Raw genomic sequence first — 523,156 nt, forward strand, 5'->3', positions numbered from 1 at the left:
AAGGCAGGAGTCAATGATCAGGCTGCTGGAGGATCAAACTCATATGCTCCAGCGTATGGTTGAGCTGCAGGAAAGGCAGCAGGAGCACAGACCACCACTACAGCCCCTGTGTAACCAACCGCCCTCCTCCCCAAGTTCCATAGTCTCCTCACCCAGATGCCCAAGTACGCGATGGGGGGGCCTTATGGCTACCCAGCCACTCCACCCCGAAGGATTGCCCAAGCAACAGAAGGCGGTCATTCAATAAGTTTTAAAGTGCAGTGTGGCCTTGTCCTTCCCTCCTCCTCCACCTCTCACACCAGTGCAACACACTGCATGATCCAACTCCTTGCTAAAGCTTTCTCAGTATAACCAGTCAAGAAAATAATAATAATAATAAAATAGAGCTTTCCAGAACCCAGAAGAAATAATGTCCAGACTCCACAGACAGACAGCAGGCAGATCTAATTTAACTTGTTCAGCACAGAGATACTATGGTGAGGGCCACAATAGAAATATATGAGAAATGGATGGTCAGTCAGTCATGGGTGGCCATGCATCAGTTACACTGTCTACAGTGGCCCTCTGGGAACCATATCAGATGTATCTAACATTTACTGGAAGGGAAATAAACCATGTTTAAATTAGAAAGATTTGAATACCATTTCAAAAACTGCATCATGTGGATGCAAACTATGCTACTTACTTTTAAGTTGTGTTAACTGAGAGTGTGGACAGGACTAAATACATCCTCTTTTCTGGCCTCGGTAAATGTCATCTTGCCCCTGCCCCCACCCTGTTTCAAATACTGCTACTAAGATCGTCTTCATGGCTTGTCAAGCCAACTACATTACTCCTCTCTTTGCCTTTCTCAGCTTCTTCCCCTTTTCACTGCATCAGACACAAACTACTGTATTTGTCTTCACTTTTAAGGCCCTTCACTGCATACCTTCACCCTATCATCTTTTATTTGTTATCAAGCCATTGATCTCTGTCTGCACTTTGCCTATGATGCCAGCCTTCTATTCTGTATAGGTTCTTACGTATGTTCATCACAATAGTATCCAAGTACTTTCCAGTAGTGCATTAAGCAGCATGACTGATATCTGACACATGTTTGTTCTCTCATCCTCTCCCCATGTGCAGAAGTGCATGCAGTGGAATTTTTTTGTTATAATTTTTAAAAATTTATATATATTTGTTTCATAATATTTATACAGATGGTCTTCTATGTATGTTAGAGAAGGCAAGGTCAAAGACATATGCCTTGTACTGAGAGCAGAAAGTAGTGAGGTTTGTTATGGTCCTTAGTTCCTGGTGGAATTGAGTCTGCAATTGTGGGCCATCCCCCTGAAAAAGCTCTGCCTCCTGCACAAACAAGCTTTACCCTTGTTGTAGAAAGTTTCATGGTGCCAGAGGAGTAGAGTTGTCAATCACAGTCTTCATTCCAGAGCTTTAGCTGATATGTTAGAGACCCTGAGCCTCTAGGCCATTGAATGCATTGAAGGTAAGGACTGAGACCTTGAACTTCATTTGATATTCCATGGGAAGCCAGTGTAGGGAGCAGAGGACAAGTCTGATGTGTTTGCACTGATGGATTAACGCATGGGCCCCGCGCCAATTTGGGGGCCCCAACAGGAGCACTGGAACTTAGGTAGAAGTGGGGGACCAGAACTGGCACTGCCCCCTGTTTCTCCTCTTCCCCCCAGGGCCCAGCTCCACTGGCCAAGGCAGGCAGTGGTAAGGGCTGCCCAGAGTCCAGTCCGCAGTGGGAAGCTCTGGACCCTCCACCTGCCCTGGATGGGGGCCAGGGGGCCTGAGAGCAGCCCCATGCCCATGTCCCCACCCCACAAGGTGCACTGCCCAGGGCAAGTGGAAGGTCTGGGGCTCCCCACAGTGATCTGGGCTCCCTGGGTGGCTCTTACCACTGCCCAGCTCTGGCTTCTGGCCTGGCCAAGGGGCAGGGTCTTGGGGGGGAAGAGGAGGGGCTGGGTGATGACAGGGGCGAAGGCCCACCTCAGCCCCCCACCGGGAAAAGGCTGGTGGCACCACTAGCAGGGGCTGGGCCTTGTGGCAGGGGAGCTGATCACTTTATCAGCTCCGTTGCTGCAAAGCACAGCCCCTGCCACCACCACTCTGCACTCGCCCAAGGCTACTACACCCATGTTAAAAAGTGGGGGGGGGGCGTGGTCCTGGACCGCTCAGTTCTGGTGCTCCTGGGCCTCCAGGGTGTGGGGGACCCCACATGTTCTTTGTGCCAAGGGCCCCAATACATCTTAATCTGCCTCTGTGTGTTTGTGGTGGCCAGCGTTGCTGAAGAGACACGCTGCAGTGTTCTGCACCAGTTGGAGTTCCCTAAGCAACTGAAGGTTTCATGCCTAGGCATATCACATTGCTGGAGTCCAGCCAAAGGTGACAGAAGGCATGAATGAGGCCAGGTCATTGTTTGCCATGGTGGGACGGCATCTCCTAGACAACCAGAGATGGTACAAAGTGTTACTCACAGATGCTGCTTTGTGAGAGCTTAGCATCGGTGAGGAATGAAGGAATGCTCCTAAGCTACTGACTGACCTGACCAATTGTGGGTATGTATCTTCAACCAAAGGCCCCAAAAGAGATGTGACTGCTAACTCCTCAAACTATTTTTATCTCCCCACTAGTATCACCTCTGTTTTCCTTGGGCTCAGCTTCAATCAGCAGTTCTTCATCTATGAGCTGCTCTCATCCAAGCACAGGGCCACCTTGGTGGTAATGGTATAGTTGTATGCGGTGAAGGGTAGGTAGAGCAGCGTGTGAGCTACATATTGCTGTCACCTGAATCCATGTTGTCTGGCCAGTTTTCACCTAGTGACTTCATGTAGATGTTGAATAGGAACAGAGAATTGATCCTTGCAAGACTCTACAAGGGAGGGGTTTAGTGATGAAGGTGCAGTTTCCCATCACTGTTTGTTGGATTCATCTCTCCAGGAAGAACTCAAACCATTTTAGTGTATGGCCCTGGCTACCTCTCTCAGGCAAGACCCCAGTATCTTACAATCAACAGTGTTGAATGCTGCAGAAAGGCCTTCTTTGACCATCTGTCCAGTTTTCCTTCAACCACTTTCCTGCTTTCTCCTCTGCCACTCTGTATGCATGGAAGAAACTTCACATTAAAAATCCACAAAGCTGCTACCTTGTTCTCCTTCAGATCCCTCCTTAAAATTCCTCTCTGTCATGATGCCTACAAAACTCTTGGCAATGGCTTGTGTGCTGTGACTTCTGCTTATTACACTAATCATAATTACAATAGAACCTTGATTTTACAGACACCAATCTTACCAATGACCAGTTATACAAACCATTTTTCCCAATGGAAAAGAAAAAAAGTTTGCATTGCCAAGTGATGTTGATGAAGACCAAGTTGACATCCCTTCACATTCCGATGCCTTTAATGCATTGGAAATCACTTTGCAGTGGTCTGAAAGACAAGAAGAAAGCAATGCAGTGCACCATACAGCAACTTAAGGACCTATTGTAAGTTTGAGATGTTACGTTTTCTGAACTTTTCAATTTTATTAACTGCCTGATCCCCAGTTAGTTCATAAAGGAAGTGTTCTGCTGTATCTCACTGTTAACATGCTCCCCTGACTCTTGGTTATGTTTACCTGTTGTCCAGTACCATTTACTTAGATGTAAGCCATCTGGAGCAGGGACTGTCCTTGTTATATATGTGTACAGAGCCCAACACCTGACTGAGGGCTCTAGAGGCTACCACAATACAAATAATTAATGATGTCAGTTTTCTAATAATCTCACGAAAGGGAGTTTAGAGCTCCCCTTCTATTATTAAAGTGTTTTCTTTAAAATGAGATCATAAAGGAATGACCTGGTGCATGCCAAGAATCAATAGGCCAGATCCTTGAGACTTTGTATACTTTGTATAGCTAAGTGGTGGAGGATCCCTGATCCTGAGGTTTCTGGAAGGCTGGTCTGGTCCTGAGACTCAACTAGGAGCAGCGGCTCTAAGTTTAATTGGCTGCCAGAGGCTCCTAAGGAGCTGTTCTGGCAGCTAGGGAACACTGGGGTATAGGGATGCCATGACCATTCCTCTTTTCCCCTGACATGCCTCCTGCACCACAGAATGGAAAGGGGCATATAGGAACCACTACACTGGTACCACACCATTCAGGTATTCCCCTCACACAAGGGAAATCTTCAAGGTGCTGTTAAGGTAGCTTTACAGATGCTTTGCACCACTGGAGTGGAACAGAGTAGCTGTAACAGGGCTGAGAATCTGGCTTAATGTGTATGGAACAGACTTAAGAAAATGCACTCATGATGCAAAAGTGATCAGTGAGCTATATTATGAGAAAGTAATTGGTAATAATCTTTTTCCAATTCCAGCCATTTGTCATAATTTACTTTAGCAAAATAACTTTAAGAACTCTGCAGAAAAAATAAATGTAAAAAAACCCTAAGTATATTACAGAACATGAATCGCTACCAATCTTCATAGACCTCCTGTCAGGTACCCAATATGAGACATGATGTGGAAGAAAGAGATCTCAACTGAGAATCACAAGAAAATTATCAGTCCATCATATTTAAAGTTCTGCTGGATTAATTTCTATAATCTAAATAACATTTTCTGTTAGATCAGTTCCATGTCTTGCTGCATCTGAAATCTGGGCTGTCCTTTTTAATGACAAAAAGCTTTTTGTCTTTAAACAAGTGTCTCTTCAATTTTAATCTCTCTCTTTTCAAATTCCATGTCTCAGAGTTTTGATGTTTGTTTTCCTTTTCGCATGTTACTATTTCTGCTGTCATAGTTATTTTTCTTGTATTTGTTAAGGCCCAATTCCAGGGATTGAGTACCCAGTCCAGGACAAGCATCTGGATGTAGGGCATCCCTATTGAGGACCAAGGGGAAAATGCTCTTCCCAAAGTCACGAAGCTTTTAATATTATTCAAACCCTGAATGTAGGACACCACAAAATAAGAATAAAAACTTTCTTAATCATCTCAAATTATTTTTATTTTAATTTCAAATGAGGCTTTTAGTTACGTGGTGAATACAGATCCATTTATTGTAGTGGACAGAAACAAGAGGCTTCACTTCCAGGACTTTATTTCAGCAGATGAGTGTGGGCGGAAAGTGGGCCACGAGAGGATTCCTCAGTCTGGTTTCTCTCAGTTCCATCGAGGGAGTAGGTTTGAGTAAATGAGCTACCAGAGGCCCACTCTCTGCGCAGTAATAGGGAAGAACCAGAGTGTTGGAGGCTCTCTTTATTTCTTTTCCAGTGGGGATCATAATGCTAAGCACAGCCATGGACCCCAAAAATCTTCAGTATTATTTTTATGAATTATTACTTACATTCTGAAGTGCCCAGAGGCCCCAGTCAAGATCAGGGACACATCATTCTAGGCATGATACAGACACAAAAGTAGATATGGTTCCTCCCAGCCCCATCAACAGTTTTCTGATGGAAATCTGTTCTGCTGGAAAATTTCAACCATGCCCTAGAGTCAACTCAGATTTACGTGGGCTTCCCAGACACAGGCTCCAGGGACAGAAAATCGACTGATTCTTCGAGTGCTTGCTCATATCAATTCCAATTAGGTGTGTGCGTGCCGCGTGCACAATCATTGCAGAATTTTTACCCTAGCAACACCCGGTGGGTCAGCTGTGGAGCCCCCTGGAGTGGCGCCTTCATGGCGCTGGATATATACCCCTGCCGACCCAGCACCCCCTCAGTTCCTTCTTATTACCCGTGACAGTCCTTGGAACTGTGGATAGTTGTATAGTTGCAGTAAGAAAAGGAGACTCAACTTAGTGGCACCTTAGTACTCCTTTTCTTTTTGCGAATACAGACTAACATGGCTGCTACTCTGAAACCTATAGTTGCAGTAGTTTTAGAGATAGTGATAAGTTTAGACTCAATTTAGTGGGTTGGAAGGGGTCCTTCCCCTCCTCCCTGCCCGCCGCTTGGGCTCATGCCCAAGCCTCCGGGTTTCAAATCTTGCTGAGCCTGCTCAAAGCCTATGCCAACGGGAGATCCCCACGATTCCTGTTTGAAGTGCCTCGGGGAGTCTCACCCAGGCTGACAAGTGTAGGATCTGGAAGGAGTTCAGACCTGGGACCAAAAAGGAGCGGGACTTTAGACTCAAGCAGCTCCTTATGGAGGCGGTCCTTAGCCCGGACCCTCCATCAGCGTGCCCAGTTCCGGCACCGGGTGCTTCGGTTCGCAGCACCCCGGCAGCAGCATCAGGTACTGCACTGCGGTTGGACTCTGATAGAGGCCCGCGGCACCAGACCTCTCCGGCACCACAGCCAGTAGAAGTGACCCGGCGCCGTTCTCTATCACCGGGCCAGAAGAGACAGCGCAAGCCAGAGACAATTGTCCCACCTCAACAGTCACCAGCACCTCCTATACCATCCTCGGGGTCACGTCCAGCACCAGACCGACTGAGGGTACAAGCGCCAATATCGGCGCCATTGACTCCGGCACCGAGAGAGGAGCCGTTGAGTCCAGTGCACACAGGCTCCCCGACCCGGACTGTGGTTGAGCCCCGGCTTCCATCAACACCGGAGACGTTCTCAGCGGCGTGAGACCTCATCGCCCTCACAGAGCCAGCATCACTGCAGGCTGAGGCACCGCCTCCGACTCGTACAGTACCATCTAGGGGCAAGCCAACCATAATACGTCCATCATCTCTGCACCTGCAAACACAGCACCAGTCCCGAATCCGGTCCCAATCCCGATGCCATTCGCAGTCCCGATGCCACTCCCTCTCGCAGCATCAGTCATACTTGCACCGTCGGTCGTACTCACGGCACCGATCCGGCTCTCGCCAGGGCTCTGGACCACGGTACCGTTCACGCTCCCGATGTCGCTCCCGGCACGGATCAGAGCGCCAATCTCCTTCCCGGAGCCGATCCCAGCACCACTCCCACAGACTGTCATCGTCGCGGTCCAGATCTGGATCCCGGTACCGGCCCAGTCATCGGCACCAATCTCAATCCCAGTACCGCTCCCCAGCGCCTCTCCAGTGACCCGGTACCAATCTGCACCACGCCCCGGAGAGTCAACGCAGGCACGCTCCGCACCACCTTGGCCCTCACGCTCTGCCTCACAGTTGTCACAGTCCGAGGGCAGCTCACGCTCAGCCTACCCCGTTCCAAGCCAAGGCGAGGGTGATGTGGGTCACTGGCAGGAGGAAGGCCAGGACCCGAATCAGGAGCCTTCACAATGGTCTTTCTGGACCCCGTGGGCATACAACCAAGCCCATGGGGTTCCATCAGGGGCCTCCCGCTCAGCCCACACAGAACCCCGGGTATCAGAGGCCACCATAAATCATCCTCCTCCGGGAGGTATGGAAGCGACTGCACCTACCCCAGCGCAGGCCCCAGACCCCAGTGTAGAGGATCCTGGACAACAGGACCCTTCACAGCAGGTTCTGCCACAGGATCCCCTGGCCCCTGTGGCATCCTCCTAGTCCTCTCCAGATGAGGCAGTAGCAGGGACAACAATCTCGGGTCCTCCCCCGATAAACCTTTGTGCCCACCAAGACCTTCTACGTAGGGTGGCACATAATATGAACCTCCAAGCTGAGGAGGTAGTGGAGTTGGAGGGCCCAGTGGTGGACATCCTTTCAGCAGAGGCCCCGTCCCAAGTAGCTTTGCCCATCATCCGCACCATCCAGACCAACGCCAAGACAATCTGGCAAACCCTGCCCCCATCCCACCGACGGCCAGAGGAGTGGAGAGGAAATACTTCATGCCCTCCAAGGAGTACGAGTATCTTTATACTCACCCTCAGCCGTTTTCACTAGTGGTGGCCTCAGTGAACGAAAGGGAGCGGCATGGTCAACAGGCTCTGGCACCCAAATCGAAAGATGCCAGGCGTCTCGATTTGTTTGAGTGCAAGATTTACTCCTCAGGGTCGCGAACCAACAGGCCCTCCTGAGCCATTATGACTATAATTCGTGGAGCTCCATGTTGAAATGTAAGGAGTTAATTCCTCAGGAGTCCAGGGATGAGTTTGGGGCCTTAGTGGAAGAGGGCAAAAAGGTGGCTAGGACCTCCTTGCAGGCCTCCTTAGATGTGGCAGACTCTGCGGCTAGGACCCTTGCATTGGGCATAGCTATGTGATGCATCTTGTGGCTGCAGGTATCTGGCCTGCCGCCAGAGCTACAACAGACCCTGCAGGACCTTCCATTTGATGGGCAGGGCCTGGTTTTGGACAAAATGGACTCTAGACTACAGAGCCTGAAAGATTGCAGGGCTATCATGCGCTCCCTGGGAATGCACGCCCCAGTTACCCAGCACAGGCCCATCCTAGATCTGCGCGGACTCAACAGATTCATGGTAAAATTGAAGTTCCTCATGGTTTCACTGGGGACCATTATTCCTTCCCTGGATCCTGGAGACTAGTACGCCGCCCTCGACATGAAGGACGCGTACTTCCACCTAGCGATTCATCCAGTGCACAGATGTTTTCTTCGCTTTGTGGTCAATCATGAACACTACCATTTACCATCCTTCCCTTCGGCCTGTTCATGGCTCCCAGGGTGTTCCCCAAATGTATGGCCGTTGTGGCAGCCTCCCTTCATCGACAACGGATCCAAGTGTTTCTGTATCTCGATGACTGGCTTATTCGGGCCCGCACCAGGGACCAAGTACAATCCCACATTTGACTCACCATATACATGTTGCACCAGCTGGGCCTCCTGCTCAACACCAAAAAGTCGACTCTGGAACCAACCCAGAGAATGGAATTTATCGGGGCAGTCTTAGACTCCAGACTCGCCTGAGCTCTACTACCAGACGCCCGCTTTCAGTCGCTGGCGAACGTCGTCCGCAGCCTTTAAAACTCTTGCTCAGGCACGACTTTAATGGTAAAGACGTGCCTGAGCCTTCTGGGGCACATGGCTTCGTGCACGTACGTAACCAGGCACGCCAGACTTCGGCTTTGCCCGCTTCAGGCCTGGCTGTCAAGAGTATATCGGCCAGGTTGAGACAGCCTGAGCATGGTGGTCACTGTCCCAGAAGTGGTTTTAACCTCCCTCCGCTGGTGGTTGGACCCCACGTCAATTTGCGAAGGGGTACTATTTCACGCCCCACAACCCTCCTTGTCCCTAGTTACAGACGCATCATCTCTGGGATGGGGCACCCACCTTGAGGACCTCTGAACGTAGGGTCTTTGGACGGCATCCGAGCTATCTCTTCACATCAATGTGCGAGAGCTGATGGCAGTGCGCCTGGTGTGTCAGGTATTTTGCGGGCACCTACATGGCCGTTGTGTGGCGGTCCTCACTGACAACACCATGGCCATTTTCTACATCAACAGGCCAGGGGGAGCCCGGTCGTCCCCCCTCTGTCAGGAAGCCATTCGCCTGTGGGAGTTCTGCATGGCCCACTTGATCCATCTGGTGGAGTCTTTTCTCCCTGGGGTCCAGAACACGCTGGCGGATTGCCTCAGCAGGTCCTTCCAGTCTCATGAGTGGTTGATTTGCCCAGATGTCATCCACTCCATCTCCCTGAGGTAGGGGTTTCCTCAGGTCAACCTGTTCGCCTCACGCAACAATTGGAAGTGCCTAGTGTTCTGTTCTCTCCAGGGACGTTCCCCGGGTTCCCTACCAGATGCCTTCCTACTTCTGTGGAAAGATCAGCTGTTCTACACCTTCCCTCCGTTCCTGCTAGTCCACAGGGTCTTGGTCAAGTTACGCAGGGACAGAGCACGTCTGATTCTGGTCGCCCCGGCGTGGCCCAGGCAGCACTGGTATACTACGCTCCTGGAGTTATTGATAGATGCTCTGATCATACTCCTGCTGTAGCTGAACCTGATCTCACTAGACCACGGACACCTCTGTCACCCCGACCTGCAATCGCTCTACCTCACAGCATGGATGCTGAATGGCTAACTCGGTCAGAGCTGCTCTGCTCACACTTGGTGCAACAGGTATTGCTAGGTAGCAGGAAACCCTCCACCCGAGCCACATATTTGGCCAAATGAAAACGGTTTTCCTGCTGGTGTGCTCAGAACGGCACGCCCCCCCTCCCGCCCGCAGACTTTGGTGCCTTTCATCCTGGATTACCTCCTGTCGTTAAAACAACAAGGTTTGTCTGTATCGTCTATCACAGTGCATGGGGGCGGGGGGAGGGGAGCAATAGCTCAGTGGTTTGAGCATTGGCCTGCTAAACCCAGGGTTGTGACTTCAATCCTTGAGGGGGCAATTTAGGGATCTGAGGCAAAAATTGGGGATTGGTCCTGCTTTGAGCAGGGCGTTGGGCTAGATGACCTCCTGAGGTCCCTTCCAACCCTGATATTCTATGATTCTATGACAGCCATTTCTGCTTTCCACTCAGGGGAACATGGTCGCTCGGTCTTCTCCAACCCTATGGTCGGCAGATTCCTTAAGGGACTGGACCGACTATATCTGCAGATGCGACAACCGGTTCCCACGTGAGACCTTAACTTGGTCCTCTCCAGGCTTATGGGGGCCCCGTTCAAGTCGATGGCCACCGCTTACTCCTGTACCTCTCCTGGAAGAGGGCCTTCTTGTGGCTATCACCTCTGCGAGGCGTGTATCCGAGCTCAGAGCCCTCATGTCAGAACCACCATATACGATGTTCCATAAAGACAAGGTACAGCTGCGACCCCACCCTGCCTTCCTTCCTAAGATAGTGTCAGCCTTTCACGTCAACCAGGACATCTTCCTTCCGATCTTCTACCCAAAACTACACGATACTCGATGGGAGCAACAGCTGCACTCCTTCGATGTTCGTAGGGCTCTCGCCTTCTATATTGAGCGCATGAAGCCGTTTAGAAAAACGACCCAGCTCTTCGGTGCCGTGGCCAACCGGATGAAAGGCCTCCCAGTCTCCTCACAGCACATCTCTTCCTGGATCACGGCCTGCATCCGTGCTTGCTATGACTTGGCTGGTGTCCCGACCACGCACCTCACCGCCCACTCCACAAGGGCTCAAGCCTCATCGGCTGCTTTCCTGGGCCAGGTTCCAATACAGGAGATCTGTAGAGCTGCCACTTGGTCATCGGTACATACCTTTGCCGCTCACTATGTGATAATTCAGCAGTCCAGGGGCGATGCTGCATTTGGTTCAGCAGTTCTGCACTCCGCGGTATCTCACTCCGGCCCCACCGCCTAGATAAGGCTTGGGAGTCACCTAATTGGAATCAATCTGAGCAAGCACTCGAAGAAGAAAAGACAATTACTCCCTTTGTAACTGTTTTTCTTCAAGATGTGTTGCTCATGTCCATTCCAAACCCGCCCTCCTTCCCCTCTGTCGGAGTAGCCGGCAAGAAGGAACTGAGAGGGTGCTGGGTCGGCTGGGGTATATATCCAGCGCCATGAAGGCGCCACTCCAGGGGGCTCCACAGCCAACCCACCGGGTGTTGCTAGGGTAAAAATTCTCCGACGATCGTGCACGCAGTTCGCACACACCTAATTGGAATCAATATGAGCAAGCACTCGAAGAACAACAGTTACAAAGGTGAGTAACAGTCTTTTACATCAGGAGAGGGGTATAGTGGTAGTGGGAAAATAAAGCTTCTCTGGGAAGGGGACATAAGGAATGTTCTGAACCTGCTCTTCTAGTGATGCTTCTGCAGAACCCTAAGCATGAGCTAAAGCTGTCTGCATAAATTGGAAAAGGAGCAGCAGTAACACCACCTGCCATTCCTCAGTGTGAATCCCCCTGGGACATAGTAAACTAGGTTGATGAAGTGTAATTTACACATTTTTGCATCAGCTGCTATCAATTGGCTTGGTATTTTTTACTTATATAACTAATAATGTAAGCCCACAATTTGACATTATTGCAGTCCGCCATTTTGTGTGACCAGCCACCTGTAGCTGAAAACTAAATACCACATAGCTGGGGATAATTTTTAGGACCCTGAGAGGCAAGGCCAAACAGCCAAACAGTTTGCAGTTTTGCTAATCAGAATGGGAGGAGGCGAAAAGAGTTAAGTGGACAGTGACCTTGGATTTGGGTGCCTCTGTCATATAAGTTTATTATGTCTAGAAATACTAGGAATGTTTTGTTGATAAGAGATCAAGAGCAATTTGCTGAAGCTAGGAGAACTGGTGACCCACTAGGGGTTACTATGAGATATGTGTTTTGTGAGAGTTAGCTATACAAGATAAAGTAAAAGTAAACACCTTGGAGCAGTCTGAGGAAGCTTTTCTTCAGGCAAAGAGCTGACAACTAAGTTCCCCAGCAGCTGGACCGAAGGAGGACCCTTGGAAGCCTGACCTAGTTTTAGGTAAAAGCGCTCTGGTTAGTATCAATCATTTATCAGATGGAGCAGTTGTGTCCCCATTGATTTATTCCTGACGCTGCGTGGAGAGAAACAGGTTACCATTGCTTTGGGTTCAGAAAACCCTGGGTAACAATAACACCCCAGAGAATTAAAAGTGAAAAAAGATTAAAAGCCTAATGTAATTCTCATATGTATGCTATTTTATTACTTTTCAAAGTCTCATCTCTCCAAAGCCCTTGGCCAAATATTCTGAAACTTTAAAAAAAATCCTCTCAGAACACACCAAACATGAGAAATTTCAGGCAGAGATTTTTTTCCCCTAGGAAGGTAAAGAGATATGGAACAGATCTTCAAAGGTATTTAGGCAGCTAAGTCCCATTGAAATCAAGGGGAGTTAGGTGCCTGAGTACCTCTTTAGAATCTGAGCCTCAGATACCACAGTGATGGGATGTGGTTTAAGAACCTATGCAGAAAGATGAGATTAAGTAGAATCCTAACTATGGAGCCTATGGTGGCTTCATAATATACATTTTCTTCTCTTCACTCTGTTTCTTGATTTTAAAAAATTTTATTTGTGCTTTCTGATTTTCCTTACAACTTTTTTAGAATTACCGAGAATTGTGGCGAAATCCTGGCTCCAATAAAGTCAACAGCAAAACTCCTATTGACTTACAGGAAACTTAAGATCTGGCCATAATCATGGTGGGGCAGTCCTAAAGATGTTAGTGAAAAACATTTTTAGAAATGACAGATATAAAATTATGTCTGATTTGACAGACATAAAACAGAACCAGGTTATGACAAATCTCTCCGTGTTTCAAAATGAGAGCTGTCATACAAATAAATCTCATCTGGGCCACCCAACAACACTACATAAAGTGTGGGTGCAGTTTGACTTACTGCACTGTTGTGACTGCATCAGCCTTAAGCAAGGTTCTAACACAAGCTAACAGCATTATGTGGTGTGCTTTAAAGAACATGGTTCTAAACTCTGGATTTCTGTTACGAAACTAGAAAATCTGTCTGTAATACATAGAGACAGCTGTATCTTAAAGTACTCAAAATCCAAGTGTAGTCCTCTAGTGAATCAGAGAAATAATTTTCTGAACATGCAGCTCTCTATCTCCAGGAGGCTCCATTATGTCAGTAATGGATAAGAATTAAATAGCCATCCCTTGGTGTTGCACATCATGCATACCATCCACAACTGTGAAAGCTTCCTACTAGATCAGAAATTGTAATGTGGTGAGTCAAAAGACCCAAGATATACAGAGATACTAAACTGGCTAAAGGATCCATTAAAATAGCTGATATTAAATTAAACAGTTTTTGCCTAATAAAAGCGCTGTTCCTATTTCACTTTCAAAATATTTGTGACACAATGGCAAAAACTGTGAATTTAATTTAAACATTGCAAAGAGAATGTAATGAAAAAATAAATGTGATGGTCTAAACTTGGAACAATTGAAAAATTATTATCCTATAGTTATTATCTTGTGATTTCTCCTAGATCCCTAAATCAAAATTAAGATATAAAATACAATATTTCTGATCTATTTCAAAATTAATTTCAGGCTATTCCTTATTTTATAGAAAAAGTCATTTGTTCTTAGAAAGTGCAGAACAGGAGTCTGATAACCCAGTTGGGCTAGTATTTCTAGGCACCCAGCTTGCCAGGTATGGAAAATAAAAACTAATTTTTGGAGGTAAATTGCCACTCTCTCAGATTCAGCAAAAATAAGGAAATTCAGAGACTGCTCCAAACAACGTAAAATAATCTGTACCCTGTCTGTTCTGATTTTTGTATATTCTATCAAGTCAAGTTCACAGATAAAATTTTCAAAAACATCTAAGTGATTTAGACTCCTACATCCCACTTTCAAAAGTGACTCAGGCACTTAGGGCCAGATATTTAAAGGCATCTAAAGATACAAATAGGCATTTTTGAAAATCACACTAGGTGCCTATCTGCATCTTTAGGCACCTAAATACCTTTAAAGATCTGGCCCTATGAGCCTGTGATTATCTTAAATGGGACTTAGGCTCCTAAGTCACTTGGGTGTTTTTGAAAAAATTCCCGTGTCTTCCTAAAGGAAAATCATATAGAAAAGCAATAAGATCAGCTCCTTGTAAAAACTACAGAAATGCTGTACAGAAGGCCAATGCAAATTCTACCCAAAATAATAACTAAGAACCAAATTGGCTTTAACAAAGAGGAAAACGGCAGACACTACGAAGATAGCTTTGTGAATGTTTCACTAATTCCAGACATTCCAATGTACCTAGAACAGCAGATTGCTTACACTTGGCATTTTTCAATTTCAAATAAGGCTGAGGATTATGATTTAGAAAGAGGGTGAATGAATAAGCACAAGGATACAGAGATGAAGTTGTACCTAAAAAACCTATTTCTGCACTGATACCAAGCACAAAACTTGTAGACCAAGGAATAATTGTCTTGTAAAGTAGCAAGACACTGAATATAGGATCTTAAAATGAAGGTACTATCACAATCCTCCTCCTTATAGGAAGAGTAGCTGTAATTAAAAGAGGAACTGTAAGGATGGAACTATCTTCAACTTCTGAGTGTTTAAATATATGTGGTGAATTGCTGACATACAAACAGTGATTATTCCTTTAACTGGAGGACAGGCCTAGAAAGCCCACACAAAGGAATCACTAGAGAAAGGGAAAATTAAAGCTAATCCTCCCTAGAATATGAGGGGGGAAATAGTTGTGTTGAGTTTTACTGTATGAAGAGGAGAAGCAATTGAATAATTTGATCACTTTAGAAAACAAATTGTTGAATTTTAATATAGACAATACCAACAAATCTATTGCTATTCTAACAAATCCAAGCTCTCACAGTGACCTAGGTGGTCTAGAGCCATGGCAATATGCTGCCCCATGGAGGATCAGAGTTAAGGTCTTAGTAGCATTGCAGACACAGATATATAAACCCTCAGGAGGGAGTTTTTCATATAAAGAGTAGTACTGATGGTCTCTAGTGGAAACCTGAACCAACCTTTTCAGAGAAGGGAAGGTCACTGTTGCACAGGGCCTTTGATATAGGGAGGAAGAGCAGAGGAGGACACATGACATACACTGTCTCCTTTCCCTAGAAGGAGGCAAGGTATGAAATCTTTGAAAGTTTCTGTCCCTTGTTGAAGGTATATCTTCACTGCAGACTTAACTCAGACTCTTTCCTGGGTTTTAGCCCAAACTCTCCTACCATCCACACATAAAAAACTGTTACCCTAGTTTATACGTGCTTCGAGCTAGTGATTTATTCTAGCTGCTGACAATCTTATTCAAAGCTGGGATGACGAGCTTAGCAAGAATAAGTCCATATATATGTAATGAACTCTCTTTATAACTATGTTATATTGGTACCAGCGTAACCCTTCTGTCAGTCAGAACTGGCAGCAACAAGGGCCGGGTTCAGTATCTAATGTAGGATTCATACAGGGTTCATGCGCTTGGCAACATTCAGGGCACACCCGGAGTGTTGTGTAGGAGCTGTGCACACACAGCTCCTCTCAAGGGCATGAACCTTGGAATCTCACCCAGATGACATGAACCGTGGGAAGCCTCCCAGGACTGGGCTCAAGGCCCGAGAGCAAGGAATGCGGTAGACAGAAATTGGTAAATAAGAATGTTAAACAAAGCCAGTGTATTCCTTTTATCTGTTGGAGAATATAATGCGCGGGGGGAGAGAAAGAATAAAGGGGAAGGTGGAAAGCTGACAGGCAGAAGTCCGTTGGCAGACCAGCTCACTTGCTTGCTAAAAGCTATCTGCTGTCTTGTATTTGAACCGCCACAATCTAGGGGTTCCTTTTCAACAATACAACACAAAACCAGCTCGAGCACCCACCCAGTGAGCTGGGACAGTTACACACAACCCCCTGGGCACCTCTGAGAGGCAATAGTTCCCCTCTCACAAGCGCAGAGTCTGAGTGTAGCAAAAAAATTTTAATAAAAGTAGGGAAGTAACACTGCATTAATTTGGGAAAACACCGCAAACACAGTTCATAAACATAAGCCATGAGCAAAAGACCCACCCCCAAGTAAGCTGGGCAGTGTCCTTTTCCCCTCAGGCTCTTAAATCCAGCAACCCAAAGTCCCTTTAACGTGCCCATCCCTTCTCTGCACCCCACTCACAGTTGCTTTCCTTGGTCAGTGCAGACCCAGAGTTCAGAGGTGCATCTGCAGAGTTCACCTCTTATCCTGAGTGGAGGGGGAAAGGAAGGACCTTACTCACACCACTGCTCTAGCACTTGCTTGCCATCCCTCTCCATCAGCCACCCTGCTGGCCACTCACCCCACCTCTCCGCCAGCCGCCCACTCAGAGCTGTCTTCAGAGCCCACCCCTTAACACAGCTCTCAGTGATTTCAGCTATTAGTGGGGGGAGCCTAACCACAGATACACACTGAACAGTCTCTTGTATCAGAGACACAGACCCAAAGCAGTCTAATACTTAGACCTAGGTATCTGTGATTTCAGCTCTGCAGCACGTAACAAGACTCAGTTGAGTCTAAAGTAGCTATTATTACACAGTGGAAAGAAGGATCAAATGGTGTCTACAACCCTTTAGAAGAACAATACCACTAAACACAAATACCCATCCTCCCTCAATTCAGTAGCCTTTGGAACCCATGCCCCTGCCTAGAGAGTGCCATTTACTTGAGGGTGAGTCCCTCCATCAGGGTATGCCAGGTACAGTTCTGCTGCCCTCGATTAACACAACAAGGATAACAATGCTTTATTAGTCCTGTCCCCAAAACAAGGAGACTGGGGATCCAACACCAGTCAAAAGTGATCATTTGGGCAAGCAATCCCATCATGCTGAGCACCCTAGGCAGGGTGGATGTGCCCATGTAAACGAGATCAGCTCCTGAAGTCCTCTTCCACAGATCATCACTAGATGTCATTCAGACTCTGTTTACATCAGCATTAAAGCAGCATCCCAGATAGCCGGTGGGACTTATCATTCAGGCTGTATTAAGTAGAAAATCCCTTGGGGTGTTGGCAATGCTTTGCCTTCTGGTGCTTTTGGTTCATGTCCGGGCAAGGAGGTGGGGAGGTGCACAATGGAAGGATGAAGGAGCAGGAGCAACAGAAGCCGAGGGAGCTGTTTGAGGGGGTGCTCTCCTTAATGTCCAACACTGCAAAAGCACCAATGCCAGTGGATTCTCCTCAACGTTAGCCTGTCCTGCAGCCAGTGCAGCAACTGGGCAATTCTGAAATGGGGAGGGTGTGACCCTAACAATATCCCTATACCAGAGGTCAAGGGGCTCACTGGTTTCAGGTAGTGGGTTTCAGCTGGCCTGACCAGTTCAATATACCCCAATTCACTTACGTCATAATCTGTATCTGAGAGGTATTGTGTGAGGTATCACTGGAAAACCAATAACACAGTGATCATTAATATTCTTGTGGGGTGTCTGTATGGTAAATGCCCAAAGGACTATACAAATGTGAAGAAAATATGGGACTAAAATGTATTTGAACCAGACAAGTCTGAGGAGCGGGTAAACAGGTTTTTTCCAAAGAAAGGCTAACACCCGCATCCAGGTACAAGCACTTACAATTGGCAATCACAGTCAAGTGGCCATTCATTGGCATATCAGAAGCTGAAGGGACAGATCAGTGTGCATTGTAGAAAGCACCATCAAGGAAGAAACCAGCATGGAACCTTCTCCATCAGACTCTGCGGTGCCTTTCCCCACAACAGGGGCACTGAACATTAAGAAGGATACATTTCAAAAGTTCACTGAACTATAAAAGAGAGGAGCTAAAAACAAGAAGTTATCTTTCACATAAGAAGACAAAGGTAATGAACACTTCGGACTTTGTGGGAGTTCCTGACCAAGGGGATGATCAGCCATCTTGCAAGAAGGAAGTGTGGTAAGAATCTTACCTTGAATAAAGGATATAATTTTGTTAAGTCTTAGTCACTAGAAAGAGTTTTTCACTTTTATTTGCTTATAACCATTTCTGACTTTATCTCTTACATTTGAACTCGCTTAAAATCCTCTCTTTTTTGTCTGTTTAACTTTTAATTTCAACCAACCCAGTGCTGTGTTAAAATGGAAGCAATTGTGAACTCCAGTTAAAGCAACAAACTGCTGTGTTTTTTTGTATCTTTAAAGGAGCAACAGACCTTATGACTTCCCTAAATGTTCCAGAACAAGGCTGGACATTTCAGGGCAGACAGTTTTGGGAAAATTTGGGACTTGGGGTGTGTTAGGGTCACTTGGCTAGTCATAACCAAGCCTGGTGAAGATCAGAGTGTGGCTGTGGTGAAATATCAGGCTTCTGGAGTCACAGTTGCTGAAGCAAGGCTGCTTAACACACACACACTCAGGATATGTCTACATTACAAAGTTAAGTCGACTTAATTTAAGTCAACATCCAGCCTCTGCAGTAATTAAGTTGGTTGGGCGTGTCCACATCATGCTCATTGTGTCAGTGGAGTGTGTCCTCACTAGCAGTGCTTGCATGGATGCACAGAGCAGTGCACTGTGGGTAGCTATCCCACAATGCAACTAGCCGCAAGGGGTTTTGGGAAGGGCTTACAATGCCTCAGTGGACCGAAACATTGTCACAGGGGAATAGGAACATGGCTTTGACCTCCCATGATGCAGTTTCCTTCCTCTTTCCCTCCCCGATATCAACAGCAAACAACCCATACTTGTTCATGCCTTTTTTTTTGAAAGCCTGGCTTAGCCGTGAATACACCATAGCACGAGAAGCATGGACCCCACTTAGCTGTGCACTCTTGTTGTGAGCATTACAAACAACTCGCACCTTATCCTGCTGTATTTCCAGAGCCGAGACAGGAGCTTCCGCGTGGAACATTGCGATATCATTCAAGTAGCCCTGCTGCAAGCCACAGAACTAAACAATTCCTGGTTGCTGCTGGCAGTGGCGCAGCAGCTGAACGCAGTGGAGTGTTGTTTCTGGTTCCAGGAAACAAGCACTGACTGGTGGGATCGCATCGTTATGCAGGTATGGGATGATGAGCAGTGGCTGCAGAACTTTCGAATGTGGAAGGCTACTTTCCAGGAACTTTGTGTAGAGTTTTCCCCAGCCTTGAAGCGCAGCTACACTAAAATGAGACCTGTTCTGACTGTGGAGAAGCGAGTGATGATCACTGTGTAGAAGCTTGCAATGCCAGACTACTACCAGTCAGTGGGGAATCAATTCAGAGTTGGTAAATCCACTGTGGGAGCTGTTGTGATCCCAGTGTGCAGGGCCATTAATCGACTTCTGCTAAGAAGGGTAGTGACTCTGGGCAATGTGAAGGATATAGTGGATGGTTTTGCCATGATGGGGTTCACTAACTGCGGTGGGGCAATAGATGGCACGCATATCCCTATCTTGGCACCAGCCCACCTTGCCAAAGAGTACATAAACAGAAAGGGATACTTTTGAATGGTGTTGCAAGTGCTGGTGGATCACAGGGGGTGACATCAACATGGGGTGGTCAAGAAAAGTGCATGACATGTGTATCTTTAGGAACACAGGTCTGTTCAGAAAGCTGCAATCTGACTTTCTTTCAGATCGCAAAATAACCATTGATGATGTTGAAATGCCAATAGTGATCCTGGGAGACCCAGCCTAATCCTTGCTTCCATGGCTCATGAAGCAGTACACCGGCCCCCTGGACACCAGTAAGGATCGGTTAAACAATAGGCTGAGCAAGTGCAGAATGGTGGTGGAATGTGCCTTTGGATGTTTAAATTGGCACAATTTGGTTAGACCTCACTAGGTTAGACCTCAGTGAAAGCAATATCCCCATTGCTATCGCTGGTTGCTGTGCTGTCATAATATCTGGGAGGCAAAGGGAGAGAAGTTTCCGTAGGGGTGGGGTGTGGAGGCAGATAGGCTGGCAGCTAATTTTGAGCAAACAGATACCAGGCCAATAAGAAGAGCCCAGCAAGGAGCTCTGCGTCTCCGGGAGGCTTTGAAAACCCATTTCAGTAATGAGCCACAGTAATGTGTGCTGCTTATCTGCTTTGTGCCTTACCATGCCATACCCTCCAGTTTCCCTGCCCCCCCCCCCCCGAAACTCCCATGCTTGGAATACATAAAGAGTATTTCATACTTCCAACCTTAACTTTTATTGTACAAACATAAAGAAACTAGAAAAACAGGAAAATAATTTAACCTTGGGCAAACGGTGTGATAAAATGGTGAGGGGAGAAACGAACTTAGCTTGTCTGTGAAAGCACAGAAGTCTTGCCCATCAAATGTCTTTGAATGGCTGCCTTTTGTTCTTAGTACTCTCCCCTGGTGTTGAGTGGAAGGAATACTGAACGTCACACACACACACACCCTGCCTCCTGGAACATTTTGGAGAAGGGGATTGGGAACAGGACAATGTTTGCAGGCTGTTCTGCAGGGTCTGCAGAGGCAGTCTAGCCTCAAGCTGTTTTTCTTGAAGCTCAACCAGATGTCTCAACATGCCTGATTGGTCCTTCATGATCTGCAGCATCTCATCCTGCGTGGCATGCTCATGCACCTGGGCTACTCTCCTGCTTATGTCCATGTCCAGTTTTTCAGACAATGAAAGCCTCCAGGCTCTGAGCTTGGTGTCAGCTGTCCCAGAGGCATTCATAATCTCATTGAACATGTCATCACTCGTTCTCTTTTTCCATCTTCTACTCTGCAAAAGCCTCTCTGTCGGTGTGGAGGAGCTGCTGAAGGCCAAGATTTCCACAGTAAGATATTCAAAGCACAAGGCAACTATTGTCAGTGCATGCCCTGGGTCTAGTACAAGGTTGCTATTTAAAAATCACTCCCATTATTATACTCTAGTGCAAGCCAGAATATAATCAGAGTCCCTAGCTATTCAATTAACTGGTTTGCTGTTCCAGCCATGGTGAGTATGGCCCAGTGGCATAGGTAATGGGCCTTGTGCTGCGACTTGTGGGGAACCAGCATCGGGAGCCAGGGCCGCCTGGGGGGGGAGGGGGCGGGCAAGTGGGGCAATTTGCCCCGGGCCCCACAGACAGGGCGGTGGCAATTTCGGCGGCACTTCAGCGGCGGCTCTTCCTCGGTCCCTCTCTTCCTCAGCAGCGGCACTTCAGCAGCAGCTCAATCGCTCCGCTTCAGTATTCGGCGGCAATTCGGCAGCGGGTCCTCCTGTCCTCTTCTTTCTTCGGCGGCACGACTTGGGTTTTTCTTTTTTTTTTCTTCACTGCTTGGGGTGGGCAAAACTAACTTTTTTTTATGGAAGGGGCCCCCAAAATTGCTTTGTCCCAGGCCCCCTGAATCCTCTGGGCAGCACTGTCGGGAGCACATGTGGACAGGTAGACAATGCCTCCTCCCCTTAGCAACATGGATGATACTTTGAGACCAGGGACCAGTGTTAAGCCTCCCAAATTGCGGTCTTTGTCCAAGATGGGGCGGTGGGGGGAGAGGGCTTGCGGCCACAAGAGAACACAGGAAAACCACTCCCCCTTCACTTAATGCTGCTGGTAGTAGTCACCCTGGGCTTGCAGAATCTGAATTCAGTGCCAATCCCTGCCAACCAAACCACCGGCATGTTAGGGAAATTGTGGTTGAGGAACCCGGAAATCACCATGGGTGGAGGGTCACAAGCTCTACTGTTTGTGGTATAAGCACTTGAAATTAAAACTTCCACCATCTCCCCTAGATGACCTTAAGTGATAACTGTCTCCTGAGGGTAAAAGAGGTGGCAAGGGAGCAGATGCTGCAAATGTCTGGGTACAGACCTGGTCCTTATGTTGCTATGCTGTGTACTGCAATGATGCCAGCAGAGTTAATACTGGAATGATGTGGGAAAATGTCCTACTACGGTGGAAGAAATAAGGCAGCCCTCCCCAGAAACCTTCTGCAAGTATTGCAGAGTATCTACATGAAAATTTCCTGGAGATCTCCATGGAGGATTCCCAGGCCATCCCCATGCACATAAACAGACTTTTCCAGGGGCCACCCTCTGCATAACTGGAGAAGCCACTGGGAAGCAGATACTCACTGCACCTTACTTTTCCTTCAGATTAAACATAAAATATAAAGAGCATGTAACCCATACAATTTGATTGGAATTGCATACTCACCGGAGGTGCCTGCCCTGCATCACGCGCAGCCACCATGCTGTCCTGCAACTGGCTGGACTGCTCCAGAGTTAAAAATAGCTCGTGGCTCTCAGGGAGAACGGATCCCCCTCCTTGCCTGTCTCCTCCTCCTCTTCCTCATCCATGATGTCCTTCTCGTTGTTGCCTGAGGTGGCCTGGGACTCAGACTCCAGGGAGGTATCCACGCTGCGTTTGCGGGTAGTGGTGGGGTTGGCGCCGAGAATCGCATGCAGCTCACTGTAGAAGTGGCATGTCTGTGGGGCAGAACCAGAACAACTGTTCACCTTCCTTGTCTTATGGTACACCTGCTGAAGTTCTTTGATTTTCATGCAGCACTGCTGCATGTCCTGGTGCAGTCCTTCTCCCCCGTGCAAGGGGAGATGTCTACATTTCTTCAGCTGAATCACAGCTGTGCCTGCACAGACTCTCCTTCCCACAGACCAATAAGATCCACCACCTCCTGTGTACTCCAGGCTGGAGTGTGTTTGGGGCATTGAGTTGCCATGATCAGCTGGGCTGGTGAACTCTCCATGCTGATCAAAGACGAAATGGGAATTCAAAACTTCCAAGGGCTTTAACAGGGGAGGGGCTGTTTCCTGTGTACCTGGCTCCTGTGTAGCAGAGTTGAAAATGATCTCCAGAGCAGTCACAGCAGAGCATTGTGGGATATCTCCTGGAGGCCAATTCAGTCAACTTACACAATGCGGCATCTATACTGCCTCTCTGCGACATATCAACATCGAATTAAGCACTACACCTCTCGCAGAAGTGGAATAATTACGTTGATGTTGTGGGTGAGTTAGATTGGAGGAGGGGATCTGATAGTGTAGAGGCATACATTATTAGGTCAATGTAAGGCAGCTTCCATAGACCTAAGTTTGTAGTGTAGACCAGGCTCAAGTACATTCTTGTGTGCTGGCTGGGAGTGTCCAGAAAGGAGCTACAGCAGCAGAGCATTTTAAGGCACTCATTTACAGAACACACTTTTTCACTGATCTGGGTTGCACCCCAAAATGTGGCAGTGGGCCTCGAGTCAGTCAGTGCACTCCTGGAATGGAAGTGTGCATGAGCAGTTGTATCCTGTTCACTCAACCCCCATGTTACTTTAGGGAAGGGGTTCCCAAAGTTGGTTTGCGGCTTGTTCAGGGTAAGCCCTTGGCTGGCCACAAGACACTTTGTTTACCTGAGCGTACGCAGGTAAGGCTGCTTGCAGCTCCCAGTGGCTGCAGTTTGCTGTTCCTGGCCAATAGGAGATGCGGGAAGTGGAGATTACACTGATTGGCTTCACTGTTAGTCATCACTACCCATAACACTTTTCAATTTTGTGGTCGTTTACGCACTTTACTTATGTGCAGCTGAGCTGCCTATATAGGTTTTTACAGTATTTTTATTACTTTAATCATTTTTATTTTTAATAAAGTTTTTGATTTTGCATTATATTGGCCCATGAGTGCTTGGAAAACAAGGAAGAGGCAGGGAGTCTTATCCAAACTTCAATAGGTCACACAAAATCACATAAAAGCAATAACAACTTGATAAATTAGTATGTGTACTAAAACATTATACACCATCACAATTCCCTATGCATCTCCTCTTGCGACACAAGGATGTGGGCACACAAGGCATCCCTTGCTCTCCTGGATCCAGCCACAGTGATCAGAGGTGCACTTTCTGGTTGCCTGTGCTGGGCCTGTAAACCAGCAATACCTTGAGCCCATTTGTGGTGAAAGCTCTTATCCTGACAAATGTTGTGCAGCACACAGCACATTCCAATAATATGAATGACATTGGGCATATTGGCATCCAAATGGGTCTGTAGTCAGCACCATCTCACCTTCAGTTGGCTAAATACACATTCTACCACCATCCTGCAACTGATTGGGGTGTAATTACCCCTTATTCTTCCAGGTGCTCTGAAATCAGGGTATAGCTTCATGAGCCAGGGCAGTAGACGATTGCCTGGGTCCCCTAATATAGCAATGGGCACAGACATCCTGTTGATAACCATATTATCTGGAGGGAATAAGATCCCTTCTTGGTCAAATAGGTAAATGCCAGATCCCCTGAACACCCTGCCTTTATGTATCCTGCTGGTACATCCCACACTGGTGTTCATGAACCTGCCTTTATGGTTGACCAAGGCTTATATAATGATTTTGTAGTATTCTTTCCATTGACCTATTTATGTACTCCTTGTTATGGGTGTGGTGTAGTGAGGACTGTATTGGAATTGCAACCTATTGCTTTAAGAGCAGGGGTGGGAGGAAGGAGAGGAGAAGGAATTCTCTGGTTCTGCTTGCAGGCTAGGGGTCTCTGTAGCAAAGCATGTGAGCAGTTGGCTTTGGCTAATCCAGGTGCCTACACCTGGGTTCCTGGATCTGGGTAAACTCTGCAGTGAAGACATAGCTTCAATATTTACACTCTTAATACACAGTGTCAATATTAGGAGTTTTCAGTTATGAAGCCAAGAGTATGCACGTATTTCCTCACCTTCATTATCCTGCACCTTATATAGTCATCTACACAAGTACAAAGTAAAGCAAAGTGGATGTAAAGCTTTACTACATCAAAATGGAAGAATAAAACTCACTATATTATCTGTAAGAAACAACTGTACAAACACAAAATGGAATGATTCACTCCTCTGTGCTTCTGGACATGATTAAAATACAACTGACTATGTTTAAAATGTTTTCAGTGTTATTTGATGTTGTGGAACTTACAGTAGGTGGAAAGAGAATTTTAAATGCCTGGAGGTAGATAATTGATCTTTATGCAGTTCTGTGACATTGACTGAGTTCATAAGTGCTCTCTATAAAGGCCACAAAGAGTTGTTAATATTGGCTGGCTAACAAGCCAAACAGTTCTATTTGTACACTAAAAACTAGCTGTGAGGTCATATGACAATTGTTTGCTTCTATAAAAGTTCATTTTATTGCAAAATAATGATTTTATCTTTCATAGCTATAGTATACATAGAATTAAATTTGAATGGGTTCTCATGCATACTATAGGTAGGGCTGCTAGCACTGCTTGTTATTAAGGTTGCCCTACTCTTTCTGGAAATTTTCAGCCATTTCTGAAATGGCTAGAGCCAGGCTAGAGAAAAATATGTTGTTTTGAGCATGTTCAAAAATTATTGAGCTCCTTTTTAAAAGCACTCAAGTGCCCCTATGCTATAGTGTGGGGACTTGAAATTTGGCAGAGGGGTGGCCTTTGTGTCAGGGATGTGCCTTTTGCAGTCCCTGTGAAAATCTGCTGAAATGTGGCCAAATTATAAGCCTTTGAAAAATCACAATTCTCACATGCTTAGTAGACACATAAACGATAACATAAAATGTCCAAAGATGCCATCCTCATTGAGCATGCTCCATCTAGAACTGAGTAGATGGCATGCACCATCCCCACACAGCAACTGAGGATGCTCCAGCCCCGAGCTAGGGAGGTTCCCTGAAATTCCCTGTAATGGCTGCTCTGGGCCAGGGTGGCATTGAGTATCAGAGCTGAGAGCAGGAAGCCTGTCTCTCCTGTATCCTCATTGACCTTCCCCGGCTGGCACCCAGGCAGCCTGGAGGAGGAAGTGCTGATATGAACACAAAAAGCACAAAAGCCAGACTGAAGTGAGGGTTAGGAATAGATTGGGACAAGGAGGCTGGTTAAACTGGTATTGAAGGTGGGGGGACAGAAACTGGGACTGGTTGCACAAGGAAACTAATACCTGGGGTGGGAAGGAAGGCAGGGACTGCTTGGGAACCAAGTGAGAAGGAAAGTCTGGAATTGGGAGTTGGAAAGGAGTGCTTCACAAGTGTTAATTAATCTATCATCACAAAGCTCCTGTGAGGTGATGGGGTAGTACCCCCGGTTACAGGAACTGAGGTACAGAGATATTAAAGTCAAGAGTATCTGTTGATATTGGGTGCCCAGTCTGAGACACCAAGGACCTGATTATTCAGCATTATATTATATAGCACTCTATATATTCAAGGGCAGCTCCCAAAGACATCAGCTGCAGCTGTGAAAGCCCAGCACGTCTGCAAATCAGGCTCAATGGTCTCAGGTGGGGCGCCCAGAACATGAGAATACACAATTAGTGACCCCCTCTGAAAAAATTGGTTCAAATGATTTGATGAGCATTATATAGGAACTCTGTGATAGATGCAGGGATAGAATTCAATTCTCTAGGGCAGTATTCAACAGCCTTAAACATAACACCCTCCTTTCTCTTCCTGCATTCCGCTGACTCATTCACTTCACACCATCCAGCTTCTGAAACAAATAAAGCAGGATTTCGGCAGACAACATCCTTCTTTACTGCACAGCCCTGATTCATCCCCAGAGCAGGTCTGGCCTGTGCACTGAGTAAGGCAGGTGTCCCATGGGAAAAATCCAGCATGTGATCCTGTAATCAAAGACTGTATCATAATGCATATGCATGAAGGGGCTGAATTAAATTGCACAGGCAACCTTAATTCTGGCATTTCCTAAGTTTTGAGTGCTTGGCTTTAAAAGAACATTTTTAATGTTGCAATGTAGTTTTTTGTGTGTAATATACATAAAGTGTGCATGTATATGTATATAGTGCAATCATTCATTTACATTTGGTAAAAATACATATTATATGGCTTCTTCCTTTCTTTGGTATGTTCATGTAACTCCAGTTAATATTAACAAGAGTTATGTATGTTCATCAGCGGGAAACTAGATTATGTACAGCTCCAATCCTGCAAGTGGGAGATATCCCCAGAAGATACCACAGTGGGGAACAAGCCTATTGTTCCTTCCTGACTAAGCCAGAGGGACCCACTGCATGCATGCACCTGTGCACATACACACGTGCACACACACACAAACACGCACATGCAGCCTCCCTCAAACCCACAACTTCTTCATAAAATTAGTCTAGGATTTTTTTTTTTAATATTTTGTGCTTCCCATAGTTTGTTTCCATCAAAGTCAATGGCAAATCTTGCAGTGATACACTGATACTGAGTTCTGGGGAATTTATACTTCTGTTGAATAATCCATGTGTATGCAGAAGACACCAAAATCTTGAATCAGGCAGAAATTCTATCTGCCTGCCTGGTGCCATTATTTCCAGCTGTTTCTCTTCTGGACAGCCACTGCTGTTGACACAATTGAGGTAGAGATAGAGGCTGTCTGGAGAACAGGTGGAGGTAGTCAGAGACTTCCCATGTGCCATCTGGCTCATTTTAGATTGACACACCTTGGGCTAATCGAGTACAGAACACAGATAGTAATTGTTCAGTTGTTACTCTGGGCAGACACATGGGGCCAGATTTTGAAAGGGGCTTAGCTCCCACTCCTTCAGGTATCTAAATAAAGGTTAGATTTTCCAAACTGTTCAGCATCTATCAACACCCATTGTCACATTTATCGGCAGATTTTCAAAAGAACTCAGTATCCAATGTGCACAGATATTTTGAAAGTCTGGCTGATTAGCGCTTGTATACATTTAGGATTTTTGCACCAGTTTATCTAACACCAATGCAAATCCCTAATGTGGAAGTGCTGCAATGGTTTGACTAATCCTGATTTGAAGATGGGGTAAATCAGGCCAATGCAAGCCCTGTGTTACACCCGTGCAATGCATCTACACTCTGGGTTTGTACCAGTGAACTACAGCAATATAGCTACAATGGTGCATAGACAAGTCCTTATTTTGGTGCCTGAATGGGAGCTGAGCCCTTTTGAAATCTAATCCTAATGGTCTGAATCAACTTCAGTGATTTTTTATAACACGTGATCTTTTAATTTTGGGACATGTTTTTCAGGACCACTGACACCTTTTGCCCTGTCTTATTCACTTAGTAGCCTTTGTCCACAATGAAGGATGGATTCTAGCCTCACTGTATGGGGATTTATGCCTTAAACTCTGTACTTTGATCTACCTTTTGTGATATTTACTATTAGATACTTGCCTTCAGAGTCATTTAAAAAACTATTTCTATTTTTCTTTGTTTGTTTGTTTCCACTAATAATTTTCATACTATTTAGTACTCTGTAGGTCTTTCTCTGTCATTATTATTGCCATTTACATGGTGAGCTGCAATTTAAGAGCTCTTAACAAACATTAAGAATCCTCACAACATTCCTGTGGGTACATTTTGTTATCCTTACTTTACAGATAAAGAAAATGAGTCATAGGCTGACTAGTGTGTCCAGATAGCAAGTGTGAAAAATCGGGACGGGGTGGGGGGTAATAGGAGCCCATATAAAAAAAAGCCCCAAATATCAGGATTGTCCAGCCGTGGAGCATCCATAGAGTTGGCACCTATAAAATGAGTCACAGACAAGTCATGAAACTTGCATAAAGGCACACAGTAAGTCAGTGGTAGGACCAGGATTTGAACTAAGGAGTTCTGGCTTCCTGCTTTAGTTTATTGAGTTCTACCTAGCACTTCCTGCCACATTTTTCTCAACTCACAACACTGAAATGGCAAATTTCTGTTTCCAATTTGTAGTTTGAACATATGTGTGCATTGCTCCTATTAATGTTAATTGCAGTTACACACATGCATTGGAGCGCTTACAAATCCTTTAGTTTTGATTGCAAAGCTAAATAATCAGTTAATGTTGCTTAATACTTCCTATTTCCACATTTGTCATCTGTGTTGTTCAAAATCAAGCTGAGAATTGTCCTCTCTCTAGTGTGTTCACAGACTATACAAGCAAATAGGCTTGTAGCCGGAGAAAAGCATGTTAAGTGAAGAACAAGAAAATGATAGACTAGTTGTCAGCATGCAAACAGAAATATCATACTATTAAGACACAAGAGAAATGAAAGAAAAGGAGACAAACAACAGGGAGGAGGAGAGAGAGTTGGATTTGAATGTTAATGAGATCCCTACTTTATTTAGGAAACTCCCTTTCTCTGCATTGTCTCTTTCCTTCCACCACCCCTGTTTTCTTTCTTCCCTCTCCTGCTATGTTTCTTTCCTATTCTTGTTAGTTCCGTTCTATGCAATAGCAGCAGTGTGACAGTGACCTTGGCTAATATCCTGATCTCTCAGTGCTAGGTCTATTTGGTTCCCATGTACACGATAGATCCCCAAAGGGGCTCCAGCAAGTACACTAAAAGGATCTCCCCTTTCAGAGGGGAAGGACCAGGAAAAGCACAGGGATCAGTTGATTCCAGGAGACAACAAATGAAAGAACAGGAATGGGAGTGAGGGTCATAGGTTTATAACCAGGGTTCCAGAGGGGCACACTGAGCAGAGAGCCCTGGACAGTGCCCACTGGTCCTCAAATGAGGCTAGCAGACGCCGCCCAGAGGAACTGTGTTCGGAGGCGTGACTTCAGAAGGGAATGGAAATAGGCCCCACAGTCGCAGAGCACACCCCCATCCAGTTTCTTCCTCCTAGTATGGTCGATGGCCAGTGCCAAGAGGAAGCTGATGCGGAGATCCGATGACTTTGTGTGTGGTTCACAGACCAAGATGTCAGTTATTTCCGTAGACCATGCTACTGCACACTGAGAAAAACAGCACTGAAATTAATTGGTAAATAAAATAGAATTCTGGGGCAAAAGGCTTTTAACATCCCTTTGCTCAAGTATGGGTCTTGTAATATCCTCAGAATGGAAGTAGACAGACCACATTAACAAAACTACTGCTAGATTTGTTCCTTGCATAAAAAAATTATCCCAGTGTATATCCAAATAACTGAAACCTCCTGGTATAAATCAGATGTGTCAAGGTTAGATGAAAAGAAAACAACCCAGACATTATGGGTTCAGACTTCTTATCCAAACTGTACTATTGAGCATAAGAAACAGGTAAAAATGTACCTCACAACTTATGTCTATGTCCTCCCCACTCCCATATCCATACAAACTGACAAATAACTAGGGCCCCATGGCGTGTGTGTGTGTGTGTTTTTTTTTTAATAATTTTTTTGTTTTATTTTGGGGGAATTTAATTTTATTGCATTGTATTGCAGGAAGCCCTGGGGGTGTGGGGGGGGGGGGGAGGTCAGGTCCTGGCCCTTGGCAATGGGAGGATCTAGAGGGTCTTGGGTCCTGTCCCTGAGAAGGGGTCCAGGGTGGGGTGGGGTCAGGGAGAGGGGTTGCAAAGAGAGCCCAATCTACATTCATCATGTAGTGGTGGCTGTTGTCCTCCAGGGCTGGGCCTGGCTCCCCACTCCAGGTGTGCAACCAGGCATAGACAGTCACAGTGCTACTCACTCAAATTTGGCCTGGCCACCCCCTTGTTCTGATGGAGGAGCAGCTGGGCCAAACCTGAGTGATGCTGTGACCCCATGTGCCAGGTCACAATGTGTGTAATGGGTAGCAGGGCTGAGCCCTGGAGGACAGAAGTGGCAGGAGCTGCTGCTGCAGGGCAAGATTTTTTTTTTTGTTTTATTTCACATTTGCAAAATACATGGGTCTCTACAGATAACTGTTACTAACTGTTGTCCCTCCTAACTGGGTCGGTGTGCTCAGAGGCTAACTCCACAAAAAAAAGCCTAGGGGCAGGGGAGAGGACATTATAACATTTAGCCCAGTAGTTCGGGTACTCACCTGGGAGATGGGAGACTCTGCTTCAAGTTCTCTCTCTGCCTGAGGTGAAGGGATTTGAATAGAGCTCTGTCACCTCTCAGGTGAGTACACTAGGCTATGGGATATTCTGATGTGGGGCTCCTGCAAGATGTCCTATTGAAGTTGTTCCATTTTAATTGAATAATTGAATAATTAAATATTAATTGGGCAAGGAAAAGTGTTTGAATGATTCTATATTCCAGTGGTTAAAGCACAGGGGAAGTCCTCCTCCTTCCTCACTGTTTTTGTCCTTCTCCCTCCTGGCTGTTTTGTGTGAAGTAAGGCAGCTTCTGAGCATGCTTATGGGATTGGGCCTGGGCCTACATGAGATTTAGGCACCCAAACACCTATTTTCCCCAGTTCATGAATCTCTGCTAGGTGCCTCCCAGAAGCTTGAACTAAGGGGCCAAATTCTGAGAAAGCGGCAGGGCTTAGCACACACCCTTCTTACCAGCATATCCCATTGACTACTTTAGGTGGCTCCTCACCTAGCATGTTGGATGTGTGAGTTGCATTTTAAGTCACCTGTCTTTCCCCATTCATTGTAAAGGTGTCTAGGCTCCTAACTCAGGCGTTGTGGATTGCTGTGTTATTCTTTTCAGAGTAGCAGCCGTGTTAGTCTGTATCTGCAAAAAGAAAAGGAGTACTTGTGGCACCTTAGAGACTAACAAATTTATTTGAGCATAAGCTTTCATGACCTACAGCTCACTTTATCAGATGCATGTAGTGGAAAATACAGTGGGGAGATTTTATATACACAGAGAACATGAAACAATGGGTGTTACCATACACACTGTAACAAGAGTGATCAGGCAAGGTGAGCTATTACCAGCAGGAGATTGTGGGGGGGCAACCTTTTGTAGTGATAATCACGGTGGGCCATTTCCAGCAGTAGACAAGAACGTATGAGGAACAGTGGGATGGGGGGGGGGGAATAAACATGGGGAAATAGTTTTACTTTGTGTAATGACCCATCCACTCCCAGTCTCTGTTCAAGCTTAAGTTAATTGTATCCAGTTTGCAAATTAATTCCAGTTCAGCAGTCTCTCGTTGGAGTCTGTTTTTGAACTTTTTTTGTTGCAGAATTGCTACTTTTAGGTCTGTAATCGAGTGCCCAAAGAGACTGAAGTGTTCTCCAACTGGTTTTTGAATGTTATAATTCTTTGTCTGATTTATGTCCATTTATTCTTTTACATAAAGACTGTCCAGTTTGGCCAATGTACATGGCAGAGGGGCATTGCTGGCACATATCACATTGGTAGATGTGCCGGTGAACGAACCTCTGATAGTGTGGCTGATGTGATTAGGCCCTATGATGGTGTCCCCTGAATAGATATGTGGACACAGCTGGCAACGGGCTTTGTTGCAAGGATAGGTTCCTAGGTTAGTGTTTTTATTGTGTGGTGTGTCGTTGCTGGTGAGTATTTGCTTCAGGTTGGGGAGCTGTCTGTAAGCAAGGACTGGCCTGTCTCCCAAGATCTGTGAGAGTGATGGGTCAGATTGACAGAGCCAGAAGAGTACCCAGAAGTTACCTACTACAGGACAGGCCCAACAAAAAAAATAACAGAACGCCACTAGCCATCACCTTCAGCCTCCAACTAAAACCTCTCCAGTGCATCATCAAGGATCTACAGCCTATTCTGAAGGACAACCCATGCATCCGATGAAGTGAGCTGTAGCTCACGAAAGCTTATGCTCAAATAAATTGGTTAGTCTCTAGGGTGCCACAAGTACTCCTTTTTCTTTTTGTGTTATTCTTGTGATCTTCTAGGTGCTTAAAAGTTAAGTGTTGCGTTGTTGAGCATTGCAATGCCCAAGTCTCTTTGTGGATCTGGGCCATCATAATTTTACTCATGTGAGTGGTTTCTTTGACTTCAGGGGCACTTTGACTTCAGGGGAGTAAAGTTTTACACAAGCTTAAGTGTTTGCACTGAAGTCCATATGATTATCCTTCCATATTTGCCCACTATTACCATTAATTTACCTACTAATTTAGTTAAGTCCATGTTATACTCCTCTGTGCACATGCATACATTTCCAGTTCTCCCATTTATTTAGTAATATTTGTGTGTGAGTATATTATACCCATCCTTTGTGTTGATAAATTGTACAATTGTATAAACTGTATGACATACTCAAGAGACCAAATAACAAATGTCAATCAGGTTTCTTGCTATAAGCCAATAATAATATAATACAGGTAAAGGTTCTCTAGGATACCAGTCTCCAGGAAGCTGTCTCATGCAATGTTATTATATGCACCTTACACAGAAGGTTTACTGTTTACAAATAAAAGATATTGTATATATCATCTAAAAGTAGATTTAACCAATCAGCTTTCTACCTTGTTTTTCTGGTATAAAGGTGTACCCCTTGTCTTTTTGTTCTGAACATTTAATCAGGGTCTGAATGAGCTCTCCCCTGACATCTAGTGACACAGTGGGGGAAAGGACTTCAGGAGCAGACCTTGTTTGCATAGACACACCTACTCTGCTTAGGTCGCAGCATGATGGAGCTGCTTTGCCAAAATGGTCAATTCTGGCTGGTTTTGGGTTACAAATCACTTTGAATGCAGGGATAATTAAATGATGTTACCCTTATTGTATGAGTAAAGGGCAGCAAAGAACTATGCCCTGATAGTGAGGGTCACCATAACCTTAACCTCACTTGCTGAGCAGGGGGAAGGGATGCCAACTCCAATGGAAGATAAGGGTGGATAGGGGTAAATATTTCTGTGTGGTGGTATGTTATCTGCCCAAAGAGTCCTAGATACCATTTGGTTTGCTCTTCTTCAGCATAATGATAGAGTTGATTAGGCTCAGTTAAAAGTTCTTGTTTTTCAGTTAGTGATTCCTAGTGCTGTCCTCATTATTGAGTACATCTTGGGGGTAAGTTTTAGATGTGGTGTGGGAACAGTGAAAGGCAACACAGAAGTTGCATTGGCAGTGAGGTTCCCTGCTATCTGCTGAAATAATTTAGAGCTAGGGTAAATGATGGAACCTCAGAATGCAATGTTGCAGCAGCAGCCAGTGGCAGGGGCAGAGAGACAGTGGTAGTTGAGAGCAGTAGCAGCAAGATGGCAGCCAGTGGCAGAGACAGTGTGGCAGCAGAGGTGGCCAGCAGTGGTGGAGAGTCAGTGGCAGCTGTGAGCCAGTTGTAGGGGGGGGGGGAGGAGTTTACATTAATGAAAACAGGATCTCAACCAGACTTGGTTGAACTGCTGCAGAGGACATATCGGGTGAGATAAAATCCTTTAGATAGGAGGTTAGCCTGTTAAGTTTAGGCTTTAGAAAGTGTTCTATGATTTTGTTTTATCTGTAACACTTTTGTTTCCATTATACTTACTCACTAGCTCTTGAAATTTTGATAAACGTATTGTTGTTTTCACTATAAATATATCTCAGTTCTGTGGCATTAAGCAAAGAGCTTATCTTGAGTTAAGTCATACAATCTTCTGTATACATTGTTCCTTTGGGAACAGCTGACCTAGTATTTCTGTGTGTGTTCAGAGGAGAAGGGGCTGGACGCTACAGGGGAATGGTTCAAAGAAACTTGGGGACTGGGGTACACCGATTGTTAACCTGCAAGGCAAAGTAAGGCCTGGCATACCTCAGAGGAGAGTGCATGGATAGCTAACAGTCTGGTGCTGTCAGGGAGTTGACACCCAGTTGAGCACAAGTAAGTCTCCCTCATGGTGGAGGCAGGTGGCTAACAAAGTGACCCACAGTCTTGGGTACCCTGAAAACTGTCACACAAAGACGCAGTTGTCCCATCACTTCCACATGGTCAGCTCCCATTGAAGTAAATGGGAACAGCACATGAGCGGCTGAAAGGATGATGTGGGCCCCGACCTCATTTCTACCCTACAATTTACCAACCCCTGCATGGATTCCCTCTGACTTTTAGTTACAGTATTGTGAACCGCAAGCTTTAAAAAATGAGTCAGCCTCCCCAGAAAGAATATCTTTGTGGTCTTTTTTTATTTGCCCTCTTGCTTTGGAGCCTTTAGGGTTACCATTTTCAAACTTTTCTATTCAACCTTTTAAAAATGTACTTTTAAAAAGTTAAAGCTTAGACTCTAATGTACTCACATGAATCCAGAAGCTGAGTTTTAAGGAAAATACCAAATATCACAAGACTTACAATGAATTCACAGGAGTTGACAATGCTGTGTTATTTAGAGCTAACTATCACCAGGATACTGAAGATGCTGCAAGCCATACTTCCTCACTACTCCTCACAACCGTATGTATATTCAACAGGAAATATGGCAAGATGGAATCTTGTGTAACCTGGTATGATTGACACTTGGTGTGGATGAATAAGTGCCCAATGTCACTCTTCGGGACCTCTCCAGAAGAAAGGATGACTCGAGTGACCCCATTAAACTCTGTTGGCATTGGCAAATGTGTCAGCAACACTGCATGGTTAGTACTATTAAAGGAAGCTGATCTGAAAGAATCAGTGTAAACACCTGATCTTTCTCCATTGCTAGAAGATCATTGACCAATGCTACATAAGGTGTATATGGAATGAGGCAGAACTCTTAAAGGGCTTTGCTTCATTTAATATGATATATAAAAAAGAGTATTGGAGCACAGGGAACATTAAATCTAGCATTTCCTAGCTTTTGAATGTTTGAGTTTACAACCTTAATGACATTCTTTTAACGTAGTTTCTTATATGAAATTTCCTAGGTGTTTTTTTTAAAGTAAATTCTATTCTATATAGGTTTGAATACTGCACTTATCACCATAGTATATGAGGACCTTCAAGCAATGCATTAAGCAATGTGACTATACATATGTCATGTGGTATTTGTTCTCTCATCCACTCCCCAGAGGGAGAAGCATGTGAGGTGCAGTGTCTTGTTTTGGCAGTTTGTGTCTTTGTTTTTGTTAAATATACTAGTTGCTATGTGTTTATATTAGAGAAGGCAAGGTAAAAAAATGCCTTGCACTTGGACTGGAAAGTAGTGAGGTTTGTGATAGTCCTCAGTTCCTAGGGGAGTTCATTCTACACTCTCAGACCACCTGCAAAGGTTCTGCCTCCCACACAGATGGGTTTTACTCATATTGCTGAGAATTCCACTGTGCCACAGGAGAGAAGCTGGTGACCAGGGTCTTTGTCCAAGAACTGTTAAATGATCTTTTAGGTATCTTGGTACCAGACTTTGAAGATAAGGACAGAGATCTTGAACTTCATTCAAAATTCTGTGGGAAGTCAGTGGAGAACAGATGTCATGTGCTCACAGTAGCCTGTGTTTCTCAGGGGAGGTGCTGCAGTGTTTGTACTAATTGGAGTTTCTGAAATGCTGATGGTTTCATGCCAAGGTATAACACATTGCTGTAGTCCAGCTGAGAGGTGATATAAGGAGGCATGAACAACTGGAGCCAAGTCTTCATCTGCCAGGTGGGATAGAGTCTCCTAACCACCTGGAGATGATAGAAAGCATTACTTGTGTCTGTTGTGGTGTGAGAGCTCAAAGTTAGCGAGGAATCCAAGAGGACTCCTAAACTATGAACTGAATCAACCAAATGTGGATGTGAACCTTCAGTCAAAAGAGACTGCACCATGGCTGCAAAATCCTCAAAATATTATTCTCTGCCCACCAGCATCACTTCTATTTTGCTCAGGTTCACTTTCAGCCAGCTGTTCTTAATCTATGAGCTGATCTCATCCAAGCATTTGGCGATCTTGGTGATAGTGGTGTAGTTGTATGTGGTATCATATACATATTGCTAGAACTGCGTATCATCTGCATATTGCTGGCACTTGCACGCATTTCATCTAATCAGTTCAGCTAGTGGTTGATGTAGAAAAGGGTTGGAGAGCAAACTGACCCTTGTAGAACCCAAGTGAGGGGTCTAGTGGTGGAGGTCCAGTTTCCAATCAGTTCTGTTTGGGTGCTTCCCTCTAAGAAAGACTCAAACTATTTTAGCGCCTTACCCTGGTCTCCTGCCACCTGTCTCAGGCGAGACAGTGGTATCTCATGGTTAACAGTGTCAAACACTGCAGAGGTCCACTAGCATGAGAATGGATGTCTGTCTTGTATCCATTAATAGGAGTAGATCATCCATCTGTGCCATTAAAGCAGTTTCAGTTCTGTTTTTTTGGCTTAAATCCAGATTGTGCCACAACTGGAATGTTGGCTTTAGTTGGCCTTTGGCTAGCTTCTCTATGAGCTTGCTCAGGAATGACAGGTTTGACACTGGGTGATAGTCAGCTAGGACTGAAGCATCTGGAGGGGGTTTCTTCACTGTTTGTTGGACTAGTGTGTGTCGAAGGAGGAAGGGAAAATTCCTCCTCTGAATGAGGTGTTGGCTGTTTTGATCAGAAGCAGTACCAGTTGCTCATGACTCTCTTTCACAAGCCAGGAAGGGCATTAATTGGATTCACAGGTCTTGGGTTGGGACTCCTTTAGAGTGTTGTCACAGGGACAGGGCCGACTCTAGGCACCAGCTTTCCAAGCAGGTGCTTGGGGCGGCATTCAGAATGGGGCGGCAGTCTGTGTCCCACGGCGGCAATTCAGCGGCAGCACCGCCGCTCTTCCAGGCATGGCGGCAATTTGGCAGCGACTGCTTGGGGTGGCAAAATTGGTAGAGCCGCCCCTGCACAGGGAGGCTGGCTATGTGAATGAACTAGGTCCAGCACTCTCGTGGCAGATCAGGTGCTCCCATTTGTCCAGTTCAGAGGGTGGGGCACCACATGGGGGCTATAAAAGGTCAGGGAGAGACCCAGTGAGGGGGAGTCAGTCAAAAAAGTCAGGAACCTGGAGGAGGAGGTCACTGGGGAAAGCTATGGACAGCAGGAAGCTCTCGGCAGGCCCTCCCTGGAAAGAGGAAGGAATTGGTTAGGAGGCTGTATGTTTGGGAACTAGGAGAAGGCTGAAGGCAGAAGACCAGCAGGAGAGGTTTGCTGGCTGGTATCCCCAAGCCAGAGAGTCAGGGCCAGAGGGCTGGAGAAGGCTCAAGGCAGGAGGAGCAGTAGAGGGAGTTACCTGCTAGCTCTAAGCCAGAGCTGGAGAGGGCTGAAGGCAGCGGACCAGTGCAGGAGCTTACCAGCTGACATCTCCAGTGCTGGAGAGCTAGACCCAGAGAAGCCACAAGAGGCCCAGGGCATATGAGGGATGCTCCCCTGGCAAGGATGCTCCCAGCAGAGAGGATAGTAGAGGGGTCCTGCCAGGAAGAGTGGGGTTTCCCTCCAGTTGGAAGGTCTAGGATGGCTGTCCTGTTACAAGGACAGGAGAGGGCTGTGTTGGAGAACCAGGGTATGGTGAGAGATGCTGGGGCTATATTTTGCATGTACTGTTTAGATGATGCAGGGGAATTCTGGACTATGGTTTTGGGACTTTTGTTATGATTTATGTGCACTGGACTTTTGTAATAAATGACCTCCCCAAGGACTATACTTATACTTGGGAAGCTGGTTTGGATTATTTCTTGAGCGTCTGAAGAAATAAAACTGAAACAGGCACACCTGCCTTGCTTTTGCCTGCTGCAGGCGGGTGCTCCAGGAGGGGCTGCCCTGTGACAGTTTGTCATATTCTGGAATACAATCTAGACAAGTGAGGAGTTTGTCACTGCCTGTCCTGTAACCCTGAGTGCCCAAAATGCTCTGCTGCTATAACTCTCTTGTGTGGATGCTTCCAGACAGCATACAAGTATGCACTGAGGGTCTCTGTGTTAAGGAGCTCTGACTCAGGAGTTCTGATTCCAGTGGCCTGGTTGTTACGCCACTGCCACACACTCTGGCCTCCACCAGCCTTTGTTACACCTGGCAAGATGACCCCAACAATCCCCAGTCCCAAATTTTCCCCAAACCATGTACTGTGCAATGTTTATCCCTCTCCTGAACCATGCAGAAAGATATTAAGGTTTGTTTGTTCCTTTGAAGATACAATACTCACCAGCTTGCCAGTTAACTGGAGTTAACATTCACTTTAAATCAAACACAGCACTGGGTTTGTTTAGATTAACAGTAAAACAAATTTATTACCAAAAGAAGATAATATTTTAACTGAGTGTAAAGGATAAAGTTAGAAATGGTTACAAGCAAATAAAAGTGACAAATGCTTTCTAGAGGCTAAGACTTAACAAAACTAGGTACAGCCTTCATTCAAGGTAGTTTCCTTACCAATCTACCTTCCAGTTAGAGGGCTGACCACCCCTTTGCTCAGAATCTCCCACAAAGTCCAAAGTGTTCGGTTCCTTTGTCATCTTTAACAGATAACCTGAGGTTCTGTGCACCTTTGAAATGGATTCTTCCAAAGATTAACCCAAATCCAAAGTAAAGTTCATTCAAGCTTTGAGGAAGACAACATGGATTGTGGTGGTGAAGGAAGTTCCATGTTGGTTTATTCCCCTGCAGGTGTTTGCTAAAATGCAAATTGATCTGTTCCCTGAAAACTCAACCTCTGAGCATCACAGCAGAGGGAAATCTCCTCACCCTATCAGCTTGATGGTCCTGTTTACCTTCTATGTAAATTGCATACCATTGTCTGTTGATGTACCTTGGAAATACCTTCAAGGTGGCAGAACCACATTTCTTTGTCTAGAATGTGGTAACTTTAGCCCTTCCTGGCAGGCACAGTTTGATAACATAATTTTGCATGTTTGTAATTATCCTCCATACATATACCACACAATAATATTAATGATCAGTATTAGCTTGCTGTTGCATTGTGATGCTGTTAGGGTAACAGAGGTATCCAGAACTTCTTGATGAGTGGATGTATTAAACTCTGAGAATGCAGATGGGCTATTGGTGGGTGGGTGCATGCAGAGAGGACCTATCTCTGTTTGACAAGGCTTCCTGAATGTGCATGATCTTTTCAGCAAAGTAGGATGATAGTTCTTTGCAGTGCTTGGTGCTAAGCTCTGATGCAGACTGTAGGCACTCAGGACTAATGAAGCAATTTACCACCGTGGATAGCTCCTTGTGGCAGGATTTGGCAGCCTCAGTAGAGGCTAATAGGAAAATTCTCTTGGCCAGTAATACAGGCTTAGCATAGGCTTTGAAAAATTTGTTGTTTCATATTGTCTGAATCAGCCTTTGTTTTCAGCCACCAGTGCTTCAGTTTCTGCCCCTCTCTCTTCACCCACACAGAATATCTGAAAACCAAGGGGATCTGTGTGAACGATGGCAAAGAAGGGGCCATTTGTAGGGCCAGTGTGTCAATGGCTGAGAGCACTGTAGAATGGTAATGATTCACCAAGTCTTTGACTCATTGTCCTTTGGCAGGTTTTGGAATTTGTTGGAGTCCTTAAGGTTAAATCAGGATCGTTGGTCTTTCTTGTTGCTAGACGGTCTCTTCCCACTCCCTTAATGGGGTGATGGTGTGGCCAAGACACTGGCTGGGTTGTAATGTCTTCTATCATGATATCTAGGCTGGAGATCATGTCCAGGGTTTGACCAGCTGTGTGCGTTGGACTAGAGATGACCTGTGAAAGTCCTAATGGGACAAGTGAGATGAATGTTGAGGGTTTTGCATCTGCAACCTTGTCAGTGTGAGCACTGAAATCTCCCAGGATGACAAATGTGGGGTATTTCACCATCACTTGACAAGCTGTCAGTGAACTTTTTTATGGATCTTTTTGTCTGCGGTGGTCTGTAAATAAGCATAAAATCTATGTTGTCTTTGGCTCTGGTTTCTATTGTCAGATGAATGAATTAAAATTAAGTTGTTTTATGTCACCTGAAGCACCTCTCTTGCTTTTGATATTTGCAGAGATGATGAATGCAGTTCTCACCTGCTTTCTTATCCTATCTAGATCTGTGGTGTACTCAATATCCTGGGGGCGGGGGGTGAGGTGGGCTAGCACAAGGCCTGCAGCGTCATTAAGACAGGTCTCATTGATTAACATTATATCGGGTACTTCATCTCTGATTAAGTCATGTATTGTCGGCAGTGGCAGATCTTGTGTTGATCAGCATCAGCTTTAGTTATGCAGAGCTGTCCCCCATCACGTGTCAGCAGTGTCTGAATACTGTACCTTCAGTAGTACAGTACAGAGTTCCACCACTTGATCCACCGGCTAACTACATGGGAGTGTAACAGAGGAGTGGTAAACACCCATTTTTTCATGGTTTGTATGTATAAGAATATCTTCTGTATTTTCCACAGTATGCATCCGATGAAGTGAGCTGTAGCTCACAAAAGCTTATGCTCAAATAAATTGGTTAGTCTCTAAGGTGCCACAAGTACTCCTTTTCTTTTAACAGAGGAGACGTTTTCCTACATGAACCTGCCCCACTAGAGGAGGTTGAATAACACTTTGAAATAGTGGGTGACTTATGCATGAATAGAAGAGTTGTTTAACAAATGTTCTTCCCCCCCTCCCATGGAAAATTTTGACTTTTTGGCAAAAAATAGAAAACCAAAAGATTTAAATTCAGAAATGCCACCACACTGCCTTATGGGAATGTTAGTCCATGTACCTCATGTTCCCAGTCTCCTCTATAAGCTGTGCTGTTTCATCAGACTACAACTTCCATTATGCACCACAGTCTCCTCTTTTGGGGTTCTTGTCCAGTTCTTGGGATATCACATGAAGAAAGAAGGAAATGGGCAGGCTTTTTCTCTCCCTGTCTTACTACCACAGCTAAACTAGCATCAGCTGGGAGGACCCTCTGCTCCTAGGAGTTCCCAGTTCAATTTATGACTCATACCATAGGCACTGGAGCACCCATGGGGAAAAATTAGTGGGTGCTCTGCACCCACCGGCAAGCAAGCTCCCCACCTCGCCTCCCCTGAGTGCACCACGTCCCCGCTCCTCCACCAGCTCCCAGCTTGCTGCTGCCAAACAGCTGTAGCAAGCTCCTGGAGGGAGTGGGGAGGAGCGGGAACATAGCACACTCAGGGGAAGAGGTGGGGCCGGGGCAGGGATTTGGGGAAGGAGTCAGAATAGGGCAGAGAGGGGGCGGAGTTGGGGCGGGGACTTTGGGGAAGGGGTTGGAATGGGGGTGGGAGAGGTGGAGTCAGGGCAGGGCTGGGAGCAGAGGGTGGTGGAGCCCCCACCAGTGCCAATAGCAGTCGGCCCCTATGCCTCATGCAGTGTTTGAGCTGTGTATGTGTAATACTGAACTGAGGGCACTCACACTGCTCAGGGTTTGGGGCATACTACTCAATCAAGCCCTACTACACAAACCACCTCGAGAAAGAGGGTAATTTTCAACAGTTTATAACTAGGCCAACTTTGAATGGAATTTCATCTCACTAGCAAAAGTCACCTCTCTGACCTCAGGGCTGTTCCCCTGCCAAAATCCAAGTCCAGCTGTAAGCAATGAAGGTGTTAGAGGTTCTCAAAACAAAACAAAAAAGGTTGCAGGAATATATGTTGGAGGGTGCTGGAAACATGAATATGAGAGCACTGCTTAGAACCTCTTCTAATATGAAAGAGGGAGTGGTGAAGAGAGGGAAACACTGGGGTCCAGCAGCCAGAGTACCAGGCTCGCTGGTGGGAGAGCTGGGTTCTGTTCCTGGCTGTGAGCCCATGGGCCAGGTGGGGCGAGTAGCTTCCCCGCAACAGCCTGGGCTTCTTTCCTCTGCCTTGTTTGTAAGGTCCCTTGGGCAGGATCTGCCTCTTCCTACCGTGTGTACAGTGCCCAGCGCAGAGGGCCCCGGCCTCCGCTGGGGACGCGAGGCGTCGCTCCCGGGACCCTGGGCAAGGCTTGGCGGCACTAACGAAGCCAGCAGGGAAGGGAGGGCGCTGGAGACCCGTGGCCTGGGCGGCACCTGCCCGCCCTCTCACCGTCCCGCCCCTTCGGTCCTTCGCCGGCCCTGCCGGGGGGAGGCTGCGCCTGCGCGCTCGCTGGAGGGGCTGCTGCTGCTCCGTGCCCGGCGCTCGGACCCGGCTGGCTGCGGGTGAGGGGCCGGCGGCGGGGCAGAGCGATGAGCTCCCGGAAAGGTACCGTCCTGGCCGGCGGCGGGAGCCCGGCAGCGGCACCGGCTCCTCGGGGGTGGGGGCTGAGGAAAGTACCGCGCGCGTCCACTAACCTGTGCCCGTTTCTCCCCAGTGCTGGCCCTGCAGGCCCGGAGGCGGCGGCCCAAGCAGCCCGCGGCGGCCGGCAGGAGGGACAAGCACAAAAAGTGAGTGCGGAGCCTCGGCTCCCCCATAACCTGCCGGGCCCCCCGTTCCTCTAGGAGGCCCCTCTACATTCCGCCGGGACCCCCCGCGGGACTCGCTCTGTCCCACCAGGTTGGGACATCTGGACTCTATATATCCTTTGGGTACAGCCCCCTCAAGGAACCCCCCCATGCTTCTCTGGCACCGCCTCCCCCCGGGAATCCACATATTCCGCCAGCATGGGGCTCCCCCAGGACCCGCTGACATTCCTTTGGGACAGCCTGCCCCCCACGAGACCTCTCATATCCCACTGGCGTTGGGTCCCCCAGGAACCCTCGACATCCCTCTGGAACAGCCTGCCCCCCCGTGAGACCTCTTATATCCTGCTGTCATCGGGCCCCCCAGGAACCCTCGACATGCCTTTGGGACAGCCTTCCCCCCACAGGACCCCCATCCCGCTGGCATTGGATCCCCCAAGAACCCTCAACAACTCTCTGGGAAAGCCTCCTGCCCACAGGACTCTCCATATCCTGCTGGGATAGACCTCCCACGGGACCTCTCCAGGACAGCCCCCCTATCTTGCCAGGGCACCATTTGGACCCCCCCCTTATTGCACAGGGTGGTCCCCCCAGGCTCCCATTCCCACATATCCCTCCAGACAGCCACCTCCGAGCCACCCCATATCCCTCTAGGATAATCTCCCTTGTTCCCCCCATATCCTGCTGGGATAGCCGCTGCCCATGGGACCTTGGAACCCCCCATATCCTACTGGGGAAGGCTCTTCCATATCCTGCTGGGACAGACCTCTGTCTTTCTGGAACAGTCCCCCCAGGAGCCCCTAGTATCCTGTGAAAAGAGTTCTCCCAAGATTCCCCTTCCCCCACCCCCATATTTCTCCAGAACAGCCACTCTGGGACCCTCCAATATGCCGCCTGGGCACACTTCTCCCAGCCCGGGTGCCCTTCCCATGTCCCTTAGGGGGGGAATCCCTCCTAACTTGGGGACCACCCTTCCCACCAGAACAGACCCCTGCTGGCCCTCACATTACCCCTAATATCCTACCGAGAGAGATCCTCTCCTTTGCCCCATCCAGCTGGAACAGGGGGTACCCTGTATACATAGCCCATTGGGACATGTGCACCTTCCTGTGCACCTATCCCTCATTCTGCTGGAACAGGACACCCCTGGACAGTCTTTCATCTTTGCAGGACAGATCACTCCCATAACTCTGAGATCTGCTTGGATCTCCCCCTCTTCCCCAAATTCCTTCTAGGACACACAAGGAGAGATGGTCCCCTCCCAGCGCCAGCCATAATACTCCCACTGGGATACCAACCCGCTCCGCACTTCCCTATATCTTCCCAGAGGACCGGACCCACTGGGACACCTACTCTCCCTATAGCCCCTTTTACCCTTTGGACCCACTAGAATATATGCTCCTCCCATATATATATGGCATCCCCCATCCAGCTCTTCATATCACCCTTATATAACCCAGAGCCTCATGGGCTTCTCCTTAAAATCCCATCAGACTTCGCATGTATTTATTAGATTACTTTTTGCCATGTTCTTTATCTGCCCCCCACCCTCCTCCCAAAGGGCCATATTTCCATGGGTCTCCTCCCAGGACATCCCTCTCATCCCCATTTTTTCTTCTGGATTTATGCAGAAAGTTATAAAGAAACAGATTCAATCATTCTGGTGCAATCTTTTCCTGCCCTTTCAGGGATGGGTAAAAGCAGCAGAGGTTTACAACTTTTGCTGTGTTGTTCTTTAGATGTGGATAGTAGTTGTGCATCCTCATCCTGTTCTGCTTCTGCTGTATGTTTCCAATGCTGTGTGAAAAAAGCATTGTGCTTTCAGTCATATTAAACATTTTTTAATGTAAGAAACCAAGTTTTGTGGCATAGTTGTACTATGTGGTTGGGTCCATTATTTCCAAAAAAACATTTTGGAAGGAAAGTTTGTGATCATCTTACATAGAGTTTGTATGCTTTTGTTTGTCACTTCAGAAACACACATTTCTCGGAAATGATTTGACATTGTGTAGAAATGTTGTTACTTCTAGATTTTGTACTTTTCTTTTTATGATTTTCATGAGTCAATATCTGTTTAGATGTCAAAACTACAAAGTGGATAACTTTAACTGATGCTTCAGTAAAAAAATTGCAATGGTTAGTACGCTTTTGGTGAGTGCTGCCTTGTGACTTTGTTTTGGTGAATGAATTAATTAAATGACATTATATTAACACATACTTTTACTGAGCACAGAACTAGAATTTTTTTAATGTTAAACCACGGGGCAAACTGGGTGCTGGTAGGTATGAGTGTTCAGTCAGTTGATGACACAGTCTGTTCCTGGCCACTCGCCATACCGAGTTGGCATTTCCAGATGCAGTGCCCCAATCTATTCTGTTGCCTTGGGAAACAGTGGCTTTGCTACAGCAAACAGTTTTCATTTCTTTTCTACTGTGTATAATTTCTTGTCTCCTTAACCCCTTTTATATTACCTAGTCCTTTTTCTCTGGTTTACTCTTTTGGGTAACAATATAACATCTTAACATAAAATTCTGAAAGATATGTAGCTCTTTTGAACGCTATTGTATAGTTTTGTCCCAAAATTTTGTTAAAGCTAGTATTCAACTTGACTTCGGGAAATAATAATAATACATTGTGGGGATTTTCACATTCGCTTGGCTTGTTTTTAACCCAAACACTACAGTATTGGGATCTCAGAATAATGGGTGGATTTGGTATACACTATATACAAATTGCATTGATAAATCCCACTCTGTGAGGCAAGGGAGTCATCAAAGCCATTGATAAACTTTGTGTGAAACAGTTTTTGTTTAACTGCAGGTCTGCTTTGCAAAGGGACTGTGAAATGATGCCTTCAACAGATCTTCTGCCTGTCTGTTTTGTAGTAAATGTACTTGTTTAGTGTTCTTTATTTCTCAGCATTACAGAACCAGCACAATTGTGGAAGAGACAGCTGGGTTCTGTTTGGCTCTCACATTCAACTGAATTGTAAGGCCTTGTAGTCCTATTGTAGTCCTGCAGTATACTAAGGACAAAATTTTCAAACTTGGGTGTTTAAGTTTAGCACGTGGATACAAAAGTTGTTTGTGGAATCCATGCAATGTACAGTAAAAAGCAGCACACGGTCTGTTGCAGTGCATTGTTCTGTTTGCTGAGACTTTCAATGTCTCATCCTAGGAAATCATTCCAGGATGCAACCATTGGCTTTCTGAAATAGGAAATGCTCCAGAAGCTGTAACATTTCATATAAGGCCACTATCAGGTAGGTGTGTTGGAACTAAATATGGTGATTTAGGTATCAAGACATCAGTCTCTGAATTCCTTGATGAAGTCAGAATTTGCCAACATCCAGTGCTTCTGTGATGAACTGTGAGAACCTGCTCATCAAGCACTAAATAGTTAAATTAGTAAAGAGATATGCCATGCAGAAGGTTAAATCTGAAGTAATTGCATTACATTTATGTAAAACTGTCTGTTATCTTCAGTAGGACAGTTGCTTTTACAACTACAGGCTGGTTCAGCATAGGTCCACTAAAAATGCATTATTTCGATTTGCCTTTTCAGGCACAGGGAAGTACAATTTGTAATCCTTTTCACATGCAGTTGGACTGGAGGGTGAATCCATCATGGTGAAGGGCAGGAGACATTAGTGTGCTGCAGTGGTGTGTCCCATATTTTGTTCTGATTTCTCTATTTTATTTTCCTATGCTATTTTCTAAAAAAGTCTATTAGATAATGTAAACCACATGGCCAGGTTCTGACCATGGATTTTGAAAGGGGTTTTTCCTATCCCTCTGTAATCCCTTCTTCCGCCTTTCCCCTTCAGAAGAGGACAGCTGGAGTGGAAGCTATTGCCCTTCTCATTTATTTATTTTTTTCAGCTACAACAGAGTATCATGGAATGGGGGAGAGTCTCTCACAACCTCTGTTCAAACAAAATTAATCGGGTGGATAGCAATGGCAAGTTTTAACCACTGGACACTCGAGAACTACAAGCTGTGGAATGTGCAGTAGATAAAATAAGGTGGTTGCCAATGTATCTTTCATGAATTCTTAATTTTTCTAATAGATAAGGCCTTTATATCTGGCCACATGCCAGTTTGCTTATTACAATATGAAAATATATTTTTGATCACTTCAATAAAATTTGCCTTAGACTGTAGAGGAAGGGGGTTGGATGGGAAGCAGAACTGTCTGTGGCCTTACATAGATTATCAAGACAAAGTGTGAAAACTGGATTTTGAAAGAGCTCCCACTTTCAATGATAAATGTTCCATATTGTGCATGTTAGTTGTTCTTCTACATGATTAGGCTTGTCTCAGATAAAAGTTTCATTCCAAATTTCAGACATGTTGTGTCTGCTGATATTCTGGTGTGGTAGAGAGGCTGTTAATCACAAAGTTTAGGCTGTCTAGTTAAGTCACAGGCATAGCTAGAGAAGTGATTGTTTCACCATTCTGCTACTATCATGTTGAAGGAAAAGATCCACAATATCTTTTCATGCTACTGACTGTCTCCATTTTCTCCTCCAGTAGCAACCTGCTTCTTTAATTGAGGAGCAATAAACTTCAGACCATTGTTGTCTGGTCTGTTTGTAAACAGAGCTGACTTTTTGCATTGGTTTAAAAACCTATTTATCTTAGTTAAAAATATCCTTAACTTTTTGCATGAATACTATTTTGGGGTTTGGTCTACATTGGCTGAGGCACACAATGGTGCACAGGATGGATTGATTTCTTTTACCCTCAACTAATGTTCCCCATCACAGCCGTGGACGTTTCATGCCTCATGCAACAGATCCTGTACACTCAGCTGATCCACCCTGGAGAAACACGTAAAGTAAACAGATCAGCACAATGGAAGAACGGATAAGACCAAGTTTTCTGAAGCCGTATGCACTGAAAAATACCACATTGTACTGACCAATGTCAAATAAGGTTCCCCTACCTTCCCTTCAGCCAGAAGAGATGGTACTTACACCATGCTCCAAAGATGATCTTTCATGATCTGTTAGACCAAATAGAGAGGTTCTGGAGATAAGAGGTGTCCAATAAAAATTTTCCTACTTCCGCTATTATTTTCGTCTCCTGGACTGCCTTCTGCGTGGTAGGTACTATGCAAATATAAAAGAAGGGATATTTCTTGTTCTGAAGGGCTTGTCATCTAAAAAGATATAGACAATGGGTTCAGCATAAAGTAAGGTAGCCCTGGCCGTCAGAAGGAGTAGTTTATGTTTTAGTCTTACAGGAATTGGCTGAGGTGCTCTCTGGAAAGCTAATGTTAATTTTTAATGAATTGTGAAAAACTGGGGAGGAAGGAAGCCAATGTTATGTCAATATTTAAAAAGGACTTATGGGATGATCAGGGTAATTATAGGTTGGCCAGCCTAACACTGATCTCGTGCAAAAGAATGGGACAGCTGTTGTGGGACTTTGTTGTTAAAAGATGGAAACATAATACCAGCCAGCTTGGTTTCATGGAAAATAGAAATTAACTCCGTATTTGTTTCCTCTTTATATACTTCTCTATCATAATATTATTTCCCCTGAGAATATTAGTGGTTATAACACTTAAAAGTGTGCTAAGATCTTCAAAGACATAAAATAAGGCAGCACAGCTCAGAGGACCTCACAAAAATAACCAAATGTAAATGAAGGATTGGAGAAAAAGATGTATCACTTATTTTTGCATCCTTTTACCCCGGTTCTAATCCTGCCTAGCTCTCATCTTTTACTTTTTCCCCCATACTATCATTTCAATAATTATTTGTATTGTAGTAGTCTCTAGAGGCCACACTCAGGATTGGGGCACCACTGTGCTAAACAATTTGTATAAATGTATACATTTCTCTACCCTCTCCCCGCAACTTTAGTCTGTGTACTCAGTGTTCTATCCATTCCTAAATTTAATTCTTTATTTTACAATTGGTGTCAGCTTCTGTCCATTTCAACTGACTTACCCAACCTTCTGTTCTCCCCTGTTATTTTTCCATACAATCCCTAACTACACTCTGGTTCCTCCTCATGGCTCTGCGAACCATCATCCCTCTAAAAAGTTCAAAGAGGAGTGGCTTTGTTAACATTTCTGGAGCACTGGTGTTGTGAACAATTGCGCTTGCCACTGTCTAAACTGCGAGGTGCCCCTGGCATCTCAGCCACACCCTTGGGAGTTATTGTCCAGATGGTGTATGGAAGGTAAGGTAGAAGGGCAAGAATGGGCTAAAATATTAAATACCTTACTGTAACATAACAATCTATATGTACTGTAACATGGCAAAATTGCAATCTGAGAAATTTTTGTCTAGCACTGACAGGTTTCCGTGTGGTAGCCGTGTTAGTCTGTATCAGCAAAACCAACGAGGAGTACTTGTAGCACCTTAGAGACTAACAAATTTATTTGGGCATAAGCTTTCGTGGGCTAAAACCCACTTCCCAGATGCATGGAATGGAAAAAAACAGTAGGCAGGTATATATACATAGTACATGAAAAGATGGGGGTCAGTGCTAACGAGACAATTCAGTTAAAGTGGAAGCGGGCTAATGTCAACAGTAGAATATTGAGGGAGGAAAAATCACTTTTGAAGTGGTAATGAGGCCAATGTAAACAGGGTGACCCATTTCAAACAATTGACAAGAAAGTGTGAGTAACAGTAGGGGGAAATTAGTACAGGGAGATTAGTTTTTATAGTGACTCATCCACTCCCAGCCTTTATTCAGGCCTAATTTGATGGTGTCCAGTTTGCAAATTAATTCCAGTTCTGCAGTTTCTTGTTGGAGTCTGTTTTTGAATTTTTTTTGTTGAAGAATTGCCACTTTTAAGTCTGTTATTGAGTGTCCAGGGAGATTGAAGTGTTCTCCAACTGGTTTTTGAATATTATAATTCTTGATGTCTGATTTGTGTCCATTTATTCTTTTGTGTAGAGACTGTCCGGTTTGGCCAATGTACATGGCAGAGGGGCATTGCTGGCACATGATGGCATACATCACATTGGTAGATGTGCAGGTGAACGAGCCTCTTATGGTGTGGCTGATGTGATTAGGTCCTATGATGGTGTTCCTTGAATAGATATGTGGACAGAGTTCGCAGCGGGGTTTGTTGCAAGGATAGGTTCCTGGGTTAGTGTTTTTGTTGTGTGGTGTGTAGTTGCTGGTGAGTATTTGCTTCAGGTTGGGTGGCTGTCTGTAAGCGAGGACTGGCCTGTCTCCTAAGGTCTGTGAGAGTGAGGGATCGTCCTTCAGGATAGGTTGTAGGGTACGCCCAAATACATTTCTTAGTCTCTAAAGTGGCACAAGCACTCCTCGTTATTTTTGTCTAGCAGTGTTTGTTTGGGAAGACTGAGATTTTCAGACTAAATGTGTACTTAAGGTTAGTAAAAGGTACTCTATACAAATAGTATCTTGTTACTGCACTGCATATTTTTTAAATGTTTAATAGACTTTTAGCCAATAGCTGTACTTTATAATAGTGGGGAGTTAGGTTGCTGAAACTCAGTATGTTCATTAGAAATATACCCCTAGGTTTTGTCATGTCATGCTTGTCCCTTTTCAGGAAATAAATTGGCAACTTTTGATTTGGTATAGAAATTCTGGATAAAGGACAAATGTGTTTCACTAAAATGTCATGTTTAGTGTCACTTCTGAGATGATCTTATTTGGAGGGTGCCTGTAAAAAGGCAATCATGAAGAAATCTCTAACTCTTGAGAAATAAAACTGCTTATTGACTGTAGTTGTTTCACAGTTTTTCTCATCTAAAAAGCTATCAGTAAAAACACTAACTTTTCTAAGATACAGGAGACTGAGTTTTTCTTTGTCCTCAGGGATAGGAAAATAACATTGACTTTAAACTATGGTATTGAGTGTCTCGTTATCATTTTAGAATTCTGGCAAACCATGCATTGACTATAGCCCAGGGTTGTTGAAGTCCTTGGTTTTGTTTTTGTTTTTTGTAATCTTTCTGTTTAGTTGCTGCGGTGATAAAAGCCAGAATTTGTGCATTTACAAAATCTGCGTGTTAATTTGTAATATTAGAATCACTTATTTGAAAACTAGCAAACACAAAGCTTAGTACTGTAAAAATTGTACCATATTATAAGTATATTCTATTAATTGTTCAAAAGAGTTGCATCTCCCTTGTGCCATTTCTTGGAACAGTTGCTGTTTTCACTTTTCCCTTTCTCCCTTGACCTTGCCCTAACTAGTTTTAAAATGGAATTTGATTAATTTATAAATGGAATTATATGACTGGGTTGTCTGCGGTAGCAGCGGACAGGACTCGATTACCTGGGAGGTCCTTTCCAGTCCTATTTTCCTTTTCTGCCTTCTCGTCTCATGTTTGTTCATATATTTTCCCTCCAGTTTGTCATCTTTGCTTGTTCTTTGTTTCCCCTGTAACTCACCTGAAGGTGACGTGCTACATGGGGATGCTACTGGTGGCCCCTTGTGGGCTGTATGTTTTTGTGGCAAAGTGCAACAGGAGAAGAGAACTGAGCTGAACTTGTGGCCCTATATGCTTGAAGTGCGCCTGTTGTGTGCTGTGCCTCCGTTAAAGGTTGCTACAAGTGCTGGAAGCATATTACCAGAGGAGTTTATAGTCCAGCGTGATGTATTTTTCTGCATTCCTTCTTTTCTCTGCACTGTGGCTTTTCCTCTTCCAGACTGTTCAAGGAGGGGAAACAATGTCTTATTGTATGCATTTATATAATGGAGCAGAGTTAAAGTTGCTGTGGGATCCTTAATTCTGAATTTCCTGACTTTTCCTTCATTAAAATCTCAACCTAATTATTGCTTTAACGTAGTCTTTGTATATAACTTACTTTATTCCGGCACAAAAGAATTATATTTAATTTGGCTTAGGTGATTTAACCCTGACACATACATTACATAACTAACTAAAAATCTTTAAGATGAAGTATGAATATTCCACAGTTTATACATCAGTGAGTTAAAATACTGACGTAAAATTTAAGCTGGCACATTTCAAAAATAGGCTGACCTATGAGCCACACTACACACTTACTAATGCTTTCATTATCTCCATTACTAATTATGTACTTCATAATACAGGAGCAGACTGGTAAATTCTTAAAGGTAAAATCTGTAGAAAAATATTAATCCGGGAACAAATCTTACAGTATGAAGTCAACATCTTTGTAAAACTTCAGAACTGAGTAATCCTGTGAGAGTTTTGTTATGGAACTTTGAGCAGAATAAGGTGTTAATTTGTGCAGTTTCAGATCATAAATATAATAAGGTCCTATCCTCTTTCTTTAGACCAGTATATCAATGGCTAATTAGTATGCTTTTTGTCTACTTTGCATATTCAGAAATATTTTCACAGCTAATGTGTAATTTTCTGTTAAATGCTCCAGAAAAAGGTGAGAGAGAAGCTCACATTGACATAATTTAGTAGTGTTTTGCTTCAGCAAAGTTTAGGCTCGTGTATAAGGAAACATGAATGTGCGTACTGGAACTGTCCAAAGTAAGTGTTTTTTGGAAAATTTTGTACTTAGGCAGATTTCTTAGTTTTATGTGTGTTTTATTTCACAGCTAATATTTATTTTTGTTATTCATGACAGTGTCCCTCTGAATGGCCTCTTGTTTCTCTTTAGGTAAGATGTATTGAAGGCAGACCAAATTAGTCTGAATTACTTGCTTACCTTTAATTACAACAGCACTTACTATATAACACGCATGTAAGCTCTTTTTCTATTTCTTTTTCTTACAAAAGAATATACAACCCATAATAAGGTTGTATATATGGCAAATGCAGGAAACAGTATCAGATAAAGTAAAATTTTCATAGCATGTTTCATAGTGTGTTTAATACTCTCTAAATATGGTAGAGAAAATTTTATTCTCAAACCACAGATCTGATTGTCTTTAGGAGCTTTGATATTTTGCCAATTACCCAGACTTTCAAATAGGGTTTCTTCCAAAGTAGTTTGACCTCTCTGTGGCTCTTTGGGGTTATGGGTATGCACATCTAAGTTTCTCCTCCTCTGGGGCTCATGCTGTTAGTTAAGGGCCAAATTCAGCCTTCAACTAACAAACTATGCATTTCACCAGACCTTCACCACTATTCCACTCTATCACATGTATAGGGCCCTTCGTTTTCGGTTTCTATTTTATTTAATTTTTCCTGGGAATTTATCGGTGGTTTTTTTACTATAACAAAAACAGGTGAAAATTGGTGGAAAAAACTATTAATATTTTTCTGAGTAAATATTGGGGTTTATTTTGGTGAATGGAAGGATGGGGAAAAAGTATTCAGTAGATTATGCTTTGATGAATGGAATTCAATGTGGTTTGCTGTAGAGCTAAAACAGAACTCAAAATATAATGCCACTTCTGAGTTTAAGAAAACAATATATCTCTAATCCCCAAATAAAACTTCTCATTTGAATAAACAGTTTACTGTTGTAGACTTAGAACTGTTAGTCTATAAATATTTACATTTAATAATTGGGCTACACCATTTGCAGCGCATACACTCAACTTCATCCTTTTCTCCTTTTTTAAAAACTTTCAAATATTTCCTTGTATTCTGAAACATCTTCTGATACAGATTTTCATTTTCTTCCTATTTTAGTATGTCAGATCTTTAAACCGTAATCTGCTAACAGCTTGAAATGTATACGTGATGGGTCTGAGATTCATCAGTACGTTCAGATGCGCATGCACTTTGGAGCTTGCATGCGTGCCTGTCTGTTTGTATCTTCTAGACTAATACATAACCTTACTTCAGCAGGCGTCTTTGCATATACACACAGACTAATGTATTATCGTAATTCATCTATCTTCTTTGAATGATACAAAAGGTGAAAATTGGAAAAAAAAAGAATAATACTTTTCTGTAAAATCCGGGATTTTTTTGGTAAAAATTGGTTTAAACTGAAAATGAAGGGGCTTACACATATAGTTGCTTATTGAGTCAGAACTTTTTATAGTGATATGGGCTAACATTAAGAGGGCTTTGGTATTGTGTGTGACACAACAGGTGACTGGGGTAGCCCTCACTGGAAATGCCAAGGTCAGGGCAGGCTGCAAAAGGGAGAGCAGATACTCCCAAGACTGGTGGGTAACACTGAAGTTAAACTCCGAAGCCAGTCACAAACTGTGCTCCTGATCCCCCACACTGGTTATCAAGAAGCTTTAAATAAAAATAAAAATCACACAGCCCCCTTTATTGCATTCCAATTCTCTGGCTCTCAATCAGGTCCTACGTCCAGTACAGTGAGAAGTTGTTTAAAAACTGCCCACTATACCAAAATGTTCTTCTGACCCCAAAGGGTCAGTCATGTTGCCAGGTCAGTATTAGTTTGGATCTTACTCAAAATACCATGCTGCCAGCCAATCCTTTAAACTCAAGGTTTATTATAGAGAAAAAAGAAAGAACAGGAAGAGAGTTGTTTAATGGTAAAGCAATCAGATACATACAGACTTCAAAATCCATACATCAGGTTCTTAGCAGTATTGGTAAATTTGCTGGCTTGAAAGTCCTTCTGGAACACATCCACAGCTAGGATGGGTCATTCAGTCATTTGTTCAGAGCTTCATTTGTAGAAAAGTTGCTCCAGATGTAAGAAGCAGGAATGAAGACAAAATGGAGGGGATGCAGTTGCCCTTTATATTCCTTTTGCCATGTGGCTTGTACGTCCTGTGTCCCAAACACAAGCTTCACAGCATATGGCATTGAAAGGCCTTAGAGTTCTGTTCATAGGCATGCCCCTGTTTGGCTTGCTGACCCATAAGGTGTAGTCCTTGGCTCCTTTCAATGGGTTCATTGTACAGCTGATGTCCCTGGATGGGCCATCAAGCAGGCCTAATGCTGATGCCAATCTGAGGGTGTCACCCAGAAACACAGCACAAGTTTGGAAATACAGATATACCATACATATCTTTTAATTCATAATACAAAGGCGATACAAACATATAAACAAGATTATCATACTTGGCAAATTATAACATTTTCACAGATACCTCACACATCATATTGGGTCAGATTCCTTGCAATTTTATAATATTGGAATCAATAATATCATAAAGTGTCCCACATATTCCATACAGCGCGTTGTTTTAAAAATCCTCCATAAGTGAAGAAAGACAAAATTCTTTTAAATTTGAAATGAATTGAGTGCTCATGTTATATTCAGACTTAATACCCATGAAAGTAGACTCTGCTTTCCACAAGACTAGCATAGCACAGGCCATAATACTGTAAGATGCTGTGCATTGATCCAATGGTGTGATTTACTTCTGATGTGGAATGACCACCAATGTTAGGAGAGAGGAGTTGTCTCTTGCACATCCATTCACTCCTTTGCCTTTCCACTGAGACTGTCAACTACAAGAGTGCCAATTTTGATGGTGATAATTGTGATATGGACACCTGTCTACTAGGCACTAAGCTGAGAGCATCAGTTAGTTTAATCTAGTCTACCAAACATCTATTAAAGAATTACTTTTGGCCTGCCAGTCTGAATCAGTGACCCAGAAGTAAAATACTCCATTCCCATTCCCAGTCTCTTCAGCTATGCGGTCTTCAATAAGACCGTCATGAACTGGGGTGGCCAAACTTACTGACCCTCTGAGCCGCATACAACAATCTTCAGAAGTTCGAGAGCCAGGGCACATCTCCTGGGAATCGGGGCTTCAGCACCCTGGAAGGCGCCTGCAGGGGCTTGGAGTTTCAGCCCTGCTCCTGCTGAAGTCCTGAGCTCCCCGCGAGGCTGAAGCCTCTAGTCCCCCGTCCCCACTGGGCATAAGGTCCCAAGTTCCCCATATCCAGTCTGGTAGGTGGAGTGTGTGTGGGGGGGGCTCTGTGAGCCACACTTTAACTGTAAAAGAGCCGCATGTAGTTCACAAGCCAGTTCGGCCACCCCTGATCTAGAAAGTAGGTTAAAGTTATCTATTCGGGAGGGTCATCCACTTTTTTCCTGTTTTCTAATAATAAGGGTGCATATGTATTATTGAGAGGTGATTACAGTTGACTACAGTGCAGTAATTGAGAATGCTGAATTGGAGACTGAAGACCCTTGTGCATGTCCCAAGAACATGATGATGCAAAAAGTCAAATGATATCACTCAGTGTGCTAATATTGAAAAATAAAATAGTTAATGTATTTCCTTTTTGTGTTTTATTTTTTCAATATGTAGAAAAAAGAATACTCAATTTTCTTGTGTGATGAGGACAAATTTAAAATTTAGGTATAGGCTTTTTGCAAACTGGTCATTTAGATCCCATATTTGTCAGAATTGGCAGTAAAACTGTTTGGGTTATATTTTCCTCTAAATACAGAAAACTTAAAATTAACAGTATTTATGTGCATTATCAGAGGGAGAACATATTTTTAGACTCGTGAGATCTTAGTTCTACTCTCATCATAATCTCTTGTATATATCAATGCTTAATGTGCAAATTTTATATCTCCTAGACCACTGGTGGTAAAATGAGAACATTATTTTGAAAACTAGCTTTGGAAAAGGTCAGTGGGTCTGCATTTATTTTCTGGTAATATATTCAAGGAAATGCTCAACAGTGCATCACCCTATAAAGTAGAAACGCAAGCAGTTTGGTAAATGGTTTGAAAGGCATCACCGTAGCTTCATCTTTCTGTCATGTGCAACTTCGTACAGAAATGCACCTCTAGGTTCCACGACCAATACCTATAACAGTCTTGGAGATTCTGCTTTTCAGGGCTCCCATAAGATGGGTTTATAGACTGCCCTTCCTTCTTTTGGCCTCAGATAAAGCTCCAATCAGGATGAAGAATATTTTGTTGCCTCCCTCCCTTAGCAACATCCCTCCCTCTGGCTCACAAATCTGTTCTCTTCTACAGAACCAGAAAACACAGAGCTCTGGCTGACATGTAAAATTTAGCTAGATCTTGGTACATTGCTCAGGGGTATGAAAAATTCACACCTCTTAGCACCACAGTTAGGTAGACCTAACCCCTGGTGTAGATACGTCTAGGTCAACGGAAGAATTCAGCTTAGGGAGGTGGATCTACATTGATAGGAAAATCCCTTCCATTGAGATAGGAAGCATCTATACTATGGCATTACATTTGCATAGCTGCAGTGCTTCAATGCTGCCACCGCGGTGGGCATAGCGTATATATGCCCTAAGCAAGTTACTGCTGTCAAGATGGCAACTGTTCCTCATGTGGGGAATGTCCTATTCATGGAGCAGGAGTGATCTCAATTGGCTGTATGCTTCCACTCCTTCTGCTTCCTGAACTAGTGCCTGGGAAGCAAAGTCTGCAACATACCTCTTCACTGAGTGGTTACTGGGCAGGTGCTGCATGGAAACTTGTGGCTGAAACTACACACAGGCACCGTGTAATGGTAAAGAGGAGTCAGAATCCCTTTTCCTGAGCTGCTTCCTTGCTGTACCTTTTTCATTCAGCCTTCCTCCAGGCCTGCTACAAGAAAATAGTTCCTCCTCTCTCCCTTTTCCAAGTTGCTGCTGCTTCAAATAGCCACTTGATCTCATGGTCTCCTTCTCTCCTGTCCTCACAGTCTGCAATGTTTCAGAGTAACAGCCGTGTTAGTCTGTATTCGCAAAAAGAAGAGGAGTACTTGTGGCACCTTAGAGACTAACCAATTTATTTGAGCGTAAGCTTTCGTGAGCTACAGCTCACTTCATCGGATGCATCCGATGAAGTGAGCTGTAGCTCACGAAAGCTTACGCTCAAATAAATTGGTTAGTCTCTAAGGTGCCACAAGTACTCCTCTTCTTTTTACAGTCTGCAATGGTTCTGTTCCAGCCCCTCTGCCCATTCTGGTTCTGCTTCCACAATTGCATTATTTCCTCCAAAGATATCATGGCATGTCTTCCTTATTGCTATGCCCTTGCTCTCTCATTAGTCCTGAAGGATATGAGTGCAGAACTAGTCTTTTCTCCCCTGCTCTTCTGAAGAAGAATGCTCCTCAGAGGGATCTAGCTGTCAACTGGATGGCACTTGGATACCATGGTGAGAGATGTTTTTGCAATACTAAAACGATAAGTCGCAAGACAGTTCACATCAAAGGACTTCAAAGCCTTGACTGATGCATCTTCTCTGCCATCAGTCTCTTTAAAAACAAAGTTGAGTGGAGAAGTTGAGAGAGGCAGGCCAAAAAATAATTTAAAGAACCACTAGCAAAAGACACAAAAACTAACACCATTTTTTTAAAGTATATCAGAAGCAGGAAGCCTGCCAAACAATCAGTGGGGGCACTGGATGATCAAGGTGCTAAAGGAGCACTCTAGTAAGACAGGGCCAATGTGGAGAATCTAAATGAATTCTTTGCATCGGTCTTCACTGGAAATGGCCCACCTTGATTATCATACACATTGTAAGGAGAGTGATCACTTTAGATAAGCTATTACCAACAGGAGAGTGGGTTTGTGTGGAGGCGGGTGGGGAGAAAACCTGGATTTGTGCTGGAAATGGCCCAACTTGATTATCATACACATTGTAAGGAGAGTGATCACTTTACATAAGCTATTACCAGCAGGAGAGTGGGGTGGGGGGAGAGAAAACCTTTTGTAGTGATAAACACCCATTTTTTCATGGTTTGTGTGTATAAAAACATCTTCTGTATTTTCCACAGTATGCATCCGATGAAGTGAGCTGTAGCTCACGAAAGCTTATGCTCAAATAAATTGGTTAGTCTCTAAGGTGCCACAAGTACTCCTTTTCTTTTTGCGAATACAGACTAACACGGCTGTTACTCTGAAAACTGAAGAGGATGTGAGGGCAATTTCCACACCTGAGCCATTCCTTTTAGGAGACAAATCTGAGGAACTGTCCCAGATAGAGGTGTCAGTAGAGGAGGGTTTGGAACAAATTGATAAATTCAACAGTAATAAGTCCCTAAAAAAGCAACTCAAATATGAACTGCAGAAATACTAACTATGGTCTGTAACTTATCACTTAGATCAGCCTCTGTACCATGTAGTGCTGATCATTAAAAAAGGTTCCACAGGTGATCCTGACAATAACAGGTGGTAAGCCTGACTCCAGTACCAGGCAAATTGGTTGAAACTGTCGTAACGAACAGACTTATCAGACACATGAGGAATACAGTTTTTACAGTGGAGAGAGGTAAATAGTGCAGTCCCCCACAGATCTATGTTGGGACTGGTGCAGTTCAACATATTCATAAATGATCTTGAGAAGTGGGTAAACAGTGAGATGACAGTTTGCAAATGATTCAAAATTATTCAAGATAGATAGGTACAAAGCTGACTGTGAAGAGTTACAAAGGAATCTCACAAAGTTGGCTGACTGGGCAAGAAAATGGCAGATGAAATTCAATGTTTATAAATGCAAATAAACATAATCCCAACTATACATACAAAATGATGGGTTCTAAATTTGCTGTTCCCATTCAAGAAAGAGATCTTGGTGTTGTGGTGGATAGATCTCTGAAAACATTTGCTTAATGTGCAGATGCAGTCAAAAAAGGTAACAATGTTAGGAACCAATAGGAGAGGGATAAATAATAAGACACAAAATATCATAGTGCCACTATATAAATCCATGGTATGCCCATACCTTGACTACTGTGTGCAGTTCCTGTTGCCTTATCTCAAGAAAGATATATTAGAAATGGAAAAAGTACAGAGATACGCAACAAAAATGATTGGGTATATGAGGAGAGATTAAAAAGACTGGGACTGTTCAGCTTGGAAAAGAGATGACTAAGGGGGGATATGACAGAGGTCTATAAAATCATGACTGGCGCGGAGAAAATGAATAAGGAAGTGATATTTACTCCTTCACATAGCACAAGAACCAGGGTTGCTCAATTAAATTAATAGGCAATAGGTTTAAAACAAACCTAAGGAAGTACTGCTTCAAACAATGCACAGTCAACTTGTGGAACTCACTGCCAGCAGAAGTTGTGAAGGCTAAAACTGGGTTAATAAATTAGATACGCTCATGCAGGATAGGTCCATCAATGGCTATTAGCTAATATGGTCATGGATTCAACACCGCGCTGTGGGTGTCCCTAAATCTCTGACTGTCAGAAGCTGGGCCTTTATGACAAGGGATGGATCTCTTGATAAATTGTCCTATATGTTAATTCCCTCTGAAGCATCTGGTACTGGCCACTTTTGGAAGACAGGATACAGGGCTAGATGGATCATTGGTCTGATCCAGTATGGTTGGTCTTATGTTTTTATGAAGCTACCACCATGTAGTACTATCTCAAATCCAGAGATAAGCCAGGGCTCTCTTTCTGTCATTGTTGATATACTAGAGAGCATCATGGAATCCTGGGAAAAACTTGATACCTGACTGCCTCTCCCTAAGGACATTGTGTTGGCTCCTTAAATATTGCCATGAGACTTGGGTATTGCTCCCTTATATTGTGCAGGCGGTAAGTTTGTCACTCAAGAAATCCATCTCAAAGTGGAGAGTTCCATCTTTCTGAAGGGTTCATATGAGAGAAAATGAGAATCTTAGTTCAGGGGGAAAAAAGAATATCTTGGCTATAGTTCCCTTCAATAAAGCATTGGAATCCTAGCATCCTAGGTCTAGATTCGATTCCCTCCCCCCACCCACAATGTTCCAAAATGCCTATCAGAGTAGGGGGGCTTGGGAAATGATATTCCCGAAGTGGAGTTTTCCATACAACAGCTCTCTGTATTAAGTCACCCAAGGTACTTGAACTGACAATGGACAAAAGGAGACTGGTCCTAAACTCCGACATGAACTTTTCCCCTAGTATTGACACGTTAATGTATTTAACCTCAATGTAGCTGGTTGAGTTTGACCCTAGGGTGGACCTCAACTGCTAAATCTAGGTTAAAAAGTGTTAGGGAAAAGGTTGGGATGGGTTAGCAGTGCATTAGCTAACCCTGACCTAACCTCAGCTGCTTTTCCTAACCTAAACAAATTCTATTTGTGATGCTTAATTGCTAAAATTAAGTGAGGCTATATCCTTTCTGAAAATAAAAATCAAGGAAATTAAATAAACCTACACTAATGCAGTTTTTAGGTTGTGAATTTAAATGTGTGGTCAGGAAATGAACAAGTTGTTTTTCTCTAGTAAACCACTATTGTGATGATCTGTAAGAGAATTATTCATGTTACTATGAGAATCTTAACTTTATTTTCTGATACTATTCAAATTCCAAGTCAAGCTGCTATAAATCTAAAATGGCATGATTACAGATTATGTGGTTTTTGCAAAAATTTAATTTTAGCAATATTTGATTGTAATAACTTGCACTTCTATAGCAGCTATATCTGAGGTTCCTAAAACACCATAGAAAACTGAACATTTTAAAAATCTAATTTATTTTTCATCTTTATTGCTGACTATTTACTTTTTGCATTTCAGTCATTCTAGATTAAATTAAACTAATACTACCTTGTGTTTAGCCTTCATTGTGAGGATGTTGAAGTGGTTTAGAAATATTAATACATTAAGCCTCTCAACCTCTTTTGTGAGTTAGAGTAAGTATTATCATCCTCAGAGTACCAGTGAGGAAATTGAGGCACAGAGAGGTTAAGTAACTTGACTGAGGTCACACAGGAAGTATTTGGGAATGCTGGGATTACAGATGCCTTATGTCTTAACCAAAACCCATCTTCCTTGATGAAATTTCAAATATTTGCCTTAGCATCACCTTCTCACTCACATGCACATAAAAATGTTGCCATGCTTGGGTTGCAAACACAGCAAAATATTATTTAGGCACCCAGTCAACTTGAAAACCAAACTTTTGTATGAAAAAAATTATATCTGCTGATAACATCAGTAGCACCTAACGTGACTGACAAAAGTTAGCAAAAATTATCTTCCCTTTTTGTCAGTTTGTCTATGTACTTAAACATGTTGTATATAGTCAGTCAGTTTCTCCCTTAACATTAAGGTGGGAGGAAGAAAAACCTTGAACCTCTTTTCCAGAAGTTACTTTAAAAAAATAGGGCAAACTATCTTGCTTAATTAGGAAGTGGATTTTTAAAAAAATTAGTCCGTTCAAGTTTACAACGTCCTTTTGAATCTAAACAAACTCCATTAAAAATTACAGAATTATTACAGTTGTTATGGTTTTGAAAAATAACAAAACTAAATTTTTAGCATGCATGGTTTAGCCTGATGGTTTCTCTTTAACTGTGGGACACTTGTGGAACAAATAGAGATAAATTACTTATGTGCTGGTTTCTTCAGTTTTTCTTAGATACAATTACCTTCATAGCCAGATAGCTGATGTAATGATTTCTTTCACGCCTACCATGTATATTTTTTATGCTTGGATAATCAATGAGGTAATTAATGTTCTTGCTTAAATGGTGTAATTGAGTATTCCATTAAATTATGGTAGAAGTTCTTGCAGTACACATTTCAGCTCAAGCTTGAAATGTCAGTCACTAATATCTTATACACAGGAACATAGGCATTCCATTCCAGATCAAACCACTGGTCTATGTAGTCCAAGATCCTGTCTCTGATAATGACCAGTACCAGATGCTTTACTGGAAGATGCAAGAAATCCTGTAGTTAACAATTATGGAATAACCAATCCATGGGAAAGTTTTTTCCTACTTTCCATCAGTTATATCTATCTATACTTGTATGGTCTCTGTCACCGCAGTATCTCAGCACTTCCTAAATATTTTAAAATAGAAATAACAATACCAGTTTTTTTTCTCAGCCTGTAGGAAAAATAGCTTGAGTGAATTATAGGAATTTGCTTGCTTGCTTGTTTGTGGGTAGATGGATGTGTTTTGCATGAAGAAATCAGGTTAATGATTAATTCATGACCTAAAGAATATTAGTTTATATCCTTTACTAACATTTATTTTATTCTATCTACTGTAACTAATTCTCATTATCCATATAGATGTCTAATCCTTTTTGAATCCTGCTATGATCTTGAACTCAATGATATATTGTAGCAGAGTTTTCCACAGATTGTTGTATTTTTTTTTAAAAAATTCTTTAACTAGTGTTTATTTTTTCATTTACTGTTCTCATTGTTTTGTGGGATGAAGTGGGGAGGGAAGTGCCTGGGGCTGGGAATTGTGGAAGACTAGTATGCATTGGTCTCAAAGGACTGCAGGATATGACTGGGTTGGAGTAGGGGGAACATTGCACCAAAAAGTTCTTCAGCAGGACTGTCTGCTTCTCTGTCAATTCCAGAAACTTTTTCTGCATGTCCATATCTTTTCCCATGCTCTTTGTTGTCAATTCTCTGTCCTTTTCTCTTTTTGTAAGAAAACCTTTTCTCCAACCCTCGGTCTTCAAATCCATCTTTTGGGGTGCAGACATGAGCTCCCCAGACATTCCTTCTTCCCTGGAGATTTGTCAGGCATTCAGAGGATAACACACCTGTCCATGGGGGCTGTGGCACTTCAGGTGCAGAAGCTGAGAAGCAGCATGGGTAGTCGTTGTACTAATCATAGTCTCCCTGGCAGCAATGATGACATTTTGCTTCTTCCTGGGTTTCGAATATCATGCCCATAGTCTCTTTCGAATCTGGGGTGAGTGTGAAATTGAGACATTTTCCACCTTGGCTCCCCCTGTTACAGATAGAGCCCTCCAAATCCGTGGATATCTGCTTTATATCCGCAGACCATTTTTGCGGATTGGATGCGGATGCAGCTTTGTATCTGCACAGGGATAGGGCCCCTGTACTAATCCTGGGTTGGTGGTGCACTGGCGCATTTGAGGGGGGGTAGGAGAGGGCTGGTTAATAACTGAGTGTGCAGCTTTGTGGGTCACTGGTCCACTGGAGGGTTGGGAATCTGGGAGGGGGAGTGGTGGTGGTGCTGGTGGAGCCGAGTTAGTAATTGCATGTGCATCCTGTCTTCACTTTAAAGGATGTTCCCTTGAGGCATGTTACCAAGATTTAGAGAAGGGTGTCTTTCAAAAGACTAATGGGCAAACCAGCAAGACGTGTAATGAAGTTGTTCACCAGGGTGTAGTCCTACCCTCCCTCCTGGAACCGGTGCAGGAGTGGAAGGGGAACACTACCTATATAGGTGGCCCTGAGAGGGCTATATTGTCTTTCAATGTTTGTGCCAAAATAGAGCACTATTTTTAATGTAAATTCTATTCTATAATTTTTTGATCAGCCAAAAATGCACTGCAAAATACAGACTTTTGCGGTACTTGTTCTGAATCCAATGGGTTAACAATGATGAGAGTCTGATTAAAAATAGCTATGAATACCTTGTAATCTCTGTGTTGGGGAATATACCTCATAAAATGATACGGTAGATAAAGACTCAGGACATTGCTCAAACTGTGAAGCAAAGTACTTTTTTATATTACAGTAAAAGAAAAAGCATTTTCCATTTAAATAAACATGCCTGCATGCCAGTGTGTTTGATTTTTAACTGCTGTCGTGCTGCCAGTTGAATGAGAGGGAAAGAGTGGAGTGGCAGTAAAGCAGGAGGGAAAGGAACATGGGGTGGAGGAGGTGCCAGATTTGCCAATAGTTGGGGATTTGATATATCGGAGAAATAAACATGGTAGATATTACATTCTCCCTGGCATGGATGCCATTTTGAGCATGGATCGGGGGTGAGTGGAATAACAGCTCACATGCTTACAAGAATGAGGACCTGCAGCTGTGCCTGTCCAGTTGTCAGGCAGCCAATGAGCACAGCTGGAACACAGCAAAACCACCTGATTCGGTAAGGCAGTCAGGTGGCTTGCAGTTAAGCCCAGCAGCTGCAGTTGATAGCAGCTGCTCAATGCATATGCCTTTGGATTTTCTGCTTCCCTATGCTCACTTTACTCCAAGCCTTGCCCCCGGTCTTGCTCCAGCCTAGACCCTGCCCTGTACCCAGCCTTGCTTGTGCCTTGGGATTGGTCCTGCTTCTGCCTTCCCTGACTCTAGGTAATCTGGGTTTGACCCTAGGCTCTGACTCTGGGTCTGACCCTAGGCTCTGGTATCTGGACTGATTAAGCAGCTGATCCTTGGCCCTGGTTCAGAGTGTACCTTGACCCTTGGCTCTGGCATTTGAACTGTGACCACTAGGCATGACCACCCATGACCCAGTCTCCTGACACATCTGCCCAAAATGATAGTGGCTATCAAGTACTCAGAACAAAAGCTGCGTAACCCTCCTATACAGTTGTATTATAGCACATAATGTTTATTGGAAGAGATGCTGTCCCCCGCATTGTCCTGCTAAGTGTCTATGTGGGTTTTGGGAACCATATTTGATGTGGTCTCTGTCTTTGGGTCTACGTTGGGCTCTTGGTGAGGGGTGAGATCCTGGCTTTCCAAGGAAATTTCCTCCTCATTGAAGGTCGGGTTCCTCAGTCTCTTGGGTACCTTTGGTGCTGTCCACAAAATACCAGGGTTTAGGGTGGCCTCTTTTACAGAAATCCAGTCCTGCTTATGATAGTAGGGGCAGGCACTGGGAGCATTGCTGGAGGTCTTGTTGCTGGTTGTTTTTTTTTATTCTTCTTGCGCTCCTTTTGTTTGTTGCAGTACTGGAACTTATCCCACGTGTGACTCCTCTCTGTTGTTTATTTTTTGTTTGATATATGCTCTTATATATGCATTCTAGTGGCAACTTTTAAGGCAGAGCTGAATAGTCTTCTCTCACCAGGTCTTAAGGAAATCCATGATCACTGTGTGGATCCATGCAGAAACACAAGGCCTGGCTGCTATAATGCTGAGAAGGGCATGTGACTCCAGGAGTGTTTATTCACAAATGGTGTGCACCTGGCTTTGGATCAGCATTTAAATGGGGGAAATGACATCTGGTCAACATGACCCCAGAGTGGTAGAGGGTGCACAGATAAACAGACAGGTTGATCCATTATGAAGGTGGATGATGTGATGGAGAAATCGCCTTTTAAAAAATGTAAAGGTTGTTGGGAACTGTTCAGTCAGTATTTGAGGAAAAAACAACTTTCCTGTCCCACCACCCTGTTCTCTTCTGCTGCTTACAGGTATAATTTTTTGTAAATTTCAACATGTATTAGCAGCAAGGGGAGGTAGCACGGGCAGTTAGAAGACCAGAAAGACGGGTATATATGGGACTTTTTGCTTCCTATAAGAGGGATGTGTGTAGGGTAAACAAGCTTTCCTTCTAGCTCCACACACAAATGAATAAAAAAAAAAAAATAAGCTAGCCAGTCTGCTGCAGGGTTGGTAGGTGTGAACCAGACCCCCAGCACTTCCAAGAGAATCTGAGAGCTTATCTACACTACCGCTTAAATTGATGTAAGTTATGTCGCTCAGGAGTATGAACCCCCCCAAACAACATAAGTTACATTGACTTAAAGTGGTGTCTACACCATGCAATGTTGGTGGCAGACGTTCTCCTACCAACACAGCTTCCGCCTCTTGTTGCGGTGGAGTAATTATGCTGATGGGAGAGCGCTCTCCTGTCGGCGTAGTGCATCTTCACCAGACATACTACAGCAACTCATCTGCATCGGTGCAGCTGTGCTGATGTAGCATGGTAGTGTAGACTATCCCTGAGAAGCCTGCAGGAATTGGTGAGATGAAGAGAGCATTCTTATTAGTGCCTCCAGTCCTTATCTGCCAGCTCCTTTAATGCATCTTTTTCTGTTATGAAACACCAGCAAGCAGGGATGTAAGCACTTGGGAGCTTAAAACAGGCTGCTTTTCCCTTCCAGCCAACTGGATTGGATTCCCTTAAGTGGCGCAGAAGAGCTTGCTCCTGGCCCTGACGGCAGTCTAACTTTGTCTGGGGACCACAGGGAGCTGATTTCTAATTTCCAATAGGCTGACTGTAGCAGAGGTATCGATAACTTTTTTTTTAAATTTGGGGTGGGGGCTAGAGTTAAAAATAATATAATAGTTGATGAATATTGCTTTAATGAGTAGTTTTACCATGACTAAATTTGACCACTTTTAATAAAGTGAGATAAACAAGCTTCTATTCCAAACTCAATGTTTTCTTTATTAATGCAGTACCTATGCTTTTTTGGGGGGAAGGAGGGGGGACGAGGGAAGAGATTAAACACTCCCCTTCTCCTCCCGCAAGACTCCAACTATATAAGACTATGGCATCAGTATAATTGTGAATGGAACAGCTTTGCTGATCTAACTGCAGACAGAACTTTCCTCCATAATAAATGCTGTTTCTGCCTAGTGGATGACGGCATAATCAGAAATGATGCCAAGGGGAATGGAATTTCTTTCTGCAATTAGAAAGGAAAGAAGAAATTTCAGGAGGCCAACTTATGAGTTCATATGAAAATATAAAATTTTTTAAAAAATAAACAAAACTATTTGATCTTAACTTTGATATTCAGTGTTAAAAAATGAGGTCACAGATGGCACCTACAATGCTACAGAGTAGGAAAACACAAGACATTCAGTTATGACATAAATTTGTCTCATTAGGTCCATTATAGTTTCAAAGTCTTTGTTTAAGTGCTGATAGTCTGTGCAATGGCTTTGGGATTTATTTTCACATATAAAGTAGTTATATAGAACTCGATTAGAAAATTTGTGTTCATTCGCAAAAGAAAACATCCTTTGTTTGAATCTGTCTTAATATACAAAGCACGAGAGGCTTTTATATTCAGAGTGGACAAAGCTGTGTTGCATTGCATACTGAATAGTAATGTTTCTGTAGAAGAGAACTGAAATTGTATTTAAATAGCAAGTTCACTGTTTGGTTTAAAATACTTTATTTTCATTCTAGAAATAAATTCTGTAAAGTTGCTCAAAGAAGCAGCAGGAAATAGTATATACCTTTTATAACACTGTTTTCAGGCATTTTATACAAAGATTGCTTAAACTATAGACAGTATGATCCATATATCTGTTTACATAGCAGTGACAAATGTTTGTTTTTTAATTTTCCTTGTGATTGATTATTCATATCCATTTAGGTCTCAGTGTAGCATTCATTTTTAAAGATAACAAGCATGTGATGGATTATTTAGAATATTTTGATTTAAATATTTATATCAGTATTTCTTCTACCTTTGTGTATAACTTATTCAGTCACTCAACTGGTTTGTGGTATTACTAACTTGTACATTTTGCATAATGTATGTTGAATTGCCTAGAACACACTTACTAGATAAGAAATCTGCTATGACAATGCCAAAGAGATAAGAATAAATAATGCACAAATTACAAGATACTGTAAATCCCAAAATATTCAGAAATGATGAGAATTATATTTGAGCACTAGAAGAAACACTGTTTAATACCAGAACTACTGGATGAAAGATGCTGGCTGTGGGTTTGTTTACTGTGGATTTATTTGTGTCTGGTTTTCTACTTGCATGATTTTATTTAAGTGTGGTAGTGATGGAAACGTGAATTGTTTATTTCTTTGTGGAAACAAACATGGAAAACAGGATTTCTTATTTTTTGATGAACAAAATGTAACTAAAATATCTGTTCTGTCAACCAATCCCTACATAAAGGGACATTAAAAAAGGATAATGGTAATGGAGAGTGCCACCCAGTCTCTGCAATCAGCTGTGTACCTTTAAACACTACATAATTTTCTTGGTTCTCAAGAGATACCAAAAGCAGAGGTAACTTCAACTAGAGAGCAAACAGGAAGTCAACAGAAACAATATTTTTTAGTTACAATTGTGTGTGATGTGGATCAGAATGAAAAGGGCTGTTTGTAGGAGCAGCCACGTGGCAATTTTAAAACTTCATAAATATTAAGAAATCATTTTTGAATTTATTTTTACTCTTCAGTTATCTAACCAAAATTGCTAGCAAAACTATCTTTACATTTGTTCCTTTTTTGCACTGTATGAGACATATATCTCCATATTCTATCTTGTTTTTTGGAGAGGGGTGTAAGTTTTTCAGGGCAGGGACTGCCCAGGGTGGATTATCTGTGGATCTTGGCCTTAGGCTGCCAAGGAGTCCACTACAGAACCAGCCTTAGAAGGTTTGCTGTTGAGTAGAATTGTCTAATTGGTGGTTGTTTGGACAAACTGAAGACAAAAAGCAGACTCCTCAGATGCATACATGTCCTGCCTATACTACAAGAAAGGCTGTGCTAAGAAACCATTTTTAAAATCAAATTTTAATAACTTTTTCACCTAATACAATTTTTGCCCCCAGCCTGGTCAGAGGGTAAGGCAGTATTACCAACTTCAAGAGATCAAAAATGATGAGTCGGATCCCACAAAACCATGAGATTTAAAAAAAAAAAGATTATATTTTGTTTTTTAGGTCAGTCTCTTGATATTTGAACTCCCGTTGCCCATCCCCAAGGTATGTGCATGTGACAATAAGTGTTGCTTACCTTCCCATATGTACTATATAAGGTAATATTGGCCCTTGTTCCAGGAGCTCTCACCCCCACATCAGTCCATCTCCTGGCCAGCAATTAAGCCTGTCCTCCAGTCCCCCATCAGTTCTATCCCCACCCAACCCCCCTCAATTCAGCCCCTCCCCTCAGTTCAGTCCACCAGCCCTCATCATCACTACCCCATCAGTTCAGCCCCCCACTCCATCAACCCTCACTGCCTTCAGTTCATCCTCCCTGCACTTACCCCACCCACTTCAGCCCACCTGCAGCCTCCCCAGCTTTACCTCTGCTCCTCTTAGGATTCTTCGCTCTCCCCAGGCCTGCGGGTGGGGGCTGCAGTGGGGTCCCTCTCCCACTTCCTAGGCTGGTGGGAGAGCAGCTGGTTGGGGCTGTCAGTGAGAGCCCTGGGTGGCGGGGCTATGGCTGTCAGCCCCGAGCAGCGGGGACAGTGGGAGCCCCGGCCACGCGGGGCGGAAAGTGATTTCTAAGTAATATTAAAAGTAAAATTCTTGCAATAGAACTCTTAAATGTCAGAATTTATTTTTGAGTTCTAGCACTAGATCATGAGTGAGGCTTAATTTTACTTAGAAATCCCAACTCACGATAAATTTGTGAGAGTTGGTATGTCTGGTAATGTGTTGAACATACTGTAGTTCCGGAAACCCATTCAAGACTAGGTTACTGCCTAGCCATAATGATTTTTTTCAAAATCATTTTATCACATTATGCCCTTATTCTGCTTGCCCACAGGAAGAAGTTTTTTTACTTGGGAAGTGGAGAGTACTTCTTTAGGTTTAAATACTTCAGCATTTCCTGCTAAACTACCTTTGTTAGTTATAGCGGCAAAGAGTCCTGTGGCACCTTATAGACTTAACAGACGTATTGGAGCATAAGCTTTCGTGGGTGAATACCCACTTCGTCGGATGCATGTCATTCATGCATCCGACGAAGACATGCATCCGACGAAGTGGGTATTTACCCACGAAAGCTTATGCTCCAATACGTCTGTTAGTCTATAAGGTGCCACAGGACTCTTAGTCTGGATCTGTAAAAGCGGCAAACACAACTACCCCTTTGTTAGTTATGTTGTTCAGATTAGAAAAGAACATTACAAAAAATGTTTGCCTCCCTCCCTTAAGTTGCTCCTCTGTAAAGCCAATGATAGCATTTTTGGTTATTAGAAAATGCTTAATAATATTGAAATACACCACCAGGTGGCAACATATCAATTTTTATAAATTCTTTCAAAAGGAACTATAACTCTTGAATAAAATGTGACAGTAGAAGAAAATTTTGATGAAAACAGAAACAAACAGCTTGCATCCAGTTTTTTTTTTATTGTGATCGAGGAAGCTGGCACTCTGTAAAAGGTGGTGTAGGGGAAACTTCAAACTAGCTATATGTATTTCTACTTATTGAATGGACAAGAGCATTTCGGATTTATGCTCTGGAATATGTGTGCAAACATTTAATGGGTTTTAACATTGCTTTCTTGTATGATGGTATTTATTTTAACACTCCAATTAGGAAAGGGTTAAACAACACACAGGTAAGCAATGGCTTAAAGACAAACACTTTTTATAATAAAAATGTAAATGTTAATGAAAATGTAAACACTTCATAATCAGACGTTTGAAGAACCAGTTAATGTAAAAAACATTCTATTGAAATATCTTAAAGTAAGTACTTTTTCCATAACTATTTAGGAACATGTGCCTGATGCTACAAATACTTATTATGGAATGTAGTGCTTACTACCATATGTTCTGTCATTGAAGTCTGTGGGACTGCTCAAGTGGTAAGTGCTCCCCCATGGTGGTTGTGGCAGGACCAGGCCTTAACTATCACTGGCAGCTTACTTAATATACAGCACACCTGAGAAGCAAGATCAGCAAAGTCAGATTCTATGTTTGGTGACTGCAATGACAAGACGTTCCTTTGCGTGCTATATTTTTCTTAGACAAAGAACGGAGGGTAGAGTTTGGATGCAGGGAATTATGACTCATTTAGCTCATATTGAATATGAACAAGAGTAATTTTTTTTTCTGTACTGAACATTTCAGTTGCATGTGTTTTAGTTCAGACTTTTTTTTTAATAAGGACATTGCCAAATACTTTAGGCCAGTGGCTCTCAACCTGTCTAGACTATTCATTGTATAGTATACAGAGCAGTATAAATCAGTCGAGAAATTTTAGTTTGCATTGGCTTCGCTAGTGCTTTTTCTGTAGCTTGTTGTAAAACTAGACAAATATCTAGATGACTTGATGTACCCCTGGAAGACCTCTGTGTGTACCCCCAAGCATGTGTTGAGGACCACTGGTTTAGACCACAAATTAGGTTTCAATAAAAATAAATAAATACAAATCACAAAGCCTAATAAGTGTTTTCATTAAATACAACTGACAAAGTTTTAATATTAAATTTAAATATCCTCTTACGTTATTTACAACATAAATATTGCAGGACTTTGCTACTGTAGGAGAAAAAAAGTGAAATTAACTAAAAGGTGACTATACTGTTTTCATTGTTCAGTATGAGTGAAATTCACCAAGTGAGCAAGTTGTACAAATAATGGAAAACTAAATTATTAAAATTCAGTATTAGTGATCTAAAGTGGTGATAGCAGAACAAATATAAGAGCATTTTTAATGATTTGTAATCTTCCTGTGTGTGTAACTGCCACAAGGAACTTTGAAGATATCTGCCACTTTCCAAAATGCTACATAAATAGATTTTTGTAGAAGAAGGAAAATTCTCTGAATTTTTATAATCCTGGTGTCTGGTTATATTCTAGCTGTCAGTTTTCATTACATTTAAGACATGTCGCTAAGGAAAGTGCCTGAATTTTTCTCAAATTAGTTCTGTACATGTTAAAGCATTTCTTAATTTTTTTTTTTACTATGAATGTTGTGGAATAACAATAAAAACACTGGTTAAAGTAACAACTTCATATTTATATTTTTGTCCTGATTATGGAAGGCTGACACGTTTGAATAAATAGACTTGTAAATGCAAGCAGCAAGCTAATTGTCTGTGATATGATGAATAATATGAGTTTAGATAAAGACAAACTTAAATAATGATACAATGAAGACAATTCCACAAAAGAAATCTTAGAGCTTTGTACATTCATAACTATTGACCCAATTAGATGACTTAGTTACTAGTTAAAATTTTTGGATGGGCAGTTGGGAAGCTTTGTGAAGAGATCACTGCTCTTTAATTTGTTCTCTTTGAACTGCATGTTTGATTTGATAGACTTGTCTGTTTAACACAGATGTGTTGTAGCATACCTTGCAGAAAATTATGTAATGTTTGTGGTCTGCCTTTTGGAGAGGTATAAATAAAATGAATTCAGAGTACTCCCATGGTTAGCAAAAAGGTTCTCTTTCCCTCCTGTTTCCAGAATGTAAAGCTAAAACAACATCTTATCTTGTTCCTTGGAAAGAGAAAAAGTAATTGCAAAGTGCATGCTTTATTTAGGATTACGAAGGAGTCTCCAGCCCCTTCTATATGGCCAGGCAACCTTTCTTTTCCATAAACTGTGTTGTGTTTTGGATACACTCCTCCTTCTTGCCCCTGTATATTTCTCTTTTCTTTCTTTTTTTTGGTTGGGGTAGGAGCAGAGAGAGGATTCTTTAACGTACATAGCTCTTCTCTGTCACCTGAAATGGTGCTGTCAAGTTGGGAAGTTCTTACATCTTCAGGCCATGGCTTATTTAAAATTCGTTGCTAATTTGCTTCCAGATAGTTAGCAAAGGAAGAATGCACCTGCACTTTCACATGCTAAAGAAGAAGGGTTAACTCTTTGACCCTGGACTTTCCTGTCAATCTTGATAGTATCCAGATATGGGCCAAGGATGGTTTTTAACTACAGAATGTCTGCTACAGGTACATTTTGTAATTACTAGAGAGGAGTACTTGTCTCTTCAGAAGAGGGAGCAGTCTCTGTGGTTGCATAGTTAAGAGAGCTTGAAAAACTTCCACCTGATCAGCAGCCTTGCAGGCAATATTTTTCTTTCTGGATAGGGCCTTATTACAGACTTAGCTTTCAGATGGAAAGCAGATCTCTCCTGAGAAATCAGAAATGCAGATTGATATGCTGTCAACATGCTAACATTTTCTTTTAATTAAATCAATATAACGTAATGATCTGGTGTAATATGCAGTTTCAGTGTTAACTTCACCTTAAAGGTGATTGGCCAAAAAAAGGAGCGGGGCTTGGGCCCTCTTTTGCTTCTTTATTATATATAAAGTATCAGCAACGCCAAATTTCGTCTTCCTTTGTTTTGGTTTTGGATTTCTGGGGATGTTTATTGTGATCTCTAACCCCTTAATTGGAGGAATGAGGGTGTTAAATTGTTACCAAAGGTTTGTTTAAAAAATCTACAACTTCATTAAGCTAAACAGGTGTAAACAAAAAAAGTTTTAAATTGTTTGACTAAAAATTTCTTCTCAGTTGCTCAATTTTTACTGTCGTGGTACTTAAGATGTCATATTTTCACCATGTCTCTACTAATTAGTCTTCTAATGTAGACATGACCTGGATTTCTACTGTATAAAACAAGTAGTCAGGTCCCTTCCCAACTTCCTCCTTTTTCCCCACTTCAGAGAAAACTATTCAGGCCTTTGTTATGTATCATAAGGAAGCAAATAAGGACAAGCCCAATTTTTTCCTTTACAGATCACCTTTATTTATTTTTTAAAATCGGGTGCAAAATTGGAAGTCTGGAGGTGTTTTTTCAATTTCCTACTCTGCCATTTTATCACTGTGTGATCTTTAGTAAGTTATTCAACCTAGGTGAGTTGCTCAGGGTTGTGAAAAATTCACTCGTGAGTGCTATAGTTAAACCACCCTAATCTGGAAGAATTTGACCTGGCTGCTGCCACTCGGAGAGATGGATTAACTACAGTGACTGAACTACAGCGGCTGTAGTTGCTTTCTCTAGTGTCCGTACTGGGGTTAGGTCGAGTTAACTACAGCGCTCTGGGGTGTGAATTTTTCATGCATCTGAATGATGTAGCTAGGCAACTCTGATTTTTAATTATAGGCAAGGCCTTAATGCCCCTGTCTCTGTTTCCTCTTCATTTCCAATAATTGCTTTTGATTTTTTTTTGTTGTTTCTGCATTTGGCCCTAATGTGTGAAGTTGCAAGAGTAATTAAAAAGACAAGGAAAATGCTAGCATCTGATAAAATGTGTAGAATCGCTTATACATTCTTCTTACCTCATTACTGTTGAAACCAAGATGACAATAATTAGGAAAAAGTTTAATCCAGAATATAGAACATTAGAATCTCTCCATCTGTCTTCTAGAACAGATGATGCAAAACGGGTAGTCATCTTTTAGTGAGATTTTGAATAATGAATGAATGAATAATGTTGTATGAACAGTATTTTAACCCTCTTCATGCTATTTTGCTAGAATATTGCCCTTGTATATATAGTACCTACCACCTCCTGTTCCCATCCTAGTAATTTTCTATAAACTTCCTTCTGACCCCTCTTTATACAGACCTTTAAACATATAATATCTGAATCCATCATTTGTCCTCAATTAATACAGATGTTAAGTTTAAAATATCTGACCGCCTCATGCAGTTCATGTCGGAGCATAAGCTACAGTATTTGGGCCAATCTTCCTCACCCTGCAAGCATGCAGATTATATATACTTCCAGTACTCAACCTCTTCTTGCAGCCTTCTTAATAGAACAAAAGCTAAACTTATTTTATAAGGTACTTGGGTACTTTGATACCTAGATAAAGATATCTTCTACGGGCTATGATTGAGCAGAAATCGTAAACCTACTATATCTATGCCTTTTCACATTGCTAGTGAAACTGTGTAAACTGTGGCTTGAAAACCCAATTATAATAGATCAGGCATATGATTGTCATTAGGAAAATAAAAAATAAACCAGGAGTCTTTGGAAGACTCCTTATTTTAATTATAAATTGGCTATAGTGTGATAGGTATTTCAGGTGATGGAACATTAATTATTAAGCTAATTTGTTGCAAGTTTACATGACCTGTATATGCCATCATATGTGTACCTAAAATAAACTAGTCGTATACTTTATTGCCTCATTTTTTAAATTATATCTAAGAATGCTGTGCTGAAAAGGCTGATAGTTGAAAAGAAAATGTATGGTATTATATATTGCAAGACTATTAAAATAATAGAGCGAGCGTATTATATAAAATGTAAATAAAGATATGCAGGGCTCACAGGACAATGAAAATTAGCAGAAAAGAATGACAAGTTACAAAGTGCTCTAAAGTTGTCGAAAATTGTATTTGAGAAACAGTATGTGATCACCTAATTCAGGGGTGGCCAACCTGAGCCTGAGAAGGAGGCAGAATTTATCAATGTACATTGCCAAAGAGCCACAGTAATACATCAGCAGCCGCCCATCAGCTCCCCGCCCGCCAGCAGGCCCACCATTCAGCACCTCCCCCTCACTCCCCACGCCTCTCGCCCGCCACAATCAGCTGTTTTGTCCGCGTATGCTCGAGGGAAGGGGCAGTCGCCCTGGAGGAAGGGGTGGAGTGGGGGCAGAGCAGGGAATTGAGCAGTGAGCACTCCCTTGCACACTGGAAAGTTAGTGTCTCTAGATCCACCCCTGGAGTCAGTGCCTATGCAAGGAGCCGCATATTAACCTCTGAAGAGCCGCATGTGACTCCAGAGCCACAGGTTGGCCACCCCTGACCTAATTAAAGTCTGCATTATATTGTGTAAGCACAACAGGACAAAATTTAGGTTTATGTACCTTTTATAAATCTTAATTAAGTTAATATAATTGAGGATATATAATTATTGAACCAGCTCTTTCTGATGTTTTTGAAAAATTTTACTTCTTTGGGGCTTGTTTTTTTCTGAGTGTCGTTTTGCATAACGTGGCATCTTTAGATTTTAGCAGAATTATAGGGCACTTAGTTTATTTCCATGTGCTTAAACAGATTGTCTTGAAATGTATGCCTTATGGATTGTAGTAGAGTTAGTGATCCAAATGTGGGGGTTATTGAGTAACATGTTCCTGCGATATAGCCCTCCGAAACAAGAGCATTTCATGAAGTTGGCACATTCTGGCAACTTTGAAGTTTGAAACTTACTCTGGGCAAAAATTTGAGAGTAAACTGTGAACATTTGGGAAATATCTGACTTTGTCAGGGGTGTGTGTGTGTTAATTGGAGAAACAATCTGAGTACTGCAGAATATTCAGAAGGTGCTGAAATGGGTTTTTAAAAAGGCAATTACACATGTAAATGTTCCCTGGGAGGAGTAGAGTGATTGGGGGCAGGAGAAGGAGAGAAGCGTTTGAGTCTGCAGCAACAGATAGGGGTCTTATGGCAAGGGGGATACATGGGAATGTGTGGTAGCAGAGGGAAGAGGGTTTGGGGTTGAAGTAAGGGGGAGAGGCTGGGAGGAGTGAGAAGGAAGAGGTTGGAGAATGGGAGGGGTAGTAGAGGCAGTTGGGCATTTGGGGGTGGGGAGCCTTGTCAGCCTGGAATTCTCCCCTTGTGTGTGTACTGTGATCTGGGGGGGGCAGGTACTACCCTTCTGCAAGGGTCTCAATCCCACTTCCTGCCTGCTGTGTGTTTTGAGATCTGGGGAACCCTGCTCCTCTTAGAGTGTGTGAGCTCCTCTCTCTGCCCCTCCATGTGAGCTGGGATCTAGGGTCAAGGGGACTGAAGATAACAGATTTAAGCATCTGAAATTCAGAAAATGAATATTATGGGTACACGTCACCCTTGGGTGTGGGCTGGCCAGAGTGTGTGGGGGACTGGCCTGGGTTTGAGGAAGGATGGATTTGGGTATACCTGGGATATGTCTGGGGAAGGCTGACTGAAGCAGGGGTAGGAGTCCTAGCTGTGGGTTGGTAGTGGGAGTGAGGGCCCCAGCTCAGTGTGCACCTCGGGCCATATAGCTGTTGCTTCTGACCTGTATACAGCAGCATAGGAAAGGAGACATCAAGGAGCAATTCCTTACATGGTAATGGGTTATACAGTGCCAGCTAATGGCTCAACAGGATGGTGAGGCAGGGGAGACATACACCAGTCTTCTCTCACACACAAAGTTTCTGTAATCACCATGTAATAAAACTGTCAGCATTTTGGGACATTCTCTCACTGACCCTGTTAGCAGCTACACATTGCAAACATTTCAAAGGACAACCATGATCCTCTCTCGGCTCTAACAAAATGTGGAGGAGCACTTAGGAATCAATTGATGATTGTGTCCTAGTGGAAAGAACACTGACTGGGACTGTTCCTAGCTCTGCCTCTAGCCTGCTGGGTGACATTGGGCAAGTCACCTCACCTTTCTGTGCCTGAATTTCCCATCTGTACAATATGGATGATGTAAATTTCCATGAGATTTACTGGTGAAAAGCGCTATATAAAAACTAGGTCTCTTATTACCTAGCCACAGCAGCATATTTACTGCAAACCTAGGTGAGAATTACAACTGCCTAAATGACCACCACCTCCTACCAACAAATATTTCTTTTTCTGTTCAAAGAAACTAGGACATTAAATGTCACAAAACTTTGTTAACATAGGGTTAACATTGCCTGGTGATAGCTAGTGCCCTTCCAGAAGGTCGAGTTCAGCAACACTCAAACTTTTGAAAACCAGAAAATATAGAGTTAAAGTAAATGCCCATGCATCCTTACGGCTTCTCTGTTTGAGTGCTGCCCCAGTACATCCAGAACACACACGCTCCCACTCTACCTTTTCAGTGTAATAGACAAATGCTACTGACACATGCCCTGTGCTCAAACTGAATCTGCTCCCCCAACAGGATAACACATTTGGAAAATTTACCAACGACTTCACATCCTTTTACAGCCCTTTCACACTTGGACACAGGATACCATCTAAAACTATACTTTCCCCCACTTACAATCAAATCCATAGTCTGCTCTCATATCCCATGTCACCGCTAACAGTACCTATGTCAAGAATACCACAGTGCCCTGCTACAGACATAACCTACACGATTCTGTATTGAAATGATGCGCAGACTGGAACCTCAAAGTAAACATGCACTTCTTTCCTTTGGTAACACACATGGGGTGGAACTCAGACCCAGATCTACTTATATCATAATCACAGCTCTTCCAAGCTCCTCCAAATTATTTCTCCACTAATCAATACAGCTGCACCTAACACTAAATGCAGCTGGAGTGCATGCAGATAATTCTCAGTGGCTATTGCTAGCTCTGAGGGGCAGAGTTAAGGTTTTACCATAACTCTGTATTTCCTGGATTTTGTAAGTTTGAGTTTTGCTGAACTTGACATTCTGGAAGGACACAGCAGGTTATGTTAACTCTGTGTTAATGAAGCTTTTTGCCATTTGATTTCTTATACTGGGACCTAGGAAGAAGAGGTCATCTGAGATGTCGATGTGAGGGGGGGTAAATAGAACAGTTTATTAGACAATGCCACTAGCAACATGGGGTTTCTATAGAATCAAGTTTAGTCTGCGTCATTGTTAGTATCTAGTCTAGATCTAGTCTTCCAGTTGCATTTAATTCAAATGATTTGGAGGAAGGAGTCCCATCTCGTAATCTATATAAACTGATTAAAATCATAAGGTATGTCTACACTTGTTATGACATGGAGAGTATAGACACTGCACGCCCAGTTAGCATGGTTTAAATAGCAGCGGAGACGATGTGGTACTGCTTCGGTGAGTAGAGAACAGATATGCCAGACCCCTAGGTTATATACCCTATATGACACTCCACATGCCCAAACAGTGCCTTCATCTTTACGCTGCTAAAACATAAGCTGCAGACTTAAGATCCTGATCCTGCAAAGATTTGTGTATGTGCTTAATTTGAAGCATGAGAATAATCACATTGGCTTTGATGTGCATAATTTTTTGCAAGGTCAGGGACTAAGATGTTCCACTCTATTTAGGTTCTTACACCACACTCAGCACTATGGTATCTTGAACACCTGGATTTCTCAGAGATGAGAATTCATTCAGTTTGGAGCTACTTTTGCTTTAATCTTTCTTGTTAGATTACATACAGTCCTTGAAGACAGGAATTTGGTTGTTACTGAGTTTGGTGAGGTGTGTAACTGTTTGTGATCCAAGATTCCAAATGCATCAGAAGTGTTTTAGGACTACTCAGACTGAAAACCTCTTACCTTCCTATGTCAGTAGAAAGATTTGTGCATATTGATTACATGGCTCAAGTTTATATTTTGCAATTGGAATTCTGTTGCCAGTATTCCCCCCGCCACCCCTGTTTTTAGTGAACCAAATAACTATGTTCATTGTGCTTTAAATTGTTTTATTCCTTTGTCCTAATCTTCATTTATGTATATGTTTTGGTCACATTTGTGAAAGGCTGTTACTCTGTAATATTTTTAAAACTTAATTAAAAATACTGCATGATAATAGTTAATTCTACATATTTATGAGAAGTGATCTGATAAGGTGAAGGAAGATGAACACTTCAGCCCTTTGCTTGAATGGTGGGCATGATGAAATCAGAAGTAGATGGGGAGCCTAAAGCCAGGACTAGTAGTAGGCAAATAGAATGGTCTTCAAGGGAAATCTTCCCATGTAATATTTTGTCTGACTTTCGTGAAGGAAAGAAATGCAGCAATACTGTCCCTTGTTCACTACTCATATGAATAAATGCACCACCAAATAAGGTGAAAGCTGGACAAAAAGTACAAGTGATTAAAAAGCACTTTCACAGTTGAACAAAGAACACTTAACCCCCTATACTGTATAGAAACAGACTAAAAAAACCCATGGCTGAAGTTGTCATCATTTTTCATACTGAAAGTGCGCATTGTGCACTTATACTCCTGAGAAGATGATGAAAATATTGGAGTGGCCTTTTATCTCAGGAGTAAGTGCTTCCTTTTACTGTGTTTTCTTTTTATTCTTAAGTTTTCACATTTTATTGATGAAATTGGGAATCTAGTAAATTATGAAATGCTGCAATAGCTTCAGTACTACCTAAGTTTGCCTGAAATTGCTGTATATTCTAATGGGTTTCATTTTCTATGGAAAGAAAGGGACAGGATTGCATTGGGATTTTGTTTCTAAAGATTGTTTTTGCTTAATTATTTGAACAGTGGATATCAGGTGGAAAAATTCTCAGACTTTATTTTTGAGCCCCCAGTATGAAGAGAATTGAGGACTATATTTGGCTGTTTGACTTTTGCTGAGATAAGAGCAGATTTATCAGATGTCACCTGCAGATATGTGGGATAGCAGGAACATACTGGTTTCACCTTTATTATTTTACTGTATTGTTGAAAAAATCTTTTAGTAACATGGTTATCTTACTTAGTTTGTAGTTTTGTTAAATGGAATTTGATTTTGGCTTTTAATACAGTAACTGGAAAATTAGTTGCCTTTGATTAGTAAAGGTGGAGCTTTTGTAAAAACACATGTTCAGCAATTTATGACCTGGAGTTTGCTGTCTGGCTGCATCAGGGCTTTGACCGAACTCTTGCCTTACATTTGATTGTTGTGGAGATTACCCTAGGGCTATAGTTGAGATGTGCCGCCTGGGAAAATAAAAATTAAAAAAAAAATCTATAGAACTTTCACCACACTATCTTTGTATCTGGAACTTGTGTGTGAGAGGGAATGGCATTGCTATGGAGATCATTCCAGGGCTGTGGCTAGGAAAACAAAAAAAAAAAATCTATAGAAACTGTCGTTGCTCTATTTTTATATCTAGAACTTAAAGCAAGCTTTGGATATGATCATATAAACTGTTATTTGACTATTAATTTAATACTGAATAATTTTGGTTCTTGAGTTTTAGAGATTTGAGTTTTCTGTCTTGGGTATCTCGGTCGTGCTGGCTAGCCAGCATGGCTGGTCCTGGCTTTGTTGGATTGGTATTCCGGGGCTGAGTTTGTCATTTTTTGTTTACTGGGTTAATTTAACTCTTCAGTCAGGGGTTGCAGTAATTATTAATTTTCCATAGTTCTTTATTTTGAGTGGTATAACTATGTGATAGGGTTTATAGAAATGAATATTATGAAGTGGTGTTAGTATAGGGTTGGACATAGAAATTTGTCAGTTCATTATTCAAACTTTCACATTTTTTAATATAATTTTGAAAAAGCCATCCTCTGAAAGTGGACTCCATTCAACATAGAGGTAGGAAGTGCTAAATGAGGTAGGAATATTTCAAAGGATAATACTTGCAGCCTGTGTGATTTTCCCTGGTGTGTGTTAGAGCATTCAAAGTGACAGGTTTACAATATAGGATGACCGCTCCAAATGGTACAATGCAACACTGCTTAATTTTAATAACAGAAGAACAATGAGAGGAAACTAATTTTAATTGCAATAAATTAGATTACTGAAGAGGTTACTTGGGGATTATTTAAAATATTGTCTATCAAGTTAATGATAGAAAATGGCATATTAAATTTTTCTGGGTCAGATTAGGAAAGGAAGTTTTAAAACAGTGCATAATTTGAATGTGAGCTCTGATTTCTAACACCTATCACTTTTGGAAGTGGGGACATAAAATTAAAGGACTAAGAACTCCTAGTTTTTCACCATTGTGGCAATGATCAGAAAAAACAAAGTCCTGGGTTGTCTATATTTATAAAGAAAAACTCTTATTGGCAGTTTACAAGCAGGTAAAACATTGCATGTATGTCTAAAACGTGACATCACAATGGATTATTCCAGCACAAGTCTAGTTCTGGTTTAGCCTTTTCATTATTTGATTGTGGTATTGCTAAAATAGAACCAAAAATCAAGGCTTCTGATAACCTAGCAGATTCAGTTCATGATAACTGATATGATTAGATTGTGTTTTATAATCTGGATGTTATTGTACTAATTTTGAGGTACTATAGCTAGCAAACTTATTTGCCTTTGGGTTTGAATGGTTATACTTTTTTCCTTAAGATTTCAATTGAGACAGTGTTTAATTGTGTGACACCTACATTTAATTTTAATTCAGACACTTTAAATTGTTTTTTTGTTGCCTGTAATACGTAATGGATATTAATACCTAGAATTTATATAGTACCATTTGCATTTTATATAGCACTTGTTCATCTGTAGATCTCAAAATCCTTTACAAAGGTCAGTAAGTGTCATAATTTCCATTTAGCAGGTAGGAAACTAATGTGCAGAGTGGTTAAGTGACATGCCAAAGGTCACCAGCAGAAAACGAACTCTCAGGAACAAAATATATATTTCTGTATCAGTCTAACAGAAACATAAGCTAGTAGACTCTCATAGAAAAATAAAGTATTTTTTCTTACATTTACACATCCCATTTGTGAAGTTTGACAAAGGTGTAAAATGAATCCTAGGATGCCTTCTTGTGCAGTTGAAGTTGCTATACAGTATGATCCCTAGCAGAACAGGAATCTCATTTGTCAGGGGAAGACAAAAGGCTTGATGATTGTGATTTTTAAAAAATCTTTTAAAAACATTACAAATAACTTTTTGTAGATAAAAGCAAAACAACCTTCATAAAGAAGTGAAAAAGTCTTTCAGTTTTTGAGTCAGGAAACCCTGCACATGTGGGAGTGATCAGTGTCCTGCAGACATTCCTAGTTATCACTCATCAGGAAAGGAACACATGACTGGACAAGCCAAGCTGATATACAAAAGGTTCTTGTGAGGATGCCTTAGATTGGAAAATGGTGGGTCACATCTTTCTCAGACATGAGACAGATCTGTGTGCTGTTGCTCTGTAGTCAGTATTAATTTTCTGTGAGGCACTGTCATGGGGTTCACTACTCACTGCTGTGGTGCCTGTTTGTGGCCCATCTGGGGAATTAGCTCATGAACAGTTTGACACCTCCTCCCTTGGTTTCTCACTCCATGGTCTCACGCTGTCTCTCTGGAGTCAGGTTACTTCCTCTTCATCACTCATGATGTTGCGTCTTCATGGCTTGGCCTTCCGCCAGTAGTCCTCCCCTACTGGGGTATCAAAATTCTGCTGGACAAACTGTCACAGGCAGTCTTCTTCCCAGTCTGTGGCACTTCCCCAGTGGCTGGTAGGGGAACCCAGGCATGTCCACCACTCTGGGTTCCAGTCCAGGGACCCTATGCCCGGTAACCATGGTCTGCTCAAGCTCTGACCTGGTTGCTGTTTCCCTGGCTTCTTCCTACCTTTCCTTCCTATCTTCTGGCCCTACTCTGGGTTATCACTGGAGCATCCTCTACTCCCTGGGGCTATTTCACCCCCTCTCGGGTTTTTGCCAGAGTCTATATTCCAAGGCAGGATTTCAGAGCTTAATCCCCCCTAGAACTCCTCCTGGTCTGTTGCCAGTTCCCCTTCTCTCTAGGGAATGATGGCAGAGTTCCTCCCTGTAGCCTTTTCTTTTCCTGTCGTTCTGTGGCACAGCAGTCTAAGCATGTGAGGCTATGACCACCACCTACAGCAGTTTTCTGGAAAGCAAAAATCTATATTCTTTCATCCAGTCTTGTATCCTTAAAAAAGCAAAGTACTTTGCTACCCTCTTTCCTGGTACTCTCACCAATCCTTTCAGACTGTATTCTTTCAGTGAGGTGTTTCAGTTCTTCATAAATAATCTTTCTTTCTGTGTAATTCTCCCTGCATTGCCACAGAAGATGCTAAACTATTTTTTTGGACTTTGCGTTTTTGTTTAGTAAATATAAATTACTGTTCAGGTGTGTCAAGGTTCCTTCCCCACTCTGAACTCTAGGGAACAGCGTGGGGACCTGCATGAAAGACCCCCAAGCTTATTCTTACCAGCTTAGGTTAAACGCTGCCACCACCAAAGTGTTACACAAAGAACAGGGGACGTGCTCACTTGGAAACGTCTCCCCCCCTTCCCCCCCCCCCAAAAAAAAAATATCCCCCAAGCACTACACCCCCTTTCCTGGGGAAGGCTTGATAAAAATCCTTACCAATTTGCATAGGTGAACACAGACCCAAACCCTGGGATCTTAAGAACAATGAAAAAGCAATCAGGTTCTTAAAAGAAGAATTTTAATTAAAGTAAAAGAATCACCTCTGTAAAATCAGGATGGTAAATACCTTACAGGGTAATCAGATTCAAAACATAGAGAATCCCTCTAGGCAAAACCTTAAGTTACAAAAAGACACAAAAACAGGAATATACATTCCATTCAGCACAACTTATTTTATCAGCCATTTAAAACAGAATCTAACGCATATCTAACTAGATTGCTTATTAACTCTTTACAGGAGTTCTGACCTGCATTCCTGCTCTGGTCCCGGCAAAAGCATCACACAGACAGAGGGAACCCTTTGTTTCCCTCCCCTCCAGCTTTGAAAGTATCTTGTCTCCTCATTGGTCATTTTGGTCAGGTGCCAGCGTGGTTATCTTAGCTTCTTCACCCTTTACAGGTGAAAGGGTTTTTCCTCTGGCCAGGAGGGATTTAAAGGTGTTTACCCTTCCCTTTATATTTATGACAAAGTGTCAGGGCTGCTTCCTGATATTCAGGCATACTGATTGGAATGGAAGTTGAAGCCAGAGCTCTGTTCAGGACTAGGACAGGGATGGCACTGGAATTGAGATCCGGGGACAGGCCTGGTTCAGAACTGAGATCAGAGTCCTTAGTCAAGTCTGAATAAGTGCTGTAGCCAAAGTCCAAGTGGTCAGTCCAGGGACAAGCCAAATCCATACCATAGCTGCAGTCCAGGTGCAAGCCAGGGGTCAAAGCCAGGTGATCAAGAGTTCGGCAACAAGCTAAATCAGTATTGTATCCAGGGTCCAGATAAAGGCCAAAGGTCGAAGCTGGGTAGTCAGAGTCTGAGGATCCAGGGAAAGTCAGGAAGCAGGGGAAAGGCTGAAACACGTCAGTAACAGGGCTGGAGCAAGGTCAGGTTAGGGCAAAGACAAGACTGGAATAGGGTTCGGGTAAGGCTGAGGCAAGAACAAGATCAAGAGCAGGCTGATAGTCCGGAGAGTTTGATAAACTGTGAGGTGCTGCATTTGGGGCGGGGGGGGGGCATGGAGGTTCAGGGTCGAGGGGGGGCATGAGGGGTTGGGGAGGGAGAGTCACCCCCCGACCCGGACCCTGCTGCTGGGTACAAGGGCCGAGTGAACCAGAGTCCGGGCAGGGAGCAGGCTACTGCTGCTGCCTCCCAGCCAGGCGCTCTCAGGCAGAAGCAGCCACATCCTGCTCCCCACCCGGCTGCCAGGGAGAGTGGCTGAACATGCAGGGGGTAGGGAGATGCAGGGAGAGAAGGACAGAGGCCCCCCCAACCACCGGTAATGTGGGATGGGGAAAGCGAGGTGGCCCCGGGCTGGGCTGAGGGCAGGGGTGTCATTGGGCAGGGGAGGCGTGGGGTGGTCACATGTCCTCCCCTTCAGATTGTGCCCCCCCAGTATGGCAGTCATGGAAGTTATGCTGTCTGAGCTGCAGTTTGGGGGTGGGGGGAAGTTGGGGAAATACCTCAGCCTGATGGTCACCTGACCCAGGCTCTGCTAAGGGATAAGCTGCTGCCCTGTGCCTGAAGGCTGAGTCACTGCAGGCTCTGTGGGAAGGTAACTCAGTACAGCTATGGTGTTGGAAGGGCAGCTGAGCGAGCAGCACTGGGTTGGCTGCGGGTTTGTCTCACATCAGGTCACAGTGACCTTTTAGCACTCTGAATATACTGGCTTCACTTCTTTTGTCATAGCTATTAAGTATACCATTATCCTCAAGTTTAGGACACGTTTAATAGACTCTTTGTCCTTTTTTCTCTTACGTCCATAGTTCTTGCCATTCCTTCTTAAGTCCTCATAACCAAATGTGTGAAGTCCTGTTTCTTAAGAGGGACCTTTATGTTAATCTCCAAATTTTTAAGGCATTTTTCGCTGCTTTCTCTGCGTTTTCATTGCCCAGTATCCCAGCGTGTGCTGGAATCCACACTTATAACTATATGTATATTAATTGTATTATCTCTGTATTATTGTAGTTAAGAACAATATTTCATTGATTGAGTTATTGCTGCTTTCCAAGGCTCCCTTTCTAATCACCATTATATCCGATAGAGAGTCAGGTAGGATAGCAGTTGCTGTCAGATGTTGGCTGCAGGTGTGTTCTCTCCATGTGCTGCACTGGCTCTGGCCAGTTAGCCCATACGGCAGGCTCCGATCGAGCTGCCCAATAAGACCACAAAACTTGGTTCGGTAGTGAAGGCACCCAGCCAGGTTTATTGTTGACGAAGCACGGTCCTAATGCCCTGCCTCAGTGGTTACAGGTACACTAATATATGTATGCCCGTGATAGTGGACTCAGCTCAGTGAATGGTGGGACTTTCCATTCTCTGCTAGGCTGGCCAGAGAGACTCCCTCTGAGGCTCCTTCTTATACCCTGATACAAACAAGTTACATATTGCCCCTCCGCCCCCCCAAAAAACGTGATTTGTTACCATCCATTAGAATCCTAGAATATTAGGGTTGGAAGAGACCTCAGGAGGTCATTTAGTCCAACCCCTGCTGAAAGCAGGACCAACACCAACTAAACTGTTGCAGCCAGGACTTTGTCAAGCCGAGCCTTAAAACCCTCTAAGGCCGGAGATTCTATCACCTCCCTAGGTAACTCATTCAGTGCTTCACCACCCTCCTAGTGAAATAGTGTTTCCTAATATCCAACCTAGACTTCCCCCATTGCAACTTGAGATCATTGCTTCTTGTTCTGTCATCTGCCACCACTGAGAACAGCTTAGCTCCATCCTCTTTGGAACCCCACTTCAGGTAGTTGAAGGCTACTATCAAATCCCCCCTCACTCTTGTCTTCTGCAGGCTAAATAAACCCAGTTCCCTCAGCCTCTCCTCATAAGTCATGTGCCCCAGGCCCCTGTGAGGGTTCCCTCCCCACTCTGAACTCTAGGGTACAGATGTGGGGACCCGCATGAAAGAGCCCCTGAGCTTATTTCTACCAGCTTAGTTTAAAAACTTCCCCAAGGCACCAATCTCTATTTGTCCTTGGACTGAGGTATGCTGCCACCACCAAGTGATTTAGACAAAGAATCAGGGAAAGGACCACTTGGAGTTCCTATTCCCACAAAATATCCCCCCAAGCCTACACCCCCTTCCCTTTGGAGGCTTGAAAAATAAACAAGGTGAGCACAAACCAGACCCTTGGGTTTGTAGGACACTAAAAACCCAATCAGATTCTTAAAAAACAGAACTTTATTATAAGGAAAAAAAGTAAAAGAAGCACCTCTGTAAAATCAGGATGGAAGGTAATTTTACAGGACAACCAGATTCAAAACTTAAAAGTTACAAAAACCAGGGATATACCTCCCTCTAGCACAGGGAAAATTCACAAGCTAAAACAAAAGATAAACTAATGCATTTCCTTGCTTTACTTACAATTTTTGTAATCTAGATGCTTAGTTCAAGTAGGGCTTTGGGAGATGTATTTTCCCTGTCCTGATTCTTCGCTGACCCAGAGAGAACCGACAAAGAGAACAAAGCAAAAACCTTCCCCCACAGATTTGAAAGTATCTTCTCCCCTTAATGGTCCTTTTGGTCAGGTGCCTGAGCTTCTTAACCCTTTACAGGTAAGGAGGGATTTTATGATACCCTTAGCTGTATGTTTATGACAAGTATGCTTTTCCAGTTTATGGCTGCCTCTCCTGCTTAGCCAAGGGCATTAGCCTCAGAACAGGACCTCAGACTGTCAGTGAGAGAAGGCCCTTCCACAGATTCTCTCTCTTATACCTCTATAACAAGCTGAATGATAAACCTGTACCTAAATTCTTAAAGTATAGGCCTTTACAAACAGGCCTGAATATCTGTATCCTAACACCAACAAATAAACATGTAACCTGTTAGGAGGTATTTTAAGCAAAAAGAATCAGCTTTGTTTTCCAAGTATTATTTCTTCCCTAGTGTTCAGGATAATATCTTTTACTGTAAATTTTTTTCTTTTTCAGAGATACTGTTCTGGTGCTTTTTCTAATAGGAGAAATCTGATGTGATTGATATCTTACAGACGAGAAAATTGGCCTGTAATTGTTTCTCTCTGAAGATAGTACTTTACATCATAACAGCTCACCACTTGCTTACTTGTCTCCCCACAGAGTAGAAGATTCTGTAACATCTTCAATTACATACTTTCAGTAGCTTTTATATTCTATCATTTTCCTTTTCCTAGAAAGTAACTGATTATTGGAGGCACTACAGGGTCACTATGGTTTTTCTTCAGGACTGGCTTATGAAACCTCTCTTAAGGAACTGTGGTTCTGAACTTTGAGCTCTAGTTTTTCCCATCTGGGAACACACTTGAAGCAGAAACCCAAGGGTGCAGATTTTTTGTGAGGAATATCTTCAGCGAGTAAGAATTACAGATAATTCTGTGTTATCAACATATGTAAGATATAATAATTAAATGTCCAGCAGTCCTTTGGCATCTCTTCTTCTCCCTGCGTGGCCCATCTCCTCCCCCCCTCCACTCCAGACCTTAGCTGAGGGGCAGAGGGGCTTCCTCATGCCAGTGCTGAGAGGGACTTTCGCATATGCAGGACTTGGCTCCTCCTGGCCAGCGCCCGGAGGGTCTTGGGCTTTCCCGGGGTGCCAGCCCAGCCAGAGGCAGTGAGGGAAGGAAGGAGCCTGCCGCATGGGCTGGTTCTCTGTGCAGCACTGGGAGTGGGACGCGCATGGGCAGCGGGTGAACCCCACTTTGGGGAGGCTAGCCCACCAGTCCCAACCCTTCCGCCCAAGGCCCTGCCCGCCTGCCGAACCTCCCCCATCACCCTGTAAAAGGAGAAGCCCTGAGGGGCTCCCGTGACTGGAGAGGAGCCCCGGCCTACCTGCCCCAGCCACATCAGGCCAAGCAATTCAGGTATGGGGTCTGTAACATTGCACCCTAATTAAAACTCTTATTTAACTCTGATTATCATGGCAAAAGCTTTTGTGTCCTGTTCACAGCCTCTTTGCCTATGTTCAATCCAGGTGAAAATGTGTTTGGTCACTTGGCAATTATCCACTCAGTAAGTCACCTTAAAAACGTCTACAATAAACACAGCAATGTACTGTCTCTGGTAGTTTATCAGCCAAATGGAAAAATATCACCAATGGCCTGTTGCTCTAAAAAGGAGTATCAGTACATTTGTGGATACAATGTTTGAGGTAAGCACACCATGATATGGCCAAAAGGAAGGTACCAAAAGAATCCGTCGTCATTGTTGTCGGTAGCCTGCCAGGCTAACCACGCAGTAGGTTTGTATGCGGAGGGTGACATACAGTGTAGGTAGACAGTACTCTAATATTGTAATTTACATATCTCAAAATTACTTTTATGGTCAATTGAAGTGCAGGGTCAAACTTTTGAAAACCCCAAAGGCACATGTACTAATTAAACAAGTGGCAATTCCCATTTTTCTGTTATCTGGTGTGTTAAGGGTAAAGTCCTCATCTTATGTGATAGGGTTCATTAACAATCACCCTATCAAAGGGGGGCCTGTAGCCCAGTGGGCTAGCTTGCCTTTATTATATTTGCTGCTCTGGATTATATTCTGATTTGCATTATATTCAGCAGTAATGCAAAAAACCTACAGGCCCATATCCTGTAAGACGTTAGCTTCAACAAGTTAGCATAAGGCTTGAGACCTTTGAACAGATAAATGACCCAACAGAAAACCCCAAGTATTTGGGAAGCTGAAAATAGAGATTAAGGGGAAGTTACAACCTCAGGTAAATAATTCAGCCACAGAAGTGTCCTGGCAACGAACTGACATACATAACTGGTACATGAGATACATTTAAGGCTAGCCTGCTTGCATCTCTTTTCTTATATGTTTCTTATGGGTTTGATTAAAAAATAGAAATCAGAAAACAGGATAAGGGAAGAGAGAACTGGGATAGAAAAGCATAGTAAAGAAAGAGAATGAATGGAAATGTCACAAACCTGGCATGTGGGCAGTCAGGCCTAGTGGGCCATGCGGAGGCAGTGGCCATGAACAGCAGCAAAGGTTAGAGCCAGGGACCAGGAGCGAAGCAGGGCTGGAGCAGATAGGAGAGCACAGGAGCAAGGCAGGCACAGGAGAGATCACAGCTGCAGACGTGCTTTGAGCAGAGACCAATTGTTGCTGTTGTGTTTAAGAGCAGACTTGCTGACTTCCTTGGCCTATCAGGCGCAGCGGTCAATCAGCTCGCCCTGCTGTGGTTCAGCCACACTCAGGCTGTATGGAAACTAGGAAGTTGCAGCTGCAAGTCATCATTCTGGACAGGAAAAAGGGATGTGTCAGAACACAGCATGAGAGTAATTTAGGACCTGGGGAGTAAGATAGTGGTTTTCCTTGGTGTAGTATTGAAGGTTTTCATTGAAAAGCGAATACATAATAAAAAGAAAAGGAGTACTTGTGGTACTCCTTTTCTTTTTGCGAATACAGACTAACACGGCTGTTACTCTGAAACCTACATAATAAAAATATATCTGTCTAGACCAGAGCTGTCACATCAGCATTTCAGCATGACATCTTCCTACTCAGAGAACAAATCCAGATAGGAAAACTGAATGTGTTATGTCTAAGTTTACTGAAATTTCTTTATGCTGATACTTTCTGTCAAATCTTTAAGTTTGGAGGACACAGAACTGACCAATAGGATTCAGAGAAATAGATTTGAAGTGACAAGTGCTTTCAGCCAGTACCTTTCTTAATGAGTAAACATCGGTGTAGGTAGCTTTGCTTTTAAAAATGGGAATATGAATCTTTTTATATGTTTCTTTAGCTGTTCTAGCCCTTTAGTTTTTTCATTTATTTTTCAGTATCCAGCTGCGGGTCATCGTTGGTTTACAGTTGCATCTTTGTGCTTGCAAAGGCAACAAAGGTCATTGAGAAACAAGCCCACTCTGATAATATGAATCTTGGGCATAAAAAAATAAAGGCTTGTTTTGCCTACATCATAATTTTGGATTATCCCTGAAGATTGTCCTGTAATGGTACTGTGAATAGTCCTCAGCTTCATCTGTGGTTTTTTAATCTGGGATTTTGGCTGAGGCCATCTCTAATTTATACCACCTTTTATCAATGTATTACCAAAACAATGTATTTAATATGGAGACAGTAGTCTAAAACACATTTTATTCTGGGAACTGGCATTGTAATCTGAAGATCAGGATTTCATAAGAGGCTAATATATATCTTAAAACATTGTATGTAATTTAAATAGAATACAAAATACCTTAAATGGAGACGGGGGGTTGAGGGCCATATTTGATTTGCATTGTGACCTAGTGCACCGGGGTCCCAATACTGATCAAATTTGGCTCTCTGCCCCTCTGTCTCTATCTACGCAGGAGTGGATGTGCCAAACTGGAGTTACACTGTGGGCCAGGTCGCCGTGCCAATCAAATTTGGCCCATGACCCTCTGTCTCCATCTATGGAGGGAGAGATGCCTGAGTGGCCATGTGGGTTAGGTCACAAAACCCAGAGGGGGAAGGGGCTCTATTGTGGGGGTCATGGACTTTACTCAGATTCATGATTACCATGAACACTGTGACCTCTGTGCCAAAATCATAGCCCTAGGCATGAAGAAAAGGAGTACTTGTGGCACCTTAGTCTCTAAGGTGCCACAAGTACTCCTTTTCTTTTTGCGAATACAGACTAATACGGCTGCTACTCTGAAACCAGCCCTAGGCATGAGTAACTCTAGCAGACTCTGGTGGATTTCAGAGTATGTTCTTTATTTCCAACATTTGAACCTGATAAGGGTTCCTAAGTTGGGGTGTTTAGGAGTTGGTAACGTTCTGAGTCTGAGAGTGTATTTTAGATATTATTGGATCATCTTCTGTAATGAGGCCCGTTAATCCAGGAGCTGTATTTAACAGTCATTTGGGCCTGGGCCTTGCCATGACCTCTAAACATGTAGCCCTTTCAAAATGAAAAGATATTTAAAAGCTGGAGAGATGGATTCTAGGCGGAAAAATCAGTTTATCTGTTTACTTATTAATATGATCCAATTGCAAAAAAAAAAAAAAAAAGGCACAAAATTATATTGGAGAAGGGGCAGATATCCTAATATCTGTGGACTGGACGGATACCATGACACAGACTGTATGAGAGGACAGGTAGGTCTTGCAGACTCTATGCTTTTAATAATAAAAAAGTCAGAGTGGTAAATAGCATTTCAAGTATTATATTTATTAGCATGTAGAACTGTGTTTGCTTAGACTTCTATTTGTCACACTTGTGACGCTGTTTAATGATGCTTGCTGACTAGGAGTGAAAAACTTGATCTTTTTAACAAATTCAGCAAGCATAAATTTGGCCCAGATTTAAAAAACTTGTATGTTACATGTATTTTACATTATTTGCATATTTTACTTCATTATGAATGTTTATAGTGGTATACAAAAGAGAGAAATCAAAACTGAAGTAGTTTGGGGAAAAAAGTTTTTGTTTCAGCGCAACATACCAATCCATATTCACTGGGTTATTTCTCCTCCGCCTGTCATTTGGGCAGTCTCCAGAGGTAGATTCATTTAAAATGATCTCTTCTGTCAAACAATCACCTCCTGATTAAATTTGCTGTTTGCATCACAGGCTGTTCTATTGTTTACTCTTTGGCCCTCAATAAAAATAACTGTTCTGTTCTGTCATTTTCCTTATTATATCAGATTGCTGCCAAGATGAAGGACATAAGTGCCCTTACGGTAGTGGCATACTCCAGCCGTCTCAGGCTCCATTTCTTCATCCTGCTTTAGGGATGCAAAACCAAGATATTTTCTAGCATACCTTCCTTTTAGGTAGAATTAGTGTGTTTATATGACATGAGACAGTGGTCACAATTGCCTGCTCTGCATATAGCATTTGCTTCAAAATTCAAAACAAATAATTACAAAATAATGAATTAGGAACTGTTACTAATATTATTTGTATTGTGATAGTGCCCCGATCCGCCAGTCAAAATCAGAGTCCCACTGTGCTAGGTGCTGTGCAGAAATGTAGACACAGTACCTGCCCTGAAATGCTCATGATTTAAGAATAGCACAGCACAGTGACTGCATTTGACTCCTGTTATGTTGATTATAGCAACAGGATTATCCTGTTGAACCATGAACTAATGTTTTGCAAAGATCTTCAATGCATCTCAAATCTTGGAATAATTAGTGATTTGGATGTCCAGAAATTTCAGATGCTTGGAGCTTCAGAGCTGATGCGTGGCTGTCAGAGTTATACAGAGCTGAAGTCTGTGTAATCACAGGGGACATAACTGATGTATCATTAATTTGGAGTTTCTGTTTATTAGAGGTCAGTTAATCAGAGTTTTTCTCTCTCTCTCTCTCTGTGTGTATGTGCTTCCATATTTATTAAACAATCTCTTGGGCCAAACTTACCCTATGTAGTTTCACAGACTTTATTGAAGTTACACCAGTAGTGAATTTGTCCCATGCTGTTAAGCAAAATCAGCTATGTGTATTTTAGCGTATAATTTTTCCTTATATTTAAAATATTTTTTTAATAATTTACACTTGCATCCTTGTGCTTTTCCCCCTTTCCTTTTCTCTTCCTTCCATTCACTTTTCTTTACTTATATACATGTCTAATAATTTTTTTGAAAAATTTCCTGTTTTTCTTCTATTCAATTTTTCTATAGTAATTCTACTACTGTTTCTTTAGGGCCCTTATTTTTCTTTTTGCTTCTTTGGGGTATAAATAGGGCTTCTTTTTTTGGGGGGGGAGGTGGTTATAATAATTTTTGGGGGGTTATTTTTACAATTTTTGAGTTGTATGTAGATGTCCAAAAATCTGGGGGCTTGGGAGCTTTTTCTCTGTATGTACTGTAATGAGTAATGTATATTAGATACATTATTCATTAAAGTAATACATACTGTAATAAGCAATGTCTTTGTAATGTTCCCCAATATGCCATAATCTGCATTACTGCTCTGGATAGACAAGCCCTTAGTCCTGGTCTACACTACGAGTTTAGGTCGAATTTAGCAGTGTTAAATCGATTTAACCCTGCACCCGTCCACATGACAAAACCATTTTTTCGACTTAAAGGGCTTTTAAAATCGATTTCTGTACTCCTCCCCCAACGAGCGGATTAGCGCTGAAATCGACCTTGCTGGGTCGAATTTGGGGTAGTGTGGGTAGTGTGGTCGCAATTTGATGGTATTGGCTTCTGGGAGCTATCCCAGAGTGCTCCATTGTGACTGCTTTGGTCAGCGCTCTCAATTCAGATGCACTGGCCAGGTACACAGGAAAAGGCTCGCGAACTTTTGAATCTCATTTCCTGTTTGGCCAGTGTGGCAAGCTGCAGGTGAGTGCAGATCTCATCAGCAGGGGTGACCATGATGGAGTCCCAGAATCGGAAAAGAGCTCCAGCATGGACCGAATGGGAGGTACGGGATCTGATTGCTCTATGGGGAGACGAATCCGTGCTATCAGAACTCCGTTCCAAAAGACGAAATGCCCAAACATTTGAAAAAATCTCCAAAGGCATGAAGGATAGAGGCTATAACAGGGACCCGCAGCAGTGCCGCGTGAAACTTAAGGAGTTCAGGCAAGCCTACCAAAAAACCAGAGAGGCAAACGGCCGCTCGGGGTCAGAGCCCCAGACATGCCACTTCTATGATGAACTGCATGGCATTATAGGGGGTGCAGCCACTACTACCCCACCCCTGTGCTTTGATTCCGTCAATGAAATATCACACAACAGGGATGCGCATTTTGGGGACGAGGAAGATGATGATGAAGAGGACGAGGAGGTTGAAGTTAGCGCACAGCAAGCAAGCGGAGAAACCGTTTTCCCCGAGAGCCAGGAACTGTTTCTCACCCTGGACCTGGAGCCAGTACCCCCCGAACCCACCCAAGGCGGGCTCTTGGACTCACCAGGCAGAGAAGGGACCTCTGGTGAGTGTACCTTTGTAAATATAATACATGGTTTAAAAGCAAGCGTGTTTAATGATTAATTTGCCCTGAAGACTTGGAATGCATTCGCGGCCAGTACAGCTACTGGAAAAGTCTGTTAACGTGGAGGGAGCGGAAATCCTCCAGGGACATCTTCATAAAGCTCTCCTGGATGGTCACTCCTCGTGGTCACCTGGTTGAAATAGGGTAATTTTATTAAGGGGACATTCAGAGGTGGCCATTCCTGCTGGGCTGTGTGCCTGTGGCTGAAAAGAAATATTCCCTGCTGTTATCCATGCGGTGTGGGGAGGGGTGAAGCAATCATCCCAGAGAATTGGGTGTTTGGGGGGGCATGGCCGTTGCTGCTGGGCTGTGTGCCTGTGGCTGAACAGAAATCTTCCCTGCTGTTAGCCACGTGGTGTTTCGGAGGGGTGAAGTGATCACCCCAGAGAACTGGGGGTGTGTGGGAGGTTTAGTTGGGTTTGTGCTGAACGTTAACCTCAAAACCGCAGCCCCTCCTTTTAAATGGCCAACCCAATGGCTGCTTGGTATGGGAAATGAGGACTCTGATGTTTGAAACCATTCCCACGTGTTATGAAGGTTAAAGAATTCAAAAGACTGTGGCTTACCATGACTGCCTGCAAGCCGAATTCTGTTGCCCGGCCCTGTGTGTGTGATATCTCACACCAAACCGGTAGACCCTCAATATAAGAGGGAAAATGCAACCTTGTACTGAAAGCACAAGTGCTATGTAATGTTAACAGCAAGGTTCACTGTGAAAGAGTCTATCCATTGTTCTCTAAAATGTGTCTCTTTAACTACTACTCTCCCTTTTTTTCCCTCCCGCAGCTGCAAATGTTTCAGTGCTCACAGAATCATCTCCGTCCCAAAGGCTAGTGAAGATTAGAAGGCGAAAAAAACACACTCGCGATGAAATGTTCTCTGAGCTAATGCAGTCCTCCCACACTGAAACATCCCTGCAGAATGCGTGGAGGCAAGCAATGTCAGAGTCCAGGAAAAAAGAACAGGAGTACTTGTGGCACCTTAGAGACTAACAAATTTATTTGAGCATAAGCTTTCATGGGCTACAGCCCTCTTCATCGGATGCATAGAATGGAACATATAGTAAGAATATATATATACACACATACAGGAGAAGGTGGAAGTTGCCATACAAACTGTGAGAGGCTAATTAGTTAGGATGAGCTGTTATCAGCAGGAGAAAAAAAACTTTTATAGTGATAATCAAGATGGCCCATTTAGACAGTTGACAAGAAGGTGTGAGGATACTTAACATAGGGAAATATATTCAATATGTGTAATGACCCAGCCGCTCCCAGTATCTATTCAAACTCAAGTTAATGGTATCTAGTTTGCATATTAAGTCAAGCTCAGCAGTTTCTTGTTGGAGTCTGTTTTTGAAGCTTTTCTGTTGCAAAATTGCCACCCTTAAATCTTTTACTGAGTGGCCAGAGAGGATGAAGTGTTCTCCGACTGGTTTTTGAATGTTATGATTCCTGATGTCAGATTTGTGTCCATTTATTCTTTTACATAGAGACTGTCCAGTTTGTCTCCCAAGATCTGTGAGAGTGAGGGATCATTTTTCAGGATAGATTGTAAATCTTTGATGATGCGCTGGGAGAGGTTTTAGTTGCGGGCTTAAGGTGACAGCTAGTGGCGTTCCATTATTTTCTTTGTTGGGCCTGTCCTGTAGTAGGTGACTTCTGGGTACTCTAATGGCTCTGTCAATCTGTTTTTTCACTTCAGCAGGTGGGTATTGTAGTTTTAAGAATGCTTGATAGAGATCTTGTAGGTGTTTGTCTCTGTCTGAGGGATTGGAGGGGTTGTATCTTAGAGCTTGGCTGTAGACAATGGATCGTGTGGTGTGTCCTGGATGAAAGCTGGAGGCATGTAGGTAAGTATAGCGGTCAATAGGTTTCCGGTATAGGGTGGTGTTTATGTGACTATCGCTTATTAGCACTGTAGTGTCCAGGAAGTGGATCTCTTGCGTGGACTGGTCCAGGCTGAGGTTGATGGTGGGATGGAAATTGTTGAAATCATGGTGGAATTCCTCAAGGGCTGCTTTTCCATGGGTCCAGGAAAGCACAATATGAACGCGAGGGCAGGTGGCAGGTTGAAGATAATAGTGGCGGGTTGAAGATGATAGGTGGCGTCAGCTTGCTGACAGAAGGCAGGAGGCAATGCTGAGGCTACTGGAGGATCAAACTGATATGCTCCGGTGTATGGTTGAGCTGCAGGAAAAGCAGGAGCAGGGACCGCAGCTACAGCCCCTGTGTAACGCCCTCCTCCCGAAGTTCCATAGCCTCCTCACCCAGATGCCCAAGAACGTGGTGGTGGGGGGCTTCCGGGGACCCAAGCGCTCCACCCCAGAGGACTGCCCAAGCAACAGAAAGCTGGCATTCTTAAGTTTTAAAATGCAGTGTGGCCTTGTCCTTCCTTCCTCCCCCATCCCTCCCAGGCTACCTTGGCAGTTATCCACCTATTTGTGTGATGAATTAATAAAGAATGCATGACTTTGAAATAACAATGACTTTATTGCCTCTACAAGCGGTGATCAAAGGGGGAGGGGAGGGCGGTTGGCTTACAGGGAAGTAGAGTGAACCAAGGGGACGGGTTTTCATCAAGGAGAAACAAACAGAACTTTCACACCGTAGCCTGGCCAGTTATGAAACTGGTTTTCAAAACTTCTCTGATGCGCAGCATGACCTCCTGTACTCTTCTAACCGCCCTGGTGTCTGGCTGCGCGTAATCAGCGGCCAGGCAATTTGCCTCAACCTCCCACCCCGCCATAAACGTCTCCTATTGTGGAGCGCACAGCAAGCAGTAATAACAATGGGAATATTGCTTTTGCTGAGGTCTAACTGAGTCAGTAAACTACTCCAGTGTGCTTTTAAATGTCCAAATGCACATTCTACCACCATTCTGCACTTGCTCAACCTATCATTGAACAGTTCCTGACTACTGTCCAGGCTGCCTGTGTCATGAGCCATGGGAGCAAGGGGTACGCTGGGTCCCCAAGGATAACTATAGGCATTTCAACATCCCCAACGGTTATTTTCTGGTCTAGGAAGAAAGTCCCTTGCTGCAGCTGTTGAAACAGACCAGAGTGTCTGAAGATGTGAGCGTCATGTACCTTTCCCGGCCATCCCACGTTGATGTTGGTGAAACGTCCCTTGTGATCCACCAGTGCTTTTAGCACCATTGAAAAGTACCCCTTTCGGTTTATGTACTCACTGCCTTGGTGCTCCAGTGCCATGATAGGGATATGGGTTCCGTCTATCGCCCCACCACAGTTAGGGAATCCCATTGCAGCAAAGCCATCCACTATGATCTGCACATTTCCCAGAGTCTCTACCCTTGATAGCAGCAGCTCAGTGATTGCGTTGGCTACTTGGATCACAGCAGCCCCCACAGTAGATTTGCCCACTCCAAATTGATTCCCGACTGACTGGTAGCGGTCTAGCATTGCAAGCTTCCAGAGGGCTATCACCACTTGCTTGTGAACTGAGAGGACTGCTCTCATCTTGGTATTCTTGCGCTTCAGGGCAGGGGAAAGCAAGTCACAAAGTTCCATGAAAGTGCCCTTACACATGCGAAAGTTTCGCAGCCACTGGGAATGTCCCAGACCTGCAACACTATGCAGTCCCACCAGTCCGTGCTTGTTTCCTGGGCCCAGAATCAGCATTCCACAGCATGAACCTGCCCCATTACCACCATGATATCCAAATTGCCGGGGCCCATACTTTGACAGAAGTCTGTGTCCATGTCCTCATCACTCTCGTGACCGCGCTGCCGTTGCCTTCTCGCCTGCTTTTGCAGGTTCTGGTTCTGCATATACAGCTGGATAACGTGCATGGTGTTTACAACACTCATAACTGCCACGGTGAGTTGAGTGGGCTCCATGCTTGCTGAGGTATGGCGTCTGCAGGAGAGCAGAGTGGCAGCGGAAGCAGCAGGTGGATGACGATGCTGACAGCAATATGGCGCCTGCACGGAAAAAGGCTTGAAACTGTTGTTGGCCGTTGCTTTCACGGAGGGAGGGAGGAGGGAGCAAGGGGTAGGCTGGCAGCAGATGGTGCAGTACGACTGTAGCCGTCATCGTTTCCAGGGAGACTGAATCTCCATGAGACGAAACTTAAGAAGAGAATGACCTGGAGTCACTCCCATTTATGTCCAGGCACTCCTCACCGAGGTCTGCCAGGAGCACCCATGTCTGCCTAGGCGCCCCCGACCGACCTCACCGACTTTGGCCAAGAGCACCCAGGAGACGACGACAACAGTGACGGCTACCAGTCGTACTGCACTGTCTGGTGCCGCAAGGCAATGAACTGCTGCTGTGTAACAATGCAGTACCGCGTCTGCCAGCACCAAGGACATGTACAGTGACGGTGAGCTGAGCGGGCTCCATGCTTGCCGTGGTATGGCATGAAACGGTTGTCTGCCGTTGCTTTTACGGGGAGGGGGGCCTCAAGACATGTACCCAGAACCACCCGCGACAATGTTTTTGCCCCATCAGGCATTGGGATCTCAACCCAGAGTTCCACTGGGAGGTGGAGATTGCGGGGACTGTGGGATAGCTACCCACAGTGCAATGCTCTGGGAAGTCGACGCTAGCCTCGGTACTGTGGATGCACTCCGCCGACTTAATGGTCTTAAGTGGGGACACGCACAATCGACTGTATAAAATTGATTTCTAAAAAATTGACTTCTGTAAATTCGACCTAATTTCGTAGTGTAGACATACCCTTAGATACAAGTAACTATTTCTGATGTTTTTCCAGTGTTGGATAAACACCAACTTCATATTTTTTTGTATTGGGGATGTTTTATTGTGTTTATTAGGTACAACAGAAAATCAGAAGCCCTGGGTATAAAGGAAGCTTGAAGGTTTGTTCACCATCAGCCATTTCTCTGTTGCTTTTTCCCCCTTAGAAATATCAGGACTGCCAAGTCTTGTCTTCTTTTTCTTGTTGTTTTTGTTGGAGGGCTGGTTTGATGACTCAGATATGCATTGGGAGCTTTTCCAGCCCTTAATTGAAGGGGTGGAAGTGTTGAATCCTTAACAAACAAAGCAAGTTTTTCTCCCAAGTGTTATATTTAAATAGGTATTAGCAAAACAACAACTACCAATCAAGGTTTTAAACAGTCAGAATAAAAATCCCTCAGGTTTTGCTTGCTTGGTATTTATGATGTCATTCGATTGCTCCATTTGCTAGTCTTCTATAGAATTTTCCAGGGTAGACAAAAATCTAAATTTCAGATATAATAAAGTAATCAGATTTTTTTTTTTTTTTTTTGGCGGGGACACTTTAAAGCCTGTTTTATATTGTCAGGATGCACAAAAGAGCTCAAAGCTTGAATTCGCTTGTAGGCTTTTTTATAAGGCCTCTAGAACAGTGGTTCTTAACCAGGGGTACCCATACCCCTGGGGGTACGCAGAGGCCTTCCAGGGGGTATATCAGCTCATCTAGATATTTTACAACAGGCTGCATAAAAAAAGCGCTAGCTAAGTCAGTACAAACAAAAATTTCATACAATGACTTGTTGATACTGCTCTATATATTATACACTGAACTGAAAGTTACGATATTTATATTCCAGTTGATTTAGTTTATAATTATATGGTAAAATGAGAAAGTCAGCAGTTTTTCAGTAATGGAGTGCTGTGACACTTTTGTATTTTTATGTCTGATTGTGTCAGCAAGTAGTTTTTCAGTGAGGTGAAAGTTGTGGGTATGCAAGACAAATGAGACTCCTGAAAGGGGTGCAGTACTCTGTGAAGGTTGAGAGCTACTGCTCTAGAACATGAGGATTTGGGAGACATGATGAGAGCGTGTGGCCACCTTACACTTTCGAAAGACTTTTCAAAAGCCCCTTTCTTTCCTGCCCTCTTAACCCCACTTGCTTGCTGCTCTCTATTACCAGTCCTCAACAAACATTCCATGCTTTGCTTCTTCACTTGAAAGTTTCTATCTTTTATCTTCCTATCCTGGTCCCCCTTTCTCAATACCCCACACTCTCTACCTTTATTTCCTCTCTTTCTGTGTCCTTTGAAAAGATCTACTCACATTTCACCAATGCACCTTTTCTCCCGCAGAACGTCCCATCTACTCTTTCTCTCCACCCCAACAACAGCATCTTATTCTCTCTCCTCCCTCTCACTTTTCCTTTCTCCCTTAACCCCGCCTGCAAGTTCTCTCTTATCCCTCTGTGTATGGCATACAAAGTCCACTTCATTTTCCTGTCGTTCTCTGTTGCCTCCTCTTATCTTCTCTACCTTGATTCTTAAGCTAAATGTTAGGTGTAAGAGGAATCTGTTTTTATGAAGAAATTATTAGATTATTCTAATTATTATTAGAAATAGTAGATGGGTATATGGGTAATGTTTGTAATCCCAAATAATACAACCTTGTTATTCTTGTATGTATATAAATATTGGTTATTCCAATATTCTTGCTTCATTTCTTCTTTCCCTTTTTTGGTAACATATACATATAATCCATTACTGGTGCTAAATGCTGTATATAGTTAATTTTATCATAGAATATCAGGGTTGGAAGGGACCTCAGGAGGTCATCTAGTCCAACCCCCTGCTCAAAGCAGGACCAATCCCCAACTAAATCATCCCAGTCCGGGCTTTGTCAAGTCTGACCTTAAAAACCTCTAAGGAAGGAGATTCCATCACCTCCCTAGGTAACCCATTCCAGTGCTTCACCACCCTCCCAGTGAAAAAGTTTTTCCTAATATCCAACCTAAACCTCTCCCACTGCAACTTGAGACCATTACTCCTTGTTCTGTCATCTGGTACCACTGAGAACAGCCTAGATCCATCCTCTTTGGAACTTCCTTTCAGGTAGTTGAAAGCATCTGTCAAATCCCCCCTCATTCTTCTCTTCCGCAGACTAAATAAGCCCAGTTCCCTCAGTCTCTCCTTGTAAGTCATGTGGTCCAGCCCCGTAATCATTTTTGTTGCCCTCCGCTGAACTCTTTCCAACTTTTCCACATCCTTCTTGTAGTGTGGGGCCCAAAACTGGACACAGTACTCCAGATGAGGCTTCACCAATGCCGAATAGAGGGGAATGATCATGTCCCTCGATCTGCTGGCAATGCTCCTACTTATACAGCCCAAAATGCTGTTAGCCTTCTTGGCAACAAGGGCACACTGTTGACTCATATCCAGCTTCTCGTTCACTGTTATCTCCTAGGTCCTTTTCTGCAGAACTGCTGCCTAGCTACTCGGTCCCTAGTCTTTATCAGTGCATGGGATTCTTCCGTCCTAAGTGCAGGACTCTACACTTGTCCTTGTTGAACCTTATCAGATTTTTTTCGGCCCAATCCTCTAATTTGTCTAGGTCCCTCTGTATCCTATCCCTACCCTCCAGCGTATCTACCACTCCTCCCAGTTTAGTGTCATCTGCAAACTTGCTGAGGGTGCAATCCACGCCATCCTCCAGATTATTAATGAAGATATTGAACAAAACCGCGCTCAGGACCGACCCTTGGGGCACTCCGCCTGATACTGGCTGCCAACTAGACATGGAGCCATTGATCACTACCCGCTGAGCCTGATGATCTAGCCAGTTTTTTATCAATCTTGTAGTCCATTCATCCAGCCCATACTTCTTTAACTTGCTGGCAAGAATACTGTGGGGGACAGTGTCAAAAGCTTTGCTAAAGTCAAGGAATAACACGTCCACTGCTTTCCCCTCATCCACAGAGCCAGTTATCTTGTCATAGAAGGCAATTAGATTAGTCAGGCATGACTTGCCCTTGGTGAATCCATGCTGACTACATCTCTGATCACTTTCCTCTCCTCTGAGTGCTTCAGAATTGATTCCTTGAGGACATGCTCCATGATTTTTCCAGGGACTGAGGTGAGGCTGACTGGCCTGTAGTTCCCCGGTTCCTCCTCCTCCCCTTTTTTAAAGATGGGCACTACATTAGCCTTTTTGCAGTCATCCGGGACCTCCCCCGATCGCCATGAGTTTTCAGAGATAATGGCCAATGGCTCTGCAATCACATCCGCAAACTCCTTTAGCACCCTCAGATGCAGTGCATCTGGCCCCATGGACTTGTGCTCATCCAGCTTTTCTAAATAGTCCTGAACCACTTCTTTCTCCACAGAGGGCTGGTCACCTCCTCCCCATGCTGTGCTGCCCAGTGCAGTAGTCTGGGAGCTGACCTTGTTCGTGAAGATAGAGGCAAAAAAAGCATTGAGTATATTAGCTTTTTCCCCCATTCAGTAAGGGGCCTACACTTTCCTTGACCACCACCTTGTTGCTAACATACCTGTAGAAAACTCCAAGTGTAATTTGGCCTTCCTAATTTCACTCCTGCATGCCTGAGCAATATTTATGTCTACCCTACTTAGAGGAAACTGACTTAGTTAAAATAAAAGTAGTAGTATTAAAAAACCACATGTGAATACAGTTTTATGTGACTGCCTTTGGAGCATGCAACCTTCAGAGTAGCAGGAGCCAGGGGAACTACCCTTAGGCTTTGCCTAGACAAGACTTTCTGGTGCTGTCCTAACTTGAGATAACTGATTGCCAACACAGCATTTTTGACTGAAAATGGAGATACATGTTATGGGTTGAAGATAGTGGGACTAGCTGAGAATAGTTCAGAAGATGTCAATTTTTATCTGTTACAATGTGTTTGATTTTACTTAATTTTGTTTCTGTAAATGAAAGTCTGCTACACTTATAAAATGAAATACTGTAGATATAGCATGAAAGATCACTTATTGCACTGAGATCCTTGCAATACCAACATCATCAGATGGGGAAGCAGTTGTAATTTTGTATTTCCTTGCTTTTTATGTCTGTTGGGATATCTGTGTTTTAATATTAGACCAACCAGACCAAAAAAAAACCACTTAAGTTTTTTTTAATAATTCCTTCTTCAGTTGTGACTGTTGACAGTCTATGCGACCTTTTATATTGTTTTAAACAAATTTCTGAGAAAAACCCTTGATCTTGATAAATCTTAGCAGCTTCCAAAACCATGACTGCAACATTGTTAAAACCCTTTATTTTTTTTAAGAGACATCCTGTTAAAAAGAAATTCTAGATACTAAATATCCTTTGCTCTGTTTTTGCAAGCAGGAAGGCATTGAAATGTACAAGAATTTTGAACTTAGTAATATTTAGAGAAGAAGGGATATATGTGTACAGACATGCACATTTGGCATAATTTACTGACTCACTTCAGTTTAACAGTTAGTGTTATGAATTGAGGAAGATCACAAGGTGGAAATGGAGTAAAGCAGTGGGGGCTGGGTGAGCAGAGCAAAGGATATGTGTGTCTCAGTACTGTCACTCAGGCCATGTCTCACTACAGCTGGTACAGTGGCACAGCTATGCTGCTGCAGTTATGTAGCTGTAGCGATTGGATGCTTCCAGCATCAACCAAAGTGGTTTTTCTGTCTATACAGTTAATCCACCTCAGGCAGTAGTTAGGTCTGTGGAAGAATTCTTACATCAGCCTAGCCATGTCTACACTGGGGTTAGGTCGACATAACTACGGAGCTCAGAGTGTGAAATTTTTTATAGCCCTGAGCAACATAGCTAAGTCCATCTAACTTTTAAGTGTAGATGAAGCCTCAAGAAAATACTTGTAAAGTAGTAGAAGAAACGAGGTGAAGAGGAGGAGGAGTGGTTTACTACCTAAGTCACACTGCCGCCACTCCACAATACGATAAGGAGGGGTGATTACTCGCCTCTAATGTCACAATGTCTACACTGAACAAGGAGCTGTTTGTAGGCAACTGTTCAAACGGGCAATAAGAGGCTGCTCATACCGTTGCTGAACAGTGGGAAGATGGATGGAGAGGGGGAGAAAGAGAGAAGGAAGGAAGGATTGGGGAGAAGGAGATGCATGGACATGGACAAGAGACATGGGAGCAATCATGTATCTCAGAATGCAACACTCACAAGACAGCAAAGTACCGTGTGAAATGTACATAGGTAAAAGCTAGTTATATTATGTGTCAGCTAAGTCATAGAAATATATTATAAAAATTAGAGGTGTAGAAGTCCATCTCCTTGTTACTGCAAGCACAATCCTCACAGCATGTCTTCCCATGCTTTGTCCAGACTATTTATAAGTGTCCCAATTGTTATTTTTCTATCATGCCACTCCAGGAGTTTATTCCACAAACTGATATTTTATGGTCAGCAATTCTTTTCTGATACCCTATTTTCTTTATTTTCTTACGTCCATGCTATTTCTTCTGTCTAACCCTCCTGTAGTATCTTAAATAATTAACCTCAACCCTTGCAGCAGATATTTATAGATTGTTCTTAGATGCACCTCCACCCCATCTCTTAGCCAACCTATACATATCTTTCCTCAGAAGTCAATTTCCTGTTTATTCAAAAGAACAGAGTAGAGGTAACCGAGGTATGTTCTGACATGTGGTTGCCTGTTTGTATCACATGCTTGTGTATGCCTGCAATTCAGAATATAATCAATGGGTCTCATTGTAGACCTGAAAGTTTTACTGTATCCTCTTAACTAATTTGAAGCATTTCATTATATTTATATTTTCTATTTTCATTGACTCCAGTATAGTAGGTTCCTTTCACAATGTATTCCTTTTAATGATACTACACAATACTTTACTTTTCTATTTCCATGAGAAATAGAAATAACTTCACTTTTAAATATTCAGTTAAAATTAGAATGAAAGAAAAGAAATTCTGTGGACAAAGATTTTTGGCTAAATGCCATTTTTAATGTGAGGAAGGCATTTAGCCAAACTCTTTGATACAGTAAAGTATGAAAATCTCTCCTCCTTTTACACCATAACTTCCAGTGTCAATGTACAGATTCCATTATGCATTACTGTAAATTAGATTACATAATGCATGTACTCTATGCATTATTTAAAATTTGCCACTGGGCAATTAGTAGTTTTCACTTTTTAACTATCTTGCACTAATATACTTTTTACTATAAAATTCAGCTTCTTGTAGTTTAAAAATATTCTGTTTATTGATCAGTTATTTTTTTTTTAGGAAAGGAAATAAAACAATTCGGATCTAACAAACAGTAGCGTACCAGTTCTCAACTATTACAGTGATGAGCATGTTTGAGAATTTATATAGAATAGACAGCAGAATCTAGGGTTGGATGCAGCTGCCACAAAAAGTACATCTATAAAGCAAAAAAAAAAAAATCCGCGGCAGCGAGTCTCAGAGCCTTGGTCAGCTGACGCGGGCTCGCACCCTGGGGCAAAAAATAGCAGTGTAGGTGTTTAGGCTCCGGTTGGATACAAGGGGGCTTATTGAGATTTAGTTACCTCAGAGATGCTCTTAACCTCCTTCATGGCCTCCCAGCACAAATACATTTCACAAAGGATGATGCAGCTGGATAGACCCAGGTTCCTACTATTGGCACTGTGAACAAAGAATTTTCAGTGGTAACGCTTGCTGTGGAACTCCTTGCCAAAATATACAGACTGAATCAAAGTCTGGCTGTGTTCAGAATGAGCTATAAAATACCTTTTTGATAAAGCCTTTTCCCAGATTTGATCCTCTTCAAAACGAAACAAAAAATTGACAAATCTAGTCATGCTCCTGTGCCTTGGAGGAAGGAAGAATGAAAAACTCCTTTTTGTTCTGTGTTTTTATATCCCTTAATTTTGTGCAACATAAAAATATCATTGTGGTAGATGCAATGTGGAAGCCTAACATAGATTCATTTACCAAAGGCAGGCATATAGATACTATGGTGATGGGCACAATAAAAAAAATCTGAATGGGACAGCTTAGATAGCAGTCTTTGATGAATCTAAGGGGGAAAAAGTCTCTAAAATAAATTTTTTTACTATGAGAATTTTTAATCTCATGATTTTTTAAAAGAAATGATCTGTATTTTATTTGTGAAAAAATTGATTAAAGGGAAATTCTGATCTCTTCAATTTTGGAGTTATAACATCTATCTAAGAAACCTTGCCCCAGTTTAGACTTTTTGGGTTAATCACGTAGCATCATCTACTGGGAGAGACAGAGTCAGAGCATATAAAAGTTTTTTTTATAGCCAGTCTGTTAATCCTTGGAGTTAGCATGTGTCTGGCTGAGTTAGTTTGACTGAATCAAATCTACATTTTTTTCAAAAGCAGTGATTAAATTTGTCATTCTACAGTATATGATGATCTGAGTTTGTGCCTGAGTTTTGAGAAAATAACACAGTGCAGTCTTAGAAAATGAGGTGAAAAAACTTCATGGTATTTTTAAATGCTTAACTGTTGTTAGCATTTAGGTGCATTACAAAACTGAAGGGGAATGTGATAGGCACCAGAATCATACCACATGACAATAGTTGTATAAGTGATTATTTATCTCAGATATTCATCTTATGATCTTCTTTAGCTAATGGTTAAATCTATAGGCCCCAAAAATAAAGGCCATGTAAGATTACTTTTGTTAGTAATAAAGGCAACCAGTTACAGTCAGGACAATTTGGAGGACTGAGGGATAATCATACAAACTTTGTGAGGCAATTGTAATTTGTTTTAGCATAGTTAGCCATATCTCCTTCACTTTTTTTGAGAAGTAGAAACAGAAAGTAGAAATAAACTTTCACATATAGATTCGGTCACTTAGCAGTTACAAGACATTTAAAAAACAACAACTTTGCACTCTAATAGGACAACAACTTCTAGCAGGAACAAAAAACAGAACAGTGGTGATAATTGCAATATACAGTGCTTTTCCTCTTCTATGTGTTTTACAGACAGTTAATCTTCAAAATAAGGTACACAGAGAGTCCCAAGTTCATCCCTAAGGTGGTCTCGAAATTCCATCTAAACCAGTCAGTTGCCTTCTGAAGCCACATTCAATGCTGGGAGAAAAGAAACTGCATACTTTGGATATATCCAGAGCTTTGCTCTGCTACCTTAACAGGACCAAACCTTGCAGCATGACTTTCTGCCTTGTTGTGGCCATATCTGGCTCATTGAAAGACCAACACATCTCATCACAGAGAATCTCCAAGTGGATCACACAGTGCATTTCCACCTGCTATTGAATGGCTGGTGAGACTCTCCCTATCTGAGTGTCAAGGCACACTCCACCAGGGCACAAGCAGCCACTTCCATCTGTTTCAGGGCTCTGTCAATCTCTGAGATCTGCAAGTTGGCAACATAGAGCAATCCACTGAATGCTGTTAAACATTATGGACTTAATATGGCACTAGGTTGGACACCAAGTTCGGGAGAGCAGTACTTCAATGTTTTTTGACTGACTGATACAGCTGGAACTCCTTACTTCCACGGTCCAAGGAGGATACTGCTTGCCAGTTACCTGCAGTGGGATCCACCCTGACACATACTCAAAGAAGAAAGAACAGCTGCTTACCCTACAGTAACTATGATTCTTCTTCAGGTGCTTGCTCATATCCATTCAACTTAGGTGTGTGTGCTTGCCACCTGCACTGGTGCTGGAAGTTTTTTCCCTCAGCAGTATCTGTAGGGGACTGGCTCTGGCGCCCATTTGAATGGCGTGCACATGCCGCAATATATAGGGTGCCGCTGGCTCCCCCTATCCTCAGTTCCTTCTTGCCGCCGGTGACGGTGCTGAAACTGTTGCAGCTTCATAGCAGTGTTGCTTTCTCGTTCATACGAACTCATTAATTCTTGTATTATAGTGTATACAGCAAAGATTGGCAACGTTTGGCCCATGGCCTGCCAGGGCAAGCCCCCTGGCGGGCCGGGCCGGTTTGTTTACCTGCCGCGTCCGCAGTTTCGGCCGATCGCGGCTCCCACTGGCCGCGGTTCGCCGCTGCAGGCCAATGGGGGCTGCGGGAAGATGTGGCCAGCACATCCCTTGACCCATGCTGCTTCCTGCAGCCCCCATTGGCCTGGAGTGGCAAACTGCGGCCAGTGGGAGCCGTGATCGGCCGAACCTGCGGACGTGGCAGGTAAACAAACCGGCCCGGCCTGCCATGGAGCTTACCCTGGCAGACCATGTGTCAAATGTTGCCAATCCCTGGTATATAGTTTTCTGTATAGTGTTAGTAAATTCCTTAGCTGTAGTTAGAGACTTCGTAGGTCCCGAATGGGACTTTGCCTCGGGATGAGGCATGCCCTGATCCCCAGGCTTTAAGCCCTGTGATTGCTGCAAGATCACCATTAGTGATCCACACAGCAGCTGTCTGTGTTGCTTGGGTGAAGGGCACATTAGTGAAAAGTGCAAAATTTGGAAGTCCTTCAAGTCAAGGACTAAGGAGGAGCATGATATTTGTTTATGAGCGCTCCTTATGGAGTTGGCCTGTTACCCGGGGTTCTTTCAACCCAAAGCTCTTGTTAACTTTTACTCTGTGCGAGGTGGTGTCAGGAAATAAATTGGGGGAGACACGGCCATCCAACCGATAAATGGCTGGCACAAACAGGACAACACAAGAGTGCTTTCACTTAAAACTAAACTTTACTTAGTCTCAATCACTTACACATGTCCGCAACCGGTTAATAAAATACCCCCAACCTTTGATAATTACCAAAGCTGAGTGTGGCTCTTGAATGATACAGCGGCAGGCTTCCGGTGGCCAAATCTTCCGTGTGCCGGCGGGGACTGCAAGATGTATCCAGAGGGAGAGTCTAAAAAGAGTCCAACTACCTCAAACTTTCTCCCCTTATTTATACATTAGTAATAGAATGACGTGTTCCTTAAAGAAAACTTATAAGTAAGCAGTTTCAATGGTCAAGCAAAAGGTTCCTTCTGATTATTGATTAACCAGGTATGGGTTTTTCCAGAGTTTGCAGCCTTGAGGCCCCAATAGACATTCCTGGGGCACATCCTGCTCTTCTAAAATCCATGTATCAGCAACTTCAACACAATTCTTATCAGGAAGGACGCGCTGCCCTTTCTGTGGCACCCAAAACCCCCTCCCCTCCTGCCTTGGTCAAACTGAGAGTGCTGAATGGCCAATTTACAGCCTGCTGACTTGCCTGCTTTTAGCAATAATCCATAGTGGTTTCAGGCACTTTACTGGTTTGCCAAAGTCTCCCCGTACAGGCCTTCACCCCAGCACTGGAGCAATGCTCCGACTCAGCGCCGAGCACCGTGACCTTGGTACACAGGACCCCACCGGGACCGTCCACTGGCTGGCACCGGTCCCCATCCATGGCTCTGACCAAGAAGCCTAAGAAAATGGTGCAAGGTTGGTCTCCAACCTCCTGCAAGGGAAAGGATAAGACTGGGTGTGAGCAAGGTCCCAGGCCGGACAACTTTTCACCCCCATCGGGATCTCGGGCCCAAGAGGTGTAGGCCAGCCCACTCCCCGCCAGCCACCCCAGATAGTGGCTGAGGCCTCTGTCAGCTCCAGATACTGTCCACGCTGGAGGCCCTGCAGGCGGTGCAGGAGATCATGCCCCTCCTGGTGCCACCCACACGTGCTCCTGCGGTTCCCCGGTGATGGTGTAAACCTGCTTTCTGACTGCCCTGGTCCCCACCTCAGTGGCACCATTCCCTATCGCGGGGAATGTCTTGCCAGCACTTGCCCTCCTGTAGCCACCACGCCTCTGACCGTAAAAGGCAGACACAGTGCAGCCCCATTCAGTCCTCGGACCTTGGACACGGGCAGAGAGGCTTGAGGCACAGCTCACCGGCGACTGGGCACAGACCTCTGGAGGCACTCTTCCTCTCCCCCCCCCCGACCCCCCTGGGCAGGAGTACTGATCTCGGCACCCTGTATCTCAGAGACCATTACACTGCTCCAGAGACCCATCGCGGGATTGAAGCTACCATTCCTTGGGCCATCACTGATCCCCTAGGAAGGCATCACTGTGTGCAGCTGCTTCCCCGCACTGGGCCTGTTCTGACTCCCAGTCTCGCTCCTCATCCCAGTACCATTCATCTAGTGCGAGACGTAGATCGCCAGCTCCGGGACTTCGTGGACCAGTCGAGCGCCACCGGTCCCCAAGACCCCATTTCAGATTGGACTCCAGGCAGAGTGACCACATCAGTCGGGGCAGAACCACCAATCTGCTCTGTCCTGGTCGCCTGGGAGTGGTCGCTCAGGATCCAACCCTGGTTTGGAACGAGGTTCCCTGATGGCGGGACAAGCTCCGGTACCAGTGGTAGCAGCTACATTGTCGGCACTGAAACTGGCCCCGTGGTCTCAGGTACAGTGGCTGGGGCCATGGTTCCCATGGAACCTGTGGGGGATCATCCAGCTCTCCCAGGTCGCCCGCTCAGTGTCCGGAGCCTTGGAGAGACCACCTGCCTCTCTCTCCCGCCCTCCTCTGGTGCACGAAGCCTCGGGCACAAGGACCCCGCAGGTCCAAGAGGGAGTAGGGGAGCAAGTCACTAGGCCACCAATTGTTGTGGAGGACCTGTCGGTACCGGCATCTCCCTCGTCATCGCCAGACTATAACAGGGCCCTCTCCCCCGGTTCTGGATGATCAGGAACTACTGAAGAGGGTCGCCACCAACCTGGGCCTTCAGGAGGAGGAGTTAGAGGAGCCCTTGGACTCTCTCTTCGCTGTCCTCTGCTCCACAGCTCTGGCCAGGGTGGCTTTGGCCCTTCATGAAGTGGTCTCAAAGATCACCAAAGCCCTGTGGCAAACTCCTTCCTCCCTGCCCCCCATCTCCAAGAGGACTGAGCACAAGTACTTTGTGCCATCCAAAGGCCATGAGTACCTGTACACTCACCCTGCTCCCAACTCCCTAATGGTACAGGCGGTTAACCAAAGGGAGCTACTAGGTCAACCTGGAGCTACCCCTAAGAATAAAGACTCCAAGAGACTAGACTTGTTTGGGCGTAAGGTTTATTCGTCCTCTATTCTCCAGTTGAGGGTGGCCAACCATCAGGCCCTCCTGGGATGCTGTGACTTCAACATGTGGCAAGTTAGGGCCAAGTTTGTCTGGAACTCCTTCCTAGAAGCCTCAGGAAGGGAGCCCTCAATCATGAAGGAGGGCACAGGCCTAAACCATGACCTTGGCTGTCGTTATGCGCCGGGCATCCTGGCTGTACCTATCTGGCTTGTCCATGGAGGCTCAGCAGTTGATGCAAGACCTTCCCTTCAATGGGCAAGCCCTGTTTGCGGAACAGACGGACAATAAGCTCCATGGCCTCAAGAATTCTGCACGACCCTTAAAACATTGGGCCTGTATGTGCACAGCTCTGCCTGCAAGCGGTTCAAGCTACAGCAGCCTCAGGGACCAGGGGAGCCACCCTCGCCAGGAGACTCTCCATAAGAAATGCAGAAGCTGCAAGCGGCATCCTAAGCACCAGCCTTCACAGTCTTCTCAGTTAAGCTCGAACCGCAATAAGCAAGTGGCCAAGTGCCCATTTAGAGTGTATGGCCAAGGGCAACCTATCGGACTGTTCCCAGGATCCTTCCTCCCCTATTTTTGCCAACCGCCTTTCTCCTTCCCTCCCTGCATGGGCATCTATAACATCAGACTGATGGGTCTTCAGTACTGTGGTGCAGGGTTACACCCTTCAGTTGCTTTCTACCCCTCCTTCCTCCCTCCCTCCCCATCCCTCTTCATGGACCCTTCTCACAAGAGTCTCCTCATGCAGGAGGTAGAGGGGTTACTGCAGCTAGATGCGGTGGAGGTTGTTCCTCCAGAGTACAGGAATAAGGGTTTTTATTCCTGTTACTTTTTAATCCCAAAGGCCAAGGGCGGACTGTGACGTATCCTGGACCTGCAAGACTTGAACCACTCCTAGTGAAGCTGAAGTTCTGCATAGTCTCCCTGGCCTCCATCATCACCTCCCTGGATTTGGGAGACTGGTACGCCACTCTCATTCTGAAAGATGCGTACTTTCACATCGCCATATTTGAGGGCACAGACGCTTCTTCCGGTTTACAGTAGGTCCCAACCACTATCAGTTTGCGATCCTCCTGTCTGGCCTAGCAACAGCGTCGTAGGTATTTACCAAGTACATGTCAGTGGAGGCTGCTTATATCAGACGTTGGGGTGTCCAGATTTACCTGTACCTCTACGACAAGTTAGTCAGAGGCAGCTCCAGGTCTCAGGTCCAAAGGGATGTCACGATGCTGTTAGCTACTTGCTGTTGCCTCGGCCTATTAGTAAACTACAAAAAATCCAGGTTCATTCTGGTACAGAGAATAGAGTTCATCGGAGCGGTGCTTGACTCGACCTGCGCCAGGGCTTTCCTGCCACTGGAGAGATTCAGGGCATTGACGGACCGCATCAAGGAGGTCCTCATGTTTCCCCTGACCATGGCCAGGGTTTGCCTGCGCCTCCTAGGTTATATGGCAGCATGCACATATGTGGTACACCATGCCAGGCTCCGGGTGCGACCCCTGCAGCAATGGCTGGCAACGGTCTACTCCCAGTCCAGGGACCACCTGGAAAAGTTTGTTACCATCCCCGCAACAAAACTTCCATCGCTGCGATGGTGGACTGACCCTGGGCAAGTCCTGGAAGGAGTTCCCTTCGACAGTACCCCTCACTCAGTCAAGTTGGTTTTGGATGCCTCGGACCTCGGCTGGGGGGCTCACCTTGGCAATCTCCAGATCCTGGGTGTGTGGTCTCCAGAGGAAATGATGCTACACATAATCGTCAAAGAGCTCAGGGCATGCATGGTCTTCCTGCCTCACTTGTCAGGCAGAGTGATCAGAGTCTTGATGGACAACAGAGCCTTGATGTTCTACATCAAAAGACAAGGGGGAACGCGAGCCTCTGCCAAGAGGCACTCTGTCTCTGGGACTTCTGCATCGACCATGGAATCCACCTAGAAGCGTGTCACCTCCTGGGTGCCAAGAATATGCTAGCGGATCACATAAGCAGGGACTTCTCCTCTCACCACGAGTGGGTGCTTCACCTGAAGGTAGCAGGCATGATCGTCCAGAGGTGGGGAACTCCACAAGTGGATTTGTTCGCCACCAGGCAGAACAGGAGGTGCTACAGGTTCTGCTCCACACGGGGTCTGGGCAAGGGCTCCCTCTCCGATGCCTTCCTCCTGCCATGGACAGGAACCCCGATGTACGCATTCCGATTCCACTCATCAGGAAGGTCCTAGCGAAAATCAGGAGAGACAAGGCTCAGATGATCATGATCGCCCTGGTGTGGCCTCACCAGCACTGGTTCAGGATGCTGTTGAGGCTTGCAGAGAGCCCTCCGTCGTCCCTGCCGAACCGACCGGACCTGCTGTTACAGGATCACGGTCACCGTTGCATCCCAACCTCGTGTCCCACCACCTCACGGCATGGATGTTGCATGGCTGAACCCTGAGGAACTGGCCTGTTTGGAAGGGGTCCAGAAGGTCCTCTTCGAGAGTAGAAAGCCCTCGACTAGACAGACTTACCTGACAAATTGGACGAGGTTCTCCTGCTGGGCAGCCGAATGGGGCATCTCTTCTTCGCATTCTTCGGTTCAGTTGATTTTAGACTACCTGCTTCATTTGAGGAACCAGGGCCTGGCACACTCTTCTATCAGAGTGCATCTGGCAGCCATTTCTGCCTTTCATCTACTGATCCAGGGGCAGACGGTGTTCTCCCATCACATGACAGTCAGGTTCCTCAGAGGTCTTGAGAGACTTTTCCCACAAGTTTGGTCCCCGGTCCCTCAGTGGAATCTCAACTTGGTTTTGTCCAGGCTCATGGGCCCACCCTTTGAGCCTTTGGCCTCATGCTCCCTGTCTCTCGTATCATGGAAGGTAGTTTTTCTGGTGGCGGTGACATCGGCTGGGTGAGTCTCCAAGCTGCAAGTCTTTACCTCAGAACGGCCATACACGGTCTTCTATAAGAACAAGGTTCAGCTCCGACCCCATCTGGCTTTCTTTCCCAAGGTGATGTCTACTTTCCACATGAGCCAGGACATCTTCCTTCTGGTCTTCTGCCCCAAGGCGCATGAAACTGGTGCAGAGAGGCGCCTTCATGCTTTGGACGTAAGAAGGGCCCTGGCTTTCTACCTAGATCGGACAAAGCCTTTCCATAAGTCAACTCAGCTTTTCATCTCTACAGCTGATAGGATGAAGGGCCTCCCACTGTCCACTTAGAGGATTTCTAACTAGATCTAACAGGTCCTCTTCTGTTTGGACCTGCTATGAGCTGGTGAGAGTCCCTCCACTGCCGATTGTCAGAGCCCACTTGAGCAGAGCACAGGCATCTTCGGCGGCCTTCCTGGCACACTTCCTGATCCAGGACATCTCTCGAGCCATGACGTGGTTATTAGTGCACATGTTCACGTCCCACTATGCCATCACTCAGCAGGCCAGGGACGACGCTGGGTTCGACAGAGCTGTGTTGCAATCTACACATCTGTGAACTCCTACCCACCTCTGAGAGGTACTGCTTGGGAGTCACCTAAGTTGACTAGACATGAGCAAGCACTCGAAGAAGAAAAGACAGTTACCTTTTTCTGTAACTGGTTGTCTTCGATATGTGTTGCTCATATCCATTCCACAACCCACCCTCCTTCCCCACTGTTGGAGTTTCTGGCAAGAAGGAACTGAGGGTGGGGGGAGCCGGCGGCACCCTATATACTGTGGCATGTGTGCACCGCTCCAGGGGCTGCCAGAGCCGGTCCTCTACGGATACTGATGAGAGAAAAAACTTCCGGCGCATGTGGGGAGCGCACACACCTTAGTTGAATGGACATGAGCAACACATCTTGAACACCAGTGATGGAAAATGGTAACTGTCTTTTCTTCAAGATGTTTGTAGTCAATGTGGATCCCATGACCTGCCTTCTATCCCCACTTTTTGGAAGTGTTCAGCAACGTGGGCTTTGAACTGTGAGGATACTGAGGGAAGATCATGGCCACCCCATCCTTTATGTCCTTATACAAGAGTTTGAGGAGGCACAGTGCATGTGTACCCTGATGGATACCGTTATTCAGAAGAACTCCAGTCTTGTGAAAACAAGGTGCGTGTGCACATACAGTGAGATCCACACTGACTACAACATCTCGAAGAACCACAGTTACTCTGGGGAAAGTAACCATTAAAACTCACAGGTTAAACAGGGTCATGCTTGGTCAGTATTTGGATGGGAGGTCTCCAAAGAAATCTCAGCTGTGGTAGCACCTGATGTTGACGATTTCAGTAGCTGGAACTATTCCCTGATTCAGTATCATTGTTAATTATTATATCTCTGTTGTGCTACACTGTATCACAAGGACAGAGACCAAGAACAGGCTCTCACTGTCAATTCTAATTTCCATCCATAAATATAGAAGCCTTATTTTACATTGTAGTTGGCCAGATTATGTCCTGTAAGACAGAAGTAGACAGAAGGCTTGTTAAATGTAGACTGTCTTTGAAGGAGCATGAGTGACATCTGGTTACTTATTTATGTATTCTATCTAATCTGTCAATTGTTTTGTACTGCTGCTCATCCCCACAGCATCTGAGCACTGCTTCTTCAAGTGATGGTTCCAATGTGTATTCCACACGTGGGTATGCATGCACACCATATGTCCGAGTCCAGAAATTCTTCAAAGCAGTGCATTCTGTGCATTCGCAGGAGCTCTCCTTGTGTTTCTGACTGAGGGTATAAGAGGCAGTGAGGGTCAACACCTCTCCAGTTCCTTCTTACCACCACCTAGCCTGAGTTGAAATTGTGTCCTCCTTTACTATAACCTATAAAGAAAACATTTGTAAATAGTTATATTATTAGATTGTAGTTAGTAGTTAAAGTTTATAGTATAGCATAGAGTGTTTTCTTTCTCCTTGGTGGGGGAACCTCTTCCTGGCTCTGGGACTATCCCCAGAGACCCGGGATTCAAGAATCATATCTTCTGCCCTTGATTCTTCTCCATCAGTGATGAACATCAGCGCTGCCTATACTGTCTGGGTGAGGCGCATATCTCTGTAAAGTGCAGTATCTGTCATTCCTTCCCACCCAAAACTCAAGCGGCCCGGGAGCTTCACCTACAGAAACATGCGATGGAGAAGACTATGAGGTCTCTCTCTGATCTGGGCCAGGGAGACCTCCCTGTACATCGGCCTCAACTGACCAGCAGTGGCCCTCTAAGCACATGCCTTGTAGCAGAGCCCTCAGCACCTAAGCCCAAAGAGTCTTCTTCTAGAACACCACATAAGAGTAGAGGGCACTCTCATAGGCGCAAGGACAGATACCTGTTGAGGACTCTTCATAAGAAACATGCTTCCTCCTTGAGCCTGCGAAGGTCAGGTGAGACATCACGTAGGGAACCTAAAGATACAGCTGCAGTGAAGACTCCCAGATCAGAGGACAAGACACATAAAAAGTAAGATCCGTCGGTTCCATTGGTCACCTTGGTACTGAAGCGTAAGGATAGATGTTTGCTAGTTCTGTCTATGAGGGCAGGTCCGGACCCATTGTTGGTACCGCTTCATCAATCTAAAGACCATCCGGTTGCAGCAGATGCACTGGATCCATCAGACTTAACTGTGGGAAACCCTCAGACGCCAGGGCATACTGAGACATATAATACTGGAAGATATATTCCTCCCTTTTAAACAGTCTCTACTTCTTTCCAGCCTAGGCCTTCTGAGGGATGTCCTTACTCTGGAGCAGGAGCCTACATCACTGTCCCAGGAGCCATCTCACCTCCAACCATCTGGTAGAAGTGCCGTGGTAACAACAGCACTGCCGCTACTGATGGAGCAGTTCTCGGACTCAATTGAATCAGAGGAGAGGTGCACATCAGTATCCGCAGAGGCAGTTAAGCCCTGATAGACAGTCAAGGGGTTACGCTTGCCATTCCGCTGGATACAACCCTCCCCCTTCCAGGACTGATGGTACTGATTTCCTTGGAGACCCCTTCAACGAATTTATTCCTCTTTCTGTCCTTACTGTGGTCCGTGGGATCCTTATGATAGACTTCAGGACCCTCTTGAGACTCATACCGCTTCTCTTCCTCTCATCAGCTGGTTCCATTGGTGTATGAGAAGGAAGAGGTGGAACCAGAGCCTCGAGTATGAATGGATGCAGTTTCATCATTCCTGGATGAGTCAGTCACTCCTCCGTTGCCTTCTCCACCGGATGGCCACTGCCAACACCAGGAGCTGTTACAAAGAGTTTCCAGTGACCTACAGATCCCGTTAAAGGAGGTCCAGGACCCTCAATACCAGCTCCTGGACATCTTGTAGTCTTAGGGACGGAGTAAGGTGGCACTGCCCATCAATGAAACCATACTAGAACCAGCAAGAGCAGTATGGCACACGCTGGCATCCTCTGCCCCTGCACTGAAAAGGGCTGAGAGATGGTTTAGACACAACAAATCCTGTATCTTGTCAGGGAGTTAGACTAGATGACCCTTGCGGTCCCTTCTAACCCTATGATTCTATGGTATTTTGTTCCTGCTAAAGGGGCTGAGTTTTTATTCTTCTATCCTGCCCCAAACTTGCTGGTGGTTCAGGCGGCTGCTGAAAGGGCTTGGTCATACTATCTAAGGACCACCCCAGCAGATAAAGGCTTTAAGAGACTGGACCTCCTGGGGCAGGGAAGGTCTTCTCCACAGGTTTGCAATTTCATGTCAGTAACTACCAAGTGTTGGTAGCGAAATATAATTTTACCTATTCCAGGAATTTTACCTATTCCAGGCTTGCAAACTTCACAGATAAGGTTTCCACAGAGACAGGGCCCAATTTCAGTCTATTTTAGATGTGGGGAAGCCAGTGGCAAAAGTAGCCCTCCAGGCTGCAGAGGATGTGGTGGATACGGCTTCCAGAAGTTTGGCCACTGGTCTAGTCATGAGGAGGGATTCTTTCTGCAATCATCAGAGTTTGTAAGGAGGTGCAAAACAACATCCAGGACCTCCATTTTGATGAATCAAATCTCTTCAGTAAGAAAATACATGAGTCCCTGCATTCACTAAAAGACTTGAGATCGACTGCGTTTCCTGGGAATTTATACCAGAGGCAATCCTGTAGACCAAGGCCACCGCCTCCTCATGCATCTTATTAACAGGTCACAACGAGCCTCTGTACAAATACCAAAAGATTCAGAAGCCTTGCTTCTCAGCCTCCTCTACTGTCTCAGCCTCTACTCACACTTAACCAGTGTCCAAAAGCCATTTTTGACATGTGGGTTGAGAGCCACGGATGCTAACCACCTCATCTCCTATCTTCTTTGGGGGCCTTCTTACGTGCTTTGCCTACAACTGGAACAAGATCAATACAGACAGCTGGGTTCTGGAGATTATCCACCAGGGATACTCCATAGAGTTTCTCTCCTTCCCACCTTCCAAACCCTCTTCCCAGTCCCCTTTCGGGGACCACTATCATGAGGTAATTCTTCAATGAGAAGCAGAATCCCTTTTACACTGAGGGGCAATAGAGCACATCCTGCCTCATTACTATGTGAGAGATTTCTACTTCCCGTATTTCCTCATTCTCCAGAAAGATGGAGCATGGAGACCCATCTTGGACTTTCGGCAACTCAGCATTTTAATTCAAAAGTTAATGTTCTGGATGAATACACTGGTATCTATAATCCCCTCCCTTCGGGGAGGAATGTGGTTCATGGCTCTTGACATGAAGGACACGTATTTCCATGTGGACATTTGCTCATCGTATAGGAAGTTCCTGCATTTCATGGTATGTGAGGAACACTTCCCGTTTTTGAGTCTTCCCCTTTGGACTGGCTTCAGCACCCAGAGTATTTACAAAAGTTTTTCTCTGTGGTAGCAGCCCAGATGAGATGCCAGGGCTCTACAGTATTCTCATACCTGGAGGATTGGCTTCTGATAGACTGATCTCATCAGTATGTCAGGTTGGTGACAGGATTTCTCATACAACTTTTAACAGCCCTAGGTGTTTGCATAAATGAAGAAAAATCTGTTTTGTTACCCACATGGTCAATAAACTTTATAGGGGCAAAGCTGGATTCAGTTTCCAGAAGAGCGTTCCTCTCCTCAGAAAGGTATCATGCAATGAGCAACCAGATTTCACACATTACCCACAGACCATGAACCACATTGCACAAGTGCCTCTCACTGTTAGGCATGCATCTCCGTGACTCCTTTTGCCAGACTCCACTTGTGGTATTTGCAGGGTTGGCTCCACTTGATCTGTTAACCATGCAAGAACCACATCGTCTCCATCAGGTTATTGTGCCTGCCAGAGTTATCACCTCCTTAACTTGGTGGTTGAACCTGGAAAAGATCATGGTGGGAGTTTCCTTCAGCCTTTTTGGCCCCCGGGGCCACCATTATGATGGATGACTCCCTCCTTGGGCGTGGTGCTCACCTGGACAACCACGAAAGGCCAGGCTACATGTAAAACTGGAACTGAGGGCTGTCCGCCTTTTGTGCAAGGCCTTCCTTCTGCTTATACAATCACTCTATATATATAGACAATGTCGGAAAATATTATATGGTGGTCTATATAAACAAACATGGAGGAATGAAATCTTGTCCCCTCTGCCAGGAAGCTGTTAGATTTGGAATTGGTGCATCAGGAACTCCATTATGATACAGGCAGTGTATTTTCCCTGTATTCACAACTCTCTGGCAGAGAAATTAAGTAGAAGCTTCTTGATAGACCATGAGTGGGAAGTTCATGACACAGTTCTAAACAAGATATTTACACAGTGGGGTACTGTGCTATGGGACCTCTCTGCATCACAAATGAATGGAAAACTCCCCTATATTGCTCCAGGGAAGCCATGGGTTGCAATTCCCAAGGCGATGCTTTGCTGATATCTCGGACGAACAGACTCAGATATGCCTTTCCTCCTCAGGTCGTAGGGAAGATATGCTGCAAAAAAGCCAACAACATTCTTCTAGCACCCCTCTGGCCCAGGCAGTTCTGGTTCTGGTTCACGGAACTTCTAACAATGTCTGCCTGCCCACCAATCAGGATCCGCCCATTCCCAGATCTCCTAACCCAGAACAGAGGGAAGACTAAGTATCCCAATCCAGGTTCACTCCACCTTATGGCCTGGTTTTTGCACGGGTGTCGGAAATAGAACACTTGTGTTCGGCCCCATTCAGGTGGTCCTTAAGAAAAGTAGAAAATAGACTTCTAAAACCTGCTGTCAGGCCCAGTGGAGATGTTTTTGGCCAGGGCATGACTATATCCTGGGTTTTTTCCCAAGCTTGTTTCTAAGTTCAGCATCAATTAAACAGTACACTTGTATTTTTCCTGAAACCTCACACTTTCTCTGAAGACAGGATATGTCACTTGTTCGATGTCTGGCATGTCCTGGAATTCTACCTGCAAAGAATCAAGTCCATTAGGAAATCACTGAGACACTCTATTGCCATAACAGAGAAATCGTTTGGGCAAGCTATATCCTCCCAGAAGATCACTCAGTCTCGGGATGCATCTTACAATGATACAAGATAGCAAACATTCCTCCCCCTGGAGGTATCACAGCTCACTCTACAAGCTGCCTCCACAGAATCCCTAACAGACATTCCACTGCAGGACATCTGCAGAGCGGCCACCTGGAGTTCAATACACATGTTTGTGATGCACTATGCCGGAGGTGGCCAAACTTACTGACCCTCCCAGCTGTATACAGTACTCTTCAGAAGTTTGAGAGCCACAAGACATGTACTGCCTTTACACATGCATTTTAAAAAATATTAACATCCTATTTACTGTATTGTGGCTAATTACTCTTAGAGCTAGAGGCCTTGTGGGTCTCCATCCTGGTTGTAAGTCTTTGGAAATCTGGTTGATATGTTGTCAAGGAGGTATGGAGGAGCTCAATCAGATGTTGATTTGTAAGGACTGCACGATGTTTCGATTTTACAAGCTTTATCACTGAGTACAGTGATTCACAGAAGTATGTTGTGGCGAAAATTGAAATGAGTCACACACTAGTCCTCTTGAGTTGAGGATAATTTATTTCTGGTACTTGCTTCTGGAACTCAATTGTAGACAGTGATTTATGTAGCATCTTTAGAGCCTGGTCCTCCTGGAGTTCCAATAGTTCCATTTCTAGAGTAGATGTTTCCGTAACCATGATTTTGGGAATCGGACAGCTGTCGTTGATCATATCAACCATGAATAGTTTTAAAAGAAAGGCAAAGCAGGATCTCAACTTCTGCAAGTCTTCAAGCCTGGCCTGAAAATCATCAAGCAGTCCTTGTAATTTGCCTCTGTATTCCTTGAGTTTGTGATCTTCTTCTGCTTCAATTTCAGGGAATGTGTTTCCTTACTCTTGAGATGGGGAAAGTGGTTGAAGTCTCTTTACACTATGTCTCTTTGCAGAAACTTTAACTTGTTCTGGAAGCTGAAGACTGTCTGAGTAAGGTTAGAAATAATCTTATCCTTCCCTTGGAGTGCCAATTTGTGAGTTTGCAGATGCTGCAAAATATTTGTGAAAAACATCAGATCTTGCATCCATTGCTCAGCTTCCAGTTGTGGCTAGGACTTTTCTTTTTCTTCAAGGAAAGCATTGATAGGTTCCAACAGTTCCACAAACCTATTTAAGAAATTGCTGGTTGATAACCACCTCACAGTACAGCAGAAAGAGCCATTGTTAGGTTTGTCTTCAAGACCCAGCTCTTCGATGAAATTTTTGAACTGTTGATGAGTCTTCCCATTTGAGAGGGTAAAATTGACAATTTTTAGGACCGTCTCCATAATATTTTTATACTTGAAGTATCTGCTTGCAAGATGTTCACGATGGATGATGCAGTGAACAGGGAGAATCTCTGGAAATTTGGGATCACTTTTCAAGAATCCGATAAGGCTCCCCCGCGCCCCCACCATTACAGGTGCTCCATCCGTTGCAACGCTGACAAATTTATCCAGGGGTGCATTGGCATTTGTCAATCTTTGCCAAGTGCATTCTTTATGTCAGCATGATGGGTTGTTTCTTTCGCACCACTAAGTCCAACATTTCTTCTTTCACAATTACATCTGCGGAAACATAGCAAACAAATATCGCTAGTTGTGGTCTATCTTGTATATCAGTGGACTCGTTGACAACTAGGCTGAATGCTAGAGAATTCTTTAGATTGTTTTGCATCTTTTTTGCAACATCAGTGCTGATTTGGGAGATATGCCTCTCTGTAGTGTGGTGCAAAATTGAAATTCACTTGATTAGTTGTTTAAGTTTTGTGTTACTTGGATCTAAAATTGCAACCACTTCTGCAATATTCTTCTTAACAAGTTCTCCATCACAATGTGGCTATTTAGCATGAGCAATATTCGATTACATAAAACTAGCTCTCGTTATTGTGTTATCTTCCTTACTGAACACCAAAAGTAGTGTCTGTTGACTGCTTAGGTGTAATTTTAATGCAGTTAGCTTGTTTTTCCTTAATTCTGATTCAGGAGGCTATAGACAAAAAGTTATTGTGATTCGTTTCATAATGACGTTTCAAGTTGCTCGCTTTGTAGTGAGTGAGCGATGCATTGCAGATAAGGCATAGGGGTTTGCCACCTTTAACAGTGAATGCAAAATCTTCCTCCCATTCTGGTTTAAAACTTTGGTTTTCTTCTTCATACTTGCATTTCTTACATTTTAAAAATGTCATCGTCATCCATGAAATTAACGTAGGGTTAACACCTGTAACCCTTCTGCCAGGTGGAGTCAGCAGCAACAAGAGATGGGTTCAATATTCGGGGTCCATCTTTATAATACAATACGGAAGCAGACTGAGCTCCCACCCAGTAATCTGGGAAAATTACACGCCACCGCCCGGGTGCCTTTAAGAGACAATATTTCTCCTCTCACAAGCACGGCGTCTGAGTGTAGAAAAGAAACTTCTTAAATAGAAGGAAGGAAGTAACCTGGCATTAATTTGGGAAAACTTTGTAAGTAGGATTCATAAACATAAAACCATCAGCAAAACATTCATCCCGGAGTACGTTGCCTTAGGTTTTTGTGGGCATTGTGTGGGCAGCATATTCGTAACATAGAAGGTGCAGATACTCATTTATCAACAAAGTCTAAGCAGATTTGATATTAACCAGGCTGTCGGTCACTGAAATAATCTTCTCTGGATCCAGTTCATTGATTATATTTTTTTTAACTGTTCGGCAACATGTTGGGCTGTGTGGTGGTGCCCAGTTGTGCATTGGAATGAGAAAAACACTGTTTGCGGAGTAGTTCCCATGAAGTTGACGCTATGAGACAAAACCCGCAGCCAAACTAGGGCTGCTTGCTCAGCTGTCCTTCCAACAGAGATGTGGTGAGTCACCACTCAGGCATGCAGCAGCAGCCTATCCTGGAGAAGAACCACTCCTAGGCTCAGGTATTTCCCTAACCCCCAGAGCTGCAGATCAATCTGTGCAACAGTGTTACCCAACCAGGAACTCTTCTCTTGCCTTGCACTGCGTCAAACTCTCGAGTCTCTGAGCATGCTCTTGATCCTGTTCCTGCCCCAGCCTTGCCTGACCAAGAATATTAAAGGAACTGGCACATGAAATTGCAAGCCCATTAGCAAAAATGTTTAATGAATCTGTAAACTCAGGGGTTGTACTGTATGACTAGAGAATTGCTAACATAGTCCCTATTTTTAAGAAAGGGAAGAAAAGCGATCTGGGGAACTACAGGCCTGTTAGTTTGACATCTGTAGAATGCAAGGTCTTGGAAAAAAATTTGAAGGAGAAAGTAGTTAAGGACATTGAGGTCAATGGTAATTGGGACAAAATACAACATGGTTTTACAAAAGATAGATCATGTCAAACCAACCTGATCTCCTTCTTTGAGAAGGTAACAGATTTTTTAGATAAAGGAAACGCAGTGGATCTAATTTACCTCAATTTCAGTAAGGCATTTGATACGGTTCCACATGGGGAATTATTAGCTAAATTGGAAAAGATGGGGACCAATATGAAAATTGAAAGATGGATAAGGAACTGGTTAAAGGGGAGACTACAATGGGTCACACTGAAAGGTGAACTGTCAGGATGGAAGGAGGTTACTAGTGGAGTTCCTCAGGGATCGGTTTTGGGACTAATCTTATTTAATCTTTTTATTACTGACCTTGGCACAAAAAGCGGAAATGTGCTAATAAAATTTGCGGATGACACAAAGCTGGGAGGTATTGCCAATACAGAGAAGGACCGGGATATCATACAGGAAGATCTGGATGACCTTGTAAACTGGAGTAATAGCAATAGGATGAAATTTAATAGTGAAAAGTGCAAGGTCATGCATTTAGGGATTAATAAGAAGAATTTTTGTTGTGAACTGGGGACACATCACTTGGAAGTAACAGAGGAGGAGAAGGACCTTGGATTATTGGTTGATCACAAGATGACTATGAGCTGCCAATGTGATATGGCTGTGAAAAAAGCTTATGCAGTCTTGGGATGCATCAGGCGAGGTATTTCCAGTAGAGATAAGGAGGTGTTAGTACCATTATACAAGGCATTGGTGAGACCTCATCTGGAATATTGTGTGCAGTTCTGGTCTCCCATGTTTAAGAAGGATGAATTCAAACTGGAACAGGTACAGAGAAGGGCTACTAGGATGATCCGAGGAATGGAAAACCTGTCTTATGAAAGGAGACTCAAAGAGTTTGGCTTGTTTAGCCTAACCAAAAGAAGGCTGAGAGGAGCTATGATTGCTCTCTATAAATATATCAGAGAGATAAATACCACAGAGGGAGAAAAATTATTTAAGCTCAGTACCAATGTGGACACAAGAACAAATGGATATAAACTGGCCATCGGGAAGTTTAGACTTGAAATTAGATGAAGGTTTCTAACCATCAGAGGAGTGAAGTTCTGGAACAGCCTTCCAAGGGAAGCAGTGGAGGCAAAAGACATATCTGGCTTCAAGACAAAGCTTGATAAGTTTATGGAAGGGATGATATGATGGGATAGCCTAATTTTGGCAATTAATTGATCTTCAACTATTAGCGGTAGATATGCCCAATGGCCTGTGATGGGATGTTAGATGGGGTGGGATCTGAGGTACTACAGAGAATTCTTTCCGGGATGTCTGACTGGTGAGTCTTGCCCACATGCTCAGGGTTTAGCTGATCGCCATATTTGGGGTCGGGAAGGAATTTTCCTCCAGGGCAGAGTGGCAGAGGCCCTGCGGGTTTTTCGCCTTCCTCTGCAGCATGGAGCACGGGTCACTTGCTGGAGGATTCTCTGCACTTTGAAGTCTTTAAACCATGGTTTGAGGACTTCAATAGCTCAGATATAGGTTAGGGGTTTGTTACAGGAGTGGGTGGGTGAGATTCTGTGGCCTGTGTTGTGTAGGAGGTCAGACTAGATGATCATAATGGTCCCTTCTGACCTTAAAGTCTATGAGCCTGTTCTAGTCTTGTCCTTGCGCTACCCTGACCTCGTTCCAGCCCTGATACTGATCTGTTTCAGCCTTGCCTGCACTTCCTGACATCCCTGGTCATTCAGACTCTGATTACCCAGCTTTGACCTTTGTGCTGTATCTGGATCACAAATACAGTACTGACTAGGCTTGTCCCCTAGACCTAAACTACCCATCTTGGACCCCTACCTTGCACCTGCACTCTGGCTATGGTACTGATTTAGCTTGTCCTTGAACTCTGACCACCCGGCTTCGACCCCTGGCTTGCACCTGGGCTCTGGCTCCGGTACTGATGCTGGCTTGACTGTGGACTCTGATCTTGGTTCTGACCTTGGCCTGTCCCTGGATCTCAATTCCAGTGCGAGCCTTGGTTCTCTTCTGACGCTATGTCAGATTCAACCTCTGCTCCAATGACTAGACCTGACTACAAGGAGGCAGCACTGGCAATGCTGCCCTTATTATGAGTATTGCATCATCCATCAGCCACTTGAGACATGTGAAGAGCTTGTGCAATAAGAACACCAACTCTTTTTCAGATTGTCTGCTTCAGCATTCAGAAGACTCCCTGCAAGCCATTTCTTACTTGCTACTTTGTAAACTGGACGCAACTTATGAAAAAATTCTAGCATATAAGGAACTTTGATTATAGGAAATGGTGTATTGTTGGCATAAATGTCTCTAGCAAATGTATGTCAGGTGATGCATGGGGGGGGGTGCATGTGAGGTCACCCGATTTCTGCCAGGGTGGGAGTTGTGCTGAGCGGGGCTGAAGGCATGAGCCTGAGAAAGGCACCAGCAGCGAGCATTCTTGCTGAGCCCCACTAGGTGACGCACAGAGCAGGGACCTGAGACCAGGCTGGCAGCACAGCTCTCTGCCAGAGGGGATGCAAGGACGCCTGCTGAGTCGCATCCCTTCCTAGCTGGCTGGCCACCATGGTTACCAGCTCAAGTACATGTCTGGACTAGCCTGCTTGGAGCTAGAGGAGTCAGCTGGGGGGAAGGCAACGCAGGGCCGGGGGAGCCCAGGGAGGCAGTGGGGGCCAGGGGCGATGGGTGGGAGGCTGGAGAAGACATTGGGGGCTATGGGTGTGGGGGCTGGGGAAAGCCGTGGGGAGCAGGGCACTAAAATAAAAGTTTGCCCAGGGCGCCATTTTCCCTAAGGCCAACCCTGGCGAGACCAGCCTTATGGGTGGGTGACGTGGGCAACCGCCCAGCGTGCTGTGGTCGGGGAGGCACCGTGGTCAAGCGGGTGACTTGGCAGTCAGCAGGAAGTTGAGCGTGGCTGTAGTGGTGAGGGAGGGGGCCTGCCATTGTGCGCCTCCTCCCCACCCCCCATTAGCAGTTGTCAGTCACCTATTTGTTGTTCTGATCATGAGACATTCTATTCTCTAATTTGACGCACATCTGAAGGCTTTCCAGGAGTAGGAGTTTTCAATGCTGAAGCAGATGGAGTAGAAAAAAATCATGTTAGAAGATGAAGAAATGAAATTACCTTTCCTTTCACTGTCACTCATATCACTGTTCTCATCAAAAGATGATGATGCTGAATATGAAGTAGAAGGAGAATGCACAGAAGAAAACAAATCTTGGTGGAGACCAGTTTTCCCCTTCTTAGGGCTTGTCTACATTACCCACTGGATCGACGGTCAGTGATCAATCCAGCAGGGGTCAATTTATCACGTCTAGTCTAGACGCGATAAATCGACCGCCGAGCACTCTCCTATCGACTCCGGTACTCCACCAGGGCAAGAGGCGCAGGTGGAGTCAACAGGAGAGAGTCAGCCGTTGACTCACCACAGTGAAGACACCACGGTAAGTAGATCTAAGTACATCAACTTCAGCTACATTATTCACATAGCTGAAGTGGCATAACTTAGATCAATCTCCTCCCTCCCTCCCGTCCCCCCGGTGTACACCAGGCCTTACTGTTTGACTGCAATAATCTAAATTTGACAGCAGTGGACATACGTCACAAGAATTCAATGAGTGCTTCTCCATTCTTTCTAAGTGTGTTATGTATGTGGAAGAACAGAGCTTGTACTTGGCTTTAACAGTTTTTCCATGTTCATGTCTAGCAAAAAAAATTCATACAAATGATTTTTGTTTTCCCTGGCTCTACCTAATTTATTATGTCATTAATGTCTTTTTACTTTTGTAATGCACTCTAGATTATGAAGTATCTCTTGTATTTCAGCCAGTCAGTAGAAATTCAGTTCTGTTTCTAACTGCTGCTGTTCCAGAAGATTCCAGCCAGTCAAAATGTTTTTGGATATGCTGCCCTCTCCCTCCCAGTCATTACAGACTGTTAGCTCATGTGGAGGGATATGGGGCAGGAAGCAGATGCCCCCTCCTCTTTGCATGAAACATAAGCAGCTTCAGGAAGAGAGGGGCCTCACAAAGATTTTATGTCACACCCCCTCATACGCATAGAACTTTTTATATTCTCAGCCAGGTTTGGCTATGTGTGTATATTGTGTATGGGATTTTTGTTGAGAGGGGAGGAGTGGGGGGTTTATTTACATGGGTATTTAATGTGCGTTGTTTGCTTTGTGGAGAATTGGAGAGTTGTTGGAGTTTAATAGCTGTGAAACTTTTGTTTGTTAAGGGAAAGTCGTGGTGCCTGTACACCCCCTCCCCCTTCTGAGTTAATTTCTGTAAGTTTGTCTAGTGACAGTTTAGATTGTAAAATCTTCATGGCAGGAGCCAAGTCTTTTAACTTGTTTAATTTGTTTTGTAAACTGCCATTTACATTGATGGTCTAGCATACAAATAAAGATATATATACACATACATACATACACTTTGTTCTAGAATACTCTAGCCAGTCAAGATGCTCAGCTTTCAATTAGTTTGCCTCTTTTCCAACAGATGGTCGTAAAATGAGTGATCAAGACATTTAAGTAGGCTTGCTAACAGATAGCACCATGATACAATCATAAGGTAGGCTGCCATTTACATCAGGGCATTCTTGCTGGAATATCTGACAATATTTGACTGGTTAAAGAATAGGCGATCAGTTGATTGGTCATTTGACATTATTTGACAGCTTAGTAGACTGGGTTACCAGGCCTACCTGTTAGTACTGTATTTATGTTGGCTGCTGTGTTTAATTGTGTCTCAATTTTTTTGTCCTTTGACTTGCATTAGAAGTTTGTTCTCCCAAGGTTTATCTTAGAATGATGGCTAAGTAAGTGGTAGGAGAGTTCTGGTTTCAGAAGTTTTGATAGCATAGCCGATGTGCATAATGGCTGTTTAAAAATTGGTGGCTTCACTGTGGTCTAGAATCTAAGCTTTCATTTAAAAAGAAAATTCTTCTGCAGTGTTAATCTTCAGAATGTGAACCATATGTGAAATAACACAGTGATGTGTGCCTAAATCGTAGACAGCTTGAGACAATAGCTGTGAGAGAAGCATGAACTGCTTCCATTCATCCCAAAGAGAGTTGACTCTGAAATTCAATTATGTTAATTTAAGTTTTAACTTGGTTAAATAATTCATTATTGATTATGTTAGCAGGAACAAAATGCGATTTCTGCTTACCTGTCATTGCACACAATGGCAGATATTGAGATATTTATTTAGTTGTCAGAGGTTTGAGGGTGGTATATTAATTCTGCCTCCTCCTCCAGATTTGTCACTTTCACCTTTATCCAAAAGGGGCAGTTGTATGTCCTTCCCCAGTAAGGCTATATCTACACTTGAATCCCTACAGTGACATAGCTTCAGCATTGCATCTGAGTTGTCGTAGCGCTTCACTGTGGACACTTACTACAATGGTGGGAGGGATTCTCCCATCACTGTAGGTAATCCACTTTCCCAAGAAGTGGTAGGTAGGTTGATGGAAGAATTCTTCTGTCAATTTAGTGATGTCTAGACGGGGAGTTAAGTTGACTTAACTGTGTCGGGGTGTAGATTTTTCACACCCCTGAGAGATGTAGCTATGTTGATATAACTTTTCAGTGTAGACTAGCCCTAAGACTCCACTGTCTACTGCATACAAAAATCACCGCTCATTCTTACTTGCTGATAAAGCCCCAACTGTCTCCTACTCGGCTGTCAAAATCTCCAGCTTTCTTCTCCTCCCAATAATTTTTACAATACAGATAGCATAAAATAAATTTAATTTGATATCCAAATTAAACAAGGAAAATGTGTACTAGATGAAATTATTGTAAGGTTGAGGCACAATTGGTTGAAAAACCATGTTCAAAGAGTAGTTTTCAATGGTTTGCTGTGAAACTGTGAGGATGTATCTAGTGCGGTCCCACCTAAGGGGGTCTGTCCTGGGTCTGGTACTTTTAAATATTTTCATTAATCACTTGGATAATGGAGTGGAGCGTATATTTATGAAATTTGTGGATGACACCAACCTGGGAGGGGTAGCTAGCACTTTGGAGAATGGGAATAGAATTCAAAATGACCTTGATAAATAGGAGAATTGATCAAAATCAACAAGATGAAATTCAGTAAAGGCAACTGCAAAGCATGACCAGTTGGGGGAAAAAAAAATCAAATGTACAAATGCAAAATGGGGTATAACTGGCTAGTTTGTAGCACAGCAGAAAGGGATCCAGGGGGTATAGTCGATCACAAATTGAATGAGTCAACAACAGGGGTGAAAGTAAGTCTAGGGACTTACCGGTACGGGGCTGGGCTGGGGCCGGCTCTGTCCCCCGGAAGGGGTGGGGCTGTGGGAGTCAGAGCCAGCCCTGGCCCACCCTGTACTGGTAAGTGCCTCCCCCCGCCGCGGTAACAGCAGCAGCCGGGAGCTCTGGCAGCGGTTTAAAGGGCCCAGGGCGGTAGCGGTAGCCGGAACCCTGTGCCCTTTAAATCGTCCCCGGAGCCCCACCGCCGGTTCTCTAAGGCTCTGGCAGCAGGGCTCCGGGGACGAGGCTCCAGCCGCCGCTACCGCCCCGGGCCCTTTAAATTGCTGCCCCATCCCCGCTGCCGCTACCCCAGGGCTCTGGCAGCAATTTAAAGAGCCGGGGGCTCCAGCCACTGCTGGGAGCCGCAGGCCCTTTAAATTGTGCCTGTGGAAGCCGATCCACCCCGGTACGGCACACCGGCTCTTGCAGATATGCCGTACCAGGGCGTGTACTGGCTTACTTACACCTCTGGTCAACAATGTGGTGCAGTTATGAAAAAGGCTAATATAATTTTGGGGTGTATTACCAGGAGTGTGATATGCAAGACATGGAATGTAACTGTTCCAGTCTATCTGGCACTAGTGAGGCCAAAGCTGGAGTATGGTGTCCAAGTTAGGTGCCACAGTTTAAGAAAAATGTGAGCAAATTGGAGAGAATCCGGAGGAGAGCAACAAAAGTGATATAAGGTTTAGAAAACCTGGCCTATGAGGAAAGGTTAAAAAACTGGGAATATTTAGTCTTGAGAAAAGAAGTCAGACCAGATATCAGTCTTCAAATATGTTAAGGTCTGTCATAAAGAGTGTGATGGGTTGGACTTGTGGTCCGGGATGCCACCTGATATACTGGGGTCCCACTGAGCCCGCCCATTCCACCAGCCTGGGCTTCCTCACCCTGTCCTTGCTATGCCAGGCCCTCAAGACTTCTCTAGCAAACACACAGGTAAGGCCACACCCACCCGCGCAAACAAACTGAAATCAGTCTGCGTGGGAGGACTCAACTCGGGAATTTACCCAGCACTCATGTGCACACCTCCTTTCAGGTGTAAACCCCAAATTATATTGACTTGCAGTGTACAGTAACTCCTCACTTAATGTTGTAGTTATGTTCTGAAAAATGCTACTTTAAGTTAAATGATGTTAAGTGAATCCAATTTCTCCATAAGAATTAATGTAAATAGTGGAGGGGTTAGGTTCCAGGGAATTTTTTTTTGCCAGACAAAAGACACACATACACTCTCTCTCTCTCATATACACAGTATAAGTTTTAAACAAACAATTTAATACTGTACACAGCAATTATGATTGTGAAGCTTGGTTGAGGTGGTGGAGTCAGAGGGTGGGATATTTTCCAGGGAATGCATTACTGCTAAATGATGAACTAGCACTGGGCTGAGCCCTCAAGGGTTAACTCGTTGTTGTTAATGTAGCCTCACACTCTACAAGGCAACAGGAACGGAGGGAGGAGACACAGCATGGCAGAGAGAGACAGAGACACACATCGTGTGTGTGTGTGTGTGTGGCGGGGGGGAGGGAGAGACAGACACACTGTGTGTGTGAGAGAGAGAGAGATGCGCATTGCCTCTTTAAATACGCTGACCCCACTCTAAGTACACTGCCTTTTAAAGTAGATCAGCAAGTTGAGACAGCAGCTGCTGCGAGCAAGCTCCTTTGGTTCTGAGTTCCCCTCCCCACACCGCTCTGTGGAGAAGGGGTAAAGGAGTGGGGCACCCTGGCATTAGCACTCCTCTTCCCCTGCACAGCAAGCAGGAGTCTCCCGGGAGCAGCTCCAAGGAAGAGGGCAGGAACAGCACACGGCAGTGGGGAGAGGTTGCCCACAAGAAACTAAGGGGAGCTGATGGGGGGGCTGCTGGTCCACCCTGGTTCCAAGCCCCCACCAGCTAGCTCCAACAGGCTACTCTTTCTACAAGCAGTGGACAAAGCAGGTGGCTGCCAAACAACGTTATAAGGGAGCATTGCGCAACTTTAAACGAGCATGTTCCCTAATTGATCAGCAATGTAACAATGAAACAATGTTAACCAGGGCGACCTTAAGTGAGGAGTTACTGTATAGTCTTTAATTACTTGATCATGTACTATTTGTTCCCTTGCAGGACTCCTGCCTCATTCAGTGAATGGGTAGATATTCAATATTTTTGTCCTCCTCATTCAGTTTGTGGCCCTAGGTGTTACTTTTGATTGGGTGTTTTTATGGTGCTCTCACCCTCGTGTCTGAGTGGTTTAGAAAACACTAATGAATTTATCTTAACACCTCTGTAAGATTAAACAATAGTATTATCCCCATTTTACAGCTGGTGAACTGAGCCACAGAGATAGTAGGGGCAAAATTGACCCATGTCCACTAAATTTGGGTGTCCAACTTGAAATACTTATAGCCTTTTTTTTTCTTCAGAATACTTACCCCCCCCCTTTTTTAATAGAACTTTACATATTCAAAGCACAACTCCAGTTGACTTCAGTTGTAGTGATTGGCATTTCTGCAAATCTGGCCCCAGGTGTCTCATGTTGGGCACACACTTAATAGACAGCTGTGAACACTTTAGTTTAAGAGAATTATCCAGCATCACATAGGGACTGTGTGGCAGAGGCAGGGGTAGAATCTAATTATCCAGGGTGGCATTCAACTTCCTTAACCATAAGATCATCCTTTCTCTTCCTGCCGTCTCTACCTCAGTCTACCTCTAGCCTCAGTCACTACCTACCTTCCAACTTCTGCAACAAATGAGTCAGCCGTCCTATAGATAACAGCCTCCTTCATTACACCACCATGATTCATTCCCAGAGTACTATCCATTCGGGAGGGGGGAGAGAGCGGCAAAGTATGTGACATGAGTCTGTATCATAATGCACATGCATATAATGAATGGGGACCAAATTAAGACTGCACAGGCAACCTGAATTCTGGCATTTTCTAGCTTCAGCGCTTGAGTTTGTAATGTGATGTTCTTTTAACATAGATTTTTGGCTGTCATCTCCTAAGGTGTGTATTTTTGTTTTGTTTTGAAACGAAGCGGAAAAACAGAAATTCTGTCATATGGAACCACACTGATTCCGCACTTGAGTCGTTAGCACATTTTGGACCTTCAGATTCATAGTGCAGAGAGACCTTTACCACTTGAGCTAACAGAGTGGTCGAAGTAGTTGGCTGTTGTCCTCTATGTGGATCAGCTACTAGAGGGGATTGAGACACATGCTTTGGCAGTAGATTTCACTTTTGTTTGCTGACAGCAGAGGGGTGTAGAGACTTAGGACTCCTGGGTTCAATTCCAGGTTCTGTCAGGAAGGGTTTTCTAATGGTTCTAGTTCCTTCTGCCCTTGCTTTCCCTCTCCCCCTCCTCATCCTGTCTCTGCTCCAGTGTGCCCCATCCCAACACTCCTGTCCCTGTCCCCATTGGATCCTGTCCCTCCTCCCTCTGCTCCTATCCACACTCCCACACTTTGACTTCTGCCCTCCTCCATCTCTGCTCCTCTCTATCCCCTGCACAGGTCCCAGTTCTTGTCCTTCTCTTCTCCAGTGTATCCCAGCTTCTGCTTCCCTTCCCACACTGCCTGCTCCTATTCCCCCCATCCCCGCCATCACTTCTGTCCAACCTTATGCTTCATCTCCTCCCCCTCTTCTGTTGCATGTGGCTCCTGACCCTCTCAGTTCTTCTCTCCCTTCTGGTTTCTGCACCTCCCTCCCCTTTGCGGCTCACCCCTTTGCATTTGAATCAAGTTGCTTCCTCCTCCTTCCTGCCTGGAAACATCAGGGGCACATGCAAGTACATCTCATTTCTTATCCCTGCTAACGGCCCCTAATGGCTGGGAGAGGCAATAGCAGGGAAAATCATGCTCAGTCCCTGAATCCCCACGATGGAGTATGCTCAGTGCAGACAGGGTATTTTGGAAAATTTAGCTACCAAATTCTAATAATCCTCTACTGAGCATGTGGGAACTGAGACTTTTTGGGGTCTTATAACTTAGCCAAATTTGTGCAGTTTGGGGAAAGCAAAAGACGCACCCCAGGCAGCAAGGTGACCCCCACCCTACTGATTGCTAAATTTCAAGCCCTTGTTCCAAAGCATGGTAATGCTAGCTTCTTAATGAAATGGTTGTAAGATTTTATTTTAACATGGGAAAAACATACTTTTTCTTAATCTCCTGCTCAGAAATGGCTGAACTTTTTTTCAGCTGAAACATAAATGCAGTACCCTGAGGCAGATCCATGACATGGAAATGGTCAGCCTGAATAATTAAAGTTTTTCGAAAAGTTATAAGCAATTGAAAACAGGATCTTAAATTATAATCAGTCAACTTTATTTATGATAGTACCCTTTGGTTTTCATCTGAAACATTTAAATAACAGACCTTCTGGCTACGTGATGATCTTAATTTATTTTTAAAACCATCCATGTGTATTCGGTTTTGAGATCTCATGAAATAGAAATCACAAATGGTATGGGGATATTTCTTTCTTCTGGCCCCCCTCCCCCTCCAACAGTAGTCTGTTAGTAAAATTGATCTGGCTCTCAATATTTCTGTTCTAAATGGCATAGTCAGGCCATTTCTTTTAGGACAAGTATTATGTATCAGCCCCGCTCTGCCAATGGGTGTTGCTGTTCATTGGTTGTGAGCATTAGGAGGAGCAATTAAAGTATTAGGAATAAAAAATTGAAGGTACATTTAAATTTGGCCTTCAAAGTGTATTTGAAAGAGCACCTTGTAATCTTAATTTAAGAAACTCAGATATTAGTATATGCTGTTTATGATTTCTGATCCATATATTAAAGTAGTGATTAAATACTTCATTCTTTGTGACAAAAATAATTCAAAGAGCCATATTTTTCAGGCCTTTTGAAATGAATTTTCCAAAGGGTAGTAAATATGTTCAGGTAGCAAAGCTGCAGAATAATTTACTCCCCAAATGATTTGTTTCATTTTTCGTGGACACTGGAATTTATGCAGCGGTTTGTAATTTGTTATGATAAGAATCATCTAGTAAATATGTTAGCTCAACCTCAAAAGAGTAACCACCCCTCTGCTTAAAAGAAATGGTACTTCCTGCTTTCATAAACAGTCATGTGCATAGTTTAGCAAGGCCTGATGCCTCTGGAGCTTTTTCCTTTCGAGCACCATTGAATCAGTCCTTACAGAAGTACTGTGAATCTCGTGATCTCATTCTGAACAAAAGGGATTAAGAAAAAATCATTTGATAATAAGACTTTGGAAAGCAAGGACAGGCAATCTTGGTTGTGAATATTTTCTGATTTTTCCAGAAATCAAGCAGAAGATTGAGCTGCTGATGTCAGTTAACTCTGAGAAGTCGTCCTCTTCAGAAAGGTACAGCTACATCTCTTGCATGAACAATTAATGGTGTAGCATTGCAAAGAAGCAGCATAGGGCATTTTTTTCTTGTCAGTTTGCTAATTTTGTTAATGTATTGCATGCTGGTTATTGTAATGTATTGATTGAATCTGTGTTTTTGGTTAAGCTTTGTGTCTTTTTGCAAAGGGTTATTGATTTTTGTTTTTAATGAAGTCTAATCAGCAGCAGCATGCAAATCATAATACAGCAGACTACTGGTTTATATATACTGTTGTTCAGTCTGTGTTCTATTTTTTGTTTTCACCCAAAAAGCATCTTGATTTCTAAATTCAGTTTTAAAAATTAGATTTTTTTTTTTGCTTTGTATTAGAGGAAATCATTTTACAGTTACCAAGGTTGCTGTTCAATTTGGGTTAGTAGAAAATATAATTTGGTGAACCATTAAATATCCTGTTATGTTGAAAGGGAGTGTCCTTTGCAAATAGCTTAGGAATTGCAAACACACAAATTAGTCACATTCTGTAAGATAGATGTGATGCTGCTTCAAGTCTGTGCTAGGAAATGGAACAGTCACTGCATGCAGTAATAATGGTTCATGCCTGCAGGTAAGGACAAAATGACTCAAGTGTTTTTAAAGCAATTATTTTATCTGTCAGTCAGATTATTATAATTATAACTAGCTGTTTCATTTTACATAGATATTTTTAAATATATATATATTTTTGACATTCAGATCTTTGACATGCAGTGTCCTCTTAGTGACTATTTTGGTGCTTTTAATAACCAAACCTGTTCACTCCTGTTTTGCTTGAGATTTAATTTTAACAGAAACTTGTGTTAATAAAATTATTTCAACTGAGGACAACATAAGATCAATTCAAATCAAAATATTATTTGAATTAAATCATTTCATCTGTGTGCAACTGAGTATTATATATTTCGGAAATGAGTTGCCAGAATTGTAATTAGTAATTTAGTACACCTAAGCAGGCTTTTTTAGCTGAAATTATGTTATCTAAAATGTATTTGAATGAATGGTTAAACATAATAAAACATAATGGCAGTGCACTGGAAATCTAAGTTAAGGGAACACAGATAGGATAAAAGACAAATAATTAAAAATGAGAAAGTGCTGTGGGGCAACCATGGCTTTAAAACCATATGAGCAGTTTAATTGGATTTATGACACGAGCGAGGGTAGACGTGAACTAAACCATGATATTGCTTTTCACTAGCTCTAGCATGACAAAATATCAGAGCAATGAGAGATACAGAAAATGGTGGGGGGAGTGGGTTGTTAAGTCACCTTTCCAAAATGGAGAAATGTAAGAAAAGCTTTGGGTTATTTTTGCGAGTATAAATTGAAAGTCATTAAGAAAAAGCCTAAAATGTTTTGTTTATCCATCCCCCTGCACCTTGATATCATATAAACTGTAAAACGTTAGGCCAAATAAATGGTGGTGGTGATAGGAGAGAGGATGACAGGGTGAAAGTAGTACAAGAAACTGGTGTTAACTGTGATTTTTAGGGCTTCTGTGAAGGATACGGTGATGAAGTGGTGAATCCAATTAGAATATATTTTTAGCAGCTTGAATGCTATGACAAACTGGTGGCTGATCAAAATATATTGTTGCTCAAAATGTGTGTCAAAATACAGTATGAACTCTGGGAAGAAACTGATGGCTGACCAACATGAACCTATGTCTCTAAAGTATTGTTATACATAATTAGAAAAGGAGGAAAGGATTTTAAAGATGCATTTTATGCTCATGATCCATTAAAAATGCCCTTATTTTAAAAATTAAATTTGGCAAGTGCATAGTTCATAAGTTGCCTCATGGTTTTAAGTATTTTGAAGGAAAAAGGTAAATCTGAAAAGGTCAAGATAACTATTAAAAATTGGATATTGTGCATGCACAGTAAACTTTCTACAATATTCAGAGATTTTTGAGCATTGTGAGATACTACTATTTTAGTGACCTGAGTTGACGTTCATTAGTTACGCAGTTTATAGGGTCAGAAATCAGCAAATAAAGACTTTCACACAGTCTGTCAGATACAGTTTTTCATTATTACTGTAAAATATCCACCTTCTTTTCCCTGAACCTAAAATATACTGAATTTATTTGCTGCACAGTAGGAAACAATATTATCTACCCTATTAACTTTCAGATCCTTCTATGACCTTTAAAAATTACAATATAAAAAAGCTGTTTTGTAAAAGAAATCTATACTATCAAATAGGTGACATTAAACAATGAAAGTTAGCGCATTTAAAGTGTTTGCAAAACTCTATCCTTAACCTATTGTGCACAGGTATTGAGTCTGTATATGGTATATACATAATGTTTATATGTAAACTTACTGTTTGGGCACACATTCAGTCTTACGTTGTATTTGTTTCCATTTTAATTTATGAACATGGGACTCTTCTGGTACTTTGAGCTGCCCGGTGGAAGATCTAAAGTAGAGTCTCTGGTTTGGTCCCATGTTTTCCAGGCCAGGAGGGGTTAATAGAGGATGCTTGCACCTTCACGGGTGGGAGGGGAGAGGTTAGGATTTGTGCATTGACACAAACTGTACCCAGTGTGAGTGGAAGGGATGAGGGAGAGTTTGACCCTCTGCCTCTCTTCTCTTAGAAAAGGGTGCTTTGATGATTGCAGATTCTACCTGAGGAAAAGGCATGTTCTTTTTTTTAAGGTCAATATACTGTCTTGTCAGGCAGGAGTAATCCTTAGTAGGAAGAAGGTGGGAATAAAAATGAAAAAAAAAATGGCCGCGTTTTAAGAAGGCTCAAATTCTTAAAATCCTGCTTTATGATCCTGGGTTAGTTGCTATCTCTCAGGTTTCCCTATTTTTAAGAGGCCCTGATATGAAGTGAAACTAACAAGGAAGTGTGATGATGGAGGCTTTCGGACAGGGGTGGGCAAACAGCCTGCCCCCCCCATCTGTCCCCTCCCACTTCTGCCCCCTGACTGCCCCCACACATCCAACCCCCCCTGCTCCTTGTCCTCTGACCACCCCCTCCTCGGACCCCCACCAACCACCCCCTGAGACTCCACCCCCTATCTAACCCTCCCCTGCTCCCCGTCCCTTGACTGCCCCCCCAGAACCTCTGCCCTATCCAACCGCCCCCTCCTCCCTGTCCCCTGACTGCCCCCCGGTACACCCTGCCCCTTATCCAACCCCCCCGGCCCCCTTATCATGCCACTCAGAGCAGTATGTCTGGGAGCCGCACCACCCGGCCAGAGCCAGACACACTGCCGCGCTGCCCTGCACAAGCACGCAGCCCCACCGCCCAGAGCGCTGGTGGCGCGCTGAGGCTGCGGGGGAGGGGGAACAGCAGGGGAAGGGCCAGGGGCTAGCCTCCTGGGTCTGGAGCTCGGGGTCGGGCAGGACGGTCCCGCGGGCCGTAGTTTGCCCACCTCTGCTTAAGGACAAGGAGGCCTCAAGTTGATGAGAAGGGCAACAACCTCAAAAAGGAAAGTAATACAAATATGAGACACTTTTTCCCTATGAAATTCACTCAAAAATAATTGGAATTACTTAGTTGGGATTCGGGGGCTACTACATCAGCATTAAAATATTTTTTTCCTGTATGATCTTATTAAACATTTCATTTAGTAGACTCAATTAGATATAAATTTAGAAATGTAGGGTAGGGTGATAACTGCCCCAAATAAAGGGAAGTTTCAGCATATCCTCTATGTATGTTTTTTATTTTGCATGATTTTGAAGGACAGTTCTCCTTTGAGAAGATAACATTAATGAGAAAACATATTACAAAATCATGTAATATTGGGAATAAGCTCACTTACTGTACCTCTTGCTCTATCCCTCTCTGCAGGTAGCCTAAGCCTGCATGTTCTTTGGCTATTCAGTAGTGGATATGAAGTTGCCAGCAGAGTTCTTGCTGCAGCCATTAGAGAGCTGGGACCAGCAGTCATGGGGAGGGAGTCTGCTTTTCAAGAACCTGTAAAAGAAGGAAAAACATCATATTTACATTGCAAATGTCCTGTCCCCCTTTTGTATTTATTTGGTGCATTCAGCACTTTAAGCTACAGCTGCACTTTTAAAAGTGTGGACGTGCACATGCTTATGCGTGTGCCTTTATGTGAACCTATTTTGCAGAACTCCTTTCAGAGGATGTCTGTGGACTTTGCATTTTAAAGATAGAAAAGTCACTTCATCTGTCTGTGTCACTTTACAATCACTGAACATTCCCTAATAAATTTAACACACAGTATATTAATCTTTCTCATAGATTAGAACAAAGTGCTCAGTAAACTACATTTACCGCTGTGATTTCTGGATCCGGAATTTGTGATCTGTCTTCTCATTGGTGTAGTTCGATAAAAGGTATTATTGTATAGCTAAAGGTCCCTGACAAGGTTAATAATTCTAAAATATTTAACCTACTTTTTTCCTTATATCTTTTTGCAGACCCTATATGTGTATTTTACTTTAAAATGAACTCACACTTCAATGCTCTTTTATTTATTTATTTATTTTTTAAATCAATATTAGGCCTGCGCTTATGAGCAGTCTTACAATAGCAAACCAGTAAGTATATGTATGATGGAAAAAACAGTGTTCAGGTTCTAAGGTGTTTTATAAATAGCAGCGAGAGGAGAATGTTTTCAGATCATAAAATATCTTGACAATGTCTTTTTTAAAAAAAATCCAAATGTGCAGTATTATTGATGGGGATTGTGTAGGGACAGCAACTGGTTCTTTCTTGTATTTTATTTCCATTCATTTTGTAGCCTTGAGCCTTTTTCACTGCTCTCTCTTTTTGTAATTGATCTATTCAGAGCAAATGAAATGTTTGCTCTTGATGCATTTACATTCTCCCTAGATTGGTCCATCTCCAAGAATTCTGTCAGGAAGGAAGAGAATAGAGGACGAAATCTAAAATAATGAAAGAGAAAGTGCAGGCCTAGTACTGTCTCTATTCTCCTTACTTAAGAAAATAACTTCTGCTAGTTGTTGCAAGATTATGTTGTGAAAGGGAGTGAGGATATTGTAGCGTTCTTTCACGAATAGCAACCAAGGTTTTTAAGGGTCCATAAAGTGAGTTGTGTGTTCTATATATGTACACATTTCCTCCCTTATACAGTATTGATGTAGAGAATTGTCATTTGCTGATAACAAATAGTAGGGCTATGACATTCTCACAAGTGGATAAGTTAATTTCAAGCAATATTCAGCTTGCTATCTTTCGTATGACATGGCATCAGTGTTAATGAGATATAAACATGTTTTGGAATAAGTGCTAGATAATGGTGCATTTCATGATTATAACTATAGTGGGGTTTTGTGACATCATAATAGAATTGAAGCCAGAATGATATATCATGTTCCTGGAATTGTGTTTGCTTTATTTTGAGTTTCTCTAATTTTATTTAATGTGATATATACATATTAAAATGACAGAGCTCACTTTTCCTCTTGCCCCTTTTTATCCTTTTGTCTTTATACTTCTTCCATGGTGCTTGTTTCATTTTTTTAACTAGAGTAATAAAAATAAGTTTCTAATTGGTTTAGTTTCTAATTCAGAACAATTCCAATTTGTTTTAAGAGCACTTCGCTCTTTGCTGTTCTTCTTTTAACTTTCAGTTTTTACGAAAAATAACTTGGGGAGATGTCCTCTTCAATGCTTAGCCGAACGATTGGCTTTAGCAATTGTTCACCCTTTGGTCCATTCCTGCACAGCCACAAGGGCTTGATGGCCCGAGAGTCCAACATTGGAAAAGACTTGATGAACCCATGTAATAGAGCATCTGCCTCTGGGCCACCTCCCTCCCTTGGTTGGTGGAATTTTATCCCAGATATTACAAGCCACCAGGAGAATGGCGTTCGCTGGAATGTCTTGTGGCATTCTCCTGACATGTCTGAAAAGTGTAAGATGCCATCTGCGGACAATGGCCCCAGTAGTCTGTAGACCAGAGCGGCCATAAACATCTGCAGTGCAAATGAAGTCATTCCACTTTACGCCCAATATATGATGTTGGCATTTTGTGTCCACTGTGATTATACATTATATTTCACTTTTCCTTTTTAAAAATAGTGAACTGACATTGCTTTTAATAGCACTTCATGTAGGGTTGCTTGATGTTTAGTACAATTTTCACGTTAAAACAATCAGCCTGTGATACTGTTAATGTGCCAGTTTTTTAATTTTATTTTAAGCAAAATATGAAAGGGGTACAGGCATGAGCAGTTCTGTTATAATTCACAATTGTGCTGATGTGAAAAAGCAGTGGAAATTGCATGTTTGCATGATAAAAAATAGTAATTTATAGATAAAGTGTTCCACCCATGAATTAAAAACTTTCTGGACATCACATCTGTGATGGGTCTCCCCTTGATCCCCGGGGTGCCACGTGATGTACTGGGGTTCCACTGAGCCCACCTGTTCCACCAGCCTGGGCTCCCTCACTGTCCTGCTGCGCATGCACACACAGGTAGGGACACACCCAGCTGCAGAATGACACCGATACTGAAATCAGTACTGCATGGGAAGGCTTTCAGCTAGGGAATTGCCCAGCACGCGGGTGCACACACCCTGTGGAGTATAAACCCAAAATTATGTTGTCTTGCGCTGCACAGAGATCTATACAGCGTAAGCTAATGAAATCTGCCCCCTCCCTCAATGTGGAGGAAGATATACACAGCTTCCTCCCACCCCTGTTATGAATTGCACAAACTGTGTTTTAGAATAAACAAAAAAGTTTTAAAATCTATCTTTTGCAGTTAATGATTATAAAGGATAGCAAACAGGTGAAAGCAGATTACTGAGCAAATAAAACAAAACACGCAACCTAAGCTTAATACACTAAATGAACTGGCAATAGTAGCCCATTCTCACCCTAAATGTTGTTTTGTGCAGCTTGCAGAGTTTCTAGAAGGTAAACTGCACTGCTTGCAGTTTAAATCTCCAGGTATTCCTTTCACAGGCTAGACATTCTCGCATGGCTCAGCCCCTGCCCTCCCCCCACCCCAGCTTAGTTCCTTTGTCTCTTCAGGTGTTTTCAGCAGCCTTCCTTCTTGGGCAGGGAGGCTGTGGAGAATAATCTAGGTTAACTCACTCTCCAGCCTTCAATAGGATTTGCATATGGCGGGAATTCTTTGTTTCCAAATTTGACCCCCATCCCCTCCTAGTAGAAAAATACCAGCAGTCCAAGATGGTGTCCAGTACGAGGTGACATGATCACATGACTTTGCACTGTCAAAGCAGCATCCCAGGAAACTTCTCAGGAAGGAGGGAGATTAGTATCTTCAGAATCCTATTGTTCTCCCTAATGGCCCATTCCAAGCTGATTGCATACTGTCTGGTGGGCGTTCCCCAGGTGAAAACACAGTTTTAATTGTTACATAGTCTATATTCCTAACTTCAGGTACAGAAATGATACATGCATACAAATTAGATAATCTGATTCAGTAAATCATAACCTTTCCATTGATACCTCACATGACCCATCTTGCATAAAAAATATCTTAGTTATGCCATATTCGTATCATAAGTTTATCTCTATGAAGAATATGGGGCGTAGTGTCACAACATCCATTAGTTGTAAATTCTTAGCGCTGCCAATCACTTCAGGACATAGACCAAAATGCACTGTGTATCGTGTTTCGAAAGGTAAACATTTAGAGATTTTATTTTTTCCCCTAAGGACTTGTTTTCCTACATATTTTTGTCCTCAGTGACAGAATTTCACTTAATTCCTGGTCTTACTGGAACCTTTCAGCTATGACTTTAACATCAAAACTTATAACTTTAATATTTTTACTGTAACTATGTAAGTAATGTTTTCATTAACATCTTTGATATTGCAATGCTTGTTTGTGTACCACTTTGGTGGTGTTTTTTTCCTTTTGAATTGAACTTGTTTTCTTCTTGAAAGGGCCTTCAACATAAGCTTGTTTATGAAGTAGTTTTATTACAGGGGAGCACATTTTCTACTTTCTGAGAAATACAAAGCACAGATAGGATGTTTATTTGTATGTATAATTGGAGCCAAGATGACAAATTATCTTGGGGGAGATGTTGGGGGCTTGTACAAGACTATCCTTCATAAATATTATGCTTCACTAGGAGTTAATGCTGAGCAAAACGGTGATTGTGTGGAGGCAATTAATGATTGAAAGACATTTGTATAAATAGGTTGGATGGAATGATTTGAATGGTGCATCTTTCTCTTCCCAATTCAAGTTAGATTTGTATCTGATTTATTTTTGTTACACTAAGGGAAAAAAAATGTGATTGGTAATTGAGGACTCCAGCACATAAATATACTGTCTATTTAGCCTGCTTTCATGAATTTAAACTCTTAGCCTAATAAATGACTTAATCATGACTTCCCTAAACTTTGTTTGGAAGTTTATATTTAGAGATTTAAGTGAAGTACTGTCCTGTACATAGGGGTGCATTGTTGTGTGCCCTGTGAAATCGTTGCTTTTCCATGTGCATGCTGTATGCAGTTGCTAATACTACAGGATAAATAATGCTGAGCTCTTGTGTATCAGAGCACTATCAAACTATTTAAAAACAAATACACACAAGTATGTTTGCGTACACATATCTATATTATTATACAGACCCGAGTGAAGTAATGTGGTATAAAGCTTTTACTGGTGTGAGTTTGCAATACATTACTAATGAGTAGTGAAGCCACAAGTAAATCTTCCAAATAAGTGCTGATAAAACCCTTACAGTGCTGCATACCATCATGTATTCTCTTTATATTATATATTATGAAAGTACTGTACTGTCTTAGAAAATATACTGTGGTATCTCTCCACCTGTGAAGCCCAGGTGTCTTATTTGCCATGAATCTTATTGTAGGGTTCAGAAGAAGCCATAAAAACTTCTAAATCTGACTTAAAATAGCTTTTTTTGTAGGTAAAAATATTGTGACCTTAAAGTTTGTTATCTTGAGGTCTCTGGGAGTTTTACTAACCATCAGTCAGCTTCTCCCTTAAATACTTCTGTACTTTCTCCCATGTAATCCCTTATGCTTGGGAAAGCTCCCTGATAAAATCCAAATAGCCACTAGCTCCCCTTTTTTCAACTCCATAAGATTCACCTCAGTCCTGATGCCTACGTTATCCAGCGTGGTGATTATGGCTAGACAGGTCATCAGCTGCGACTATTTCGCTTCCTCTTTCCTAACTCCCAACCTTCCTCTTACTCCCAACAAAAAAACAACCTGGCCTAAACCAAACTGAAACCACACCTACAATACAGTAACAAAGTTGTGCCAATTCTTCACCATGTTCATTTACATTCCCAACCCTTCATCTAGTTGTGTCTTTAGAGAGTAAACTCTTTAGGATTGTGATTGTTTCTTTTCTGTGTTTGTACAGAGTCCAGCACAATGGGCTGCAAATCCTACTTAGAACTCTCACTGAGTGTGAATATTTTCGGCAGTATATTTAAAGGGCTGCTAAAAAGGACTTAAAATAACATTTCTATGCATATAAATGTCTATCTTAAAATCCTTTATCTTGCAGTCTCCCAAGGGTAAAAGTAAGCCATTGGAAAGTTGCGGATAGCCCCTTTCTAGTATTGCTCATTCTGAAAGCTGGTAAGATATCCAGACTGTGAAACCTGTAACTAGTTCAGGACTGAATATTGCCTAACCTAGGGCTTGGAATAGTCTAATTTTGAGAGGTAAGAAAAAACATTTTTTGCAGGTCCTCTCTTCCTAAATTTGTTCTGCCTCCTGTCAGCTGCATGGATGATATCTAGACTTCTTGCCACCTTAACCTTCAGAGCATTAAAAATAAAACCCAACAAAATATTGAAATATTTCTCTGGAACCTTTTTTATAACTAATTTTTTGTTAGCCTGTTTCAATAGTCACCATCCAATGACAGTCCTTCACAGTCTTCTTGGCCCTACCTCATCCATGATAGAGACTCAGCACAGGGAGCCCCCAGTTGCTGCCAACACTGCATACCAGTCAGAGGTAAGACAGTCTTCATTTATTCTAGGCCAGCACCCAGTTCCTCACAGGGATAAAATTCAGAAAAATTACTGGAAGTGTCTTTATTCTCAAATGCGGTCCTTCTACAAAAACACAATTTTTTCGCTCAGGACCCTTTATACAGAGTAAGTACTCTACCATCTTCCTTGTGATTAACCACAGCTGATCCATCTCTTGATTCCTACTTACCTATTCAGTTCCTTAGGTCACAAGCAATGAGGACTTTAATCACTCACGACTTCATTCATCCCCTGGTGCTTAAGGTAAACATTCCCTCCTCCCCTCACGCCCACCCCCCGTCCCCGCCTTCTGGGATTTTAGTACATTAAAATATTTCACATTCCAATATGAGAAACAGAGTCCAAACGCTGTCCCCATATGGTTAGTTTCAAATTTTATCTAACTGCTTTTCATGTAAGGATTATTACAGGGCCTTAGTGGTCTAAAAAAAACATGTCAAAGAAAAGGAATCTATCATTATTCTCAGTTTACTCTGGTTTCTTCCAGAAGTAAAAGAAATGAAAGTCCCATAGAAAGAAATCCTATATGCTCAAGAAGCAAATCCTTGTCTTTCTCTTTACCATTAGAATTCTAAAGTCGAGGAGAACATAGAAAAGATCCAGAAAAAACTCCTCTCCAAAGGAGTATGAAACTATACTGCACATGGTTGTAACAGACCTTGACATCGGGCCAAATTTGCTGAAGACAGACTCAAAGCAAGAGACTACCTTATGGTGTTCTGTACCATCACCAAAAAAGGCTTAGCACTCTTTTACATTCTGTCTCTGAAACCTGTCTTTGAGAATGTAATTCTGGTCTGGTGAGAGTGGTCCTGCAAACACAAACGGCTCAAAGAGGTACAGAAATTTTATGATGTATCCAAACAGAAAGCAGATTGACACTTCCAAAACGTGAGGTAGTGGACGTGAAGAATACAGTGAATCTGGGTAATTGTGTTTTTGTGTTTGGAAGGAAAATTCCTTCCTCAAGGGCCGATAGAGAAAAGAATGAAACAGCATCTACTGCTCTCAAGCATGGCCTTCTGCTTTGCCTGTGTTGTTAGAGAGACAAGGTGGGTGAGGTAATCTCTTTTATTGAACCACCTTTTGTTGGTAAGAGAGACAAGCTTTTGAGCCACAAAAGGAATGACTACACAGCAGAGAAAAACCCGTGACAGGCCTGTGCTAGCCAACTCGGGCTTCTGAAGCTCGGGCTGTGGGGCTATTTCACTGCTGTGTAGACTTCTGGACTCTGCTGGAGCCCGAGCTCTGAGATCCTACTATCCCGCAGGGTGCTAGAGCCTGAGCTCCAGCCCAAGCCCAGAAGTCTACACAGCAGTGAAACAGCCCCGCAGCCTGATCCTCATGAGCCCAAATCGGCTGGCATGGGCCAGCTGCGGGTTTTTCTTTGCTGTGTAGACATACCCACAGAGCTCTTCTTCGGGCCTGGGAAAGGAACTCACAGCATCACAGCAAAATGCAAGGTGGAAAAGATTGTTTGGCATAAGTTCTTAGTACATATTGTAAGGGACCATTCAAGGTTGAGTGGCCCGTTTAGCACCTCTGTAGTCATAGGATAAAAGGAGGGGGTTAATGGGTTACAGATTATTGTAATAAGCCATAAATTCAGTGTCTTTACTCAGTCTGTGATTTTTAGTGTCTAGCAGAATAATGAATTTATTGGGCTACTCTACCTTGCATGGTCCCTTACAGTATATGCGCAGTACTTATGCTAAAGAATCTGTTGCACCTTGCATTTTGCTGTGATGCTGGGAGCTCCTTTCCCAGACCTGAAGAAGAGCTTTGTGGCTTGAAAGCTTGTGACTCACCAATGGAAGTTGGTCCAATACAAGATATTACCTCACCCACCATGTCTCTCTGATAACCTGGGACCAACGTAACACAAGAAATGTATTTGTAGCTATGTTAGTACTGTTTAAAGCCCTCCCTCTGGTAGAAGTAAGTTACTAAAGACAGCCCTGGACAAAACTTAATTGACTGCAGGCTTTGTCAGACTCCTACCTAGCTCCCTCTGCTTTGCCTCCAGGCAAATAGCAACAAAAGTAGTGATTGGAAGATGTGTATCAGATCCTGGAAGTTTCTGACCAGAACAAATCTTTTCCTTTTTCCAAGACAATTATTAATACAGACATTTTTCTGTTTTTCTGCCTTGTCACATTCCCAGTGATCTTTGCCAATGTGTTAATGACAGCAGCAGCTGTCAGAAGAGGATTCACATCAGTTCCTTTCTTGACAATGTCCTGATTTGGACTTCTAAAGATCTACAATTAGCTCAGGATACAAAATCCATGAATCTCTAACTCCAAGTTTATGGTCTCCTTATAAACTCCCAGAAGAGCCAGTTTATTTTTAAGTGTTGTACAATTTGATTTAATCATTACCCCAACTCAGATTATAGAGAGATGTGCCTTTGGAAAGGAAGACTCAAGATTCTTTCACTAATCCACCCTATGCATACTCAGCCTTCCTCCACATTCCAGACACTCTCAAGCCTGTTGGGGATGTTCATCTCACATTTATATTTGCTGTCTTGGGCAAGGCCCAATACACAGAGACCATAGTCATTACTGCTATCTAGTTCTCCAAACACCTGCTTCTGTACTTGTCACAACATTTCTGTTTATCAAGAGGTGATCTTATTTCTAGAGTAGATTCTTCCAAGGTTTGATTCAAGCTAGAATACCTCATCCTGGAATCAGATGTCAAAGTAACAGATGTCACACACTTCTGATGCGGAACCCGTTCAACTCACCATACGGTACAGAGACATTGATATGTGTGGCAGGCTATCAGTTTAGTCCTTCAAGCCCCAGAGAGAAAAGTGGGGAAAAAACCAGGGTGTCTTGGTAATGACAGTCAATCGAATGGCTCTGGCCTATGTAAAGAAGCAACAGGATATCAAATATCCCTTCTTTGAAAGAAAGCAATGTCTTTGCTAAGCTAGACTGAAAGAGCCTGGCATCAGTCTGAAGCTTGATTGTCAAGGGAAAACACAGCTCCATGACAAAGTGGCTAAGCAGGCAAAAAGCAGATCAAAAGAATGCACCAGTCAGTGTTCAGCTACCTGACATTTATGTTTGGAGTTCCAGGCATGGATCTCTTAATTTCATAGGGGAACTATAGGATAGTTATGAAATTATAGAATTAAAGGTAGTTTAAGTGTGGTTATGAAAATAATATACTGTAAAAGCTTTCTTATCTGGCGTTTTGGGGGAATGGGGGGTGCTGGTAAGTCAAAAATTCCAGTTAACTAAGAGGCAGGAAGTTTCGGTGTGGGAGGGGGCTCAGGGCTGAGGGTTGGGGTGTGGGAGGAGTTTTGGGGTGCCAAATCTGGGCAGCGCTCACCTTGGGTAGCTCCCTGCAAGCGGCAACATGTCCCTGCTGCTCCTAGGCAGAAGTGCAGCTAGGCTGCTCTGCCTCTGCCCTCCGGCGCCACCCTCACAGCTACTATTGGCCGCAGTTCCTGGCTAATGGGAGCTGCGGAGTCTGTTCTCGGGGTTGGGTGGGGACAGCACACGGAGCCCCCAAGGCTGTTTCTCCGCGTAGAAGCAGCAGGGACATGTCACTGCTTCCGGGGAGCCATGCGGAGCCAGATAGGGAGCCTGCTGGCCCCACGCTACCCAGACTATAAACCGGAGTTTCAATGAAGATCAGAAATGCTGGTTTATAGAGCTTTCCAGTTGGTAAAGTGCTGGATAACACAGCTCTTACTGTATTTGCTTTATAGTTTGTGGCAGGTAAGTAGAAGAAAGCCCTAATCAGCAAGTAAAGGAAGGCCGTGAGAATAGTAAGTTGTGAGACCAGAATTTAATGGCAAGGATGTATGTATTAAAAAGTAACTAATAAAATAAAGGAAAGTTTTCTCTCAATGATAGGGGACTGCAGTAACAAGGCAAAGAAAAACTGTCTTATAAGAAACAAGCACAAACCTTCCCACATACCAGTGTTATTTTGAAAATGAGGCCCATGTGAAACCAATGGCAATGGAAATAAAAAAAAAGTGGGTAAAGAAAAGAGGGGAGAGGAGATCAGAAGAGAAGGTCTTGGAGGAAGGAAAGTAACAAGGGTAAACTGCCTCAGACTGAGATTTAGCTGAAGCTAGCAATTGGGTTTTAGTTGAAGGTAACAATTATGTATTTAAAATGTGTAAAGAGAGCCACAGATCTGAGGGTTTTTATCAGATTGGGTCCAATCATGCTGTGGCCATTATGAAATGACTCTTCTCTGGTCTGGTCCTTTTGTAAGTATGAAATTGATCAGATACTTATAAATATTTTATTATTGTATTGGATGTAGTAATGCTTATTATTTAGACTTTAGACGTGTAGAGCAATTGTGTAGGTATCATTTGGCTTTCGGATTAAATAAAGGAATTTCTGATTAAGTTAATATCTGGTGATGCCCTATGTTTTTAATATTCATAAATAATAATTCCAACAAAATGGTGATCATGAAGGGACCCCACAGATACTAATTTCAGTTGCTCTGAATTCTCGGAAACATACAGGATAGCTACCAAAGAGGTCTCTGGGGCCTCTGTAGGGTTTTCAACTTAAAGGGAAACACTGTAACATAAAGAGAAGTGGTAGGTGTGGTAAATACCTGTGTGGTGGAATTTTTAGCTCAGTGTGGTGGCAGTCCACTAAGTGCTGCTGAGATTTTAAAGAATAAGAATCCCCGGGTAGCCATGGAGAATATGGTATCTCTGGTACTTTCTAATCACAAGGCAAAGAAAGCCCAGATCAAGGCAACAGTTTTACAAGGACTGTATTTAGTCAGTACAGCCTTGCATGCAAAGTGTACTGAGTTGATGAATGAATGCAAAAAGCATATAAGATAAACTTAAAGGTTTTGAATTTTTCTCTAGACACCAGAAACAAGGAGCAGTTGCCCTGGATGCAGATTATCAACCCTAGCCAAGACTACTGTATTCATTTCTACCAATAATGCTCTTTTCTAGGGCTGTTAAAAGGTATTGTTGGGGCTTATGAAATCTAGCATCAGAATGTGGTGCTGCCTCAGTTTCCCCTTCTTGGAGTTCTGAAAAACTTCCCTGTGACACCTGTGTAAGTCAAGCGTCCCTTTCTGTGGTCTGGTTTGTAAAAAGAATGTTCCTTTTTTTTTGGCCCAGCTGGTTAGCAAATATTCAAGTCTTTTCCAGATTCTAATAGAAACAGAAACTAACTATATGAGTAGGAATTTCTTTGATGTAGTCCTGTTTATTTGGAAAGAACGTTCCCAAAGTCCTGTTTCTCTGAACACAGTATAAACAGCAGCAAAGTCCTGGCTCACAACTTCCAAGCCTGCCTTTTCAGCAAGGCCTCTGCTAAAAATAAGCTCTGTCTCTTGTCTTCTTCCCAGGGCCACACTCATGGCTGTCTCTCTTGCTTTCTTCAATTTTCTGCCTCTCACAGAGGTGCAATCAACTAGTCCCGTAGCTCCTGTGTTTCAGTCAGTTCTATTGGGATTTTTCTGCCTACACAAAGCAGTCTTGCCACATGGCCTGTTGCCTGGGGCAGTGGCTTCCTATTGGTTCAGCTATCACTATTGCATAGAGAGGCATTTAATTGTTCCTCCCATTTAGCCTGAAAAGAAGGGTGGATAGCATACCCATCAGCTATTGTCTATAGATCAAAAGACCCATTTGATGGAAGCCCTTAACACCTTCCAGCATAACAACAACAACAGTTCAAATATCTTAAAACAAATCTTACCCTAACTCCACAAAAAGAAAAGGAGTACTTGTGGCACCTTAGAGACTAACCAATTTATTTGAGCATAAGCTTTCGTGAGCTACAGCTCACTTCATCGGATGCATACTGTGGAAAGTGTAGAAGATCTTTTTATACACACAAAGCATGAAAAAATACCTCCTCCCACCCCACTCTCCTGCTGGTAATAGCTTATCTAAAGTGACCACTCTCCTTACAATGTGTATGATAATCAAGGTGGGCCATTTCCAGCACAAATCCAGGGTTTAACAAGAATGTCTGGGGGCGGGGGGGTAGGAAAAAACCAGGGGAAATAGGCTTGAATAGAGACTGGGAGTGGCTAAGTCATTATGCAAGGTAACCTAAGTTAATTGTATCCAATTTGCAAATGAATTCCAATTGAACAGTTTCTCGCTGGAGTCTGGATTTGAAGTTTTTTTGTTGTAATATAGCAACTTTCATGTCAATCGCGTGACCAGAGAGATTGAAGTGTTCTCCGACTGGTTTTTGAATGTTATAATTCTTGACATCTGATTTGTGTCCATTTATTCTTTTACGTAGAGACTGTCCAGTTTGACCAATGTACATGGCAGAGGGGCATTGCTGGCACATGATGGCATATATCACATTGGTGGATGTGCAGGTGAACGAGCCTCTGATAGTGTGGCTGATGTTATTAGGCCCTGTGATGGTGTCCCCTGAATAGATATGTGGGCACAGTTGGCAACGGGCTTTGTTGCAAGGATAGGTTCCTGGGTTAGTGGTTCTGTTGTGTGGTATGTGGTTGCTGGTGAGTATTTGCTTCAGGTTGGGGGGCTGTCTGTAGGCAAGGACTGGCCTGTCTCCCAAGATTTGTGAGAGTGTTGGGTCATCCTTCAGGATAGGTTGTAGATCTTTAATAATGCGTTGGAGGGGTTTTAGTTGAGGGCTGAAGGTGACGGCTAGTGGCGTTCTGTTATTTTCTTTGTTAGGCCTGTCCTGTAGTAGGTGACTTCTGGGAACTCTTCTGGCTCAATCAACCTGTTTCTTCGCTTCTGCAGGTGGGTATTGTAGTTGTAAGAATGCTTGATAGAGATCTTGTAGGTGTTTGTCTCTGTCTGAGGGGTTGGAGCAAATGCGGTTGTATCGCAGAGCTTGGCTGTAGACGATTGATCGTGTGGTGCGGTCAGGGTGAAAGCTGGAGGCATGTAGGTAGGAATAGCGGTCAGTAGGTTTCCGATATAGGGTGGTGTTTATGTGACCATCGTTTATTAGCACTGTAGTGTCCAGGAAGTGGATCTCTTGTGTGGACTGGACCAGGCTGAGGTTGATGGTGGGATGGAAATTGTTGAAATCATGGTGGAATTCCTCAAGGGCTTCTTTTCAATGGGTCCAGATGATGAAGATGTCATCAATATAGCGCAAGTAGAGTAGGGGCGTTAGGGGACGAGAGCTGAGGAAGCGTTGTTCTAAGTCAGCCATAAAAATGTTGGCATACTGTGGGGCCATGCGGGTACCCATAGCAGTGCCGCTGATCTGAAGGTATACATTGTCCCCAAATGTAAAATAGTTACGGGTAAGGACCAGGTGACTAACCTGGTGGCTGAACTTTGTGACTTTGTCCTTACCCATAACTAAGCTCACGAAAGCTTATGCTCAAATAAATTGGTTAGTCTCTAAGGTGCCACAAGTACTCCTTTTCTTTTTGCGAATACAGACTAACACGGCTGTTACTCTGAAACCTAACTCCACAGTTTCTTCATCTCCTTGCTGGGCTTAACATTTCTTTCCCAAAACCCAGGTCCTGCTGACTCTTGTTCCTAAGGCTTGTCCCCCTCACTATATGTAGCTTTACTTAGGCCTTTCCCTCTGACTGGTAGAGTTTCTACTCCCCTTTAGGTTTTAGGCCCCAGCTTGGGCAGGCCCACTCTGGGGTTCTTTAGAGAAATTTCCTCTAGGTCTTTCCTAGTCCATGGTCTTCCTCTCTCTGACAAAGGAGGCTCCCTCGTATAGGAGGACTTTCCCTGGGCTGCTATAATGTGATGCCTGGTCATCTATCCAACCACTAGCATAAATCCAAATCCATCACCTGGGACTAGGTAACTAGGTACATGGGCCACATCACCCTATTATTATTTTTTTGTATTACTCTAGTGCTTTGGAGCCCCAGTCATGGACCAGGACCCCATTGTGCTAGGTGCTGTACAGACACAGAACAAAAACAACGAGGAGTAGTTGTGGCATCTTAGAGACTAACAAATTTGGGCAAAGCTTTCGTGGCTTATGCCCAAATAAATTTGTTAGTCTCTAAGGTGCCACAAGTACTCCTTGTTCTTTTTGTTGATACAGACTAACATGGCTACCACTCTAGAAAAAAACAGTTCCTCCCCATGCATCTTACAATCTAAGTATAGACAAGATACAACAGATGGAGACAAACGGGAGTACAAGTAAACAATGGCAAAGAGTCCTGTTAGTCTCTAAGGTGCCACAGGACTCTTTGCCGCTTTTACAGATCCAGACTAACACGGCTATCCCTCTGATAAGTAAAGAATGAGACAGAATTAATCAACATAATAGGCAGCGGTGTCTGTACACTAACATTGTATAGTTTTTGTTTTTTGTTTTTTCCATCCTAGCAAAGGTGAGCTTTGAGGAGGGATTTGAAGCTGAGTAATCAGGTAGGTTTGTGGAGGTTCATGGGGAGCATCTCCCAAGTGTGAGGGACAGCATGGGAAAAAGCATGGAGGCGCGAGTTTGTAAATGTAACAAATGGGCACTGGAAGCTGGCATAACAGGCTTTTTCGAGGTGAGAGTCAATAGTGAATAAGAGATGATAGGGCGGGCATTGACCAGAAGAGCCTTGAAAATGAGCACAAGTGCCTTACATTTGATGTTCTAGAGGAGGAGGCAGTGGAGGGATGCAAAGAGAAGGTCAACATGGTCAAAGGAATGGGCTAAGAAAATTATCTTTGTAGCAGCATTCTGAATGGGTATGAATGGGGCAAGATTACATTTGTCTAAGTCAGAGAGAAGGATGTCGCAATAATTGAGATGATGAGAGCTTGGACAAAAATTTTAGCTTTATGAATGGATAAGAAAGGCTGTATTTTAGAGATATTATGCAGAAAGAATCTGCAATACTTAGACATAGTATGGATGTGAGGGACCCTAGGGAGAAGTCCAAGTTGAAGATAAAGCCCAGGTTGTGGGCCTGAGTGACAGGCAGGATGATGTTTTCCACAGTGATCGAGAAAGGAGGTAGTGGAGAGGACTTGGGGCAGACGATCGAGAGTTCTGTTTTAGCCATGTTGAGCTTGAGTTGACAATTAGACATCCATGAGGAGACATGCTGAGATTTTAGTTTGGACAGAAGGGGACAAGTCTGGAATAGAGAGGTAGATCTGTGACTTGTTACCATAGAGATGATAGTTATCTAACTATGCGTTTGTGGATGAGATTACCCAGAGATAAGGTGTAGAGGGAGAAGAGAGAGGGACCAGGGACAGAGCCCTGTGGAACCCCGACAGAAAATTGTATGAGGGATGAGGAGGGTCCTCCAAAGGACATGCTGAAGGAGTGATTAGGGAGGGAGGAGAAGAACCAGGAAAGGAAGCCAAGGGAGGACAAAATTTCAAGAGGAGGAGTATGATCAACTGTGTCAAAAGGTAGTAGCAGGTCAAGGAGAATGTGGGTGTAGTACTGTTTCTGAGCTTTGCTTCAAGACCTTTTTCACTCGTCTCATCCAGAACACCTTGTCCAGTTCTGGGAGAACACTTTATTCACTTCTCTGGAATCCAAGAAATCTCGTCAACTCCAGACTTGTCACTGAGGTTTCTTTACGGGCATAAAATGAAACTACACTTAAGTTGAGCAGGACATAATCATGAATCATCTTATATACACACTTACACTTAATACTATTGGTTGATAAATCATATCACACACTTAGATTGGTCTACTAATTTTTGTAACCAATCCCTACATATGTACATCCCGTACAGATGATGAACTGCCCGTAAATTGCAAGGTATGCTAGTAAGTAAAGTTGCATCTGCAAGTTTTTAATCACACGTTACTCTTTTTACTATTTCTTAACCTACTAACTACATATTATTTACAAAGCCTCTTCTGAGTTTATGCTTTGTCTATTGTGAACTTTGTTTCCTTCCTTCTCTTCCTTCCTTCTTCTTGCATTGCTCATGCAAGGGCTACAAGCTTAAGTAGGCTGAGGTCAATTGAGACTTTGACAAGAGCAGTTTCATGGAAATGCCGGGAGTGGAAGCTGGATTGGAGAGGATCTAGGATGGAATTGAAGGAGAGGAACTCCAGACAGTGATTGTCGAAAGTGTGTTCACTGAGTTTAGGGATGAAAGGGGGAGATGAAGTGATAGTTGCAGAGGCAAGTGGGGTTAAGATGGGAGAGACTACATCATGCATGTATTGTGAGGGGAAAGTGTCAGAGGCGAGTGAGGTTAAGAAGAGTAAGGTAGAGGACGAGAGTCTGTATTAGGGAAATCGGGATGGGATGGGGTTATTGGAACAAATGGAGGAATTAGAGGAGGAGAGCAGATGAGAAACTTTCGTGTCTGTGATGGGAAAAGGAGGTGATGGAGGAGAAGGGGGATGAGAAGGCTGAGAGGAGGGGGAATGTGAGGCAATTTGGGAATCTGTTTGTATGACGTAAGAATTCCATGTGAGATTTTGTACTCTCTGTATATAACTGTCAGACTGAAGATTCTATTTTAGATGTGAAAAGAACAAGGAGTACTTGTGGCACTTTAGAGACTAACACATTTATTTGAGCATAAGCTTTCGTGGGCTAAAACCCACTTCATCAGATGCATGCAGTGGACAATACAGTAGGAAGATATATATAGTGACTAAGCTCTGTCCTTGCCTCCGTGGGTCCCACGTTTCCTGGCAGATTTCACTAGCCTCAGTGGCTCACTGTGACCCTCCACGTAACCCATCTCTCTCTAGAGACAAGAGTCACAGTCTACTGAGCCATTTTCATCATAAGCCAGCGAGGGAGGTGAGGAGAAGTTATCCTTCCTTGCACAGTCTCTGTTGTCTCCCAGTCTCAGTGATTAATCAGGGGGCAAAGGTGGGGGGGAGCCCAGGCCCACCCTCTACTCCAGGCTCCAGCCCAGGGACCCTAATAGTATCAGCTATGGCAGCTGACCTTTTAGAAACATGACATGTACAATTCCCTGGGCTACTTCCCCCACAGCAGCCCTCACTTCCTCAAGCTCCACTTCACCCTTACCTCAGGGCCTCCTTCCTCATGCCTGATATGGTGTGTGCTACTCAGTCTCTCCAACAGCACAACTTCCTCCCACAGCTCCTGACATGCACACCCACCTGACTAACTGGGAGGCTTTTAACTAGTTTCAGCGAGCCCCTGATTGGCTTTAGGTGTCCCAATCAACCTAGCATTCTCCCTGCCTTCTGGAAAGTTCTTAATTGGCCCCAGGTGTCTTAATTGACCTGGAGCAGCTGCCATTTCCCTTATCCTGGTACCAGGGATTTGTTTAGCCCGGAGCTAATATATCTATCTCCCACTACTTTTCTATAGCCATCTGGCCTTGCCCTGTCACAATATATATACACACAGAGAACATGAAAAAATGGGTGTTGCCATACACACTATAACGAGAGTGATCAATTAAGGTGAGTTATTATCAGGAGGAGAAAAAAACCTTTTGTAGTGATAATCAGGATGGCCCATTTCCAACAGTTGACAAGAAGGTTTGAGTAAGAGTGCGGGGGGATGGGGGGGGAGAATAAGCATGGGGAAATAGTTTTATTTTGGGTAATGACCCATCCACTTCCAGTCTTTATTCAAGCCTAATTTAATGGTGTCCAGTTTGCAAATTAATTCCAATTCAGCAGTCTCTCGTTGGAGTCTGTTTTTGAAATTTTTTTGTTGTAATATTGCGACTTTTAGGTCTGTAATCGAGTGACTAGGGAGATCAAAGTGTTCTCCGACTGGTTTTTGAATGTTATAATTCATGACATCTGATTTGTGTCCATTTATTCTTTTACGTAGAGACTGTCTGGTTTGGCCAATGTACATAGCAGAGGGGCATTGCTGGCACATGATGGCATATATCACATTGGTAGATGTGCAGGTGAACGAGCCTCTGAGAGTGTGGCTGATGTGATTAGGTCCTATGATGGTGTCCCCTGAATAGATATGTGGACAGAGTTGGCAACGGGCTTTGTTGCAAGGATAGGTTCCTGGGTTAGTGTTTTTCTTGTGTTGTGTTGCTGGAGAGCATTTGCTTCAGGTTAGGGGGCTGTCTGTAAGCGAGGACTTATCTGTCTCCCAAAATCTGTGAGAGTGAGGGATCATTTTTCAGGATAGATTGTAAATCTTTGATGATGCTCTGGGAGAGGTTTTAGTTGGGGGCTGAAGGTAATGGCTAGTGGCGTTCTGTTACTTTCTTTGTTGGGCCTGTCCTGTAGTAGGTGACTTCTGGGTACTCTTCTGGCTCTGTCAGTCTGTTTCTTCACTTCAGCAGGTGGGTATTGTAGTTGTAAGAAAGCTTGATAGAGATCTTGTAGGTGTTTGTCTGAGGGATTGGAGGGGTTCTATCTTAGAGCTTGGCTATAGACACTGAATCGTGTGGTGTGGTCTGGATGAAAGCTGGAGGCATATAGGTAAGTATAGCGGTCATCAGGTTTCTGGTATAGGGTGGTGTTTATGTGACCATCGCTTATTAGCACTGTAGTGTCCAGGAAGTGGATCTCTTGTGTGGACTGGTCCAGGCTGAGGTTGATGGTGGGATGGAAATTGTTGAAATCATGGTGGAATTCCTCAAGGGCTTCTTTTCCATGGGTCCAGATGATGATGATGATGTCATCACTGTAGCGCAAGTAGAGTAGGGGCATTAGGGGATGAGAGCTGAGGAAGCGTTGTTCTAAGTCAGCCATAAAAATGTTGGCATACTGTGGGGCCATGCGGGTACCCATAGCAGTGCCGCTGACTTGAAGGTATACATTGTCCCCAAACGTGAAACAGTTGTGAGTGAGGACAAAGTCACAAAGTTCAGCCACCAGGTTTGCTGTGACATTATCGGGGATACTGTTCCTGACGGCTTGTACTCCATCTTTGTGTGGAATATTGGTGTAGAGGGTTTCTACATCCATAATGGCCAGGATGGTGTTTTCAGGAAGATCACCAGTGGATTGTAGTTTCCTCAGGAAGTCAGTAGTGTCTTGAAGATAGCTGGGAATGCTGGTAGCATAGGGCCTGAGAAGGGAGTCTACATAGCTAGACAATCCTGCTGTCAGGGTGCCAATGCCTGAGATGATGGGGCGTCCAGGATTTCCAGGTTTATGGATCTTGGGTAGCAGGTAGAATACCCCTGGTCGGGATGTGTCTGTGCAGATTTGTTCTTGTGCTTTTTCAGGGAGTTTCTTGAGCAGATGGTGTAGTTTCTTTTGGTAACCCTCAGTGGGATCAGAGGGTAATGGCCTGTAGAATGTGGTGTTAGAGAGCGGCCTAGCAGCCTCTTGTTCATATTCCGACCTATTCATGATGACGACAGCACCTCCTTTGTCAGCCTTTTTGATTATGATGTCAGAGTTGTTTTTGAGGCTGTGGATGGCATTGTGTTCTGCACGGCTGAGGTTATGGGGCAAGTGATGCTGCTTTTCCACAATTTCAGCCCGTGTGCGTCGGCGGAAGCACTCTATGTAGAAGTCCAGTCTGTTGTTTCGACCTTCAGGAGGAGTCCACCCAGAATCCTTCTTTTTGTAGTCTTGGTAGGAAGGTCTCTGTGCGTTAGTATGCTGTTCAGAGGTGTGTTGGAAATATTCCTTGAGTCGGAGACGTCGAAAATAGGATTCTAGGTCACCACAAAACTGTATCATGTTCGTGGGGGTGGAGGGGCAGGAGAGGCCCCGAGATAGGACAGATTCTTCTGTTGGGCTAAGAGTATAGCTGGATAGATAAACAATATTGCTGGGTGGGTTAAGGGAACCACTGTTGTGGCCCCTTGTGGCATGTAGTAGTTTAGATAGTTTAGTGTCCTTTTTCCTTTGTAGAGAAGCAAAGTGTGTGTTGTAAATGGCTTGTCTAATTTTTGTAAAGTCCAGCCACGAGGAAGTTGGTGTGGTTGGACTGAAATTCCAAGGAGTAGTGATACAGGGCTGGCAATAGAGGATCATTGACTTAAGTGCTCTTGCATTGAAATGTGATTTCTCTAAACTGTAGGCAGGCTCATCTCTCCTGATAAACAAGTTCTCCTGGGTAGGCTGCCTAACAACAAAGTCGGCTAGCAAGAGACTGATCCTGGAGTCATCAGACAGAGGGACTGGAAGGTTATAAAGGTCAGGAGTTGATCTATTCAGGATCAGCGCTGGTCTTTGAGGCCTAAAGCAAGTGGGCTGCAGGACTCAATTTCTGTGAAGGGGTAACAGACTGAGAGTCAATGCCCAGGAAATGTGCCTGAGATGCCAAGGGAGGGAACAGTGCTGCAACCTGAGACCCAGGGAACTTTAAAGCACATGGGGGATTCAGAGTCTGGATCCCCTCACAGCAATCTGGGAGCCTGACCAAATCTGTGACAGAATATCTTCTCTTGGAAGAAATTGGTGTGTTTCTGTGCAGGGAGAGAGGTGGAGACAGAAGGAGCGCAGAGGGTTTGAGGAGTGAGTAAACAATGGTGAAAAGGCAGCTCGGATTGTGGGCATGGGCTCCAGTTAAGTTGGAGAAGTAGAGTTGTTTATCAAGGAAAATGGCAGACCTGAAGAAGAGAATGAATTAGTAGTGAAGGAAGTTAGTCTAGTTACAGGGCTTCAGCAAGACTTTCTTCACAGCATGAGAGCAGGAGTGGAGGAAGCAGATGTTGTGGGGGAGCCAGGGCTGGAGATAGGTGGGGCAGATCCTGTGTCAAAAGGTTTTTGTGATCATGGGGGCTCTCTCCTACCTCCATAAACTTTAATTGTCAGACTTAGTAATTCTAGCCACACAACCACATCTTCATTTGCTTCTGCATTAATATCTTCTGACATAAGGACCACTGACTCATTCAGATCCAGGGAATCTCTGACTAGGAGCCAGGATGATAGAAGGAGACAGTTGGCAGAGAGAGATTATTCTGATGCAGAGACAGTATATTCATATACGAACGGGGAAAAAAAAAAATTAGTGGCTCAGAAGGTTGATGCCAATAATACATAGTCCTGCCTCAGTGCGGGGGACTGGACTAGATGACCTATTGAGGTTCCTTCCAGTACTAGATTTCTATTATTCTAATGTAGTAAAGACTGAGTAAATTAGGTGTTTGATGCACCCAGATCAGCTAAAATGCCATATATTTTAGATTTCCTGAAGGATTTTTGTGTCATGCTCAAAATAAGCATCTAATGTAAGAGTGTCTTGGCCACCTCCATTATTATAAAAGTAAACAAACACAAATTTCTTTTAACCTTCAAATAAAAAGTATTTTTTCTGCTAAATCTCAAAGAAGCTCATGAAACAGAACAGTGGAAGCTCAACCTTGTTTTAGATGTGTTAACAAAATCTCAGTTTGGGAACCCTTTCATCAGTATCCTCCTACTACCTTTTCATCAGGAATTCCGTTTTTAGTAGCAGTTAAACCCAAAAAATCTCCAAACTGGGAGCTCTGACAGTGGAATCCCAGTTTTGCACTTTCCATTTTGTGACGGTGGAAAGCCTTTATCCCCAACGTAAAAACTGTGTTCTTTCATTTGCAAGTAACAGTCCTTCCCTCCTCCTGTCTCAAGCTACTATATCTCAGGGAAGAGGAATGGTATTTATTCAGTGTGTGCAGGGTGATTAAAAAATACTTAATCATGAAAGAAACATTGGAAAGCTCTCTTTATTTGGTACTATCCAACACTAAGGGCAAATAAAGCATCAAAATCCTTGATCTCCAGGTGTCTGAATTGTACATTAAAGAAGCTTGCAAAGCCAACGGCTTTATGCTAAGTCAGTCACAGCTCATTAAACCAGTCATCTTCATTCTATGAGTACAAAAATCCTTTGCTTTCTTTGAAAAAAATTTGTAAAGTGGCCACGTGGTCATCCCTACACACAGTCTCCAGACACTGTGTTAGATATTCAGGCCTCAGTGGATGCAGTCAAAATAAATAAATCTAATTTTCTAAATATACTTGCAACCTTTGGGGTTTCTCTTTTTACTTAGTGATTTCTGTGCTCTGAATGGCCAGGTTTGCCATTCTGTTGCTCCGTTGGTGAGAATCAATTCATTTCTTAATCAGGCTTTTTGGGGCTTCTTATGCCCTGTAGAAATATATCTTGGGGATTGTGTTTTGGGAACCAATTTATAGAACATAGTAAGTTTTTGAAGTATTGTATATTTCAGCTCTGGAAGCAGTATCATGTGGGGGTTTTCCCAGCTGGGTAGAGCCAAGACAATTTGCTGTTACTGAGAGCTCTGGTCATATATCCTAAACTGTAGTAGGAAACCCAGCTTTTAGAACGGGCTTTGCTGCTCATGATTGAAATGGCCATCTCAAATATTTTCCTATAAAACCTTTATATCACAGTACATTTTGTTGTCTTGTTTTATATATATATGTTTTATATATATGTGTGCGTATATATGCATACATTCTAGTGCACCTTTCTATGCAGACATTTCAGTGTCCCATAAACATTAACGTGTTTATCTTTATAACACCCTGGTGACATAGGTAAGTAGTAGTATCGCCATTTTATGTATGGGAAAACAGATACAGAGGCGTGATTTATCTAAGATCACCTAGTACATGTATGGAAGAGCTGGGAATAGACCTTGGGCCTTCTGATTCTCAGGTCTGTGCTCTGCATATACTAATACCCTTCTTCTCAAATTTAAAAACACAGTAACTATGTAAGCTTATTAAAGTATGGTTTATATTCTAATTTCTTAGGCAATTGAAAGGATCTAGTGCTTTAGTTTTTCAGCTAACTTGAGCATTGCTGTCAGAACATTGGGAGATCTTTACCAGAAGCAAATCAATTTAAGAAAAGGGGCACTAGATCATTAATTATCATCTACCGTGGTATTTCAATGACATTCATCATGAATGTACCAAAAAGAACAATTAAGAAAAATAGAGATCTCCCTAGTGGTTTCTGTTCTTCATCTGTCGTAGATTCAGCAGCTTTGCTTACTGATTTTTAAAAATTTATTTTCTCCTTTCCTTCCTGTTGTAAATCCATGTCTTTAATTGTTACAGGAAGACTTTTTTTACAAAATTATAAAACTATTAGATTGTGGTGATGTGTAGCCTCTCCTAGCCCCATGATTCTATTACCTAGCATATGCCAGCCAACCTATACTGAATTTATGCCTCTAAGGTGCCACAAGGACTCGTTGTTTTTGCTGATACAGACTAACACGGCTACCCCTCTGAAACCTGTCAAAACTAAGTTTGGTATCTATTGTGTTATATTGAGCATATTGAAAATAAGACACACAACCATTACAAAAAATAGAGAACACTCAACTAATTTAATAGACTTGTAATCAGAGTAGAGACATGACAAGTTTTGGCATTTTAGCCATAATGGCTAAAGGATGGCTAAAGTTTTTGTGAAAAACATGAAATATCCATTTCACTTTAGTCAATGTGCTAACTTACTTATTTTCTTTAAGTAAAATTCTTGTTAAAGACCGCTCATTGTAATGCCATTGTTACTGTCATCTGAAATGACGGTGATACAGCTGGATGTGCCCTTAAACTTAAAGCATGTTGTAAATAAAAAAAATCCTTTTTTTTTTTTTTTGGCTCCCTGTTGGTGGTTTCATAAATCTGAATTTTTTGAACTTTGGCATCAATCTTCATACAGCAGTGTTTTGTGTCCTTGAAATTTCATCCAGATATTCCAATGTTTTAAAGTTATTTAGCAATAGTAAATATATTGTTATGGTAATCTAGTGGGTTGCCAATAGTTTTTAAGTTTACTTTTAAATTTCAGAGATCTACATAATTCATAGTGGGGAAAAATTGATACCAAAAATTAGACCACCATTGTTGTCTCCCTACTGCTTGTTCTCATCTGCATCTATCTTCTTTATTCTCCTGTTAATCCTCCTCCTCTGTTTTTCTTTAGTTCTGTCTTTCTATCTACTTGACAGCAGGTATTAAAGACTATTGTAGTGTTCAAGAGAAGATATTTCTGTACAAGTGTTGCTGGTTGTCCATTGCCTGACTTATATACTAAGGAAACATAACATAGCAAGTAGACGTCTACATAACAAGTAGCCAAGAATGACTATTACAAAGAATGTTACCATTAAGTGTGTGTGTGAGAGAGTGTGTGTATGTGTTAGGTTTTAAAAAGAAATAATAACAGTGATAAATATCTTTGTAACTGACTCTTTTCCCTTGGTGCCTATGAACTTTATGCCTATAAAGTTGATGCAAATGTAACTTTAAACAAGATTTTGGTTACTGCTGCTCTGATATATCTGGAAGATATAGTTAATTTTAACAAAAAAGCTAAATAGTGAAGTTTGTATTTAAAATTGTCATGCTTATCTGGGATGATTTTCCAGTCTGAAGATTGAGAAAGTGAAGTTTAAAAAAAAAGGACATTCTTATATTAATTTTACATAAAAAACGATGTTTAAAACAAAACTAAAAAGAAAAAAACAAAATGAAAAATGGCCTGAGGCTGACACAAACTCATAACCCCCCAAAAATAATATTTAAGGTTTAAACTCATAGACTTAGCTACTGGTGGGCCCAGAAAGGCAATGTAAAGATGGCACCTAGTTGTACTTTGTACTTCTTGAAGAAGCCTTTTAGTTCACATTTCAGACCTCAGTGTTGGATTCCCTTGTGCCATCCCATTAGGTTCCACGCATGCGTAGTACACTGCCTGCAAATAGCAAATTGTGGGATTGAGGCCTAAAACAGTAAGATCTGCATCCTTTACATGACTTTAGGAGAAACCAAATTTTCCCTTTTGTTTTTTGTTTTAAAACTTATTTGCTTTTTTCTTCTGTATGTATATGTCGAGATATACAATATGCTCATATAAATATTATGTAAATATTGGAAATTAATGTGAAATTTCTACTGCAATTTTTGTTGAGTGCATTTTTAAAATTGTACTCAACTGAGTATTGATATATTGTTACATTTAAGAACATAATGCACATGAATGTAATATTTTAAATGGAATTTGTAAATAAATAAGTTGTGTTGTTATGATGTAATTAGGTTCAGTAATAATGTAAACATGGAGAGGGTAATATACTACACACAAGAAATGCTAATGTTGTTTTGTTAAAAGATTTTCTAAAGATTTAGCTTTTCTTCAGGACAAGTTTTTGTAATGTTTTTTCCATGTGGAACATACAGTATACCTTGTGTTTTTTCATATAATTAGTGAAAAGATATATTGCATATGTACTTTTTAAAAAGAAGTGTCTTTTACATGTTCAGTCTTTCTGTATTTAAAAGAATAAGTTTGAAGAATAATAATATAAGTTTTGAGGAAAATGTACCCTTTTCCCTTGTTATAAAATGCAAATATAATGGATTGTGTGAGTGTAATGCATTAATTTCAAATTTAGCTGTTGAATGTTTCTTTTATTAAGATCTGGATAATAAGATGTGTAACATTCTGAATTAAACAAGGTGCATTAGTTTACTACCTTTGTTTGAAGCAGAAGTGCCAGATTAAGTTATGTATTTCCATGTTACTACCCTCCCCCTCAAGGTACTGGATCATGATGATGTAGCTCTCTCTAGAACTCATCAGTGCTTTATTTGAATTGTCCTGAGGGCATTCTGCAGAACAACACAAGACATCATCTTCCCTCAGGGCCTGATTGCGCTGTCTCTGAAGTGTTCATAGCCCCTGACAATCCCAAAACAAAGATGTCTAAAGTGTTACCTGTGTGACAGGTTCCCCATGGGCTGCCATCTGGAACTAGGGTACTACTGAGCCCTCTGGCTTACCAGCCTGGGCTCCCTCTCACACTGTGCTGCTGTAACAAGCTGCAGATCCACTCCTGGTCCTACACTTCCACCAGCATTCACACAGGTAGGGACACACCCAGCTGCAGTTACATGCAGGCTCTCTGACCAGCCACTGCATGAACCAGCAATAGAGTGGCTACAGCCAAGATAACCCCCAGCTCGCCAGGCACGCACCCCCACTGGAATATAAACCCAAAATTGTATGGTCTTGCACTGCACAGAGAACTATACAATGTAAGCTCATAGAGTTCGCCTCTCCCTCAATGTGGAGAGGAAATGCAACAGCCCCTGCCCCTGAGCTAAGATTCCCAAGCACTTCACTCCAAACTTACTGGTTTAGATTAAAACATAAAATAAGTTTCTTAATTACAGAAAGATAGACTTTTTAAATGATTATAAGTGATAGCAAACAGATCAAAGCAGATTACCTAGTAAATCAACAAAAACGTAAACTAAGCCTAAAATACTAGAAAGATAGGGTATGAATTAGCAAATTCTCACCCTGACTGATGATACAAGCAGGCTTGCAGACTTGCTTTGCAGCTTGGGTTCCATAGGTTCTTCTTCGAGTGCTTGCTCATGTCTATTCCAATAGGTGCGTGCGCCACATGCCCGATCGTCGGAAGGCTTTTCCCCTAGTGGTACCCATTGGGTTGGATGTGGAGCCTCCTGGAGTGACGCCCTCATGGTGGTGTATATAGGACCCTGCCGACCTGCCGCCTACTCAGTTCCCTCTTACTGCCAATGATGGTCGTTGGAGCTTCCTTCAGTCTCTTGCTTCGCAAGTGCCTACGTAGTGGCTACCCCCTGGACCCCTCCCGCCCTAGCTCCCCTGACCGGGTTATGTCTTGGTCTCAAGGGTTTAAATCTTGCGAACGCTGCTGGAAGCCTTTGTCCAAGGGCGATCCGCACGCATCGTGCCTTACGTGCCTGGGTGAGGGCCATCAAACAGGTAAGTGCTCCATTTGCAGGAGCTTTAGACCCAGGACGAAGAGAGAGCAGGACTATCGCCTCAAGCTCCTTTTTAATGGAGGCAGCACTTCGGCACTGGAAGCAGCACTGGTGACATTGGTGCGCGGCGCACCGGCTTCCGTGTGGAATGCCTCGGCACCAAAAAAAGACTCCTTCAGGGAGCATCGACACCGCTCCCTGGTTCACAAAGCGAGTTCGATCATGCGGCACCGCTCTCAGTCCCTGGTGCTGCATAAGAAGAAGAAGAAGGTGGAAAGGGGTCATCCGCTGTCAAGAAACAGCACGGGGATACCAGTGGGGTGCATCCTACGGCAGGGCATTCATGGCCTGGCCCTCAGATCCCGGCACTGTCAACTCCGGCCCTGCCAGGGGCTCCATCAAACCCAGTGCTTGTGGACTGCCCGACTCGGGAGGAGTTGGAGGACAAGACTGATCTCCCCTCCACTCTGGATACCTCTGAGGCCACATGGGATCTTCTTGCCATGATGGCACGGTCCCCGGCCCTGTGGCACGACCACCGGCACTGGTCCAGGCGGTGGCGCAAGGCCCAGCACCGGCGCAGGCTACAGCACCTTTTGTGGCACCGATGGTGGCATTGCCACGCATTCAACATCTGGGCAAGCCAACGATGCTACGGCGCTGCGCCCTGTCACTGCAATAGCATTCCCCGGCACTGTCGGGCTCCGCCCCTCCATGGTCTGGCTCAGACTATTCGGACTCCGATAATGAGTTGTCGATCTCCCGACATAGTCGTTACTGGTCCCGGTCCTGGCACCGGTCCCGGCACCACAGATTGCGGGATGTGCTGGCGCCGGTGGTATCCGGGTCCCCACAGTGGCAGGGGCCGGTACAGTGGCAGTTTTGGACTCCTTGGGCCTATCGTCAGGCTCACCCTTAGCCTAGAACATTAGTGGTGGATGTGGCGAACCACAAAGTGCAGCAAGGTCAACCAGGTCCTGCCCCAAAGTCACGGGATGCTAAGAAGCTGGACCTTTTCGGCCATAGTCTACTTGACCGGGGACTCCAGCTTCACGTTGCTAATCAGCAAGCAGTGGTCAGCCACTATGCCTTCAATTCCTGGAGAGCGTGAGCTAAGTTCCAGGATTTGCTCCCGTCAGACTCGTTTGCGGCGCTTCTTGAGGAGGGCAGGGTGGTACCAAGGACCTCCCTCCCTGCCCTAGACTCAGCTGACTCTATGGCTCGGACCAGGGCCACATCAATCACCATGAGACGGACCGCCTGGTTACAGGTTTCGGGCATGCCCCCGGAGGTCCAGCACACCATTCAGGACCTGCCTTTTGACTTGTTTGCCGAGAACATGGACTCCTGCTTGCACAGTCTGAAAGACTCGAGGGTGACATTGAAGTCCCTGGGGATCGACACTCCTGCACTCCAGAGGAAGTCCTTCAAACCCCAGCCCCTGTCCTGCTTCTACTCCGGACCACTGAGGCAGGACTCAGCCAGGAGAAGGGGCAGGAATAATAGGTGGCGCCAGTCACAGTCCTCCACAGGCCAAGGCCAGAGCTCATCCATACAGCCCCTGGAGCCGAAACCTAACTTTTGAAGGTGCGCCTGAGGACGGAGCACCAGGACTCACTCCAGATCCTTACCCTCCCTTTGTGAACTGCTATCTCACTTCTGCTGTACTCGGTCCCAGATCACAGCAGATCGCTGGGTTCTGAGCAAAATAGGGGTGGGATAGTCTATCCAGTTCTGTTCCCTCCTGCCTTCCCCCCCACTTTCCCCGTCATTCTTCATGGACCCTACTCACAAGCAACTCCTTCTCCAAGAAGTGCAATCACTCCTTGCTCTAGGGGTGGTTCCTCAGGAGTTCAGGTGCAAGGGATTTTACTCCTGATATTTCCTTTTCCCCAAGGTTAAGGGTGGACTGCGACCTATTCTGGATCTGTGAGACCTCAATGCATTCATCAAGAAAGCCAGGTTTTGCATGGTCTCCCGAGCCTCTATCGTTCCTTCCCTGGATCTGGGGGACTGGTACACCGCCCTCGATGTGCAGGATGCTTACTTCCATGTCTCCATTATCCCGGCCCACAGACGGTTTCTTCACTTTGTGGCCAGCGGCCAGCACTACCAGTTCACAGTGCTCCTGTTTGGGCTCTTGACAGCCCCCAGGTGTTCATGAAGTGCATGGCAGTCGTGGCAGCCTTCCTCTGCAAACATCAGGTACAAGTGTTCCCATACCTGGACGACTGGCTCATCAAGGCCAAGTCGCAAGCACAAGTGGAGGTGCATGTGGCCCTGGCCCAAACCACGTTCCTCAGGTTGGGCCTCATACTAAACGTGCCCAAATCCACGCTGGTACCTACACTGATAATAGAGTTCATGGGGCTCTCTTGGACTCTGTGCAAGCTAGGGCATCCCTGCCCAAGCCACGCTTCTAAGCCCTCAGGGACATTATCGAGAACCTCCACCAGTTCCTCCCTACAATGGTCAGAAACTGTATGAAGCTGCTGAGGCATATGGCAGCATGCCCATTTGTGGTCCAGCACACCAGACTACATCTCAGACCCCTCCATGCGTGGTTGGCTCAATTGTATAGACCCAGCCGAGACTCACTGGACAGGATAGTTACCCTTTCCCCTCCCGTTCTCGAATCTCTACGCTGGTGGCTACAGCCACAAGTGGTCTGTGCGGGAGTTCCCTTTGCCAAACTGCAACCTACCATGTCACTGGTCACGGAAGCCTCGGCGCTGGCGTGGGGAGTGCACCGAGGCAGTATCAGAACTCAAGGCCTATGGTCGCAGGGAGAACTATCACTGCACATCAACGTGCGGGAGTTGAGGACTGTCCGACTGGCATGCCAAGTGTTCCAGAACCACCTTTGAGGCAGATGTGTGTCAGTCCTCACAGACAACACCATGGCGACAATTTATGTAAACAAACAGGGTGGTGCTCACTTCTCTCCCCTGTACCAGGAAGCCCTAGCGCTCTGGGAATTTTGCATCGCCAACTCGATACACATACAAGTGTCGTATGTTCTGGGGGCGCAGAAAGAGCTATCTACCAACTCAGCCGCTTGTTCCTCAGTCACAAATGGTCCCTCGGGCCCAGACATCACCCTTTCAATTTTCCAGAAGTGAGGCTTTCCCCACATAAACCTGTTGCGACACGGAGCAATAGGAAGTGCCAGCAGTACAGCCCAGGCTCCATTGCAGATGCTTTTCACCTCACGTGGACGAGTCACATGCTCTATGCGTTCCTGCCCTTCCCTCTCATACACACAGTCCTCCTCAAGGTCTGCCAGGACAGGGCTTCATTGGTCCTCATAGTGCCAGCGTGGCACCGCTAACAGTGGTTCACCACGCTGTTAAGCCTATTGGTTAAGGGTTAAGACCAATAACCCTTCCCTTATGTTCGGACCTCATCACTCAGGATCACGGCAAGCTCCAGCACCCCAACCTGGAATCCCTCCACATCACGGTGTGAAACTCCATGGTTGAACCTCCTTCCATGGTGGAATCTCCTTTCTTAGATATTTTTAAGGTCAGGCTTGACAAAGCCTTGGCTGGGATGATTTAGTGGGGGATTGGTCCTGCTTTGAGCATGGGGTTGGACTAGATGACCTCCTGAGGTCCCTTCCAACCCTGATATTCTATGATTCTGTTGGAGTTCAAATGTTCAGACTCTGAGAGAGAAGTTCTCCTGGGACATAGGAAACCTTCCACCTGAGCCACATATCTGGCAAAGTGGAAGCAGTTTTCTGTTTGGTCCCTGCAGAAGGGTATTCCACCTCAGCAAGTGCCAATTACCCTAGTTTTGGACTATGGACTGGACCTGAAGCAACAAGGGCTGGCAGTATCATCTATCAAAGTGCACCTGGCAGCCATCACGGGCAGCGGGTAGATCAGTCTTCGGAAACCCCATGGTGGGCCGATTGCTCAAGGGCTTGGACAGGCTTTACCCCCACGTGCGGCAGCCTGTTCCCCAGTGGGACCTCAACCTAGTCTTGTCCAGGCTCATGGACCCTCCATTTGAGCCCATGGTCACCTGCCTTCTTTCTTACCTCTCTTGGAATATTGCCTTTCTGGTGTCTATAACATAGGCCAGAAGGGTCTCTGAGCTCAAAGCTCTTACCTCCTAGTCCCCCTATACCGTCTTTTACAAAGCCAAGATTCAGCTGTGTCCTCACCCTGCGTTTCTACCCGAGGTGGTCTCCCATGTGAATCAGGACATATTTTTACCGGTCGTCTTCCCTAAGCCTCATGCCACTGGCAGAGAGCGGATGCTCTGTTCCCTGGGCGTCCCTTAGCCGCCTTCTACATTGAACGCACAAAGCCATTTCGTAAGTCACCACAGCTCTTTATTGCAATTGCCGAAAGGATGAGAGGGCTTCCCATCTCATCGCTGCACATTTTGTTGTGGATCACGTCCTGCATTAGAATGTGCTACAACCTGGCCAAAGTTCCGCCCCCGCCATTGACGGCACACTCCACAACAGCTCTGACTTTGTCTGAAACTTTCCTCGCGCACGTCCCTATTCAAGACACATACAAGGCAGTAACATGGTCTTCTGTCCACACCGTCACGTCATACTACGCCATCACCCAATAAGCGAGGGATGATGGAGCATTCGGCAGGGCAGTCCTACAGTCAGGAATCAGGTGAACTACGACCCCTCCTCCAGAGAAACTGCTTGGGAGTCACCTATTGGAATGGACATGAGCAAGCACTCAAAAGAAGAAAAACCAGGTACCTACCTCTCGTAACTGTTTTTCGAGATGTGTTGCTCATGTCCATTCCAAGTCCCACCCGCCTCCCCTCTGTTGGAGTCTTCTGGCAAGAAGGAACTGAGCAGGCGGCAGGTCGGCAGTGTCCTATATACACCGCCATGAGGGTGCCATTCCAAGGGGTACTGCTGGGGGAAAAACCTTCTGACGATCATGAATGTGGTGCAGGCACACCTATTGGAGTGAACATGAGCAAAACATCTCGAAGAACAACAGTTACGAGAGGTAGGTAACAGGCTAGAGATCCCGTTAGCCTGGGTCCAGCACTTCCCCCAGTTATGTCTTTTGTTCCTTAGGTGTTTCCAGGAGTTTTCTTGTGTGGAGAGTGAAGAACCACTGATTATGTCAATCCCTGCTTTATATAGCTTTAACATATGGCGGGAACCCATTATCCCAATCTCAATTTGTGGAAAAACACTGGTATCCAAGATGAAGTTCCATGTCATGTGGCCTGGTCACATGCCCTTGCATACCTTGCTGGAGGTTCTCAGGAAGGCACTCCTGGTGGGGGATAAATTTCTCCTGAGGCCTATTGTTCTTCCTAATGGCCCATTACCATCAATAGGCCCTTCACAGCCAGCCATCTAGACTGGAAGCATTTTGCCTAGTGGGTGTCACCAAGGTGTGACTACATGTGAAATACAGATACATAGTCATAACTTCAGATACAAAAATGATGCATGCATACAAATAGGATAATCATATTCAGCAGATCATAACTTTTCCAATGATGCCTTACGTGACCCGTCTTATATAAAATGCATCATAATTATGCCATAATCATATCATAATATCACTATGAAGCATATGGGGTGTAGTGTCACAACCTATGTTAGAGTTAATTACTTAAAAGCACAGAAATTGACTAAAATGCACAAAACTAGGGAGGTTTTAGGAGTAAGGATTATATTCCGTACATATTTTGTCTTCTGTGTGTGTGGATTTAAAAACAGAATTCTGTTATAGTAGTGCCCAGAGGCCCCAGCCGAGACTGGACCCCATTATGCCAAGTCCTGAATAAAAACTTAGTAAAAGACCCCTGCCATGAAGGTGTGACAATTTAAATAGTCAAGACAAAAGGTGTGAGATAAAAAGTAAACAAGATTAAATGATTTGCTCAAAGTCATACTGGGAGTCTGTGGCAGAGCTAGGGACTGAACTCACGTTTCCTGAGTTCCAGCCCAGTGCCACAGCAACATCGTTCCTCTTATGTATGTTGTTTTTAAATTGGTAAATTTTTATAAGTGAATGTTGGTGCTGTTGAGAAGTGCTGAATGACTGCACTAGGTAGAAATTAAAATCACCTGAGTACAGGAGCAGTACATCCAGGGTAGTGGCATTGCAAGCTTATCTAAACCAATGGTTCTCAAACCAGCAGGTTTCAGGGGGTTTGCCAAGCAGGGCTGGTGTTAGACTCACTGGGGCCCAGGGCAGAAAGCCGAAGATGGAACCCCGTCCTGGCGGGGCTGAATCCTGAGCCCAAGCCCCCTGGGGCAAACTTAAGCTGGAGAAGTTTAGCTTTGTGGGGCCCCCTGTGGTGAGGGGCCGCAGGCAGTTGCCCTGCTTGCTACCCCGTAATACTGGACCTGGCTTTTATACGTAGAAAAACAGTTGTGGCACATGTGGGCCATGGAGGTTTTACAGCATGTTGGGGTTTCCTCAGAAAGAAAAAGGTTTAGAATCCCTGATTTAAACCACTCTATCCATGTGCCTCCCATCTAACATGAAGGGATAAACAAGTAGCTCAGTTTCCATGTCCATTCAGTTGCTTGTTCCTCTGTGTTACGGGTGCCAGTTATGTAGGTGCCTTTTCTGAGGAGGATGTGTTTCCTCTAGAAAATTGACCGAGACTACCAGTTTAGTTTGCGTAAGGGATCAACAGGGTCTCAGACGATAACATTAGGTCACTAGTCCATATTCTGTGAGTTATCCAGTTCCTTTTCTTTTTTTTATTGGCAATAACATGAGTGTTTGGATTTTTAAAAAAACTTAATTAAGAATTCCCTTGCATTTGTTTATCTCAATCTTAATACTTTATCATTGTTTCGTGGGCTTTTATTATTATACTCCCCCATTGTGTTATGATCACTGTTCGCAAACATTAAAACATTTTCTCTGAGTTAATCTTGTGAATCAAATTTTAGCACATAGCAGAAAATAATTGGCAAAAAAGGAATGTGTTAATTAGTATCTTTGATTAATGCTTGTTTAATTTTATATGCACTTCTAAATCCTGTCACTTATTGAACATATTTAATCATTGAATAATAAATAATGGGGCTGACAGAGACCTCCTTGGCAATTTAGTCCAAATTCTAGCATGGACCATAAATTTTCTTTGCTAGTAGTTCTTCAGTTATTTTCTCTTAAACACTTCCAGCAACAGGTCCTCAACTTTTTTCATAGAAAGATCATTCTATTGCCTTAAGGATAGTGAGGTTTTTGAATTGTTTAGGGGAGTTGAGTGATGAGTTTATTGTGTGTTTATCTGAAAAAAGGCTAGTGAGAAATACTGTGATTAGATCTCCTTGGATGTACAACTACAAGGCCTGAAAACAGTTACCAAGACATCTACTACTCGGAGGTAAATATGAAAGAGGAGGATGGAGGCAGGCCTTACCAATGAGTTACAGGGCAGTATCCTGGTGAGAAAACCAGCCTATCAGCTATATTCTATTCTAAGAATAGGTGAAGAGACTGGTGAGATTTGAGAGTTTCCATATTTACATAAAAAGAAAAGGAGTACTTGTGGCACCTTAGAGACTAACCAATTTATTTGAGCATAAGGTTTCATGAGCTACAGCTCACTTTATCGGATGCATTCAGTGGAGAATACAGTGAGGAGATTTATATACACACAGAACATGAAAAAATGGGTGTTATCATACACACTGTAAGGAGAGTGATCGCTTAAGATGAGCTAGTACCAGCAGGAGAGCGGGGTGGGGGGGGAACCTTGATTATCACTACAAAATTGGTTAGTCTCTAAGGTGCCACAAGTACTCCTTTTCTTTTTGTGAATACAGACTAACATGGCTGCTACTCTGAAACCTGTCATATTTACGTATTATTTTCTGGCCTGTAGGTGTCTAATACAGATGAAGCTCTATCCCAGGGGTGGCCAAATGTACCGACCCTCCAAGCTGCATACGATAATCTTCAGGAGTTTGAGAGCCATGCATGCCTGCCGGGGCTCAGGGCGTCTGCCCCATGCAGGAGGCGCCTGCCGGGGTTCAGGGCTTCTGTCGCACTCGGGAGGCACCTGCTGGGGTTCAGGGCTTCTGCCTCACTCCTGCTGAAGCCTCAAGCCCCAGCAGGCATGCCCCACCCCTGCTGAATCCCTGAGCCCCGGCAGGCACTCCCTGAGGAGCTGAAGCTCTGAGACCCCCCTCCATGCTGGGCCGAAGCCCCTAACCCTGTGAGCTGCACTTCAACTGTAAAAGACCTGCATGTGGCTCGCAAGCTGCAGTTTGGCCACCCCAGCTTACCCCTTCAGGAAGAGAGAAGGAATTTTGTGTCATGTCTCCCCATTTGTGATGTTGGAGGTGAAGGAAATGAATCTAAACTGACAAATCTGTTACTCTAGTCTTCCAGAGGTCCTTCTCTGCCATTAATAATTCCCGTGCCAGCCTCTTCTGCTCATAGAGCAGCAACGCTACTAAGAGCATCATTTGCTATAGGGCAATGGGGACAGTTGCCCAGATTTTTTATAGCTCTATGTTCTCCATTATGTCTTCCACTTCCCTCCACCCCAGCTTTGCAGGATATAATATAATCACATGGAACGTTGTATGTGCCGCAACAACTCCTCCCCACAAATTTTTCTGAAATGAAGCTGCTGAACACCACCTAATTGACATGGTTTGAGATTGTTTAGCTGCTTCCCACGGGGTTTTGTTTTCTGTTAATTTCACTGTGCTTCTGCTTGTCAAAGTTCTATTCTTGTTGGAGTAATGTTACTATGGGTGCTCCACTTCAGGTGTGCCTGCGCTTCTCAAGCCCTTGATTGGAGATTTTTCTCCTAGCAGAGCCAGTTCAGCCCACACATGCCTCCGATGCCTCTTTGTGCTGGACACTGAAACTGTATAGGGATGCGTGGACAAACCACCCTAAGTTCCTTCTCTACTGGCCTTGAGCATGCCTCGGCTATTTGGCATTCTTTTTATAGTTGTTTGTTAAGATTAGTTAGTATAGTTAGTTGTTAGTAGTTTTTCCTCCTCTCTTTATCCTTGGGGAGCCTTGTCTTCCTGGCAGGGGATGCCTGGCTCGCCAGCTTCAAACGCTGCTTCTCCTGCCGAGAGGCTATACCTGTGAACGACAGCCACTCCAAGTGTGTCTTTTGTTTGGTGGAGACTCACATCTCCCAGAAGTGCAATTTCTGCCAACCCCTCAAATCTAGGGCAAGGAAGAACAGGGAGATTAAGTTCAGACAGTGATGGAGTGCTAATTTCAATCAGAATCTGAGTCAGGTCAGGAGACACAGATCTTTGAGTCATTGTAGATAGTTCTCTGACAACATCCACTCAGTGTGCAGCAGCAGTCAAAAAAGCAAACAGAATGTTGGGAATCATTAAGAAAGTGATAGATAATAAGACACAAAATATCATATTGCCTCTCTCTATATATCCATCTTGAATACTGCATGCAGATGTGATCGTACCATCTCAAAAAAGATATATTGGAATTGGAAAAGGTTCAGAAAAAGGTGAAAATGATTAGGGGTATGGAATGGCTGCCGTATGAGGAGAGATTAATAAGACTGGGACTTTTCAGCTTGGAAAAGAGACAACTAAGGGGGGATATAATAGAGGTCTATAAAATCATGACGGGTGTGGAGAAAGTAAATAAGGCAGTGTTATTTACTCCTTCTCATAACACAAGAACTAGGGGGTCACCAAATGAAATTAATAGGCAGCAGATTTAAAACAAACAAATGGAAGTTTTTTTTTTTCCACACAACACACAGTCAACCTGTGGAACTCTTTGCCAGAGGATGTTGTGAAGGCCAAGACTATAAGAGGGTTGAAAAAAGAACTAGATAAGTTCATGGAGGATAGGTCCATCAATGGCTATTAGCCAGGATGGGCAGGGATGGTGTCCCTAGCCTCTGTTCGCCAGAAGCTGGGAATGGGTGACAGGGGATGGATCGCTTGATGATTATCTGTTCTCTTCATTCCCTCTGGGGCACCTGGCATTGGCCACTGTCGAAAGACAGGATACTGGGCTAGGGATACCTTTGGTCTGACCCAGTATGGCCATTCTTATGTTAAAGTAGTTTGGAATTCCACATAAATACCAGGCTATCCACTTACCTGTGTTCGTCCAGAAGCCCCAACCTTCCCGTATGGAGAAGAGATTTCATTTCTTGACATGAGATGAGCTTTGGCATTTTAGTTACAGAGCACAAAACAGATCAGAAAGTGTAGGCTGTGTGATGTCATAGCAGAATGAGTCCAAACTCAAGTTATTTCCTCCCACAGGATCTCTATATCCTACTTTATCATGTAGCAGGTTTTCCTCCTCTGCACTGGTTATGGGCTCACTGTATGAGAGCACAGACAGCCTCAATAGCACAATTTCAAGAAGTATCTCTGCTTGATACTTGTAAGGCAACAACATGGAGTTCCATCCATACATTCACAAGACATTACACTTTGGTCCAAGTTTCCTCCATTAACACATCCTTTGGGACAGAAGCTCTGCAAACAGCCATACTATACGTGCATTCTCAGACCTTCCTTTTTGAGAGCTGGTTGTTTGCTACCACCAGTGAATATACATAGGGACCAACATTTGAAGGAAAAAGCGGTGTTACTTTTATTCCATTACCTGCCGTCCTTCCTTTCTGCTTCAGATCATCTCTGATGCACAGTAAGAGAGGGAACGGGAGAGGGGTCAGTCTGCTCTACCCTTCAGCATAGGAGCATGAGGAGAGCAAAGGTGCAGGTGTGACCGGTGGGGACACTACTTACTAGAATTCTCTGGTCTTAAGTGCATGGAGTGCCTGCCAACAGTGGAATAACCACAGTGGAATACGGATAGGGGCCACATATCTCTGTGAACTCCAGTTACTTCCATTTTATTGTGTTACTAACTGCAAGCCTGTACTATTGTGTGGATGTATTTCATAAGGTCTTCTGAAGTGATAGTGATTGCTGGATGAAAATATTAGACAACAAACATAGAATATAAATGCAAAACAAAATTGTCAAATTGCACATGTGACAATTTTGACTCATATCACCTAACTCGAAAATGCCACCCCCCCCAGCTGTTTGTTAAATTACTTAGATATTTCTCTGTATTTTCACAGAATGTTGAACAATACATTTTATTAATGTTGAAAGCAAATAACCATTTTCATTTTGTGGCAAACATATGCTTGACTCCTTGAGTGTCTGACACCTCTGTTTTGAAATCAATGTGAAGCTTGGTTACTACCTAGCCACATTTCACCAGTCTTGTTATTGTCATTCTACCAATAACATACTTATTGCTAAGGTATGTTTCCACCATAATTTGTCTTTGGACTTTTTAATTGCTTTCTATTAGAACTGTCAAACGATCAAAAAAAATAATTGCGATTAATCGTGCAATTAAAAAAAAATCATGATTAATTGCACTGTTAATAATAGAATACCATTTATTTAAATATGTTTGGATGTTTTCAACATTTTCAAATATATTGATTTCAATTACAACACAGAATACAAAGTGTACAGTGCTCACTTTATATTTATTTTTGATTACAAGTATTTGCACTGTAAAAAGACAAAAGAAATTGTGTTTTTCAATTCACCTAATACAAGTATTATAGTGCAATCTCTTTATCATGCAAGTTGAACTTACAAATGCAGAATTATGTACAAAAAACCCTTGCATTTGAAAATAAAAAAATGTAAAATTGTAAAGCCTGCAAGTCCACTCAGTTCTACTTGTTCAGCCAATCGATCAGATAAACAAGTTTGTTTACATTTGCAGGAGATAATGCTGCCCACTTCTTGTTTACAGTGTCACCTGAAAGTGAGAGCAGGTGTACTCGTGACACTGTTGTAGTCGATGTCGCAAGATATTTATGTGGCAGATGCGCTAAAGATTCATATGTCCCTTCATGCTTCAACCACCATTCCAGAGGACATGCGTCCATGTTGATGACAGGTTCTGCTCGATAACAATCCAAAGCAGTGCGGACCGAAGCATGTTCATTTTCATTATGTGAGTCACATGCCACCAGCAGAAGGTTGATTTTCTTTTTTGGTGGTTCGATTTCTGTAGTTTCAGTATCGGAGTGTTGCTCTTTTAAGACTTCTGAAAGAATGCTCCACACCATATCCTTCAGATTTTGGAAGGCACTTCAGATTCTTAAACCTTGGGTCAAGTGCTGTAGTTATCTTTAGAAATCTCACATTGGTACCTTCTTTGTTTTGTCAAATCTGCAGTGAAAGTGTTCTTAAAATGGACAACATGTGCTGGGTCGTCATCTGAGACTGCTATAACACAAAATATATGGCAGAATGGAAGTAAAACAGAGCAGGAGACATACAATTCTCTCCCAAGGCATTTAGTCACAAATTAATTAACACCTTATTTTTTTAACAAGCGTCATCAGCATGGAAGCATGTCCTCTGGAATGGTGGCCGAAGCATGAAGGGACATATGAATGTTTAGCATATCTGGCACGTAAATACCTTGCAATGCTGGCTACAAAAGTGCCATGCAAATGCCTGTTCTCACTTTCTGGTGACATTGTAAATAAGAAGAGGGCAGCATTATATCCTGTAAATGTAAACAACTTGTTTGTCTTAGTGATTGGCTGAACAAGAAGTAGGACTAAGTGGACTTGTAGGCTCTGAAGTTTTACATTGTTTTGTTTTTGAGTGCAGTAATGTAACCAAAAAAGATCTACATTTGTAAGTTACACTTTCACAACAGAGATTGCACTAGAGTATTTGTATGAGATTAATTGAAAAATACTATTTCTTTTATCATTTTTATAGTGCAAATATTTGTAATCAAAAATAATATGCACTTTGATATCAGTTACAACACAAAATACAATATATGTGAAAATGTAGAAAAACATCCAAAATATTTAATAAATGTAATTGGTATTCTGTTGTTTAACAGTGTGATTAAAATTGCAATTAATTGCAATTTATTTTTTAATTGTGATTAATTTTTTTGAGTTAACTGCGGTTAATCAACAGTCCTACTTTCTATTCCTCTGCAAATGTGTGTATATGATAATTTCAGGTTGAAAAGTCAGCCTTTTAATGCACACAAAAATGCATGCCTCTCTCTCGCTCAGATGAAGACTTCACTTCCCCTCTCCTCACCCCCTAATATAGGGGAACTGCTGTCCATTTTTTTTTCTGTCTTGACCCAGGAGCAACACTCCCTTGCCTCCTGCTGCCTGGGATCGTCTTCTCTGCCCAAGTCCCAGCAGGACCATTTCCCCAACTTCTCCCTCTCCTGCCTTTTGCTGCCCTGGTACCCTCTCTCTCCTCTAGGGCCATACATAAAAGCACGGTTCAGTCATGGCAGGTCTTTGTCTTCAACCCCAGGTCTCTCACACAGAGCTCTGACTAATTTGAATGAATTCAAGTCAGCGGGCCCAGATGCTATTCATCCCAGGGTGCTGTAGGAATTAGAAATTTCCTGTAGGAAGAAATTTTGGAGCAAATGGCAATAATAATTGCAAACTCATGGATGACAGGAGAGGTCCTGGAAGACTGGAGAAGAGCTAACATAGATATCTTTATAAAGGGGGAAAAGGAGGAGCCGGCGAACTACAGACCAGTCAGCCTGACTTCCATACCAAGAAAGCTACTAGAGCACTGTATAAAACATTCAATTTGCAAATACCTGGAGGATGAAGGAGTGATCAATAGCATCCAGCATGTTTTTACTAAAAATGAACCATGCCAAACTAGCTTGATTTCCTTCATTGACAGGGTAACTGATTTGGTGGATAGGGGGAATGCAGTGGACAAGTGGGGTTCCACAGGGATCTGTTCTGGGTCTGGTGTTTAACATCTTCATTAATGACCTGGATGTAGGAGTAGAGAGCATCCTGATCAAATTTGCAGATGACACAAAGCCAAGGGGGGATTGCCAAAACTATGGAGGATAGAGCTAAAATTCAGAGATATCTTGATAAATTAGATAACTGGGCTATAGACAACAAAATGAAATGAAATTCAGCAAAGACAAATGTAAGGTGCTACATTTAAGGAAGAAAAGCCAAATGCACAAATACAGAATGGGAGATAACTGGCTTGGCAACAGCATGGCTGAGAAGGATCTGGGAGTTGTGGTGGATCACAACCTCAACATGAGTCAACAGTGCAATGCTGTTGCAAAAAAAGCAAATGCAATTTTGTGTTTCATTAACAGAGGGATAGCATGCAAGTCATGGGAGGTAATAGTACCGATCTACTCAGCAATGGTTACGCTTTAGCTGGAGCACTGTGTCCAGTTTTGGCCACCAAATATACAGAAAGGGTGTAGAGAAAGTGGAAAGGATCCAGAGGAAAGTGATAAGGATGAACAAAGGGATGGAATGCAAGCCATATGAGCAAAGGCTGAAGGAACTGGGTATTTTTAGTTAGAAAAGAGGAGCTAAAGGGGGGCACATGATAGTGGTCTTCAAACCCTTGAAAGGCTGCCCTAAAAAAGATGGAGAAAAGTCATTTTCTCTTGCCATGGAGGACAGGACAAGAGGCAGTGGGTTCAAACTAGAACGTAGCAGGTTTAGATTAAATCTCAGGAAAACCTTCTGAACAGTAAGAACAGCAGGACAATGGAACAGGCTGCCTAGAGATTTCGTGGAAGCTCCTTCACTGAGGTTTTTAAAAGGAGGCTAGACAGCCATCTGTCTTGGATGGTTTAGACACAACAAATCCTGCATCTTGGCAGGGGTTTAGACTAGATGACCCTTGTGGTCCCTTCTACCCCTATGGTTCTATGATTCTATCTCAAATTCATTTTGTTTGCTAAATCTGGGTTTATTCTGGGTCTGGGTTTATTCTGACAACCTTACTGTAAGAACTTTTGAAATTAGATTTTTAAGTGAGGCACAATTTTCTTGTTTTTGTATCAAGTTTTTGCACTATGCTTGTTTACAAATGTAAAACATCATATTAGGAAGGAAAAAGAAAGTAAGAAAAAGAAAAATACTTTGTGTTAGGGGGCTTATTCCTTCACCCACTTACTTCCCTGGTCCTTCTCGCGTGAACAGAGAGCAACAATACCCGAAGTCCAAAGGTGCAAACAATTCAATGTTTATTGGGGTGAACTTCCAGCAAGCATGATTCCAGTTTCCTTCCTTAGTGTCCCCCTTCCTAGCTCTGACACCACAGAGGCTTACCTGTGTATCTGTTCCCATTTCCCCCTTTAGCTAAACATGATTCCACTTTCCCCACCCCCATTCCCTGTTCCCATTGCCCCTCCCCACACCCACTCACTTCCTGATTGACTGCAGACTGTATAGTAAAACTTGAGTTCTGCTTAGCTATACCTTAACCAATCATTTTACTGAAATTTAACTAACCAATCCTAACATATTGTAACATGATTACGTAACCAATTATATCCCACCACCTTAATTAGTTTACAGCCAGCAAAATTAATTATACAGCAGACAGGAACAATCACAGAACCAGACAGAGATTATACAGACAAACAATAGCAAAGCGGGAACTATAATGACAAAACAATACAGAAGTGAGGATTTCACATCCCAGCTATTGATAAGTGAGTTCTTGCCAGACAGGATGCTATCAAACTAAGTTTCCTTTTACATTTTCTAGGCACTTCCCTTTCTCTGGAGGTGATAGGCACTATCAGGACAGGATTGTATTCCTAACAGCCCAATAGCACCTGATTTCAATGTGTCTGGTTTGGAATGTGAGGATGTGACCGGTCGCTTCCCAGCTTATGGCTGTTTCTGTTGCTTAGCCAAAGGCCTTAGCCTAAGAACAGGGCTTCAGACTGTCACAGTAAGAGAAGGCTCTTACACCGGCAGACAGTGATTTTGATTCTTTCTTATACCTCTATAACTAGCCAAGTGATAAGAATACACCTAAATTCTTAGAGTATAGGCCTTTACAGACAGGCATGAATATCTATATCCTAACACTTTGGATAAATAATGTTAGGAGTTTGTTTTTTTACTTTATAAAACCCCTCTGTCAGAGCCGAACAATCTTTTAAAATACTGAAAACAGTTATTTTTTTGGGTGGGTGTTATGCATCTCGCTTTTTCGGAGCAAGATTGAGAGTGTTGTGGTGAGGCACTTTGGCAATATCATGGGTGAAATCCTGGCCCCACTGATGTCAGTGGCAATCCAATTCCACACCCCATTAAAGATTTTGCAGTCCATTTCCACTCACCCTTTTACCCATTTAATGTAAACTTGCTACAAAACGGATTTGATACTGTAGAACTGAAGGCGATAGAAGAGGTTCCTTTTAAGTATAGAAGGAAGAGTTTCTACTTTTTTTTATTTCCTCATTCCAAAAAATATAGTAGGAATACCTCCCATTTGGGATCTGTGAAAGCTAAACCACTACATCAGGAGTTTCAGATTCCATAACTAAAATCGAATTCTTTGAACCCAGGATTTATTTGTGACTCTTGACTTAAAATATGTATATTTTCACATTTTAATCAAACCGATTCACAGAAAGTAATTTCTGGTCTATGTAGGAAACAAGCAGCAATGCAGAATTCTGCTGTTTGGCCTTCACATGACTCCTAGGATTCTACAAATACCTGCTTGTGATAACTGCACATGTTCATTAGATTGGATATTCACAGGTAGCCAAACTTGGATAACAGGCAAATAGAAAATCAGTCTGCCAAAGAGGTCTCAAATTCACTTCAGATATGTGCTTTCTAGTTTGGAAATTTTGGATTTTGAAAAAATGCACAAAAATCTAATCTTCTTTGAACCTAGAAATGAATATTAATTGTGGCAATCTTTGATTCATAATAGCTCTCTCTTCATGAGGGAGATTTCCAGACCGAAGAGTTGTTAGATGTCTACTTGATCAAAATCAGAGCAGATCATTTCTATTTTTCCTCAGTTCTTTGGGTTTTGTGGTGGTGTTCATATTTGTGATTCCTTTTACTCTGTTAAGAATTAGTCCTCTTCACCACTACCTAAGTGCAACATGCATTTCTTTTTGTAAGTCCATCTACTCAGAAGTATGAGTCTTGAAAAACATTCTAAGTCTCTTCTCTGGCAAGCTGTTTCAGAGAATATGCTAAAGAGGGTTCTGGTACTCAACTATCCCCATCTGGAGAGGTGGTGACAGATGACTTAAGTCTGGGTTTAGGGGCTCACATGAGTTATCTAACAATGCATGGATTGTGCTCACCCAAAGGGAAAAAATCTCCATACAAATAAACTATAATTCAGTGGTGTATCTGGTATTGAAATCCTTTCTGACCAAACTCAAGGATATTTTAGCTCCGATTTTTACAGACAGCGCCACAGCAATGTATTTTATGAATAGGTAAGGAGGAGCGCGCACCCCAAAATTTTTGCCAGGAATCCATTCGACTGTGCAAACGAGGCATGCTTTTTCCAACAGTTCTTGACATTGATGAGAAGTAGAACCTATTGGGCAGATAACTTGAGTTTCAGACTTCAGGATCAGCATGAGTGCTCTCTGATATATTCAGTGGCTCAATCCATACTCAGAAAATAGATCGACTTGTTTTCCACAAAAGAAAACAGTGTACAAGAAGAGATCTAGGCTCTTTATTGGACGCCTCCATGTTGAATTTGAGTCAATTTTCCAGATGCCTTCCAGGTGTAACTACTTTGCCCTCATATCATAAGCAAGTTAAGAAGGAAAAGAATCTATATATTTCAGAAAGTGCCATTTTAGTTTCATCAGCTTTTGTTCTCATATATTCCAGTTCTGATGTGGGAACTTCTATTTTATTTACTGGTAGAACGAGACTTTTTATTTTAGAATCATGGCTAGATACTCATTTTGAATTAGAATTTTTACATTTGTTTGAATGGACTACAGAATCTATTAGGACTTGACGAGGGTATGTTATGAAGTTCAAGAAGTTACTTTGCAGTAATGTCAGCCTTCAACAACAAAGACTTATGTACTAATAAGAAGAAGGCTTTTTATTTTGTCATTCAATAACAATAGCAGAAATTCCTTTACTTGGTCATCTTCTAGACAAATGTGTGTGCTGTTTCTTAGTCAAGATGGGCTTTACTAATTTTCACTGAAAGTGCATCTAATAGCCATATTGTGTATCATTCATTTATTGAACTATATACTATATATCTGTCATTAAAGACTGCATTTCTAGCTACCATAACATCTGCTGGGAGACTCAGCTACACATTTTGAGAGCAGGTCCTCCATTTACAATTTTTCATAAAGTGGTTCTTCCATCATCACCCAAAATTCCTACCTACCAGTGAGGTTGTCACGGAGTGTCATTTAAACCAATCAATTACCTGTCATATTTCAAAATTTTCATAAATTAGCTGGGAGTGTTCGGTTATATAGATAAGACGAGCCATCTGAGTTAAGAAAAAATCATTTTGAAAAATCTACTTTTCTCTGGCCTTTTGAAGTAAGTCAGTAGGGGAGTGGGCCTTGTCTGCACTACGAAATTAGGTCGAATTTATAGAAGTCGGTTTTGTAGAAAGCTTTTTTAGACAGTCGATTGTGTGTGTCCCCACACAAATGCTCTAAGTGCACGTGGTCAGCGGAGTGTGTCCACAGTACCGAGCCAGCCGTAGACTTCCGGAGCGTTGCACTGTGGGTAGCTATCCCACAGTTCCCGCAGTCTCCGCCGTCCATTTGAATTCTGGGTAGAAATCCCAATGCCTGATGGGGCTAAAACATTGTCGCGGGTGGTTCTGGGTACATATCATCAGGCCCCCCTTCCTTCCCTCCCTCTATGAAAGCAACAGCAGACAATCATTTCGCACCTTTTTTCCTGGGTTACCCGTGCAGACGCCATACCACAGCAAGCATGAAGCCCGCTCAGCTAACTGTCACCGTATGTCTCCTGGGTGCTGGCAGACGCGGTACTGCATTGCTACACAGCAGCAGCTTATTGCCTTTTCGCAGCAGACAGTGCAGTATGACTGGTAGCTGTCGTCGACGTAGTCCAGGGTGCTCTTTTAACCGACTTCGATGAGGTCAGGGGCGCCTGGGCAAACATGGGAGGGACTCAGCCAGGTCATTACCCTTTTAAGTTTCATCTCATGCCGATTCAGTCCTGCCGGCAGTCCTACTGCACCATCTTTTAATGAGCAGCCAGGAGACGATGATGGCCAGCAGTCATACTGCACCGTCTTCTGCCGAGCACCCAGGAGATGACGATGGCTAACGGTCGTACTGCACAGTCTGCTGCCAGCAAGATTTATAAGGATAGATGAAGTGGATCAAAACAAGAAATAGACCAGATTTGTTTTGTATTCATTTTCTCCTCCCTCCCTCCGTGAAATCAACGGCCTGCTAAACCCAGTTTTGAGTTCTATCCTTGAGGTTTTGAGTTCTATCCTTGAGGGGGCCATTCTGTTTCCTGCAAAGCCACCCCGTTTGTTGATTTTAATTGCCTGTAAGCCAACCCTGTAAGCCATGTTGTTGGTCGCCCCTCCCTCCATCAGAGCAACGTCAAACAATCGTTTTGTGCCCTTTTCCCTGGATTGCCCTAGCAGGAGCAGACACCATAGCACAGCAAGCATGGAGCCTGTTCAGCTCACCGCAGCAGTTTTATGACCATTGTAAACACCTCGCGCATTATCATGCAGTTTATGCAGAACCAGCACCTGAAAAACCAGGCGAGGAGGCGACGGAAGCACGGAGATGAGGACATGAACACAGAGTTCTCTAAAACCGCGGTCCCCGGCAATTTGGAGATCATGGTGTTATTGGGGCAGGCTCATGCTGTGGAATGCTGATTCTGGGCCCAGGAAACAAGCACAGAGTGGTGGGACCGCATAGTGTTGCAGGCCTGGGAGGATTCCCAGTGGCTGCGAAACTTTCGCATGCGTAAGGGCACTTTCATGGAACTTTGTGACTTGTTTTCCCCTGCCCTGAAGCGCAAGAATACCAAGATGAGAGCAGTCCTCACAGTTCACAAGTGAGTGGCAATAGCCCTGTGGAAGCTTGCAACGCCAGACAGCTACCGATCAGTCAGTTATCAGTTTTGAGTGGGCAAATCTACTGTGGGGGTTGCTGTGATGCAAGTAGCCAACGCAATCATTGAGCTGCTGCTATCAAAGTTAGTGACTCTGGGAAATGTGCAGGACATAGTGGATGGCTTTGCTGCAATGGGATTCCCTAACTGTGGTGGGGCGATAGACGGAACGCATATCCCTATCTTGGGACCGGACCACCAGGGCAGCCAGTACATAAACCGCAAGGGGTACTTTTCAATGGTGCTGCAAGCACTGGTGGATCACAAGGGACGTTTCACCAACATCAACGTGGGATGGCCGGGAAAGGTTCGTGACGCTCGCGTCTTCAGGAACTCTGGTCTATTTAAACGGCTGCAGGAAGGGATTTACTTCCCGGACCAGAAAATAACTGTTGGGAATGTTGAGACACCTATAGTTATCCTTGGGGACCCAGCCTACCCCTTAATGCCATGGCTCATGAAGCCAGACACAGGCACCCTGGACAGTTGTCAGGAGCTGTTCAACTATAGGCTGAGCAAGTGCAGAATGGTGGTAGAGTGTGCATTTGGATGTTTAAAGGGTTGCTGGCGCAGTTTACTGACTCGCTCAGAAACCTCAGCGAAACCAGTATTCCCATTGTTATTGCTGCTTGCTGTGTGCTCCACAATCTCTGTGAGAGTAAGGGGGAGACGTTTATGGCGGGGTGGGAGGTTGATGCAAATTGCCTGGCCGCTGAATACGCGCAGCCAGACACCAGGGCCGTTAGAAGAGTGTAGCAGGAAGCGCTGCGCATCAGAGAAGCTTTGAAAACCAGTTTCATGACTGACCAGGGTACTGTGAGACACTTCTGTTTGTTTCTCCTTGATGAAACCCCCCCCCCACACTTGGTTGCCTCTAAATTCCCTGTAAGCCACCAGCCCTCCCCCCTTCGATCACAGCTTGCTTGCAAAGGAAATAAAGTCACTATCGTTTAGAAAACATGTATTCTTTATGAATTGATTATAAAAATAGGGAGATAACTCGCAAGGTAGCCCGGGTGGGGTGTGGGAGGAGGGTAGGAGGAAAAGAAAAGGCCACTTTAAAACATCTTGAATGACAGCCTTCTGTTGCTTGTGCTGTCCATTGGGGTGGAGTGGTTGGGTGCCTGGAGCCTCCCCCCCCACTCCGTGTTCTTGGGCATCTGGGTGAGGAGGCTGTGGAACTTGGGGAGGAGGGAGGGCAGTTAAGCAGGGACTGCAGCGGCAGTCTGTGATCCTACTGCCGTTTATGAACCTCCACCAGACGCTGGAGCATGTCTGTTTGATCCCGCAGTAGCCTCAGCGTTGCCTCATGCCTCCTCTGATCTTCCTACCGCCACCTCTCCTCACGTTCATTGGCTACTTTCCTGTACTCTGCTATTGTGTCCCTCCACACAGCTCTGTCAGTGTCGGATGACTGCATGAGCTCAGAGAACATTTCATTGCACGTGGATTTTTTTTTTGCCGCCTTATCTGAGATAGCCTTTGGGACGGAGGAGGGAGGCTTGAAACATTTGCAGCTGGTGGAGGAAAAAAAGGGAGTGAAGTATTTAAAAAGATACATTTTACAGAACAATGGCTATACTCTTTCATGGTGAACAACACTATTCATATTACATACACATTACATGTGATTTTGGTACAAGGTCGCATTTTGCATCTTATATTGAGTGCCTGTGGCTTTGGTGTTAGAGATCACACACGCAGTGCCGGGCAACAGAATTCGGCTTGCAGGTGGCCATGGTAAGCCATAGTCTTTCGGCTTCTGGAACCTTCATAACAGCAGCGCCCTCCTTTCCCATACCAAGCAAAGCCTGTTGAGTTGGCCATATAATGCTGCAGTTTTCCTGTTTACGTGCAGCAGCAGAAACCAAACTAACCCCCTTCCCCCATCCAATTCTCTGGGAAGATCGCTTTACCCCTCCCCCCACTGCGTGGCTGATATCAGGGAAGATCCCTGCTAGCCAAATGCGAACAGCTCAGCGCCAATGCCCCTCCTCCCGCCCCCACACTGCGTGGCTAACTTCTGGGAGGATTTCTTTTCAGCCACAGGCAAACAGCCCAGTAGGAACGGGCACCTCTGAATGTCCCCTTAATTAAATTCCCCTATTTCAACCAGGTTACCATGAATTATATCACTCTCCTGAGGATAACACAGAGAGTTAAAGAACGGATGTTGCTTGAATGCCAGCAAACAGTGGGACCATACGCTGCCAGGCTTTGTCATGCAATGATACCAGATTACTTGCTACTAGCATGGCGTGGTAAAGTGTCCTACCATGGAGGATGGAATAAGGCTGCTCTCCCCAGAAACCTTCTGCAAAGGTTTTAGAGTACATCCAGGAGAGCTTCATGGAGATGTCCCTGGCGGATTTCTGCTCCATCCCCAGACACGTTAACAGACTTTTCCAGTAGCTGTACTGGCCACGAATGCATCCCAAGTCCTCAGGGCTACTTAATCATTAAAAAACACTTGCTTTTATAACATGTTTTATATTTAAAGAGGTACTCTCACCAGAGGTCCCTTCTCTGGCTTCGTTGGGTTGGGAGGGTATTTCAGTCAGGGTGATAAAAAGATCCTGGCTGTTGGGGAGAACGGTGTGCTGTGTGCTCTCCCGAAGCTCATCCTCCTCCTCCTCATCTTCCCCATCTGCAAAACCCTCAGGCATGGAGGAGAGTACCCCATCATCAGAGTCCATGGACAGGGGTGGGGTAGTGGTGGCGGCCCCCCCCCAGACTTGCATGCAGCTCAGCGTAGAAGCGGCATGTCTGGGACTCTGTCCCGGAGCGTCTGTTTGATTCTTTGGTTTTCTGGTACGCTTGTCTGAGCTCCTTAAGTTTCACGTGGCACTGTGTTGCATCCCTGCTGTAGCCTCTGTCCCTCATAGCCTCGGAGATTTTTTGAAATGTTTTGGCATTTCGTCTTTTGGAACGTAGTTCTGATAGCACGGATTCCTCTCCCCATACAGTGATCAGATCCAGTATCTCCCATTCGGTCAATGCTGGAGCTCTTTTTTCAATTCTTGGACTGCATGGTTACCTGTGCTGATGAGGTCTGCATGGTCACCGATCCTGATGAGCTCGCCTGGCCAAACAGGAAATGAGATTCAAAAGTTCCCAGGGCTTTTCCTGTATACCTGGTCAGTGCATCCGAGTTCAGAGTGCTGTCCAGAGTGGTCACAATGGTGCATTGTGGAATAGCTCCCAGAGGCCATACCTTCAAATTGCATCCACACTAACTCTAATTCGAAACGGTGATGTCGATTTCAGCGCTAATCCCCTCGTTGGGGAGGACTACAGAAATCGGTTTTAAGAGCCCTTTATGTCAAAACAATGGCTTCATTGTGTGGACGGGTGCAGGGTTAATTCTGATTTAACGCTGCTAAATCCAGCATAAACTCGTAGTGTAGACCAGGCCTAAGGCTAAGTGAACTAGACTGCATTCACATGTTATGATTTGACTACTGTCCTTATTCAGAAAGGATTGAGGACACATTCTACTTGATTGAAAGCAGACTTACAAATCTGTCACTAATGTTCTAATCATAAGTTCCTGCAGCAGTATTTTTTTTAATCTGGCATTCCATTTTAATGCTTGTTTTGGGAGAACCATTTTGCGAATTGTGTTCTTTTTGTGAGTTGGACAGCTGAGTAATTTGACAAAATGGGATCTGCAGGGGCAGTTCTTGTAAAAAGAAAGATTTGTCATACTCTGGTTTTTCAAGTATATCATCTCCATAGATCTACACTCTACTCCCCCAACTCCACCTTTCCCTACTTCTTAGGAGTCCTTATTAACATTTTAAATTGGAGGGAAAGGAATCAGAATTGTTTTGGTCAATGATACATTCTATATCTTTGACCCCAAACGTTCAGCTCCATAAGGGAGCACTCATCCACATCCCGTGGTCAGTTTTCCAGAAGGTTCCAGATCAGCAGTGGTTCAGTTTCAAGTGCAGATCTTCAAAGACACTACCCTCTCTAAAAACATAGTTTTAAATAACTGACTTTCCCTTTTCCATTGTGTTAATGTTGTGGATGAATCAGATGGAATTATTTGTTTAAATTAACCTCAGTGGAGCATGTATGAAATAAAGAGTGAAATAAATAAATAAATGATTTGCAATAAAATCTTTATGAAGCCTTCATAAACTTTTTTAGGTCTCCTTGAGTGATCTAGCTGTAACTCTGTCTTTAAGTTGGGATACTGGATGGTTTTGATACAAGAACATGAGCTCCTTTCTGTAACTTTATTTGCAACCTTAGTCTAGGATTAATGTTCTTCCTGCATGTGAGCTTTTTGAATAATATAGTTGGGAAATCACATTTGACCATTTTTAAAGATTTATGACAGCTTAGGTAGTATATCCATGTTTATAGAGCTGATCCTTTCCATGAGAGAAAACAGGAAGATTTTCCATCTCACAAGTTACTTTCAATCTTTTCCAGGATAATTAAACTAAAATAATTTATTGAGAGACTGACCAAGAAATTGTCTAGGTAGACAAACATCTGATTATTTCAGATTTTAAAATCTGTGCCCATAAAACTATTTTTTGGCAAATTTGAAAAAAGAAAGATCTTCAATCCATGCTTTCCGTCATGGAATCATAGGTTCAGTAATTCAGCCTTACAGAAGTGTCACAAGTTTTACCAGCCTTGGAAAAAAAATCTAGACACTCCTCTTGCATATACTGCTAATTTTTTTTTTTTTGGGGGGGGGGGCAGGGAGGAGAGGAGAAATGTGTGGCTGTTGCTTTGGGAAATTGGAAGGGCTTGCAACTTTCCATCCTGCCCTCTACATCCCTGATGATAGTGAAAGAGCAGAAGAAGGTCACCTCCTGTCCTCTAAAGAAAGAGAGCTGTCTGCAGTCGGAGGTGGTTCTATGTGACAGTCACAGTGTTGTCAGATCAAAGGGCCAATTTTCAGTCATCTCAGGTGAGTTGATGAGTGGTAGTTTGTAAAATTACAATAATTACAGCCTGAAAAGGGTCAAAATGGAATAACCATCTAAAGTCTCTAGACACAGGTTTACAGGGCTTGTAAGAGATCCATTTATATACAACCCAATGCACTGTAAGAACATTGTGTGTTAGTTTTAATGCATAATAATAATTGCATTAATGAGGTCAGGATGCATTTGCATCAGTGACAAACAGGTTGAAAAATTTGAAAGCTTTGTCTTACTTTGGCTTTCTTTTGGCTAATGTAACTTTTTTCAGGGGTGTGGGTGGGTGTGAGACAGAGAGAGAAAGATGGGGAACAAGGGCGGGGGGGAAATAAGCATGGGGAAATAGTTTTACTTTGTGTAATGACCCATCCACTCCCAGTCTTTATTCAAGCCTAATTTAATGGTGTCCAGTTTGCAAATTAATTCCAATTCAGCAGTCTCTCATTGGAGTCTGTTTTTGAAGTTTTTTTGTTGGAGTATTGTGACCTTTAGGTCTGTAATCGAGTGACCAGGGAGATTGAAGTGTTCTCCGACTGGTTTTTGAATGTTATAATTCTTGATGTCTGATTTGTGTCCATTTATTCTTTTACGTAGAGACTGGCTTTGGCTGGGTCTCTGGGACTGGATCCGCTATGGCTGTTGCAATCATTGGCAGGGGATCCAGTTCCATCACCTCCGTCTGGGTCTCTGGTAACACAGATAGGCACCTGGTGAAAGGCTCAGGAACAGAGCTAGGCGTGACAGCTTGCTTAGCCTTCCTGCGGGTGACCATTCCCATCCTCTTGGCTAGCTTCACATGGTTGGCCAAGTCTTCCCCCAGCGGAATGGGATAATCATCATAGACTGCAAAAGTCCACATTCCTGACCAGCCCGTGTACTGGATAGACAACTCGGCTGTAGGCAAGTTTAAAGATTTTGACATGAAGGGTTGAATTGTCACTTGGGCCTCTGGGTTGATGAATTTGGGGTCCACTAAGGATTGGTGGATAGCTGACACCTGTGCTCCAGTGTCCCTCCATGCTGTAACCACCTTCCCGCCCACACTCAGTTTCCCTTCGCTCTGAGGGTACCTGGGAGGCATCTGGGCCCGAGGACCTTTGGTGTGACTCCGGTTTAATGAACTGAAATCAGTTTGGGGTTCTTGGGGCAGTTGGCTTTCACGTGCCCCAGCTCATTACGTTTAAAACATCGCCCAGCTGAGCGGTCACTGGGGCAAGGTGGGTTGCTAGAGACTGGTGTGGGTGACGATAAGGTGTTTGGGTTTTTCCTTGGGATATAGGTGGGGCCTTGGGCTGCCCCCGGTGATAGGTTGTTGTCTTGCGTTGCTCCTTCTGATATCCGCTCCAACTGCTACTAGTTTTTTTCTTTTCTGCCACCTCCGCCCATTTGGTTCCAATCTCCCACGCCTCGATTACCGTTTTGGGCTTCCCATCAAGGATGTATCTTTCTGATTCCTCAGGAACACCCTCTAAGAACTGCTCCATTTGCATTAGGAAAGACAGATCTTCCAGAGATTTAACGCTTGATCCTGATATCCAGGCATCCCAATTTTTTACAATGTGGTAGGCGTGTCGGGAAAATGCCACGTCTGGTTTCCACTCTAGGGCTCTGAACCGCCGATGATCATGCTTGGGTGTTATCCCCTTTCTGATCCTGGCCTGTCTTTTAAAAAGTTCATAACTGTTCATGTGTTCCTTCAGCATTTCAGCTGCCACCTCTGCTAAGAGTCCACTGAACTGCGGCCTCAGCTCTACCATGTACTGGTCTGTAGAGATGCTATACCCAAGGCAGGCCCTTTTGAAATTTTCTAAGAAGGCCTCTGTATCCTGAAGCTTTCTGATTTCCTGAATCTAAAGTTTTCTAAGACCTGCTAATTCCACATTCCTAATAAAGATTTTGTGCTTCTAGTAGTCATAGCAAGGAAGGTGCAATCCATAAGGAAAGTTGACAACCAGTCATAAAGAGCGTGCTTGCCTGCTAGGCTGTTTCTCTCTATTAGGTATTGGCCAGAAGTAGAAGTATTTAGTAAATAACTGTTGTTTTGCATACCAGTGTTCTGCTTTTGAAAATCTTCTACCTCAAGTTTATTTTTCTGGGACCCACACACAATCTAGGGCACCCCACCTTTAACATACCATGGGCTCAAAGTGTAACCCAGTTAATTTGTCCTGGGCTTGGTGCAAAACCTGGTCAATTTAAGTGCCCATCCTTACCCATCCTGGGCTCAGGGCGTAACCTTGTGGGTTTGCGGGACTTTTTCCCAGTGAAAGAGCCTTAAACAGTAATATCCTTAACCTATATTTATTAACAATTGATCAACAGAATATACATGCTAAGCATACAATGCTCACCACTCCCAATAAGGCAGACAGACTTTTCTTGATGGCAAGTCAAAATTAGATCATCTGGGAACTCCAGCTTCTGCACACTATGGTTCGCAGGGTGTTGAGGTCTGGCAGCTCTGATCTTGGGCCGTGTCCTGGAGTCAGGTTCCAAAGAACTTCCTTTTGGACCCCAGTTTATATAGTTAAAACTTGTATTTTACTTAGTTAAAACTTAACCAATCATTTTAAACTAAAGCATTACACCAATTTTTCACCAATCTTTGCCGATTACGTAACAATTCTTTAAGCAATCATACCCCACCACCTTAGTTGAGTTAAATTTTGACAAAAATAAAGAATAGGCAGTGATAACTATAGGAAAACAAATGAAGTATTACAAATTAAAGAACAGACAAAAGCAATCAACGGTGTCTTTTCAACCAAAATTGCTGGTAAGTGGTTTTGCCAGACAGTGTTATCTTGCAAAGTTCGCTTTACATATCTCAAGATTTTTCTGTTTGATTGGTCACTGTTGGTGCTATTAGGGCAGAAATGCTTCTTAACTACCCAATATTGTATTCAGAGTAGCAGCCATGTTAGTCTGTATCTGCAAAAAGAAAAGGAGGACTTGTGGCACCTTAGAGACTAACAAATTTATCTGAGCATAAGCTTTCGTGAGCTACAGCTCATTTCAGACTTTCATGAGCTACAGCTCACTTCATCCAATGAAGTGAGCCATAGCTCACGAAAGCTTATGCTCAAATAAATTTGTTCGTCTCTAAGGTGCCACAAGTACTCCTTTTCTTTTTGCCAATATTGTATTGTGACTCCCTGCTTCTTAGCTCATGGCTGCTGCTGTCCTCCTATGGCTGCTGCGTCTTACTGCAGAAAGGCCTTAGCCTACACCATACCTTCCAGTGCTTAGTGTTCTCCATTGGCTTGATTTAGCTGCAGGCTTCATTTTAATGTGTGTTGCATTACCTCATACAGCTAGTTGTTTGCATGTATATTTTCATAATGTGCTTTATTCCAGCCTAATTATTTGCTAGGGATGCCAGGGTTTTGAAATTTCATGTTACTTTGCAGTTTGACCATCTATTTAATTCTTTAAAAAAATCTGTCTAGAGAATGAAACTTAACTGAGAAAAGCTCATAAATCATTAATAAAACAAACATTATATGCTTGATTATGTAGAAACTACCGATCTTATCTACAAAAGTTATTTTTTGTTTATAAATCAAAAGCAATTAATCAGATAGAATCACTTTAGTTATCTATTCAAAAACATGCATTAGTTTCATATACAAAGGTAATGATATTTGATTTCTTTTTTGTATTCTAGATTTTAAACTATGTTATGTTTTCTGAATAAAATCTATATAGAGTTTTTAAATGCTATATCTCAAAACCACAGTCTTGGTATTGAGACTTCTTTCTTCTCATAGCTTCTGCATTGGTTATTCCATTTATTGACAGGACTTAGGTGCTCAGGACAGAAGGCATAAATACTCAAATAGGGAGGGCCATGTGAAACCAGCCAGGAATATATGGAAGTATCCTTTCCAGTATCCTCCAGCTCTAGAAAACTAGGTAGGTTCTAAAGAGTTATGGTGCCTATAGCTTCCTGGCATTGGCTCATTTATGAATGTTATAGTTAATTTGACATTTCCAGGTCTCTAAGGGTATAAATGGGAAAACATGACTTAAATAACTTCACTTCTTTTCAAGTATATATTGCAAAACAAAAATTTCTAAAAACCATCAGGATATGCTTTTCCTCTGGGGCAACTTCATCATCATAGCATGGAATATTAGTTTTAAGGGCCATCTTTATATCAGTTTTCTTAGGTTGAAGGCATATGGATTGTCTTTTGAGTCTACATAAAAAAAAGTGAACAAAATTCTAAAGTAGTCCATTCTAATGTGCATGAAAATCACTTGTGTATTTCAGATTATTATTAAGAACAGGTAATCTTGATGTTTAGTACAAAATAGATTTATAAAGGCAATCCCTGCCTCAGAGATCTTAAACCTGAAAGAGAGACAGAGAAGGTGAGACACACTGAGGGAGTCTTGCAAGAGAAATGCATAGGGGGAAGGGGGAAGAAGGCATAAAGTTGGGAGGAAAAGGACATGAAGGGGCATCAATGCTTCCATTGTTGATAAAGTGAAAAGGAGAAGGGGGGACCAGTTACAAAATGAGATGTGAGATGTAGGCTGGGGGAGATTTGTGCAGGTATTTGAAGTCAAGGAGAAGAAGATGCATATAGCAGGCAAGGAAGAGTCAGAAAAGTGAATTGAAAAAAAATTAAATAAAAAGGAAATTAAAAAAATCACTGTATAAAGAGACTCTTAGTTATAACTCTCTCAGATATTCTTTTCTAACTTACCTTTTACTTTGCTGTATTTTTTAAAATATCTACTGTATCTGTTGTTAACAATTTGATACAAATAGAAGAATTTCATTAAAAATATTCAGTTATGTTCCCAATTACTTTATAGCTGAATAGTATCATCAAGAATTCTATGGCCACTCCCGCACTCTCCCCTGTTTTCCTTGGTCATCAGAGCAATACTAGTAATAGATATATAAAAAATACCAAGTGAAGGTTTTCTCAGAAGAGAAATATAAATAGTTTCAGTATTCATATTAGGAAGGAGAGAGAAAATTTAACACATAGTAGAACTAAATATCAACCACAGTTATCACATATAAAAAGATATTCTGTGTACTACAGGTATGAAAACAATATTTTAATAGTGAACAAAGGAAAAATACATAACACCTTATCCCACGGTCCCATAAAACATTAAAAATCTAAATAGTAGACACAACGGAAAACTATTCCATGAGATTTAATTGGGAATGGCATTGTACCCTTCCAAAATCATTAATCCCCAAATAATTAGTCATACATTTTCAAGAGCTTAATATTTTTGTACTTCCTAGTTAGAACACAATATGGGAATTTTATACCAAATGAATAAAACTTAATCAACCATCAGTGATCCAATAAACTTTCACAATATCCAGCTGACCTTTCCTTTTATCAAAAGGAAGACTTACAAAGTAGCTTCAGAAATCAACACAGTTTGACAGTGTTCCATAACAGCATCATATATCTTGAATATAGGTCTAAAATATCTAACTAAAGGATATTAAAAAGAGAAAAAATATCACTCAAGAATAGAATTATTCAGCACATAATTGACAGATGTTTTGAAGTCTGCTTCCACAGTTACTACATGTAAGTATGACAGGTTTCAGAGTAACAGCCGTGTTAGTCTGTATTCGCAAAAAGAAAAGGAGTACTTGTGGCACCTTAGAGACTAACCGATGAAGTGAGCTGTAGCTCACGAAAGTTTATGCTCAAATAAATTGGTTAGTCTCTAAGGTGCCGCAAGTACTCCTTTTCTTTTTACATGTAAGTAGCAGATTCTTCAGGTTTTTGTGACAAGTAACCTGCTGCCACATTCTTGATAAACTGCTAGGTGAAGTGTTGATTATTTGGGTCACAGGCCTTAAGTTTCTGAAACACAGCAAAAGTCTGTTGCTACTTGATGGATATGATCTGAGGGGCAAAAAGATGATCTGGGAATCAACAAGCTGAAGTTTGATTTATCTTGCCATGGGTTCAATGTAGCTGGATGACAGAGAGCAATGCTAAAATTGCTCTCAAGTCTAAAAGTTCTGCAAAGTCTATGTATTGCTTCTGTGGGTTGAGGGGAGGGAAAAAAGTATTAAAAATAACATACCCTTTGAAGCGTTAGTATTAGTATTTGTGTGTGTATTAGGGGGCTTATTCCTTCACCCACTTACTTCCCTGGTCCTTCTCGCATGAACAGAGAGCAACAATACCCGAAGTCCAAAGGTGCAAACAATTTTATGTTTATTGGGGTGAACTTCCAGCAAGCATGATTCCAGTTTCCTTCCTTAGTGTCCCCCTTCCCAGCTCTGACACCACAGAGCCTTACCTGTGTCCCTGTTCCCATTTCTGCCCTTAGCAAAACATGATTCCAATTTCCCCACCACCATTCCCTGTTCCCATTTCCCCCCTTAGCAAAACATGATTCCAATTTCCCCACCCCCATTCCTTGTTCCCATTCCCCCACACACACCCCACCCACCCACTTCCTGATTGACTGCAGACTATATAGTAAAACTTGAGTTCCGCTTAGCTATACCGTAACCAATCATTTTACTGAAATTTAACTAACCAATCCTAACATATTGTAACATGATTATGTAACCAATTATATCCCACCACCTTAATTAGTTTACAGCCAGCAAAATTAATTATACAGCAGACAGGAACAATCACAGAACCAGACAGAGATTATGCAGACAAACAATAGGGAATTGGGGACTACAGTGATAGAACAAACACAGAAATGAGGATTTCACATCCCAGCTATTGATAAGTGAGTTCTTGCCAGATAGGATGCCATCAAACTAAGTTTCCTTTTACATCTTCTAGGCACTTCCCTTTCTCTGGATGCGATAGGCATTATCAGGACAGGATTATATTCCTAACAGCCCAATAGCACCTGATTTCAATGTGACTGGTTTGGAATGTGAGGATGTGACCGGTCACTTCCCAGCTTATGGCTGCCTCTGTTGCTTAGCCAAAGGCCTTAACCTAAGAACAGGGCCTCAGAATGTCACAGTAAGAGAAGGCTCTTACACCGGCAGACAGTGATTTTGATTGTTTCTTTTATACCTCCATAAAAAGCTAAGTGATAAGAATACACCTAAATTCTTAGAGTATAGGCCTTTACAGACAGGCCTGAATATCTGTATCCTAACAGTGTGTATTTCACTATTTGTGTATGGTGGTATATTTTGGCATTTATTTTTTATTACGGTTGTACCCCATAACACTACTATAAATCTTTTACATACTCTTGATGATTATTTTTAAAAACCACATTTTTGCACTTCATTCTTACTGTAGACTATTGCTGTGTTCTTTTTAAATGTAACTGAGTGAATAAATTGACTTTGAGAGCATTCATGGTTCCCTGTGAACAGTGTTGTACTTGTTCAATTTTTTACTAAAGATACATAAGCAGGGGTTATTTTTTTAACTGCTGTTGACATGGATGTTGTAATACAAATGCACTAGGGTATCACTGATAATATATCTTCTAAACTCAGGATATGTCAGCCCCACCACACAAAGAAAAGTGACACTGTGGAACAGTGTACTATTTCTCAATTATTAAAACTTGTTGCCCCAAAGCAGAGAGACCTTTAGTAATCTTGGGAGAATTCAAAGATCCATCAACAGAATAAAGATATGTAGAGAGAACATGTGGCACTGTGGAACATTAAAGAAAAATTCCAACCTGTAATAGTAACCAAGGATGAGTCAGACTTTTTTCTTTTATTGACTGGGCACATTTTCTATAAAATAAAATGTCAGGCATTTTTGAGGAAAAGTAGTTAAAACAAGTTATCTTTCATAATTTGAATGTGCTGAACCTGGAAAAAAAAAAGTTTACCAAGCTGAATTTTGAATATTTCACCTTCTAAATTGGGAGTTCAAAATGTAAATAAAATTTGAAAAATTAGTAAATTTCTATGATTTTTATTCCACTGCAGACAGTTACTGTATGTTGTGCACATTGTTTATACAGGAATAATTTAACAGTTCCACATAGCAAACAGAATGTTGGGAATCATTAAGAAAGGGATGGATAGATAAGAAGAAAATACCATATTGCTTCTGTATAAATCCATGGTACGCCCACATTCTTGAGGAAGGCGACAGAGATGAAAACCAGCCTCATCAAATGTTTGCAGATTATGGATGGAAGGAACACTGTGTGACCATGATAGCAGTGGTTAATACAGTTAATACTGTGTGCAGATGTGATTGCCCCATCTCAAAAAAGATACAATGGAATTGAAAAAGGTTTAGAAAAGGGAAACAAAAATGATTAGGGGTATGGAATGGCTGCCTTATGAGGAGAGATACTTAGGACTTGGACTTTTCAGCTTGTAAAAGAGATGACTAAGGGGGGATATGATAGAGGTTTACAAAATCATGACTGGTGTGGAGAAAGTAAATAAGGAAGTGTTATTTACTCCTTCTCATAACACAAGATCTAGGGGCCACCAAATGAAATTAATAGGCAGCAAATTTAAAACAAACAAAAGGAAGTATTTTTTTCATACAATGCACAGTGAACCTGTGGAACTCCTTGTCAGAGGATGTTGTGAAGGCCAAGACTGTAACAGGGTTCAAAAAAGAACTTGATAAATTTATGGAGGATAGGTCCATCAATGGCTATTAGCCAGGATGGGCAGGGACGGTGTCCCTAGCCTCTGTTTGCCAAAAGCTGGGAATGGGTGACAGGGGATGAATCACCTGATGATTACCTGTTCTGTTCATTTCCTCTGGGGCTCCTGGCATTGGCCACTGTTGAAAAACAAAAAGAAAAGGGGTACTTGTGGCACCTCAGAGACTAACAAATTTATTTGAGCATAAGCTTTCGTGAAAGCTTATGCTCAAATAAATTTGTTAGTCTCTGAGGTGCCACAAGTACTCCTTTTCTTTTTGCGAATACAGACTAACACGGCTGCTGCTCTGAAACCTGTTGAAAGACAGGATACTGGGCTAGGGATACCTTTGGTCTGACCCAGTATGGCCGTTCTTATGTTTTTATGTGCCGACGCACCCCTTGCATTTACAGGCCCCAGTGCATGCTGCAGTGGCATTTCTGCAGCTACAGCATTGTGATATGCTCCCTTTGACATGTCCACGGGTAACACATTTCTGCACAGCTGCTGGGGATTGGCTCCAGTGACATTAGCTTGGGTACCAGTTTTCCATTGTGTTTGTTCCAACCCATATTCACTGGTGAGGGTAATGTGGGATTGTTGCAGTTTGCCTGCTTCCATACCAATTCTGGAAGGCGGGCTCTTTGGATGTGACAGAGAAAATCATTGCTTTTTGAGGACAGTGCTTCTGTTGATTGATACATGGTGAACAATATCACCTGTGCTTTCTCGCAGTTCTCATCATCATGAGTTTAACCGTAAACTCCAGTCTGCTCCCATTCGCAATCCAGACATGTATGTAATGGCAGAGACATTGAATTCTAGATGAGTGACCAGGACATGGTATATGGAGCAGTGAGTTAAATATTAATTCATATACTGCAAAAATAGTAACTTACATGCAATTTAAATTTTAGGTATTCCTACTAAAGTTCTTTAACATGGCTAACTTCTACATTGCTATTTGTGCAAGTATAACTAACACTGCCACAGAAAGTTTCCCAAGATTCTCAGTAGTACTAATTGTATGGACAAATATATAAAAACTTTGGGTGGGAAATGCAGGAAATAAGAAGTGGAGGAAAAAAGCCTAAAAAATTAAAATTTTTCCTATTGAACAAGTACTTAAAGGGGAGGAAAAAGTTTTCTAGACAGCTTTCATGTGTCTGAAGTAACTAATAACTGAGCCAAGCTCTTCTGATTCATTAACTCATTCTTTTTTGGTCCAAAAACTTGGGTGGAGATGATGAAAGCTATGATTGCCAATTATAATCCTAAACCCGGCAAGAAAAAAATGGGTTAAATTTAATTTCCAGTGCGTCTTTTTTTTTTTTTATTAACCTCCCTAAATACTTTTCTGTTTGTTAGCAGAGTCAGAAACTGTTCAGGACATGAAAGAACATGGTTTATTTTTAAAAGATATTCTACTTCTTTTGTGGTTCTTCAAAAATATTATTCCAGTGATTAACTGCTCAATAATACTACTGTATTTGTGCAGCTTCTAGCACTGTGGGCTCCCACTTTTATATGTGAACTTTGTGTGCAACCATAGTAAAAATAAATAGTCACATTAATGAGGGAAGTCCCTATTTTAAAAGTTAATAACTTTCACTGCAGACAATGAAAGCATGTTGTCATTGTATAATTATGCTTCCCTACACTGCCACATCAATATGCTTGTGCTCCAACCTAGAAAGATCACTGCCCGGCAGGAGTAGACAGTGAAATCATCAGAATAAACAAAGGCTTGAAATTGGACATCACTATCTTTCCTTCAGCCTTACCATCTTCTAACACAATTAGAGTTTGTTGTGATAAGATGGTACAGCTAGGGTTGTCAACTTTCTAATCGCACAAAACCGAACATCCTAGCCCTGCCCCTTCCCCAAGGCCCCGCCCCCGCTCACTACATTCCCCCTCCCTTGGTGGCTTGCTCTCCCCCACCCTCACTCACTTTCACTGGGCTGGAGTAGGGGGTTGAGGTGCGGGAAGGGGTGAAGGCTCCCTCGGGGGGTGTGGGCTCTGGGGTGGGACTGGGGATGAGGGGTTTGGGGTGCAGGAGAGGACTCCAGGCTGGGGGGTGGGGCCAAAGGATTGGGAATGTGGGAGGGGGCTGCAGGTTGAGGCAGGGGGTTGGGGTGTGGGCTCTGGGCTGGGGCCGGGGATGAGGGATTTGGGGTGCAGGAGGAGGGTTTGTGGGGGGCAGAGCCTGGGACAGGGAGTTGAGGCTCAGGCTTACCTCGGGCGGCTCCCAGTCAGTGGCACAGCAGGTCTAAGGCAGGCTCCCTGCCTGTCTTGGCTCCGCGCTGTGCCCTGGAAGCAGCCAACCAGTCCGGCTCCTAGGTGGGGAGGGCCACGAGGGTCCGTGCGCTGCTCTCGCCCGCAGGATCCGTCCCTCCAGCTCCCAATGGCTGGGGTTCTCAGCTAATGGGAGTGCGGAGTTGCTGCTCGGGGCAAGGGCAGCGCACGGAGCCCTGTGGCCCCTCCCCCTAGAAGCTGGACTTTCTGGCTGCTTCCAGGGTGCAGCACAGTGCCAGGACAGGTAGGGACTAGCCTGCCTGCCTTAGACCCTCAGCACTGCTGACCGGACTTTTAACAGCCCGGTTGGTGGTGCTGACCATAGCCGCCCTGGTCCCTTTTCGACCAGGCATTCCGGTTGAAAACCAGGTGCCTGGCAACCCTAGGTACAGTGCAACTCTGGGGAAACAGTACAATAGAAGAATGATTGCAAAGCAAAGTCAGCTCAAGTTATGCTTTCTAAACTTTGTAAGGAAATTTAAATGCAAACCAACCTTTTAAATTTGAGATTTAAACTCTCAAAAGCAACATTCAGTTTTCATTTAACATGCCATGACCTGTTCGAGTTGATATGTTGTGCGTAATGATTGCAGCAGTCTTGGTGCTTTACCAGAGGATCCTAAAATCTTCATTATGACTGGAAAAAATACATTTTGTCAGTCTATTATATAAAGATGCCATTTTGTGCATTTCTTTATGAATATTCCAATATCTTTCTAGAGAACTAGACAGAACAGTTAACATAGTCTGTAAAGCTCCCACTTCTTACTAAACTGATCTATTTTCAAAATTTGAATTATTTCTGGACACATTTTCCAGGCATCCACATTTCATCAAGATACATTATTTATTCCCCTAATTGAATTCATTTGTAAACTATATATTATTTTGAGAACAGTCTCTTCTCCATACAGAAACTTATAAAGGCATGTTTTTTATACTAGTGAATAGTTTCACCCTGCCACTGTTTTGCTGGAGTCCTTACTTGCATAAATCGTTACCAGCTGAAAAATAAAAAATACAAAAGTAAAAAATGAGAAAAGTCAAGTTTTCCACATAGTCATAAGAAATGAAACTGAAGCATGTTGGATTATGGAATTTAATAAATATATAAAAATATTTTACATTGACCTTGCAGTCACATTTTTAAATTCATATTCATTGTACACACCATGTAGCATAGAATGATTTCTGCTGGTTTAAAAGTAATTTGTTGAATCAGCAAATGTCAGTTTAAAGTTCTGAGCAACCTGTGCTATATTGGTTCAAGAGATTGAAGGCTGCTCCATATAGATAATTATATGCAGTCCATGTATTCACCGCAGAAATTACTTTTTGTTAATTCACCCTGGCAGTTTGTTAGGTGTGGCCATTTAAAGTACAATTCTATGCTGAATGGTATTACTTTTCTTATCATAACCTGTCATAACCTCACTTTCAGTCATGTGTTCAACCCACTTCCTTGATGATATATGAATACAAACATATAGTGATCATAGAACTTAAAGAAAGAAAAGTCTAATTAGTTTATTTTGTCCATACCCTGACAATGGAGAAAGCCAAATATGTTTGTTTATGATAAGTGGTTCTATGAGTGAAATTAGATGTCTACTATATTGAAGAGTAGTAGTTTAACTATTACATTTTGAAGATAAATTACTTGGTCTTCCTGAATCTTTTTCAACTAATGACCCATCTTGTGAATCATTTTTGTTCTCCAAGGCATTTCATGCCCTGCAGGGTGAGCACCATCAACTAACAGAGTTCTTGTTTAAAATGCAAACAAACAAACCACCACTACTTTCTTTCAGCACAGATGGAACTTTAAGGCTTCTGGACTGTACTGATGATTACTTTTGTCCTGTTTCAATCTTTTCTGTAGTCTCTATGCCTATTTTCAATTTGATGCTTTTTTAGAGTACCACTTTTGGCAGTGACACCCTATCATTTCTTATTTGATATATGAGAGTCTATGGAATTGACACCTATTGGGATACCACAGATTAATTTATTGCAGCATTTGAGAAATCTGTGTATATTACTTTCTTCTATAAAAAATCGAACTTGAAAAATATTTTCAAATGCTTGTTGTGGCGGAAATTTGAAAAATGTACTGAGCGAATAATTTCTATATAGGGTTGTTCCATCATTGATCTTTCTTGGGTTCTCAAACAACTCTTACTAGCACAGGGAAATACTGTTAAGAAATACTGTTAAGAATACTTTCTCCAAAAAAAAAAAAATTACGCTGGATTATGTGGCTTTTGGATCCAGCAACGACATGTTGTCTAAACACACAGTCAATTATTTTTTAAAATAACCCTTAAATTTTGTGAATAAAATCCATTTTCAGCATTGATTTGCTATGTTTTTGTCACTGTTCAATCCTGCTTCCTGTAACTGCCTTTAATACTGCTGTAGATAGATATATAAATAGATGAATTGTACTTTTGTGTTCTTCAAGAAATTAACACAACTTAGTTTTGGCTGTGGTGTTGCTCAAAAGACTTGCCAAATTTAAAGAACGATTTTGCAAAAGTAGATGATCTTTTACAGGATGCTTTACAGCTACGATAGCAATGTCTGCCAATACTGACTCAAAATGTTTTCACATTTTAATCTCTTTACAAATATATACTTAAGTTGTGGAGTTGGGTCCAATAATAGATAATTCTGTTTATATAAATGGCATTTCCTTTTAGAGTTATTGATTGATTTATTGATTCTCCATAGATAAATAGATTACAACAAAAGTACGCTCTTAGGTTAGAAAAGAATTAGAACTCTCAAGAGAGTCATAATCATACAGATAGAGCATCATAGCCTCCAGTGGTCAGCTCCTTCTTTTCCAAGGAGATGAGAAGAGCATGGTTATGCAGCTATATCTTCTGGTGGTATCTGTACTTAAATAAATTCAATCTGATATTTTCATATTTAGCATAGTCTTTACTAACCATAGGGCCAAATCCTTTTCACCACACTCACGTGCACTGAAGCTGGTGAGATTATTTATGTGAATACCCACCATAGTCTCCTTTCTCTACTGTACTGTTAGTAGAACTATCTGGAGTATGAGGATTCTTCTTTGAGTAATGGTCCCTATATGTATTACAAATGGGGTGTGCATGTGTGCCATGTGCCGGAGCTGGAAATTTTCAGCAGCAGTGACTGTTGACACGCATGAGCGTCTTACATTACTTCATGCTCCAGGTGAGGTTATAAGACGCCGGACGGGGCGATACACCCGTAGTCCCTTACCACTGCACGATCATAGTCAGAATCTTCTCTCTCTGTGCTCACAGCCTCCATGAGAACAATCATCCATTGTATATAGTTAGTTCAGTTGTTCCTCTTAGTTGTGTACATAACTTGTAATTAGTGTCCATAGTTGCCCCATTCAGGGCCCACCCTGACGTCGTCAGGTTACTATGCCCTCATGTCCTGGGATTTAAGAACCGCTGCCTCTATTGCCTGGAGGGAGCGCATCTCACAGCACCTTGAAACATCTGCAGGTCCTTTCTATTGCAGATCCGCAAGGCTTATCTCCTGCACCTCTGCAGATTTCTCATGGAGGAAGCACTCCAGCCCCATGTGGTGTCCAGTTCTGGACTGGTGGAACCAGTGGTGCACCCCACCCTCTTCATCCCTCCTGCCCAAAGCACGAGAAGGCCAAGGAGGAGAGCAGCAAGCGATCCCATGGACGTCACAGCAGGTCCCCATCGTGGACTGCTGTGATGCACAGCATTTCCTACCTGAGCCGTGCCCGGTTGGGTGAGATGTCGCATGCAGAGCCCACTATGTCTCTCCCTATGACTACACACATGGTGGGAAAGAAGGCGAAGAGGAAGAAGGAGGCACTGGTACAGTTGGCTCCCGTGCTGGCTGTGCAGCATGGCAGCCTTCCGAGGCATGCTTCTCCACCTCAACAGGAGTCCCCATGCTCCGCACTGTGCATCCCCTTTCCCCGCTTTGGCGGTCAGCGGGATGTGGACACCTGGATGGGTTGAACCGCTGCTCCCAACGGCACACCTCAACCTGCTGTATCCGTTCTCCCTGCTCCTCTTGGCTCCAAAGCCGCCTACACCAGCAGATGTGCCACTCCTCCTGGACTGGGATCCACACCCAACGGTCGTGGGACCATCCACATCGATGGCCCTGCTGCTGCCGCCGGAGGCCTCTTCAGACTCAGAGGGCTTTTCAGCGGAAGAACCGTCATTTTCCCCGGTATCCCGGTGCAGCTCAGACTCCTGGACGCATCCACCACACCAGATGGGCTTTTCCCCAGTCCCACCACAGTGGTATCCCTATTCTTGGGGCACAGTAGTACCCACTGGACCTGCATGGCAGCAATGGCCCAGATAGGATCTGTATCACTGCCCGTACCCGCCTTCACAGGCCTCACACCCTTCCATCGGGGCCCCTCTGCTGGAACCCTCCAACTTGGACCCAGAAGTAGACCCAGAGTGTGACCCGGTGGCACTGGTCCCGATGGCGGCATCCTCCTATTGGGACGAAGCCCTGATTCCCCCAACCCTCTTGCCTCCTGATTATTACTGCCTATTCCAGGGGCTGCTGCAGAGGTTGGCCCTTGATTTGGGTATCCCCTTGGAGGAAGTCCAGGGCCACCCCATCAGCTGCTGGATACCTTCAGCTTCAAGGACTGGCGCACATGGCTCTGACCATCAGTGAGGCCATCCTCCACCCCATTCGAGAGGTCTGGCACAACCCATTGTCCTGTACCCCAACAGCTAAGAGGGTAGAACATCGCTACTTTGTGACATCCAAAGGGGTTGATTTCCTTTTTTCTCACCCTGCCCCAGCTTTGCTGGTGGTGGACACGGCAACGGAATGGGCAGGTCAGCACTGCTCTACCTTCATCCCTTCAGATAGAGCAGCAAAGTGCCTGGATCTGCTCAGATACAAACTTTACTCATCGGTTACCCTGCAGTTTCGCATTTTGAACTACCAGGCTCTGCTGGCAAGGTATGATTTCAATAATTATGCAAAGCTGGGAGAGTTCTTGGAGGATATCTCGCAGGACGAATAACACAGGCTTCAAGCCCTGGTGGAGGAAGACGGCTTTATCGACAAGGTCAGTCTTGGTATACCCCAAGAGGCCTTCCTGGAATCTTCAGGCTTTCCCAGGGAAGTCCAGTCCAGGACCTCCCCTTAGACGAGGACAAAATGTTCTCTGGTAAGATGGATGAGGCCCTTCACTTCCTGAAGGACTCTAGGGCGACCCTCTGGTCTCTGGGAATTTACAACCTGGCCTCCCGCCACCAGCACAATAAGCCACCATTCTGTCCACATCCCTACCACCCATACCAGCCCACCTACACCTGGTATTAGGAGCCTGTCCGATGGTGCCCCAGATCCTAGCTTCTGTGCCCATCAGCCACCATCACCTCCTCCATCACGTCACGGCACCAACCAAGTTCTTTATGGTGATGCTTACATCGATCATTCCCTCCCTTCCCTAGGAGGTGTGGTTCACAGCCCTTGACAAGAAAGATACGTACTTCTATTTTGATATCCACCCAACCCAGTGCAAGTTCCTCCATATCTGTCTGGGCAACAACCACTTTCAGTTCAGAGTACTCCCCTTGAGCATTGTCATGGCCTCAAGGCTCTTCACAAAGGTCTTCGTGGTCGTCACAGCCCATCTTTGCTGCCTGGGGCTCTCTGTGTTCCCTTACCTGGATGATTGGCTCCTGGTGGCACCAACCCTTGCCAAAACGACATCAGCTGTCGCTGCTCTTCACTTGCTCCTCACCTCCCTCGGCATCTGTGTCAACAAGGAAAAATCCATGCTTCTCCCGATGCAGACCATCTATTTAATTGAGGTGTGCCTGGGCTCTGTAGCAGCTTGGGCCCTCCTCTCAATGGACTGCTTTGTGCCCTCACGGCCCTCATGGCGACCCTGTGCCACAAGCCATGCACAAGTACACTGCTGTCTCTTCCTCCTTGGCCACATGGTGCGCTGCACCCGTGTGACACTGCATGCCTGCTTCCACATGCGCTGTCTACAACTGTAGCTCCTCTTAGTCTGCAGTTCCCAAATCAACTACCGGGACTCGGCCCTGACTGTCCTGCTTTTGGTCTGCGCCTCCCTCGCCTGGTGGACCGATCACGCCAAGGTGCTATGCAGCCTCCCGTTCACCACTACTGTCCCTACAACCATCCTTGCCATGGATACCTCCCTAGCTGGATGGGGTGCATATCTACATGGCCATGACGCACAAGGGACATGGGTACCAATGAGATGCGCATGCACATCAACGACTTGGAACTGCACATGGTCTGCCTAGCTTGCCACGTGTCCCTGCCTCTTCTCCATGACCGGCACATCCAGATACTCTAGGACAATACCACTGCCTTGGCATACATAGACAGACAGGGAGGCACCATGTCCCCGTCACTCTGCACAGGGGCCATCTGCCCCTGGATCTGGTGTCTTCGCCACAATGTCATGCCCTATCCAGTGTACCTTCTGGGGATGCAGAACTCCTTGGGAGAAGCACTCAGCTGGACCTGTTACCTCTACCACGAGAGGGAGCTCCACAATCCCCCATCTCTGCTCCATCTGCCAGGTCTGGGGAACCTCTCGTTGGCACCTCTTTGCCACTTGCGAGAACTGCAAGTTCCCCCTTCACTGCTCCTGGGGTGCCAGAGGTCGCGATTCCCAGGGCAACACCCTTCTCCTTCTGTAGCGTGGGCAGTCTCCAATATGCCTTCCCCTCTTTCCCTCCTCCCCCAAGTTCTGTGCAAGATCCGCTGCGACTGGGCCATGGTCCTCCTGGTAGCCCCATGCTGGATTTGACAGTTCTGTTTTCCCTGTCAACACAGACTGTCTGCCCGCTCACCAATCAGTCTCTGCCCTGCCTTACCTCCTCACCCAGGAACACGGCAGGGTTCGACATCCAACTCAGGCCCACTTCAGCTGATGGACTGGTTTTTGGACTCGCATGTAGACAGTGCCGGCTCCACACCCATCCTCTGGATACTTACTTACAACAGATGGTACTCTACATGGGCGTTACATCGCAAAATGGAAGAGCTTCACCTTCTGGGCGCAATGTCACCGCTTTCCCCTCCAGGACATCTCTGTGCTTGTCATCCTAGACTACCTCTTGGAACTTAAGGACTCGGGCCTTGCACTTAGCTCTGTCTGTGTCCATCTTGTGGCCCTCAGCTCCTTCCTCTCCTCAGTGGATGGACACTCGGTGTTCACTCACCCTACCACTACTTGGTTTCTGAAGGGCCTGAAGAACTGCTTCTCACCAGTCCTTACACCTACACCACCCGTGCCCCGGACCTTAATCTTGTGCTGTCTGCCCTCACCAGACCTCCCTTTGAACCTCTGGGCACATGCTCCCTCTCGCACCTATCCATGAAGGTCCTCTCCCTTGTTGTCATCACTTCTGCTCGCAGGCCAGTGAATTTGTGGCCATGATGGCTGATCCTTCATATATGATCTTCCATAAGGACAAAGTCTCCCTGCACCTTCACCCTAAGTTCCTCCCAAAAGTCATCTCTGACTTCCACGTCAACCAGTTGATCCATCTCCTGGTTTTCCATCCTAACCCGCATGCCACTTCCATGGACAGGACGCTGCACTCCCTGGACATCTGACGTGCACTAGCATTCTACTTTGACATGCGCCTTCTGCATCTCCCCACACTTTTCTGTGGCTATTGTGGAACAGTTGATGGGGCAGGCCTTCTCCTCATAGCGCATATCCAAGTGGATCTTTTCATACATCATGAAATGCTATGCATATTCCAACGCTGCACCAGCCGGCAGAATTACGGCCCACTCCACAAGGGCGCATGTGACCACCTCCACCTCCCTGGCGGATGTCCCCATGCACGATATCTGCTGTGCGATGACCTGGCGCTCTGTCCATACCTTTAGCGCACTACGCCATTGACCAGTGGGCAGCCGAAGATGCGACCATGGGACGTGCTGTCCTGCAGCAGGCGATAACTCTCTTGTCCTTGCATCCACCTCCGAGCTGATCACTGTTTTGTACTCATCTGTATTTGGAATACGTACAGGGACCATCACTCGAAGAATAACAGGAGTTACTTTCCTGTAACTGGAGGTTCTTCAAGATGTGTGGTCCCTATCTGTATTCCAGTACCTGCTCACCATCCCTTCTGCTGCAGACAGTTTTTTCAGTGGTAAGATGGTGACTGAGCAGAAGGCAACAAAAGACGCATGTGCGGGTCAGCGGACACTGCTGCTGAAAACTTCCGGCTCCAGCTCATGGCGTGTATGCACACCCACTTTTGGAATATAAATAGGGACCACACATCTTGAAGAACCTCCAGTTACAGGTAAGTAATAGGGATGTAAATACCGTTTAAAAATTTAACCATTTAAACAATTAAAAATATTTCATTTAAACGGTTAACCGATTTAAAGGGCTGGCCAGCTGGCACGGCTGGGGCCAATCCAGCCAGTGCAGCTGGGGCTGCTCAGGCTGTTGTGGCTGGGGCCGCTGTGGGCCAGCCAGAGTGCCCAGGGGTTAACAGTTAAGGTGGGTTAACCAGTGAGACTAATACTTACCGGTTAAGTGGTTAACATTTTACATCCCTAGTAAGTAACCTCCTGTGCTGCTTCATAGCAACCTTCAAACATTTTCTATTTGGGTGGGTGGTTGAGAGGAAGAGACTGAGACTTTTGCACTCCATAGCCTGATAATTAGGGCACTGGCCTGGAACGCAGGAGATCCAGATTCCAGTCTCTTCTCACCTTGATTCAGAGTAGAATACTTCATCCCAGATCACTCTGAATCAGGCGGAGCAGGGACTTGAACCTGAGTCTCCCAGGGCATTGACCTTGGCACCAGGCTATCAGAATATGAGTCTTTCTCAACAAAACATCAAAATACAAATTTTTTTAATCCAGTATATGTCCATGAGATGTTTCAGCATTGACTAAAATGTTTTGACTAGATTTCACTAATGGCTAGATTTGATAGAGACAAGAGTCTATCTATCTATTTTATCTAATCTATCTAAAGTCTTTTACAACAGCATTCACTGTCCACAGATGCTTTAGACAGGGATGAAAAACATCATTCTAACCCTCCTTTTTTAGTTGTCCTTTAACTTAAATAGGTTTTTTGGAGTTGAAAATGTCTGTGCTAGGTCTTACCCCAGGGGTGAATTACTTTTTGGAAGTTTGAGTTAATTTTGCTTCTAGCCCTCAGTCCTGAGACTGAAGCCTAGGTGTGTTGATCCATTATTCACAGGATATTCAGAGAACAAGAATTACAGGTACATTTTTGTTTGTTTTAATTGCAGTGATTTCTGCAGTCAATTCATTTAAAAAAGAAAAAGAGAGAAAAAGAACAAAATAAGAAATAAGATGTCATCCAGTTAATTCCCTGAGATTCCAGATAAGGCAAGTGCTTTGTATTGGGGTGGGAGATTTTTCCTGTTCCAAGAATATCTTTAGCTTCTCATTGTGACTTTTATCTGAGATAAAGCTTACTGGTAGTCTCGCTCTCTAATGATAAAATAGTTCAGTTTTTCCCTCGTGGAGTGCAAGGCTTGTCCATCTCTGTGACTCAGAATAAAACAGACAAGATTATAATAAGGTCCACAAATATATATATTTCCAAAGCTATGGTTTTTGAGGTTAATAATGTTAAGCTAATTTCAGAGGTTTGACAGAAAGAAGCTGAAAAACCTTTGAGCAAGTTTAATGGGGCTTCAGGTCTCCAATAAATTTTAACTATCATAAGCTTGGTTAGTTTCTTCTATTACATATTATATAAATGTCCCTAGTCTCTGTTTTCCAGAAGCTGGGGATGGGCGACAGGGGATGGATCACTTGATGATTTACCTGTTCTGTTCATTCCCTCTGAAGCACCTGGCATTGGCTACTGTTGGAAGACAGGATACTGGGCTAGATGGACCCTTGGTCTGACCCAATATGGCTGTTCTTATGTTGTTATTTAAGTGATTTTTCTGCTTACATACTATGTATACTGGCAGCTGGTGATGGCAGTAGAAATCATAGCCAGTTGCCATGGCAACATTATAAAGTACTGCAATAAATGCAAATACTGTACTGTGATCAGTTGGTGTATTATTCCTGCTATCTTTCTTCATGGAAGAGATTCAGACCTACATTTTTAAACATAAAATGTATTTCTATTTCTAGTCCTTCTTTTGCAGCAGCCCCACATTTCATTCCTTAAAGATGTGTGTCTACAGAGATGCTGTCAAGAGACTAGTAGAATTATATACTTCAAGTAATCCCTGAACTTTCTTTTATTAAATGTATGGAGGAGTATTCCTGTCACTTTCTATTCAATGTTTTTCCTATCAACAGTTATATTGGCCAGGAGAGTCAATAAATTCAGGGGATTTATTCCTCTGGAATCCTTATATGCAGTTGTTCCCAGAAGTGGTGATTCTCAGGCCTGCACCAGAATTTTCTGTCCCCCAAAATTCTTTTTACTTCAGCCAACTCTGTTTTCATTCTGTGTGTACCAAGCCCTTCCACAACTAGGAGAATCAGATGTGTACTTTAGATGTGATCAGGTCGTTCAAATTTTGTTTTCATAAAACAAAAAAATTGGATGCAACTTCAGGATTAGTTGAGGGACATAAGAAGGGGTACAAAGGCATCCATGTCCACTGTTTTCAGATAGATACATTCAGTAACTTGTCAGATCTACAAATTGTTCATACAAGATTGCCCTCCCTCTGTGAGGGCTCACTCATTCAGATACATGGCCATTCCCCATGCAGAACAGTGTTTAGTTCAAATAACTTCGCTGTATGGCTACCTGGTGTTCAGCGCATTCTTATCCATCGCTTTAAAGTAGCTGTGTTGTCTTTGTCTGATAGACTTTTGGACAAAGAGTTCTGGCGTCTTTCTTGCTTTTCCTTTATTAAAACTCTTCATGTGGTGTGGGAAGAAAGAAGAAAAGCAAAAAGTTAGCAAACACAAAAATCATCTCAAACAAAAGCTGTTTATTCTTTTGGTTAAATTTTCCTGGTGTTTTAAATTTCTCTCTCATTTGTAAAGATTGATTTTCCTGCTGCCTACTTCCCAGTTGTAAAGGATCTTGGAGCACCAATTTCCCACAAGAGAGGACAGAAAAATTTACTTACCCATCCATAATTTTTCCTACTCTGAAGTGGGCACCTGGTGCTCCACGAGACCACACGCAGGCTATCACCAAATTTTGCATTACATTCAAGCTGCACGGGAAATACATCAATCCTTCCTTTTTCTCTTTTGGAGCATTTCTATAGAGAGAGAGATTGAGAGCTTGGGATCTGACTTTGCTGTAATTCTTCATTTCCATTTTTTGTGTAATAAACAAGTAAGATAAAAAAATGAAGAGTCCTTGTGGCACCTTAGAGACTAACAAATTTATTTGGGCATAAGCTTTCGTGGGCTAGAACCCACTTCATCAGATGCATGGGATGGAAAATACAGGAGCAGGTATAAATACATGAAAAGATGTGGCTTGCCTTACCAAGTGTGAAGTTAGTCTAACGAGACAATTCAATTGACAGCAGGATACCAAGAGAGGAAAAATAACTTTTGAAGTGGTAATGAGAGTGGCTCGTTTCAGACAGTTGACAAGAAGGTGGGAGTAACAGTAGGGGAAAATTAGGTTTAGGTTTTATAATGACCCAACCACTCCCAGTCTTTATTCAGGCCTGATCTGATGATGTCCAGTTTGCAAATTAATTCCAGTTCTGCAGTTTCATATTGGAGTCTGTTTTTGAAGTTTTTTTGTTGAAGAATTGCCACTTTTAGGTCTGTTGTTGAGTGACTAGGGAGATTGAAGTGTTCTACTGCTTTTTGGATGTTATGATTCCTGATGTCAGATTTGTGTCCATTTATTCTTTTGCGTAGAGATTGTCTGGTTTGGCCAATGTACATGGCAGTGTACATGGCAGAGGGACATTGCTGGCACATGATGGCATATATCACATTGGTAGATGTGCAGGTGAACGAGCCCCTGATGGTGTGGCTGATGTGGTTAGGTCCTATAATGGTGTCCCTTGAATAGATATGCAGACAGAGTTGGCATCGGGGTTTGTAGCAGGGTTTGATTCCTGGGTTGGTGTTTTTGTTGTGTGGTGTGTAGTTACTGGTGCATATTTGCTTCAGGTTGGGTGGCTGTCTGTAAGCGAGGACTGGCCTGTCCCCCAGGGTCTGTGAGAGTGAGGGATCGTCCTTCAGGATACGTTGTAGATCCTTGATGATGCTCTGGAGAGGTTTTAGTTGGGGGCTGTAGGTGATGACTAGTGGCGTTCTGTTACTTTCTTTGTTGGGCCTGTCTTGTGGTAGGTGACTTCTGGGTACCCTTCTGGCTCTGTCAATCTGTTTCTTCACTTCACTAGGTGGGTATTGTAGTTTTAAGAACTATTTTTCCTCCCTTGGTGTCCTGCTGTCAATTGAATTGTCTCGTTAGACTAACCTCACTCTTGGTAAGGCAATTCACATCTTTTCATGTATTTATACCTGCTCCTGTATTTTCCACTCCATGCATCCGATGAAGTGGGTTCTAGCCCACGAAAGCTTATGCCCCAATAAATTGGTTAGTCTCTAAGATGCCACAAGGACTGCTTGTTGTTTTTGCTGATACAGACTAACACGGCTACCACTCTGAAATAAGATAAGTATCCTGCCTGGAGATATCTAATCTGTTGTAATTATATTAATTAGAATTGATAGTTTATTATCTTAGCTTGGGCAGTTGACAGGGGAGTGAAACGGGGTCATTTCTCTGAAGAGCTCCACCTGCTGGCAGAACATACTAAAGATAGGCAGTTTTTTTGTTTTGTTTTTTAAAAAGAGGAGCCTCCAGGCTTTGAAAGTTGAGGAGGAATAATCCAGTTATAATGGATCACAGAGCGCAGGGTGCCCCATGTAGAAAGAAAAAATTAGAATGGGTGAATACATTTTAGCATGTGTGTGTTAGATTCATATTTGGGGTGTTATAAAAGTGCAATAATGTAAATAATCTTTAGTTAGAAATCTTACTGCATTTCCTAGAAAGTTTGATAATGCTGTTTTAAAAAATATTAATTGAAGTTGGTATATATGCTTTTTGCTATAATTTAAAACTTTAGCATTTTGACTCTTTAATGCCAAAGGTGTTTTAAAGTCCACTTAACAAATATAAATAAAACATTTTTAAAAATTAGCATTTCAGTATTTTTATAGTTATAAATAAAATCTCAACAATAACTATTTTTATATTTATTTCATACATCTCAAAGAAGGATACAAGAGTAGCTTTCATAGTATCTGATCATTCAATGAGAGGACATGTAAAGTAACCCTGTTAGTGCTCCTTCATAAACACTGGCACAGCTGAGTACTGTGAAATAATGTAGTAGAGAGAGGACAACATTTAACATTGGTAAAGTATCATAACTAGTTTTTATTGAACTATTTGACAGAAATTCAGGCAGCCAAATGAAGTGTTAGATATAGTCATCAGGTTTATGTGATCTATAGCATGTGTTCAGTTTAAAAAACCCCACAAAACTGGAGAAGTGCTTTCATAGCTAATCACCCAGGTGTTGTCCTTCCTCATCCCCTTCTCAGGCAGCAAATAAATTTAACCTTTCCAGAGATGCCAGTCTTACAGGCTCCATAGACAAAACAGAGCTCTCTAATTTTAAATCAACACTTTATACCTTGTAAGTAAAAGTCTAAATAGCCAGATAAGAAACTATTTCAAGACTTCTCCTTCTATTCTTCCTTGTTCCAACAATTGCTAATATGACATACACAAAGGCCAATAAGAACAACCTATCCCTGAATTCCCAGCTACCAAATATAACAAGGATTATAACAGAAAAAAAATCTCTTCTTAAAATAAATCAAATATATAGTAAGTTGGAAAAGTCTCAAATGAATCTTCATTTTGTTAGACTATTTCTCCAGAAATATCTGCTTTTTCAAATTCTAAAAGTATGGATTACTTTTGGGCCTTTGGAGGAACATTCTTGATATTCCTTGGTGTTTACTTCAAGATGAGTAATGAAAAGTTAGAGTCCTATTTCTGAGATAACTCACAGTTCTCTCTTAAGTACTATCAATATCTGGTGCAGAAATAGAACAGTAGCTCCTTGTTACTAAATCACTGTAGATTCATTGTAACTTTAGCATCTTGTACAGTTCTCTCCCTCAGAGAGAGGGTTTAATGAGTAATGTGTTGCTAAATTTTATAGTGCCAGAACCCTGCCCTCCACTCCTGACCTCACAGCTTCCCCTGATCCTTCTCTCCCCCACCCACCCTTTCCACTTTTCTGCCCACTTCATACATGCCCTGCCCCCCTTTCTCTCTTCCTCTTCTCTCCTATCACCTTCCCCAAACACACTTTCCCTTTGCACCCAACACTCTGCTCTATTTGCCACTTTGCGTAGGTGTCTGGTGAAAATATTCTATGGTGGTGGTGGGTGGGGGGAAAGGAGAATTGAATATATTCTACCTGGATATTATTGCCATACTCTCTGAAACATTATCCAATGGAGAATCTCATGGCTGAAGTTAGTTAGTATAGTTTCTAAAGTCATATCATCCAATATGATGATTCCAAACATTCAAAAATATGCCCTTGTTACCTGATTCGCTGTTTTCAGGTATGCCAACCAAATGCAAGTTCATGATTGTGCATTTGTTTTCTAGCTCATCAGTCTTAATGTTGAACTGTTTACAGTCCTTGACCACGGTATCCAAAATGGCCTCATGTCCAGAAGATGAAGTTTCAAGGTTTGTGACATGGAGCTTTACACTGTGAATTCTTTTTAAAAATGGATTAGAGCTTTTTGTCAACCTCCAGCTGGGCTTGAATGCTATCTGTTCATTTATGTAATAAATCCAGGCTTTTGGAGATGGTAGATTTCAGGTCCATTAGTTGACCTTGTAGTAAGATTGATGGTGATTGGGCTGAGAATGTTTTTGTGAGACCAAATTCAGTTTTCTTTCAATCAAAAATAGCAGTACAGAGATGAATGATGCTAACAAAAAAAAGGAATAAAAGGAATAAAAATTAATCCAATTCCTTGAGAGAAATATTTAGAAACACAATTGCTATATGTAGAGCCTTGCAAATCTGCAGATATCTGCTTTATGTCCGCAGACCATGTTTGAAGATCATGGATTGGATGCAGATACAAATTTTATATCCATGCAGGACTCTAGCTATATGACTTATGCATGCATTTTTCCTTCCCCTGTTTCTATTCTCTCCCATTCAAATCTTTATTTTTTTAAAATTGTTAATTCCTGCCGAAAGCTTAGCAAAAAAGATGCTGAAATGTATTCAAAATTGTCTTTCTAAATCTTAGAATTTACTCAGAATGTAATAACGCTTCTTCCGTTTGTTTCTGGAGGAGGTGTAGGGGGGGATAAATTTGATACTCATGCAAGTTTTAATATTGCTTAGAGCAAAGGCATAGCAGCTGCTGTGCAGGCTGCCCCATATTGTCAATTAAACTTATTTCTGACCAACTGTACCTTGCTATTCCAAATGCTGTATTTTTCCAAACAGACTGTATATTGTGCATAAAAGTGGAGGGGTATGTGTTGTGATATGGATATATGTAGTACTGAGATAAATCCACCTAAATAATTTTCTGTTATGATCACGCAGCAGTATTTGAATTTAGATTTCCAGAGTTGAAAAGTTAACATGTTACACCAATGTATTTTCCTGTCCTCAACTGTTGTGGTTTTAATGGAGAGACACTGATAATTTAAGTGAGATCTTTCAGAGAGGTGGGATTTGCAATATATGTGAAAATAAGTGTAGATAGTTATGGCTGGTGATGGAAGGCTCAGATCAACCTTACCTATAGCAATTCAATATATTACTGATCTCTTTTTCTGCAAATAAGATTTTCTGTATATTTGTAAGTATAAATACAACCGTCCCCCCACAACATCAAGCTATTTGAGAGAGAGAGTAAAAAAAGATTAACAGATAGGTACCTAAATGTCCTCTTTTTCTTACATAGATAGCTGGTGACAACCAAAATGTGAAAATCTGACAAAACTCTGAGCTTCAAAATACTAATTGTAATTATTCTAATTATCGTATATGAAATGTATTCTAAATAGCTAAACCAAGAAGACATCTCACTTGTAGGATACCTCTGATCTTCAGAAGCCAGAACAGTGATCAGAATACAAAATGTCTTTAACAATTCACTGTTTCAAAAACATATGTGGTAAAAATCTGTGTGTTTCCATTGATTGATTCCATTGCATATTTTGAGCAAAGGCTAGCTAAGAAGCTTAGTATTTTCTTCCTATTTACTACTACTTGCTCCTTCCATATGAGGTGATTTTCTACATTACTGATAGAAATTAGATATGAAAAAAGCCTGTGGAGTCATCTAGTTTATTGGATGGATTGCTCCCTGCAATATGTTCTTGAAACTTCTTTGTTGCTGTCACAGAGGTGACTTGGTATAACTTGTCCACATTGGTCATCTTTGAGGAATATTCTTTCTTGATTCCAAGTACTTCATACTCTAAAAGCATATGTACAGTTTTTCATATACTGGTTAGGAATTTGTAATATTTTTATATGGCAAATTATTCCTGATATTGTAAACCTTTTATGAGCCGTTTCAGTGTAATGGTCTACCTTCACATGAAAGCTATATCTCGTCTTGCCAGCTTTACCTACTTACATTTTTGGAAATACCTGGGGCATTACCAGATAATATAAAGAATAACTGTGGGAAAATAAATGAGATGTATTTCACTAAAATTCGAAAGATGGATTTTGTGGCGCAACCCTCAATTAGCATCCTGACCAAGCTTCTCAGTAAATGTACTTTCTTTTCATTTTCAGGCCAGAGCCTCAACAGAAAGCTCCATCTGCACCACCACCTCCACCTCCGCCCCCACCTCCACCTCTGCCAGAGCCAGCACCACCAGAACCAGAGGAGGAGATTCTGGGATCTGATGATGAGGAGCAAGAAGACCCTGCAGATTATTGCAAAGGTTTGTGTAATTAAGCACTATATAAAATGTTGAATGTTAAATAGTAAACATCTCTATAGCCCTTGACAACTTTGGTCCTCAGGAGCCACTTGAACAGTCTTCTTTTAAAGTGAAGTTTATGCTTTTGTGTGGTAGACAGAGTTTTCTTAGTGCTGGTCCTAGACTATGGAGTTCACTCCTGCGAGAATCAAGGGTATGTCTACACTAGAGAGACTATTCAGGCATTGCTATGTCGCTGTAGCTATGCTGGCATAACCCTGTAGTATAGATGCTGCCTATGTTGTCGGTGTAGGAACCAACCTGAATTACACCTCCCTGAATAATGGTAGCTGTAAGTCGATGGAAGCATTCTTCTGTTGACATAGCTTCATCTTACAGGGGGTTAGTTTGGCATAACTGTGTCGGGCAGGGAGTGCTTTTTTTCCCCACACACCTGACCAATGTAATTATGTTGATCTAATTTTTAAGTGTAGACCAAGCCTAAAAATGGCCAGAAAAGTCACCATTTTCTGTCTATGCAATGCTTATCACTTTTATTTACTTTACTTTTCCCTAGGCAAAGGAATGGAGAGAACATTTTTGGACCAACATTAGCCACATTATTTTTTAACTCTGCAAGGCTTTCAAGTACTTTGATGACTGGGATGATGTAATAACCTATACTTAGAATAGAATTTATTTATCTGATTCTTCCCTCTAACTTATCTGCACCATCCTGAGACTCTCGTTCACTCACTGGAAATCTTCTGATCCTGTCCTTGTACACTATATGGAAACTTTGCTCAGGCCGTTCTTATTCTGCTATTCTGCCTGATTTACGGTGAGCATGGGCTAATTAGATCCCATCAGCTAGTCTAATTGCCCCAACTTCTGCTGGGAGTCTTGGCACCATATCTTGGGGTCATTTTTGCTCTAAGTCCCTCGCCACATCACTGGGAATCTGGTAAAGTACAAAACATTATTTTAGTGGAGAATGCAGATAAACGTAAATAAGCCTTCATGAAACTCTTCAGCTATTCACTGTGGTAACCAAATTGATTGTATTGTGTACTCAAGACAAGTGAAAGAGAAGTAAATATTGAGCAAAAAACGTTAATGTGAACCAGGAGCAACCAAAAAAGTGCAGATCTATTGCCCCATGAGAACTCCTGTTCCTAGTGTTATGCATGTTACATCACATAGGCGCATAATTTTGTCAAAGCATTCCATACACCAAAAAATTTCTAAAAAATATTCTTTGAAGTTGGATAAGGCCAGAGTAAAATCTTGTAATTGTTGAAGATGTGTTTTGGTTGCTGTCAATCTTTCTCTAATTCTACCAGTTGTACAGTAAAATTATGAAGTTTTATTTAAAAAACCCAAACCAGTTTTTGTGTAGGTTACTAATTGCTACACCAATTACTCTTACAAAAATATTCCAAATACCAGGCTTTTCATGAGATGGGATGGAGGGGTTCTTTAAGCTTTTTCTTTTACCAATTTTATTTCACTTCAAACCTTAATGCTCTACATCTTGATGACCACCATTCCTGTTTAGAAGAACTGGATGCTATTCCCTATGAAACTGTCACTACTATCTCCAAATCAGCCAGAAGGACTACAGCAAAGCAACAGAATTCATACACCCTTCTCCTAAGGGCCGAGTGGAGTGACTTGCCAGTTTGTTCATCTGCTTCCAGTCAAGCAAAAGAGCACCAAGTTCAATCCTTGATCTGATCATACATCTGGTAACTTACTGTGCTGTCAGTAGACTGCCAGCCCATCCAGTTATAGGCTTAAAAAACATAAGAATGGCCATGCTGGGTCAGATGAATGGTCCATCTAGCCCAGAATCCTGTCTTCTGGTAGTAGCTGGTGCCAGATGCTTCAGAGGGAATGAACAGAACAGGGCAATAAATGAGTGATCCATCCCCTGTCTTCCAGTCCCAGCATCTGGTAGTCAGAGGTTTGGGGACACTTAGAACATGGGGTTGCATCCCTGTCCATTGTGGCTAATAGCCATTGATGGACCTATCCTCCATGAACTTATCTAATTATTTTTTGAAAACCAGTTTTAGCCTTCACAACAACCTGTGGCAACAAGTTCCATAGATAGAATGTGCGTTGTTTGAAGAAGTACTACCTTACGTTTGTTTTAAGCCTGCTGCCTATTAATTTCATTAGGTGATCCTTGATTCTTGTGTTGTGTAAAGGAGTAAATAACACTTCCTTATTCACTTTCTCCACATCATTCATGATTTTAAATACCTCTATCATATCCCCCCTTAATTGTCTGTCTTCTACACTGAACAGTCTCAGTCTTTTTTAATCTCTCCTCATATGGAAGATGTTCCATACTCCTAATAATTTTTGTTGCCCTTCTCTGTACTTTTTTCAATTCTAATATATATATTTTTAAGATGGGGCAACCAGAACTGCACACAGTCTCCAAGTTGTGGGTGTACCATGGATTTATATAGTGGCATTATGATATTTTGTGTCTTGTTATCTATCTTTCCTAATGGATCCTAACATTCTGTTAGCTGTTTTGACTGCTGCTGCACATTGAGCAGATGTTTTCAGAGAACTATCCACAATGATTACAAGATCTCTTTCTTTAATGGTAACAGCTAATTTAGTCCCCATCATTTTGTATATATAGTCGGGACTATGTTTTCCAGTGCACATTACTTTGTATTTGTCAGCATTGAATTTCATCTGCCATTTTGTTGCCAAGTCAGCCATTTTTGTGAGATCCCTTTGTAACTCTTTGCAGTCAGCTTTGGACTTAACTGTCTTGAGTAATTTTGTATTGTCTGCAAGCTTTGCTACCTCACTGTTTATCCTTTTTCCCATATCATTGATGAATATGTTGAGGAGCATTGGTTCCATAAAGATCCTTGGGGATCCTACTATTTACTTCTCTCCACTGTAAAATCTGACCATTTATTCCTACCTTCCCCCCTGTCTTTTAACCATTTACTAATCTGTGAGAGGACCCTTCCCTCTTAACCCATGACTACTTATTTTACTTAAGAGCCCTTGGTGATGGGACTTTGTCAAAGACCTTTTGAAAGTCCAGGTACACTATATGCACTGGATCACCCTTGTCCACGTGCTTGTTGACTCCGTCAAAGAAAGGTAATAGATTGGTGAGGCATGATTTCCCTTTACAAAAGCCATGTTGACTCTTCCCCAACATGTTGTGTTCATGTGCTTTATAATTTATTCTTTATTATAGTTTCAACCATTTGCCTGGCACTAAAGTTAGCCTTACTTTCCTGTAATTGCCAGGATTGTCTGTGAAGTTATTTTTAAAAAACAGTGTTATATTAGCTATCCTCTAGTCAGTTGGTACAGAAGCTGATTGAAGTGATAGGTTACATACCTCAGATAGGAGCACTGCAATTTCGTATTTGAGTTCCTTCAGAACTCTTGGATGAATTCCATCTGGTCCTGGTGACTTATAACTCTTTACTTTTTTCAGTTTGTTCCAAAACCTCCTCTACTGACATCTCAATCTGGGAAAGTTCCTCAGATTTGTCACCTAAAAAAAAATGGCTCAGGTTTGGGAATCTCCCTCACATCCTCTGCAGTGAAGACCAATGCAAAGACTTAATTTAGCTTCTTCACAACAGACTTGTCTTCCCTGAGTGCCCTTTTAGCACCTAGGTCATCCAGTTGAAATCCCCCATTATTATTAGGTTTTCTGTTTTTGTAGCCTCTCTAATCTTCCCGAGCATTTCATAATCACCATCACCATCCTGGTCAAGTGGTCAGTAGTATATGCCTACTGCTATCTTCATTATTCAAGCATGGAATTTCTATCCATAGAGATTCTGTGGTACAGTTTGATTCATTTAAGATTTTTACTATATTTGACTTTATGCTTTCTTTCACATGCTGTGCCACCCTCTCACCAGCATGACCTATTCTATCATTCCTATATAGTTTGTACCTTGGTATTACCATGCCCCATTGATTATTATTGTTCCACTGAGTTTCTGTGATCACTATTATATTCAATATCTTCACAGAATACTAGGAACTCCTGTTCACCCATCTCAGTATTTAGACTTCTAGCGTTTGTATTCAAGCACTTAATAGAATTTAAATGTACCTACATTAAATGTGCTGTACTTAAAATTCTTTTCAAGGATATTTGACTTCCACAATGTTTGCTTACTTCATGGTGGTATAGCCTGATAACTGTAAACCTATAGATGACCTACTTATTTGCCCCATTATCTATTCACAATGGCATATGAATGTGCAAATCTTCGCTTGCTATTTTAATTTCTGGCTACAAAATACATGTATCTTTTCACATGCTGTCTTAGATTGAGTTCTCATTTTTGATGTCTCCTTTCCATGTTATTAGCTTTCTTTTTCAGGTAACCTCATATTTTAGCTAGCATTTTATTGACTTTTGTTTTATAATAAGAAAAAGTATATTTTAACAGCATGTCATGACAATGCAGCCATGTCAATACATATACATCATACAATATTTGATCCTGTGCTAATACAGTTCCTAACCATTAAAAACCTACTCTAAGTTAAAGCAGTATTGCAAGATGTGGGAAATAATCTAAATTTAATCTAATAATGGTGTTATTCTGAGTTCACCGTGATGGAAATAAATTCTTCGTTAATGCCAAAAAAGGGAGAGGGAGAGTTAAATGGAAAAAATAATGTAATTAAACCAGTTTGGGCATAAATAAATTATATAAAAAGAAAAAGTTTGTTCTAAATATTAATCTGTATATCAAATCGTGTGGTTCCAAAACATATCTAATATCTTTAGGGCTTGATCCTACTCCTAGTGAAGTAATTGGGATCCTTTCCATTTTCTTGTTGGGAGTTTAGTTTTATCTATATCTGCTGGGAAAATAAATGTTTTCTTATCAGAATAACTGTACTTACAAAGAAAGTTTCCCTTGGTTGAATGATTTGATATAAATGTTAGTCCTGGAAAATGCTAATTTTACCTCTGTTGAGCTGCATTTGGCTTCCTTTGGGATCACGTTTTCGGTACATAGATTTTCACAAATAGGAAGGAAAAAGAATACCGGATTTCTTTCTAGATAGCATAAGTGAACTATCTTATTCCTAGAAGATGAGTGTATTTAACTCATTTCTTCAATTAACTGCTTCAGCATCCTGTTTTTCAAACAGTCTTATAGCTTAAATGTGTAAGAGATTTGATATCTCCATTTCTGAATATTCACTTAGACTCTAAATTTATCCAGTAAGAGAGTTGAGACTGCTCAAAAGTAGTAAAGGAACTTGACCTTTGAGAACAAATTGAAATACAAAAATTACACTGTATTTTTGGAGAAATAGCTAACAATCATCAGATGCCACAACAAAAAAGCATTATAAAAATTGACTATACCTGTGATTCCATATCCAAGAGTCACAGGCCTAGGCTAATATGTCATTGTGGTTCATAATTTTTCATGCAAGCGTGTACCTTAGTGGACTATAATTTTAAAGTTCCTATTTCCTAGCATGGAAAAAGTTTAAGATTTCTTAGCTATTGTACAAAACCAGTATTTGTAGGTGTCAAAAATTATACTAATCTATGGGATTCTGAACCTTCAGATGGCGTAAAATCTTGAGCCTATTTTAGATACTGTGGAAGCAGCCATTAAAATCAGGTCATATCTGAAGTGCAGGGAAAAGAAAATATGAGTAATCAAAACACTGTTTGTTATTGAAAACTTATCTTGCAAAACTATAATATCTGTCCCTGATGATGACTTTTCTGATAACTATAATATCAGACATAAGTGAGTGAGCTCCAGGTTTTGTAGTTTTAATTTTTTTTAACAGTATTTCATAGAAACAAAGTGATCTTGTGTCCTGGCCCAAAATTCCTTCCTGACATAGTAAGTCAGTTTAATCTGAAACATTGTATTAGTCTCTGTTTCCAGTTTTCTTTCCAAAATGTCATAATCTATCTGGGGAAGCTAGATCACATAAGCTCCTAAATATCTAGTTAAGACAAAAGTCTTCCAGTAGTCAGCTACCAGTCGATATTTTGTGACCTGTGGAAATAAATCAGTAGGGTTGTTTGTCTCAGCCACACATTTAAAATGGATTAGACATTGTATTAAGACTTCTTACAGGTGTTCCTGAAAGATTAAAGGCTCTTTCCACATCCTTAAGGCAGCTTCCATGGCCTACTTAGTTTTGGAACTCTGATTTTGTGGAATGACATTGAGGGTAGCAAGGGCTTTGGTCCCAAATGTTTGGTTCAGTGATGATGGTGCTTACCTGGCTCCAATAGATCCAGATTTCCCAAAAGTTTTGGACCAGCTGACTGAGTGCCAGCACCCCGACAATGTGGCTCAGTCACACCAATATCTTAGAAGTATTAGTTATAAGTAGGGCTCCGTGTTTGTCATGGGGAGGTCGCGGAAGTCACGGATTCTGTGACTTTCTGCGACCTTCCTGACTTCTGCAGCAGCCAGTGGGGCTGACCCCAGAACCTCCCAAGCAGCTGGCCCTGGGACCAGCTGCTCAGACAGCCCTGGAGACACCCACACCAGCCGCTGCTGGAACGGCTCTGCAGCCAACCACTTGGGCAGCCCTGCAGCCAGCCACACCAACCGCTGCTAGAGTGGCCCAGGGCCAGCCGTACCGGCTGCTGCTCTGGCGGCCCTGGGTAGCTGGCCCTGGGGATCGCCCAAGCAGCGGCTAGTGCGGCTGGCCCCGGAGACCACCTGAGCAGAAGTCCCGGAGACAGTGGGAGCAGCCGCAGCTTGGTGGCTTCTGGCAGCAGTCCCAGGGCAACTGGAGCAGCGGTGGGGCCTCTGGGGCTCCCTACCTTGCAGCTGGTGCCTTGGGCCCCAGGGCTCACTCCCCCACACAAGAGTCAGTCAGGGGTATTTATCGTGTAAACCATGGACAGGTCACGGGCCGTGATTTTTTGTTTCTTGACGGTGACCTGTCCATGACTTTTGCTAAAAATACCCGTGATTAAATCGTAGCCTTAGTTATAAGTAACTTTTATTTTAGTGTGTTGGGACTGAATTGCAGGGGACACCACCTTTATAACACCTTATGTAGAACCTAACTGAGTGGACTGGGTGTTGTGACATGGAGCCCTATAGAAATACATTTCTCTTTCGTTCTCCACTCAGTCTGTGTTTGGAGATTGAGGAGGCTATGTCTCTGCACAGGGAATCCAGCATGGAGAAAGTAATTTTGCTGAGGAACCTCAAAGTCTGCTGCTGCTTCGAGTGATTGCTCGTGTGTTCCACAATAGGTGTGCATGCTTGCCACATGCACCGGTGCTGGAAGTTTTTCCCCTAGCAGTACCCGTAGGTGGGGAGCGCCCCCCGTGACCCCTGGAGTGGCGTCTGCCTGGCACAGTATAAGGGGAGCTGCGTGCTCCCCCCACCCTCAGTTCCTTCTTGCCGCCAAAGAAGGTGTGTCGGAACTACTCTGCTTCAGCTTTGCTGTAGCTCGTTCCCAGAACTGTTCATTCGTTCAGTGTTAGTACCTGTAGTTAGTTTAGTTTAGTTAGTCAGTGAGCCCAGGCCGGTGCATGCCCCGCGCCCCGGGGTTTAAGTCGTCCGGCTCTTGTAGGCATTCTATGCCAAGAAGTGACCCGCATGCAGACTGTTTGCGCTGTTTGGGAGAAATCCACGTCAACGAAAGGTGCAAGATTTGCAAGTTGTTTACGCCTTGGAGGGACATTAGGCTCCGGGCCATCCTGATGGAGTCGGCGCTGACCCCAACTCCATCACGCCACTCTGAACCAGTACCTGGCACCACAGCATCGGTAGGCGAACCTCCGGTGCCATTGACCAGTGGGCACCGCTCCCCGTCCACGGGGCACACCAAGAGGGCCAGAAAGACTCCCTCTTTGCAGTGGCACCGAGGGAAGTCTGGGACAGAGGCTAGGCCCATGTCGGACAGTCCTCGATCCCCACCAGGCCCCAGGCCTCCGATTCACATTGAGCAGAGTAGCCCGGCTCCTTCAGAACAGGCCTCTCTGGATGTCTGGGTGCTGTCCACGGCTGAAGCCCTCTAGGCGGCCCAGAACGTTATGTCCATGGTGGTGCCTGGAGCGCAACTGATGTCGGCCCCACGCTCCAGAGGCAAGCAGTCGCTGGAATCTCCGCGGTTGCCTCCGGCCCAGTACCAGTCTCAGTCAAGGGAACGTTCCCGACGCCGGTCACTACCCAGCAACCATTTGGGGCAGAGTCCATGTGGATCACCCTCAATGCCGACCAGACTGTCTGGCTGGGTTCCGTCCATCCGGGACTCTTGGCACCTCTCGTCCTCAAGGAGTGAATATCGACGGGACCGCAGCAGGCGTCGCCAACGGTTCTCATCTCGGAGGGGGTACCGCAGTCGGTCACGGCACGGTCGTCGATGCCATTCCCGAGCGTCGTGGCCGGCCCAGTGGTACCGGTGGGCACCTTGGCCTCCGGCACAGCCCCTGGTGGGAGCTCGCTCGGTGGCCGGAGCTTCGGAAGCACCATCGGCCTCCCTCTCCAGACCCCCGAGAAAGGAGTCGGCGGGACGTACGTCCTCGGCACCTACCAGGTGGTAGACTCTCAGGTGCCGGACGATACCCAGAGTAGCGCACCGGCCTGCTCGCCCCCCCCCGGAGGAGGCGGTTGCTGCCCCACCCGCCTCTGCCCTGCAGAAGGACTTCAGGGCACATGAAGAACTCTTAAAAAGGGTGGCAGCAAGCCTCCACCTCCAGGCAGAGGAGATGGAGGAGCCCTCAGACTCCCTGTTTAACGTGCTGTCCCAGTTGGCACTGTGTAGAGTGGCCTTGCCCCTCCATGAAGGGGTGGCTAAGATTTCAAATGCCCCGTGTCAAACACCGGCCTCGTTGGTCCCCATCTCTAAGAACGTGGAACGCAAGTACTTTGTACCCACTAAGGGGCATGAGTATGTGTATACCCACCCGGCGCCCAACTCCCTGGTGGTCGAGTTGGTCAATCACAGGGAATGGCAGGGTCAGCCAGTCCCGACCCCAAAGAACAAAGACTCTCGGATACTGGACTCTTTTGGAAGGAAAATGTATTTATCTTCGAGCTTCCTGTTATGAGTGGCAAACCATCAGGCTCTCCTGGGCCGGTATGAATTCAATCTCTGGGGCTCCCTGCCCAAGTTTGAGGACTCTCTCCAGGAGCGCGATAGGAAGGAGTTCAAGGCGGTAATGGAGGAAGGGGCAGTGGCCGCTAGGACATCCCTTCAGGCAGCCTCAGATGCTGGGGACACGGCTGCACGATCCATGGCCTCTGCGGTGTCCGTGAGCCGGCCGTCATGGCTCCTGCTTTCTGGGCTGTCCAGTGAGGCGCAGTCTTCCATGCAGGATCTCCTGTTTGACGGGAAGGCCCTGTTTGCGGTGGAAACAGATACAGGGCTGCATGGCATGAAGGACTCCTGTACGACCCTACAGACTCTGGGCCTCTATGTCCCGGCTCCAGCAAAACCTAAGTTCAAGCCTCAGCAGACTCCTGCCCAGGCCATCCTCTCGAAGTATGAGGCCACCCATAAGAGGCAGCGGGACTATAAGAGACTCCCTCAGAGGTAGACTTGGCCTGCCCCTCAACCTGGGTCCTCCAAGGGCAAGCAGGCAGGGAAAAGGCGCTTTTGACGGGACGCTTGGGGGCACCCTGCCAGTCCTCATCAGGGATCCACCCCCAATAAAGCTCCCCTTCTCCAACCGGTTGTGTGCTTTCCTCCTGGAATGGTCGTGGCTAACCTTAGACCCATGGGTCCTCAACACCATCTCCCGGGGTTACACCCTCCGGTTTACTTCCTTCCTGCCCAACCACCCCTCTCCCCCGTCCCTCGGCTCGAGCAGGAGGTGGGGCGGCTCCTAGGACTAGGAGCAATAGAGGCAGTGCCCGAGGAGTTCATGGACAAGGGGTATTACTCCCGTTATTTCCTTATCCCAAAGGCCAAAGGGGGGCTCAGGCCCATCCTGGACCTGTGAGGTCTGAACCAGTACATGGTAAACTCAAGTTCCGCATGGTTTCCCTAGCCTCTATCATCCCTTCCCTGGGTCCCAGGGACTGGTACGCTGCCCTCGATCTACAGCATGCATACTTCCACGTCCACATATTCGAGGGGCACAGGCGCTTCCTCTGTTTCGTGGTGGGATGGAATCACTACCAATTCACGGGCCTCCCATTTGGTCTGTCCACTGCCCCCAGGGTGTTTACAAAATGCATGTCGGTGGTAGCGGCCTACCTCAGACGGCGGGGGGTCCAGATATTTCCCTAACTGGACGATTGGCTTGTCAAGGGCACCTCCCAGTCGCAGGTGAGGGATCACATCGTGCTCCTCCTGTCCACGAGCACTGCCTTGGGCCTATTGGTAAACAACACCAAGTCCATGTTAGTCCCGGCCCAATGCATAGAGTTTATTGGGGCGCTCCTGGATGCAGCGCCAGCCAGGGCCTCTCTCCCGCCAGACAGATTCGAGACCCTGAAAGGTTTCATCGACTCGGTCACAAGATTCCAGGTGACAACAGCCAGGGTTTGCCTGCAGCTCTTGGGTCACATGTCAGCGTGCATGTATGTGGTCCGTCACTCCAGACTCAGGATGAGGCCCCTCCAGCTCTGGTTGGCCATGAAGTTTTCCCAGGCCATGGACAGGATGGACAAGGTCCTCACCATGCCAGACTCTGTGATCACGTCCCTACGGTGGTGTTCCGCCCCAAACAACATGCTCCAAGGGGTCCCGTTCAGGGACAGGGCCCCGTCGTTGGAGCTCGTGTCCGATGCGTCGGACCTGGGTTGGGGGGCCCATGTGGGGAACTTTCAGACCCAAGGCCTGTGGTCAGCTCAAGACCTGGCCCTACATATAAACGTCAAGGAGCTCAGGGTGGTGCAGCTGGCGTGTATGGCCTTCCGCTCACACCTGGAGGGCAAGGTAGTCTGGGTCCTCAGGGACAACACAGCCTCGATGTTCTATATCAACAGGCAAGGCAGGGCCTGATCCTATGCCACAAAGCCCTCAGGCTGTGGGACTTCTGTATAGCCCATGACATACACCTGAAGGCCTTCCACCTACCGGACACCCGGAATGAGAGGGCAGATCGCTTGGGCAGGGACTTTTCCTCACAACATGACTGGTCCCTCCACCCCGAAGTGGCTCACCGGCTCTTCTGAAGGTGGGGAACTCCCCAGGTGGACCTATTCGCGACTCAGCAGAACCAGTGATGCCCCCGGCTCTGCTCCGGAGGGGCGCTATCTCCAATGCCTTTATCCTGTCCTGGTCAGGCCAGCTTCTCTATGCCTATGCCTTTCCCCTGGTCCCTCTAATCAGCAGGGTCTTGGAGAAGATAAAGACGGACATGGCCCGGCTCCTCCTGATTGCCCCGGCGTGGCCTAGGCAGCATTGGTACGGGACCCTCATGGGCCTGGCGGTAGCTCCGCTGTGGCCATGGCATTTGCCGCTCTGCCTGTACCTGCTCTCTCAGGACCAGGGCCGCCTCCTCCATCCCAACCTAGCGGCTCTTCACCTCACAGCGTGGCTGCTCAGTGGGTAGGTGGAGAGGAAAGGATGTGCTCAGAACAGGTTCAGCACATCCTCCTCGAAAGTAGAAGGCCCTTCACTCGCCACGCTTATTTGGCAAAGTGGTCCCGATTTTCTAGGTGGGCGGCAGACCAGAGTGTCTCCCCTTTGGCCACCCTGATGCAGCTTATCCTTGATTACCTCCTCCACCTAAGGGCCCAGGGCATGGCGCCCTCATCAGTCAAGGTGCACCTGGCAGCCATATCAGCCATCCATCCGCTGGTGCAAGGGCACATGGTATTTTCCCATGCTATGACTGGCCGGTTCCTTAAGGGTTTGGACCGTCTTTTTCTGTATTCTAGACCCCCAGTCCAGCAGTGGGACCTAAACCTGGTGTTGGCTCGTCTCACGGGGGCCCCGTTTGAACCACTGGCCAGGTGCTCCTCGTCTCACCTCTCATGGAAGGTGGCCTTCCTGGTTGCAGTCACGTCGGCCAGGCGAGTCTTGGAGCTCATGGCCCCGAGCTCCGAGCTGCCGTACACGGTCTTTTATAAGGACGAGGTCCAACTTTGCCCACACCCAACGTTCCTCCCAAAGGTGGTCTCCTCCTACCACATGGGTCAGGACATTTTTCTACTGGTCCTCTGCCCCAAGCCTCACGTGTCCAGTGAGGAGTGCCGTCTCCACACGCTCAATGTGCGGCAGGCTCTGGCTTTCTACCTCGAGCAGACCAGGCTGTTCAGAAAGTCCTCACAACAGTTCATCGCCTCGGCTGAGCACACGAGGGGCCAGCTGATTTCCACTCAGCGGCTTTCCAATCAGATCACTTCGTGCATCCGTTCCTGTTATGAGCTGGTGGGTGTCTCCCCGCCACCCATTGTGAGGGCACACTTGACTCGGGCGCAGGCCTCGTCGGCTGCCTTCATGGCCCACGTCCCCATCCAGGACATTTGTAGGGCCACCATGTGGTCTTGGTTCACATGTTCACCTCGCACTATGCAATCGTCCCCCAAACCAGGGATGACGCCGGGTTCGGCAGGGCTGTCCTCCGTCCTGGGAACTTGTGAACTCCTACCCACCTCCAATAGATGTAGTTTGGAATCACCTATTGTGGAATACACATGAGCAATCTCTCGAAGAAGAAAAGACATTTACCTTTTCCATAACTGGTGTTCTTTGAGATGTGTTGCTCATGCCTATTCCACATCCCACCCTCCTTCCCCTCTGTCACAGTTGTCCAGCAAGAAGGAACTGAGGATGGGGGGAGCATGAAGCTACCTTATACCGCGCCAGGCAGGCGCCACTCCAGGGACCGCAGGGAGCGCTCCTCCCCTGCGGCTACTGCTAGGGGAAAAACGTCCAGCACTGGTGCACGTGGCAATCACACACACCTGTTGTGGAATAGACATGAGCAACACATCTCGAAGAACACCAGTTCCGGAAAAGGTAACTGTCTGTTTTGCTTATATTGATTCCTAACTTGTTTGTAAGTAATTTTATTAGTGTGAGAGTATGTCTGGAGTGGCTCACAACTGTGAGTGCCTGCTTTAAGGCAGACTGTCAGAAAACAAGGGCAGACACCCCTAACTAGTGCTATATTTTATAATTAGATTTCATCACACCAGTAAAAAATGTGAACTCCTGGATCACTATATCAGTCTTACCATAGAGTCACAGAAAGTCCCCTTAGACTGTCTAGCCTGTCTTGCAATAATGGCCACGTAAAACAAAAATCACACCACATCAGGTTTCTCTCAATCCCAGGAGACCAGTCACTTACCCCAGATCAATTGGTACTCTGGATCTTACACCAAAGACAATGCTGGCAGCCAATTCTATAATAAACTAAGGGTTTATTAGTTAAGAAAAAAGAATGAGAGTTATTGAGAGATTAAAGTAGGTAAAATATGTGTACAGGTGAGTCACCGTTTGTAACTCCAGATGGTGGCCGTGATGTAATAAATTGCCAGTTCCCCAAAAGTCTTTCAAGGTACCCAGATTGTCTTTGGGATCTCCAGTTTGCATCTGGCACACTTCCCTGTAAAAATCCAAACAGTTCAGAGATAAAGGATCTTTCTTGGAATCCATTCTTATATCTTCTTCTGTCAGAAGACAAGCTGACAGTGTCTCTACCCACATGGGCTTTTCCTTTGATGACAATGGGTGAGGAATGCACTTTGAATCTCTGACCTCAGGTCATCACCACAGTGGCCATTTGCTTTGGAATTAGCACATTTTCTGATAAAGTCCTTCATTAACATTCCCCAAGACTTCTTTGATGTCTGATGAGTTATGTAGTTATGGGGTATACATAATGTAAATGTTTGCTATTACATTATAACAGGAACAGAAAAGTGAAAACAATGCATGTAACCTCCCATTAGTTTTATGAAGTTTAAACACCCAAAACAGTAATCGCTTTGATCTATAATAATACACAAGTGAATTGACCTGAATAGTCTCTGACATGACCTGGTCTGCCAGCATCACATATTCACCTTTTGCTACCTTTTCTGTTTCTGTTAACGTTCCCATACCTTATATTAAGGGGGAGGAATATACAAATTGAAACTTACCATGTTCCATTAGTGTGTCTCTTCTTCTCTTAACTCCATCCTCAAAACCATCTGAGGCTCCTCAGTAAGTTTTAAGTGAAATGTTACCATACTTTTCCAGTAAATCAACCTTGATCTGAAATCCCAAGGTGGGGCTGCTTTGGGGACTGAGGAGGTAATTCCACTTCCATAAACATTAAACACTTGAACCTCTGTTAGTTGTGCCAACAAATGTGCGTAGTCAGTGCCTAATTGATTTTATTGTTAATGCATCTACTAAGAACTTTAATTGGGTCTCTAGCTCATTTCACATTGGCCAGCAAACATTTCTCAGGTGGTAATGATTTTTTCAGTCTCTAGGCTAGGATTGATTTGAACTAGCAACCTAAAGTGAAACAGTGCAGTTATCAACCTGACAAGCCTTATTGTACTCCTAGGCAATCAGTATAGAATTGGGGCTGATTATCTTCTCTGATTAAATAACACAAGAGGCAGAAAAACATTTCTAAAAGTATCTACTGATGGAAATTAAAGAAGTAGACAAAGAAAATATGAAAGTATCTAAAAGTGCCCACATAATTCATAGAATACCATGACTAGTGTACTTTTTCCTAATATATATGTATAGTTAAGTTAGGCCTCTTACATTTTTCAGTGAGGTCATGGTCACTAGTTGATGTAATATCATTAAAGGGGGGAACTTCTTTTGTGTGCAAGAAATGGATTTAATTAGACCAGGCACTGTTCCCTGAAGACTTGATTCAAAGCCCAGTGAAATCAGTGGAAAGACTCCCCTTGACTTCAGTGGGTTTTAGATCAGGCCTGTTTTAAATGTCCACTTGTCTAGAAATGTAATTAAATCTCAAAATTCCAATTACCTGATTTGTGAAGGCATATGTGAACCACGATGCTGCTGTTCTCCTATTTCTGAAAAACCTTAAACATTTGGAGATTACTCTCAAGAGACTACAATCAGTTAGAATACTTTGTCTCTCTGATTTTCTAGTTTCTCCTCCAGAGATGTCTCCCATTCATTCGGTTTACAAAGGGGCTAATTCCCTACACAGCCGTGGAATTCATCAGCTACGATTACCAATACATTCAAGAGACATTGAGGAATAATGATCTCTCTGGTTTTCTCTCTCTCTCTCTCTTTCATATGCTTGCGTTCAGCAGTTTCATCAGAAACATCATTATTTTCTGTGGAGAACTGAAAAGCACAACAGAGCTTTTATTATGATCTGAGCAGTACTACTTATACACTGAATATTTACAAATCCTGGTGTTTTTTCCACCCAAAAGTACACAATTTCATTAAACCCCCACTGTGATGGAGTGCCCCACTCACTGCTATGCTGGCACCTCCTTCTGGCTGTTCTTGGGATTAGCTCAGGAGATTGACACCCCTTCCAGGGGTCGCACACTGTCACTCCGTCTCTCCATCTGGTCTGTAGCCCCTCTCTCGCTCCAGGGATTGCAGTATCCTTTTTGTGACTCGGCCCTTTGGCCTGGTAACTCAGCATTACCCCCTTCCAGAGTGTAGGCTTTCAGAGTCTCTGTCACTCCTGCAGTTACCCAGGCAGTTCACTGTCCCGCTGGTGCCACTTTCCCAGTGGCAGGAAGGAGAATCCGGGCCCACTCTCTATTCCAGGTTCCAGCCCAGGAACCCTACAACATGCAGCCAAGGTCTGTTCAGTTGCCAACCTTGCTGCTTGTACCCTTTTCTGCTTCCTATCCCCCAGGAAGTCAGCCTCTCTACTACCTCCCCCCTGGGAGCAAATGTGGGCTACTTGTCTCTGTAGCCCCCAAACACACCCCCTTCTCCCAGGAAGTGACTGCGGACTACCTTCCTGCTCTCAGCTCCCTGGCTTTATGGAAACCCCATCTGTACCTGCACAGATGAGCTTCCCCTAATTAGGGCTTTCCTCTCAGACTTCAGCCTAATAGGTTATTTGGCCATCTGACCTCCATTAACCCCTTCTGGGCGAGCGTGGGGTGAACACCCCTATCACGCCTCCTAATTCTGTATGTACGTTTATTTATAATTCTTTTACCTAGTGCTTTGTAAATAATCTTTTTTTGCGCTATGAAGCGTTGAAATACATCCCACTAATCACGGCAAAGGAGACACCAATATTCAAAATGCCTTTTTCCTAGTACTGGTGTTACCTGGTGCTTCAGAACTGCAAATTAGCACCCCAGTGCTTCAAACATGAACAGGAATAACTTTGCGTATGTGGGTGATGTCACTGACTACTCTCATGAGTAAAGTTACCCTTGTGCAAGTCTGCAGGACTGGGGCCCAGGGCAAGAGAAAAACGTGCTGTGGAAAATGCACACAGAGAAGCAGAGCATTTGGAATTCTATTACAGTAATAGTTTTGAGGGTGATGTAGTGGTAAAATAAATTTTGATATGAAACTGGCACTATTCTAATAATGTGATCCTTTACTAAAAGAGAACAGTCCTGACTTGAATGACACTCTGGCAGTTTATCTGTCCATGAGACACACCTATTGGTGCCTCAGAAGGGCCAAAATACTGTGTACCACATATCTTATTGTTATACCAATAAAATAAAAACCAGCAGGATCTTATTAAAGGGGAAAAGGCAAAATGCCACATTTATTGTGAATACAGAAAGAATCATAGTAAGCAGTTATAGCTATAACATTCCCTTCAATTTCATATTTATTCGCACATTCATTCATACACACACACACACACACACACACACACACAGGTTCTGCAAGGTCGTTATCATAGTTACCAGCCGTAGAGTTGCTCATGCCAAGCCATTGGCCAGGTGGCCTGGATATGAGGAGGGAGCAGGGCCTTGTCAGATGCTCATCTGATGCTCCTGGAAGTTGGTTTGCAGAATCAGACCCCAAAGTTCTCACTTTCTAGAGTCCATTTTTATAGGATTTTCTTCCTATGCCAGTCTATGGGAATTGCTTCATCATGCTGTTGCTGAATCAATCAGCAGATAGCACATTCCTGATGGCTCCGTGCTGCCAGATGTTATCTTGTTCTTTGGTTCTCCCATCCTTGAGGCTGTTCGATAACCCCCCTGCCCTCCAGGGGTCCTCTGGTTATTTCCACTTGACGCCTTCTTCAGCCGACGAACACTGGATTCTTAGGCTGGCACCTCCCTGATCATTCAGTTATTATCCACACCAAGCATCCATCCACATACATCCTGGATCTCTATTTTAATTACAATTGTTAACAAAGCGAGATGAATACAACAAAAGGGCTGGGAGTCTCTGGGTGCTGTTTCTGTTGTTACAGAGTATTGCTTTGAGTCTCTCTCTGTGTGAGTAGTTGTTGTTACAAAGAATTGCTTTGAGAACAGACTCTGTCTTAGAATGTACTAACACAATTAGCAGCTTGCAAGTTTCACACTGAGAGGGAGAGAAACAGTACCAAAAACCAAGAGACCTCTTAATTAGTAATACCCTGGAATTTAAACTATGGGGAATCAAACTCATTTGTGATTTTAATACAGAAATACTTTAATATGATCCAACATTATTTAGGGAGAAGAATTATTTTGTCATATAATCACAGTAGGACCCATTTATACCACTTCAGTAGTGTGAAGAAACATTAAAATGAGCACCCATTTGTGTTCCTTGGTATGTCTGATGACTATTAGGGAAGGTGTAAGATATTTCAGACATTTTTCATTTTGTCCTGTTTAATTACAGAGATTTGCTGTGTAACTTAAAGGTGCTAAAACTGAGTCTTAAATATTTTTAGCTTCTAAAACTTCAGTGAGGAAAATTGTATCTTTTGCCAAGAGAACGATTGCACAGGGAATAATGTTTCATACTTTTCATATTTTTAATGCAACAGATGGAGTGTTCATAAGAAAATAAATGATTTAGTAAGTTGTGTGTTAGTGATGTATGTAATCTTGACTGTCAGGTCAACAGATTTAATACTTCTCAGAACTGCAAATCTTTTCAGGAATAGGAAGTGGTATTGCTCTTTCCTCCCTTTCCCCCTATCCTGCATATGTCTCTTGAGATCTATCTTTATTTTATCTAACTAGTAGTTTAAACTTAGAGTTTATGGAGAATTGGTATGAATCCTTTGATGGCAATCCAGTTCTGTAGTTATTAGGAAGCAAGTTAATATTTATCCAGATCTTCAGTTTCTAGCCTTCAAGCTATGCAGTTAGGTCTGTTAGTTAAATGGTCAAACTAGTTTTTTGGTTTTGTTTGTAAGATGATTTCTTCATCGGTGTTTAGTCTTGCAGTGGATTCGTGTGTGTGTGTGTGTTGACCAAATGTTTATGATGAAATGAATAATATAGGTGACTGCTATAGACAAAACCTTTGAACTGTGCATAGACATGTGCAAGATCAGGGCTTCCCATCTTAAGAAGTCTAAGGTATCTGCTATCTTTGAATATGAAGTAGATAGCAAAGTTTCAGTATTTGCTTTGAGTAAATATGCTCTAGGTTTTCTCTTGAAGAAATCTGCTGTGATGCAGATTTGGAGTGCTACTGTAAAAATAAATAAATAAATCTGTTGTTGCTTGAGGGGTAAGAATCTAAGGTTTGGGAATGAGACACATCTTTTATCAGTTACCACAGTGCATTTTTAAAATCAAGACGTTGTGTTCCCAGTTATGGGGTGTCATGGACAACAGGGTGAGCTCTACCTTGTATCACTCTTCAGTGCATCCCTCCTAGTGATAGGCCCTGGGCCTCCACCTCACTTAAGGGGGACTCCCAAGACTCTGCCATTCTTAGGCTGAGCCACTAGGCTCCAGGACCCTTCTTTCTCACTGTGGCTACTTTTGCAGGGCCAATTTGAATTGAATCCCTTCAGGAATCTTCTATCTTGGGAGCTTTGTGATCAGAAAATGTATCAGTGACACACTGCAGCCTTTTAAAAACAAAGTATTGTTGAATAGTCAACAGGAATGAACTAGTCAAAGTCTTGTATTAAAATAATGAGTAAGGCCTACACACATGAATATTACCTAAACTTTATTCTTTCCTTACAAGTTTTGGGTATGTTCCACTCAGCCTAGACACCCCTAGTCTTGGCCTGGGAAAGAGAGCCAGCCACTGCAACATTCTCTCAGGCCTGGTCTACACTTACAAATTAGATTGACCTAGCTGTGTTGCTGAATGCCATAGTTAAGCCGACCTAACCCCGGTGTAGACACAACTAAGTCAATGGAAGAATTACCACCATTCAGGGAAGTGGATTGCCTGAATTGATGGGAAAACCCTTTCTGTCGATGTAGGAAGCACCTGCACTGCCGTGCTATAGTGGCATAGCTAGGCTGCACCCATGCTGCTGTATCACTTGTAGTATAGAGGTAGCCTCAGTGCCCCTCTGTCGGATACTCCCCTCCAGGCAGTGCTGCCTGCTCACCCTCCTTCCTCTCTAGGCTGGAGTCTTTAACGGTTTAGTTCCCTTTGATCTTAGGCATGGGGCTGGGAAAAATAAAACTGCAAGTCTTGCAGGAGGGCATTTTCCAATAATGATGCCCCCATAGTTCTCTTGAGTACCCTTGGTAATCTCTTGGGAGGTTTTGTCTCCTACTTGTTTTCCCCTAACAGCTTCCTCTGATTTAACTCTGGGCAGTCAAATACAATAATATCAAGCTGGTAAACTGAGGCATATAATTTTCATAGAAGTACAGAAATCTCCACGTTTTCCACAAGGGAGGGTGTAAAGAATGTGCTTAGAAGATGCAGAACATTTTTGAGGCAAAATGTTTTAATTGTAGAAAAAACTTACTGCAATTTCCTGATTTATAGTTTAGGACAACTTTAAAAGGTGTTTGGTATTAAAGGAATAAACAGGTAATTAGAAGTATCTGCTTATTTTCTGAATGTACTTCTTTATTTTTTTTGAAAGGTGGTTATCATCCAGTGAAAATTGGAGATCTTTTCAATGGCCGGTATCATGTAATTAGGAAGCTAGGATGGGGACACTTCTCTACAGTTTGGCTATGCTGGGATATGCAGTAAGAGATCTACATATATATATATATATTTGCCTTTAAACTTTCTCTTTTCCATTTCTAATCAAGTAAATGCTGATTTGTTATATGTGCAATAACTGCTGTTTTAGATACAGGCTGAAGCTATCCAGGTGTTTTGTTGTGTCTTTGTTGTTGTTTGGTAAACAACTGTATATAGAGATGTCCACAGTGTTTTTCTCCTTTTGGTTAAGGATGTATTTTATAGAACTTGTCAGAAGTTGAAGTCTAAGTTTTATTTTCTTAACAAATTATCAGTGCTTATTGAATTCACATGTTTTCTTGAGCTGGAGAACAAGTTAATGTTTTTATTCCTCCTGTATCCTTAATAGTAAACCTAATTGTATTTTGATTAAATGGTAAAATAGAATTGAAATTCTTCTTTTAAAGCCATTACCATTTAAAATATTAATAATTCTGTGATTTCAATATTGTAGAAACAATGCATAAAATACAGTTCTAAAGGTATTGTTATTCTCTGTCATAATGCACTAAATTACGTCAAATATTTTAATTACTGTATTATTGAGAATTTAGGAGTTTCCCCTTAATTTTAAGATAAAATTACCAAAACTTTCCAGATATAATCCTCTGAAGTATGCTTCATAACATCTTTTAGCTCTGGTCATTTGTTGAATACGTTTTTGTTATTTTCAAGGGGGAAGAGGTTTGTTGCAATGAAAGTTGTAAAAAGTGCCCAGCATTATACAGAGACAGCCTTGGATGAAATTAAGTTGCTCAGATGTGTGAGTATTATACTGAGTGCTCAGTACTGATAATGGTAAATTATGTATAGATACAATGGAAGTAAATGCTTTCGAACATCATTATTTTCCCTAAATTTGTTTTCTAAATATATGACATTACTTCATTGTCATTATTTGTAAGGCTCTATAATCTTGCTTAAATTTTTAGAAAAAATGTATTACCCTTCTAAGAAGATGAGTTATTTCCAGTATCTTCTTTCTTTGCTTAGGTTCGTGAAAGTGATCCTAACGATCCAAACAAAGACATGGTTGTACAGTTAATTGATGACTTCAAAATTTCAGGGATGAATGGAATACGTATCCTTTTTTGGCTATTCTTCCTATATTAAGATTAAAATGAAGAGGACAAATGAGTATTTAGTTTTTATACATTAATGTCTTAGTGTATGCAGGGTGGAGTAATTTTTCAAAATAATCTGCTTTCTTTAATTTTTTTTAAAAGTAAAATTTAAGACCATCTCAGAGACATTTAGTCATGCACTGTATTACAGTGTGTAATTCGCTTTCCCTAGTGAAAATAGCTTAATAGTTCTAAATATAATGAAGAATAAAAGATAAACATTTTAAATTTGTTCCTTGATGAACAGGCTTGCCCACTAAAACATCAGAAGACAGGATATTTTTAAAAAATTGAAATTTTATTTACGGTGACCAATGTTCATGGTTTCTCTAACCTTTCCAAATAACATAGTTAAGAAACATGTTGTGCATTAGTTAATGTACTGTGCTTCATTATTATTATTATTATTTTATTATTATAATAAATCCTGCAGTACATTCAATTAGTGTAAGCTGAAAAAGATTTTTTTCTAAAAATAAACAAGCAATTTATGTTGAAACATTATTAGATTAGATTCCAATGTGTGTTACTGTTGTAATATATAGAGAGAAACTTAAAAATGAAGGGTAATCACTCACTTTAGATAAGGAAGAATCATCAACTAATCAGTTATTTTGTTCCTATCCTTTAAATTGTTTATTAATATAAAATGTAGATATGTGATTGGCTGCAGTGTTCTTTAATTCCTGTAACTGGCTAGAGGAGGGATTCTGAGTGACAAATAAAAAACACTGGGTACCTGAATCTTTATGATGCTTTCTAGAATTACAGTCTGTAACGATTCTGATGAAAAGCCATATAGTAAAATATAGTAATGATAGGAAATAATAAACGTGGAAGACTGGATAGATTAGAGGATTGGTAATAGGGTCTGGAGCTTTTTACCTCTAAATCATTGGTTGAAATCCAGCCCAGAGCGTAGGGAGGTTATGTTCCTCCTGTCTGATGGGGGCCAGTGGGGAGATCCCGAGTTGGCTCCTGAAGAAGGTGGTATGCCTCTCCTTCCGAGAGGTAGAAGTACATGAAGTTTCTCTTGTTGCTTATGTGATCCTCTTAGTGAGTTACTGATTAGATGTTAACCTCTTTTTTTTTCTTTTTTTTTGTTTTTGTTTGAGAAATGTTATTGAGAAAATATCTGCCAGCACACCTGGACTTGATAGATTTTTTTTGACATATTTCAATGAGACACTAAAATGAAACAGTCCTCATTAATATGCTTGGTGATTCCCTGCTGCTGCTGAACTATCTTTGCTGATCATGTTTGTTCTTCTTCAAGTAGTGTCCCTATGGGTGCTCCACTGTGCCTGTGATTGGCGACCTTTGGTAGCAGTGCCTGTTGGGCTGCATATGCGCTTCTCGCTGTCTCACGCTGTGAGCAGTGTCTATATCAGCGTTTCCCAAATTGTGTTCTGCATGATGTGAACAGGTGTTCCATGAAAGAATCATCATTTAAAAAAAGGGTCTTTAAATTTTTTTTAATTTTAAATTTGGCAAATTTGAAGCGTAGTTTACAACTCTTTTTGAATGACTATAATTTAACATAAAACTCTTTTTCCGGTTATTGATATATCTCGTATTGACTATAATGGCTTAAAGAGAACGTGGCACGCAAGCATGTTGATGTCTACCCCTTTCTGGCACGTTTCAGTTAGTGACGTCGTACCCCTTCTGCTCGAGGCTGCGCGAACTGCAACAGTATGCACACACCATTCTCTTTACGCCATGTTGAATATAATATATTCATTCAACACTTTCAAACCGGTGGCTCTTTACCGTGTGTGCGATAAGCACAACTAAACTAGTTTCACTCGAAACAATATAAATATTTGTGACAAACAAAATTTGACAAAAATCAGTATTTCTAAATGTTGTTACTAAACCTAATCACCATGAATTTGTGGCTAAAAGAAGGAACTTTGAAACGAAAAGCAAGTTCTTCTGGTACTCCACCTGTGGCCGAAATAAACGAGCAAATATTGTGACACTTCAAAGTGAGGATGAACAATTGCAGTCTTTTGTTGTCGAAAAATCTGTTAGTACTGGTGAGTTATCCAAGGCAAAAGAATTTCCACCAAAGTATATCAAAAAACAAGAAGAAGCAGGTGTTAAAAAACCGAAATGAAAGTGTGATGAAAGTTATTTGTCTTTCGGTTTTACGTGTGTTGGAAATAAAGGTGTTCCTGATGCGCAGTGTGTCGTGTGCAACAAAATACTAGCAAACAGTTCATTGGCTCCTGTTAAACTTCGTAGGCATTTGGAAACCAAGCATGCTGAATACAAAGACAAAGATATAAGTTTTTTCAAGAGGCAGTGTGACTCACTTGGAAATTGTAAACTTTCGATGATTAAAATTGCTAAAACAGACAACAAAAGTGCAACAGTGGCATCTTATTGAGTAAGTTACCGTATAACGCTTGCCGGAGAAGTTCACAGTATTGGAGAAACGCTTATCAAGCCTTGTGCGAAAGATATTGTAACGTGCATGTTGAACGAGCAGTCTGGTAAAAAAAAAATTGATGCTGTACAGTTGTCAAATAATACTGTTGCATGCCGTATTAAAGATCTTGCTGATGACATAGAAAAAGAGCTAGTTTGCCGACTGAAAATTGCCATGAGTATTCATTGCAGCTAGATGAGTCCACTGATGTTTCAGGATTTGCTGTGTTACTAGTATTTGTCCGATATAGATTTAATAATATTATTGAAGAGGACCTGTTCTTATGTGAATCTCTGCAAAGCAACATGACTGGAGAAGAAATATTCAACTGCATCAACAATTTTATCAGAAAGCATGAAATTAGTTAGGGAAAATGTATTGATGTATGTACTGACAGTGCTCGGGCAATGATCGGGAAGATGAAGGGAGCTGTAATGTGAATCATAAGTGTGGCACCAGAAGGCACTAAGAACCATTGTGTTCTACACAGACAAGCACTTGCAAAAATTAAAAAATTGCAAAAATTAAAAAAAATACCAGCATATCTGAAAATTGTGCTCAATGAATCAGTACAAATTATCAATTTTGTCAAATCTCGACCACTTCAATCCAGGTTATTTAAAATTTTGTGCGAGGAAATGGGTAGTCAGCACAAAACACTTCTTTTACATATGGAAGTGAGGTGGCTATCCAGAGGAAAAGTGCTTGTGAGGCTTTTTGAGCTTCGTAGTGAACTACTGGTATTCTTCACTTCAGATAATTCAGGACAAAAATTTAATGACTGTCTGACAAATTCCTTGTGGCTAATGAGACTGCATATTTTTGCAAAATTAAATGAAATTAATCTGTCGCTGCAAGGAAAGAATGTGACCATTTTTACTACAATGGATAAAATTTCGTCGTTAAAAAAGAAACTGGAATTCTGGGCATCTTCTGTAGAACAGAATAACTTCAACTGCTTCCCTACACTACATGAATTTCTGACTGAAGTACATTCTACAGTCCATGAAGAAGTTTCCAGCACCATTTTACAGCACTTACGTGACTTGCAGGCCTCTTTATTAGAATATTTTCCTACAACTACTGATGATAATGTTTGGGTTCGAAATCTGTTTGTAATTACAGCCAAACCAGTCGGCTTTACTGCACATGATTATGAAAGCCTAATTGACTTAATTTCTGATTCTGATTTGAAAGAAAAGTTTAAGGATCTTCCACTGAATAATTTTTGGAGCAGCCTAATAGAAGAGTACCCTAATGTGGCTAAACGTGCAGGTCGAGTGCTCCTTCCTTTTGCCACAACTTATTTGTATGAGACCAGATTTTCGTATTATACTGCAACAAAAAACAAATATAGGAATAGACTTGATGCTGCGCCTGACATGAGGATTCAACTTTCCAGCATTATTCCTAATAGTAAGCTAATTTTGATAGAAAAACGCAGAAACACCAATCCCATTAAATCCAAATTTGTATTTCTGTTTATAAAAATAGATCTTCCTAGTAAAAATCTAATTTGTTTGGTGTTTGTGTAGATATAAAAACAGGTTTTTTTAAGTAGAACACTGTTTTTAATTTTGACTCTTGCACTTGATTTTTGTACTACTTTATACGCGCTTTCCAGTTAGAAATTGTTAGTTCAAGTTATTTTAAATTTGTATTTTTGCTTTGTTTTATAAAATAAAATATATTTGAGCATAAATAACGCAATTTTATATTTGAAAACCAAACAACTACAAAATAATATTATAAGTGTTCCGTAATAGGCTAAAAAGTGTTCCGTGGCCAAAAAAGTTTGGGAAATGCTGTTCTATATAGTGCTGTGCTCTCCAACCACCCTCAGTCCTTTCTCAACCTCTTTTGGTCTGGGACGGAATCCTGAGCAGAGCCCGCCATACATCTGTAGCCTTTAGTAATAGTAGTGTTTCTGTTATAATTTTCTAGATGTTAGAAATTTCCTTTATTTTTCTCTCTCCCCTGGAAAAAAAAATATTTTTTTCCATTTCTCTTCCCTCCCTGTTATTCTTTACCTGAGCATAGGTTTCCTTTTTTCCTGCACCTTTCCCAGTTGGGAAGTCCTCCCTTTCTCGGGGTTATACCCAGATCCCCTGGGTTCAAGAGGTGTCTCTCCTGCCATGAGGCCATCATCGGGAGCGATGGGTACTCACAGTGTGTACGCTGTCTCAGTGAGGAGCTCGTCATACAAAAGTGTACCCACTGCCTCAAATGTAAGGCTCAGTCCAGAAAAACTGAAGCTAAAACTTTTACTAATGGAGAGCTCTCTGTGACCAGTCTCAGACCCTGGCCCTGATACCTCGCCTATGTGTCAGCCACCATTGGCACAGTCATTGGCCATCCTCCTTCGCTGTGTACCATTAAGAGAAAATCTATTCTCTTCTGCTCAGATTAAAAAAGAAATGTGCCACTAGTTCACCCTTTAAGGAGCCGCCTTAGAGAAAGACTTCCCCTGTGAGGTCAGTAGCCTCAACATTTTCAGGAGTGAAACTTCGTGCCTGTGACCGTCCAGGCACTTCCAATACCAGCATTTAGGGGAGGTCTAAGGACCCTAAATGGGCAGGACTGCAGGCGCAAACACTGCCACTCAGAACTGAGAAGGACAGTGCAAGACTTTTGAAATAGGTACCGACCGTCTCAACTAAAATAACTCTGAGTGCTTCAGCACTGACCAAACCCTTGGTGCTAGCCAAGTCTTTCACACTGAGCAAGCCTTCGGCACCAAGCAAGCTCTTGGCACCAATGCAACCTTTGGTACCGCCTATTGGCCGCTTGAGAGACTACTGAGAAGTCATTCTCAGCACCAGCAATGCCCCCAACCTGTATACAGCCACCAGTGCTGATGATGCTCCTGCCAGTACCACAGGAGTTTCAGTACTCACAAGACTTGATCATCTCTGATGCTCCAAAAAAGAAAAGGAGTACTTGTGGCACCTCAGAGACTAACAGGTGCCACAAGTACTCCTTTTCTTTTTGTGGATACAGACTAACATGGCTGCTACTCTGAAATCTGATACTCCAGAGTCACCACTTTTCCGTAACAAGCTCCCTGCAGTTCATGCCTCTTCCCCGGAGACACACCACCACTCCCCTTCATCACTGAGGACCACACCACCCTTCTCTAATGAGGAAGAGGAGGAGGAGGAGGAGTACTCCATTGCACTGTGCACTCCACCCTCCTGTCAAGGGCAGCCACACACATCTTCTCATCCTCAATATCCAGAGACCAGAAGCGATCCAGGTCTCTGGTACTGACCCCCATGGATGCAACCCCACATGCCAGTTGCCCCACATTGGCCTTATTGGGACCTAGGGACTGTGTGCATATAGGGTGCACTTTCCCAAACCATCCGCGGAATAGAAACAGAGACAAATATGCTTTCCATCTTCATCAGTGTCTAGACCGCCTAATGCTGAACCAGAAGCGCTAGAGGAACAGGAGGAAGAAATGGAAGAAGAGATTCTCCCACTTCTCATCTTTCCCTGATGAAGCCATAATGCCACCACCTCCAACATCGGTGGATGATTTTAAACCGTTCCAAGAACTGTTCCGCAGGATTGCAGATTCTCTCCAGATCCGTCTGGAGGAAGTCAGAGAGCAACAGCACAAGTGGCTCGATATCTTACAGGCCTTTACATCAGCAAAGATAGCACTCTCAATCAGTGAGGCCTTGTTGGACCCCACCAAGGTGATCTGGTAGACCCCAGAGTCAATACCATCCACCTACAAATGAGCAGACAAGAAATACTATGTCCTTGGTATGGCTGGGGAATTTCTTTTTTTCCATCCTACTCTGAATTCCCTGGATTGTTAATGCAATACAAGAGAAGGGGCAAAAACACCACTTTAGGATAGCCCCCTACGACAGGGACTGAAAGAGGCAAGACATCTTTGGTCGTAAAGCATACTCTTCCGCTACACTCCAATTCCATATTGCTAAATATGAGGCACTTGTGGCCAAATATAATCACATAAACTATTCCAAATTCCAGGAATTCTGTCAACACCTACCAGATGAGAAGAAGGAACAGTTCCAGGCACTGGTGATGGAAGGACAACTTCTGGCCCGTACGGCGCTACAAGCCTCTCTGGACTCTGCAGACACTGCTGCACACTCTCTTGCAATGACAGTGGTGATGAGACAAGCGTCACGGCTTCACCTTTCCAGGTTCCCCAGAGAGGTGCAGACAGCTGTCGCAGATCTACCCTTTGAAGGTCTTCCTCCCAACTCACAGATTTTCAAATGTGGTGTAGCTGCAATTACTAGAAGAAGGGTGCACAACTAGTTGAAAAACCATATTCCAAGCATAGTTATTGATGGTTTGCGGTCAACTTGGGAGGACATATCTAGGGAGGTCCTGGATCCAGTACCATTCAAATATAATAACTTGGATGATGTAGTGGAGAGTTCACTTATAAAATTGCAAATGACGCCAAGCTGGGAGGACAAGAATAGAATTCAAAATGACCTTGATAAATTGGAGAATTGTCTGAAATCAGTTAGATGAAATTCAATAATGACAAGAGCGAAAACTACACATAGAAAGGAAAATCAAATGCACAACTAGAAAATGGAGAATAACTGGCTAGATGGTAGTACTGCAGACTAGTGTCTGTGGGCTTCACAAACTGAATATGAGCCAGCAATGTGACGCTGTTGCAAAAGACTGATATAATTCTGGGTTATATTAACAAGAATGTCATACGTAAGACATAGGAGGTAATTGTTCCACTCTACTGTGCACTGGTGAGGCCTCATCTGGAGAATTGTGTCCAGTTTTGAGGACCACACTTTAAGAAAGATGTGGACAAACTGGAGAGAGTCCAGAATGGAGCAATAAAAATAATAAAAGGTTTAGAAAACTTAATCTATGATTAAATGTTTTAAAAAATGGTCATGTTTGATCTTAAGAAAAGAAGTCTGAGCAGGACCCTGATAAGTCTTCAAATATGTTAAGGGCTGTTACAAAGAGGATGGTGATCAGTTGTTCCCCATGCCCATGAGGATAGGACAAGAAGTAATGGACTTAAACTGCAGCAAGGAAGATTTAGGTTAGATATTAGGAAAACTTTCTTTCTATAAGGATAGTTAAGTACTGGAATAGTTACCAAGAGAGGTTGTGGAATCCCTGTCACTGGTGTTTTTTAAGAACAAGTTAGACAAACACCTGTCAGAGATGATCTAAGTATGCATAACCCTTCCTCAGTTTGGGTGGATAGACTAGATGACCTTTCAAGGTCGCTGCCAGCCCTGCATTTCTATGAAGTTATGATTTTCATTCTGTTCATGAGGACTATTTTTTTAGAGGGACGATGGGCACTTTAGCTCAAGTGCAAAAAAGTATTATGGTTGAGCTAAATAAGAAGTTACTTTGAAAATTATCCTTATTTAAATCCCAGATGTCTGTATGGTCTTTGAAGTTCTTGGACATCATCTCTTAAAATGGATAATCAAATCCAACTATCAAGGCCTTCCTATCCATTGCGTAAAAAGTATAATTCGACAGGTAAGATTTGCTAATGTTTTAATTTTTTTCCACAGTGTTGCTTTACTTTGATGTTCATGTGTTGATATTTCAACTGCAGATCATGCCAGGAAATATACAGTAGGTACTAATTGCATAGGTGTTCCCATAGGTAGCTGTTGAGAGTATCCTTTCCTATAACATGCATTTGTGCACATTGCTTGCTTTGTGTGTGTTGATATTCCATTAGATACTGAGCTCTTCCACAAAACATATGCTTAAATTTTAAGTCAATCTGTTTCTTACAAATTTAAGAGTATTTGAAAATAAGGAAATCCGTTATCTTGATTAATAAATGGACCACAATTTCATCTTTCATACTGAGCCACCTTCAGAATATACAACAGAAGATCAATGGAAAATAATATAAACATAATATTTAAAAAATTAATACCAATTGCATCTCTGCCTGAAAACCAGATCCTCAGGAGATATACATTAAAAAACCGAGGATAGGATTTTCAGAAGTATCCAAATGATTTAAGAACACACATCTAAAGATGATTAGGCACTTTTGAAATTTCCACTTTTAGAGTTCTCTCTCATATGTACATTCCTACATTGCACCATACAAACCAAATGGCTGGGGAGATGAACTTACAGAAATAAAGTGCCAGAGAGGGAAAAGATCAGACATAGTATCTTACTGTTAGGGCCCTACTAAATTTATGATTCATTTTGGTAAATTTCACTGTAATAGGATTTAAAAAATAATAAATTTCATGATTTCAGCTATTTAAATCTGAAATTTCATGGTGGTGTAATTGTAGGGGTCCTGACCCAAAAAGGAGTTGTGGGTGGTCACAAGATTGTTGCAGGGGGAGTTGCGGTACTGCTACCCTTACTTCAGAGCTGGACAGCTGGAGAGCAGTGTCTCCTGGCCGGGATCCCAGCTCTGAAGGCAGAGCTGCTGCCAACAGCAGCACAGAAGTAAGGATGCCACCCTTACTTCTGCCCTGCTGCTGCTTGCAGAGCTGGGCCCTCAGTCAGCAGCCACCACGCTCCAGCCGCCCAGCTCTGAAGGCAGCAGAGCAGAAAAAGGATGGCATGGCATGGTATGGTATTGCCACCCTTACTTCTGCACTGCTGCTGGCAGGGCGCTGCCTTCAGATCTGGGTGCCTGGCCAACAGCTGCCGCTCTCCAACCGCCCAGCTCTGAAGGCAGCATAGAAGTAAGGGTGACAATACTGCAACCCCCCTAAAACAACCTTGCGACCCCCCTGCAACTCCCTTTTGGGACAGGACCCTCAATTCAAGAAATGCTGGTCTCCCCCATGAAATCTTTATAGTATAGGGTAAAAGTACATAAAAGACTAGATTTCACGGTCTGTGGTGCGTTTTCCATGGCCGTGATGAAGTGAGTTTTAGCCCACGAAAGCTTATGCCCAAATAAATTCATTAGTCTCTAAGGTGCTACAAGGACCCCTCGTTGTTTTTACAGACAGCAAAGTAGCTCCTTATCTGAGCTGTACCATGTCAGATGCCTCTGTATCCCATTGCAGTGTTGCAGTGCTTTAGGTAGCCTTTAAAGAGTGTCCTTGCCTTCCAGACATGGGTGATTGTTTATTTCAGACTAGTGGTTCAGGACTCTCTGTGTTCAGGAGCATGAGCCAGGCTCCCGCCTCTGGACTCACAAGTTCTGCTCTTCAGCTTCATCTTTTAACTTTGGAACTTTGGCTTGTGAGACCTTGATTTCTTCACAGTGCCTTGTGTCCTTTAAGCCTCAAAACGTTTCAGCTCTTTTTAGCTTCAGGAGGTCTCAGCAGAATTTCACTGCAAGGCTTGAAGGCTGTGTTCATGTGTTGATGACTGCTACTTAATTACAGAGCAGCCATCAGATTTCTTTGACACTACATGTGCCCACTAACAGGGACGGCAAGTTATATGGGCTCATGGTGCCTGGGCTCAGAGGTGAAAGTAAGCCGGAGCGCCGTACCGGGGTGGATCGGCTTCCCCAGGCGCAGTTTAAAGGTCCTGCAGCTCCCAGCAGTGGCGGGAGCCCCCGGCCCTTTAAATTGCTGCCAGAGCCCTGGGGTAGCGGCAGCAGGGCTGGGGTGGCGATTTAAAGGGCCCGGGGCGGTAGTGGCGGCTGGAGCCCTGTCCCCGGAGCCCTGCTGCCGGAGCCCTGGGGAAGCAATGGCGGGGCTCCGGGGACGATTTAAAGGGTCCAGGGCTCTGGCCGCCACTACCACCCAGGGCCCTTTAAATCACTGCCAGAGCCCCTGGCTGCCGCTGTTACCCCGGGGAGGGGGAAGGAGGCACTTGCCGGTACAGGGCGGGCCGGGGCTGGCTCTGACCTCCCCCAACCCCTCCCCTTCTGCCTGAGGCCCCACTCCTTCCGGGGGCCAGAGCTGGCCCCAGCCCAGCCCCTTACTGGTAAGTCCCTAGACTTACTTTCACCCCTGCCTGGGCTCCACCAATATTCAGGGCCCAGGGGCCCAGCTCCACCAATGTTTGGGGCCGGGTCTCTCCCCCGGCCCCGCCTGCCACCCCCATGCATCTCCCCCAAGTGTCCCCCAGCCCCCACTTGCTGCCCCCGCTCACTGCCTGGAGCCTGCAGCTCACGCTAACTCTGCTCTGCCGGCTTCTGGCATCAACTGCTGCCTCAGGGTCCTAGTGCCCCCCTGCACTGGGGCCAAGGCAGGTTGCCCTTCCACCCCAGCCCTGAACCCCTCCCACACCCCAAACCCCTCATCCCCAGCCCCAGACAGAACCCTCACATCCCCCGCACCCTAACCCTCTGCCCTCCACACCCCTCATCCTCACACAAAGCCCTCATCCCCCACACCCCACTCCTCTGCCCTAGCCCTGAGCCCCCTCACACACCCCAAACCCCTCATCCTCACCCCTGCACCCTATCCTATCCTATCCATCCTAGAGCCTGCAACCCTCACCGCCTCCTGCACATCCACCCCCTGCCCCATCCCGGAGCCTGTCCCCAAACTCCCTCCCAGAACCTGCACCCCAACCCTCTGCACTCCCTCCCAGAGCCTGCACCCCTCACCCCTTCCTGCACCCTTACCCCTTGCCCCAGCCCAGAGCCTGCACTCCACACCCCCTCCTGCACCCCCACCCACTGCCCCAGCCCAGAGCCTGCACCCAGCACCCAAACTCCAGCCCAGAGCCTGCACCCCAGACCCCCTCCCCCACCCAAACTCCAGCCCAGAGCCTGCACCCCTCCTGCATCCTAATCCCCAGCCCCAGTCCAGGGCCTGCATCCCAGACCCCCTCCCCCACCCACATTCCCCCCAGACCTCCTCCCCCAACCCAAACTCCCTCCCAGAGCCTTAGGCAGGTGGGGGGCGGAGTTTAGGTGGGGGCGGGTTCTGGGCACCACCAAAATTTCTACAAACCTGCCACGCCTGCCCACTAGTTAGTCACTCTAGAGACCTGAGCTTTGACACTTATGGTATGTCTACACTACAAATTTAGGTTGATTTTATGTACGTTGACATTGAGCCTCCAATTGAAGCAAGTCGATCTTGAATGTCCCCAGTATGCTCTTTGTGTCAGTGGAGTGCATCCTCACTAGCAGTGCTTGCATCGACCTATGGAGTGCTGCACTGTAGGTAGCTATTCCACAGTGCATGGAGCTGAGCGGAATGTTGGGTTGGGCTTGCAATGCCTCATAGGACCAAAACAGTTGTGTGGGTGGTTATGGGAACATGGCATTAGCATCCCATGATGCACTTACCTCACGTCCTCCGTCCCTCCCTGAAATCAATGGCAAAGAAACCAAGCCTTTTTTCCTAAGCCTGGGTTACCCGCGCAGACGCCACAGCACGGCAAGCATGGACCCCGCTCAGCTGTACACTGTTGTTGTGAGCATTACAAACACCTCACACCTTATCCTGCTGTATTTATTCAGCCGAAGCAGGAGACAACGTGTGGAACAATGTGATGCCATGCAAGCAGCACTGCTGGAAGCCTTGGAGTGGAGCAATTTGCAGATGCTGACAACAGTTGCGCATGACCTTGACATGGTGGGGCGCCGCTTCTGGGCCCGGGAAGCAAGCACTGACGGGTGGGACCACATAATTATGCGGCTAAGGGATGACAAGCAGTGGCTGCAGAACTTTCGAATGCATAAGGCCACTTTCATGGAACTGTGTGAAGAACTTTCCCCAGCCCTGAAGCGCAGCAATACTAAAATGAGAGCTGCTCTGACAGTTGAGAAATGGGTGGTGATAGCTCTGTGGAAGCTTGCAACGCCAGACTGCTGCCAGTCAGTGGGGAATCAATTCGGAGTGGGTAAATCTACCGTGGGGTCTGTTGTGATCAAAGTTGCCAGGGCAATAAATAGACTTCTGCTAAGAAGGGTAGTGACTTTGGGAAACGTGCAGGACATAGTGGATTGTTTTGCCATGATGGGTTTTCCTAACTGTGGTGGGGTGATAAACGGCATGCATAGCCCTATCTTGGTACCAGACCACCTTGCCAAAGAGTACATAAACCGAAAGGGGTACTTCTCAATGGTGTTGCAAGTGCTGGTGAATCACAGGGGCCATTTCACCAACATCAACGTGGGGTGGTTGGGAAAGGTGCATGATGCGTGCATCTTTAGGAACTCTGGTCTATTCAGAAAGCTGCAAGCAGGAACTTTCCTTCCAGACTGCAGAATAACTGTTGGTGATGTTGAAATGCCAATTGTGATCCTGGGAGACCCAGCCTACCCCTTTCTCATGAAGCCGTACACTGGCAGCCTCGATAGCAGTAAGGACCGGTTCAACCATAGGCTGAGCAAGTACAGAATGGTTGATGGAATGTGCCTTTAGATGTTTAAAAGCCCGCTGGCATTGTTTGGTTACTAGGTTAAACCTCAGTGAAAGCAATATCCCCATTGTTGTTGCTGCCTGCTGTGTACTCCATAATATCTGTGAAACAAAAGGAGAAAAGTTTCTGGTGGGGTGTGGGGTTGAGGCAGATCAGCTGGCAGCCAATTTTGAGCAGCCAGACACCAGGGCAATCAGAAGAGCACATCAACAGGCATTGCAAATTCGTGAGGCTTTGAAAACTCATTTCAGCAATGACCCACAGTAAAATGACACTTGTGTGTTGTTCCTTACCAAGCTGTCCCCTTCATTGCATGTACTCCCCTGTAAACTCCACCCCCACTAACCACTGTGCGATGAATGAATAAAGAGCCTTTTCTCCTCAATCCATTAAGTTTTATTATGCTCACAAACACTGAGAGACAGCAAAGAATAGTAAGATAACCTGGGGCAAAAGGGCTGATAGCACTGGTGGCGGGTGGACGGTTGGGGCGGGGAGAAACAAGGACAGCTTTCTTAAAATTGCACTGTAATAACAATCAAATGTTGGGAATGAGTGCCTTCTGGTCCTTGTACCCTCCCCTGGAGTTGAGTGCAAAGGATACCAGACTCCCCCCTCCCCCACCGCCGCATCCTAGGACTTCTGGGAGAGGAGGATGTGGAACTTGTGACGATGGCATCAGGTTCAGCATAGGCTGCAGAGGGACTTTAGTGTCCAGCTGCTTTTCTTGAACCTCAGCCAGATGCCTCAACATGTCTGTTTGCTCCCTCATAATGCACACCATCTCTTCCTGCATCTCACGCTCGTGTTCCCTGCATGTTCTGCTGTCTTTGTGCAGGCTGTCAGACAGTGCAATCCTCCACGCGCTGAGTTCCATCTTGTCAGTCTCGGAGACACACATTAACTCATTGAACATGTCCCCCCGAGTCTTCTTTTTCCGCCTTCTAATCTGGGAAAGTCTCTGTCCCAGTGTGGAGAAGGCACCCATGGGCGTTGACTCCGTGGGTGCTGTGGGGCTGGAGCACCCACAGGGAAAAATTAACGGATGCTCCGCCCCCACTGGCAGCCAAGCTCCCCCCACCCCCTCCTCGCCTCCTCTTCCCCCAAGCATGCCATGTCCCCACTCCTCCCCCTCCCAGCGCTTCCCACCTGCTGCCTAACAGCTGTTTGGCAGTGCTTAGGACTTTCCGGGAGGGAGGGGGAGGAGGCGGTAAAGAGGCGGGACAGGGGCAGGGACTTGGGGGAAGGGGGTGGAATTGAGGCGGGACAGGGGTGGGGCGGGGGGTCGAGCACCCACGGGGCAGTGGGGAAGTTGGTGCCTATGGATGCACCGACGGACAAATTTTCAGCTGCAAATAATCCAAAGCACAAGGGTAGCATTGACAGTGCATACATTGTTTCTGGTGCAAGGTTAATTCTTTTTATAAAAGAAACACCTCTCAATTCACTCCCCTGCAAGTCACAAAGTAATTACAAACGCTGGCTACTACAAGAGTCAGTTTGCTGCTCCAGCCATGGTGAGTAAGGCCACGAAGCATGGGCGAGAGGTCTTGTGCTGCGGCTTTTGTGAAGACATCCTTGGGATCAATGGTTCCAACCTCAGAAAAGCCCCCTGCCCCCTCATTTAAATGCTGGTTGCAATACGTGGTGATCCCGTCCAACCACTACCAGGGCACGCTCAGGAAAGCATGGTTGTGTGAGCCAGAATTCACTAAATGGGCAGATTACTTGTCAAATTGCTTGCGGTTTAAGGGCTAGCATTTAAAACTTCCCCCGTTTCCCCTAGGTGACCATATGCGATAACCCTCTCCTGAGGGTAACAGAGGCGGAAAGGGAGCAGATCCTGCAAGTGTCTGGGTATGCTCCAGGTCCTTATGCTGCAATGCTGTGTACCACAATGATGCCAGAAGAGTTAATACTGGAGTGGTGCAGGAAAGTGTCCTACCATGGTGGACGAAATAAGGCAGCTCTTCCCAGAAACTTTCTGCAAAGGATTTCAGAGTGCCTCCATGAAAGGTTCTTAGAGATCTCCATGGAGGATTCCAGGGCCAACCCTTTGCACATAAACAGTCTTTTTCGGAAAACACCCTCTGCATAGCTGGAGTGGCCATTGATAACCACTGTACCTATTTTTTTCTTCAGATTCAACATTAAAAATAATAGCATGTAACCCCTACAGTTTAATTGGAAATGTATACTCACCAGAGGTGCCTTCCACAATATCATGCTCCGCTGACAATTGGTCCTGTGAGGGGATAGGCTCCAGAGTTAAAAAATAGTTCTTGGCTGTCGGGGAGGATGGATCCTCCGCTTGCCTGCCTCGCATTCTCCTCCTCTTCCTCATCAGCAATGTCCTCCTCATTGTTGCTCGAGGTCATCCGGGCTCCTGGGAGGTATCCAAGGAGTGTTTTGGGGTAGTGGTGGGGTCGTCACCAAGAATCACATGCAGCTCCTCATAGAAGCAGCATGTCTGTGGCCCAGAACCAGAGCATCTGTTCACGTCCCTTGTCTTCTGGTACGTTTGCCGAAACTTCTTTATTTTCATGTGGCACTGCTGCATGTTCCTGGTGTAGCCCTTCTCCCCCAGGCCCTGCACGATTTTGGCGTAGATGTTAGCGTTTCTTCTGCTGGATTGGAGCTCTGCCTGCACAGACTCTTCTCCCCACACAGCAATAAGATCCATCACGTCCTGTGTACTCCATGCTGGAGCACGTTTGCGGCCTTGAGTATCATGACCAGCTGTGCTGACGAGCTCTCCACACTGATCAAACAGGAAATGAAAATTCAAAAGGTCTGGGGCTTTAACAGAGGGGCAGTTGTTTCCTGTGTACCTGGCTGAAGTGCAGTGGGGTTGAAAGTGCTCTCTAGAGTGGTCACAGCAGAGCACTGTGGGATACCTCCTGGAGGCCAATTCATTCGAATTACACAACTCAGTGTCTACGCTATCCACATGTCAATGCGTGGATGTCGACTCAAGCGCTATGCCTCTCTTGGAGGTAATGTACAAAAGTCAACTTTACAAGCCATTTAGGTCGGCGGAGGTGACTTGGTTGCGTAGACACATACTTTATTAACTCGACCTAACGCAGCTTATGTCGACCTATCTTTGTAGTGTAGACCAGGTCTGACTCTCATTCTGAAGATGGGTTACCAACCCATAGCTGTCATTTTCTACATAGAGAAAATCTTCCTGGAGTAGAATAGGTTTTCGAGTTTTATGGATGGAGTAGAGGAATTTGGAGACATAACCATAGGCCCGTGAAAGAGATGCAGGCAAAACAGAGGTATTTTTGACAGATCATTTAGTCCCTGTTGCCTTTAAGGCCAATTAGTCTGCAACAGCGATAGCATCCTTGGGGTAACTGTCTTTGGAATGAGAGCTAACATCAGAACTCAATGATCAGCTGAGACTTGATGCTTACCAAAATCCGCACCGAAGCCCCTGAGTTGTGGGGTCTTAGTGGAGTCCTTCACAAACTAATAAAGGCTATTTTTCTTACATGGTAAGTCACTTCTCAATAGTGGTGTAGATTCAAATGGAGTAGGATCATTCAATGAGTGTGTTTTATACAGCTGTAGCCTCCAAATTTTCAAGACTACAGTGGTGTTAAGGAAAACTTCTAAAATCCCTTTCCAAGGTCATGATAAGTACTTAGCTTAGTGGACATATTGTCATGCCAGCTCTCTTCCCATGTCTTACCCCATGAGCCTTCTCTTGACAAAGTCAGTGTGAAAAAGTTTGGAAGTGTTACTAGAGGCAGAGGCGGCATGTTTGTATAATTTTTGGTGATGCTCAGAACAGGTCCAAGCACCCCCTCCACACACACACCTGCCTAAGGCTCTGGGAGGGAGTTTGGGTGCAGGCTCTGGGCTGGGGCAGGGGGTTGGGGTGCGAGAGGGGGGGCGGGCTCTGGGTAGAAGTTTGGGTGCAGCCCTGCAGGGTCTGGGCTGGGGCAGGGGGTTGGGGTGCCCAGAACGGGTCCAAGTCCTGCCCCCCCCCCACCTGCCTAAGGCTCTGGGAGGGAGTTTGGGTGCGAGAGGGGGAGGGAGAGGGCTCTGGGAGGGAGTTTGGGTGCGGGCTCTGGGCTGGGGCAGGGGGCTCTCATATTGGTGGAGCATAGGCACCACATGCCCATACAACTCGACGCCCCTGACTAGAGGTGGCTTAAGTCCCTTCCTCGGCCTGCCCAGCTTTCTCATTTCATTTGGTATCCGTGCACTTGGCAGGTGGCTCTGTTGTTGCTAGGGGATCATGACCAGTTTTCAAAGCTAGGTGTCTAACATTTGATTTAAAAGCTGCAGGTGCTCAGGACCTCTAAAATTAAGGCACTTTTATTTGGAAGCCTAAATAGGGATTTAGGAGACTGATTCTGTAGGGGCTATTTATGACTGTTACATAAAGTCTTACTTTTTTTAAAAGTCTGACTTTTTCCTACTGAAAAGCCTAAATTAATTAATTAGCAGTTGATATAGCCCTTGACTGAGGACTCAGAACTCCACTCATGAAGCAAACTAAATTCTACTTAATTATTATGTATTAAGAGCAAGAATAAAATAAAATAGACAGGTCATATAACAGCACAATGCAATTCTGTAGTTCTACATTGTTCTGCAAAACCAACCAAGATGCATATTAAGATTATTTCAAATTTCAGTCACTTAGCAGCATTCATTGTCAGTTACAGAAACAAAGGCTCCAGTTATGAAAAAGTTTATTGTATTATTCAAGTGAGGCGTTTAAACTTGTAGGTTACTTGTCTTTTCTCATGCAGGCTTCAGGGGCTTTAAGATAAACAAATTGGTATCTGAAGGATTTTTATCTGGATATTTAAGTGGAAGGTCTTAGATGTTGTTTCAGCTAGGCTATTAATACTTAAGAGTGTGGGAGTAATTCTTAAGCTCTGTCCAGGTGTAGTCCCAGGTACAAAGTGAGGTAGCTGTGGAATTGCATTATGTTGTGATGTGACTTACCTGCGTTTTTGATTTCTTGCTTTTAATAATAAAATTAAAATTTGGTTTACTTGGTGGGTTGAGTCCCAAGTAATTTATCTTCAGCTATACAAAATGCAATTACTTGAGTCTTTTTCTGTTGGAAGTCAGCCTCTGATAAAACTTTTTAAGAGTTAAAGACTTTGTTTAACATGAGTTCCAAGTGATGAATATTCCCTACATACAGCTTAGGCACACAACTTTATAAATGTTGGCCCACACCTATATGGCTGTCTGCATTTTTTTATTTGTATTATCAGACAACCCTGAACCATGCCAGGCTTCTATAGCCCGTGGTGAGTCAGCCACTAGAGGCTGACAAAGAATTGTTCAATTATAGATATATATGTATATGTCTACATAGGCTGTAGGTGGTATGTTCACTGAATACTGATGTTTGTATTCAGTTTTTCAGGAGTGTTTTTGCTTCAGTATCACAGTTCTGTGGTTCTGCTCCATGGCTGGGGAGCCCAGACTCTTCTGTCTTCTACAGTTTTGTTTTCTCTGGATGTCTCTCCTTGGAATTGGTTGAATTTTGTTCTTTTGTTTGATGGAACACACCTTACCAGTCCTTGAGTAGTAGGCCTGATGTGGTAATTACCAGGGAGGTAATCTTTTTCTCCTTTTTTGTTGTTTGTTTAAAACAAAAACAGGAAAAACCTGTTCCTTGCTCTATGTTGCCTTTGTTCTGTCTGCTCTTGTTAGTTAAAATTGTCTTTTCCATTGGGATATCTTCCTCCAGCAGCTGCTGCTGCTTTTTTTTCTTATTGGTATTACAGTAGAGTTTAGGAGGCCCAATCACTGTTCAGGGCCCCATTGTACTACCAAATAACATGAAAACAATCGCTGTTCCTGAGAGCTCGGAATCTAGGTTTGTGACAAGATGTGACAAGCTTCTTATTGCCCAGATTCCTTCAAAGATGGTATTTTTAGAGAAGTGAAAATGACTTGTGTGTAATTCTTCTTCTCTGAAGATATCATCTTGCAGGATTCTTACACACACCCCCCTCTGCCCTGGGAGTTCAGAGGAGTTTTCTTTAACCAGTGGTGAAGTATTTACATTTAAGTGCCTTCGAAGAAAGATTTTTTTTTTTTCAATCGTTCTTTTTGGTGATCAGCTTGGCTTTATGGGGAACCTTAATTTCCTGCCGAATTAGTATCGGACTGAAATGTTAAAGTGAAATTGGTCGTAGTTGGTGGTTCAGGGAAGTGTGGGACCACCAAGATGGGAGGCAGTTGTCAGATGCACTTCACCACAGCTACTGTTCTTTGGGGCAAAAACTTCCAGAGTTTGTGGTTTTCCACCTATGTCTCACTAGGAAGCTGAGATCCAGGAGTGAAAAAATTTTAAGATTCAGAGAAACAGAATGAAGGCAAGTATCCTTCCCTTATTAACATTATAGGAATAATCTCCATAGGGAATTAAATATTTCTTCTTTACCATGTAAACTTTATTTTGTACTCTCATACAAAGTTGTTTCAGATAGTGATGTGATCTATCCTTTACATCTAGGTTTTGAGTCAGATCTGTACAGATGTGAATTACTTACTGTGATCCATTTTAGACATTCTTTTGTTGAGTTTTTCTTTTTATCCCTATTATGTAATAGATATAATTCAGGAATAACTGTCAGTGTATGACTAGTATTATGGTCAGTTTTCTCTAGCATATATTCCCAATGTCTTTTTCAGAGTAAGGCATTCCCAAAACAGCTGGCTTGCACGGAACATACTGGATTTAGCTAATTGTATTGTATCCATTTCAGTTAATTGACATGTTCTTGTTTTAGGATGTCCATCTATAATCTCAACCAGATGAGATCAATGTGTATTTTTTCCTGGGATAATTTCCCATTGGCCTTGTAAGGTGGTTGTTTGCATAAATTAATGAATCAACACATATTTTTGTGCATGATCGTTGTTAATCTTGATTTCTTTAATAGGTTATCTAGGGATGATTGAACTGGTTCTGGTAATACAGATTCAAGTAACTTTTGAGAAAGTTCTTTCAATAATAAATAGGTCTAAAGCTAGTTTAATCCAGATTTTGTCAAGAAAGAAGGCAAATCCCTAGACTTTGAAAATATGACTAAGTATGAGCAAAAAAGTCAAAAGCCAATATACTTTCAAAATGAAGTTACTAAAAATTAATTCAGAAATAATACAAATAAATTAAATGAACCGCTACTAAAAATATACAGTTTAAACCTATGCTCCGACAAAGAAGCTGAAACAATCCACATACACTTCATTTAAAAAAAAAAAAAAGGGTGGGTGAACAATCAGTTATGGAAGGCGGGGGAGAGTTACATATAGTGGAGATGGGATGAATGGAGTACGTGGAATTGTATGGATGGTACAACTAGTGAACCACAGTGCTGCCAGATGGTTTATCTCTTAAGATATGCAGCTTTTCATCCTCTCTTCTGTGGTTTGGCATAGATAAATAAAACTTGTGCAGTAGATATACTGAAAGTCACATTTTGTTGTGAAACAATCTAGCTGTTGCATTGTTTGCTGGACAATAAACATTTTTATTTAAAACAGATTATTTCACTATTTGATATAATACAGACATCTTGGGGGACAGTCTAAAAAAACCATGTAAATCTGTACTTTACAAAATGCGTTGTCAGATTTAGAACACTGGTTGAAAAATGGTTATAATCTTATTCAGCTGCATAATTCAGGCCTAGTTTTAATCAGTAATTGCTTTTTTAGTTGTTTAATAGGAAACTTAATTTCAGTGTTGAGCAGCGTTTGATCTGTTTTCTTCCCCCAGATCAGAACTGTATGAAATGTTATACTAGAGCCGATTCTGTGGAGCTGCAAAATGATCTGTTGTCAGAGGGAAAGTCCTGTTGTTCCAGTGGGAATGCTTGAAAGTGCAGATTTACTAATGTTGAAGGAGTCTTCCTTTGGGCAGTAAAACTTAAAGCACTAGCTTATCTGACAAGGAGCATGCTATGAAATTGAAATGATCCAAAATTAGCATCTTGTATTCTATCTGTGAACATTCTTGATTTTTGTGTAAATGAACCATGTGTAGTAAGTAATTGACTCTCAGAGGCATAATGGTCTGCAATCCTGGTTAACTATCAATGAGAGAGAATCTGATAAGTGGTGGCAAAGTATCTCTTGATGTGGAGCAGTCAAATTCTTATATATATGACCTTTCCAAGTGAGAAACTATACCACAGTTTGGATCCCCCTAAACTATATCTATAGGGATATTAACGGAATATTTCCTGTCTGCCTTTTTTGACACCCAGGAAAATGTAGCTTTTCTTATCCATTTCAATCTTCCCCTTGCCAGGTGATGTAAATAAAAATTAGGGATTATGCCCAGCCTTGGTCTCAGTCCCTCACAGATATGTATAGAATTTGATATTTTTCTCACACAGGTTTACTGCAGCATCATACCTTCTATTTTTAGATTAAGCTATCTGACTAAAGTTCAGGCTAAGAACATTCTTATCTATAAATCCTAACATTAGTATAATTCTTTGTCACAGATCATGAAACTCACTGTTATTTATATCATAAATAATAATTTGAAATTACATCACCATAATAGAAAGGATCACTGTGCCAGCAAGGCTCTTAAATACATTTGGTTTAATTAAAGCTTTTAGTACTCTTTTCTGGTGTGTAAGAACTATTTTCTGTGTAATGTATGTACCCTGCTAATGCAACAAAATAAAATGTTTGTGGTGTTCATTTTTTTTACCAACCAATATTCTATACTAATTTTCTATCACTTGAGACTTTCAAATTCGTCACCAAAAATGTTTCTTAGCTGGATTAGTGGAAAACAGGAACCAAATAAATAAATATAATAATAATAGTTTAATTATTATCAAAAGATGTGATTCAAAAGATGTATTTCTTTTAAAAGAAACCCCAACCAAAATTAAATCTTAACAATACAAAGGTCCAATAAAAATTTGAGCTTTTTGGTTTTATCCTCTAATTCCAAAACTGGGCAAAAATTTTTAACTTTATCTAGTGTGCAATTGTAAATTTTAGTCCTATGTCTGAGAATCAGTTACTTAAGCTTCACTGAATTCCTTGTCTTTCTACCATTAAAACAGAGAGCTTTTTGGGGGGAAAAAACTTAGGGCCTCTAATGTACTCTGAGAATCTTTGTCTTGGTCTCTGTGTTATATAGACATTGTTAAAATGAGGAGATGATGTAGCAGATGGAGTAGAGGAATCGTGAGTAAAGTTGGTCAGGAATTTTTCATTTAAATGTTTTTAACTGGAAAATGCTGATTGGTCAAAACCAAAACTTTTCACTGGGAAAGGGCTTGGCTGCACTTGCGAGTTACAGCGCAGTAAAGGAGCCCTGGGCGCACTAGCTCACTACCTGTCCACACTGGCAAGGCACGTAGAACGCTCTGACTCTGCGGCTACAGTGCTGCTGGTACTACACCTCAGCGAGTGGAATAATGTTTACTGTGCCCTTGCTGGGGTACCGCAGCGCCAGGGTGAACGAGGTGTTGCTTTACTGCGCTCTGATCAGCTTCCGGAAATGTCCCATAATCCCCTTAAGTCAGGTGGCCACTCTTGTCATTGTTTGGAATTGGCTGTAGGAATGCGGAAATGCCCTTTGAAAGCTCCGTTTCTGACAGCCTGCTGCTTATCTGCTCTGAGACAAAGCAAGTCATTCATGTGGAATGCTGTGTGTGAGAGAGAGAGGCGGGGCGGCGACGGGGGTCTGTTGCTGTCTGAACTTACAAGACAGCATGCTGACATGCTCTCATCTACCCAAAAACCCACTCTCTCTCCCCCCACATACACACAACACACTCCCTGTCACACTCCACCCCATCCCACCCATTTGAAAAGCACGTTGCAGCCACTTGCATGCTGGGATAGCTGCCCATAATGCACCACTCCCAATGCTGCTGCAAGTGCCACAAATGTGGCCACGCCAATGCACTTGAAGCTGTCAGTGTGGACAGACTGCAGCACTTTCCCTACTGCGCTCTACAAAGGCTGGTTTAACTCAAAGCACTCTACATCTGCAAGTGTAGCCATGCCCAAAGTTTGTCAGGTCAAGGATAGAATTTCTGGTGAAAACTAGAATGGTGGGGGAGAGAGAGAGGATTGATTCTCTAGCCAAGTGGTTAGGGCATACCTAGGGTATGGGATAGAGAGGTTCAAGTCCCTGCCCTGCTTGATGTGGAGCAGAGAGTCAAATCTGGGTCTCTCACATCCTCGGTGAGTGCCTGAACGACAAGGCTATTGTCAGTTCTGGAGTGGAGAATCTCTCTCCTGTTTTTTGTGAACATTTTTTGAAAGTTCTCAGTTTCGTTCCAGTGCAGAGCAGGAGAGTTTTTTAAATCTCAAAAATTTTTGCAAAATGGGAAAACCATTTCTCAACAAGCTCTAATCACGAGCACTTTCTTGATGTGGATATTACTTTAGTGTCCTTTTTCTAAAACTTGGATTGCTTGTCATCATATATCTTTTCAGGATAAACTGAGGTTTCTATCCTTTAAGAGAATAATCCCTGCTCTTTCAGTTGGTTTTTCAAATAAACAAGCAAATTTTGGAATTTAGTGGACCAGACTTGCACGCACGAATCCAGATTAGTGATTCCAGTATTAGGTTTTTGAACCCACACATTTAGCTTTTAAAATTCATCATATCTTGAATGATTCTGAGAAGGATTGGATTAAGAATGTGCTGTGTAATGTCTTGATAAAATGTTTAGAGGGGCACAGGGTTCTTGTGGATAAAGCACAGGGATTCTATTTTCCACACTGTCACAGGCTTCTTCAGCGACATCAGACACTTAACCTGTCTGTTCTTAATGGTGTTGTGAGGCCTAGTTCATTTGTGATTGTAAAGTGCTTTAAGATCTTCTGATGGACAGTGCTGTAAAAGTGCAGATTAATATTATGAGGGTGTCATTTTTTTCTTGTTACCAATTTTGCACCAGAATTTATGTAGATTTGTGTGATAACTTGCAGGGTGCTTCCTGTATATAATGTAAAAAATGTGCTCTGGGCTAAATAATCTGTGACAGCCAAGATTTTATAACAAATAAATTTGAAGTGCCAAAGGTGTAATAGATAAAAGTGATCAAATCATCATAACATCTTGGTCACATTGGAAGCTGAGGTAATACTGAATATCTAAGGAAAATTACCTTTTGTTGAACACAGTGTATAAAATATATCTGACTGTTTGAACATTCAGAATATTAACATCTTATAAAATACTTGTATACTACATTGAAGTCAAGTTTTCATATTTTATTGCATTTGAATTAGAATAATTATTTAAACAGTAAGACAATTTATGTATTTATGTTGGTCAAACTATCAAAATTTTTTTCAACTGATTTTGTTGTATGCAGGTCCTTCAGGGTTTAGATTATCTACACAGCAAATGCAAGATCATCCATACAGATATAAAACCAGAAAATATCTTGATGTGTGTGGATGATGCCTATGTGCGTAGAATGGCTGCTGAAGCTACAGAGTGGCAGAAAGCTGGTGCTCCTCCTCCGTCTGGCTCAGCAGGTACAGTAATAGAGTTAAACTTGCTGCAAGTAAAACTGCATTGGAAAACAGATCATCATAATCACATTTAACTTGTTCTAGTTCGTGAATATTATATATTTTAAATGACTGAATTAAATGTGTGAATGTTAATTACTTTAATGTATCCCTAGTTTAATGTAAGTATTAATTTAGACCACAGGAAAGCCATCTGAGGGATGTTTTCTGTTTCTCACGTTGGTATGCTCCCAGTATTCAGAGTACTGTAATATAGGGAAATGATGTGCCTAAACAATCTTTCATGTTTTTCAAGTTGGGAACTCAAATGACAGCTATTAGCTGCACTGAAGCCCTGCCGTACTGCAGCAGTCATAAGAGTTAGTGACTTTAAATTGTTTTCCAATTCTGTCCCAAGTTCATTACCTTAAATTTCAGATTGTCTGACTTCTAATCTAGGCATTATAGTTAGATCTAGTGATGTCACAAAAGTCATAGAATCATAGAATATCAAGGGCCTCGGGAGGTCATCTAGTCCAACCTCCTGCTCAAAGCAGGACCAGTCCTCAACTAAATCAAGTCTTGGAATCCCTGGTCTTTAAGCTTTGAAAAGTGAATGTATTGTACATACATCAGTGTCCTCTTTTAGGTATACTTCCCACTCACATATAAAATAGCTTGTGAAATTTGCCTAGGGTTCAAGTGGGACTGTACCTTCTTTTCCACCTTTGCACAGTGTGGATGGCTAGGAGAGTTCACTATGAAACAGTAAAGGGATACTTAGAGAAAATGTGGCTTTCTAATGGTCATCAGTCTTGTGGCTCCTTGTCATTTATCAGTCCACCATATCAGCCACAGGGATGGGGAAAAGATAGTAATTAAGAAAGTTATTATACAATACTATGGGAAAATGTGTAGGGAGCAATAGTTGAGTTGTATTTTAATAATGTCGTCTGTTACAGCAGGAGTCTAGCAACCTTTGCAGTTAAGGTTCCATAAATATTTCCACAATCTAGCACGTTGTTTTCAGATCTTCACAACTTTCCAAAACATTCACCATTTAGACTGAAACTTTTCAGGCTTAGTCTTTGCCTGAAGATGATTTTTTTAAAAGTTTGAGCAAGAGTGGTTCAGCCATCTGGAATATTATACGTATGATTTTAGACACGTGTAAAATTTTCAAAAAATAATGTGTTGGTTTTGAAATCATGTGTGATCATGTAACTAAAGACTGTATAGTAATTGCACTGAAGATTGTGCTTGCAACGTTGATGTTGTTTCCTGACTGTTACGTGACTCACTGTGCAACCTTAACATTCTCTTCAATGAAGATATTTGATGGAATTATTTATATAGTTTGTTCTTAGCCAGTGGTAATTATTACTTATAACACTTCCCCAGAACTAACTGAAGATGAGTGTAGTATTTAGCTCTTTGCATAGTTCCACTTCTGAGCTACATGGTATGATGGTGTTGAATTTTGAGAACCTGCTAAAAACCAGTACACTTTTTAGATCCAGAGGAGCACTCTAAGGCCATGGCTACACTACGAAAGTACTCCGATTTTACAGAAGTTGATTTTTGGGAACAGATTGTATAAAATCAAGTGCATGTGTCTACACTAAGCACATTAATTCAGTGGTGTGCGTCCACAGTACCGTGGCAAGCATCGACATTCTGAGCAGTGCACTGTGGGTAGCTATCCCGCAGTCTCCGCTGCCCATTGGAATTCTGGGCTGAGCTCCCAATGCCCCATGGGGCCAAAAATTTGTCACAGGTGGTTATGGGTAAATGTCATCAGTCAACCTTCCCTCCCTCCCTCTGTGAAAGCAACAGCAGACAATCATTTTGCGCCCTTTTCCCTGGATTGCCCGAGCAGACGCCATAGCACAGCAAGCATGGAGCCCGGCTGTTCAGCTCACTGCAGCAGTTATGACCACTGTAAACACCTCGCGCATTATCGTGCAGTTTATGCAGAACCAGCACCTGAAAAACCAGGCGAGGAGGCAACGGAAGCGCGGTGATAAGGACATGAACACAGAGTTCTCTAAAACCGCGGTCCCCAGCAATTTGGAGATCATGGTGTTACTGGGGCAGGCTCATGCCGTGGAACGCCGATTCTGGGTCCGGGAAACAGGCACAGACTGGTGGGATCGCATAGTGTTGCAGATCTGGGGTGATTCCCAGTGGCTCCGAAACGTTGGCTTGCGTAAGGGCACTTTCATGGAACTCTGTGACTTGCTTTCCCCTGCCCTGAAGCGCAAGAATACCAAGATGAGAGCAGTCCTCACAGTTCACAAGCAAGTGGCAATTGCCCTGTGGAAGCTTGCAATGCCAGACAGCTACCGGTCAGTCGGTAATCAATTTGGAGTGGGCAAATCTACTGTGGGGGTTGCTGTGATGCAAATAGCCAACGCAATCATTGAGCTGCTGCTATCAAGGGTAGAGACTCTGGGAAATGTGCAGGTCATAGTGGATGGCTTTGCTGCAATGGGATTCCCTAACTGTGGTGGGGCTATAGACGGAACGCATATCCCTATCTTGGGACCAAACCACAAGGGCAGCCAGTACATTAACTGCAAGGGGTACTTTTCAATGGTGCTGTAAGCACTGGTGGATCACAAGGGACGTTTCACCAACATCAATGTGGGATGGCCGGGAAAGGTTCATGACGCTCGCGTCTTCAGGAACTCTGGTCTGTTTAAATGGCTGCAGGAAGGGATTTACTTCCCAGACCAGAAAATAACTGTTGGGGATGTTGAAATGCCTATAGTTATCCTTGGGGACCCAGCTTACCCCTTAATGCCCTGGCTCATGAAGCCGTACACAGGCAGCCTGGACAGTAGTCAGGAGCTGTTCAACTACAGGCTGAGCAAGTGCAGAATGGTGGTAGAATGTGCATTTGGACGTTTAAAGGCGCGCTGGCGCAGTTTACTGACTCGCTCAGACCTCAGCGAAACCAATATTCCCATTGTTATTGCTGCTTGCTGTGTGCTCCACAATCTCTGTGAGAGTAAGGGGGAGACGTTTATGGCGGGGTGGGAGGTTGATGCAAATCGCCTGGCTGCTAAATACATGCAGCCAGACAGCAGTGCGGTTAGAAGAGCACAGCAGGAAGCGCTGCGCATCAGAGAAGCTTTGAAAACCAGTTTCATGACTGGCCAGGGTACAGTGTGACACTTCTGTTTGTTTCTCCTTGATGAAAACCCGCCCGCTTGGTTGCCTCTAAATTCCCTGTAAGCCACCCGCCCTCCCCCCTTCGATCACAGCTTGCTTGCAAAGGAAATAAAGTCACTATCGTTTAAAACACCTGTATTCTTTATTAATTGATTATAGAAATAGGGAGATAACTCACAAGGTAGCCCGGGTGGGGTGTGGGAGAAGGGTAGGAGGGAAGGAAAAGGCCACTTTAAAACTTCTTGAATGACAGCCTTCTGTTGCTTGGGCTGTCCACTGGGGTGGAGTGGTTGGGTGCCCGGAGCCTCCCAGCTGCTGGTTTCCAGCCTGGTGGAAAGGTCAGGAACTGGTCATGGGGAGTTGAGTTGCATAGGAGTAGCTGGGATCCCTGCAAGTTTCTGAAAGCAGGGAGGCTAGACAGGACTCGCTTAAGAGTCCTGACCTAACCCAGCTAGTGGAATAATTTTGTTTAAACTGTGTTATTCTGAATAAGAGACTTTTGCTTTATTCTCATAGTATATTGATCACTATATTTAGATGGACAAATTTTAAAACTAATTGTTTTTAAAGTAGGAAAATGAGCAGGCTGTTAACAGTAAGACAGTATGTGTCGATTCATGGATAAGACCAGAAAGAACCACTGTGTTCATCTTGTCTGACTGCCTGTATAGGCCGCAGGATTTCCATGAATTAATTCCTGTCTGAACTACAGCAGATCTTATAGAAAAACATCCAGTCTTGCTTTAAAAATTGCCTGTAATAGAGAATCCACCGCATATCACCTCTGTTCCAATGAAGACAACTAATTGTTTTAAGTTTGTGGATACTTTTAAGGAGACACAATACTAACGTACTGATAAATACAAAAAGGCACTGGTTTGCAATATATTATATTTTATATTTTATTTCAGAATCCTTTTCTAAAATGTGCTTACATGCTCCTGTGAGTTTGACTTTATTTTTTCTTTTTTAGTGAGTACTGCCCCACAACAAAAGCCTGTGAGTATATTTATATAACTCATATCTAAAGCATCTTGCTGTCCTTTAGTTATTATTGACTGTTAGACTACTGACATTTTACATTCTATACAGAAGCTCCTCTGACTATAGCTTTTGTCCTTAAATGAGAACTTTTTGTGCAGTTCTGCAGTCTTTGTTCATTTCTCATGATTTTGTAGCAAGTTATTATCAAGAGTGGTCTAGGAGTTCTTTTTTAAGGTACATTTTTTCTTTCACAGTAATGATAAATTTATTTTAAAAAAGAATTAAATATGAATTATAGGCAAAATACATAATTGCAGTTTTTAAGCACAATATTTACCCTATCGTGAGTGTTGAAGCATTTTTGAGCAGTCTCCAAAGCTGTAATAATAGCTTCATGTGGAATGAAGTTGAGGAATTGCCATTTTTCATCTTTCTTATGGCATAATCCTGATCCTGCATGCTTAATGTTATGCACTGTGAGCAGTCCCATTGACTTCAGTGATCTATTTCTGACTGTGCTGCACAGTTGCTTGAAGATTATGGGGTCTATTCATGAACCCTTCAGAGCAGAAATTTGCCCTTCATTTCCTACACTTAAATCAATTATTTTGAATGACCACAAGAAGAAAACTTCCATATATATTAGAAAACTCAAAATACAAAAGATGCCTAATTAAAATTAAAAATGGAGTCAAAATGTTACAGTAAAACTACACCAATCTGCTATCTCTAATCTGTTAATTTTTCTTCTGCTTGTTGTTACTGTACCTGGAAGTTCCTTTTCTCATTCCTTATGGCATAGAAAATTAGAGCTTTTATCACTTCCTTCTGCCATTAGTGATGCATATGTTTTTGACATGAAGTGGGTAATAAAACTGCTTTTCATTTTTACGGAGTTATAACTAAACAACATGTGAATGATCTAAAATAATTTCTTCACCTTTTTACAGCCATTTTCTGATTGTTAGCAGCTGTTTTTCCCCTGAATTGGAATACTGGAAGAATAATAAAACATTTTTACGTTGTTAGCAGAGTACGTTCCATATGCATGAACATGATCAATAGTAGTCTAAAGGTTAAGGAGGTTGCTGTTGAGTAAGATTAAATGAATCAAGTCAATTCTACTGTACCGTTTTCCATATAATTTGCTTTTTAGTTTAATTAGCAGAATACTCCTGGCCTGAGGTTATGTCCCACATAACTTTTTTTGCTTTATATAATCTGAAGTGCTTTTTGAGATGAAAATTAAATAGAGAACATAAATACTTCAATATCATACATAATATCGAGAATTTGCAAATATAAAGCTATCAAAAATTATTTAAACTTTGATGTGAGATGATTGGAAGAATAATCAATTGACATTATTTATGTTCGTTAAATGTAGGTTGGGAAAATATCTAAAAACAAAAAGAAAAAACTGAAAAAAAAACAGAAGAGGCAAGCTGAGCTACTAGAGAAACGCCTGCAGGAAATAGAAGAACTGGAGCGAGAAGCTGAAAGGAAAAAAATAGAAGAAAATGTAACCTCGGGTGTACCATCAAATGAGCAAGAAGATGAGTACCACCCAGAGGTCAAGCTAAAAACAGCTGATTTAGAGGAGGTAGCGGATGAAGAGCCTGGGAATGATGATGGTTAGTAACTTCTATTTTACCCTGATACTGAAACTAATTTGAGTTGGAACTGAGATGGAACTTTAATTGTACTTTCTGAGACTGGTTTATCTTAATTATGAATTAATCCCACAAAATCTCTAAAACGAATAGGTTTTATATTATACGCAGTGTAGTTGTAACCGTGTCAGTCCCAGGATATTAGAGGCACGAGGTGGGTGAGATAATATCTTTTACTGGACCAACTTCTGTTGGTGAGAGAGAGAAATTTAACATTTTTACTTTGCTGTTCTTCAGGTGCTTGTCCACATGTGTATTCAGCTGTAGGTGCACATCTGAGTTCCTTCTAAGCTGTGCAACTGCCTGGCCAGCCAGCCGTCTATCAAGTGTCATGCACTTCAGGTGCCCCTGCCCCCACTGCTGCTCTGCTCCTGCCCTCTGCCGTGGAGCCCCTGGCCAGCTGCTCCCAGGAGTCGCCTGCTTGCTGTGCAGAGCAGGGTGTGGGGGAGAGGGGTCACTGATGTCAGCATGTCCCCTACCCCACTCCTGTACCCCATCTCCACAGGCAGTGCGGGGGGGGTGGGGGGGGAGATGGAAGAGGGGAACATGTTAGGGCACAGGAGTGGGATGTGCTGGCGGTTACTGCTGTGTCTGAACAAGCAGGCTTCAGATTTGTGAGTGCTGATCTACTTAAAGGGGTCTTTCACATACGCTCACAGTGTGTGTGTCTCTCTCACACACACACACACGGTCTCTCTTTCTCTCTCACCTCCCAATACATACTTTTATTATTGTTGTTGTTACATCTTGATACTTCCTGCAAAGCACACGTATTCTTTGTAATTTTATTCTTTCAAAGTGCTGTTATTTGAGTTTTTTGACGGGTCTGTGCATTTCATAATTTTTATTGCTCTCTTATGCTTAAATTTAATTCTTTGAATAGTGAGTTCTAAAATGCCTAACATGTCCTGGCTGGAGTAATAAGCCCTATGGTAACTTATTAAAAATATATATTATATCTAGGTTTTTTGTTTCTACTGGTGGCGCACATCCACACATTACCTCGATATTGGTGCACATAAAATTCATTTCACACATGAACAGAAAAAATTAGAGGGAACATTGCTGCACATATGTCCATGCATGAGAGATTGCAGATGTATATTTTGTTAGGAGTATCCTCCTGATCTGTGCATGCACCCGGACTACTCTCGTCATTATTCTGGGGATATAGAAGACCCCAACTACTACTTTTGTTCCTTCTCATCCCAATTGGCCTGAGATGGAACACTTCTGTGTCTACACTCCTTAGCTTTGGCTTTCTCATTGATGTGGACACAGCGACAAAATGAGGACGGACACATGCATGGAATTAAGTGGCAGGCCACAACTTTTATTAAACTTTTAACACAAGGGAGGGGCACTACCCGCCCATCACCCATACTCTCCTATATCAGACATTTAATTGGTTCCATTGTGGGGATTACAGGGCTCCTCCCCATATAACCTGTAAGTGGTGTCAGGGTTACAGAGCTTATCATACAACCCCTAACGTGGAGTAGACTCTCCTCAGCCTATCCCCCAGGAGTCAGCTCTGTGTGTCCTAGCACCCTTCCCCCCAAGAGACCTCAGCTTGCAATGGCCACAAGGTCTGACCTTGGCCCACAAAGACCACAACGTCTCATCCTATCAGATGAGCCCAAGGCCCATCACCAAAATCCCAGGTCTTTTACCTCTGGGAAACATTCATTTTAGTCTCTTAACTGCACTGGAAACTGGCTGCGAGTTGCAACGAGTAAGCAACACCACCCCAGTACCTTAGTTAGGCACCAGGCACATTCCTACTTAACCCACTGTGGCTTGCAGGCACTGTGAGGAAGACAAAAAACTCCCTGGTTCTCTGCCAATTGGCCCATGGGAGAAAAAAATCCTTCCTCACCCCCTAAACAGGTGGTCAGCTTGACCCAGAACATCTGTCAGGCCGGGTTCCCATTCCTAGTTCAAAGGGGTAGGGTAGGCTGCTGGATTGGAGCAAAAAGAGGCTCCACATGGCCCCTGCACTGGGTTACATTCTTGGATCTGGGCCAATCAGCACCCTTCTCCTCCAGCTGGCCAAAGGGTGCCAGAGACTCCCATGAGGAGCTACTTATTGTTCCTTGGCAAGCGACTCCCTCCCTTGCTACTGGGACTGTCCCTCTTTCACTGCCAGCCCCATGTGTTTTCCCATTTGTTGATGTGATTGGCATGGCATTTTGTAAATGCATTTAGGTAGTGTTAGGATATTTTTCTTTGTATATAGTATAGTTAGGCTTGGAAGAATTGGACTTTTATCAGTAAATGTTGGTAAACATTGGTTTCACTGTACACACACTAACAAAAATGGATTAATTGATAATCACAATTTACAGATAGGCAAAGTAAGAAAAATGCTGCTTGAGAATTTGTCATGTGTTTGATTTAAGATATTTTGACATGTTGACAATTTGTGTTTTAATAGTTACAAAGCTTACCTGTATGAATCTCATGTCTTCTGTCATTATATAATTATTGTCTGACACCCCCCAACTGTGAAAATTTAAACTGATAAGAATAAAAAAGCTTAAAAATAAACACTGATATTATCTGTTGAAATTATATTGAAAAAATCAAATTCTGCCAAGCCTGAGGAAAGTTTAATGTAAGAGTTGGCTGCTTGGCTATATCTGTAAATAGTGTAGTTTTATTTAAAGGGTTTTACTCCTCCTTGATTTTTTCCCCCTCTTTCATTTATTCTTTTAGTGAGGGAAGTTTTCTTTAATGATGCCAAAATCCCCTGGCTTTAAATTTTGTGACTTTTGTGGGAGGCTTTTCCCCTCAATGACTATTGCATCAAATTACAAAGGATGAATATAACACAAGTATGTAGGGACAAAATTAGAAAAGCCAAGGCATAAAACAAGCTCAAACTAGCTAGGGACATAAAAGGAAACAAGAAAACATTCTACAAATATATTAGAAGAAAGAGAAAGACCAAGGACAGAGTTGGCCTGTTACTCAATGGGGGGGGAAAGACAATAACAGAAAATTGGAAATGGCAGAGGTGCTTAATGACTTCTTTATTTCGGTTTTCATCAAGAAGGTTGGTGACGATTGGTCTTCTAAAATAGTGAATGCCAGTGAAAATGAGGTAGGGTCAGAGTCTAAAATAGGGAAAGAACAAGTTAGATGTCTTCAAATCACCCGGGCCTGATGAAATGCATCCTAGAATACTCAAGGAGCTGACTGAGGAGATATCTGAGCCATTAGCAATTATCTTTGAAAAGTTATGGAAGACGGGAGACGTTTCAGAAAACTGGAAAAGGGCAAATATAGTGCACATCTATAAAAAGGGAAATAAGGACAACCCGGGGAATTACAGACCAGTCAGCTTAACTTCTGTACCTGGAAAGATAATGGAACAAATAATTAAGCAATCAATTTGCAAACACCCAGAAGATAATAAGGTGATAAATAATCGTCAGCATGGATTTGTCAAGAACAAATTGTGTCAAACCAACCTGATAGCTTTCTTTCACAGGGTAACAAGCCCTGTGGGTGGGGGGAAGCAGTGGATTTGGTATATCTTGACTTTAGTAAGGCTTTTGATACTGTCTCGCATGACCTTCTCATAAACGGAAATACGACCTAGATGGAGCTACCATAAGGTGGGTGCATAACTAGTTGGAAAATAATTCCCAGAGAGTAGCTATCAGTTGTTCACAGTCATGCTGGAAGGGCATAATAAGTGGGGTCCTGCAGGGATCGGTTCTGGGTCTGGTTCTGTTCTATATCTTCATCAATGATTTAGATAATGGCATAGAGAGTACACTTAGAAAGTTTGCGGACGATACCAAGCTGGGAGGGGTTGCAAGTGCTTTGGAAGATAGGATTAAAATTCAAAACGATCTGGACAAACTGGAGAAAGGGTCTGAAGTAAATAGGATGAAATTCAATAAGGCCAAATGCAAAGTACTCCACTTAGGAAAAAAACAATCAGTTGCACACATACAACATGGGAAAAGACTGCCTAGGAAGGAGTACTATGGAAAGGGATCTGGGGGGGTCCTAGTGGGTCACAAGCTAAATATGAGTCAACAGTGTAACACTAAAAAGAAAAGGAGTACTTGTGGCACCTTAGAGACTAACCAGTTTATTTGAGCATGAGCTTTCGTGAGCTACAGCTCACTTCATCGGATGTAACACTGTTGCAAAAAAAGCAAACATCATTCTAGGATGTATTAGCAGGAGTATTGTAAACAAGACACGAGGAGTAATTCTTCTGCTCTACTCCGCACTGATTAGGCCTCAACTGGAGTATTGTGTCCAGTTCTGGGCGCCACATTTCAGGAAGGATGTGGACAAATTGGAGAAAGTCCAGAGAAGAGCAAGAAAAAAGAGTAAAGGGCTAGAAAACATGACCTATGAAGATTGAAAAAATTGGGTTTGTTTAGTCTGGAGAAGAGAAGACCGAGAGGGGACACGATAACAGTTTCAAGTATGTAAAAGGTTGTTACAAGGAGGAGGGAGAAAAATTGTTGTTCTTAACCTCTGAGGGTAGGACAAGAAGCAATGGCCTTAAATTGCAGCAAGGGCGGTTTAGGTTGGACATTAGGAAAATCTTCCTAACTGTCAGAGTGGTTAAGCACTGGAATAAATTGCCTAGGGAGGTTGTGGAATCTCCATCATTGGGGATTTTTAAGAGCAGGTTGGACAAACACTTGTCAGGGATGGTCTAGATAATACTTAGTCCTCCCTTGAGTGCAGGGGGCTCGACTAGACGACCTCTCAAGGTCCCTTCCAGTTCTGTGATTCTATGATCACTGCTTTTTCTTGTTTAGGAGAGTCACAGATCCCTGCCAACTGCTATGTCTGCAAATCGTTCTCTAAGAGAACCAAAAAAGCTCAGGGAAGCAAGGTTAAAAATGTATTTATTAGCTTGCTCCACATGGACAGCCTCGGATCTGAATCCCTCTGATCTCCTGTACGATGGACACCAGGAAAGTTACAAGACTTTCACCACTACCAACTGACTCTCTGGTACTGATTGTAAGTCAGATTCTACTGCTTACCACTCCTGCTTCTTCTTCTCCTCCTTTTGAGTCTCAGATCTCATAGTCTTCATCAGATTGATATCAAGGTGATGTCGATTTGTCTAATTTCTCCCGTTGGGAGCCATCCCCTGATATTCAGTTTGAAAGAGGATCTAGGATGTAGCACCATTCTGTAGGTGGAGTTTTCTGGCTTACCAAGTGCAATGATGCCCACCTCCTTGGGCTCCTCCTCTTTTCATATAGTACCCCTCAGTCGCCTTTTTGGAATCCCTGGGCTACTTAGAGGAAGCATTACCTCATACATCCTCATGTTCTTGGTGGGGGGTGGGTGACTCAGAGATGTCAGCTCACTCAGTCTCAGGAACGTCCAGTGCAAACCCAACAATTAGAGGAGCAGTCAGCGGAGGAAGAACATCCTACAGAGGAAGACATGTAAGTTCCACAAGCCATTGCCACTGCCACCTTCTCTTGACATGAGACAATGATTCTTTCACCACTGTCATGTCCGGACAATTATAGGATTTTTCAGGACCTAATGAAATGAGTAGCTGAGACTTCCCAGATTCTGCTGAAGTATGTTCAGGAAGCACTTCATAAACATTTAGACATCTTACATACTACCATGCTAGGGTGAAGTGCCCTGCCTGTTAATGAGGAGCTATTAGAGCCTCCTACATCTGTCTGACAGACTCCAGTAATTATTTCTCCAATGTCTAAGAGGGACAGAAAGTAGTATTTGCCATCTTAAGGGGGTGGAATACCTCTTTTCTTACCTGGTCCAAGGTTTACTAGTTGTGGTGGCCACAAATGAATGGAGTAAGCAGCACCACTTTAAGGTCTTGTGTACATAGTGGGGGAACGTGCTCTATGGAGGGGTGTGATTTCTAAAGAATACTAACATGCGATGCATTAATTGGTCTGTGTAGACCTTGCTAATGTGCTTTAACATAGTGCTGTTTAAAACAGTACCATGTTAAAGCATACTAGGGAACACTTTTAACACACACCAGCTAGGTCAACATGGACCAATTAATGTGCAACACATTATTGTACTTTTCAAATCTGACCCCTGTGTAGCATGTTACCCCACTCTATAGGCAAGCCCTTAGATGACACTATATGAAAAAGAACTGAAATGCCTGGATGAAAAAATTACTCATCTGCAAACCTACAAACTCAGGATTTCAAACTGTCAGGTTCCCAAGGCCAAAAACGATTTTATTAATTATAATAAATTCACAGACTTTATTGATAAGTTGCCACAGGAATACAGAGAGCAGTTCCAGTTGTTAATCATTGGAGGTCAGCTGATAGAAAGGTCCTTGTAGCAGACAGTGTTGTATGCTGCTGATATAGCTTCCCACTGGATAGAAATATCAGTAGTTGTGCATCAAACTTTGTGGATTCAGTCATCTGGAGGATCTTCCATTTGATGGCCCAACCTCTTCAGTGAGAAAACTGATGAGTCCCTGCACATGCTCAAAGATTTCCTATTGACACTATGATCCCTTGGCATTTTTATCCCTACAATAATGAGGAGATACAATAGATCTCAGTACTTCCCTAGACAGAGGATTATTCCAGTTACTTAATAGTACTAGAGGCCTTCTGAGCCCCCAAGGAAGTGACAAAAATTTCAGAAGCCTCACCTACTTGTCATATCTGGCTACAACTAGTAAGTCTTCCTTTTGACAATCCAGTCAGGAGCTGCGAATTGATCATTCTACCAGATCTTCCTTCTCTCTTCTTGCCTACTATTTGGGAACTGTATTTTCCTATTTTGGGAGTATAGATAGGTAACTCACGGCCAGTGTGTCCCCTGGCAGCTGGGTGTGGCATAGCAGGGTCTTCTCCTCTGGTGTCCCTGCCTACAGCCACTGTGGCCCTGTAGTCATCTACTTCTTCTCATGACATGGCACTTCAGCCAGGTCACATATAGTCCCACCCCTTCCAGGGTAAATCAAGTCCAGCAAAACAGTAGTTTAGTCTCAGGCCTGGATCCTTGCTTTCAGGGATCTTCATATCACCATCCTCAGTGGGCTGATAGGGGAACCTAGGCCCACCCTCTATTTTTGGGTTCCAGCTGGGGATCCTGTAGTAAGCAGGTAAGTTCTGGCTATTAAATCCTCCCTCAACCTGTCTCTAGTCCCTTTCTTACAGGGCTCACTCCTCTACAGATCCCCAAAGGAAAGTAGATTAGTTATGATGAACAAAGCAAATATAAAGGTCCTGCACCAGATATACCTACCCCCCAGGAAGCTCTGGCATCTAACGGTCTCAGGATAGCCTCTGGCCTAGGCCAGCCTTCCTCCAGGCTGTCGGTATGTTTCCTGTGGTCCAAACCAGGCCCTCCCACTCCTTCTGCCAGTCAGCCACTATTGAGCTGGGCTTTTTCCTCTTTTAACGCCTCCTTCTAGGCTTGACACTTCTTGTAGTTGTAATGGGGTTCGGGTTTTTGAGCCCACAGAATCTTATTAACCCCTTCCTGGCCAATATGGGGTGTATCTACTCCATCGGCGGGCCTGATGGAACTGCCTAAAATTGGACAAATGGATCCTAGCATGATATCATTTGACTACAGGATTCATTTCCATACTTACACCTACCATTCACCCACCTTCCATCTCCCTTTTCAGAGACCCTCTCATAATAAGCTTTTTTTAGAATAGAATTCTCTCCCAGTTCTCAAAGCAATAGAGGAGGGTCCTGGTCCTTACAGAGGGTCAGGCTTCTGTTCTAAGTTTTTCCTTATACCAAAGAAGATCCTAGCCCTCAGAATGCTCAACACCTTCATTTCGCATTTGAAATTCAGGATGGTTACCCTAGCCTCAATAATACTGTCATTAGATCCACGGGATTGGTTTGCAGCTTTCAACCTCCAGGATGCTTGTTTTTACATTGCCATGCATTTGGCACACAATATCAGGAGCTGTGGATGTGACAAAGATTCAGTCCCCCGGAAGAAGGGCCCCAAGAGTGTTTAGATTTACCTCACTCGACCAGGGTTGGCTGGACAGTAAAGGTGGAATGGAAAACCTGTGATCCCCAATTTGGTCCAAAGATTACTGAGGTGGTCTGTCCTCTGGGAAATTATCAGCTTGAATTTCTACCTTAAAGGACTAGATAAACAAGGAAAAAGTGTGCTCCTCCCGAGGTCACCACCGCAACAACCAGATACTTCTTCTTTCCCTCCCAGAGAAAGTGGAGTCAAAGACATTGCAGACCAGCCAGTTGGTCAGCAGATAACACCAACTGCATGACGGTATCTGAGCCAGAAGAGCAGATCCTCCTTCTTTTCCTGAATAACTTCGCTTCTTTTTGTTTCCTTAACAGATACGGGGATGCCTGCCAGGAAAGACTTGTCTTAGCCATTTTGCAGGGTGTGGGTTGGGGGTGGGGAGTCTGTGTATGACTAAATAAGCCATTTAATCATTGGTACTATATTAGTTTTGTGAGTTGATTATTTATTGTGCTTCTGCAGTGATTTGATAAATTGTTGATCTCATTGTTTTCTTGTTAGTTAACCAATTTTGATTTGTATTATTGTTAACTCCTTGATTGGATTAATGCCGTCTACATTGTAACTCAATCTGATTTTCGTATTGTTTAGTACTTTAGGGAAGTATAATAAATTAGCCTTATAGTTGTTTCTGCTTTTAAATAAAAACCATAAAACACACTGAATTGCTTTTCTCTAGGGCTGTCGATTAATCGCAGTTAACTAACGCGATTAACTAAAAAAAAATTAATTGTGATTAATCGCAGTTTTAATCACACTGCTAAACAATAAAATACCAATTGAAACATATTAAATATTTTTGGATGTTTTTCTACATTTTCAAATATACTGATTTCGATTACAACACAGAATATAAAGTGTACAGTGCTCACTTTATATTATTTTTTATTCCAAACATTTGCACTGTGAAAATGATTAACAAAAGAAATAGTATTTTTCAGTTCACCTAATACAAGTACTGTAGTGCAGTCTCTTTATTGTGAAGGTGTACCTTTCAATTGTAGATTTTTTTTGTTACATAACTGCACTCAAAAACAAAACAATGTAAACCTTTAGAGCCTACATGTCCACTCAGTCCTACTTCTCGTTCAGCCAACTGCTAAGAGAAACAACTTTGTTTACATTTATGGAAAATAATGCTGCCTGCTTATTTACATCACCTGAAAGTGAGCACAGGCATTCTCATGTCACTTTTGTAGCAGGCATGCAAGGTATTTACATGCCAAATATGCTAAACATTCGTATGTCCCTTCCTGCTTCAACCACCCATTCCAGAGGACATGTTCCACGCTGATCACGCTCGTTAAAAAAATCATGCATTAATGAAATTTGTGACTGAACTCTTTGGGGGAGAATTGCATGTGTCCTGCTCTTTTTTTACCCACATTCTGCCATATATTTCATGTTATAGCAGTCTCAGATGATGACCCAGCACATGTTCGTTTCAAGAACACTTTCACTGCAGATTTGACAAAACACAAAGAAGGTACTAATGTGAGATTTCTAAAGATAGCTACAGCACTCGACCCAAGGTTTAAGAATCTGAAGTGCCTTCCAAAATCTGAGAGGGACGAGGCGTGGAGCATGCTTTCCGAAGTCTTAAAAGAGCAGTGCTCCGATGCAGAAACTACAGAACCTGAACCACCAAAAAAAATTAAATAAATCAACCTTCTGCTGGGGCATCTGACTCAGATGATGAAAATGAACATGCATTGGTCCATGCTGCTTTGGATTGTTATCGAGCAGCCCCCATCATCAGCATGCACGTATGTCCTCTGAAATGGTGATTGAAGCATGAAAGGACATATGAATCTGTAGCGCATCTGGCATGTAAGTATCTTACAACGCCAGCTATAACAATACCATGTGGACACCTGTTTTCACTTTCAGGTGGACATTGTAAACAAGAAGCGGGCAGCATTATCTTCTGCGAATGTAAACAAACTTGTTAGTCTGAGCGATTGGCTGGACAAGAAGTAGGACTGATTGGACTTGTAGGCTCTAAAGTTTTACATGGTTTTATTTTTGAATACAGTTATTTTCTGTACATAATTCTACATTTGTAAGTTCAATTTTCAGGACAAAGATACTGCACTACAGTACTTGTATTAGGTGAATTGAAAAATACTATTTTGTTTTTTACAGTGCAAATATTTGTAATAAAAAAAATATAAAGTGAGCACTGTACACTTTGTATTCTGTGTTGTAATTGAAATCAATATATTTGAAAATGTAGAAAACATCCAAAAATATTTAAATAAATGATTTTGTATTATTGTTTAACAGCATGATAAATCGCAATTAATTTTTTTAATCGCTTGACAGTCCTAGTTTTCTCTGATCAAATGGCGATGAGGTAAAAACAACCTTAATTAAAGAGACTTTAATTAAATATAAATCATTTTACTTAGGTCCTGAAAATCTATTATTACTACAAGTGCTGACATAACTAAGTATCCTGAGGAAGTAACAGAACAACAAGTTGCATCTTTATTACATAAAATTAATGTAGCTATAGAGTCATCTCTGATTCCACCTCTCCCTTTCTGTGCACATCTAAGTAATTTATTAATATTATAATTATCTGCAAATCCTGCGGCTTCTTCCATAACATTTCTAAGATATGCCTTTTGTCTTTCTTCCCATGTTGCTAAACACTCTCTTTCAGGCCCTCATTATGTCTTGATTACTTGATTGGTTAGTCTCTAAGGTGCCACAAGTACTCCTTTTCTTTTTGCGAATACAGACTAACACGGCTGTTACTCTGAAACCTGTAACCCAGTGGTTTTCAACCTGCTGTCTGTGGACCCATGGGGGTTCGCAGACTTTGTTTAAGATTTCTAAAAGGGTCCCCACCTACATTTGAAATTTCTTAGGGGTCCGCAAATGAAAAAAGGTTGAAAACCACTCCTGTAACCAACTTCTCTCTGGTCTCCCCAATCTTCACATTGCCCTTCTCCATTCCAGATAAAATGTTGCTTCTAGGATCACCTTTCTTGTCCCTTACTCTGGCAATATCTTGCATTTCTTTGAGTCCCTCTACTGGCTCCCTGTTTGCCACTGTATCAAATTCAGGGTTCTTGTTCTTACCTTCAAGGACCTTCATAACTGTGCCCTTCCCTGCTTATCCACTCTTAACTCATTGCCACCACTCCCTCCATTCTGACAGTGATGCTAGCCTTGAATGCCTATTTGGCCTCTTCTCCCTCAGCTTTATTAGTGCTTTCTCTTACCCTACCGCCATATAATGTTCCCCTTGAACTAATCAGTAAGGCCATTGCCCTCTTACTCAGATCCCTTCCTGAGACACATTTGTGCTGCTCTTTATATGATGCTTCATTTGTTTATATTAACAAATAGAGATTTGGAGCCACTAAGTTGTACACATAACTATGTAACTTTATGATCATATTTACGATTATCCTTGTCCTTCCTCTTTCATTCTCTCTTGCTGTTTGGTATGTCCACATGTGTTTTGTTTCAGTGTAGACTCTGATCCTGCAAGCTGTCCTGAGCATGCAGACCATTATGCCTAGGGTCCTATCAAATTCACAGCCATGAAAAATGCGTCACGGAGCATGAAATCTGGTCTCCCCCCGTGAAATCTGGTCTCCCCCCATGAAATCTGGTCTTTTGCGTGCTTTTACCCTCTACTATACAGATTTCACGGGGAGACCAGCGTTTGTCAAAATGGGGGTCCTGACTCAAAATTTATGATTTTTAAAATCCTATGACCATGAAATTGACCAACATGAACTGTGAATATGGTAGGGCTCTAATTATGCCCATGCAGAGCCCCGTTGAATTCACTGGGGCTCCACACAGGTACAGCTGTCCACACATAAGTAACAGCCTGCAGGATCAGGGCTGCAGACGGTGAGCTCTTTGGAGGTGGACCATCTCTCCTGAGTGTTAGTGCCGCATCTAGCATAATGTGACCTTTGGGCATTACCATAATACAAATTGTGAATAATAATCACTTGTTAGCTTTGCTGAAAAATATTTTTTTTAAAACATAAAGATGAAATTGGAAAATAATCAAAGTTGTAAAACACAAGCATTTCCAAATAAAAAGTGAAATGAGATGCCTAATAAATGAAATAAAGACTTCAAGTTAAAGTTGAAAATCTTTGTGTATTCAAGTGTTTCTTTACACTGAAGTCTAGTAGTTATTGAGGAGTTAAAGATCATGAAAATTTCAAAAAGGTATATTGATGTATTATCTAATACGTTGTTCATTACATTCTTAAGGTGAAGCAGAAGATCAGGAGGAAAAAGAAGACACAGAAAAAGAAAACACTGAGAAAGATGATGATGTTGAACAGGAACTTGTTAACACAGACCCTACGTGGATAGAATCCCCCAAAACAAATGGCCATATTGTAAATGGCCCATTCTTACTGGAACAACAGATTGAAGATGAAGATGAGGATGAGGAAGACTGCCCAAACCCTGAGGAGTATAACTTCAATGAGCCAAATGCAAAAAGTGATTATTCTTATAGTAGCTCCTATGAACAATTTAATGGTGAATTGCCAAATGGACGTCATAAAATTCCTGAGTCACAGTTCTCTGAATTTTCAGCTTCAATGTTCTCTGGAGCTTTAGAATCTGTAGCTTGTGGTTCAGCTGTTTCTGAGGGATCATCTGTAACGGAAAGAGATGAGAGCAGCCCATCTCAGGATAGGAGCAGAACAGTTTCAGCGTCTAGTACTGGAGACTTGCCAAAAAGTAAGTACTTGCCTCCTCTTGTAAATGCTTTTGTGTATCTCAGAATTGTAGATGAAATCGTACTTTGGAATGGATTGATGGATTTAAATGTTGTATGTGTGCCATAACTCTATTTAGTGACGTGTGCATTGAGAGCTTGCTTTTTATTTGGATACTGATGAAATTAGTTTAAACTAGAATATTTTGCTTATATTATTATGTATATTATGTTAATAGTAAATTAACCGTATATTATGTTAATAGTAAATCTCAATTATAATTATTTTAAATTTAATATTTCATCCATTTGGCTGGTTTAAGTTGTCAGTTATGTCTTAATTATTGCCAGAAACCAGAATAGGAAATTCTCTTCATTTTAACTCCAGCATATTTAATGTATTTTTAAGACTAAGTTAAATTGTTGTATAGGTGCTCAGACCTACAGGATGGGGAATCATATAAGTACCTAGATAGATGTGCCATGTAAATTAAGCAGACACATGCATAGATATTTCTGTATTTTGCAATGTTTACCTTATTGTAATGCATGTTACTAGAGTCAGTATAGTTTGTGCTGTGCACTGAGATGGAGGGAGCTTGTAGGATTTCCTTGTTAACTGAGCCAGCCTCTGGGTCCATGAAACACCTTTTATTTTTTAAAACAATAATAATAAAATTAATAATAAAGTAAGTTTCTGCTCCTTTTAATTGTGAAGATTACCCCCCAAAAGTAAACCACTCACTAGGGCTGAAAGGAGGTGGTGGCGGCGAAACCCTGTGGCCCTACTTCCACTTCATTAGACTTGAGGCACTCTCTGTTCCTCTCCCTCACCACAGTTAATAAAGATGGAGTTAATTAAATTTAGTCATCGTGTCGTTTATCCTTCCCAAGATCCTTGAGCCACAGGGATGCTGCAAGAGCCACCTAGTGTTTTATTTATGGGATTCTGAGGAACCATGGTTGGGACCATTACTGGGCTGGAATGGAAGTGGAAGAAGTTAGATTTTTGGGGGGAAGGATATAGAAATGATTATTTTGGGGGGAGGTCTATTGCTGAGGGATTGTCTCATGAATAGTCCCCTGTGATGGAACGTTTTTGTGGGAGAGCTCCTTATTAAAAGTTTGGTAGTACATCATAAAGTATAGGAGCTTTACAAGTGCTCATAGTTAGTAAGCCAATCTTTTAGAAGTGATTGTTAGCAGCTGTTCACTAAAGAACGGCTCTGTTGATTCCATGGTTTTGCCTTGTTATAATACAGGATATCATATCAGCTGTACATCTGGAGTGGGTTTGCGGTTATTCCACCCTGCATGCCCTCCCCTCTCTTTTTCACCACACTTGAAATTCCCTTGCGGAAGAATCACACTTGCACTGTGACTCCTGCACATGGCACTCAGCAATAGTAGTAAAACCTGAATGGAATAAGCCTCTGGTCACTTTCACTCTAGTTTTCCTGTGCCATAAAAAGTGTTATGTGCAGGAGCAACACAGACCTAGGGAAAGATTCTGTGCTTCATCTTCTGAACTGTCTGGGGGAACACCATCTTCACAGCTTTTAGATTCTGGACTGCTCATGTTCCTATTCTGGCTCCCCAGGGCTACCTCTGGGCTGTGCAACAGTCCAGGATCTCCTGTAGTGCTCAGTGCTATGGTACTCCCCCTGCCGTGCCCCCTGTGCAAGGGGTCAGAAGATATACTACGTGGCTGTTTGCGTCTCCTTCCTTACCAAGCACAGCAGCAGTGGAGAATTGCATCTGGGCTGCTCTTAGACAGAATAGCTTTTGTATGGTCCAACGGGTGCAGGGTGTGAACCAAACCAGAGAGGGTTATTTTTTGCTGCTTCATCCAGCTCTTTTTAGTAAGCAATACTAGCAGGAGCAATAACAAGGCATGATCCTGGAAGGCAAAACTAAAGTAGGGGAGAGGGAAGAGGAAATACCAAATGAGTGGTGTCTGGGAGGCCAGCTGAAGTGAAGGCAGCATCAAGAATGAGTCCTAATAAAATACATTTTGATCCGAGTTAGAGGCAGGAGCTAAGTGTGAGCACTGGTGAGTGACTAATAAACAGACAAATTAAGAACAATACAATAAAGGTCAGACAGTTAGCTTCGTTAGCATTGAGCAGAAGACCTCAGATGTGCTTGTGAGACTTTGGAAAAACAGGTGTAGGGTCTGTATTTTCTGTATGAGTGGCTGACACAAAAAGTGCTGGTTTGGTGAGTTTTTTTACAGCTAGTTTGTGATCTGTTTTAGCAGGCTTCATTTAAAAACTGTATGGAAGGTTAGAGAACACTGGGAGGTTTGTGAATGGTTACAAGTGTTGGTGTGGAACAGAGCCAGGCATAGCAGTCTTTGAGAATAGTGAATAGCAAATAAATGAGTTCCAGAGAATATTCTGCACTTGCTGAGTTAGAGGATGATGAAACTGGGAAGAAGCAGAGAATAGTAGTCTTAACTAGTGAAGGAAAAGTAAGCATTGAAAAATGATCACTCAAGGGGAAGGAGAGAGAAGTGGTTTTGATACGTGCTTTAATAATGAAATCATGGCTCAGAATCGATGCTTAGATACTACAGTGATGGGCACTATAAAAGAACCATAGATCATTTGATCTAGATAGAGAGAATGGGATGGTACGCTGCCTCCCAGGTGCCAGGACAAGAAAAGTATAAGGACAAAAGAGATGGCAAAGAGATGGACTAGATAACTTTTAAAAGGTCTTTTCCCTCTCTAGAATCTATGCTCCTAGAGAATGCTGGTGAATTTCCACTTAATACAAATATTTGGAAACTGACACAAGAAAAAGATTTGATAGGCTCAGATGACTTTAGGGAGCGGAGAAGAGAAAACTGCAGTCTATTGATGAAGGTTTCTTGTCAGTGGTCTATTGCCAAAGGAAAAAGACCACACTGACAAATGGATGAATGAGGTGATAATGTAGAAAAGAAAGCTTTGGTTTGACAGAGCTTTGTGTAATGCCTTCTGCTAAGAGGCACACTTAGATTATATGGTCTTTACTTAAGTAAAGGAGGTACCAGTTTTCTTCGTTCAAAACTGAAAGGGCTTTAAACTATAATTTGGAACAGAGTACAGGAGAACTTCTTGCAAAATTAAAAAAAAATCTGGCATATACTTCCAGTTTGAGTAATTTAAAAAAAAAAAGAGAAAAGAAAGAAAGTGAGATGTCTGTAACATAGATGAAATCAAGATTGCACTGGGAGACAATGCTGAGTTATGCTCTCTAGATCTTTTTCAGGGTCATTGATTTTTAGGATACAGTTACCTATTCGATAGGTATGGCCTGCATTCCTTGCTCTTAGATGTATAACTTTGCATTTGGCCATTTTAAAATCATTTTGTTTGAATGCGCGCAGCTTACCAAGTGATCCAGATCACTCTGTATGACTACCCTGTATGACAGTGGATGGTGCTAGATGTTTAAGAGAAAATGTAAGAACAGGGCAATTATCAAATGATCCATTCCCAGTTCTCAAGTCTTAGCTTCTGATGGTCAGAAGTTTAGGGACCCCTGGAGCGTGGGGTTGCATCCTTGAGTATTTTGGCTAATAGCCATTGATGGACCTGTCCTTCATGAATTTATCGAATTCTTTTTTGAACCCAGTTATCCTTTTGGCCTTCACAACAGTCCCTGGCAACGAGTTCCATAGGTTGAATTTTTACTGTGTGAAGTAGCACTTCCTTATGTTTGTTTTAAACCTGCTGCCTATTAATTTCATTGAGTGACCTTGGCTTTTTGTGTTATGTGAGGGGGTAAATAAACACTTCCTTATTCACTTTCTCCACATCATTCATGATTATATGTCCCCCCCACCCTGAGTCATCCCTTTTCTAAGCTGAACGGTCCCAGTCTTTTTAATCTCTCCTCGTATAGAAATTGTTCCACACTCTTGATCATTTTGTATCCCTTCTCTGTACCTTTTCCAATTCCAATATACCAGGCAAATTGGGTGAAACAATAGTAAAGAACAACATTATCAGGGCATATCAAGTGGGGTCCTGCAGGGTCCGGTTCTGTTCAGTATCTTCACCAATGATTTAGTTAATGGCATAGAGAGTACACTTATAAAGTTTGCAAAGGATGCCAAGCTGGGAGGGGTTGCAAGTGCTTTGGAGGATAAGATTAAAATTCAAAATGATCTGGACAAACTGGAGAAAGGGTCTGAAGTAAATAGGATGAAATTCAATGAGACCAAATGCAAAGTACTCCACTTAGGAAAGAGCAATCAGTTGCACACATACAAAATGGGAAATGATTGCCATGGGAGTACTGCAGAAAGGAATCTGGGGGTCACAAGATAAATAGGAGTCAACACTGTAACACTGTTGCAAAAAAACCAGACATCATTTTGGGATGTATTAGCAGGACTGTTGTAAGCAAGACATGAAAAGTAATTCTTCTGTTCTATTCTGTGCTGATTAGACCTCAACTGGAGTATTGTGGCCAGTTCTGGAGGCCACATTTCAGGAAGGATGTGGACAAATTGGAGAAAGTCCAGAGAAGAGGAGCAAAAATGATTAAAGGTCTAGAAAGCATGACCTGTGTGGGAAGATTGAAAAAACTGGGTTTGTTTAGTTTGGAGAAGAGAAGACTGAGAGGGGACATGATAAAAGCTTTGAAGTTCAAAAACGGTTGTTACAAGGAGGAGGGAGAAAGATTGTTCTCCTTAACTTTTGAGGATAGGACAAGAAGCAATGGGCTTAAATTGTAGCAAGGGCAGTTTAGGTTGGACATTAGGAAAAACTTCCTAACTGTCCGGGTGGTTAAGCACTGGAATAAATTGCCTAGGGAGATAGTGGAATCTCTATTATTGGAGATTTTTAAGAGCAGGCTAAACAAACACCTGTTAAGGATAGTCTAGATAATACTTAGTCCTGCCATGAGTGCAGAGGACTGGACTAAGGGGAATCTCAAGGTCCCTTCCAGATTCTATGATTCTGTTAGCTTTTTTGACTGCTGCAGCACACTGAGCAGATGTTTTCAGAGAACTATCAATGATGATTCCAAGATCTCTTTCTTGAGTGGTAGCAGCTAATTTAGACCCCCAGCATTTTGTATGTATAGTTGGGATTATTTTTTTTAATTGTGTATTTCTTTGCATTTATCAACATTGAATTTCATCTGCTAGTTTGTTGCCTAGTCACCCCGTTTTTTGAGATCCCTTTGTAATTCTTCACAGTCAGCTTTGGACCTTACTATCTTGAGTAATTAATATTGTTTGCAAATGTTGCCACCTTACTGTTTACACACCTTTTTCCCGGTCATTTATAAAAATGTTGAACAGCACTGGCTCCAGTATACCTCTCTGGGGAACCCCACTATTTACCTCTTTCCATTGTGAAAACTGACCATTTATTCTTACCTTTTGTTTCCTAACTTTTAACCAGTTATGAATCCATGAAAGCACCTTCCCTCTTATCCCATGACTGGTTAATTTGTGTAAGAGCCTTTGGTGTGGGACCTTGCCAAAGACTTTCTGAAACTCCAAGTACACTGTATTCACTGGATCATCTTTGTCCGCATGCTTGTTGACTCAAAGAATGGTAATAGATTGGCAAGGCATGATTTCCCTTTACAAAAGCCGTTTGACTCTTCCCCAACATATTGTGTTTATGTGATTGATAATTTGTTCTTTACTATAGGTTTTTTGCCTGGTACTGAAGGTGCACCTGTAATTGCCAGTATCACTTTTGAAACCTTTTTTATAGATATCAGCGTTACGTTAGGTATCCTCCAGTCATCTGGAACAGAGGTTGATGTAATTAATAGGTTACATACTGAAGTTAGTAGTTCTGCAATTTCATATTTGAGTTCCTTCAGAACTCTTGGTGAATACCATCTGATCCTGGTGAGTTATTTCTGTTTAATCTATCCGTTTGTTCTGAAACCTACTCTTAATGGGAGAGTTCTGGGGCAGTTCCTCAGATTTGTTACCTAAAAAGAATGGCTCAGGTTTGGGAATCTCCTTGACATCCTTTGCAGTGAAGAGGATGACAAAAATTTTTTACAAAAAGATGAGGCACAATTTTATAATTCAGTGACTATAACAGCAAAACATTTTAGATAAGGTTGCAGGAAAATTAAAAGCAAAGGAGAGACTTTTCTTGGCTTCTAATCCAGACCCAAAACCAGAAAGTCTCTGCAGACCCCTTATATAGCAGGTGCATAGGAGGAAGACTTCAGGTCAAATCCTTGCCCCATTCCATTCGTTGGAAGTTTTGCCACAGACTTCAAAGACTCCAGGATTTTACCTGTGGGTGTTTTGATCTATGTCAGTTACCTAATGGTAAATCTATTGGTAATTTCAATCGTAATAAAACAGTGGGAGAGATGGTAAGAGGAGAAATCTGTAACCAGATAGGGGGAAATATGAAAGTTCATTGGGCATGAGCGTTAGGTTTGCACGAGCATCATCCCAGGCATAGGTACTCAATTTTAAAATTAGTGGATTAAGAGACTACAGTACTGTAGATATATTAATTCAATATTTAAGTAAGGTAACTGACACAGAACCTCACTTTAATAAATTAATTCAAAGGTCTATGAGAAGCTTAAAAGAAAACTAAGCAAAACCTAGAAAAAAGTCCAGGGCCTTAATTAATAGGCACCCCCATCTTACCTAGTTTAACGTAAACTGCACCAGGGAACTAGTACCTTAACATGACACTAATACCTTAGCAGCCTCTTAACCTTAACATTCTTTTAATGTAGTGTTTTGTGTGTGTGTGTGTGTGTGTGTGTGTAATTTCTTATGTTTTAAAAAAAGTAAACTGGAAAAGCAGAAATTCTTTGAGTGCTGGTCCCTACATGTATTGCACTGTGCTCCACGTGCCTGAGAGAATTCTTGAAAGCAATGTCTGTTGGTCCGTGCATAAGCCCTCACTCTTCTTGTGGCTCCAACTGAGGTTATAAAGGGAAGAGAGGACTGACCGCCTCTCCAGTTTCTTCTTATTGCCATATGGCTTGATTCAGAACTCCCAGTGTCCAGAGCTTTGCCTTGTTTTATTCTTTGATCTGTAAGGGGGTGTGTGTGTCTATATATATAGTAAATAGTTTCAAATTTTACTCTGTAGTTTTAGCTAAGTTTTATAGTTAGATTCCCCATTCTGCGGAAAACCCTGCCCTCTCCTTTCCCCCTCTCCCCCCTCCCCAGGCACTTATCTTTTTATGAGTACTGGACTATGCCCAGGATTCCAGGCTCCAAAATCTTTGTTTCTTGTCCATTCTCCTTCACGGTCAGTGATGACCATCAGCCTTGTCTGTACTGCCTTGGGGAAGCTCACATCACAGCATGGTGCAGTATCTGCTGCTCTTTCTTCAGTTGTACCTGTGAGGGGCAGGAACTTCACCTCAAGGAGAACCTAACATAGAAAGCCATGAGTCTGCAGTCAGACCCAGGCTGGGAGATTCTTTCCCCCCTCCCCCCCCAAGTGCACTTTCTACCACAAGGTCCTACTTAGGAGCAAGGGATTGCATTGGGGTCTTGCCAGGAAGGCAGAGAGTGCTTTCATAAATACGTGCGCAAATTCTCCTCTAATTCCACTTCAAAGAAGTTGGATGCAACTCTGCCTATGTTGAACAAGTCTTCCTTCCCAGTCCATAAGGAGTTAGAATGTCCTAAGTCTGAGGGTCATGACAAGAATGCCCAAAAATCCAGGGCTCCATTGTGTTACCTCTGTTCCCCTAAAAACCAACCCAGGGTCACACTTGTATTAGTTTTATTATGATGCTGCTGTTAAGTCAGACAGAAAAGAGAAGGAGCTTATTTATACACCGCATTCATACCCCCATGTACTCACACACTTACACAGGCGGAGGGTTACCGGAGACAGCGTGGGAAACCAAGAAGCCGAAGCATGGTAGATCTGGTGTGTCCGCCTGTGGTCACGGATCTGGGCTGGTGAGCAGGTCAAGGAGCAGCTGCTTGTGTGTGTGGCTGCTTCCTTTTTATTTTGGAAGTGGGCGCTCCTGTCACGTACACTGAGTTTTTGCTCTGTGTCCGTCACCAAGAAACGTTCCCAGTCCCTGTTCCTTTCATGCATCTTTTCTTTACAGCACTCCGTGATTGCCTTCTCAGGGCAGATTATATCAGACACACCTGGCTCTGGGCTCTTTTCTCCTTGCAGTTCCTCTCTGCCTAGTCCCCCTCACGCTCCCTTATCTTCCACACACACACTCCCTTGTTCACACACTCTCTGATTGCGCGATGGGGTATTACAAAGCTTGGCAGTTCATACAAGTGGTAACTTGAAAAGGTTACAGAGTTTGCAAAGTTTACAAAGCTTAAAAGGCTGTGCTAACAGTAACTGAAGTTACAAAGTCTGCAACAAGGTTGCAGAACTTAATGATACAAGTTACAGATCTTACAATCGCATTTGAGCGGAGGCTTTACATAACACATCAGTATCAGACCATGTTCTTGTGGCAATGATACCTATGGTTCCAACTAAGCCTAAACATTGGGAACCGCAGCACTGACAAAAAGCACCCACAGGGACCCTCAACCACCTACAGTATAGGCTCTGCCTCTTCTGACTGTGGTGCAAACTATAACTGCTGTGGCTCTGTCAGATTGTGGGGAGAGGGGTACAGGACCAGGGAGAGCAGAGACTTAGGCTACACCTGATGATATTTTTATCTCCCTGATCCCCAATGTCTATCACTGTCAGGGCTTTTCCTCATGAAGGAAGGGCCTAACTCCACCAGATAGGGTTGCCAGGTGTCCATTTTTTGACCGGAACGCCCGGTCAATAAGGGACCTTGGTGGCAGGCCTCTAAAAGTCTGGTTGGCAGGACTTGCAGGCTCCCTACCTGGCTCTCTGTGGCTCCATGGAAGTGGCGACATGTCCCTTGGCTTCTAGGCGGAGGAACAGCCACGGGGGCTCTGTGCGCTGCCCTGACTCTGCAGCTCCCATTGGCTGGGAACCGCGGACAATGGGAGCTGAGAGGCTGGCGCCTGCATGCCAAGGCAGCACGCAGAAACGCCTGGCTGCGCCTCTGCCTAGGAGCCAAGGGACATGTTGCTGCTTGTGGCTGACCGCCTGAGGTGAGCACCGCTAAGAGCCCACACCCTTCACCCCCTCCTGCACCCCAACCCCCAGCCCTGAGCTCCCTCCTGCACCTGAACCTCCTTCTGCACCCCAGCCTCTACCCCAGCTTGAAACCCCCTCCCACACTCCAAACCCCTCCAAACTGCCCAGAGCCGCCTCCTCTACCTCAAAGCCCTCATCCCTGGCTGCAGCCCAGAGCCCCTCCCACACCCCAATCTCCTGCCTCAGACTGGAGTCCCCTCCTGCACGCTGAACCCCTTAGCCCTACTCCCCATCCCCCACCTGCATACCAAACCTCTCATCCCTGGCCCCAACCCAGAGCCCACACCCCCAGACAAAGCCCTCACCCTCTCCTGCACCCCAACCCACTACCCCAGCCCAGTGAAAATGAGCTATTGAGGGAGGGTGGTGGCGAGTGAGGGGATGGAGTGAGCGGGGGTGGGGCCTCAGAGAAGGGGTGGAGCAGGGGCGTGGCCTTTGGGAACGGGCAGGGCAAGGGTGTTCGGTTTTGTGCAGTTAGAATATGGGCAACCCGACTACCAGGAGATGCAACTTATGGCAAGTGTCTGTCCCCTATTCCATCATCCAGTCATGGTTTCCCTCCAGCGGAACCATCAATAGATCCATCCCTTGCAGAACAGCCTGAAATTTTAGTCATTATCTTCCTGATCACCATCACCAGTGGTTGTCGTACTGCCATCTCCCAAATCTCTTGCAGGCGAGGCTACAACTTTTATAATATGTTGCACTAACACCACTATGCATAATTCAGTAGGGATTTCTCCCCTTTTCCTTGTTTGTATTTCCTCACCCAATTAATGTTGGGGTGCCCTTCTCCCATAGAAAAGGAGTACTTGTGGCACCTTAGAGACTAACCAATTTATTTGAACATAAGCTTTCGTGCGCTACAGCTCACTTCATCGGATGTATACTGTGGAAAATGCAGAAGATGTTTTTATACACACAAACCATGAAAAAATGGGTGTTTATCACTACCAAAGGTTTTCTCTCCCCCCCCCCCCAACCCTACTCTCCTGCTGGTAATAGCTTATCTAAAGTGATCACTCTCCTTACAATGTGTATGATAATCAAGGTGGGCCATTTCCAACACAAATCCAGGTTTTCTCCCCCCGACCCCCGACCCCCACGAATCTTGGGAGACAGGCCAGTCCTTGCCTACAGACAGCCCCCCAACCTGAAGCGAATACTCACCAGCAACCACATACCACACAACAGAACCACTAACCCAGGAACCTATCCTTGCAACAAGAAAAGGAGTACTTGTGGCACCTTAGAGACTAACCAATTTATTTGAGCATAAGCTTTCGTGAGCTACAGCTCACTTCATCGGATGCATACTGTGGAAAGTGTAGAAGATCTTTTTATACACACAAAGCATGAAAAAATACCTCCCCCCACCCCACTCTCCTGCTGGTAATAGCTTATCTAAAGTGATCACTCTCCTTACAATGTGTATGATAATCAAGTTGGGCCATTTCCAGCACAATTCCAGGTTTTCTCTCCCCCCCGCACCCCCAAACCCACTCTCCTGTTGGTAATAGCTTATCTAAAGTGACCACTCTCCTTACAATGTGTATGATAATCAAGGTGGGCCACTTCCAGCACAAATCCAGGGTTTAACAAGAATGTCTGGGGGGGGGGTAGGAAAAAACAAGGGGAAATAGGTTACCTTGCATAATGACTTAGCCACTCCCAGTCTCTATTCAAGCCTAAGTTAATTGTATACAATTTGCAAATTAATTCCAATTCAGCAGTCTCTCGTTGGAGTCTGTTTTTGAACTTTTTTTGTTGAAGGATAGTCACTTTGAGATCAGAAATCGAGTGACCAGAGAGATTGAAGTGTTCTCCGACAGGTTTATGAATGTTATAATTCTTGACATCTTATTTGTGTCCATTTATTCTTTTACGTAGAGACTGTCCAGTTTGACCAATGTACATGGCAGAGGGTCATTGCTGGCACATGATGGCATATATCACATTGGTGGATGTGCAGGTGAACGAGCCTCTGATAGTGTGGCTGATGTTATTAGGCCCTGTGATGGTGTCCCCTGAATAGATATGTGGGCACAGTTGGCAACGGGCTTTGTTCCTTCTCTTTTTGCGAATACAGACTAACATGGCTATTACTCTGAAACCTATCCTTGCAACAAAGCCCGTTGCCAACTGTGCCCACATATCTATTCAGGGGACACCATCACAGGGCCTAATAACATCAGCCACACTATCAGAGGCTCGTTCACCTGCACATCCACCAATGTGATATATGCCATCATGTGCCAGCAATGCCCCTCTGCCATGTACATTGGTCAAACTGGACAGTCTCTACATAAAAGAATAAATGGACACAAATCAGATGTCAAGAATTATAACATTCATAAACCAGTCGGAGAACACTTCAATCTCTCTGGTCACTCGATTTCTGATCTCAAAGTGACTATCCTTCAACAAAAAAACTTCAAAAACAGACTCCAACGAGAGACTGCTGAATTGGAATTAATTTGCAAATTGGATACAATTAACTTAGGCTTGAATAGAGACTGGGAATGGTTGAGTCATTATAAAAAGTAAACTATTTCCCCTTGTTTATTATTCTCCCCCACCCCCCAGTGTTCCTCAGACGTTCTTGTTAAACCCTGGATTTGTGCTGGAAATGGCCCATCTTGATTATCATACATATTGTAAGGAGAGTGATCACTTTAGATAAGCTATTACCAACAGGAGAGTGGGTTTGTGTCTGGGGGGGAGGGGTGGGGGGAAAACCTGGATTTGTGCTGGAAATGGCCCACCTTGATTGTCATACACGTTGTAAGGAGAGTGATCACTTTAGATAAGCTATTACCAACAGGAGAGTAGGTTTGGGGGGAGGGGTGGGGAGAAAACCTGGATTTGTGCTGGAAATGGCCCACCTTGATTGTCATACACATTGTAAGGAGAGTGATCACTTTAGATAAGCTATTACCAGCAGGAGAGTAGGGTGGGGGGAGAGAAAACCTTTTGTAGTGATAAACACCCATTTTTTCATGGTTTGTGTGTATAAAAACACCTTCTGTATTTTCCACAGTATGCATCTGATGAAGTGAGCTGTAGCTCACAAAAGCTTATGCTCAAATAAATTGGTTAGTCTCTAAGGTGCCACAAGTACTCCTTTTCTTTTTGCGAATACAGACTAACACGGTTGTTACTCTGAAACTTCTCCCATAGGTTACCAGGCCTTTTATTTCAAGCTTATTAGAATATACATCAGTGAGTTACCATGGCACTCTTGTGGTCAGACATTTGCAGATGATCATAACTTAAAATATCCCAAGCTAGCATCTTTTGGTTACCTGTCATCAGTTTAGTGATTACAGTATTCTGTTTTATGATCTACGGCTACTTGTGGTTAGCTGCATATGCCAAGGCTTTTGGGTCTTCTGCCTTGTTTATTTAAACCATTGTATTACAGGCCTGAGGCCTATAGGCTCATTGCTGTACTGTTTTAACTAATACCTATGCCTTACCAAGCAAATACCTACAGTTAAATCCAAATCAAGATAGTTAAATCCAAAGCTGAATGCAAGGAGATCTCACAAAAATGGCTGACTGGGCAACAAAAGAAAACAATGACAGCATAGCTGCCTGCCTCAAATGTTTACAAGACCACAGGCAGCCCTCAGCTATCCACCCCAAACGCATCGTCAAACTCATCCATTTCATCCTCACCCATAACAATTTCACATTCAACAGCACTTTGTCCAAACCGTGGGAACAACCATAGCATGCCAATATGTCAGCCTCTCTTTGGGCTACATTGAAGAACAGTTTGTGGACACATGCACCACAAAACAAATCATATACCTGAGATCATATACCTCAATGATATTTACCTGGACAGACAGGTAAACTCCCTCATAGATTTCCACTACAATTTCAGCAACCACCATCCATCAATTAAACTCTCCCCCACACTAGCATCAATTTGCTGGAAACCACAATCAGTTTCAGCAACTGGAACCCTACAAACAACCATATACAAGAAACCCACGGATCACCACACCTAGCCTCATAGATCCAGTAACCATGCCAAACATACCAAGAAATCTGTTACCTACAGCCAGGCACTTAGATGCCACAATATGCTCCAAGGAGAAAAACTGAGATACACACCTTATCACTGCTTTCTCCAAACAAGGACACCGCATCAGAGCAGTAGATCACGTCATGGATCAGGCCACCCAAATACCCTGAGAGAATCTACTTCAATACAGAAATAAAACACCCATAGTTATCACCTACCCCCCCTCCCACACTGGAACCTATACGGGGTATCCTCAAACTTTTACAACTTATGCTCGATGGGGACCCCATCCTGAAAGAAATCTTTACTGCACTCCCACTTCAAAACACCCCCCTAGTCTCTCCAAGCTTATCATCATCAAAAGCAAGCTCTCTACAGACCAGAACACACCAACTCAAAGCATCACCAGACCCTGCCAGAACAACAGATTCAAAACCTGCAGACATTATCTCCACTACTACAATGTTCAACATCCCCCACAACACACAACACAAGCTCCATCGATTCTACACTACTATCACATGTGGAATACCTCATCCAGCACACTAAATGCCCCAGTAACAACTATGTAGGGTGAAGCCAGACAATTACTATGCTCCCAAATGAACTCTCACAGAAAAATAAGACAAAAACACCACATCACCCGTGAGTGAACACTTTTCACAAAACAATCACTCTATATCTGACCTCTCAGTCCTCAACTTCAAAGGAAACCTGCACAACACTTTCAAAAGATGAGCCTGGGGGGTTAAATTCATTACTCTGCTGGACACTAAAAATTGTGGACTGAACAGAGACACTGGATTTATGGCTTATTACAACAAACTGTAAGCCGCTAACATCCTCATTTTGTCCTGTGACTTCAGAGGTGTCTCTACCTTGAATGGTACAGTACAATATGTGTTAAGTACTTATGCTGCAGCTAAACAACCTGTTCCACCTTGAATTTTGTTGTGATGCTGGAAGTTCCTTTCCCAGACCTGAAGAAGAGCTCTGTGTGGCTCGAAAGCTTGTCTCTCTCACCAAAAGTTGTTGATCCAATAAAAGATATTACCTCACCCACCTTGCCTCTCTAATATCCTGCGACTGGCATGGCTACAACTACACTGCATGGGCAACAAAATGGCAGATGAAATTCAGTGTTGTATGCAAAGTATGCACATTGAGAAAAAGTAATCACAACTATACATACAAAATAAAGGCTTCTAAATTAGCTATTACCACTCAAGACTGTCTGTAAGCCTGTGATTGCCAGAAGCTGGAATTGGACAACCGGGGATGGATTGCTCAATATATTGCCCTGTTCTGTTAATTCCCTCTGAAGAATCTGGCACCAGCCACTGGCACTAGGCAGGATACTGGGCTAGATGGACCATTGATCTGACCCAGTAAGGCCCTTCTTATGTTCCTAGCCTTTAGTTCAGAATAGCTAATTACCAATCACTGTTGGCTAAATATAATTATTTGAACGATTCCAAATTCCTGGACTTCATTGACAAGTTTCTGCACTAAGAGAGATCACAATTCCAGGTTCTCACTGAGGATGGCAAGTTGATTGCCAGGACCACTTTTCAATCAGTGGTTGATGTAGCAGATACATCTTCAAGGTCAATGGCAGCAGCCGTTGTGATGTGCTGTGAATCATGGCTTCACGCTTTGGGGTTTCCCAGGGAGGTCCAGAACATCATGGAGGAGATGGATCACTTGAAATTGCCCTATTGTGTTTGTTCCGTCTGAAGCATCTGGCTCTGGCCATGGTGAGAGACATGATACTGGGCTATATAGACCTTTGGTCTGACTCAGTATGGCACTTCTTATGTTCTTATGACTCAGGAATCTTGGATTCTATTCCAGATTCTGGAGGGGAATGTTTTATGGTTGTCAGTGACCCTTCTACCCATCGCCTAGAGTCTGTCCTTCTGCCAGTCATGTCTCTCCCCCACCCCACCGTCCCAGTCTCCTTGCCCAGCCAGTCCTAATTCTCTCCTGAAGGCTACCCAGTGAATCCAGTCTCCATCCCCAGGGTCCTCATCCCACTTTCCTTCCCAGGCACCCTGCCTGGGAATTCCAGTCTCCTCCTTCGATCTCAGTCTCCCCATCCCACTGCCTCCAGTCCTTCCACCCAGGTTCCTTATTCCGCAATGCTTAGCCAGCCCAAATCTAATCCCTCTCCTCCCACCCCAGTTCCTCATCTGATCTGGCTCCTAGTCATTGTTCCCCCTTCTTCTCCCACTAGTTCACTCCCAGTCCCCCTGCCCTCCACTGCCTGTTTGTCCCAGTCATTTCTCTCTCCCGCCACCCACACATTGGATTCTTATCCCCTCTGCTTGGGAGTCAGGCTGCAGTTTTTTCTACGCTGTCCAGGAGCCGGGAGATGGAGGGCATGCATTAAGACACAGAAGATATAATCTCCCTGTCCTCAGCACCTAAGAGAAGCAATTTCATGATAAGCTTCTGCTCAGCTCCTGCATTCCTGGGAGGTATCATGCTTTAGTGCAAATGAAAAATTGTCAAAAAATTTAGCTACCAAAGTATACCCTATACTGCGGAGATGTGAACTAAGATTTTTCAGAAGGTTATGAGTTGGCCATGTTTGAGTGCTTTTTCACTGAGACAGCAAAAGGCACATTGCTCAAGTGTGGTTCAGCAATCAGTGCTCGAGCCTTAATTTATCAGAAAGTGCCTTAGAGTGAGGTTAATTGGAAGCTTCTTATGGTGTCCAAGCCCCAATTTGAAATATGAGGGTTTCTACCAAACTGAAAGATGGATAGAGGTTCTGTTGAATTTTTGGCCTTTATATTGGAAGTTTAAAATTAAATGCTTCTGCCAAGGATTTCTGAAGTAACTAGTGATTTTGGGGGCTTCATTATTTGGGGGCTTCTTGTCACAAAAGAGGCGTTCTCTGGACTTTTAAGTATCGTGCCACTTGATGGCATCACAAGTTTGGCACATAGATTAAGTAGTTTTGAAAACTGTGACCTGGATACTATGAGTGCCTATGAGTGTATCCTGATGTGGGCTTTTGAAGAATACTACCCTGATATCTATTAGAAAAGTGAAAGAAGATGGGTCCTTTGGGAGCACTTTATCTTTAGATATTTTGTGGACTTTTTAGCTTTCTTTTCTCTCTGTTTGAATACGTTCATTCTAGGGTTGTCAGTTAATCGCAGTTAACTCACTCAATTAACACAAAAAAATTAATCGCGATTAATCGCACTGTTAAACAATAGAATACCAATTGAAATATATTAAATATTTTTGGATGTTTGTCTACATTTTCAAATATATTGATTTCAATTAGAACACAGAATACAAAGTGTACAGTGCTCACTTAATATTATTTTTGATTACAAATATTTGAACTGTAAAAATGGTAAAAGAAATAGTACTTTTTCAGTTCACCTCATACAAGTACTGTAGTGCAATCTCTTTATTGTGAAAGTGCAACTTATAAATGTAGAACTTTTTTGGTATATAACTGCACTCAAAAACAAAACAATGTAAAACTTTAGAGCCTACGAGTCCACTCAGTCCTACTTCTTGTTCAGCCAATCGCTAAGACAAACAAGTTTGTTTACATTTACAGGAGATAATGCTGCCCTCTTCTTATTTACAGTATCACCTGAAAGTGAGAACAGGCATTCGCATGGCGCTTTCGTAGCCAGCATTGCAAGGTATTTATGTGCCAGATATGCTAAACATTTGTATGCCCATTCATGCTTCAGCCACCATTCCAGAGGACATGCTTCCATGCTGATGATTCTCCTTTAAAAAAATAATGCATTAATGAAATTTGTGACTGAACTCCTTGGGGGAGAATTACATGTCTCGTGCTCTGTTTTACCCACATTCTGCCATATATTTCATGTTATAGCAGTCTCGGATGATGACCCAGCACATGTTCATTTTAAGAACACTTACTGCAGATTTGACAAAACACAAAGAAGGTACCAATGTGAGATTTCTAAAAATAGTTATAGCACTTGACCCAAGGTTTAAGAATCTGAAGTGCCTTCCAAAATCGGAGGAGGAGGAGGTGTGGAATACGCTTTCAGAAGTCTTAAAAGAGCAACACTCTGATACAGAAACTACATAATCCAAACCATCAAAAAAGAAAATTAACCTTCTGCTGGTGGCATCTGACTCAGATAATGAAAATGAACATGCGTTGGTCTGCATCACTTTGGATTGTTATCGAGCAGAACCAGTCATCAGGATGAACGCATGTCCTCTGGAATGGTGTTTGAAGCATGAAGGGAAATATCAATTTTTAGTGCATCTGGCACGTAAATATCTTGCAACGCCGGCTACAATGGTGCCATGTGAAAGCCTGTTCTTACTTTCAAGTGACACTGTAAAGAAAGAAGCAGGCAGCATTATCTCCTGCAAATGTAAACAAACTTGTTTGAGCAATTGGCTGAACAAGCAGTAGGACTGAATGGATTTGTAGGCACTAAAGTTTTACATTTTTAAATTTTTTAGTGCAGTTATTTTTTGTACATAATTCTACATTTGTAAGTTCAACTTTCATGATAAAGATATTGCACTACAGTGCTTGTATTAGGTGAACTGAAAATACTATTTTTTGTTTTTTACAGTGCAAATATTTGTAATAAAAAATAAATATAAAGTGAGCACTGTACACTTTGTATTCTGTGTTGTAATTGAAATCAATATATTTGACAATGTGAAAAATATCCAAAAATATTTAAATAAATGATATTCTGTTATTAACGTGCAATTAATCGCAATTAATTTTTTAATCGCTTGACAGACTTAATTCATTCTGTATACTACAAAATGGATTCAGAATGAAAGGTGTAATAAACTGAACAGGTTAGTCAAACACCTGTTAGGAATTGTCTAGATAATCAGAGAAATGTAGAACTGCAGGAACCTTGATAGGTTATCTAGTCCAGACCTCTGTGCTGAGTCAGGACTAAGTATTAGCTAGACCATCTCTGATCGGTGTTTCTCTAACCTGTTCTTAAAATCCTCCAATGCCAGAGATTCCACAACCTCCCTAAGTAATTTGTTCCAGTGCTTAACCACCCTTACAGTTAGGAAGTTTTTCCTAATGTCTACTAATGTCTAACCTAAATCTCCCTTGCTGCAATTTAAGACCATTACTTCTTGTCCTGTCCTGTCCTCAGTGGTTAAGGAGAACAGTTTATCACCTGTATCATTATAAAAACCTTGTACATACTTGAAGACTGTTATCATGTGTGTCGTCCCCCCTCCCCCAGTCTTTTCTTCTCCAGACTTCACAAACCCAATTTTTTCAGTCTTTCTTCATAGGTCATGTTTTCTGACCTTTAATCATTTTAATTGCTGTCTTCTGGACTTTCACCAATTTGTCCACATATTTCGGAAATTGTGGTTCCCAGAACTGGACACAATACTCCAATTGAGGCCTTATCAGTGCTGAGTAGAGTGGAAGATTTACTTCTGATGTCTTGCTTACAAAACTCCTGTTAATATATTCCCAAATAATGTTTGCCTTTTTTGCAACAGTATTACATTGTTGACTCATATTTAATTTGTGATCAGCTATAATTTCCAGGTCCTTTATTGCAGTACTCCTTCCTATGCAGTCATTTCCCATTTTGTAATTATGCAGTTGATTATTCCTTCCTAAGTATAATAATTTGCATTTGTCCTTATTGAATTTCATCCTGTTTATTCCAGACCATTTCTCAAATTTGTCAAGATCATTCTGAATTCTAATTACATCCTCCAAAATGCTTCCAGCCCCTCCAAGTTGGGTATCATCCACAAACTTTATAAGTGTACTCTATGCATCATTTATGAAGATATTGAGTAGAACCTGACCCAGGATATATCCCTGCAGGACCCCCCTTGATATGCCCTTCCAGCTTGATTGCGAACCACTGATAACTAATCTCCTGGTATGCTTTTCCAGCCAGTTGTGCACCTAACTTATAGTAGCTTCTTCTAGGCTATATTTCTCTAGTTAGTTTATGAGGTCATGTGATACAGTGTCACAAACCTTACTAAAATTGAGATGCATCGTATCTACTGCTTACCCCCATCCACAAGGCTTGTTACCCTTTCAAAGAAGGATATTAGGTTCATTTGACATGATTTGTCCTTGACAAATCCATGTTGTTTGTTACTTATCTCCTTATTGTCTTTTAGGTGTTACAAATTGATTATTTTCTCCATTATCTTTCTGGGTATAGAAGTTAAGCTAAGTGGTCTAAAATTCCCTGGGTTGTCCCTATTCCCCTTTTTACAGCTAGGTACTGTGTTTGCCCTTTTCTAGTCCTCTGGGATCTGTCCCATCCTCTACAAGTTCTCAAAGATAATCGCTAATGGCTAGCTCACAGATCTCTTCAGTCAGTTCCTTAAATATTCTAGGATGTATTTCATCAGTCCCTACCGGCTTGAAGGCATCTAACATGTCTAAGTAATTCATAACTTGTTCTTTTCCTATTTTAGCCTCAGATCCTTCCCCATTTACACCGATTTTCACTATGTATATTTTCCAATCACAGCTAACCTTTTTTGGTGAAACAAAAAAGGCATATAACACTTCAGCCATTGCTGAGTTTTCTGTTGTTGTCGCTCTCTCCTGGTTGAGTAATGGGCCTACCCTGTCCTTAGTCTTTCTCTTGCTTCTAAAGTATTTGTAAATGTTTTGATGGTATCCTTTGTGTCCCTAGCTAGTTTAATTTCATTTTTTGTCTTCACCGTTCTCCTTTTGTCCCTACATGCTTGTGCTGTTTTTTTATATTCATCCTTCATAATTTGACCTAGGGTTTCCACTTTTTATAGGACTCTATTTTGAGTGTCAGGTCATTCAGGGTATCCTGGTTAAGCCAGGGGGTCTCTTCCTAGCTTTCCTATGCATTGTCTTTGTTTGCTTTTGTGCCCTTAATAATGTCTCTCTAAAATACTGCCAATTCTCCTGAACTCCTTTTTCCCTTAGGGATCTTACCTACCAATTCTCTTAGTTTGCTGAAGTCTGCCTTCTTGAAGTCCATTGTCTTTATTCTGATGTTTTCCATTTTACCATTCCTTAGGATTGTGAACTCTTATCATTTCACGATCACTTTCATATAAGTGGCCTTCTTCCTTCAAATACTCAACCAGTTCCTCCCTTTTTTGACAGCATCACATCTAGAATAGCCTCTTCCCTCATCGCTTTCTCTGTGTTCGGAAATAAAAAGTTGTCTGTATTATATTGTCTGTACCCAAGAACTTGTTGGGTAATCTGTACCCTGCTGTATTATATTCCCAACAGATATCTGGCTAGTTGAAGTCCACCCATCACCAACAAGTCCTGTGTTTTGGATTATTTTGTTAGTTGTTTTAAAAAAGCCCCATTCACCTCTTCTTGCTTATTAAGTGATCTATAATAGACACCTCTCATGACATCACCCTTGGTTTTTTATATCCCTTTTATCCTTACCCAAAGACTTTCAACGGGTCTGCCTTCCACTTCTGTTGCAACCTCAGTGCAACTGTATGCATCTTTCAAAAAAAGGAAACACCTCTCTTTTTTCTCTGCCTGACATTCCTGAACAAGCTCTACCCTTCTATGCCAATATTCCAGTAGTGAATTATCCCACCAAGTTCTGTGATGCCAATTATGTCATAACTGTGATTATTCACTAGTATTTCTAGTTCTTCCTGTTAATTCCCCATACTTGTAGCATTAGTATACAAACATATAACATGGTCAGTAGATTTCCCCTCTATATTCCTTCTTGTTTCTCCTTTGTCCTTGTTGTGATTGCCCATGTTCCTCCCAGCTTCCAACCCTTCCTCAAGGTCTCCATGTTTTGGATTTACCTGTGGGCTTTTGTCTCCTATTCCTGTCGAACCTAGTTTTAAGCCCACCTTAGAATCATAGAATATCAGGGTTGGAAGGGACCTCAGGAGGTCATCTAGTCCAACCCCCTGCTCAAAGCAAGACCAATCCCCAACTAAATCATCCCAGCCAGAGCTTTGTCAAGCTTGACCTTAAAAACCTCAAAGGAAGGAGATTCCACCACCTCCCTAGGTAACCTTACCAAGTTAGCCAGTCTGTATCCAAAGATACTCTTCTTCCTTGATAGGTGGACCCCATCTCTGCTCAGTGGTCTTTCTCGGAAGAGCATCCCATGGTCAAGGAAGCTGAAGCCCTCGTGGTGACACCATCTGTGCAGCCCTGCGTTTACTTCCTGGATGTGTGTGTCTGTGCCTGAGCCCATGCCCTTGACTGGAAGGATCAATGAGAACACCACCTGTGCCCCCAGTTCCTTCACCCTCACTCTCAGAACATTGTAGACACTTCTGATCTGCTCAGGGTCATATGTTGGTGTATCATTAGTGCCCACATGTATGAGCGGCATGGCATAACAATCAGGGTTGGATGATCCTCGGCCATCCTTCTGTAGTACTTAGTCCTGCCTCAGTGCAGGGGACTGGACTAGATGACATGTCCTACATTTCTTGCAGCCCTACATTTCTGTGATTCTATGATTATTTCATAGTCCAATTCAATGGACTAAAAAAAAAATTCTTATCAATCTGTTTAAAAACACAACCATATTAAATCTTCTATTATAAAGCTGTCTTTGGAAATTTAAAATGTGTAATAATTTTAACTAATTTGTACAGCATCGTAGAGTTTAAGGCCAGAAGGAACCACCAGACCATCTAGTCCAGTGGTTCCTAAACTTGGTTCGCGGCTTGTTCAGGGGAAGCCCCGGCGGGCCGCGAGACGCTTTGTTTACCAGAGCGTCAGAAGGTACGGCCGCTTGCAGCTCCCAGTGGCCCAGTTTGCCGATTCTGGACAATGGGAGCTGTGGGAAGTAGTGGCACGACCCCATATATGGAGATCAGTTAGACCCTGAGCATGTAAGCTTGATTTAGTTGGGGATTGGTTCTGCTTTGAGCAGGGGGTTGGACTATATGACCTCCTGAGGCCCCTTCCAACCCTGATATTCTATGATTCTAAGCAAGAACCAGCCAGCTAAGTACCTGAGAGAGAGAATGCTCAGAGCTCTGGCCCTCCCTGTCCAATATCCCATCTCCAGGTGTGGCCATCCCTGATGGTTCAGAGGAAAGAGATTAAAAAAAAACCAAAAAAACCCTCACCACCCTTATAGAATACATGGCGGGGAGGGGAGAGGACGCTTCCTGACCCTTGTAGGGTTGTAATTTGTTTGCAATAGATGAAAACAATATACACATTTTGATTGATGATTTTTTCCATAACAGTTACAAGTTATGATTGTCATTTTTCCCTCTCAAAGAAGATCCCTGTAATTATCTTTACCTTCTCAGCCTCAAAGGTCTGGGTGCTGACTGTATTCTCAGGAGAGGCTGCTGGCACCTGCTAGTGCTAATGATTTGAACAAATGATTGACTGCAGAGATGAGAGGCACTTTTTCCTCAGTTCCTTCCGAGGCTAAGCACAATTCCTTCATAGGAATCTCAGTTCTTGTTGGTCCAGAATACAACACCAAACATGAATTCCAAACTCCAGTCCCCACATACTAGTACATCTGAGTTACTGATAGACCACAGAGTTAATAATTTTGTTCTTAGCACATTTAACCTAGCAATTTACAATCTGTATGAGAATCTTTCTTGTAAATTTTACATCATCCAGTGCAAACTATTTATTTTCTTTAATCTGCAAATAGCAAAATTATTATTGTGGAAAGAGAGTTGTACTTATGAATGGATGCTTAAGTTAGCAGTATCTTAATAAAATATCTGTTACATATTAGATATCTTCGATCTTGAGTGAAATATTAGGGAAAGACTAAAATCATAAGTCAAATGTTTCACTGGTGATACAGGATGGGAATGGGTGAATTTTCAACTTCCAAAATTATGAGGCTGTAAGACATTTTAATAATCTAATTTGCAGTTATTAGAAACACAGGTAAGGAAACCTGAGTGTCACTTTAAATTCTCATAACTGTCAGCTAATGATTTTGATGTCTCCAAGTTTTTAAGAAACTGGATGAAGTGTCAAACCAATGTTGTTTATAGACAATAAAAAACATGCCATGGGTACTAATTGTTCTACTTCTACTTCTTGTTTGTACTAGCAAAAACCCGTGCTGCGGATTTATTGGTGAATCCCCTGGATCCAAGAAATGCAGATAAAATTAGAGTTAAAATTGCTGATCTGGGAAATGCTTGCTGGGTAGTAAGTATAAAAATCTTATTTTTAGTTTTTAGCCTTCATTATTGAGAACAAACCTTTTTATTGTTTGTTTTTTTTCCATTAATGCCATTCTTTCCATTTTAGCATAAACACTTCACTGAAGACATCCAGACAAGACAGTATAGATCCATAGAGGTTTTAATAGGAGCAGGTTACAGTACACCTGCAGATATCTGGAGTACAGCCTGTATGGTAAGAACAAGAATATGCTGTTATTTTATTGTGTCAGTCAAACTTTATTTTACTAAATAAAATTCATTGAGAACACTTGCTTATTTACAGTGTGGACCTGGCTATAAGGGTTCTTCTTATAAATTAAGTAATCAGGAGCAATGCTATAACTGAGATAATAAACATATTTTCACTATAAGTTTGATATTTTTTTCCCACCCCAACTTCTCCAACATTCTCAAAGTAGTAGCTTCCAGTAATTGTGCTTGCATGGTCTTTTGGCACAGAGGAATGTTTTGCGGAAAGTTTCATTCTTGTTCGAGTAGATGCAGCCATGTATTCTATGCTGGTGTGTGTGCCTTGCATACTGGAACCAGAGAACTTAGCCTAGCAGTATCCATTGGGGCGGCACTGATGTTCTGTGGCCGTAGCCCCTCCTCATGCCATATAAAGGTGGTGCTGCCCTGACGCCCTCCGTTTCTTGTCACTGCCCATGGCTAGAGTCGGAGCTCTGTGTGTTGACTTCACCTCACACTTTTGCTTTCAGTTTTCTGAGAACTTTTCTTGTATAGGTTTAGTTTAAGTGTTAGTTTTTGTTAGTAGATTAGTTGGCTAATGCCGTTTGATGTCCTAACGAGAGTTTAAGCATTGTCCATTGTGTAGGGGGGCCATCCCGAACAGTGCCCCTCCCACACATAGGGTGCTTGTTGTTTCTTGGTGATGAACACAGAGAGAGATGCTCCATCTGCAAGTCGTTCACAAAGCGGACTCAGGTGGCGAGAGACTTGAGGTTGAAGCAGCACCTTCTGAAGCAGGCCCCCTTTGGCACCAAGGCCGCCTTCTGATCAGCGGCCGCCTTCGGATGTGACAAGCGATGCCACCCCACGCTCGGGCTCAGGTGTTTTTCCCAAGAGGAAAAGGTTGTTTACCCTCCTCTGGTGCAGCAAGGAAGAGGTCCCATAAAATGAGTTGGGACCGTTCCAGGTCTCAGGGTAACTCCTGCTCCAATTCTAGGAGGAGTGCTGACCAGCGCTGTACTCACTCTGGAAGGTGGGATGGAGCAACTGTCCAACTGCTACCCGGTACCATGCTGAGAACAGTGAGGGCCTGTCCTGTCGACTCCGGTTCTGGCCACGGGGCATCTGTTGAGTCCACTATCAACAGCACTGGCAACATTACCGATCATCTCCATGCCAACAGCATACCAGGTGACATCAGACCTGCTTTGCCTCTTGATTCCAGACTCTCTGCTGGTTCAGGAGTTATCTGGTGCTATGGCATCTACCAGCTTGTCCTCTGTTCTGCCCTTGGTACCTTCTCGCCATGTCAAAGAGCTGCTGGGTCCCTCAAAACCGCAGCTCACACTGCCTCAGTAGCAGACTATAGAGCTGAAGTCAGGCCCTGGACCAAAAGCTCCCTCAATTCTGATGCATCCTTTGGCAACATCATTGTCTTGGTGGCAAATCCCATCAATGATGTCGTTACCAGCGCCTCTCCTGGTACTGCACGGAGTGTCTCTCATTCGGTGCATCTGGTGCTGTTTCCCCATTCACCTTTGGCACTGATGTTTCCTCCTTATTGGGCTTTAGATAATTTTGATTGGTGGTTTTCCCCTTCAGGGCTGGCTCCCACATTGTTACCACAACACCTCTGGGATTCCTAAAGATCCAGGTTGAGGTCATCCTCCCCATCCTCGTCAGATAGGTGCCAGAGATCACCCTCAGATCACTATTGGTATTGAGATTGGCATCTGTCCTGGAGTCGGGAGAAGGCTCTTGGCCCGGTGCCTTACCTGAATGCCGTGTGGCCTCCTGGGAATCAGGAACAGCAATACCGCTTGTAATGTTGCTGCAGCTGGTCTACTCTGGAAAGAGTCACAGATCCCAAGGAGAAGGCCTTCTGGTTGTTGGTTTAACCAGCCGCCCGCTCCCCCTCTGCAGCATCTAACAAGTGCCGTTTTGACTCGTGTCAAGCACAGTGACCCAGTGGTACCCTCTCCCTCTTTGTCCCGTTCCCCCCACCCCACATCCCACCCTCGATTCAGGGACAGGCTGGCCTGCTTTTTATAGTGTTTGGGACTCAGTTACAGTGGACAACCAGGTCCTAAACACCTTCAGGTCAGGTTGCCATACAGTTCCTCTCCATCCCTCTTCTCCACATCCCTACCCAATCCCTTTTCAGGGACCCCCTCTCATGAGTTACTGCTCTTTGAGCAGGTTCATTATTTACTGGTTTTGGGGGGCACAGAGGCGGTCCCCCTGCAACACTGAGGGCAGAGATTCTACTCCCAGTATTTCCTGGTCCCCAAGTCCAAGGAAGCAATGGGACCTATCCTCAACCTCCATGATCTCAACAAATACATCAGATATGTGAGATTCCATATGGTCACTCTATTAAACTATGCTCCTGGCCTTGAAACACAATGACTGGTTTTCAGCCCTGGACCTGCAGGACACTTATTTCCATATAGCAATCCTCCTGAGCCACAGGAAGTTTCTTAGATTCGTCATGGATAGCCACCCTATCAATACACCATGCTGCCTTTTGGCCTCTTTTCTGTTTCCCTGCTTTTCATCAAGTGTATGATTGTGGTAACCGCGTATCTCAGGAAGAAGGGAATTCATACCTTCCCATATCTGAATGATTGGTTATTGAGGGGCAAGTCCAGCAAGGAAGTCCTTTCTTATGTTCACTTCACGCTACGCCTACTCAAACATCTAGGTCTGATCCTAAACAGCAGGAAAGCAGTATTGCTTCCAACTCGAAGAATCAAGTTAATTGGGGCCCAGATAGATTCTACAAGGTCAGGAGCGTTTCTGCCGACTGAGCAATTCCAGGTGATCCATCACCTATGTCTTAAGCTGCAGTCTCAACTCTTAACTGCAGCCTGAGTATGCCTGAGGTTGCTATGCCATATGGCCACATTTATCCAGGTAGTCCAATATGCGAGGCTGCACCTGTGTCCTCTTTAGATGTAGCTGAAGTTGGTCTATTGTCCAAATCGCTATCCCTTGAGCACGATGATCGGACTCCTCCCACCAATCCTGGGTTTCTTACAGCGGTGGACAATTCTTGACAAAGTGTGCCGGGGTGTTCCTCTCACTCGGCCACCACTAACTAGGACCATAGTCACCGATGCCTCCTTAATAGGTTGGGGAGCACATCTGGACTCATTGAAAGTTCAAGGCCTGTGGTCAGAGTGAGAAGCTTCTCTGTATATCAGTGTTCTGGAGCTTCATGCTATCTATGATGCCTGTCAGACCTGTCAGGATCAAGGGTGCAGCATTTCTCATACTCTCTGGCAATACCACCATGATGTATTACGTGAACAGGTGAGGGGAGCACATTCCAAAATGCTTTGTCAGGAGGCAATCAGTCTCTGGCATTTTTTCATCCAGCAAAACATCCGCCTTGGCTGATCACTTGGGTTCCAGAATCAATTGATGAATAACCTCAGCAGGAATTTCTCATTGATTCAAGAGCTGTCTCTGAAGCCCAGGTTCCTGCAGTCTGTCTTTGATGCTTAGGGTATCCTGATGATCAACTTGTTTGGCATAAGAGAAAACAAGAAATGCCATCTGTTCTGTTCTTGAGGTCATCTCAGTCTAGACTCCTTGACCAATGCTTTTCACCTGAGCTGGAAATCGGCACTCCAATGTGCCTTTCCTCTAATTCCAGACATCCGACAGGTCATTTTCATGCTGAAATTGGACCATGTCAAGCTCATTCTTATTGCTCCAGCGTGGCGAAGACAATGTTGATTCTTCGACCTCACATTATCGTTTCAGCCTTCCATATTCCTTCCTCTTCATCCTGACCTCCTAACTCAGCATTGCGGTCAAGTTTTGCATCCAACACTCAGTTCCCTGCATCTCTTCGTGGGTGCTGCATGATTAGATGAGGAAAAGGAACGATGTTCAGTGGCTCTTGCTTAATAGTTGGAAGCCCTCAACCAAGGTGGACTATTCGGACAACTAGAAGCTGCTCTCAGTATGGTCATTAACCAGGGGAGTTCAGCCAATGCTGGCTTGTATCCAGGACATCTTGGAGTACCCATTACACCTTCAGTCTTCTGGTCTTGCACTTATTTCACTGCAAATCCACCTGGCAGAGATTTTGGCATTTCATCCACCTATCTATGCGAAGTCAGTGTTTTCAAACTCCATGGCAGTGAGGTTCTTGAAAGGAGTCCCTCAACTCCACCCACTGGTTAAAGAGCCGGTTCCTTTGTGGGTTTTTAATACTGTTTTAGCGGCTCGTATAGGAACTCCATTCAAGCCTCTGGCAATTTCTTTCTCCATTGTGTCAGAAAACTGCCTTCCTTGTGGTGATAACATCTGCAAAGAGTGTGTGTGAGTTGCAGGCTTTGATGGCAGAGCCTTCTTACATGCAGTTTTCCAAAGGCAAAGTAACCCTTCGGCTGCACCCTTTGTTTTTATCAAAGGTGATTTCGCAGTTTCACTTGAATCAAGTAATACGTCGACCGTGTTCTTCCCTAAGCCTCTTCCAACCCCAGAGGAGCAATGTCTTCAACATTACATGTCAGGCAATGTCTGACTTTTTATATGGATAGAAGTAAACCTCTCTGTCCCTCACCTCGTCTGTTTGTTTTACATGCAGACTGAATAAAGGGTCAAGCAGTCTCTTCACAGACTATGTCTGTGGATAACTGCCTGTATCATGACAGCATATGAAGTAACCCAGGCTATGCCTACTCAAGGAGTACCAGCTCATTCCACGAGAGCTCAGGTGATGTCAGTGGCATTTCTAAAGGAAGTTCCTATATTGGGCATCTGCAGAGTGGCCACTTAGTCCTCTATATACACTTCTTTGCAAATAACTATGCTGTTACAGCTGCATCCAGATCAGATGCAAACTTCAGGAAGGCAATCCTGCAGTCCTTTAAATAGACTCCAAGCCCCACCTCCTGCGAGTACTGCTTGCAAGTCACCCACTTGGAATATGCAACTACTTGAAGAATTAAAAACGGTTATCTACCTGTAACTGTTGTTCTTCGAGATGTGTTGCAGACATGTATTCCATGACCTGCCCTCCATTCCCTCTGCATCGGAGATTTGGTGTGAAGGAACTGAGGGGGTTGTGGCGGCACTGCTCCTATGCAGCTGGGAGAGCAATTACGACTGCAGGGTATATGCACTGCCCCTATAGGTACTGCCAGGAAAAGTTGTCTGGCTCCCATGCGTGGTGCACGCATACCCACATGGAACACCCATCTGCATCACAACTTGAAGAACAACAGTTACAGGTAGGTAACCATTTTTTTATTGGACAAGACATTTTTGAAATATGAGAGTTTATGGGAAAAAACTTTCATTTTTCAAAAAGTCACAAATTAACTGAATAAATCCAATAAGTCCAATAAACTAGGTTTAATTTCTCTCCTTTCTTTTTTTCTCTATAAAGTGGCAAAAATCACTAGAAGACTTTTTGACTTCTTGTTGACTTCATACTTATATTCATATAAGAATGTAAGAATGGCCATATTGGGTCAGACCAATGGTCAGTCTAGCCTAGTATCCTATCTTCCGGCAGTGGCCAGTGCCAGATGCTTCAGAGAGCGTGAACAGAACAAGGCACTTTATCAGATGATCTGTCATCCAGTCCCAGTTTCTTGCAGTCTGAGGTATAAGGACACCCAGAGCATGGGGTTGCATCCCTAACCATCTTGGCTAGTAACCAATGATGAACCTCTCCTCCATGAACTTATCTAATTCTTCAAGTTTGTAGGATCAGGGGCTTGGATTGTAAAATCTGATGCAAGTAACTTATTTTGCTTATAAATTAGGTAAACCTATTATACTGTAGAAGTGATTTTAAAAACAAATTAAAATAATTTTGCAGAGACCTCTTCAAGGAGCAAAGGGTAGGAAATAAATTCAAAATTAACTGCCCAACCTTTTGAAAGGTTTTGTGCACAAGATCTCTTTGAGAACAAATAAATAAATCAAATCTTTATTTTCTAATCTAGGCCATTTTTACACACTACATTTTAAAATAACCCCGTACATGACTATTTTTTCTCCAGACCCTAATATTTCAAAAATACTTTGTCCAAAAGTACTGGGTGCGTGTGAGGGAGAGGGTTGAATTTTACACTGAGTTTGTAAGCCTGAAAGACGAGAAGGATTGTGGAGCTGTCATGCAAAGAAGGAAAATATAAATATTAAAAATGTGTAGAGATTAGGATTTTAGTAAATCTAGTGTTTGAAGTAGTCATAGTAGTCCTAGCCAATTCATAGTTAAAATTGTAGCTCAGTTTCCACTATAAGCCTGATTTTGGCCTCTACTCTAAAAACCACAACAGAGTATGAACTCTCCATGCCCACCCTGAATTGGTATGTTGGTTTTGAGGAAAAAAGTAGATTTTTTTTCTGCTAAATTGGATGTGAATTGGACAAACAGATCCTGGAATTACAAGATCCTACAAATAGAAGTATTCACCAGTGTTCAAAATAAAAAATAGTAAAGGAGAGAGATCAAACTTAGCTGTTTCCTTGGCTCCTATCAGTTAGATCAACTGTAGAAGGTAGAGTTCAGTTAATTTAGAGATTAAATTCATAATTCCATCTTTTCAAATACCTAGGTTCTTGTAAGTTTAACCTTAACTCTGAATTCCTTGCTCTTTACTGTTTGTTTTCTTTACTAACTATAAAATTATTGTAGGAATTCTCTAGGTACTGATATGTCCACTCAACCCCACTTCACCTTAACATATTTTTTGTCTTTAAATAGTCTTTTTTCTTTACCTTAAGGAGTTAAGATTTGTAGGTGCAACCCATCTGGCTAACTTTGCGGTCAGCTTTGCAGGTGACTTTTCGGACTGCTATACAGCTTACAAGGTCCACAGGCTGTAAGGGCCATATTTGCTACTATGGACTCCTTGTACCTCATACATTGCAAGCTCTGTAGGAAACACCTTTTGATCCTGTAAGTTCTGTCAATTATTCTGTGATTCAAGGAATTTAAAAGCTTTGCCATATCTATCTGCATCTGAACACCTTGCAAGTTTTATGAGACAAACAATTCCTGTGTGAAGCATTTACAGTCTACTTGGTGCTTTAGACTGTTGGTGTAAGGGCCGTATCCTGAGAGGTGCTGCGCATGTACAACTTCCGTTGAATCTAGTGGGAACTATGGGTGCTCCGCTTGCAGGATCAAGCCATAGATAGCATACAGAGAGGAGAGAAGAGGAGATTATGGAAGTAGCATGAAAAATAAGCATTTCTGATTGTGTGGGTTAGGCATATGCTTTCTGTAAGTTCCAGAATTTTTTAAAAATAATTTTTACATAATATAATGAAAAGAAGATTTGTCTCATACTTTATATAATCAAGAGGTGTGGGAGGTTAGTTGTAGAAGGGAAACTGATAAAAATGAGTTTTAGAAAAGATTTAAAGGAAGAAAGTAAAGAAGCTTAGATAACAGGAGGAGGAAGGATAATTCAGGTTTAAGGGACTGGATGTGTGTTCTGGCGAACAGCAGAAGTGGTCAGGTGCTTTCCTGAAATGTTTATTTTCATCTGCTCCCCCCCAACCTACTGTACACTCTTAACAAGCTTCATTCACCTCACTATAAGAGTTTTAAATCAAATAAGTTGCCTTAGAATATATTATTAGGACTCATACAAATAGTTAGTAATTTGTCTTTCCTAGGATGTCTGTTCTAGTTAAAAGAAATCAGAATAAAATCATAATCCATGTCAATAATATCAGAGCACTATATTCCACAGTTGCATATTGTCATCAAGATCTGATTTTATTTGAGCGTGATGAAAAAAATAGATTTCACTGGTTTTGTTTCCCTCTACCTGTGCTTTCTTTTTTTTAATATTTACAGGATCCAGCATGTATTTTTGAGTCAGGATCCAGACTAGTGTGCTGTGTTGACATACAGCATTTTCACATAGTCATGCCAAGCAAATCCCATAATGTACACATTTTTTAACTTCAGTCTTATTTTTTATATAAAATACAAACACATAATGAAATAAAACATATACAATCACAAGATGGAAATACCATATAAATAATAAAATTAAATGTTCATAATTTGTAAAACATGGGAAAAAAACAAAATAAAAACAAACTAAATCGGAACCCATAGAGGTCATGCAGGGCATCAGTTATTAAAGTGACTAAATACATAAATAAATGAGAACATAGGAATATCAAGGTCTAATATATACTAACCTGCAAAAGTATGCAGTTTTTTCATATGTGACCAGACATCCCCATATTTTTTCCAATGTGTTTCTATTAGAAAGTCATTTTTTTCATTAATGCAGTAGTAGAGAGCTCGCTCACTAAGCCAGTCTGTGTATGAGGGAGGATTTGCCAATTTCCATTTTCTCTAAATAAGTATTTTGGACACTAAAATAGTTATTGCAATCCATTTCTTAATGTTAAGTGGTAATACAAACCAGCACCCCTAAAATAGACAGGCTTGGAGAAGGAAAGATAGCAACACTTAAAGTTATTGAGAGAGCACTGAATATGGTGTTCCAGAACACATGCATTTGTTGACAGATATGAAGGATGTATGAAAAGTTGTCACATGGCTGTTTGAATCTCCAACATTCACTGTGTGTTGCCAATCTGGCCTTAAACAAACATTCTGGAGTCCAGTAGTATTTGTTATCTTGTTCTAGAAGAATCACAAGGATAAAGAACTGGAAGTATCTGTCTCATTAAGCCAGATATCCTCCCAGGTTTCTCTTATGATAGTAAGGCTAAGTTCTTTTTTCAGATCTTCCCAAAAGTATGACTGAAAACTTTGTATCTTTTAGTAGCAGAGTGTTCAGCTTCCACCAAGAAGATTTTAATGTTGTGTAACCAGTGTCTATGGTAAATAGGATTGGGGTATGATTAGAAATTAATATATTACCAAAAGCTGCTTCTAGGCATGCTGGAATCAGTTCTGAAGATGCAAGAAAAAGGTCAGTTCTGGAGTAGGATGTATTTACTGTAGAGAAATATGTATAGTCATGCCCCTTGAGGTTTCTACCTCCATATTTCCTTTAGATCAAGTTCATTCATTAATAATGAAGGTTGGCCTATTGTGCTTTCAAGAGCTGAGTCTCATGTTATTTGATTTGTCTGGATGTCTGTCTAGTAGTATTCAAATTCCCTCACAGTATTACAGGAATGTCTTTTTTATTGGGAAGAATGTCTGCAATAGTCTTTGAAAAAATCAGAATTACTTCCACTTGGATTGCACATGCTTCCTAGAATTAACTTTTTTGAGTTGAAACATCCTTTAAGAAGAACATATCTTCCTTCAGGATCAGACCAAGTCTGTATACATTGAAAAGTTATACATTTATGAATTAAGATAGAAGTGCCTCTGCTCTTAGAATTCAATAATGAATGATACTCAACACCTCTCCACCTCTTCTTGATTCTGTTGGTATCTATTTCTTGTTGATGAGTTTCCTGCAATAAAGCTAGTTTGCACATTTTTGATCAGAGGTATCTCAGGATTTTAATTCTTTTGGAAGCTTGATTAAGTTCTTTCCCATTCCAGGAGCACATTCTAAGAAAATTCATGGCAAACTTTTAAAAGATATATTAAGATATATAATGTTCTTCTAAAGATACATATTTAATTGTTGATTGTGTAAAACCGTATCTCTAGGATATTAGATACTGGTTAGTTTTGAATGAATTTATGCCTTCTGTTGAGCCTCAGGTCAGGTATATAAAAAGATCTATAATTAAATATCCTGTGTCTTCCAAAGTATATTTGTAACAGAAGACCAAAAAAAAAAAAGAAAAAATGTACAGACTTAAAACAAGCCAGTGTGGGCACATTCAGACCCCTTGTGGCTTCGGTTCCATCTGCTCTTATCCTTCCTGTATTATCTAATAATAATTTAAACATCTCTAAATACAAATGTATTTTCAAGTCAAATATTACCCTGTAAATATGATTGGGTATTCTAGAATATGTATAATACATTCCTACAGAAGTGTTTATGTATTCATACGTACACACATTATATATATATATATATATATATGTATATATAGACTTATCACATGTACATTTACAATTTGGTAAATCAAATATAAATTAGTACAAAATCTAAATATGAAATGTACAAAATATAAAAAACAATAGTCATAGTATGCCAAATGCCCTGCACAAATTGAATAGCTAGTGTTATTCATGGTTTAGGTTATTGTCTACTTTACATGTCAGGAATGTTGACTGTTGCAAGAGAATTGTGATCACCATAGCACAATCCATCAAAGGCAGAGTTAGTGAAGAGATCCTGTCTAACAGTGCAGATTGTGCTGATTAGTGCAGATAATACTTCAGTCAGTAGATGGTTCAATAAACCCCAGCTTAGTGTTAAAATGTTACTCTATTCCAGGGATAGTCAATTATTTTTTGCCAAAGTCCAAATTTCTTGGTCAAGTATACTCAAGGTCCAAACTCCAGAGAAACATTTTTCACACCGCAGTAATAATAATAATAATGATAATAATAAGTAAATAAAAAGATTTCACGGTCCGTTCAAAAGCATTTGACAGTCTGGATTTGGCCTTTGGTCCGCCTGTTGACTGCCCCTGCTCTATGCATTGCAATGCTATATAGTTCATTATTGTTCAGTTCCAAAGGAGCTCAACAGAAGAGTTTCATCTAACTGGTTAGCTGCTAGGAGCTGAAGATGATGTAAGGGAGCAGCTTCTGAAGAAGGCAGATAATATCCTTCCCCTCTAGACCCTCCGTAATGCCCAAGAGACAAAGATTGTTTCTTCGAGATTTGTTTTCTGAGTCATCCTGTTTTTGTTCCAGTTTGTCCAGTCTGAGCTTTAAGGAGGCAGTTTCTTTAATTTTGCTGGTTTCAGTGGCAGTCTTTTGTAGCTTGTTTTCCAAGTGAGCCATCTGGGATTTTACATTACCTACATCTTTAGAGAGGCCACAAATATCTTTTGAGATTGAATCCAGTCGGTTTGTGAGGAATTCTTTCAGTGCCACAATATCCTGGGCTAGATTCTTCTGTAGCCTTGCAGTCTCTCTCTTTAGATGCTCTGTGATTCAAGCTTAGGTCTCTTGTTGCCTCATTTTTTCATTGGAATCCATATTCAACAGTTTGAAGTTTGTCCAGGGGATTAATTAAATTTTTATGACAGAAACTTATTGCCAATTAGCTAGGAAAGTAATGATTAGAAACAAATTGGTATGTGGGGAGTGAGAAGGTCTGGCACTAGGCAGCCATCTTCCTAATGAGTATTATGAGACCTCCCCCACCCCCACCCCATGCACACGTTTTTAAGAACTTGGGTTTGTTCAAATGAGGGTAGGATGCCATACAGCTCCCACCCCAGAGACAAAATGGAGAGTCTGTTCCCAACATGGTTCTGGGAGATCCTGCATTCCCTCAGAGTATGAAACCATATCTGATTATTCCCAGATGATGGAGCGTTCTTTTAATTGCTGTCCCAGCAAGAGCAGAATTATAGCTGGATGTGCCTTTGACGGGACCTACATTGTCATTGACAGCATTCATATTATTTCAGCAGCCAGAAATCCATAGGATACAGGGCTTCAATGTTGCCAATTACAAACAAACTAATGTGGTTGGGGCTAACCTCTGTCATTACTTTGCTTGTACAGCTGCTGGAAATGGGAATGAGAACTGTGATTGCACTGCTTGTCTTTGTTTATGCTCCTTGGATTGGAGCAAGGGCAAGTATCTGAAATGATAACACCCTCACCGTCTAACTCACGTTGTTGCACTTTTAATCCATTAATGTCTGGGCAGGTGGTTAAAGTGCAAGGCTACTCGGGGAGCACAGTCATAGAAGGATCTTTTTCTGTTATGTTTGTGTGGATCTGTTTTGGCCCTCAGTAAAATAGCTTTCAGGGAGAGTTGGATCACTCAAGGAAAACAGCACCATTGTATTTATAAACAACTTTTAAAAGTAAGCAAATAAAACATAACTATAGAATGGCAGGAGGAATTGGAGAGGAGGAAACTTGTACTTGGCTTTTTGCTTCCCCAAAGAGAACCTGGGTGGGGAGTGGGAGTGTTTTTGTGGAGTGGACACCCTTCTAAAATGAGGTCTATGAAATAAATAGTGGTATTACAGTCTAAGGTCCCAATTCTGCAAACACTTATACAGGTGATTAACTTTCTACTGCGAGCAGTCCCATTGAAATTAATGGGATTACTCACATTACTGAAGTTAAACATGAGTAAGTGTATGCAGGTTCGGAACCAAATATATTTACTCACATTCTTTCTTCTTAACAGATTGTAGTAGTAGCTCTCTCATTCTTCCTATTAAGCGTTTTAGAGAGAGTGAATGTGTCTCCAAAGGCACTGTATGAACACGATGATACCGTCGTACTGGTGCATATAAGAAGCACATACCAGGATGTATAACAAATCATCTGACTCTGCACAGGAATTAGCATCTTAAAAAACCTGGAGAATTACAAGTCTGGTTGGAAAACAAATGTGACCCTCATGGTTTCTCAGGTAGTGGTAGTAACATCGCTAAGGGGGAAAATATTTAACAAAAATATAAAAATGGCAGAGTTAATATTGTTCTGTAGGAAGAGGGCAGGTATAGAAGGATACTGGGATTAGAGAAGCTTGCCTTGCATTTTGAAATGGAGGAAAGATGCTGCAAGCTTAATGTCATGGAACCAAAGCACATTTAGGTAAACAGTTTAGAAAGCAGTTAAGTGAAGACACTATTTAGATTCCAGTAAGAGATGCTTTTCACAAAGAAAAATATCCAGGTGCATATTTTTCCATCAGGAGGGTTGGACAGTACTCGTTGCTTTTAATAACTACTAACTGCTGCTTTGCTTTGAAGAATGCTGTACACATGCTGAAATATACAAAAGAAAATTACGTTCCAACAGTGGTATAATGGTAGATACAGTATAAAAACCAAAATAGAGCAGAACAGAAAAAGATGCTTAATGAACAACCACTTGTGGCATTACCGTGGCTTTGAGAGTAGGCTGTAGGGAATAACAGAACCCTAATTCCCTCTGTGATTGCTTGTGTTTTGTGTATCAGGCCTTCCTTATCAAGCTGAGATAAGGCAAAATACCTTTTGTGTGTTTGTCCTTTTTATTACCTGACATTGTAGAGAGAGTTTTACAGGGAACAAACTGTCACAGTGCACTTCTGTCAGCCATTTTGCCCTTTCTTCCATGTCTCCCTTCACACATGGAATGCCTTCTCTGAGCAAATCCTGCTGCTAAAACTGCTATGATCTCCTTCAAACCCTTACATCTAGACCTACTTCTCTTGTGATACCTTTGGGAAATTGCCAACAGATAATTCCAGGTACAAGGTCAGTGAAGATCGCTAGCCTTTGGGAAGCCACTGAACTTTCCTGTGTCTCAGCTCACTTGTATAAAACGACATTAACTAGACATAAATCGACATTAACTTCTACTAAAGATTTTTTGATCCAAGAGATGAACATAAATCAAGGTAAACTCATGGTCAATATTTACTTCAAGGAACAATGTAATCTTAGGCTCTGTGATGGGGTGGGACTCGGCACGCTAGCACCCCCTGCTGATCATCCTGCAGATCAGCTCCACAGGTCACTGTGCTGACTCCCTGTGGTGTCTCGCCTGTTGTCACTTCTGCTCCAAGGACTGCAGCGTCCTCTTCAGGACATAGCACTCCAGCTGTGCCACACTCGATGCTCCCCCCTTCCATGGGAATTGCAGTCCACTGTCCAGCCACTTCCCTCAGTGGCAACTGCAGCCCAATGTCTGGCTACTTCCTCGTTGGCGAGCGTGTGTGTGAAATCCAAGCCTGCCCACTACTCCAGGTCCTGGCCCAGGGACCTTGTAGATGTGTAGATGGTCGCCACTTGCGTCCCCTCTGACTCCTCAGTAGATTTCCCTGGGCCACTTTCCCGCTGCCCCAGCACTCTCTTTGCCCTCGCCTCAGCCTGCAGATCCCTGCAGCCCACCAGGAACTGCCTTTAGCTCCCCGGGTCTCTGCCTGCAGCACTGCTCTCTCCAGGGTGCTTGCTACCTTCAGCCTGCAAGGCCGCCAGTCCTCATCCCTCCTCAAACTCCAAGAGGTGACTGAAGCTGCTCTGCTCTGCAGCCCTTCTTATATAGGCCAGCCTGGCCCTGATTGGCTACTCCTTGCAACCCCTCTCTTAACTGGCTGCCTCCTGCACAGCCTCCCGAAGGCTCTGTTAACCCCTCATGGGCCATTGTGGAGCAGAGGCCCTATCACAGGCTCTCTCTATGCTATGAGCTAGGGGTGTGATTCCCCGGCTTGTGTACACGTACTTGTGCTAACTCTCCTCACGCTAGCACACGTGTAAATAGCCGTGCAGCCACGGTAGCAGGTGTAGCAGCAGTGGAGGTGCAGCTTGGCTTTGCTGGCTGTCTGTCCACCAGTTTCAGGCTAATGTGTATGCAAGTAGGGGAATTACCCCCCTAGCTTGTCAGGTAGACATAGCCTTATTTTAAGTATTGATAGCACAGTTTGTCATACTTGGGAGCACATATTGTCTTGGCACTGAGCTATTGTGGCTCTGCACATGCTTTCTGGGACACCAACCATTTGGATGTGAAATTATATAAGGAGACGTAACTGTGACCCAACTCCAGAGCCTTTTAACTGCTACAGACCAAAAACTTTGACCCCTCCTTCTTTTTATGGCCACTTGTTTCCTTGCTAATAGAGTTAGTGAGTTTTTAATTGTTATTCTGGTTGTTTCTTGTTGGATGTTTAAAAAAGTATTTTAGTGTTAGCCTTAGCACCACAGTATGGCCTGGTCAATGCCATTCACTTTGTGTTATCCAGTCAGTATACTCTACAAACAAATAGAAACCTGCACGGTTCAAATCCTGGAGTCAAAGCTACACAGGAAGACAAAGGGAGAAGCTGAATCAGTTCTGAGGTGTCATCAAGTTTCTGCTCAGCACTGAAGTAGAACAGGTACCATGGATCTAATGAGACTTGAGGCTCACACTTGAGTATTCCCAGGTCCAAAACCTCTCTGCCTGACTCTTCAATATCTTAGGTCTCTGTCCCCACACTTCTGTTAATAGATTTTCTGCAAGTCAGTTTTTTAATCCCACCCAGGTTTATTCTGCTCCAAGAGATTAATTTTAGCAAACCACATAATCCCTACCTATATGGATTCTATCTGAGAATCAGTTTTTAAAAGATATTAATCTTTTGAAATCCGCAACGACCAGCTACCTTTCATGTACATTCTCTTAAGAAATCTGGCCCCAGCTACTGCATCAGTGAAGACATCTCCTCCTCAGGTCCAGGTGGCCATTGATGGCTTCTCACTCTCATCTGATTTGGATAATGATTTTCTGAAGGATCCTGGTAAGGAGGAGTCTCAACCCATTATATTTTCCCTATGATGCCAGTGTGGTATCCTCTGTGATTTCACCACCATATAACTTCTGGAGCTGCTGAGATTTCTTTGCATATATGATGGGAGCTCTAGATCTTGAACTTTCCAGGGTCTGTGTATAAATCCACAAATCTATGAATCACAGTTGTTTCACTTTTTAGATTTTCTTCAGCAGGGCTAGGTAGCAGTCCAGTTTAATAGATACTGGAACCATTTGAGACCATTTTCAGCCATTAGTGACTATGCCTTTGAAGATCACTATCTCACTGGCATGATGGACAAAAATGTCTGAAAGGGACATGTCTCAGTTTTCCTCAGCTGCCAGATATTATTGTGACAGATTATTCTGGTATGGGCTCATTTGGATCACTAGAGCCCTGTGCAGATACAAAATTTGTATCGCATCCGATCTGTGATCTGCAAAAACGGTCCGCAGATATAAAGTGGATATCCACGGATTTGCAGGGCTCTATGGATCACCATGCAATTCAAAGCCTGTGGAAGTCAAGGACCTATAAATAGGTTAGAGTTACAGGAAATTAATCTATATTCAAATCTTACATTCCATGAAGTATTTTGGGGAAGTTCTGAATGTATGGCATGTATTATACAGGAGGTGAGACTCAGTGATTACATTCTGGCCTTCGAATCTGTGAATTAGAGGCAGAACAGTATTTTGCAGACACCAACACAACCATGGAGTGTTGGATCATATTAAAGAAGTTCTGTATTAAAATCACAAATGAGTTCGATTCCCCATAGTTTAAATTCCAGGGTATTACTAATTAAGAGGTCTCTTGGTTTTTGGTACTGTTTCTCTCCCTCTCTGTGTGAAACTTGCAAGCTGCTAATTGTGTTAGTACATTCTAAGACAGAGTCTGTTCTCAAAGCAATTCACAGAGACTCAAAGCAATACTCTAACAACAGAAACAGCACCCAGAGACTCCCCGCCCTTTTGTTGTATTAACAGTTGTGATTAAAATAGAGATAGAGGATGTATGTGGATGGATGCTTGGTGTGGATAATAACTGAATGATCAGGGAGGTGCCAGCCTAAGAATCCAGTGTCCATCGGCTGAAGAAGGTGTCAAGTGGAAATAACCAGAGGACCCCCGGAAGGCAGACTGGAATCCACCCAACAGCCTCAAGAATGGGAGAACCAAAGAACAAGATAACATCTAGCAGCACGGAGCCGTCAGGAATGTGCTATCTGCTGATTGATTCAGCAACAGCATGATGAAGCAATTCCCATAGACTGGCATAGGAAGAAATTCCTATAAAAATAGACTCTAAAAAGTGAGAACTTTGGGGTCTGATTCTGCAAACCAACTTCCAGGAGCATCAGATGAGCATCTGACAAGGCCCTGCTCCCTCCTCTTGTCCAGGCCACCTGGCCAGTGGCTTGGCATGAGCAACTCTAAGGCTGGTAACTATGATAACAACCTTGCAGAACCTGTGTGTGTGTGTGTGTATGAATGTGTGAATAAATATGAGATTGAATGGAATGTTATAGCTGTAACTAACTGCTTACTATGATTCTTTCTGTATTCACAATAAATGTGGTATTTTGCCTTTTTCGCTTTAATAAGATCCTGCTGGTTTTTAATTTATTGGTACAACAGGAGTAAAGTGAACTGAAAGAGTGGATCAAAAAGTTGTCAGGCTCTCAATGTATCCCTCCTCTTACCCTTCATCTACCCAGAAAAAGCAACATCTTGGAAGATGACCTAAATTGGAGATACGGTGGTCAGCACAAGTGATCGTTCAAGTAATTTTAGTATTCAGAAGTTTGGGTTCTCTTTAAATAGACCTGCTTTCAATAAGGGAAAATATGACATATCCATAATTTCCCTCCCTCAGGATGAGGATTCAAGCTTTTGACTTCTTAGGCTGGAATCTGGAGTCAAGAATTCTTGTATGCCTTTTTATATCTGTTACGAAGAGTCTTCAGGACTATCAGGCATGACAGAGTTGAGGTGATATAGCTCTAACCTGAGCTTGCCATTTCTGGTTCTCAGAGTTCCTTCCTTGACTTTGGAACTTCCGGTTCATTTTACAGCTCTTCTGGATCTCCCTTCACAAGCTCAGGTCCAGATTATTTATCCAGACCTAAAGCCTCTGAATGTTGTGGCTTGGAATACAGCATGTTGCTGGACATGTGTGAATCACTGACCTACTGTGCAATTCAGTTTACTGATCTTGTGCAATTCAGTTTAATGTTTTTATTGCCTCAGTTTTGCCATCAGTAAAATGTGGCTGACAACATTTCCCTACCTAGAAGAAATTACATTTTTCTGTAAATCACATAGGTTACTTGTAGACTGTCAGGATAAATTCATGTGGGGGAGACCGTTTTTGCCCAGGGATTGTCTAAATGGATCCAACTTTGTATACAAACGTGTATGCCCTTGAAGGTGTTTCTGTGCCTTGAAAGTTTTAGAATACATTATATTATAGATTCATGGTATGAAATCTTGGTCTTGTAGATATTATGAGGAATTTTGCCACTGATTTCAAGAGAGGGTCCTTCATCCAGAGATTTTTAGGGCCTTGAGGGACTATTACGATCATCTAGTCCAGTAGTTCTCAAACTTTTGTATTGGTGACTCCTCTCACACAGCAAGCATCTGAGTGTGACCCCCCCTTATAAATTAAAAACACATTTTTTATATTTAACACTATTATAAATGCTGGAGGTTTTGGGGTGGAGGCTGACAGCTCTCATCCCCCAGGTGGTAATCTCGCGACCCCCTAAGGGGTCACGACCCCCAGTTTGAGAACCCCTGATTCAAGTCTGACCTTCATTCGGATCATAAGACATAGACTTTCACTCCGTGATTTCTGTATCTAGATGAACAACTTGTAACTGAACTAGAGTATATTTGTAGAAGCATATCCAACTGGATTTAGAGACCCCAAGTGATGATGATTTTATCACATCCCTGGATAATTTGTTCAAGTGGTGAATTACTGTCACTGTTAAAAACATGCATCTTATTTTCAGTTTGAACTTTAGTGAGTTCAGCTTTCAGCCACTGGATCTTGGAAAGCTAGAGTCCTCCAGATAAAACTTTGTGTCTCAGAAGTGATTCGCAAAAAGAAAAGGAGGACTTGTGGCACCTTAGAGACTAACCAATGTATTTGAGCATGAGTTTTCGTGAGCTACAGCTCAAACAGCAGACTGGACTTCTACATAGAGTGCTTCCGCCGACGTGCCCGGGCTGAAATTGTGGAAAAGCAGCATCACTTGCCCCATAACCTCAGCCGTGCGGAACACAATGCCATCCACAGCCTCAGAAACAACTCTGACATCATAATCAAAAAGGCTGACAAAGGAGGTGCTGTTGTCATCATGAATAGGTCGGAATATGAACAAGAGGCTGCTCGGCAGCTCTCCAACACCACTTTCTACAAGCCATTACCCTATGATCCCACTGAGAGTTACCAAAAGCAACTACAGCATTTGCTCAAGAAACTTCCTGAAAAAGCACAAGATCAAATCCGCACAGACACACCCCTGGAACCCCGACCTGGGATATTCTATCTACTATCCAAGATCCATAAACCTGGAAATCCTGGGCGCCCCATCATCTCAGGCATTGGCACCCTGACAGCAGGATTGTCTGGCTATGTAGACTCCCTCCTCAGGCCCTACGCTACCAGCACTCCCAGCTACCTTCGAGATACCACTGACTTCCTGAGGAAACTACAATCCATCGATGATCTTCCTGATAACACCATCCTGGCCACTATGGATATAGAAGCCCTCTACACCAACATTCCACACAAAGATGGACTACAAGCCGTCAAGAACGCTATCCCCGATAATGTCACGGCTAACCTGGTGGCTGAACTTTGTGACTTTGTCCTTACCCATAACTATTTTACATTTGGGGACAATGTATACCTTCAGATCAGCGGCACTGCTATGGGTACCCGCATGGCCCCACAGTATGCCAACATTTTTATGGCTGATTTAGAACAACGCTTCCTCAGCTCTCGTCCCCTAACGCCCCTACTCTACTTGCGCTATATTGATGACATCTTCATCATCTGGACCCATGGAAAAAAAGCCCTTGAGGAATTCCACCATGATTTCAACAATTTCCATCCCACCATCAACCTCAGCCTGGTCCAGTCCACACAAGAGATCCACTTCCTGGACACTACAGTGCTAATAAACAATGGTCACATAACCACCACCCTATACCGGAAACCTACTGACCGCTATTCCTACCTACATGCCTCCAGCTTTCACCCTGACCACACCACACGATCCATCGTCTACAGCCAAGCTCTGCGATACAACCGCATTTGCTCCAATCCCTCAGACAGAGACAAACACCTACAAGATCTCTATCAAGCATTCTTACAACTACAATACCCACCTGCGGAAGTGAAGAAACAGATTGATAGAGCCAGAAGAGTTCTCAGAAGTCACCTACTACAGGACAGGCCTAACAAAGAAAATAACAGAACGCCACTAGCTGTCACCTTCAGCCCCCAACTAAAACCCCTCCAACGCATTATTAAGGATCTACAACCTATCCTGAAGGATGACCCAACACTCTCACAAATCTTGGGAGACAGGCCAGTCCTTGCCTACAGACAACCCCCCAACCTGAAGCGAATACTCACCAACAACCACATACCACACAACAGAACCACTAACCCAGGAACCTATCCTTGCAACAAAGCCCGTTGCCAACTGTGCCCACATATCTATTCAGGGGACACCATCACAGGGCCTAATAACATCAGCCACACTATCAGAGGCTCGTTCACCTGCACATCCACCAATGTGATATATGCCATCATGTGCCAGCAATGCCCCTCTGCCATGTACATTGGTCAAACCGGACAGTCTCTACGTAAAAGAATAAATGGACACAAATCAGATGTCAAGAATTATAACATTCATAAACCAGTCGGAGAACACTTCAATCTCTCTGGTCACGCAATCAGAGACATGAAGGTCGCTATCTTACAACAAAAAAACTTCAAATCCAGACTCCAGCGAGAAACTGCTGAATTGGAATTCATTTGCAAATTGGATACTATTAATTTAGGCTTAAATAGAGACTGGGAGTGGCTAAGTCATTATGCAAGGTAGCCTATTTCCCCTTGTTTTTTCCTCCCCCCCCTCCCCCCAGACGTTCTGGTTAAACTTGGATTTATGCTGGAAGTGGCCCACCTTGATTGCCGTGCACAGTGTGGGGAGAGTGGTCAGTTTGGATGAGCTATTGCCAGCAGGAGAGTGAGTTTGTGGGGGGGGGGGGGGTGAGAAAACCTGGATTTGTGCTGGAAATGGCCCACCTTGATTATCATGCACATTGTAGGGGGAGTGGTCACTTCGGATGAGCTATTACCAGCAGGAGAGTGAGTTTGTGTGAGTATGCGGGTGGGGGAGTGAGAAAACCTGGATTTGTGCTGGAAATGGCCCACTTTGATTTTCATGCAGGTTGTAGGGAGAGTGGTCACTTTGGATAGGCTATTACCAGCAGGAGAGTGAGTTTGTGTGTGTGGTTTTTGAAGGGGGGTGAGGGGGTGAGAGAACCTGGATTTCTGCAAGAAATGACCCACATTGATTATCATATGCATTGTGAAGACAGTGGTCACTTTGGATGGGCTATTACCAGCAAGAGAGTGAGTTTGTTTGTGGGAGGGCGGAGGGTGAGAAAACCTGGATTTGTGCTGGAAATGGCCCAACTTGATGATCACTTTAGATAAGCTATTACCAGCAGGAGAGTGGGGTGGGAGGAGGCATTGTTTCATGGTGTCTGTGTATAAAATGTCTTGTGCGATTTCCACAGCATGCATCCGATGAAGTGAGCTGTAGCTCACGAAAGCTCATGCTCAAATAAATTGGTTAGTCTCTAAGGTGCCACAAGTCCTCCTTTTCTTTTTGCGAATACAGACTAACACGGCTGTTACTCTGAAACCTGTCAGAAGTGATTGTCTCTGAGAAGCATAAAACTGCTAACTGCAGTTTGATACACACTTTGACACAGCATTACTGTCTTGGTTTGGGTTCAGAATCTTGTGTCCAATGAAGGCGAGCACTCAGCAATCTTTATTTAACTGGTTTTCTTCAGAATCACCTCCTTTAAGGGTTGATGCTGTTAATTAACCTCCCAACAGCAGGGATCTGTGTTGATGATACACAAAGGTGACAGATTTCTTACCTAGTAAATTCAAACTCCAGGAATTACCAGGTAAATTGATAGCATAGATCCACACTCCCTATCTGTTTTCTCCAGTTCTTCAGTCAAAGGCATAGATTCTGATTAAGTACAAAGAAATGGACTAAGGCTTGCTGCTGCTTGTGAAGCCTTGGATATGAATCGTCAGTGTTGCAAGGGAGCATGCTCTCTAGAGCAGCGGTTCTCAACCGGGGGTTTGGGGCAGTGTTCCCTCTAATTTTTTACGTCCATGTGCGGAATTAATTTTGTTATATGCACCAGTATGGAGGTGGTGTGTAATTCTCTCTGTTTTAACATTTGAGATTTCATTGTCAAAATTCTAAGATTAAAATAATTATTTCTGAAATAGCTATAAATATGTCTGTTATTTCCTAGGCATTTGAGCTTGCAACTGGAGACTATTTGTTTGAACCACATTCTGGTGAAGACTATTCCAGGGATGAGGGTATGTATCTTCTGAGATGTTTGAACAGTTTACAGTAGTGTTTATCTGTGTACTTGAGTAAACTGTTGATAAACATTGTGTTTTGGTATCAGATTGTAAATTCAGATTTTTTAATTTTAAGTCCCATCTGTAGCATTAAGTGGGCAAGCCCCCTTCATCAGACACATTCATCTTGCTTAACAGCAGCCTGAAGGAGTTAGACTGCTTTCTTGTAAGATTTGCATATGTGTGAAAACCTGACTGAGAAATAACAAGACGTTTTAGCTACAAAAAGCAACACACTTGAGTTTTAATGTATCTTCTGTTTATTAGAGTGACAATGAACTAGGTGTTTACATTTGTGTATATATAGTTTTGAAGTAGCTGGTTACTAATTTAAAAAAAACCCACAGAATTAACTCCTGCTTCCATCTATATACCTGTCCATTTCCATGCTTGTGTGCTTGTAATGCCCCTTGCAGCGGTAACATGGGCATCATTCATTGTTCCTAAATGCGACTAAGGATGCCGGAGTTCTGCTGACCCTGGAAACCTGTGCATGGGTTTGCTGCAAACACTGTTGATTTGAAACTATTTCTGATTTTTTACTAATTCCGGTTTCTTTCCTCCTCTTTTTATCCCATCCTTTCCCTGCCCTTCCCACTCCTGTGTCCTTTTTTTCTCTCCTTCATAGACCACATAGCACACATCATAGAGCTGCTAGGCAATATCCCAAGGCACTTTGCTCTATCTGGAAAATATTCTCGGGAATTCTTCAATCGCAGAGGTAGTACCTCTTCTTTTTGAAAGGCGCCGTGATGCAGACAGAAGTGGAATAGCAGTTGCTGGTTGTAACGCATACCAATAAAGAGCATTTTCTCAAGTCATATAACAAAAATCTACCCCTGGTATATAAACATTAACAAATTAAAAACAAAAAGCTATGAAGAACTCCTTTTTTTAGTTGCACTAATTTAAAAGGAACAATTGCTGACATATTTTAAATCACTTTATTGGTAAAATCTTATCTTTAAAGGCTGCAGTTCAGTGATTTTGGATGAAGAAGTTTTGGTGGAAGTGCCCTTACATTTTTTTACCAGGATCAATCTATTTCTGTCTGTACCGGGCCAGTGTTAGTGTGTGCATGCAGTGTACTGATTAAACTGTTGTATGTTTCTGTTTTGCTGGCAATGTTCTCCAATGCAGATCACATAGCATTGATCATTGAACTGCTGGGAAAAATCCCTCGAAAATACGCTATGTTGGGGAAATATTCCAAGGAGTTTTTCACCAAAAAAGGTAACGGTATTTATGCAACACTAATTTAAAGCATAGTACTATCCAAAAGGAGAAATTGTACGTTCATTTATGATTACTGAAGAAATATATCAATTTAAGGGAGGACACCATGTTAAAGAAGAGTCCTGATAAATGTGAACTCACCATTCTTTGAAGAGCAGGAAGTTGCAGAATAAAAACCGTTTCCCTGTATCATTTATATTAAATGGTGTACTCAACAAAGTTGTGGATGTTAAGTAAAATGTCTATGAAACCCTATTTAACTGCTTAAATATGTGCAGTGTATCAAATACGACCTAATGTTCAATCCATTTCAGTTGATGTCTTATATGAAGGAACTGTCAGGGAATATACACTTTTTGGCACCATTGAAAGGAGTTAAAATACTTTCTGGAAAATATTAGTTATCTGGTTTTCATCTTATTTAGTGTTCAAGCAAACCCTCTTTATATAGGTCAAACTGAGGGATGGGATAAGTGAGCACTCAACACAGAGATCATGTATCCTGCCATTATCTTACCATTTGTGTTTAGACTGAGTGCAGAAAAGATAATTGTGTGACATAAGGGTGAGTACAGCTTCCATCCTCTGTCTGGATAGTGCTGTCTCATTTTAAGTATCACAGGACATTTAAAACAAATTTTTACCCTGTGTGTTGTGTGGCACAGGGCAAAAAATGTTTTTAATGTAATGTGTCATTCCCTTGATTCCATTAACTTTTTGTCTTTGATTAGGTTAGTAGAATTAACTAATGTAAGTTACTTTTTTAAATTTGTGGTAATGTGGGTGAATCATTCTGTTGTCAAGTTGCAGTATCTGCTGTGTCTCTTGATATTTTCTCTTCTCATTCAGTTCACCATATTCTTTTTATTATTTATGAAAAAAAAGGGTAATCATCTACTTGTCTAAAATTAAGTTAATACTAATAGATATTCTCAAATGCTCTCTTCAGCAGGCCATGGAAAACACCAGCTTAGAATAGCACTTATAATGGCAGAGCATTACTTCAGACTTCATAATTAAATTCATGGTGGAAAGTGGTGATGTTTGGTGGTTAAGCAGCAATAGGGACTGCTGGGTTCTATTCCCAAATCCAACACTGATTCACTGTGGTGGTGAGTTTAAATGCGCACATAAACTGCCATTTTAGTTATTGCTCTCTTCGTAAGGATTGTGATGAAGGTCATGTTGGCTGAAATACCAGTTTAGCACAGATTGACCAGCTTAATGACCAGAAGGCATTAAAACCTTAAAACTACCTAGAAATTGTCATTAATTGAAGTTGTCTGTGGTGTACAAAAGAGGAAACTTTACTATTGAGGACATTTTAATCCTTTGGGGCACTTTGTAAGCGTAATATAATGTGGAAAAAGGAATTCATTTACTTCTAATGATTGTCTCATTCTCCTTTGTTAGTCCCCCCTGCAGATTTCCACTTTGGCAGAGCTGTCTTCAGTGAGGCCATGCACAGTGCCCCCTGGTGGATCTGAACTTTTAGTGCAGTAGTAGATAAGGAGTCAACCATCACTTCCTTTCCCAGTCCAGGTTTCAAAGTGGTAGCCATGTTAGTCTGTATCAGCAAAAACAACGAGGAGTCCTTGTGGCACCTTAGAGACTAACAAATTTACTTGGGCATAAGCTTTCGTGGGCTAAACCCCACTTCATCAGGTGCATGGAGTGGAAATGAAGTGGGTTTTAGCCCATGAAAGCTTATGCCCAAATAAATTTGTTAGTCTCTAAGGTGCCACAAGGACTCCTCGTTGTTTCTCCCAGCACAGTCAGCTGTGTTAAAATTCTTTCTTACTCGTTCTCCTTTCAAATAGTTAATTGGCTTGTTACTTTTTTTTTTTTTTTAAATGTTGATGTTAAAACTAAAGTCCTATAGAGTCCTATAGCCCTTAGTCCTATAGAGAAGTGTTCTGGTGGCCTTTTTGTAGGAACCATTTATTTGTGATTTGTTCTTCTCTATTAAGTAAGTTGTTCATTACCAACCGATGATTCGGATTATATCAATTAGTATTGTTCATTGTCATGGCTGATCCTGGCAGGAAACTGGGTTTCAAACACTACTCCAGCTGTGTAAGGTGGATAAAAGTAATTATTTACTTTTATTTTTTAATTTAAATCATTATATTTTTAATTTAAATCTGTTTAAATTTAAATCAGAATTTTTATTTACATGTTAATTCTTTACATTATTCCCAGTGCTAAACTGGATGTATGCACTTGTTACTTTAATTAGTTTTCAAATAAGAATTTCAGATTTTACATAGTTTTTTTCTACTAAGTTTTCACACTTAAAATGTTCAGGCTGAAAAATATAAGTCCCAAGCTTCATGAACACCCTTACTGTGAGAATACATGAACCCATATAGAAGACTGATAAACAAATAGCCACACCATAGAAACTACAAACTATGATGTATGAGCAGTCAGTGGGGTTTGTGCACCTGAGTCACTTAGGTGCTTGTGAAAATTTCACACTTACCTAAATGTGGGCTTAGAAGTCCAATTTTAGCCTCCTGTTTTTAAAAATATCCTCTGTGTATCAAAAAACACAACTGTAGCCTCTGTTGCTGCAAACAATTATGCACAAATTTAACTTTAAGCACTGGAGTAGTCTCATTGAAGTCAATGGCACTGTTGACATGAATAAAGTTTATTAGTTTGTGTTTTCAGGCTCAAGGCCTTCATTTTCAATATTTCGATTTTTTACAGTTTTGTAAAATTCAGACAAGATACCTTTGCAATAGTATAATTAAAAAAAAAAGAAAAACAACAACCCCCAAAACCAGCATTTATAATTTGGTTCATTGTCAGTTTAAACTAAAGTCCCAATAGCCCAGATCAAATTTAGGTTTACAAAGCCTCAACCGGATTTAAATCAATTAAAAAAATCAAGTGATGTAAAGCAATGATTTAGATCGCTCTGCCCTGCAGCTGTGGCTCCAATCTGTATACTGACTTCCTCGAGTGTCATTTGTGTCCTTTACCACTCAAAAAAGGCCCAAGCTACTTGTTATGGAAGAGACATTGAAAGCCCAGAATGTCTGTTCCCTTCTCTATGTCAAATACTATGGTAGAACTGATCCCCCGAGACTGGGACTGCCGCACCTCTAAATGTTGTGAACAAGTCTAGCCAGTCAATTAGAGCAGAGGGCGCTGTTGAAGCACACACTGGTTGGAAAGTCATTCACAGCAGAAGGCTGTGAAGATGGTTGTGGGAGAAGAGCTGCATTTAAGGATTGAATTTAAAGGGGTCTTTTGTTTCAACTGTCAGCTAGACTGAAGAAAAGAAAACATGCTTACAAACTGTCTGTCATTGGCCAGAAAGCATCAGAGGAGCTAGGGTGTTGGAATTTTTAATGATATTTGAAATTATTAATATGGGAAACCACCAAACATTAATTAACCATAAATTATGTTATTAAAGCCAGAGGCCAAATGGTACTTATATAATTGCCATAAACATGCTTTAAAAGCCTACATAATAAGCAATTTACTACATCCAAAGAGCAACAAAACATTTTTAAGCATTTGATCAAGATACTTGCAACTGGGCTAAACCCAGGGGTTCTTAGACCCATATTGGTTGGCTCCAGTGTGGTCAGGTAGGTATTAGCAATGAACCCTTTAAAAAACAAATAATGTCATTGCCAATTATTGACTTCAACTAAAATCTAGTTTGAGACAGTTCACTCCTATTTTCAGTCTTAATCCAGATAAGATTTACAGCCTCCTTTCTTCCCAAGGCCTTTTCTTGTTGCTGACCAACGGCACCGTGGGAAGGTTTGCGTTTGTTTCTTTAAAGTCAGTTTTTAGAACATAAGAACAGCCATACCAGGACAGACCAATGGTCCATCTATCCCAGTATCTTGTATTTCAATAATGCCAGGTGCTTCAGAGGGAATGAACAGAACAGGTATCATCAGGAGATCCATCCCCTGTCACCCATTCCCAGCTTCTGGAAAACAGAGGCTAGGGACACTTCAGAGCATAGTTTTGAATCCCAGCAAATAGCCATTGATGGACCTATCCTCCATGAACTTATCTAGTTCTTTTTTTAATACTGTTATGGTCTTGGCCTTCACAACATCCTCTGGTAAAAAGTTCCACAGGTTGACTGTGCGTTGTGTGAAGAAATACTTCCTTTTGTTTGTTTTAAACCTGCTGCCTATTAATTTCATTTGGTACCCCTAGTTACTATGTTATGAGAAGGAGTAAACACTTCCTTATTTATTTTCTCCACACCAGTCATGATTTTATAGACCTCTATCATATCCCCCCTAGTCGTCTCTTTTCCTAGCTGCAAAGTCCCAGTCTTATTAATCTCTCCTCATATGGAAGCTGTTCCATACCCCAATCATCTTTGTTGTCCTTTTCTGAACCTTTTCCAGTTCCAATATATCTTTTTTGAGATGGGGGCGACCACATCTACACGCAGTATTCAAGATGTGGGCGCACTATAGATTTATATAGAGACAATATGATATTTTCTGTCTTATCTATCCCTTTCCTAATGATTCCCAACATTCTGTTAGCTTTTTTGACTGCCACTGTACATTGAGTGGATATTTTCAGAGAACTATCCACAATGACTCCAAGATCTCTTTCTTGAGTGGTAACAGCTAATTTAGACCCCATCATTTTATATGTGTAGTTGGGATTATGTTTTCCAATGTGCATTACTTTGTATTTATCAACATTGAACTTCATCTGCCATTTTGTTACCCAGTCACCTAGTTTTGCAAGGTCCCTTTGTAACTCTTTGCAGTATGCTTTGGACTTAACTGTCTTGAGTGGTTTTGTATCATCTGCAAATTTTGTCACCTCACTGTTTACCCCTTTTTGCAGATCATTTATGAATATGTTGAACAGTACTGATCTGAGTATACACCCCTGATGGGCACCACTATTTACCTCTCTCCATTCTGAAAACTGACCATTTATTATCATAGAATCCTAGAATATCAGGGTTGGAAGGGACCTCAGGAGGTCACCTAGTCCAAACCCCTGCTCAAAGCAGGACCAATCCCCAATTTTTGTCCCAGATCCCTAAATGGCCCCTTCAAGGATTGAACTCACAACCCTGGGTTTAGCAGGCCAATGCTCAAACCACTGAGTTATCCCTCCCTCTATTCCTACCCTTTGTTTCCTGTCTTTTAACCAGTTACTGATCCATGAGGGGACCTTCCCTCTTATCCCATGACAACTTATATTGCTTAAGAGCCTTTGGTGAGGGACCTTGTCAGAGGCTTTCTGAAAATCTAAGTACACTATATCCACTGGATCCCTCTTGTCCACATATTTGTTGACCCCCTCTAGTAGATTGGTGAGGCATGATTTCCCTTTACAAAAAACATGTTGACTCTTCCCCAACAAATCATGTTCATCTATGTGTCTGATAATTCTGTTCTTTACTATCGTTTCAACCAATTAGCCTGGTACTAAAGTTAGGCTTACCAGCCTGTAATTGCCAGGATCACCTCTGGAGCCTTTTTTAAAAATAGGTGTTACATTAGCTATCCTCCAGTCATGGTACAGAAGCTGATTTAAATGATAGATCGCATACCACAGTTAGTAGTTCTGCAATTTCACACTTTGAGTTCCTTCAGAACTCTTGGGTGAATACCATCTGGTCCTGGTGACTTATTACTGTTTAATTTATCAGTTTGTTCCAAAACCTACTCTAACGATACCTCAATCTGAGACACTTCCTCACATTTGTCACTTAACATGAATGACTCAGGTTTGGGAATCTCCCTCACATTCTCAGCTGTGAAGACTGGTGCAAAGAATTCATTTAGTTTCTCCACAATGGCCTTATCTTTCTTGAGTACTCCTTTAGCATCTCGATTCTCCAGTGGCCCCACTGTTTTTTTAGTAGGCTTCCTGCTTTTGATGTACTTAAAAAAAAAAAATTCTGTTACTTTTTGAGTCTTTGGCTAGCTGTTCTTCAAATTCTTTTTTGGCCTTCCTAATTATATTTTTACACTTCACTTGCCGGAGTTTATGCTCCTTTCTATTTTCCTCACTATGATTTAAATTTCCACGTTTTAAAGGATGCTTTTTTGCCTCTAACTGCTTCTTTTACTTTGTTTAGCTAAAGTGGCACTTTTTTGGTCCTCTTACTATGTTTTTTAATTTGGGGTATACACTTAAATTGAACCTCTACTGTGGTATCTTCAAAAAATTTCCATGCAGCTTACAGGGATTTTACTTTTGGTGCTGTACCTTTTAATTTCTGTTTAACTAACTTCCTCATTTTTGTGTAGTTCCGCTTTCTGAAATTAAATGCTACCAGGTTGGGCTGCTTTGGTGTTTCCCTCTGCGCCCCACAGGGAAGTAAAATTTTATTATTGGTCACTGTTACGAAGGGGCTCAGCCATATTCACCTCTTGGAAAAGATCCTGTACTCCACTTGAGAGGCAATTCTTGATTTACTCCCCTCTTGTGGATTCCAAGACTAGCTGCTCTAAGAAGCAGTCATTTAAGGCAGTGGTTCTCAAACTGTGGGTTGGGACCCCAAAGAGGGTCATCACCAGGGCTGGCTTAGACTTGGTGGTGTTTGAGGCCAAAGCATGAGACCCACCACCCAGTGCCAAAGGCCAAGGGCTTTAGCCTGGGATGGCGGGACTCAGGTTACAGGCTCCCTGTCTGGTGCTGAAGCCCTTGGACTTCTGCTTTGTTCCCCCTCCCCCGGGCAGTGGGACTCTGGCTTGGCTCCTCCAACCTCCCCAGGGTGGTGGAGCTTGGGCGGGCTCAGGCTTAGGCTTCAGTCCCCCTGCCTGGGATCATGTAGTAATTTTTGTTATCAGAAGGGAGGCGCGGTGCAATGAAGTTTGAGAACCCCTGATTTAAGGTGTCAAGAAAGTTTATCTTTGCATCCTGTCCTGAGGTGACATGTACCCAGTCAATATGGGGTTGAAATCCCTCTTTATTATTGATTTATTTTTTATTTTTATAGCCCCTCTAATCTCCCAGAGCATTTCACAGTCACTATCACCATCCTGGTCAGGTGGTCGGTAGTATATCCTACTGGTATATTCTTATTATTCAAGCATAGAATTATGTCCATAGAGATTCTGGGGTACAGTTTGGTTCATTTAACCTTTTTAATTCATTTGACTCTACGCTTTCCTTCACATATATTGCTACTTCCCCACCAGTACGACCTATTCTGGCCTTCCAGTATATTTTGTATCCTGGTATTATTGTGTCCCATTGATTATCCTCATTCCACCAAGTTTCTGTGATACCTATTATATCAATATCCTCATTTAATACGAGGCACTTAAGTTCACCCATCTTAGTATTTAGACTTCTAGCATTTGTATATAAGCACTTTAAAAAAATCGCTTTTTAGTTGTCTGCCATTATGTGATGTAATTGAATGGGTCTCTTTTTCATTTGACTGTCTCTTGTCAGATCCTACCCATATTTTATCATCTGCCATCCTCTCCTTCTCACTAGGATATAGAGAAAGTCCATGAATAGATACCCCCCTAAGGGATGTCTCTGTCAGAACCACATGCTATTCTGCACCGGTTGGTTTTCCCCCAGCCCTTAGCTTAAAAACTGCTCTATGACCTTTTTAACGTTATTTGCCCGCAATCCAGTTCCATTTTGGTTTAGGTGGAGCCCATCCTTCCTGTATAGCAGAGTTCCCCAAAGTGTATTGTGTGCCCTCTAGGGGAGCGTCCCCCAGGTCCTCTCTGCCCCCAGCCATGTTCCCGGATCCTGGCCACTCACCTGGCCCCATCCCCAGCCTCAGTGCAGTTTCACTCCTGGCCCCGTGCCAGGCCCCAGCCTCGGTTGCTGGCCATGGCTCCGTTCCCAAGGCTGGGAGAAATGCTGGGAGCAGAGCTGCACCTGGCCGTGGGCCCAGCTGCCAGCCTCCACAACGGCTTGGCCGTGGCTCTGCTCCTGCCCCCAGCTGTAGCCCCAGCCATTAGCCCCCTTTCTCCTGTCTGCAGCCCCACTCCACCCTGAGCCATGGCCTGCTCCTGGCCTGGGGGGGTGGGGGTGGGCCAAGTAGGGGGGGCATGACCCTCAAAAGTTTGGGGACCACTGCTTAGGCTCCACCTGTCTCAAAAGATTCCCCAGTTCCTAATAAATCTTAACCCCTCCTTTCTACACCATCATCTCATCCACGCATTGAGACCCTGCAGTTCTGCCTATCCAACTGGCCCTGCATGTGGAACTGGAAGCATTTCAGAGAACGCTACCATGGAGGTCCTTGACTTCAATCTCTTACCTAGCAGTCTAAATTTGGCCTCCAAGACCTCTCTCCCATCTTCCCTATGTCATTTGTACCTACATGTACCATGACTAGTAGCTCCTCCCCAGCACTACACATAAGTCTTTGTAGATGTCTCGAGAGATCCGCACCTTCGCACCTGGCAGGCAAGTCACCATGTGGTTCTCCTGGTCATTGCAAACCCAGCAATCTGTGTTTCTAATGATTGAATTCCCCATTGCTATTACTTGTTTTTTATTTTCTTTGTCTTGTTGCTGCAGCTCTAACCATACATCCTTCCCACACTGCAAGTAATAGTAATGCTGCTTATTATTCTCACAGTGTTCTTTTACTTGCTGATTGGGGCCTTTTCCTTACTAGCCACAAACCATAAAGCAGCCATTATTTTCTTAACCAAGCTTAAAATAATGTTAATTCTTTTAATTTCATAGCCATCTCTACATTCTCCACCTTAAAACCCTACATGCTATGTGGGTTTTACATTAAGCATTTCAAACATTCTTCTATGATTTTGCAACATCAAATACAAAATCAAAATTACAGTTACCACAATCACATAGAGAACTACCAAAGCTTTGAATCACAGTCCTCACCATGGGTGTAATCCCACGTCATGTGCTTCTGTCCACCAGGAGAAGTTAGTTAACTCCTGAATTCTCTGTTCTTGGCTACTAAGCTTTAAAATCCAGGCTCCAAGGAGGAATACAATGCCAAGACTTGGATACTGCTTTTAAAGCATACTCCTATAATCTGAATTCAGCCTGTAATTTAGTTATATTATGAAAAATGGGTTTGGGAAGTAAGGTCTTTCCATTTATCACTGCAGTGAATCTTGGCCAATGAAAATAAGTTTTTAGGTCCATATCAAAAATGGTTACTTTCAGCCACAACCCAACATTTATCTTTGGCAGCATGAGCAGTTTTGGCTTTACCAGTTCCCCAGTATCTGTACTGTGCTGTTTGGAGATTGCTTTAGGTGTCCCCCAAGTGCAAGCAATAGGAGAAGTCTGGAGCTTTCCATACTGTGTCATTATTTTGTAACAGTATCTGAGGAGGAGAAACAAACTCTTTTAAAATCTTATTTCTTCCAGTACTTCTACTGGTAATACTCTGACAATGGTTTCAATGACCTGGGATGGATAGCATAAGTGGCATAAGGACCCCTGTGTCTTTTCCACAATTAACATGATGGTATTGGACCTTTGTGAGGGTTTTGTTTTGTTTTACACCAATCAGTATGATCTCTGCCATACCAAGTTTTCAATTTCTCTGTGGTGATAAAAGTGGGAAATTTACCTTTCTCTATATCTGTGCGGTGCCTTGATTTTGTGTAGTGCATACTCTCCATACACAGAACATGTTATGGCCCCCTCTATTGCGCTGCTTTGATGATATTCATTGGTTTGGTTAACTATTTCATTTACTTTATGCTGTACTTCCTTAAGCAAATTAATTATATATGCATATTATATACATTCAAAAGTTCTTAATTAATGAGTTCTTTGCTTTGCTCATTCATTGGGCTCAATACAGCTGCAGCCAGCTTGTGCTGGAATGCTTAGTCGTGTTCCCACCAGGTCTCTGTGTCTGCCTGGTTTCAGATTGATGCTCTGACTTCAAACGATCCTGGTACATCACTGGCAGATAGGCCCCGCTGGCTTCACCTTTGAATTGATTCAGGTGCCTTTATCTCTGCATTTTTTTTAACAAGATCTTTCCCATAATCATTTGCCATAAAATTGGACAAACTGTTGCGGGCATATTCCTTTTGGCGAATGCAGTGAAATCAAATTAAACAGTTATATGTATAAACTGAACATCATGGTACAGCACTTCTTTAAGGAGCCTTAATATCAGTTCATCACTGGATCCTGCCTCCATCTTGGGGCATTCTCAGTTTGGTTTTTTTTCAATTTATGGTATTTGTTCCACCCTTAGTTCTACCTTCCCTGATTCTCAAAAGGGTATATATTAATAAGCCCTTGTTTGATTAAATTTTACAGGAAACACAAAACATGTACTATACCCCTTATACCTAGTATACACAAATGGAAAGTTCAAGGTACCATTCCCAAAATAGGGATTGATGCTGTGATTGTCAGTTCTTACACAATCACCTTGTTTTTACTTGTCCTCTGGTCACTTGCAGAATTGTATGTGATATCCAGTAGCATTGTTTATTTCACACCATAACTGAATTGGACTTTCAGCTGTCATTTCAATATATCCTGAGATTGGGATTGTTGTCTCTGCGTTTTATTGAGTCACGTTCTCCAGGCACAATCACACCTGCCTCTGTACACTACCAACAGCCTGCAAAACAAAACACAAGTTCTGATGCTCCCTTAGTGGGAACCCCTAAACAGTTTTAACTGAATAGCATGTAGCCATCAATCCTTGCTTTTAGGTCCTGATTCTGTCCATACTAGATACATTGCAGCACTGGCTATTTGTATTATATAGTAAGGGCCTCCCCACCTTGATGCTGGAAACAGAGTTTTATCTGGGATTAAATGCTTCATGATTGCTGTTTTTCTTGCTTGTTTCCTCATGTCTGGAATGAGCTTTTACTTTTACATATACCGCTGAATTACCCAGTTTAGTTGCTCATTTCCATACATAGCACAAAAGGGCTTGATAGCATAAAGGCTTGTGATCTGCACTGGAAAATAAATTCATACTCCACCAGGGGAGGAATGTTAAGGCATCACAGATCCTTTGAGAGTCTGAGCATATTACACCAGCCAGTACTTGTCCTTTTTTACAGAGTGATAATGCCTCCGCAGCAGCAGCCAATTCCACATACAGTGCTGAGTGTGTACTACATCTGCACTGCACAGGTTCAGCCTAAACCGAGGGAGCCCAAATTGCAAATTCTGTGACTGGGGTCCCTTTTTCGGATGACCCATCAACATGCATTGTCAGAACCTCGAGGTGCAGCCCTTCAGAATTTAAATATAGTACTGCATGTGATGTGTTGTCACCCCTGGGGTGCAGTCTGGGAGCTGTGGGAACTGCTGTGTCCCCTAACCTCCCCAGCTGGGCAGGCTTCTCTCCCCACACAAGGAAACACCTGAGGAACAAAGACTGAACCGGGGGAAGTGCTGGAGGGATTTCTAGCCTGTGTATGGAAACTTGGAGGACTGCTTGTATCATCAGTCAGGGTGAGAAATTGCTAATTCATGTCCAGTCAATCTAGTATGTTAGGTTTAGTTTGCGTTTTTGTTTATTTGCTAGATAATCTGCTTTGATTTGTTTGCTGTCTTAAAATCTAACTTTCGGTAGTTAATAAACTTGTTTGTGTTACCATTAACCAGTCACTGCGCCACACTACATGTTATAATAGGGGTGAGGGCCACTTTTCCAGGACACTCATGTGGAGTAACTCAATTAACAGTCCTGCAGGCAAAGGTGAGGGTTATTTCAGAGGACAGACTTCAATTTGGTGCTCTTCCACTGGCAAGGACCACTGTGTCAGTCTAGGACTAGACACTGTACCATCTTTGATTGACCCAGACAAAAAGATACTTTAAGGGAGTATGAGCAGTGAACAGTTTTGTGTTTGCTAACCCTATCAGATATCTAAAATGTGTCAAAACATGTTTTTCACAGGGGCTGTGCTGATTTTCAACTCAATTCAGTACCCTGTAAACATAAGCAATAGGTTCTTTTTTTTCCCCTGTGATGATAGTCCTGAGTTAACACAGCTGAAATGGCTGCGTCCCTGGTTGCTAAAAGCAATCCAAAAGGTTTTGTATAATCTGGTGTGAAGAACTGGAGTTTGTGTTAAAACCTCTTTAGACTGCTTGGGTATGCTGGGATGTGTCAATTCCCACCTATCTTTTCAGGAGCTAGTACAAGGGTGCAGCGATTGCTTCATAGTCAGAGATGAAGTCTTGACAAAATCCTGTCATGCCCAGCGGGGAATAGCAGTGCGGTTTCTGAGGTAGAGAAGGGCAGCTCCAAAATCACTTAACTTTTTATTTGTCAGGAGCTTGCTGGCCAGGTTGCAGGGTTAGTCCCAGGAAGGAAACCACCTGCAAACAAGGTTTACAGTGCTTTTAAATGGCTTTCCCTGTCAGCAGTATGCATCAGAATATCATCTACATATAGCACATCATTAATAGATTTAACCCAAAGCAATTAGTTGTATTTGTTTACAACCTAGGGCATTTCAATCTATTATACAATTACTTAGTTTTAATACAGTTATTTTTTTCCATTTACAAAACATCACCAAATAGATTTTCATTCCCTAATAACATTTACTTTACATCACAATTAATCATAACTTCTGGATAAGATTTTTAATGGTTCCATTTCTTATATTCACTGATCTTGGTGCTGGGTTGGTTTCTGCTTCCAAAACGCACAGCCATCTGAAGAAGAAAACACAAACTAACATTGCTCTTCTTCGTAGCCTTTATAGGATCTTAATTAATTAGCATGTTTTGCTTACATTACTTTTACCCCTTTTACAGCATAGGCTGCATATTCCATGGGGAAAATGCATGTTCTTTCCATAGTTTAACTTCCACTTTTATTTGCTATCACATTATATTAGCCGTGTCAGTTTTCACATGAAGTGTAACTCTTTGGTTTTGTGCTTCAGCATTCCCATGAATTTTTATCAAAGTGACTGTCTGCTTACTCAGGGCCACCTTAAGGCTCAGTGTTCCTAACATTTCTTCTCTTGTATACCTCACCCCTGCTATTGCTCCAAAGGTGCACTATCTTTTTAATTTTTCCATTCTTTTCACGCAACTCTTTTAGTTGCCGTTTGATTACTGAAAAAGGATCAGGGTCTCTTCCCACTATCCAGGTTCTGGCCACCACAGCCATGTCCTCTAGTCCTTATTTACATGATGTTAAACTTTATAAAACCATTGAGGTACCCCAAGGTAAAATAACGCTAAATAACAAAGCCAAATAACACTAGCTACCTGTGTTTCACAAAAAAGTCTGTCAGTTTTGCAACCTTGAATGAAAGATGCAAATAGATTTTTAGTGAAATCTTTTAAAAGCCAATTCATTTTAAAAAGACAAAATAGGGATTTACAGGAGTGTTTGTTTAGGTCCTTAAAACCTTATGTAATTACATAAATATATTTACATTTTTAAAAAAAACATTTTTCCTTAACATCCATTGCACTGCTTTAATTGTCTTTTACACAGCTCTACCCAGATTACATTCCCTTGTGCATTCAGAGGCAAATTCCAATGGAAACCCCTTATTTCCTTGTAGTGATTTTGACTAAATCGTCCGTAGTCAAATGATTTAAATCAGAGTGAGCTGTAGTTCACGAAAGCTTATGCTCAAATAAATTTGTTAGTCTCTAAGGTGCCACAAGTACTCCTTTTCTTAAATCAGAGTGTCTCTGTGCCTGGAACAGTCATTTATAATTGATTATTTACAGACCATTCCTTTGGGAAAAGGGCCCATTTTCCTTCAGAATAGCTGAAAAGGCTTCTGGGGCCAAAAACAGTGGTGGTAGTAGCCACCACCTGACCCCATTGTATAATTTGTTTGACTACCAGGGTTCCACCCAGCATGACTATACTAAGTTGTACTGCCATAACTGGGTTTTATCATCAAATCAAGCACTCACTTCTTATAACACTTTCACACTTTAAGGTTTCCACAACCCCTGACTGTTTAATTCCCTCCAAACTCTGCAGTGTTAATTTGTGCAAAAGCTCCTTTTAACCCTGCTCTCTCTTTCCTTAAATCACTTACTTATCTCCCAAAGTGACACATTTATCAGCCAATTTCTCTTGGCTGCACTGAGCTTATCTTTGTGCTTTTTTGCACTCATTCTTCAAGGTGGTGCACTTTGCCTGCAAAGAGTTAGCCTCCAAGTACAGTTTGCTGTACAGTTAGCCTCCAAGTTTGCCAAGTTTACAGTTTGCTGTACTTGCAAAAAGTTTGCTCCAAGTACAGATCTTTGCTGTGCTCTGCCAGGCATTCTTTTACATAGTGATCTAAAGTACCTCCCTCTAGTCCCCTTCTGTTACTGAATTTCTCTTTAGAAGAAACTTCTATACTTGCCCCAGAGGATCAGTCGTTACCCCTTCACTCTGGGGATTCAGAGCAACTGAAATTAAAGTCTGGCATCCCTTTGTGGTCTCCAAAATGCTAGAATTAATATTTGAAATTATTGATATTAATGTGGGACACCACCAAACACTAATTTAATCATAAAATCCTTTATTAAATCCAAAGGAGTTATACAGTTGCTCTAAACATTCCCCCAAAGCCTAAATAATAAGCAATTTACTACATCCAAACGGTAACCAAACATTTATAGGTATTTAATCAAGACACTTACAACCAAGATAAACCTAGGGTGCTTAGACCCATATTGGTTGGCTCCAGCGTGGTCAGGCCGGTATTAGCAACGAACCCTTTAAGAGTTTACTTTTTATACCCTTTAACAAACAGGTGATGTCATTGCCAATTACTGATTTCAGCTAGAAACCAATTTGAGACAACTCACCCTTATTCCAGTCCTAACCCAGATAAAATGTACAACCTCCTTTCTTTCCAAGGCCCTTCCTCTCTATCTCTTCCCCTCCTTCTTGCCAACCAACAGAATAGTGGGAAGGTTTGTTTTTGTTTATTTTAAGTCCATTTTTCTTTGTACCTGACACAGCTGGCGATTTTTCAAACATCCCCTCACCCCCCCAACCTCCTCTCACAGAATGAAGGACAAACTTTCCATCCCAGCCTGCGGATCCTCCAGCTCGAGGCTTGGCTCTTTTGTGGTTCCAGCACATAGAGAACTGCTGTTCCAAGGAGGTGCAGGAAGTGCTACTACACAGTAGAAAATCAGCTACCCAACACACTTACCTGCAAAGTGAATTAGGTTTCAGGTTTGGTGCAATTCCAGACAAATTACCCGGAGTCTTCCACCTTCCTTGTGGTATAGGACTATATGCTGGATCTCAAGACGTCAGGGCTATCCCTCAGTTCGGTCAAGGTACACCTTGCAATTATAATAGCTTTCCATCAGCAAATTGAGGGATTCTTGGTTTTCGCCCATCCAACTACAAAGAGATTCCTCAAGGGCATAGTGAACCTCTATCCCCAACTCGGACATCCCACTCCAACATGGGACCTAAATCTAGTTTTAAAAAGAGCCTGACTAGAATGCCCTTTGAACCTATGGTCACTTCTTCACTTACATACCTGTCAATGAAGATGGCAATTCTGGTGGCCATCACCTTGACGAGGAGAATAGGGGAGATAGCAGCACTAATGGCTCCCCCCCCTTCACAGTATTCTTTAAAGATGAGGCTACTCTTAGGCCACGTCTGAAGTTCATCCCCAAGGTGACCTTGTCTTTTCACATAAACAGCTGATTCATCTCCTAACCTTTTATCCAAAGCTTTATCATGATACCAGGGCAGCTATACTGCCTACACTAGACATTAGGAGAGTCTTAGCCTTTTATCTGGACAGGAAAAAGGCCTTTAGAAAATCTCCTAATCTTTTCCTCTTCATTGTGGAAAGGTCAAAAGGCGTAGCAATATCAGCGCAAAGATTCTCCAAATGGGTCTCAAACGTAAGAACAGCCATACTGAGTCTGACCAAAGGTCCATCTAGCCCAGTATCCTGTCTTCCGACAGTGGCCAATGCCAGGTGCCCCAGAGGGAACAAACAGAACAGGTAATCATCAAGTGATCCATCCCATCGCCCATTCCCAGCTTCTGGCAAACAGAGGCTAGGGACGCCATCCCTGTATGTCCTGGCTAATAGCCATTGATAGACCTATCCTCTATGAACTTATCTAGTTCTTTTTTGAACCCTGCTGTAGTCTTGGCCTTCGCAACATCCTCTGGCAGGGAGTTCCACAGGTTGACTGTGCGTTGTGTGAATAAATACTTCCTTTTGTTTGTTTTAAACCTGCTGCCTATTAATTTCATTTGATGATCCCTAGTTCTTGTGTTGAGTAAATACACTTCCTTATTTACTTTCTCCACACCAGTCATGATTTTATAGACCTCGATCCTATCTCCCCTTAGTTGTTTCTTTTCCAAGATGAAAAGTCCTAGTCTTATTAATCTCTACTCATACGAAAGCCGTTCCTTACCCCTAATCATTTTTGTTGCCCTTTTCGGAACCTTTTCCAATTCCAATATATCTTTTTTGAGATGGGGTGACCACATCTGCACGCAGTATTAATTGTATTAACCACTGTTGTCATGGTTGCACGGTGTTACTTCCATCCATAATCTGCACACATTTGATGAGGTTGGTTTCCACCTCTGTCGTTTTCCTCAAGACTGTTCCTATCTCAGAAATCTGTAGGGCAGCAACTTGGGAATCTGCTCGTACCTTCGCAGAACACTTGTGTGATTACTGGAGACTCTGCTTCCGATGCTATCTTCAGCTCCACAGTGTTCTCATCCATAACAGACTCGACTCCAAAGCCCCAATCTCCCACTGGGGATTCTGCTCGGGAGTCACCCACAGGGACATTACTCAAAGAAGAAGAGGAAGTTACTCGCTGTGTGCAGTAAGGATGGTTCTTCAGGATGTGTCCCCCTCTTGGTGCTCCCCAACCCACCCTCCTCCCCTCTACTTTGGAGTTCTCAACGGAGGCTTCGTGGTAGAGAAGGAATTGAGGGTGGTTTGCCTATGCAGCGCTAATTAGCCTGAAGGCACAACACAAGGGAGGGAAAGAGCATGTGCAGGCTGAACGGACACTGCTACCAAATATCTCTGATCAATAGTACAGGGATTAGGGAAACCTAATCTCTGATCAATAGACACCTACAGTGGAACACCCATAGGGACACACATCTTGAAGAACCATCGTTACTGCACAAGGTGAGTAACTTCCTCTTATTATTGTCACAGCTTTCTTTTAATTGCTGATTGGGGCCTTTTCCTTTCTAGCCACAAACCATAAAGCGGACATTATTTTCTTAACTAAACTAATTGTTTTAATTTCATAACCATTCCTACATATGGATCTTGAGTGACTTCAGTGCTAAGTTGCTGTTTATCTATAAGAAGTGGAAAAGTTCTGTCTCTGACTTAGAGTCCTCTGGGTCTGGAAGGAGATTTGTTCTTGGTTCTTCTGCTCACAGTACTGATGATAGACTGTTATCAAGCTCCTGTTTTGGTTTCAGCTGAGGTTCTGGAGAGTGTTGAGCTCTTAGGCTTTGCAGGTCATCATCTGTAGAATCTTCATGCCCCAGCAGTTACATTTCTCCTCTGTGACTCTTCCTACTTCAGTTGCAAGTGCATGGATCTGGGAACCTTCTTGGTCAGGCTTTGAATCAGTTGGGATGGATCCATTGACTTAGCCTGGGGTTGTTGCTTACGCTAGCCGTCTTTTGGTCCTGAGGAGGTCTATAAGTTAGATCTTCTTGTGCTGCAGTCATCAGATCTTCAGTCAAATCTGATGACATGTTTGAAGATCCCTGTTGATTGCCCCCTGTCCTTTAGGGTTCTACAAACACTTTAATTAAATTGATTTTATTCATCATGACCCATATTAAATGGTCTCAGTGTGGTCACCCCTCAGTGCCAGGCATCTCACTCATCCTCCTAAGAGGCCCTGACCCTCTCCATTAAAGAATCCTCCTTCATTCACAGTTTGGATAGATATTTTTTTCTTGAAGATGACAGGGTATTTGGGATAGAACCTGAAAAAAGTTTTGCGTTGTTCAAGATCGGAGTCTCCTCTCTCTTTTTTCTTCTCTTCAAACTGTGGATGAACTGGTATTTACTAAGGCTACATTTCCTCATGAGCTAAATCTGTTTCATAGGATGCTGGCTAGGCTAGCATAACTATTGAGTATGCCTTTGGAGGTTGTTAGTGGAAAAAAAATACTACTAGCTATTTGACGGAGTGGAGGGAAAGAAATAAGGCAAAAACAGGTGGACCCTTGCACCAGAACATCCTCCCTTGCTCCTATTGCAGAAAGCTCTTCAGACAATTGGGGGAGCCGAGGCTGTGCAAAAAACTTCTGTGTCGTGCATCCCTAACTGTACATAACTTTTCTTGCAAGTGTGTCTGCACATGTCCCTTCCAGAATTGGTCCTAAACCTTTTGAATGTCTGTTTTTAGGAATGTGTGTGTTTTCAAGAAAATGTGCATGATCAAAGAAATTTTCGTGAGATTGTTACATAAAACCCCTGCTTTATTGTTGTTGACTTGTCGTGCCTCTTACAGTTATGGATTGCTTTTCTAGGAATTCTTTTGAATTATTTTTTCAGCTTTAATTATGAATATACTTTTTGTAGGTTTAAATTGGACATTCAGCAGTACTTAAATGAAGGGAAAGGGGAAGAAGTTTCCATTAAATTATTGGAGGGGTGCTGGTCTGGGTGTAGTTAAAGTTGAATCCAGTCCTGTTACAAACCCAGTTTTCAACATCATTTTTTCTTCCCTAACTTCATCAAAACTAAAATAACCCTAGGCCACAGCTTATTTTAGGGCAGAATACTTCTGGAAAGTTTGGGGCCCATCACAAGGAATTTGAGGGATGCTTTAAAATGTCCTAATTATTCACTTTTCATAGATTTTCCTAATACTACTTTGACTTGTCATATCTCTGAAACATTCACATAATAACTTCAAATTTCAATCTACCGGGCATCCCTAATGAGTAGAAGAGCCTGCCCTAGGTTTTGCGAGAGAACATGTAGCTATTTGAAAGGTATTCTTGTGAGAATACAAAAGTGCATGCATCGATACCTGTGTTTGGAAGTGTATATAATACATACAAGTTTGATAATACATACCAGTTTGATGCATGCATAATACATGCACATCAGTTTGATACATGCTTTGAAAAGTGTGCATGGTGCATGTGCGAAAGGACGTGAGGCTGGGCACAGTTAGCAGGAAACCCCAGAGGGTGCAGGTAGGTTTGTTCTGGAAGGCGCACAGCAGGGAAAAGGAATTAGTATGGAGAATGGAAATGAAGCAAGACAGTTTAGGAAAAAATGGGGTCCATTCTAATTAGCTTGCAAGCTCTGCCAGTCATGTCAGAGCTTGGAAGGGCAGAAGGGATGGATACCTGTCACTGAGCAATTCTTAAAACATATAAAAAGTCCAAGCGGAATTTCTTGCAGAAAACTTTTACCTAGAGTTAGTGATCAAAGTATCTACCCCTCAGCCAAAGACCCCTAGAGAATGTTACAGTTTCCTCAGAAAGCACTAACCTGAGGCTTGTCATGTCAAATTCAGGCTCCATTTTACAAAAACATCCCAATGCTCGGAGTATGCAAACAGCCTTTGCTCAGCCTCCATAGTGACACCATGGGAACAATCAGAAACCTTATCATGCCATCACACAAATTTATTGAGAGAAATGTGTTTTTTGTCACTGGTGATGTATCTGAGTAATGGATAGATAAGAAGAAGCTGTATTGGGATAGTATGAGAAGTGACAAAGTTAAAGTTGTTTGCGTGACCACATCTGCAATTGCTAATGTTCCAGACAAAATGTGTGTGTGAAGTCAATTCTTAATTTGGGCTTTCTGATGGTTTTTCGTTTGCTTTGTTTTTTGATGATATATAATTGTCAGTTTGACAAAACAGAGTCAATGAAAAGATGAGGTATTCTCATTTTGTAAATAGTAATAATATTCATAGCAATACTCATGGAACTCACCAGTATAAACTGAAAAAGTGTTGCCTTACTTTGCTTCAGTCTCATGAATGGTAAATGACTTTCAGACAGTCTTTGCATACAGTGTTAGCAATAGGACATGCTGTACCTATGGATACCAAACTAAAGTGCATTTCATTGTATTTGATACTAGAAACGTCCACTGTTGCAGATGATTTTATTAGTATTCACTCTAATTTTATTTAGCTTTTCTTTGAGAGGTTGGTTTTTTTTAAAGCCAGTATCACTAAGTATATTGTAAATACATGCTTTCTTATCAAAAGAAGGCAGAAGGTAGGAACATAATAGAAGTATGTATGTTTACAGTGGTTTTCAGATCTAGTATAGTAATTTCAAAGGAAATAATGCCTTCAGAATGTGCTTTGAGAAAGGTTTTTCATTTTTTTCAACTGAATAAAACACAGGATGGGTTTATTTTCAGGGAGAACTGTAGTAACATACTACACTAGCCTGCCTAAATAGTTCAGGCATACAGTGGGAAGAGAGACTGAACAAGTAATAATCAAGGATAATGAGAACTTTCTAACAGAACATTTTTATATGCAGGAGAACTCCGGCACATTACCAAGCTAAAACCTTGGAGCCTCTTTGATGTGCTTGTGGAAAAATATGGTTGGCCTCATGAAGATGCCGCACAGTTCACAGATTTCCTGATTCCCATGCTAGAAATGGTTCCAGAAAAACGAGCTTCAGCTGGAGAATGCCTTAGGCATCCATGGTTGAATTCTTAGCAGAATCTTCAAATGTAAGATTGAACCAGCAACCACTTCCAGTGCATCGGACCTAAATGGTGACTGTCACAAATTCTTTAACAGGATCACAAGTGAGCTGGCTTCATCCTCAGACCTTTATTTTGCTTTGAGGTACTGTTTGACATTTTGCTTTTTGTGCACTGTATTCTTGGGGAAGGGTAGTCTTGTCTTCAGCTGGTAGTTTACTGACCCACTCTCTTCAGAAAACACTTAACGTGTCTTTAAGCATCATTTCTTGTGTTGTGTGGCATTCAAATGTCAAACTTTTGAACAAACTATTCCCCCCTATCCCTCTGTGTTTTGGCAGGTTTTGTAACTATTTATGATGAAATATTTTAGCTGAGTATTATATAATTTACAAGTTTGACATCAAGTCAGAACTGAGAAATGGCAAGGAATTGTACAATTTTATTTTCTGACAAAGGGACATCATTCTTGTATTATAGTGTATGTAAATGCACCCTGTAAATGTTTATTTCCATTTAAATATGGGATGGGGACTCAGATTTCAGAGTAAAGCTACTAAGTTTAAAGAGCTTTGTAGCATACAAATTGCATGTAGCGGACTTCAAGCTGCTTTAAGGATTTGTGTAAACTTTCCATTTTGTAGAAGTTCCTGTACATTAGATTATAAACAAAGTGGCTCTGGTTTACAAGACTTCATTCCACCAATGGCACTTTAAAGGAAGGCTAGACTTCTTTCTAATGATAAAGTATGCATTATCATTTAGCACTCCCTTTTAGAATTTTTGCCTATTTTAAGTGCTTTTAAGGAGAAAATAGCAATTTCCCTTACAATGTGATAGTGAAGACATGGTACCATATGGTGTTGCCTTTTTATAAGCACTGTAATTTGTACTATACCCAAAAGATTAAAAGTGAGCATGGGAAATATTCTGTCTAGGATTACTGATCTTTTACAATAATATATGCTTGAGGTACGAAAAGGATTGACCAAAAAGCAAATATAATTTAGAGGACAAAATAATTCAATGTTTGAGACAGTTCATGCTCATTCCATTCATAGCTTTACATGCTCTGAAAACGAATTGCACTAGCTTTTTCCCCCCATGAATTGACATATATAGCAATTAGTTTGCCCTTTGTAAGTTGCACGCAAAATTGTAAATGTTTCCAGGGGGTGAAAAAAGCTAAATAGACTCAAATTCATAGGCAATACAGATTTTAGAATGTAAAATATGGAGGTGTATTTTGCCCTCTTTTAGAAGTCAGTGGGGTGAATGTAAGTTTATTTCTGGTTTTACATAATTATGGTGCCACTTTTTTGACTGTCCATTTTAAATTTATTCACATGCCTTTGCAATAACTAGATAGCTCTGTGTTGTAACAATAACCAATTGTTTGAGGTGCTTGCAGTTGTCTAATTAAAGTGTTTTGTTTTTTCAGACATTGTGCTGGTCATTCAAATGCTTGATAATGGTAAATCCAACTGTTTGATAGTCACATTTCTCAGTAGGTTTTTTAACCTAGCATACTGGAAATGCCAGTTGACAATTCATTTGTAAAATATCTGTACATGCTTAAAATCTTTTACTTAATACATCAGAGCTAAAATAGCACCTGCAACAGTTAACTCACTGCTTGTTCAGACTCAGAAATGGCATTCCACAGAACTTGTTTAAGTTAAAGTAACCTTTGCTTGCTTTTTGCCCTTCTGTGTATAATTAAAAATGAAGATTATTTAAAACATCTTGGTAGAGTACAACACAATATGCTATTATTCAAGAGACTTTCAGCCACATTTGGCAATGCTAACATTTGGGTTTTAGAGCAGAGAGCAATGGCAGCCATCTACTTAAGGACTTCATACTGGAAAGCTGTTTTTTTTAAAAAGGCAGCAAGGATAATATTGATAGTGTGAAGACAAAATGCTGCAATGAAAGCAAGAGAAGACAGGAGGTAAAATTTTCTGTTTCACCGAGGAGTTGCCTTTAGGTTCATCCTGTTGCAACAAGTGATAAATTTTCAATACAGGAAGGAAAGAAAAACTTAAGAATTGAAGTATTAGTTTAAAACGTCACTTTCTAGGCACCAAACCAAATATTCCAATATTACAGCTCTTTGCACTACTGTAGCTATTTTTACAAAAGTTACTGGTATCCTAACATTCAGTTAATGGTGGTAACTTAAACAGTACCATTTCAGACACGTACTATGCTGTCTTTTACCCATTTCTTTCAAAAAGCTGTAGCTACTCAATTTAAACTGGCAAAATGTTTTTGACTTTGTCTCGTACAAAATATGAGTTCTTGCTTCCAAGCTAGCTAATGATCCACTCACTTATTTTATTAATACAATGGCTTTGACCACCACAGTAAAGTATTCAGAGTAACAGCCGTGTTAGTCTGTATTCGTAAAAAGAAAAGGAGTACTTGTGGCACCTTAGAGACTAACCAGTTTATTTGAGCATGAGCTTTCGTGAGCTACAGCTCACTTCATCCGATGAAGTGAGCTGTATAGCTCACGAAAGCTCATGCTCAAATAAACTGGTTAGTCTCTAAGGTGCCACAAGTACTCCTTTTCTTTTCACAGTAAAGTAATAAATTGTGGCTCTATAGGGTTGGGTTAAGGAGGTTACTTGTTCATAGCTCTGGTCGTTGGCATTGACTGTAAGCTATCTGATTGTTTAATTAGTTGATGGTCTTAGACAGTTCCTAGTAGACTTTGGTTGCTAGACTCAGGAGAAAAAAATACAAGGATGTGAATAGTAATGGAACTGAATTGCCTTTCCTGTAGTAGTAAGAAAATCGATTTCTAATGCTGTTCCCAGTCCAATGCCTTCTTTCACCAGTAGCAGTTGAACATAAAGACAAAGCAACAGTTCCTCTTTACTCAATCTGATATACTAGCTTTTTATAAACTGGTGGCTTTTCTTGATTCTTAAAAACCTGAAAAAAAATTAACATCCACAATAAGCTACAGTAGAAAAGTTACTTGACACCCCATGCCTTCAGCTAGTTTCACAGGACTAATTAAACTTTGACTGTTTCATTAAAATTATATACAGCCAACTGAATTAGTTTTAAGATCTGAAATAATTGGTCCTACTACCAGACTGGTATTTAATAAGATGATTAAAGGCTTGTCTTTATGTTCTATAGCATAAAAATTGGTGCACACATTTCTTCTGTGCACACATTCAAGCATAGTGGCAGCATCTTCGCTACCATACAGATATCTTATCCTAGATATAAAGTTAAAACACTGAACTTGCATTTTAACAATAAGCTTTCTGGCTGTATTTATTCATTTCTGTTAAGTCCATTACCCTCCATGTTACTCTTTAGCCACAAAAACATACCCATCTCCTCTCTTTTGGTAATAAAGTTCATAAATCTTTCATTTTTATGTTGAAATGTCTTCTCTTCACAATGTAGGTGGTCGTTTTTTGTAAGTACTGCACTATAACAATGTCTTAGTGCATTTCAGGAATTATTTTACAAAAAACCATACATGTTGAAATTCTATTTTGAACTTTTAGAATAGGAAACATACCTATAGGTACTAAAATATGGGCAAATGTTCCTGTGGTCTATCTTCAAGATCAGAATAACCAATATTTGAATGGTAACTGTACCAATGTATGAATATTTATCCTGTACAATGCATAAACTGTGTGGATTAGTTTTGTATAATGTAACATGTTTCAGTAAACTGACACTACACTGATATTTCAAGTAGTTTTTCCTCATCTCTAGTCACTAAGATTAGCAGGAAAAGGACACACTAACCTTTAATGCAGTGGTTTTCAAACTTATTTGATTGTTGCCCCCTCTTCTTCGTGGCTGTAGTAGTTTTACACCACACACCTTCAGAGTTGGGCAGCCGGAGAGCAGTAGTTGTGAAGGCAGCACAGAACTAAGAGTGGCATGTATTATCACCCTTACTTCTGCACTGCTGCTGGGTGCCCAGCCAGGAGCTGCTGCTCTCTGGCCACCCAGCTCTGAATGTGCACAGTAAGTTCCCCACCTGCCCCGTAAAGCTTCTCATGTCCCCCCAGTTTGAGAACCCCTGCTTTAATGGACAGCTTCACAGATGAAATTTGAGGTGGAATATGCAATTGGTCAGCTTTCCTCAGTCAGTTTTTCATGCAGGAAGAATAAAATATCCACGAAATGGGAATTCAGAGTATTTTTGAAGAGGAAATAAAGTACTGCCATCACTTCTAATTATAGCACTCACAATCCTGGCAGATTTTTAAATAGCTGGACATGCAGTCATTTATAACCTTATTTTTTCCTTAAATACACAACCCTCAGGACAGTGTTAAAACTGACATAATTGTGATTTATTAACATGAATTAAAATGCCCAACCAGTGCTGCAATGTGACAGTATATTAAAAAATTAAAGATCATATACTGTACTACTTCCACAAAGATCACACATTTTTGCAAAAGAGACTTGTCATTATGTACAGTACTATATCAAATGAAAGAAGCCTTAAGCAATTTTACACGCAGAAAGAAACAGTATTTACAGCAGTTGTCGGAGATATTAGAAACAATCTATACATTAAATTACATTTCTGTAAATAACTGATGAAACAAAAGTCATGTCCACGCCAAACTATAAAAATCTGTATTGCATTGTTTTCTAGCTATATGCACACAAAGAACTGTCGACAGAAGAAAATGAAAAACCTATTCGTGCCATCTCTTATCAGTGTACTTATTTAATTACATATGTATAAAAAGTAATATAGAAAACATTCACTAAATGAATTTAACTGCAACAATAAAATTTAAAGATTATGCAGCATCAAATCTACTGCCAGAAAAAACTGCTGGAATGTTCACTTACAAAATAAAAAGATATACCTAATACTGGCTGAACAGCACATTTTCAGGAATTTTAAAAAAGCAAAAAATGGAAAGAATACAATGAAAGAGCACTGGTGTTTGCTTTTATACAAAGTATCATGTACAAGCTTTAAAAAGTACCTTGAACAGGTACATATGAAATATACACAGTTTATCTTACAGGAACATTTTTAAAATGTTTAGGAGCAAGGGTCCCATTTTAATGCCACCCTGAACCATGGTAATTATTTTGAAAAGTTGGTGGCACCTGTGCTCTGTGAATAGGAATTTGTCCAGGCACTGGAGATGCCTGCTGAGGTCCTTGCACACCATGAGGAAGGGTTACAGAGCCAGGATGAGGACAGAACCCTGAAGCTGTAGGTGTTGGAATACTGTTTGGTCCTTGAGGTTGGATATGAGGACCTTGACCTGGTAGTGGACAGTGAGGTCCTGTTACAGCAGGCTGATGTTGAGGTCCAGGTCCCAAGGTTGTATGATGTGGGGCTTGTGATGAATAGGAAGATACACTTGAATGAGCACTTGAAGGAAAATGTGGGGGTCCTTGATGTGATGGATGGTGTATCCCTTGTGCTGATGCTGGGTGATGCCCAGAGCCTAAAACATTGGAAGGTGGAGGTGGCGGGGGTGGAGGAGCTGAATTTACTACATGCTGGTGTTGTGCTTGCAGACCTTGATGTCCTGTTGTGGAATGAGGAGGTTGATGGTGGGGCAGAGGACCTGGGGGTGGAGGTGGTGGTGGCAAATGGTGACTAGCAGCTTGAGAATGAATGTGTGATCCAGGGGCTACTGCCACGGCATGAACTGGACCTACTACGTGTGCTACAGAATGCTGCTGATGGGAACTTTGCTGCTGTACAAGATGAGGTCCTGGAGCAGGTGGTGGTGGAGGAGGAGGAGGTACAGCAGATGCTGAAGCCTGATGATGAATACTGGGGTTCTGAGATGGCAAAAAATGCCCTGCAGTTACATGGTGTCCTGGAACTGCTTGCTGGCCCGTAGTGCCAGGAAGTGCTTGATTTGGTCCAGAAGAGAAAACAGTTTGTTGGGGTATGCTACCCTTTAACTGACTATAACTCTGAAAGTTTCCAGAGGGCTGCTGGTTTTGATAGTAAGTAGAAGAAGAAGGGGGTGGGGGAGGTGGTGGGGGCGGTGCACTGCTGTTCAAATTTTGTTGGTTAAACTGACTATAAGTTGCTGAAGATTGTCCCGAAGGTGCCTGGGTGAACAACTGTCCACTAGCTTGCTGCTGACTACCAGGCTGAAGGTTCTGTGCTGCTGGATAAAAACTTCGGTGTGTTTCTCTCTGAGGTGTTCCAACTTGAGGTGACTGTGGATGATGAGGTCTGTACGGAGATCCTAACTGCTGTGAGTGAGGCTTTGGTGAAAGATAACCATGCTGTACAGGTGCGTGAGGAGTAGATGACTTTGGAGGATTTTCTACATGAGGTGAAGGGGGACAGTGCAGTTTCAAAGGTGCAGAAGGCAGCTTTTGTGAATGGGAAAGTTGCTCTGTTGAACTACGCAAATGCGACTGAGATGGGTGAGTTTTTGAAAGTACTTGGACATTATTTGTCAGTTGTTTTTGTTGCAGCTCAGATTTTGGATGATTCGCATTCTCAGCCTCTGGAGCATTAACTGCAGTTTCCCAGTGAGAATCTGGTTTTGTGGGTGTTCTCCCAATTGATTGCGCTGAAACTACAGGACCAGGTGAAGAAGGCTAGATAGATGAAGAGAAAGAACAAAGTCAGTGTAACTTTACCCCAAAATGTTTTAAAGTATATATATAAAAACCAGTTTCTTAAAAATAACTTTCACCCAGTAAGTGTTTTAGAAATCAAAAAGATTTTGTTTTCCTTTGGCAGGTGCACAGGATGTTCATTATTTGAAGAAAAAGAAAAACAAAACGATAGATACAGTTGGAAGGCTAAGCTTCCTTAATGGTAGCATTATCCTCATGATACAGTGTTACTAAAATGCACTGAAACTTCTTATTTATACAGCATACAAAGCATCCCAGGTTTTAAAAAAAACAACACTGGAGAAGACGTCACTACTTGAAATATCTTACAATCTATGTTATTTATAAAAGCCCTGGACTGCTGATACTAAGGGATTTATTTCAAGTTCTATACAAAATAATTTACAGGTTTCACATCAAACTTCAAATCTTAAAACTGGGATAATGTGAACAAACTGACTGAACATTACAACCTGAATTCCTCCATTTAATATTATGCCAGTAGCTACCACGCCATTTTCTTCCTATCAGTGTTAATTACCCTCTCTGTTAAAAAACTGACACTTTATTTCCATATGAATTTAAGCACATAGATTAGAGTTCAGATTCCTTGTAAAATTATATCTATTTGGTTTTTTAAATGAAAATGCAAAACCACTGAAACAATTTGTCTCCCCCAAAAAATCACTGCAATTGTGATTTTGGTCACTACCATTCAACACAACACATACCAAATTTTAATTGAACTGAGATAGCCAAAATATTCCATATTTGAATGAGCCTATGATCTATGAGGATTGAATAGATTTTATCTGTTCATATTCCAGAGAATTAGGATAAAAAACAGATGAATCAGTCTGGTTATTCTTTGGAATTATCAGAAAATCTTGATAAACAATACCACTTGTACTATGCTAAGGTATAATGATCTTAAATGTGCTTGTTGGTGTTGGCAAGTCCTTTGCAATTGAGAATTCCTATCATGAATGAAAGCAATGGTAACTTTTTACTTGGATTAGATGAAAAATTTCTTATGTGGCATATTACATGGTTGAGACTTGGCTAGAGTTATTGCTGCTCATATTCAACACAGATGCATAATAGGTAAAAGAAAAAAGTTCTTGACAACTACCTAAGTGAAAAGCACTTCAAACAATCAAGAAAGACATTCCCAAATGTACTACATATCTATACATACTAATCTAATCAAACTACACATTAGTGCTGTGTGCATCTTATCTACGCATGCGTGCGCGCACACACACACGCACACACACTATTACCTTGCTTGCTTTTGAAGGACTCTTGCAAGTCTTTTGAGAAGTATCTGGGGACGGACATTCAGTTGTGGATTCTGGATTTTCAGGATCAGGGTCTACAAACAAAATCACAGTAAAATGTAGATATTTGATAAATAAGACTTTCGTAAACACTACTGAACAGTTTACGTTCAACTCCAGAGAACTATTTTTCAAGTTCTAAGTGATATGATTCAACACTGCAAGCATGATACGAGGTCATCTGCTTACTGACCTTCCATTAGTTCAGGGAAATAAAGGACCTTAAGTTGCAACTGAGGAATGATATTTGAATGAGATGGTGAGTATGAACTACAAGGTGATCTCGTCCTACAGATGAAGCAGATCTAAACATAATATTAAAATGGCTAAGAGCTATTATGTGGATTAGTTCAATGAATCCATTTTCTGGACTGATAGTAAGCCAACTTACCACTGTCCTTGTCTTTCCTATGATCACTGAGAAGTAAAGCTCTTTGATAACTTCGCTCCCTCACTTGTTCCACTGAAGTTGAAGCAGTCCTTTAAAAAACAAACAAAATATTCTTTACATTAAAGAGATCTAATTCTACATTTCACATGTCAGGATGTATATAATTTAAACTCAAACATAGGGTGAGAGAGCAGCTGTTTGGGCAAGAATACTGTGTAGCATACTCACTCACTTGTTCTTGTATAGACAGTATACACAAAAGACAAAGAATGCTCCTATCGACAAACATGTAATCAGTTAATTAGGCTGTTCATTTTAATAGATTCTCACTTCAAATATGGAATAAGTTCAACAATTTCTGCAACATGTTATCTGAACAGAAAAGGAAGTTAGCACTAACAGAATTCCTGTTAATATGAAGAGATTAGAGATCAGGATCTTTTTTCTTACTGTAGAAACTACATGGATGAGAAAGGGAAGGATGCTCTGTCACTGACATAAATTGGGCACCCAACGTTGGTGGACATTTCTGAAAATTCAGGCCTAGTTCTCTGTCATTCAGTTTATCCATTGGTAAAATAGAGAAGATAATATCACACAGGGTGATGTAATGACTAGTTCATTGTCATTTGTAAAGCAGTTCTGGAAGGTGCTACATGAGCACAGATTTTTTTGGGCAGAGTCCAAGCCATATGAGCTAGAGTTGAGAGCAGTGCCAAGCATTGGTAGGGGAAATGGACAACACTGGAACTCTTCCTCTGCATTCTAAAATGTTTTGATTAGTTATCAGTGAATCTACAGGATTACTCTACAGTAGTCTTGTTGGCTTCTGAAAAACATTTGGTTTCTTAAGTCTTGTAAGGAGGTGAGTCAATCATTAAGTAACTTACCACATGAAAGGGCCTAAGTGTATTTAATGGATCATATATATAATCAATTTATATTGATTATGCATTTGCTCATATGTATTACTAACTAGTATGTGAGAGAGAGAGAGAGAGAGAGGGAGATCTCACATACTAGTTAGTAATACATATGAGCAAATGCATAATCAATATAAATTTATACATAGTTTAGTATGGTTCATCAAACTTTTGAATAATCATTTTCTGGGAAGGAGTGCAAAACAACATTTTTGGCTTACTAAGTATCCCTAATTTCTTTTCTTGAAACGTCCCTGATATTTGAGTGCAGAACAAGGATGAATTAACAATGAGGGGTCACAATGTCCCCACCAACTATAATCAGGATAAACCAAGAAAGTCCTTGTCAAATATTTAAGATTGATAGTATTGATTAAGTGTATTGTGGAATCTTACATTTGGTCATAAATATTGTTAATCATTATTATGTAATGAATCAAAGAGGGGTGTTGATAGACAGCAGGGTGTCATCTTGGGCATAGAAGGGTGTACGCAGACTTAAGACTATACACAAACAAAGGCAAAAACTTGTCTGTATATACTCAGCAAGATCATTGACCAAACATACCTCAACTGATCACTAGGGTGTGGCACTTTGTACCTATTCTGAAATAAACCTGATCTGAACTCTGGAGTCAGCCGTGTTTTTTCATCACCCAGCAGTATTTGTCTGCCTTGCTAGGTTTGTATGGTAACCTGTAGGCCTGGTTGGTAGTCCTGAAAATATCCTTAAAGGTCTCTAATAATGCTTAATGGGGAAAAAATTAAGCAGCATCCAGTGTTCAGACTAGTACTTCTTTCTATCCTGTTTTCTCTTCCCCCCCCGCATCACTCTTTATTTCTGCAGCCCAGCGTCTCCCACAGTTCTGGATTTCTGGGCTGCTCTTCTATCTCTGCAGCTCTTGGAGGTGGATTCGTGTTTTAGCACCACATGATCTGGTAACACTCCCCCTGTTCCTGCTTGCTGCCAGACTCTGCCTCAACAGCAGCAGACAATAGCACTTTCTTTTACTCCCACTCATTCTATTTTAACTTTTCTGTCCAGTTTTTTTAGGTAGTGTTCTCCCTCCTGGTCATTCTTCCTTCTGCTCCCTGGTGCAGTTAACCTTCCCTGAGCCTCCACTACAGTCTCAGCAGCCAAGAAAGCACTCTGTCAAATTTAAGTAGTGTTCTATATGTAAGGTAGGCTTCTCAGGTGGATGGTGAGTTGCACCCAGACTTCTGTCCGTAATTGCGTTAGGTCCCAGAGCTACAAGTTGGACAGGCAAGTGAGGTCCTTTACCAAGCAAGGCAGCTGCAACTCCAACAGGGAAACAATGGACCAGAAACCCCAGCGCAGAGCAGGAAGAAGCTCCAAAAGCAAAGAACTCTGCCCACTCAACTCAGGGGATCATGCAGAACACTCCTTCCCGAGCCAATTTTTTTGGAATCTGACAAAAAATTCCCCCTTCCAAGGAATGGGACCCAGTGGGGGAGGATTCTGAGACAGACCTCTCGCGCTCCAGGCCCTAAGGAAGGCAAGCTACAAAAGGCCTCACCAAAGCTGCAGCAGAAACTAAAAAGATTAAAAAATAAAAAAAGAGAAAGCACAAAAAATCCACAAGATAAAGTTCTTTGCCTCCTCCTCCTTCCCCTCTGAGGAAGGTGCACTGTCTGAATCTGAAACCTGAGCAGACTCCTGAGCACAAACCTCACCTCTCAAAATCCTCCCAAGGCTTCAACAGCCCTTCACTCCTCCTTCAAGGAAGTGATGAAGAATTAATGGAACAAGCATGTTAAAAAGAGTAACCTCAGGCTCTATAATGTTCAAGAACCAAAGGGCTCTACTGCTGAGTTACCAAAGGATGATGCACTATAGCATCCTCCCTAGTGGGGGAATTCTATCCTAAGGAATCCATGGATAGAAAGATGGGCTTTGAAGCCTTTTCTGTCACAGAGTGTCCCTGGCAGCTACCTAATTTGCAACATCATCTCCTTCCTGGCTGAAAGATCTCAAAGCCCTTAAGGACAGAGATCACCCTGAGTTTGGCTCCAATTTAAAGAGTCTCCCAAGCAAAAGCATTTATAGCTGATGCCTCAATGGATTCAATAAGGTTCTCAGCCTAAGCCATGGCTTCCAGCTCATTACCCAGGTGCCACCTATGGCTCTGACCAGGGTGGATAAAAATTAGTGATTTTTTTAAATTTATTTAAATAATACGTTTTTCTTTTTAAAAATAAACCTGTTTTAAATGAAATATGAATTTAAAACAAAATATGTTAAGGCCTAAACTTGTTATAATCTCTTAAAACATTTAAATAAAAATATACTGACTCCATGAGGCTATCAAAAACTTTGACTTAACTTTTTTCTATATAAAGAATGAATCTGGGGTGAAAAGTCTGACTTTTGAGGTCAAGCTTTATAAATATGGCATAAAAGGCCATGAGCTGCATTAAGGGCTTGACCCTTGGGGGGACCCAGAGGCTGTGCTACTAGGTACAAGAGACTAGCAAAGTCATCACAGGCGTTGGGACCCGACCTCTGACTCTCAGACACACCATCATGTATTTCATCAGAATCATCCACTGAGCTCACCTGAACGGTTTCATATTCCTATTTTATAGCTTCTTTACCTGAGCTCAGATAAGCTTAGTTCTCAGATTATGAATATTTAGGATTCCATACATTATGGAAACTTACTCTCCAGCTCATGGAAAAACAATGACGTTGATGTACCCAAACCATTTAAAGGTGTTTTGTTTAATAAAAATAAATTTGATATGTTGTTTTGTGTGTTTAATTAAATTCCAGTTACAATCCTAATACAGCTTGACACTAAGAGCAAAAAGTTAATTATCTAGTAAATAACCAATATCATTCACCATTTTCTAACATACTAAAATGTACAACTAATCAGAATCTGAAAATATTGTTCTACCACATCCATTCTTCAGCCACTCACCCAGTTCAATGACTACGTAAAACAATCTGATCCAGAACAAACTAACTATCTCATCTGCATATGGAAGCGACAGAAAGTGTTCCCACACAAGAAGGGTGCTCTTGGTTCTTACTCCATCTTTGTCATTATACAGAAGTGCAAGGGGGGTGGAATCAGAGCTATTCTCCATTTCAGAAGGCTCAAAACAAGTGGATAAGAAAATAAGTTTTGGATGGAGACCCTATCCCTGTCCTAGGGGGAATTCTTAACTTCAGTAGATCTAGCAGGAGCATATCCCCACATAAAGCGTCACTGCAGTCTTCTGAGGTTTGTCTGTGGCAGGAAACATCACTGGTACCAAACACTCCCATTGGGCCTGTTCTCGCACCCCAGGGTTTTTACAAAAATGGTGGTGGTGGTGATAGTGAGACTCAGGTTGACGGGCACTCCCCTTTTCCCCCTTCCGGGATGACATCCTGACCAGAACTCCAGTGCAGTAAGCAGTGCACAGGGCCACGTCCCAGACAATGAATCTCCTTAAGGCCCATAGCTTCATCATCAGGGACAAGAAAAGTTATCTGGTTCCATCCAGGAATTAATTTTCTTGCTCTAGAGTTGCAGATACTATATTTTCAACTCCTAGGACTCCTGGTGTCCTGGATAGGGATCACTCCATGGTCACAATCATGCATCAGAAGTCTTCATACTAAAGGTGTAGAACCACTCTACAGAACACGAGAGATCATGTACACGTTCTAACACAGGTGATCAACTCCTTACAATGGTGGTCAGCCCAAAGCAATGTCTGCAAAGGTGTGGCCATCTGCCTTCCAGATCCTTTAGTCCTTGCAGTTGAGATCACTCTGGAGGATTGGGGAGCTCACTTAGAGACCGAGACACCCCAGGGAACCTGAAGCAAGGAAGAAATGGCTCATAGCATAAACCTAGAGCTGAGAGCAGTCAAGCTAGCTCTGCTACGGTTCCTGCTCAACCTAAGGGTGAACCACATCCTGGTTCAATCAGACAACACTACTATAATCGCATATTTAAACAACCACAAGGGAACTATAAATGGAAGCAATGGAAATAATGAGACGGGTGGAACAGTTCCTCCTTTCTCTCAGAGCACTCCACATTAAAGGGGACCTGAACCAGCAGGCAGACTGGGTCAGCAGGTGCAGGGTCAACAACTCCGACTGGTGTCTGAATCAGGAGGTTTTCAATCTCATTGGTCAGATGTTCAGCCCCTCTTCAACCGAGTACCACTGTGCCTCAGGTGTCTGCTCTTAGTAGTGTGCTATTTGCAGAAGCCTCAGACTCCCTGGCAGATTGAGCAGTCTGGTTCGCCAAACGTGTGCTCAGGCCACTTTTTCCAAAATGGGACCTTTCGCAAGTTCTGACTCCCCTGACAAGCCATCTTTTTGAGCGTTTGAGGTTAGAGACGGCCTTTTATCTATCTATTGCAACTTGTTTCTTAGTAGTTGTCACAACCACCAGGAGAACGTCGGAGCTGCCAGCCTTATCTATACAGGAGCCTTACTGCATGGTACATGAGGACAAGGTGATGTTCAGGACACCAGAATCCCTTCTTCTCCTAAGTAAATTCCTCCTTCCGTGCTTCCCAAGAGGTTACACTTTCTTCGTTCTGCCCAAAACCACAAGATCCAAATGAAAAGATCCAAATGAAAAGACGTGGCACACCTTAGGTGTCAGAAGAGTGTCGAAAATCTCTCAAGCACACAGACTCAAGTTGCAATGGGGGAGGTTTAGATTGGATATTAGGAAAAACTTTTTCACTAAGAGGGTGGTGAAACACTGGAATGCGTTACCTAGGGAGGTGGTAGAATCTCCTTCCTTAGAGGTTTTTAAGGTCAGGCTTGACAAAGCCCTGGCTGGGATGATTTAACTGGGAATTGGTCCTGCTTCGAGCAGGGGGTTGGACTAGATGACCTTCTGGGGTCCCTTCCAACCCTGATATTCTATGATTCTATGACTCCACACGAAGATCAGGCTCCCTATTTGTGCCCTTCCACCCAAAATGCCAGGGACTCAGCGCTTCCAAGTCCTTCATCATGAGGTGGCTTAAACTATGTATTGTGGAAGCCTACAAATCATCACTGGTTCCTGTGTCAGAAGGAGTAAGGGCACGCTCCATGAGAGCCTTAGCAACCTCATGATTGCAACAAGTGAACATGTCCACTGGAAATCAGTGAAAGAGCCACATGGTCTATAGCTAGTACCTTCATTAAGCAAGCACTACAAGGTGGACCAACTATTTTCTGCAGAGGCCTTCTTTGGCAGGAAGGTGCTCCATGCAGTGGCTTGGAAATCAAGAGACTTTTGAGTGACCTCACAAAAAGGATGGTACTTCTTTCCTACCAAACTTTTTTTTTTTATAACCCTCCCCACTTCTGTTCATTGCTTGCTACTTCAGTGGGAGATGCTGGGCTACAGAATGGAAAATTTCTTACCAATAATTTCCTTTCTGCTATCAGCAGCTCCCATTATTTTACCCACCCTGGATGGTTCAGTAGTCAAGGGTCAGATATTAAGTGGAATGGTTACCATATGACCATCTTCCTTGGTCTAATGTATATATTTATTTCGTTATCTCTGGAATATTTATTAATGATGTTATGTAAGTTTTATAGTTTGGGAATAACTCATCTGGCAGCAAGCAGGAGCAGAGGGGGCAGGGCCAGACCAGAGGGTGCCAAAATATCGATCCGCCTCCCTGAGCTGTAGAGAGAGGAGGGCACCCCAGAATTGTGGGACTAGCAGAAAGGAAATTATTGGTAAGGAATTTTCCATTCCCCCTGTATCTTCTGGTTTGCTGGTTGATTGCTTTATCTTTGCTGTTCTTCAGGTGCCTCCCTTTACATCCTAATACACTAATTTCTGCATGATCCCCCATTGCAAAGTTAATTTTTTTTTAAGTACTCCATTAAAAACCTGCCTAAAGTTTTGTGAAGTCCAGCTGTGAGAATTCTGCTGCTCAACAGGGGCAGCTCTTCCTGCTCAGCTTCTCAGCCCAGGGTGAGCTGAAGCTTTGGGGGAACTTCTCTACAGTAGGGAAATGTGACGAAAATTCTCCATTGTTGCTAACACCAGATCACCTTTACCTGTGCTAGCAACATTGGGAACCCTAATGTAGATGGGATGCTGTTCTTTCCAAAAAGTGTAGTTAAAAAATACTCTATTTTATGTGGAAAGTTACAATCTTGACCTTTCCTCCTGCCATCCTATCTAGGCTTTTATAATCCACAGAAACAAGAAATATTGATTTGTTTCACCCTGGCTAAATAGGACTATTTACTAACACACCTCTTCACCATACAGCATTTTAAAACATTTAAGTGCTGAATAATCCACGTGAAAACTTTAAGTGACAGGACCGAGCGCGTATACATATTCCAATCACTTCCCTGAGGAATCTATTCTCTGTGATTGTAAGGAAAACGGAACTAAAATATTTGTTCAGTCACTTGAAAGAAAGGCTTCTGGCCAAAACTTATTTTTTATGAAGTAAATGTAGATTAGGTATTCTGTTCAAATGTATAATTTATGTATTTATAAATGGTATCCCATTGCCTTAGCTCTTAAGTCATCCCACCATAGCACACTGACAAAATAAAAAAAAAATCAAAATACAAGTTTGACAAAATTAGATTCTATAAAATACCCCCATATCTGTTAATAAAATAAACTGATGCTATGTAATATTTCCTAGACACTCTACAAATTTAGAGTGAAAATGTAGCAGATTGCTTCTCCAATTGTCTATTTGGCTACGCAAATACATTTTCTGAACTTGCAACCTGTGCTAAATGGCTTACCATTGAACTTCTGGTTCATTCTTCTCACTGGAAGAAGCTTCTTTAGTTGGACAGTTGTTGCCAGCTTCTTCTGGAGTTGTATTATAAACAGTAGCTGGCAATGGTAAAGGTAGGTTAGCAGTGTTATCAATTTGCTCCCCGTTTTCACCACTGTTATACCCATCATTAGCACCATTGTTACTGCTTATACTTCCTCCACCAGCAGCATGAGGAGATACGGTAACCAGAGAAAAGCTCTCGGTCTTGGAACCACTTTTTCTAGCTTCTCGTTGTCTCTTTCGGTATTCTAATAAAGACACCTATGGAAAAAATATAAGAGGAAAAGTTTACTCATTTTTCTTTACACAGAGTTAACTTCTGATTGCTGATAAAATTAAATTGAAATAAAAATCTACAGAGCAGTTCTCTTTAAATAACTTCAAATGGATATACCACTTAAATTGTCTCTAAAATGTAAGAGGTAAGTAAGTTAGTAGGGCTAATGATACTCTTTTTCTGGAGATTTACAAAATGATTTACTTTGGTATCTGGTGAATAGAAACAGGAGTACAGGCAGAAGAAGCATGTATTTCTTACCTAGGAAAAGGCAGAGAATGGATCTGGGGCAGCGAGTGTGAGAAGGTCCCACTATGCAGAAGCTGCGCTGTTGGGGACTGCATTGTAAATACTGGGACTTCAAGCTACCATATGATAGTGGTGGCCATTTTAAACTATTTTATTTTTCTGGTTTTACGCCGATGCATTTGCATTTAAAACAAAACAGAACAGCAGGCTGATGGTTTGTTCTGATATACGGAAAGATTTGTGACATCCGTATTTGATTTCCATAACTTTTTCTTTTAAATAATTACAATCTGAATTATTTCCAATTCATGCATTTTTGTTTTCAATTAACCCTTTATTATATAAATAGTATATAATAATAAAGGTAGAGATTCAGCATACACAACATTATTTGTCAAAACTGGTTTCATTTCATTACTGAAGAACATGATGTACATTATATATCTTAATGTTAAAGGTTTTATATATATTTGTAACTTTCGGAAGTCTCCTTAAAATATAAATTTTTAAACAGGCTGTGTTTTTTATGCTTCCTTCTCTCCAGGAGGAAAATCGGTGCAAAGCTGCTCTCAGCGTACACCTTTGGGTTTGAAACAAAAAGCTGAAATACTGATATTCAGGCCTGGACAGTATTTTTATTCATTAAGAAATCAGCCTTCTGTGCAAGTTAGATTTAACCCCTTTATGCTTTCATGTCTATTACTGGCAACCTGTGCTGAGCCTTATCTTCATAAACCCCAAACCCAGGGAACAGAAGTGCCACAACAGAAAATGCATGAGATACTGGGGCAAATTCTCAGCTGCTATAAATTGGCATAGTGCCCCTAAAAAAAAAAAAATTACTGAAGCTACACAGATTTACAACTGTTGAGATTCTGACCAACTGCATACACACACACACACACCCAATGACCAAGATTTTTTAAAAAATAGAGGCTTAAAATTAGTATCCTGAATCCATTTTTGGGCACAACTGATTTTAAAAAATGTTGAGTACCAACAGCTCCCACTTAAGTCATTATGAGAAAGGAGGAAGTGGTTGAACTATGAACATCTCCATTAAGTCTGACAAATAGAATTAGGGCTTGTCTACATATAGAGCACTGCAGTGGTGCAGCTCCACTGCGTCTGGTGAAGACGCTCTATGCCAATGGGAGAGCGTTCTCCCATCAGCATAATAAAACCACCTCCGCAAGTGGCAGCAGCTATGTTGGCAGCAGAAGCTCTTCCACTGACATACCTCTGTCCATACTGGTGCTTATGTTGGTGTAACTTATGTTGCTTGGTGAGCAACATACACTATAGGGTAGACATAGCCTAAGTGTTGCCTTATCCTTCATGTATTTACTGTTTTGTAAATTAAGAGAAATGGTGGGAAATTAGAAAAGACTGTGACCAGTGATATGATAAGGGACCCATCCAAGGGAATTCAGGTCACTTTATTTTGAAAAAGATGGATAGCCTCAGCATTTAGTTGACTTGCAAACTGTTCCAATGGTGAGGGCCTCAAACTTTTCCTATTAGAAAGGATATGAAGACTGAAGATGCATTCTACCTGGGGAAGGAGTGAGACAGGGCAAGATTAAATGCCTTGTCTTCCTCTGTCTCACTCCCTCCCCAACCCCCACACTCATAAAATAAGTAAATGGAATTCAGATACTCATTTTGCTTAAAGCAGTCCTTTAAACAGACATGGTTCAACTTTTGAAGAAGCTAATTATGCAGTAGAGGAGCTTGATATCAACAACGTTCTCTGCATGATAACAAAAGGAATGGTCTCTATCTAGGGTGACCAGTAGCAACAGTGAAAAAACGGGATGGGGGTGGAAGGGGGAGAGGTCCCTATATAAGTAAAAGTCCCAAAAAAATGGGACTGTCCCTTTAAAAACGGGACATCTGTTCACCCTCTCTCTATCCATAACTGAGCTTAGTATTTTCTCCCCATATGGCACAATTCCACCACAGCCAGAGGGTTCCTGTAGGTAGTGCGCCAGTGGTCTTCCCCAAAGTTGATTTGCTTTCCAAAGTAATTTTTCACCGTCTCTCATTTTCATACTTCATTTAACAATATTTGATTCTTCAGTCGAGATCCCAGTTCCTTGACGTAAGAGCAGTATAACTTGTGCCAGAACAAGAACAGTTCTTGAGGGTATACTCCATATTCTTCATCAGGAAGAAAAGGTCAGAAATGTATTATGTTCTAGAGCTGATGGAATCACAACATGTGTAAGAAAACTGCTTTTCTGGACAGAGACCCTATGCTTACCGTTTATTGTAATGTCGCAGCATCTCTATTACCATAGTATATGAGCGTCTCAGTCTTTACCATGCTTCTCCTCACAGCACTCCTGTGTGTTAGGGAAATCATATCCCCATTTATCAGATTGGGAACTGAAGCACAGACTACGTGAGTTGCCCACAGTCATACAGGAAGTCTGCGGTGGAGCATGGAATTGAAGTGTGGCCTTGTGAATCCCACTCTCGCACCCAAACTACTGAATCCGCCATATGTCTAACAAAAGTGTAATTTCATATATCAGTCCAGAATGTGGTAGCTGTTTCTTCAGGTTCACCTACGGTCACAAACGCTATCAATACACGGCCTCTTGGTCTTCTATCTGCATCCAGAGCTTTCACAAACATTCTCTTAATGATAGTAGCCAGTCTCAAGGGCCCCCGAGCATACACGTACTTTTGCCTAGGTAATATGTTAATCCAGACTTTCTTCAGCAAAGCAGTTCTCTACTCTGAAGATGCTCGTGAATTTAAAGATCTGAGAGCTTGTCTAAGCATGAAACTTATAGAATAAGATATGGTTTTAATTTAAAGCAGAATAGTTGTTCTGAAATAACTCCACATGTGGACACTTATTTTGGAATAAGTGTCTACATACGAAATTACTCCAGAATAACTCATATGTGGACAAACCCTGATCTGAGATGCACATATAACAACTTGGGAGGAGAGAGATATATACCAGTAAGGAAAGACTTATCAAGATCTCCTTCTATATATACACATCATTATTAGGCTCTGTTTCCATTATTTGGAACTGAGTGTTTTGTTTAGGTGTAGTCTCATCTACACATGAGGAAGATTCAGAGATTACTGCCTAAGGAATACAAGCATATCCCAATCTGTGAACAGTAAAGCGTGGATTCTGTAATCCCATCAGTTCTGATGTCAAAGATGCAGTCTGACCAGCCATCCTCTCTAGAGCGTCCTCAGAATTCATGCAAGTCTTCTGGTCTGAGAGTTCTCTTTCAACTGGTGTTGAAGTTGAAATTAAGCATACATTTTTCTAGATTTGAGGCCCTTTCTCTTGACCTTTCAAAAGGAAGCCTTGAACTCCCATGTTGTGATACAATTGACTAACATGACAGCAGTATTGTAGATAGATGAGAAGCTCCGTCATCCATGTAGAAGTCATTTCCTGGATTGGCCAGAATCTCACCTAACCTCTATACTCCATGTAAGCAATCAATAACTCAGGTAGGTATTAGAGAACCTGTACATTTGGAATAGTCATTTGCAGTTCAAAGGTATAGCTAAATATTGCATTTGGCAATGTGTTGAAGGCCAAAGCTTTCACAACAAAATGCACTGTATCCACAGAAACAATGGCCATTAAAGATGATACCAGATAAACATCTAAGGATTTTCATGTTCTAGACTGGTGCAATCTGTGGTCTGGAGGTCATTGTACTATATCATGAAGTACTCATGGATAAAACCACTGTAAACTGGCTGCTTTAAGACTTGAGATCTTGTCTTAGTTTCTTTAAATTTTCCTTTGGGAAGAAGTTCCCCTATGGAGGGGATAAACCATATCTTTTGCTGATGCCACCTCAGTATGTACTATCCTTGGGTTCCTGCATTTGGTAAAATTTTGGAGTCTGCACAATGAGCCTCTTGCCCATGTCTGGAAACTCTTAGGCTGCCACAATAATATTGAACAAGTACACACCTATAACTAATTTGATCTTAGAAGTAAGGGACTTAACTTGACCCCTATCAGTATGCTTCTATAAAATGGTCTTAGATGCCTCGATTCCAGTTTGGTAATTACTTTTCTCCTCATGGTTTCAAATTTATTGGACAGGAAAAGATTTTCCTGCAATTTTCTCTCAGGATGCTCTTCCTCAGTTTCTACTAATTCCTCTCTTTTTTGATACAGAAGGAAGAATAAAGAAATCTGATGTTTCTTTGATTTCTTGTTGTGCTCTTTGGACTTTTTAGCCCTCCTTTTATTTCTTAGCTTTGGTGGGAGAGAGAGGAGGTTTGCAATTTTGTCTGCTTTTCTTGGAAATTTCTCTTGTGTGAAACTACATTTTCTCTCTCATCAGGAGATGAGTAACTGGTATGGTAGACATAAACCCTACACTACAGTACTTTTGAGAACATTCCTCATCAGTGAGAGGAGGGGGTAGGAAATTATAACTTTTAAAGTATGCTGAACACGGATTTTAGGACTGTGGATGGAGTAGAGAAATCCCTTTGTTGCCTAGCTGGCTATGCCTGGATTTAAAGACAATGAGGCTCACTTAAGCATCAGATGAGGATGAATGGCAGAGTAGTTGCAGGAGTTTATAGCTGTTTGGCTTCAGCTGAGATCAGGTTCCTTTCCTCCTTCTTCAAGGTGCCTTGGAAGGAAAAAGGGCTGCAGTGACATGACTGGGAACAACCATGCCTATGAGTGTCAGAACAACACAGCTCGCCTTCAGTATCTAGCTGCAGATGTATCTCTCAATCTGAGCACAGCCTGGACTTGAATTTCCTTTTCCTGAGCTGATCTGCCATGTTGGAGGGGGTAAAAAAAGAGAAAAGGGGGGGAAAACCCTGTTCATTACTGTCACAAAAAGTCTGAAAAAAGGAAGAGGAAATCTAGAAGTGCTAATGACTATGGGGGCAGAACTTCTGGCAAATTGCCAGGTGAGAGACACCATCATCCCCAGTGTTCCTGTTCCCCATTCTGTAAGGAGAGAGAAGGGGTACCACTCAACATAGTAACATCTACTGAAGACATTATGCAGGAGATTTTAGTGCTGGTAATGGCTGACAGTTACAAATGGGCCTATAGCCATACATACCCTAAATGTACTGTAACTGTTTCATTTAAATATTCTTTATACTTCAATCTTTTTTAATAAACTAGTACTATGAGTTTCTTTGTTTGCAACATATGATTTTTAAGCTGACAGAATCTCTTCAACTATAGTATTGTGATATTTTGGGATAGAAGCAGGTATATTGATTTTCAGGTATGAAAATCAGAGGTTCCTTTTTAAAAAGGTAATCTGTTAATCATATAATGAATGTAATATCTGCATTGTAATACCTGTAAAAACTGATCAATAATAAATTTGTTTTTATTAATGTGGTTATTTATTCTCATAACAGTTATGCATGTACTGGACTATATAAAATAAATCATGAATGATGCTTAAAGTTGTAACCTTTTTCTTTTGTGGAGGATTCTGGGGTGTGCAATTTCCATCCATCAAGATGTCGTTATTGACAGTCCTTCCAAAGCCAGATGCAATTCCATCTTCTGACGTACAAAAAACAGATGCTTCCATAAACATGCCTCTTGCATCATCTTGAATCAGGCACTTTGACTCACTTATTCTGAATCCACCTCCTACTTCCAATTGATGTGAAGGTGTCAAGTCCCTCAAATTAGAATTCATTGAAAAATTTACACCTGTCCTGTCTGGGCTTTTTACCCATGTAGAATAAATTGTACCCCGACCACACTGAGCAGTTTCTAGTTGGCTGTTAGAATCAGTCCTATCATGTGAGGGGGCTTCCAAGTTTTTATGCAGTGTACTTTGCTCAATTACTTCGAGTCCCAACTGAAGGTCTGATACAGATTCCTTTTCTCCAGTGCACTGCCTGGTGACATCGGTCCTATTCCTTGGACTAGAATATCCAATAGTCTTTATTTCTTGCAGGCCCATTTCTGTCAGACTGGAATTTCTGAAAGAATTTAGTGCTAGAATTGTGGATGATCTGTCATATCCCTGCATGGAGAAGGGGAAAAAAAAAGGCATATAGAAGATATTATTTTTTCACAATATAACTTTTCTTCTTATACTACTACATGTAATATAATGGAGACTTCACTAGTGACTGCATCCTTAAAGCAGAATTAAATCCCTTTTAGTTATGGGAACAAAATTATTTTAATCAGAATTAGACCACTTACTCGCAGAGGGCACATTTAAGAGCCACGTTCAAAATGATGTTTTTGTTTGTTTTAATGCCTTCCTTACTGCCACCTTAACACATGAACATTTAAGGAGAGAAAAACAATCTCATGGACAGGCCAGTTTAAAAAAAATAAACATTTATCATGTTTCTACTTTTGCTACATATGTTGATAGATGTAACATTTTAATCAAATGAAGATTTTTGAATTTGTTTGCAATATCAAAATACTGGTGTTAAATTTTAGATGTCAGCTCTTATGATACAAAGAAATCTCAACAGAAGCAGGGTTCCTGGTCCTAAAGAGCTTAAATGACATATGGCAGGCTCCTTTCCAAATAGTGCTTCACCTAACAAGAGCCAGAGGGTTCCCTACTACTAGGCCTGCCGACAGAGAGGCAGGGGTCAATTGCGCAGGGGCCCGGTAATTTAAAGGGGCTCAAGCAGATGGGATAGATATGTATTTTTTTTAATAAAAATTAAGATAAAAAAAAGAAATCCAATTTCCTGCTGCTGCTACTCTGTACAGAACACCATCCCTCACTGTGACAGTAACAGTTTGCCAGAACGCTGCTGCACCTGCTCGTCTGGCAGAATTTCAGTAACAGCAGCCTGGGAACCACGGAGCTTGCTGCCTCCTCTGGCTGGTCGGGAACTGCTGTGCCTGCCGTGCTGGCTCTCTGGCTACAGGGCAACTCTGAAGAGGAACAAGGTCCCTCTGAGCTACCAGATTTCCTCCCCCAAGACTACAGGACTACAACTCCTTGCCAAACACAAGCCAGACAGTTCAGCCACCCAGTCGAGCCATCCTAAGTTTCCCCCTTCGCTGCCACTAGCACTGACTCATGAGCTGCTATCACGAGCACAGGATGAGGGGCCACCTCTACCGCTCAGCCAAGGAACGAGGTGCAGGTTTTCCCTCGGCCTTGCCTCCTCGGAGATCTCCTGGTAGATTTGGCACATCATGCCTGCTGTCTCCTCATTGCTCTGGGTGATGATGTCGCACAGCACCAGAAATGCAAGTACTGTATTGTATATTTTAACTTTGTTGGTCATATTCAGTTACATCTTGTATATCAGTTTTTTCCTTGTCTTTTACACATGAATCACATGAAAGCTTATGCTCAAATAAATTGGTTAGTCTCTAAGGTGCCACAAGTACTCTTGTTCTTTTTGCAGATACAGACTAACACAGCTGCTACTCTGAAACCTGTAATTAGGTGTTTAATTAGCCTACTTGATACTTTAGGTGTTTTCTTACTTTGTGCTTCTTTAAATGTTTTATATATTAATTAATATAATTCCATAATGTATTTATTTAACTGAAATATATAATTCAAAACAACAAATTCTACATCTTATATTTAGGCTCACAATTTGCTGTAACTGGAAAAAAAAAGTTCAAGCAACACTACAACTTACTTATAGAGGTTCTAATGTGTTACAAATAGGATAAAAAGTAGTGTCATAAACCTCAGCCATCCCTTTCTAGGGAGGCCACGGACTGTTCTGCTCCGGGGCCCAGAATTGCTATCGGCAGGCCTGCCTACTACCACTGACATTTTAAATGTTTTCAGGAGAGAAATGCCATTCTAGGCATCATAGAAGGCTAGTAATTTAAATCTTAAATCAGACACAATACCACCTTATGTAAAAACTAGCTACATAATTAAAATTATACAAGCCCTGTGTCTAAAAATAACCAGTTATAAATATGAAGTATTTGTTTAAATGAGCTTTACAGTTCATATATTCAACTGACATGAAAATTTGACAACCATGTTAATTCTAACCTACAAGATGTACTTAACAACATGTATCAGTGAATATTTTTTTCCACACATTCAGAGGTACATTTAAGTCATTTTTAAGACTCCCATTAGAATATACAAGGTAAATTTCTCAAGAACTGCCTTTAGCTGAATGTGTAAGACATAACAGTATTAGATGTATGTATAAATAACCTTTACTGATCATTTCTAGACATTTCAGTGCTTAGAGTTTTGGAATTTTTTTAATATTAACACTAATTAAGGATTGATTATTTCACCAACTTTAACTCTTAAATTTTGTTGCTGGTAATCTACAGAATAATGCACTGTTTATGATTGTCTTTTTCTGAAAGAAATTTCATTCATGTCTTCTCAAATGTATGGATCATGTTGCCCTCTAGTGCCTGTAGTTACAGAGGATCTAAGCTCTAAGTGGGACAAAGAAAGGAACAGCAAATGGAAGGGAAGTGGAAGGATGGGGAAGCAGATAACAAGGAAGGGATAAATAAAGAGAAAAATTGGGAATGTGCAGTGCAGAAGTCGACAACCTGAGCTTGAAGAAAAATTACTTGCCACATTTTCACCAATTGACTGATTTCTGGTTTGTTTACTATTAGTCTTGCAAAACAAGAGATTTTTCTGCTAATGAAGATGTACAAATGAATCAGCAGACTTTTGTACAGTTTCTCACAAAGATTCTTACCTCTTGACTGTAAGCTCGCCTCTTAATTTCTGGGGAACTGTCAGGTGAGGAAATATTCTGCACAAATAAGAAAATTAGTAAGATTCAAGTTCAATCTTAACATAGGGTGACAAAGAAATACGAGAAATAAGAATTAAACAACTTAAGTTTCCATTCTTCAAATTTGTGTAAGAAGTGGTTTTGTTTCAATTTAATGGCATAAAAGTAACTGTTCAGTAACTGTTGTTGACAATAATCACAACATACGAAAGTTACCAGGCTATTAATTATATATTAAAATGCAACATATAGAAAAGCACATCTCTGCTTCAATACTGTTGACCCTTCATTCTTTTCAGATTTTGAAAGGAAACTAATAATATCCAGATCTTGTTGATAACTGTACAATTTTTAGGCCCGGATTTTGCAATAAGATTTGTGCAAGTGGATGTGCCCAGAGAAGTAAATGGGGCTCAATACAAGCATAAGAATTCACCTAGATGGTTCCGATTGCTGAACCAGGGCCTTTAACAGTAACTTACAGTGTAGTCCTAATGAGCAATTTGGGGTTTAACTACATGGCACTGGTAAAACATGCCAGAGGGGTGTGATTTATAAAGGTCTTATAAAGATAATATGTTGCATTCTAACTGCCCCTTGTAGACCCTGCTGGCACACTCTAAAAATCCAAACTAGGTACCTTTTAGAGCATGCCAGCAGGAACTACATGGGGCAGTCAAAGCACAACATGTTAGAGCACTTTACAAAATCATACCCCTCTGGTGCTGTTCCATGTAAACAAGACCTTATGTTCCACGAACAGAAACCAAGTCTGATAATCTTGGTGCTTAAAGCAACTGGCTAAATGAGTTTTAAGTGCAAAACAAGACAGTAATATATCAATATATATATCAGAAAATGTCTTATTTAAAAGATGGGGGAGGGAGAAGAGGGGAAGTACATATTCATGTTCATCTGAAAATCTTACCTCAAAGTGCATGGCATTTCCATGTATACATGGAGTCACAGGGGTAACTGGTGAATATATGGGTTTGTAACCATTCCTACAAGTTTCATCTTCTGCTTTTATCCTAGGAGGAGTAGCAAACAATGATGGGTCTGTGGCAGTGGTATCAGCATGAGTTGGCGTGGCATATGGAGAAGGAGTAGGTGTGGAGGTTTCTGAATAAGCAGAATCCAATAACTGATAGAGTCTTCGTTTTTTTAGTGGTGTTGTTAGATCTATATGTTAAATAGAAAAAAGAGACTAGGAAACAATATTTTGCTGATCTGATAGTCATTCTTCCTCATTTTGTAAAGACTTGGGCATGAAATAAAGTTATAAATACAACACATTAAATCAGTCAGGCAGTCAAATTAAAGAAATGCCTCTCTCATGAAAAAAGTGTTAAACATGAAAAGTCAACTATAATCCTAACAAATTACTGAAGGCAGCAGACTTTAAGAACTGAAATTTTCAATATTAACTAAAATGATGGAAAAACATTATAAATTACCAAAGTTACAATAACGCATCAGTTACTACATCATGAAAATTAAAACTATCAACATGTTTGTAACTTTGGATAGGAGACATTGCACACAGACTTCATATCCCAAGGTTGCTTAGTTTCACCACATTCTCATTAAATAAATAATTTTAAGACTAGGTAATTTTTCTGGGGGTTTTTTTGTGCAAGCAACTCTCCCGTTGAAATTAATAGGCATTTTGGATATACAAGGACTGCAGGAATGGGTCTATAACCTGAAAAATAAGTCTAAGCAGATCAATATGAAATACTTCCTCTAAACCAGTGCTACTCAAAGTGGTGGTCCGCGGACCAGTGCCGGTCCGTGAGCCATCAGCTGCCGGTCTGCACGCACATTGGGAAAAAAAATTGCTGGTCCCCAACATCAGATAGCTTGAGAAGCACTGCTCTAAATCATATTTTCCCTCAGTGAAACCCTTAAAATTCTGAAGAATAAAAGGTATCCATATTTATGTGTAAATTTACACTAGCTGGAGTAATAAACTATAGTACACCACAAATTATTTTCATCCCATATTTCAAGTGTTCTAATATGACAAGAACAAAGAAAAGAGTGCATAATACCCAATATTAAGGAGGATTTTCCTATACTGTCCACTAGAATATTTGTTGTTTATATAGGGCGTTTATAGTTTGAAAACCATGTTCCTCAGTAATTTAAAAAATATTAAGCTACTTCAAAAGATTAAGATGTCTTATAATATTTAGGTGTTAAAAACTTCACCTGGTAAGGAACAGCTGTCATTCAATAATAATGGACTTTTATTTTCACCATTGATCACAGGACTTCTAGATCTTTCTTGAGATGGAGAATTAAATCTGTCTATCATTATTGAGTTTTCTTCTTCCAAAGCTTGCTTCAGCCAACGCTGCCATAAAAAGAAAGAACTTTCAAAAATTAGATGTAATTTAATGCTAATTGAAACAAGTTCTGAACATGCTACAGACAGTAGAGCAAGTTCCAAACACTGCACGTTCCAACACAGGATTCATGCTTACAAACAAGAATTGTGATTAAATAAGAGGGAGTTGGGAAAAAAAAGAAAAGCCACAGAAACAAGCAATTTGCCTTTCATTTTAAAGCCAAGTTAAGACAAAGGATTCATTACCTTCTTGCAAGAGCCAGTAATGTTTTCCATGGGTTCTTTTCTCCTCCTTTTTTCTGAAAGGAACGGTGAAGTAAAACGAATATAGTGCTTAGGAGTAGAATATACATGTGGACTGTAAGTGAGACCTGGTAAAGAATTCAGTTGTGTAGCTAGAACTTCAGGGTCTGTAGTTATACGCAGAGGCCTTTCTGAAAGGCTGTCTATAGGCTTTCCTGTCTTCTCAATCTTCTCACTTAACCATTCACTGACCAAGTGCTAGAGAAAAAGGGGAAAATGTCAATGCTTATAAAGTTATACATAAGAAATTGCTAAATGCTGCTTACAGAATGGTTTAGTATCTCAACCCTTCTGCATTTGGTAAATCATATAAGCTTTTTGGCTCATACAATATATTGATATCTAGTTTTCTGGACTGTAAACTTACAAATCTTTAACATCTAAAGTATAGATCAGCTTGCAATTTCTCACTGATAATTTTCTTCACACTCCCTAAAATTCTAGCTAGCTTGTATGTTTCTTACCATCCTTGACGTGGTTCTTTTTTAATCAGCCACATCATCAGTTTATGTTGGATTGTCTTTTTCATAGTGAGTATGAATGAAATGAGTTTTCATTTACAGAAGGCATTTTACATGTTAAAGTGTTGGTGCAGTTTGCTTTTTCAGCAGATTCTGTTAATAGTATATAAAGGTTCAGTAATTTATCATCCAGCAAATAGGTAGACTGGAATGAGACTAAATCACATTGTTATTTTAGCCTAACCATAAATCTGTCTTTCTACTGATGGTAACTTAAAATGTTCAATTTACATTTCATCAAAATTTGGAAATTGGTTCTTCATTTACTCTATTATCCTCCCATCCCATCTAATAACACTGAGTTTGTATTCAGTTACAACATCAGCGCAATTACATACATGTGCAAACTCATGAGGCAACCTAAAGGCCAAAGATTATCATAATAAAATGCATAGTTTTGATAACTGGTGAAATAATTCAATACAAAAAGATCTAGATGTTAAATACTGCTAAACTAACAAAGTGGAATTGTTTACATGATTTTGAACTAGGATCATGGTGCTGGTTCTTTCATTAATATTCTTGAAAATTTTATGCCGATACTTTGTTAAATTCCTACTGTACTCTTTTTTTCCTGTTTGTACAGCATCTGGCATAATGAGGTCATGGTCCATGACTGGGGCCCATAGGCACAACAATAATATAAATAATCGTATCTGCTGTGAAGTTGTATAGATTGAATGTTCTTAGGACCACACATATTTTGATTACAGAGTATATTTCAAGACTAACCTCTAAGCCACTAAGCATGGGAAAATGCTTAACATGTATAGGTCTTCATTGTCAGATTTCATTAGTGTCCTGTCTTCAGCTTAATTTATTTTCACTGTTCTAATTTGAATATATTCCCCTCCTCCCAAAAAACCCCCAAACAAAATGTACTCTAAAAGTTGAAATATACCACTAATGGCACTTTCTCCAAAGTGGCTTCTCCACATATATAGAATTGCAAAAAACCCTAAGTCCTACAAGGGGATTTAGCTCCAATCACAGGAAGCAAGAAGGCTGAATTCCAATATGTATATCACTCTTTTCAATAACTTCCAAAAGTGTTGCATTTTGTACTCCAACCTGTATCTCTAAGTCTGTAAAGTGGTAAACCATAGTAGAGAAAGCTACTCCCTCCAAAAAGATGGTAAAATCTCTTTACTTCAAAACATTGCTTGAGAGCAGTATTTGCAGAGGCTGTTATACCAAGCTTGAAATGAATTACAGAAAAAGCATTGATAGAGATGGTTGGGAAATTATCCCACCCCCAAAAAACTGACAAAACCAAACTTTCACTTTGCCAAAAAATTTTTGTCAGAAAGTCAATACTTGAAAAAACATGTTTAAACATGTCCATTTAATTGAAAGGTCATTTTTAATTTTAAAAAATCGACAAATTTTCCAACTCGCTTTAATAAATGGGTGGCCCAACAACTAATCAGAATGCTTAAGTATATGCTTGCAACAAAAACTGTTTTCAAAAAAGAACTAGATAAATTCATAGAGGATAGGTCCATCAATGGCTTTTAGCCAGGATGGGCAGGGATGGTGTCCCCAGCCTCTGTTTTCCAGAAGCTGGAAATGGATTTACCTGTTCTGTTCATTCCTTCTGGGGCACCTGGCATTCGCCACTGTCAGACGATATGATACTGGGCTAGATGGACCTTTGGTCTGATCTAGTATGGCCATTCTTATGTTCAGTCATGTAGGATTTTTGCTTCTCATTCCCCAGTATGGTATAATATGTCACTGTTACAGCCCTCAATGGGCTATGCCTAAACTACACTTTTTCACCTAAAATTTTCTACCGCTACTTATACACCAGAACGGTTGAAATGGGGAGAAATGCTAGTGTTGACCACCCACGAGCATTTTAGCTATCCTGTCATTTAGACTTACACCAAAATGCCTTTTTAAATCAAAATCAAAGTCTCTGATCCCCCAAGAATCAAGTCACCTATTTTAATCATTATTTAAATCAGCATGTATAAAACCTTAATTTAAAACACTGATTTTAATCTTGTTTTGCATTTGTATTTTATTTTGCTAAAGAAATGTTCCTTCTCATTGGATGGGATAACCACTAAAACATGCTGCTTTGCAAACAAATATAGACATTGCACTAATATGGTATTCCTTTTTGCTAACCAAGATACACTATATCTACACGTGTTTATATAAGCAATTACATAATTTAACATGCATTATTCAAATTCTTAATGTTTACACATTTTTATATTGGAACATGACAAATTGCACATTTCTTATTTACTAGATGATAATCTTTTTCTCGGGATTTATGTCAAACTGCATCTGGATAGAAACTGGAATTCAATTAAAAGTGTACAATACAGCATTTAAAAATTGTTCTTATTAGCTGAAAATTCCTTAAATGTATTGAATACATTAGAAAAAAGTTCTAATTACAAAACAAGTTTTGATAAACTAACTGATTTATGAAACAATGGGAGCATTGTCTCTGGTCGCCACTGGTGCTTGCTGGGGCACATTTGAAAATCCTACATGGCACCTATCTGTTGCATCTTTAGTCACCTAAGTAGCTTTGAAAATTTGGACCCATGTTCTTTAAATTTTAGAATTAGTAGATCTTATCTTCTCCCAGCTGTTTTTTATTCACTTATTGGAAAAGGAAAATAAGCTTTCCTGCTTTTTCAACTTCCAGTCTATTTTTCAACTTTGAATGAACTACTCCATCCACATGAAGAAAATATTCTTTCATCTGTTAGCTAAACTGAAACCGAAAGTAGTTAGGGCAAAAACTTCTTTGAACAACAGAAACTGGAAGTACTTACATTTTGAAAATTGTAAATATCCAATCTTATCTCCATTTTAAAGACTGAAAAGAGAGGTACTTAATGCAGTACAGGACACGGCAACATATTTATAAATGCTTGAATTGACCTCAAAAGTTAAAGATGTGTTTTCTCCCTAATTTATTTATTTATTTTATATATAGATATAGACATATAAAATTTAAAAAGAAGTACCCTTTAACTCACTAAAATTTGAGGAGGGTTTATTGTTGTGGCATATTTTTTATTTAAAGAATTTTAGCAAATTATACTACAATTAGGGTTTACCATAGGTTGTCAATTTTAAATTTATTTTAAACAGTTATTTTTTTAAAACAGGTAAGTCTATTGAATTTAAATAAAAACACAATTTAAGTAAGAAAAATCCAAAATTTGTATCCACGCTTCCCACAATGACACAATAAACGAATTTGAGAAAGGACATCTAGAATACTATGGAGTGGCAAATGGATTCTAGTTTCAGTCACTGATTTTTCTTCAGACTTCTCAGGTGTCTTTTACTCCTTTAAGCTTTGGGTCACAAACAGAGAAGATAAGAAATAGCTTCTAGCTTTCCTTCACAATAGGAGCTAAAAGATGATTTAAAAGGTAGGCATCTGCGGTAAGCAGAGCAAAAATATCCCTGGGGGTTTAGGATATACTGCTTCATTGCTATGCTTTGGTTTTGTGATGTGTGGAAGGGTAAAAAGATACCTTATTAAATAATGCAAGTTAACAATTTTTGGAGTTGTTTACTAATGGTGTCAAAATACTGAAACTGGTCTAGCACTATTTTCTTCCACATTTATATTATAAATAGGGTTCTTCGTTTTCAGTTTTTATTTTAATTTTTCCCAGGAATTTATCAGTGTTTGTTACCACAACAATAAAAACAGGTGAAAATCAGTACAAAAAACTAGTAATTTTTCTGGGTAAATACTGGGGTTTATTTTGGTGGACAGAAAGACATGGAGAAAAAAGTATTCAGTGGATGAATACTTTGAATTCCATTATTCATCGATATGGTCTGCTGCAAAACTAAAACAGAACTCAAAACATAATGCCACCTCCGAGTTTAAGAAAACAATTTCTCTCTAATCCCCAAATAAAGCTTTTCATTTGAATAAACAGTTTACTGTTGTAGACTTAGAACTATTAGCCTATAAATATTTACATTTAATAATTGGGCCACACCACTTGCAGCGCATACACTCAACTTCATCCTTTTCTCCTTTAAAAAAAAAATTTGAATGCTTCCTTGTGTTCTCAAATGTATTCTGATACAGATTTTCATTTTCCTCCCATTTTAGTGTGTCAAATTTTTAAACTGTTATCTGCTAACAGCTTGAAATGTATACATGGTGGGCATGAGATTCATCAGTATATTCAGATGCGCATGCACTTCAGAGTTCGAGTGCGTGCCCTGTGCTTATTGTGTGTATTTTCTACACTAATGCATAGCCTTATTTTAACGGGCAGCTTTGCATATATACACACAGACTAATGTATCGTATTTTCCTAATAAAACAAGTTATTTTTATATATTTGAATGATACAAAAGTGAAAATCAAAAAAAGCTGAATAATACTTTCTGTAAAACCTGGGAATTTTTCAGTAAAAATTGGTTTAAACTGAAAACGAAGAGGCTTAATTATAAAGAATACTTTCTTTAAATTTTGAACATGCTGCACAAGTTGTTTAGAGAATTATTATCTTTCACAGTGAAAGATATTTTGAAAGCTGTTTTAATTAGTGCTGTAGGATATCTTTACAGGTTATATGTAACATGTTACATAAAAAATGGAAGTTCCTTTGAACACTATTCCTAGTACTTTCAAGCGTTTAATTTTTCTTGAGATCTTTTAAATTTAGCCAACTTGAAAGCCAGCCTTCTCAGCAAAAGAAAAAAACAAATAAATTGAAACATCCTGGCACAAACAGTTAAAGTTAAAAACAAGTTAAATCTTATCACAAAGCAGAACATAAAATACGTCTCCTTTTTATTTATTAAACTTTGATTGCTTGACTTTGCAATCTAAGTAACTTTCTTTTAACAGATTTCATATACGTAATATTTGCATGGGCAAAGAAATTTGATTAGCAAACACGAACTCCAGAATTATTCTGCAAAATGTACTTCAAAAGTTTTGTAAATCCAAAGAAAAAATGGTTACCTACCTTTCATAACATGTGTTCTCATGATGTGTTGCTCACGTTCATTCCATTCAAGGTGTGCATGCGCCCACGTGCGCAGTAGTCAGAGACTTTTGCCTTAGCAGTGTCCGTAGGGTCAGTAGTGGCGCCCCCTTAAGTGCTGCGCTCATGCGTTGGTATATCAGGCACCGCTGACCCTATGCCCTCTTGGTTCCTTCTTACCAGTGACCAACAGAGGGGCGAAAGGGCGGGTAATGGAATGAACATGAGCAACACATCTCAAAGAACAGTTACGAAAGGTAGGTAACTGTTTTTTCTTCTTCCAATGCTTGCTCATGTCAATTCCATTCTAAGTGACTCACAAGCAGTGACAATGGAGGTGGGCTTGTAGTTCACGGTTTTGGAGCTTGCAGCACTGTTCTTCTGAAGCCAGCATCGTCCCGGGCCTGCTGGGTCAGCACATAATGGGATGTAAACATGTGGACAGACGACCAGGTAGCAGCTCTACAGATCTCTTGGATCTGCACGTGAACCAAGGCGGCCACTGATGATGCTTGCACTCTAGTCAAGGCGCACTTGACTAATCATCAGTGGAGGCACACTCAGGAGCTCGTAGTAGTATCAGATGCAGATTGTGATCCAGGACTAAATCCTCTGAGCAGACACTGGATGACCTTTCTTCCTGTCTGCCACAGCAAAGAACAGTTGCATTAACTTATGGAAAGGCCGTGTCCTGTAGATATAAAAGGCCAGAGCCCTGCAGACATCCAGGGCGTGTAACCTGCGCTCCTCTTTGGAACTATGGGGCTTTGGAAAGAACACCAATAAGAAAATGTCCTGGCTGATATGAAACTGGGAAACTATCTTATGCAGAAATGCTGGGTGCGGCTGCAACTGGATCTTATCCTTGTAGAACACTATATAGGGCGGCTCTGACATAAGCACCCTGAGCTCTGATACTCTGCAGGTGGATGTAATTGCCATCACGAATGCCACCTTTCAGGAGAGAAGGAGAAGAGAACAGGAAGCCAGAGGCTCAAATGGCGGTCCCATGAGCCTCGACAGCACAAGGTTCAAATCCCAGGGAGGGACCGGATCCCAGACGTGCGGGTAAAGACGCTCCAGACCTTTCAGGAATCAGGCCTTCAGGTCATGAGCGAAGATTGACCTGCCTTGGAATGGAGGGTGGAAACCTGAAATAGCAGCCAGGTGGACCCTGACTGACAACAGTGAATCCTTGGAGCTTGAGGTGCAGGAGATAGTCCAGGATCACCTGCAGGGAGGCCTGTTCGGCCCAGAAACACCGATCCAAGGCCCAGCACGTAAACCTTTTCCACTTTGCCCGACAGGTCACTCTGGTGGAGGGCTTTCTGCTACCCAGCAAGATCAGTTGCATTCAGGTCGAGCATGCCTGCTCATCCACAGTTAGCCACGCAGAAGCCACACTGTCAAGTACAGTGCCTTTAGGTTCTGGTGCAGGAGATTGCTGTGATTCTAAGACAGCAGGTCTGGCCAGAGAGGCAGTTGCAACGGCTAGGCTACTGAAAGGTCCAGCGGCATGCCGAACCACTGCTGGCAACACCACTCAGGAGCTATCAGGATAACCCTTGCCTTGTCCTGCTTGATTTTCACTAAGACTCTGTGGATCAACGACACTGGTGGGAAGGCGTACATCAGGGCCCCGACCACAGAAGTAGAAAAGCATCTGACAGGGAACCCGTCCACACCCTTGAGCGAACATAACACATGACGTTTTCTGTTCTGGTGGGATGCGAAGTTCCCCTGGGGAATTCCCCACTTTCAGAAGATCATGCTGGCCGCCTCCAGATGGAGCGACGACTCGTAGTAAGACGAGAAGGTTCTGCTGAGGCAATCTGTTAGCACATTCTTGGTGCCAGGCAGGTATGCGGCTACCAGATGAATGGCACGCTGCACACAGAAGTGCCAAAGGTTGAGAGCTTCTTGGCAGAGGGCTGACGACCTAGCTCTGCCCTGTCTGTTGATGTAACACATCGCGGCGGTACTGTCCATGAGGACTTGCACCACCTTGCCTCTCAGGTGGGGCAAGAAGGCCTGGCAGGCCAGGCGAACTGCTCTGAGCTCCCTGATGATGTGGAGGGCCAGATCATCCCACACCCATCGGCCCTGGGTGCTCAGCTCGCCCAGCTGGGCTCCCCAGCCCCAGTCTGAAGCATCGGAGACCAGGGTCACAGAGGGGACTCCCTGCAACACCGACCCAGTGTCCAACCACCAATCCAAGGACAACAGGATCTGATCTGGCACCCTGACCATCCAGTCTAGATCGTGTCAGTTGGGGGTGTAGACTGATGCCAGCCATGCTTGCAGAGAACGGAGGTGGAGCCGGGCGTGACTGACCACATAGATACCAGCGGCCATGTGGCCCAACAACCGCAGACCGGTGTGAGCTGTGGTGAGCGGGCAGCTTCTCACATGGGAGATCAGATCAGACATGGTCTGAAAACGCGCCTCCGGGAGGAAGGCTCTGGGCTTCCGTGGAGTCGAGAACCGCTCCAATTAACTCTATGCATTGGACCAGTCTTAAGGTGGATTTTTTTCTCATTTATCAACAGGCCCAGGTCATGGCAGGTGGAACACACCAGATCAAGGTGTCTCTGCACTTGGTTCTGGGACCTGCCTTTCATGAGCCAGTTGTCGATGTATGGGAAGACCTGGACCCCTCGGCGTCTGAGGTAAGCAGCCACCAGCCCCACACATTTGGTAAAAACCCTTGGGGCTGAGGAGAGGCCAAAGGGGAGCGCCGTAAATTGGAAATGGTGTTTGCCCACTATAAACCGGAGGAAATGCCTGTGACCTTGGAATATGCAAATGTGGAAATCAGTGTCCTTCAAAGCAAGGGGAGCATACCAGTCTCCCAGTTCCAGGGAGGGGATGGAGGAGGCCAGGGAGACTATGCAAAACTTCAACTTTTGAGAGCCTTGTTGATGTGTCGTACGGCCGGAAGGGGCCTGAGGCCCCCTTTTACCTTCGGGAATTGGAAGTAGCAGGAGTAGAATCCCTTTCCCCTCATGTACTGAGGGACCTCCTCCACTGCAGCCAGGCGCAGAAGGTTCTTAACCTCCTGAACGAAGAGTTGCTGGTGAGAAGGGTCCCTGAAGAGTAAGGGTGGGAGGGAGGGGCGGCAAAAAATTGCAGGGTGTAACCGTGAGACACTATGTACAGCACCCAACGGTGCAAGGTGACTTGGGACCAGGCCAAATGGAAGGAACACAGGCGGTTGAGGAAAGAGCAGGGTGGATCCTGGACGGTGAATGGGGCATTACTCTCGACCGCACCCTCAAAATGACCACTTCCGGCCCCCCATAGTGTTTTGCTGGACCAGACTGCGCAGGTGAGCGGGGCAACGGTGGCCAGAACTGCCAAAGCTTAGGCACAGGGGTGGCCAGAACTGCCTCCTCACTGCGGTGTGTGCATTCCCAGCAAGCAAAGGGTGGCCCTGTTGTCCTTCAGCCCATGCAGCCTTGCATCAATCTGATCTTAAAAGAGACTGTTCACATCAAACGGGAGGTCTTGGATGGAGGTCTGAATTTCCTGGAAAGAGACCTGCAGTCTGAAGCCAGGAGCTGCGCCTAATCACCACCGCCGACACAACCACCCTGGCTGCCGTGTCCCACACCATCTGGAGGGAGCACCTGGCAGCCACAGTGCTCTCCTCCACCAGGGTGCCAAATTCTTGGGTTAACTCCTGTGGAAGGGACTCTTTGAACTTATGAAGGGAGTCCCATAAGTTAAATTTGTAACCGCCCAAGAGGGCCTGATAGTTCATCACCCAGAACTGCAAACAGGCCGTCGAATAAATCTTTCTCCCAAACAGATCCAACTGTTTGGCCTCTTTATTTTTGGGAGTCGAACTGGTATGCCCATTCGTCTCTTTTATTGGCCGCAGAGACCATCAGCAAGCCTAGGGAGGGCGGGTATAGAGGTACTCGAACCCCTTGGCTGGGACAAAACTTCTTTTCAGCCTTCTTTGAAGTGGGAGGACAGAGGTTGCCAGAGACCCTTGGCAATCTTAAGGACTCCGTTGTGCACCGGTAGTGCGAGAGGGGTAGGGGTGGAGGCTGACAGGACGTTAAACAAGGAGTCCATCTGCTCAGCCATTTCCCCTGCCTCCAGGCCCAACTTCTCGGCCACCTGACGCAGCAGGGCCTGATGTTCTTTGAAATCATCTGGCGGCCTTGTCCTTGAGGGTCCCGCAATCACCTCATCCAGGGACGAGGACGATGACTGCACTGCTGGGGGAGGTTCTGGGGCATCTTCCCCCGTGGGGGAAGGAGGCGTAGGGGTGGGCACTATTCCCTCTGCTCCAACCAATGAGCGTGCCATCGGTGGTGCAAGCTGCTGCTCCAAGGCAGTGCCAATGAGTGGTAAGAAGTGGGCATCGCCACAACCGGCATTCCCCATGTGCCCCAATAAGGCCATTTCACCTGCCACTGGCCATGCTGCCAAGTTGGTGCAGTCCATGTCGACACAGCCTTGAGTGCCCATTCGCGCTCGTGCTGACTAGGCGAGGGGCTGAACGGGGCTTCCGTGCTGGAGGAATCCCCTTCCGGTGACCACGGTGGGGCCGCTGACACCTGGGTCTGCTTGCTGGACATTACTGACAGGGACCAGTGTCCAGAGAGAGATGATCAATGCTGGTATCGAGGGGCCAGTGCTGGGGGGACTGGAGACACGATTGGGAGAACTTCCACGATTCGGGAGACCAGGACCTGCACCTGTAAGACTATCTGCGGGAGGGCGAGTGGCATCTTGCTCTAGGCAATCCACGTTGAGACGGCAGTGACCGGGAACATGGCATCCGTGACCGAGGAGCCCCACAGCATCCGGGATGCGGTTCCAGTGACCTGCAGCATGGAGGTGGAGAGCACTGCTTCATCTCGGGGGATTGGTGGCACTCCACTGCTCCGAGGAGTTTTAGTGACTGGCTTGCCCTCGTGAGGAGCCTTTGCCGGTTCCTGGGGCACACGCTGCGTTGGCGGCACAGGTCTGTGCTCTCTCGGTGCCAGGGGAGCCTGTGAAGGCGTTGGCGCTGCCAGGGTTTTGTTATCCATGTCGCTCCCGGGAGTCAGCGGTGGACATTTCACAGGACTAAGAGCCCCAGCTGGAGGGGTGTGAGCGTGCAGCTCTGGAGTGGCTGGGTGGCCTGAAGCAGGTCCTTTGATGGCCCAGTGCCAGAGATTTAGACTTCTTTTTGGGCAACAGGGAGTGGTGCCAGGCAGCTCACTGAGGCCAAGGTATTCAGCGAGTCCTGGTGGGGCTGCATGGTGGACTCCATTTGGAGAGCCTGAAGCTGTACATCCCGCTCCTTCTGTTTGTGGAGCCAAAAGGTCTTACAAATTCGGCACTTGTCTCTAATGTGTGACTCACCTAAGCACTTGAGGCAGCTGCTATGGGGGTCACTTACAGGCACAGGCCTGTGGCAGTCCGCCCAGGGCTTAAACCCGGGAGACCAGGGCATACCCCGCCTGGAGCAAAGTCCCAGATGGGACCTTAACTGCTAACTATTAACTACACTTAACTACTTAACACTAACTACTATGAACAAAACTATTTACAAAGCCCTAAGAAAATAGACAAAAACTGCTAGCCTTTGCAATACAAGGGAAGGCGCTCCCACTAACCACGACAGGCAGTAAGAAGGAACTAAGAGGGCAGAGTGTCAGCGGCGCCTGATATACCGACGCATGAGCACAGAACTCAAGGGGGCGCCACTGCCAACCCTAAGGATACTGCTAAGGCAAAAATCTCTGACAACGGTGCACGTCGGCACATGCACCCCTAGAACGGAATAGACATGAGCAAGCATTTGAAAAAGAATGTATTTTATCAGCTGTAACCAAATTGTTGTAGAATTCCAATAAATATTTTAGTCCCTTAGATTACCAACAGTGACATGCCAAAATCTATAATGGCGTTCCTGTCAGTAAAGTCAAGGAGTTGCATAGCATGCATCACATTAAGCACAAATTTTGGTGTAGTATGTATCTTTCTATAAAGTTTTTTTAAATTTTTTTGTTTTTCCTTAAAGTTCCGTTTTTTATAGATGTTCCTTTTTATAGACAGACATACCTTCTTTGTTTTAGGATACTTAGCAGGGCATTTATTAAGTGCTGGAGCTTCTGTTTCAGTAACTATTTCTGCAATAGTAGTTTCTGTTTCAGGCTCAGCTGCAAGTGCAGTGTTCTCAGTTTCATTCTGTTGTGAAGCAACTTCCACATCCGGAGAAGACGGCTGGATATCTGAACACGTGCTGACAGTTCTGTGTCGTCTACGCTGCTGTCCAATATGTGTTCTGCTCCGAGAGAAACTTTTTCTTTGTTTAGCTCTATTAACTTTGGCAGGGGTTGGCTTGGTGGCAGTTTCCTCTTTTGCTGATTCCTTGTGCAAGATATAGCAGTTAAAGTAGTTACATACATGCCTAACAATAAAACAAGACTGATTCCCTCATTCTTAAAGGTTTGAAAGACTATTAATCCAGTTTCTGGCTTTACAACAGAAATATTTAATGCCTATACCCTCTCAAGATACAAACATGTGCATGGGGTTTCCTGTATGTTTATGTGAAATACCAGGCACTAGCCACTGTCGAGCAGGAACCTGGAGTGGAAAAACTACTGGTCTAACTGACTTGGTAATTCCTCTGCTGAACTTTATGATAGTTTCTAACTAGATTGGTCTATAATTAATTTATTTATATCATAAATCTCTTTCAGGGCAAGGACCTTGTTCCCTTGTTTGTCTGCAATGCCCCAGCATACCTTTGGGTGCTACATAAGTAATGCTCTTAAATATGTTAACTGTGAATATTTTGGACTTTTCCTTGTCTCTGTTACAGTATCTACATAGTAAAGAAAGGCAAAATATTTAATACAGAGAATGCAGTACTATTCAGCAAGGAAAGTATTTCCCACTGGTGATTAATGCTTTTAACCATGGCTGTTACAAACAGCATAGTTTTAATTTATCGAATTTTTATTTTAAGTATACCTGACAAAGTTATTCTTACTTAAAATCTAAGCAATTAACATGACATGCATAATATTTAATATATTTATAATACATTCTCTTTGAAGATCACCACGTGTATCAGACATAACAAACTAAGCCTTACAAAACTCTTGGAGTTAGGATTAGAGTGCAATCTGACTCTCACTCCTGAACTCTAAATACTAGCTAATGCAGTCTCCAGGGAACCTTTGTGTGTATATAAAACTCTCTTAATTTAACTGCTATGAATGGTTATACTAATTTATCTTTTCAAGTATGGTTATACTAATTTATCTGTTGTTGAAAGATTAAAAAATATACCATGTCATGTCAAAGCTCTGTTCAAATTTTACTAAAATTTGAAGTCAAATCCAAAAGACAAAACATGGAATTAAGATTTCAAAAGTTTTAGACTAAAAATCTATTTTGAATTCCAAACAATCTTTAACAAGGTAATATTTAGTACTTGTTTTAAGTTACAGATAGCTACCTGAATAAACTCTGTGTCACTGATAATCTGTGCTTCCTTGCATTCTGATTTAACCTCTGTTTTAGCCGTGCTGATTCTTTCCAAAGCTTGTTCTCTTCTTTTTTCTCTTTTTTCTAGTCTGGCAAAAGCTTGCAGAATAGCTTCCATTTTCCGTTCTTCTCTTGTCTGAAGCATATAATAAAGATTTATCAGATATCGAACATCAGTTTTAGATACAAAATGCACAAGTTTTGATTTTTAAGAAGGGGCTTAAAAAAACATTAAGTGATATTCATATAATGTGTTCATGTTCAGGTCAGATTCAGCCAAAGCTCAGAGAAAATGACTGTTAGTATCATGAGATAGTATTTGAACAACATTTGAATTCTTACCAGCCCCTTCATACACATAAAGTAGGATTTCCTGTTCTGGACTAGAACCAATAGCATACTAAACATAAGCATTTACCAGTAATCAGTTATACTAGAAAAGTAAAAATAGCATGTAGCTCCAGGTCTCAAGCCCTCTGGCTATCATTTGTATGTTGCTCTAAGTCAATTTCACAATGGGAATACTGCAAAACTGATGGCCAGAGGAAAATGAACATTACTTATCAGGAACAATACAAATAAATGGAGTTTTTCAACGTTACATATGCCAAAGTAGTATTTTATTTTTTTAATTTAAAAGACTATCCCATATATACTCATTCGTTTATAAGCCGACCCCCAAAGATGGATAGGTAAAAATAGTAAAAACTGTATGACCCTTTCATAAGCCGACCCTATATTTCAGGGGTTGGCAAACTTTGGCTCCCGGCCCGTCAGGGTAAGCCGCTGGCAGGTTGGGACGTTTTGTTTACCTGGAGCGTTCACAGGTACGGAGCCCTGCAGCTCCCATTGGCTGGGAACGGCGAACCACAGCCACAGGGAACTGAGGGGCTCCATGCCTGCAGACGCTCCAGGTAAACAAAACAACAATGTATTAGATATTCAATTCAATGATTTCATAGAGTTTTAAATCATCAAATTTTGGTGTAGATCCATTTATAAGTCGACCCCCACTCTTTGATGCTTCACTTTTTTACCAAAAATATTCAGCTTATGAACGAGTATATATGGTATGTGTCAAAATAAGTGCCCTTAGGTTAATATACCAACATTGCCACATAAAGCAACTAGATTCTCACTATGAATGCAGGAGTAATTCAGGTCTTGATCCTTGTGCATGGACAGACCCCTTGCACTCATGGAGAGCTCCATTTATGTAAATGCACAAGTTACAGGATCAGATGTTTAGATTAAAAGCTCTGAGTCAGGGACCTGTCTTTCCATTTTCTGTGAAGGGCCATACATACCTATGACAAAGTATTTTTATTACTACTACTAATTTTAATCTTGCTCCAGTAAAGACTGGGTACAATAGAGAAATACGTTTTACGTTAAAGAAAGGGGGCACTTAGAATTAACTATGCTGCTCCTAATAGTGAAACAAATGGGCAAAATAAAGCTCCAGATCTGCACCTGTTTTACTAATACAGTAACTCCTCACTTAACGTTGCAGTTATGCTCCCAAAAATGCTACTTTAAGCTAAATGATATTAACCAAATCCAACTTCCCCATCAGAATTAATGTAAATAGTGGGGGGTTAGGTTCTAGGAAATTTTTTTTCGCCAGACAAAAGACTATATTTATACACACACACAGTGTAAGTTTTAAACAATTTAATACTGTACACAGCAATTATGATTGTGAAGCTTGGTTGAGGTGGTAGAGTCAGAGGGTAGGATATTTCCCATGGAATGCCTTACTGCTAAAATGATGAACTAGCACTTGGCTCAGCCCTCATGGAAGGAGGAGACACAGCATGGCAGAGAGACAGAGACACACAGTGTGTGTGAGTGTGAGAGAGAGACACAGACAGACAGACATGGGCAATGCCCTGACTCCACTCTAAGTACACTGCCTTTTTAAGTAGATCAACAAGTTGAGACAGCAGCTGCCGCCAGCAAGCTCCCTCCTGAGCCGATAGTGTCATCCACTTTCTTCCCCTCCCCCCCCCCCCCCCCGTGGAGATGGGGCAAAGGAGCAGGGCGAGGGGGACACCTTGACATTAGCATCCTTTTTCCCCCCTCCCCCCTGCACAGCAAGCAGGAGGTTCCTGGGAGCAGCTCCAAGGCAGAAGGCAGGAGCAGCACATGGCAGTGGGGGAACTGACTGGCAATTGATAGCCAGCTGGGCAGCTGCAGCACATGGAACTTAGGGGAGCTGCCGGTCCACCCTCGTTCCAAGCCCCCACCAGTTAGTTCCAATGGGCTGTTCTTTCTGCAAGCAGTGGACAAAGCAGGCAGCTGCCAATCAACATTATAAGGGAGCACTGCACAACTTTGAACAAGCATATTCTCTAATTGATCAGCAACGAAACAACGTTAACCGGGATGACATTAAGTGAGGAGTTACTATATCTGAAGGTAAAGCTTTATATTATTTGCAATTATGGTGATGGAGTTGTAGTTTAGACTTAATTCTATTCTCATTGTGCAGGATTATTATGCACCACTATCTGCAGCATAGTTAAAGTTGCTATACAGAGTTCAGCTTTAATAGGAGCTTTAAACTTTTATTCTGTACAAATCTAACTGAAATGGCAAAACCAAAATAAATATAAACTTGGTTACTACTTGCATTTTTTCATGGTGGTTTGATGAATAATGAATTGACATAGAATATAGTTCAAAATTTTGGTTGTCTATATTTCAGAATTTTTTAGCCATAATGGAAAATGTGTGCTAAGGCAAATCTGCTGTATTTCATTTGATGACAAATCTGCCACATCAATCTTGACAAAAATTGTAAAACAAAAAAAAACAAAACAAAAAAAAGAGAGAGAGAGAGAATCCTTCCCCATACACCACCGTATAGTGCAACTTCATAAAGTTTGGACTCTAAAACAAAACTTTAACAATTGCCTCAGCAGCATTAAGGCAGAATAACTTCCCAAATGCATGTGATATGAGACAGTCAGATGTGCTGATGTGTTGCTATAAAGCATATGAGATCTTAAAAGTTTTGCATTAAAATGCAAGTTCAATAAAGTTGGGTTACATATTGCTTTTTTATATCAATTGGGGATAGAAATGAAAACCTAATGGAGTGTTGTAGTACCTTATCCATAGCTTTGCAGGCAATAGGAAGGTGGAAAGAAATGCAAAAATCTTTTCCCTTACCATCTTAAAATTTGTTTATGGTTATGGGAGGATGGAGCATATCCTGTTGCAACTTGAAACACCACTAAACATAGCTCTTTGGTTGCTATTTAAACAGAATTCAGTGTCAAATGGTGTTCACTTGCATAAAACTTACCATGCAAAGATTGAGCACCTGATGATATAATGTATATTTTAGACAAAGAATACATATTTCAAAATTTGTGACTGACAGAAATTTAATATTTTTAAGAAGAAATGATAGATCAAATATGAATATTATATAATCACTTAGTTTTTCTGGCAAAGGGGAAGATATGTAACAGTAAACCACTCCTATTCTGTCATACCCTAAAGAAAGTGGTTTTCCAGCACAATAAATACTTGTTAACACAAAATTACATTTAGGCAGTATAGAACATAATCCGCAAGTCTTCCCCTCATTAATTTAGAGTTAGACTGACTTAATTGCCTTTTATCTCTTCCTTCTTTCAATCTGGAAGGATTTAAGAGAGATGCTCTCATCCTCTCTTAATACATCTGGTATTCAATCTACAGAGCAAAATTACCTTTGTAGAATGTCACTTATCTAATTACCCTAGTCAAAGGCAAGGTAACATCATGGCACTCACTAGAAGTTTAGGAAGGAATTTTTTTTTCTCCATAATAAAAATATTCAATTGCACTAAAGTTATTTACTTCTCCCCAGCTAAAACAGCAACAGTTTGAGACTAGACCTCATAATCCATATTTTATAATCCTCATTTTGGCAAACGTGACTAGAAAAATCAAAAGGCTAACTACTACTACTAACAAATGAAAATTAACAGGTTATATAATACTTTCAGGTGCATGTTCTAATTTTGCATTGCTATGTTAGTAAAAATCTGGTAGGATACTAATACATCCAATTTAAGTAGGTATTTCAAGTTGTGGAAGGTGGATCAGTCATTTAAATTTGACTTTCAGGGGCTTAACAAAAAAGTCTGGCTGAGGGGAGTGATGAGGTACGAAGTCCCCATTTCTTCAAATTTTCCCCTAACACGTAATGGCAGAAGTTAGTGATGGAAAGAGACCTATATGACCAACTTATCCACTATACCCATGCTAATGTAGAATTACTCTCCATAGTACATTTTCTAATGTTTTGTCCAATATAGGTAAATGTCTTAAAACAATGGGTCACTATAATTTTCCCTCAACGCATACTGTGCATGTTTATCCATATCTTTAGGAAGCATTTCCTGATGTTCAGGATATTTTTCTTTTCATATTTGTAGTCCTATGTGTTTTCAATGAAATATTTTGGACAGAGCTGTTTCACCCATTACCCCACAGCATTTAACTGAGATACACATGAATTAATTCAGTCTTTCCTCATAAGCAACTGTGTGTGTATTCTGTAATTCTGTGGCTCCACTCCTTGCTGCAGAATTATGTTCCAGTTCCTAAGCCTTCATTTAAAAAAAAAAAGTTTCTTGCTGCTATGGTGGTGAAGATTACACTCTGATCATGTTTTCAGGGTTAACAGTTTTGTCTACAGACAGCCTCAAAGAGTTCAGAAGAATGAAGGGCCTCCAAAAACATTAGTGGGGTGCTGACTGACCCCTAACCAAGACCATTTTAAATGTCAGTCTTGTTAAAGACAGAGTCAACTTTCATCTGAATGTTTACCTATTACTGTCATACGTTAAAGCTAAAGTTTCTTTAAATATTAGAGAAAATCTGGTATTGTTTACTTTGTACATTTATAGTATTTGGAACACAATGAAATACAGTGTATGCCATTTACATGGGTTTTCTGCACAGCAACATAGCAGAGAAAAAGTATTATAAAAACAAAATGTGATTTTAAAACCACAAAAATTGGCCTTAGGGGATCAACCAGTCTCATATCACTGAAGGTGCCAAAACTGAACCTGCAGGAAGAAAGCAGTTCAAGTAGAGAAAATGATGCAAAAAACCTAGTAAAGGGGCCATACACAAAGACACGTTAGCTAAATAAAAGGAGAATAAGTCCACAAGCAGTACAGAAGTTAAGGTGACTGAGGTGGAAGATAAACCCAAGCTCCTGATGTCAGTCGCAAGAGACAGACTGACTATAATTGCCAGGTGTAATACTAATTTTTAAACTACCTCATCTCCTGCCTCTACTTCTTACATTTTCAAACATGCTCCTTGGCGCTTTCTGCCATGCTGACCCTCATGCTTGGGAGGAGCTCCCTGTAAAACATCTGCAAAGCTACCTCATTATCCTCCTCTTCCGTGATGCCTACAAAAACTGGATAACAGTTAGGCTGTGGCGTGCTGAGATCATTGCCTTTCACGGATGACCAATAATGTCTCACTGTTTCCTTGTACTCCCAGCCGTTTGTACTGCATTCATCTGTGGTCTCTATCTTATATTTAGACTAAGTTCTCTGCAGCAGTGATAGTCTTTGTTCTGTGTTTGTATCACACCTAGCACAATGGGGTCCTGGGTCCATGACTGGGGCTCATAGGTGCTACAGTAACACTGCTACGACTAATGATTAACAAAGGACCCTCTGACAGATATATTTAAACTACATATTATACTTCAAGGGATCAGTCTCTCTCATATTAGAAACTCAGGTCCATAACGTCTGCATTAATGCACCAAGATACCCAGTTCTGAAGCAGACAAACATTCAGGCTCAACATAATTAAAGCCAAAACTATAATATAGTTTAACAATTTGGCGTACAAAAGCTTATATTACACTTGAGATGATCATAAACCCATCAAAATAGTTAAAAAAGGAGATTATACATGTCAAGAGATAATGCACCCTGCCACACAATTCTATCACACTAAAAGTACTAAGGAGACAAGGAGTGCACTTCACATTGGTAGCTCCCAGCAGAGAGAGAGAGAGTAAACATGGCACCTCTTTACACAATAAATCTGTTCCCTGTAGATGTTCAGGATAAAATTTGTTTAAATACCAAGGTTGACTTATTAGCATTGAAGAGCAGACACAGCTTGCTCATGAATCCACAGAACTTAAGATTTTAACTGTAGGGAAAATTCTGATTTCAGTTATACTCATATGTAGGGCCCTACCAAATTCATCGTCCATTTTGGTCATTTTCACGGTCATAGAATTTTTTAAAATAGTAAATGTCATGATTTCAGCTATTTAAATCTGAAATTTCATGGTGTTGTAATTGAAGGGGTCCTGACCCAAAAAGGGGGTGGGGGGGGCGGGTTTGCAAGGTTATTGTAAGGGGGTTGTGGTACTGCTACCCTTACTTCTGCACTGCAGCTGGCAGTGGCGCTGCCTTCAGATCTGGCCAACTGGAGAGTGGCAGCTCCTGGCCGGGAGCCCAGCTCTGAAGGCAGAGCCGCTGCCACCAGCAGCGCAGAAGTAGGGATGGCATGGTATGGTATTGCCACTCTTACTTCTGTGCTGTTGCTGGTGGGGAACTGCCTTCAGAGCTGGGCGCCTGTCCACTACCTGCCACTCTCCTGCCTCCACTGAAGGCAGCGCAGAAGTAAAGGTGGCAATACTGCAGCCCCCTAAAATAACTTTTTGACCCCCATGCAACTCCTTTTTGGGTCAGGACCCCCAATTTAAGAAACACTGGTCTTCCCTGTGAAATCTGTATAGTATAAGGTAAAAGCACACAAAAGACCAGAGATTTCACAGGGGGAGATTAGATTTCACGGTCTGTGACGCGTTTTTCATGGCCGTGAATTTGGTAGAGCCCTACTCATATAGCCTTATAAAAAAACCTGAGTTGCACAGGTGTACCTGATGGCAGAATTCAAACCAAAAGATCTTTACTACATACAATATTAATTGAGTAGATGAGCCAGAAAAACAGTCTTCCTTTTATTGTGCTGGCAGCTAAAAATAATTGTTTAGTCCTTGCAGACGAAGCAAATTTAATTTAGAAAGTAATGAAACAAAACAAACAGAGCCTCACAGTGCTGTTTTTACAGTCAATTATTACTTCAAAATGAAGGGTGAATAAAGACCGGAAAATTTGTGCGCAGAATTCCCCCAGGAGTATACTCTGGTTTCTTTACTGCATGGTCTTAGCACATGGAGTCTTTCAGCTTGATATTCCATCTGATGCTCTATTTCAGCTGCGTCCATTTTTTTCATTGTTCCACCAGCATGGAAGAACAACACAGGCATAGGTCTTACTGGGTGAAGAACAGCTGCCACTGAAGCATCATCTCTCCATCTTGCTAAGGACAGGGCTCTGTGGAAAACAATTTCAGGACTGATAGATGCTGTGATTGTCCCTCCCTTTCCAGTCTTAAATTTGACCTTCTTGGTTATGTCAGCACATGTTCTGATGCCAGATTTCTTGACTGGGCTGATGAAGCTATGCGTCCCATCAGAATCAAGTGCACCTCTCACAAATGTCCCCATTTGTTTTTCACCAACATCTGCTATTTTCAGTAGACTCTTGAACATCTGATGTTACATGCACTCAAGTATGTAGCTGGATAAAAGTCCACTGGATGTGATTTGCACCCAAATAGGTTTGTCATACTTTTGATGACATGGCTGGTAAGAGCTGTATCATGGTCTTCGTCCGTCTTCAGTACAGAGGCAAAAACTTGTTTGTGGACTTTGTCTCCACTACTTCTTGTTAGGCCACTTTTCTTTCACAGCTTTTGCATATTCATAAGACGAAGCTATGTATTGTCATCTAGCACTATTACTGACTTGTGCATAAGTGTCACTGAATTAAAAAACGAGTTTCTAGAATATTTCAACAGCTAGTATTGCTTGCACAGGCAATTACAAATTAAATCCTTCTACCAATAAGACGAGGTGCTACATTGTATGTACAAAGGCTTACAAGTGGAGAAGCATTAGGATTTCACGTAAATTTGTATCTACTCACTATGCAGTACAAAGTATAAGCACGTAATCTACTACTAATGGTGCACAATCTTCAGTGTGAAACTGATCTGGTCAGCAAACTTCAATAGAAAATATAGAAAACTAGTATAATCAATTGTAAAATACTCTGAAAATTGAGAATAAGATGTGAAAACATTTCATGTTAATATACTGCAAAATATTGATATTCGCCATTTTTGCCACAGGCTAACAGCTTCATCTTTTCTGAAAAAAATACTTGCCTGTGAAAAACCAATAAAAATGTTTTAATTAGGGCTATTGATTAATCACAGTTAAACACGATCAACTCAAAAAAAATTAATCACGATTAAAAAAATTAATAGTGATTAACTGCACTGTTAAGCAACAGAATACCAACTGAAATTTATTAAATATTTTGGATGTTTTTCTACATTTTCAAATATATTGATTTTGATTACAACACAGAATACAAAGTGTATAGTGCTCACTTTATATTATTCTTTATTATAAATATTTGCACTGTAAAAATGATAAACAAAAGAAATAATATTTTTTAATTCACCTCAGACAAGTACTGTAGTGCAATCTCTTTATCGTGAAAGTGTAACTTACAAATGTAGAACTTTTTTGGTATATAACTGCACTCAAAAACAAAACAATGTAAAACTTGAGCCTACAAGTCCACTCAGTCCTACTTCTTCTTCAGCCAATTGGTAAGGCAAACAAGTTTGTTTACATTTACAGGAGATAATGCTGCCTGCTTCTTATTTACAATGTCACCTGAAAGTGAGAACATGCATTCACATGGCACTTTTGTAGCTGGCATTGCAAGGTATTTATGTGCCAGATATGCTAAAGATCTGTATGTGCCTTCATGCTTTGGCCACCATTCCAGAGGACATGCTTCCATGCTGATGATAATCGTTAAAAAAAAAAAAAAAAAAAGCGTTAAATAAATGAGTGACTGAACTCCTTTGGGAAGAATTGTATGTCTCCTGTTCTGTTTTAGCCACATTCTGCCATATATTTCATGTTATAGCAGTCTCGGATGATGACCCAGCACATGTTCGTTTTTAAAACACTTTCACTGCAGATTTGACAAAACGCAAAGAAGGTACCAACGTGAGATTTCTAAAAATAGCTATAGCACTTGACCCAAGATTTAAGAATCTGAAGTGCCATCCAAAATCTGAGAGGGAAAAGGTGTGAAGCATGCTTTCAGAAGTCTTAAAAGAGCAACACTTTGATGCAGAAACTACAGAACGCGAACCACCAAAAAAGAAAATCAACCTTCTGCTGATGGCATCCTACTCAGATGATGAAAATAAACATGCATCAGTCAGCTCTGCTCTGGATCGTTATCAAGCAGAACCCATCATCAGCATGCATGCATGTCCTCTGTAATGTCGGTTGAAGCATGAAGGGACATATGAACCTTTAGCACATCTGCACGTAAATATCTTGCAACGCCGTCTACAACAGTGCTATGTGAACGCCTGTTCTCACTTTCAGATGACACTGTAAACAAGAAGCAGGCAGCATTATCTCCTGCAAATTGTAACCAAACTTGTTTGTCTAAGCAATTGGCTGAAGTAGGACTGAGTGGACTTGTAGGCTCTAAAGTTTTACATTGTTTTATTTCTGGATGCAGGGTTTTTTTGTACATAATTCTACATTTGTAAGTTCAACTTTCATGTTAAAGAGATTGCACTACAGTACTTGTATTAGGCGAATTGAAAAATACTATTTCTTTTATTTTTTACAGTGCAAATATTTGTAGTAAATATAAAGTGAACACTGTACACTGTATTCTGTGATGTAACTGAAATCAATATATTTGAAAATGTAGAAAACATTCAAAAATATTTAAATTAAGTGGTATTCTATTATAGTTTAACAACACAATTAATCACACGGTTAATTTTTTGAATCGGTTGACAGCCCTAATTTTAATACATTGTTGTTTAAATGTATTAAACACCAACACACACCATATTAAGGTGCTTAAATTAACTTGAACAGTAAAAACTGTAGTCAGAGTCGTGTTAGAGCATTTCTGGAACCGTGCAACAAAAAAAAACAGTTATCTGCCTTTCGAAACTGTTGTTCTTCGAAATGTGCTGCTCATGTACATTCCAAGTCAATTGTGCACACAGCGCACACACCTTCGGAAGGTTTTTCCCTAGCAGTACCCTTCAGGGCTATGGAGCCCCCTGGAGTGGTACCTTCATGGCTGTACATACAAGTCCCTGCCGACTTGCTGCCTCTTCAGTTCCTTCTTGCCGGATACTCTGACAGAGGGGAGGTGGGTGGGTCTTGGAATGGACATGAGCAACACATCTCGAAGAACAACAGTTACAAAAGGCAGATAACTGGTTTTTCTTCTTCGAGTGATTGCTCGTTGTCAATTCCAAGTAGATGACTCCCAAGCAGTCCCCTGGAGGATGGGTTGGAATTCACCAAGTTGCAGACTAAAGCACTGCTCTACCAAACGCGGCATCATCTCTAGCCTGCTGTGTGATGGCATAGTATGACGTAAAGGTATGAACAGATGACCATGTCGCCGCCCTGCAGAGATCCTGAATGGGGACCTGCGCCAGGAACGCTGCAGACGAAGCTTTCGCTCTCATGGAGTGCGCCATCAATGCTGAGGCTGGTATCTTTGCCAGGTCATACCACATCCTGATACAGGCCGTGATCCAAGATGAGATTTGTCGGGATGAGTCTGTCAGTCCTTTCATTCTCTCAGCAATGGCGATGAAGAGTTCCATCAACTTTCTAAATGGCTTTGTTGGCTCAGTGTAAAAAGCCAGTGCTTGTCCAACATCTAAGGAATGGAGCCTGTGTTCCCTGTCATTAGTATGTGGCTTCGGGAAGAACACTGGTAAAGAGATGTCCTGATTTGCGTGAAATTGTGAAACAACCTTAGGGAGAAAAGCTGAGAGTGGCCGCAATTGTACCTTGCCCTTATAAAACACTGTATAAAGGGGCTCAGCTGTTAAAGCTTTAGCTCAGACACTCTTCTGGCTGACGTTATAGCCATGAGAAACGCCACTTTCTAAGAGAGGTAAAGCAGCTAACAAGTTGCTAGATGTTCAAAAGGGGTCCCCATTAGCCTTGAGAGGACCAGGTTAATGTCTCATGGAAGGACAGGTTGCCGCACCTGGGGGTACAATCTGTCTAGCCCTTTAAGGAAGCGTCCAACCATGGGGTTAACAAATACTGACCGTTCCACTGGGAACAGGTGGAAAGCGGAAATAGCTAATAGCTGCCAGGTGCACCTTGATTGACCAGATTGCCAGCCCTTGCCGCTTTAAGTAGAGTAAACACTATAAAGGGGACTGAGGATTGCAGCAGAGGGGTGCCCTTCTGTGTGAACCAAACAGACAACCTTTTCCACTTGGCTAGATAAGTGGCACGAGTGGAGGGCTTTCTACTGCCAAGGAGAACCTCCCTAACCAAATCAGGGCACTGCAGCTCTAACGGATTTAGCTATGGATTTTCCACGCGGTGAGGTGAAGACTCCAGGTTGGGGTGCTGAAGGCGGCCGTGGTCCAGCGTGATGAGGTCTGGAATCATGGGCAGGGTCATCGGTGTGTCCACCAAGAGGTTCAACAGCATGGAGAACCAGTGTTGGCGGGGCCATGCCGGCGCTAGGAGAATCAGCGAAGCCTTGTCCCGCTGGACCTTGAGGAGGACCTTGTGGATGAGAGGGAACAGCAGGAGTCCCGTCCACAAGACGAGAAAGGCATCCACGATTGACCGGGGCTGTGATTCAGGAAGGAGCAGAACTGCTGGCACTTCCTGTTGCCTTGTGTCGCAAACTGGTCTGGAGATGCCCACCTCAGGAAGATATTGCTGACAACATCCGGTCAGAGAGACTATCCATGGCCATGGAAAGATCTGCTGAGGTGATCGGCCTGTTCATTTTGTGCACCTGACAAATAAGACACCTCTAACTGTATCGAGTGGGCGATGCAGAAGTCCCACAACCTGAGGTTTCCTGGCACATGGGGAGAGGAGTGAGAACCACCCTGTTTGTTTATATAGAACATCGCTGTGGTGTTGTCTGTCAACACTGATACACATTTGCCCTGAAGATGGGGCATGAAATGTCTGGCAAGCTCCCTGACGTTGATGTGTAGTGATAACTGTACCATCATGGCAATCAACTCCTTGGCCACCTCGAATGTGTCCGGCATGCAGGGAGCATCCAAGTCCTCCTCCAAATCTTCCCACACCAGGGGGTTCACTGTGGCCGGACTCAACAGACCACCCCGAGAAGCCAAAGTCTATGGCACCAGTCTAGGCAGACTCAAGGCTAGGTGTCCCAACGCAGGACGCACCCCACTGGCGTCAGCCTGCTCTGCTGCCCTAGGAGAGAGCATCCCCTGTCAACTTTCTTTTTCTTGTGTGGCAGCGGCGACTGCAAGTGGTGCCTCACACTAGAGCTGGTCCTCAGTGCCGGGGAATGGCGGTGCTGTGGCCGTTTGGATGAGTCCTTCCTCGGTGCTGAGGCTTCCTGTACCGAGGCCAGCTCACTGTGCACAGAAGCGCCTGGTGCTGGATCAGACACGGCCTGGGGCAGTTGGGGTTGAAGAGCTGACTCCATTAAAAGGAGTTTTAAGAGCAAGTCCCACTCCTTCTTAGTTCTGGGCTTAATACCCCTGCAGATTTTACACCTACCGCACTGATGTCCCTCTCCGAGACATGTTAGACATAAATCGTGTGGGTCTCCCTTCAGCATGGGCTTCAGGCAGGACCCACACAGCTTGAAGCCCTGAGACCGAGGCATGTGTCGTTCCCCAGGATGGGAACAAAGGGGGGGTAGGGGCGGGGAGAGAAGAACCCCCAACTAAAACTTAACTAACCGAAAGCTTTAGTTAGTGATAAAGTTATAAACTATTTACAGGGAGAAAAGGAGAGTGCACTAGGGAATTGTTTGCTAACGCAAGAGAGGAGCTGCTGCAATCACTATCACTGGCAGTCAGAAGGGATCTATATACACGGCCATGAAAGCGCCACTCCAGGGGGCTCCACAGCCGACCAGATGGGTACCGCTAGGGAAAAACCTTCTGACGATCATGCACATGGCGTGTACATCTCCTTGCAATCAATCGAAGAAGGACCGACACTTTCTCATTTGTAGTACCACTGTTTCACCTCTCCTACAGGTTTATAGCACTCTTGACAGATGCACATCATATCTCACCTAAATGCACATAAAATAAGCTTTCAAATGATATGGTTTGTGTACGGTGTGCAGGGTGGGTACATTAAACTCCAAAAATATGCCCCTTTATGGAAAACTGCAGCACTCCTAACACTATGCCACCATCGGCTATTCAACTTTGGCTCAGGGGAGATGTGAAGCATGGAATCCTGCCTTTAGGGTTATGTATTCCCAGTGGTGTGAAATTATGATTGCAAATTCATACAAATATCCTGAGTGACAAACCTGCCAATTCCTGCCCCTATTAACTCTTCAGTGTGCCTACCAGTTCCTACGTCCTCTCAAGGTAGAGTCGTTTTATAACACAAACATTAAAAACATGAAACAAAGACTAAACATGTGATTGTGTACCTAAATTGCACAATAAACTATAAATCTATGTATTAGTTTCTACACACACACACAGAGTACTAGTTTTAGTATCAATCCCAACTTTATTTTTCTTTTTGCTTTCTGTGTCCTTAGCATTTGAAATAGTATTCAAATTCAACCAATGTAACTCCATTTCTTAAAGGGTCAAATTTCCATAAAGTTCCCAACCACTTAAACGGTAGATACATATTTTTAGTAGCACATTGTCTTATGACTAAGATTGTGCCAGAAAAATAAATAAGCCTTTATGCATACCATCTGTATTTATGAACAAATCTGGTAGACAACTAACCATATGTTTGAGTGAACACTTCTCTCCCTTCACCAAATTTTTGAAGGCACAAGAATTGTGCATATGCACAACATATTTTGAATACAAAAATCAATTGGTTAATTCTCTATCTAGCAAATTCATTTTAGATACACATCATTGCTTTTGTGGAGGCAAAAACTTAGATAATGTTCACTCAAGCTTGTCTGTAAAAGACAGCAGCCGAAGTTTTGAAGGTTACTTTTGCCTTTAAAATAAGATTTATGTAGAGCAAGGATAAATATAGAACTTTTCATACTACCATTTAAATAAATTAAGTATTTCCTGGCTGAGATTTTCAAAAGCGACTAGTGACTTTAGGCATCTAAAATGTTGAGTGTCCAACAGACAGAATGTCTAAAAAAGGCCTACTTTTCAGAAATTGTTGAGCAACCAGCCTCTGAAAATTAGGCTTCTTTAAAGGTGTCTGAAGTTTGGTACCCAAAATCACTAGTCAGTTATGAAAATCTTGGCCCCTGATTGTATCTTACAAATAACCAACCACTGTGGTGTACAATAATAAAAAGGAAGTCTTAAAGCCATAGCTAGGCATTTTCTACAAGTAATGGCACCTATGCAGAAGCAATAGAAAATTATACACATTTAAAAACAAAAGCAGATTTGCATGTTTGTCAGGAGGTGATGATCAAGCCAAATGGAAATGCTCTCACTCAACAAGCAAGCCTTGGATTTGAAGTTAAAGTGTATATGAGGTGCTGGCTTCATATATTCTCAGATTCTAAAAAAGCCTATAAAAAGGCAGCAAATTAGCATGGGAAGAGCAGCCATCACTAAGTCCTAGTGACAGCTTTAAGCAGCTACTTGCTTCCCAACTTACCATCTTCCTTTTCCTTTCTGCAATCTGCTCCTCTGATTCCATTTCTACTTCATTGCTAATAGGAGTTTTTTCTTCTATATCATCAATAAAATCTGGCTCCTGAAAGATGGAAATGACTGCTTTACAGAAGCTCCACTACTACTCTTTCAAACTAGGGAAATCTAAAGGCTACACAGAGCAAAGTATCCTCAAATCACTACTTCAAAAGCTACCAGCCAATTAACCAATGCAACATGTAAAAGCTACATATCATCCGCTTGGACTCTTTTATGACTCTAGAAATATAGCCTGACTCAAGTACCTTCTCCGATCCAAACAGAAACATCCACATCATTTTCTTTAAATTGTAATCTCACTCAAGTTTTTCAACCAAATAATAAGAATTAAGCTTCCAAACCAATGGGCGCTACAGGGCACTCAACACTTATGAACATCAGGCCACTTATTTATGCAGCTAAATAAGGAATTTTGACCCTAACTTTAGGCACCCAGTTTTGAAAATCTTAAACCTCATTTTTTCAGTAAAATGGAATGTATACTGTCATGTCAAACAAGATAGGTTATCATATTTATATAAATTTGCAGTCAACTCAAACCTATGTAACTATTAACATAACCCTTTCCACTGATGCTATATATCTCTCCACTATAATCTAACATTAGCGACTTACCATAGGGAACACAAAAGAGATCCGATTAATAAATACTGAAAAATGCTTGGTGTGGGAATGCTTCTGGGTTTTTCAGGTCTCTTACAATAGAAGGATAACATTCAGAAAATTAAAAAGTTAAAGCAGAGTCAATAATAATTGATCTGTTACCAACATTCTACCTTTTGTTCTTAGATGTGGTTGCCTTAAAAATAAAGTTGAAATTATTACATTCGTTCCTTAATAAAACTGCTATAAAGTGGAAATTAACAGTACAATTCTTGAGCACAGCACTAAAACAACTAAACAAAATACATACATAAGGCGTTATTTTGGCTGACTGAACTGCTTTTTTAAATATCAGATGTGCTTATATTTTACTGAGCCTCTTCTAGGTTGACAAACTTTTAGCGCGCCTGTGACAATTGTTATAAAAATTACATAGGCTTCTGTGTGCCCAGGAGCAGGTTCCAAATACCAGTTATTGCTAGTGGCAACCTGGCTGGAAAAAGGAAAGTAACTTACCTGTAAAACTGCAGTTTGAATATACTGCCTTTGTAGCTCTACTCCTGTAGAAATCACATGCCAGCCCTTATGACCCCAGAAGCATTCTAAAGCAAGTTAGCTGTTTGGGTAGGTCAGTCTACTGTACCCCATGAAAAAGACTAATGTAAACTTTATGAAAAATTTTTACAAAATCAATTGCATATTCATCACCAATTCCCTGATCTCCATCACTCATCCCTTCCTCCACGATGGTTCCCTTTATTACTCTCTAGGCAGATGGAGAGAATTTTGAAAATGGCTCCCACCAAGTAACCCCACACCTTACACAACTCTCTTTCATCCTTCAAATTACCCTCATAATTCCATCAAATATTTACTCTCAGACTCACAATCAATTCTCTCCTCCCTCAAAAAACAACAAAAATCAATCCATCATTATGGTATATCTCTGATTTCTTCGTATAATTTCTCTTTACTAATTGCTGTGTGCGGCTCCTTCCAAATTAGGATCTGTGAAATTCATTACTTTCTCATTTACCTGCTCTTCTATGCCAATAAACTAAGACAACCAAACCTATAACCAAGACCTCTGATACCTCACTAGAACCCCCATTCCCATCCATACTCAATAAATACCTGTTTACCATCTTTATGCCAGTGTTCAATCTACACAAAAACATACAACAGGTACATGGAGGCTATTAGTGAGAGACCAGAAGATCTTTTTTGGGCTGAAATCTTGGTAGTAGAAATTGTTATGGAAGCAAGCCAATTTGTAAGTGTGGCTAAAAACATCAGAATTGTGGGGACAACATACGTGTGACTAACACTGCTTCAGGATGGTTTTGGGATCTTGAGGCATGGCGTGCAGCTTTTACACCACAGATCTGCATTAGGAGGCAGAATTTCTGGTTTATGTTGAGACATTTCAGTGAGAGAAGCAGCTGGTTAAAGAGAACCAAAATATCTTTAAAAAACAACTAGTCATTTCAAGAGAACTAGAAATAGCATACATACTTTAAGTGGCTAATCCAACACTAAAATTCACAAAGAACAACTCTTTCCAATAACTTGTAAGATTTTTAAGAATTACTCTAAAGCAGGGAATCTTCTGGTTTGTAAATCTGACCATCTAGTAATTTTTGCTTTAATACCTGGTTATTGGAAATGGATAGCCTGAGGGGAGAAAGTCTCCTCTGCTTATTATCAGGAATCTTCATCTTGGTGGCTGCTCCTTCACAATCCAGTGTGATGTTCTGATTCTGTGTTTCCTTTTCTCTTGAAATGTCCTTCTCTTTCTTTCCCTTTTTCCTTCTGGTCTCATATCCAGTATTGATGTTTTCTGTAGGTTCGGAACCATGTTTAAGAACTGGACATTCAGGATTTTCTTTGAGGCAAGCGCAATCCACTTTGTATTTACTAAAATAGTCAATACAAAAAAATTTGGTGTAAAAATATTGAACTGAATGCTACAGCAATATGATTTTTGAAAGTTAAACCACTCTTGTTCATTTCACTGTAAATTAACATCTGCCAAGATAAAGAGTCAGTATTTTAGCATATTTGAAAAGGGTTAATTTAAACTTTCACCAAGCTGTGCAATGTTACATTTTATTACTCTCATCTACAGGTTCTTAAATCCATTTCCCAGTTTACAGTTTGGAATTCCATTAAAACAAATAAAAATCTATTATACTAAACAAAGCTAAATAAAATAAAAAGCAAAAAAAGAAACATACTCTGGTGCAAAAATGAACAGAAAAAATTAGAGCAATTTAGTTTTGTACAAAATTGATTTATCTTATGTCTGTCTGGATTGGACATTGGGAAACACAACCCAACAGATATTTATAAGTCAATTGAGTTACTTTTACTTGATGTATACAAGAGATCTTGCAAGTTATACAAGTTTCAGTAATATAAAACTTTCTCTAGTAGCATTTATAAATAAGCAGAATATCCAGATTGGTGCAAAAAAGCTCTCTCAGAGTACAATTCAATCTCTTGTCAATAGAGTTTTGCCCATTTGCTCCAGCGGAGAGTTTGCCCTGAATCTTAAATGGTACTGAGTGGTTCGTTAATCAGCTTTCATGGATTTTCAGCTTATATTTACTTCCCAGTAAAAAAAAAAAAAATATATATATATATATATTCCCCCCATAATTACCAGCCTTCTATACTCAACTCAGGATATGGAAAGCAGGCTGTTTTCTTTCTGGTTTACGCAATCACCAAGTAATAAGATGTTATGGGTCAAATTCTGCTGTCAACTAAATCTGTAATACATTCCTTCCTCCAAATTAAGCCTTAAATTACACTTGTGAAACTATATTAATGTCTAACAGGGAAATCTATTTAACAGAGCTCAGTTTTGTCTGAAGAATATTTATTTATAGTAATGACATGACAAAAGGAAATTACTCCTCATGTCTTTCAGAGAAGATGTAGAGTCTGCAGAGGTCGCAGGAAGAATATACCGAACAAGTTTTCTGGTAAATTGAGTACATTTCATATGAACTCACTAGGTCACTGGAAGCACTAAATCCAACTATTGCTTTTTTTAAAAAACAGTAAGAACAGTCAATTTTCACGGGAACCTCACTTTAGGAAGAAGTGTTTTCGTTACTCTTAATGACTGAGGAAGGCATTAGCTACATCGCCTAAAGGCAAAATTTTGTGCTCTTTAGTCAATGGAAATTGTTCATGCATATCTGGGAGCAGCACTTACCCTAATTACTTTACCATTTCAAAACAATGGCATCTATCTACCAGAATATTTCACAATTCACAAAAGGAGAAATAAGCTGTACCCAGGAGAACATGTGGATCGACAGGTTATAGAATTTAAGACCTTATTTTAAGGAAGGACTCAATAGACTTGAACATCCTTCTTTAATGATGGGTTATAGCATGAACATAATTTATTCTCATTTCTACAGAGATTTACCTTAGGTCTGATTCTATTCCTTCTAAATTATGTCAGCAATTAACTATGGTACGTAAAGCTGTAAGAAGAGTGGATTTAAAAAAAAAAAATAGCACATTACTGAATAGCTCTACATTAGCTTACACTAAATATCAAATAGTATCCAACAATCCATAAAATGAATGTTATGTTTGAAGAATTTTCACTGTAAATCCAAGTATGTAGTATTGCGGAGATATAAAAATCACTTAAATTTACAGTGAAAAGATCTATCACTAATCCCAACAATAATAAAACATCCCTTAAAGGAAAATCCTGCAATGGCATACACTTATCATTGAGGACTTTAAGGGCACCGTACTATTGAAGTGTATGAAAAGAGTAAAAGAAAATAGGAATATTTGTGATAACATGATAGCCTCAATTAATATATTACTAACATTTTAGAAGTATATTGTCCTAAAATACAGGATGTTTCAAACAATTTAAAAGATACTTACCAATTTCCATAATCAAAATCAAATGCAATAGTAATTTCTGTTCCCTTTGGAATGTTTTGGATAGAGTAAATATAAAGATGAATTGTTCCATCTTCAATTACATGTCTCACCTAAATCCAGGAGAAAAGCTATACATTAGTTTATAACGCATTAAAACCCACACTCATTCTTAAAAACCCAGATATACTTGACCACTTTCTACAGGTTGTTCCCTCCACCAATGCCATCAATTGGGAGAGACTGATAAAACCAGTATTCAAAAAAATGATTGTTTTTCATAATAAGCAAAATGTATATATTTCTTGATGCTGCCCTGCACAGGTTCCAAAAAAAAAAAAAAAAAAAAATTATTCTTACAAAATGCCTTAATGATATCAAGACATGATCTACTATTCATTCTTTATATATATTTCCCTTTATTCTTTGCATAGAGTCAATGTCCTGGTGAAAATATTTTATTAGCATGTAACATGCTAGAGTAACATGCTAAATGTGAAAATACATGTTTGTTTTATTTTCATTTCCAAAAGCGTGTCCCATCCTTTTCACCAATTAGAAACAATGAGAGGTGAAGGTGCTCAGGGCTTCACACAGTAGTGAGCCTGAGCGTTTAGGCACTTTACAAAGAAAGAATACTAAAAAAACAGCATTTATAACTTGTTTACCAGAAACAATATTGAAAGATTAATCCATCATTATACTATATATCACCTCCATATTAAATCCCCTCAGTCCAAGATTTAGGGGAACAGGTGAGAACATCATATCCTGCAAGCCAAGCAAAATAAACAAATATCTAGATTAACTAAGGAATTATTTCCTATATTTATACGCTTACCTCCGCATTGGGTGTACAAGACCGTCTAATGAATCGAGCTTCATTTCCAAAGGTTCTTGCATCAACACACATTTCTAGTCCATGGAATTTGGAATAGAACAAAACAAAAGGGTATGGCCTAGAAAGAAAAAGAAGAAAACCCTAGTTTAAATTTTTTTAATATGGTAGATAGGATGTTTTTCCCCTTTAAAAGCATTAAGAGTTCTTTTTCACATTTACTGGTTTTGTATCACTATGCTGCATAATTTAGTGCTGATTTTATATTGCAAGTCAGCAATGAAGAACTCTCATTCCAAATCTACTGAGATTTATAAAACAAAAAACATGTCTAACACAAAACTTTTCTCAGTTATGGAGGCCGAGTTTTGTAAATAATAAGAAGAGTAGGAAAAGATTGGTAGTCTCATGGCTAAATCTCAAGACTGAAAGTCAGAAAGTCAAGTGTTTATACCTGGCTCTATGTATAATCTTGAGCAAGTCATTTAGTCTCTGAGTCTCAATTTGTAAAATGGGAATAATATTTACTTACACTTACTAGGTATGTTATAAATATTTAATTGACACCCAAAGTGGAAGCTGTTATACAAGTTCAAAAGCAGCTGTATTATTTTCTTGGTGTATTAGAAGTAACATATGCCAGTAGTTGGCACAACAAAGAGCAATAAGATAATTGCAGAAAGGAAAAAGGTTGTCGGTAAAATAGCACATTTAAGAAAGTTAACTTATTAAAAAAAAGAGAGTTCTTAAAATAAATATACCTTTTAAAGAAATACCCATTAGCTTCAAATTGTTCTCTCAGCATGAACTTTCCTCTATATTCAATAATAAGCGCATCTGGAGGCAAGTCTTTGGCAGCTTTTAGAATTTTCTTGTTTTTTTGCACATAGCTCTACAAAAGACAAAATGAATTTAAGAAACATAATTAAACTCATTTTATTAGTGTAATTAAACAGATTATATGGCTGCAACCCTTCAAGCAGCAACTTGGTCACTGAAGCCATTTCCTTCTTTTAATAAAAAAAAAAAAGCTATTTGATCTTATAAGGCTTTTCCTCCTATCAATGCAGTTATCTACAGATTTAAATTATAAAGAAGTTATAACTACAATTCCCTAAAACAGGATTGAGAATCAATGTAGCAATGCCCTTATAATTTAGGTATTATGTTTAATAATGGACATTTGAAGTGTTAGTCGTTTCTTAAGTTTTAACTAGTAACTATGCCTTTCATTATGCCTATGAACTCCCCAGGATGAAAGACCGAAGTGGTTCATCTGCACACTAGAACTCTTTCCAAGATATCACTGTCCTTGATCAAACAAAGACACAAATGGAAGAATGCATTTTAAAACAAAACTTTCGAGAACAGGAAAAAGGAAATTGTAAATTTTGTATGTATTTCTATAACTTCAGATGGGAGGATGCCTGTTAATCAAAAGGTAATATGTACTCGGACACAACAACTAAAGAACTCACACCTCTTGTAATTAGTTTTGATCAGAAATTACATAAATTGGCCTATATCTAGGCAAAGGAATGTGTCATCTGTGCCATGCTGGTGCTAGAGAGAGGCAAAGATGTTTCTACTATAAAATCTGATAAGGTAAGTTTTCCTTAAGATTAGCCTTTCCCTATCAATAGCTTGCAGTTTCCTTCCACAGATCTCATGTAAGGCAGCTGATGTTTGTCATATAGTATTTTCTATATGTTTTCTCTTTTGTAATTTAGGTGATAAAGACATAACTTGTATTATCTAATTTGATTGTCACTGGTAGTTTATTTTGGAAAAAAACTGTAGGACATCTGTGAAGATACTGCTGACCTTATGCTCTGACCTGGTATGAGGGTTAATGAGAGAACTGTGTAACCAGTTCACAAGAAGAAACATTAGCAAGTCACAAGTACACGAGTGAAACAACTGAAAAAATAACAAATGCTGTGACATCCAAATCTTTTTCGTAACCTTAAATAATGATGAATGTAGTAATGGGAAATTCTTGTGGGGATACAGGACTACACCGCAAGGGTGAACTAGCCATTCACATGTGTGTTTATGAAAGGTGCAAAAAATTGTCAACATATACTTTAAGTGCTAGCTGGATTTCCGTTGCTATTAGGTGGACTACATTTTTCCATCTTGAGTCTTTTTTAAATAAGTGTTTTTTTGTTTGAGTCCTAGGTTCTGGGACTTGCTAACATAAAACTGAAAATATCCTTTGTTTTCTATGAGTTGTGTTGGAGCAAGAACTGTGGGACTGGGCCCTAAATTGATTTCTTCTAAAGAAGAAGAGAGAACACACACATAATATTAAAAAGAATAATCATCCCAGTAGAAGGCTATTCCATATGATATAGAGCTTCCCACCAGTCTGATGCATTCAGCAACGTTCCATTTGATGAATCAATCGACAGAATTCCTCCAGTTAAAAATCTTTTTAAATGCAACACATACCATAATATTTTTAAAACATTTCATACGGGTATCAATGAGAACCTTAAAGATGAGTAGTCCTACCAGTGTCTCACTACAAATTCTTAAATGTAACCCAAAAGGGTGGCCTTGGATCCCATTTTCAGAGACTTAGACATTTAGAAAACTTAAGTTTCATTGAAAGACAAACAAAACCAGTCCTTAGGAGAAAATCTGAAGCTGTATTACACAAAATAGGCTGTGGACTGTAATTCTGAGAGTACTGTATGTTAATATTAATGAGACTCACTTATCCAAATATAAAGTTAAGGAAACCATTTTGATTTACTGTGTTCTAAATATGCTTTTATGATAAAGTTTACTATATGAATGTTATAACAGTACAGAACTTGAACTGTATACAGATAATCTGCCATAGTTTACAGCTGTGCATTTATTAGCTTCCCCCTCCACCCCCATCCCCCTGCACAATACAACCTCACAGCAATATGTAAGTTTTAGTGGGGGAAAAATTTTATAAGCCTATTTAAAATTGTAGCATGAGATAAGCAGATATAAAGTGGAAGAATATTTACCTCTCACTTCAAGTTCAAAATTGGGCACAAGTCACTAGTGACTGGGACAAATTCTGTCTTTGCATGCATGCACAGAAATCCCACTGAAGTCAATTGGAGTCATAAACCAGCATTAAGGTCATTGATCAGGAATAGACTAGCTATAGAGACGCAATTACCTTCTCACCAGCAGAGGTGTTCCCTCCAGAGTGGGCTAGGTCAACCACTTTTTGGTAAAAATATGGGTGTTAAACCGTTTCTCTGTAAGCAGACGAATTATGTTTCCAGGGCTGACAATATCACTGTTTGGTAGCAGTGTTTTTGTAAACATTTATAATTATAGAAATATATACTGTGTATTACTGGGAACTTCTGAATGTTATCTTAAACGATTAAAAAAAGGAAATGCTCAACACTTAATTTGGACCTCTGTTGACAATCCTGGCAGAAAAACAAACAGCAGAGCTAGAGAATTATCTATTCTCACTTCTACAAGTATTCCCCCAGGTCAGAGATGAGGAACATTAGCAGGGCAGAATGGGGAAGTTTACTTTATTACAGCCTGTGTGGAAACTATTCTGTGGATACACAGATTAATTTAGTCTCCATTGCTGTCAATCTGGCAATTTTTATGAAACACTAACATTCACCTAGCAGTTTTTAAAAATAAAGAAAATTGGAATGTTATGAAGCACACAAATGCATGAATATCAACTGTGATTCATTATTTAAGAAAGGTTTCAGAGTAGCAGCTGTGTTAGTCTGTATCACAAAAAGAAAAAGGAGTACTGTGGCACCTTAGTGACTAACAAATTTATTTGAGCATAAGCTTTCGTGAGCTCCAGCTAACTTAAAACTATACTGCTAACATGTTCCCAATGGTAGAAATAAGCTAGAGATTAAAAAAACCTAAGAAGAAAAGAATGACTACGACACTGGGAACAGTATCTCATAAAAGCTACAAATTTTAGTGCTACTGTAATGAGTTATGCATTTCTTTCCCTTGTTACACAGTTCCGTCTTCACTTATTACCTATACAGGAGGTTTGAAGATCAGATTGCTGGTGCTAACTTCTTTTTTTGTCATTCCATTGCCTAGTCTCAGAGCTATTCTTTGTGCCTCTCTCTGAACACCCTCGCTGTACTGGTTATTATTGCTCTTCGTAACGATCCATCCATGCCTTGATTTTAGTTCCCATCCAAAGTTTGAACTGTCAAGAAGGATCAATCTCTGGAGCTGAACCCTACAAATCACAATAACCAGAAATTACAAACAAGATATATGATTTTTAATAGCATAACCTTTAATAAGTTATAAGTCAAAAGCCAAATATAAAATAGCTGGCACAGGATAAGGAAAGGCAAACATTTTCTACCAATTCAGTACAATCAGTTAAAAGTATACAAAGGAGGGTTGGGGGTAAAGGGGAGCAGGCAACCAACACCACTGGATCTTGTCACAGTTGTATCTCATTCATGTATTTTACATTAATCTACTCAACAATGTACTTCCAGAACATTCAATTTTTAAATTCTGCAGTACCTTTTAAGACAGTTTGATTAATCAAACTGTTTATTTTCTTACAAAATACTACCACTTCATAAAAATCACCAAGCTCAGTATAGTTCAGAAATAGATATTATTCCTGAGGAAAAATTAATAAAAGTCAACAAGTTTCAAAAAAACTAAGCCAAAACAAAAATAAGTACTCTATTCACATTAAGGAAGAGCTAGGAATTTATGCTGTTATTTTAAAAGGGGCATAGTCAACTGAAAATCATCTGATTTTACTGAATACTGCACCAAGAGCATTTTTGGAAAAAAGTGTATCTGCTTCTGAAAATGCTTTGAAAATGTCTTGTTTCGACACAAACCCCCCCAGAAGTTTTCCAATTTTGTTTTTCTCACTACTAATATTTGTGACCAACACAAACAAGCCAGAGTGCATGTGCAGAGCAGGGAGTGTCAGGAAATGTGAATCAGAGCAATGAACCCACCCCCGCTGTACCTGTGTCTCATGGAAAAACATCTAAAAGTAAGTTCCTGGCCCAAGCTTGTGGTTGGCTTCTAGAGGAGATAGACTGAGAATGCAGGAAACTCTTGCTGTTGCCTCCTGGCCTCAAGGGGGCAGGTGTTGGAAGTTAATTCCCCCTTCATTTTAAACTCTTATGAAAGGGGTCAAAGGCAGAGAGTTCCCACCTGCCCCCTTCCCTCTTAGTCCCAGCTCTGCCTTTCCTGCCCAGATCCTGTGGTCCTTCCTTGCTTGGCTCCACAGTGGAACCATGGATGACTCAGGATCATTATAGTCCCAGAGCCACGCTCCACCACAACTCCATAGAGGGGCCTGAGATGACAGGTGTTTTCTGCCCCTCCCTCACCATCCCTACATGAAAGGCTTCTTCCTTCTCCCAAAACAGTCTCGGGGGTCCTTGTTGTTCCATGTGCTGTTGCTCCTCTCTTCTACCTGACCTAGCACAGCAACTGATAGAAGCTAATAAATCAGTAGCATCTGAATTCCCAGTAGTTGAGTTTATCCATGATGCTGCTTAACACAGGTGTTAACAGATGATGCATGTGAGCTCCTTCTAAGAAACGCATAAGAGTGATATCATAACACAGTGCATAGAACTAGGAAGTGAAACTTACCATCAGTAAAACTGCTTTTCCAATTTTATTCATTTGCAATATTACTTGTCACAATGGTAAGAAGAACACTTTCAGACAAATGATTTTTAGGCTGGCTGTGCTGCTTTTTTGTATGTTTATACTGAACAGGAGGAATAGTTAGGATCAAATAACTAAAGAACAAAATAGTGGAAGAATTCTGTAGTTCTAATTTACACAACATGGATCTTTTGAAGTCGTCTAAGACCAATTAGGTTTTAAGATAAAACTATCAAAACAATCTCACAGCTGACATCCCAGATCATTGTTTGACTTGCTAGAGGCATGGGAAACTCTTCCTCAGGCTGCCTCTTCTAAATTCTCATCCATCTTTTTTTGAAATCTCATATTTTCTCAAAGGGAAGAAATTCTAGATAAATAGCATTGCCTGCGCTTGCTGAGTCAGTGCCAATTGAAAGACAAATTGGTCATTTTGTAATGTTCTTTATTTAACCACCACCAGAAAATAGTTATTCTACTAAAAAGGTATTTTAACACCTGTACATGTTATGCAGGTGTATTCTGGATAAATATAAAACACCAATATATAAGACAATAGTCTAACTATACAAACACATGTTCTCATATAAACAAAAATAAGATTAGTTAGCAGGAAGTTCAGAATGTAACTGAAGTAATACCCATATCTATCTACAATTATCATATATTTACACTTACCTTAACTCTTGAAGATTCCTAGATCCTTCGCGAAAAGCCTCTAAAAAAAAATGCAGTTGTCATTTAAAAATATTTAAACATTAAGAAAGTTTTTCTGAGGGAAAATGATCTTATGCTTTTTTAAAAAGGTAATTAAGTTCTTAATACAACTGTTCTCATTAAAAGCAATAACAGGAAGGGTAGAGAATGACATTAAAAGATCAATAAAAAGAAGGAAGGCCACTTGCATTTTTCATATTCTTGAGAACATTATATAAAGGTTGCAAATAAAATGAAATCCAAGGTTTCAAAGCTAGTAGTCCAATGGCATTTGGTGGCATGACATTTGCCTTTTTTCCAGTATTACAAACTCACCTTGATGCCTCACTCACTGTGCCAGTGATCAACATTAACCTAGAATGCTCCGTGGGCATACAAAGTAAACCCATTAAATGGCGCACACATTGGAAAGCCTATGGATGTACATTGTATATCTTGTAAAATTATGGAAACACTCTCTCAAAACACAGTATTTTCCATTAAGTTTGCCGTTTCAAACATCCCCCTTACACTATATTAGGAGGTAACCACTGAGTATCAGCACTTTATATTAAGAACTGTCATTCAAGTGATATTTTACCAGCTGATCAGATATTTCTACAACTGCATTTGGTTTTAAAAAATAAATTAATGACCTTAAACATTTGTTTCAAATGCCAAAACACTAACTATTGAAATTCTGGTTTCCAGCTCCAGTTTCTTTTAATATTTTTGCTTGACTGTTACAGTTCTTTTTTTTAACATGATCACAAACAGAGCATATTCTTAAAATCATGGAATGATTTAATTTCTGTATTTTGCTAGTATCCAGTGTTTGATTTTTAGATGAATCTAGAAAATCAAGGTATCATATTTCACAGCGTCAATGTATTAATTCTACTGTAGTGGTTCCTCAATACAGTTACTTTTAAGCTGTTTTTTTAATTTTCTAAATACAACACATTGTTATTTCCTTGGTTAAAAATTATATTTTCAAAAAGAATTTTTGAATAATCACACTTCACTTACTAAATTGTGTTGAAAAGGTTACTTTCTGGCAGCAGTTTTCTACAGAACTGCCACTTCAACTGAATGGAATGCCAAGTCATCTCAGGTAGAACTGACAACACCAATCAATCAATCATTTCTGAATTTTAATAGCTAAAGAGCACTATAAAAATATTTGCCCTTTATTAGCAGCAGTGGGAAGAAAAAAAAATGAGCAACAAATATTCTAGTTATAATAGCATGAGGCAAAAAATGTCCAAATGTATTTATAAATAGACTCCTCACAGGACACCATGTAAGCCTGTGTATATTGTATGCAAATGTGTTATAAGTTTAAAAAAATTAATATCAATCCATTTCTAATGGGATTCCACCATAAAGAATACTGAATAACCAAGAAAAAAAAAAAGGGGGGGGGGGGGGGGGGGGGGGGGGGGAGGAAAGAGGTCCGATACATCACTTTCCATGGATGAATCCTGCATACTAATCTAAATTCAGGCAACACGAGGCAAATGTTAAAAATGTCTCATACTAGTAATTCATTCCATTACATGAAAGCTATGAGAAGTAAAGAGCAATTAAATGTTTAAGTTAACTTACCTTTTTACATTTTGCAATGTTCTGCTCTTTCTCCCCACTTTTTTTCCTTTTCTTGTCATTAACCTTAGTAACCCTTGTAGCAGTTAGAGTAATTGTAGTTGGTGTGTGTTGAAAAGCAGTATACAGTTCCACAGGAACTTCATCACCACTTTCTGTTGCACTTGTATCCCCATCTATAAAACAAAATAAAACAAACACTGTAAAAAGAATCAGGTATTCAGGAAGTGTTTAACCTATAATACTGGGTTTCCAAAATTAAGATAAGCGGAAGTCCCAACCTGGTAAGCTGCTGGCAAGTATCCACATGCAGAATTCAGCAAGGTGGCATGACAGGAATGAGTCTTTTGGTGTCCCCATAAAACTCTATCCCAATATAGCCAAGTTAAAAGACTTCAAAAAATCTGAGTTCACACATGCTCAGTAGAGACTTAAAGGTTTAGCAGCTAGACTCCTTGAAGATTCTGTCTGAAATGAGCATGCGTCACATCACAGCTAAGCAGGACTTTCCCTCCAAGGGCAACTCTGGGCTGCTGCAGGCCACGTGGGGTCTGGCCACCTGAACACTCTCTCTTGTAGTCCCAATGACCTGCCCCCTGCAGTCACCAGCAGGAGAAAGTTGCTGGAGACCGAAAGGGAAAGGACATTGGTCAGGGAGCCCAAAAACCTAGGAAATTACACATTAAAAAAAAAGGAAAATGTTAGATTTATTATTATTATTATGGTTACAAAATAAAGCACTCACTCCAGAAATGCTAGTGCAACCTTAATTCACGTCCCCCTCACTTATGGTACGCATTATGACATCACCTTAAATTATACAATCACATGCTATTTTTCCCACAGGATGCTGCCTTATTCAACATACTGGATAGATCTACTCTGGGGATGAATGACAGTCATGCAGTGTGGGAGATTTGTCTGCTGAACCCCTGCTTCATTTATTGCAGAAGCTGGAAGGGTATGAAGTGACTGAGGCAGGGGATTGCAAGAACAGAAAGGATGATCTCGTGGTTACAGCAGACCAATGTTGCCCCGGAAAACTGGATTCTATCCCTGCCTCTGCCACATAGTTCCTATGGATGCTAGGCAAGTCCCTTATATCAAACTTTTCACAGAATGGCACTAATTGTTTGTTCCTCATTTTCTGGGTGCCTGACTTGAAACTCTAGGGCCTGATCTGCAGAAGTGCTGGGCACTCACAGCTGCAACTGATGTCAACAGGGACAGTGCTTTGAACATACAAAATACTATATAATGCTAAAAGAAAAGGAGGACTTGTGGCACCTTAGAGACTAACCAATTTATTTGAGCATAAGCTTTCGTGAGCTACAGCTGATGCATCCGATGAAGTGAGCTGTAGCTCACGAAAGCTTATGCTCAAATAAATTGGTTAGTCTCTAAGGTGCCACAAGTCCTCCTTTTCTTTTTGCGGATACAGACTAACATGGCTGCTACTCTGAAACCTATATAATGCTAAGTTATCTGAAAAATCATGTTTTAGGTGTCTCAAAACGAGCATACAAAACTAATGGATACTTTTATCCTTAATCTTGGAGCCTCAGTTCCCCATTTTTAAAACTGAGATAATACCTACTCATCTCACAAGGATGCTGTGAAAAATGTAGTATCTCAGACGCACTTAAGACACTACAGTGATGAGCACCACAGAAAAGTCCATGAGAAAAATCAATAATTCAATTTTCAGAGCAGTGTTAGAATAGTGTGCAGTAAACAAGGCACTGGGCCACACACTGAACAATGATATAATAAAATATTGAATTAAAGGTCATTCATGGAGAACACCCATCATGTACACTTAATGAGGCAGGGATCCTGAAGAAATAATACTATGTGATCATGTAATTAAACAATTCAAACGTACGGTCTACTGAGGACTGTCAGTCAAAGTAACCGTGGTGGATGGCATCACTACATGATGCCCGGTAAAAAGTTCCCAGAGCTGACTTAATCCTGCGAATCCACAAGTCTCTGGAGTGGTCCTGCAGGGTGCACCAGGTAGGGTCAGGACATGTACTCCTTCATGCATCGATGGAGAGTCTGAGAGCACAGTGTGCTGGGGTGTTTTTGTCCATCCCTGCACCATGGCCGAAGAGCATGCAATATTGCTTTCAAATGTAATGAGTGATCGAAGGCAGGCCAGATTTCAGTCTTTAATGACGTCTGTCAAAGCACACATGTAGAAGCGGGTAAATTAAGGTTGCACAGGCATTTCTTAAACTTTCTGAGTGCTTGACTCGGCGACCTTAATGTTCTTTTAATGTAGATTTTTGTGTATAATATAAACATAAGATATCGAATTGATAGTTCATTTAATAAATAGGTTCTTAGTTATAAGAACGGCCACACTGGGTCAGACCAAAGGTCAACCTAGCCCAGTATCCTGTCTTCCAACAGTGATCAATGCCAGGTGCTTCAGATGGAATGAACAGAACAGGTAATCATCAAGTGATCCATCCCCTGTCACCCATTATTTATTTATACATTAGAAGATCTTGATTTTTTGCGTCATGCAAGAACTTCAGGTTGACCATCGGTTTCAAGAAGACTGTGATCATGTACCACAGGTGGAAGAACCAATGCCTGCTATTATTACCCTGAAGGGTAAATCTCTTGGCACTGTCGACAGCTTTTGCTAGTTGGAGTCTATAATCAGCACAAATCTTGATCTTCAGACTGAACTGACTAACAACTGGAAAAGCAGCTTAGAATTTCAGGCTAATACAGAATGGAACAACGGCAAATTAAGGTGAAGATGTGAATCTATAAGACTTGACTGCTGTTATCCCGACTATGGTTCAGAAACATGGACTACATATGCTAGGCACATCAGGAGCCTGAACAGCTTTCACATGAGATGCCTGTGTAAGACTCTGGAAATAAAGTGGGATGATAAAATACCAAATACAGAGTGCAGGAGCACACAGGATTGACACACCTAGAAACTACTATCAAGAATAGGAGGTTGTGATGGCTCGGTCATGTCAGGAGAATGGGAGAAGACCATATCCCCAAGAATATTTTGTACAGCGAGGTTCAAGACAGCTCTAGAAAGTGGGATCGCCCTTTATGGTGGTACCACGATATGTACAAAAATGATACGAAATCATTCAACATCAATGTAGAAAGCTAGGAGGAGTGCGCAGAATCCCCTTCCATCTGGAGGGAACATCTGGAACTGGGTACAGCTCAACATGAAGCATCTTTGATCCAGAAGATGGAAGCAAAGGGAGAAAGAAGAAAGCCTGCTGTAATCCTAAATGCCAACCCAGACAACATATGGATCTGTGAAACTTGCAACAAGCTGTGTCGCTCTCCAACTGGGCTTGTCAGCCATAAGTGGATTCATCAGGCATCTGACTAGACCTTTTATGTGTACACCTTGATCCAATTGATTGACAGTTGCCTATACATTAGTCAATGAAATTTTCTTAATCTAGTTGCACCTCTTGGAACTGTTGTCTAAACTGGCATCAGTAAACCATATAGAAAGAACACACATTTTTTGCAAACAAAAATTACAATGAGTGGCAAATAATTAGACAGTTACATAGTAAATGTTAGTCCAAGGCACTCCTGGAAATGAGTGAATGCTAAATTCCATATAGTGGAGCCCACGTAATCGATAAATCAAAGGACAAAACCCATCATCCTGCGGGAAGGAACTACCTTCATATTAGCGTCTACCCTGAACACAAGCAGAAACTCTGCTCTCCTTCATGGAAGCACTCCCTCAGCTCTCGAATCTATAACATATGTAGGACTGCTCTGACCTATTCAGTTCCCAACTATGGAACCTGGCTTCATTTTCAAGATTCTTTGGAATGGTGCATTAAAGGAAATTTTGACTCCCAAAGAATGAAACCTGGAGAATTCACACAAGATTCCTCCATTGGTAATACTGATTCTTTTTTCAGGGACAGCCAGGTGATTTCTCAAACTCTACTTCCAAGACCAGACAGCTGAAGTGACATCTTTGATTAGATAGCGCATCCAGACAAACTATGATACTTACCAAGAAAGACCAAGTGTAACACTCACAAGTGTCCAGACAGAACATCTTTTCAGTTTACTTGAAGCTCCTTTTAGAAGCCGGAAGTCTTTTGAGACATATTGAATTATCCAATACACAAAACACCAGATTAAAACTACATTTTTACACTATCAAAAAAACCAACCAGTCCTAAAACAAATACAACATGACCACCAAACAAATGAAAGGTAAAAACAAAAATACGATCAGTTAATGTGATCCAAAGAACTTCTCTCTCAGATATGGCGCTCCTGCAGACATCGTTGTGAAAAAAGGGTCTGATGGTTATGCATACAAGTTTGATGCCCTCTTTGAGGCTTGATGTACACCTAATGATTTGCCTCTAGGCAAAAGTCTGACCTAACTTAGCTATCAACTGCTCCATGCTTCTGGGGACGGCTCCCTAGGCGTCGGCGCCTGTTGTGCTACCCCCGTGTCAGATTCCGCACCGGGCTCTGAGCCTGGTGCCAGCAGTGGTTTGTCCAAACATGGAGGAGTGGTGGAAGTACGGTAACAGCATCACAGGCATATCCACTCCAAGGGCTCCAACAAGGCCACTGAGCAGGCCACTGGCCCTGCTGCCATGCAGCCACCGCAAGTGCCTTGCCAATCTCCAGCACCGCTGGAGATTTATGCTTCCTTGGCGAAGGGCTGAACTCCGGTTCCAATGCAAACCAGTTCCCTTCCGGGAACCAGGGTGGAGTGGGAAATGGTGCCTTTCCACAAAGCAGTACCGGGACAATGGAGACCGGTGCCGTGATGGTGAGCGGTCCCACACCGGTGGAAACCAATGCCTCAGAGCTCGTCTAGGCAATAGGGACCTGCACCAGGGAGATCTCTGGTGAGACGCTGGTCAGTACCAGAATACAGAGACCGATGCCTCGATTCCACTGTCCCATGCCTCGTAGAAGGAAATCGTGAGCGTGGTGCTGGAGACCTGGGTTGTTTGGCTGGTGACTGAGGTTGCGGGGACTGGGAAATAAGTCAGTGTTCTGGGGACCGGTGGTGCTCCACCACCCTTTGGGATGGCCTCATGGCTGGCTTGCCCTTGGGTTGCATGGCCTTAACCCCATCCTGCAGTGGGTGTGGCGAATGCAGCACCGGCAGTCCCTTAGCCACCTGGGCAGCCTTGGGCATCGAACGCCCCAGAAGGAACCAGGGTCCCCTGCCGCTCCCAGGAGTCAAATCCCTGGTTGGGTTAGGGGTCCAAAGGTAGTGGCACCCTGTTGTAGCTCCAGAGTGGGCATGTGGCCTTAACTAGGTCCTCTGTCCAGAGCCCCCTTCCCTTCCTTGGACAGCGCCGGGGAGCTTCTTTCCTTTCGCCACTTTTTGGGCACTGGCGAAGGGCAATGGTGCCGGGAGGAACGTAGTGCCAGCAGGGCACTCCGCACTGACACCAAGGTGCTAGGTACAGAGTCCGAATGGGAACGGTCCGACTCCGGATGAAGTGCACCTCCATGAGGAGGGCTTTCAGGTGGATATCCTGCTCTTTCTGGATTCTGGGACGAAAGTTCTTACAAATCCTGCACTTCTCCTTTATATGGGATGCTCCCTAGCACTTCAAACAGCTGCTGTGGGTGTCACTAATAGGCACTGGCCTGTTGCATGAGGAATACGGTTTGAAGCCTAGGGAACGGGACATGCCCCATCCCAGGGCAAAGTCCCAACCAGGACTCTAACTACTAAACTAATACCTAAACACTCAACTATCTGAGAACTATATACAAAGAAGACAGTCAATGGGCTAACACTGCTAACACGCTTGCAAGGCAAGATAAGACGCTCTGACCAACTGATGGGCGGTAATAAGGAACTGAGAGGGCATAGGACCAGCAGTGCATGAGCGTGGCACTCCAGACGACGCCACTGCCGACCCTACGGATACTGCTAGGGCAAAAATCTCAGATGACTGTTCACATGGTCATGCACATACACACAGTTGTTCTCCTTGTGCTCTGAATGGAGGGTATAAGGGACAGCATGGAACCAATGCCTCTCCAGTTCCTTTTCTGATCATGAATCCTGTCATGATCCACAGCAGAGGCGACATAGGATGGGTAACGAAATACAGATAGGGACCACACATCTCGAACAACCTTCAGTTACAGGTAAGCTAACCTCCATTTCTTCCTTGAGTGATAGTCCCTATGTGTATTGCACATGTGGGAGATCAGTAAGTAGCAGTCAATTGGGGGAAGGGAGGGTGAGAGGATGCATTTGGTATGCATGTCTGTAATGGTGCCACCCCACAACTGTATCTGTAGAAGAAGATTAGACCAATGCATAAAGTTTTGTAAAGCTGTGGATGGAACTCCAGATAGATGTAGGGAGGCTATCTATTAAGGGTATGTCTTGCAGAGATGCCACAGTGGTTGCTTTTGCTCTGGCGAAATGGGCTCTCATCCTCTCTGGGAGGGGCAGGGGAGACGAACATACATGCTAGTTGGTAACAGTTTATGATGCAGCCCAAGATCCAATTAGCGAGTCTTTGCACAAATAGTGGTTGACCCACTGATTATTCTGCCAGGGCAATACATAGCCTAGGTGTCTAATTGTTTTCATTCTTTGTAGCTAGAAAACCAGCCCCATCAGACATTTAGGGAGTGAAGTCTTCTCTCCTCATCAGAAGCATGAGATTTTGCAAACAAAAATACTATTAAGTGGATGGTTTGATTCATGTGAAAAACTCCACAAATTTTTGAAAAATGATATATGACCGATCTGCCATGAGCACTCTCAATTCATTCTCCCGTCTGGCTGACGTGATGGCAACAAGGAAGGCAACTTTCATCAGGAGATGGGACACACAACAGACAGCTAACAGTTTGAAGGGAGGCCTGGTGATAACTGAAAGGACCAGATTGAGATCCCATTGTGGTGTTGGTTTCACCATTGGTGGGAATGTTCTAATAAGTCTCTTCAGGAATCAAGTTGTCATTGGATTAGTAAAGAAGGTGTGTCCCTCAACTGTAGGATGAAAGGTGCTGATTGCTGTGACATGGTATCCAAATACCAGGCCTTGAATTGTAGAGATCCTAATCTGGGATGCCTGGTTGTAGCATTGCATTGCATTAGTAGATCCTGAAATGACTGGATGTTGATAGGCGGATGGGTTGAAATCCTGAGGCAATCCAAGAATCAGAACTTTCTTGGCCAGCTGGGCACTATAAGGATGAACTGAGCCTTGTTGTGACAAATCTTTCAGAAGACTTGTGATATTAGCGAGATGAAAGGGAAGGCATATTTGAGATGTCCTGTCCAGGGTAGCAGAATCCATCATCCTTTGAGCCTCAGCCCAGAGCTGCTCTGGAGCAGTACAGGGGGAGTTTCTAGTTAGCCTGTGAAGTGAGGAGGTCTCAAGGCAGCATTCCCCAATGGGTGAAGATTTTGTTCAGGACAGAGTTGTGAAACTCCCATTTGTGGTCTGTGGAAAAATGCCTGCTGAGACTGTTTGCTAGGGAGTTCTGTGCACTTGGAAGGCATGCTGCTGAGAGAGTTATGTGGTTACTGTTACACCAATTCCAGAGGTGGACTGTCTCTGCACACAGGGAAAGGGATCTCATTCTGCGTTTATCGAGAAGATAGTAGTCATATTGTCCAACATTATCTGGAAATATTGGGACTGGATGAGTGGAAGGAATGTATTGCATGCAGAATACACTGCTCTTAATTCCAGTAAACTGAGATGCATTCTGGCCTCCAGAGGGGTCCAAGTTCCTTGTGATTAACCATATGGGCTCCCCAAACTAAGAGGGAAGCATCTGTAATGATGCTCACTTTGGGTGTCAGTGTGAGGGAAGGAACTCCAACCTGAACCTTTTCTGGGTTTGCAAGAGAGACTGTAACATTGATTGTAACCTGTTACGCTGGTACTGATGTTGTCTTTGTCTGATGAGTAGACAGACTGAAGCCAGGCTTATAGGCAACAGAGATGGAGCCTAGCAAATGGTGTAACTAGATGCATGAGGCCACATGGCCTAAAAGGGAAAAGCAAACCCTGACTGTAGTCCGAAGTCTGAGGGTGACCTGCTTTATCAAATCAATCGGGGTGTAGAATCTCTCCATCGGGAGATAGGCTCTTGCTGCAGTTGAGTCCAAGGTCACACCTACAAAATCTCTAGTCCTTGTGGGAGTGAAAGTGGATTTTTTTGAGGCTGACACAGATTCCCAAGGAAGACAATAGGCAGAGTAGGAATATGGTCACCAACTGGACTTCCCTGATGGATCTGCCCATCAGGAGCCAGTCATCAAGGTATGGAAAAACAGTAAAAGTTGTTTCTTCTCACTCAAGCTGCAACCACTGAAAAAGATTTCTGTAAAAGACCCTGGGTACCATATCTAGCTCAAATGGGAGGATTCTGAATTGGTAATGGTCTTGCCTAAGGAAGAACCTGAAGAACCTTCTGTAGGATAGGTGCATGTCTATGTGAAACTAACCGTCTTTCATGTCAAAAGCCACAAACTGTGTGTCCTCTTCCAGAGGGGAAATTTTTGATCCCAGTGTGACCATACAGAATTTTAATTTTTTGATTAAATACATTTAATTGGCATAGGTCAAGAATCAATCTCCACCCTCCGTTCTTTCTGGGGACTAGGAAATATGGGGAGAAAAATCCCCTCCTCTGATGCTGAAGTGGCAAGAGGTGCACCTCTTGATGTAGGATTTCGTTATGAGATTAATCCGTGAAAAGGGGCTGGGAAGGGGGCTTGTGGTAAGAGGTAACAAAAACCTCGATCAAATAGCCAGAGTAAATAATTTTCAGCACACACTTGTCTGTTATTGCCCCTCAATTGCAGGCAAAGCGGGAAATGTGGTCACCAAAAATCTGGGAGGTAGAATAGTAAGGCATCAATTCAGGAGGCGGATCTCAAAAATCCTGTCAAAAGAAAACCTTCGGCTGTGGGTTGGGGTGCGGTGTATCAACAGATGTTGAGAAAACTACATACCTCAGCCTCTGTACCCTCTGTCATTTTCAAGGTGGCACTGATGACAAAACAGCTGATGGGTAGTCTTTTTCTGTACTTCTGTTTGTGATGCTCTCTCTTTGGGGCAGATGTATAGATACTCAAAGATAAAGGTTTTCAAGCCTTTAAGAGAATGAAGAAACTGATCAGTCTTTTCATTAAAATAGTTAACTGAATCAGAGGTCAGGTCTTCAATGGTACTTTGTACCGCTCCAGGAAAATCTGTGGACTGCAAATCAGGATCGTCTCCTCATAGCCACAGTAGCCATCGCTCTGGAAGCAGTATCAGCAGCATCTACAGCCTGAAGAGATGTTTTGGCTAGAGATTTACCCTAATCAATTAAGTTCTGGAATTGGATTCTATCCTAACAGACTCTGTCTTTGAATTCTAACAACTTCACATAATTGATGAAATTATATTTTGCTAAGAAGGCCTCGTAATTAGCAATTCTGAATTGAAGACTTGTGCAGAAGAAAGCTTTTCTCCATAGGAGGTTGAGGCACCCTTGTCCAAAGGTGTTATGTTGGGGGTGTTGCAGCCTGGACCTGTCAGTGGCTGCTTGTACCACCAGAGAGTTCGGTGCTGGATGTCAGATCAAAAACTCCTGTAGGTAAAACGAAATAGTGCTTCTCAGCCGTCTTTGAGGTGGGACCACAGGCGGTGAAAAAGTGTGCCACACTACTCCGTCTGGGGCTATAATGGCCTCATTGACCAGGAACACAAGGGTTCTAATATGTCCAACAGTTTATGCTGAGACTCTTGAACCTCTTCAAGCTGGATCCAGAACTCAGCCACCACTCAAAGTAAGAGCTCCTGATACTGCCTGTGATCATCAGGCAGAGATAGCGAAGATGGGGTGACCGCCTGATTGGGAGAAGACGATAAAATAGCTGACAGATGTGGCTCCACTTCCTCCTCCTCATACTCAACAGAACCTGTTGGTGTCAGCTAGGAGAGGGCAGAAAAGGTTCATGCATGAATCTGTGGTGCCTAGATTAAGGATCCCACTAATGCCAGTAGAAGAGGTCAAATAGTTGGGGCAGACCCCATTGCATTGCGAACCATCGGTCCCTTGGAAAGTCATACCTGGGTGGACAACAGAATCCCAATCTCCTGGAGCTTCCATCCAGGCTTGCTCCTCATGCAGGAATAGAGGCTCATCTGGGGCCTCCAACTCATCCAATGAGAAGGTTGGTTCTCAACTGACCAGTGGAACCATTAGTACCAATCTAGGGGTACTTAGGTCTGCAGATGGAAGACTATCTTACTCTTGTGCAGTGGTTCTCAACTTATTTATAATTGTGGGCGGACTATGCGGCCCACAATGTGTTACCTGGGTCGCAGGGGCCAGGTGGCAGGGCAGCGGCCCCCCAGAGCTTGCAGGGCCCACCAGCTGCCCCGACCCCGGACCTTATGGGGCTGGCCAGGCAGCCTAGACCTCCCTCGTGCTGTGCAGCCAAGAACCCGGACCTCACCTTGTGGGCCAGCCTTTAGCACACAGCTGAGCTGGGCCGCAGCTGTGTTCCAATTGGGCTGCATGCGGCCCACGGGTTGAGAACTGCTGCTCTGGTATAATGTCTCTAAATAAGAATGGACCCGAGAGAAGAGGGGATTGAAGGTACAGGAGAGCAAAAACATCCCGTGAGAAGATGTACATCTCAGACCACCCTGTGATGTACAGTGAACTGGTGGTAACAGCAGTCAGATCAGACACTTCCCTGGTTGCAGCAGATGTCAAATCCCTCTGGGGCCTTGCTGGTACCAGCGCAGAGTCTCATCTGGATGTTAAAGATAATGTCAGTGGAGGTCTTTTTTCTGGTTTATACGCTTGATCAAAGATTGGAACCGATGGGTCCTTACTCCTGCACGTTGCATTTTCCTGCTGGGGAGGTTTACGAGAACTTAAGTCCTTAGGACCATGTGTGAGGACTTGTCTGACTTGGGAAGGGTTGGAAAGGGATCTTTTCTCTTCAGGACAGATTTAGAGTAGGATCTGTCTCTGTGCTTGTGAGTGTCACTTACTGTCATGAGAAGCCTTGGACTCTTTAAGCTTGGAAGTTGCAGCCTCAGCTCCTGAGGTCGCACTTACAGGGGTGCTACCTCTTGACTGAGGCAGATGTCGTGATCCAACTGGGGTCTAATGGCTTTTTCCATTGGCTGTTTTTTTCCCCACTGAGTCTGAGCTCTCAATCCTCACACAGTCAGGGAGGGGAGTAGCAGCAGATGCTGCACTCAGTGGAGAAGTGAGCATTACCAAGACACTAAAGGCAGTGTTAGTGTTTGTCACTCGCTGGAAAGGAGCAGGGGCAAGAAATTCAATTCTTAACCCTGGGACTGTAGGCATAGTCCTTGCCCTCAGGGGAGAACTTCCCCACGGTGGGGAGAGAACTAAAGCTACACTTTACTAAGTACTAAAAGTTATAAATCTAAGAGTGAAATTCTAAAATACTAATTAGAAGCAACAACAGGCGAAGCTGTGGACACAGAAGATTGATTGAGACCATGCACTAGTAAAAAGGAATTGGAGAGGTGTCAGTCCACACTGCCTCTTATACTCTCAGTTTGGAGCACAAGGAGAACAGCTGTGCACATGCAGGCCAGAGGACACCGCTTACTAAAAATCTCCGAACTCAGGCGGACGGTGTGCATGCAGACCCACGTGTGGAACACACATGGAGATCATCCCTCAAAGAAGAAACTCGTTTCTTACAGAGTTTCATAACTGACTAGTACATATATAAAATCAAGATATGCTTTGTTTGAGAAGATAAAATACGGCTAAAATATTTCATTCGATTCCAGATTTTATATGCAAGAATGTTAGTTTCAAAGCACCTGCAAGGCTGCAAATTGGAGAACTATAAAAATATTCTCAGGGTCTTTACAGTTCATTGAAACATTCAGTATATATGACATATTTTAATAAGTTTATTAAATTTTCTTATTACCCACCTGACATATTTTCCCTTTTTCTTCGCTGCAGCAGCACTGCCCTTTCTTTATCTAAACTTCTGCATAAAAAAAATTTTCAGAACAGTTTAGTCAACACATCAGAACATTTCTAAGTGGTTGAACCTAGGTATGAAATGCAGCCAAACATTAGACACTTAGACAATTACAGTAATCAGTACACACACTTATTATTTATTCTGTAATGGTCAGTAGGTCGATGCTGTAATGCATAAAAATGAAGTTGGTTCACTGTTCCATTATGCAACAATACGATCTGTGCATAAAAGTATCCAAAAGTGCCACTCTCATCTAACTCACTTGAGAAGGTAGCAAATGTTGTATCCATATTTAAAAGAGGTTCTAAGTTGATCCATGGAATTACAGACCAATAAGCCTTGCATCTTTAAATGGGAAATTGGTCAAAACAACTATTAAAAATGGAATAACTAAAACACCTGAAAGATCATGATGTGATTGGGTTCAATCAGCAGTTCTGGCAATGGAAAATCATGTCTCACTAACCAGAATTCTTTGAACACGTCAGTAAAACAGTGGAGAAAGCAGAACCACTTGACATAATTTATTTAGACTTTCAAAAGGCTTTTGACAAGATCCCTCAAAAGAAACTTGAAGAAATTAAGATGTAAAAGGGTCAAAAGAGTTCAAGATAAAAAGGAAGCAAAAATTCTTAAACATTTCAGAAACGCCAAATCTGGTTTTCCATGGTTTTGCTGAAGAACCACCGGGTCTAACTGTATGTTCATTATAAGCTCTACCATTTATCTGATGGGGTGGAGGTGTTGAGTTTTTAAGACATACTTTATTCATAAGTTTAGTCAGTCATGAAAGTTGAATAGGTGTTAACAAAACAGTTTTGGCTGTCTCAAAGAATTCCTCCCAATCTCAATTGTTCTGTTTTTATCACCTTGACTTTTGTCATACAGCTCCCTAGTTCTCCAGTTACCATGGACACTTCAGGCTACATTCACAAGGGACTTGGGTACCTACATCCAACATTTAGATGCCAATGGCATTCACAAAACCACTGCTCAGCTGCTACCTAACCCTGTAGGAGCTTAAAGTCCTAGGTGGATAAGTTACCACCAGTAAAGTCCTCAAGATGCTTAAACTTCAGCAGCTGGGCCTGCACAAAGCAGCCTAAGTCCTGGCACCACTCAGCAGCTTAATGCTTAATTCATGCCTATGCTCTAGTGGTATTCACAAACTTGGTGTTCCCTTGCCTATCTTACCTTAAGGGCCCAATCCGCAAGGCGAACTCAGAGCAAGCCCAACCCAAACACAAGACAGAAATGGTGCTGGTGCCCTGCAATAGCCCAGTGGTTACAGTATTCACCCAGCATATATGAAACCCAGGTTCAAATCCCTACTCTACCTGATGTGGAGCAGGGATTTGAACCCAAGTCTCCCACCTCCTAGGTGACTGCCCTAACCACTTGGCTAAGGGGTATTTTGTGGTGAAGCTCTCAATATGCCTGCTGAAGTTGTTCCTCTTTATAGAAAATACTTGAACACTCACTGGAGAAAGGGGACTGGAACCTGGGTTTCCCAACTCCCACATGAGGGCCCTAACCACTGAGCTACAGAGTCGCTCATTTTCTCTCCGGCCCAATGAATATTTAAAATTATTTATTCACAGTGGAACAGTTCCAACAGGAGAGACTGAGATCCCCAGCCCGGAATAACCCATAACCCAGAGGTTAGGGCACTCATCTGGAAGTGAGAGACCTGGTTCAAGTCCCTACTTAACCCTCTCCTCTGCATTTCCTACTGCTAACTTAGACAGCTCTCCGCTCAGCATAATGGCTTTTGTGAATCCCCTTCTTAAGCACCTAACTCTCCCTAGGCATTATATAAGGAATACGGGTATGTAACTTGGGTTTGTAAATTCAACTGGACAGCAGGTCACCAAAAAGTTAAGTGCTCTAATGCTAACCATTGCAGCACCTAAATTCCCCTTGTGAATCTAGCCCTTCCAGCCTGGAAAGGAATTGAATTACCAATGTAATAAAAAAAATTAAAAACACAACAAAAACCCATATCCCACATACAGGAACAAACCCCGTCCCCTCCTTTAAAAAATGAAAAAACCTCAGATCTATTTCATACAGCAAAGAAGAAAAAAAGCCTGATTTCTTCCCCCACTCCCTTCAAAGCCTTTTGTGAGTACTTTGAAAAACCTTTTGCAAGTCCAAATAAATTAGATTTATCATTTCTCCTCCTCTTATCCACCATTTTGGGGTGACATGATTTACTTTTTACAAAAGCTGTGCAGGTTTGTACGTATCATAGCACATTTCTTTCATTATTCCCTCAACCAACATACCTGGACTGAAATTTAGGACTCATTGTTCTTTAATTCCCATGTCACAGGGTGACTTGGCCCTTAAAGGTTGGTCAGCTGTACCTGTGCCATGAATACCTGCCATACTGCTCAGCTTAAGATGGGGATAAAAGACACTTTCTGTTGTTGGCAAAGAGTCCTGTGGCACCTTACAGACTAACAGACGTATTGGAGCATAAGCTTTTGTGGGTGAATACCCACTTCGTCGGATTCATGTAGTGGAAATTTCCAGAGGCAGGTATAAATAAGCAAGAAAGAATCAGGCTAGGGATAAGGAGGTTAGTTCAATCAGGGAGGATGAGGCCCTCTTCTAGCAGTTGAGGTGTGAACACCAAGGAAGGAGAAACTGCTTTTGTAGTTGGCTAGCCATTCGCAGTCTTCGTTTAATCCTGAGCTGACGGTGTCAAATTTGCAAATGAACCGAAGCTCAGCAGTTTCTCTTTGAAGTCTGGTCATGAAGTTTTTTTGAAGCAGGATGGCTACCTTTAAATCTGCTATTGTGTGTCCAGGGAGATTGAAGTGTTCTCCTATAGGTTTTTGTACATTGCCATTCCTAATATCTGATTTGTGTCCATTTATCCTTTTATGTTGGGACTGTCCAGTTTGGCCGATGTACATAGCAGAGGGGCAAAGAGAAACTGCTGAGCTTCAGTTCATTTGCAAATTTGACACCACCAGCTCAGGATTAAACAAAGACTATGAATGGCTAGCCAACTACAAAAGCAGTTTCTCCTTCCTTGGTGTTCACACCTCAACTGCTAGAAGAGGGCCTCATCCTCCCTGATTGAACTAACCTCCTTATCCCTAGCCTGACTCTTGCTTGTGTATTTATACCTGCCTCTGGAAATTTCCACTACATGCATCCGAAGAAGAGGGTATTCACCCACAAAAGCTTATGCTCCAATATGTCTTAGTCTATAAGGTGCCTCAGGACTCCTTTGCCGCTTTTACAGATTCAGACTAACACGGCTACCCCTCTGATACTTTCTGTTGTTTGCACTCGATACCTAGAAAGGGTGGACTTCTCATGACTTGACTGGAGGGCTAAATCACCTTAGCAGCCAAACCGTGGTGGGAGAACCATGACAGCTAACAGGTCCAGAATCGTAGCAGGTAGGCTCCTGCTATACTCCTGGATCACCCTCAGTAATGGTAGTTCTAACATTCACTATCTTCCAACTAACTAACAGAATTTCATATTTGCTGCCCATTGTTAGGTTTATGCCATCTAGTCCTAGTGACTTGTTGCCCCTTGATTTATCAGCTTTTCCAGCATCTCCTCTTACAACTTCAGTTTGACAATTTCTGATCTTTATTACCTGAAAAGAGAAGGTATTTTCCTACTCCATTCTCTGTAGTGAAGACTGAGCCAAAGAAATAACAGTGGATGAGGTGTTTAATTAGTTGTTTTACTTCCAGATGACCTAGCAACAGACGCAATTCTCTTTCAAGTTTTCTGCTTAACACTTCAAGAATTTTAATTGTTAACACGCGTGGTATGCTTCTTTCTAACACAGAAACCTGCTTGCTACTTTGTGATCAACTCACTTTCAATAAAATTAACATATTTAAAAGGCAACTTATATTCATTTTATAGTCTCTAAATATTTTAGTTAAGAGTTTAAAATTGTATGCACACACCATTATTAGCCATTTGCTACTCACCTAGGTTGACAACGTTCACACAGATATATATCAGGAATATGCTGCCTGTCGATCCCCATGCAGTCAATGTGCTGCCAAACACTGAAAAAAATAAAGATTCCACATGTATAGTCTTCTGAAATCAATGCATTTAAGACTGACACATCTTTAGTGACCACGGCACACTGGACATGTTCGGTCAAAAGAACGGTTACTTAATGTAACTGATTCTTCAAGATGTGATGCAGACAGGTATTCCACTTAGGTGTGTGCGCAACCAGCCCATTGGAGCTGGAGAATTTTGCCTAGCCATATCCATTGAGGGTCGACACTCATGCCTTATGTCCACAGCCTCTCCCCTGGCTATATGAGGCGGCGCTGCCCCAATTGCCCTCCCGCCAGGTTCCTTCACACAGAATGCCCAAAAACTAAACTACAATGCAGACAGAGAGTGAGTCATGGAATACATGTCTACATCACATCTCAAAGAACCACAGTTACAGGAAGTGACTGTTTCTTCTTTGAGCAGATGCAGCCATGTATTCCACTTAGGTGACTCACAAGCAGTACCCACCCTGGGAAGCAGGGCTCCAAGTCTACCTAAAGAAGGATTGCAGGACTGCCCTACCAAAACTTGCATACGCCTTGAAAGATGCAGTAAAGGAATAATGGTTCATAAATGTATGGATGGATGACCATTTAGCAGCCCTGAAAACGTCCAGTATTGAGATGTCACTGAGGAATACTACTGATGTTGTTTTAGCTCTCATAGAATGAGCTCGCACCTGCTGAGGAGGCATAGCTGAAGGTATTTCATATACAGTTTTGATACAGGATGTTATTCATTTTGAGACAGTCTGTGAAAGGACCGCTTGATCCTTCATACAATCTGCATATGATATAAAGAGGCGAGGCAAGGCAAAGCATGAAATGGTTTAGTCCTGTCCAGAAAGAAGGCCAGACATCGCCTATCATCTAATGTATGGAGACGCTGTTGCTCCGGAGATGAATGTCACTTATGAGAGAATATGGGTAAATACACAGCCTGGTTAAAATAAAACTGAGAAACCACTTCACAACCACGTCCAAAATTTTTGTCTAAAGTCACTTTGCCCTCAGAGAACTGTGGATAAGGAGGCCCTGCCATTAGAGCCTGCAACTCACACAATCTTCTGTTGGACATTATTGCTACTAGGAATGCAGTTTTCAGCCACAAAAGCAGAAACAGGTAAGATTCCACAGGCTTGAAAGTAGGTCCTATTAAAGCCATTAGTACCACACTAACTTCCACAGAAGAACAAGCTCTCAGACTGGAGAATGGAGACAAAAGTAGTCCTTTTAAGAATCTTGCTACCATGTTATTGGAGACGACCAATCTTCCCTGAAGAGGGGAATGAAAGAGTATCGCTGCTAGATGCGCTTTCAATGAGTTAAACACAAATCCCGACAACCTGAAAGCATAGCAGGTACTCCAAGATGTCCTGGATAGAAGCCAGTGTTGGCTGAATTCCACGGGCCAATGACCACACCAAAAACAGCTTCCATTTCACTGACTAGGCCATTCTGATAGAGAGCTTTCTACTTTTGAGTACGACCTGCTAAACAGCCACCAAACACTGCTCTTTTCTCCTCATTTAGCCACAAAGTACCGACACCACGAGATGCAGGGAGCTGAGAACGGGATGCAGTGTGTGACCGTGATTCTGTGTGAGCAGTTTCGGATGGACAGTAAAAGGCACAGGAGGTTGAACTGACAGCAAAAGTCAGAGAACCAGCACTGCCTCAGACACACTGGGGAAATGAGAATGAGCTTGGCCTGATCTGCCTTCATCTTGAGAGCGACCAGTGGGATGATTGGGGAAAAGAGTACAAGAGAGCCAAGTGCCAGCTGAGACAGAAAGAGTTGGACAGGAGCCCAGTCTGAGGCCCCCCTTGAGAGCAGAACAGGTGACATTTCCTGCTGTCCCTCATAGCAAACAAGATGATCATCAGAATGCCCCAATTTGCAAAGATGACCCAGAAGACACTTGTCTTCAGACCACTTGTGACTCAGGAAGAAATTCATGCCGAGACGGTCTGTGAGATGACTCTGGAATCCAGGCAAGCAGTTGGCTATCAGCGTAATGCTCTCCTCAATGCAAAACTGCCACAACCTGAATGCCTCTTGGCAGAGCATCCTGGAGCATGCTTTCCCCCGGCTTGTTCACATAATACATTGCAGTGATATTATCAGAAAGTATGTGAACCCCTGAGACCCTGAAACAGTCCAGAAAAGCATTGCATAAATTGTAGATGACCCGAAGCTCCACCATGTTGATATGCAGTGAGGACTTCTGCTCTGACCACAGACTTAACTTTCAGTGACCCCAGGTGTGCTCCCCAACACATTAGGGAGGCATCGGCGACAGCAGACCTAGTTGGCAAATGTTGATGTTGGCCAGATGAAAGGAACGCACTGGCAAATGTTCTCTAGACCATGTCCACCACTGCAAGGAGCCCATGAACAGTTGGGAAGGCAGATGGATCTGTCCAAGGGGTGAAGAGTTGAATGATAAACCATCCTGAGCCACATTTGCAGGGGGCAGAGGTGCAACCTTGCAAACTGGACCACCTGTGTGCAAGTGGACATGTGGCTCAGGAGCCTCAGGCACATCCGAACTGTCATGGAAGGCTGAGACTGCAGTCTGCAGCAAAATGTGGCAAATCACCTGAAAACAGTCAGTCAGCAGAAAAGCTCTTGAACTTGTTAAGTCTATTAGGACCCAATGAACTCAATTTTCTGAGTGGGAACCAAAGCTGACTTCCCAGTGTTTAGGATAAGAACCAGATGGTCAAGCAAGCACAGTACAGTGTCGATATGAGAAAGAGCTTCCTCTCTGTACCTGCCCCTCAGTAACGAGTCATCCAGATACAGGAAGATTTGGATTCTTTTCCTCCTAAGATACACCATCACGATAACCATTCACGGAGTCTTCTCTCTGAATGATCTGCAAATCGAACATCGCTTCTTGATGTAGGCTTCACTTAGGCACAGCAAGCACCACGTTGTGATCACTGCTGGGGATCACTACCCCACATGACAGACTACGTTTAAACCCTGGGAAATACTTAAATTACAGCTAACACACACTAAATCTAACTAAAACTATACTAAGGGTACTAATTAACTATATACAACTAGAAAAGTCAATAAATAGAGGGACTGAGATGAAAACCACACAGAGCTCTGACTCCAGCCACGGGTGGTAAGAAGTAACAGAGGGGACCTGGGCAGCGATGCCTCATATATCCAAGGGAGCAGGTATGGCCACAATGCGCTAGTGCTGCTCCTCTATGGGTACTGCTATGCAAAGTTCTCCAGCTCCGTTGCGCTGAGCATGCACACATCTAAATGGAATACACGGCTGTATCTACTCAAAGAAGAGGAAAGGAGTACTTGTGGCACCTTAGAGACTAACCAATTTATTTAAGCATAAGTTTTCGTGAGCTACAGCTCACTTCATCGGATGCATACTGTGGAAACATACTGTTTACTCTGATACTGATAGTCTGAAACCTGTCAAAGAAGAGGCACATTTCCAAAGTCATTTTCTATATGGCTTGTGCTATCCCGAAAACAACACATGAATTGATTTCTCTGAACTATCACCCTACCCCACTCCCACTACCTGACTACTTATTTTACATTCCACTGATCTGATCCCTCTGCATTTCCATCCCAATAGCTGTTTCTTCATTCGCACTGCTCCCTCAGCCACATTTGTCCTCTACAAAATGCTCCTCCTTCAGCACTTTAAAAATATAAGAAGCATAAGTGTTATTAGAACCGCCAGAGGGTAAGACACTGCACTGAAACTAAGTGAATGTTGCAGCAGAGAACAGTTTTTAATAAATTCATTGGTCCATCTCAGCAGGGCTTGATAGCAATGTCCTTATAACACAACATGTTTTTTTAAATTGTTCTTAAAACATTCCCTTGTCAAGTGTTACACGTAATATTCACTGTTAACAGAAATTTTTATTTTATCAACCTAAATACTGTACACTAAAGCTAGTGTGCTAATATTTTGCATGATATATTATAAACACATTACCCAGAACATGAAAGTATGCCTTCCAAAAGGACTAGACCAGGGGTCTCAAGAAATATTTTGGTGGCCTCAGAGTGCGGCCACCAACTCTTGCTGATGGCTGGTCTGACAATTTTTCCTAACTACTTCATTGATTTTAGGAAAAACAAATAAATATGCACATATATACATGTCCAAATCATAATTTAAGTAGATTTTTATTGCAGACTCAATAATAAAAATAATATACAGTTGTCTCTATACTTTACTGGACCTAAACAAAATCGGAACAAATAACGTGCTTTGCAGATTCTTGTCTTTTGTGGTTGTTTCTTTTGCTTTTTGGGTTGCCTTTTAAAAAAAAAAAAAAAAATTACTAGCTAGTAAGTCCATTTCTGTGAAAAGTGGTATTTGTACGTTTGTTTCCCCACCGCTATCTCTCCCTGCCCCCATCACCGCCCAGGAGGCTGTGGATGCATGGAAAGCCCCTCGTGGCCGCATGCAGCCACAGTTGCCGCATTTGAGAAACGCTGGACTAGACTGAATTTAATGAGTAATGTGAATGGCCTGCAAAAAAAGTCCCACTACTGACAGAAGAGTAGACTCTTAAATATTTACAATGGAGCAGCCAGACACAAAATAGCAAACTGGAACAAAGTGTGAAACTCTTTCCTTCCTTGAACTTCTATTTTGCCAGTTAAGACAGTTACATGGCCTATAATGGACTTGAAAGAGCCTCTGTTTTGATGGCGGTTCCCCTACCCTAAAATTGAATGTAATCTAAAGTAATTACTCATTTCAAAAACTGCTTACTACTACAGTTTGATTAAAAAAATAAAAACATGTATTAACATTTTAATTCATATAAAATATTTTACCTGCATTTATCACAACAGATCATGTATCCATCATCATGGGTAAAACCACAAATGCACCTGGTAATATCAGTTCCATAGCTTCCATCTTCTGATGTGCTGATGGTAGTAGCACTGGAAGTTTCATCAAAATTGGGAGTGGTAAATATGCCTACTTCATTCTTGCTGATAAGAACTGATGGAGGAGGAGATGCTGGAGGTGTTGGAGGAGGACGAGCACCATAGTTATGGTCCTGGATGATTTTTTGAAAAAAACCCACAGTTATCTTGACATGTAACCAATATTCATTTTCAAACTCCTCAGAAGGATTCCTACACCCACTTTTGTTTGGAAGTCAGGTTTCTAAATTCATAGCCAGAATGAAAACACTCAAAAACAGAAGCCCAAAGTTATGCTCCTAAATTCACGTTTAAACACCTACATAATGCCCTACACACTTCAAAAATGCTGTGATTCCAGTAGCTCCCATCGAACTTTTTAAACTAAGACCAGTTATGCAGGTGCCTAGATATCTAAATCCACATTTAACTTTACACAAACAAGAAAAGGGAGATAAAACAGCTTGAAAAATAAGTATCTGTTTATGTACCAATATCAAATCACTCCGGAAGCACTAGTTGCAAAGTCTAGATTTTACTACTACTGCATCAGCAGCAGTATTGAACATTGCCGATATAGGCTCTATATCAGAGGTGGTCAAACTACAGCCTACAGGCCATATCTGGCTCGCAAGACCGTCATACCCAGCTCCTGAGCTCCCAGCTGGGGAGGCTAGCCAACCCCCGGTCCCTCCCCTGCTGTCCCCACTCCCCCACAGCCTCAGCTTGCCGCGCTACTAGCGTGCTCTGGCCCATGGTTCCTGCCGGGCAGCATGGCAGGCTCTGGCCAGGCGGCGGGGCTGCGAGCTCCTGCCGCTCTGAGCGGCTTGGTAAGGGGGCAGGGAGCAGTTGGATGGGGCAGAGGTTCTGGGGAGGAGCGGTCAGGGGACAGGGGGTGGTTGGATAGGTGTGGGAGTCCCGGGGGGGGGCGGCCTGTCAGGGGGCAGGGGTGTGGATAGGGGTTGGGGCAGTCAGGGGACAGGGAGCGGGGGGGGTGGATGGAGATGGGGTCGGGGGTGTGGGGGGGGGGGTTAAGGGATGGGGGGGTCCCAAGAGGGGGCGGTCAGGGGACAAGGAGCGGGGGGTTGGATGGGTCAGGGGTTCTGAGGGGGCAGTCGGGGGCGGGAAGCAGAAGAGGGCGGGGGCCAGGCTGTTTGGGGAGTCAAACCTTCCCTACCTGGCCCTCCATACAGTTTTGCAACCCTGATGTGGTCCTCAGGCCAAAAAGTTTGCCCATCCCTGCTCTATATACATCCACTCAGAAGCTTATTTGAGCAAAGCAATGTTTATTCAATAGAAAAGAACAAAACCGGAATGGAAAGTTTTTAAGATTCCAAGCATTACAAACAGTAAAAGAGCATTAAACAGAACTCTAAAAAGTATGCTTGTCTTTTTGTATATCTGGCTTTTAAGTAACCCCCTTCTTCCCCTGTCCACACACAATAAGGAACTTTAAATATGCCTCAAAACTATTTGATTAGAAGAGTTGGAACCTCACACAAATACTCTAAGTTTTTAAACTTACCGCATAAGGCAAACCAATGTAACTGTGAGAGTGATGAGAACTGCTGGTATATAACTGGTGTGGATAACTGTTTGATTTTTCAACTACCACAGGGCTAGCTTCTACAGATTCTGGTCTGAAAAGCAAGATGTACACCATTACATACAATATTTCATATGTATTTGCTTTTACTTGTATTTTTTCATTTTATAAATGATAAGTATTTACATTTTGTTCCTGTTAGAAAGTAAAAAGACCCATTTTCATAAGAAGTGGCCCCAAAGGAAGCATAAAATACATATCACCAAGAAAGAAGTTTCTAGAACATCAGACATATAGCTCAAATGGATCTTTGACATATGAGATCTTGTTATAGGCATTAGCTGCAAGTAAATTCTGCAGCAGTTCAGACACCCTGAGCATAAAACTTGGTTTATCATTAGAAAAGGCTGTACAATACCACATAATCGTATAAAGTGACTGCAAGAAGATGCACATTAGCATCATTAATAACGACAGAAGCAACAAGGGACAATACATATGAAACTACAGAAGTCTATCAATATATTCGTATCACTACCCGCAACTTAATGAAGTTCCACAATGAAATCTAGTGAGAACATCAGTGCAGTGCCAATAACCTCCTATAGAGATCTGTGGTGCCAATCAGGTTCCACAACAGTTTTTGACTGGGAAGGAAAGAACATGCATAGAGTAAATAAAAAAATAAATAAAGCGCTTGATATTCAAAACGAAATTGGAAGAAAAATTAAAAGGTGATATTACTGAAGAAAAAATTGCAAAAAACGAGAAAAGAATGTAGAAAGAGGGAAAGTGTGAAAAGAAAAAGTAACAGGATATTTGATTGCTTTTTCCTAGAAGTTTTATAATATTTATAGACACACAAGTATGAGAGCTAGATTTTTTGGCCCTATTTATGAAATTGCCCAACATGTTAATTCTGACCTTATTACATATTGATAGTAACTTATTACTTATTCATCATTTCATCTAGGGGCCCCATACCACTGGGGCAACTTTCAAAGGAACCTGGAGCTCACAAATGAAACCTCTGCATGACAGCAAATCACTGCCAGGGCCAGCCAGGGCAAGATGCCAACTCATAACTAACAAAAAGCAATCTTCGTCTGCTACTATTCTCTAAGAAGTTCACAAAAGTTTTTCTTATTCCCAACAATTAAAATGAAAATTCAATGAACTCTAATATACTGATCATCCAAAAGGAGTCTAGTGATATGTATGTTTAAAAAATTATTTAACAAAACATGGATTCAGGGTACTTAAAGCTAGTTTGGAGGGTTGTGTGTTTTGTTTTGTTTTTAAACAAACATTCATATTGTGAAAAGAACAGGAGTACTTGAGGCACCTTAGAGATTAACACATTTATTAGAGCATAAGCTTTCGTTGGCTACAGCCCACTTCATCGGATGCATAGAATGGAACATATAGTAAGAAGATTTATATTATATATTTATTTATTTTTCACACAGATAAGTTGGAAGTTACCATACAAACTGTGAGAGGCTAATTAGTTAAGATCAGCTAAAAACTTTTGTAGTGATAATCAAGATGACCCATTTAGACAGCTGACAAGAAGTTGTGAGGATACTTAACTTAGGGAAACAGATTCAATATGTGTAATGACCCAATTCATATTGTGCATATTTTTTCCTCTGGTTTAATTTGTAATTACAAATTAACACAAAATAATAGTGTATATACAGACACTTTTTTTGCTCTATGTCATGAAAAGAAGAATTCTACAAAGTTAGTTTTGTTAGAGGAACACTGACTACTTAAGTCACACTTCTGTATTATTTTAACCTTTTGTAATAAAACAGTCATTTTCTCTCATCTTTATGTTTTTTCTAAAAGATATGCTTTAGGAATAATTTTGGGGACATTCCATGGCCTGTGTTATACAGGTCAGGCAAGATGATCATCGTAGTCCCTTCTGACCTGAGTATCTATGACTATATTCATTTGTTTACTTCATGAATTTGAGAGAACTTTTCACCTTATGTGTAGTTACTTGGTTAGTCACTTTCCCTTTATGCAAGCAGGTTTTCCACACAGGAACAGAGAAAAGAAAAGGGAAAAAAAAAAAAACAGTAAAGTTTGTATAGCCACAAAAAATTTGAAGGGGACTTTAGGATAAAGGGAGATTAGAATACTGTACAGCTTTCATAGACTGTAAATTCTTCAGTGCAGGACTGTCTACTGCTTTGTGTATTCCGCAGAACCAAGTCTATCATCAACAGTACACAATCAATCACACAGGAACCATGTAAATATTTGAAAATACTTAGATCAAAGTTCTTTCAGAACTTCCACATCTATCTTTAAAACACACAAATACTGTATCTCCTCAGCTACACCAAAATTGTCTTTTAAAAGTAATGACAATTGAACTGAATATTTTTCAAAGAATAATGGACTCTTGCTACTAGATACTGCTGAGAATTGAAAAAAATGTGTTAAGGAAGAATACAAACATTTCCTAAGTGGAAGATATTTACTCTGTGACATACCTTCTATTACAATAACTTTCTAGTCACTAAAAAGAAAAGGGAGTACTTGTGGCACCTTAGATACGAACAAATTTATTTGAGCATAAGCTTTCGTGAGCTGCAGCTCGCTTCATTGGATGCATGCAGAGGAAAATCTCCCCACTGTATTTTCCACTGCATGCATCCGATGAAGCGAGCTGTAGCTCACAAAAGCTTATGCTCAAATAAATTTGTTAGTCTCTAAGGTGCCACACATACTCCTTTTCTTTTTGTGGATACAGACTAACAGGGCTGCTACTCTGAAACCTTTCTAGTCACTGACTGCCTTTTCATTTTGGGAAGGGAATGATGAAAAAGGTTGTTCAGTAAAGAAACCAGAGGGAGCAGCAGTGGTCCTCAACCTTTTCTATACAATGTAACAGAACCATCTGGGGGCATCCCTCCCCCATCTGGGGAACTGTAATCTCCCATCCTCCCTAGGTTTATGAACCCAGGTTCTAGAAAGAAAACAAAATTTGAAAAGGTATGTCAGATTCTCCACTATCCTCATAATGTCATGTTGAAGGTACAATGTTTTCTGGTTGGGGTCCTACTGCAATGGAAATAATACTAATCCTGAAGATCTGGATACTCAAAGCTCTGATGCACAAGGAGTGGATATTTGCCCAGTACAGCCCAGCTAAGTTTCCAGAATTTCTAGTCACTTTGATATCCTTCTCTCCCAATTCAAGAGACTGCTGTCCATCCCTTAAGCAGAATATTTCTAATACTTTTTGAAAGTGAAAGGAGGTAGCATGTCTATCCTGTTTTCCACTAAATAGTGCATTTTTCCCAGGGATTATTTGGATCTTATTCGTTTTCCCTAGTAACTGGAGAACTATTTGGTCTAACAGGCAATCTGAGTACCAAAACTCCCTGGAAAAAAATATTTTAATATGCAGTCTACATTTCAGTAATGCTAAAGTTTATTACAGAAACTTTTCTTTGTTAGATACCATTATCGTGAGTTGTAAAAATGTCAAGTTCTTAAATGTGAGATAATTCAATGAAAGATACTGATAACAGTATATACTTAATCAAAAGACCTTAAGAACCTAACCACCAAAATTTCCTGCTCTACCTTACAATATATACCCTGAAGGTGGCAGTCTGTGCATTCCACACAATCAAATTGGAGTCCAAAGAGTAACTGGGCTTCGCAAGGGATTTGAAGTGCTCTTTAAATTCAGACAATAAATCCCACTTTCTGTAAGTGTTGGCTACTTATTGTAGTTCTTTGGGGATAATTGGTGGACTTGGCTTCCATTATGTGACTGTCCTGACAACAAGTATCCATATAATCACATAAAACAATGGAAAGCAGCAACTACCAAAGTAAAAACATGGAAGTTAAAAACCAAAGAAAACAAAGAAATCCAAGGGTTATTGTTACCCATTTTAAGGCTGTGACTATTCCTATGGATTTAGGTTGGATAATTCACATGTTTAAAGTGCAGCATGTATGTAAATGACTGCAGGATAAGGGACTAAGTTTCACATGGGACAGAACAAGAGAGGGTGATACAGTAGTAGGCAGTGGATGCAATGTGCAAAGTCAAGAATCACATCAATGAAGTGAGTAAGGAGTATGTACTTCGTGAAGGTTCACTACATTTTTTTTAAAATACTGGATTTCAAGGACTCTTATTGTGGGTATCTTGCAAAAACTTGAGTTTTCAAGAGGAAAAGAGTCAAAAGAATGTATGACTTGGCATTCCTCAATTATGTTCTTGATATCAAAGATGTGCGCTTGAGGCACTGTATTTAGAAATCTTTTGAACAGGCCCCATTCTGTAGCTTCACAGTACCATACATCTGTCCTGACCCACCAAGACGATACGTTTAAAAAAAAAAAAAAAAAAAAAAGCCTACTCCCGGTGTTTATAAACAATGGAATCATCTTATTTTTACTGTTTACTTCCCTAGTACTTAGGAACATTCGAACTTCACAACTGAAACTTCTTGTAATGTTTCAGAGTAACAGCCGTGTTAGTCTGTATTCGCAAAAAGAAAAGGAGTACTTGTGGCACCTTAGAGACTAACCAATTTATTTGAGCATAAGCTTTCGTGAGCTACAGCTCACTTCATCGGATGCATACTGTGTGTATAAAAACAAACATCTTCTGTATTTTCCACAGTATGCATCCGATGAAGTGAGCTGTAGCTCACGAAAGCTTATGCTCAAATAAATTGGTTAGTCTCTAAGGTGCCACAAGTACTCCTTTAAAAAAAGAAAAGGAGTACTTGTGGCACCTTAGAGACTAACCAATTTATCTGAGCATAAGCTTTCATGAGCTACAGCTCACTTCATCGGATGCATTTAGTGGAAAATACAGCAAGGAGATTTATATACACAGAGAACATGAAACAATGTGTGTTCCCATACACACTCACGAGAGTGATCAGGTAAAGTGAGCTATTACCAGCAGGAGAGAGAGGGAAAAAAAAAAACCTTTTGTAGTGATAATCAAGGTGGGCCATTTCCAGCAGTTGACAAGAACATCTGAGGAACAGTGCGGGGGGATAAACATGGGGAAATAGTTTTACTTTGTGTAATGATCCATACCACTCCAAGTCTCCATTCAAGCCTAAGTTAATTGTATCCAGTTTGCAAATTAATTCCAATTCAGCAGTCTCTCGTTGTACATGTACATCTACCTATGTGATATATACCAGCATGTGCCAGCAATGTCCCTCTGCCATGTACATTGGTCAAACTGGACAGTCTCTACGTAAAAGAATAAATGGACACAAATCAGACGTCAAGAATTATAACATTCAAAAACCAGTCGGAGAACACTTCAATCTCCCTGGTCACTCAATTACAGACCTAAAAGTCGCAATTCTTCAACAACAAAACTTCAAAAACAGACTCCAACGAGAGACTGCTGAATTGGAATTAATTTACAAACTGGATACAATTAACTTAGGCTTGAATACAGACTGGGAGTGGTATGGATCATTACACAAAGTAAAACTATTTCCCCATGTTTATCCCCCCGCACCCCCACTGTTCCTCAGATGTTCTTGTCAACTGCTGGAAATGGCCCACCTTGATTATCACTACAAAAGGTCTCCCCCCACCACCCTTGGCTCTCCTGCTGGTAATAGCTCATCTTAAGTGATCACTCTCATTACAGTGTGTATGGTAACCCCCATTGTTTCATGTTCTCTATGTATATAAATCTCCCCACTGTATTTTCCACTAAATGCATCCGATGAAGTGAGCTGTAGCTCACGAAAGCTTATGCTCAAATAAATTGGTTAGTCTCTAAGGTGCCACAAGTCCTCCTTTTCTTTTTGTTCTAATGTTGTTTGTCTATACACACACACAGCATGAGACACAATGTCACAGGGTGGTTGGCCCTTTAAGGAGAGTTGGGCTCAGCCTCACCTGCTTCTCATAATCAACCTCCAAACTGAGATGGTCAAGTAATTATAAAAGCCACCAAGTATCTCAGCTGGAAAGGAGAGCTAGATAAAGCAAATGGTCTCCTGATGCAAGGAAAAGGCCTTGCAGAAGGTTGGGTTTGTGTGTGAAACCCTATCTTGAACTGATTTATTGTATTTGCTGAATAAACTGTACCTTGAAGGAAGAGCTTGAAAAGATTGTGACCTTCCTGGGATGTGGAAACAGGCCAGCAGCCTACATAGGCTTTAACAGCAAAACAAACAAACCAACCAACCAAAAAAACCCGAACAAATTAGCACTCACTATTATGCCCTAAATCACAAATTTTTAATTATCTGAGTGGGATTCTGACCAAATTATTCGTCTCAAAGATGTATACAAAACCCCTTGGGTGAGGTCATGTACACGTAAGTGGTCTATCAGTTAACAGACTGGTAGAGTGGTTAGAAACTGTTAAACATTCAGAAGTGTTCAGGCTAGAAAACATTGTCCCCAAATCCCAATCTTCCAATGGGTTAAAAGTTTTTCTACTATTAGAAAACAGTACTAGATTTTCTCAGCTATACTAAAAAAAATTTAAGCCACATTTAAGAGTCTCAGTTCTGGGTCAGACAACTTGCATATCTAGAACTAGATCACTTGAGAATTAACACTCAATTACTATACAGTCTTAAAATACCCCATTCCATCAGCAGATGGCCCTAGTGAAATTAATTAAATAAATTAAATAAATAATGCTGAAGAAGAAAAAAACCAACGTACCACAAGGCTGTCAAAGTTATCAGTTAAGATTTCCATAAACTCAGTTTTATGGGCTTATGGCTCAAGTTATCTACACTCTGAATCGTGGTTAAAAAGTTTTAGCTAAAGACCATTATTTTCTTCTAAGGGGTCTGAAAAGGGGGGTTAAGCGGACCGTTTCTTTCCATGATTGTTTTGACTATTCATTATAAAAAGTTAATCTGAGTGGTTCTCACCCTTAACACCAAAAATAAAGTTTATATGAAAGCTGGGAGCGCAACAGGTTTTTTTAAATCGTGGATGTCAAAAAAAACTCTGATGCTCATTAAGACAGATTTTCAAAGGAGCCTAGGGTAATTAGGATCTCAACTCTTTTAGGCTCCTTTGAAAGTCCCAGCCTAACGTTTTTAAGGTCATTTACCGTAGCCTTATAAACTCAAAAGCAGCATTTATTTATTAAAAGAAAAAAAAAGGGGGGGAGAGGGGGAATTATTTGAAAACCACTTGTTCCTAGTGTGCCTCAGCAGCTTTGCAAATTTTCTGAAAAAACAAGTTATTATACTATGTACAACAATTTGACAGGTTTTTGTACTACAATTCATATGAACATTGGTTGGCTAAAATTCAACCCAGATAAGAAAATATGACGTAGAACAATGTATTGTGTTTCACACAAAATGTATTGTAATACTTTAGTTAAAGAATACAAGACAGCTGGTGTTTCATGGGCAAAACTAGGTAGAGAACATTGCCTGATCTTTGGCAATTGTTTACTGATTTCTGACATGGTTTGCAAGGTAGGTCTACTACTTTTTATCATGACCTGCACCTGGAAGACCAGATTTCCACAGTTATGAAGGTATTTAAAATGGTTATGAAGGAGTTTAAATTTTTTTTAAAAAAGTAATATAAAACTTCATAAAGTTCCCTTTTCTTCTAGATGCAGAACTTGCTACAGTGACCCACGTATTGTGATCATTAGGCTAAGCTATAGTAAAGCCTTTTATTTGGGGTTAACTCTGAAAGCAATCTACAGACCGTGGAACGTGGCAGCATGACTTCCCAGACACTTGACCATGAATACTCAACATTGATGCTTGGAACTACACTGACTTCCTGTAAGTCAGCAAGAGCATTTCAGGCCCTTAATAAGGCCACTCTATTCAAGGCAATGTCTATTGCTCTCTGTCCCTTCACAGCAAGAAAAATTAGGCTAGAGTCTTACTATCTCAAGATCCTTTTCCACTAAAGGCACACACTTTAAAAACTCTCTTCTCCTGAATATTCACTTTCAGTCCATCTAGTGTTCTTCACATCAAACTGAAAACTGCTTTTATATGCTGTACAATGTCTATATTGTACTCTCGCTATTAAAGCATGTTGTCTGTATTTACACAATTTTGTGCGTCAGATTTTGTAGAGGCACCCAGAGGAACTCAGGTACATACCCATAGCACAGATGATGCCTTCTGTTACACAGATCTTCTATTAATATGGCCTAACGAGGCAGCACCTTTATAGTTCCTAACTAATTCTGAGTACAGGAAGACATGCAGTTTATTTCACCATCAACTATGATTTTTCCCCCAAAATTGTAACATTTAATAGGTTCAAAGTGAATAGTATAATAATTATATTCAAATTTATGCATACTGTTCTAGTAACTAACTACAACAGTGTTCTCTTTACAGGCCTCAGCCCTCTATTTGGAAGGGCAGAAGAAAGGATGATTAAATTTCCACGTCTCCTTTTTCAATGAAGATTATTCTCCTACACAGTCAAGTTTGCCACCCCCATTTTCCCCCATGCTTTGGCATCTTAGGAAGCAGAAACGGGCCTACAGGGAACTGGTTTGCCTCCTTTCAGGCCCAAGGTATATTCAATAAGGATCTATCATTGTTATTGATGCAATCAATATCCAAAGTGTGTCAGTTTCTAGAAAAAAGCTGTGTTTGAAAAACAGAAGGTGGTTATGTCAATCTAACATTTCCCAGTGGTCCTTATTACAATACTAGAATAGTCAATAGTTAAACCCGTTCTTGTATACCATCTATCATGTATTCTGTTTTCCCCCTTGATTTTAAGTTGACATAATACAAATTAGTTATGATCAAGGAAAACTAAATAAAACTGTTTGCTATTTCTATATATTCCACAGCTTCTTCTCTCTTGGCTACTCATTTTCCATCTGATGAACCCTATTTAAGAACTCAGCAATTGCAAGTAAGAGCTAATCAGTTTCTACATTTGCCTCCTTCAATAAGGGACATACCTACTGCCCTTATAGGATGGAAATCCACTAGAAGATGTTACCTGCCTCATGCTTCTAAGCAGTCCTCTTCGGTGATGGGTAGGACTATTCCTACATTTTATTTTAAAAATAGAACTTTTCTGTGCATGATCCTGGACAAATCCACAAACTAAATGAGTTTTGAAGTTCAAATTCAAGAATGGCAAATTTTAAGTTATTTCAGATGCCCCACAAAGCACCCAGCAACTCAGAGTTTAAAATCTTGCCCCTGACCTCCAGAAGCCTTTGCAGCCATGATAGCAGTTAAGTTCATCAACATTACAACCAATGAACACATGCGGTCTCATCAGCCTAACTAATAACAGACACCTAATGCCCCTAGAGTGTGCAGGACACAAACACAAAAAACAAAAATGAAAACACATACCCCCAGCTGTTTTCTTTGGCTCTTTACTTTTTCAAAACCAGGAAAACCTAGCTCTCCTTTTCTGGGCTTTGGCTGTTGGAAGCATCTCAGTTTTGAACTCTAGCTGAAGCAAGTCTTGGATTCTCTGTTGTCACTAAAACATCAGTGTAGAATCCTTGGTTTTCCTGACATAAACAGTGGCATGTCAACCAGCCTACAATACTGACTGCATAAGCTTGTGCATCTCTTGCCACTTATTCTCTTCACATGGTCTTAAGTATAAAAGGATAGATTATGCAACATAAGGAGATACCCTTCAAGAAAGGCACACTAACAGATGTCTTCTTAGGCCCAGTCTCTAAAAGCTTTCCAGGTGAAAACTAGGAAACTCATTTCACTCTTCATAGAAATTAAGATCAAATGCTCATGTTTTAGGGAAAATTCCCCACCCTGACTCAACAGGTTTTAATGTTAAAGGCTGCATGCAAGCCATTTTTCAAGTTTACAATGGCCAATTCATCTATCTAGATGAAACCTACCCCACTGCCTTTACTTAATATCTTATTACTTCAGAAGTTCTTCAGGAGACCTGAAGCATGAAAGAAAATATGTAAAAGCAAATTGTCTATTTTTCCAACACCTAAACCATGCAAATATGTTCTTAAACTGTCCAAAAACATGAAAGCTGTATCGTTTCAACAGGACAAAATTAAAACTGTATGTGTAGGAGGGTGGGGGCAAGACGCCTAAGGAAAGAGATTAAGAACATTTAATCTATATTCATTGTGACTGTCAGTCTATTGGCAAGTTTCAAAATGCAAGTTCTTTCAAAAGACTAGAAAGAAACAAGTTATAGGTCCAAAATCTGACTTTCCTATTGGATTCTAAATATAATTTACATATGACCTAATATTTTTCAAAAATAGGTGACTAAAGTTCGGCTCTGAAATAAACAAACAGTCTGATGATCAAAAATGCTGAGTAACTAGCATCTCCCATTGACTTATTTTTTAAAAATAATCATCGCTAAGATTTATAAGCACATATATTATACTGTGCATTACAGAGACCCTCTCTCTCTATAAAGGCAAGATTTTATTTTTTTGGGTTACTTCCCTCACCCCCTGCCAAAATCAAAATCAAAACCCACTGCATTGCTACATACTCTGATAATGCAAAGAAAAAAGAGGAAACACAAAAATTAACAAATGCTATTCTTAGACATGCTGAGATCATTTGGATGGTGCTGATACTACTACTTTGTGTAAATGAAAAAAAAAAGTCACTTGTACTCCATGAAAAATATTTTGTACTGTATTTCATCCCAAAAGAATCCACAAACATCATGGATATGCAGCTACTTTTGGTGTGGAGAGTGGCAACCATGCTCAGCATACCACACAACAACAGGGACATATTTTTAATCAGATTGGCGAGAATACAACAAGTTAGATGTCTTCAAGTCAGCAGGGCCTGATGAAATACACTCTAGAATACCCAAGGAGCTGACTGTGAAGATATCTGAGCCATTAGCTATTATCTTCAAAAAGTCATGGAAGATGGGAGAGATTCCAGAGGACTGGAAAAGGGGCAAATATAGTGGCAATCTATAAAAAGGGAAATAAGGACAACCCAGGGAATTACAGACCAATCAGCTTAACTTCAGTACCCGGAAGGAGAATAGAGCAAATAATTAAGCAATCAATTTGCAGGCACCTAGAAGATAAGGTAATAAAGTGACAGTCAGCATGAATTTGTCAAGAACAAATCCTGTCAAAAATCAACCTAATAGCTTTCTTTGACAGGGTAACAAGCCTTTTAGATAGGGAGAGAAGTGGCAGATATGATATATCTTGAATTTAGTAAGGCTTTTGATACTGTCTCGCATGACCGTCTCAAACAAACTAGGGAAATACAACCTAGATGGAGCTACTATAAGGCGGACACATAACTGCATGGAAAAATGTTCCCAGAGAGTAGTTATCAGTTGTTCACTGTCAAGCTGGAAGAGTATATCGAGAGGGGTCCAACAAGGATCAGTTCTAGGTCTGGTTCCACTCAATATCTTCATCAATGATTTAGATAATGGCACAGAGAGTACACTTCTAAAGTTTGCAGACAATATCAAGCTGGGAGGGATTGCAAGTGCTTTCGAGGATAGGATTATAATTCAAAGTGATCTGGACAAACTGAAGAAATGGTCTGAAGTAAATAGGATGAAATTCAATAAGGTCAAATGCAAAGTACTCTACTTAGGCAGGAACAATCAGCTGAACACATTCAAAATGGAAAATGACTGCCTAGGAAGCACTGTAGAAAGGGATCTGGGGGGTCATAGTGGATCACAAGCTAAATATGAGTCAACAGTGTTACACTATTGCAAAAAAGGCAAACATCATTCTGGGATGTATTTGCAGAAGTGTTGTAAGCAAACATGAGAAGTAATTCTTCCACTCTACTCCACGCTGATTAGTCCTTAACTGAAGTAGTGTGTCCAGTTCTGGGCGCCACATTTCAGGAAAGATGTGGACCAATCCGAAAACGTCCAGAGGAGAGCAACAAAAATGATTAAAGGTCAAGAAAACATGACCTATGAGGGAAGATTGAAAAAACTGGGTTTGTTTAGTATGGAGAAGAAAAGACTAAAAAGGGACATGGTAACTCTTTTCAAATACATAAAAGGTTGTTACAAGGAGGAAAGAAAAAATTTGTCTCTTAACTTCTGAGGATAAGACAAGAAGCAATGGGCTTAAATTGCAGCAAGGGCAGTTTAGGTTGGACATAAGGAAAAACTTCCTATCAAGGTGGTTAAGCCATGGAATAACTTGCCTAGGGAGGTTGCGGAATCTCCATCATTGGAGATTTTTAAGAGCAGGTTAGACAAACACATGTCAGGGATAGTCAAGATAAGGGGTTCTCAAACTGGCGGTCAGGACCCTTCAGGGGGTTGCAAGCTGTCAGCCTCCACCACAAACCCCGTTTTGCCTCCAGCATTTATAATGGTGTTAAATATATTAAAACGTGTTATTAATTTATAAAGGGGGTTGCACTCAGAGGCTTGCTATGTGAATGGGGTCACCAGTACAAAAGTCTGAGAACCACTGCTCTAGATAGTATTTAGTCCTGCCATCAGTGCAGGGGACTGGCCTAGATGACCTCTCGAGGTCCCTTCCAATCCTACCATTCTATAAATCATAGGACTCTTAAGAGGAGTGCCATGAGGTCTTTGATGTCTACAAAAGACAGACTGGGCCAGACTTTAAGTATCATCTGATTGACACCAAACAAAGCAAATGGAGTTTTGACTATTTTATCTACCTCTAAAAGACGAAGGGCTGAGTTGAACCTGTGATTCCTAGGAGTCTGTCTAGTTATTTCACACATACACCTAAACCTTTAAGCTACCCACTTCAGCTATAAAAAGCAACAACAATGGATTACCAAATAGAAAGACTAAAATATTGGGAGAGAAATAAATGTAACCAGATGCATAACAAAATTAAAAATATAAACTACGCAAATGTATTTTTTAAAACACCCTTCCGGATGATCAGTATTTCATGTACGTCATTCCATGCACCAAAGGAGATATCTGTGACTCTAAATACAACCAAACAGGTTTTGATGCTACTTTAAGGAAGCCAAAATGATCAACACGAGAAAAAATTTTAAAGCAGTAAAGTATATTTTATTTAAAACTATCCCCTTTGATAAACTGAACTGCTGACAAATACTGCTTCGTTCTTTTAAAAAAAAAGAGAGAGAGAGAGAGTACTAATGTGAAGAAAAAATAAAGCTACAGAAGGTGAATTAAAATAGCTATTAAAAATTCAAACTATTAAGTAAAACCATATTGGAAGTCTTCTTAGCTCTATTCAAAAATGCCCATCACAAAAAGAAAAAATAATAAAGTTAGCAGTTATGTTAAAAATACTTACTCTGAGCCTGCAGCCATTTCCAAATGAGAAGTTTCTGCTGTGTCAACCCCAAACGGGATCACTATGCTCATGACGTTCGTTTCTGATAAATTCGATTACTACGGAGTCCTGTGCATTGGTATCCAAAACACTGGGGCATGCCAGCCACAGTGCTCATTGCAAACATCTAAGTGCATCCACAAACCCTGTTTAAAAATAAGAAAAACATTGAAAACAAATCATTTTAAACCGGCAGTTCCATACTGCGTTTTAAAATGGCACCCTGTGCTAAGACATCTTACAATAATTTCATTTTGTTAGCAGCATGAAGACAAAAAAAATAGTCAGATTATGGCAAACATTATAAACCTTTAAAATCTGCTTTAGTTTAGTATATTACCCTACCAGCATGGGCTTTTTTTTTAAAAAAATAAATACCTAAAAATCTTCAGTAGGACAGCTCTCACAGAACTTAAAATACTTCTGAAGGAAGCTTTCTTCCCATACTTTCAATCAAAAAATCTGAGCCAAAAATCTAAAGATGAACATAGACAGTATAGGATCAAACCACAAAGTTTTAGAATTCAAAAGTAAAGGACTGCATACAAAACAGAGTATATAAATGAACAAAACTTTCACCACTCTGTTTGAATAACTATTTTGTTGAAAATAAAAATCATAATGTTCATATATACAATTATACGTAACACCGCAAACACTCAAAATTCTCACTTCTGTCATGATTGGCCATTATTAGAATGGACTGAGTATACCACCAGATAACCTAATATGGCCACAATTCTCATTTTACCCACTCAACTTTCAGCAAATAACATTCTTCTTCCTTCGTTTGGTTATTATGTGGTGGATAACTGATAGGTATCCTAACTCTTTCTTCCCAATTCTACGTGATAAATTTAAAACTCAGAGAGATCCTTAAAAACAGGACAATGTTATTTTTAATTTTTTTCATTGAAGACCTTTCACATAGTCTGATTATAGACAAAATTATATAACATTTCTGATGGAATAATAAAATGTTAACATGTATTAAAATGACTGCTGGACCTTTAGGCTCAATGTTACTACTGTACTCTTGCTTTATTAGCAAATAATGCAAAACTGAAAAAGTGAAGCCACTCAATTTAATGCATTTTAATGAGGAAGAAGGGGGGGTGAAGTAACTCATGCATGCTTAAGGAACAAAGATCAGTTTCTCCAGGTGATGAGTTAGACAACGGTTTATGACTATTTAACAAAATGTCTCCTTGTTATTCAAGAACAACTCTGAATATTATATATTGTACAAATCTTCCAATGGGTTCTGATTAACATAAGTTTGCTACATTTTACTCTGGCAAGCACTGAAGAGTCAAAATGGCTAACAAGAGAGAGAGTGAGAATCTATTTTGACTCATACATAAATCAACAAAGTCCCACGTCCCTGACACTGTGCTTCCAACCTTCTCTTCTTCCCCTCTGCAGAGGTGCCACAAAAGTACAGAATATGAGCACAAGGAGGGGTGAACAGAATTATATCACTGTAGTGTTCCTACTCCACAGAACTGTAGTAGTAAGTTAAATGTGTACTGAGTCAGCAGTAACTTATCCAGCAGTGATTAGCCAATTGAGGTGAGATCTCAACCCCAAATTGATGGCACTTCTCCATTTATCAGTCTTTATTTTTAGGGATATACTTCAGCACAGCTATCCATGTCTTCCTTACTTCCACACTGAATTACTGCAATGCACTTATAGACCAGCCTCAAACATTCGACTATGCAGAATGCAGATTGCTGAGCAGTGCTTCTTGGATGGAGCATACAATTCCTGTGCCCAGTAAACTACATTTGCTTCCAATTTGTTTAAGGGTGCAGTTTTAGCTGTTGGTTTTGACCCATAAAGTCATAAAGGTTTTGGGCTCTGGCTATTTTAAGACCACTTTTCTCCTCATGGGATACCACAACAGTTAAGATCAACTGCAGTATTTAACATAACTGCCCTTTGATTTGAAGGGAGCATACTAGTGACCAGGCATTTTCAACAGCATCCTAGCTTTAGAACAGAAATCTTAATTTATTGACAAGGATAGTTTCCAAAGAATTTCCCTGAGGTGGATTGGGAAGGACTTCACACTGATGTTGATCTAATTAGAAGATTTTGTATTTTTAAAAGTGTACATGCTTAGAACATTAGAAAGACATTTAATAAACTAGAAAAAAGTCTAGAGTAGATCATATTAAACTTCCTTATGAGATGACTAAGGCCTCTGGATATTTCACCATTCCCAACTCTCTTGTTCTTGTTGGAGTAGAAGATGTCTTTTTTAGCCCATGAGACAAATTACCAAATATACTAACTGCAGAGACGTCAGGTCACCTACCTCCTGGAGATAATTCCTACTATTTACAGAAGTATGGTAGTTTATGTTTTGTCAGATGCCATGGACACCACACTGTATTTTACATAGAGACATCTTAGGAACAGTACAAATTTTTACTTTATTACAATCAATTTATTGCTCCTGAGAGACCAAGAAATGAAGTCCTCTAAGCCGAAGAAAAAGTACATCAAACTTTACGGTGATGGATGCACTGCAAATACATAAGATAGACAGATAACGGGCAGCAGCAGCACAAATTCTCACACTATCCTACTTTTAGGCTACAACATTAAACTGGAGGGACCACCTCTACAATTGAGTGAGGTTCAATTTCCACTTACTTACCTCCCTTCTGAGACTCTCAAAAAAGGGTGCCAATTCATACCAAACTGGACTGAGACAACGATCCGCTCATTTAAACTAGACAGTCATCAAATGGTAACAACATTGGGTTGGGTCTCTGCCAATCTCAGCTTGATCTAAACTAGCAGCTACAAAATGAAAGGCTGCACGTTACCTATGCACTGAACCAGTCAGCCCCCAGGCAGTAATGCTGATTAATTAACGCCAGAATGTAACTAGGAAAACCTATTCTGAAAAACGGTTTGGGACGGAGAGGTTCAATGGTAACATTTTAGAGCTATTATAGTCTGGATGTGACTTTGCCTTGCCTGTCATTTTCAGTGGTGTTGAGCCAGCCAGTCAAAAAAATAAACTGTAAAGATTTGGAAAGCCACACATCAGCAGAGGCTGAAACAAAAGAGGAGGTGCAAGGGATGTGGAGAAGAACTATGCCACCTGTCTCACGTGCTATCACGTCTATTTTCTTGCACAAAGCAACTAAGATTATCCAACAATAAGCTCATTGTGTACACAAGATATTTGGGTTGGACTAAGTGACCTATGTCTGGACAATGGTTATAAGAGGAAGTATAAGATGTGGCTGGCAAAACTGAGCCTTAAGAAAATAAAAACTACTAATCAGAAAACATTCAATAAAGCAGGGAGAGAACAGATTAGTTTTCTGAAGGCGTACAAACCTACAGGATTTATTGCCAATATGTGTTCCAAAGTCAGAAATGTGATTACTAGCACGTTAGTGTCTAATGACCTAGACTGATTTTTGCTGTGATTATGGTATTAATTCAAGAGGTGCCCGAACAGTACAGAAAAGTAATTGGGAGGGCTGCAGAGGGAATATTCAGTACTGATGTAAACAGAAAAGGCAGTGGCACCATTAAGTTCAAAATTGTTGTAACGGGGGAAAAAAAACAGGTCAGGAGACATCTCACACACACACACCATTTAGATGTAGGTCTTTCAGTGGCAGACTAGTCGTTTAAATTCTTGGCCCAGTTTCAACCACTTTGAATAAAACCAGAAAAATGATGAACTTCAATAAATTTCACTGATTATATTACAGCCAAAGAACTTTCCCTTTAAGAGGAAGACAGATCTACTTATCCACTTTGTATAACTGATCTAAAACTCTTATGTCGTACTTTCCACAAAAAGAGATTTTTCAAGACCCCTTCATTATTTATCACCACCATCTTAAAATTACAGGACATAGCAAACTTCCTTACCTCAGCAAAGAAAGCTGTAGTAGTATTTGAGGGTAGTATGCCCTTAAACTACACCACCAGGAGCTGAATGCACTGCCTTTGCAACACCTACATATCCCCAGTTAGCTCAGGACCAAAACCTGTGTTGCTTGTGAACAATACTCAAGAAATTCTTCATGTTGTACCAGCCACAGATTGACATTTCTGCCCTTACTCCCATAGATTCATTCTGCATTGTTTTTAAAAAAAAGTGTGGAGATGGTGTGATGCTATGTCCTTATATTACTGATGGAATGAAGTGATAGCAAAAAGTAATCTGAACCCTCTTCCCCCACTCTCTTTTAACCTGGCACTACTGTAAGTGCTTGAGGCAGCACGCAAATTGGTCATATCTTCTGACACTGCATTTACTTTTCTTTTACAAATTGCCACTGTCCTGCTTGCTTTGATGGGACTTTGGCTGAGTGGGGGCTGCAGGCCTACTTTTTCAGTTGGGTTAATAGTTTTTTCTTCCTCTCATGTTCCTCTCAGGACCATTAAAAGAGGCATGTTCCTGCCCCTCAGAAGGCAAGTGGTGGGTGGAACATCTATGGGGTAGTAAGTCTGAGATACCAGATTTTCTTTTTGGGGGTGGGTGGAGGGAGGGCACTCTCTGGTTTGTGTTCTTATGGCATTTCAATAATGTTCCTTAATTCCCCTCCCACCAGCCATCTTCAGGTGTCCAATGCATGGGAAATGCATCTCAGTCATCTTAGATTTTCAATGTACGTTTTTTTTAAATGGTAATGAAGTTAGCATTTTAACTTTACTTAGATTTTGTTGTATAGTAGCAGAAGACAGGTTCCTATTGATGTCCGTTTTGATGTTCACTAGATTTGTATTGTTACTCTTTTTCTAATAAAAATTAAAATATTTTTATTTCATTGTCTCATTTATTATGTATGGTGTTTCAAAAGCAGAGCTGAAGTCAAGGAGAACCTGCTATACTGGTGAGATTGCAACCTGTGAGGTTTCCAATTTACACTAGCAATTTATCTCTGTAGGACGTACCAGTACAAGTGGTATAAAAACTTGCTCAAGTTAGTGCACTCTATATGTTGCAATACCTGGACTCTCATTTGCTTATGAGAACATAAGGCTTTTTAGAGATGACGGTGACAAGTGTTGGTAGTACCAGTGATTTTTATTTTTTTTTGGCGTAGTGTATGGAGACCTTAAAAGGAAATAAACAGTACAGTCACCTCACACACACGACTATAACTGAAAAAATTAACGAAGTCTGTTTTTACATTTGACTTAGTGCATTTAACAGCACTTTGTATAGGCCATTTCACTGTTTCCCCCGGCCCCCAACATAATCAAACTTCAGAGGGGGAAATACCTCAAAACCTCAAACTATTATTCTTCATTAAAAAAAATGGATTAAAGTTGATGTTCCTTTGAGTGTACAACGAGGTATTTCCTACCTATTTATAGATGACGTAAGACTCTCAACTCTAAATAAGAGTTTTCACAGAAGGAAGTTGCACTGATTTAGCTATATCAGTTTCTAAATCACTACAATTTTCTCATGTAAGCAAGACCTTAAAAATAGGAATGTTAAGTCTTCTCCTTCCATGTTTTTTTGTTGGAGGACTCTGAATGACATAGATATACACTGGGAACTTTTTCAACTCTCTCTCTTCATAGATTTTAAGGCCAGAAGGGATTACTACATGATTCAACCTGACCTCGCATACAACGTAGGCCATCAAATTTCAACCATTTACTCTCATGTTGAGCCCAATAACTTGTGTCTGACTAAAACATATCTTCCAGAAAGACATCCGGTCTTGATCTGAAGGCTTCAAGAGATGGAGAAACCACCACTTCCCTTAGCAGTTTGTTCCATTAGTTAACCACCTTCACTCTTAAAAAAATGTGTCTTATTTTGATTTGCCCAGTTTTAACTTCCAGCTATTGATTCTTCTAATACTTAAAGAGGCTGTAATACTTAGTCCTTAAAAAGAGTCTCTGCATCATGTGTCTTAAATAGAAGTTTACAGCTTTAAATAGCCTGAATAAAATTAATGTTTCACATCTTTAGCATATCATAAAATTTGTAGTTCTCTATCCAACCATAGTTTTCAAGAATAGTTTGCAAGACCTGAATATCTAATGTAAAAATGAAGCAGAAACAGAAAAGCTTTCAAACCTTCTGCTTATTCATACATCATAAAGAAGAGGGAAAAAGCCAAATTATTTTCTCTTTTGCAGGTCATTTTTAAATAGCAAGTTGGTAACACTTTCATTTGCCTTGTAGAAGACTGGACTTCCGACCATACACTGGGCTTCTAAAACACAGAACTAGTAAAGACTTGAGTTGGAGAACAACGTGGTTGGCCTTAGGCTGGAAGAAACTCCATTCTTGGCAAACTTAATTGAAATCACATGTAACTGTTACCAGACTGTTTGTAAATCACCACAAACAGATACTGTGATTATGTAACCCATGTCCAAAAAAATCTGAGGATATTTTGCCACAGTAAAAAAAAAAAATAAAAAAATGACTTCTATGACTTGCACCTGCTATGTGCCAAATGGTGAAACTACATGTAGTAAAAAAGGTCACATTAAAAGGTTTTAAAAGGTTGCGACCAGATGCTTAACATAATTAATATTAACAAGAGGGAAGGAACACACAATATAATATAGCAAGAACAGGCTAGACAACATTTAGATAACTTAGATGTACACAAGTCAGCAGGAACTGACAAAATTCACCCTTGGATATTTAAGGAACTCGCTGAAGCAATCTTGGAACTATGAGTGATTATCTTTGAGAACTCATGGAGGACCAGACAGGAGATGGGCAAACTTAGCATCAGTCCTTAAAAAGGAGAACAAAAAGGACCTGGGGAACCACAGACCTGTCAGCCTAACTTTGATTCCTGGAAAAATACTGGAACAAATTATCAGTCAATTTGTAAGCCCCTAAAGGATACCAGAGTGATAAGTAATAGCCAACATGGATGTGTCAACAACAAATCACGCCAACCCAACCTTACCTCTTCTTTGAGAGGGTTTCTAGTCTAGTGGATGAAGAGGGAATCAGTAGATGTGATATATCTTGATTTCAGTAAGCCGTTTAACACAATCTTACATGACGTGCTCAGAAACAAAGAAGGGAAATGTCACCTAACTGAAATTATTATAACGTGCATGCACAAGTGGTTGAAAACCACACTCAAAGAGTTATAATCAATGATTTGCTGTTAAACTGGAGGGACGTATCTAGGGAGTCCTGCAGGGTCTATCCTGGGTCTGGTACTATTCAATAGTTTCATTAATCACCTGGAGAATACAGCGGAGAGCATGCTTATAAAATCTGTGCATGACACCAAGCTGGGAGGAGTTGCTAGTACCTTGGAAGACAGGATTAGAATTCAAAACAACCTTGACAAATTGAAAACTGGTCAGCAATCAACAAGATGAAATTCAATAAAGAGCAAAGCAATAAACTGCAAAGCACTACATTTAGGAATGAAAAAAATCAAAAGCATAACTACAAATAGGGGAATGACTGGCTAGGTGACAGTACTACTGAAAATGATCTGGGGGTTATAGTGGATCAAAAATTGAAAACAATTCAACAATTTGATGTAGCTGTGAAAAAGGCTAATATTCTGGGGTGTATTAACAGCAATGTGGCATGGAAGACATAGGAGATAACTTGTCCCACTCTACTCAGCACTAGTGAGTCATCATCTGGAGTAATATATCAAGTTTTGGACGCCATACTTTAAGAACAATGTAGACAACCTGGAGAAAGTCCACAGGAGAGCAATAAAAAAGATAAAAGGATTAGAAAACCTGACCTATGAGGAAAAGCTAAAAAAAAACAGGGTATGTTTAGTCTTAAGGAAAAACAAAGACTGAGGGAGGTACGGGTGAACCTGGTAACAGACTTCAAATATACTAAGGGCTGTTATAAAGATGATGGTGATCAAACTGTTCTCCAGGTCCACTGAACGTAAGAGAGGAAGTAATGGAGTTAGTCTGCAGTAAGGGAGATTTATGTTAGCTATTAGGAAAAACTTTCTAAATATAAGGATAGTTAAGTACTGGAGTAGGCTTCCAAGGGAGGTTGTGGAATCCCCATCACTGGAGGTTTTTCAGAATAGGCTAGACCAAGGGTCTCAAAGTCCCGGTCTGCAGGCCACCTACAGCCTGAAAACCTCCCCACTGCAGCCCGCGGAGGAAAGACCCATGCAACCACGTTGCCAGCTCTGTCTGCTGCAGGCAACGTCCCCCACAACTCCCACTGGCTGGGGGAGAGGAACAGAGATATCATCACTAGTCGCCGGGCAGAGGCAGCATCATTAGTTGCAGGGCAGAGTCAGCCATGGAGGCAGTGTCACTTTTTTCCCCACAATAAATATAAACAAGCCAAAATACCGAACACAACTATCTGATGCACACCTTGCTGCAATCCTGAAGGTTTCAACTGCTCAGTCACTGAGGCCAAACATCAGCAAGCTGACAGAACGGAAGCGTTGCCAGGTGTCTGGCAAACACTAAAAACTCTCTGGCAGGCGAAGAATTGTGTAAAGTTGTATGACAGCTTTATTATTTCTAAGAAATTCTAAATAAAAAAATATAAAGGTTTTCTTTTCTGAACACCATCTTCAGTGACATTATTGGCCCGCTGGGAGGATCTGTGGACTGGCACTGGCCCTAAGGTAAATTGAGTTTGAGACCCCTGGGCTAGACTAACACTTTTCCGGCATGGTCTAGGTATATACTTGGCCCTACTTCAGTGTGCAGGGATGGACTGGATGAACTCTCGAAGTCCCTTTCAGACCCATATTTCTATGATGCTATAACTGATAAATTCACAGCTTGAGGAATAAAATCTAACTTGCATCCAACAAGCAAATGAAGCAGATGGAAAGATAGGCAAGAGCCTCTAATTTTGATACAGCCTAACAACATATAAAAAAAAACACTTTCTCCAAATAAAAGTGACTATAAAATACAGCAAAAAGAGGACCATTATATTTTAAATGTTTTAAAACTTGGGGATCCAGTCATATTAAGATTGTCTGCAGTTTACACTGTATATGTAGACGGAATCACAATACACTATCACTGGAAGGTATTCCCTGAGCAATACAGAATGAAAGTCTGGGGGGAGGGAAAAAGAGTCATATTTCTAATTGCAGATTTGAGAAAGGGAAGGGAAAAGGTATGGGCTGCAAGTAGAAAATTCACTAGTTCTTATACATAAGCAACAATACAATTTTGCTTCCCTAATTTAAGTCCTGGCATCAATACCATCTGAACAGGAATCTACTCATACTTGGTAGGCTGAATAGACATTTTAAGTCTTTCCAGCTCAGAATAATATTTGTTCCTAAAATTTTGTTATGCTACATTATGCATTTTGTGATTACTGTGGAGAAGCAAATTGTTTATGGAATGTTTGAATGTATTATACTTCTTTCTCTGTACATGTGCTCAGAAGAAATTAACATGTACAACTAAAACAATGGGTAAAACTACTGCCAAAGTAATGTTAATTTTAAGGTAACCAGAGTGGTAATTTCCTGGAGGTAGTCTATTTGTATAATTGTCAAGGAGCACAAACGAAAAAGGACATGTACTCATTTTTAGGGAATGTGAACAAATCAAAAGAAATAAGGTGAATTTCACTGGAAAAGATGTGTATTTCTTTCCATGTTATCCAGTCCCTACTCCCACTCCTGAGCATAGGCGAACAAGCTTCCAAGGCAGAAAGTTACTTCCCCCACCTTCAATTTATTTATAATATTTTCTATAGGTTGGTATGAAATTTAGCAAAAAAGAAATCCATTCTACACTAAATGTTAGTGCTGGTGTTCAGCATAACACAACTTAGCCAAAAGCCACAAATCATTTAAAAAAAACTGAAAGACCACCCAACCCTGCCTTATACTAACATCCGAAAGTGAGGAGAGGGAGCAGGCACCTGCACAAAGGGAAAAGAAACCATACTTTAAGCACAAATATTTAAAAATTCTCTCTTTGGGTAAACTTTTTAAACATACAAGAACATAGATAATGAACATTTTCCTATTTTTCCTCCACATTAAGCATTTTAATATATAGTTTTGTATTCATTAGCAGAAACAATTTTTATCATGGCCTCCTTCAATGCCATAGTAGTGGCAGCACCATCATATTATAAACTCTCATTCCCGACCCTTAAAATATTTTGTTAAGTATAAAAAAAAAAACATATGCTAAAGGAAAAACTTCATAAGAAGCAATTTTAGGTGTGGCTACACTACAGCATTTATCATTGTTCAGAATATTAGGAATATGTTTTCCATAAACACTAGTCTGGTTATTTGGAATATTAATATAGAGATTAAATCACGTGTAGAATATTCCAATGATATGTAGAACAATTAAGCAAGGTACCCTGAATGAACATTTATGTTGGATGTTACTAAGGAAGTACACTACCTTTGGCCAGATCTCGAAGGAAGCCCTCCTGCCCTCAAAGAAGTAAGGATTTTGTTAAGAGTTTATAAGGGGACATTCAACGCCCAGGTACTACTATATCCTTTACCATAGCCAAGTCCCAACAGTGCAAATTTAGAGACTACCACTAGTCCAGACTTAGACCCCAACTGGCTCTCTTGGGTAGCCCACGATGGTAACCTAAGAAACTGACTAGCACCCATCATTCCAAATTTTTGAGGCTAAGGAGAACAAAGGATGAATAAAAAAGGAAGGAGGAACAGAAAATAAGGGACAGAAGGAGGAAAAAGATAAAGGAGCCAGGACACCCCAGAATGAGGAATTTCACAGGAGAAAAACTAAACTAAACCAAAACCCTCCATCACCATCACTTCCAAAACCCTCCATATGCAGCAGAATAAATAAAAATTATGTTCAATACTAGCAAAGTCAAACTGCCCCAGAAAAAAGCTGCTCTTCTTGGTTTCCCCTTTAACTGAGTCCCTATATTCAGAAACTACTTCACCACTGTTTACATGGAGGTTCGAAGATGCAAAAGTAACATTATCAGTAGGTGTAATATTAACAATACTAAACTCCACACTTAAGATGAGTTTCCATCAGGCTTGGAAAAACCACCGATCCACTAGCAAAAGGCAGTAATAAATCTGGAATGGGGGACCAGCAAGCCACAATTTCAATGCCACCTTCAGAGAATTCAAGACTCTTGTGCAAGGGAAAACTAACAATAAGGCCTCCATCTCTCAAATGTCCAATCTGAAAATGGTCTCTGGAGCTCTCAAAGAGCTCCAGCTCATTACATAGATTACGCCAACCCTAAGTAGTTGAGAAAAGAAAGACTCCTGTATAAATCCCATCCAGAAGTCATTTTGTCTATTAAGTCCTGAAACAAAAGGAAGCTACTCTCCACTGGGCCTCACCCTGCTGGTGAAGGGATGGAGAGTGCTCCAGAGGCCCCACTGGCTTCCTTCTAGAGGGGATCAGAGTGGTAGAAGGAGATCAGTGTCCCCCTTTTCCCAGATACTTCTGTAAGTCCATTAAAGAACCTTCAGGGCTTCCCCTTTTCTCTCCTTCTATCTGAGTGAAAGTGAGAGAACATGGAGGCTAGGAAGAGAAAAGATACAAGAGGAAGAGAGTGAACGGTAGCGAGGAAATAAAAATTAATGTGGATTTTGGAATTAATGTGAGATAAATGAGAGAGAATCAATTATTAAAAGGGTAAACAGACTGATGAATGAGACAGAACTCTGACAGTCACTTATTCTACATAAACAAAAAAGGGGGAAGGAGACAGGGAACATGACGTTCAAATACCTAGTGTCTCCTGCTGTAACTACTAAAGCCACACAAAATGGGGAAAAAATAATTTGCTGCCTGTCTTGAGGGAGGAGAAAAATGCTACTTAGATGAGGGCCTATCTATATCCATGTCACACCAGACATTTAGAAAGAGTTAAGAACCAAGATGGTAAAATGGGGGGAAATCAACGAGCATGGTGGAAAAGTTTATTCTTTTAGCATGGACATTGCAAAATTTTGTTCTTTATCAGTTTACAGGAAATACTGGTTGGTTTGTATTAAACAGTGTCTGTCACCTCATTCACAATAATTCTGTATCATAACTATTACTGTTACATGCAAAATGCTTTTAGGTAAGATCTCATAGGACACATCAAGCTAACAAAATTAGTAAAAGAGTGACACAGTAGAACAAAACTTGTTTTCCTAAATCGTTCTTCCTACCAGTTGTTTCCTTCCAAACATATGATCTAACATACTTTTGAGCAGTAGATTACAGTGGGATATTTTAAAGATGTTAATAAAACTATTCTCTATAAAAGTGTACTACAGAGTCAAAGCTTCCATGGATCTCAAAGTTCATTAGCATATAACACCATCAAAATTCACAAAGAGCATTTCAAATAAGTAGAGTATTTCTGCATTTATGTGTAATCAATATTCAATAAGCACATCTCATCTAGTGGGGTGGCAAGCTATGGATTTATTTTCTTTGGTGTGTGACAGTTTACTTATCACTGGTTCATCCACTGAAAATTCTTGATTATAACAAATCTTTCAAGAAACATATTCCGAATCTGAGTTCTGAATGCGGTATTTAAATCAGGGGTGGGTTGTTTTGCATTTTTTTATTATAGGCAGAAGTAAGTAATAAACTTTAACCATGTATTTCCTATAACTGAGACAAAAGCATACCAAATGTTTTACTGCCTTCACCAGATACAATTACAACTCTCAGTTGATAAACAGCATGGAAAAAACTCTCAGGTATCGGGAGATTCTGGTGTAGTTTTTGTTCCACTTGGTATTACAAATTTGTAATACACAAAGGATAAATTATTTCATTTGAGTCAAAGACTGACCTTTTAGCTAAACTCTTCTATTTTATTCTAATTTTTTTCCACTGATGTAGGATTCCCACACATGTAGTTTTCCCCCCACTTCCATATGTTGCATTTGGTCTGAATGGATGCTGGATTAGAGCTTCCACCTCTGTCTTGGGAAAACCTGCAGAAATTGGAAGAAGGTTTGATCTCCTTACGTTTTAGTCTGGGAATCCAAACCCAGGAAGACTGGAAGTTTTAAACCTTAAAATAAATAGGAATATTTAATTTTTCCTCAGTGTTGGGAGTTTCCTCTCTATAAATACAAAAAATACTGTTTTATATAAATACTGTTTTTGTATAAATACAAAAAACCCAATCTGGGCTAGATTTCTTGGTTATAATATCATTATACATATTGTTACATGTTTTAATCCCAAGAGTTCTTTCAGCCACGTTCAAGAAAGTCACAGCACACAGAATTTAAGCATTTTCAATCCCCTTCAAACTACAGTTCCCATTTTCAAGACATTGCACTGATCACTAACATTTTCAGTTGCAATGTCCATCCAAAACTAAATTACTCAATTTGCAATTACGTTATACTTAGGGACTCTAATTTCTATTTATTTTGGTAGCTTGGTGTTTTCTCTTCTTAGGAAGAAAAGTTGATTTTTATAGGGGTTTTTTTTTGTTTGTTTTTCAAATTGTGACAGCATAATTCTGAGCTGACATCTGTTGTAGCATTAGCCCATGATGGTTTTAACATTCATTTCCAAATGACACAGGCAGGAGTTGCGACTTTTGACCACTCGGTATCTTTGTTGGATGCAAACACAAACATGCAGAAAACTTCCTAAGTAGCTGTTGTGCGTGACTTGGAAGTGAATGAGAGCAAACAGCAGGGACAGGAAGTGAATGACTTAAAAAAAAAATCCCTTGAGGGAGGAAACATTTCCGGTTTCTATTTTTGATTTGTTTTTTTTTTTAAATTTGCACAATTATTAAAAATGTCAGAAGTGGGGTTTTCTCAGTTTGCTTAAAGTTTATACTTAAAATTGAACTACCCCAACTAGATAACTGATCCTCAACTTCAAAATAAATATATCTACTGTGAAAAATATTTTCACACCATTTAAAGAGTCTCTCAAACCAACTGTTAAGACATGATCAGCTGTCTAGGCAAAGAATACCAATTGCCTGATGTAACAGACAGATGGCTCTAAACATGGCCCTATTATAACCACACCTACTAGTTGAGGAGTAATCTTCCACTGACTAGTCAAGACATAATAAAAGTTAACAAAATTGTCAACTACATCCAGCATAATATTTCTAAAACTTGTTAAGTTAGAAAATTTTAAGGAAAAAAAAGTTAATATTATGTTGGAACACCTTACAAACTTAAGCTATTTAAAATATTCCTAGTCCTTTGAATAGAAGGATCCAAGGCACTGATATTTTGGCAGTGAGGCTTAATTAAAGAAAGAGAAACAGTAAAGTAACCAGATATCTGACAAATAATAAGTTATCATTTAGTAGAATAAACTTCAGTCTCTACTTAAGGCTCACAGTGATCCTTAAAATGTATTATATAATAGTAAAAGTTAATCTTTATGGACAGTTCTATAAATTTATCTGAGTAATTGTCTACCAGCACAACAATCTTTACGAAATTTGAAAGAAAAATCTCAGTGATCTCACAAATTTCTAGTGGCTAATATACAAAAATCCAGCAGCATTTACATAAACGTTTTTTAGAAATTGTTGCTATACTCCATTTTAACAAGACTACAAAGACAGCATTAGTAGAGTTTCATCTTGGGAAATTACAGCAAAATTACAATTTCTTCCTTTGTAGTATGAAGAGGGTCCAAAATCTTGTGCAAGAGACAATTAAATGTTATTTTAGGAGGCAGGATTAACTTTTGTTTAAATTTTTAGTTTGTGTCCGATAAGAATAGAAACAAAATAATACATAAATAATTGTAATTAGAGAGAAACCTGCTTCTCAGTGAAGTTAAAGTTTTAGCTTTCAAACTACGGAAAACATAAATACAGATTCTTAAGAGATGTATTCAGAATTCAACTGAAGGCCACATAGGTAGGACATCCCTATAAAACTGAAGATATACTTTCAATCCTAATATCAATTCTGACTTACTGTATCTGCATCGTGGTTTGTTTAAATGCACTACCTGTTCCTGGGTCACAGTCCCACAGAATTTGCTTTTGAGAGATTTATAAACAAATGTAAATAAATGTGTTGATGTCACAAAAATCAGGAAGCCAGCATATCCTCGTGGCCCGCGTCGCTTCCCGCAGCTCCCATTGACCGGGAATGGTGAACCGTGGCCACTGGAAGCTGCGAGTGGCCGTGCCTGTGGACAGTCAATGTAAACAAACTGTCTCACAGTCTGCCAGGGCCGCGTGTGGCCCATGGACCACAGGTTGCCCACCACTGCTTTATGCTCTTCAATTAATCCTACTGAAGTCATATTAGAAAAAGTTAAGCATGTGCTTAAGTCCTTGGGGACTGGGGCTCTAAGGATAATCCTGCAGACCTTTAAGGAATCTAAAATTTTGAAATCAATTTCTATATTCTTGCTGTTTCTCAAAGTCCCAACTAAAAACAATGTACCTTTTAATAAAAAAAATTGCCAGTAAGATTCCAATGAAAGTTTAGTTTAACAAATAAGAGGCTATCAAAGTACTTAATAAATATCAACCAATCCTCAACAAAATATTAAACCAATTATACACACAGGAAAACTAAACCACAGAAATCTAATCCAGAGAAATAATCTGAGTCCTAGTACTCTCATGCAAATATGCTAAAGAAGTATTTACCATCCCCAATATTTTTCTCTGATATCCTAAGGTATTTCCCAGATCACTAAAGTCATTCCAAATGCAGATGACCAAAAATATATAGATGGTTTTAGTACTTGGAGTCCAGATTACTGAGGGACTACCCAGATATTAAGTCAGACATTTGGAAACACATTGGTACACTGGACCTTAAAACAGAGTGTCAGAAATGTTGAGATTTCAAACTAAGTCTCATGGACAATTTTTTAAATTTAAAATTTGCTGGATTTATTTATAGATTTTACTGTGTTAATCATCCTCATAATAATATCCAAGCTCCTCAAAAACATTAATGAATTTAGCCTTAAAACACCTTGTGAGGTAAAGTATTACCAACCCCATTTTACAGATGGAGAAACAGAGAAAGGTAAAGTGACTCACACAAGGTCACCAAGAAAGACCTTCTGATTCCCAAGGAACTCTAGTGGTAAAGATGTTACTTAGACAACAGACGATTTTCATATCACCTTTAAGGTATAGGATATTGTTTGTTTTAAACCAAGTGTTGCAGAGTATACCTCAGATTCTGCTTTTGTGACCCTAGTCATATTGAAACTACCACCTAAAGGGGCAAGATATACCCCTTTGCTTTTTGATATTTGCACACAAATCCAATTAGCATTAGAAACGTAGACAACAGAATCAAAAACAGAAACCTATGGAAATTACCAGAATTCTAATCAAGAAAACCCCATAAGTTTACCACAGACCCTTTAGCCATCCCCAAATTATTAAAAATATATAACTGAGTGAAATAATATATGGATTTAAATTTTAAAAATTCATATTATAGCAATATGTTGGTCCAGTAATGCATGCCCTGTCCTATTAATGCACTACTTGTGTGGTTTAAGTCACTCAAGCCTTTGGCCTCACCACACACAAGGTATGCCTTGCAGGGCTGTTAATGCATACCTTCGAAGTCTTATTGCTTAGCTGATACAGATATAAAGAACAAATTATCTATTCTTCCATAGCAGTGCAAAGTAATATTCGTAAAGTTAAAACTATTCATGCACTGAAAAATGGTTTGCTACTGGAATAGTATTTCACATTTGGCTCTTAAAATCCAGAAGGTTCCAGTAATATACTAAAATGGGAACTTGCATCTCATTAAAGTAGGGACAGCAGGAGTTTGAATTTACAAATTTCTATTTACCTTTTGTAATTTTAGTTTAACATACTAAAAACATGACAAGTTTCCTGAGATTTGTGGCTTTCAATTTTGCATTCAATATATCAACTACTAAAAGAATGCTTCCTTGCTTCTCCACCTCCCCTCCCCCATCTTCTTTATGATGATACTAAAAGGTTCATATGTCATTTGGGACAGGAAGAAAGAAAGACTAGGTACTGTAGTTTCACTTAAATGTTTATGTACAGTATGAGAGTTTTTACACTTTACAGTATATATATTTAATGAGTTAACAACAAAAAAAGATTCGTATGCTGAAAAATTACACATGGGCAAGAAAGCTTTACATCTGAAGAAGCAAAGTAACAGGTTTTAATCTTGTCTGGATAATTCCTTGAACAGTAACATCAAAATGTTAAACTAGTATTCCCAAACTACCACCACCATCTCCAGTAAAAAAAAAAAAAAAAAAAAAAAAAGTATTTTGTCAAAGATTAACCTGTCATTCACAAAAGCAATGACTAAGAATTTAGTTAGGATTATTTTAATCTTTTGTCTTTTTTTTATAAGTATTACTAGTCCTTGTGTTAGTAACAGATGTATTGCAATACATATCTAGATTAACTAGCATGGATATAGGAATTATTCCAAAACATTATTAAAACAAAAGTGAAGAGATTAATATGGCATGCATATCACATCACACAAGATACAAACACACCCCCCAAGAAGCTACTTGAGTCTATCGTCTCCCCCACCCCCACCGGTGAGAGTGGTCTCGTTCATTTGCCTTTCACACACATAGCCAGTAAAATTAATCAGCTGGGATACAGCATTTTATTCATAGTAAAATCAAGACATGTTTTGTACATGATTTTGAAGAAAACAGCCTTTCATTTAAACATAACAAGCCAGTAATGTGCTGCAGACAAACGCACTGCATGGGGTGTGGAGGACCCGAGCTGATTAGATTACCACAACATCAGCCTGGGGCCGCCATTTTTAGAATCTCTAAAGGACAAAAGAGGGAAATTACAATTTTTACTCCACATTTACCATAAGTAACTTAAAAAGTACAATGTTTATGGTCAAGCATTTAGGTATCCTACCTATGGTCACAGCCATCTCTTTCAGTTCACTGAGGTAGGTCTCAAAAAACAAAAAAGCCTTTTCGTTACTAATCCCTTTAGGATGATGTACATAAACTAAGGCTAAACATTCTTAAGTTCGACTTTAATCAAATGTAGTGTATACAATTTTAGGAACCTCAGGGCTTTTAACTACCGGACATTCCTAAATGACTGAATATAGAGGAATACAGGACCTTTCTAATCGGACTACTTATATTTCTTCTCCCCTATTTAGTACTACACAGTGGACCGTTTGTTTCTCCTCCCTTACATCTGCAGCAGTAGGGTCTACTCCACTAATGCCTTTCAATTAAAAAAAAAAAAAGATTTAGATGTGCCACACAAGGAAACAGGAATACTAGATATAAAAACTAAAACAAGGAGGCGAAGATGAGTATTTTAAATATACCTTAGGCTCCTTACCGTCGCTACAAAGGGGGTGGGGAGAATCATCCCCTTTTAAATTGACACAGAAACTCTTTAGAACTGTTTTCCGTTTGACCAGGTTACACCACAGAAGAGATGTTAAAAGGGAGGGAGGGAGAGAGGGAGGGAGATGGGGGTGTGGAAGGGAGAGAGATTAGGCCTATAACGAGCCATTTTAGCATCACAAAACAAAAATATGCAGGATAAGGGAGACTATTTCCTAAGCTTCATGCATACAACCCAATACGCAATCATACTGTTACAAATGCCTGCTCTTAAATGCTGGGTCTACAGAAATTTATGTTGTATGTCACATAATAGCCCCTCTTGGGTTTGTTTGGTTTTAATCATAATGCATAAATCCGGCATAACTGCCAAAAAAAAAAAAAATCCCCTCGGCGCCTCCAGTCACAGTAACCCGCCATATTCACAAGATATAACGACTCCCTTTCATTTTAAAACCAACCCACAGAACATGGAACACAACCCAAAGCAATTTATACAGAATCATGCACGGTTTAGAGGGGAGGGGACCTCACACCCCACCCCTCCCAGATGTAAAGCGATGCCTCCCTAACCTTTTAACTCTTACTAGGAACCCCCCTTCCCCCTCGGCAGGAACGATAATCATAACAGGAGACTCACCTGTAATGATCACAGGCCAGGCAGCAGCTCCCCCTTAGCTGAGCCCCTTTCCTATCCCAACCAAAACAATGCAACGGCCCCACTGCGGATATCCCTAGCCTGGGCAGGACGCAGCCCTCAGCTGGCTCTGGTAAAGAGGAGCGAGCACAGGGGTCCCCCAGACCGGCTCGGTACTCAGAACCCTGCAGGGACCAGCTCGGAAGCGCCTTTGCCTTGGGACCCGTGTACAAACCCCGCTGCCGCTGCTGCTCCCGTCTCCCTCCTCTCAGCCTCCTACGCTCCCTCTATGTCACTGCCTCTCTCTGGGAAAATGGCGTCCTCCGCTCTCCCCTCCCTCCCACTGCACGGGGCTCACCCGTCCCGCCCGGCAGGGGCAAGGTTACCAGGGCGAAGCCAAACGGCCGCCATTTTGCTTGTGGGCTGGAGCGCAGTCTGTGTCCGTTAAGTCCTCCCTCGTGCCATCTCCATTTAACAAAGGGGGTTTCCTCACGATATTAAATTGTTCGACGGCCGGGGCCAGGGAGCGCGACCCCGATCGAAAAATGCTAGAAAGGGGCAGCCTAGGGAACGGCAAGGGCGAGAGAACTGTGTCTGGGTGGAGGCTCGGGGCGATCGTGCACCGCAGTCCACTGGCGGTGGAGGGGCTCGGGCCCTAAATGATGCTGCGGAGGACCTAAAGCGCGGAGCGAGACCTTGTCTTCCGCAGGGACGCAGACACCGAAACCTGTCTTCAGCCTACCACCTGCGCCAGCCTACCCTCTGACCTCTTGTGAGCCTGGGCCAGCCCTCCTGACACACAGACTGGGGGAGGCGGCCAGACCGAGGCAATCTCCCCCAGGCAGAGTGAGAGGCGGGATAAGAGACTGAAGCCCATTTGGTGAACGATGGAGGGTTGCTGGCTGAGGGGATCTCCCCCTCCAGTTAGTGGAGACCTGAGGCAGGTCCGGCTGAGGAAGTCTCTCCACAAGTAACTGAAGTTTAGCCCAGGCCTGCCTCGGGGAACCTCCTCCTCCAAGGAACGAGACTGGGGCACTAGGGTCAGCTCTGCCTGCCAGGCTCCCCTTTAGCGAATGACACTTGTGGGGGCAGGTCTGGGGCAGCCCCGATGTGGACTCGCCACGGGCAGAGCAAGAGGTAAATGTGTGTGAGGCAGGCGCAAGCCCCACTGTTTATGCTGAGCTCCTGCCCTTCCCTCACATCCCCTCCCTGTGTGTGCTGCCCACACACCGCCCCGCATTCCCCGCCTGGCTTCAGCCGCTCAGGCGATGGCTGAGTGAGGGAGGGGAGGCGGCGGCGGCTGGGGTTTCATTCGACGCCCACCAGGGGCTGAGCGAGCCTCCTTCAGTGCGCAAACTCGGGGCACCACATAAAAGCTGGGCTGGCAGCTCTTTACCTTGCCTCGATGGAGCCGCCACAAGCGGGTAGCCGGAGAAGCCGCTAGCAGCGGCGCTAGAGCCTCACCTTCCCCATGCTTTGGGCACAGAGGGGCTGTAAAGAACCGCTGCTGCGGCAGGAAGGAGTCGAGAGGAAGGGATCTGGATGCAGAGGAGGCGGCTGTAACGAGGCATCGAGTATGGGGGGAGGGAGTGATTAAACGTCTTGTGGCCCTGGCGGAGTCTGAGGGTATTTTTTCCTGTCTAACTCGTGTGTGTGTGTGTCTATCTCTCTCTTTCTCTCTCCATAGGGCGCTTGGTTGGGCTGCTCGCTCGGGTTCTGCCTGTTGTTGCGCGAAATGGCGGCTGCTATCTTGGTGGGTTTGGTTTTGTTGTTGTTTTTTTTCCCTTCTTTCCCCTCCCCCACCTCTGCCTTGGCCACTTCTCCGCAGCGAACCGCGGTGAGGACTGAGTCAGGAGGGAGAGGAGGGGGGAGCGGACCGCATTGAAGCCAATCGCCAGGCTGGCTCGGCTGCCCAGGCGCGCCCGGATTGGCTGCTGCTGACATCATCTTGCAGCAGGGGCAGCCGCAGCTGGGCAGGGCTGAGGAGCTGTCGGGGGAGGCTGGTGCAAAGGGAGAAAACGGGCGCCATGATCCCGGCGCTGGGGAGTCCGTGAGGGCTCGGAGACTGAGGCAAGCTCATGGGAAGGGAACGAGAAGGCCTTGACAACCATCACCCAAGCGGTGCCGAGACCGAGGAGATAAGCGGGGGGAGCGGGCCAAGCTGTGCCTGTATTTGTAACTGCGTCAGTACAAGATGGCGTAGGGTCTCCCTGGAGAGGGACGGGAGCTGCACGTCCGCCGGAGGTCATGTGACCGCGTTGCATTCTTGTGGGGTTGTTTGGCTGCAGACCAAGTTGGCGGAGACGGCGGCTGCTGCTGGGGAGAGTCCGCGCTTCCTTCCCCGCCCCATCATCCCCGCCCCAGGCTGGAGAGTCTGGGTGGATTTTTATTTCCCTTCCCTATTACCCGTCTGTAGAAGGGTGTAGCTGGTGCTGCTGAAGAAAGTTCTCGCTTCTTGTCCTATTCTCCACCCCCAGGATGTGGCAGCTCCTTCTGGGGGAAGTTTATTCCTCCTCCACTTCTTCTCTGCATTGAGCTTGGCTGCTGCAGAGGAAAGTTCTCGTTCTTCCTGTCCCAGCCCTCTTTCCATGAGGGTATGGGGGTGGAGAGTAATGTTTTTCACAACTCCCGGACAAGGTTGTAAGGTGTCTGATTGCTGTTATCTAAATTAGGTCACATTTGCGATCCACTTTGGGTGACTAAAATGCCTGACTCTCCTTATTTCACTTGTAAGAGCAACTCCTTCTTTGTTGGTTAGATAACCTGTGGTAGTGCTTGGTGGTGTCTCCATCTTAGTGAGACACTTAACTATCCTAGTCCCCTCTGCACAGTTTGCAAATATGCTCCTTTTTGTGAGCTGCTGTGTGCTCCCTCTCAACATTGGACTGACTTGCAGAGGTGGCTTACTAAGGAAGAATGATGAAGGTCCTTCATAGGATTGACCAGTCATAAAAGTTGACTAATATTTTTTTGGGGTGTTACTAGCTTTTCCTTTGGAACAGCCTCTCTCACTCAGAGAACATGATGCAGTTAAATAACAGGTAGTTCAGACTACAGGTATAGAGAAAATCTGATTTGAAGTATTGCAATTGCACCAATGTATTAAATCTTGGATTTGCGTGCGCATATATATTTAATGAATAGTTATGTAATCCTGGTAGTCTTCTAAAGATGCCATACTTAAAACTAGACTGAACAAAAAATTAGCAAATTTAAAACTAGTCCCTCTATGGAGAAAGCATAGACTCCTCTAATGTGTTATCCCTCTTAAATTGTTCACTTATATTCTGTTTGCATCTACCTCTCTTTCCAGACAGTAGTGAGCAAGGAAGGGGAGCTTAAATATGCATTGTCTGATGTCTTATCCTGGAGGTTGTGTACTGTTGCATTAAAAATACTACAAATATTTGCTACCAACTTACACAAATCAAGACTTATCTGTAAGTCACATGGGTGGGTTGGAGTCTAGTTACATAACTAAATGTGGTCCCAGTTACAGCCTCTTAGCCTGACATATAGCCCTGGAGTGACTGGCATCTATGCTACTTTGAGAGGTAGTCTGAGTACTCTTGCATAGTTGCAAATAACTTCACTAAGGGAGAAGGGCCTCCTTTCTATCCAACATCAAATAGTGTTCTCCTTTTTTATTTTAATTTCCTACATGTAATTCAAGACAAATGCAGAGATTAGACGCTGAAATATAGATGGCTAACTTAATTATTTGAGGCTCAAAGGTTTAAGAACTTGGACTGTCCAACTTACTTCATTGTTAAGACCGCATCTCGGGGATTAACTTCTGTATTCAGTGTTCTTTATGAAAAGATGCAGTAAGTTTGAGAGGCTTTTTTTAAGGAGCATGTCAGCTGAATTTCTGGCAATGAGACTGATTGAAGGAAATGATCTTATTTTTTTAATATATTACACACACAAAATATTTTGTTCTAGAAACGTGTGATTACATTTACAAAAACATACTTGCTTAATTTAGATACTTGAAGCTAGTGGAGTTGTTGATCTATCTGGATCTGCAAAGATTTGTTCCAGAATCTCCACCACTTTACTATTCCTCTGTCCCTGCCACTACAGTAGCAGAGAATGCCTGTGCTGTTCTTAACCACAGTGCATATCTTACATTGTCATAGGAGCACAGTGAAAACAAATATACATACTTCTATTTGATTGTGGTGCTTTGGTATGTATGCCACAAGAGCTGTATAGAGCCCATATGAGCAACCTTGGCACAAACTAGGAGGGGAGGGAAAGCAGAAAAGTAACGAGGCACAAGCAGAGCCTTACAAAAAGGGGCAACAGGGCAGAGGAAAAGAGGGCCAGATAAAGGTATTTGCTCTCTTTAACAGTAGAGACTATCCCGTTTAGACTAAACTCACCTCCGCTACTGCTTGAGCTACTGCGGTACACCTCCAGTACTGCTTGAGTCAGTCTAACTTGCATTGCTCAGGAGTGGAAAAAGCTCTCTTCGCCCCCAGAAATGGGACTTTTGCACTGTCCACACCAGCTGTTATTGCAGCTTCCACTTCTTGCCAAGGTTGCCATGTTATGCCAACAGGAGAGCACTCTCCTGTCAGCATAACATATCTTTATCAGACGTGCTACAATGGCACAGCTGCATCAGTGTAGTGTAGAGTTGCCCTCAGTCCCCTTAACTTGGAATTGTACCTCTTCTTTAATGTGAAGTGACTGAATACAAAACTTTATTTGGTTAATGAGGTGCACTTAGAACTAGCTGGTGCCCCTTGGATTTCATGCTGGAGCTGAGGGTTCTGCTGCATGTAGACCTATCCCATTCTGTTATGATAGGCAGCGTTGCCTGCACAGCACTGCTTCCTTTTCTCCATCCAGCCCAGAGGGGTAGGGGGGGAAAGATGAGGGTATGACAGACATAAGGGTCCACTAACTTTTCTGTATTATATAGCATAGAGTCCTCGGGGCACTGTTGGCTCGGGAAACTTTAGTGGTACAGTGCCTCTGGAGTAATGGTGACTTGGATGGAGTGGTCTCTAGAACTTGAGAGGGGGGTAGAGGGGAGGGAGAGTAGAAAATGAAGGCTTAAATGCTCAAAAAATTAAAATACTCTTCTGAGTTGAGCATTTGTTAACATTTTTAGTTTAATATAGGTCATAGCTTAGATGTAGTAGCCTTATTAAAAATAGCAATTTTATAGTGTGGCTTTGTATTATAGAAACCTGTTGATTAACTGTAGACTAAACTGAGTACAACTTCTTAACAAAAAATGGAAGAACCAGGCTAATGGAGGAATGGGTTGTTGTGGTAGTATTTTGCTTTGAAACTGGATGGTTAAGTTACACTGCAAGCCAGTAGTGAATAAAATTGAATTTTGGGGATTACCTGAACCTGCTGAAGTGAGGGGCAGCTAGCTATTTGACTCTTCAAAACTGAAAGACGAATAGTAAAAACCCAGAGGGGAAAGATAATCTGATACTTTGCTTTCTCAGATCTCTGAATAAGATCCATTATTTCCCCCACAGGTGTCTTAAAGACATGGTAGGTAGAGGTGACCTGTTTCAGAGATAACTGCAACAACTGGATTTGTGAGCCTTCTGTCCAGAGTTGAAGTACCACTTAACTGTAATTGTTCCTCTTGTGTGTTTCTGCCATTAGGCAAGATACTAGAATGTTCCATTGGAGGTATCTGGGATTGGGTTAGAAAGATGTTGCTTATGTTGGTGTGAGCATTTTGTCTGAGTTTAAAGACCTGCTATTGAGGTTCTGACTCATGTGATTGACACCTGGGATACACTGGGCCCCAGGAAGATTTTTGGCATATGCTCAAGCCTAATCTCATTGCAATAGCAGGTTTTCTTGTGTTTATTGAGAGCAAAACAGCTTCAGTGATACAGTTTAGCAGCTTCAACCTATTAGCTGCAGAAGAGACTAGGAAAGTTTAATATGTTGTCTTACTGTAGTTTTATCCAGTCTGACCTGCTCAAAGGTGCATCCCTAACTCCTGCAATAACTCTTCTTCAGCATGATTTATTTCTTAAGTTTACACCAGGGTTCCATGTATAATGGACTAAGTTTCTGTGTAAGAAATCTGCCTATTGTTAGCTTGCTACATAAAACAAAACATTGTTGCCCCCTGCTCTTGTGCATCTATACGTGACACTTCTTCCCCTCCCCCTTTTTGACTTCCACAAAGAGTTCAGTGAATTTCTTGTGCCTGTTCCCATGATGCTGCCCTTAATGGAGGGAGACCCTTCTAGAATAGAGACAGCATGAACCATGATACTGCAAAACAGCCTTAAGAGAAGTATGTGGTGGGGCATCTCAGAATTCTAGGTATGGGCTAAGTAAGGAGAGACTTGAGCAAAAGGTTGTAAACTGCTCCCAGATCTCAACTAGCTCTAGCGTTCTGCAGGAGATAGTCAGCCACTGGTGTGCAGGGGGTTCAGTATAGTTTTGGAGTTGGGGAGGCTTGCATAAGGTAATGACAGAGCTTCTCTGCCCTACTAAAGCTGTTTGCACGTGTCTCTCCTTTATCGTATGTGCATAACCAAAACCAATATTGGTAGAAAATCCAAACATTTGCCCATTTTAGAAGTTTTTTGCCAGGTGTCAATGCTTAAGTTATAATGTGAACATACCATAATTTATGGCAGGGGTGGGAAAACCTTTTGGGCTGAGGACCATATCTGGGTGGAGAAATTGTATGCAGGGTTGGGGTGTGGGAGGGAGTGCAAGGTGTGGTGTGTAGGAACAGGCTCAGGGCAAGGTATTGGGGTAGAGAAGGGGTGTGGACTGCAGGAGGGAGCACAGGGTTGGGGTGCGAGATGCAGGAGGGGTTCAGGGTCTGGCCCAGTGCCGCTTACCTAAAGTGGGTCTGGGGTGGCAGCAGCATGCACCGGGGCCAGGGCAGGCTCTCTGTATGCCTGCCCTGGCCCCACGCTGCACTGCTCCAGGAAGCAGCCAGCACCATGTCCCTGTGCGGCCCCTGGGGGAGGGGGGGCGGGCCACAGGGTTCCATGTGCTGCCCTTGCCATGCCTCCAGGTACCTCCCCCCAAGCTCCCATTGGCCGCAGATCCCCATTCCCAGCCAATGGGAGCTGTGGGGGGGCAGTGCCTGGAGGCAAGGGCAACACACAGGGCCTTCTGCGCTGCCTCTCCTCTTCTCCCCCCCACCCCCCCACAGGAATGTGGTGCTGGCTGCTTCTGAGAGTAGCGCAGGGCCTACAGCACCACAGGGAGCAAGTCCTGCAGCCTGGATCCGGCCCGCAGGCCATCATTTACCCACCCCTGATTTATGGTGTGTGAAGAATATTTTATTTTAGAAACTTCAGTAAAAGAGTAACTTACGTTAATCTAACTTAACAGCGGATAAAATTTGTCAATTTGTGTGGTTCTAATGCATCCCCTGTTGAAAGGGGCCTGGGTTCATATTTTGTGTTAAGAAGGAAATGTAAATGGCTGTTCAGGTATTAAATGAAAACTTTTTTGTGTTCTCAAGCCCTGGGTGCTGAAAACGGTCTCTGAACTAGGATGAATAGCAGAGCAGCCATCAGTAGATCAAAATCCTGATGCATGCTAGTGTGTCAAGGATTTTTGATCCTAAACATGACAACTCATTCATTTGACTGGTAGATACCCCTCTTCTCCCCCCCCCCGCCCCCACTGTCTCACTTTGAGACAATTTTGTTTTTCCTTCCACCTTACTATAGGGCTGCAGTCTAATTCTGGGCTCTCAAGTCAGAGCTTTTTGCCTATTCCTCCAAAAAGGAGCTATGGCCCAAATTAAGGACAGCTGTACAGCTTTCATTTGGTTTAGCTAGTAGTGTCTAGGCAAGACACTTTCACTCTCACAGATCATCTAAAGGCAAGGAACCAAGCTTCTAGGCCCTCTCTCAAACTAGAGAACTATCGTGTTTTAAACTGTTACATACTGAACTATAGGAGCCATACTGACTTGTGTTCTGAGCCAGACCTACTTTACCAGTGTCTACATAAGCACGGTTCTAAACAATTTCTGGCACACTGTAACTAGGACTTTACCATACTAAACTGATCAGGCTCTTAAGGTTTATTTGTATGGGGCCATGCAATTGATTTGCCTTCACTTTCCTGAAGGTGTGAAGTCAGCACATAAATTAAAGGATGTTAAAGCTGTGTATGGTCTCAGTAGTAAAGTGTCCTGAACTAAAACTACTTTATTCCTGAGTGAGAGATCCACTCAAGGGTTTTAACACCTTTTAATATATGTGTATTAACTTCATACCTTCAGTTGACTTGCCTTATTGTAGACAGGGCCTTAGGCTTAGTCTATACTAGCCCTTTTGCCAGTAGGGGGTGAAGAAAAAACACCCCTGATCAACATAAGTTTCACTGACAAAAGTGCCAGTGTGAACAGTGAGTGCTATGTCAGCAGGAGACATAGCTACCATCGCGTGTTGGGGGTGGATTTAATTATGCCAGCAGGAGAGCTCTCTCCAGCAGCATAGCACAGCTACATGGGAGACCTTACAGCAGCACAGCTGTAGCAGTACCGATGTGCCTCTGTAAGGTCTCCAGTGTAGAGACCGCCTTAGAGGGGTAACTTATTACTATTTTAACTAGGTTTATTTGCCACTTAATCTTCTCATTAAATCTCAAATCAATTATTTTGGTGAAAGTTTTTTCACTTCCAAAAGATAATTTTGTTTCACTAATACGTACTATTTGCATTTGTAGTTCAACTTTAAAACTACTTTTCAGTGGTTACCATTCCAGAGTGACATGCTGGAACAAATTCACATGCATATAAAGGCATAGCCTACAGTTGTTTTTAGGCTCTATTTTTAAACTTGTTCTAATAGGTTGAGCAATGTTAACAAGTTGTATTCCACAGTCCTGTTGGTTGAAGGAAAAAACCACACTTCATGTAGGAGCCAGACTGTCTGGATTCAGCCAGCTAGCTAGCCACTCTATTTTCTTAATCTCTAGTGCTGGGACTACTGATCCTTGTCCTCAAAGACAACAACTAGAAGAGCTATGTTGATTTCTGGTACAGAAGGGGAGAAAATGACTGGATAGATAGTTTTCAGAGTAGCGGCCAGTTTGTCTGTATCCACAAAAAGAAAAGGAGTACTTGTGGCACCTTAGAGACTAACAAATAGTGTTGTCTTTTACCAGTCAAGTGACTAAAACTTTATCCTAAAGGAGTAACCCTCTTCCTTTTTTTTTTAATTGGGAAAAAAAAAAGAGAAGAAAAACCATCTAACTGCTGTGTGCAAAGTGCCAAATCTCACATTTAGGTATAACTAGTTCTGTTATAAAAGCAAGGGAAATTCCTTTGTTTAGCGTGCGTGCTCATTTGTGTCTCATCCACTGCTTCTAATGTCATGGATCTGAGCTTTATAAAAAATGACACCTTTCATCCTAATGAGCCTTAAAGCACTCCATTTTACTAAAATGCAGTAGCTATTAATGCACAGCATGATTACACCACTGTAAACGTAACTGAAGACTGTTAATGAAGGCTACCTAATAGAAACTTCAGTGGGAGTCTAAATGGACAGAAGGCAAACGTACATACTGATTCCTGTCCAGATAAAACTTTTTTTATGGTTAAAAAAATAAAAATGCATAGGATTGATATAGGTGGTTAAGACTTTGGTTTAGTGTCTAACCTGAATATGGACCCTAGAGTACAGTATAACCTCTGTCACCATTAATTCAGAGTAGAAAGACTTCTTCTGATGTGCTGTTCAACCTTGCCCTAGGCCTAGCTGCTGAGATCTGACTGAACCTCATCACAAGGGGAGCTGGTGACTGATCTCTAGATAATGTGTTCTGGAGTTTGTGGTAAGAGGTTTCTGTTAGGCTTCTGTAAAGTGAGCAGAAAAAACTGACTGATAGCCATGCCACTTAAATGTGAAGAGGTTCAGGTCTGCTTAAGTTCTTCTTATAAGGACATTCTGAAACTGCTGAATATGAATACAGTATATAAAATTAACATGCTGACAATTCTCAAGTGAACCTATCCAGTCCCCCACCACTCTTAATTCATCCATCCCCTTATTCAGGTTTAAAAATTTAAATGAAAAGAAAAGCTTCATTTTTTAACTACACCCAAGACATTAACTCAGGCTTTGCCATAGTGATAAGGAAAATAAATCCTAAAATTAAAGGTCTAGCCTGGAGAATATTCAGCCTCCATGTGCTCTATTCCAGTGCAGGGTGTGTTACCATAGTCCTGAAGATGCCCTAGGTTTACGCTAGGTGCTGTACAAATATAGATAGACCTTGCTTCTACTTCCATTTCAATTGCACAACTCTTCCTTTATTTTAATGTTAGCTATTGGTACAGACGAGCAGCTGCTACCTAACTCATGTAAGCCAAATGTTAGTGCTTACACGGGGAAACTTGCTATTGGGCCTGCTGTAGCTGTTGTTGGCAAACTAAAGTGAGGACAGGGGATTTGGGGGAAAAACAAAGTATTTGTATAGACTATATATAAAGACTTTTTAAACAATTCATAAACTTCAACTCTAAAAGTATAGACAAATAAGATACATTGAACTCCAATGTGTTTGGTTATGCGAACAATATATTTAAAATATCAAACCTTTTATGAATGAGTTTTTTCCTTTTGTCTTCTTTCTAGCTTCTCTGATGGAGACCATCAGAGCCAAACTGTTCATGACTCCATAATTTTGAATGGATTACTTCTGTTAGTGGTTACAAAATAACTTTTTTTTTTTTCAAATTGCAATCCATATTTCTTAAAATATTTAGCTCTTATGTAAAAAGTAGGGAAAGGGACTTACGATGCTAACACGTCCCCTTTTTCAGATCTGCTTTCACATGTTCCAGTGTATAAAGTTAAGGATTTTTAGTAGGTTACTAGCTCCTTAAATAACAGGAAGCATGTGGCTTCTTGTAAGAATTTTTTTCTATAGTGAAAGGTTAAGCACCAATTATACAGACATGGTAGCTACTGCAAGGAAACTTGCATCCTGTTTACAATAGCAAGTATATCTAAACCTGTTCAGTGAACATTTGTCACATGTTTGCAACAAGCTATTTCTAAAAACTTTTCAGATATTTTAATATCACATCTGTTCAGTGTTTGCCTTACTGTAATATCTGAAACCTTTAAAGGATGGCAATACTACACAACAGCAGTAAAAATTTGGTGGAGGTTGCAACTGAAAGCCTCCAGTTTGTATGTGGGTATGAGGGAAATAGAACCTACTTGGAAATTATGTGCTTTGGTAATATGCCTTCAAGTAATATGTGAGTGCCCTTCAAACATGGTTCGCTGAAGGGAATTCTAGATATGGCATTTGTTATACTGCATTCAGCACTAGCCTACAATAGAATAAAACCAAAAAACAGATTATTCCAAAACTGCAAATCTAGTGCATTGGTAATGGCAGCAGAAAATGTCCCTATATCAAAGTAGGCATCTGGTTCTCCTTTTAGTTCAGTCCCTCTTGAGCACTCTTCTCAAATCCTGTGAGTCTAGTCCAGCAGTCCTTGCTCCAGCAAAATTCATCTTGGCCTCAATGGAAATTTTGTCCGAGTAAAGACTGTCTGAAGGGCCAAAGCAAAACAACTCAATGTTTGATCTCTTAATTAAAAGATGTCTACTACTTTTGTGTATTAAATTTTTCCAACACTATTAGTCCTGCTAACTTTTGGCCTCTTGGCCACTTTTTCCTCTGTATCAATGAGTTACACACTAAAAAGGACTTCAATAACAGACTAATGCTTGCAGTGTAGCTATTACAGTGGGGGTCAGTCATCTACATTTTAAATAATGCCTGTAGACCAGAAAGGCTCCAAAAAAAAACCATTAGGGTCTGTATACACTCATACTATTCATAGAAAAATCTTATCTAAACAAAAACTCTCTGAAGTTCTTTGGCTGTGCAGATAATTTTAATTTTTATTAAGTATTTGACTGCAGTCCCCTCAGGGCAGGGCTAAGCATGCTGTCAGTCCTTAACAAAATTACTTTGGGCCACATTGTACCATCCACTGTTTGGGTGCATGATACAGTGAGCCAGAGAATCCTGACCTTAAGGTATGTATGGATGGGGTGTATGGCCCCATCTACACTACAAACTTTAGGTGCCTTGGTCAGGGGTGATCTGCATAGCTGTACCAGCAAACATCTCTAGTTCAGATACTATTATACCAGCAAAACTGCATTTTGACAGTATACCTTATTTTGCTGGAGTGGGACTGGGATAAAGTGCAGTTCTCCTGTTACAAGCTGCGTACACACTAGGACTGCTTTGCTCATATAGAATACTTTATACTAGGAGCACTTTACTAGTACAACTTGGCCTGAGTCATTTTAGTAGGGTTTTTCTACCTTACTCCATGGAAACTCCTTTGTGATCCAGGCTAAAATAAAGTGTAGATGAAGGGGAGTGATGCAAAAAGTATCATTTTCCTTCCCTCCCTCACAGCTTTCATAGTTTAATGTTTTTCCAATCAACTCTTACTCATCCAGTCTTTGTGCTGAGGAAGGATGCTGGGTGTAGCAGCTGGTTGGCAGCTCTGGTCAGTAGCTTCTTCAAGAGCCCTATTGCTAGATGTGGGAGCTGGTGTGAAGACACAGGGCCTCAAGCTTGGTAACTTACACCTCTGTGATTCTTGAACTGATCAGGTGTAGACTTTGCTCACCAATACAGTATGACATAGTGCTCCCTGTATAAAAGGAACTCCTGATACTATGAACCAATTTAGTTTTCAGATATATATATATATTTTTTTTGAGACACTTGACAATTTGCGGCAGCTTAATATTAAGGGGAAAAACACAAGAGGTGCTGGAACATTTTCAATTTTTTTAGGCCCCCAGATTTGTGGGGATGGGGATTCTTGGTGTTAAGGGAAGTCTTTCCATTAAAGTGTATATTTTCATAGAATATCAGGGTTGGAAGGGACCTCAGGAGCTCATCTAGTCCAACTCCCTGCTCAAAGCAGGACCAATCCCCAACCTCATCATCCCAGCCAGGGCTTTGTAAAGCCTGACCTTAAAAACTTCTAGGGAAGGCGATTCCACCACCTCCCTAGGTAACGCATTCCAGTGTTTCACCACCCTCCTAGTGAAAAAGTCTTTCCTAATATCCAACCTAAACCTCCCCCACTGCAACTTGAGACCATTACTCCTCGTTCTGTCATCTGCTACCACTGAGAACAGTCTAGATCCATCCTCTTTGGAACCCCCTTTCAGGTAGTTGAAAGCAGCTATCAAATCCTCCCTCGTTCTTCTCTTCCGCAGACTAAACAATCCCAGTTCCCTCAGCCTCTCCTCATAAGTCATGTGTTTTAGTCCCCTAATCATTTTTGTTGTCCTCCGCTGGACTCTTTCCAATTTTTCCACATCCTTCTTGTAGTATGGGGCCCAAAACTGGACACAGTACTCCAGATGAGGCCTCACCAATGTAAAATAGAGGGGAACAATCACGTCCCTCGATCTGCTGGCAATGCCCCTACTTATACACCCCAAAATGCCATTGGCCTTCTTGGCAACAAGGGCACACTGTTGACTCATATCCAGCTTCTCGTCCACTATAACCCCTAGGTCCTTTTCTGCAGAATTGCTGCCGAGCCATTCAGTCCCTAGTCTGTAGCAGTGCATGGGATTCTTCTGTCCTGAGTGCAGGATTCTGCACTTGTCCTTGTTGAACCTCATCAGATTTCTTTTGGCCCAATCCTCTAATTTGTCTGGGTCCCTCTGTATCCTATCCCTACCCTCCAGCATATCTACTTCTCCTCCCAGTTTAGTGTCATCTGCAAACTTGCTGAGGGTGCAATCCACACCATCCTCCAGATCGTTTATGAAGATATTGAACAAAACCTGCCCCAGGACCGACCCTTGGGGCACTCCACTTGATACCGGCTGCCAACTAGACATGGAGCCATTGATCACTACCCGTTGAGCCCGACAATTGAGCCAACTTTCTATCCACCTTATAGTCTATTCATCCAGCCCATACTTCTTTAACTTGCTGGCAAGAATACTGTGGGAGACCGTGTCAAAAGCTTTTCTAAAGTCAAGGGAACAACATGTCCACGCTTCCCCTCATCCACAGAGCCAGTTATCTTGTCATAGAAGGCAATTAGATTAGTCAGGCATGACTTGCCCTTGGTGAATCCATGCTGACTGTTCCTGATCACTTTCCTCTCCTCAAGTGCTTCAGAATTGATTCCTTGAGGACATGCTCCATGATTTTTCAAGGGACTGAGGTGAGGCTGACTGGACTGTAGTTCCCAGGATCTTCCTCCTTCCCTTTTTTAAAGATGGGCACCACATTAGCCTTTTTCCAGTCGTCCGGGACTTCCCCTGATCGCCATGAGTTTTCAAAGATAATGGCCAATGGCTCTGCAATCGCATCCGCAAACTCCTTTAGCACTCTCAGATGCAGCACATCTGGCCCTGTGGACTCGTGCTCGTCCAGCTTTTTTAAATGGTCCCGAACCACTTCTTTCTCCACAGAGAGCTGGTCACCTCCTCCCCATGCTGTGCTGCCCAGTGCAGTAGTCTGGGAGCTGATCTTGTTTGTGAAGACCGAGGCAAAAATAGCATTGAGTACATTTAGCTTCTTCCACATCCTCCGTCACTGGGTTGCCTCCCTCATTCAGTAAGGGGCCCACACTTTCCTTGACTTTTTCTTCTTGTTGCTAACATACCTGAAGAAACCCTTCTTGTTACTCTTAACGTCTCTTGCTGGCTGCAACTCCAGGTGTGATTTTGGCCTTCCTGATTTCACTCCTGCATGCCCGAGCAATATTTTTATACTCTTCCCTGGTCATCTGTCCAATCTTCCACTTCTTGTAAGCTTCTCTTTTGTGTTTAAGATCAGCAAGGATTTCACTGTTAAGCCAAGCTGGTCGCCTGCCATATTTACCGTTCTTTCTACACATTGGGATGGTTTGTCCCTGTAACCTCAATAAGGATTCTTTAAAATACAGCCAGCTCTCCTGGACTCCTTTCCCCCTCATGTTTTTCTCCCAGGGGATCCTGCCCATCAGTTCCCTGAGGGAGTCAAAGTCTGCTTTTCTGAAGTCCAGGGTCCATATTCTGCTGCTCTCCTCCTTTCTTCCCTGTGTCAGGATCCTGAACTCGACCATCTCATGGTCACTGCCTCCCAGGTTCCCATCCACTTTTGCTTCCCCTACTAATTCTTCCCGGTTTGTGAGCAGCAGGTCAAGAAGAGCTCTGCCCCTAGTTGGTTCCTCCAGCACTTGCACCAGGAAATTGTCCCCTACACTTTCCAAAAACTTCCTGGATTTTCTGTGCACCGCTGTATTGCTCTCCCAGCAGATATCAGGGTGATTGAAGTCTCCCATGAGAACCAGGGCCTGCGATCTAGTAACTTCCGTGAGTTGCCGGAAGAAAGCCTTGTCCACCTCATCCTTCTGGTCCCAGTGGTCTATAGCAGACTCCCACCACGACATCACCCTTGTTGCTCACACTTCTAAACTTAATCCAGAGACTCTCAGGTTTTTCTGCAGTTTCATACTTGAACTCTGAGCAGTCATACTGCTCCCTTACATACAATTCAACTCCCCCACCTTTTCTGCCTTGTCTGTCCTTCCTGAACAGTTTATATCCATCCATGACAGTACTCCAGTCATGTGAGTTATCCCACCAAGTCTCTGTTATTCCAGTCACCTCATAATTCCTTGACTGTGCCAGGACTTCCAGTTCTCCCTGCTTGTTTCCCAGGCTTCTTGCATTTGTGTATAGGCACTTGAGAACTCACTGATCGTCCCTTCCCGCGCGCTCCTTCTCGTGCTTCCTCCCGGTATCCCACTTCCCCACTTACCTCAGGACTTTGGTCTCCTTCCCCCGGTGAACTTAGTTTTACAGTTTTTACAGTTCTCTCCCTAAAATAACTTCACTCAGTTAAGTGCTGAATGTCACAAATATCAAGTATGAGACCGCATTAAAGGGTAGATTTTTTTTTTTTTCAAAAGGCCTCAGTTCTCATAATCAAAATAGATTTTCAGTATAACTTATGCCCTACATAGTAAGTTCTTGAAAACCTGTGTGTAAGTGTCAGTAGGAGCTTGCAGAGGCTGAGCAGTTTTGAAAATTTGGCCTTTATATAGGTATCCAAAGTGAGCTGAGCTCTTTAGAAAAATCTAGCTCTCACCAAAAATTATTTTCACTGATGTGAAGAATTTAATTTCTTCAAGGTAGTGCTGGCTAGCTTTGTAGTGAAACTTCTATCTAAGGTATGGGGCCCAATCAGTATAGTAATTAAGTGCTAGCCATGGATTTGCTCAGCAGTCAAGCAAGTCTGCCTGGCAACTGTGACATTCCTGTATAATATATTCAAGTTGCAGTGGAGCTGTGTGGCATGACATCAGTTTGTCCAAAGGAAAAAAAAAACTTGGATAAACTTACCTGTGGATTTGCTTTTTAGTTTTGTAATCTGAGAAACTCTGCTATATTAATTATATAGCACCATAAATCATGCATTGTGTCTAATAACTGAAACAAAAATTGTCTGATTTATGCAAATAGCTAATAACTTGCAACTTACAAAGCTGACTGATTTTAAAAACCATTTGCTAGTCACTTAAAATATTTTACTGCATTGGAAAAATGAACTTGCAAATGGCAAAGTTCATGGCCTACCCATGGCTGCATTGCTGTTCATATATCGAATACTACTGAGGGATAAAAAAGAATGTACTGCTCTGCTCCTTCTGAGAGGCTAAATAAATTATCTTGGCAGAGTCTTTTCCCTATACAAGCATGCCAAGACCGTGTTGGAGTTGGTAACATTTAATACGACTCTTTGCAAAGTCATCAAGCGCTTCAAAACTTCCTCATGTTCCAAGTCCATGCATGCAGGGAAGAGGCCCTGCTGCAAAGATCACTCTTAGGGCTTGTCTACATTACCTGCTGGATCAACGGGCAGCAATTGATCCAGTGGGGGTGGATTTATCGCGTCTAGTCTGGATGCAATAAATCAACCCCCGAGAGCTCTCCTGTCGACTCCGGTACTCCACCAGGGTGAGAGGCGCAGGCAGAGTCAACTGGAGAGCATCAGCCATTGACCTACCGCAGTGAAGACACCACATAGATCTAAATACGTCAGCTTCAGCTATGTTATTCATGTAGCTGAAGTTGCATAACTTAGATCAATTTCCCTCCCACAGTGTAAACGAGCCTTTACTGAGCCCTAGTGTTTTCTGTTCTCGGGAAGTTCACTGATTAAGTGCAACTCGCCCTGCCCCTCCCTCCAAGAGGCAAAATGGTGTAGTGGTATGTGTGGCAACAGTGGTTTGTCTGTACTGGGAAATATCTGTGTAATGTAATATAACAGCCTCTCACTGTAAACAAGGACTGTTGTGTTTAAAATTGTGTCATGGCTAACACTTGTTTGTTAAATCTTTACCATGTTAACATGTAACAATTAAGTTTTACAATATAGAGAAGCCCAAGTATAAAGGAAGGGGAAGAAGGTGGAGAACTATGAGTTAGGATTAGTTTGCTAGGGATTGAATAGGCAAACTGGTCAAGACACGAGGTAAGGTTAATAGGATATTGTGAAGTTACTTGTGTGAGTAGAACTCTGCAAGAATTTGGATCGCTGTTGGAAGATGGGCTGCAAATCAGAACAACTCTTTTGGGGAGTGGGGGGAAATTAGATATTTAATTGAAGTCCTGGTGTTTGGGAGGGAAGCAACGGCTGGTTGAAGTGGAAAGCAAAGCAGATGTAAATGTAGGCAGAAATTTAGGAAGCATGAAAATGGAGTAGCATTGTACTGGTTATGTCATTGAGAGCCATATGTGGAGGGAATCTTATGCACAGATGTTTTCCTCCCCTCTGATGTGTCATTTCATTTACTTAAATGATGTGAAGGCCAGTCAAAATGATCTGTGTGGGGAGGAAATAGAGGGTCTGGGGCATACAAATTATTGCCTCCCCTCCTATTTCTCTGGAGTTCAGGGCTGAAAAATAATAGCGAGGGCTTGTATTATTTTGCTACATTCCTGCTTAAGAGGGATCCTGAGGGAAGTCATAACCACAGTAGTTCCTGACAGGGTGGCTCCATTTGAACCATGCTGTCAAGGAACAGGGCTGGAGCCACAGCAGGCTGCAGAACCATGTGGAAGGTTTTGGTCTCCTGGTGATCCCTTGGGAGCCCTGGTGTTCGGTGGTGGTGCACTTGCAGTTTGTTCAGTGCAGTGGGGTGGGAAACTCCACTCCCTCCTCCTTGAGAAAACAAATAGGAAGACAGCCATTTTAGTTTCTCTTCCTCTCCTTTCTTCACCCCTACCCAATCTGAGAATCAGGCTCGCTGTTATGATAGTGACATAATAACGCATCATTATGTCTAAATACAAAACAGCTCTTCACCCCTTCTCAGATATCATACTGGTATTTTGAATTTCTATAGCACCTCCTATTCAAGAATATCAAACCACTTCATAGACATTCATAATGAATTTATCTACACAACTTGCTGTGATGTAGGTGATATTATCCCCAATTTACAGATGAGGAAATTGGGGAATAAACATAAGAAACTGTGGTAAGGCTGCTAACGGTTTCCTGACTCCAATGCGTGTGCCTTAAGCACATGAGCATCCTTCCTCCTTTGTGACTAGATTGTGTCTAGTCCTTGTGCACGTACACCCCTCCATCTGTGTGCACCCACTGTATTTCAGTCCTGTGTTCAGAGGAGTGAAGAAACTGTTCTCTTAGTGCCCCTAAAGCCATGGAGAATGGGGAGGGCATGCCCCCCTTCCCCTACCACATACAGAGGTGCAGAGAAAGGGGATAGTGCAGCTTGCACGCTCCATGTGCTCTATTGAGCTCCAGGGGATTGTGCCTCTGACACAGTCCCTTCTGGAGTTCCCATGGGGTATGGCTGGTCTGCACCATCATCATCAATGCAAGTTTATATCTTGGGCACAATCTGGCCCTTTATCATCTTTATGGATATAACTATACTAGGAGCCTAGCTACCATAGTGGTATAGATAAATGTACATTCTTTTCTATTCACATGAGCATAATCACATATTAGCACACAAGACGTGTGAAGTACCAGCTGGCTGTACAGATGCAACCATTCAATATGTATGAGGGAAAACTAATTGCAAAATAGAAATAAAAAATTGGTTTGATTTACTTTTTCCCCAGAAGTCTTTTTTTTTTTTTTTTTTTTTTTAACATTTAATCCTATTAGTAACATCCAAGGTTAAAAGGTGATTTAAATTTCGTTTTATTTGGATATTTTTCATTCTAAAATGTCCTGGACTGCATTCTCTTTTCACCTGCTCTGGTGTAAATAAGGAATAATTTCACTGAAGTAAACCGATTTACACTGGTGTGAGACGAGTATGTATATGTGAGAGGAGAACCAGGCCTCCTATTTGTCAGTCAAAGCAGTTCCCTAATTCTGTAGTGAGTAATAGAGGCTGCCTATTCAGTTTGACTTCAAATCTGAGCAGAAACATCTGTATCACATTTTGTCAGTCTTCATTACTCAAACTATATTTAAATCATTCGCTTTTACATTTGAAAAGTGATTCTTTTTTAAGTGACATCTTTATGCTAAATTTCCTTTTATATTTTTTCTCGTAGTCCACAATGTTTATAGTGAAAATTGCATAACCACTCCTATATAGCATTTCAGGGGAAAATACTGCATACTTTTTTAAAAAAGTGCCTGTTTTATCTATATAAAAACTTATTAATTACAATACGTTTTACATAATATTTGCTACATGTTCTAGTAATAACCTGAAAAACTTGAAATAATCTGTAGCCCCAACACCATCTTGCCCGTAGAGAGCTGGGGCATAGTTTGATTTATATGGGGGGGGCGGGGTTTGCTGCTAAGAGATTGACTTGTTTTCTGAGGCAGGAACTATTTGTCAAGTTTGTCTTTATAGCTATCATGCTGACATTTTCTGTGGATAAGTCATATAGCAAGTGCAATCACAGCACGATTGTATTATTTGAAACAAAAATTAAAGAGAAGCTAAGAATGTACCAGCGCCACTAAAATTACAATGTTTTACTTCTGATTTCAGTCATGCACACATGGAAACCTCTAAAACAAATCCCCATTAAAAGTTGACCAAGTCTCTCACTTTTTTTTTTTTTTTTAAATTGACAGTTTTCAGGGATTGGTTCGGATTCTAGTCACAGGCATTGCTCATAGTACAAATTATAATGAAACTGTATACTCCAGCTTCACCTGAATATAAGCTTGTTTATAACAACTGCATGTGTAATAACCATTTGCTATCTTCACATCAACTGCTCCTTTCTTCTTACTGACAGTAGTCACATGCCCTTCACATTTGCAGACTTTAGTGCGTGCCCATTTTATAAAGCTAGAGTAGTAGTTCCTTCAGAAGGTGCATTGGGATACGCAATTAATTTATAATTGGAAAACAGTTACTAGAAGTAAAAAATTAATAAAATTAGGTCTAGTCCATGTGTGAACATCAGAGTTCGAAAGCAGAATTTAACATTAGATTGAAATTTAGACTTAAAAGTAGTAATATGATAGTTTTGATCTGTGGGGGCCATACAGAATGTTTTGCTTTATAAAGTGATGGGGGACACAAGTGGTTCTAATAATTTCTGCTACAAAACATGTCATTTAACATCACATGCTCCTCATATAGTGTACTAACTAATACAAGTTAGTTCATATGCATGCCAAAGCCATAAGAAAAATCTCTAAAAGAAGGCTGCTATGTGAGCTATTTCTTTCACACTGCACTTTAGTCATTGTTCAGGTATCACAGGAGTACATAACCACTTGTATTGATTTAACGATCTCTGTGATAATCTGAATTGCGGAGGTGTGTGCAGAACAGGCCTTGGCAGTGCAGGTGTGTGCAGAGTTGGCCTTGAAATTACTACAGTAAAAGGCAGACAGACACTTGCTTTAGCATGCAGAAGTGCCTCTAAGGGTGGAGCTGAAGATGCCAAGTATTGGTCTTGTCCTAGCCTGTTCCTTCTAGAAAGCTGTTTCCACAAGTACACAGAAAGTGTGCTAGTGCCATCTTCATTCTCATTAGATGTTGTGTCTTATTTGTACTCCATTATCTTTATAGCTTTTTATATTAGTCCTTGTGTATTGTCTGTATGTAAGTGAACTTCTGTACACTTAACCTATAAATTTAGTATAATTTTTTTATAAGGTTTAACAAGTGAGTTTTTAAATTAGGCTCCCCAACCTATATTTTGGCACCTGAAGGAAGGGCTACGTTTTCAAAAGTGTTGAGCATCCAACACTGGAGTTGTGTGTTTTTTGAAAACTAGGCTACTAATTTTAGTGCTTAAAAGGGGACTTAGAGCTAGATTCAGGGACTTAGGTGCCTCACTACCATTTTAGGCACTTAAGTTCAATATCTAGGCACCACTGAGATCCTCAAAACCTCCACTTATACTCCCTAACTCTATAGACACCTAAGTTTCTGCTGGTTGACATGCACAGAATCACCCAAGTTCTTGCTCACGTCTATTCCATGTTACATGTTCACACACTGTGTGCACCATTGCCGGAGTTTTTTTCTTCCCAGTGTATCTGTAGGACCAGCTCTATTGCCCCTGGAGGCCCATTCTCATGTGCCAATATAAGGAGCGTCACCAGCCCTTCAACCTCTCAGTTCCTTCTTACCACCCATGACGGTTGCTGGAACAGTCTTCTCTCTTGCTTAGGCATAGCAGGCTAGCTCTGGTCTCCATCCTCTCAGCGCCATTCACTGGATCCCAGGCATTGATCTCCAGAGATCTGTCTCTGTTCTCTGGCTGTGTGGCACTACTCATGCAAGCCCATCACCACTCACACGAGTCTCCACAGTCATTCCCCGATACCAAATCCTCACTCCCCGGAGTCCCATTCTAGCTGGCTAGAAGGCGCAACAGTACTGCCATGGCCCTCCTCATGGAATCCTCATCAGACTTCAAGAGAGAGTCAGCGCCGCCACGGAAGAGGCATCATTGTCTAGCTTACCAGATAGACATCGGTGCTGGTCCATCCATGGGCCCCAGGACAATGGCCAGTGCATTGTCAGTACTGGAATCAGTGGGGGTTCCTGCTGGCACCTGGACAGTTTTTTGGCAACCCCTGTTGGTGTTGACCTCTGAGTGAACGTCTGCAGCCCTATCTCAGCCAGTATTGGAACCTGCATTGGACTCTGACTGCGGCATTGAGAACCCCGTGGTACTCCCAATTGAAGGGGCCCTGGAAGAGACTGTGGATCCAGCTCCTCCCCCACCAGTTGCTTCTTCCTCATCTTCCCCAAATGAGGTGCTCATGTGGCCCATTAACCCTGTGGCCCACGACAATCTTCAAGCCCACCAGGAGCACCTCAAGAGCATCGCTTCAATCTGGGCCTCGAGGTGGAGGATCTCAAAGAGCTTACGGACCCCATCTTTGACATTTTGGTGTGGCTCCTGTGAAGGTGGCTCTGCGCATGCACCAAGGGGTGTTCAAAATGGTGAAGGTGCTATGGCAGACCCATGCATCTCTGTCCCCAACTTCTAAAAGGGCAGAAAAGAAGTATTATATGCCCGCAAGGGGGTATGGATACATGTACTCCTACCCACCCCCGGGTTCACTAGTGGTCACCACAGCCAACGAGCGCGATAGGCAAGACCAGGCCAGTGCAACCCAAAAAAACAAGGCAAAATGCTTGGACTCTTTAATGGTAGAAAGGTTTATTCTACTGTGAGCCTCCCAGTTACATATTGCAAACCAGCATGTGTTGCTGGGGCGATACAATTTTGGTGTCTGGAACACCATGGCTTGATTTAAGGATTCACTGTCCCAAGGTGTGCAGCAGGAATTCTTGTCCATTGTGGAGGAAGGAAAGACGGTGGCAAGAACATCCGTCCAAGCTGCCTTGGACATGGCAGACTCAGCTGCCAGGTCGATGGCATCAGCGATCACAATGAGGGGAGGCTCATGGCTGCAGTTGTCAGGGCTGTCACAGGTGGTGCAGGACCTTCTGTTTGAAGGGTCCTCGCTATTTTCGGACCAGACGGACACAAAGCTGTGTAGTCTTTAAAAGACTCGAGAGCCACATTGCAGTCCTTGGGCCTGTATACACATCACCCAGCAACCCAGGGATGACATCAGCTTTGGGAGAGCTGTATTTCAATCAACATGCCTGTGAACTCCTAGCTCACCGCCAAGGGCACTGCTTGTGAGTTACCTGACATGGAATAGACATGAGAAAGCACTTCGAAGAAGAAAAGACAGTAACTAACCTACCGTAACTATTGTTCTTCAAGATGTGTTGCTCATGTTCATTCCATGACCTGCCATCCTTCCCTGCTGTCAGAGTTGATGGCAAGAAGGAACTGAGAGTGCAGAGCCAGCAGTGCCCCTTATACTGGTGCATGAGTGTGGGCCTCCAAGGGGCAATAGAGCTGGCCCTGGAGATACCACTGGGAGAAAAAATCTCCAGCAATGGTGCACGCGTCACATGTACACCTGACATGGAATGGACGTGAGCAACACATCTTGAAGAACAACAGTTACAGAAGGTTAGTAACAGTCTCTTCTGAAGCCACTGAGGTGCTCAGCACTCTGTCTCACACCTAAGCCCTGGCAGGATTCTCAAACTAGGAACGCCCTCTCAACTTCACCTACGGGACCTGGGCGGTGGGCAGTGTCCCAGAATATCTGCTGATATGGGAGATCTGTTTTCAAATCAGTCACATCTATAAGTACTTCCTAGGTTGTGTTTTATAGACAGGTGAGTGTACAGTAAAACCTCAAACGTATGGCCATTATAAAGGATTTGATGATAGTTGTCTAGTAGGCCCACCCTACTTAAGTTGCCTGATTCTTCCTATCATGAAACTGTGTTCAGTTGCCTATAACTTTGCAAAACTTTTTAACCATTTGGGCTGAAATTTTCCATGCTGGATGTCTACTTTGGGGGGGGGGGGTGTTTTATTTCAGCCAAAATGGTACAGCCATTTCCAAGAATGAGGCTAGGAAAAAATGTTTTGTACATGTTAAAACATTCTTGAGACCTTTTTTCTTTGAAATGCTCTAGTGTCCCTGTGCTTTGGAGCATCAATGAGAAATTTGTCAGCCTTTGTGTCAGGTGTAGGCCTTTGGTATCCTCATGATGGACAGGGAGACAGTGGGCCAGTTTGCTAGGATGGGGAAGAACACAGATTGGACAAGGAGCTGAGGGAAACTAGAACTAGCTGGACAAAAGGGAGTGAGAGTAGGAGGCAGTAGGTGGAGAAAATGGTCATGGGGTAGCAGAGACATACCTCATAGGGAGATGGCATGCAGGGGGATAATTGGGACTGGTTGGACAAAGAGCTGAGGGAGATGGGGAGCACAGACAGAAATTGCATTAGGAATCCAGACACAAGGTAGGCGAGGTAATATGTTTTATTGGACCAGTTTCTGTTGGTGAGAGAAGCAAGCTTTTGAGCTCTTAAGAACCCTGTGTAATTCGAAAGCTTGTCTCACCAACAGAAGTTGGTCAAGTAAAAGATTATCTCACCTAACTTGTCTCTTTAATATCCTGGGACCAACGTGGTTATGACAAACTCCATACATTAGGAGCCCAGACAGAGAGACTGAGAGGCACTACAAGGAGAGAGGAGGGTACCGGGAATGTCCAGGCAAGGACACTGGGACTAGGATGAGAAGCCTAAGGATTTTAGGGCCCTACCAAAGTCACAGTCCATTTTGATCAATTTCATAGCCAAAAGATTTTAAAATTGGTCAGTTTTACATTTTTCAGATGTTTACACGTCATAACCATTGGAGTCCACCTTCTGACAGTGGGGACTTCGGCTGGGGCACTCCTAGCAGAAGGGGGAGATTGGACCCACTTTCACAAGCCTCCTCCAGCTGCAGGAACCTTCAGGGCTGCTGCCAGCTCCGGAGCTTCCTACAGCAGGGGGAGGCACTCTGAGGTGGTCTGATCTCCCCCACCCCCAAGAGATGCCATGCAAAGGAAGGACAAGTCCTGTCCCTCCAGCCCAGTGGGGGTTTGCAGCTAGGAGCCCCCCTCCTGGAGCACTCCCAGCAGCTAGGGGGATATGAGATTTCATGGGGAAGGGCTTATTTCATGGTCCGTGATACATTTTTTTTTTCATGGTCGTGAAATTGGGAGGGCCCTAACTATAGACCCCAACTGAAAAAAGGAGACAGGACTGGGTCAGGGACAGGTTGGACAGGATGAGGCAGAAGGGATCAAGCCTGGGGGAACTAGGAAAAGAGGCTCTGATCACAAGAATATACTCCCCTCGATAGTCTGAAATGGAATTCAAGATTACCTTCTTTATAAAGAACTTTTAAGATCTACTCATGAAAAGTGTTCTATAAGAGCTGGGTATTATTCTTGTCTCACCATTCTCCAGCTGCCAGCAACTATGTCTCATCTCCCTCTAATGCTGGTCCACATGGAGGATGACCACCTCCTTCTGCTATTGGTTACTCAGCTCAAGAGTCAGGGGTCTGTGTAGTGGATCTTAAGTTCCAATCCTGTTGAAGAACCATGTAGGTGTCAATATAATGCCACATGATGGAATTGCTATTTTTTAGTCTGCTTTTAAAAAAACCTAGGCTATTACACACACCAAACTATGTGAAATAAAAGAACACTGAAGGCTGAAAAGTCAAGCACTCAAAAGTTAGGAAATGCCAGAATGAAGGTTACCTGTGAAACCTTAATTTGTGTCCATGTCCCTCTCCCCTACAATTTTTAATTGCATGAGGACATACTGTTTTTCCTTGAGGCCATTACCTCATTCAGTGCAAAGGGTGGACTTACGCTGGGGATGAATTTGAGTTGTGCAGTAAAGGAGGCTATCTGTAGGACCCCTGCCTCATTTGTTGCAGAACCTGGAAGGTAGGTATATAATGAGAGAGGATTACAGGAATAGAAAAGAGGGTCTCGTGGTTAAGGCAGTTGAATGCTGGTTTGGAGAACTGGATTCTATCCCTGACTTTCCAACAGATTTCCTGTGCTAAGGCTGCTGATCAGGTTCTGGGTGTCTCAAATTGGGCACCAAAATTAGTGGATACTTTTGACCTTAATCTTTCTGACCCTCAACTCCCCATCCTGTCAGACAGGGATAATACTGCCTCACCTCACAGGTTTTGTGAAGATATGTTTATGATGTACTTGGATACTGTAATGATGAGCTGCATAGGAAAGGCACTGAATAAATTAATAATTCAGTCTCCTAGGAGGATTAGAGTAGTGTGCAGTAAATAAGATCTAGGGCCATACATTGAACAATGAGGATAAAACAGAATATTGAATAGCTGCTCATTAAGTGAATACCATCCATCTTGTACACTGAATAAGGCATGGGTCCTGTGAGGAAAAATAGTATGTGATCATGTATGTACAAGGGGGCCATGTTAAGGTTATACAGGCAACATTAGTTCTGGCATTTCCTAACATTTCTGTGCTTGACCTTGCAATCTTAACATAGTTTTTTTGAGTGTAATAAATAAATGAATAAAATTTGACTTGGCAAACGCACTTTTTAAACTCAAGACACCATGAATGCTTTCCAGAATGATCTTATTTAATCCTTTAAAACAGTGAACGTAAGTGATGGAGTTAGCTTTACTTTTATATCTAATTTTTATATTTATTCCAGTATTTTTTTAGTTACCAATAATACTAGCCGTGGGATTGTTTAGAATTAAAAAATTCTGACGTTTTAGAGAAGTTTGAACACCATATTCAAACAAAAACAGAAGTAAGCTGCATGGAATTAATTCTTTGTAGTTTATGATGTCAACAAAACTCAGTTTTTCATTGTTCTTTTCAACTCGGAGTTAGTTTGTATCTTGCTCTAGTCAGTTCAGTCATTGTTATGTACAGTCTTTCTCTGTGCCAAGGTATCTCCCATAAATCTTGGGTGGAGTCACATGCACACTGAAAAGTTCTGCTTTATTGTTAACTGCTTTACTCCTGCGAATGTGACTGAAAGTGGCTTGTGTTAACAATACTCCTTTCATGCATAAAGATCACAAACTGACTCAATCCATAGAGAGGAATCATTTCACCAGTCACTGCAGTACAGCCACCTCTGGGGTGAAATGTTGCAGCAGTTTAACAGCGCATAGTTTAGAAAAGAATCCTGTCCAAATGAAAGTGCAGGGAGACTTTTTAGTAGATGTCCTGGCCAAATTCCAATTTACAGTCTGACTTATTTTATTTATTTAATTAACTAGCTTATGGAATAAAGCCTCGTTCTCACATAATGCTTTTCATCTGTAGATTTCAAAGCCCTTTATGAAGGAGGTAAGGATCATTCTCCCCATTTTACAGATAGAGAAACTGATGCACAGGGAGATGAGGTGACTTGCCCAGTATCACCCAGCAGGTCAGTGGCTGAGCTGGAAATAGAGCCCAGGTCTCTTGAGTCCCACTCTAGTGGTCTGTCCTCTGCCTCCCTGTGCCTGAGTATGGGGCCTCAAATCTTGCGTCTCATCAGAAAGACAGCATCTTAAGTAGCAAATAGTATTGAACCAATGCATGAGCATACCATCTCTAAGGGAAGAATACCACCTATGAAATCATAAACTTTACTTCCTTCAGCCTTTGGGTTTTCCTTGCCACTTTCCCATACACATAAGACCCAACCCTGCACAGCACAGGATTTCTGACAAGATCATAGCTAAGTTGAAACATAGAAAACCAGCTAAACAATGTAGAATGTAATAATTTCTAATTGTCAGATTGTGAGGTGATGCTGAATGAAGTATATAGCAGGGCTCTGTTCTGCCTCTAATATTAGAATACTTTTAAATTCATAGCTTGGATAATGGACTAGAGCATATGCTAATCAAACTCAATTAAACAAAATTTGGAAAGGATCACAAACAAACTTTGAGACGTTCCTCAGCCATTTTAGAAGTTTTTATTAGAAAAAAATAGACCTTAAAATGCTAGAAAAGTTATTTTCCCCTTCCTCCCTCCCCCCTCCCCTGCCCAATTAGTAATAAATGGCTGGAGCGGGGAGGAAAAAAAACTTCTTGGAACAGAACAAAGTTTTCAGCTCCAAAGCAGAATTGTTCAGAAAGTTGTGAGCATGGGAAAATACCATTATAATGAAAGCCTCAATATTAAACTCACCTACCAGTGAAAATTATAGTGAAGGTAATGCACTACAAATCTTTATCATTACAAAAGCAATCATTTTGGTTATTTGATACTAGATATTCCATCAATGCAGCTATTTAAAAATTAACGATGTGCTTGAGTACAGTGTGAACTGTTTGCTGTATTTTTTTTAATTTTCTGTAACAGTACTATATTTTAACTGTATATTATTCTGTATTTTTTACTTGTACCACAAACCGCTAGGGACAGATTGTAACAGAAGTCCTTAAATACCAGAAGCCTCTCTGCAGCAACTAATTGTGATCACACAAACAGGCAATTAAAACATCAATACAAATATTCAGGAGAAGTAGGTGAATTCTTTAAAGGTCATGTTTTCATGTAAATGATGCTAGCAATAGACTACACATTTTAAAAGAAGAAAAAACATGCAACTGATATTTAGTCCCTTGAGTGGTTGCTTGGAGTAGTTTTACTTCCCCCTCCTCTTCCCCCTAATGCACACAAGATTATTGTAGGGAGGTTTTGGTACTGCCACTCTTACTTCTGTGCTGCTGCTGGCGGGGCGCTGCGTTCAAAGCTGGATGCCTGGCCGCCAGCCACCGCTATCCTGCTTCCTCTGAAGGCGTACAGAGGAAAGTGTTTCAACCTTGCAACCCCCCCTCACCTCCCGTTTGGGTCAGGACCCCCAGTTTAAGAAATGCTGGTCTCCACTGTGAAATCTGTATAGGGTAAAAGTACATAAAAACACAGATTTTTACCAGGGGAGACCAGATTTCACAGTCCATGACCTATTTTTCATGACGGTGAATTTGGTAGGGCCCTAAATATAACGCATGCCTTTTTGGTGGTTGTTTTTTCCATAGCTCAGTAAAACTTCCTCCTTCCCCTAAATCAACAAAGATAACATTTTAAAGATGAATGAAATGTTTTTGAAATAAAACAACACAAACCTTTTTCAACTTCTGAGGGTGGAATGTTGTGAAATAGAGCAATGGGCTGTATGCTGCCTTCTATGATGGTGCTGCACTATCTGCTCCTCTGCTTCATTGGGAGCAATGGTCATATTCGTAGTGCTGCTTTCATATTGCACAGGACTCTACACCCCTTCGTAGCCTCCCTAAGTCTTGCTTCCACCTGTTGCAAATAGGGTTGCCAACTCTGACTGAAGCTGTTCCAGATTTTTGCCCCCCCATATATGTCATTTTCTTAAAATATCCTATTAAAACCTCTCGGATTGCTTTCAATAGTCACCGGTAAATCAATGCCAATTGCAGGAGCCTCCAGGCCAATCCTGGAGGGTTGGCAACCGTAGTTGCCAACCAAACTAGTTCTGGTGCAAGAGAGACCTGCACATTCTCAGAGGAGGGGGCAGGATTTGCCCCTAGCAAAATATTTGGGTTGCTTTTAAAATTACATACAAGTACATCTTAAAACAGGGTATTTGAAAACCATGTCCTCTTTACTGTACCAGCAAGGACATATACTCAGGGTTTAGTGTTTTTACTAAAAAAGGAATAACTCTCAACACCTAAATATCATCAGGAATAGCAGCTTCTTGATCTGCTTTAGGTGTGTGAGGAGTGGATGTATTAAAAAGACACTGAACACAGGTCTTAGAGGGTTTTTATTTTAAAAAAAAAAAAAAAAAAGCCTTTCACTTACTATTAAAGTTCATTTCTTGTAATTTAGGGCACATGTATAGTCTAATGATTTAAGATCTTAATAAATAAAAGTATTTTAAAGCATGCATGGTTCCTGATAGTTTATAAGGCTGCATTTCACAAAACAAACATAATAACCTCCTTATTGTGAGACTATTCATTTTTAAAAAAAGGCTTGTTTTTAGAGTGTGGTTTTGGACTTCCAGCCGTCTTACACAAGCTCAGTAGGACTCCACCCTACATCCTGTACAGAGAAGCAATTCATAGGACTGTCCATTGTTCTTTTTGGTCTCTGCATGCACTCTGATCTTAAGTATGGGAAAGTGTGGAATATGAAAAATATTAATGCAAAAGAACTTTAGCAGCTCAAGTAATGCTCAGTCCTGCAAGGTGCTGAACCTATGGAGGTTCATGGAAGTTGAAGGAAACTCAGCGCAACACAGAAGTGGATCTTTTGAAAAGAATACAGCATAACTGTGCTTCCAGTAAAAGTACCTTATAATGTTTGACGCTATTGGTAATTCAGCAGCGGTGTTAACTGTATATACACTGGCAGCGTGACAATTATATGTATGCACCTGTGTCAATAGGAAAAACTGAGTTCTTTTTTTATTCACAAAATTCCAAAATAAAATAATTCATACTGCTCCTAGACACACAGTTTCTGTTGTTTTCCCAATTACTGCACTGTTGCTGCTCAGTTATTATAGTGTAAAGCAGGTCAGGGATCTAGAGAATATCAGGCACTGTAAAAACTAAACTGGAGCTCAATGGATCTGAATCTGCCACTCTTACTTATGCCAAGTGGTACCTTACTCAGTAAGCAGTCCCACTGAAATTAATGTGCCTACTCACAGAATAAGTTGTTCTTCAGCCCAATACAAGCAGTAATATCTGTGACATTTATTCGATTTTTTTTTTTGCTGTTTTTGTTAATTTTTCCTTTTCTCCCCCCTCTTTCCCCCCCCCCCCCCCCCCATTTTGTCTTTTTGGACAATACATTTTAGGAGTGAGGTGTTGCTTTTAATTTTGTCCATTAAAACCAAAAAAGAAAAATCAGCAATTTTAGTGTGGGAAAGAAGTATCAATAGCATCGTTTTACAAGAAAAAAAAAAGTCACTACTTGTATAGTGCAGTTTGTTACCTGCTTGTCTTATTTGTCTGTGTCTTTGTTGGTCAAACTGTGGTTTAGGCAGTTTTAACATATTGAGAGGTCAAGATTACCAAAAGAATGTTTACGCTGTGTTCTCTTCCAGCAATCATCTGAAAGGACTCACCCTTTATTGCCAATCTCCTGAATGTTCAGCAATCCCAGAATTTATGGCACATAACATAGGATTAAATAGCAGCGATGTTCTCTCTAATTTTTTCCACCCATGTGTGGAATAAATTATGTGCACCAAGGTAAGGTGAGGATGTGCACCATCACTGGAGGCAAAAAACCTAGATAGAATTTTTTTTTTTTAAAGTTACCAATAGGGATAATTAACTCCAGCCAAGACAAGTTAGGCATTTTAGAACTCATTACTCAAAGAATTAAATTTAAGTGTAAGAGAAAAATAAAAATTATGAAATGCATAGACCAGTCAAAAAACTAAAATTACACACTTTGAAAGAATAAAATTACAGAGAATATGTGCGTTGCAGGAAGTAACAGTGTTGGGAGGTGTGTGACGCACTGTGCGTGTGCTGGTTGCTGGGGAAGTTTCTGAGAGACGCCCATCTGCTGTCTCTTTAAGGCACTCACTGAAAGCTCCCCTCCTACTGAACAATGTCCCCACCCCCGTCCCCCCGCGATATGCGGTACATGGGGAGGGGGTAAGACTGTGTGTGTGACAGACAGAGATTGTGTGTGCTGGCTGCTGGGGAAGTCTCTGTCTCTTTAAGGCACTCACTCACCAGAAGGCTTGTTCAGACCTCAGAGCTGCTCCGAGTCCAGAGCCCTGTCCCCTGCTCTGTGGAGATGGAGTACAGGGGAGGGGTCACCCTGATATCAGCACTTTCTTTCCTCCCCTGCTCTGCACAGCCCCCAGGAGGGTCCTGGGAGCAGCTGCGGGAGCAACAAAGCTGCAAAGCAGTGGGGTGGAGGGGCACCTGAACATGCTCTGCCGGCTGGGTGTGCGTGGCTCTGCTAATCAACTGCAGGGCACTTGACTCTCTCCTGGGCGGCCGACCAACTGCTCATCTTACAGGGAACACATGATTGCAGGCCTTCGAATGAACAAGATAAGATCTACATTTTAAATCATTTAGAACTCCTGTATGTTTCCGACTGAATGCTTCACTCACATCCCTTTCCTTTTTCCCCTTCACCTCTTCGCATACAAAATTATCTTAAAACAATGTTTTAGACAGATCTTTGTGAAAACCAGGGACTTCAGAGGTTCCTGCGAATAGTTTTGTAGTTTTTGGTTCGAGTCCATCAGTTTGCACAAAATGCTGTTCCCCAAACTTCTGCTTTCAGTTTTGCAATTAAACAAACCCACTCAAACAAACCAACAAAAATCTAAAAATCTAAACTGAGTTTTAGCTGGTTTTATTTTTAAAAAAAGTTGCAATTTGCAAGCTCCCTGCAATTTCAATGGAAAACTATACATTGGCCTAGGTTTACTGGAAACTGACCCAGGTTTGCTTGGCAGGTATGTGAGTGAGCTTTAGCAAGCCTTTCTATTAATGTGGTCTACATTTTTAGTTTTGTAACTAAACTTCCTGGGTCCAAGTCTGGTGTCTACACTTCAAAAAGGATGTTGAAAAAATTGAAAGGATTCAGCAAAGAGCTACAAAAATGATTCAAGATCTGGAAAACCTGCCTCACAGGGAGAGGTTCAGTAAGTTCAATCTATTTAGTTTACCTAAGGGAAGGTTAAGAGATGATCTGATCATGATATACAAGTACTTAGATAGCTAAGTTATGACAGTGAGGCTCAGGCTCTTTAATGTAGCAGGGAAAGGTACAAGATCCAATGGTTCAAAGCTTAAAGCTAGACAGATTGAAACAAAATAAGGCATTTTATTTTTTAACAGTGAAGGTAATTAATGATTGGAACAACTTATATAAGGACTTGGTGGATTCTCCATTACTTAGTGTTTAAATGAAGATTGACCGTCTATAAGAGTTGCTGTAGCTCAAATAGAAGTTACGGGTTTGATACAGAAGTTTGTGTGTGGATGCCCTATGTTATGCAGATGGCCAGATTATGTGACCATAATAGTCCTTTCTGCCCTTAAAATTTATTAAATAAAATGAGTTTCCACACATCAGCTGGCCCAAGTTGCTGTTTCTTTTAAGCATCTCTGAATATAGAGCATTAATGTTTATAATAACCCTTCACAAATTTTACTGCAAGAAGTTCTTTCCTATGTCAGTGTTTTGAAAATGAATACACACACACACACCCAAAAGCTACAATGTACCTGACTTCTTCACAGGTAGTGAGGAAGGGGGTACAAGGTAACCTCCCATCTTGGTAACCAATGACCTGGCCTCAGTTACTCAAGCCTTTGTCACCGCTCAGCTGGACTAAAGCAATTCATTATGCAGCTGGGCAAGACTGAAATGAACTCTCCCAAGACTGAAATGAACTAGGGACTGTTGGAAACCCACTACCTTCCACTCTAAGTGTAAGGTGTATTTCTTTTACTTTAACTACTAAAACATATAGCAACATATGTATGTATATAATATATATTATTAAAAATTCAAAACCAAAACATTCCTTTGCACACTCATCTCTTCTTAGGAAGAGAATGAGTCCCCTTTGTGGATGGCCACCAGTGTGCTGGAGTTCAGGTACTACTCAGGTCACAAGCATGATATAAGAAACTGCATTGAATAGGATGCAGACTAGTGCCAGTAAGGCACAATACAGCCTTATATATTATTTTATTTATTTCTCTTTACAGGTGCATCAGAACAAGTGTTATAACAAATTTTAATTAGTCATTGTTTTTACCATGCTTTGAAGATATATATCACTAAGTGCCAAGTATTAATTATTAAGTTTACCTAGGAGTACAAGCCAAGATCATGGGTTTTGTTTCTGGACCGGTGTCAGTGAGCATACAAGAACAGCTCTAGGAACAGGGTGCCGAATCCAGCTCCCATTGAACTCAAAGGGAGTTTGGACTTGATTAGTTAAATGTGCACCTTCTGCAGCAGCTGAAGCACAGCACTGTTTACTTTACATTCTAAGGTAAGTTATTTTCATTTGGTCAGTAGATTGGGAGATTTGTGTGTGTGTGTGTGTGTGTTTATGTTTTAATTTAGAATTTGGAGGAAACTTACACAAACTCAATTCTCGGCAGATAGCACAGGCCAGCAGTAATTGCTAATATATCAGGAATCATTGTCCTATTTTTAAGCAGGTTTCACATTCAGTGAGTCTCATCTCCTCCCACTTATGTTTTGTATAAATCAGTAGGAAGTGAAAGGAGAATGAGACCTTCTGACATTTCAGAACATTCAATAAAATTATCTTCAATGATTATTTCATGCCATTTAATGCTGAAGCTTGTTTTGAAGGGTACTGATTCCAAAATTAATTTCATATGAAAAGCTATTTAAAATTTCACCCTGAATTCATAATTAATTATATTTGCTTCCTAAAATATCTTTTCACCATACGCCACCCATATCAGAGCTTAAAAAATGTAGATACTTGCCATATCAGCAAAAAGGAAAGGCGGACTTGTGGCACCTTAGAGACTAACAAATTTATTTGAGCATAAGCTTTCGTGAGCTACAGCTCACTTCATCGGATGCATTCAGTGGGTTTCCTAATTTAATGTAGTTTAATTTTGTTTTGTTTTTTAATGTTCAGCATCCTTTGGGATTTAAATGTCTGATTGTTATGCTAAAGTTGAAGGGGAAATAATGACTTGCATTTTTACAAGATAAATGTAATTACTGCATTTTCCAGTCATTAGGTAGGACATGATATTAAATTAATAGATAACAGCAACGGTTGAATGCATGTTATTAGCTAATTTTTATTTGTTTGTATTTGATTTACAGATGATGCATTATAAAAAAAAAATCCTACAGTAAAGAAACTTTTCTTTCAGAAAATCATGTGTAATTTGTTTAGACATTCAACATATACATTTTTATATTCAGTGCCAGATCAAGCCATAGCCAAATATCTAGGGTCACAGCTCCTGGAGTGATGTGAGAATATCAGTTTTAATTTAAAAAAAGAGAGATTACAACAAAATGGTTACAAAGAAAACCTTGAAAACATGAACCAAGTGTAGTCAAAGCATTGATGGCTGTCTGAAACTGTAGACAGCCTGCTACCATAGCTCTAAAAAGAGTCTTACCAGAGATTACTTAAACTGGAAGACGTAAGTGAAGCAAGTTATTTTGTTCTCTTTTGTGTTCAGTTATTTTGTATGTCTGATAGCACTTTGAGTAGTAAGTTTCACTGTTTTGTGGATGGTTTCAGAGTGGTAGCCATGTTAGTCTGTATCAGCAAAAAAAAACGAGAAGTACTTATGGCATCTTAGAAACTAACAAATTTATTTGGGCATAAGCTTTCGTGGGCTAAAACCCACTTCATCGGATGCATGCAGTGGAAAATACAGTAGGAAGATATATGCGCACAGAGAACATGAAAAAATGGGTGTTGCCATACCAACTGTAACGAGACTAATCAATTAAGGTGGGCTATTATCAGCAGGAGAAAAAAACTTTTGTAGTGATAATCAGGACCATTTCAAACAGTCACTCAATTTCAGACCTAAAAGTCGCAATTCTCCAACAAAAAAACTTCAAAAACAGACTCCAATGAGAAACTGCAGAATTGGAATTAATTTGCAAACTGGACACTATTAAATTAGGCTTGAATTAAGACTGGGAGTGGATGGGTCATTACACAAAGTAAAAACTATTTCCCCATGCTAATTTTCCCCTACCGTTACTCACACCTCGTCAGCTGTTTGAAATGGGTCATCATGATTATCACTACAAACGTTTTTTTTTCTCCTGCTGATAATAGCCCACTTTAATTGATTAGTCTTGTTACAGTTGGTATGGCAACACCCATTTTTTATATTCTCTGTGTATATCTATCTTCCTCCTGTATTTTCCACTGCGTGCATCCGATGAAGTGGGTTTTAGCCCACGAAAGCTTATGCCCAAATAAATTTGTTAGTCTCTAAGGTGCCACAAGTACTCATAGTTTGTTTTGTGGATGTATGGCCAAGGAGCAACTGGAACCTGTTTGTTATTCCACAGTCCTATATGGATCTGTGGGGCAATGGAAACTGAGACAGGATCGTGGAGCCTCAGACCCCTGCACAGAGCTAGGAAGCAATGGAAGCCTGGGGCAGGGATCCCCCAGCTTCTCTCAGAGAACTGTACAGAACCAGGCAGCAATGGAAGCTTGTGGAGGATACCTAGAAAGCATCCCTTCGTCCCTCCTCATCTCTCTCCATGGAGTGGGGAAACAATGGGAGCAGGGAAGCAAGGCAGCGGAGAAGGAGGGGTTCTTCACTCCCATGATTCCTCTACAGGTCTCAGGAAGGAGTTTGGAATCTGAGGAGCTTTGCCTTAAGAGTGCTGCTGCTACCAAAGAGGCAGGAGTATCATCTTGATAGGACGGTAGGAGAGAGGACCTGGCACATTTGTTGGTGTTACTCACAGGCCTGCTCCTCCTACCATATTGTAAAAATGGGGTAGAAAAAAGAAAGAAAGACAAGCTGTGCTGTTTAAAGGATATTGTATCAAAAGTTTAAAGTGGTTTGCAAATAATTATTAAAAGAAAAAAAAACGCAGGTGACCATGTCTCTTCAAAGCTCATTGAAAGGGCTCTCCTAGAGTGAGTCATCTGCAGCTGTAGAGGAACCCTCAGAGGCAAACTTCCACTAAAGCTTGCCTTCTCCCTTGAAACTAAATAGAGCTGTCAGAGATCCCAGAGACGGGCAGAAGAAAAATACCATGATTCATTTCTTCTGAGTTAGATACACATGGGAGATTTCCCTAGTGTGCCAATGGTGTTTTGTTTTTAAATCACACAGATCTGTACAGGCAACATTATACAGCTTCAGATTCTTACCCACAAGACTGAAATACCCAAAAGCCCATCCCCAGGAAATGCACAATAGTGTTGATATGCCTGTTGTTACTAAGGAAGTGGCTTCTGTTATAACCACCCAGCAATCTGCCAAAGCCCAGAGTTTGGACAGTTGCCAGGCTAAATCATACTAAAAGTTTGTTTCCTTTTTAACTCTCTTCTTAACAGATCTTTAAGGTATTGCTGCATCTCACCACCATTTTAAAACTACCTACAAATGTCAGTAAGCTGCAAGTAATCTACCTTTTCAATTTAAAAAAAAAAAAAAGACAAGGCCTCAGAGAATCGAAATTTCCAATAATTAATGGAAATTACTCTCAAATATGATACAGTGGTGAGATGGAGGCTAAGGCATCTGAGGCTCAGGAATTATCCACAACTGTATCCCCCTCCTGTCAGTAATCCTTTTTTGACCCTTAGCTGGCACTAGAAATATGACATAGTACTGCAGAAAATGCAGTGCATTACACCAGGCAATGTTTTGATCTTTGAGACATCAGGCGCCCCCTAGTGGACTTTTTCCTTTGAACATTTGAAACACAGTCTTTCCACAGAGGACTGCATACTGTACATATTACAATATGGCTGTCAGTTTCAGAGCCATTTTTAGTTTGCATGTAGAATGATGACATATGCTTTGACTTTTATCTCACTATTGTGCACATAATTCTTGTTTAATTTTTTGACATATGTAGGCATTATTTTTCCCCATGTATAAAATGTAAGCTATTTCAAATATACACACCATCCAAAGGCAGTTTGATTCTCTTGGACACACAGAAATGTCTTGCCTCAAAAATAGAGAAAATAAGATTGTAAGTCTACTCAACAGTAGCAGTCATTGTTTAATATCCGATTTTAGTGGTGCACTGAAATCAAAGGATTCACCACATCAATTTAATGTTAAGAATATAACAAAAATTTTAGACTTCACATTAACCCTTGAGACATACACAAAGATTCCACTATCAGATATATGTGCTGAATGCTCCAACTTAACATACTGGGAGAGGCATTCAGTCTGATAAATAAGTGTAAACTAAATTTAAAACATTTGTTATAGGTTACAGTCAGTCTGTCTGTTATTCTAGATTCGTAGTTGAAGGCCCAGAATGCATCATTTTTACAGGTACATTCTTACTAAGTAAAGGTGCGGAACTCCAGAGGAACTGAGATAAGTTTATTTACAGAGTTAACAATAGAGCAGAAGACAAACACACAAGGCAAACTCTTTTCAGTTAAAATGAAATAACCAGACTATTGGGTCTCTGAAAGCTGGACCTTTCTGTGGCTTATTGCCTACTGCAATTGATCTTTATAGTGCTGTATCACCACACACTCATAGCTCTTGAAGCTGTTTCTTTATGACAATAACTTTTCACTGTCACGGTGATGGGCATGATATGGTGCCCAAATCGCTGGATGCCTCTCTAAGGTGCAGAGACAATCTGAACATATAAAATGTATGCTGTTGCTCCTGCTGGCATTATTTTGTTGTCTTGGACTTCCTTCGGGGATTTACCTTAGACAGGGCCTCTTACTCCCATACAGGGGTTGATCAGACCCAGCGCAGTATCAGGCATCCTGACATTATGTGGTGCTATTTATGGCCACGTGGTGACTGGCAAATGGCAGCCACTCTGCAGCTAGTTTTGTGACTTTAACTCTTTCAGATTGAAGAGCTCCTGAGAATTAATGTCTCTTGTGTCTTGCTTCATTTCAAACAGTAGCAATTGCAAGTAAACAGTGGCTTACAGGATCTCATCATGAGTCTTGTATATTTCTTCATGCAAGTGCCTCTCTTGTTTTCTGTATCACATGGACTCTGTCATGGTTTAAGTTGATTTGATACAATATCTTTTAAGATGATGTCACAGTCAATGACTCATTGAGGGCAAAGATTACATGATAAAGCAAAAGCCTAGCAGCTGTTTAAATAGATTATCCTTGATACATTTACAATAAAAATGCAAGTGCTAAAATTGTTCAGTGTGGTGTTAGGATATGGAATCTGGTCTAAAACACAGCATTGGAAGTCCTGGCTCTGCCAATGACTATGTGACTGCTTTGTGCCTCAGTTTCCCCTTAGTAAAAATGGTTATACATAACCATTTCATGGGGTTTTGTAAAGATTAACTAACGTGAAATGCTTTCAATTGGAAAGTGCTACAGAAGTGCAGGGTATGATAAGAACATTTATTACAATTCTAATAGCAGTAGTCATTAAGCACAGGAACATATAAGAGGGTCCACGCTGAGGATAGGATTCACAAAAGGACTTAGGCACCTGGCTGTACTTTAGATGCCTAAGTCCAACATGTAGGCACCACAGCTATTCACAAAGTCCCTGCTCAGCTGCCACCTAACCCTGTAGGTGCCCATTGTTACCCGTTTGTTTTTTTTTTAACCCAAATCTCTTAGTGACTTTTACTCTGTGTGAGGTAGTGTCAGGAAATTAATCAAGGGAGACACGGCCATCCGACCGATAGATGGCTGGCACAAACAGGACAACACAAGAGTGCTTTTACTTAAACCTTAACTTTACTTAGTCTCAAACATTTACACACATCTGCAACAGGTTAGTAAAACACCCCCAACCCTTGATAATTACCAGAGCTGAGTGTGGCTTTCGAGTGGCACAGCAACAAGCTTCCATTGGACAAACTTCCGTCTGCCAGTGGGGTCCCCAAGATGCGTCCAGAGGGAGCATCCCTGAAGAAACCCTCCTAAAGCGTCTACCTACCTCAAACTTTTTTCCTTATTTATACATCAGTAATACAATGACATATCACTTAAAGAAAACTTGCTAATCAAGCAGTTTTTAAAGGTCAAGCAAAAGGTTTTCTTATGATCATCAATTAACCAGATATGTTTTTTTCAGAGTGTACATGCCTTGGGACCCTGAGAGACACATTCCTAAGAGCACATTATAGACATGCTTCCTGTTTTTCTAAAGTACATATAACAGCATTTTCAACATTCTTAGCAGGAAGGACGCGGGGTCAAGCTGCCCTTTCTGTGGCACCCAAAACCTCCTCCCCTCCTGCCTTGGTTAAGCTAAGGCCGCTACATGGCCAATTTACGGCCTGCTGACTTGGCTACTTTTAGCAATAAGCAATAGTGGTTTCAGGCACTTTACTGGTTTGCCAAAGTCTTCCCGTACACCATGGCACCTACATTTCAATAACTGACCATGTGCACAGCCATGAAAGTCCTGACATGACGCAGTAGCTTGGCACCTAACTCATATCTAAGCTCCAGCAGGCTTCTCAAACTGGGCATTCCCCTGTTTCTCTTACATTTGGGATCCGAGCCAGTAGGCATGATCAGAGCACACCTAAACCCATACAAGATGGCTAGAGAAGGGGCAGGAGGAGATAGGAGAACCATGTTCTACTCCCCCAGCTCCATTTTTAATTATTTATATACAGTGGAACAGCTTCAACAGGATAGGTTCAGAGAAACCAGCCCTGGAATATTCCATAAGCTGGTGGATACTGCACTCACCTGCGAGACCAAGCTGAAATCCCTTTTTCACATCAGGCAGAGGAGGAAACTGAAACAGTCTTCCAGATCCTGGATAAGTGCCCTAATCATTGGGCTAAAAGTTATGGGTGGGAGGCACCACCACATCATCCTGCTCCTTGACTTTTCTTCAAAAAGAGCTGACCAGGCTTAGGTGCCTAACTGCATGAGAGGGTTTATGGCGGTGAAGCCTGAGTGGAGCCAGGCGCCTCCCTCCAGCCTTGTCATAGGCACCTATCTCCCTGAGGGGGATGCGGTTTAGGACAGATTTTTCTCAGCATCCTTCCTCCTGGCTAGCTTAGGTGGCTCCCTGCTCAGCATGCTGGCCTTTGTGCATTGTACAGGGAGCCAGGCACCTAACTCAGGGATGTGAATTCCACTGAGCATTGCAGCACCATTTAGTCCTAAGGGTCAAATTCTGGCTTTAGCTATTTTTGCACAATTCTCATTCAAGTCAGTGGGAGTTATATACACATGCCTGAGGACAGGCTTGAATTGGCCCAGTGGCAGTTACTGGCTCCCTTAGTCTATAGGTACTATTTTCCTAGACCTTAGTTGTACCAGTTCCTAGGCCTCCCACCTTGAAACTGCAGCAAGTTCAGAGGAAAGGGTGGTTCCCAGCAGATCAGTCCAACCTTTTGAAGTTATATTATCACTCTGCTCATGGGATTGTTTATATTGTGAGATTCTTAGCTTCTTTGTTCAGTACAAGAGACTTCTTTGTGATCACATCTAATGCTGTATAATACATTAGCCAGTGCATGGGGAACTCTCGGGAGGAGGGAAAAGCAGCAGATTCCCTTTCTAGAACCACTGGAGTCCCAGTGCCTGCTTTCTTCCCCCATGAAGAGACTGTAGCTGAGGTTCAATGCAGTAGTGAATATGGGAGCATGATTTATCCCATCATGGCTTGGGTTGTCACAATGTATATAATAAATGCCCTGAAGTGGCCTGTGCTGTTTGCACAGTAGAGCGAGCAAAGGTAAGTAATTGGAGAAAGACATATAATTCCTCTAAGCAAAATCTGTCATTTCCAAGTGTAGGATGTTATCACTAATAATTTGAGCTAAGTGTGTGGTCTCTTGTTCCTTCTTGAAATCAACCTACTTTCAACTATCCACAGAACGCTCCTTATGGTTGTAGGTCTTAACCTCACTGCTGGAAGCCCTGACATTGCCAAGTCCTGTGCTGGCTGCTTGTGAAAATCATTCATGAATTTAGCTACAGCCAAAACAAGAAAAGTAAGAGCAGAAAAAGCCCAGCAGCTTGAAAGCAAATCACCTTCCTTAGGTTATCAGCTGCATCTGAATTAGTTCAATGAAGAATGCAATTAGTTTCCAGAATCTTAGAAGCTTTAGAGGAAAATAACAAACAAGTGTACTTACCACATTAATGTGTATGTTTAAATCTTTTGATTGAAATGGGTATATCTAAGAGTTGACAGTGCTCAAAAGACTTGCATTTCATCACTTTGATCATCTTTGTCACTTGCCTCTGGATCCTTTCCAGTTTCTCTACATGAGTAGTTCTCAACCTATTAATCATTGTGGGTCACATATGCCAGGCGGCAGCCCTGACCCCGGATCCTGTTGTATGTTGCCAGGTGGCAGCCCCGAAGCTGGACCCCATTGTGCAGGGCCGGGAAGCAGCCCCGACCCCAGACTCTGGATCTTGCTGGGCAGGGCAGCAGCCCCAACCCCAGACCCTGGACCCCACTGTGTGGGGCCGGGCAGCAACCCTGACTCTGGACTCTGCTGTTCGGGGCCAGGCAGGAGCCCTGACCCTAACCCCAACCCTGCTGTGTGGGGCCGGGCGGCAACTCTGACCCCAGACCCCACTGTTGGGGGCTGGGTAGCAGACCCAACCCCCACCCTGGACCCTGCCGGGTGGCAGCCCTGACCCTGGACCCTACCACGTGGCAGCCTCAGCCCCCGACCCCGTTGCCCTTTAGCACACAGCTGGGCCACAGGTGTGTGCTAATTGGGCCACATGCGGCCCACGGGTTGAGAACCACTGCTCTATATCCTTTCTATAATTGGTAACCAGAACTGGACACACTGTCCAGCTGAGGCCCAACTAGTGCTGAGTAAAGTGGTACTATCACTTCTCATGATTTGCATGCTACGCCTCTGTTAATGCAACCTAAAACTGCATTTGCTTTTTTTCCAAAAGCATCCCATTGCTGACTCATGTTGAGGTTGTGATCCATTACAACTCCCAGATTCTTTTCAGCAGTGCTACTGCCAAGCCATTTATCCCCCATTCTGTATTTGTGCATTTGGCTTTTCTTCCCTAAATGTAGCACCTTACATTTGTCTTTGTTGAATTTCATTTTGTTCTCTGTAGCCCAGTTCTCCAGTTTATCAAGATCTTTCTGAATTTTAGCTCTATCCTCCAAAGTTTTGGCAATCCCCCTAGCTTTTTGTCATCTGCAGATTTGATCATTGTGCTGTCTATTCCTACATCCAGGTCATTTATAAAGATGTTAAACAACACCGAACCCAGAACAGATCCTTGTGGAACCACACTTGAGACCCCCCACCAATCTGACATCATTATATTAATAGTTACTCTTTATTTGCAGTTGTTTAACCAATTATGTATCCACTTAATGGTAGTTCTGCCAAGTCTGTATTTCTCTAGCTTACTTATCAGAATGTCATGTGGGACTGTGTCAAAAGCCTTGCTGAAGTCCAGGTATGTTATGTCCACCACATTCCCCCTATCCACCAAACCAATTGCCCTGTCAAAGAAGGAAATCAACTTTGTTTGTCATGATTTGTTCTTAGTAAATCCATGCTGGTTGCTAGTAATTACCCCTTCATTCTCCAGGTATTTGCAAACTGAATGTTTTATACATTGCTTTAGTAGCTTCCCAAGTATCAAAGTCAGTCTGACTGGTCTATAGTTCCCTGGCTGTTCCTTTTCCCCCTTTTAAAAATGGGCACTGTTAGCCCTTCTCCAGTCTTCCAGGCCCTCTCTTATCATCCATGAGTTTGCAAATATTGCAAATATGGCTCTGAAATTTTTTCAGCTAATTCCTTCAATACCCTGGCGTGACTAGCACCAGGCCCTGCTGATTTGGGCAGGAAAGTGGCAGACCCAGCACTAGAACCCTATCTGCTTCATCCTAGGCTAGTGCCATGTCCATGGGAGAACACTGTGTCTCTAAAAACCCTGAGTCCATGGATAACTGCAAACCTGGCCTTTATTGTAATAGTTATTTATTGAAGGCTGACAGCATCCTCGGTGCTGTACAAACATAAGGGAAGATCTGCTGTCTATTTCAAGAAGTTTGCAATATAGATTAGAGACACAGGGAAGTTCAGTTGCATCTGAACTGTACTTTGTGCATCTGAGAGAAGAGGTTGTAAATGTGGTAATGAATCCCCTTTATGCCCCTCCAGTCCTGGGTTGACTTAAGAACTGGTCTGGCCCACAGTGCAACTCAGAGCAGCGTGAGGGGCTGTTCCAGAAGCTGAGAACCAGTGGAGTATTGCAGCTGTGTTCCCATTCTCTAATCGTGGCTACACTCTATGCTAGCGGCCAAGGAAGCGGGTGGTAGCTGACCCTACACCAGCCATAAGTTCCCCTCCAGGTGGGAGAATCCCTAGGAAAATGGTTATGCCACCCTTATGGCCATTGGGCACCTCTGCAGCAATGCAAAGCGCCATATTGAGGTAGAGGATCTGGGTGAAACAAGGGTACACGGCTTAAGTATTAAATGTTAAAGTTGGGGATGCCTTTATAAAATGTGTTTAAATCTATATTAATACTTTCTTGGTCATATCAAAGGGGCCCAGTTTAAGTTCTATTGCCAAGTTTTATTATTGCATAATACTTCATATTTCAAGCTAAGTTTTTAAATAGGTTTTATATGAACCAGTAATTTAGATGGGAGATTGTAATTATGTGAGGTCTTATATTTTAAAAAAGTCCTTGAAACATGTTTTGCAAGGGAAATTATCTATTCTTAACATCGTGGTAGATCTGCCACCAACTGCTCATGAAAAGCAGTAGGAATTAGCTTCACAGAATATCTGTTGTCAAAATGAAAGTATGCTAAGGAAGCACCACACTATGAATAAGAAACTGATTTTTCACTTTTAAACCACTTTGAATTACTGGAGTTAAATTATTTCAACGTTTGCTAATAAAACACCTTGCCAGCCAAAACCACATTCAGTTTAGAAGAGCTTAAATATTTATTAGAAATAAAAAGTTATTTCCTTAAAGTAAAAAAAGTATATGTATAATGTCATAAGGAATTTACGTTGTGGTTTAGCTTAATTGTACTATCATTTCATGTCAGTCCAGCTAAAACAAAATACATGATCTGGGAATTAAGGAAACCAAAGAGTTACAAAAATTAAGGGGACATTTTTACACACTGGATCAAATTCCATTAGTTGAACTAGTATAGCACTTGAATTAATTGACATTACCTTCTACTCCTGCTCTAATTCTGTGCTACTGCACAATGCAGAATTTGCACAGAATTAATGTTCCCAGCAGAATTTGTGATTTCCTCCAAGCAGTCCTGCCCCCTCCTGGCATGGGTGGCTGGGCTGACAGGGGGAGTGTCAATATATTTTGTTATTTTGATAAATAAAATATGCAGAATTTTAAAATATTGTGCACAGAATTTTAAATTTTTGGTGCAGAATTTCCCAAGGAGTAATATTCATTGGAGTTATTCTTTGTAATATCTGACACTAATGTTTGTTTTGTGTGAGTACAGCAGGAGCAGCTCTAAGTCACTGTCTTTTGGGGGCAAAAGATCCCTTATCTGACTTGGTTTGTTGGTACAGGAAGCATGAAAGATGTTAACTGATTATATGAACTATCAGGAACAGACAGCTGCACAACTCACTATGCAACTGATTATATTTTTGATATTGTCCCATTAGAACTAAGAAAATTAGTCTTTGGAAAGCTGCATCTCATCAGGAAAGTGGTTTCAGGAGTGCATATCGCTTTTTGCCTTTTATATAAAGGTATCAGGAATTCAACAATTATCTTTTTAAATTTAATCATTTACTGAATTTCCAGATTAGACACTTACTACCAATAGCAAACCAGTTAGACTGAATATCTCCCCTGCATATTAATGCAATTCCTCCGGGTTTTGCTTTTGTGAGGACTTGCATTCTCTTCTGCTTTAGAAAGGAGCCCTTGTGGCACTGTATTGCTCAACTACATTTTTCCTCTGACACTTTTCTAGATAACAAAAAACCTAAATATAAAGAATCAAAACAAAAATATTTGTTCTGACAAGACACCTAGTTCTATTATCATAGATTTTAAGGCCAGAAGGCACCATTATGATCATCTAGTCTGAACTCCTGCATAATACAAGCCATGGAACATTCCCCAGTAATTTGTCCATTAAGAGCCTAATTTAAAAAATCCAGTCTTGACCTAAAAATACTTCAAGTGATGGATCAGAGAAATAGATTGGCCTAACTCTCCTCATATTAGTTTTACATCAGTGTAAGTCCACTGATTTTTGTGGCGTTAGTCCAGATTTATTAACTTAACAGTATGAGGAGAAACAGGCCCACTGACTATGAGTCAATCAAAATGTAGGAGGAAATGACCAGGCAGAAAACACAAACAGAAACTGTATTGTCAGAGCAATATTGCAAGGACTGAATATTATTGTCAACAAAAGGAACAATTTAGGTTCAACATCCAAGCTGCCTTAAATTAGTTTTACAATCTGGTATTGTCTTGCCTTTAGGATTTAAATCTTTTTTAAAATAATCCTGCACTGAGAAACTGATAACAAATATGACAGGTTTCAGAATAGCAGCCGTGTTAGTCTGTATTCGCAAAAAGAAAAGGAGTACTAGTGGCACCGTAGAGACTAACCAATTTATTTGAGCATAAGCTTTCATGAGCTACAGCATCCGATGAAGTGAGCTGTAGCTCACAAAAGCTTATGCTCAAATAAATTGGTTAGTCTCTAAGGCGCCACTAGTACTCCTTTTCTTTTTGATAACAAATAATAGCTGCTATTTATTTAGGATCTGATTCTGCCACCATTAGTTAGGTTAGTACCTTGCTCTGCAAGCAGTCTTCTTAACTACTCAGGGAGCAAGGTATAAGCCAAAGTGAGTAAAGTCCTTATTAACTAGACTGTTTTCTGCTGATTCTAAAACAAGCTAACCAAACAGTCTCTATTTTTTTAAACTGAATCATGCGGCTCCAGGGCGTTCCCCAGTGACTGATCTAGCAAAGACAGGGTCTAAAGCGTTAATTGGTGGAGCTGGGTTTGTGAGGCAAATAGCAGAAAGACTAGAGAGGCTGAGAGAAAATGCAGCAAAAAAGCACCAGACACAGCCACTGAAGTACTGCTACCATGGCCCAGAAGCTCTCGCTTTTTCTCAGGGCCAAGTTCTGTCTGAAAGAAGCTTGGAGCTGTGAGTAAATAAATTATTTCCTGTTTGATTCCTCCTCTGTTCAGGGAAACAGGACTTTATATAGTCTTTGTAAATAAACAGGATTACATCAAAGATACCTAGCTCCATCATAAAGTTACCCTCATAATGGAAACGTCCTGCAGCATCCCAAAATTTGGCTAACTGCTTGAGTATATGATGGGTTGAGGGGTGTCTCCTAGTGGCCAGAGCACTTACTCCCTATACCCCCTTATGGCTCAAGTCTGTGGGTAGGCAATAGCACCTAGGGGTTTTGAGGTCGCAATCAGCAGAAGTGCCTAGTGGCTCAAGTTTGTGGGTTGGTAGTAGGGGAACCTGGGCCCTCCCGCACCACCAGGTTCTAAACCAGGGCCCTGGGGCTTGCCGTGCAGGTGTGCATCTTGGGCAAAGGAATCACCAAACCTGCTCCCTGGGTTCTTCCTACTGCACCTCCTGCCTCTCCAGAGACCCAGCAGCTGGGGCCTGACTATGGATTTGCAACAGGTACTCAGTTGAAATGGTTCCTGAGATTTTCCCCCTCACTAACAGGCAGGAGCTCTGCTGTCTTTCTAGTTTCAGAGTAACAGCCGTGTTAGTCTGTATTCGCAAAAAGAAAAGGAGTACTTGAAATTGGTTAGTCTCTAAGGTGCCACAAGTACTCCTTTTCTTTTTGTCTTTCTAGTGGCAACCTGCAGCTCCGTATTGAGGTCTGCTCCAGGCAGTGTGTCCCCCCACCCATCCCTCCTGCCTCCCCTGGACTTCCACCCCTTCCCCTTGCTCCTGGCCCCTGCTGCCTCCCTGGGCTCCTCCCCAGCTCCCCCAGGCCCCACTGCTTCATCCACAATTATCCCAACTCTCCAAGCTCCCTTCTGCACTCTAGGCACTGGCAGGCTTGTCCAAACATGTACCCAACAAGTAAATGCACCTGCCGGTGAAGCAGTGGACCCAACAGGCTTCCCCGCGCTCTCTCTGGAGCTGTGCTGCCAGCCCCGTCTTACTTCCCTGCTCTGGGCGCCACCTAGTGGGGCTCAGCGGGAGCACTTGCGCCCCCGCATACACATTGCCAATGATTCTATGACATAGTCATCTATTGCTGCAGCTGGGAGGACCTCATGACGCACGTCACCACAGTTGTTCGGGCCCTTGGGAAGGCGGGGCTTACAGCAAACCCGGCCAAGTGTCTACTTGGGAAGAGGGAGGTGCAGTATCTCAGGTACAGGATGGGGAAGGGCTGGCTGCACCCACTGACTGACAAGTCCAGGCACTAGTTGACTACCCAATACCATTGACCAAAAGGCAGGTACAGCACTTCCTA

At 42.1% G+C, this 523,156-nt stretch overlaps 2 protein-coding genes and 2 long non-coding RNA genes across 24 annotated transcripts; 3 read left to right on the forward strand and 1 right to left on the reverse strand.

Annotated features, from left to right (window-relative positions):
* Positions 1–42,695: 42,695 nt before the first annotated feature.
* Positions 42,696–354,509, forward strand: SRPK2 (SRSF protein kinase 2). 17 transcript variants are annotated; one of them, XM_043551885.1, is made up of 19 exons: positions 42,696–42,817; positions 42,927–43,003; positions 136,158–136,221; positions 217,343–217,426; positions 219,519–219,670; positions 239,589–239,697; positions 240,371–240,458; positions 240,689–240,776; positions 248,673–248,779; positions 264,930–265,095; positions 269,222–269,247; positions 270,620–270,866; positions 283,185–283,664; positions 306,864–306,964; positions 307,067–307,174; positions 329,129–329,198; positions 329,872–329,964; positions 330,384–330,476; positions 350,935–354,509. In XM_043551885.1, exons 3-19 carry the CDS (start codon positions 136,184–136,186, stop codon positions 351,117–351,119), a joined length of 2,235 nt encoding a protein of 744 aa, XP_043407820.1. In that variant the 5' UTR covers positions 42,696–42,817; positions 42,927–43,003; positions 136,158–136,183; the 3' UTR covers positions 351,120–354,509. The 17 variants fall into 17 exon arrangements, with proteins under 17 accessions (XP_043407820.1, XP_043407747.1, XP_043407769.1 ...); XM_043551816.1 differs by having other exon boundaries at positions 42,790–42,817; positions 42,927–42,999; XM_043551812.1 differs by lacking the exon at positions 136,158–136,221 and having other exon boundaries at positions 42,927–42,999.
* Positions 354,510–355,427: 918 nt separating this feature from the next.
* KMT2E (lysine methyltransferase 2E (inactive)) lies at positions 355,428–416,452 on the reverse strand. 5 transcript variants are annotated; one of them, XM_037889178.2, is made up of 17 exons: positions 416,315–416,452; positions 413,056–413,186; positions 412,298–412,415; positions 411,460–411,569; positions 409,188–409,452; positions 406,877–406,975; positions 392,072–392,236; positions 390,664–390,972; positions 379,023–379,277; positions 378,638–378,782; positions 377,352–377,605; positions 376,385–376,441; positions 373,156–373,722; positions 367,136–367,434; positions 359,453–359,541; positions 359,005–359,096; positions 355,428–357,700 (listed from the first exon to the last, which is right to left on the reverse strand). In XM_037889178.2, exons 2-17 carry the CDS (start codon positions 413,097–413,099, stop codon positions 356,183–356,185), a joined length of 4,386 nt encoding a protein of 1,461 aa, XP_037745106.1. In that variant the 5' UTR covers positions 413,100–413,186; positions 416,315–416,452; the 3' UTR covers positions 355,428–356,182. The 5 variants fall into 5 exon arrangements, with proteins under 5 accessions (XP_037745106.1, XP_043407741.1, XP_043407736.1 ...); XM_043551806.1 differs by lacking the exons at positions 411,460–411,569; positions 412,298–412,415; positions 413,056–413,186; positions 416,315–416,452 and adding an exon at positions 407,548–408,920 and having other exon boundaries at positions 409,188–409,329; XM_043551801.1 differs by lacking the exons at positions 411,460–411,569; positions 412,298–412,415; positions 413,056–413,186; positions 416,315–416,452 and adding an exon at positions 407,548–408,977 and having other exon boundaries at positions 409,188–409,319.
* A 58,626-nt stretch (positions 416,453–475,078) lies between these two features.
* Positions 475,079–486,208, forward strand: LOC119565073. The gene is made up of 2 exons (XR_005223791.2): positions 475,079–476,207; positions 476,758–486,208. It is a non-coding gene; the product is annotated as an uncharacterized LOC119565073 (long non-coding RNA).
* Positions 486,209–490,676: 4,468 nt separating this feature from the next.
* On the forward strand, positions 490,677–509,889 carry LOC122466656. Its single transcript, XR_006292343.1, has 2 exons — positions 490,677–509,014; positions 509,836–509,889. It is a non-coding gene; the product is annotated as an uncharacterized LOC122466656 (long non-coding RNA).
* Positions 509,890–523,156: the final 13,267 nt, after the last annotated feature.

Source organism: Chelonia mydas, chromosome 1 (assembly GCF_015237465.2).
Source record: "Chelonia mydas isolate rCheMyd1 chromosome 1, rCheMyd1.pri.v2, whole genome shotgun sequence".
In the NCBI taxonomy this organism is placed as follows: Eukaryota; Metazoa; Chordata; order Testudines; family Cheloniidae; genus Chelonia; species Chelonia mydas.

What these genes read in the sequence shown, in the direction of transcription:
- KMT2E (XM_037889178.2), bottom strand. Translation starts at nt 413,099, where the DNA reads ATGCTGAGAGAACAATTTGAAGCTAATGGGTATTTCTTTAAAAG. An exon ending in GGCGAGCTTACAGTCAAGAG is followed by an intron (nt 373,723 to 376,384) that starts GTAAGAATCTTT and finishes TTCTCCATGCAG; the next exon opens with GGATATGACAGATCATCCAC. An exon ending in AATGAACCAGAAGTTCAATG is followed by an intron (nt 359,542 to 367,135) that starts GTAAGCCATTTA and finishes TGTTTTTTAAAG; the next exon opens with GACTGCTTCAACTTCAGTGG.
- SRPK2 (XM_043551812.1), top strand. An exon ending in TACTGGAGACTTGCCAAAAA is followed by an intron (nt 283,665 to 306,863) that starts GTAAGTACTTGC and finishes TGTTTGTACTAG; the next exon opens with CAAAAACCCGTGCTGCGGAT. An exon ending in TGGGAAATGCTTGCTGGGTA is followed by an intron (nt 306,965 to 307,066) that starts GTAAGTATAAAA and finishes TTTCCATTTTAG; the next exon opens with CATAAACACTTCACTGAAGA.